Consider the following 467,991-nt stretch of genomic DNA (forward strand, 5'->3'; position numbering starts at 1 on the left):
CACAGGTCCCTGGCCCTACCCCAAACCCCTGAAGGAGAATGTGTGCATGAAGGAGCTGAGGAATATGTGTTTGTTGTTGTTGTTGTTGTTTTTGAGATGGAGTCTCGCTCTGTCGCCCAGGCTGGAGTGCAGTGGCACGATATCGGCTCACTGCAACCTCCGCCTCCTTGGTTCAAGTGATTCTCCTGCCTCAGCCCCCCAAGTAGCTTGGATTACAGGTGCGTGCCACCACATTCAGATAATTTTTGTATTTTTAGTAGAAACAGGGTTTCACCATGTTGGCCAGGCTGGTTTCAAACTCCTGACCTCAAATGATCTGCCTGCCTTGGCCTCCCAAAGTGCAGGGATTACAGGCGTGAGCCACAGCACCCAACGAGGAAAATGTGTTTTTAATGAACACTGATCTAGAGGTGGTCTTGTTCTCTGTGTTTTCTCAGGGTCACCACTAAGTCTGAGGGGAGCAGCTTCCAATGCTCGCATAGCTAATTTTCTTTTCCCTCCTCCACACCCCAAGTTTGCCTATGAGAAGAACAGAAAACAAAGGGTAGAACTAATTGACAAAGATCCTTCCTGCTCTAACATCTATGATTCTTTTAATTATATCTGCCCACAATTCCCAGATGTTCATAGTCTCCCCAAAAGAAGGGATTTTTCTCTTGAAACCAAGCTAGACAGCTACAAATATGTTCTAAATTTCACAGGCCCTGTTCCCTATGGAAACACTTATGATTAAACCCAATTCCCAATTCAAATTAAAATTTAGCATTAGAGATTGAAATGAAAACTAAAGAGGATGATCTCAAAGTTGCTAATTTTTCTTCCCTCCCAGGGTCCTTAACACCATTGCAGTTTTGCTAATAACATAAGGATGTAGTAGCATCCTTTGCTAATAACATCATCTTGCATCCTGGATAATCTTGGCCCTATAAGCATCCGGGGGATAAAAACACTTTTCACTGCCCCTGTGGTCAATAGCTTCTGTGCTGTCCACTATAGACCCATGATTATAGCTCCTGGACAATCTCATTGACAGCACTGACCTCAATGGATCTGACTGTTTCCTATTAGTCCTGTGGTACAACAGCTCATTCATTCATTCATTGTGCCAACTATTCAAAGGATGATGAGGGAAGGCTGGAATAGCAGATATGTCTCTGTTCTTCAGGAGTTCACGAGTTCTCTATCCATAAGGATAGGGGGCATGGTTGGGGACCCACTCCTTTCATCATGGGTAAAGATTGGGGACAAACGAGAAAAGAAAACCAGGTTCAAGAAATTCATTAACTGTTTCCATTTATTATATGGATCATTACTACTAAAATAGACTTAGAGCATCAATCCTATCATTTTGCAGATGATGAAACTGAGACTCAGAGAGATGGAGTAATTTGCCCAATATTACACAGCACGTATCTGCAGCCTCCTAATTCAGGACTCCTTCTGCTATAGCAACAGGCTAAGAGAAGCCAATAATTGGCTTATATTTGCCAGCTGTTTTCATCAAAATCTTCCTGGTTACCCAAAGGGAAAAATGGCTTTCTACATTTTGTGGTAGGTCATTCTAGAAAAGAAAGATGCTAATCATCACCAACCATAAAACAAGAAAGTAATAAGCCTTCCAGATTATCTCTTCCAACCATTCTCCTATAGATCTGGACCATGAGGCCTAGAGGGCTGGAGCTTCAGCTCTCAAGGCTATGTGGGAGAGGCAGAGAGATTGGAATCCAGAATCCCAATCCCTGGCAAATGACCACTACCACACTGCTGCATCTCTGAAAAATATATCTTGGTGTTGACCCAAAATATATTTAAAAGCTTTGTCACATTTTTTTAAATGTCTATATGTGTACGCCAATGATTGCACAATCAATGCTGTGCTTTGATCTGTCACACTTTGGTCCTTAGTGCTGGTACATATCTCAATGGTGACAGGAGTGACATTCAAGGAAAAATGACTCAAAGATGCTTTAAAGTTTCCTAAGAAGATGCTCTATATATGAATCCCTTTAGCATTATTTCAGAACTCAAGAACCTTTAGCAGATTTCATATTTAATATAATGTCACCACTAGTTCAAAATCTATATATAATAAGATAGAAAAGGGCACCACTGGTGCTGAAAATGTCACGTTGAAGAGAACAACGAAGAACACACAATCATCTACAGCCTTCTCACTCAGCGCTGTCAGGAACCAACAGCACTGGCACCACCAGGAGCTTGTTGGAAATGCAAAATCTTGGGTTCACCCCAGACCTGCTGAATCAAATCTTTATTTTCACAAGATCCCTGGGGACTTGCATGCAGGTAAGATTTGAGAAGCACAGGTCTAAGGTATTTCTCTATCAATGAACAGAGCAATGGGTAGAGCAGAGGAGAGGCCCAGAAACTCAGAGTTCTGGTGTTCCTTGCATGGCCGTTGAAAACTGTCCCTAACCTCTCTGGGTAGCAGCTTCCTCAAGTATAAACTGAGGCTCTGGTTGAAAAGGCTGTTGTCATAAGCTGCTGACACAGAGCTTTTTTCAGTCCCAATTGTGTAGGACAGCTTGTGTGATGAGAATTGAATGACATGCATATCACACATTTGGTATGCTCAATGAATGCTATTAATAAAATTGTGAATCACAAATGTTACTCCCATTTCCTTCCCAGCTCAGGGAAGAAACGGTATGCATGACATGATGCATTGAATGGGGCAGCCTACATCTACTTTGCCTCCTGAGAATATCCTGAGCATCAGGCCAGTGTTGGCTTCGCCAGGAATCCTAACTCAGGTCTTGAAAGCAAGATTGTTGCTGTTAAAAAGGTGACATGGGATTTTTCTGTTTCCTCATTACATTGCTTTAGTTTCTCCCTGCCTGAAGCTTCTTTAATCTGTAGGCTGTGGGCACCACCTTTAAAGTTTTGACTCACATTATCTATCCCAAAGTAAATAATGACTAAAGTGGTGGCAAAGTCAACACATTCTTTGAAAGACAATGAATCTGGGTGTTGAATGAAATCAGATGCCAGGAATATATACATTGTTGTTACAACGCTATTACACAACAGGCCTTAGAAGAATTCCTTTTCTCCAGGTAAAAACTACCCCCGTACCAGTTACTCTGGGTGAAGAAAGGCGTCTATGTTTGGCAAGGACTAAGGAATATTTGACTTCATGAATCAATAACTATTCTCAAAGCTGCTATTGACCTCTGATCTGCAAATCTGTCAGCAAAGAGAGATTATGGTAACTATACTGCTAGTAAAATGCAAACCTGTTGGTTAAACATTTGCTGAAAGCCCTGCTAGTGACCCCTGTTAAAGTGAACCAAATTTGGCCACGTGTTCTTGCAATGTTCTGGAACATCAGAGAAAAATAACTGCCTGACCCAACACAGCTTAGCTCCTAGAGAGCTAAGAGATTTCTCTGGGCCAGAAGCGTTGGCAGGGATCATTCCTTTCTCAGTCTCTCTCTTCTACCACTGGGCCCGAGTTAGTGGGATCTGTTAGGAGGTTTTTGAATAATAATGACTGTTCTCAATCCTTCTGAAGATTCTCAAAATTAATTTCTTCTCAAGAGTGCTTCTACCCCACACAAAGAAAAGGTGCAAGAATGTTTTTTCTTATTCCTTCATCTCCCTCAATGCCTATCATAGTGTTTGGCACACAATAGGTCTTAAATACTTTAAAAATGAACAAAGTGTTCTTTCCACTGTGCTCCACCTATACATTGTACAACCATCTACTTGAACACTTACCATGCTGAATTTCGTGGTTTATTTATATGGCTATTTCACTTTTTTATTTTTATTTTTTGAAATAGATTCTTGCTCTGTCACCCACACTGGAGTGCAGTGGCACGATTATAGATCACTGTAATTGCAAACTCCTGGGCTTAAGTGATCCTCCCACCTCAGCCTCCCAAAGTGTTGGGATTACAGGTATGAGCCACCATGTCCAGCCAGCTATTAACCTTTCTGTGTTATGTCTTTCAAAAGAAAGATTCTTTGTCCTATTCATCATTGTTTCTCCATCACTTGTTACAGAACCCAAGGGTTATGGGCTTGGTTCATCCTTTCTGAGGAAGTGGGGTAGCAGATGATAGCAAGATAACCCTCGTTTGTAAATACCTTAGTGATGGACTTAACAATCTCTTCTTTAAAAATATAAGTGCAATAAGACCTTGACTAAAAGAGTAAGGTTCAGAATTTCCTCATAAAAGGTTCAGCTACACGTTAAAAGGAGAATTGGATTCCAAAGTTTAAAGTGATTCTATGAAAGCCTTTATTAATATTTTCTGTGTTCACTGAAGGAAAATGAGCAGCTGAGAGCATACTAAATAAGAAGATACCAATGATGCATTACACATCTTTAATTAGTACTAATGCGTGCTATGTAATTAATCCAATTTAGCATCCCTTCTCCACTAGAAACATCTCTCTTCCCTGCAGTCTCCACAGAATGGTATAAATGTGTCCTGATTTACTGCAAATAAGGTGCTTTCACTTCCTCACAGTGGTTCCCTGTCATGCAAATGCTCTCCACTTTCTGTTCTTGTGAGCTGGGGCTGGTCCCCTGGGTAACCTACAGAAGACCCAGACGATTTGGGGTAACTTTGGTTTCCTCTAGTTGGCCTAGCTCAGAAGACATTTCTCAAGTTCCTTTTCCAAGATTACGCAGATTCGACTCCATCCCTGCTAACTTAAAAGTCCAACTACAGAGGCCACCCGTTCCCCACTCGTATCTCAGCTCCTACCTCGTAACAGACACCAGAGTACGCTCCAACTTCTGGCCTCATTTTCCTTCAATATAATTAGCCGCACATAAATGCCCTTCTTTATTTTCTACCACTAGTTCCCATTCTGAGAGTTGTAAATCATCTCAGCTCGAATTGCCCCTCTTTCGTAATATTTCAAGTTGGGCTATTAACCAACCACCATCCCTTATTCTCTAAAACCCAGGCAATATAACATGACAGTTGATGATATAGCGAATTGCTCGTTTGACCAGGGACTTGAGATAATACAGTATACAAAGTTGAGCAGTGACTATCTTTTTGATATAGTAGCTTAAAAAATCACTTCCATGCTTCAGAATGCAAAGCAATGTGCATATTGCATTACATACTCTGCTAAGTCAAAAAAGAAGATGAGATTCCCTTTTCCACCCCAAAATGTATTCAGGAAGGATAAGAAAAGAACAAAAATGACTATAGAAGAAGACAATAGCAGAGTCTAGATCAAGGACTAAAACTGGCTATAATCAATCTCACAAGAAACAAAAACGAATGTATGTTCATTGTTTCTTAGGAGCATGACCTTTTGGAGAAAAGTCTGGAAATCTGACCTTTGGCAGAAAAGATGAAAAACTGATCTAACACCATTTTTCTTTGAGAAAAGCTCTTCTCTACACTATATCTGAAGAGCAAAACTTGAACTCATCTATGTCAGGGCCAGGGCTGTGACTAGCCATATAATATTTCTGTGGGAATTTTTTTTTTTTAATTGCTTTCTTTCCTCCAGCCAGATGCAACCCCTCACCAGGCACGTGGCCTGCTAAATTGAATACAAGCCACATTTTAGCCCCTTTATCCCCTCAGCCAAAAACCTTTGAGCAGTGACTAAACTGCACCATCTTTCATAACAACCCTCATTAACACCCTACTCAAATTCTTTCAATGGTTTGTTACTGCTCTCAAGGTAAAATTCAGGTTTCATATTGCAGCCCCAATCTCACTCTCCTCTCTTCTGGAACTGTGATAGACAAATGTGAGACTTTTTAATTCTGTCTTTTGTATCTTGTTATGCCCCTTTTATATTTTTCATCTCATGTGCTGCATTCTGCATAATTTCTCCAGCCCTGTCTTCCAGTTCATTAATTCTCTCATTAACCATGCCTAATGCTTAATATACCCACTAAGTTTTAAATTTCAATCACTTAATTTTTTGTCTCTGTAAATTCAAATTTTAAAATCTGCTGTATCATTTTTATTATTTTCTATACCCTGAAAATATTTTCCAGCTTGTCTATTTGTTTGTTTATCTGTTTCTGAAGTAGTAGGCTTAGTATTGTAAGAAATCCTTTTTTTCTTTTTTCCTTTGAGACAGGATCTTGCTCTGTCGCTCAGGCTGGAGTGCAGTGGCATGAACACAACTCACTGCAGCCTCAACCTCCCTGGACTCAAGTGATCCTCCCACCTCAGCCTCCTGAGTAGCTGGGACTACAGGGGAGCAGCTAATTTTTTAGTGTTTTATAGAGAGAGGGTTTCACCAATGTTGCCCAGGCTGGTATCAAACTTCTGGGCTCAAGCAATCCACTCGCCTTGGACTTCCAAAGTGCTGGAATTACAGGTATGAGTCACCATGGCTGGCCTTAGGTAATTTCAATATCTAAAATTTTGTGGGTCTGTTCTGCTGTGGGTTGTTTGTTTTTCTTTTTAGTGTTTATTCATTCATTAATTTATTACTGTGAGCTATGCATTTTCCTTAGAAAATTATTTGAGGGAATTGCTTGAGGCCTCAGATGAAGGTGGGGTTCTCTGATATTTACATTTGCTTCTGTCAGGTTCCTGAAACTATTACCAGTCTGGAACAATTCTAAAATGAGTTTATAGCTTGAGGTTTTCTGGACTGCCTGGGTGATGTGAATTTGGGCTGCAAACCCATGAGAAGACTTGTTTTCCATTATAGTGTCCTTGGGCCAGAGGATTGATTCCTCCTGATGTGCTCAGGTCCAAGAAGACTTTCCTGGAAGGCAAGGCTATTTCTGGTTCATCATTAAACATGAAAGGTATAGTCCTTTAGGGCCTCAAGGTTGTGTGTGGAAGATCTTACATTAGATTATTTGCTTGAGCAAGCCCTGGGCTTTGTTTTTTGTGCTCCTTCATCCAAGGGACCTTGACAACTGAAGTCCAATTTCAGAAAGCACTCTCCATGTTCTATATATTTTGGAGGGTTTCTCCCTTTATGTAGATTTTTTTTTATTTTCATAATTGAGATTTTATTGGTTGAGGATCAGTACAGACATTTCAATTTGTACACAATTCTTAACATATGTAATGAAATTCTAAAAAGCCATGTATTGTAATTAATTCTTTTTTAAAGTTATTCCAGTGACTTTCCAGCTTAAAATTTGGAAGCAAATTTTCCTTAAGAGGCTATCAAGTACTGGTATCTTCACACGTTGGTCAGCTGTTACATACAGCCCACCTGAATAGCACATACGGCCACAACTGAATAGCACGTACACTGCATATTCATATTTGTAATCTTTCACAGCACAGTAACAATGTTATTAGGAAAACAGGACTACCAAAACCAAAGATGTTACAGAGTGCACACAATTCTGACAGGGAGAGCCATGATCAGAGTGGTTTTCTTTAGGAAACAATTCTACTAAAAAACAACATGGGAATAGAAGTAATTTAAAATGTTCAAGACATTAAACACAGGACTGACTCCATATTGCCATTTAATATGCTTTGTATTATAGGATATAAAAACTAACCCCCCATCTATGGAATATTAAGCTGACACCCGAGATAGTCAGAGCCTCCCGTAATTCAATATCCCACACTATTTTCTGGTTGTACCAAAAAAGAAACAGCCAGCAAATGATTTCACCTCTTAAAAAAAAGCATTTACATTTAAAAAAAAGGGATGAGGTGGGATTCCTTCCTTCTTAAAAATGTTTCAGCCGGGCGCGGTGGCTCACGCCTGTAATCCCAGCACTCTGGGAGGCCGAGGCAGGCGGATCACCTGAGGTCCGGAGTTCGAGACCAGCCTGACCAACATGGAGAAATCCCGTCTCTACTAAAAATACAAAATTAGCTGGGCATGGTGGTGCATGCCTGTAATCCCAGCTACTCTGGAGGCTGAGGCCGGAGAATGGCTTGAACCCGGGAGGCGGAGGTTGCTGTGAGCCGAGATCACGCCATTGCACTCCAGCCTGGGCAACAAGAGCGAAACTCCGTCTCAAAAAAAAAAAAAAAAAATGTTTCTAGAGCTACTAAAAAATTTGCATTTACAGAATAGCTGATAAAAATATTCCTCTGGATTGTACAAGAAGGGAGACAGGGACCACTGATAAGACATGGTATATGGTATTAATCAGACTTGGCTTCTTTCTCTCCTGCTTCATCAGAGGCTGGACTCTCCTCAGTTTTCGTTTCCCCATTTTCTGCAGGTAAATCTTCTTTAGTTTCTTGGTTAGCCACTTCAGTCTGTTTTCCCTTTGCTCCCCTTTTCCCTTTTGTTTGCACTTTTTTGTCTGAAGATTTATCCTTCGCTGCTGCCTTTTTCGGCTTTGCTTCCACTTTTGCAGGAGGTTTAGCTGACAACCGTGCTGATCTCCTCTTGGGCTCTTCCTTGGCGCCCCCCACCCCACCTTTATGTAGATTTTTAAACTAACTCAATAATGCTAGCTGGGCCTGGCACAGTGGCTCATGGCTGTAATCCCAGCAGTTTGGGAGGCCGAGGTGGGCGGATCACCTGAAGTCGGGAGTTTGAGACCAACCTGGCCAACATGGTGAAACCCCATCTCTACTAAAAATACAAAAATTAGCCAGGTGTGGTGGTGGATGCCTGTAATCCCAGCTACTCGGGAGGCTGAGGCAGGAGAAACGCTTGAACCCAGGAGGCAGTGATTGCAGTGAGCCAAGATCATGCCGCTATACTCCAGCCTGGGCGACAGAGTGATTCTCCTTCTCAAAAAGAAAGAAAGAAAAAGAAAAGAAAATAATAAAATAAGTGCTAGCTGCAATTATTTCTACTATCTTTTTTTGGTTACTCATGAAAACAGTCTACTTTTAAAAAGCATGGGCTAAAAAAAGAGGGGGCTAGAAACTATCTGGAACAGTAAAGTATGTCGATGTTTTAGCTTTTCTTTTTTCTGAAAATATGTGTGATGTGTTTAGATGAGAACCAGAAAAAGGCTTTTCACTGTGTCTGTACTGTTATTCTTTTCATTCCATGGGGTGTTACTTTAGCACTTAACTAGAGAAGATGTACACACAGTTATAGAAAGAGCTCGGGGCTCCTCATAGCCCATCAGATTCCACCATTTGATTTACACTGAGTGAAATGGATTATAAACATTTATAAAAGTCACCAGAGCAAAGGAATAAAGTGTCCTGAGGAGCACCAGGAAAAGAATCAACATTTTAGACTAGAAATATGCTCACCAAGTATCTGGGGAGTAAAATGCAAACCACAGTATGTGCAGTTTGGAAATATTGTATTTGTTTTACATATCAGCCTTTACACAGGTCTTCCAAACTTGCAGACCTGGGCTTTAGTTGATTTCCACTCATGCAGGCCTTACTCATCATCATTTCAAATGTTGCCATCACTATATATTACCATCTTCCACTGTGGCTTATATATCATGCTGCCTGGATCAGGGATGTTGTAGAAGTGAGTTTGCTCCTCCAGTGGATTTCAGGCCAACTTTTCCTATGTCATGTCTAAAGCCAAAAAAAAAGAAAGAATGTTATAAAATGGGTAACACTTCCCTATACTGATGCTGCAGTATGGTGGTTATATACGTGAAAGAAAAAAAACTGCAACAAAACAAAACAAAACAAATGAAAACCTGTTTTGTTCCTAGTGGGATAATGCCCCTGTGCTTTGTCAGCCAGCCATGGCATAACTGCCAATGTGCTGTCAGTCACATCTGCAGGGAGAAAGAGCATGCCTGTGTTTATTTGCATGACTTGGTTATTTTTTAAGTCTCCCCAGGTTATTGTAACATGTTGGAAAGGCTGAGAATTGCTAACTCTCATTATTGTGGAGTAAATTTTAATAGCCCTTAGGCTTGACAAATCATGTTTCTAGCTGATAATAGGAGAGATATTATTATCCCCAACTTACAGATGTCGAAGGCAAGGCTCAAATTATTTAAAGGCCTATTAGGGCTTAAGATTAATCACTGCTTAAGTACCAAATGAAATAAATGCCTTTGAGGAGAGCACACTTCCTTAACTTTTCCTTCATCTTAAATAAAGGACCCTGGAATCAGATATGCCTAGAATAGGGAAGGACTTCAGCTGTAATGAGGAAACTGGGAATCAGAGAGCCAGAGCTTATCTTGCCCATCTTTATGTTCCCTGCACTGTCTCATCCCATGAGCTCAATAAATATTTGATAAACTAAATGAAATGAGGTGACCAAGGTCACACAGCCCCCACACCTAGCTTCCAGCCTCCAATGGCGCTATACCTGCTCCATACCTGCTCCCCCTACAGAGGTTATCTGTCCCTGTGTAGCTGTGGAGACCACACCTCCTACCTTGTGTGGGTGAGTCAAGGTTTCAAATGGTCTGTCTCTTTCTTCCCAAAGTACACTTGTTTTGCTTTTCCAGCATGTGCAATGATTTTTTTATTCTAAAACTATGGTAGCTGTCCACGACAGAAATACCCGTCACTAAGTCAGGGTCTAGAGTCCCCAAACATCGCCCTCTCCTTCCATTATAACACTTTTTAAATGTATAAGAAAAGCAAGCTGGCTCATGCCTGTAATCCCAGAACTTTGGGAGGCTAAGGTGAGAGGATCGCTTGAGCCCAGGAGTTCGAGGCCAGCCTGGGCAACATAGCAAGACCTCATCTCTACAAAAATATCAAAAAATTAGCTGGGCATGATGGTGCATGCCTGTAGTCCCAGCTACTCAGGAGGCTGGGTGGGAGAATAGCTTGAGCCCAGGAGATTGAGGCTGCAGGGAGCCAGGATTGCACCGCTGCTCTCCAGCCTGGGCAACAGAGTGAGACCCTGGCTCTAAAATAAACAAATAAATGAAAATTAAAAAAAAAAAAAGAAAAGCAAGTTCATAAATGCTCTTGGTTTTGTGCAGGAATTGTTTACTCATTCACACAGGGGCCTGTCTCTGTACCAGTTACAAAGAGCCATGACCGGGAATATCTCTGAGGTTTTCTCTTGCACCGTCAACTTTCTGGTTTCTTATGAGTTGTGCTTCTCCTCAGGTTTCACATGTTATTCTGTTTCTCCAGCCCTGTCTGTGGACAATGTTATCTCTCATTCACACTTTTGGGCCCTTAGGCACTGTGCAACCTCAACCACTGCCTCCTCCCATAACTGCCACTGCATTCATCCCCAACCCGGTCCACCTAGTTCACCTCCGAAGGTGGTGGGAGTGAAGCTGGCCTGGGGTTTTCACTGTGGTAGACTGTGGGGGTCTCTGCAATTTGGGCCACAGGGAGAGTGAGGGGTGGGGCAGACGGAGACCAAAGATGAGGAGAGAGATGGAAATTGTTTCCTGAGCTGTGAGGAGCTGCCTGGACTTTGGGAATGTAAGGAGAGCTAGAATATTCTGTTGCTGTTGTCCTTGAGTGCAGCGCCCTGGGTCGGGGAGCCATGGGGAGGGAGGTAATAGGTCTGGATGACATGCCACCATCAACTAGAGAAGAGCCAGCCTATCAAGGAACCCAAAAGAAAGTGGATTAGCAGGCTGTGCTGACAGACCAGTCTTGAAGAGAGGGAGGTCTCTCAACACTGAGATGGCATTCACGGACGGTGCGTGTCCCGTCACTCACCCTCCAACGCAAACTCCCAGAAGACGACCACTGCCTTGGTGCTGGGCACATGAGCTCAGAATGTATGGGGGTGTATGTGGCATGGAGTGCAGACACTCTGTTGTATAGACTCGGAGACAAAAATAATCACGGTGTGGACTGCATTAGGAGTAGGGAGTCAGGCTTGCTTGGGTTCTAATCCTGGCCATGTGACCTCGAGCTAGCTCCTAAATTTCTCCAGGCCTCAGCGTCCTTCTCTGTAAAATACTGCCTACTGTAGGCCGGGCGCGGTGGCTCATGCCTGTAATTCCAGCACTTTGGGAGACCGAGGCAGGCGGATCATGAGGTCAGGAGTTTGAGACCAGCCTGGCCAACATAGTGGAACCCCGTCTCTACTAAAAATACAAAAAATTAGCTAGGCATGGTGGCGGGCACCTGTAATCCCAGCTACTTGGGAGGCTGAGGCAGGAGAATCACTTGAAGCCGGGAGGCGGAGGTTGCAGTGAGCCGAGATCGTGCCTCTGCACTCCAGCCCCGGGGACAGTGTGAGACTTCATCTCAAAAAACAAAAACAAAAACAAAAACAAAAACTGCCTACTGTAGAGGGTGATTGCTGCTGCTATGATTTTATACAAAAATATATTAAATTCCCCAGGTATAGATTTTTGTATTTGGTACTAAGATAAACAAAAGAGATTTACCAAAAAAATCACATTCTGTGCATGTAACAAATACTCACATGTACCCCATAAATAAGTAAAATATTATATATCAATTAAAAAAAGACAAAGTACGTGTTCTTCCACTGTGCATTTTGTTATCTGGAAATCCATAATAGAATATGAAGATATTTACTATTAACTATAACCCTTAAGGATACTTTCTGCCAGGTGTGTTGGCTCATGCCTGTAATCCCAGCACTTTGGGAGGCCAAGGTAAGAGGATCACTTGAGATCAGGAGTTCAAGAGCAGCCTGGTCAACATAGTGAGACCCCATCTCCACAAAAAATTTAAAAAATTAGCCAGGCACAATGGTACATGCCTGTAGTCTCAGCTACTCAGGAGGCTAAGGTGGGAGGACCGCTTGAGTCCAGGAGGTCAAGGCTGCAGTGAGGCATAATTGCACGACTGCATGCCAGCCTGGGTGACAGAGCAAAGCCCTATCTCAAAAACAAAACAAAACAAAACAAAAAAAATTTTCTGAATTGTCAATATAAAGAATACTGTATTCAGTATAATTTACTAATTGTTATATTTCTACTGAATTCTCATTTTTAGAAAATTAATAATTTTAATATGTTATCTAATGTCTTTCTGCTTATCTAAGTGTTTAATTAACCAGAAAGTCAAATTTTGGAGCTGTGCTGAAGCATTCATAGTTGCACATGTGATATTATGTCCTAAATAAGTAAAAAATTGAGTGGGAGCAAGAAATGGTATCAGACCAGGGATTCTGGTCATCTCCCTGGAAGACTTACTGTGTGCTGTGGCTTTGTGACTGACGGGTTGTGTGTATGTATGTGTGTGTTGCTTAAGCTACAATTCAGGAGATACTAATAAAATCCATTCAAAATGAACTTACAGCTACTAAATTTTAGAAGTAAGAGCTAAAACCCATAAATCTCAGGCACAATGGAGACTAATAAAATTTTGTAATATATTTTATTTTACTACTTCAAAACACCCTTTACTAACATGAGCTAATTAATCCTAAAATGACTCCTACATGAAGTTTACTATTATGATCTCTATTTCCTGCTGGGAGAATGGAAGATAGAGTGATTAAATGATATATTTAATTAGGATTCAGGAATTTTTTATATTAGTCCACAATTTTAACTAATAATCAGAAAATTATTTCGGTTTAAAAAAAGTTGTTGAATAACCTTTTTGACCATTATTTATCTCAGAATGGCCTGATCATAAAAAGAATTCTAGCGTTTTCTTGTCTTAATAAAAAACTGTTGTCATGGAAATATTTCAGATCCCTCCATCCTCCAATTGGCTGAATCTGAACAGTACATAAACAAGCAGATTAACTGAGGCTCAGTGAAGTCTTTTACGGTGGAAGTAACGTCTGGAACCAGCTGTATTACAAGCCTTTCCAAAGTCCATCTCCCAGGACAGGGAAGAGAGAATAAAAGAACTCTGTTGGAGGCTCAGCTGTACTCTCTAACAATGGCTTCTTATCCCAACTGACTAAGTTCTCTCACTCTATCTAAATCAAATACACTAAATCAATTACTGCTTCTTGTGCAGAAGTCTTATCTATTTTGATTGGCAAATAAAAATGAAGTTGTTTACTAGGAAAGCTGTGGTATGACAATATTTTCCAGGCAGTTTGGGCCTGGGGTTTGCATTTAATTTAATCAAGTGAATTTGTGAACTGATAGTGCCATTCATTTCAGTCAGGTTGGGGGACCTGACCAATGCATGATTTTATATTCACAACAAAAATATTCTCCTTCCTTCCCTCAATACAGGAACTCTGCATCAAATCGCTTTCCGTGAATTTGTTTCCATGCAGTGGTGTGGAAGAGCAATTATAAAATTAATTCAGAGCAGGAATGTTTTATATCCTGAATGAAGAAGAAAGGGGAGATTGGAGGTGCTACCTTAATGTGTGCCTGGATCCATCATTCCTGAACATGCTGCTGTTTTATTTCATTCTGATGTGGTGTTTCTCCCAGCTCCTAAGCTCCTTTTGGCATATATCTTTTTGCAGAACTGGAAAAAATTTGAAATGAGAAAAAATGAGTTGTGGCTGTTTTTTGTTTTGGGTTTTGTTTTGGTAGAAATGGGGTTTTAGCATATTTCCCAAGCTGGTCTGGAGCTCCTGAGCTCAAGGGAGCCGCTGGCCTCAGCCTCCCAAAGTGCTGGGATTACAGGCATGAGCCGCCACACCCAGCCTAAGAAATGGGTTTTGTTTTGAGATTTCCACAACCACACTAGAAGTGGCTGACATCCTGGGAGTGAGTGTGGAAACTTCAAGACTGGCTTTTGAGAACCTGAGTCTAGGGCGTGTATCGGGTGCTTCTTATGTTTTCGTGCTCACTTGTGTGGGAAGACAAGATATGAGACAAAAAGACACACATAGCTGCAGGCACACACGTACATGTGTATACATATTGCTGGTTTAGAAGGCCTTGAGCCTTTGGGATACTGAGGCCAGAGGATCACTTGAGCCTGGGAGTTTGAAACCAGCTTGCGCAACATAGTGAGATCCTATCTTTACAAAAAATCTTTTAAAAATTAGCTGGGCAAAGTGGTGCACAGCTGTGGTCCCAGCTATTCGTGAGGCTAAGGTAGGGGGATCTCTTGAGCCTGGGAGATGGAGGCTGCAGTGATCTATGGTCACGCCACTGCACTACAGCCTAGGCAAGATCTTGTTTTTTTGTTTGTTTGTTTTTGTGTGTTTTTTCTTAAAAAAAGAAGAAAGCAGCCTGGAGTAACATAGGAAAAGGATTATATTAATTCTTCAAGAGAGAGACAAGGACAGTTTGTCTAAACTTGGAGCACTTATAACGAATATGATAAATCATTCATATAATTTCCTTTATAATGCTGGAGTTGAAGAACTAGAACAAATTGCTCATCTTATGAGGCCAGGCTGGTGGTGAATCAAGCCAGTATTCTGCCAGCAGCATGAAGGGGGTATGTCATGGGACGTCATAATTACCCTCATGCTAAAACCTCAAAAGGTTAAAGGGCCCTGAGTGAAATCCCCAACACCTTGTGGCTCTTAATGAGTGTTTACTGTAATGATAAATGATAAAAGCTCTCTCTAAATCTGTTGCTCACTGACTTAACTAAACTTTTCCTGATTTATTTTTATGCTGAGGCTTTTATCTGGGACTAAGTTTCATAAGCTTGCAGTCCATGGTGTAAAGTATAAAATGACTTATTTTAAGCTTCAAAGGATGTTCTCAAATTTGGGCATTCCAGAATTTAATGAACAGACAGCCTGTCCCTCATGTGTGTTTATGATTGGATAGGCTTGCTTTATTTTAACCTGATAAACCCGGAGACTCATCATTTTCAAGGGTTAGTCTCATGTGAAAACACATCTATATCAAGCTTTTACACAATGCAGTTATTACATTTTGGGGAATGTGGTTGTATGTGCGTTACTAAGTATATCCTAAAGTCTACTGAGTATTTGGAATTTATAGATACAGTCAGCCTTCAGAAATATCATCTAATTTATTCACATATCCACTTTGTGAGGCAGGAAAGGGTAGGCTTATGTGAGTATCCTCATTTTCCTTACTGAAGTGGGAAATTCATCCTGGAGGAAGGATCTACATGAGAGAGACATTCATTGCCTCCAAGTGAGTATCTTTGAGTCGTAGAAGAGTTATTTGCCTTGAGGGGCCTTATATTGACTGAGAAAGGGGGGTGGGGGGATGAGGCATGCTGACTTGAAGCAAGACAAAGACAAAAAGCTCATTTACTTTCGTGATCTTCAGGCCTGTTTTGCTGCCGAGAGAGTACATCAGAATACTGTTTGGAAGCCCCCTTAATAAATGCAAACTGGATCAGAATTTCAGAATGACATTTGCACACATCAGTTGCCAACATAATATTCACTTATTGCATGATTATTTAATTGGTGACTCCTATGTACAAGGCAGAAGCTTTAAGCCGGGGCAGCAGTGGGAAACTTAATGTCCACAGTCCCTGCCTCCTGGAGCTTACACACTGGTGTTCCAGGGCAAAACAAAAACTAGTATATATATGCAGCTTAATCTCTACACAAAGAGGTTCTTCTTTAACAACTGCCAGTTCGCCCCTGTAATCCCAGCAATTTGGGAAGCCAAGCCAGGAGGATCACTAAGGCCAGCAGTTTGAGACCAGCCTGGGCAACATAGTGAGACCCCTGCCTCTACAAAATACTTATATTTTTTAAATTAGCCAAGTATGTTGGCTCATGCCTGTTGTCCCGGCTACTCAGGAGATTGAGGTAGGAGGATTGCTTGAATCCAGGAGTTTGAGAGCAGCTTTGTCAACATAGTGAGACTCTAGCTCTACAAAAAATTTAAAAAATTAGCCAGGCATGGTGGTGCACACTTGTAGTCTCAGGTGGGAGGATCGCTTGAGCCCAGGAGGTTGAGGCTGCAGTGAACTGAGATCATGCCACTACACTCAAGCCTGGGTGACATAGTGAGATCCTGTCTCATAAAAGGACAGGAAAAAAAAAAAAAACCCTGCCCCTCTGTGGTCTGATCTAAGGCCAACCCATTCCCTTAACAATCTCAATTGGGAGATCCTGGGAGAAAAGAGGAGGTGGGGCCAGCAGGGCATGTGTTTATACCATGTGGCTAAATGCTGCCTCTCCCACGCTCTCTCCTCGAACTCTACTCTTCATTTTTCTACTGGCAAACAAGACCAAGGACATCTCAAGTAACTCCTTGAGTCCATTAGAGCAGGCCAGAAGAGCTCAGAATCCAGGATTCCACGAGCACATGATCATGGAGGGTGGGTGGGGATGCTATATCTGTGTTTCCTCTTTTGAGAAACTAAAGGAATTGTGATAAGAGGTGAAGAACTAGGACAGTGTCAATAGAGCAAGGGAGAAGGGTACAAAGAGAAGATAAAAATCACAGGAATTTTTGTGGGGGATAAGGAAGGAGAAGTATCTAGAAGGATTCCTTGCTTTCCATGCAACTATAAAATAATGGAACTGATTCATAAGGAAACAGGTTTTGAGTACGGAAAATGCTTGATTTATTCTGACTTTGTTTGCATTCACATGGAAATGTCTAGTGAATGTAGATATATGAGTCTGGAGCTTCTAAGAAAACTTGGGCTGGAGATTACAAATTGGAGATCTCATACTTCTTGCTTCTCCCTACCGAACTTCTGTGATACCAGCCATTTATGGTTTTTTTTCTATCTCACTGGCCACTGCTTTTCATTTTCTTTCATGAATGCATCTTCTAACACCTTCATTTACATATTCTTCAGGCACCAAAACCCTTCAAACCCCTCTATCCAAAAGTAAACCAAATCATCCTCCACACCACTCCCAGGCTACTGCTACTAGCCATCTACTGCTTCCGTGCTCCCTGTCTCAAGAATGACATAATTATCTGCTTAGCCAGCAGATCCAGAAAACTGGAAAGGGTCCTCATTCTTCCTTCTCTCTTGTCTCCAACTAGCTCTTTACTCTTGAGAGGCTACCACTCAGATTACCTTTCAGATATTTCCTCCTCTTTCTGGATCTTTTATAGCAATCTTAGTTCAAAGTCCTTACCTGGGTCACTGCATCAGTCTATTGCTTTCACTGTCTTCAGCGGTGATCTTTCTAAAATGCAAACAGAATCTTATCACACTGACATTGCCTTCTTAGGTAGGTCATTTCCATGTGGTGGTAAAGATGACCACCAGTAACACTAGACTTGCAAACTATGTCATCATCTTTGGAACCTCAGTGGAAAAACCAAGCCATTTAAAGCGTATTCCAGTAAAAAGTCCAGCGTATGACTCTTACTGACCCACTTGGGTCATGTGCCCATTCCTGAACCCATCACTGTGGCTGGGGGTCTGGAGCTCTGATTGGCCATCCTTGGGTCCAGTACCTTTCTTCAGGGAATGGAGCCAGCCCCATCCAAATCAAATGGATGGAGAGAGAGGAAGGGTTGACTACCTCTAAATAAAGAGCAATCTGGCTATAGAAGGAATAATGAATGAAGGGTGGGCCCAAATCACAGATGTTTCAAAAATCTTTTATTTCACTTTTAAGAAAACCATTTCCTACATGTCTACCCTAATAGAGTCACATATGGCTCCTAAATTAGGCTTCTCACTCAGACTCTGTGTCTCTGATTATACTACTTGTTCTGTCTGGAGTTCATTTGGGGGATAGGTGGGTGGGAGAGAGAGGATAGTTTCAGTTGAGGACATACTGAATTTGAGATGTCCAGGAGTGGCTGTGTGGTCAGTTAGATAGATACATACACACTGACTTGGAGGTCTGGGACAGAGATATATATTTCAGAGTCTTTGGTGAAGAGATAGTGGTTAAAGGCAGAAGAGAGAAGATTCTCACAGGAGATATATAAAAGGTAGGAAGAGAGAAGAATCTAGCAATGAGGTCCTCAGAGTTCATTGGACAGAGGAGAAGAGTCTATGATGGAAACTGAATAGAAGAAGCCAAAAGGGTAGAAGGGAAAGCAGGCAAGTGTGGCATCAGTGAGTGTAGGGAATACAATAGAAAGTTTCCAGAGAAAAGAGATCTCTGTGGTGGATACCATTAAGAAAACAAATCAAATAAATAGTAAAAAGCATCCCCTGGCTGAAGTGGCATATATATCTTCATTGAAGTTAATGAAAAAAATGTCAGTGGAGTATGAGAACCAGACTGGAAGCCTGAGGGGATAAATGGTAGTGAAGAAGTGTAGACAGCAAGTGTAGACATTCGATCATGAAGAGAAGAAGCAAAATAAGGTGATTATTAGAAGAGGATGTGAAGTCCAAAGAGGGCTTTTTACAATTTATTTTTTTAGGTTGGAAGTACATATCTTTGTTTTTACTTTTTTAAAACTTAATCTTTGCAAATTAGGGAGGCACAGCCTTCCGTGTGAAATTAAGGTGAGTTCCCAGGTTAGAAGAACATTTGAATGCTGATGGAAAGGATCCAGTGGGCAAGAGAGAGGATGCCTGGGAGAGAATGCATTCTAGGCTTCCTTGGAATGACTGATCTCTAATAGGAAAAGGACAAAAAAGGAAAGAGGAGGACACGGTGTGGATGAGGATGCTTTCTGGGTGTGTCTGTGGAGATCTGTGTGATGATTTCTGTTTTCTCCTGGAACTAGGAAGCAGAGTGAGCTGTTGAGAGTGCAGAGAAGGGGAGGGAGCTAAGGACGATGGAAGCCCAGGTGAAGTTGGTAGCTGGGAACTCAAAGTGAGTGGAAACTGCTGAAATCCTTTACTTTCTTCAGTGAGTCTCAGCTACGCAGATTCAAGCTTGAATAAAGCAGAAACAGCAGAGGACAGAGGAAAGGGCTGTTTGGGAGTAATTTCAAAAGAAAGACTGGAACGTGAGACTGTGTTGTGAAAGCTGGACAAGAAAGGTGGTGAAGTTAAAACCAAAAGGTCTCAAAATTAGGAGAAAATGGAGGGGATCGTGCTTTTGGTGAAGTCAAAGACCATGTAACACTGGTTGGGGCATGAGAAGTCTGTGGTGAGTAAGCTGAGTTTGAGCCGGGCACAGTGGCTCATGCCTGTAATCCCAGCACTTTGGGAGGCCGAGGCAGGCAGATCACAAGGTGAGAAGTTTGAGACCAGTCTGGCCAACATAGTGAAACTCCGTTTCTACTAAAAATACAAAAAATTAGCCAGATGTGGTGGTGTGCACCTGTAATCCCAGCTACTCAGGAGGCTGAGACAGAAGAATCGCATGAATGGGGGAGGCGGAGGTTGCAGTGAGCCAAGATCGTGCCATTGCACTCCAGCCTGGGCAACAGTGTGAGACTCCATCTCTAAATAAATAAATAAATAAATAAATAAATAAATAAATAAATCCCTGAGTTTGAAGGTAGAGCAGTTTGGAGTGTTGATAAGGTCCAGGGCATAGAGAGAGAAGGTCACTAGATATGAGGAGGTCAAGGACCTGAGAAGCCAGGAGGGTGGGTGGGAATCTGGGCACCTGTTCGTTATACCATAGGTGGATTCTATGCCAGAAGTTGAGGTCGATAGAACCTCATGGTGAACCAAGTACCAGTCTTCACTCAGTATATCTGTGTTGAGGGAGGGGGATCTGTGGATGCCAGTGGCAAGAAAGAAAAAGCGTACATGACATGAGTCTCCAAGAAGTACTTTACAGTGTCAAACAAACTTTAATGATAAAATTAAAGAAAGTAAATGAATTTTCAATGTGCTGCAGTTTTAATATAGGGTAATTAATGCTATAAAATAACAGACAATTTCTGATTAAAAACATTTTTTTAGAAAGAAGTGTTCTAGCCTGGAGTGCAGTGGCTATTCACAGGCTAAATCATAGCACTCTACAGCCTGGAACTCCTGGGCTCAAGCGACCCTTCTACTTCAGCCTCCCAACTAGCTGGGACTACAGGTGCACACCACCACACTTGGACAAGATATCTGAGTTTTTAAAAAGTATGTGAGTATGCATGATTATGAGAAAGTTCTGCTATCAAAAAGCATAGGAGTTTTGCCAGCCACAGTTGTTCACACCTGCAATCCCACCACTTTTTGAGGCTGAGGCAGGTGGATCACTTGAGCTCAGGAGTTCGAGACCAGCCTGGGCAACATTGTGAGACCCCATCTCTACTAAAACACAAAAAAATTAGCCAGACATGGTGGCATGCACCTGTAGTCCCAGCTACTCAGGAGGCTGAGGCAGGAGAATCTCTTGAACTCAGGAGGAGGAGGTTCCAGTGAGCCAAGATGGCGCCACTGTACTCCAGCCTGGGTGACAGAGGGTGACTCCGTCTCAAAAAACAAGCAAACAAAAAATAGGAGTTTTGTTTGTTGCATACTAATTGGAGTTGAGGCTTCGATTAGCAGATCTTGGGGACCATACAGAATAAGAGGCCATTAGCTAGCAGGGCTTCCTGGAATGATCTATGAAAAGGTAACAAGGCCATTTCCCCAGGCTCAGTTTCAACCGTGGGAGACAGAAGATGTCTCTAGCCATGATCCAAAGATGTCTGGTTTTAGGATAAAGGGAAAGAGAGGAGGAGGTATTATATTTGTAACAATTTATAACAGTAGTTGGTCTTAGAAGTCTTCATGCTGAAACAGGCAGGGAGAATGTATTATTATAGAAGCCTTCATATTGGCTGGGCATGATGGCTCATACCTGTAATCCCAGTGCTTCGGGAGGCCAAGGCCAGAGGATCATTTGAGGCCAGGAGTTCAAGACCAGCTTGAGCAACATAGTGAGACCCTGTCTCTCTCTCTTTTTTTTTTTTAAAAAAAGAAGAAGTTTTCATACTGAAACAGGTGGGACCCTCCAGAAAAATCAGACTTTCTTAGCCATCACAGCCTTTCGGTGCCCAGAAATTTGCTTTCATTTGGATGCTTTTGCCCATCTTCGAAAATTCTAAGATTGAGCAGGTGGCCTGGGTGGACAAGGCCAATGGAAGCATCTCTGCCTCTCCCAAAATGCTTCTAAGGCCATTTCTCTCCTTCCAATAAGCAATACTCGCTGCTTCCTGGCAGATCTTCATTACAGCTGGCCCCAGGGAATTCCAGAGGCAACCATGCTCGGGGAAGCAAAGGCTGAGCTCTCTGGGCATGAAACAACACTGAAAGCTTTTTGTCCTAGTACAGGCGTGAGTCCTGATGTTTTTATTGCACCTTCACAGTTCAGAATTCACTTTCTAAAACTCCTGCTTTGTTTCCTGAGGATGGACTTCAGATTCCCTTAAAAATCTAGTAGGTACACTGGAAAACCCAAAAGAAATTATAATGCAGCCCCTAAATTAATTCAATATATTGCTATGAGTCATTGGATATGAAGGATTAAGAAACGTTGACAGCTTTTCCATCTGATACCCTGAGATAAGGAGGCTCATGGTGCCTAATATCTTACATATTTTATGTAGAAATGTGATGTCTGGACAAATGCAATAATCTCTTCCTATTGTCTCATTCTCAGAGGTCTCATCCTGGACTGGGCATCTGTTGCCCTTGTGTGTTCAGTGCCCTCATTTTATCTGGAGACCTTTTCTTTCCTCATGCTATATGGTCCCTGTGGGGCTGTCAGCTACTCTTCCCTGTTCTCTTCTCCCCCATGCACAGGGGTGGGACAGTGACCCAGTCTACACCTTCCTTGTTTGGTAGAATAGTTTGGGAGGAAGCAGTTCTTCCCAGCACCCCCAGCTTTATTAAGGTGTAATTGACAAAAACTAGGTTTTGTTTATGTTTTTTTTTCAGGGAGGGGGTGTAGCTTGGGATGCAAGCAGTCTCCTTATTTACTACATGGAAAGAACCAGACTGCAGAATGAAGCCAAGCAGAAACACACAGAGCTGAGAGATAGAGCCCTGATGATATCAGCTGTACTTCTAGACTCAGCCATGCTTTTCCACTTGTATACAAATGGTAGCCCAGGATAAACATGGTTCTGCACTTTGCTTTTTAAAAATTATTATTTAACTTGATATACCCTCAAGATTACTCCACATCAGTGTAGAGGGAGCGTCCTCATGGAGTTACACAGCGCTTCACTGGCTGGCTATACCAATAATTGATTCAACTACTTCTTTATTGGTGGGCATTTAGGATTGTTTCCAGTCTTTTGATATTTCAAATGCACATGTCACTTCATATTTTGCCAGTGCAGATAGTCTTAGACGTGGGATTGCTGGATTAATGAGGAAATACCAGTGTAATTTGCTAGACACAGACAAATGTCTCCTCACAGGGGTTGCTTTGCATTCTCACCAGTGATATGTCTTGTTTCCCCCGTGAATTTGCCAACTAAGTATGTTGTCAAACCTTTGGCTTTTTTTAATCTCCTGTATTTTAATCCTGTTCTCTTAAGTTTTGCCCTTCTTGAAAAGGCAGAGAAGTGGCTCAGCTCCAGCCATAGTACCACCGTGATAAGATGGGAGCACTCCCCAGGAATATGTTCAAGAGACATCGGTGAACAGAATCTAGAGTCTATGGAGGAATAATCTCTGTTGGGATCAAATTTTGACATAGTCGGTGATACTGAAAGAATAGTTCATAGAACTAGAAGATTATTATTCCAAAAGGGGTAGGAGTGGAGGGCGGACAGTGAGCATGATGGGGGTTGCATTGGGGGATGAGCGCTGGAAAAATTGTAAGGAAAAACATAGGATGTTTGTTTGCCACTATTAGCTGAAGGAGTTGGTTTTGTTATCTCAACTGCAAACTCATAAATTGTGAAGGCGCTACTGATCATTAAAGAGAATTTCCACTATGTGAATCCCCTTTCTCTTTTCCAATATGCACCCCCACCCACCCCTGACACACACAGCAGAAAGCAAATTCAACATTGTTGGAGACATCTTTGGAATTGCTAGTTGAGTCATTTAATAACTTTTTCTGGGTCTTCCTGCTTTTAAACAAACCATAAATGTAGAGAAAATCATCTAGAAGCATGCTTTGAAATTTCATTAGTGGAGTACTAAAAGAGTTCTAAAATGAGAAGACACATTGGTCACTTTTTAAATTACGTAGAGATTTTTCAGACTACTAAAGACATTGTTATTTTAAAAATAAATAATCACTAAACTTGTCAACATTGTTTATTAAAGCCGATGTTTTAGAATGCCTACCCTAGAGTTGAAGGACATCATTTATTTTGCTTTTTGGAAAATAAAAATGCAAAGAAAGTAGAAAAAAACCCAAATCATTTCCCTTATCTTGCAAAAATTGAACTCAAATAATTGAGCATTTCTGTGGCATCTAGAAAAGTATAGACTAAAATTTGCCATCACACTTCTTGTAATTGGTTGAATAATGGCCTCCAAAGATATCCAGGTCTTCATCCTTGGAACCTGTGAATGTTATTATGTGGCAAAAGAGAGTTTGTATATGTAATTAAAGATCTTGAGGTGAGAGGGTATCCTAGATTATGTGGGTGGATTCCAAATATAATCACGTGTCCTTATTAGAGGGAGGCAGAAAGAGATTTGACTGTAGACAGAAGAAAGAAGGTGGTATCATGACCTCAGCAGAGAGAGGGCTCTGAAGATGGTACCAGCTTTAAGGTGCAGGGAGGGGCTGTTAGCCAGGGAATACAAGGAATCCAGCTCTAGAAGGCAAGGACACTGATTCTCCCCCTCAGAGAGGGCCTTGTACCTTGGCCTGGTGACATTAATTTTGACCTTCTGGGCTCCGGATGTGCAAAAGAAAAAAATTCTGCTCTTTTATGCCACCAAATGTGTGGTAATATGTTACAGGGGCCAGCCATATCAACCAATTAATGCTTTTCCCAATTTCTAGGAAACAGGAACTTGATGTTTGATTTTAAAGTTCAGTACATGTGTTAATGGGGATGAAGTAGAATGTAAAGGTATGATAAAAATAATAATAAGAAGAACAAAAAAAAACAAATTTTAGGCCAGGCACTGTGGCTAATACCTGTAATCCCAGCACTTTGGGAGGCCGAGGCGGGTGGATCACTTGATGTCAGGAGTTGGAGGCCAGCCTGGCCAACATGGTCAAAACCCATCTCTACTAAAAATACAACAATTAGCCAGGCATGGTGGTGCATGCCTGTAGTCTCAGCTACTTGGGAGGCTGAGGCGGGAGAATCGCTTGAATCCAGGAGGCAGAGGTTGCAGTGAGCCAAGATCATGCCACTGCACTCCAGCCGGGGTGACAGAGTGAGACTCTGTCTAAAAAAAAAACAATCAACCAACAAACAAAAAACAAATTTGGCTGTGCTTCTTTTAGGAAAAAAGACTTAATTGCATTAAATCTCAAATGCATCATTAGTAAAGAGCGGCAACTGAGTTTCCTCGGCTGGCATTGTGGTGGTCTAGCTATACTGAAGGGTCTCCCTGTTATAAGTCAACCTAATTTTTTAAATGTGTTGCTAGGCTTGCAGTTCATAAGGGAATTCATCCTTTAAGGTCCCATATATTAGTCAGCTTTGGCTGTGATAATGATGTACAGCAAAAATCTCAAAATCTCAATGTCTACAACAGTAAGCATTTATTTCTAATTTGCATTGCATGTTGGCAGCTGTTAAGCTGGATAACCCTGCTCCAGGCTCCAGGTCAGGTTCAGGTCTGTTTCATGGTTCTTCTCATTGATACTTAAGGAGCAAAGCTCATCTAGGATGTGATGTTCTCATGGTGGAGGGCAGGAGCACAAAAGAGGTCCCAGAATCTTGCAAACCTCTTATGATGTCTGTTTTGAAGTGGCCACACTGCCATTTCTGCTAAGATTTCATTGGCCAAAGTAGGTGCAATAACACTGGGACAGGGACATTTACTGGGGGTGAGGAAGTAAATATTTGCCAAATACTAATATGGTCTATCATACTCCTCTATTAGCTAAAACCAAACAATGATGCAGTAAGCAGCAAGTAAATGCTATTAATATATCAATATTGCAGTTGAAGGGAGACTAACCCTTTGGCTGGTGGCTGAACCTGAGACTTCTGCACTAAATTGAGACTCTCAAATGGGGCTAAAGTGGCCCTAGAGTGGTAGGGTCCCCTGCTTCTTAGTAGAAAGAAACACAAATCCATTTTGGATTCCCATAGACTAAGACTAACCAAATAAAATCGCAACCAAATGAATTTCCAATCAACACACATGGAATGAAGTTACTATGAGTAAGAGTCAGCGGAAACAATGGAAGACACACCCCAAGCTTTAGATATGAGAATTAACAAAATAGAAAATAATTAGTTATGAAATGTTTAATGAAATAAAATTTGGAGACATAAAATAAGAAACTCAAGAATTGAGAGGCTGATTTGAAAAAGAATTAAATAAAACTTTTATTTATTTATAATTCATTAATTAAATTTTTTGAGACACTCAGGCTAGAGGGTAGTGGTGTGATCACAGCTCAGACAACCTCAAACTCCCGGGCTCAAATGATCCTCCTGCCTCAGCCTTCTGAGTAGCTGGGACTATAGGCATGCACCACCACACCTGGCTAAAAACCTTTAGATACAATTACTGAGTCTAATTGTTGTATTAAAAAAACTCAACTGATGGGCCAAACAGAAGATTAGACTAAACTAAATATTGATTTAGCAAAGTAGACTAGAGGTTTGAAGAAATCACCCAGAGTGTAGCAGACAGGGAAACAGAATACGAAAAAGGTTAAGAGATACAGAGAATAGAATGAGAATGTCTAACATATAATTAATTGGAGCCCTAGAAGAACAGAATATAGACAATGGAGAAAACAGAATATATGAATAGATTAGTAGCTGAGCATTTTCCAGAAATAAGATTTAAATGGGAGATAGAAAAAACGCAAAGTACATTAGGCAGGATGGAGAAAAGGAAAGCCACATGTAGACAAATTACAGAAAGTTTAGAACACTGAAAACAAAAAGCAGCTAAAGATAAGGCAAATGACTTAAAAGGGACAATAATTAGACTAAGAGCTTACTGTTCATCATCATCAATGGAAGCCAGAAATCAGAGAGATAACATCTTCAGAGTGCTGAGAATGAAACAACATTATACCTGGGATAAGACTACCCTTTTATTTTTTTCTGAAGGGTTGTTCTGTCCCCAAGAACCCTCCCAAAATAAACTGATTATAAACCTGAGACTTCAGAGTAATAGGGATTGGGTAAAACCAATCAAGGACACTAATCACATTAAGAACATCTATTTACATCCAGCCATGTTCCACAACAGCTTTGAGTCTATTTCTAGTATATAATTTCACCCTCTCTCATGGATGTGGATAGACATTTTTGGATAAACAAAAACTGCAAGTTTATTACCCATGGACCTTTACTAAAGGAATTTAAAAGGATGTTCCTAGGAAGAAGGAAAATGATCCCAAAGGAACATCTAAGAAGCAACAAGGAATCCTTAGAAAAGAAACTGCAAAACATATTGGTAATGCTAGAAGAACTTGTATAATATAATAATAATATCTAATTTGGTGGTTTCAAAAAAAAGACAGGAGCCAGGCATGGTGGCTCACACCTGTAATCCCAAAATTTTGGGAGGCTGAGGCAGGAGGATCGCTTGAAGCCAGGAGTTTGAGACCAGCCTGGACAACATAGCAAGACCTTGTCTCTAAAAAATTTTTCTTAAAAATAAAGAAAAAACTAAAAAAAAAAAAAAAAAAAAGCCAGAGCAAGACTGGTCCTTGATCAAAATAGTTTTTTAAGCTTCATGTTCAGATAGGGGATTAAGATACGAACTTTTGGTTTGTTACATTAGGCATTGTTAAAAAAAAAATTTCAGGCATATTAAATTTAACAGATTTTAATTGAGCAAAGAACAGTTTGAGAATCCAGCAACATTGCGCTTCCCTGGAATGAGAATAGGTTCAGAGACCCTGATGCTGCTGTGTGGCCAAAGACGGTTTATGGACAGAAAATGGGAAGTGACTTACAGAAAACAGAAGTTAGGTACAGAAATAGCTGAATTGGTTACTGCTCAGTGTTTGCCTTATTTGAACACAATTTGAAGAGTTGGCCTCTTTGATTGGCCGAAAGTCAGTGATTGATACAAGAGTAAGTTACAGTCTGTTTACACATCTAGTTAGGTTATAGCTCATTATGTATGAAGAAACCTTTAGGCTGTTAAACTTAATTTAACAGCATGCATGTAAAATGTCAAGCGTAACCGGTAAAAGAACAGAAATGCAGTGATTAACATCCCAACCCATCCCAAGTGAGGAAATAAATGCAGTAAGAAAACAAAGAACACTATCATTACTCAATCAGACGACTAATTAAAAGGCATGAAAAAGTACGTAGTAAAAATGTGAAAACAAAGCCAGGTATTTTAGAAATGATGATTTTTAAAAGGTAAATCGCTATCAGTAATAAACTAATAAACTATATTTTATTAATTTTAGAGCTCTAGAATAAATAGCACATAGTTATTCAAAAATGTATTTCTTTAAAAGCTTAGCTATTGATATGATTTGGATGTTTGTTCCCTCCAAATCTCTTGTTGAAATGTGATTTGCAATGTTGGAAGTGGGGCCTGGTGGAAGGTGACTGGATCATGACGGCGGGTCCCTCATGAACGGCTTAGCACCATCACCTTGGTGATAAGTGAGTTCTAGCTCAGTTAGTTCATGTGAGATCTGGTTGTTTAAAAGTGTGTGGCACCTCCCAACCCACTCTTGCTCTTGCTCTCACCATGTGACGTGATGGCTGCCCATCGCCTTCCACCAATGATTGTGAGCTTCCTGAGGCCTCCCCAGAAGCAAATGCCAGCACCATGCTTCCTGTACAGCCCACAGAACCGTGAGCCCATTAAACCTCTTTTCTTTATAAATTACCCAGCCTCAGGTGTTTCTTTTCTTTCTTTCCTTTCTTTCTTCCTTTCTTTCTCTTTCTTTCTTTTTTCAGGGTCTGGCTCTTTTGCCCAGACTGGAGTGCAGTGGTGTGATCTCGGCACACCTCAGCCTCAACCTCCCAGGCTCAAGGGACCCTCCTGCCTCAGCTCCTTGAGTAGCTGAGACTACAGGCGCAAGCCACCAGGCCCAGCGAATTCTTGTATTTTTTGTTTTTAGAGATGAGGTCTCACTTTGTTGCCCAGCTGGTCTCGAACTCCTGGACTCAAGGGATCTGTCCACTTCAGCCTCCCAAAGTGTTGGGATTACAGGTGTGAGCCACTGTGCTTGGCCTCAGGCATTTCTTCATTAATAGCATTGCAAGAATGGCCTAATGTAGCTATTTTTATACAAAAAGATGAGCTATTTACAAGTCATTCTTTGCTACCCACCTCTATATTTGTCAAAAATTTGAAGCATAATATAGATTTCTTATATGATCATAAACGGCTTAAATTTGTTACATTTCTGTGTGTCAAGGAATGGTGCTGAGTTCCAAGATGATACCAGTTTTTACAGGTTTGTGGCCATCTTCGAAATGTCTGCTTAATAGGCCTTCTTTTTAAAGAAGACAAATCATCACTGAAAATTGAAGAGAAAAATCGAGTGTTATTTATATGAAACTTAAACATGTGACATTATGTATTCTTCTTCTTTGGGTACTTCCCAGATGTGATTATGATCTACATAGTTTTGCTAAGACAACTCAATAATTTGTAAAGAGGCTTAGCATTAAAATGTTCCCTATTTGTGATTACCCATTGTACTTTAAAATTGTTCCTGCTAATTTTTCATTTCTGATGATCCAAGTGAAGAGTATTTGCCAAACACCCACAGTATCAAATCTAAGATGCTAAAGGCAGCCTGCAAAGGGAACAAAGGGAAACGAATTCTAGAGGAGACTCTACAAGTTAAGGTTCTATGTAATTGTTGGGTAGATGCAAAACGGACTGGAGGAAACATTGCTTTTGATACACCTGCTGAATAGTTCCCTTTAAGGGTTGTCCTCCCTCACCCCCAAAGAAATTGGATTACTAGGTTGGGCTAGGTGGCTCATGTCTGTAATCCCAGCACTTTGGGAGGCCGAGGCAGGTGGATCACGAGGTCAGGAGATCGAGACCATCCTGACTAACAAGGTGAAACCCCGTCTCTACTAAAAATACAAAAAATTAGCCGGGCGTGGTGGCGGGCGCCTGTAGTCCCAGCTGCTTGGGAGGCTGAGGCAGGAGAATGCCGTGAACCCAGGAGGCGGAGCTTGCAGTGAGCCGAGATCACGCCACTGCACTCCAGCCTGGGCAGCAGAGCGAGACTCCATCTCAAAAAAAAAAAAAAAAAAAAAGAAAGAAAGAAAAGAAATTGGATTACTAATCTGAGACTTCAGAGTAGATGATGGGTAAACTGATTGATGATGCTAGTCTTCTAAGTATGTTTGTTTATATTCTACCTCACTCCACAAAAGATTTGAGTGTGTTTATAACATGCAATTTCCTCTAAGTTGAAAAAAAACGAATGAAAAAACAGAGTGGTGGAAAATATATAAAGAAAAGGCATATAGGCTGGGCTCAGTAGCTCATGCCTGTAATCCTAACACTTTGGGAGGCCAAGGTGGGAGGATCACTTGAAGCCTAGAATTCGAGACCAGCCTGGGCAAGGGAGACCCCATCTCTACAAAAAACAAAAAACCTTAGCCGGTACAATGGTGTGCTCCTGTAGTCCCAGCTACTTGGGAGGCTGAGGTGGGAGGATCACTTGAGTCCTGGAGTTTGAGGGTACAGTGTGCTGTGATCATGCCACTGTTCTCCAGTCTGGACAACAGAGCAAGAACTTGTCTCTCGGGGAAAAGGAAAAGAAAAAGAAAAAAAAAAAGAATAGTAATATAAATCTAGGCCAGATGTCTCTAAACTTGGCAGTGGTGCATTAGGATCACCTGGGGAACTTTTAAAGCTCCTGATGCCCATGTGGCACCCTGTACTAATTAAATCATAACGCCTGGGAGTGGGAGGCAGAGAGGAGCAGTAGTAAAAATTCCCAAATGTTTCTATGTATAGCAAAATTTGGAAACTAAGCTGATGTTCTCAGCCTTAAATGCACATTAGCATCACCTGGGAGGCTGTTGAAACTACTGATGTCAGAATCCATTAAATCATAGCCTCTGATGCTGGTTACCGGGCACTTAGTCTATTTGAAAGCTCCCCAGGTGATTGCAATGTACATGCTGAGTAGAGAACCACAGCACTGGGGGAAAGTTGGTATATAGTTACAAAAGGGATTTTTTTTAATGGGTTCTTTTATGGCTTAAGACCATGAAACTGGTTCTGAGCTTCCTGGTGGCCAAAGTAGATAGAAAAACACAGTCGGTTTTAATAATTTTGGTCATCTGCCATGCAAAAGCTTACCAGTTTCTTGAAAGCAAAAGAGCTTTTCTTCATAGATCTGAAATAAATGTCTAGTTTATTAGTCTTCTCACAGAGGATGTTGATGTCATGGATCACGATTTTATAAACACCCCACAATAAGTGACATATGGCAAGTTTCATATTATAGTTCCTAATAACCATCCCTCAGGGAAAGACAAGGACATGACCCTGAGTGCAGGGCTATAGGCTGTTGCGGTGGGTGTGTGGGAGTAGATGATAAAAGACAGGAAGAGAAACTGCCACACCCCTCTACAGTTTCCAGATAACATAGCCTTACCCAAAGGCGAAGCCTGGAATTGTGTACCTCCAGGATGTGGAAGGCGTGTCCTGTGTAATTAGAAATTATAATTTTCTATCAGCACATTTTAAGAATTATTTATTTATGTATTTATTTATTTAGAGACACAGGGTCTTTCTCTGTCATCCAGGCTGGAGTGCAATGGCACGATCATAGCTCACTGTAACCTTGAACTTCTGGGCTCAAGTGAACCTCTAGTCTTAGCCTCCTGAGTAGCTAGGACTATGGGCCCATGCCACCACACCTGGCAAATTTTTAATTTTTTTTTTTTTTTGTAGGGACAGGGGTCTCTCTATATTGCCCAGGCTGGTCTCGAACTCCTGGCCTCAAATGATCCTCCTGCCTCTGCCTCCCAAAATGCTAGCATTATTATTCAATTACTTTTCTTCCTTTATAATATAAACTGTACAAATTTTACAAAGGTTTGGCTAGTGAGGGTAGGTAGAGAAGCACTGACTCCCATCCATGAGGGTCACAGGCTAGGGCAAGGGCATCTGAGAATGCGTGTGTGTGTGTGTGTGTGTGTGTGAGAGAGAGAGAGAGAAAGACAGAGTGTGCACGTGTACCTTTTGTTTATCAAAAGACTTTAGGGTTGTTTTTTTTTGTTTTTGTTTTTTTTGAGACGGAGTCTCGCTCTGTGGTCCAGGCTGGAGTGCAGTGGCGCAGTCTCGGCTCACTGCAACCTCCGCCTCCCAGGTTCAAGGGATCCTCATGCCTCAGCCTCCCCGAGTAGCTGGGATTACAGGCGCCCGCCACCACGCCTGGGTAATTTTTGTATTTTTAGTAGAGATGGAGTTTCACCACATTGGCCAGCTGGTCTTGAACTACCGATCTTATGATCCGCCCGCCTCAGCCTCCCAAAGTGCTGGGATTACAGGTTTGAGCCACCGTGCCCGGTCTAAAGACTCGAGGTTTGAAAGGGTTGAAAAACCTCAGTATTGAAAGAATGGACAGAAATCTGACTTTTAAATAGTCCTCCATAAATAGTTCTCATTGGGGGTTTTGTGGCCTGTAAGTACTGTGGACTTGACGGCTCAAGACTTCTAGAGAAGGCTTCTGAGTAGGATGTTGACTCCATGGGGCTAAGTCGTCAAAGGAAACCCATTCTACGGCACAGGTTTTAAGCCAGTCATGCTGCAGGAAGGCAAAGGAGAGCTTAAGGTAGCATGGGTGGGCTCTTTTGAAAACGAACTAGCAGGGCGAACAGCAGATATTTAGTTATGTAGCTGGCAACGAGGAATATGATTCCTTCGGGTCACGCGAGTTCTCTCTGAACTTCCTTGAATGAAAATCCTAAATGCATCCTGGTAATACCCAAGTAGGCACTTTGACGTTTCCTTTTCAAAGGCAAATGGAATGTTCTGCGTCTGTTTTCTTTTTGAACTCCCAACTGCACTTAACATCTAAATTTAAGGAAAGGCTTCCGAAAAAGTCGACTGACGAATTTCTTTCACTTATTTAAAGTAGTCTCTTGCAGTCCTATAAATCGGAAGGATTAAATGAACTGCTTGCTAGAGAAACGGTAGCTGGGTGGTGGGAAGAATCCTACGGTGGCTAATAAGACGTCTCGATCATTTGCATATGCAAAGGATAACCTTAAGCTTGAGTTTGATATTTCACGTTGCGGCTCACAAATGAACTGCTTTTTATTCAAAGAACCATGCTGTCTGTTTTCGCGTGGGTGGGTGTGTAACCGGGGCGGGCGCTATGTTGGTTTTGTTCCCTGCAAGGTTGACACAGGCAATGGCGACTTGCGGCCACACTGGGGCAGCCTCTCCTCGGCTGGCAGCCGGGCCGGGCGGCTCGCTCCCGGGAGCTGACAATGTAGCCAAGTCCTGCTCGTCGGGGCCGCAAAGAATTTAAAGGGGTCTAGAAACATCCATCTTTTCCCCTTTTCACAGTTAACAGCGAGCTCAGGGCTCTCGGTAAAAAGACCACCGGGAGGAAGAAACGCTCAGGGCGTTTTTGTTATTGTTCGCAAAATCCTCTATCGCCCCCAAACGTCCAGCCCGCCCCCTCCCTAAAGCGGAGGGAAACCGGGAGAGGAGGGAGGGTCGGCGGCGCCGGCCAAGCGCGCCAGTACACGCCCCTGCGGATCCGCCCCGCGGCCGGGTGACCCCCGCCGCGCCGCGCTGGAGGCCCCGGGCCGGGGTGGGCGTGGGGCTGAACTCCGCCACCCCCGCAGCCCGCGGCCCGCTCGCCAGCCCGGCCTGTGATTGGCTTGGGGGGCGCGTGTGCCCGCCCCGGCGAACGGGGAGGGTACCCTCGCGGCGCCGGTGGGAGGAGGCGGAGGAGGGGGCGGAGAGAGCGGGGGCCCGGACGGCGCTAGCGAGGAGGCGGGCGAGCCGGGTCCCCGGGAGCGCAGAGGAGGCTCGGAGGGGGGCGGAGAGCGGCGGGGCGGGAGGGAGGCGCGGGTCGCGGGGAGGGAAAGCCCGGCCGGGTCTGCGCCGCCGCCGCGCGCAGTGAGAGGCGCCGGGGCTGCCGCCCGGTGCTCGGCGCGCTCTCGGGAGCCGCCCGCCCGCTGGTCCCGCAGCCTTCCGGGAGGAAGCGGTGCCGGCAGCGTCCAGGGCGCGCTCTCGGGCACCCTCACCTGCCGGCGCCCGGCCGCTTACCCGGCAGGGCGTGCGCAGGGTAGGGTGCGGGACCGGGGGGACCTGGAGGCAGAGGGGAGAACCGGCCGTCCGCGCCGCAGCACAGCCGCTGGGAGCGCCTCAGACCCCGCGCGGGGCGCCGGCTCCATGGCGACCGGGCTCGGGGAGCCGGTCTATGGACTTTCCGAAGACGAGGTGAGTGGCACCCCCTTCCTGCTCGGGACTCCCCGGGGAGTTCCTATCCCGCGCCGGCAGGGGGAGGGGAAAGGGGCCGTCCCCGGGGTGCTCGTGCCCAGCGTCTGCAGGGGAGCCCCAAAGCGGGAGCGCCCCGGAGCGGGATCCAGGGGAGCTTGGGTCCTTCCGCACCCCCCACCCTCCGCAAGCCGAGCTCATTGTTTGTAAATAAAGCGGCGCGACGCCCTTGGAGCTGGGGGTTCACTCCGCAGCTCCTCGCTTTCGGGAGGAGAGGGAGGGGGCATGCGTGCCTCTCTTCCCTCTTCCTCTCCAAGCAGCGTCTCCCGGGGCTGTTGGGCAACTTTCCGCCTCTCGCCCCTGCAGCCCGGGAGTCCATGATGCATGTCACGTCTGGGTCGCGCGGCTGGAGACCCGGGACTGCGGAGAAGCCGGATCGTTTCCCCCTGGAACTTTCTCTCTCATGATTGTGTGGATCAGCAGGCGCTCAGAAGCCTGTGCGTGCTTATCCCGGCGGGAATGGGGGACACGCTGCGTGTGTCCCTCCCCTCGTTTTGCAAAGTCTACGGCCAGGATTGTGGATTTCGGAGCCTCGGTGGGGGAGGTGTTCAAGGCTGGTGGCAGGTGCTCCTGGAAACTTGGGGAGGAAGCTTGCAGCCCTGCCATTTTTTCCTCCCGAGGATTCAAAGCCCGGCACCTCCAGGGTGGGTGGGGAGAGGAAAGCTTAATTGATCTCTTTTATTAATAAAGCGACTGAATAAGCCACGCCTCCCAGGCGGTCGGTTTCACTGGAAAGGGCTTTGTTTTTACCTTCATTCTCTCTTCCGTGTCTCCCACTCCCCCCTTTTGAAACAATCCTGCTAAATCACTGCCTAGTCCTCTCTCGACCAGCCACGCTCGGCTCTTATTGGTATGTTGCTCTGCCAAAAAGGGGGGTGGGACGCTTGTCGCGGGCGCGGCGTGACAGGCAGGCTGGATGGAGCAGGTAGGAGTGGTTTGCCATCTGGCGGGGTGCGCGCTCAGGTCTGGCTCCCCTTTCGAGAGGTGAATTTTACAACCCAAGAAGCATTACTCAGCAGGGAGGTATTTCCTATCCTGGTTGTGCATTTCATGAAAAGTTGATGCCTGGAAATTCAGGCGTTCTCGATTTCTCTTTCTTCCCCTCCCTCCTTTCTTTTCAGAGGTTCCCTCTTTCTCTCGTGTTGGGGGTGGGGTTGGAAGAAAGGCTATTATCTGAGACAGGCTCGCGTTATGGCTCCGCTTTCTGCGGCTCTCCTACCCTGGCATGGTGTGTGTGTGTGCCTGTGTGCTACGTAAGTGTGGAATGAAAGGTATTTTGGGGTGGGAAGGGTGTTTAGGGTATGAATTTTTTTCTTAGCGGTGCTAGGCAAAGCTTGATGTATTTATTTGATCAAAGAATGATCACAGTGCAAATAATGTGTGATTTGTGTGTTTATTTTGCCTCGCTGTGCTTTTGTAAAATAATTTCCCGTTTTGTGTAACTACCTGGGGATAGGTGACAGTAGCATTGTTTCATTGACCCGGGGGGCTTCTCCTCTCCCTCCTGGCTTCTCTCTTTGAGGAGCTTTCCCTTGCATCCTCTACTTCTCCATTTAATTAGTGGCAGTAGAGGGCAGGCCCTGAGTTGCAGAGACGCAGACATTCCTAAACAAAGGGGCTGCTTGGGTTGACGTATTGTGGGGGGTGGGGGTGAGGACAGCTGCATTTCATCCTAGGTTCTTTTAAAAAATGTTTTAATAACATGATTATTTGTAAAAACTCCCCCGAAAAAACGATTTTAAGAGTGTTTTGGGAAGTGCAGCTGGATAAATGAAACACGTTAATGTCACTGTTGTTTGTGCTTTATTTACATTGGCAGTGAGTGTCAGAATCTACCTAGAGCACATCTTGCCACTTTTGTCCACAGGAGTCACTACTAATCATCATAACTGATGTCTAGTGTGAAAGTGAAGCTTGGAATGTAAACAGAGTCCGAGTGTGTGTTGGCATGTGACTGGATTCACTCCTGCATGTTGCTAGAAGGGAATTTGGGGCTGTATAGGAAATAGCAAGAGGTGATGAAGACACCTTTTATTATCTATTTATTGCCATGTCGCTGGTAGTATTTAGTTCCACACACATTGTATTTCACAAGATGAGTCTCAGCCGTCTTCCTTTTTCAACTTTCTCCTACCAGTGAAAAAATAAGCCAGGGCAGTTCTGATGACTTCACATTTCATTGGTATTTGTTTTTCATGGGCAGTTTCATGCTGTCACGTTGCCCTTCAGAGAATCAGGGAATGCCTTCGTAGAATATTAACGACAAATTGTTGAATTTGCACAGCTTGTTTTGTCTCCCTGAATTAGTATGTGTAAGAAAAACCAATGGAAGATTTTAGCAGGCTCTGAAAGTAGAATGCCCGCTGAAGCAAACGGCAGGGTTGTTCTTCCAAGGCGTATTAAATATGGGTACACTTAGTTTGCAGACTTGGTGTGCTGCAGAATATCACATATGAAGATATTTTGACCGCTATTTAGAAGAGTGACCTCATAAATCTTTTAGCAAAGTAGACACACATACCTACCACATTTCTTAAAAGTAGATTCGTATTTTGATTTGAGATTGTTGAAAAGCATGGTATGTTTGGAGTGCACTTAGTTATGTCCCATCTCATAAAGACTGTTGAGCTCTCTGCACTGCTGATGATGAAGCATTGCATGAACCCAGAAAACGGGGATGCCAAAGCACAGGGCTTAGGTGCTGTTCCTTGCGTCATCAGCAGAGGTCTGTCCACTTTGTAGAAGGTAAGGGGTTGAGATGTGGGCTTTGCTTGTGTGAATGTATGTGCTGTTTAATTTTTTCTGTGTGTTTCGGGCGGAGGTTTCTCTGGTGAGTTATAATTCATATTTACCCTGATTTAAGTCATGTCACTTTAGGTAGCCAGATTCAAAACCATCAGATGAAGGACTTTTGGTGTTAGAGGGATTAGCAGTTTAACAAAACTTCTGATTCATGGCCCAAGATCAGATTTGGTTTGGAATCAGAACACTTTGGACTAGTTTCTGCATCTGGCTTGAGTCCTTGTGGATTTCTTGTTTTATTTCTTTATTTTTGGCAATCTGTAGTGCATTTTGGCATAGTTTACTTATGAATGTTACCGCTAACTTTCTGAAATCTTTTATTCCATTTTAGAAAGGTATCATTTATTGAAAAGATTTTTCTACTGAACAAAATACTGGGATTGAATGGCAGCTTCTTATCACATTAGATATGACATTAAGTAATTTCGTTAGTAGTTAAAATGAAGCAAATGGCATAGAAATGAAGGCCAGGCTGACATAGGATAAATGGCACCTTCTCTCCTTATCCTGTACAAACACGGATAGTTGGCTACTTTTGAATGCCTCTTCTATACCAATGGTAAAAATCCGGCTTAATTGGGGCCACATTCTAGCCTAGTCACAATCAGTGGCTTGCATTATGTCCTTTGAGATGTGGCAGATCTGCTTATAGGTGCCAGTCACCACGGCTCCCTGCTGGCTTGGGGGTCTTTCTACTCATTTACATATAATTATCTACTTCTTAATCAACCATTAAGGTTAACTTTTGGCATGGATCCTGTATGCTTTTCAGTTTAAGATGCTGTCACTTTTAAGATGCGCCATGAGAGCAAAGTGCTAAGCCTTGTGCACATACTATGTCATTTAGTTCTCATGAGAACTGTGTGAGGTAGGCTGTGATTTACAGATGAGGAATGAAAGCTCAAAGAGGTTACGTGACCTGCATAAGGACACAAAACAAGTTAAGTTATGGAGCCAGCTATTTTGAATAGAAAGGCCTAGTTTTTAACATGCTGAATATCCTCCCCTTCTGACAAATGCCTTGAAAGGTCTTACTATCTAGATTATTTAAGATAATGTAAGAGAAATAAACACCACTGGTTGCAAACTGATGGCTGCTGGGCCCGATTTGACCAGGAACCCTGCTTAATGTGGTCTCTAGAGTGTTTTAAAGCTTGGAAATTTCATGAAAATGGTAAAAATCTGGCTTAATTGGGGCCACATTCTAACCTAGTTACAGTCAGTGGCTGGCATTATGTCCTTTGAGATGTGGCAGCTAGTTGTGCTATGGTTGCAGTCACCACTACTTTCTGTTGTCTTAGGGGTCTTTCTACTTGTTTACATATAATTATCCACTTCATAACAAACCTTTAAGGCTAACCTTTGGCGTGGATGCCATATTTCTTTCACTTTAGTGTGCTGTCACTTTTAAGATATGCCATTATTTCATGTACCACGAAGAAAAAATTGCTGTCAAGTTATGACATACTGTCCATCTTATGAAGCATCCTTATTTCAGAGAAGTTGAAATATGAGAAAAAGGATATTTTAGAATTGATGAATTACAGTGACTAGAAACCTGGGAAAACTCCATGCCATCAGTTTCAATATCCCCAATCATTCAGTACTTTTAAGTCAACGAGTAGTCAGATTTCTGCTTTTCTGTGTTTGAGGAAAGTGCTAGAAAAAGAGAAGTGCTCTTAAATAGGCATTAGCACAGAAGGAACTGGGGGCCTAGATCATAGCCAACTGGATGGCCGTCTGTAAGTGATTAAGAATAGTTGTTAGTTTTTAAAAAGTGGCCTGTGTGTATTTTCAAGAGATTACTTGGGAAACCCTATGTGCCATCTTTGCAGCTGTGCAAAACGGTGAGGACAAGATTGCTTTCAAAAATTGTGGTTTAGATTTTGCTTGGATCTCAAGGTGAATGCTGACAGGCCGTTTTCTGAAGAGAGAGAAGGCTTGCCCAGTCATGCCAAGTCCAAGTGCCTGTGTCGGGCCTAGATGCTGGATGGTAGACTGTATACCCAGGACATATAGGTAATGTTTGAGAAACAAATGTTAAAAGGACCTAGTTTTCATGGTGACATTTAAAATCAGTTTTTAAAATTCATGAATATAACATGTTGTTTTAAAATTTGATTATAGGGACCGGGTGCAGTGATCACTCCTGTAATCCTAGCATTTTGGGAGGCCGAGGCAGGAGAATCACTTGAGTTCAGGAGTTTGAGGCCAGGCTGGGCAACGTGGTGAAACCCCGTCTCTACAAAAAATAGAAAAGTTAGCCAAACATGGCGGCACGTGCCTGTAGTCCCAGCTACTTGGGAGGCTGAGGTGGAAGGATCACTTAAACCTGGAGGCAGAGGTTGCAGTGAGCCAAGATCATGCCACTGCACTCTAGCCTGGGCGACAGAGTGAGACCCTGTCTCCAAAAAAAAAAAAAAAAAAAAAAAGACTAATGAATAGAATTTATTTTCTTCAATGATGTAGTGTCTGTGGAATTTGTAGACATTGACATTTGAATTTTCATTATATTTAGTTTTATTAAATCAGAATGTTATGATTGTTTATTTCATTATTGAACATCAGTTTCCTTAATTTAAGGAATAAAAATAATTTTGCTCAGGCCAGACATAGTGGCTCACATCTGTAATCCCAGCACGTTGGAGGCCAAGGCTGGTGGATCACTTGAGGTCAGGAGTTTGAGACCAGCCCAGCCAACATGGTGAAACCCTGTCTCTACAAAATAAATAAATAAATAAATGAAAAAAAAATCAGCTGGGTGTGGTGGTGGACACCTGTAATCCCAGCTACTCTGGAGGCTGAGGCAGGAGAATAGCTTGAACCCTGAAGGCAGAGATTGCAGTGAGCCGAGATCGCACCACTGCACTCCAGACTGGGTGACAGAGTGAGACTCTGTCACAATAATAACAGGCTGGGGCAGTGGCTCATGCCCGTAATCCCAGCACTTTGGGAGGCCGAGGCTGGAGGATCACCTGAGGTCAGGAGTTTGAGACCAGCCTGGCCAACATGGTGAAACTCCGTCTTTACTAAAAATACAAAAATTAGCTGGGCTTGGTGGCAGGCAACTGTAATCCCAGTTACTCGGGAGGCTGAGGCAGGAGAATTGCTTGAACCTGGGAGGCAGAGGTTGCAGTGAGACAAGTTCGGGCCATTGTGCTCCAGCCTGGGCAACAAGAGCAAAACTAAAAATAAAAAATAAAAAAAGAATAGTAATAGTTTTGCTTAAAGGGTGAGGACAGTGACAAATGGTGATCCTCAGATGACTGTAGTTTCTTTACCATTACAGAATGCAATTCAAATGAAAACCATTGCATGGTACTCAGGCATTTCTTCAATGCAGTGTGTGCCCACATCACCAGGAAGCTTACTTGGGAAAGTTTGTTTTGGGATTCTGGAGTACCTCAATATATCTGGTATATTTTCCCAAGAAAAGTGAATAATCTTGGGGGGCCGAGGTGGACAGATTGCTTGAGCCCAGGAGTTTGACACCAGCCTGGGCAATGTGGTGAAACCCCACCTCTACAAAAAATACAAAAACTTAGTTGCGTGTTGTGGCACGCACCTGTGGTCCTGGCTGCTGGGGAGGCTGAGGTGGGAGGATGGCTTGAGCCTGGGAGGTTGAGGCTGCAGTGAGCCATGATCATGCCACTGCACTCCAGCCTGGGTGACAGAGCAAGACACTGTCTCAGAAAACAAAGGCAAACAAACAAAGATCACCCCAAAGAAGAACTCCCAACATATTAAAAGTCATTGAGTTTTGTACCCTTCAAATGGATGAATTGTGTTGTGTATGAATTACATCTGAATAAAACTGTTTAAAAATATTAAGAATGATTGAGTGTGACATTATTGCAGCAGTACATTGGAGTTTCTGCTAAATTACTTTTGCATTCATTTCAAAAGGAAGCAACTATGCCCATTGCTAATTTAATAACCTGTTTGCTTGTGCGGTGTTTAAAATGGCATCATGAAAACATGGCAATGTGTGATAGATTAAGAGCCAATTAAATTTTTTATTTTGAGTTACAAGATCTGCATTAAACAGATTTTATTGTTGCCCTTGAATTTCCAGTCTTAGATGAGTAGCAGCAGTGAAAAAAAGAGATCCTAACTTAAGAGTTTTCAAGCTTTTTGATGTTGCAGGTATTTGAATAAGTGGGTCTGTCTTACTGAAATATTTGTTAATTAGCGATAAAGCAAACTATATGTTGATCTTTTGGTAGTCCATGCTAAGGAGGATTAGAATAATATATAAATAATATAATGGTAATAAGTATCAGGGCAGGAGGATTAAAGAAGGGTGGAAGAAGTGTGACAAAATGTTACTTTCTGTTTTTACATTGTTTCTCTTCCAGGTCACAACTGTATTTCAAATGTATTTCATTTTCAGACTATAGGTGGCAATGTTTGTGCTGTTCACTGTTTAATGTTACTGTTGGCTCGGGTGTTGCTTGTTGCTGGAATATGGAAATGATAGCATAATTTAGAGTTGAGAATAAAAAAAACTAGATTTAGAAAACTAGAAACTAGATTTAGATTTAGTAGAGACTTTCTAAATAGTCCTAGTTCTGCTGTGTGGACCCTTCTGTAACTTTCTGTTACTCTGAGAAGGAGCTGATAATTATCACAACTACTGGTGTTTGATTAGCAGAGACATTCTTGATTCCTGATGCAAGACCGTGGCTGAAGTTGTAGCAGGGCGTTTGGTGGTTGGCGATGTAAAGATCTGGGCCTCTTGTTTCATGAATAATAGAATCTCACTATGATTGTAATATTTTGTTTTGAACTGGAGTGCTGATTATTGTAATCCCTTTAGGTGAGAAAAGCCTTATTATATAAGTGTATCTGGGGTAACTAGCTTAAATTTGACACTCCAGTCAACTTTTTGTCCCTGACTTCAGTCCTGCATTGATTCAAAACGCACCAAGTTAAATGTCAAGGCTCTCAGATTCCCTTGCTGTCATCAAATTCAGTGTTTGGTGACTTCTTGGCAGGCAGACATCTACCAAGAGATTTTGTATTCTTTTTATACCTCCTATTCACCAAAAGAAAAGGGCCATTCAAAAGTGAGTTTTTCTTTTTTTTTTTTTTTAAGTTTAAAAAGCTATGATGTGGCCACCCATGGTGGCTCATGCCTATAATCCTAGCACTTTGGGAGGCCAGGGCAGGCAGATCACTTCAGGCCAGGAGTTCAAGACCAGCCTGACCAACATGGCAAAACCCCGTTTCTACTAAAAATACAAAAATTAGCTGGGCGTCGTGGCGTGCCCCTGTAATCCCAGCTACTTGGGAGGCTGAAGCAGGAGAATCGCTTGAACCTGGGAGATGGAGGTTGTGGTGAGCTGAGATTGCAACTCTGCACTCCACCCTGGGTGACAGAGTGAGACTTTGTCTCAAAAAAAAGCTGTGATGTGAAACCTGTTCTGTGAAGGTGGAACTTGGAAAGGCTTGTAAGGATGGTGGTCCCATGAAGAGGATGAACAAACCAAGGGAACTGTCCTCTTGCTGGTTTGGGTGATGTCCCATCACCTGTCACTTTGTTTGTTTGGGCTGCAGTGGACCAATGGTTTCCCAGGCACACTGAAGTGACATGTAGATGGATTGCTTGAGTGGCTCCGGCATGTTTCCATCTCCTGTCTACCAGGCAGAGACCGTGTTCCCTGTTTTGAGGGGATCCAGAAGTGCAGTGACAAGGGCCTGATTTGCATCTCCAGCTCCTGGTCTTGCCTGTGTTAACAATTTTTTTTTTTTCTTTCCAGATGGAGTCTCACTCTGTCGCCCAGGCTGGAGTGCAGTGGTGCAATCTCGGCTCACTGCAAGCTCTGCCTCCCGGGTTCACGCCATTCGCCTGCCTCAGCCTCCCAAGTAGCTGGGACTACAGGTGCCCACCACCACGCCCGGCTAATTTTTTTGTATTTTTAGTAGAGACGGGGTTTCACCATGTTAGGCAGGATGGTCTCGAACTCCTGACCTTGTGATCCACCTGCCTCGGCCTCCCAAAGTGCTGGGATTACAGGCATGAGCCACCGTGCCCGGCCAACAATTTTTACATTCTAATTAATTTCCAGTTTCCAACCTGACTCAAGGTTTAGCTCTTCGTCTCTTGGGTGCAGTTTTGGATCATGTCTTATAATGTATATTTAAAAGTGTGTTGTAAAGCTGGAATTCCCATTGTGGGTAAATGCTGAGATTGTTGTAATACTGAGAAGTGCACTTGGGAACCATGGCCAACACTGCCCTAGCTGACCGGAGGTTGCACTGAGTTGTCCCCTTTGAACATCTGTTATGAATGAATGTTGGAAAATGCAAAGCCAATCATTTCTTTTACCTGACCTATGTGATGTTAAGTTTTAGTTTTATGTTTTGGCAAGTGAGTGTTGGATGTCACTAATGTGAGGAGGCCGGTGAGGGCAGACTTTGGGTCAGAGGTAATGTAGGAGATGAAGACCCTTTCTATTAATTTTTCTTGTTTAATTGAAGATGTTCGTGTTGAATGGGTTTTATTTACATGTATAAGTTCTTTTTTTCTTAATGCTGGAAGTTACTTTGGTTTTTCAGAAAATGCAAGTAACCCTAATCTATTTAGAGAATTACTTTGCTTAGTAAGCACTCAGTACTATTTAGTAATGGGGAAAAAATGTGTTTGTGTCCCACAGCGTGACAGGCTCCACAAACTTACTTACGAATCTCCTAACTACCCTGAGAACCTGAAGAATGGGACTTTGTGGAGAATCTTCTGCTTTCTTTGCTAGTCTCTATTTTTCCTTCTCAGTTATTAAGTGAGTTGTCTTTGGGTGTCCTCATCATGCTGACTTCATCTTGCCCAGTTTGTTTTGGGTAGAGGAAGGAGTGCAAGGTTTAAAGGAAAAGCAAAGCCTGTACAACATGGTGAGACCCCATGCCTGTGGTCCCAGCTACTTGAGAGGCCCAGGTGGAAAGATAATTTGAGCACCGGGGTTCAGGAATGCGCTGAGTAATGATTGCACCACCGCACTCGAGTCTGGGCAACAGAATGAGACCTCATTTCAAAAGAAAAAGAAAAAGCAAGACTGAATCATTTCACTTTGTATTCTCCTCCTTGCTCTCATTCCTTTTGTGCTTCATGCATTGTGTGTGACAATTGGATGCAGCCGTAATTATTGTCAGTAACTTGGTTTTTAAGCTTCAGACTGTATTTCCTCCTCACTTGTTAACACCAGAAGATAAATGAATGTGGCTCTTGGATTGAACTACATCTACAGGGAGCTGAACTTCCCATGTTGACGTTGAATTCTAGAGTATGCTTATGCTGATTCTTGAGAAATTGGTATGTGCCGTGCCTTTGGAATTGATACCTTAATTTTCAGTGAATATTATTGGTATTATTATTAAAGAGAACACTTTAAGCCAGGAGTAAGAGCTTTTCCTCCTTTTGAGAAGTGAGGTACAGAAGAGTATACTGCAGCTGTGGGAGTGATGGGTGGGGTGGGGCAGTGTTGAAGAATATTTAATACCACGAAGATGTCACCAGTATAATATTAAATAGAAAAAGTAGGTTATAAGACAGTGGATCCAGTAGAATCCTATTGTGGTTAAGTGTTTATATGTAGAGAAAATGACTAGGGGCTAGGCACAGTGGCTCACGCCTGTAATCTGAACCACTTTGGGAGATAGAGGTGGGAGGATCACTTGAACCCAGGAGTTCAAGACCAGCCTGGGCAACATAGTGAGACTCTGTCTCTATAAAACAAGAAAAAAGAAAAACTAACTAGGGATATATTCCAGCATGTTAGTGGAGGTTATCTTTGAGCAAAGGGGATTATAGGTAATTTTTTATTGTCTTGTGTTTTGCTTACATGTGTTTTCTATATTTCTACAATAAACCTTTTTTTCTTAATATAAAAGTAAGTTTAAAAGTGAGTTTAAAAATCCCTGAAAGGCATGTACTTCAAGCTTCAAGTGAAAGTTATAGTACTTGTTCAGCACAAATACTGATATAGTGTTTGTTCAGTGGAACACTTATTTAGGGTCTGCCTTGTGTTTTGTGTCTAAGGATTACCAGGTCATTTTCATATTAGGAGCTCACCACTACGTTGGGAGTTGGAGAGATAGAGCAAGGACTATTTTAAGGAAAAAATGACTGGTAAATTGTATTTCTTTTTCCCCACTTGCAGTTTGCAAAATAGATGTTTCATTTCTCTCCACTGTGGACACTTAAAGTTTGAATTTCCATCCTTCTGTGCACTCCAGTTGCGTGAAAGTAATTTACATTGCTAGTAGTGGTTTGGGTTCTCTGAAATTTTTTGTGTGTGCTATGGAAATTGTCTCCTGTGATCAGACTCAAATCCATTTCTCCTTATTATTGTTTTCTTAGGTTTTGAGTTAGAGACCTTTTCATGACCGTATAAGGTGTTGAATAGGTTTAGATATCAAAGTGATAGCTATGCATAGCTATACTCACCTGTGAGCGGTCAGCTCTTCAGTGTTTCTTTCAACTGACTTGTAATATCCAGCCACTGTTGGGTGTGACCTAAAGTGTATCTCTTCCCAAACAGAAGGGAGGAGTTGACAAACACCATGTTACTTTTAATCAGAGACTTGTCCTTGTCCCCCTTCCCCCAGCCTTTTAATAATTCTGAATTCATGTTGCAGTCGATATGTGTTTAAAGTGTTGGTAGGTTTCTTGTACTCACACCATCCTCCTCCACTCCTCTCACCCCCAAAAAGTGACAGCTGACAGTTGATGGCATCTTAGAATTGTGAGGCTTGAGTTGGTCTGTCTCAATTCGTGTTTTATGGTGGCCCATAAATTGTGAAAGATAATTGATAGTTGTCATGGGAACTAGTTATGTTGTTCAGCTATGATGTCTCAATTAGGAAATGTTCACCTAGACAGTAGGGAAATGGGCCAGCTCAGGGATGTCTTCAGGAACCAGGTTCATTGTTTTTTCTGCTTTCCCTTCTACAGCCTGGCTCTTTCCAGGGCTTCTTGGTCCTAGGCTGGCTGCCACTGACAGAGCTATGCCTTTTTTTATTTTTTTACTTTTTTTCAAGACAGTCTCACTCTGTAGCCCAAGCAAGAGTGCAGTGACACCATCTTGGTTCACTGCAACCTCCACCTCCTGGGTTTAAGCGATTCTCCTGCCCCATCCTCCCGAGTAGCTGGGACTACAGGCATGTACCACCACACCCAGCTAATTTTTGTATTTTTAATGGAGATGGGGTTTCACCATGTTGGCCAGGCTGGTCTTGAGCTCCTGACCTCAAGTGATCCACCTGCCTCGGCCTACCAAAGTGCTGGGATTACAGGTGTGAGCCACCATGCCCAGCCAGAGCTATGCCCTCTTTTTTTTTTTTTTTTGTTTGTTTGTTTATAACTGTGTACTTGTAAAGGAAAGAGAACGGCCTCCTGTGCCTTAAATCTTCTGTTGTGTCTCAGGGCCCACAGAGGCTGAGATCTGTTCATCCTGCAACCAGTCACCGTGGCAAGGAGGAGATAGAATTACCTTTTTTTCTTACCTTTTGAGCCAGGGGTAAAGTCAGGCACGGTGACCCTGCATTCCACACCTTGGATAATCCATCCACCTTCAGAAATGCCCCTGGCTTCGTGAAATGCACATGCTCCCTTTCTCCAGGGAGGTGACCCGAATATGCAGCTAAGTATTGCAAGGATTTCTGGGTAATATTACACCTGAAAGGAGGTTTTTTTTTTTTTTAATTATCTGGTGATTTATGACTAAATAGGCTATGTCTCTCAAAACATTGAACCTGCAATGGGCAAGAAAGAACAGGATGACTACAATGAACCTTCTATTTGGAAAAGGGGAAAATAAGACACTCACAGTGGGGTAGCTGGCTGAACAGGAACAGCTGGGAGCGTTTGCTTTGGTCAGCCGGTCTGGCAGCTTGCCTCTGCTGAAGTCCGTCCAGGGTGAGAATCTCGCTTGGTCATTGTCCTCTGCAGCTGCACCTGGATGGGGTAGGCACTGGCAAAGCTCCTTTTCTTGGGTGCTGCTTGGCATTAGTCTGGGGCTTCAGGATTGGTTGTCTTGGGGTTGAATAGCCACAGGCTTGTTCCAGCCTTACTGAGAATGTCTTTGGCAAAACTGCTCCCAGGAAAACTCAGGCTCTGAGTTTTGTGTCTAGTCAATTCCATGGGCTGGTAATGGCAGCCAGTGATCTCACCTAGATGAGGTCTGTGGTTCTGGGAATTCCTGGGTCTTAACAGTAAGTCCCACAGCCCTGCTAATCCCCACCACATCTGCCTTGAGGCAATTTTAAAATAGCCTAGAATGAAGAGGCACACAGTTTTGGGTCTAACAGACAACAGGGGCAGTTTAACCCACTCTGCTTTTGCTCTCTGGTGTATCAAGAATGAGCAACTTCCCCACACTGGGATTGTGGGACTCTGAGTACCCACTTCCCTTCACTCAGCCATTCCAATTTCTTAAAGCAATTTTTAAAAAATGGTGGTAAGGCCGGCCGCGGTGGCTCACGCCTGTAATCCCAGCACTTTGGGAGGCTGAGGCAGGTGGATCACGAGGTCAGGAGGTAGAGACCATCCTGGCCAATATGGTGAAACCCCGTCTCTACTAAAAATACAAAAATTAGCTGGGTGTGGTGGCACGCACCTGTAATCCCAGCCTCTCGGGAGGCTGAGGCAGGAGAATCGCTTGAACCTGAGAGGCGGAGATTGCAGTGAGCCAAGATGGTGCCACTGCACTCTAGCCTGGCGACAGAGCGAGACTCCATCTCAAAAAGGTGGTAAAATACACATGACAAAATGGACTCTCTTAGCCACATTAAAGTGTATGGTTTGGTGGCATTACATGCATGCACACTGTTGGCAGCCATCACCCCTGTCTAGCCATGGAACTCTTTCATCTTGCAAAACTGGAAATGCCTTACTCGTGAACCAGTACCTCCCCATTCCCAGCCATTCCAGTTTCTTGTAGCGCATCTTCTCTTTGATACAAAATCTTTGATAGGGTTTTGATTGCAGGCAACAGCAATTGAATCTGATGAATTCAACAGAGAAAGAATTAACTGAAGGAATTTGGGGTAGCACTGGAGTACTTGTCACACTGGAGAGACAGGCCTGGACAGGGGTCAGGGACCAATGAAGCCTGGGCATCCAGAATCACAGCTGTTAGTGTGTTTTATTATTTAAGAGTGAGCTCAGAGGTCACTGTTCAAAGCTGGGCACTCTGTCTCCAACTATCCCTCTTCACATCCCAGACTCAATAGCACCTTTCTGCATAGTTACTTCTACTGAATACTTCACTGACAGCAATGAAGGATTGTTGGTTTATGTGTCTGTCTCGTATAGATTAGGCACCTCTTCAGAGCCACAGCCACATCCCAATGATTTATCTCCAGTCCCAAGCACCGAATCAGACCCCTTGACCGTTTACTCCATTCAAGTGATGATCTCAGGTTAGATAATCATGAGGTCAGTTGGTCAAAGCAAAAACATCTTTTTAAATGTCTTTTTGAATTCTAATTTGTTTATGCAATATAGATTACTCCTCCTATTTTCTTCTTCTTTCTTTTTTTTCCTTAAGAGATGGGATCTCAGTATGTTGGCCAGGCTGGCCTCTAACTCCTGGGCTCAGCGGTTTCTCCCACCTTGGTTTCCTAAAGTTCAGGGATGACACGTGTGAGCCACCGTGCTCAGCCCCTCCTCCTATTTTCTAGTCTGTGTCATTACTGAGAATTTTACTCTTTATTCTCTTTCCTCAAATTCTAAGTGAAAAGACCTCTCCTCTCTAGGCCCCAAGAAAGGCAAATGTGTTCCACGGAAGAAGGTTGCAGACCCATGTTTGATTGCTTTATACCATATTTCCCCCCCAGAGGCTCTTAAAAGGGCAAAGAAGGTGTTGAAACTGCCACTGTCAATACCAGAGCATCTGCTTGAAACCAATGTTTCTTTTGTGACTCCAGGATCCATGCTGCCTGGCTAAGAAGGGCAGTGTCCTCCTTGCCCAGGTGTTAAACCACAACAGACCTAGAAAACTGAGATGTCACTCCTCCCCTGGAGTGACAGCAGTGTTAGGAAGTTTGGAATCTGCCAACCCACCTCATCCTGTCCATGAAGTTGTCACTTGGCTAGGTGTTGATGTAAATGTGCTACAGAAACAAACTCACCTCTTGTGGGACATGGTGACTCTGGTTAGTAACAATGTATTCTTCAAAATTGCCAAGACAGTAGATTTTAAATGTTCTTCGTATGCAAACTTGGTAAGTATGTGGGGTAATGCATAGGTTAACTAGCTTGAATTAACCATTCCGCAGTGTGTATGTATTTCGAAATAACATGTACATGACAAACAGATACAATTTTCATCAATTAAAATAAACATTTAGAAAAATAACATAAATCCTCACAATAGCCCTTTGAGGTAGGTGCTGTCATTTTATAGGTGGGGAAACTGAGGTTCAAGGAGGTTAAATAACTTGCCCAGGGTCACAGAACTACTTAGTAAGTGGCTGAGCCAGGACTTGAACAAGCAGTCCGGTTGTAGACACCCGGAGTGGAACCATCACGCTGTGGTGTGTCCGGGAGTGCTTCAAGCAGGGGTTGGTTGGGGGTGGGGTTGGGGTGGGGAAGGCACAGCTGAGGCCTGAGTGGCCAGACTGTAAAAGCCAAAGGAAGAAGTGGCTGGATGTGAACAGCTTTGTGGACCTCATCAAGGAGCTGGGACTATATTGTTTGAGGCACCTTGAGAAACCTGTTGAGATCTGGGCTTTTCTTATTAGTAAGTATGTTGCCCAGACTGGTCTCGAACCCCTGGCCTCAGGTAATCCTCCCATCTCAGCCTTCTGAGTCGCTGGGATTACAGGTGCAAGTCGTTGGGCCCGGCAATCTGGGCTTTTCTAAAGCTCACCATGCAGCTTTGGGGAGATTGGATTTGAGTTGGACAACCCTAGGCAGTTGCAGAGCTGTCCAGGCAGAAATGGTGATGACGGTGAAAATGAGCCAGGGGATAAGGCAGGAGGTATTTAGGAGGCAGATTCCATTGGATTTGGTCACTGATTGATTAGGTACAAAAAAAGGGAGGTGTCTAGAATAATCCCTAGGTTTCTTCAGAGGACTAGGTAGATGGGAGGAGGGGAAGAAGCCTATCTCTATTAAATACTTAGTACAGTGGCTCTAAACTGGGGCCTGTCTTGCACCCTTCCTTCTCCCCTAGGGGACATTTGGCAATGCCTGGAGACTTTTTTTTGAGACGGAGTTTTGCTCTTGTTGCGCAGGCTGGAGTGCAATGGCGTGATCTCAGCTCACTACAACCTCCGCCTCCTGGGTTCAAGCGATTCTCCTGCCTCAGCCTCACGAGTAGCTGGGGTTACAGGTGCCTGCCACCACACCCAGCTAATTGTTGTATTTTTTAGTAGAAATGGGGTTTCACCATGTTGGTCAGGCTGGTCTCAAACTCCTGACCTCAAGTGATGTACCGGTCTCGGCCTCCCAAAGTGCTGGGATTACAGGCGTGAGCCACTGTGCCCGGCCGCCTGGAGACATTTTTGATTGTCACAGCTTAGGAGATGCCTCTGACATCTAGAAGGTGGAGGCCAGAGATGCAGCAGAACATCTTACACGGCACAGTACAGCTCCCACAACGATCATCTCGCCCCAAATGCTGCCGAGGTTGAGAAACCCTGCTGTAGTGTAGTATCAGTTTTACGTGGTTATCTAATTGGATCCGTGAGCCAGTCATGTTAGATCATAAATATGATTTTTCCTGTTTTTCAGATAAAAAACTGAGGCATAGACAGGATGGGTCACTTGGCCAAAGCTCTGCAGCTAGTAAGTGTTAGAGCCAGAATTTGAACGCAAGTCTTCCAGATGTCAGAATCTACTCCTTCTGCTTACCCTGCTGCTTCATATCTCACAGTGATGCCAAGGAAGATGCACATTGGACTGTGGGTTGTTTTTTTTTTTTTTCTTTCTGTCATGGTGGCTCCAGACTAGAGGAGGCAGGAAGGAAGGTGGTTATTTATAGTCAGCTGTGCATAGGATCGATTTTTTTCAATCCTGAAGGACTTGCAGCAGGTAGTTCAAAGAAACCTCCTTTAGACGTTGACTTTCCCTTGCAGTTGTAAATATGGGAACATTTACCATCTTTTGCTTTAAAATATACTGTTATAATTAAGGTAAAATGTAAAACTTATAACTTAAAAACTTTACTCCCTGTGCATATGAACTATGGCAAGCTTCTCAAATTAATTACTATCCCTTTGGGATAAATTAAAATATTTTGATTTGCTAGAGGTAAGGAGCCCTTTTGAGAATTAGTTTGTTTTAGTTGAGAATGATTAGAGGGCTAGAATGATATATAGCTCTAAATAGGAAGGTTTCTGATTCTTTTGGCTACTCTCCACTTTTACTGGTTATTTTCCAGTTCTGGGAAGATTCTGCATGTATGTAGCAGCCTCCCTTGGCTATCCATGGTATTAGAGCTCTAGGGACAGAGTTCTCCTAGTTGAACTCTTCATAATATCTCATTATTGGTATTTTCAAAGTTATATGTGTATTTTAAGATAGTCTTTGGATGATGTTCCAAAGAAGGCTGCTTTGTTGAGATTGAGATAGTTGTTTTGCAGTTGTGATTTCTCTTTGTAAAAAGAAGTCTTTGTGTCGGTCCCAGGTCTTATTTTTTGCTTGATCACCCAGTACGTGGGTGCACTTGGGCTGTTGGGACCATCTGGTGAGTGTGAGGTCTCTGTACTTCACCTGTGGAGTCTGTTGTCCTGAAAGGTGCCGGCTCAGGTGGTGGTGCTTTGAGGGGAGCTTGTTTGCTGCACCTTCCAGTCTGCTAGAAAATAGATGCTTAGAGGGGCATTTCGGGGTGGAATCTGATCATGGAGTTTGGTGAGCAAACAGGGCCTCAAGTTTTATGTTGTGAGAAATAAATACTGAGTTTATGTTTTAATTATGGCACAGATTAATACAAAATCTGGTGAAAAATGGAGAAAAGGAGAGCTTAAAACTTAGCTGTTTGTTGCTGTCATCTAAATGTAGTTGGTAGCCAGCCTAGATGGGACCACAGCATGGCACTAAAGCGCGGCTGCTGCTTTTCAGATCCCATGTTCATATTCGCATGTGTGGAGCATGAAAGTACCAATAGAAAATTTTGACAAAGAAATTGAAGGGTTGGGCCAGGGACGGTGGCTCACGCCTATAATCCCAGCACTTTGAGAGGCTGAGGCAGGCAGATCACGAGGTCAGGAAATTGAGACCATCTTGGCTAACACGGTGAAACCCCGTCTCTGCTAAAAATATAAAAAATTAGCCGGGCCTTGTGACAGGCGCCTGTAGTCCCAGCTACTCGGGAGTCTGAGGCAGGAAAATGGCATGAACCCGGGAGGCAGAGCTTGCAGTTAGCCGAGATTGTGCCACTGCACTCCAGCCTGGGCGACAGAGCGAAACTCCATCTCAAAAAAAAAAAAAAAAAGAAATCGAAGGGTCGATAATTTCATTTATTTGTTCTTTTTTTTTTTTTTTTTTTTTTTTGAGACAGTATCTCACTCTGTTGCCCAGGCTGGAGTGCAGTGGCGTTATCACGGTTCACTGTAGCCTTGACCTCCGAAGTCCACACGATCCTCCTACCACAGCCTCCCAAGCAGCTGGGACTACAGGCACTCGCCACCATGCCTGGCTAATTTTTTATTTTTATTTTTATTTTTTGTAGAGACAAGTTCGTGCTGTGTTGCCCAGGCTGGTCTCGAACTCCTGGGCTCAGGCAGTCATCCTGCCTCAGCTTCCCAAATTGCTGGATTTATTGTCATGAGCCACCACACCTGGCCAGGGTCAGTAAGTTAAAAGATACCTTCTAAACTCAGCCCAATATTGAAGAGTAAACATAAAAATACATGTTTTGTCTATTATACTATTACTGTTACTCAATGCTTAACTAATTGTGCTTATGTTTTTTTCTTTGCCAAAATTTCTCTTCAAGGAGCAAGTTTTTCTAATATTGCTTTTCTTGGGAAGAACAATTAGTCACGAGATAGTACAGCTTTTTTTTTTTTTTGAGACAGATTCTCACTCTGTCATCCAGGCTGGAGTGCAGTGGTGCGATCTCGGCTCACTGTAACCTCCACCTGCCGGGTTCAAGTGATTCTCCTGCCTCAGCCTCCCGAGTAGCTGGGACTACAGGCACTCGCCACCATGCCCGGCTAATTTTTGTATTTTTTGTAGAGACGGGGTTTCACCATATTGTCTCGAACTCCTGACCTTGTGATCCACCCGCCTCGGCCTCCCAAAGTGCTGGGATTACAGGCGTGAGCCACTGTGCCCAGCCGTAGTGCAGTATTTTTAAGCTTCGGTAAGGTAGAACCCCTTTAGAGAAAAAACATCAGTGAGAAGCCATGTTGCCTTATTTTTACTATAATGTTTCTTTTTTTTTTTTTTTTTTTTTTTTTTTTTTTTTGAGACGGAGTCTTGTTCTGTTGCCCAGGCTGGAGTGCAGTGGCGTGATCTCGGCTCACTGCAAGCTCCGCCTTCCGGGTTCATGCCATTCTCCTGCCTCAGCCTCTCAAGTAGCTGGGACTACAGGCACCCGCCACCACGCCCGGCTAACTTTTTATATTTTTAGTAGAGACGGGGTTTCACCGTGTTAGCCAGGATGGTCTTGATCTCCTGACTTCGTGATCTGCCCGTCTCGGCTTCCCAAAGTGCTGGGATTACAGGCGTGAGCCACCGCGCCTGACCCAATGTTTCTTAAAATACATCCAAACATAAAAAGAACAAGGATGTTTATAGCTGGTATATCACCATAGCCATCACTATAACACCGTAACAAACATGCAAATTTGTTACAAATCTAATTCTCAAATGAATACCATTCAAATTAATAGCATGATTTTAATGTGACAGGTGATGCTATTTTATTAAAACTCTATCATCTGTGCTCAGGAAGTCATGGCTGCTAGGGTAAGTTTTCCTTTCCTAACCAATTATGTGCCAGTTGGTGGTAACATAACACCGTTTTCCTTTGTTTCCTTTATTCAAACTTCTCTTGTACTATGTACTAGAGCATGAAAACGTCTTTGACCTACAGTTATGTTAGCTGGAGACACAGCAGAACTACTGTTGTCATCTTGATCCTGAATACAAGGGCCGATTGAAGCCCCAGAAATCATGGGGAAGTACTCGTTTACATAAAGTGGTCATGTAGATAATCTAAAATATGCCCGTTAGTGTATTAAGATCATAACTGCCTAAAGCTTCCTGTGCCAGGAGTGGTCTTAGCTCTCAAAGAAGTCATAGTCTGGCCAGGCGTGATGACTCATCCCTCTCATCTCAGCACTTTGGGAGGCGAAAGGATTGCGTGAGGCCAGGAGTTTGAGACCAGCCCGGGCAACATAGCTTGATCCCGTTTCTTAAAAAATGGAAGTGATATCCAGGTGGGGAAACCTTCCTGCTGTAGTGGAGCCTCTTGAGATGGCACACGTATTTTGCTCACAGGTGCTATCAATATATAGCTCTGGTTCTTCAGAATATAAATAACTATCACCTGACCCCAATACCTTATCTATATTGAGATTGTTCATTAGATCCAAAACATCTTGTGCATTTCTTGCTTTTTAGTCATGCACAGACCTTGTCTTTACTTTCAAAGACAGTTTGGTACTGAAAATTGCTCTGGTAAATTAACACAATTTATTTAATCCCTGCTCTTTCCAATCTTTAGCAACGTTTTTTTCATTGTCACCATCAGATGACCTTGCTGAGCTTCCAAGTGGCAATTGCTTTTGTTGTATTGTTTAAAGGCAAACAAAAATCAATTATTATTGGCTCTAGAGTGCCTGGCGAGGTGGAGCTCAGTTCTTTGTGCATTGCGCACTATGCTGCTGGTGTCTCAGCTGCCATGCTTATGGTTGCATTACTTTCCTGTCTAGCTTTGGTATTCTTGCCTTTAAAAATTTCTTTTTCCATTTGCTTTTCTTAGCCAGTGATGACAGTAAAATAAGGAACGACCTATTTATTGTTTTAAGAGATACGCTGGATGGTGCCCAGGCAGATGAGCATTGCCATTCAAGGTGGCTTCTTGGTAGACTGCATTTACTCTTAATCGGGTGCCTGTGGGTCAGTGCATTTCTTGGTCATCCTTACTCTGTCAAAGCTGCCTTGTTAGCCAGGTTACTAGCCATACTAGTCTCATTACCTTACGATAACACCTCATTCAAATGGCCTTAACGAAGTTGAACACTTATCTTAGTCACTATGGTTGGCTTTGAACCTTTTCTAGAAGTTAAGTTTATTCCCTGGGAAAAAACGTGTTTGCCACCACACAGAGTGCTGGGTGTACTGGGAACCCGGCTTCAAAGGCAACTACTCCAGTAGGGAAGGTTGAGGAGGGTATTGAATGATAGCTCACTGCTTAAATAAGTGTTTAGAGTCCCAAGGTATATGTAATGGCATATGAAATGCCTAGTGTTTAAAGAATATTCAGAAATAATCAGTCATACTCTTTAATATTCATATCTCATAGAGTTAGCATCAGGAAGGAAACTTGGTAGATTAAATAAAATAGCAGAAATTACTGCTGGATTTTTGTACAGTAGAAATGTATGCACATTTTTCTCCCCTAGTAGTCACTTAAGTTGCATATCCATTTCCTGTTACATCTCATGACATGTTTTGGGTAAACCGTTTTTGGAAGCGTCCATTTGTGTAGAAGTTAGGTGGTTCTGAGTTTAACTTTGTACACATTTCTAGGCACAAGGAAATTAAATAACTGGCTGAGTGAGAGTGATCTCGTTGAATGCTGAGGCTTGTTTGGGAATTGGGTTTATTTTGGTGAAATGTAAATTTAGATCCACTCTGTATTAGTTTTTTTTTTTTTTTTTTTTTTTAACGGAGTCTCTCTCTTTCACCCAGGCTGAAGTGCAGTGGCATGATCTCAGCTTACTGCCACCATGCCAGGCTAACTTTTGTATTTTTAGTAGAGACGGGGTTTCAACCATGTTGGCCAGGCTGGTCTTGAACGCCTGACCTCGTGTTCCACTCACCTTGGCCTCCCAAACTGCTAGGATTACAAGCATGAGCCATCGCGCCCGGCCAAGTCCGTTTTTACACTCCTATAACGACATACATGAGACTGCGTAATTTATAAAGAAAAGAGGTTTAATTGGCTCACGATTCTGCAGGTTGTACAGGCTTCTGCTTCTGGGGAGGCCTCAGGAAACTTACAGTCATAAGGGAAGGTGAAGAGGAAGCAAGCATGTCTTACATGGAAGAATCAGGAGGAAGAGGGGTGGGGTGCCACATATTTTTAAATAACCAAGCACAGACTCACTATCACGAGAGCAACACTGAGGGGCAAAATCCACTCCCATCATCTCATCTCCTTGTACCAGGCCCCTCCTACAACACTGGGGATTGCAATTCCACATGAGATTTGAGTTGGGACACAAATCTAAACCATATAACCCTCATACACATGTATTGTAATTCAGAATTTGTCATTTTAAAAAAAAATTTTTAAGATTAGCTTATCAATTTAAATGTTTCCAGCCCTGAACTCTCAAAGTCAACTTTAATGAGTTTTGATTTTTGCCGAGAAAGATCAACAGCAGAAGAAAGAGAAGTATAACAAAACTTAGCTCCACAGGAGCAAACTGGAGAATTGGAGTACTGGTTTATGATTTTGGTCAGTTAAGCAGAATGCAGTCCTAGTTTAAACAAGACTGGATAAAAGTCCAAATTCAAATACCATTCTTACAAGTGTTTGAATTTAATTTTGTCAGTGTACATACATATATCTAGTACCATAGTGATCTCAGGCTTTGAAGAATGAAAAGCAAAAGAAATGATTTAGAGTCCTGGTCCAACCACTCAGCTATCTGATATCCTTTTGCTATTTTCGTTTAAGGGGTTATCAGGGAATGAGCTAATTTGACATTTTCTGCTTAAAGCAATGGTTGGGGCTGGGTTGGGGTGGAGAGAGCTGCTCTGAGGAGGTGGTGTGGGGGGCCTGCGAGGACACACTTGGGTTACCTGGTACATCTGCAGTTCCCATGGAATTGGGTCTCAAAACTGAGAAATGGAAGTGTGAGCTAGGAAGAGGAGTAGCTTAATGGGGACTTTGCCACACTTTTAGTGCTCCTGTAGCTGCACACATGTTGTTCTTTGTAATGTATGATTTGTGTCCCAGTGGAACACTTGAGGAGTGGGAGCTGGAGAAAGGAATGTTGTACAGTGTTGTGCAGATGTGGGTGAGATGAGGTGATCTGGGAAGCTGGCAGTCTTAGTTGGCCCAGGAATGCCAGGACCTGAGATGACAGCTGCTGGTGGCAGCGGGGAATGCAGGTGTATCTGTGTCGAGGTTGGGAATTGGACTTTGAAGGGCTGGGACTTCCAGAAGGTAAAATGGGATTGCACTGTTTGGGAGAAGGGGTACAGATTTTTTTGTTTGCTTTTGAGATAAGGTCTCCCTCTGTCACCCAGGCTGGAGTGCAGCTGTGTGATCATAGCTCATTGCAGCCTCAACCTCCTAGGCTCAAGCAATCCTCCTTCCTCAGCCTCCTGAGTAGCTGGGACTACAGACATGTGCCACTACACCCAGTGAATTTTTTTTTCTTAAAGATGAGGTATTGCTATGTTGCCCAGACTGATCTTGAACTCCTAGAATTCTTTTTTTTTTTTTTTTTGTTTTGTTTTGAGACGGAGTCTCGCTCTGTTGCCCAGGCTGGAGTGCAGTGGCATGATCTTGGCTCATTGCAAACTCCGCCTCCCAGGTTCACCCCATTCTCCTGCCTCAGCCTCCTGAGCAGCTGAGACTACAGGCGCCTGCCACCACGCCTGACTAATTTTTTGTATTTTTAGTAGAGACGGGGTTTCACCATGTTAGCCAGGATGGTCTTGATCTCCTGACCTTGTGATCCACCTGCCTCGGCCTCCCAAAGTGCTGGGATTACAGGCATGAGCCACCGCTCACAGCCGAACTCCTAGAATTCTTAAACATTAAGGACAGAAACATCTCTGTTCTTAATCATGATTTGCTTTTAGTCTCAGCAGATGGAAAAATGATTTACTTGCAAAGTGAGAGAGCTAGATGAGGAAGGAAAGAATATGATTTTGTACCACTCAGAGAAAAATGTGAGCATTTCTCTACTGTCTTGGGTTGGTTATTTTCCGTTGATTCAAAATTGCTCTGCAGGAGACATAGGAGAGGCTTGAGAGATGTCAGTGGGTGGCCATGGCTCAGCCTTGATCCTGAGTGGGTGGGAATACTCTGTTAATGGGGCAAAGTGGACCCTCCAGGTCCTTCATGCTCCTTTTGGAAAGAAGCGTTCCTGGCCAGACACAGTGGCTTACGCCTGTAATCCCAGCACTTTGGGAGGCTGAGGCAGGCAGATCATTTGAGGTCAGGAGTTCAAGATCAGCCTGGCCAACATGGCAAAACCCCGTCTCTACTAAAAATATAAAAATTAGCTGGGTGTGATGATGTGCACCTGTAGTCCCAGCTACTTCAGAGCTGAGGCACAAGAATCGCTTGAACCTGGGAGGTGGAGGTTGCAGTGAGCCAAGATCGTACCCCTGTGCTCCAGCCTGTGTGATAGAGTGAGAATCTGTCTCCAAAAAAAAAAAAAAAAAAAAAAATAGGAAAGAAAATATATGTTCCCCTGTGGTTCCCTGTTATACCCTCTTCTCTTGAATAGTTTATCAGAAGGGACAACCAGCTCCTCATGCCCTTCCTCAGCAAGTGTCAACAGTGTGGGAGTGCAGTTGATAAAGCTTGATTTTCACAACTCTGCAAGTAGCTGAGCTCCACCAGTGTTAGAACTGAAATTGAGGTTATCTCACCAGGAACCAACTTTCAGATGTTGAAGCCAGTAGAAATTTAGTAATGTGGGAAACTGATAACTAAAAGTATTCCAGGTTCTAATTATTTTGTCAGCTCAGTTTTAGGAAGCAGTCCTAGGGATTCCCCTGGAAGAAAGTTTGGCTGGATAGAGGGCAGTGATTGTGAATTTTCTAGATCTTTTGTGGACTGCTTCTGTTGTTAAAAAAGCAGCAGTCTCTCAGCACACGAATGGGAAGTGTTAATGCTGTAACTGAGTAACACTGATACTGAGTTTAAAATAATGGTAAATATCCCACTGAAATTTCACCCCCAGTACAGATTAGGGCCTTGGAATGCTGGATAGTGGATTAAGGACATCTGAAAATCTACTTCATAAAAGCAGTGAGAACATTGGCAAAACCTATTAATTTCAAGTTTTTCAGAACCATGGAAATTAGTTAAAGATTTCTAGCAATCTGAGGAATGATTGTTCAAGAAAACACTGGGATCTCAGTAGGAACAGTGAACCTTGTGTTTTAACCTGCTGCAATCCCATTCCCGGCCCCTGACCACCTCCTTGGTGGCCTTGAAAACCAGCAGCCTCACAGCCATGGCAGCTGTGAAACTCAGAAGTCTGTTAAACCACTGGAAGGGACAGAACAGAACTGGAGCTCTTGAAGGACCATCCTCAAAGAAATGTCACAATTCGACCATTTGGCAGCTTGCTTGAAAGGGCCTTTCTGAGGGCTTTGTCTTTGTTTCACCCAACACAGGTCAGCTCACATTGTGCAAACAGCTCTACCTGCTGAGCATTTGTTGAAAACAATCGGTGGTAGTTGTTTAATCACAGCTGTCTGAGGTGGTGTTGCTAATTGAGGCCAAGTGGCTGACCAAAAAATTTTTTATTTTTATTTTATTTATTTATTTATTTATTTTTTTGAGACAGGGTCTCTCTCTGTCACCTAGCCTGGAGTGCAGTGGTGTAATCGTGACTCACTGCAGCCTCAACCTCCTGAATTTAAGTGATTGGTCCTCCCACCTCAGCTTCCCAAGTAGGTGGGAACACAGATATGTGCCACCATGCCCAGCTAATCTTTTAATTTTTTTTGTAGAGATGGAGTCTCCCTATGTTACCCAGGCTCAAACAGTTTTTTTAAAATGGAGAAGTAAATGTTCCTTGACGACTTCAAAAAGCTCCAACATATTCCTGGGAATCTAGAAGGCTCTGAGCATTCTGAGAAGGCTCTACCTTCTCTGCTGTGGCGATCTTGAGGCTTTATGCAAGCCTCAAGGAAGACTAAGGTAGAATTATAAACCATTCAGCAGAGTGTTGAAGGCATGCCCCAATACCCACACCCACACGCCCTCTCACCTACCCACCCACCCACCCTTAGTAAAGGCTGGAAAATTTATTAATTCAAGGCATGTAAGGAAATCTCTGTGTAGTTACTAGCGAACCACTAAACTAAGAGTCTTCAGTGGCCATACATGGCAAACAAAAAACAAAACAAACAGACTTTATAGAATTAGTTCCTGAAAATCACTAATCAGATAGCAACAAAACAAACCCTGGGATGGGGGAAGAATTTGATTTTTAGAATTGACACATTGTATTAGATAAAATTTCTAGTCTTTGACAAAAATTAGAAGCTATCTCAAGAAACAGGAAGATATGTCCCATATACAGGTTAAAAAAACACACACACACACACACCTCGGTTTCTGCCTAGTTTCTAGGATAGAAACTGTCCTTGATGAAGCGCAGATGTTGGGCATACTTAAAACTTAAGTCACTATGAAAGTTATGTTCAAATAACTATAGGAAAGCATGTCTAAAGAATCACATGAAAATATGCTTGTGAGGTTGAAGCCAGGAGGATTGCTTGAGCCCAGGAGTTTGAGGCTGCAGTGAGCCATGGTCATGATCAGGCCACTGTACTCCAGTCTGGGTGACAGAGCAAGACTCTGCCTCTTAAAAAAAATATTGGGTGACCAAACAGAGAATGGGAATAAAGAAGTAGAGATTATAAAAAAAAGAACCAATAGAAATTCTGGAGTCATAAACTCTAGTAACTGAAATGAAGAATTCACTGGAGGGGCTTAGCAGGTATGAACTGGCAGAAGAATCAGTGAACTGGAAGACAGGTCATTTGAGATAGTTCAGTCTGAACAGCAAAAATAAAAGAATAGAAAAATGAACAAAGCCTTAGAGACCTGTGTAACATCATCAACCATACCCATAATGGGAGTCCCAGAAGAGGGAAGATGTAAAGGGAAAAAGAAGGTATACTGTGAATAGTTGTGTGTTTGTTCTCATGCCGCTAATAAAGACATACCTGGGACTGAGTAATTTATAAAGGAAAGAGGTTTAATTGACTTACAGTTCCACATGGCTGGGGAGGCCTCACAATCATGGCAGAAGGCGAATGAGGTGCAAAGTCATGTCTTACATGGCACCAGGCAAGAATAGGAGTTGTGCCGGGGAACTCCCATTTATAAAACCATCAGATCTCATGAGACTTATTCAGTACCATGAGAACAGTATGGGAGAAACTTCCCTTATGATTCAGTTATCTCCACCTTATCCTGCCCTTGACATGTGGGGATTACAATTCAAGGTGAGATTTGGGTGGGGACACAGAGCCAAACCATATCAAGTTGTATGCCAACAAATTAGGTAACCTAAATGGAATTTATACAAATTCATGTAGATGCAAATGGCCATAACTGACTAAAGAATTTGAAAATCTGAATAGGCCAATAACAGGTAAAGAGATTGAAATAGCAATCAGGAAACCTTCCACCAAAAAATACTGGGTCACATGGTTTACTGGGTAAATTCACTGGGTGAATTCTACCGAGTATTATTATAAACTCTTTCAAAATTTTATAATTAACCTGATACCAAACTAAAGACATCACAAGAAAACTATGGAACAATATCCCTTATAAATACAGAGGCCAAAATCCTCAGTGCAATGCTAGCTTTCCTCCCATTCTCACTACTTGTATTCTGTCATAAAAAAAGGATTGTACACCGTGACAAAGTGGAATTTATCCCAGGAACAAAAACTTGGTTCACCATACCAAAACCACTCAATGTAATCTGTCATGTTAATAGAATAAAAGACAAAAACCACATGATCATCTCAGTAAATGCAGGAAAATCATTTGATAATATTCAGTACTTTTTCTTGATGAAAACTATCAACTAGTAATAGAAGGAAAATTCTACAATTTGATAAAGACTGTCTATGAAAAACTCACAGTTAACATCATACTTCATGGTGAGAAATTGCATGCTTTCTCCTAAGATTATGAGTGAGACAAGGATAGTCATTCTCACCACTTCTATGTAGCATTGTACTGGAGATTCTATCTAGGACAATTAGTAAAAATAAAATAGTAATATAAATAAAAGCATTGAGATTGTAATGGAGATTGGAATAGAACTATAACTAGAAAAGTATCTGTAGTTACAGTTGACATGATCTTGTATATAGAAAATCCTAAGGCGCGCGCGCGCGCGCACACACACACACACACACACACACACACACACAAATCTTGAACTAATAATTGAGTTTACAAGCTTGTACATACAAGAACATTGAAGCATCCAGAAATGAAATTAATAAAACAATTCCATGATACAGTAGTATCAAAAAGAATAAAATACTTGGGAATAAGTTTAATAAGTTTATGATTTGTACACAAACTATAAAACATTCTTGAAGGAAAGTAAAGAAGACCTAAAAAACAAAAGAAAGGACATTCCATGTTCACGGATTAGAAGACTTACATTGTTAATACGGCCAATACTCCCCAGATTGAGCTGCAGATGGAGTGCAATACCTACAAAATCCCAGCTGGCTTTTTTTTTTCTCAGAAATTAACAAGTTTATTTTAAAAATCACATGGAAATGTAAGGGACCCAGAATAACCAAAACAACCTTGAAAAAGAACAAAGCTGGAAGACTCACACTTCTCAATTTCAAAGCTTTGCTACAAATCTACAGTTATCAAGACAGTGTGGTACTACTGTGTGGACAGCCATAGAGATCCATGGAATTGAATTGAGAGTCCAGAAATAGACCCTTAACTTTACAGTCAGTTGTGTTTTTGACAGGGGTGTTAGGACATGAATGGATAAAGAAGATGTGGTATATCCATACAATGGGATATTATTCAGCCATTAAACCACTAAGCTCAGATAAATGCATGGATGAACCTTGAAAACGTATGGTAGGTGAAAGAAGTCAGACACAAAAGGCCACACGTTTATTTGAAAATTCTGGAATAAGCAAATTCAGAGACAAGAAATAGATGAGTGTTAATATGTGCTGGAGGCTGGTGGGAGGGGAGAATAGGGTGTGATGGTAGTGGGTATAGAGTTTCCTTTGGGATGATGAAATTTTCTGTGATTAGCTAATGGTGATAGATGCATAGTTTTGGAGACACATTAAAATCAATGAATTATACATTTGAGAGGGGCAGACTTTATGGTATATGAAATCTCAATAAAACGTATTTAAAAACAATATACAGTTAAGAGCGCATCCAGATACACCTAAGGTATTAGTAAAGCGGTGCATTAAGCTGAAATATCTGGCTTGTGCAAACTTGGGGCATTTGTACCTTATGTAGAATTCCAAAATCTGCTTAGGATTTTCCCTGTCCACTGGACTGCCACTGGCAGGGTCTGCTTCCCTGTTCCTGGGTTGAGGGAGCAGCATTGGAGCATCCCTCAATTCCTGAATGAGGAAGTTAGTTAAAAGGGCAATGTGAGCTGTAGGGCCACACTCATCTAACAGGTGAGCTTAAGTTTCCATTGATGGCAGACCTATCAGATGTTTCCTCCCATTCTCACTACTTGTATTCTGTCATTTTGCTCTTATCCTCCCAAAATCATGCTAAGATTTTTTTTTTTTTTTTAAGACAGAGTCTCACTCTGTCCCAGGTTGGAGTGCAGTGATGCCATCTCGGCTCACTGCAACCTCTGCCTCCCGGGTTCAAGCAATTCTCCTGCCTCAGCTTCCTGAGTAGCTGGGATTACAGTTGCGTGCCACCATGCCTGGCTAATTTTTTGTATTTTTTTTTTTTTTTTTTTTAATAGAGTTGGGGTTTCACCATGTGAGCCAGGATAGTCTCCATCTCCTGACCTTGTGATCCGCTCACCTCGGCCTCCCAAAGTGCTGGGATTACAGGCGTGAGGCAGTGTGTCTGGCCACTAAGAATTTTTAAAATAAGTGACACAATGAAGAACAAGGCCATAGAGATGATCTTGGGTAATTTGAGGGTATCAAAAAGTATCTGCCTGATGGATGGCTTGAGACACTAAAAATGAGTAAATGATTACAAAGTAAGGAATGATAATTTGTTTTGAAGAATAAAACAGATTCTTGTCTCTGGTGGTTGAGGGATACGACTGATGCTGTATATTAAGACAAGAAGATGAAGCCCAAATGGCAGGGAAATTGAAGAGAAGATACAGGGGTATCTAGGCACAGGGTTGGCTGTGAAAGTTTCAATATGTAAAAGATGATAGGCTGAAAGGAAGAGGATGGTGGAAAATACAAAAGAGGCATTGATAATTCAGGAGTGTGGAGTGTGAGAGAAGCTTCTCCATAGGTGAAGAGTTGGATGGACAGTGGTTGTTAGGTCAAAATAACAATAATAATAACCTAGCACATATGTCAGATATCTGTTTGGGTTCATCTTACGCACCATTCTCTTGGGAGGGAGCATGCTTTGAACAGATCCAATTTATGATGGAGTTTTAGGACCAGAAAGCGTCGTAGTAGCAGAGACTTCTCGTCCTAGAGAGCAAAGGGGAAGTCATTTTTTAGTTAGTTAGTTTGTGTTTTAGACAGTCTTGCTCTGTCGCCTTCGCCTCCTGGATGTTCAAACAGTTCTCCCGCCTCAGCCTCCTGAGTAGCTGGGATTACAGGCGCACACCACCATGCCCGACTACTTTTTCTACTTTTTTAGTAAAGATGGGGTTTCTCCATGTTGTCCAGGCTGGTCTCGAACTCCTGACCTTGTGATCCACCCTCCTCAGCCCCACAAAGTACTGGGATTACAGGCGTGAGCCACCGCATCCAGCCTTAGTTTGTTTCTGAGATAGAGTTTTGCTCGTTTCATCACCCAAGCTGGAGTGCAGTGGTGTGATCATAGCTCACTGCATCCTCAAACTTGTGGGGTCAAGGGATCCCCTCACTTCAGCATCCCAAAATGCTGGGATTACAGGTGTGAGCCACTGCATCTAGCTGGGAAGTACTTTTAAGAGTATTTTTTTCAGGCTGGGTGTGGCGCCTCATGATTGTAATCCAAGAGGTTTGGAAGGCTGAGGCGGGAGGGTCACTTGAGAAAAGGAGTTCGAGACCAGCCTGGGCTAACATAGCAAGACCCCCATCCCTACAAAATTTTTTTTTTAAATTAGCTGGTGGTGGTGGTGTGCACTGGTAGTCCCAGCTACTCGGGAGTGAGGCAGGAAGATTGCTTGAATCCAGGAAATTGAGGCTGCAGTGAACCATGATTGCACCACGGCACTCCAGCGTGAGTGACAGGGCGAGACCCCTCCAGATGATAGCTGGAGATCATGTTATTTTCTTACTGATTTTCCCCCGGTTTAGCAATACAAAGTGATCGTTAGGTTGGCACAAAGCACGATGGAAAATAACCATTGTTGGCATCAAGAGAAATCTCACACCACTTGATAAATATAGTGAACTAGATTACTAAAGAGTGATTTCCCTGGATTGCTTGAACCAGGGCTCAGTGAAAATGTTGCTGTTTGCTTTTTTTGTGGTCAGGATTTTTTGATTAAATGAGAAGCCTACAAATATGCAAGCTAGAAGGTGTTGTATTTTGGGATTAAGCCAGACTGTAGCAGGATGTTAGTAATTTGAGTTGCATAAACTAATCTGGGGAGGCAGAGTGAGTAGCTGATGTCACATGAAGAGCAAACCCTTGATTCCATTCGTAATACATAATAGAACACCTTCGTTTCTAAAACTGGGTGCAGTAAAGCATAAAAAAACCTTTAGTAGCTGATGAAAGATTCTGCCCCAGGCTTGAGTCTATTAACCAGAAAAACTGAAACAAAATTAGGCAAGGTGGTAAGTTTTGCTTTCTTTTAGTGGAATATTAGGATATACAGCAAATGGTAGCAGGACCACGTTGGGAAAAGGGCCAAAAGACTTTTTAAAAATCCTGTTTGAGGTTTGGATCCATTTTCTTTCATTTTTGGACATACCTTTGAGTAGTGGGTAAACTGAGAGCTCAGTGAGGTGAGCCTGTGTCTTTCAGCGGGCGGGCGGGCTGGAGTTGGAACTCCTGTTTCAGTGGTTTTCAGATCCTGCTGATCTCCAGAATGGCTCCAGTTCCCCCACCCCTAATGCTTTATTATGAAAAATTTCAAGCCTGCAGAAAAGGTAAAGAATGTACAGTGAGCACCCATATACCAACCACATGGATTCTGCAATGAACATTTTAATATACCTGCTTTTTTTTTTTTTTTTTTGAGATGGAGTCTTGCTGTGTCACCCAGGCTGGAGTGCAGTGGTATGATCTCAGCTCACTGCAACCACTGCCTCCTGGATTCAAGCAATTCTTCTGCCTCAGCCTTCTGAGTAGCTGGGACTACAGGTGCGCGCCACTATACCCGGCTAATTTTTTGTATTTTTAGTAGAGATGGGGTTTTGCTAACAGGCCAGTCTGGTCTTGAACTCCTGACCTCAGGTAATCTGCCCGCCTCAGCCTCCCAAAGTGCTGGGATTACAGGCGTGAGCCACCATACCCAGCCTCATAACGGCTTTTTTTTTTTTTTTTTTTTTTTTTTTTTTTGAGACAGGGTCCCACTTTGTCACTCAGTTTGGAGTGCAGTGGTGTGATCTCTGCAGCCTTGACCTCCTGGACTCAAGTGATCCTCTGGCCTCAGCTTCCTGAGTAGCTGGAGCTACAGGCATGTACTACCATGCCCAGCTAATTTTTGTATTTTTTATAGAGATAGGCTTTTGCCATGTTGCCCAGGCTGGCCTGGAATTCCTGAGTTCAAGCAATCTACCCACCTCGGCCTCCCAAAGTACTGGAATCTCTTTTTTTGGAATACGTTTCAAAGCATGTGATAGACATCGGTACAGTACAGTCCTAAACACTGAGTGTGCACGTCGTTAACTACAGTTTAATATTTGTTTTGTTTCTGGATCTTTTCCAGGGATTTTTTTCAAGATTAAATTCCAAGCGCCATGATAGTTTCTGAGTTAGAAGGATGGGGCAGGCCCAGGAATCAGTACTTTGAAAAGCTCCCAAGTGCTTCTTGTGATGCATCGGGTTTGGGATCTTCTGCCCCAGGGAGCGCTTCCCGATTACTTCATAGCTAATCCTCACCTAAAATGCAGAGGTGGGCAGTTATCTTTAACCTGACCATAGAGCTCCATTTTTGGTTTTCTTGGAATCTTTTGTTTAAAACAGTGGTTCTCAACCAGGGGCAGTTTTGTGCCTCGAGAGACATTGGACAATGTCTGGGATGGTTTGGTTATCACACCAGGGGGCATCTAGTGATGAGAGATCAGGGATGCTGCCGAGCATCCTGTAATGCACCGGACAGCCCCACAGGATGGGGAGTTATCTGGACCAAAATGCCAATAGTGCTGAGGCTGAGAAACGTATTTTTTTTTTTTTTTTTGCCTAAAAGAAAATTGCTTGCTCCAGATGACTCCAGACAAACCAAAATAAAAATAAAAAGTAAAAACTAAAATGACAACATGAAATGAATTTTTAAGAGCCAAATGAGACCTTTAGAGACAATCTCATCACTGCCTACCTGGTTTCCGTCAAATACAGATTTATGCTCCAGAAAGTACCTAATTTATTAAAATAAGCTGATTTCTAAAAGCTTGTTAGATGGTCAGTAATCTCAAACTTTGAGTGAATTTACTTGAAAAGGTAATGTTGCTGGTGGCCTTTAGTTTCTTTTAATATATCTTAAATATGATATCAAAGAAAAACAGAACATGATGCTTTGGGATGAATGTAATGAATGAAAAGCAGGATTCTTTGGCAGGTAACTGTGTCCCAGGCCCTGTCCTGCAGGGTGGCAGGGATGTGCTGAGCTGGGTGAGGGGGGACCGCTGAGGGCTTCTCTCAGTAGTTGCTCTGTGTAGAATTTTCTGAGTGTCTTGGGAGAATGGGGGCATTTTTCCTGAAGGTCTCACTTGACTCCACAGTGAATGGCTTTACCTGTCTCTTGAGTAAGATGCATTTCTAGTAATGCTCTGACTACTTAGTCCACGTTTGACTAGTTTTTAGGAAAACAATATGTACAATGGAACAGAAAGCTTACAGAAATAAAGGGCAGTTCTTTTCTTGAGGTGAAAGTGATGTGGGGAGCCAGTAGGTGACAGGATTTGCTCTGGCCCCTCCGAGGGAGGAGGAAGATGAAGGTGAAACGTGGTATTGGTCAGTCCGTTTCCTGCTTGGTTGATTTCAGGGACCTGATGAGACAATATGGTGGTGAAAACAGACTGCTGGATTGCAATGGGCGGAACTGGGCTTAGTCTCTGGATAGGTGTCAGTTCATTTCACACCTGTCATTGAGGGAAAATAATACCTGTATGGCTGTTGGAAGATTAAATGAGACTATGAACGGGAGCTGTGTGGATAAAATGTACCAGGCACTCCCAGTGCCAGAAGGTGTTCTTGTTAGTTCTGGGTGTGGCGATGTGCGAAGACACCCGTGTCTGCGGGGTGTGTGTGAGCTGCAGATAACCAGCAGGTCCTGCTGATGAGGCAACCTTCTTGGGAGTCTTGGCTCAGTTCCGGGGTTTAATTACGATGTATCCTTGGGCAAGTGGCTTAATGTCTCTGATTGTAATTTCCTTCATTTTTTCATATCTAAAATGAAAGAGGTGCTTGGATATTCCTAAGGGTTCATCTTTAGGAGTCTGTACTTCTGGTGTGGAGCTTTCTGGAAAAAGGCTTCTGGGAATCTGAAATGGCAGTAGTGATGGGCGTGGTAACAGCAGTGTTCATACGCTTCCTCAGTAATTTTATGTAACAAACACTCACAGTGTACTTACTGCCCCTGAGATCTTAAAAACTCTCACTTTCAACTTTCACGACACCCTATAACTTAGGTAACTGCTATTATCCCTGGTATACAGATGGGGAAACTGAGCCTCAGAGAGGTTGGTGATTTGCCCCAAGTCATAGCTGGGAAGTGGCAGACCTCGATGGGATGCAGGCACCCTGCCCTCTGGGCTCCGATCACTTGGCCACCTCCCCGCATGCACCACATGGGCTGTGGAGTTGGAGGCATTTGTGGGCTTCAAGAATGAGAGTTGGTGGGGAGTATGTGTGAGGAACCGGAGGGGTCATTTCCCTGGGACTGGGATTGTGGAGGTTTTGATTTTGCTTTTCCCTTTTTAAACTGGGTGAGGTATGAGCATGGGAACTCTGTACGGAATGTGTCATTGGAGAGGGACAGCAGGGACAATGAAGGTAGTCCCCAGAGAAGTATGAGAAACTGGCATTCAGTGCTCATGCAGAATTCTCTTTGTTTTAATAATAATACAAATAATAACATTAATATTATTTTTAGAGGCAGAGCCTCACTCTGTTGCCCAGGCTGGGGGGCAGTGGCACGATCATGGCTCACTGTAGCCTTGAACTCCTGGGCTCGAGCCATCCTCTCACCTCCCTCAGCCTCCTGAGTAGTTGCCATGCGTAACACCGTGCCTTGCTAAGTTTTAAATTTTTTGTAGAGACCGGGTCTCACTGTCTTGCCCAGGCTGGTCTCGAACTCCTGGCCTCAAGCAGTCCTCCACCACAGCCTCCCAGAGTGCTGGGATTAAAGGTGTGAGCCACTGCACCCTGCCTAGGATTCTCTGTAGATGGGGAGCCCACCTGGGTGAGATGCCAGACACCTGGCTCCGGCATATGCACAGCAGTTTCACACGAGCGTCTCTTACTCAGGTTTCAGAGTTCTGGTAAAAGATTTAGGTTTGACATCCACCCTTTGAGGTTTTTGGTTCTCACATGTTTGATAACCTGAAGCTTGTGGGTTTGATATGGGCAGTAAAGTGGGATTATTTCTGTTAGAGATCCTTATTCCCTAGAGACTTTCTGGTCTGGAAAGGTGAGAGGCTATATATTCATTAGCTGGAACCACCATGTGGATCATTTGTTGGAAGAACTGTTAGGAAGAAGACAGATATTGCTATAGAGAGCAGGGCCAGATGAGCGAGAAGGCAAATGTACTTCATTCCTGTACCTGCAGGCTTATTAGGGACAGATGCCCTCAGGCGGGGATGTGTAGCTTCACTTGACTGCTCTAAATAAGGAGCGAGAGGGTGGTGTGTGTGTTAACCATCAAGATTAAGCAAGCAAGAAAAAGACAAAAGAAAGCCATCATTTAGTAACTGGTGGAGTGAGTTGGAGCCTGGGAGCTGCCCCAGGACAACTGTTATTTCCCTTGATCTTCCTCAAACCCTACCAGGAAGTGAGGGCAACAGTTCCCTAAAGCAGCCCCATCAAGCTCTTAAGAAAGCAGTTTCACTGGGAGTGGGGAGAGGTAGAATTGGGAGGTGGTAGAGGGCTGGGGGGTATGAAATGTGAGGGCCGGAGTCCTCAGCATCGGAACTCCAGAAATAAAAAGTTGTCTGGGTCTTTGAAAGCCTCCTATATGATAATGTTACAGTAACAGTGTTCTCTGCTACTTTCAATGAATAAAAAACCTAGGGTTTCTCAGCTACAGTGTGCATTAAGAGACATTTGTGGTCTAGTTTTGGCACTTCATTTCTATTTGGGAACATGCATTCTGAGTTTTAGACAACTAGCTTCCAAATGAAATTTTGGAACACCACCCTTTTTTTTTTTTTTTTTTTTTGAGATGGAGTCACGCTCTGTCGTCTGGGCTGGAGTGCAGTGGCGCGATCTCGGCTCACTGCAAGCTCTGCCTCCTGGGTTCACGCCATGCTCCTGCCTCAGCCTCCCGTGTAGCTGGGACTACAGGTGCCTACCACCGCGCCCGGCTAATTTTTTATATTTTTAGTAGAGACGGGGTTTCACCGTGTTAGCCAGGAAGGTCTCGATCTCCTGACCTCCTGATCCACCCGCCTTGGCCTCCCAAAGTGCTACGATTACAGGTGTGAGCCACCGCACCCAGCTGGAACACCACCCATTTTTTAAAGCAGAGAATTTATTGTTATTTGCACAAAAGGACGTTTGAACACTTTAGGAAATCTGGATGCTGGAATTAACTCGGTCAAAACAAAGCAAAACACACAGAATCTCGTATCTTTTCCTGCCCTGATGCTGAACTGCAGCCTTGATTTATGTTTTGTTTTTCCACTTTTGTTTCTGAACCTATGTGGTACAGGCTGAACCCTTGTCCCTGCTTCGGAGCACTTACCTTAATTATTATAGAAAAAAATTAAGAGTTGGCTGACTCTGTGCTGAACTTTCTGGTTTTTTTCCAGGCAGTTTCTCCATAACAAATGCGTTTTGCATAGAATTGAAATTGCCTATTTACCTCAATGACACCATCCTAATAGTTGGTGGTAACTACCTAATCTAATAATCTCTCATTGTGTGTGATAGGGCTATTTATTGTATTTTAGAGTGAAATAATGCATTTTGTTTGCATTTTAAAAAGGAATGGTACAGGAAATGATTGTAATCCAGGACTAAATATACAGTTTGCAGTCTTTTTATTCTAATTGCTTTCTGATGAATATATATATATATATATATATATTTTTTTTTTTTTTTTTTTCTTGAGATGGAGTCTTGCTCTTGTCGCCCAGACTGGAGTGCAATGGCATGATCTCAGCTCACTTCAACCCCTGCCTCCCGGGTTCAAGCAATTCTCCTGCCTCAGCCTCCCAAGTAGCTGGGATTACAGGAGCCTGCCACAACGCCCGGCTAATTTTTGTATTTTTAGTAGAGACGGGGTTTCACCATGTTGGCCAGGCTGGGCTCGAACTTCTGACCTCGTGATCCACCCGCCTCTGCCTCCCAAAGTGCTGGGATTACAGGCCTTCTAATAAATATTATTTTACACATCGAGATAGTACTGTTTATGCATTTTGTATGCTGCCTCTTAAATCTATAAGCATTTTCTTTTCTTAAAAAAAAGCTTTGGGCTGGGTGCATTGGCTCATGCCTGTAATCCCAGCACTTTGGGGGGCTGAGGCAGGTGGATCACCTGCGGTCAGGAGTTCAAGACCAGCCCGGCCAACATGGTGAAACCCCGTCTCTGCTAAGAACACAAAAATTAGTCGGGCATGGTGGTGCATACATGTAGTCCCATCTACTTGAGCGTCTGAGGCAGGAGAATTGCTTGAACCTGGGAAGCGGAGGTTGCAGTGAGTGGAGGTTGCAGTGAGCTGAGATCACACCACTGCACTCTGGCCTGGGTGACAAGAGCAAGACTCCATCTCAAAAAAAAAAAAAAAAAGCTTTGATAAATATTGTACATGATTGCAAAGCGTCCCATCGTGTGGATGTTCACTTAGTTATTTGATACATATTTTTGTGTTCTTGGGCTGTTTCTAATATTTCTGTATTACAAATAAGGTGATGGGAAGCAGTTTCATTCATCAATCATTCTTTTTAAATGTCCCTTCCTATCAGTTTCTGTTAATCAGTCAAAAGCGTATACATTCTTAGCAGGAACTTAAATTCTTAGTAGGAATCTTAACAGGTTAAGATTTCTAAGGGTAGAGAGGGTACCTGTTTTGTTAACCGGTGGCTTAATACCATTTAATACCAGTAAAGGCTCAATAAATGTTTATTGACTGAATGAACAGAAAAGATCAGTGATCATGAAGAATGGCCCAGTTAGTGGTATATATACGAGAAGTGCTGCAGTGGTTCACAGTAACATGATAATAACTAATTGTGTAATGATTTGGCACGAGGTACTGATCTAAATGATTTATACATTGTTGCATGGGATTTTGGAAGGGGAGGGAGTATACCTCTAAATTAGTTCATGCTATGGGATGGAAGTAAGACTTTAAATTTAGGTGGGCTCAAAAAACAGAAACAAACCAGGGGCCGGGTGCGGTGGCTCACGCCTGTAATCCCAGCACTTTGGGAGTCTGAAGCGGGTGGATCACGAGGTCAGGAGATCGAGACCATCCTGGCTAACACAGTGAAACCCTGTCTCTACTAAAAATACAAAAAAATTAGCCGGGCGTGGTGGCGGGTGCCTGTAGTTCCAGCTACTCAGGAGGCTGAGGCAGGAGAATGGCATGAACTCGGGAGGCAGAGCTTGCAGTCAGCAGAGGTTGCACCACTGCACTCCAGCCTGGGCGACAGAGCGAGACTCCATCTCAAAAAACAAAAAAAACAAAACAACAACAACAGAAAAAAATCAAATGTTCGTCAGCTGATGAGTGGATAAACAAAATGTGGTATATCCATACAATGAATGCTATGCTATGCTGCCATAAAATGGAGTGAAACATTCATACATGTTGCAATATGGATGAACCTGCCACTCAAGTAGCTGGTACTACAGGCATGTTCCACCATGCCTGGCTAATTTTTGTATTCTTAGTAGAGACAGGGTTTCACCATGTTGGCCGGCCTGGTCTTGAACTCCTGACCTCAGGTGATCCACCTGCCTCAGCCCCTCAAAGTGCTGGGATTACAGGCGTGAGCCAGTGCGCCCGGCCCAAAGCTTTTTTTTAAGAAAAGAAAATGCTTATAGATTTAAGAGGCAGCATACAAAATGCATAAACCTGGAAAACATTATGGGAACTGAACGAATCCAGGCACAAAAGACCACATATTGTGTGATTCCACATATTCCACATATTGTGTGATTATATGGAATGTTTGGAACAGGCAAATCCACAGAGACGGAAAGTAGATTAGTGGTGGCATAGGGCTGGAAGAGGAAGGAAACAAGGACTAACTGCTAATGGGTACAGGATTTTTTTTCCTCAAGTGATGAAATATTCTTAGATTATGAGGATGCTTGTACGACTCTGTGGATATACTCAAAACGATTTAATTGTATACTCTAAATGGGTAAATTGTGTATAAATTATGTCTAAATAAAACCATGAAAAATTGGATGAGGTTTAGCATTGTAGAAGGAAAGATGGGGGTGGTGGTGTGTTAGTTTTTGAGGGCTGCCATAGCAAAACACCACACACTGGGTGGCTTAAACAGTAACCATTTATTTTCTCACAGTTCTGGAGGCTAGAAGTCCAAAATCAAGATGTCAGCAGGTTTGGTTTTCCCTGAAGCCTCTCTCCTTGGCTTGCAGATGGCCACCTGGCCACCTTCTCACTATATCTTGTGGGGTTTTTGTGTGTGTGTGTGTGTGTGTGTGTGTGTGTGTGTGTGTTTGAGACAGGGTCTTCCTCTGTCACCTAGGCTGGAATGCAGTGGTATGATCATGGCTCATTGCAGCCTCAACTTCCTGGGCTCAAGAGATCCTCCCACCCCAGCCTCCAGAGTAGCTGGGACTACAGGTGTGTGCCGCAATGCCCAGCTAAGTTTCGTAATTTTGGTAGAGACTGGGTCTTCCTATGTTGCCCAGCCTGGTCTTGAATTCCTGGGCTCAAGTGATCCTCCCACCTCAGCCCCCCAACATGCTAGGATTGCAGGTGTGAGCCACTGCGCCCAGCCTGGTCTTGTCTTTGGGCACAAATATCCGCTAGTGTCTCATTGCGTGTCCACATTTCCTCATCAGCTCTACTGGATTAGAGCCCAGCGTAATGGCCTCATTTTAACTTAATCACTTCTTTAAAGTCCCAGTCTCCAAATACAGTCCCATTCTGAGGTAGTGAAGGTTAAGGCTCCAATGTGAATTCTGGGGGAACATGGTTCAACCCAATGAGAACAATGGTTATCTGTTGGGAGTGAGGACTGATATGAGTGGAGATGCATCGGTAAAGATGCGCGGACCACAGATGTGACGCAGCAGGTGTGCACAGAGGTATGGGATGGGGTCAGTGTGGAGGGCCGTGTGCCAGGCAGCAGTGTGGACTTGGTCCTCTACCCAGCGTAGGGGGGTCATTCTGGGGGCTGAACCGAGGGTGACACTGTAAAACCATGCTTCAGGAAAATTCATCTCTGCGCCCTGGAGGATGGACTGAGGAGGGAAGAGGCTGAGGGAAATGAGTGTGCAAGATAATGAGGCGATCCCAAGGGAAGTAAAAGGATTGGAGGCCTTGCAAAAGCAAAGCGAACCCAAGCTTCAGAACGGAGGCATCTGAGATGATGTCACAGTTTTGAACCTTATTTATAGAAGAAAGAGGGTGAAATGGGGAATTAGGTAAATGAAAATATAGGTCCCATTGTTGGTAAGATACATGGAGTGTCATTGATTCAGTATTTAGTGTGCTTTTCCTTATTTTAAACAGCTTTCATAGCTCACTTCCAAACTGTATTTTTGCAACCAACTCTTTTTCTCTCTCTATTAAAAGGAGAATCTTTTATTTTACACTAATTAACAGCTGATTCTCCTAAGAGAGTTTTCAGGAACCTAAACCTCAGAGTTAGATGGAGACAAGTGTCTTTGTTAATCATTTATGTGAGGTCAGATTGTACAATTTGTAACAGATTTTACAGCTGGTTCCTTTATTAAGGGATGGGTAGGATTCCTACTAATTATTATTTTGAGTTTTACTTTGTTTTTAACCATTGAAACTTGGGGGATGTACTCTTTGGTTTGGGTAGATTTTGCTTATAGATATTGAAGTTTGAGTTGTTGAATTTCATACATATTTTATTTTGACTTTTAATCCTTTAAAACATTTGACTCTGACTCCATTGAGCTCTGTAGAACATCTGTCATCCAGATCTTTTGCCAGAATATAGAGCCTTGATTGGACACCTTGCCAGCTAATTTAAAGCTTCCCAAGATGCAGAATACTGTGTAAAATGTCCTACCTGTTGTGTCAGAAGGGAGAAAATAAGACGAGATTTTCATATTTGCTTGTAGATCCATAAGAAACTTGGGAAGAATTCCTAAGAAACTAGCAGTAGTGGTTCCCTGCAGGGTGGGGGCTCTGGATGTGGGTGTGGCAGGGGATGGGAGAGACTGGCAGGTTGAGGAGCAGGGTGAGAGGGATGTTTTTATGATGTACATTCTCATATATTTATTTTGAACTATTTGAATGTATTACTCATGTAGGAAGACAAACCTTTACTTTCCAAAAATATTAGGGAAAAACTTTCAAGTCTCTCATTTTTAGCCTTTTTGTTGTTCTGATATTTCCACACAGGACAGACGGTAACATGCCCGATACATTTTAAGTACAAACAAGGCTGTAAGTTGCCTTACTTGACTTTCTTCACTATTTTCTATTCAAAAAAGTATTTTTGAATCCAAGGGAATTAGAGGAATAATCTTGAAATGATTATGTTTTGGGGGAAAAGTATATTATTAATATGATAGTTATCTAATGTTGTGTAACAAATTGCCTCCAAATTTAGCATATGAAAACAATAAGCATTCATTGTGTCACACATTCATTCTTTCTTTTCAGTGAAAGTTAACCTGTTTCCATCTGAATAGATTTCTCACTCTGTATCCTGCCAGTAATCATTTTGTACTGTTTCTGTGCCTTTCAATCCAAGAGTCCAACCTGATGAGGTTCTGCTGGTGTAATTCTTTTAAAAGCATTGTGGATGTCCTGTGAATCTCACTGGAGTTCACTTTTTAAACATTAGACTTCTGTGGAGACTGCTGAAGGACAACACCCTTACTTCTTAGGGCCTTTGGTTTGCCAGAATTGTTCTCTGAGCCATTGCCTTGGATTTTTTCCTGACTTCTTAACAAAGGATTTTATAGGTGGGACCTTCAACACTCTGGAAATTGCCTTAGCTACATTCAGCCATCTCCTTAGGTACATTTTCCATCTCCCACATTGTAGCAGGCAATGGCGTTGCTAAACTTTCCATCAGGAAATAACAAAGATCTCCTTTTCCAGTTTCCAGTAACATTTTCCTCTCTACACCATCATCCACAGTCTCCTGAAAGGCCCTCCAGGTTCTAGCTTTTCCAGGGCTCTTCAGGGGTTTTCGAACTCTCTTTTTACAGTCTTTCCAGTTCCTGCCCATTGCCACGTTCCAAAGTCACTCACACATTTTAGGAATTTTTCTTTTTTTCTTTTTAGCAAGCATACCAATTCCAGTTACCAGAATCTGTTAGTTTTTGTTATGTGTTGCCGCAGTACAGATTGCCTCAAAGCTTAGTGGCTGAAAACAAGGAACATTACTGGCCAGGCACAGTGGCTCATGCCTGTAATCCCAGCACTTTGAGAGGCCGAGGCGGGCGGATCACCTGAGGTTGGGAGTTTGAGACCATCCTGACCAACATGGAGAAACCCCATCTCTACTAAAAATACAAAATTAGCTGGGTGTGGTGGTGCATGCCTGTAATCCCAGCTACTCGGGAGGCTGAGGCAGGAGAATCTCTTGAACCTGGGAGGCGGAGGTTACGGTGAGCTGAGATCGCACCATTGCACTCCAGCCTGGACAGCAAGAGTGAAACTCCATCTCAAAACAAACAAACCAAACAAAAATGAACATTTACTGCCATACACACTTCCTGGGGGTCAGGGATCCCAGAGTGTCTCCGCTGTGTCAGTATGTCTCAGGGTTTCCTGAGGCTGCAGTCATTATGCCCGCTAGGGCTTGGGTGGGACTGAAGCACCTGCTTCCAAGTTGCCTCACTCACATACCTGGCAAGTTGGTGCCGTTGCTGGCAGGAAGCCTGCTTTTCTTGCCAGGTGGACTTCTCTGAGGGGTGCGTGAATGCCTTCACTACAGGGCAGCTGACTTCCCTCAGGACACATGATTCAGGAGACCAGGGGAAAGCTGCAGTGTCATTTTATCACATAATCCCAGAAGTAACACTCTGTCATTTCTGCAATATCCTGTGGGTTACACGTCAGCATTATTCATTGTGAGAGGTGACTACATGAGGGTGAGTCCAGGAGGCAAGAATTATTGGGGGCTATCATGGAGGTTTGATAACATAATTGGTAAGAAATTCAGATACACCTCAGACTTGATTGTGGCATACCAGTGTGTTGTAAAACTTGTGAGAATGGCTTGCCTTAGAAAGACAAGTAGTCCATCCAGTGTCTTATTCTTATGTTAAGTTGGGATTGCTATTTTGTTACCCTTGGGCCTCTATATACAAAGCCTCTCATAGTAATAGATCTAATTGGGTTGAAGTTTAGTATTATGTATATGCCCTCTGCTTTTATTAGTAGATTTTACTTTCGTGAAAGGAACATATAAACTTCATTATTGCATTTTTGTATAAATGCAGCTGGGGACATGGTTTTATTACCCAATGTCCATTTTGTAAATATTTAGAGAACTTTTTTTTTGCATCATAAATCAGTATAAATAGAAGCTTGGTTTCCATTGTTGCCCTGGCTATGAGGAAGCTGAGAGTGAAATTTGTCGTTCAAGTGTGGCAGTTATGTTACTGACTGGCGTATTTATATTCTCCTTTATTTGATATTTTGCTATGAGATGTTCCAGTTTACTTGTGGGAAAAAAAGCCAGGTGTTCTTGAACTCAACAAATATTTATTGAATTCCACTTGCTGGCCAGACAGCATTCCATGTGCCCCAGATATGGCACTGGACAGATAGATAAGGTCCCCACTCGCCTACAGCTTCCAACCTGGTCGTAAGAAAATACCTTAGCTTTTGCTCCATAATGTGGAAGAATTGGCCTCAGAGAAAACCTAATTCATATGTACCACGTTTCTACCCATTCAAGTTTTATTTCATAATTTTTTTTTTTTTTTTTTTTTTTTTGAGATGGAGTCTTGCTCTGTCACCCAGGCTGGAGTACAGTGGCACAATCTCAGTTCAGTGCAACCTTTGCCTCCTGGGTTCAAGCGATTCTCCTGCCTCAGCCTCCCGAGTAGGTGGGATTACAGGTGCATGCCACCATGCCTGACTAATCTTTTGTATTTTTAGTAGAGATGGGCTTTCACCATATTGGCCAGCCTGGTCTTGAACTCCTGACCTCAGGTGATCCACCTGCCTCAGACTTCCAAAGAGCTGGGATTACAGGCGTGAACCACGATGCCTGGCCGTATTTCATAATTCTATCTTTCCATAGAAAGAATTGGCTGGGGCACGTATAACTAATGTGAGTTACTGATTTCAGAGGAAGCTTTTGGAAGTGGTTGATAGGCACTGAATGGGATGGGGTGGTGAGTGGTTTAAAATAACACTTGAACCTTTGGATTCAAATGGTTTTAAATGCATCTCAGAAAAGTGAAAGGTGAATGGGAGAGCTACATCCATTGAGAGCAAGGGTTCATCAGCTAGGGCTGTGGCTTAAACTAAGCAGATATTCTTTCCTGGCAGTTCTACAGGCCAGAAGCCTAAGATCAAGGCGTCATGAGGGTTGGTTTCTCTGAGGCTCCCAGACAGTCATCTTCTCCCTGTGTCTTCACGGGGTCTTTATTCTGTGTCTGTGTCCAAACTTCCTTTTCCTTTTTTTTTTTTTTTTGAGACAGAGTCTTACTCTGTTTCCCAGGCTGGAGTGCAGTGGCACTATCTCAGCTCACTGCAACCTCCATCTCCCAAGCTCAAGTGACTCTCCTGCCTCAGCCTCCTGAGTAGCTGGGATTACAGGTATGTGCCACCACGCCCGGCTAATTTTTGTAATTTTAGTAGAGACGGGGTTTCACCATGTTGGTCAGGCTGGTCTCGAACTCCTGACCTCGTGATCTGCTCACCTCGTCCTCCCAAAGTGCTGGGATTACCGGCATAAGCCACCATGCCCAGCCCAAACTTCCTTTTCTTAGAGGGTGGGCTTTATCTGTGGTTCTTAGTTAGCCTCACCTTCATTCTTCCTTTTGGTGTTACGGTCTTGCTTACTGCTTTGGGAATGGATTTGTTGAAACTACATGTGACTAGTTTAGGGACCCAGTAGGAGGTTTTACTATAAGTGTAAATTAACATGTGCCTTTGGGGGACCTTAAAAGTTTTTGTCATTGGGCCATGAGATCTGAGTGCAGCTGGTAGAACCTCCTTGTTTTCTTTGGTATGAGAACTCCTGGGCTTTTGTTGGTTCCTTCCGTTTTCTCCGGTGTATTACCATTTCACATCACAGTGATATTATCCAGATAACACCCATGATTTGTTTTTAACGGAGTTTCACTCTGTTGCCCAGGCTGGAATGCAGCGGTGCGATCTTGGCTCACTGCAACCTTCACCTCCTGGTTCAAGCGATTCTCCTGCCTCAGCCTCCCAAATAGCTGGGACTGCAGGTGTGCACCACCACGCCTGGCTAATTTTTGTATTTTTAGTAGAGGCGGGGATTCGCCATGTTGGCCAGACTGGACTTGAATTCCTGACCTCAATTGATCCACCCACCTTGGCCTCCCAAAGTGCTGGGATTACAGGCACGAGCCAATGCACCTGGCCACACCTGTGATTTATTTTATTTCATTTGAGATTTCAGACTTTGTCGCTTGTTCTTTCTGTAGAAGTTTTTTCATAGAAGTATGTTGTTTCAAAAGCAACCTTCAAATAGTAGACTTAGCTTGGATGAGAATCTAAAAGTCTTTGAGTCCAACAACCAAGCAGGTCCCCTGTCCAGGAAGTACCTTATAGCTGATGTTTGAGTATCCCTGCAGATGGGAACTCACTACCTCCTGAAGCACCTTACTTCTACCCTTGGAATAGTAACAGAGATTAAAATGTCCTTCCTTAATTTGAGGTGAAATCTGCCTTCTTGTCCATTTTACACACACTAACCTTCCTTCCACCATGCAAGCTGAGAGAGAGCCAGGTTGAGCCTGTGTTTCCACAACAACTCTTCTCAGACCTCCTGCTGCCACCTACCATGCACTTGCTCTTCACTGGCTAGGTTCCAGTTGCTCTGTACCTTTCCTAAAGTGTGGTGACCAGAATTTGGCACAGTGAGGGAAGGTTCCAGAGCCCTTTAGTGTTATCGGGGGCACAGAGCTTGGGCTTTGGAGTCGCTCAGATCTTGAGTTGATATGCACTTCTTTGTCCTTGAGCAAATGATTGAACCTTCTTGGACTCTCAGTTCCTCATTAATAAAATGAAGATGAAACAAGATGAGATGGACTGTGCACATTTCCTGATGGGGGCTGGTATGTGCTGGTGCCCAGTGCAAAGTGGCTGCTGGCAGAATGGTGAGTCACCAGTACCTGCTCCCTTCACTGAGTGCTTCCTGTGTGCCTGGCACCATTGCTCAGGGCTTTACATGGACTTACTCATTTCATTTTCACTGCAGCCTAGAGCGTAAGTAAGTATTTGCTTTATCCCCATCTTATAGATGAGGCATTTGATTCTCAAAAAGGTTTCATAGCTTGCCCATGTTCTAGCAGCTAGTAAAAGGAGAAGCCAGAGTTTTCATTTAGGTGGGAGTCCTCAACCTGCTTTCTTAACTGCTGTGATCTGCACTGTGGCATGAGAGTTTGTCTTAATGTAAATGCACATGTAATAGCATTATTCACATTGCCTGAGACTGTGGAAGCTCCTTTGGCAACCAGATGCCACAGGGGACTCATTTCATGCTTTTAGAAGACTTGAGCCACTACATGCCCTGGGAACTGTGTTGCTTCCCCACTGGCCATCACTCTTGCTTTTGTAAGGGATGTCACATTGAGCCATTAAGTGTCATCTCTGGAACTCATGACTCTGTTATTCCACATATTAGGTTTTCTTTGTAGCTTTGTGTCAACTCCAAGCCAGGTAAATAAATCTTGGAAGAACCAAGTTACAGATGTGAGTAAAAGAGGGGATGGCAGGGGGCAGAAGTCAGGGCAGGCCCTGTGACTTGCCACCAGCATCCTCCCTTCGGGGGAGGTCCTTTCATCTGGGTGCTAGCTGGAGGAATTGGCAACGTCGGAGATAAAGGTGTAGATGCACCAGCTGAACGTCTTGCTCTGTTTCCCATTTTACGTATAAGATGGGTGATGGCATGCTGCATTCAGATCCCCATGGGTGTATTTGGGATTTGGGGTGGGGGATTGTGTGTAGAAGGCAGGAAAGATTGCCCAGCAACTCTCATTTGAATTGAGGGTGGAAGCGGTTCTCGGGCACAGTATGCCAAGGCCCAGGGCGTCCAAGGGACAGAGCAGAGATCACAGATGCTGAACGGGTGGGGAAGGAGCACTAGGCAGGGCATTTCTGATGAGACTTTGATTTGGGAGGTACGAAAGTTGTATGAGGAATCTTGATAAACTGCTTAGAGTGAATGGAGATGAGTAGGAATCACCACCATTCACATACTGGCTCTGCAAGCCACTCAGCACAGCTCTGCACCTGCTCTTATGGAGGAGAAGACAAGCAGAAGAGAATGTTCTGATCTAGAAGAGTTCGTGTAAGAGCATGAAGGCAACAGCACTTGAGATGTGGTGCACATGAGCAAAATTTCAGTTTATGTGGAATTTAAGATTAACAGATTAAAAGGTAAAATTCTCTCCCTGGTACCAAAAAAAAAAAAAAAATCCATGTACTCCCTCTCTCTCTTTTTTTTTTGTTTTTTTTTTTGGAGATGGAGTCTCGCTCTGTCCCCCAGGCTGGAGTGCAGTGGCATGATCTCGGCTCACTGCAAGCTCCGCCTCCCAAGTTCACGCCATTCTCCTGCCTCAGCCTTCCGAGTAGCTGGGACTACAGGTGCCCGCCACCACACCTGGCTAATTTTTTTTTGTATTTTTAGTAGGGACGGAGTATTCCCTCTCTTGACTGATGTTTCAGCAGTATGTGGACAGATTCTTTTTTAAGGTAAATGACCAGGGGCTTGTAATATGAGTGTCACTTAGGCAACAGGACATTTCAATGAAATGGTGATGGAAATAGGTTCTTTTTGTAGATTGTGAGCTCTTGGGAGCATGGATTTTGCTAAATATACTGATTTTTAAATTTTTTTGACATCTAGCATGGTGCATTTCACATAGGAGTTTTTCAAGAAGTACTCATTTCACAGGCATCTTGAATGATAGATGTTTGGTAAGAACTGCGCAAGACAGTGTACTAATCACTCATTCTCATTCAGCCTCTCAAGCTATCATGGTTGGTTAGTAATAACATTTCAAAATTATATTTGTCCCTTAGGCTAGCAGAGAATACTGTTTAACAGGTTTTTCTTGAAAAGTAGGAGTAGCGAGCTAGAGTTGTCTCTAGGTGGGGTAAATAAAACATCTCCCACCCCACCCAAATTGAAGCTGAATACCTTCAATTCACTACTGTGCGCATATTCATGTTTCATGCTGAGCAGTTCACTTGAGACTTTCTCACGGAAAGAAGTGCGATACAGTTGGTGGTAGTCTTATATTTGCTACGTGCTCATGTGTTGTCTGATGATAGAATGCAGTGGTCAAATATTGCACAATTTACGCCAGAGGAGGAGAATTCCCATCAACTCTCCAACCATCATAAATACTTTATTCCACACAATAAGGAAATTGAACTTTTCAGAAGAATGATATAGAACATCTAAAATAGGTTAAACTTGGAGGAATTATACTGTCCATTGTAAAATTGGAGCCACTCTTGAAAAATTGCTGCATGCCCCACTGAATGCTAGAGCAAGACATGCAGTCCCAGCTCCAGGGGCTTCCAGAGTGATTGAGGCAGGGCTGTGGGCTGCTTTCCTGAAGCCTGACTCCTTTCTTTCCTCATTACACTGCCACAGATGGTGGCAGATACAGCATGGATTGGCATAAGTCACTCTCTACTACCTGCAGAATAAAGGCCCAATTTCCTAGTGCAGCTTGCAAAGTCCTTCTCATCTGCCACCTTCCTGCCTTTGTGATTTCTCCTCCTGGGACTCCTGCACCCCCTTTTTTTTTTTTAATTTTTCTTTTCTTTTTTTTGAGATAGGGTCTCCATCTGTTGCCCAGGCTGGAGTGTGGTGGCGCGATCATAGCTTATTGCAGGCTTGACCTCCTGGGCTCATATGATCCTCTTGCCACAGCCTCCCAGATAGCTGGGACCACAGGCACATGCCACCCCGCCTGGCTAATTTTTTGTATTTTTTTATAGAGACGGGATTTCTCCATGTTGCCCAGGCTGGTCTCGAGCTCCCGGGCTCAAGCGATCTGCCCGCCTCAGCCTCCTACAGTGTTGGGATTACAGACGTGAGCCACTGCACCCAGCCACTCCTGCACCCTTACCTTTTCGCCGCCCTGGCCGGCTGGACGACTGCACCCATTTCACCCGGCATTCTTGTGCCTGACTGTGCTCTGGCCATTTCCTGTGTCTGGAATACCCCCATTCTCCCATGCTCAGCCCCGTGGACTGTGTTTATTCGTAATCACACCTCAGAGCCCTTCCCCTTCTCCATGGACTCCACCCCTGCTGTGTAGATGGCCCCAACATCATTTTGCTGAGTGGAGTGCCACTGCAAGGCATGGCATGGAGGAGCCTGACTGCATAGGTGGCGGCACCTTGAGGGCCTTACAGACCTGGCAGTTGAAGGTATGGGCTAGAAGACAGATGATTCCAAATTACGGCTAAGAAATAGGTAGGCTGTAAGGCTTGATTGCCGTGAATGCCTCTAGAAAGAGCACTTAAAAAAAAAAAAAAAAAAGAAGGGATTTCCCTGTTCATGGCCTATGAGTTTAAAAACAAGCACCCCATGTCATTAGCCCTTTGCTCACCACAGAGTTGCTGACACATTAGACGATCTAGATATGTGTCTGAGATTTTGGATGCCTATTGATTGTGTATTCACTTAGACTTTGGTGCTTTTCTAGATGTTTCACAAGTTAAGATGTTGTTAAGAGGTTCTCATTGTTTTATTCCTATGTTCTTTCCTTCCACTCCCAACTCACTCCGATGTCACTCATCTGGGTTCTTCTGCTCCTGCCTGGGCTGCTTAGTATTTATTGAGCTACACACTGTGCTTGGCACCCAGGGCCATGGAGGCAGGCAAAGAGGGGGGACATTTATTCAGCAGCTTCTTACTGAGGGTATGGGTGCCAGGTGCTCGCTCTGGGAAGGTGCAAATGAAATGGATGATGGCTGAGCCTGAAGAATTCCCAGGGTGAACAGATGGGGGGAAGCCAGTTCGGGCAGAGGGAGTGGCAAAAGCTGCTGCTTAAAGTCGTTGCTCCCACCGCGTGGGGAGTAATTGGATCTGTCTGCAGCACTGAGGCCTGGACAGGAAGATGGGACTGGAATGCAGAGGGGCCTTGCAGGGCTCAGTCGGGGCCAAAGGGCAGAGAGGCAGGGCACAGAGAGAAGCTGTGGCCGCCTTGGTTGGTCCCATGGAATCCTCGCCCATTGGGGCCATGGGCATTGATCGACACTGTGGAGCTTGAAATCTCACCAGGTGGAAACATCTCTGCCAGCCCTGTAATCATTTCCATAGTTTCTTCTGGTTCTTTTCATGAACATTTTCCAATATTTTTATTTGAGCATTAATAAAAGGTTTGCCTATATACTTAAATTTCTGCCAGAAAGCTTTGACTTCCGTGATCTAGAGCAAGCTTGTGCAACCACAAGCAGGTCACATGCAGCCCAAGATGGCCTTGAATGTGACCCAACACAAATTCGTAAGCATTCTTAAAACATTATGAGCCTTTTGTGTGATTTTTTTTTTTTTAAACTCATCAGCTGTCATTGGTGTTAGTGTATTTTATGTGTGGCCCAAGACAATTCTTCTTCTTCCAGTGTGGCCCAGGGAAGCCAAAAGATTGGACACCCCTGATTTAGAGTTTTAGGACTTAGGTTTTGGGAATGCCAAATGTTTACATGGAAAGGCTCATCCATTAGGATGAGCATGGTTTTCCTCATGAACTCCTTGGTAGAACCTAATGTTAGTGTGTGGCTCTTTTCCTTTATTATTTTCTTCTGTACAGGGTACTTTATAACCAATAGCTGTTTCTGAAAATATGGGAAAACTATTTTTGAATATTGAATCAATTACATTTTCAGGGTAGTTTGATAAAAGGCATTCTGTGGTCATCTTTATCTAAAACGAATCCTCCTGGCCTTAGTGTGATTATTTTATTTTATTTATTTTATTTTATTTTATTTTATTTTATTTTATTTTATTTTATTTTATTTTATTTTATTTTATTTTATTTATTTGACAGAGTCTTGCTCTGTCACCCAGGCTGGAGCGCAGTGGCGCAGTCTTGGCTCGCTGCAACCTGCACCTCCCAGATTCAAGCAATTCTCCTGCCTCAGCCTCCCGAGTAGCTGGGATTACAGGCATGCACCACAATGCCTGGCTAATTTTTGTATTTTTAGTAGAGATGGGGTTTTGCCATGTTGGCCAGGCTGATCTTGACCTTAGATGATCCACCCACCTTAGCCTCCCAAAGTGCTGGGATTACAGGCATGAGCCACCCCACCTGGCCTTAGTGTGATTTTGTATTTTATGTTGTGAGTTTTGTTTTTAAAAAAGAACATCAGTAAGTTCAGAAACCAACTCCATGCTTATTTGCTGTAATGAATTTTTCCCTTACATTGGAAAAACACAGTTCCATCTGTCCTGAAGGCCCATAAGTCACAGAATGCGGTGTGTTGGAATGTGAAATCCTTTCAGCCTTGCAGAATCTTTATCATTGTGCTAAATTGCCATGTGGAAGAATGGCAGGTGGCAGTTAGAACTTAGGGCTTTCTATTTATTCTCTTTCTATTTTGCATTAGTCAGTTAAGGTTCTGATCTTCAGAACTTTGTATGAAAGTCAGTGCTTCATACAATTTCACATCAAACTGTGGCATTGCAAGAGGCAAACCATTTGGAATTCTTCCTTAAATTACAAAAAGAAAAAAAAAAGTGAATGCACGAAGATTGTTTTGTTCGCAAGACTTATGACACAGCCCTCCAGCTCTGTGGCTTTTCATTCTGATGGGAAGGAAATGAGACCATTGTAAATGACTGTTCAGAATATTAGTGCCAGCTCCATGCCAAGTGCTGTTAAGAACATGGAGAGAGCATTCGAGTGTTTGCCTCTGAATTTTTGCCCAGGCCATAGTTCGCAGTTGGCCGGCAGGCTGCAAGGGCCATTCCAAGTGGGAGAAGCATTCCATCCCTGGGACAAGTAAACAGAACCTAAAACAAACACATGTTTAGTTGAAGTGATACAGCACCAGGCAAAGTGTTCTACTTTTAATGAGTGAAGGACATCAGAAACAAAGGATCAGAGCCCCCCACGTTGCATTCTCAACTAATTATAGCACTAAGGCAGGAATCCTTGGCCCTTTATCTGGAGTGAGTCAGAGAGTATATCATGCCTTATCTAAAGTCTAAAGTTAATTGAGCCCAAGGCCCTTCTGAATAGACACACACTGTAATCAGATATACAGATGGAGTGGGAAGAGGTAAATGGTTTCAGATGCCAGCCTGGTGTAGTTGCATGCCGGAGGGGACTTAAAGGAAACAGTGAGAAGTATTAGAAAACTGTAGTTGACCAGGTATGGTGGCTTATGCTTATAATCCCAGCACTTTGGGAGACTCAGGCTGGAGGATCGCTTGAACCCAGGAGTTCAAGACCAGCCTGGACAACATAGCTAGACCCCATCTCTACAAAAAATAAAAAATTAGCTGGATGTGGTAGTGAACCTATAGTCCCAGCAACTTGGGAGGCGGATGTGGGAGGATCGCTTGAGCCTGGGAGGTCAAGGCTACAGTGAGCCATGATCACGCCATTGCACTGCAGCCTGCGCGACAGAGTGAGATTCTGTCTCAAAATAGCAACAAAAACAAAAACCAAAAGTATAGTTGCAGAGAATGGCTTTCCCTGCTTAGTTTTATCCAGATGACTGTTAGAATAGTGGTGAAGAATCTGACAAGTGGCAGAATGCAGGGCCATGGGAAGGGGGAGAGTTCATGCCTAAGGTCAGCTGAGCAGAGGAGACTTGGAGAACTGAGAGGGGATCCCTCTCCTGTGTTTGTTGGGAGGGACAGAGCCTGTTGCCCAGCCTGCAGGTGTGGGAGGGACCCTGCAAGAAGTCCCTTTGGTCACCCTCTTCAGGCCCCACATTGCCTGATGAGGTTCAGACTCCTAGGCCTATGAAGGGTAATAAGGCCCGTCTGTTCCTGCCTTTACTTTTCTTCTATCAGTTTCTAAGCACTCTCAGCCTCCGGGCCTTTGATCGTGGAGCGCCATGATACAGTGGCGTTGTCCTGAGTGGTTAGAGGTGTGAATTCTCGAGGCCGACTGCCTGGGTTTGAATCCTTGCTTGGCCATCTTCCAGCTGTGTGACCACTCTATGCCTCAGTTTCCTCATCCGTATGATAGGAATAGTGGCAGTACCTATTTCATGGTGTTATTGAGCTGTACAGTTGCTAGCTGCTGCCATCATCATTGTCATTTCCTCATTTCTTTTAGACCCAAACTCTCACACTTTCCGGAATTATTTCTGGAGCCCCCCAGAAGGAATTGGTCTCTTTTATTCTAGATTCCCTAAGAGGCACAGAGGGATACTAGGGTGAGAAGATAGTGGTGGCTCACAGTCATCACTCTGTACTTACTAGTTTTGAAAATGTATCAAATTGCTGACGTCTCTGAGCACCAGTTTCCCAATGTGTTAAAGAAGGATGGTGATACCCAACCCATGTCACAGGGTTTCGTCAGTAAATGCTAAACCATGTGGTAAGCAGATGTTCTCAGTGAGCACCAGGTCACTATTATTATGTTACTTGTCATGACGAGTTTTACTTGCCACCTTGTATTATAGTTGTGATGACTATCTTTTTTCTAGCTCCACATTGGGACACATGAAATTATAGAGTTAAATGAACTCATTTGTAGATACTTGAAAATTGTAATAATCTTTGAATATCTGTACCTGTTTGTGTCCAGATTCTTCTGGTTATTTTGACTTCCTTATACCCCAGTGTCCTTTTTTTTTTGGAGACAAGTTTTTTTCTCTTGCACAGGCTGAAGTGCAGTGGTGCCGTCGTAGCTCACTGCAACCCTGAAGTCCTGGGCTCAAGCAAATCCCAGTGCCTTATAAGCAGGCTTCCTCAAGGCCTGTTGTCTTACTCATCTGTATTTTCCTTATAGCATCTAGGTCAGTGCCTTGCTTATAATGGGCATTTGGCAAATGTTTGTTGAATGCATTTATCATTACTTAGTAATAAATACTAAACTATTTTTTAATGGGAAAATAGGCAGGTTTGGGTTCTCATGCACATGACCCACATTTGTCGAATGTCTGCTGTGTACCAGCCAGCAGCTTTCTTCCTTTAGTGCTATTTCCTGTTAGAGTGGGATAGTGGTATTTCAGTCCACCTGATGACCATTTAGGCCAATCACATGTTAATGGGAATTGAATGCATGCATTAAACACAACACCAGCGGGTGCTGTCCACATTAAAACCAGGAGGTCTGCTTCATTGGTTCTTGACTATATTGAAAGAGTTGGAAATCTGACCTGGGCATTTGAGGTAGACTCTAAGGGGTGTAAGACGGCCCTTTGTTTTAGAGACTTAGGATTGGTGTGAGTGACTGGCAGGGACTGCTTTAGTGCCCAGACCTTTAGTAGCACAGACACAATATAGGAAAACTCTTCAAGGAAAACCAGCCCCAAATAAGAGAGTAGGTAATGTTCTGCTTCTCTTGCTTTATATTCTGCTTGCTTTACAGAATAATCTGAGATAGCTAATAATCAAAGTGCAGGTCCCCCAAAATGAAAGTGATCATCATAGAACCAGAAAAGAAGGGATAAAATACTGATTTCAAGGACTCCTGAAGCCAATGGCAGCTCTGAGTTTCCTGGCAGCCAAGACAAAGACAGAAGCATGCTGGGATGATGCATCCTCGGGCTCGGTAAAGGAAGCACAGGACCTGCCTGCTGCTGTGGGCTCAGGGAAGTGAGTACTATTTTCCCTGTCTGGAGTGGGGAGGAGCACTTGTCTGTGGTAGGGTGAGGAGGACCACTTCCTTGGGCTATCAGTCATTAAGGCCCCTTAACATCATGGCCGATTCTGAAATTACCTCTGAAAGTTGAGATTTATGTTAGACTGTAGCTCTCAAGCCAGTTCCCTTAGAGGCCAGAGTAATGACAGTGTAATTTACTTGCCACCTGCTTGAGAGAGACAATTGGTGGTTAAGGGACTTTCCCAAGGTGATAAATTGTTTTAGCAAACAGATCCAGAGGACAGCTCCTTTCCCCTGGTCTATGTATGCCTTTTGAACGCCAAGACCTTATCCTAAACTCAAGTTTCACGAATAGGATTAAAATACCCTTTGGGGACCTTTCTTACATTGAGAACAGAGGCTGGGCCACAGCTTGGCTAAAGCATTCCAGATCTCTCTTCTGAGCAAGAGATTTTGACTTGTTCATAAACCAGGCTCTCTCTCATAGTGGGCAAGGCCTTAAAAACAAACAAACCTGCAAAACCTGAGGAAACATCTTCCTCCTACGTACTTAGCTGATGTAGGCATTAATGGAAATGGATATTGGAGTGGGAGGCTCCTTTTAGGGGGCAGAAAAGAAAGAATGTTTTTATTTTTAATTAAAAAAATATTTTCTTTTGAGACAGGGTCTTGCTCTGCCATCCAGGCTGGAGTGCAGTGGTGCGAATATGGCTCACTGCAGCCTTGACCTCCTTGCTCAAGTGACCCTCTAGCCTTGGCCTCCCGAGTAGCTGGGATGACAGGCGCACACCACCATGTCTGGCTAATTTTTGTATTTTTTGTAGAGATGAGGTCTCACTGGCTTGCCCAGGCTGGTTTCAAGGTCCTGGGCTCAAGGGATCCTCCCTCCTTTGCCTTCCAAAGTGCTGGGATTATAGGTGTGAGCCACCGTGCCTGGATGAAAAAGAAATAACTTGATTATGGGTTATGGAAGTTTAGCAATGGCTTCAAAAAATGTCAGCAGGGAATGGATGTCTTTTTCTATCAGATGAAATTTCAGTAGTCATCTGATACAGCCAACCAGGAGAAGGAAAACTACTAAGTAGAAAGACTTAGATAAGTGGAGTCGAACATCTCTGGGCTTAAAAGGAGCATCACTCCTGGCATATTCAGCGTGGCCCAGCTGTGTTTCTCTGAGGGCGATGTCCTCCTCAGGGTCTGTGAATGGCTGAACTCAGAACAAGGCTTTTGCAATCTGCGCCTTCTGAATACAGTTTTTGTTCTGTTGGTTTAATTTGCATTTGGTGTCTGGAGTGCCTGGTCATGGAAAGAGCCCGTTCTTTGTTTTGGGTAATGAGGGCTGAGGTTTCCAATAAGTATTTCTCGGTTCCGTCCGTGTCGAGTGTCATTTGAGTAGCAAGTGACTGTTGCTCATTGCACTGGGCCTGCGAGCCTCCATTTGCACATTAGATTTTTGCATACCCTGCAATTAGTAAATTACAGAATGACATCATGAAATAGAAAACTGTATTCCCAGATGGAAATGCTTTCCGTATTCTATGCATTTTTATTCAAAGGCAGATGCATTTGTAAACCTCTTTGGATGGTTGTTCTGCCTTTGTCAGTTACTTCATAGCAAATGTCAACTGTAAACCAAGAGAGAGAATGAGCCAGGATGGAGAACTTTTTTTTGTTTAATTGTGTCATGTTGGGTGCTTTTTGGAAAGTGGGTGAATTATTCATGATGACATGAATGGGGGTATTATTTTAAATTAGTATAGAAGCAAATGGTTCACAACCCATTTATTAAGACCCTAATGTTGATGTGGCTACCAAGAAGCTTTACCAGCAAGGGCCAGTGTGTTGCCTTCCTTGGTTGGTTAGTTTTTCTACATCCACTTAACTCCTAGCCTAATTTTATCTTTTTTTTCCTCTGTTTTTCTTTCCCTGAATGTTTATTTAAGCTCTGATAAATCATTTTGAATTAAGGTCGGGTATGTATTTCCTTTCTTCTCATCTTCTTCCCCCTCCATGACTGCCTGCATTTGAATACATTTCCATTGTGTGAGAGGCAGTAATGGTACAGAGGGGTGGGGGGTGGTGACTGCTTGGTGAGCTGTGGCTCACATGTCTCCAGAGACACAGGGCCTAGGAAGACTGATTAAAAATCAACTTTTAACTACTATAACGGCTCACTTTCCTGAAACTTGTTATGCTGTAACCCCACCTATTGAAGACATAATCAGAACCAGAAAGTGAACAAAATTGACCCTGGAAATATGTGGCAAAAATTCTGTGCAATAAGTATGATAACACTTTTCTTTCAGTGAATTCTCTCTCAGGGCCCACTCACAGAACCAATTTTGACATCAAATTTTCTTCCTTTTAAAAATACAGTTAACCCCCACCCCCATCTGCAGGTTCTCCCTCTGCAGATTCAACCAACTGCAGATTGAAGATATTCAGAAATTTAGAAAAATGAAAAATAACAATATAACAAAAAGTAATGCAAATAACGCAGTATCACATCTATTTATGTAGCACTTGTGTTGTATTAGGTATTATATGTAATCTAGAGATGATTTAAAGTATATGAGAGGGTGTGTGTAGGTTATATGCAAATCCTATACCATTTTATGTCAGAGACTTGAGGATCTGTGAATTTTAGTATCCTCAGGTGTCCTGGAACTACTCCACCATCAATGCTGAGGGACAACTGTATATAATATAAAATAAATAAAATATGTACTGTAAAATTGTAATCTTGAAAGTTTGATCCTGTGGCAGCTGCTATTTTCAGGCAGCTCAGCCTTTGTTTGCATGCTCAAAACCAGCTTGTGATTTGGTTTCTAAGATCACGGCTGGCTTATTATCTGTGCTGGCTTATCATGACAGTGGCTCGGTGTTATGGACACAGTGAGCATTTGGTGTCGATACTCCCAGAATGAACTGAGTAGAATGGACAGGAGACTGACCTTTGTCTATTTGTCTATGTAGCAGTAATGCCACTAACTTGTTGCAGTGCTCTTTATCCTCAAACTATTTGCTATATATAGTAATGCTTAAATTACATATATTATATATATTACATATACATATTATATATGTGGATATATTATATATTATAATTATATATAATATATATAATTATATATTATATAGATGGTTCTGACTTTGCACAGTTCTGATATGCATGAGTTGCAATTACCATGATTTAAATAATACCAGTTCCCCAACAACTCTAGTCAAATCTCAGTTACCCCCGTGTGTTAATTGAGTAATTGCATGAAGTACACAAGCTTGCTGCTAGTGCTTCAGTATACAACTCACCATGTAAATAACAGATGCATGTCAGAATCCGTGGCCAATCACAGCACTTCTTTCAAAGCCCATGGGTGATTGGTCAGTGCACATGTTCCTTAGTTCATGCACAGACAGCAGAGTGTGTAGTTCTGTGGCCTTCTTGGCTATTGGGGATAAACCAGTGTGACATTTTACAAAAATACCAAAAATCGAGAGGGAATTGGTGAACGAAGATAAAAGTGCAGCAAAGAAGCTGAAAGTGATAATGCTAGAAGTGAAACCAAAACCTACATGGAATTATAGAAGAAATAGCTGACTGTGGGAATATTGGCAGTACAGCTGTTGGAGAGACTGCCTGCGCAGCCCGAGGAGGAGAATGCAGGTTTACCACATAAACAAGGAAAGTGGTTGTGAAGAAAAGAATAAAGCTGTCCTAGAGGACATGACCTTGGCAAAACAAACAAATTTCACATTAAAGGATCTCTCAGAACCATTTCCCAGCATAGAAAATGCAAAGGATGAAATGTATGCTTATTCAAACTTACGGCTCCTAGCAGCACTGTTCACAATAGTGGAAAGGTAGAAACAGCCCAGTTATCCATCAGTGGGTGAATAGATTAACAAATGGATGAATAGATTAAAAAACAGATTGTGATATATCCACGCACTGGAATATTGATTTAAAAAGGGACGAAGTACTGATACCTGCTACAATGCGGATGAACCTGAAAGATACCATGCTAAGTGAAAGAAGCCAGATACAAAGGTCACATATGATAAGGTTCTATTTATATGAACGATCTTGGTAAATCTGTAGAGAAAGAACACAGATTTGTGGTTTGGTTTCTAAGATCACAGCAAGCTTATCTCTAAGATCGGGGCTGGGGCGCGGTAGGGAAATGAGGAACAACTGCTTAATGGATGTGGAGATTCCTTCTGGGGCGACAGAAAATGTTTTGCAACCACGCGGACGTGGTGGTTGTATGACATTGTGAATGTACTAAATGCGCTTAATTGTTTACTTTAAAATGGTGATGTTATATGAATTTCACCTCGATTTTAAAAACGTGACATTTCACCAAGTCATAGAAAAGATGCTTCGCTTGTATAAGTTATGCGACAAAAAGATAAGCACTTTTAAATATTTCTTGATAAGTTTTTTGTTTCCAGGGTTTTAAATGGCAACGTGCTGAATATTTCACTATTTTTCACTTCCTTGTACATTTATAACTGACAGTAATAGAGTTTTTAATGCTTTGACAAAATTTTTAAGAAGTCACAGAACAATTGCATTTTTTCCTTTTCATCACTAACATTGTTTTGCACCGTTTCAGCTTCTATGGACATTCTTATGGTTTCATACTGAGTACTGCCTGTGCACATGTATTTCACTACACCCCCGCCCCCCAACCAACCCCTCCACCCCCCAAACACATCCCATACCCATTACAGCACGTTGTTGCAGGGAGGATTCTGAGATGCGTCTTCTACAATAGAAAAAGATGTGCTGGGCTTGCTGTGAAAAAGCAGAGGAAGTTAGAGGTGGGATATTAGTGGTGAAGTTGGTAGAACCTCAGCTGCTTCTAGGGAAGAGGGAAGGTAAAGTCAGCAGGTATTAGGGACCAGGGGAAGCCTGTAACTTATAAGGTATGGTAACTATCAGAGCAGTTTGTGGGATTGGCTAGCAGCTGTGTGGCCAGTAGCTGGAAGAACCAGTGGTCTGGACATGTCCTAGTTTTGAGAAATCTGTCGGCAAGGAGAGCGCTAGGACTGAAGGTATGATGCCTGAAGCCCAGAAACGCATAATGGGCTGTGACAATGCTGTTTCACTTGAGCTCATCGGATGCTTTCGAGGATTCAATCCATATCTCCCTGTTCTCCCTGCATTTTGACACAGGCCGTGCTTGCATGACAGTTGGGTTAGTGTATTCCCCTCTCCACCAGAGACTTGGGAGGGTAGGGGAGTGTGCCTTAGTCATTCTCGAGACTCCTGTGCCTGGCAGTGCCTAGCAACGGCTTAATAAATACTTGCTAATGAACCTAATTATTATGACATTAAGATTTTAATCTAAATCTTCTAAATGACTATGGGAATCTGTTTATTTTTGCTTAGGATCATTGGTAATGTTTTCTGGCCAAAGCTGCTTTTTTGTCTGAGCTGTGTGTTTATTTTTCATTCCTGTCTCTTATTTATATTGTGAAAATGATTAAGAAAAATAGGTGGTATGGCTCATGGTCTGATATCACGAGTCAATGTGTTGTTTTGAAGCCAACTCCACACATAATGGTTCAAGCCCTCTGACTACATCTTAGTTTTACTCCAGATTTTCTCCATCAATGTTGCTTGCATTTTTCAGTGGTACTTTTTGGAAGGAAAGAATACGAAAGCCAGCCCGCAAAAGATCACTGGGTGGGGGTCATAGTCTGTGATGGTGACTGAATTATCTGGTAAAGCATATTTTTGCCGTTTTCAGGGTCAGGCTTCAGCATAATGAGATTCCAGAAATTGTTATGAAAAAAGAAACCTTAGGTTACCCAGCAGCTAAATGATTACTGCATCAGCTAGCAGCTCCGGAATGGCCATTTGGCCCTGTAGAAAGATCATTCTTGGGCAGGCTGTTGATGTGGAGAGTGAGAGGAGCAGCTGTTCTTTCACCTGAGGCCCCATCTGGGTAGCAGATGGTCCCCAGCTAGGCACAAGCCCTGTGTAGGGACATCCGTGCTGCCCAGGATCCTGGGACACTGCCCAAATCAACTGTCAGGCTGGGAGCCTGTGTCCAGAACTGTGGATGGCATTCACTTTGGGTTGTGGAAGTTGGTTTGTACCTACTCTTAAGTCTTGCCCCTTCAACTCCAGCTCAGGCTTTTTAACCCTAGTAGAAGCTTTCTTATCTGTAGGTATTTAAGATAAGTTTGAACCTACTGGTCTGTGGGAAGGTACCGAAAAAGCCAAAAGCTGCAGCTCCTGGGGAGCTTACAGGCTCCCCCTTGTTGAGAGTCTCCCGAGTGCTAGGTACTGTGGGTTTAAGGGAGACCCTGCAGTGGTCAAAAGGCTGCCTGGTGAAGGGGGGCCGGTTCCCATACTTCTCAGATGTGCCTTTGGGCAAGCCACTTGCCTCCTGGTGCTTCTCTTTTGTCATCTGTTAAAGGGGTTAGTGAAGGACCCTTCTCATAGGGTTGTTATGAAGATTAAATGATTTAAAGTATGCAGAGTGCTAAGAACAGTGCCTGGCAGATGATTAAAAAAATTGTTACAGAAATACAGTACAATAACATTTTTGGTCACATTTAATCCTCAAAGCAATCATGCAGAAAGGGCAATTGTCATACCTATTTTGCATGAGAGACTCAACCACTCGCCCAAAGTCACAGTGCTAGAAAGGACTTGAGCCAGGATCTGAACCTGTCCCCTGAAATCTTCACCTGCTTTGCTTCTTGACACGGCAGGAGAATGATGAGGAAGTGGGTTAGTCTGCTAGGGCTGCTGTAACAACTGCAGATGGGGTGGCCAAAACCTCAGACATTTATTTATTTTTTTAATATAATCTTGGATGTTGGAAGTCGAAGATCAAAGTGTTGACAGGCATGGGTTCTTCTGAGACATCCCTCCTTGGCTTGCAATTGGTCACCTTCTTGCTTCTTCACATGGTCCTCCTTCTGTGTGTGACTGTGTCCAAATTTCCTTTCTGTAAGGACACAGCCATATTGGATTAGGCCCACCCTATTGACCTCATCTTAACTTATTTACTCCTTTAAAAACCCTGACTCCTTATACAGTCACACTCCGAGGTACTGGGGATTAGGATTTCAATGTATGAATTTTGGAGGTGAGAGGACACAATTCAGCCAATACCAGTAAATGATTAGTAATCAAACACAGGGATTGAATACGCAGATATTAAGGATTGGAATGAAGCCAGAATTTGGAAGGATTAGAACTGATGGAGGCAGGTGCTTGGTCTGGGTGATTTTTGAAAATGATTTTCAGGCCAGGTGAGGTGGCTGATTCCTGTAATCCCAGCACTTTTGGAGGCCGAGGCTGGCAGATCACTTGAGGCCAGGAGTTTGAGACCAGTCTGGGTAACATGGCAAAACCCTGTCTCTACAAAAATTACAAAATATCAGCCAGAAGTGGTGGCTTGTGCCTGTAGGCCCAGCTCCTCTGGAGGCTGAGGTGGGAGGATCACTGGAGCCTGGGAAGTCAAGTCTGCAGTGAGCAAAGATCTGTGCCTCTGCACCCCAAGCTGGACAACAGAGCAAGACCCTGTCTCCAGAAAAAAAAAAAAAGGCTTTCAACAGAGTCAGTCGTGGACAAAGAGGAAAGGACTTTTTTCCTCCCCTGCAGCTTTAACCTCCCAGGCTCATATGATCCTCCCATTCCGGCCTCCCAAGTAATTGGGACTACAGGTACGCATGCCACTATGCCCAGCTAATTTTTTTTTTGTATTTTTAGTAAAGATGGGGTTTTGCCATCTTGCTTCTGCTGGTCGTGAACTCCTGGGCTCAAGCAATCCTCCTGCCTTAGCCTCCCAAAGTACTGGGATTACAGGCATGAGCCACTGCACCCAGCTGGAAAGGACTTTTTGTGCGGTGAGAGGAGGATCCTCAGAATACGGAGATCTGGGGTCCGCAGACCCATTGTGGGATGCACATTGATTTAGTTAGATCTTGAGTGAAGAGATACTGTGTTAGCTGACTGCGTGATAAACGTTAGCCTGAGAAATTAGTTTGTTATTTTGATAGGCATTTGAGTCATTTATTGAACTAAAAGCTTTGGGGTGCCTCATGTACTAGGCACGAAATCACAGTACAGTTCTTATCAGGGGAGAGATCATTTGGGTCTCAGTTTCCTAAAAGTAGCTTTTAACTCCAAAATTGTTTTAATCTATGTTTGTAGAGGAACATCATGAAAATATTTTGAAATTAAACTTCTTAAGTATACCTTAATTTTATACTGTTATTATTTTATTTCATTTTTATGTTTATTTTTTGAGACAAGTTTCACTGTGTCGCCCAGGCTGGAGTGCAGTGGTGCGATCTCAGCTCACTGCAACCTCCGCCTCCTGGGTTCAAGTGATTCTCGTGTCTCAGCCTCCCGAGTAGCTGGGATTTTAGGCATCCGCCACCACGCCCAGCTAATTTTTGTATTTTTAGTAGAGACAGGGTTTCATCATGTTGGCCAGGCTGGTCTCAAACTCCTGAGCTCAGGTGATCCACCCACCTCGGCCCCCCAAAGTGTTGCGATTACAGGCATGAGCCACCGTGCCCAGCCTACTGTTATTATTTTAATTAGTAAATTTTGGTATAATAGAGACTGGATTTTGACTTAAGGCTATCTGGGTTTAAATCCTGGCTCTGTCACTTAATAGCTTTGTCAGATATACCATATGACATAAATAGGCAGAGTTTCCATCTTATCACCTGTGAAAAGTGGATAACTGTACACATCACATTGGATTGCCACATGCAGTAATGGATGTGGAGGTTCTGTCCAGCATTGTGTCTTTCCCATGATAGGCACTTGTGCTAATGCTATGCAAGAAGGTAGAAAGTTGAAAGTGGATAGCTAAAAGTGGAGGCAAATTAAGGGACTTCTTAAAATATTTTTATTTAATAGAAAACAATATATAGCAAGAAAATTTGGATCAATTCTTTCATGCATTCAACAATTGAAGTCTGAGAACCAGCCGTGATTAGGTGCTCCAAATTAGAATAAGGCAAGGCTCCTGCCCTCATTGAGCTTCCAGGCAGGCGGGAAGCCCAGGAGGGCGTGATAAGTGCTACAATTCAGGTGTGTTCAGGTTGTCATGCAGGTATTGAAGAGGGCTACTTTTGGATTTATGCCCACAGAAGAGTTTCACAGTTTCTGAATTTTTGCCCCAGGATGGGAGCAGGCACTTGCATTAACATTTGAATTAATCACCCAGAGAAGAGTGGAAAAGTTATTTCAGGCAATGGTAACAGCATGTGCAGAAGTCTAGAGGGATGGGAGAGGCCACATGGCATGGTTGGAAAATAGCAGCTCAGGAATCCATTTGCTGTGGGGGTGGTAAGTGGAGGACTAGATTTGTGAAAGGGGACAGATCACACAGGCTTTGGGAACAACTAGGAGGTTTTTTTTTTGTTTTTTTTTTTTTTTTTGAGACGGAGTCTCACTCCATCACCCAGGCTGGAGTGCAGTGGCATGATCTCGGCTCACTCAACCTCTGCCTCCTGGGTACAAGCAACCCTCCTGCCTCAGCCTCCCAAGTAGCTGGGATTACAGGTGCCCCCCACCACACCTGGCTAATTTTGTATTTTTAGTAGAGACGGGGTTTCGCCATGTTGGCCAGGCTGGTCTCTAACTCCTGACCTCGTGACCCACCTGCCTTGGCCTCCCAAAGTGCTAGGATTACAGGCATGAGCCACCAAACCCGGCTGACTAGGAGATTTTTAAGCAGGGAAGCAATTTGATGATATTTACAGTTTTAGGAAGACCAAACTGACAGCAGCTTGGAGGCTGATTTGGAAAGGAGGCAGAGTGGAAGGCAGGGTTGTTGAGGGGGGATGTTTTAGAAAGATTTTGTGATGATTCTGCTGAGACTGAGGTTCTGAACTTGGGCTGCCCTAGGGCTGCCCTACAGCAGCCCAGGAGGACAGATTGCAGAGCTTTGAGATAGTTGGCATCAAGATGGGTGTGTCTGGGGTGGGCATGACTGGGTTTCTAGCTTGGGTGTCCAAGTGGATAAATAGCCTTTCATGTGGAGGCTGAGGGCATGGGCAGGTTGAGTACTGTCCTTCTTCCCCAAAGGTAGCTGGCCAGCCATGGGAGTCAATCCACATGGGATGGAAGGATGGAGAATGCCAGCTCCTCTTTAAAGACTTGGCCCTGAAGAATAGAGCTTGCAATTTTGTATCTAGGGTAGTCATTAAGATCCGTTCACACAGGTTTGGATCTTTAATCTCCAGAATAGAGGGTGGGATGCTCCCTGCTCCATTGAGCCCAGGTCATCATGTGACAACCTGTGACTAATTAGGCAGTGAGCTGATGAGATTCGTGTGGCTCTTGAGCTAAGCTTTTGAAGCCAGGGTGAGACTCTCTGGCCCTCATTATCTCAGCTGTGGTGCTTGGCATGTCCCAGAAGGTAGCCGTGCTGTGGACCTCAGTCCCCGAGGGAGCGCTGTGCCACCGCCACCCACGATGGACCTGCCCTGAGAGAGAAGCCTTTGTTTTAGGCTCTTTAAGATGACATGGGGATTTTGGTGGTGTTTTTCTAGCCTAATCTAGCCCTTCCTGACTCAAGTTTTTGTGTAAGAGACCAAACCTTGCTCATTTTCTTTTCCTTAGCTACAAATCAGTTTTGAACTTACCCTTTTTCAGTATATGCCTGTGCATGTGTATGCCTTTGTGCGCAGGCAGACAAATATAGCTAGGACCAAAAGCATTTCTGCTGTTACCATTATCCTTTTGTCCAAGGTATTTTTCAATGAACTAAATGTCAGAAACACACACGCTTTCTTAAAAAAGCAGCTTTATTGAGATATGATTCACATACCTTACAATTCACCCATTTACAGTGTATAATTCAATTACTTTTATTATATTCAACGTTGTGCAACCATCATTATGATGTTAATTTTTTTGTTTGTTCCTCTTGTTGAGACAGAGTCTCACTGTCGCCCAGGCTGGAGTGGAGTGGCACAATCTCGGCTTACTGCAACCTCTGCCTCCTGCGTTCAAGCAATTCTCCTGGCTCAGCCTCCCAGGTAGCTAGGACTACAAGCTCATGCCACTACACCCAGCTAGTTTTTGTATTTTTAGTAGAGACAGGGTTTCATCATATTGGTCAGGCTGGTCTTGAACTCCTGACCTCAGGTGATCCACCTGCCTTGGCCTCCCAAAGTGCTGGGATTACAGGTGTGAGCCACTGTGCCTGGCTGATGTTAATATTTTTATTACCCATAAAAGGAAGCCTGTACGATATAACCATCACCCCCCAGTTCTCCCACACATCCCTCTCCCCATCCCTAGGCAGCCTCTAAACTACTTTGTATCTCTACATTTTGCCTATTCTGGACATTTCATATAAACTGAGTCATGCCATGTATGGTTGTTTGTGACTGGCTTCTTTCAATTAGTGGAGTGTTTTCCAGGGTCATCAATGTTATAGCAGGTATCAGCACTTCATTCCTTTTTATTGGTCAAATACTAGTCTGTTGTATGGGATACATTGTGTTATAAAACCATATGGTTTCTAGAGATGGAAGCCATGCTGACCCCTGTAGAGTTTTGTTTATCCATTTATCAGTTGATGAACATTTGGATTGTTTCTGCTTTTTGCTTCTATGAACCTCTATGTAGTACATTCTTGTACAGGTTTTGGATGAATATGTTTTCATTTCTCTTGGGTTTATACCTAGGAATGGAACTGCCAGACTGTTTTCCAAAGCAGCTCACCATTTGACATTCCCCCCCAGCAGTGTCTGAGGGTTCCAGTGTATCTGCATCCTCAACAACACGTGTTGTCTGTCCAGTGATAGCCATCCTACTGGGTGTCCCTGTTGTTTTATGTCATTTAACACCAAACTTAGATCACATTTCTGCATTACTGACTTTGCACATACCGTCCCCAACTTGCAACTTATGCTGTCATTAACTTGTGTAGATTTATCCATGTTTGGCTGTTTATGAGGATTTGTCCGTGTCAACATGTATGTTTCATAAGGACATTCTTACCTTCCATTACCAGACCTACATTCTCAATTTAAGATTTGATATTTTTTCAGTGTTTAGGTTTTCAATTGAATCAACTGACAAGTTTAGTGGCTTAAACTTTCAAGCTTAAACTGAAATGCCAATCTTGTTTTAGACCAAAAATTACATCCTATCTCTTCTCTTAATTGAGGAACTTAGGTGGTGGTTCCTATTTGTCTTTATTTATTTATTTATTTATTTATTTATTTATTTATTTATTTATTTATTTTTGCCTACTTCAGTTTGGTCGGTAAACTATCAATTGTATTTTCAGTATGTATATATATATAGAGAGAGATTTTTAAAATTTTATTATTATTTTTTGAGACAGAGTCTCACTCTGATGCCTAGGCTGGAGTGCAGTGGTGTGATCTTGGTTCACTGCAACCTCCACCTCCTGGGTTCAAGTGATTCTCTTGCCTCTGCCTCCCAAGTAGCTGGGATTACAGGCATGTGCCACCATGCCCAGCTGATTTTTTGTATTTTTAGTAGAGATGGGGTTTCTCCATGTTGGCCAGGCTCATCTCGAGCTCCTGAGCTTAGGTGATCTGCCTGCCTTGGCCTCCCAAAGTGCTGGGATTACAGGCATGAGCCACCATGCCTGGCCCATTATATATACATTTTTAATATAATGTGAAATCATGTGGTCTCTACTATAGACTGAATATTTGCATCCTAAACCCCAATGGGATGGTATTAGGAGGTGGGGCCTTTGGGACGTGATTAGGTCCTGAGGGTAGAGCCCTCATGAATGGGATTAGTGCCCTTATAAGAAGAGGCCAAGTGAGCTTGTTTGCTCCTTCTACCATGTGAGGATACAGCAAAGAACGTGCTTTCTGTGAACCAGGAAGTGGCCCTAGTCAGACACTGAATTTGCCAGCACCTTGATCTTGGACTTCCCAGCCTCCAAACCTGTGAGAAATAAGTTTCGGTTATTTATAAACCACGCAGTCTGTGATAGTTTGTTAGAGGAACCCAAACTTAAAGGCAGCTTCTAAAGGGGAGCAATGCTGACCACTCTGTAGTTTGTATATTTGGTCAACACACTTTATTGAGTGATGAGTCTGAATTTCATGCTTGATTGATGATGATTGGTGACAGAGTAGACAAGGTCCCTGCTTCATGGAGTCTATGGTCTAGTTGGGGAAATATACCTTTATTGAATCAAGGCAGATGTGATTACAGATTGAACAATGGCTGTAGAAGGAAAGGGATTTCCAAGAGAGAATTAGAGGGGCTTCTCAAATTGAGTTTGACTTTCTCTTTGGTGGGGGTTGAGTCAGGAAGAACCTTTTTGAAGCAGGAAAAATCTTTAGCTGAGACCTAAAGGAAGGGGAGGAGCTTGCCTGGGAAGGACACTGTGGTGGCTGGAGGGGGTTTCCCAGGCAGGGACACTCTGGCAGGTTAGAGTAACTGAAATAAAGTCTGTATTGGAGTGCAGAGACTGCCAGAAGAGGGGCTCATAGAGGCCAAAGTGGGACGGCCTTACGGACGAGCTGATAATTTGGGCATTATTCAAGGTGGGGTGCTATGTCATTGAAGGGTTTTAGCAGAGGGGAGGCATTATCCAAGTTAAAGAACAAAACAAAACAAAACAAAACCCACTCTAGTTGCTGTGTGGCAGATGGATTGGGATTGGGGGTGTGGGGTTGGTGGCAAGAATAGATGCAGGGGGACAAGTTATGAACTGAGACTGGGACCTCATGGGTCTTCCTGCCCAAGACCGAGATGGCTGGGGGTGGGGGCTGCGGCTAGGGACATGGGGCCTCAGTGCCCACGTTTTCTGTCCTCTGTCCCCTGTGAGGGTATGTGCGCTCTCATACCAGCCGCAGGGCACTTTGGCTCGCTTGTGTTGCTGGGAGAGATCTCCTTTAATGTTTTTTTGTGTTTTTAAAATATGAACGTAGGCCCTGGCAGAGACAAGGCAGAAACCACTTTTGAGTTTTTAGGGCTGTGCATTCTTAAACAACTCTGAGTGACCCTTCCATCATTACAATTTATCAACTAAATTAGAAAACGTGCTTTCACAGATTTCTAGTACTTGGGCAAATTTGTTATTTACGCTCAAGATGAAGTGTTGCTTCTAGTGACAGTTTTGCTGTTGGGCAGCATTTGTAGGGTAAAGGTGTTTTTGCTTTTGGAATCCATTGGGAGATTTAAAAAAAATATATATATATATACACACACACACACACATACACACATATAAAGTAAAAAGCAGGAAGTCTATGTGTGTGCCAGGGGATCCCAAACTCTTGGCCTCCAGCAGTCAAGAGATTTTTTAAAACCTTTATCTTTTACCGTCTTGCTTTTTAAAATCCATTATGTCTTTGTATAGTACTTGACATACATGGGCAGAAGTCATGCTGGAACGTGAAGATGGGAGCATGGACTTTCTGGAGCATCCCAGGTGGGGTTCCTGTGGCTGCTGTAAGGCAGGACCGCAGAGCGGTGGCTGCAGACAGCACGGATTTGCTATTATATCTCATAGTCATAGTCCTGTAGGGTAGAGTCTAACATGGGCTAAACTCAAGGTGTCGCCAGGGCTGTGTTCCTCCCGGAGGCTCTAGGAGAGGATCCCCTTGCCTTTCCCAGTTTCTGCAGGACATCTAGCAGCCTCAGCTCATTGTCCCCTCCCTGCGTTTGCAAAGCCAGCAGAGTAGCATCTCTGTGGCCATTCCCACATGGTCACATCTCCTCCTGGGATGCTCTCCTTCTGCCTCCCTTTGCACTTTCAGGAGCCCTTGTGATTCCATTGTGTCCATCTGGATAATCCAGGATAATCTCCCTATTTTAAGGTCTGCTGATTAGCAACTTTAATTCCATCTGCAGCCTTAATCCCCCTTTTCTGTGTAAGCTGACCTAGTCACAGGTTCTGGGGATTAGGACTCGCGCATCTTGGGGGACCGTCATTCCACCTGCGGCAGTGGTAGGCTAAACCTTAGGCGTCTGATATTGTGAACCTGGCTCACTGGCCTTTGTCTTCTTGCCGACTCCTATTGGTATTTGCCTGAGATGTTTTTCTTTTCTTTTTCATTCTTTTTTCTTTTCTTTCTTTCTTTCTTTTTTTTTTTTTTTTCTGGTTCTGGGCCCACAGTAGGTGCCTTAGAATCATGCAGTCCAGTTGCCTTCTGGGAATCCATTGTAGTAAGTGGTAGAGGTTTTTAAAGCAGTCCTAGGGGAGATGCAATTCCCTGCTTACATTCAAGTTTTTCGGGAAGACAAGTCTGTTTAGGAAACATAGGAGGTTAGTTGCATTTTCCTCATTAATGCAGGATATTAAAATATTCAGAGGGAACCCAGGAGTCCTCTCAAGATGAGTTTAAATTTCTCATACTTGTAGAAGTTGTTGAGAAATACTGGATTCTAATTTCCAGAACTCTGGTGGGGAAGGAGACTGTGAACCTGGTCTGAATTGAGAATGGGGATTGAGGATTTTTGGACTTTTGAAAGATTGACTTACTCTCTCCCGTTAGTTCTGTTGAACTGCTGCCTAAATGGAGGGAATGTGCATCCTCTCTTGTGTTGCGTGGCAATGCCGTGGGGACACTTGGGACATGAGCAAAACGTTGACAGAGGGGAGCACTTCCCGGAATATTATTAATACAGAGTTAGTTTTAACTTCACCTTTTGGGCAAACTTGACATTATAGATCTTGAAATAGGATTATTTTTCCCTTGCTAAGAGGTTAGCAAAATCAGTACAGTGTGTCTCTTTGACAGGCCCTAGAAAGCACTCTACGTTTGTTAACTTTAAATTTGGGTTGGAAATTGATGTTATTGGAGGAGCAAGGCGTGTTTAGGCCTGATGATTTTTGGATAGCTTGACCAAACCCGGTACAGCCAACTTTCCCCCAAAACTACTGTGTCCTTCTCAGTGGTTCCTGTGCCTGCACAGGGACCCAGCGCACACCCCAGTGTGCCTCTTTGGGCTCTGGCTAACTTAGGCTGACATCCTGATAGAACGCAGTGACCACCTGGTCATTTGATTACAGCGCTTCTTCCAGACAGCACGCTCAGAATTGCGTTTCTTACTTCCAGTCTTCTTGCCCTGTAAGCATTTTCTGTGAGTCACCAAATCAACCACAAAATCATTTAATTTTATGGAAGTGGAAAATCAGACTTATTAAAATACTGTGTTTTTGTTTTAAAGCTCAGAGGTATAGAGATCCATGAATTTTTTTCCATGCCTTCTCATAATGTGGTTTTGGTTTAGCTGCGGTTCTTCCAGGCGCAGATGTCAGCCCTCTGCAGATCTGCTGCATCAGAGTTTATGGCCTGGGTCTTAGGAATTTGCAATTTAAAATAACCCCTTCAGGTGCATCTAATGCAGCCTAAATTTGGGGCCAGCTCATGGGTTGTAAACTGTACTGCCCTATACAATAGTAGCACAGTTCTAAGCTCAAGGGACTCAAGGGGGTCCAGTAAGTACAGTTCACCAGAGAAATAACAAAAGCATTTGCAGAGGGAGACCAGAGCATCACCTTTGTTAGGGCAAAGGCTTAACATAGAGGAATGTGGCTTCTATGTCCAGGCCAGTGGGCTTCCTAACACAGAACATGGAATTAGGCAGACTTAACATCCCCCATGCCCACCCTGGTGAGTGCCAGCATGGGCTTGAGCTGCTCTTCACACTGATGGTCCATCCTTTGGACTGATCTCCTTGTGAAGGATACAATACAGCAAGGAGCGGGGGCTTGGCTTGGCACAGCCAGTTCTTTACCCAAACTCCTGCCAACGCTGGCCCTTCTTTCTTACCCTGGTTGGAGTGTGTGAGGGTGGGAGAGGCAGGAGGAATATGCTGGACAGAGCTTCTTCCATCTAGAAGGGAATTTCAGGAGTAAGAAAGCGGCAGCTCTTAACATACCTGGGAGAAAGCAAGTGCTTAGTAAACAGTTGAGGAATGAACTAAGAATTTTCAGACAGATTTTCCTCTTCTGGAGCATTTGCAGAACCGCCTCTTTGCTCAAGTGCTTTGTTTTTTACAGATTCATTTAAGGTCATGGTTCCAGACACTAATGTAAATCAGCACATATATTATTGAAGAAGTAGAATACCTCCAGGCCCAGTTGCCTTGGAGCAGGAAAAACAGTTCATCCTCATTACCATCCAGAATAATTTATGTTCAAGATAATACACAATCAATTTACTTTTTATCATATTCGAATTTGATTTGTGTACACTTTTGAGTTTGGATGTCAGCCACATTGCTTCTGTGTGTTAATCTTTATTTACGGGAATAAATGGGAAGCAGTCAGCCATTTTTTATTCTTTATTGGGGAACTGCATTATAGTGGAAAAGGTAAAATTATAAGCTAATGAGACCAGAGGTCTGTATGTATGAAAACCATCCTCATCGCTTCACAGTTGTCTTTGAACCAGTTTCCCTGGGATTGTTCGAAATGTAGCAAACGTGGCTCACGGTTACCCTGACGGGGCCAGAGCAATAGGGGGAGGTGTGGGCACCTGTATACATTTGCGTTGAAAAACGTACCCGGGCTATTCTGAGGTCCTTTCCTGCCCCCAGCCTGGTTTCTGGGCCTCTCTGGAGTCTCTCTTTCTGGCACTTGTGTTCTGGAATCGCTTATCAGCCTGGACTCCTTCAGCAGCAGCTGCCACAGTGTCTTTGTAGTCACACTACACACCTATATACTCCATGACATGGAGTGTATAGAATGTTTCCCGTCTTCCTCGTCAGTGCTGCCAGGAGAAGCTTCCCCTCTCCTAACCTCTGGATAGTGGCTGGCTCTGCTTTATTCAGGCATTGCTTTCATTTTTTAGAACAGCTGCTCCAGTATGCTTAGTGTGAATGACAGCCCAGCAGAAAGAATGGACTTGACACTGGAGACTGCACCACTCCACATTTCTTTGTCCCCTCAAGATGACTTAACTAGCTCCCTTCCCTTTTCCTTCATGCAATAGCCTCAGAAGTTCGGCTGGCATTGCCAAGTTGTTAGAGTGAACCTTAACCTGTGTATGACTCAGAATTCACATCTGCTGTGTCAGTGAACACACAGATCTCTTTGTGAACACATGGTTATCAAGAGGCACATGCTCTTACGTATCCTGCCGGATTCTGGTAAGGCGCTGCTTGCGCAGTAAGCACTTGTCAGGTGCTTATGATGCCTGTGACGTGAGGCTGTGGATGCAGAATTTGTGGTCTGAACATTTTTGAGTAGATAAAAATGGAAACTGAAATTGGTGAAGCAGACTTGTGGCTTTTCCTACTTTCTCATCTCTTTTATGGATATAACTAGAAGCTCTGCTTCATCAATGAGTGTGTTAAAACAATTTGTTTACAAAATCCTATTTATTAAAATAAAAATCTGAAAGAACTGCGCTGCTGCTTTTCAGTGCTCGCCACTCTAGGAACCTGTATTCCTCCTCTTGTTCATCCTCCCTTTTCTTCTTTTTTGTTTTGTTGTTGTTTGTGTGTATGTATGTGTCTGTGTGTGTGTGGCGGGGTGGTGGGGGCGGTGTTGCCAAATCTTTTGCACTGAATCTTTGAAGATGTCCTGAAATACTTACCAAATCACTAGAGCGAAGAGAAGCCCATCTGATTTCTTCATCTCCCAGCTGAGGAAGGACACACTTTCTCCCACTCTCCAGTGAAGGCCCCTGTGTCCTGTGGGTGGGGGAGCTGACATCACACTCAGTGCTGACATTTCTTGTTCCCTGGGTGGGCGCTGATTCCAGATCCTCTTCAGCCCCCCAAGCGGAACTGGGTTTCTCTTGAAGGTCCTAACCTCAGCTCACACCACCTGCTACTACCTTTCTGGGTCTTGGATTTTGTTGTTACCCAGGCCCGGGGTCATCCCAAAGGCTCTTGATAGCCCTGTGGCTGTGCTTGCTAATACACTGTCCTCATCTTTTGTCAGCGAAGTAAATCCAATAATGTTTCCTTCTCTTTAATCCAAGCCAGTCTTCATTGAAAACACTTCACCTCTAAGCTCTCAGGCTCTGCAGTCTGCCCTCTCCAACCTTACCCCTCATGCCCCACCTTCCCTTTGTCCCCATCTTTCCCTTCTGTTCCAGTCATTCTCATGGGCCATGGAGAGTGGAAGCCTGGGAGGGCTTTGCCAAAGTCCAGTTGCCTGCTCACTTTCCTAAGGGCCAGAGCAATGGGGGAGGTGGGGGAGGTGTGGGCACCTGTATACATTTGTGTTGAAAAAGGTACCCAGGCTATTCTGAGGTCCTTTTCTGCCCCCAGCCTGGTTTCTGGGCCTCCCTGGAGTCTCTCTTTCTGGCATTTGTGTTCTGGAATCGCTTATCAGCCTGGACTCCTTCATCAGCAGCTGCCACAGTGTCTTTGCAGTCACACTACACACCTTTACCCCGATCCACTGACCTGCTGTCCCGGATGGCCCTGGTGTGTTCTCTCTGTTCCTAGCCGCAGAAATTGCTGGTGAATGTCACCAAGCTAAGCGGTGTAGCTTTATAACAAGTGGATTCAGCCAGCTGGGACTGGACGACTGAGAGTTTGCAGCCCCTGCTGGACCCTGTGTAACTGTCCAGTTCGCCTAGCTATTGGTTTGGCCCAGTGGTTTTCAATTTTGGCTGCACATCAGAATCACCTGGGGGAGGTTTAAAACCCTACCTCTGCCCCCATGCCCTGGGGTTCACACCCAGAAATGCTGACTTCATTGGTCGGGGGCTGGCAGGCCTGGACATTGGCGGTTTGCTTAGAAGCTGCCCGGGTGGTTCTCATAGCAGCCAGGGTCAAGCACCACGGCCTGTTCTTACCTGGCTCCCCAGGCCCCCTTTAATCTCCCTCTGCAGCAGATTGGCACACATCGCATTGTGGAGCAAGCCATCTGATAATTTTCCTTAATCGTCTTTGAAGATCTTCCCTCTGCCTGTTGATCCTTTAAGGAAGAAGTCTCCTTGCCAGGATCGGCCTCTCCAGTCTCTGGATCCCTTCTTGCTTGCTCTCTTCAGAACCCATGAAACCTCTCTGGCTGCCTTGACGTCAGCCAGATTGGACTGCCCAAATAGAAAGGCAGAAATCCCTGTCGAGGCCAGACAGCAAGGATGGAGAGAGGCAGGGGGTGAAATGAAACACACCAGGAGGAGTAAAGACAAGGCCTTCTGATGTCAGCCAAGAGCAGGTGTGGATTAGGCAGTCCTAAGTTTGAGTCCTGGTTCTGCTATTCATTGGCCAATTGTATTCTCCCTCCCTCTACGATGAGGTTAATTACAGTTACCTCACTGGGATTTGTGAGGATGGAATGAGGTAACAAAACATAAAATACTATCAGTACAATGCCCAGCTCATAATGAGTATGCAGCAAATGTTCACCCTTTAAAAAATGCCACGGCCGGGCGTGGTGGCTCGCGCCTGTAATCCCAGCACGTTGGGAGGCTGAGGCGGGCGGATCACGAGGTCAGGAGATCGAGACCATCCTGGCTAACACAGTGAAACCCCGTCTCTACTAAAAATACAAAAAAATTAGCCAGGCGTGGTGGCGGGAGCCTGTAGTCCCAGCTACTCGGGAGGTTGAGGCAGGAGAATGGCATGAACCTGGGAGGCGGAGCTTGCGGTGAGCCGAGATCACGCCACTGCACTCCAACCTGGGTGACAGAGCAAGACTCCATCTCAAAAAAAAGAAAAAAAGTCCCTTTCTACCTTCAAATTCAGGAAAATTTTCTTTAGTCCAACAGATGTAATCCCCCCCTCACTCCCCCATCCCCACTGGTATCTTTATGTACTCAGGTGACTATTACCATATTCTGCTTGGACTGTTTTTATACATTGCAGATAATTTGAAGATATGGACTTAGGTAGGTTTTTAGATTTATAATAATTAAGTGATGTTTTTCTATCAAGTGATGAAAGTTTCAACAGATATTTGTTAAAATTTAATTTAGCCAAAGGAAGACATGCCATTTCAGCAATGTGATCTAAGTAAAAGTGTCTTCTCTTTTTTTTGGTGGGGAGAACAGAGTGTAGAATGATATTAGTAAGATAGAGAATTGATGACCAAACCATAACTGCTAGCATTTTAGTAGAGGACACAACAGAGAAAGGATTCTCACGTGTGTTATTAGGATCTTGGATGAGAGTGGGCTGTTATTTTAACTTTGGCCCCTGTTGGAGCAAATTACTCTTTGGGGGCCCGGTTTTCCTCAGGAACTACCTACAGAATTCAGTGAGATAGATTTTAGAACCCTTCTGAATGCTGCTGGTTTGGAGATTCTGTCTGTAGCAAGTTTTGTTCAGTTGTTAATCTTTCTTTCTTTTCTTTCATTCTTTTTTTTTTTGACAGGGTCTCTCTATCACCCAGGCTGGAGCAGTGGTGTGGCCCTGGCTCACTGCAGGCTCAAGCGCTCCTTCCACTTCAACTGCCCAAGTAGTTAGAACCACAGGCGAGTTCCACTACAGCTGGCTAATTAACAAAAATTTTTTTTGTAGAGATGAGGTCTCACTGTGTTGCCCAGGCTGGTCTCAAACTCCTGGGCTCAAGTCATCATCCTGTGTTGGCTTTCGAAAGTGCTGGGATTGCAGGCATGAGCCACCACACCTGGCCAACTATATGTTTTCTATGTTTATTATATTTTCTGATTTGTAATGTATTTTAAAATTATCCCAATAATATATGAATGCAATCTTGAAAAATACTCAGCATAGCCTTTAGGCTAAAAAGTGGAGGTCTGCCATTTCTCTGCCTTGCCCCATTCCCTTCCCATGTCTTATTTTCCCTGTTACCAGGTTGGTGTGAAGCCTTTGAGACCTTTTTCTCTGCACACCCATATATGTGTTTTTTCTATGTTTTTATAGTATTGTTTCATTTAAAAAATAAACTAGGTTTTTGAACTTGAGAAATTTCAACTCGTTCTGCTCAGAGCTTTGTTTTATTAAAATCAGTGCCTGGGAGTTGCTCAAGTCTTTGGGCTGTGTCGCCCTCTAGTGGTAGCCCTTTGGCTTACAGCTGCCATTCAGCCCTAGGGCTGGGGTGGAAGTGATGGTTTTGTGCCCACAACCTGATGGCAGGGTTGGCAGTGTTTAGTTGCTGACAAGTGTCTAAAACTCAATCTAGGCCGGGTGCTGTGGCTCACGCCTGTAATCCCAGCACTTTGGGAGGCCAAGGCGGGTGGATCACCTGAGGTCAGGAGTTCGAGACCAGTCTGGCCAACACGGTGAAACCCCGTCTCTACTAAAAATACAAAAATTAGCCGGGTGTGGTGGCGGGCGCCTGTAATTCCAGCTACTCAGGAGGCTGAGGCAGGAGAATAGCTTGAACCCAGGAGGAGGTTCCAGTGAGCCGAAATTGCGCCATTGCACTCCAGCCTGGGCAACAAGAGCAAAATTCTGTCTAAAATAAAATAAAATAAAATAAAATATAAAAGTCTAGTGAGCCCTGGAGTGGTGTTTGCCTTGCTACCTCCAACTTGCCCTTTTTAAGAGACTTAAAATTTGTGGTAACTTTTCACATGATGTGTATTTAGATACTGCTGAGTTAATGAGGCTGCTATACCTGGCTGATTTATTGTTTGCTTTCAAAGCAGTTGTCAAGTGGTGTCCACCCATCCCACTGATGGATTTTTTTTCTTTTTTCTTTTTCTTTTTTTTTTGAGACAGAGTCTTGCTCTGTTGCCCAGACTGGAGTGCAATGGCATGATCTCGGCTCACTGCAGTGTCTGCCTCCCAAGTTCAAGCAATTCTCCTGCCTCAGCCCCCTGAGTAGGGATTACAGGTGTGTGCCACCACGCCTGGCTCATTTTTGTATTTTTAGCAGAGATGGAGTTTCACCATGATGGCCAGGCTAGTCTCGAACTCCTGACCTCAAGTGATCCACCCACTTCAGCCCCCCAGAGTGCTGGGATTACAGGTGTGAGCCACTGCACCTGGCCCCACTGACTGTTTATATCTGTTATACTGTTCTTGCCTCTGTGCCTTTTGGGTTCCCTGTCATGGCAGCATCCTTACATCCTCCACCACCTCTGAATGTTCCCGCACCTTCTCTTTCTAATGGAAGCCTGGCTGGCCCTTGAAGACACCGCCAACCCTGCTGGTCTCTTCACAGAGTATCCACCCAGCAACCTGGCCTGTCCATTCTTGACTTCTTCTGGTCCAGCTGCCTTTCTGTACCTCATTTTAGTGACCCTTTTTAGATCTCGTCCAGGTTAGCCTCTAGAACCCTGATCTCAGGCACCCCACTCTGCGATCTTCCGTTCCCAGCCTTCCCACTTGAAATCGTCTTGGAAATCCCGGGCTTTGCCAATCTGTGGACCCACCACCTTTTCACCCCCTTTCCGGTGCCCTCAGGGGACTTTGCTGTAGCCTGAACCTCATGGTCCCTTCCTGTAAACAGCCAAACTGCTTTGTACTCCCTGAGGAGACCCCCGCCCCGGTTGGACACCCCACCCTGGTTAAACCCACTTTCACAATTATTCCAAAACTGCCAACTGGACTTGCATCTCTTCAGATCGGCTGTCATCACTCATTGTATCAGGAATCTTATTACACTTTTGCAGCAGTTTCATCGGTTCAGAGAAAACTCTTTCATACCTTCTGCTCATCAGTTCTCCACACCTCCCATCATTCTCCTAGCTGATGACTTTGCTGCTTGTCTCATTGAGGAAAGAAGCCGTTCAGTCAGTGAGACCCCCTGTCTCGCCTCCACCTTTCCACCTGCTGCCGCGGAGGCTTCCCCAGCTCCTGTCTCACTCAGGCCCCTTGCCACTCTCAAGGCATCTTCTTCCTGCTTCCCAAGGATGTCACTCCTGCAGTTAACCCTTTTTCCTCCTGCATTATTCGTTTCTTCCTTTCTTCCGCATCCTTCCAAATAGCGTAAAAACAGGCCTTATGACGTTTCTCTTTAAAAATGTCCTTACCAGTGCCACGTCCCTCTTGGCCACTGCCCCTGTTGTGCCTCACTCCGTAGAAAGAAGTGACCTGTAGAGACTATATCCTGCCCTCTCCAGCGCCTGCCTTCCGATTGCCCCTTCCAGTCTAGTAACTGTGTCCATTCCTTCTCCAATGACCGGGTGACAAGCTGTCCCTTCTGAGAGTGCCAGAGGGTGTTCCCCGGGTGGGAGGCCGGATGTCAGTGCCAGCTGTGCTGTCCTGGGTGAGCCTGTGAGGGACCACATCTGGTCAGACTCGTGCATGGCCTGCCCTCATCTTCCTCCGCCTGCGGTGCCTTTGAGAGCATTGACTCCACTAAGCCCGATTTCTGTGTGGCATGTTGTCTGTTCCTCCCCGGCCTCCTCGATGGCTCCTCCTTGGTCTCCCTCTGGCTACTCCTCTGCTTCTCCGCCTCCAAGTGCTGCTCCAAGTGCCTTCTGTGCTCTGTCTCCATCCATCCCAAACCTTCCAACACTCTCTGTAAGTGGAATCTCACCTTGAGGCTGCCAGCCCAGCCTCCTCACCTCTGTGCTCCATCTTTAGAGAGTCACCTCTCTGTCTGGCATTCCCACTTGAGGACCAAGATGATTCTCAACCTTAACGTGGCCCACATGGAGCCGCTGCTCTTCCTGCCCAGATCTGCCTTCACCACCACATCCTGCCCACTGTCACTAAACGGCACCAGCTCTTACCTGGTTTCTCAGTAAAAAAACAAGTTTATCATCTTCCCTCACATACTTTATTCAATAATAATCACTAACATTTATTGAGTGCTTCCTATGTGCCTGACACCATTCTAAGCATTTGAAGAAGAGTGTATTAACCTGCATGAGGAAGGCTATTAAAACCTATGTAATTAATTAATTAATGGATGGATGTGTGGATGAATGAATGGCAGGGTCTTACACTGTCACCCAAGCTGGAGTGCAGTGGTCCAATCATAGCTCACTGCAGCGTCAGACTCCTGGGTTCAGGCAGTCCTCCCACCTCACCCTTTTGAGTAGCTGGGACTACAGGTGCTTGCCACCAGCTAATTTATTAAAAAACATTTTGAGAGATGGGGTTTCATGATGTTGCCAAAGCTGGTCTCGAACTCATGGCCTCAAGCGATCCTCCCACTTTGACTTATAGATTGTGGGGATTAGAGGTGTGAGGCATCGCGCCTGGCCTGTAATAACCTATTTGTGAATGAGAAAGGTCAGGCACAGAGAAGTTAAATAATTTGCTCACAGAAATTTCCTGTGTTGCAGCTGAGATTTAAATCCAAGCAATGTGTTTCTAAGCCTGGGCTCTTAACTGTAACACTGTCCTCTTCCCCCCACCAGGAGGGTGTGTGTGTGTGTGTGTGTGTGTGTGTGTTTCTGAATCTGACCAGTTGAGGCAGGCTTTCATGTCATTCTCTCTGGCCACCCCCTTCTTTGTTCACCTCCAGTCTTTGGAATAGTCAGAGCGATGTGTTCATGGTAGAAATGAAATCACATCAGGTCCTCAGTGGCCCATCACATTTAGAACTAAAGCTCACTCTTGCCTCATGCCTCTGAGCCCTTATATGATCTCGAGTCACCACCCCACTGCCAGCCTCTCCACTCTCTTCTCTGTGCCTCATGCAGCCCAGGAAATATAATTTGGACCGCAAATGCCAGCCACCTATGTACGGTAACTTTTCTAGTAGTCACATTAAAAAGAAAACAGGTGAAATGAATTTTAATGCATTTTAGTTAACTCATGATATCAAAAATATTTCAACATGTAATCAGTATTCACACAAAGATTAATCAAGTATTTAACAGTCTTTTCTTTTGATCCGGGGTCTTGGAAGTTTGACCTACCACCTCTCAATTTAGCCAGCCACATCTCCAGTACTTGGCAGCTGTTTGTGGCTACCTCATGGACAGGGCAGGTCCCGCCACCCGGGCATCCGTCTGCCTGGCGCACGCACCAAACGGGTTCCAGTCTGGGGAAGTTGGCATCTGCTGTTGTTACTTTTGGTCAGAACGCCCTTCGCCTGCATCCTCACGGGGCTGACTCCCTTTAGCCTTGAAGGGGACCGTTGCTCCGAGAGGCCTGAACACTCCAGCTGCAGCTTTCTCCCCAGTCATTATTGAGATCAAATTCACATCTCTTACAATTCACCCATTTAATGGGTGATGCAATGCGGTGGCTTTTAGTATATTCACACACATGTGCAGACATCACCATAGCCAATTTTAGAAAATTTTCATCAGCTGAAAGAGAAACCTTGTATCCTTTAGCTATGACTTTGTGATTCCCTGTTCCCCTGAGCCCCTGGAGAACCCTATCTTTCTGTCTCTGTAGGTGTGCTGATTCTGAATATTTTGCATAAACGGAATCATACTAGGGGGTCTTTTGCTTGGGACCCCTTTCACGTGGCGTGTTTCCACGGCCCATCCCGTGTGATAGCATGCATCAGTACTTCATTCCTTTTTATGGCAGATAATAGCCCATTGTATGGATATACCACCTGTTTTTTTAAAAAGTCCATTCATCAATTCATGAGCATTTGGTTTGTTTCTACTTTTTGGTAGAATGATGCTGCCATGAACACTTGTGTGCAGGTTTTTGTGTGGACATAGACTTAGGAATGGAATAACCATGGAGTTACGGTAACTCTACATTTAAGCATTTGAGAAGCTGCTGGCCTGTTTTTCATCTGCACCATTTGCATTCCCACCAGCATCAAGTGGGAGCTCCAGTCTCTCCATATCCTCCCCAGCAGTCGGTTACCCTTTTCTGTTGCCTCTGTAGCACTTTCTAAACATAAAATTAGCTTATTTCTTTGCAGGTGTCTATTGCACCCCCCAGGAATGTCAGTTCCCTGCAGACTCTCACTCTGCCTTGGCACCCGCACCCCAGCACCCAGGGGTGAGGTGCCTGCCTGGGCAGCCCTGTCCTCACCTGGGGTTGACTGACCAGAGAACCCTTGCGATTCTCTCTCTGGGTTTCTGTCTGCATTCCTGTCGGGATAGGTGAGACTGGGGTGACGGCTGCTCGCGGCTTGGTCACCTTCTTCTCTGCTTACCTGTTCATGCTCTCTTGCTTTTCTCTGATAGCAAACCCCGTCTCCTGTCATCCTCCCTCCTGGCGGACCAGAGCTATACTGGCCCATAAAGGAGTGCTGGCCACACCAGGCTAGATTCCAGTTGAGCTTAAATAAAACAAATAGAAAGGTCCTCCGTGGTATTAGCCATATTGTAGGTGCTCCGTAGACACATGCGGCTAGTGGCTGCCCACAGGACGCTGCAGATGTGGACGTCCCCGTCATCACAGGACGACATTCTGTGGGCAGCGCTGTATTTGTTTACAAACACAATTCTTTGGCTGTGTGAAGGTTCAGGATGATACCTTTGCCATTATGATTCATTTATTCATTTCAGGCTGGACACGGTGGCCCACACCTGTAATCTCCACACTGGGAGGCCGAGGCGGGAAGATCGCTTGAGGCCAGGAGTTTGGGACCAGCCTGGGCAACATGGCGAAACCTCACCTTTATTTAAAAAAAAAAAAATCGGCCGGGTGCGGTGGCTCACACCTGTGATCCCAGCACTTTGGGAGGCCGAGGCAGGCGGATCACGAGGTCAGGAGATTGAGACCATCCTGGCCTAACACAGTGAAACCCCATCTCTACTAAAAAATACCAAAAATTAGCTGGGCGTGGTGGCAGGTGCTTGTAGTCCCAGCTACTCAGGAGGCTGAGGCAGGAGAATGGTGTGAACACGGGAGGCGGAGTTTGCAGTGAGCGGACATAGTGCCACTGCACTCCAGCCTGGGCCACAGAGTGAGACTCCGTCTCAAAAAAAAAAAAAAAAAAAGAATCAACATTTATTTATTTATTATTTATTTTTTTGAGACAGAGTCCTGCTTTGTCACCGAGGCTGGCACGATCTTGGCTCACTGCAAACCCCACCTCCCAGTTCAAGTGATTCTTGTGCCTCAGCCCAGTGCCACCATGCCCGGCTAATTTTTTTGTTTTGTTTTGTTTTGTTTTGCTTTGCTTTCCTTTGTTTTGTTTTGTTTGAGACAGGGTCTCACTCTGTCGCCCAGGCTGGAGTGCGATGGCACGATCTCGGCTCACTGCAACCTCCACCTCCTGGGTTCTAGTGATTCTCCTGCCTCAGCCTCCCAAGTGGCTGGGACTACAGGCTCCCGCCACTGCACCCGGCTCATTTTTGTATTTTTAGTAGAGATGGGGTTTCACCACATTGGCCAGGCTGGTCTCTAACTCCTGGCCTCAGGTGATCCACCCGCCTCGGCCTCCCAGCGTGCTCATTTATTTATTTTAGCATCCCTTCTTGTGCCTGGTTGTAAAGTTCTTCTTATCCCAGGAAACTTAATAGGTCAAAGAACCCTCCCCTTGAGGCAGTTTGGATGGGGCTGGCTGGGAATTGGTATGTCCAGCTGCCCATATCGTGGCCTCTGAGTCAATTATACAGGCATCTCGGCAACTTGAAGTTTTGAGTCCCAAAACAACAGATTCCATAGCATAAACAGTGCAACGTAAATCCTGTCCCTTGTCCCTCTTCCATTGGATACCCTTGTTTATGTTCTCTCTGGCAACTGCCTGTAGCAGGGACGGATGCTGGAAATCCTGGCGGGGCCACGTCTTCTGTGCTTTGTAGGCAGCTATGGCTGGATGGTGCTTGCTGTTTCTGTGTGTAAATGTTGGGATTTTTAAAAGCCCTTCCCCGCTTAATGCGTTGTGGTTGAGCAGCACATTTAAATGCCTGAAGTGTAAGATGAAGTCTCTTGGATGTAGAGGGCAGTGGTGGTTTTTATTTTTCCTGGTTGAACTTGGCCTTTGGATTGCTGACTGCGAGCTCACGGTACTGTTAATGATTTTCTACCTACAGTCACCTGCTGTGCTGAGCACATCAAATACAGTGCGGTTAGTTCCAAGCTATGAAGCGCCTGTCACGCATGTATAACAGGCAGACCTCATTAGGAGGGGGCCTTGCATAGGGGTCACATTTTCCAGCATTTGTTTTCAAAATGGAAATCCAGATCACGCATTTGAGATTAAAATAAAAAAAGCGGCCTGTGCTTTATCATTTTCTTTAACTTACATGCCTGCTGGTCCAGCCCAGATTGCTGATAGAGGAAGCCCTGAGAAAGTTGCCCAGCCAGTTGCCCGTGCTTCAAGACACAAAGGGCTGACTGAGGCATCCGTGCCTACCCTTGGCTGCTGCTGCTCAGCCTGCTTGCATCTCGTCTGTTTTCAGTTATCAGTGGTGTGAGAAAAACACAACGGTGGATTCAGAAGGAGAAACCAAGTCATCTGCATTTGGCCTCAGTGTGTGGACTGTCCTGAAATTTGAGTACAGATGTGTTCATGTCCTGGGATTAGATAAAAAGAGAGGAAACACACAGTGAATTCTTATGGTCTGTCATTTCAGTTGGCCATCTTCTGCCCCTCTGTTCTGGAAGCTTCTCCACTAAAATAGAGCACCCAACTTGGTTTTCTACTTGCTTTCTGGCCCATCTTGAGTTGGAGGAATCATGTGTTTCAGAACTCTTGCTGGTGGTGGGTGGGAGATCAACAAATGATTTCATTAAGCTGTGTGTTCTTAATAAACTTTGGGAAGATTTGTCGCAGAGAAACTCAGATAGGGACCTTGTGATCTCAGCAGTCATGGGTTTATCTTGTCCACACGCGTGGCTTCATTGGGATTTGGTTGGTTGCGATCCAGCAGAACTGTGGCGGTGTTGGGCTCTGTTGGGGTTTGGTTGTGAGCGGAACTGTGGTGTTGGGCTCTGTTGGGGTTTGGTTGACTGTGATCTAGTGGAACTGTGGTGGTGTTGGGCTCTGTTGGGGTTTGGTTGACTGTGATCTAGTGGAACTGTGGCTGTGTTGGGCTCTGGAGTTTGGTTGTGATCTAGTGGAACTGTGGCGGTGTTGGGCTCTGTTGGGGTTTGGTTGACTGTGATCTAGTGGAACTGTGGCGGTGTTGGGCTCTGTTGGGGTTTGGTTGACTGTGATCTAGTTGAACTGTGGCTATGTTGGGCTCTGTTGGAATATGGCTGTGATCTAGTGGAACTGTGGCGGTGTTGGGCTCTGTTGGGGTTTGGTTGACTGTGATCTAGCGGAACTGTGGCTGTGTTGGGCTCTGTTGGAATTTGGCTGTGATCTAGCGGAACTGTGGCGGTGTTGGGCTCTGTTGGGGTTTGGTTGACTGTGATCTAGTGGAACTGTGGCTGTGTTGGGCTCTGGAGTTTGGTTGTGATCTAGTGGAACTGTGGCAGTGTTGGGCTCTGTTGGGGTTTGGTTGTGAGTGGAACTGTGGTGTCGGGCTCTGTTGGGGTTTGGTTGACTGTGATCTAGCGGAACTGTGGCTGTGTTGGGCTCTGTTGGGGTTTGGTTGACTGTGATCTAGCGGAACTGTGGCTGTGTTGGGCTCTGTTGGGGTTTGGTTGTGATCTAGCGGAACTGTGGCGGTGTTGGGCTCTGTTGGGGTTTGGTTGTGATCTAGCGGAACTGTGGCGGTGTTGGGCTCTGTTGGGGTTTGGTTGTGATCTAGCGGAACTGTGGCGGTGTTGGGCTCTGTTGGGGTTTGGTTGACTGTGATCTAGCAGAACTGTGGCGGTGTTGGGCTCTGTTGGGGTTTGGTTGACTGTGATCTAGCAGAACAGTGGCGGTGTTGGGCTCTGTTGGGGTTTGGCTGTGATCTAGTGGAACTGTGGCAGTGTTGGGCTCTGGATTTGGTTGGTTGTGATCTAGCGGAACTGTGGCAGTGTTGGGCTCTGGATTTGGTTGGTTGTGATCTAGCAGAACTGTGGTAGTGTTGGCCTTTGTTGGGATTTGGTTGGTTGTGATCTAGTGGAACTGTGGTGGTGTTGGGCTCTGTTGGGGTTTGGTTGTGATCTAGCGGAACTGTGGTGGTGTTGGGCTCTGTTGGGGTTTGGTTGTGATCTAGCAGAACTGTGGTGGTGTTGGGCTCTGTTGGGGTTTGGTTGACTGTGATCTAGCAGAACAGTGGCGGTGTTGGGCTCTGTTGGGGTTTGGCTGTGATCTAGTGGAACTGTGGCAGTGTTGGGCTCTGGATTTGGTTGGTTGTGATCTAGCGGAACTGTGGCAGTGTTGGGCTCTGGATTTGGTTGGTTGTGATCTAGCGGAACTGTGGTAGTGTTGGCCTTTGTTGGGATTTGGTTGGTTGTGATCTAGCGGAACTGTGGTGGTGTTGGGCTCTGTTGGGGTTTGGTTGTGATCTAGTGGAACTGTGGCGGTGTTGGGCTCTGTGGGTTTGGTTGTGATCTAGCAGAACAGTGGCGGTTTTGGGCTCTGTTGGGATTTGCCTCTGATCTAGCAGAACTGTGGTGGTGTTGGGCTCTGTTGGGGTTTGGTTGTGATCTAGCGGAACTGTGGTGGTGTTGGGCTCTCTTGGGGTTTGGTTGTGATCTAGCAGAACTGTGGTGGTGTTGGGCTCTGTTGGGGTTTGGCTGTGATCTAGTGGAACTGTGGTGGTGTTGGGCTCTGTTGGGGTTTGGTTGTGATCTAGCAGAACTGTGGCGGTTTTGGGCTCTGTTGGATTTGGTTGGTTGTGATCTAGTGGAACTGTGGCAGTGTTGGCCTTTGTTGGAATTTGGTTGGTTGTGATCTAGCTGAACTGTGATGGTGTTGAGCTCTGTTGGGGTTTGGTTGTGATCTAGTGGAACTGTGGCAGTGTTGGGCTCTGTTGGGGTTTGGTTGTGATCTAGTTGAACTGTGGTGGTGGATCCCAGGAGCTGCTGCTGCTTGTGCGCTTCAAAGTTGGATTTTGTGTTTTTTTGTGTGCAGATGCTTCTTGGAATCTTGCGTTGCTGTATGCCTGTATACCTGGAAAGTTGTGGGAAGAACAGTTTAGGATTTTGAACCAATTTTCTCAACAAGTTTGATTATTTCATTTGAGACATGTTCTGATGTAAATATATTCTGAAAAGGTGAGATCAAACATCCACTTTTTACTCTAAAGCAGGTCCCCTTGCTCCTCTCTGCTAGTGCATTCTCTTTCCTTTACAGCTCCTTCTCCTTTCTGAAGCAGGAATTAAGCTGAAGTAACTCAGAAAGTGCCAGCGTTAACCCCAGGGGACAGAAACCACAGACCCAGGGCTGAGGGATTGAGTTTTTAATTTCCATTATTCTCCATCAGTGCGTTCAGTCTTTTGAACTTACCCTGACTGGTATTATCACTTGAAAGTTGTTGTTATTGTTGTTTTGATGGTAGTGGTGGTGGTTTTTTGCCACCCACAGGAGAGAGGGGATTAGAAGAAAAAGACCAATGGAGTTTCCTTGGGATTAATTAAATGTGGGGCTGCCACACAGGAATGGGTCCAAGGGCTGCTGTATTTAAATAACTTACTTATTTTGCAGAGGTGAATTTAACCTAACATGTACTACAGTGATGGAGTAAACCTTTTCCTGTTTGGAATATCACAAAAGGTACTTCAATAATTGCGGATCTTCCTTTGAACCCTCCTATTGTCAGATGGGGTAGTGGTACAGTTCCTTGTTCCAGAATGCTCTTAGCAAGTTGATTAATCTGTCACATACCCCAGTTTCCTCATTCACAAGGTGGCATAATAATAGGACATAGAGTTGCCGTGAAGTTTAATGAGTTAATGAATGTATGATGCTTGGCAAATGGTAGGGGCTCAAGCCAACCCTCGTTGTCTTACTGAGCTTAGTGGGCCTTGGACCTGCTGAGGACTTTGAACTGAGCATTCCGTGTTATTCTCTTTTTTGTTTTTTTAAGGGGATGAGAGTGTGTGTGATAGAGTTCATGACAATATTTTGTTTAAGAAAATTGTCAAAACAAAGTTCAAATGCAATGGATGGAAAGTGATTTTTAACATGTAGGGTAACTAGAGATTTGAGATCAGACAAATCGATTAGGAGATCACCAAACCCAAACAGAGAATGTGAGTTAACTCATACTTAGGAGATGAATGCTGGCTTTGAAGACCATAGCGTGCATTTTCAAACCAGATGGAGAGGCCACTTTTCTCTGCAGATTTCAGTTATTCGTGATGTTAAATGACTCGTCTTCTCTTACTTGCCTGGCATGTGGAACTGAGTAAATTCTGTCAAAAGAACTCACTGAAGGAATGTGTAACAGCTGGGAATTGGATGTCTTTTCAGATTTGGGAGAGCCTGTGTTTTGACTGTGATGGAATTCTTATGGTTTAATATGCTTAAATATTACTGTTTAACATTTTGACGTTTTTGAGGACAGGGATAATTAGGAGAATGCACTTATAAGTTTCTATGCCAACTGTTTCCACTGCTCCCCTGTTTACATGGTCCCAGGGTTTATACAGGGCTCTCTGTAGCCCCACAATGAATCTTGCCCCAGTGAGCGGGCTCTCACCTCCCTTCTATAGATGAGGTTGGAGCTCAGAAGAACGTAGAGAAACTTGTGCATAGTTATTATGCCAGATTTAGCAGCTGGAACAGGACTGGAACCTAAATCTTTTTTCTTTAGATAATATGTTCTTTGCATTAATGAGTTTGTGGGTTTTTTGGGAGGCGAGAAATATGTGTAAATAAGAAGTAAAAATCCTAAATTGCAAGTTGATTTTTTTTCTTAATATAGTAATACGTATAATGCAGCAAACATATCATTTCCCCTCCATGCTTGCTAGACTGGCTTATGCACACATCATGATGATAATGAAGGAGCTAACATAGCAAGCACTCACTCTGTGCTCATTCATAAGGTGGCATAATAATAGGACACAGAGTTGCCATGAAGTTTAGTGAGTTAATGAATGTATGGGGCTTGGCAAATGGTAGATGCTCAAGCCAGTCCTAGTTGCCTTTCTGAGCTTAGGAATCATGGAATCATGCTCTAAAAACTTCATGAGTATGAGCTCGCTTCATCCTCATAACAACTCTAGGAGATAGACGTTACTTTATGTCCATTGTAGGGATGAGAGTGTGAGGTATGAAAGGAAGTGAGCTTAATATTCTTTATTTTTATTTTTTATTTTTATTTTTTGAGATGGAGTCTTGTTCACTGGCCCAGGCTGGAGTGCAGAGGCATGATCCTGGCTCACCGCAACCTCCATCTCCTGGGTTTAAGTGATTCTCCTGCCTCAGCCTCTTGAGTAGCTGGGACTACAGGCGCGTGCCACAATGCCCAGCTATTTTTTGTATTTTTAGTAGAGACGGGGTTTCACCATGTTGGCCAGGCTGGTCTCAAACTCCTGGCCTCAGGTGATCCATCCGCCTCGGGCTCCCAAAGTGCTGGCATTACAGGCATGAGCTACCGCACCTGGCCTAATATTCTTAATTTGGCTGTCGGTTGTCACCCAAATCAGTTAAAGCAATTCCATTTCTTTTTTTTTTTTTTTTTTTTTTTTTTTTTTTTGAGACGGAGTCTCGCTCTGTCGCCCAGGCTGGAGTGCAGTGGCGCAATCTCGGCTCACTGCAAGCTCCGCCTCCCGGGTTCACGCCATTCTCCTGCCTCAGCCTCCCAAGTAGCTGGGACTACAGGCGCCCGCCACTACGCCCGGCTAATTTTTTGTATTTTTAGTAGAGACGGGGTTTCACCGTTTTAGCCGGGATGGTCTCGATCTCCTGACCTCGTGATCCGCCCGCCTCGGCCTCCCAAAGTGCTGGGATTACAGGCGTGAGCCACCGCGCCCGGCCGCAATTCCATTTCTTAAGTGAAAATCAGAATTTCTTTTCTTTTTTCCCCTTCTATTTTTTCTTTTAATCTTTTTTCTTTTGTCTTCAAGCAATTTTCATTTTTTTTTTTTTTTTTGATATTCAGGGAACCTGAGGCGAATGAAGGGGAGGAACCTGGGAGCTACTGACTGTGATTACAGTGGATATTCACAAAGGAAGACCTTTAGTACAGTGTGAAGTAGTGAGGGAAAGGGTGATGGAGTAGGAGGGATTTAAGTAAAACCTTTCAGGTTTAAGGTCAATGGAAAGCGAAGGAACATTCTAGAAGGACATTAGATTTTCCTTAGAGTGACATTAGAGTTTCTATAATTGGACTATACCCTTTAGTGCCTCAAATCAAGGGTTTCACATTTTCTTTTTTTTTTTGGAATTGCCTGCTCATGTATTTCCATCTCCTTAAAGGCAAGGGCTGGCCGCCTTATTTGGCTGATACTAGCCTCCATGGCATCAGCCTGTCCAGTGGAAGTCCTGAAACAGTACACGATGAATGGATAAATGAATGAATGAATGAATGAAATGAATGAGGGAAGAAATGAATATTGTGCTTCCAGAACGAGGAGAGAAGGGACGATGATGTGGCAAATTGGCCCAGCATCTTAAGATCTGTATTGACTTTAGCCTCATGTGGTAGTTTAATGATACTCTCTCTTACTCAGGGAATGTGCCTTTTAAGCTGTGGTCTGTGGTCAATGTGTGTGCACATCTCTGAGAGTCCCGGCTGTGTTGTGTTTGTGATGGCTCCCATATGTGGTTTGCCTTTGTATCTGATTGTAAATTAACCTTGACATGTAGGTCACCTGACCGTGTATGGAGAGAGAAAAATCACTTTCTTCTTCTCTACAAGCTATGTGAGTGCAGACTGAAGTTCCGAGTTGTGATCTCAAGCAGTCTGCAGAAACTAACCTTTGGCATACTTGGCCACAGCCGACTTCTTTCTAGTAAATTCCCACTGGTTCTTGGCTTTTCTTGTAGAATTAACACATTTGCAAAGTTTTCTTCATTGGTATTCCTGGTACGTGGACTGGAATATTCTTCATCCCTTGATTTGTGGGATCGTTTTGTCTTTGGGCCACACTTGTCATGGGAGGAAAGTCACAGCTAGACTGGGTATGGAAAGAATGGAAGTGTGTCTCCTGCAGGGAGAGCCCAGGTTATTGAGACAGTCTTGGCCCGTGTTTCTTGAAGAAGACGTTGGGTTTTGTTTTGCTCATTGATGGCCATACCCCTTGTGTGGTTGGCCAGGAAGCTGAACGCTTGCTCCCCCTTGTGGCTAAATACAGGTGGTTCTGCTGGCAAACCCAGTGGTCAATTACTGCATCTACTAAGGATTAAGAAGATTATAAATGTAAACTCAGCTTGAAACTTTTTGTGGCTTAGAGGTAAAGCAAGAAAATAATTAAGATAACAACTCACATGCTGAGGGTGTTTCATGTGTTATTATTGTGGATGTTAATAACAATTTTGGCTCTCTGTGGGAAGCCATTTCCTTCACTTAATCAGTTGGCAAAGAAAGTACATCAGGGAAGATTGTTCACCCTGAGCCGAGAAAGTGGAGTTTCAAGTAAGAACCCTGCTCCGCATCCTGCCACTGAGTTGAGATCATCTATTTGATTTAGCTACTGATAAAGTGTTTTTAATTACAAATTGTCTGCTTGCTTGGGGACTGACACAAACACTTGTTTTGTTTTCAAAGTGCCTTCTCTCCCCAGTGTTGGGTTTGGAGTAGAGCAAGAGTAACACAGAGGTTGCAGTCAGTGTCTTCCAGCGATTTTCATTTTGTTTGATATGCGGGGAACCTGATGCTGATGAAAGGGAGGAACCCAGGAGCTACTGACTGTGACTACAGTGGATATTCACAAAAGAAGGACCTCAGTACAGTTCCAAGTAGTGAGAGGTTGATGGATTAGGACAGATTTAAGTAAAACTTAACAGGTTTAAGGTCAAAGAAAAGTGAAGCAACATTCCAGAAGGACCCAGAAAAGCCGAGCAAGTCAGGCACTGAGATCTTGGGATTGAGAGGAGTTGCTGGTTCAGACCCAGCACTGTTCTGGAACTTTCTTTTGGGTACTCTTTTTTTGTTTCATCGATTCCTTTAAAAGGTACAATCCAGAACTGAACATGTCATTCCACAAGTGGCCCAACCAGTGTTGTATACACTGACTGGACAGGTTTTGCCACTAAAATGGAATAATAGTCTGGTTTTCCTAATTCCAGGAAAGGAAAATCAAGGAATAGATACATTTTTTAAAAAAGCATTTAAAGAATTTCTCCTGTAGACATTATCTTAAACTTTTGGTCCCTGCCATTGTATGTGTATCTTGAATCCAAGGGTAATACGATACGCAGTCTGGCAAAAGCAGTCATTTTAAATGATTGAGCAATATTTAGTGACTTTCAAAGAGCAGAGAGCACAACTTGGCTACCATAGAAGCTCCACCATGATGGGCGCAGGGTTTCCTCTAGGCTGGAAGTTGTGTTCTGGTTATCTTGTGAGAGAAATGCATCCTGTGTGATTTATGTGGATTCATTTATTCTTAGAGGAAATCAGACAAAAACCATATTGTAAGGCCCAACCCATCTAAAAAGACAATAGAAATGAGTTCTGTGTGTTTTTCAGCAGGGCCTCATGGGCACCACTCGTAAGTCCAGAATCTCTTCCAAGAACAGGAAGTTTCTGGAGGGCAGTGGAGAAGGGGAGTGAGGGCTCAGCTCTGTGAGGTCGAGGTGGGTGTGAGGACCAGCACCAGTGGGGAGTGGGTTTATTAGCTGGGAAAGGCCATAAGGATGAGGAAGAGAAGCTTGTGTTTGAGAGGATAACAGGGAGGAAAAGTCGCCGAGCCCAGAGTGTGTATTCACTGCCTGTCCTTTGGAGGCAGCCGCTTCCACCTCTTTTGACTGATTCTTCCAACTCGTATCCTCCAGTCTCCAAAACATGATTGTGGTGCAGCTGCTTGAATTTTCAAACTTGATTTCCATTTTAGAAGTTAAGGATTTGTTTTTTTTTCCAACCACATACCCTGTCGCTACCACATCAAATACAGGTCTCTCATACTGTTGGTCAGCTCCGTTTTCCGTGTTGACCTCTGATACTCTGTAAACACTCTTGACACGTAAGCTGGGTGGTTTATATACCACCATTACTTTTCCTGCCCAGCTTTGTCTTTTTCTTCCTTGTATTTTATTTGTAAAGATTCCCCAGCTCGTCCCCAGTTGTGTCAGCCTCTTTTCAGTGTGCTCAGACCCATTAGGTATAAGGCCTATCCATGTTCCTGAGGAAGTCTGGCCCAGAGCCGTCCAGGTGGTCTGACCTGGGCAGGGCCCCGGGTCTGCCATCACCCAGCCCATGCTCTCCTGCCGCCCCACTGAAGACTTCCTTCACCTCTCTTGGACGTTAGGGTTTCTCTTTGATGGCTCCTCTCTTTTTCTGGGTTTCTGATATTTTCTGGTTGAGTGGTGCTACTTTCTTCTAACCTATTTTTATTTCATTAAATAAATAGGATTCACTAAATGGATTTCATACCCATGGGTTGTATGATTTGCACTTTGAAAGGCACTGGGCTAGATGACCACTTTGAGTGATGCTGAGGCATTGCTGGGTGACTTCCTTCTTTCCTTCTTCCCTCCCCTCCTCCTCTTCCCTCCCCTCCTCCTCTTCCCTCCCCTCCTCCTCTTTCCTCCCCTCCTCCTCTTTCCTCATGAAGCATGTGCACAGGTGCATCCCTGATGCTTTGATCAGGTATGGCCTGAAAGACAAGCCATTTTAGTTAGTTTTTGGATACATTACGAAGTAATGTGGGAAGTAAGCATCTTCACCTGTCCCTCTTCCCTCCTTGGCTGAGGGACAGTGTCCTAGTCAGTTCCATGTGCTGTGACAGAGTACCATAGGCTGGGTGGCTTAAACAAAAAACACTTAATGCTCACAGTTTTGGAGGCTGGGAAGTCCATGATCAAAGTACTGGCATATCTGGTCTGGTGGGGACCTGCTTCCTGGTCTGCAGATGGCCGTCACCTTGTTATATCCTTACATGATGAGAGAGAGAGAAAGCAAGCTCTGTTGTGCCTTTTATAAGAGTACTAATTTCATTCACAAGGGCGCCATCCTCATGACCTGATCACCTCGTAAAGGCTCCACCTTCCAATACCGCCATCTTGGGGATTAGGATTTCAACACATGAATTTTAGGGGGACGCAAACATTCAGTCCCTGACAGGGTTAGGCACTGTGTGGCTGGCAATCACCAGGATGCCTGGAGCCCTGCCGGGACCACGCTGGCTCATTTCAGCCACCCTGGATGAATCATCCAGCCTAAGGCCCATGCCTGGACATTCTGGGTCCTCAGTGCCTTGCCTTTATTTTACCTGATATAATCCTTCAAACGAAAATGCTTGTACTTATTTTTGATCACTTAATATACTTGGCCATTTAACAATACAGATTAAACTTGTGTTATTCTGTTAGAAAACTGAGAGATTGTTTTCTGTAGTCTTTGACTGCATGCATAGTCTAGGGCTGGACTTGGGAGGAGAGGATAATTTGGCCACAATAGGATTCCTTATTATCTGTCTCTTCCCTCCCAACCCCTCCCCCGACCCCCGCCCCATACAGGAGACCCTCAGATACATTTCTGTCAGTACCCTCAGTTACATATTTTGGGAGACGTAATACTTAATGAACCAAAACTCTGTTTTGCTGGCAGGGAAAAAAATTGGGCTGATACAATCAAGATAATCCTATCAACTTTAGGATTATTAGGAATGTTGATAATCCTATCAACATTCTATCAACTCTGTAATCAGAAAAATATATTTAAAATAATGCGTGTTTGTTAAAAATAACCAAACAAAATACAGAAAAAAGCAAAGTAAAAATTGACAATCCCCTAACTCCAGTGTTGGTAGTTAGGGACAGAAGAAGGGTGGAGGATGTCTTTTGTCTGTGTTACATGATTACAGCAAAAGTCACTCTTCATTCTGGTAGAGCCATAGAAATCTGGCCGAGCAGAGGCAGCTGTGCCTGAGGAGCCTGACTTCGAATCAGCTGTGTTCATCTTTGCTAACCTCCCAAAGGGAGGAAGCTCAGGAAACCACCGTAGAACCCCCTAAAAGGGGAGGGTGGCTACAGCTGAGCAGGTGGGGGCAGGCAGGAGTGGAGAGAGGCGAGGATGATGAGTCAGGCAGGTGAGATGGAGGCTTTGTAGGTTATGTTAAGGCTCCTAGACTTAGCATTTCAAGCAGGGATGTGACCTGATCAGATTTATATTTTGCTTGCATTGCTGATGGACATTGGTTCAGTGCTCATTGTACTGGAAGGGTCAAGAATAGAGGCAGGGACCCAAATTTAGGGGGCTTCCCAGGGAATCCAGGGGAGAGGTGTTGTGGCCTGGACTAGATTTGGAACATCCAGAAGGGGACTGGAGCAATGACATACCTATACCTAGTCCCAGAGGGCCCCGATCTAGCTAAGGACAGAGCGTGCAGTCTTGCAGCTGCTGGGCTGATGACATGCTGGGGAGTGTATACCTGGGAAATTCTGGTACAGAGATAAAGGAAATGCTCAAGCCTCCACCTATGAATTTGCCCGGTGATTAAAATCATACTTCCTAAGCTTTATAGAAGCCCTCTGTTTGTCCCACAAAGGGCCACTAGCACAAGGAAATACATAATGTGTTCCCTTGTCATTTTATAAAAATGTAGACTGGTGCTGCCTGCTGTGAAAATGCCAGTCAGGTTGCTTCCTTCATAGTAATCAGTGGATTCTTTTGTCCATTTCTGAGTGGAGGATTAGCCCTCTGTTTGCCCCACAAAGGGCCACCAGCACGAGGAAATACATAGTGTGTCCCCTTGTCATTTTATAAAAATGTAGACTGGTGCTGCCTGCTGTGAAAATGCCAATCAGGTTGCTTCCTTTATAGTAATGAGTGGATTCTTTTGTCCATTTCTGAGTGGAGGATTCCTTTCCATAACGTGGTGTATTTGCAGTGTTTCTCTCAGAGGAGGAGTGCCTTTCTGGTGTCATCTGTCCTGTTGGTGGCAGAGTTCTGCTGCTGAATTAAACCTTTGTGTCGGCCTTGGCCACTCTTATGGCTCTGCTGGAGGTAAAGCCAGTGGAGTGGCCTTGTGGCATTTGCTCCGAGTTGTTGCTCATTTTTCTGAGATTATCAGAGGCCTTAGAGGGAAGCATTGAGGATTTCATTATGCTCCGATAACTATCACGTTGTCAATAATATGGTTCTGATAAGAGTGATGGGGGATGGTGGGGTTTTGTGAGTTGACAGACGTGGGTTTGAGACCCAGCTCTCCAGTCAGAAGCCAGCGCCAGGCCTGTTTCTCTTCTCTGAGTTTTAGTGTCCTCAGGTGGAGGGGAGGATAATATTAATAACACCTTCCTGATGTGGCTCCACTGGGCTGGCCACGCCATGGGCACCCAGCACGGGGTGGCTGCCCTGGTTCGTGTTAACCATCAGCAGGGTTGGAGAGCTCCCTCCTTACTGGTGTTGGAGGTCATTACCTGGCGGGGGATGTGGTAGATAAAGCACCTTTTATTGTCCCTACACAAGGCAACTATGGGGTAACACAATATAAGTTATTCAGATTAGAGAAAATATGAACTCTTGCTACAGTGTTACTGCAGACAGGCACATATGGTTTGTTAGGATGACATTTAAAAAAAGTCATTTTGAGTTACAGAATAAAATCAAACAAAATTCCTTTAATCACCAGGGCTGGGATGGAAATAAGGCAAAATGTTGATTCCTTTGAAAGACAATTTTTGGGTTTTTTTTGTTTTTTTTAAAAAAACTTTATGTGTTGATGGTTTACTCTGGTCTAGTCGTTCCTACTCCTATTCTGAAAGCAGGCCTTGAATTCCTGATTGTGTACAGGATTGTGTACAAACAATCAGGAATTCATCATTCATATGAAGAAGTTCTGTTTTTCCCTCTAGTGTCATGAATATTTTCATGTACGTATATGTTATGTGACTAGTGTTAAGAATGCATGTATTATATATGTGCATGCGTCTCATTTACATTGAATGTAGCTAAAAGGAATATTTGAAAAGTATACCTTGCCTGTCTCCAATTTCTACATTTCAAGTTAAAAATGGGAAATAATCTTAGAATCCATGCCTGTGGTTCATAAGCCTGGCTCAGCTCTTGCATTCCCAGCTACTGTCTGACGAAACTCACAGGAGCTGTGAAAACAACGCTGTTTTGTGAAAGCCAAGTAGGAGCTTAGGGTCATGGCAAACTTCAGAGAAATGTAAAGGAGCAGGCACTGTGGGTTTTGTCTACCCCACCCCCCCGACCCCACTGCCTTCCAAAATTTCTTTCTTTTTTTTTTTTTTTTTTTTTTTTGAGACAGAGTCTCGCTCTGTCACCCAGGCTGGAGTGCAGTGGCGTGATCTGGGGTCACTGCAAGCTCCACCTCCTGGGTTCACGCCATTCTCCTGCCTCAGCCTCCCGAGTAGCTGGGACTACAGGCACCCGCCACCACGCCCGGCTAATTTTTTTTTTATTTTTTGTAGAGACGGGATTTCACTGTGTTAGCCCGTACGGTCTCGATCTTTTGACATCGTGATCCACCTGCCTCGACCTCCCAAAGTGCTGGGATTACAGGCGTGAACCACACCGCGCCCAGCCCCAAAATTTCTAATTGAATTTTAACCTTCCACTTTTAAGTTCTGATCCTGATTTATAAAAACCTATGTAATTTTCTTCAGCTTTCAGAAGGAATGTCTTGTATCTTCCTATGGGGGTGTTGGGGGAACTGATATTGACAGAGGTCCTCTGACATTTCATAGCCTGGCAAATAGGGTCAAACATGTTCCAGACCTCAGAGGATTGCTGAGGATAGCTTTCTACTTAAGCTAGATAAAAGAAGTTTTGGGAATCTTACCTTGCACTCTGTTTTGTAGAAACAACTGTGTTTAATATATTTCTCATTACTGGCTGAATGACCTGTATGTGTTCAGGAGATCTCTCTATTTACCATTTTAATGCCACATATTTAATGAGCATTCAGGCCCAGACTGTGAAGACTCTGGAAATGAGAATTTTGTTTCCTATCTCCTGTGCTGTAACAAAAGCAGCTTAAAAATTGCAGTGTATAGACCTCACCTTTTATCATTTTTTTTTCAGATTTTTAAATATTAATATTAAGGGTCTTTATCTCAGATGTTTGTTGTTTACCAGGTCATCAGTATCTGGACGCTGGCAGGGTCCTTAGCAATGGAGGGAGGGAGAGGGGGTCCAGCCTGCATGATTGGATCAGTGTTGAACCTGTCCCACCTGTGGGGAAGAGGCAGCATGCGGAGCAGACAGGTGCCTGCTGCAGGTCAGGAGAGCTGGCCCCAAGTCCTGACTTGGAGGGAAATGGTACATATTAATATCCTTTAGTGCCAGGTACTGGCGTAGCTAGTTTATATGCATCACTTGAGCCCCCTTGCATCACTGGCATCACTTCAAGATAGACAACAAGGGGAATGCACATCATATCCCTGTTCACTGGCGTTCACTGGTAGGGAAACTGAGGCTTAATAATGTGCCCAGGTACACACAGCTGATAAGTAACCCTGCACCCTCGATCTCACAGCATGACATTGGAATCCACCTCATTAGACAGAGCTCAGCTGCCTATTCTGTCAAAAATGTTGAGTTGTATCAGCTGCAGTGTCTGTAGTATTCCTAGACATTTCTGTGATTCTCATAAGTATCTTTGAAAGGGGGCCATTTAGTTTATTTCTGCATTTCTCCCTTATCTGCCGAAATGCCCGCAGGCTCTGGGACAAGCTATAAAGCTCTCCGTGTTATGCTGTGTTGCAAACCCAGTGCCAGTAATGATGCAGTGCTATTTAAAGATAAGAAAGCAAGCTCACAGAGGGAGAGCGCAGCAGGATGTTTATGTTCCAGAAGCATAAACACATGACCTGTGCCCGTCCCGTGTTCTTCGTCCATGTCCCCAGAGAGGCCGTGGATGGGATGGTGCAAGAAACCCATCAGGAAGCAGAATTAATCCTTCCTGCGGGTGGTCCCTGTGAAGAAGACACAGCGGCCGGTGGTGTGACAGCCCACAGCTGTCGAAGGAAGGGAGAAGAGAGGGACCGAGGGCCAGCAATAGGGTTTTACAGCTACGTGCTAGGTTGTCTCACATCTAGGAAAGAGAATGTTCATATTATATAGAAATGGGCATTTTCCCTGTGGCCTGATATGAGGTATCCAGAATATTCCTTTAGGTATTATTAAGTCATAGGTTTCTGTTTTGATAGAAACAGCAGGTGGTTCAGTTAGTATTTTTGTTGTTGTAATAGTAGCTTAGATCTCTTGTTTTTGTTTTCTTTGGCCAAGACAGAAAACATTCTGCCACACACATTACTTCATGACTCTGGTTATATATTGAGAGCAGCATTAAAAAAAAAAAAAAGTCCAATTTAGTCCATTAGGCCATTCTTGCATTGGTATAAAGAAACACCTGAGACTAGGTAATTTATAAAGAAAAGAAGTTTAATTGGTTCTTGGCTCTGCACGCTGTACTGGATGATACAGGATGCATGATGCTGACATCTGCTCGGCTACTGGGGAGGCCTCAGGAAGCTTCTAATCATGGTGGAAGATGAAGGGGGAGCAGGCATCTCACGTGGCCAGAGCAGGAGCAAGGGGTTGGGTCACACACTTTTAAACAACCAGATCTCATGAGAACTCACCATTGCCAGAACAGCACCAAGCCATGAGGGATCCACCCCCATGACCCAAACACTTCCCACCAAGCCCCACCTCCAACACCGGGGATTATTGTCAACATGAGATTTCGGGGACAAACATCCACACTATGTCGTAGCCTTAAGGGGATCTTACCTCTTTGAAGCATTGTAGAGTTCAGAGAGTAGGACATTTTGTCTACTGTATTTTAAAATACTAAATGTTCTGATTATGAAAGTCAGTCCTGGAAAAAAAAAACAAACAAACCTGAAACCATAGATGAAGATAAGGAACAAAATAAAAATTACCCACAGTCTCCCTCGCGTGTACCGCACAGTTCATGTTTTAGTGTGTCTACACACCATTTAATGCAGGTGGACAGACTCAGGGGCAGGTGTGCCTTGCTACTGCTATGTCCACAGCACCTGGCAGAGTCCCTGGTACAGCATAACTGCTCAGCAGTTGGGTGCTGAGTAAATATTAATACATGTGCATGTGGTACCAGTCAGGGCCCAACAGAGGGACCTCATGCGAGGAGTTGCTCCACAGGTGTGGAGGATGAAAGAACAAGTTGGGGCGACCCTGAGAGAGCCCAGAGACAAGCTCTGCAGGAAGCAGGCACCACCACTGGGCCAGGTGACCTGAGCCCAGGAGCCAAGAGGATGCCCTCCACTGCTGATACTACCTCTGCAGTGGGACGACATCGGACCCCACTGCCGATGCTGGGACGGTGCTTCCCCTCCCCCTGAGGCTCTCCTACCAGGGCCCCCTCTCATCAGGCCCCAGCTGGAAGCCAACTGGAAAGGGAGTCGGGGAAGTTTCATTTGTGGGGGTCCAAGTGCCAAGGGACAGACAAGGGAAGGGTGGATTTGCAGCTAAGAAGATAGTAAATAACCAGACTACGTGACAGTCTGAAGAATCAAATCTGGAATCAAATTCTACTCTGCTCTAATGTAACCCTGTATTTTACTGTGAATAATATACCGTGGGTATCTTCCTTGCTTGATAGATACAGCTCCACATAATTTTTCTCAATGAAACAGATTCTGGAGTAGGCAACGTTTTCCTCTTTTGTAAAATACACCAAATTGTGAGGATTGAATGAGATAATGTCAAAGTATTAGTACTTTACCCTAGCTGATTGACAGTATCCAGTGATAGTGATAATAAGGGTAATTACTACTCTAGCCAATTTTATCAAACCTATGGATGTTTAAGGAATTGGGTTTTTTTTTTTTCTCCTTTGATGAATACTCCTGTAAATACATCGTTGCCTGCTTGTCTGAGTCTTTCTGTGGGTTTTTAGAAGTGGATTACTTGCAGCAAAGTCTCCTCTACTTAAGGCTCTTTGTATATTTTGCCTAATTGTGCTCTAGAAATACATCAATTTCCAGTCCTCCTTCTCTCAGACCACCTGTCCCTCACATTTTCACCAGTTCTGGGTCTTGTTATTCTTTTTACTCTTTGTCAGTCAGGTGATTGAAAAATGTACATTTTTTTAAAATTGGCATTTATTAGTGAGCTTGAGGATGTTTTTCACAGTCATATGGAAACAGTTCTGCTTCATGAACAAGACCTTGGGGCCACATACTGGCTTGTTCACCTGGATGCATTTTCTCAGTCTCCCTCAGAATCATTTTTCTCCCTGAAAAATGGGATTAAAAGTATTAATAGTAGTGCCCATCTCACAGAGTCATTGCGAGGATTAAAGAGAGGATGCATAGACGTATTGAATCAGTGCTGGGTTCTGGTAGATGTTCAGCTAGCCCTAGAGATTATTAGCCATTTGATGTGCTGATCCTCAGGAAGGTGGGCGGGAGAGACCTAGACGCAGAAAAGGAGCTCTGGAGTTGAGGTTTCTAGAGATGAGGTGGTGCGTGGTGGCCCAGTCCAGCATGGCTCTGGGTGTGAGCACAACATAGGCAGATGTGTCTGGGGCTCAGGGAGTCATTTGTGGATTGAGGGTGCTATGTGGGTGTGGACCACGGTGATCCAGGATGATGCAGGATTTGGGCCGGGGAGGAAGATGGCAACCCAGGTTCCATGCCATCTTTAAAGAGGGGATGGTTACTAGGGTGTCCAGCGACCAGCCAAGTGGCCTATAGATAATAAGGAGGACTCTTCATGACATGGAGGCTGAGGTGGAAAGTCCCAGAGTAGGGTTCAGCCCTGGCCCTAAAAAGTGCCGGAGAACCTGTAGCCTCCTGGAAGCTGTGCTGTGTGCAGAGCCAAGCTTCAGTGTGACAAGGAATGGTGGGAGCAATTTGGAGAAGAATGAAGACTTGGTGCAGTGGCTAGGGAGGCAGGCAGGGTGAGGATGTGGAAGGGTGCAGAGCTGCTCAAGGTCAGCTTCCTGAGCCTGCGGTGTGGTCCCTTGCTCCACACTCAGAAGGGCCCTGTGTTTGATTTAATGCTCTTTTCTTGCCATCTTGAAATTCTTGATAGTTTTTGAACAAGGGATCCATGTTTTCATTTTGCGCTGGGCCTGGAAATTACGTTGCTGGTGCTGAGGGGATGTGCAGAGCAGAGGTGGGCAGAGAACTGACGAGAAGGACACGTGGGTAAGGGTGGGATGAGCTGGCCTCAGGACTCCGAGCAGAGCTCATGTAAAGGTGTCGGGCCCAGGATGCGTTCTCAGGCTGGGGTGGGAGGCCTGATGATGGCAGATTTCTCTGGATTACAAATAGAATATGTAGCAGGGTGGTTCATAGCTTTGTGTGTCTGTGTGTGCATTGGTAAATTTTTATTTTGAAACTAAAATTATTTCAAAATTAGAGAAAGGCTGTGAGAGTGCGGTTGAGCTGGTGTTGGCTCTGGAACAGGGTTTCCCAATGCAGGCGGCACTGGTAACTATGTGCCTTGGGTCATTCTTTGTTGTGGGGGCTGTCCTGTGCCCCATGGGATGTTCCCTGCACCCCTGGCCTCTGCCTTCTAGATGCTGGGGGGCACTTTCCCTGGTGTAATATTAAAAAAAACTCTCCACGTTGCCACATTTGGGGGGCAGAATCACCCCCTCCCCGAATTGAGAAGCTATGTTATTGGAACACAGTGTCCTGTATTTTGTCTAGCCTCTGCTGCTTAGAGCTGCCTGAGCTTGGAGAAGATACTTGTTCTCTTTCCAAAGCTTCACTGTCCCTTTCTGTACATTGTCAGGACGGCTGTTAATACCACTGCTCTAAATGTGCTCAGTTTTGCATAAACATCAGCTAATGTTAAAATTTTAATCTCTGCTAATATAAGAGGCATCGAAGTACACGCGAGTTCAGTTTGCATATGGTGAGGAGGGAGACGGCCTCATATCGTATGTGTGTATTTGCCGATTCTATATTTTGAGGTTGATTCCTGTTGTCTTTTGTTCAGTTGTCTCATTCTGTTTTCTTTTGGGGCTTTGAATGCCCTTTTCATGCCTGTGACCTCTCTTTACTATGCCTTTTCTTCTCTGCCAGCAAATCTCATCCATTCTTCCAGGGCACCTTACTGTCCCCCAAAGCCCCAGTGACTGCTCTGTCCACAGGGCTTGGTTTCTGTGCTCTGGCTCTGCAATGCAATGCAGAAGGGGCTGGGCTCGGAATGGGGTTGCTGGTCAGGCCATGTGCCCAGGGGAAGGACACAGGACTCAAGGAGTCCACCCCTCTCTCCCCCCCTTTTTTTTTTGGTCACTGAAATATTTTCTTTCCAATTCTACTAGTCCTGCTAGAGCTGCCATAACAAAATACCCAATTGGTGACTTCAACAACAGAAATTGATTCCACACTGTTCTTTTTTTTTTTTTTCTTTTTGAGATGGAGTCTTGCTCTGTCTCCCAGGCAGGAATGCAGTGGTGTGATCTTGGCTCACTGCAACCTCTGTTTCCCAGGTTTGAGCAGTTCTCCTGCCTCAGCCTCCCGAGTAGCTGGGACTACAGGCACATGCACTGTGTCTGGCTACTTTTTATATTTTTTAGTAGAGATGGGGTTTCACCATGTTGGTCAGGCCGGTCTCGAACTCCTGACCTCAAGTTATCTGCCTGCCTCAGCCTCCCAAAGTGCTGGGATTACAGACGTGAGCCACTTCGCCTGGCCATGATCCCGCACAGTTCTGAAGGCCAGAAGCCAAGATCAGGAGACCAGTGGATTGTTTCTCCCGAGGCCTCTGTTCTTGGCTTGCAGGTGGCCCCTTGCTGTGCCCTCACATGGCCTTTGCCCTGCATACATCCGAAGCCCCAGTGTCTCTCTGTGTGTCCAAATTTCCTCTTCTTAGAAGGATGCCGGTCATATTGGATTAGGGCCCACCCGTGTGACCTCATTTTACCTTAATAACCTCTTTCAAGTTTCTGTCTCCAAATACAGTCACATTCCAGGGGCTAGAGCCTCAACATGGAAGTTTTGGAGGGAGACACACTTCTACCCATAACACCAATGTCATATTAAGCTTTATGGAAGAATAGACCAATATGTGGTGGGTTCAAGAATCTTTTCTTAGAAGAAAAGTGAATCTGTATATTTGATACTTTATGATTTCCTTATTTGCTCTAAGCAGTTGGTAAGAATCTCAGTGTCACTTGGCTGAATGATACACTACTGGTGCCTCCAGACCTATGAGGAGCCTAATATTTTTGTCTTGGTTGAAACAATGCAAATCCTGGGTTTTGGAGATGCTCACAGCCAGCTGTCTGATTACGTAAACTGAAAGTGGCAGAGAGGAAGCTTTTGCGTGGGGAAAACATGAAATATACAAGGGTTCCTTTAAAACAGAGTGTACTTCTGAACATTTACTGAAGGTGGAGGGCCCTGGACACCTGATGTTATCTTATGTGGCGTTATCTGGGTCAGATTTCATTGCATTTCCTGAAGAGGTAACTTGGCAGTCCTGGGAGAGGCTGGACCTTGGTGTCCAGGTGGCAGGTTCATAAGACACCTGTGATTTGATGTGAGCCAGTCACAGAGGAAGCCATTTCCAGAGAGGAACAACCGTGTAGACTGCTTTCCTGGGAGTCAAGTTAAAACTTCTCTCCTGTGACCTTGTCACCCGGCAGTGGAAAGTTACCCTTGGCTGCAGCCACGACTTCCGCATACTCTTCAGAACTTGCTCTGCCCTTGAGTTTTCCAGCTTTCCTTTAATGCACTAAACCTTTAATATTGTATTCTCCTAAATGAGACGTCTCGCATTTGAGCAGGTAACACTCGGTAAGACTTTGCTTGGTGGGGGAGGAGGTTTTACCTTCCTGTGGCATTCTGAAGCTCTCCACATCCACCCATAGTCATGATTGTGTTATATGACCTCAAGATGCTGGAGCTGTTAATTCATCTTTAACATAATTGACCTGATTACTTCTTTCTTGAAGGATTTTGTTCAAACCTCAGGGTTTATTTAGGAACAAGTCTAACCAGGCCTGATTGGTTTTCCTAAGTGGAGATACAGCTTTGGGAAACAAATTAAGAAAATGAATGGATTGAAAATGTAGGAACACCGTGACAGTTGTGAATTTTTCTTATTGAGGGAAAAAATGGGTATCTGTGAATATTTCTCTTACACTATATAGTGAGAAATGACACTCTGCTGTGGATGGTAATTTATTTCTGTGTAATTGCCTGAGTAAGGCTTTCTCTGATATTGAATACTGAGTAGAACTCTTAGGTTATTTTTGGAAGAATTATGGATTTTCTCTTAGGTTTTAGAATATTTTTTGTTTGCCTGTTAAGAGAATTTGATGAAGATTTCAATGTAATTAACCAAATAAAATGGCATTCTGTATCCTGGGAAGGGACGATGTCTTTCAGTTCTAAATCAATGCATCATTTACCTCCTATCTCTCTTGCTGGCCGAGCCATCAATCCTGTTTTTATTAAATGTTGTTGTTATTGTTTTGAGACGGAGTTTCACTCTTGTTGCCTAGGCTGGAGTGCAATGGCATAATCTCGGCCCACTGCAACCTCCGCCTCCTGGGTTCAAGCAATTCTCCTGCCTCAGCCTCCTGAGTAGCTGGGACTACAGGCATGCGCCACCACACCTGACTAATTTTAGTAGTTACAGGGTTTCTCCATGTTGGTCAGGCTGGTCTCGAGCTCCCGACCTCAGGTGATCCGCCTGCCTTGGCCTCCCAAAGTGCTGGGATTACAGGCGTGAGCCACTGCACCCGGCCGTTTTTTGATAAATTTTAAACTTCTGGTTTGAAACTTTTGTTTCCTGTGCTTAAAAGGAGACAGTTAAAAGCACTCTGATTTGGACTGACAGAATGTTTTTTAGATGTTAGATAGATCTAGCTTTGAATATTTATTTGCAGAGAAGTAGCAGGGAGGACTAGGAATGACTTTTTCTTAGGAGGTGCTATGCATTCCATCAGGTGACTGACCCCTTTGTGAGCTGTAGTGGTCAGTCCCAGCATGGCCCACACTTGTTGGCTGTCTTAGCCATGGTGGCTGTGGTTGGCGGGTACCCAGCCAAGGGTTTTCCATACTGGGGGCCTTGGTCCAGTGGGGGCGGGTCGTACCATGACCCCCTTCTCCTGTGATCTTGCCTCACTGGCCCAGGTAAATTGGTGGACGTCCTTGACTCCTCCACCTCCAAAAGGACTTTGAACTTTGGCACTGTTGGGAGTTTAGGCTACACCTCAACCAGGCAGAGATTGGGATCTAACCTACTTTTAAAAGCCCTCTACAGGGAATTTCATAACTTTCCTGAGTGTTAGGTTTTGGTGATTAACAGCCTTGACTTTTTGGAGCCCTTCCTTTGCCAAACATGCATTCCTCAGGTGCTCACTTAAAATGATTCTTCACAATATGCCTATAGACGGGTCTGTCTGGTACAGCATCCTGGAGTGGTGTCAAGGGAAAGAAACATGCTGCTTCTGCCACAGACGGACCATGCATGGGAAGAAACTATTTGAGAATGGCTCTCCAAGGGGCTGGTCGGCCTTGTCTGCCCACTCCCTCTACCTTTCTTTGTTCTGTTTCTTTCTCTTCAGTGTTGGTCCATTTTCCTTTTTTCACTGTTGCGTGTTAGCACATCATTACTCTTATCTCCATATATTTGGATGTTTCCTGCATTATGGTGAGCTTCAGTAGGTCTTGGATGAGTTAGTTGTTCTCATTCCAAAATGTAAATTTCTGGTGTTTAGTAGGTGCTCAGTAAAGCTTGAGAAAGATGAAAGTGAGAGCCCAGAACTAGTATAAAAATACGGATACCACCATAGCATGGTAATTAAAGGGGTGATTGTGAAGATGAGGTAGCTGTGCCTGGATATGTGTGTGTGTGTGTGTGTGTGTGTGTGTGTGTTGGCTGGAGAAGGCTTACCAGTGGTGCTGGACATGTCGGGTAGAGTGTTAATAGTAACTTAATTGACTGAATTTGGAAATAATCTATGGGGTTAGAGAGCAAGGAGGTAGCTGTGTAAGAGGATGGGGTCGGTGAGGTGGGGTGGTGTGAGCAATGGAGCTCAAGGGCTCAAGGTGCAGGCCTGGACTGATGGCCACTAGGACCACCCCAATGGCTTCAGGGTCAGGACAGGAAGGGAATGTGATTATTGCAGCAGGTAGTAGGGCAGTATGAGTGTATTATTCATATATGTGTGATGAAATGGAGCATCAAATAATATATCCCATAGGATAGAAAGGCACAGTGAGTGAGTTTGGGTTAAAAATTCGATGAGATAAAGTGGTTGTACCTCCTATGAAAACAATTTAATTTCTTATTATGAAGGCATTACTCATGTTCTTCAGAAAAATTAAAAAAAAAAACTCAGTCATTATAGACAATTGTACTCAAGATGAAAACACCCTGTACTGTCGCAACCCTGAAGCACCTCTGTTAATATGTGTGTGTCTTCTCACGGGGTGATTCTTGATCAGAGTTACTGAAACAGCAAGGCTTGGGAACAAGAGGCATGAGAGCAACACTCAGGACCTGTTCAGTTTTCTGCACAGTTCCAGGTGCTCTTCCAGCATTGCTGGCTCCGAGAGAGTCAAATATTCAGAGCTTGCAAGCTGGGGAGGAAAGGGGTTAGGGTGGAGATAAAGATCTGGGAGATCTACAGATACGGATCATCTGCATTTGGAAATTTTGTTTGCCCTTCTCACACATTTCCATCCAAGTTTTCTTTGGGGAAGAGGGGATCCCTGCAGAGGAGTCCAGTTGCAAATGTGAAATCTTAAAAATGTATGTAAATAGCATCTTTCATTCCGTGATACTTGTTTGTTTGAATAGAACATTGTTAAATTTTATTGTGCTTCAGAATCATCTGGGTGCTTACAAACATAGATTGCTGGACTCTGGTTCTGGAGATTCGGATTCTGGAAGTCTGAAGTGGGGCTTGGGAATCTCCATTTCTTCCAAGTTGCCAGGTGATGCTGATGCTGGTAGTCGGGAGTCCGTACTTTGAGAACCACTCTTCTACCTACCAAGACTTCCAAAAAATTGGTACTCTGGGAAGATGCCCTGTGCCAGTCCTGTGGCTTCTTAGGCACGTCTTCCAGCATAGACTCCTGCAGAGAACCTGGTACCTGCAAGTACCTAGTACCTGCAAGTACCTGCAAGTCCAGTGTGGGAAATCTCATGACAGGCATCAACATTCCGTGACGGTTGACAGCCACCTATGGGGTGGCTGATGCCTTTTCTGTGTCTTCAGGGTTTTAGGGGAAGGAGAGTCTAAATGAGTGGTTCTAGGTTGTGGGAAGAGCCTGGCTTTGATGTTCAGACACCTGGCCTCAGGCTGCATCGCCCATACTTCCTGTGGAATGGTTATCATGAGTCCTGTTGTCCTGTAGGTGAATCATTGATTCCTGTCTTTGCATAACCTCTCACTTGATGATAATTTTTTTTTAAAAAAATGACTCTTGGAAACAGAACACACAGTTGTAGAGGGACCTACAGTACAGCAGAAGCTTTGTGGAAGGATACAAAATGTGAGGGACTGTAGTCGAAGAGATTTAAATTGGAAGTGGGAAGAGATTGACTTTTTTTTTTTTTTTTTTTTTTAAAGACAGAGTCTTGCCCTGTGGTCCAGGCTAGAGTGCAGTGGCACAATCTTGGCTCACTGCAACCTCCGCCTCCCAGGTTCCAGCGGTTCTCCTGCCTCAGCCTCCCGAGTAGCTGGGATTACATGCATGAGCCACCAGGCCCAGCTAATTTTTCTATTTTTAGTAGATATGGGGTTTCACCATGTTGGCCAGGCTGGTCTCGCAAACTCCTGACTTCAGGTGATCTGCTTTGTGTCTCTTAGGGAGCATGTTTGAAGAGTCAAAGGAAAACCAAGTCTGTTAGCTTTGCGAAACGTTTTTTTTTTTGAGATGGAGTCTCGCTCTGTCCCCCAGGCTGGAGTGCCGTGGCGCAATCTCGGCTCACTGCAAGCTCTGCCTCATGGGTTCACGCTGTTCTCCTGACTCAGCCTCCTGAGTAGCTGGGAGTACAGGCGCCCGCCACCACGCCTGGCAAGTTTTTCTGGAATTTTTAGTAGAGACGGGGTTTCACCATGTTAGCCAGGATGGTCTCTATCTCCTGACCTTGTGATCTGCCCTACTTGGCCTCCAAAATGCTGGGATTACAGGCGTGAGTCACCGCACCCGGCCCGAAATATTGTTAAAACCAAGTACCTTTGTGAAACATTGTTACAAAAACCAAGTACCAAGTGTGTGGCATTAAAGTCAAACATTAATTTCAAGTTACAGAAAGAAATAGCACTGAGTAGAGGTTGATCGATAAAAAATGAATAAAATATTCAACAGAAACTCCTTAAAAATAATGTGAGAAATGGACATGTGACATGGGCGTTTAAAAAGTCTGTAAGGCCAAGAAAAGTTTCCTGAAAGGAACACTGTGCCCAGGCAGTCCTGGCTTTGCAGGATTCCCTGATAACCGAGCTCAGGCATCCTGCAGAGTGAGTACTGCCCAGATAGAACCTTCTGCCTCTTTGGGGTAAAATTCGATTTCAAAGAGAGAGAACTGTGGGGTGAGAAAGGAAGACTGGGACCCAAGGGGCCAAACTAGTGACAATGACTGCTGTCATGAAGGGTGACAAGGACAATACCTGCTGAGCTCAAACCACCCTTTGGACCCAGTGAAGCTCAGATGTTGCTTCCAGTGCAGGAGTAGTTAAGCTCAACTGTTTTACAATATCCAGTTATTTGGCTGGGTGTGATGGCTCACACCCACACTCCTAGCACTTTGGGAGGCCAAGGTGGGTGGATTGCCTGAGCTCAGGAGTTCGAGACCAGCCTGGGCAACATGGCAAAACCCCATCTCTACTAAAAATACAAAAAATTAGCCAGACGTGATGGCAGGCGCCTGTAATCCCAGCTACTTGGGAGGCTGAGGCACGAGAATCGCTTGAACCCAGGGAGGCGGAGGTTGTAGTGATCCAAGATCATGCCGTTGCACTCCAGCCTGAGTGACAAGAGTGAGACTTCGTCTCTAAATAAATAAATAAGTAGCAAAAACAATCCAGTTATTCCTCAAATATTTATGAGCACCTCTTAATGTTTCAGATACTATTGTGACAAGAGAAAAATGTGTTTGTATATGTAAATAGAAAAACAAAAGTGATGTGGAAGCGATTACTTCTGTCATTTTGGAACTACCTTCCTCCCATATTAAGTCCATATTATGACAATTCAAAAATAATCAAACTTCGTAAGATATTACCTGTGAAAGGAATAAGTATTTAAAAATGTATTTTAGATGGCCTTTTAGAAATCTAGTCCATGGACACAATCTAGCATCATGCAGTTGCCTTCAAAAAGAATATCCTAAAGTTCTTGTTTGTTTTCTTTTTCCTTTCAAAGTGTTCTGTTGAAAATAACCCATTTGTCATTTTAGTTTTGATATGACTTAGTTATACATGCCTTTTGAAGCAGTACCCACCCACATAGTAATTGCGACTATCTTGTGTTTTGAAAAAAAAAAAAGCGAGACAATTTGACTTTGATAGTTTTAAGTTTAAAAAAAAAAAAAAACGCTCCAAGTTAGACTCAGATGAAATCCTTTGATCTTAGGTATTTTATGAGGAAACTGGAAAAAATAATTTCACAAATTTCTATTTTGCTTTATAAAAATTTTATGATTCATAACACAGGGAAAATCCAGTAAGCTAAGGCGTTTTTTAGTCGTTTATCTTGCTAGTGAGTCTTTGATGTGAGTTATTTCTTTGCAGTAAGGTGGCATGGATGGGTGATGAGGCTAAGCTGAAAAGTTAAATCTCATAATGGACATTTGCACCCTTTAAGGAAGTAAAGCTCTCAAAGCATGATTATGGCCAAGATGAGGCCGGTGGCATGTTTGTCTCCTAAATGTGCAGCCAGGAATCTCGACGGTTTGTCTGAGGTATGCAGGTGCCTGGTAGATAAATTAGGGTGAGCATCATTCATGGCGTGTGGTCAGTTGCAGGCCTTCAGCCACAGGGATGACAGAAGGGAAGTGAGGAATCAGGGATGGGTTTGAACTGCGGCGTTGCTTTGGGAGTCTCTAGACATGATCAGTTGCACATGGACTGTTCTCCTTGTCACCCTCAGGATCTACTGTCCTGTGGTTGAAGCCTGCAGCTCTCCCAAGTTGGTGGCACTGGGCTTCCTGACTTCTCGATGTCTAATGAGACAGTGGAATTCTACTTGCAGCCCCACTGCAGGCCAGGTTTATCTCTCCTCTGTCTTCCCAGCTGGTGATTTGGTTTCTCAGTGCTGTTTTGGGTGCACTTTTGTGGAGGATTCAAGCTGGTCCTTAGCCACTCCTTGAACCAGAACCTCTTTTACTTTCTTATGTAGTTCTTCTCTTCCTGTTTTTATATCCTAAAACTAGTCCAGCGACCAGCCCATCGTAGTAGAAGCGTTGGTGTTCTTCCTAAAAGGAATTGTAAACATCTCTTGGAGAGTGGGTTAGCCACCATAAATTGTTTTGGGACTTCGGATACCCCCTTCCGCAAATGCTATCTAGAGATGCTTTAATTTCATTTCAATTGGTTATTGCATCCCTGATATTTTGAAACTGTTATGAGTAGAAAACATTCTGGTTTATGAACAATCTGCTTTTCACTATGAAATAGATGGGAATTTTAATTATTCCTGCGCTTTGTCTTAGAGAAGTTACATGCATGCATCAAGTGTTGTGTGATCTTGTGCAGTTCTTCTTAGATTGAGTTTTTGGCTCCTCGTGTGCAGGCCTTCTAAAATCACAATGTCCCTGAGTTGGGAAGGAACATCAGGGGCTATCTGGTTCATTATCCTACCCCCCACCGCCTCCCACGCCCCACATTTCTGGCAGCCTACGAGTCTTTGGTCCCTCCCCAGTGCTACCTGGCCAGCTCTCAGCCTTGGGAGGCCACCTGCCCGTGTTTGACCTGGGTTAATGACCGCCAGTTCCTTTCCCTTAATACGACTCATCTGCTCTCCTGCATGCTCGCTCCTTGGGTGAGAGCTGCCCTCTGCAACCTCATAACGGAAAATGGCTTGACTTCTGCCACCTCCTCCTCCTTCCCATGAAAGAATCTGGTCTTTTCTATCTCTCTATTATTTTTAAAACCAGATTAGGTTGGTTGTGGTGGCTCACACCTGTAAAAATCCCAGCACCTTGGGAGGCAGAGGTGGGCAGATCTCTTGAGCCCCAGGAGTTTGAGACCAACTTGGGCAACATGGGGAAATCTCTACCAAAAAAATACAGGAAAAAAAAAAAAATAGCTGGGTATGGTAGCACACACCTGTAGTCCCAGCTACTTGGGAGGCTAAGGTGGGAGGATTGCTTGAGCCTGGGAGGTCAAAGCTGCAGTGAGCCTTAATCACTCCAGTGCACTCCAGCCGGGGCAACAGCTAGACCTTGTCTCAAAAAAAAAAAAAAAAAGAAAAATAAGAAAAAGAAACCAGATTAAACATTCCTAAGTAATTCTTTTTGTGACTTTTGCCTGTTTATTAACTATCCTGGCTACTTAAAATGAATTTTTGAGTTATGAATACATTTAGATGGTTTTAAATTCAAAGAAGTCTCTTTTTTCTCAGTCACTTCCATCCCCAGCCAAACAGTTCTTATCCCCAGAGTCAGCCAGTGTTACCAGTTTCTTGTGTCCATGCAGTTTGCTTTATGCATTTACGTAAGCAAATATTCGTACACACACACACACCCTTTCTATCTTATGGAAAGTTATTTCAGTGGCACATGTAAGTATCTCAGCATCTCTTGATTGTCATTCTTTTTGGATTTTTTTTTTAAATTTCATACTTACAAATGATCATGTATCTTAAGTTTTCTGAAGTAGCCTTGGTTTCGCATTTTGACTGTATTTATTATGGTATCAGGTTCCATATTTCTTAAAAGTAATACTGCTGCTGCACTTACATTGAACAAGTCACCAAGCTCTGTTAATTTTGCCTGAAAAATGCCACTGCTTTGACATGATAGAAAACACAGGCAATAGTCTTTATTTCTCACTGCTGTTTTTTTCTTATTTTGAAGAATCACCCTAATACATAGGAAAATCTCGACTTAGCAAAGAGATAAATGAGACTGTAATTATTGCATTGGGTTTTTCACAATGTATGTTAGTTATCTATTGCTACATAACAAATTAGTTTTAGAGTTAGCAGCTTATAAAGCAACAGATATTTATTATCTCACAGTTTCTGTGGGTCAGTAAATCAAAAGTGGCTTAACTGGGTGGTTCTGACATGTGCCTTTCCACAGTGACTGGTATGTAGCAGGCAAGGGTCTCTTATGATCCTGAGTGAGGATGTCAGCCAAGGCTGCTGTCATCTGAAGGCTTGACTGGAACAGAAGGACCCATTTCTAAAATGAGTCACTCACATGGCTGGAGGCAAGAGGCCTCAGTTCCTTATCGCAGAGATTGCTCCTTGGGGCTGACTGAGTGTCTGCACATCATAGCAACAGCTGGCTTTCCCCAGAGGGAATGATCCAAAAGAGAGGTGGAAGCCTAATGTCTTTGTGACCTAATCTCCAAAGTCACACACTGTCACCTCTTCCATATTCTATTAGAAAGGAGTCACTAAATCAGATACCCATGGGAAATTACCCACCTCATGAAGAAAGAAATATCGAGAATTTGTGGACCTGTTTCACAACCACACAGCATCATTTTTTGAAGGTAGAGTCACCTTGAGCATTTAAATTAGGGTTCTGCTCTAGAAGTCTATCCCTTTATTTTTTCCCATTTGTTAACCCTTTTTCTACTTGGCATAATAGCAGCCATTACCCAGTAGAAGTTGAGAGATTTAGGTTGCACAGAATCCCACAGTCTTTTCAGAAACTCATATCCTTAGGGTGTCTGCTTGTTGACAGCATTGTAGAATTGAAACTTGACCACGTGTTATGTGTTGGGCTGCCAGTGGTGATCAGAGATGACGGTGAGTAGTCCGTTGAGTTAGGGCTGTTTGCCTCTGTCGGTGTCATCTGGGTTTGAACTGGACTTGCAGTCCTGGTGGGCTGCTTTCATTTCCACCCTGGGTCTTTGTTCTCACCACTCACATCTTACGCCTCTGTTCCACCGCTGTGTAAGAGGCAACTGTGCACACACCTTGCCTCTGCCATTGACTGTAAGCTCCTGAGAGAGAGAGAGAATGTGTCTGGTTCAGTTTTGTGGCCCTCCTTTTTGCTAGCATAATGCATTGAACATAGTATCATTCTGCATTTTTGTTGAGTGTATAATTAGATGGTCAATGTGGAGAACTCAGAGGGATTTTAGGAGGGGGTGGCAGCAATATAAGGTTGTGGGACCCAACATTAAGAGAGGGAAAGGTGTAGCGGGAAGGCGTTGGTGTGGGGAGGGAGAAAGTCAAGAGGATTCAACCTGGCAAGAGTTGGAAGTGACAGGAAGGTGTGTGGGGTGGGGACGCAATAGGACAGTGTGTGAGATTTTTTAAAAAATGCAGGCAGGGGAGGGATGAGTAGGCAGAGCACCGAGGATTTTTAGGACAGTGGAAATGCTCTGTATGATACTATAATGGGGGATACATGTCATTATACATTTGTCCAAACTCAAGGAGTGTACAACACCAAGAGTGAGCCCTAAGGTAAACGATGGGCTTCGGGTGATTTCGATGTGTGAATTGTAACAGGGATACTACTCTGGAGCAGGATGTTGATCATGGGGGAGGCTGTGAGTGTGTCGCGGTAGGGGGTACGTAGGAAATCTCCGTGCCTTCTGCTCAATTTTGCTGTGACCCTAAAACTGCTCTAAAAAGAGTAGTCTTAAAAATGCATGAAATAGGATCCTGTCTCAGGACTGGGGCAAGAGCAGGTAGAAATGGAAAGAGTGACTGTGGCTGCTGTGTAGCAGGCACACAATGGTCATGGTCCATATGCTGGCTTAGTTATTTTTTAAAGCAACTAAAGTTAAGTAATGTATACGTAACTTACATATTTATGTGGTCCAAAAAACGTTGGTCATCTGTTTTAATGCAGAGAGTGTTTACCCTAAGCCTGCAAATGTGATGGGTAATAGCTAGAACTAGAAAAGTACTTTAGAATATGGAAGGTAAATACATGAATTAATTTAGGTAAGAGTGACAAAACAGTGGAAGTCCCTGACTTAGAACTTATTGTCCGCTTGGACAGCTGGTGTACGTGATCCTGGGGTCACAGTGGCTCCCTGTGCAGGAAGAACACTATTTCCCAGCTCAGATACCATCTTTTTAGGAGAGTACCTGCCATTGTGGAAAATAAGGATAAAGGATAACAAGTTACCTCCTTAAGACAAAGTCATAGGAGAAATGGTAAATTCCAGTATCTTGAGTTTTGAGTTGGAACTTGAAATTTATTTTACTACAAGAACACTGTTGATGGATTATGTATTTTATAGACTTTGTGGGTGGCTATGGGACTCTAGTAACTGCTTATGCACAGTTTATATGAGTAGGGCTGCTGGATTTCCAGATGACGCTCTCGCAACTGAACCTTCAGATTACCACCTGTTTCTCAGTTTGGACACTATTAGTGTGCTGCTGTCACTTATGGCTCGGGCACCTTATCTTGTTTTATGTCTTGATGAAGAAGTACAAAATTCAGTGTAAAAGAAAAACATATGTAAAGCTTATAGAATCACCCCGTTACACAATAACAATGCAGAACAATAGATTAATAACAGGAAGAGATGCTGAAACTTCTCTTCAGCCTAGTTTCTACTCTGATGTTTCTTCTCTGCATTGTACAGCCAATCTATGAATAATATTTTCATTGTCTAAGCAAAGCCACCTTAGCTAAATATTTAATTCTACTGGAGTCATAAACAGGGTTCAAAATATCACACATAGATTTTATGAAAGTAATAAAATGCTTCAGAAAGTACAGTGGCTCAGCCTGGGGCCACTGCATCTGATAATTTGGTTACACACCTTGTCATGTGCTTCCTAAAAGAATGACGATGGTTGCTTATCTGTGTTTAAGCTTGTCATTTTGAGGAAACAAAGATAAGACATTTTTGCTGTGTCTCTAAAATGCATGTGTAAACTATTTTTATAGAGTAATGCTTCAGAGAGGAGTAAAATTTCCTGCAACAGGTGCTTGTAAACAGTAATTGCTCAGTAAAGGTCACCTCCCAGCTGTTGCCTACATGTTACATAAGAGAACCCCTTCACGTCTTCCGTATTTGCAGCTCTGTACCTTTGTGAGTCACCTAAAAAATAACTCATAGGGTTGTTTTTCTTTCTTTCTTTTTTTTTTCTTTGAGACAGGGTCTCACTCTGTCGCCCAGGCTGGAGTGCAATGGTGCGATCCCGGCTCACTGCAACCTCCGCCTCCTGGGTTCAAGCGATTCTCCTGCCTCCATTCTCCTGCCTCAGCCTCCTGAGTAGCTGGGACTACTGGCATGCATCAGCACGTCCAGCTAGTTTTATATTTTTAGTAGAGACAGGGTTTTCACCATGTTGGTCAGGCTGGTCTTGAACTCCTGACCTCAAGTGATCCACCCATCTTGGCCTCCCAAAGTGCTGGGATTACAGGCATGAGCCACCGTACCCGGCAGGTTTGTTTTTCTTATGACAAAATCAAGCCTGGATGGTGTCGTTAACGGTGAAGTTAAAATTTTTCTTTTGCTTTCCTTAATATTTCCGTGTTTTTTTCTTTTTCTTTTTTTTTTTTTTTTTAACAAAAGTCTGGTTTCTAAACCAAAATATTTAATGCTTCAAAAGGAAAAAAATGTAAGTCAGTCCAAAGAAATGATTCATTTTGCAGAGGTAATTACTACTAACATCAACCTTTCCAGGTCTTTTTCTATGCAGCTATATCATTGACATTTTTTTAAAAATGAGATTACATTGTACTGGAGGGTAGACTGCTATAACAACTTTTGGTTTTGGATGGGAATAAACAGAAAAAGTCTCATCTCCAGTTCATTTCTGGGGAGGGTCAGGAGGTGGGGGGTGCTTGGCTCTACTCCCTTCGTATGATTTTCCCTTCTTTATCTCCAGGATCTTCCCCATTTCACGGAGAGACATGGATGAGAATGAAGGCTGCTGAGTGGGAGGGGCTTATGGGGCCAGTTTTGAAGAGGCCTCATACCTTTTGGCCACATTCCATTGGCCAGAACTTTGTCATATGACTGCACCTAACTACAAGGAAGACTGGGAAATGTAGTCAAGTTGCATGTCCGGGTAGAAAAGGGACACTTTTCTGTGGAATAGCTAGCATGTTTGTAACTCAATTTTATAAACCATTTTGAAACTTTTCTTAAAAAAAGCTTATTTCAGACACATTTTTATATGCTGGATCTGCTCACCTCTCCATCTCTATCTTATTAAAAGTTCTTGCCAGAATCTCTCTCCAATTGTTCTCCCTCCTTCTGCCCTGTTCCCTCACAGCAGCCACAGTGGTTCTTTCAAAGACTGAAGCTACATTTTATCACTCGCCTGCTTAAAACTTTACAGTGCTTCTCCCCCAGTGGTCGGGATAATGTTCACCCTCTCCTGAAGCTGGCCTCTGTGGTCCTTGACCCCATCAGGTCCCACGGTGCCCTGCATGGACTCTGCCATCCTTCACCAGCTTCCCCCCATCAAACGGGGCTTGCTGTCAGCTCTTCCTGCAACTCCCAGCCCTGCCGCACCACTCAGCCTTCTTCCTTCAGGCTTCAGCTCCAGTGTCTTTTCGCCAAAGAAGCCTTTCCTGATCTCTCAGCCATAAATGTTCCTCTCCCCAGTTGCTTTTTCCCTCTCCCTCTACTCAGTTGCTTTATTTAACTGTCATATTGTCTTTGGAGCACTTGCCACCATCAGAAATTATCTTGCATTATGTATTTATAGTCTGTCTTCCGCCTACTAGATGGTGGGTTGCTTGAGGCAGGAACTCTGTCTTGTTTACATCTCTATCTCCAGATAACGTGTCTGGCACGTGATGGGTACTCAGTAAATACTTGTGGAATAAAGAAATGTCATTACAGGTTCTCTATGCATTAAAATTTTTTAGAAATGGGGTGTTGCAGCCGGGCGCAGTGGCTCACGCCTGTAATCCCAGCACTTTGGGAGACTGAGGCTGGTGTATCACCTGAGGTCAGGAGTTCAAGACCAGCTTGGGCAACATGGTGAAACCCCATCTCTACTAAAAATTCAAAAATTAGCTGGGCATGGTGGCACACACCTGTAATCTCAGCTACTTGGGAGGCTGACGCAGAAGAATCACTTGAACCTGGGAGGCAGAGGTTGCAGTGAGCTGAGATCCCGCCACTGCACTCCACCTTGGGTGATAGAGTAAGACTCTGTCTCAAAAAAAAGAAAAAAAAAAAAGAAATGGGGTGTTGCTATGTTGCCCAGGCTAGAGTGCAGTAGCTTTCCACAGGCTTGATCGTAGCGCACTGCAGCCTTGAGCTCCTGGACTCAAGTGATCCTCCTGCTTCAGCACCTCCCCGAGTAAGTGGTACTATAGGTACTTCAGGTTTTGAAGCATGTGTAAAAAATACTCTAGCAGGGACATCATTTGAGCTGAGCAGGCCATGGAGGCATCAAATGATTAGCAGTAGGGTACAACTTGTTGTGAGAACCAGAAAAGAGCCTTGGCCTACATAACATCCTGTGCTAAAGAAAGAACCCTGACTCCCAGCCTGTGAGTGTTCCAGAGATGGGCAGAGCAGTCCCTGCAGCGCTTCAGGGAACAGGGAAGAGCAGCTAACCCCTGATGCTTCTGTAAGCACTTTGGGACGCCCTTTGCTATAGTAGGGTATTGTCTTAGTTATCCCTGACTTGCCTGGTGTTACTTTACATCCCTTAATCCTTTCATGAAGACTGGCAAACACATTCAGTCCTGCCAACCTTGAAAGTAGGCCATGTTTGAAAGAACATTGGCACAAACGAGTTGCGAACATCTTCTTTACCATATTCATGTTCTTTACCGTATTATGAGGACACTGTGCTTGCCACATGGGCAGTCTTGTTTTGGGGATACGTGGTTGGATGGACGGTTGGGTGGATGGAAGACTCCTGGAATGTGAAGTATCTCAAGGATGTGTGTCCATTGCATGAATGTATGTTTGATCTATGCAGCTAATTGACAAAGATCCACCATCCTGTACCCTCCATGTTTTATTTTTGCCCTGCCATTGTTCTCTTCGACATTCTATAATCATCAAGGTTTTCTTGCCCTCACCTAGGTCTTGACTAAACATGTTGGGTAAATGAATTTCATATTACTACTTTCTTGCGCCGTCAGCCATTGTGTTCTTGGGGACTCCATCCTGAGCCTTTTTTTTTTTTTTGAGACCGAGTCTCAAAAACAATGAAGGCAGGTGACTGGTGAGGAGAGTTCCAGCCACTGGATTCTCCCTCAGTCCCCTGTGCTGTGGCCCTTGGTGACCCCTAGATTTCAGTGCCCCTGCCTGACACTGGAGTCCCTCTGTAAAGAAGCCCCTTTCTAGCTAGCTAGCTGTTCCATCCCGCACACCCCCACAGAAGCCTTTTGCTGCCATTAGTAAGCACGCCTCTATTTTCTCACCTGTGATTGATCATGCATGATTGAGTTTTGTCTATTAAAGCAATTGATAAGTTACTAAAATGGCACCAAAAGAAATTAGAAAAAAATTGTTGCAAATGTCAGTGAAATCTTTTAAAAAACTGTTGTACTTTAGAAGTGCCTCAAGTGACTAATGGAGGCTTAGGACTCTGAGTGGTGTCGCAAGGAACCTTATGCACAGGGACACTGACATTAGCCTGTACTGTCACCCAGGCTGGAGTGCAGTGGTGTGATCTTGGCTCACTGAAAGCCCCACCTCCCAGGTTCAGCAATTCTCCTGCCTCAGCCTCCTGAGTAGCTGGGATTACAGGCACATGCCACCATGTCTGGCTAAATTTTGTATTTTTAGTAGAGACAGGGTTTCACCATGTTGGCCAGGCTGGTCTCGAACTCCTGTCCTCGTGATCCGCCTGCCTCGGCCTCCCAAAGTGCTGGGATTACAGGCATAAGCCACCATGCCTGGCCCCTGGGCCATTTTTTATTCTTACTCTTAGGCTAGGTTTCTGCAGACCTTGGTTATAACTGCAGGCTCTACATTGATAACTGCTGAGTCTCTAAGTCAGACCAGACGTTTCTCCCCATTTAGTGATACATGTTTTCCATCCAATTGCTTCATAGACACCTTGGACACAGTGCTCTATTTCAATTTATGTTGACAGTTCATGACCCAAACTGGAAACCTGAGTTATCCTGGACTTCTGCCTACCACCTTCTCCTAAGCCATCTCACCTGTCCTAAATGTCGTAGCCCTTATCTAGTTCTCTAAGCTGTCATAGGGTCCTGTACTGCTGGGCTGCTTGTTGCCTTCAATAGAGCCTGGAGCATATTCATGTCGGTATTTCAAGGCCCCGGGCATAAGAGCTTCTTAGGAAATATTGGAATGAATGAAGAAATGATGAATAAATGAACAAATGAACAGTTGATTGATTTCCAAGACACTTTGGGGTGGTTTCCATTTAGAATGGTTTTTATTTCTTTTTACTGGAACTAAGGAATTATTTTTGCTTGTTGATGCCAACATTTTAAAAGCACTATAATTTTGAAATGTTTTACCACATTAAATTCTTTTCTATTGCAGGTCACATACAAATATGTCAACTTCAAAGGAGGAATTATTTGTTATATTTATGCAAACTTGTGGCACTTGGACATTTATCTAGATGGTTTTTTGTGTATGATTGTGTTCTTGGTACAGCTGGAAAAGCTAACTTTAAATGGCAGGAGTAATTGATCTTAATGACTTACTTTGAATTAAACTTGTGCTTAATTAACTTGGATGTTCTAAGTTTCTAGAGTCACAGACTTTTAGAGCTGGAATATTGCTTTTTGAACTTCAGTGTAAGGAAGAATTGCTTATGCTCGAATTGATTTGTTCTGTATCCCAATACTGGACTGAGTAGAAATCAATTACTTTAATATTGGATGAGAGAGTGATTGATTGAAGATCAGGTTTTTAACCTCTTTTTTTGTTCTCCTTCTCACAGGGAGAGTCCCGTATTCTCAGAGTAAAAGTTGTTTCTGGAATTGATCTCGCCAAAAAGGACATCTTTGGAGCCAGGTATGTTGGCTTTGTTTTTATTTCTGTGGACTTCTGAAAAATTGACAAGCAGTTTTCAAATTCAGGCACGCATCAGAATCACCTGGAGGACTTCTTAAGACAAAGCTGGCTGGGCCCCACCTGCAGGGATTCTGATTTAGGAAGTGATGCTGGCCCAGCTGGTTCCAGGAGCACATTTTGCACAGGGCTTCTGGACTTACCATCACAACAGTAGTTAACAGCCTGTTCTTCACATGGGCTAATTTCATGAGATTAGCTTCTGGTGTTGTATTCTCAGTAGAAAAATACAGTGTGGGACTATGGCTCTGCTTATTTTAATACTTCAAAAATATTTCAAACTTAGGGAAACATAAAAGTGTCATTTTGTTTCTAGGAGAACTGGATATTCTGGACATGTATAATCTGAATTAAGAGATTTGGTGATTTGGGGCGAATGTGGTGATTTCTGTGGCATTTCTAGAAGTACCAGCAGGGAAGCAGCCAGATCTTTCTGTGTGTTTCAGCTTTTTTATTTTCAGTATTGCACTTGGATATTCCTGTATCTTTAAATCAGCCCTTTTGTTCCTATTGGCTGTCAGCAATGTGTTGCATGAAGTTATTGGACTGGGAGCAGGGTGAGGGTAGCCGTAGAGCCACCTGGCACTAGAATTTAGCCAGATTTTGGAGACCAAAGATCTTTTGAACTTTAAACCTGGAATGGACATGAGTGATGTTCTAGTCCAACTTTTCCATTTTATGGTTGACAAAGCTTGAATCCAGAAAGGTTAAACTACCCGTGCAGGTCACGTGGGCCAGTGATGTTTGAGGAGTGACAGGAACACTCCTCCTGCCTCTACCCAGTACATTTTCCTTTGTGGCATGGTGGCCTGAAAATACTGTGAGGTTTAACAATGAAGGCAGGTGACTGGTGAGGAGAGTTCCAGCCACTGGATTCTCCCTCAGTCCCCTGTGCTGTGGCCCTTGGTGACCCCTAGATTTCAGTGCCCCTGCCTGACACTGGAGTCCCTCTATAAAGAAGCCCCTTTCTAGCTAGCTAGCTGTTCCATCCCGCACACCCCCACAGAAGCCTTTTGCTGCCATTAGTAAGCACGCCTCTATTTTCTCACCTGTGATTGATCATGCATGATTGAGTTTTGTCTATTAAAGCAATTGTTAAGTTACTAAAATGGCACCAAAAGAAATTAGAAAAAAATTGTTGCAAATGTCAGTGAAATCTTTTAAAAAACTGTTGTACTTAGAAGTGCCTCAAGTGACTAATGGAGGCTTAGGACTCTGAATGGTGTCACAAGGAACCTTATGCACAGGGACACTGACATCAGCCTGTACTGCTGGTAATGTCAGAGTGAAGCAAATCCCACCTGAAGGCACTCTCTTGCTTGACCGTGAAGTCACACTGAGTGGTTCACCATGTGCCTGCACTCATGCAAGGATAAGCCAGGTCTCTAGGCATGGGCAGAAGGATCCCTGCTTCCCTTCTCTTCCCTTTCAGAGCAACACTTTCAGCCATTTCCATGAGTCTGGGCTCTTGTTACCCAGCTGAAATACTGTTTCCTGAAACTCACAAATTTGCTCTCTACCAAAGCCCACCTTATGCCCTGCCTTTCCATGAAGCCTGTCAAGAAAATTCCAAGAAAGAAAATTTGATATTCCTATATCAAAGCGTGTGTCTTTCCTCTCCTAATCCCTCTTAGCTGCCACAGTAGGTGCAATGTCATTTTAGCTTTTGCAGATGCATTACCTGGTGGTTTCCTAGTATTTCTTTCACTTGCCTCGATTGCTAGATTAGAAATTTACTGGGGACAGACATCTTTTTAATATCTTTCTCCTACTACTTAACATATAGAGCATCAAGGGAAAAAAAAACAAAAATTATCTTTTAAAAATGTAAACATTTGCATGCCAACCGGTAGTGGATTGTGCCCTTAGGTTAAAAATATGTATTCTCACTCTTTCCAATGAAATCTGTAGTGCTGAAGGAGCAAGTTGGATTTAGAAAATTTTGGTGATTTCTTTTTAAGCTTGATTGGGTTTTTATTTTGTTTTATCCAAACCCTCCCATTAAAAAAAAAAATTGATTCACATTGTATTTCTAAGCCAGTTAAGTAGATTTAAGGTTGAATTTGTAGTGGAATTAGGCTCCAAATCTTAGAAGAGCAAATTCGTACCTTGAATTTTTACTGTTTAGATAATAACAGGCAGGGTCATTTCTAAGGGACATGGTGGAAAGGAATATTCGTGATATTAATTAGAAAGATAAATCGTATTGTGGCCAAGTGGACCAAGTGCCAGAAAATGCATCAGAAACTCTGAATCCTGCTTCTGGTCTTCATTTTCCTAGATTGATAAGTAGGCGCACACATTCCTGCTTTCCTCCCTCCTCTGAAGTGCTGTAGTTCTTCAGGGACACATTTGCCAGTGGGTCTGAGATGCAAGTGTGAGGTGGCAGTGTGGGTTAATGCCATCTTGGTGTCTCACTCTGGAGTGGCACTGCTTATTGCCTTAAAATTTTGCCAGATGACCTGCATTCTCCCTCCATGCTATCTTGGGCAAATCCCTTAAAACCACTCATGCCACTGTGTATTAGTGTACAACAAGGATAACAGTTTCTTTGTAACTGGCATGTGGGGAAGAACCGCAAAGTGACTTCTGTCGGCAGCAGCTCTGTCGTGTTTTAAGGTAGTAGTCACCGGGCAGAGGTTTGGTAGTGTCCTCTCTGGCAGCCACCGTCTCCTTCAGAGCCCTGGGCCACTGACATGCCTTTTCTCCAAGTCTCTTCCCTGAGTATTCCCCGCACCTCTGTGCCTGATCAGACACCTCATTCTCCCTTGGCAGCAAGAAGGCCGGGTAGGCATTGGAGCCCTTGCTGTAGACAGGATAATGGGTGAAAGAGGAAGAACATTTTCATGAGAGGCATTTCAGAGCCTTTAAAGTGGTAGAAATCCTGTAGACAATGATGTTTTTAAAATCAGGGATTTGCATCTCTGGGACTCCAACTCCTTTGTTTCCAAGGGAGGTTCCCTGGGCCACTTGGCCTGAGGTTGGGAAGGGGTCGGTGGTTGCGGGGCAGAATGTGATGCTTGGGGATGCAGGATGGTCAGGGGCGGGTGACGGTGGGAGGAGTGGAGCACGTCATCTCTCCTTGCCCTTCCGAGGTGGTGATGGAAGCTGCCTACAGCTCCAGCTCAGAGGCCGGGGGTTTCTGGGGCCCTTGGTGTGGGGCCTCTCTCCTAGCTGGAGGTGGCCCCTTCCCCCTTGAGAGGCCTGTGCCTGAAATGCCCTTGTCCTTTTCGGCCGTCTCGGCCCCAGTCCAGTACTTAGGATCCAAGATCATTTTCAGCTCCTTCCAGCCAAGTCTCACTTTATTAAAGGAGCTTTGTTTGGAGCAGATTGGATAACCGAGCCGCGACTCCACTTGAACATCTGAGCAGTTGGCCCGCGTGGGAAACAGCAATGGCAGAGAAAGATGCTTCCCTTTGGATCATACCTTGAGGACAAAAAAGGGCAGTCATATAATCTGTCATCTAAACTGGGACGCTTTTGTCTGGAATGAATGCGACATTGAATGGGACGTCCGGACATAAGATGTAAATTGAGACTGCAGTCACCCTAGGTCAGAGACATCCAGCCTTTATTATCCATATCATGGGGAAAAAAAAATGGAATGTGATTTTTTTTCCCCAAAACAGCTTAAAAAAAATGCTAAGTAAAAGAAAAAAATAAAAAGCACCTTTTAAAAAAGCAGGCCTCACATAAAATGCCACTAAGACATCAAAAGAGAAGTAAAACCCTGCTCAAAACGCCCACGTGGGGCGGCCACAGCTCACCCTTGTGTGCCTGTGTCCCGTTTCTGCTGTCCCCTTTCCCAAGGACGTACTCTGCCCTAACCTCACCCTGATCTGGTGACTCCTCCAGTGGCCCATCCTATGTTCACCAGCTGGGTCCTCATCTCCTCCGCCACACAGGCTGCTGCTCTGTCCCCCAGCAGACCTCTCCCTGTCTCTGGGGTGCCCATGACCCCTGGGAAGTGCTGTGCATAGTTCTGTGAGTGAGGTTGACTTGTTGTTTTATGCTTAGAATTGTTTCTTTCTCCTGAAATTAGATTTTTCTCCTCTGATGACTAGGATTCTATTTTATTTATTTATTTTTATTTTCCACGACCTATTATAGCACATAGCACCTAACAGGTCCTCAGGAAGTATTTACCAACAGATTGCATGAAGTGAGCCCGTTCTTCCTCCCTCTCTCCTTCCCTCCCTTTCCCACCCCTTCACTGGAAACTCACAGTCACTAAATATGCCATGAAGTTGCTGCCTTTTGCCTTTGCCTGTGTTTTCCCCTCTGCCTGGCATCTGCTCACATCCTTTCTGGCAGCTGCCCTCTCATCTGTCAGGGCCCAGTTTGGGTGGCAACACTCCTGCTGAGGCCCCTGCCCGCCTCATCACCCCAGCCCAAGAGGACAGAACACTGCTGCCCGCCTCATCACCCCAGCCCAAGAGGACAGAACACTGCTGCCCGCCTCATCACCCCAGCCCAAGAGGACAGAACACTGCTGCCCGCCTCATCACCCCAGCCCAAGAGGACAGAACACTGCTGCCCGCCTCATCACCCCAGCCCAAGAGGACAGAACACTGCTGCCCGCCTCATCACCCCAGCCCAAGAGGACAGAACACTGCTGCCCACCTCATCACCCCAGCCCAAGAGGACAGAACACTGCTGCCCGCCTCATCACCCCAGCCCAAGAGGACAGAACACTGCTGCCCGCCTCATCACCCCAGCCCAAGAGGACAGAACACTGCTGCCCGCCTCATCACCCCAGCCCAAGGGGACAGAACACTGCTGCCCGCCTCATCACCCCAGCCCAAGGGGACAGAACACTGCTGCCCGCCTCATCACCCCAGCCCAAGAGGACAGAACACTGCTGCCCGCCTCATCACCCCAGCCCAAGAGGACAGAACACTGCTGCCCGCCTCATCACCCCAGCCCAAGAGGACAGAACACTGCTGCCCGCCTCATCACCCCAGCCCAAGAGGACAGAACACTGCTGCCCGCCTCATCACCCCAGCCCAAGAGGACAGAACACTGCTGCCCGCCTCATCACCCCAGCCCAAGAGGACAGAACACTGCTGCCCGCCTCATCACCCCAGCCCAAGAGGACAGAACACTGCTGCCCGCCTCATCACCCCAGCCCAAGGGGACAGAACACTGCTGCCCGCCTCATCACCCCAGCCCAAGAGGACAGAACACTGCTGCCCGCCTCATCACCCCAGCCCAAGAGGACAGAACACTGCTGCCCGCCTCATCACCCCAGCCCAAGAGGACAGAACACTGCTGCCCGCCTCATCACCCCAGCCCAAGAGGACAGAACACTGCTGCCCGCCTCATCACCCCAGCCCAAGGGGACAGAACACTGCTGCCCGCCTCATCACCCCAGCCCAAGAGGACAGAACACTGCTGCCCGCCTCATCACCCCAGCCCAAGAGGACAGAACACTGCTGCCCGCCTCATCACCCCAGCCCAAGGGGACAGGACACTGCTGCCCGCCTCATCACCCCAGCCCAAGAGGACAGAACACTGCTGCCCACCTCATCACCCCAGCCCAAGGGGACAGAACACTGCTGCTCCTGGGGCTGTAGTGGGTGTACAAGTTCCCTCCTCCTACGGCCCCTTGTCTTAGCGGACTTGGGAGGCTCAGAGGCTCCAGCCCTGTCTTATTGGTGTTTGCAGGTCCAGAAATCTTGGCACATGACAGTTGCCTGGTAAACTGCCTTGAATTCATTGAGTGGAACACAATATGGTGTGCTGTGGCACCTGATGGCCAGCCTGGAGGAAGGGGTACTTTTTTCTCATTGTCATGGAGGTCCCATTGGCTCTTCAAGCATCTCTCCCAAGCATCTAGGAGAGGTGCTTATTTCTCATTCTCACAAAGGCTCTTTGTGGACCAGCACAGGAGGCCTGCCTAGGGCTTGGATGAAAAATGAGCATAGAGAGAAGAGGTTAAGGGAAGCAAGCTCAAGAGTGGGCTCAGAGAAAAGAATCTGGGGGAGTCAATGAGATGGCAGGCAAGGAACAGTCTCCATTTGATGCTGATGTTTGTGCAGAATGACTACTTTATACCGTACAGAAGGAGCACACTCTCTTCTTGTGGTAGGTCCCAGAAACTTCTACTTGGGGGTACATGAGGCCCAGCTGGGATTGGGCACAGAAGGTCATGGCTCTGCACCTGACCCTCACCTTAGGGGTCAGGAGAGAGCCAAGGACACGAGTGATGGGTTAGGGAGGACTCAGGCACCATGGAATACTGTGGCCATCCTTCCATAGAGGAGAGGTACAGGTGGCAAGGCAGGCACCAGGCAGCCGCCGACAGGGTCAGGAACCAAGGCAGGTCCAGGAAACAGAGGCCAAAACAGCAGCAGGAACCTCAGGCTTAGCAGACCACTGACTCTTCTGGAAGTCTTTTAGACGCTCTGTGGTGGGGCAGGGACAAGTCCTTGGTGTTTGGCCATGGTGAAGTGTGCAGTTAGGGTAGGTGAGTCGTGCTTTCTTAACACGGGGGTAAGGAAGGAGGGTAGAGTTTCAGCAGCTCCTGTTTCTTGAGCACTTGCTATGTGCCAGATGTGGTTTGAACTGTTTACATGGGAGCTCGTTGGGTCCTCCCAGCAAAGTCCTATGTAGCAGGCACTGTTGTTCTTTTTGCAGATAAAGAAACTGAGGCAAGAAAGGTTTAGTAAGTTGTAGAGCTAGGTATTGAACCAGGGCCTAACCTCTTAACAGAAGTTAGTTAGAGGCTGTTACTTGAGTGCTCACAGGTTGGCTGGCAATGTGTTTGGAACCCAATGTAATGTCATTAGATTCTGCCTAAATCTTGTGAAGAGGGGATTTCCATTTGATAGGTAAGAAAATTGAGAAGTTATCATCAGCCCGAGATCAAACAAGGGTATAGGGAGTGGTGGGACCTATTAAGTTCAGATTTATGTGACTTCTGATGCTATGCTCAGTGATAGATCTCTTCTTGAGGATAAAAGTTTGAGAATTAGGGTTCCTCGAAAACCCTGAGATTTCTTTTTTTGAGGGGTACCTTTTTGTGTTAGCAGATTTAAAGAGCTGGCCATTGTATTTGATGGTAGCTGAGTAAGCCTTTTGAATTGGAGTATCATCAACTATTACTAGATTTAGAATAGGTATATTTTGCTAAGTAAGATCTTAAAGTTTTTCCTTTAAACTTAGGATAGCTGTTCAAATTTCAAACTCTTCTTTTTTCAGTAAGCTGGAGACATTTAACCTTTTGTCATAGGCTTAAAGCAGTCATTAAACAGGGTCATTTCAATGCAACTTTTTAAACCTAACTCCCCTCCCTTTTTCTCTTTAATTATGATCAGTGGCTTCATTTGAGCTTACCTAGGATGCATTTGAGACTATAAAGCTGCTTTCTTAAAACTTAGCAATGTTGGCTGAGACAAACCAACTGTAGAATCTCATGCTTTCATAAAGAAGGTTGCAAGACATTCATTCACAGTTGCTCCTTTATTGTGTGTGATGAGCCATTGGCATCAAACCTGCTTGGGTTGCTATCAGTTTTTCTTTTGAGAGCTGGTGACTTGCAATTTAAAACACACATGGGCTCAAGGGTATTGGAGGGACATGGCAGAAAGTCCTTCTGCTGCCTAGTGATTGAGAGTGATGGGGTCCTAACTCTGTGTGAGGATAGCTCTTTGACACAGCTCACCTCAGTCCCCTTTACCTAGGTTTAAGTTGTTAGCATTTTGCTGTATTTGCTCCATCTCTTTTTTTCCCTGAAGTATTCAGAAGTGAATTACAGACATCATGACGTTTAGTTCCTAAATACTTCAGCCCAAACCTCTAAAAAACAAGAACATATTTCTATATAACTGTAGTACTGTTCTCACAAAATTAAGACTAATTGCCTAATGGACTCTATTACCTGATCCATTATCTGAACTTCCCCAGCTGACCTTAAAATGCCTTTTACAGCTGGACTGTTTAAACCAGGATTCAATTGAGAATTCTGTATTGCATTTAATCGGTGGGTCTATTAAGACTCTCTTAACCTAGAATAGTGATAAAAGCTTTTTACTCTTGGTCTCTTTGCAAACTGGGGACCCCCAGCCAGCAACACCCCACCTGGGTCTCACTCTACCATGCTGGGGTGCCCTAGCTCACCTGTGTTATAGCTTGTACCTGTGTTCAGTGGTTCCCGAGTTCTTGCATGGCACCCAAGAAGAATGAGGATATGCTGGACATTGAGGGTGAGGAGGGCAGAGTAGAATTTTACTGAGCAATGGAATAGCTCTCGGTGGAGAGGGGCTGCAGTCAGGTGCTTCTCTCCTTCCCGTGTGGCTGGGCCCAGGGCTTTTTATGGGCTCAGAATAGGGGAGGGGCAGGCTGCAGGTAGTATTGGAAAAGGCAACATTTGATTCATTAAAAGGCATTGTTCAGAAAGAATCAATCAGGAAAGGGTGGGCAGACAGGAACAGAAGTTCTCGCTCTGGTTCGTGGGTTTCATCCGGGACCAGCAGTCCAGTCTTTCAGCCTTCAGGCTGTTTTTGGCTCGAAGGTGGGGTTTCACCGGGGACCCGCCCCTATCTGCCCAGGCGTTTGGCTGCTTCCTATCACTATCAATAGTCCCTCCCCTTCAATGACTTGTAGGAAGGTTGTTTCGCTTACCACATTCCATCGTGTCCTGGTGGCATCATCAATGAATGAACATGTTCTTTTCCCCATGTTTCTTGTACGTACTGTGTATTAGAAGTTGGACTAAAGGCTTGATCAAATTTGAGGCAGGAATGGGTGAGGCTACGTGCGACTGGAGGGACACAATGACTGGTTCTGTCATAATCAGTGATTGAAATTGATCCCTGGGTAAATGTGGGGGCAGTCTCATCCCTCCACTATCAAAAATTAACATTTTTTTTCCCCAGGTGACCAGCAAGTAACGAGGGGAGGGGCTGTTTTGGTACTGTATACCTGCAAATTTTAAATATTGATTTACTTTACTTCCAAAGGATTGGAAATTTTGTTTTTTTCTTTCTTTGCCCTTCTTTGAAAACATTGTACAAAGTAAATCTCCTTATTTTACTAATGGAGAAGCTTCTGAAAGAGGCTGAACATACATTGAAGTACCTTTGCTCAGCTGTAAGCCCTTCTGGATCAGAGGTCAGACCAAAGTTTGCAGACAGTTGGTCCCTGTGGACCAGACTGAATCCACACATGAGTTTATTTGGCCTGTGGAGCACTGAAACAAAAAAATGCAAATCCTGAGCCAACGTTTGGGAGATCCCATATTATAATACAAATCGAGATTTCCAGGTTTCTGGAAGGTCTTGGCAATCTAGCCACACTGGGCCTGCATCTGTGCAAGGCTGCATGGCTAGAGGTGTGTGCTGGGCACACCCATTAGGTGGGACTGCGCCTTTCTGGCCACTAGGGACCGTACACCTCCTGTTGTTTTCATGGGGGCTGGTTTCCCTTGCTGACACGTGGCCATGAGGTCCCTCGAGGTACAGGCCGGCATTTGGACTTGTCCTCTGCACTGTTTCTTTGTTAGCATTTAGAACTGACTTCTCCTCTTCCTCCCCCATTGAGGAGCAGCACCTTACTCTGTGCAGAGTCTGTCTGTGATCTGCAGGCTCTTTGCAGAGCTACATTTCTCTCTGGAGGCCTTGCTGAGCAGCCTCCGCTGTCTAGGGCATTGCTGAGAATCACAACATCAACACTAATGGCCCTTGGGCCAAAAAGTGTTTGTCTTAAAATCCCTGCACCAAATAGCTTGTGCAATTACTCCTGTGAGAGCCCCAGAGGATCTAACTCTTAGGCTGTTTGTTCTAGCTGTATTCCTTCCCACCCCCCAAACCGAAATGACATTAAAGGATAGTAACTCCCTCCCGCAAATATAGATAAAAACCTCTTTACTCCCTAACAACCACACAACTATTTACATTTTTGTGTTTACCTCCTAGTCTTTAAGTATATGAATGCATGCAACGTCCTTTAAAAATATGTCAATCCTAGCCTCCACACCACCCAGCCGACCAGGTTTCCCAGAGGGAAGCATTGGAAATGGCAGATGGGTAAATGCACAGAGCTGGCAAATCTCCATCCTGCGGGAGGCTTGCTGTGCAATATAGCCATCGCCACAATAATGGATCTTCCTAATGATCCGGAATCACTGAGCAAAGACTGTGCCATGTTCAGTATACACTAAGTGAGCATGCAGGGAATATATGATCAGTTTACAAACATTTCCACATAAGCTTTTTTCTCTCTCCCACTCCAGTTTTGGTAAATAAAAGAGCAAACTAGACTGCTTTCTTTCTCTCTCTCACTCTCCCCCTGTCTCCCTCCCTCTTCCTCTCTGTCCCTGTCCCTCTCTCCTGCCTCCCTCATTCACTCTGTCGTCCTCTCTCTCTCCTCCTCCTCCTTCCTTCCTTGCTTCATTTCCCCCCTCATCTCTTTCTTCCTCACCCTTTTTAAAAAGAGACAGGAGTCTTGCTCTGTTGCACAGGTTAGAGTGCAGGGGTGCAATCATAGCTCACTGTAACCTCAAACTCCTGAGCTCAAGCAGTCCTCCTGCCTCAGCCTCCCCAGTAGCTGGGAGTACAGGCACACTACCATGCCCAGCTAATTTTTAAAAATTTTTATAGAGGTGTTGTCTTGCTGTGTTGCCCAGGTGGGTCTCAAACTCCTGACCTCAAGTGACCCTCCCGCCTTGGCCTCTCAAAGTGCTGGAATTACAGGTGCAAACCACTGTGTCCAGCCAGACAGGTCACTTTTCTGTACCATTCCCTGATGTTGTGAGATTAGTGAGAGTCCCTACTGTGGAACCTTGTTCACGTTGCCCTGACTCCTGATGCATGGATATTTGCTGTTACCAAAGACACCTCTGCTTTACCAAATGTTTTGACAGAGTGGAAGGAAAACTACAAGACTTCTTGCCCTCGTTTTCTTCAGTCTAGAATGATGCTGGGGTCACTGAGTCTGTAGGGCAGAGAATCTGATGTGTTTTTTAGGAAGCGGAAGGTGTCTGACACATAGATGTTTGACAAATTTTGTTAATCTGGTCAGAGTGCAGCCTAGAAAATTAAATTAAAAAGCTGCTGAGGAGTGCTGGGGTCGCATTTTGACATAGATACAAAGGCACCAATAGGGCCAAAAGTATGAGGCCAGTCCTAGGGCTGGTGAAGTTTGGATCCCCTGCCTGACATTGTGTCCTGAGCCCCTGGCCCCTTCCTGCACCTCTCCCTGAGCCGCCGGCCCCTCCTCATTCCTTCCTCTCCTTTATCTTCCGCTGTCTTTGCCTGTGCCCCCACGCCCGTGCCCTGAATCTGGAGTCTTTGTCTTAGTGCATTCTGTTTGTCTCACTGTCTTCCTCTGTTTTCCTTTTCTTGCGGGGAGGAAGGGTAGAAAGAGTGTAAGAAGCTCAAGTATGAGGAAGGGAAGGTTGCCAACTTGAGATGAGTCAGAAATGAAAGCAGTTCTGAATGTGTAAGACAATGAGGAAAATATTTATTTAACAAAAATTGAACTACCAACCAAGCCTTCAGGAACACAGCCAGAAGGTGCTGTGTAGGGAGAGGTGTGCATTAGGATGCTGGAGCGTGGCTGCCGGCGTCCCCACCCCAGGAGGAAGGGACTCGTTTCTCTGAACCTTTTTAATGGTTCTCCCCATTGTAGACAGGACTGGCTCTCCACCCCATCCTCAGTGGGTGCAGCTTTGGGGAGGCCGTGAGGCTGGTGATCTTGGGGCCTCCTATGCATCTGTGTTATTGAAGGTAACAATGTCCCTTCTACCCAAAAGTCATGCTTTTAAAAACGCACAATCTTGAATCCATTTGGGAAACATCTTTGGAACTCCAGAATGTTGTCTTTCTCAGATATGTATTGCCAATGTTGTATTACTTCATTTGCTAAGAAACATTGTCATCGACTTTATAAAATTATTGAATAATTCTATTTGGGGGAGAAGCCTGGAAGCTAAGATTTTAAAGGTTATTTATAAGTTAAGTGAACTGGCAAATTCTTAAATGGTAAATAAAACCTTTCCTACATGCTATAGGTAGTTATCTAAATCAGGGCCTAACAAGCTTTTTTATTTATTTTCCTGTAAAAAGCCAGATACTAAGTAGTTGAGGCTTTGCAGGACTGATGGTCTCTGACATAGCACTAAAGCAGCCTTGGGCAATACATAAACAAAGGGGCATGTGTGTGAGCTGATGGTCCACGGGCTGCAGTCTGCCAACCTCTGATGTTATAAGCCATTGATTTTCTACAACATATATATTTAGAACTGGGAGTGTCAGTGTTATTTTGTCATGGTTTCCAGATTAAACTCTTTCATATTGCTGCTGGTCGGTCAATGACAGACTAATTCTGCTAGCATTGACTTTCTGGGCCAGGGAATGGGGTTCCTAGATAGTGCAGTAGCTTTTTATTTATTTTCTTTTCCATTCAAGGGTAACATGCTTAAAATACAGCGTATGAAGCTTTTGGATATCCACTGTAAATTTTAAGGTCTAAAAATGAATGCAATTGTGAAATGTTTTTGCCTTAGAGAAAACGCTCTCACTGCTTTGTGTTAATAAATGCATGAAAAATAATGATGAATTAAATGCATACAAACAGATGCAGACATAATTTAGATGAGTGTATTGCAATTAAAATATTGCCCACTTTCGCTACGGAATATTCGTTGGACTTATGACCTTAGTGTAAGTAATGTTTAATAAGGAATCTGCAATGTGTAACTCCTCCGTAAATTATTAAAAGGATTGGCATTCCTACTGTATAATATCAACACAAGGGATAGAAAATATGCCTGGATTCTTAATGAATGTGTGCTAACGTTCCTTCTGGCATAGGAATGTGTAGTAAATACACTTCAAGGGTTGTTCGCATTTTTATCCGTCATTGTTATAGGCATGTTATTGTGTGTCTCCTATTGAAGAACTGATTGATCATTGTTTTAAGCTTCTGTGACTTTTAGATGCTTAAAACTAGGCGTTCATGGTAGGAAAGTAGAGAAACATGTGGAAGAAATACTGCGTTTCAAGTTTGGGAGTGGCTGGTAGAAAAATCAAACTAGGCTAGTCTTACAGCTTTATCGCAGTTTTGTTTTTTTTCCTAGTAGGAAAATGATAGTATTGGTTGTATATTAAAACACTCTCTCTGACACTGACTTGAATCACGTGCGAGTTCATTGAGAACAGGGATTTTAACTTGGTTAGGTGATTTTAAACATTATTTAGCAAATCTGGAAAACAAAAGAGAAATTTTCAAATATCTTTCTTCCACGGTGGTGTACTGGCTCTCTGGAGTGTGATTTCATCTTCTCTTATTATTGCATATGTAGTCAAGCCATCATGTTCTTGAAGTGAGACTTCACCCACTAGTGGGGCCGTATAATTCAGGATCTTTTGTTTGTCCTTACATAGTTTCTTGGCCTGGAATGTCAAAATATCAGAAACTGTTCTTTCTCTGGAATCATCTGTCTCCGTGATGGCCTCGCCATCTGTACAGTCATCCAAGCTAGGGACCAAAGAGTCGTCCTTTACTCTCTCATCCTTCCGGCTGCTGTGTCTGGCTTTCAGTGTTTGTGTAGAGCAGGGGTCTCCAACTCCTGTGGCGTGTTAGGAAGTGGGCCGCACAGCAGGAGGTGAGCCATGGGTAGGCGGGCAAAACTTCCTCTATTTACAGCTGCTCCCCATCATTCGCATTGCTGCCTGAGCTCCGCTGCCTCTCGGATCAGCCACCAGCATTAGATTCTCATAGGACCATGAACCCTATTGTGGAACTTTGCATGTGAGGGATCTAGGTTGCACACTCCTTATGAGAATCTAACGCCTGATGATCCGTCACTGTCCCCCATCACCCCTAGATGGGACCATCTAGTTGCAGGAAAACAAGCTCGGGGCTCCTACTGATTCTATATTATGAAGAGTTGTATAATTATTTCATCATCTATTACAATGTAATAATAATAGAAATAAAGTGCACCATAAATGTAATGCCCTTGAATCATCTCCAAACCATCCACCCCACTCCTCCAACCCCCAAACCAGCCTGGAGAAAAATTGTCTTCCACAAAACCAGTCCCTGGTGCCAAAAAAGTTGGGGACCGTTGGTGTAGAGGACTCCTCAAGCAGCGTCCATATCTGCCCTATTCTCTCTATTCCTCCACCTAGGTATAGAATTCTATCTCTAAGACACAGACAGACCATGTTCCTGCCTGGGCAAACACTTCGGTGACTGTGCATTGCCCTGGGTGAACGGGGGCACAGAGGTCTTTGTGACGCCCTGCAACGCATCCCTCTCCGAGCCGCGGTGCGCTCTTCCTCCTCTGTGCCTTGCCGGTGCCCAGAACCACCCCCTTCTCCCTCTTTGCACAAGTGCCTTGCTCTCTCCTTTCTCAGGCCAGTGCTGCTGATCTGTCTGTGTGACCCGGGTGCACAGTCCTTGGCTCTGTGCCTGGCCCTGTGCAGGTCTCTGTGGTGGCACTTAGCACATGGCGCTAAGATTCTCCCTGATAGGCCTTCAGCGCCGCAAGGGCCAGCACCGAGTCCTGCACATCCTGCTCTAGTCCCACATCGGCCCAGGGGCGTTGAGCTGAGGACAGCTCCCTACCCCCTTTCTGTGCTTGGCCGACTCCAGCGCCCGTTCTTCTGCCCCTCCTTGGCTCTGCCTCCCCACCCCTTGGCTGAATCTCTCCTCCTTTCGTGCTTGTTCTCCAGGTGACTTATTCAGGTCCATATTTTCATTACCCTTGCATTTCATTAATTTTCTCATTTATTTTATTCTGTAGGTTTAGGACATTCTTTAAAACATGCAGGTTCTGAATTTTAATAATATAAAAGTCCTCTGTGAGTGCCCATCACATTGCTTTTCTGTCCTCCCTACATTAAAGTTAGCACTGATGCCTTTATGTTTAAGGAAAGCCTCCTGCAGAGGGGCTCTGCCCATGTAAGTTCATTAGAAGGCAGGTGTACAGCCTCTGTCACCTGAAGACCTCTTAACTGTCTATTCCTTCTCTGGTCTATCGAGGTGTATTGGGGGGGTTACAGCACCCTCTGGTGGCCATATTGTCAGGTGCATTTTTGTTCTAGCCAAATAAAATGATAACACAAATCGAATAGTCGATTGGAGTTCTTTTTCAGAGGACATCGTTAATTCACATTTTGTGTGTTTCAGCAGGTATTTAAGCCATTCTCGAATAGTGACACTTATGCAGAGGAGAGAATGATTTTATTTAAGTAATTTCTACTTTTTACATAGCTAGTTTTAAAGTAGATAATACATAGTCTTAAACTTTATTTCCCCTTTATTTCTTTCTTTTCTGTTAGAGAATTTCTTAAACTTGTAGAATTATCCAAATAAAATGCCAGTCACTAAAAAGGAATAATTAACCAATAGTGGGAAAAAATTAAATTCTTCAAATGAAGAGTACTGTATTCATTTCATATGGTCCCAGAGATAAAATGTTTAGGATTCATTTTTAGTTTTAAATGTTTATGAATCAGAGCTTCAACACTCTTCCAGGTTTCTTTAAGAAAGGAATTTGTCTATCTACGGATTAATTAATTAGCAGAGCCTCTCTGTGTCACCAAGACTGGAGTGCAGTGGTGCGGCTGTAGCTCACTACAGCCTTGAACTCTTGGGCTCAGGCAACCTTCCCACGTTAGACTCCCAAATAGCTAGACCATGGTGCATGCAACCATGCCCAGCTAATTTTTTTTTTCAATTTTTCTGTAGATACAGGGATCTCGCTATATTGCCCAGGCTGGTCTTGAACTCCTGAAGGCCTCAAGCGATCCTCCTGTCGTGGCCTAAGAAAGGAATTCCTCATATAGAAAAATATTGTTATATAAATAGTTGCCTATATCCATGCTGTTTATGGTAACAGCTAAGGTTCATCTCAAAAGTATTTGTATTTGGCTTTGGAATAAAAAGAAATTTCCCCTTTCATAGGGTTCTGAGATTGTAGGAGTTTTTAGTATTTCAAAAAGTTAATGGAACAATCTGTGATGTGAAAGAGACTCAGAAGAGGCTAGAGAGGTCTTTAACACATTTTTTTTTTGTATTGTTATCCCTTCCCTATAGCTAACTTTGTAGATGACATTGTTTTTCAGACTGATGATTGTGACCCTCAACCATGGCAGCAACAATTTTTAATTTAAATTTTTTAAAATGCAAGGTTGGGTGATTTTCTCTCTGGATGCTTGAGTTTTGTTTTTGATAAAAATTCTACCAGGGGCAGGGGAAAGAGTCCATTAAGTCTTGGTGCAAGAAACCTGGGCAGATTGCCTAAGTGGATATGCATAGCAAAGAACTGAAAACAGAGTAGGGGGTGCTGAAAACACCCACAGAGGAAAATGCGGGGCGGGGGGTGAATGCATCTGCTCATTTTGTAATAAAGTCCTTCCTTTCCTTTAACATCTCTTAATGTTACAAATACCAACAAAAACCATGCATGTCTTCAGTGGGACAGAAAATGAGGGAGGCATTTAGGGAGAAAAAAGTGTCAGTTGAGATGATGTTAAAATAAAGTTTATTTTCTTTGCAGTTGCAGACATTAAGATTTATTCTCTGGGCTGTTAGGACAGTTCCTGCAGCTCTCTGTGGTGACCTGAGCATTGATACCTTTTTTTTTTTTTTTTTTTTTTGAGATGGAATCTTCCTCTGTCTCCCAGGCTGGAGTGCAGAGGCGCAACCTCAGTTCACTGCAACCTCAGCCTCCCAGGTAGCTGGGACTACAGGCACCTGCCACCACACCCAGCTAATTTTTGTATTTTTAGTAGAGATGGAGTTTCACCATGTTGCCCAGAGTGGTCTCAAACTCCTGTCCTCAAGTGATCTACCCACCTTGGCCTCCCAAAGTGCTGGGATTACAGGCGTGAGCCACTGCGCCTGGCCTGTGCCTTGGTTTCTCAGATATTTCTGCCCCTGTAGTGTTCTATGCACTATGCAGGGAGGTCCTGACTGCTCAGAGCTTAAATTCTGCATTCCTTTATTTTAAGTGTTTGGCCAACTGCAGAGGAAGGTACCTTGAAAGATACTCCCTCTCCTCCCTCACTGCTGGGTCCCCTGTCATAGGAGACCTGGCCTGAGGAGGCTTCTTCCTGGTAACCTGGGTTGTCACTGGGACCACATCTTCCCATAAGAATAATGCTTCAGGTTGTATGGGAGAAGTGTCTGACAGCAGTAACTTCAGCACACCCTGAGAATGGCCCTTATGGCAGACACACCGGACAGCAGTCACTGAAGAAATGAGGGTTGCCACATGGAGGTTGCTGGGAGGAGGGTGCTAAGTGAAGGTGCTGTATAAGCTGCATGCTTTTTACAAGCAGTTGAAGTTCTGCTGTCCAGCCCAGAGCCACTGGGCCACCCTATAAATAAGTTCCTCCAAATAAACCCTGTGCCTTGTTTGTTAGCTCTGGGTCTCTTCTTTGGCTTCTTCAACTTGGTGCTGTCCCTGTTGAAGTTAATACGGGTTTGGCACAACACAGGAGTAGACGGTTACCTGTACCCTGCCAGCTGTCCTTGCTACAAACATTTGCCCAGAGAGTGGCATTTGTGCCGGTTCTTAAAGTGTTTCTTGAGCTGCACATTAATAGGCCATGTCCTCTTTCAACCTGCCCTCTGGCTAGGTAGAACAAACACTCTTCACCTGGGCTCTGAGCCAGCTGCTCACCTGCAGCACCCCCCTCCTTGGAGATAGCTTTTCATGTTGCATCTTACCGAGTTGATTGAGTATTCACTTCGAAGCTCCATGCTGCACGCATGGGCCTGTAAATAGCTTTTTCGTGCACTTGTGGGTGTCATTTCAGATCGCTTCATCGGATTTCAGTTACCCAAGTTTTTACTTGGTTCACCGTAAGTTTGCAAAAAAGACTTTTTGTTATCCTGAACATTGCAGGTGGAAACATGATTAATTTTGAATTATTTTTGTTTAACTTCTACCCTCTTTCCTATTTACAGCCTATTTTGTTTATTTTAACTTCCGCTGTTAAGACTTCTAAGGCCAGGCATGGTGGCTCACGCCTGTAATCCCAGCACTTTGGGAGGCCAAGGCGGGCGGATCATGAGGTCAGGAGATCAAGGCCATCCTGGCTAACATGGTGAAACCCCGTCTCTACTAAAAATAGAGAAAATTAGCCAGGCGTGGTGGCGGGTGCCTGTAGTCCCAGCTACTCAGGAGGCTGAGGCAGGAGAATGGCGAGAACCTGGGAGGTGGAGGTTGCAGTGACCCGAGATCGCGCCCCATTACTTAAAGGAAGTGGGCTTGTGTTTTGTGGCCTTAAGGATGTAATCTGTTGGTAGGAGGGAATGAGGGTGTCCTGGTAGGGGTGTCTGGCTTTAGTGTCACCATTCTTTTAGGAATTGCCATGTTGTGGGGTCACGTCTTGTAGGAGAAACGTTCTGAAGTCATGGGATTCTCTACCCTCCTCTCCTGCTCTTGGTTTCCACCAGCAGCCTGCTTGGTGTGGTTTTGAAATGGAGCAGAGATGGTTTTGATGAGCCTCACTGGAGGTGCTGCTGAGATTACCGAGAGGCCTTGCTGGGCACCTGGAGTCAATCATGCCGGGCACTAGCATCCGTCATCTTAGGAGGTAGGGATTATTATCCTACCTCCTAAGCCATCCCTGGAGTGGTGGCTTGGAGAAGTTTTCCAGAGAAACCGATCAGTTCATAAAGTTTCTGTAAAGGATTAACACAGTGTAGTCCAGAAATGTTTGTTCATGAAGTCTTGGTTTTTGGGTTTAAGAAAGTGTTCTCCTGTCTGGGCGTGGTGGCTCACGCTTGTAATCCCAGCACTTTGGGAGGCTGAGGTAGGCGGATCACGTGGTCAGGAGATCGAGACCATCCTGGCTAACACGGTGAAACCCCGTCTCTACTAAAAATACAAAAAATTAGCTGGGCATGGCGGCGGGCGCCTGTAGTCCCAGCTACTTGGGAGGCTGAAGCAGGAGAATGGCGTGAACGCAGGAGGTGGAGCTTGCAGGGAGCCGAGATGGCACCACTGCACTCCAGCCTGGGCGACAGAGCGAGACTCCATCTCAAAAAAAAAAAAGAAAAGAAAAGAAAGTGTTCTCCTAAGTGCTGCTCACCCTTTTTCCCAAACAGGACCTAACCCTGCGAGGGAGGGTGAATTAGGCCATTTGTTTACAGTTTCATCAGCACCAGGCGTGCACGGCGTTAGTCATGGTCCTTGCTCTCAAGGCACTGTACTTGTAGCAGCAGTATGGTGCAAATGTGCAGCTGAACAGTGGGCACAGGTTCCTGGTTAGCATTTAGTGCCACAGGAATGACAGGGAGGTCTTAATTGTGATCGGACCGTGGGAGCTGGATTACCCCAGACTGTAGCTCACTTCCCTGTAAGCTTTTGGTAGGGAGCTTGGAATTAGCACCATTAGTAGAAACAGATTTCAAAGGGAATGGTACCTGTTCCGTATGAAACACTTTAAAACTCCCGGTGTCCACACGTCTTTAAAAAAGAGGCTTAAAGCAGTTTCATTTCATCAACCCCAAACTGGAGAAGCTATGAATGACCACACTGATGAATATGTCCTAAAATATATGTATATTATATAAAGTGTAAAAACAGACAAGCAGGAACATACTACCAGTTTCTATCACAGCTACCCTTAAACTATCATTGGAGGGCAATTAAGTGGGTACAACCTCTAGCTATTTGGAAATATGTATAAAAATGACAAATGCCTGGTTGGGTGCTGTGGCTCACGCCTGTAATCCCAACACTTTGGGAGGCCTAGGCGGGTGGATCACCTGAGGTCAGGAGTTCGAGACCAGCCTGGCCAACATAGTGAAACCCCATCTCTACTAAAAATACAAAATTAGCCGGGTGTGGTGGTGCATGCCTGTAATCCCAGCTACTCGGGAGGCTGAGGCAGGAGAACCGCTTGAACCCAGGAGGCAGAGGTTGCAGTGAGCCAAGATCGCGCCATTGCACTCCAGGCTGGGCAAAAAGAGCAAAACTCTGTCTCAAAAAAAAAAAATTAAAATTAAAATTAAAAAGTAAAATAAAATGATGAATGCCTGTACTCTTAGACCCAGCACTCCCAGTTCTGCCAGTTCATGCAGCAGATACATATGCACACGTACAGAGAAGGATGCAACAGATACATATGCACACGCATACAGAGAAGGATACGTATGCACACGCGCACAGAGAAGGATACATATGCACACGCACACAGAGAAGGATACGTATGCACACGGGAACAGAGAAGGATGCACAAGAACATACATTCCCTAGTTGACGGAGTCGCAGATTAGAAACAACAGAAAAGCGTCCATTAAACAACAGTTTGAACCTGTGTTGAGATATCAGCATCCCTTCTCCTTCTCTCCCCCACTCCCTCTGCCCTCTGCAGGTTTTATTCTCAGCCTGATTTTCTCCATTGGATGTCAGCCCTAGGCTGGCATTTGCAGAGAGAGATGGTGGCTCCTGCAGAGCTTACGGCCTGTATTTTATTGGGCTGTGTTGAGTTACCCCTGATGTGAGCAGGAGAATGGGATGTTCTGTAAATTGGCCTCTAGCCCATCGTGAATTCATATTTTTTTTATAATGTGTGAGTCACACTCCCTTCTGTCTTCATTTCCTTTTCACACTCCCAGCAGATCATTCTCTCTATTCTGATTGGCATTTTATACATGAGGCAGCAGAGGCTGAGACCTACTGTATTTTGAGACACTGTAGCTTTATATGGCATAATTAAATCATAGTCATCAATCACTCTTAGGAGGTAAGGATTATTATTGGCATTTTCCAGATGAGAAAAATGGAGGATGAGAAAGGTTAGGCATCTTGCTGAAGTCACAGCAGACTTAAGTGCCGGAGTTGGAGCTGCATTCCGGTATGCTTGCATAGACTCTCTTCTCATGCTCACTGCACGCCAGTCACCTGGTATGCTGAGGCCCTGCCTCCAGGCCTTCTGATTCAGCTGGTCTGCAGCCCTGGCATTTCCAGCTCCTCAGGTGATTGGAATGAAAGCCAGAGCTGGGAGCCACTGGTCTACACCACCAGTAAATGATCGGGTTCTCACTTGATCATTTAATTAAGAATCTTGGTTTTCTGCTTTCAGTCTGAGAACTCTTGTTCATGCTCTCAGGCATGTCTTCACGCAGGAAAGTGATCTTTGAAATTAATAGGTGCTTGGAAAGCCTTTAAGCAGCAGGCAGTGGAGAAGGCCACTCAGTAGGAAGGGCCGAGCATGAAGCCTAGTGCACAGGCTTTTCAAGACCCCACGGAGGGTCTTCAGAAAAATGGGTTTCCTTTGTCTCCGTGGCTTCCAGTCTTTGTTGGCCAGCAGTTGTCTGCTTCAAATGAGCTGGCTCTAGAGGGGCCTGGAGAACCCAGAAAAACTTTGTGACAACCTGACAAGTTTGTGTTAATCTTCTGGGCATTGGCTTTCTGCACTTATTGCTCACTGAATCACTGAACCAGGCAGGTGGGGTACTGGAGGGCAGGGGATGGGTAAGAAGGGCAGCCTTTGGAAGGAAAATCAGCAGAGGGCAGGGACCGGGGAAGAAGGAGTAAGAAGGGAAACCCTTTTCTTAGGTTCTTATAAATCAGAAGAGCAATAAAGAAAAAATTTAAATCTAAAAAATACATGATTAGGATTTAAATCCAGTATGCTTCACTACATATAAACCTTTGACTTAATATTTTCTGTAGTAGATGAAAATAGGACTTTTTTTGTTTCCCTTCTCTTCACATGGTATTGAGTTTTTTTGTGTTCTGAATACGTGTTAAGATTAATTATGAAAATCAAATTACCAGATACTTGAAATATAAAATTAGTAATATTCAAAGACGATTAAATGCACGATTTCCTTTTCTCATAAAAAAAGAAGCAGACGGAACTTGTATTCTGAAAGCAAATATGGAAATCACATTAAACATCAGAAAATCCTCACCACCGCCCCCCACCCCCATGTGCATTTCATTTCTCTTTGGTCTGAGTTCAAGGGAGAGAGAATATGAATGTGCTGCTAGCTCAGGAAGCTTCAGTTCTAACTTTCTAAAGAGCTGGGAATGTGCTTGAGTCTCTGTTATCTCTTGTTTGCATTTTTCGCTACTTTGCCTCCATTTGATCCAGGGAAAACTTCATGGTAGGGATGTGAGATGTATTTTGAGGGCTAAAAGAAAGGAGTTTGAACAAAAGCAGGACAGTGTTCCGAATGTGGAAGCAAAGAGTCCTTCCAAGGGGATGTGCGGCCAACGCCTCTGTTCAGCGATAGTCCAGCTGAGACCAGGACCTGTGCCTGATGCCCAGGCCACCCCACAGGACGGTCCTCCAGCACCTCATTTCTCCTTTCATCAGACACCTCTTCACTGGCCTACTGGGAGAAAACGGAGATGAGTGAAAATGTGCATACAGAACATAGGGCTCAAAGGGACCCTAGCACCAGTGGTGCTCAAGCCTGTCCCAGCATTAGCGTCACCTGGGAGCTCCAAAAACATATTGTTGCCAAGACTCAGTCCAAAGCAAGTGACTTCCTTGGCCTGGAGTGAGATGTGGGTGGCCAGGGTCAGGAACCACCGAGTGGGTCCACCTCTGCAGACTGGGAAACAGAGTCTGGGAGGCTGCTTGTTCCCTCAAGGACCTGAAGTGACATGGGGAGGCAGGACTAGCCTTGGGGCTCCTAATTCTGTCCTGGCCTGTATTCCAGTGTGCCGTGGGGCACGTCCAATTTGAATCTGGCCCCAGTACACTCTCAAGCCCTGTGTTGCTCTGGTCCCACAGCTTCTGCCCTTGACTTTCCATATAACAGCACATTGGTGGCCAGGGCTTTGCACTAACCTACCTGCCTCCAACATTGTTTTTGAATAATGGAAGCTAAGCAGATGCATATTAATGCCTGCATTATGGAGAAGACTGTCTCTTCACAAGTAATCTGTAGTTGTTAGTCTTGAAAGTGGGTTAATTCATTGTCTTTCTAGAGAAAATGATTGCATGGCCTAATAGTCTTCCAGTTAGTCTGTGTGGCAAGGTAGAAGCCAGGAGTGGATTCTTAGCTCCTGTTGAGTGCTGCTGTCCTGAATCAGAGATCTTCTCTCCCGGGCCACTTTGTCATGAGCAGGATTTTGAACCAAGACCTTTTCTTCACCTGTCTCGGGGGCCCTCACCGTGGGCTTTGTGATCCCCTGACAGCTCCAAAAGCCTTTATCCTCATCCAATATCTGGTGAACAGCTGACACCTCCTGGGAATCTTTAAAATTGTTCTCTAAAGAAACCATTCTGCTGCAAGTACCTATTTTTAGACTTTATAAAGCCCACGTCAGGTTGTCGCTGCCTTTCTCTCTGTCTGCTAAGCCTGCTGTTTGAAAGGCAGCAACAGGATCTTTTGTCTTTAAAAGTTCAGCCCCAGCTGGTGCATTCCCCACTTGAACTCCATAGCCCTGGTGTGCTCTGGGGTACGTCTCTTCCAAAACCCAAACCACAGGCAGTGACCTTTACACCCCAGGAGTTGAAATAATACACCTGGAGGAAGAAAATAACTTACAAACAATGAGCCTAGAGTATAAATGGCTATGTTTTAAAACCCTCGATTTTCCTTGGGCGTATTTAACCTGTACAGCTAGACTGTTGTGAGTTTTGGGCTCTCTAGGGGGCTGTCCAAGTTCAGAACAAGTGCATCTGCTGGCAGCCAGCTTAAGGAGTTAGCAGCCCTCAATTCCAATAACGAACGTGTAAATCAGAATTCAGGTGTGTTGAAGTGGGGCCTTGCACACATCCTGGTCAGCCCAGGGTGATTTCCTCTCTGGCCAGTGGTTTTGGCTTTTTTCTTCACATGAACTCGTCTGTTGTAACTAATGGTCACTGAGTGACTTCAGAGGTAGTGATAGCTCATAGTGAAGCCCGTGACCCACAGCGGTGGGCACACCTCGATCCCTTCTCCTTTTCCTCCATCCCCACCTTTCTCTCCTTACTTCATCCCTTCCTCTTTCCACATTGGGTCATCCAGCAGAAGTCAAGTATCTTCTATTTCATATCTTTATTGAATAAGAGTTTTACGATCCATGTTATTGAAGTAGGTAAATGGAATCTCTTATGTGGAATTCTCTAAAAAAGAATCAAAACTCCAGTCAAACCAAACCAAGTATTCCAAATCGTTTTTAGGGAAAAAAGATATAATTAGAAAAGACTGGAGAGGGTATGCAAACTATTAACATTATGTTAGGGTGGTAGGAGTATAAGTTATATTTGCTTTTTCTGAATTTCTAAATTTTCTTCAATTAACATATTGTTCAAAGTATCAAATACATAGAAGGAAGAGTGTGCATGCCTGTTATCTAGCAAACACACTTCATGCAAAGAAACTCTCCTAAGGAAGTATGAAGTTATATTTTATCCTTATCTATCCAAAGAGAGTGTGTGTGTGTCATATACCTAAAGAATTAGTTATTAAGATGAAGCATTGCTTATAATGAAAAAGTTGAAGCACCCTAAATTAGCTTAATAATGGTATATCTTTATAATGGAATAGTATAAAGCCATTAGAAATGATGTTACAGATAAGTATTTAATGTTATGGAAACATTTTATAACATAGAATGAAAAGTAAATTGTAGATTGGTTTGTATAATTTGATCTCATCTTAGGAAACACATAATACAGAAATATAGATGAAGGTCTGAAGGGTATTAATGCCCTAATGTATTAGTAGCATTACCTCAGAGAAGCAGGCTCATGAGTGTTTATTTTCTTTTCTTCTAACTAAGTATGTATATGTGTAAGTGTGTCTGTATACAGGAGATGTACATACACTTTTCTTGTGAAGAATCTGTATTGCATTTACTACTGGAAGGGTTTATTTTAGATTTAGATATTAAAGTTACCTCTTTGAGTGAGAACCTATGATTTATACTTCTTAGCTTACCTTTTACCTCCATTATTTAAATCTGTCTTTTTCTGCCATCAAATAGAAGATGTAACAGTGATAAAAAGGCTGGGTATGGTGGCTTACACCTAAAATCCCAGCACTTTAGGAGGCCAGGGGTTCGAGACCATCCTGAACATAGCGAGTGACGTAGTGAGACCCCATACCTACAGATTTTTAAAAGGTTAGCCAGACGTGGTGGTGTGTGCCTGTAGCCCCAGCTACTCAGGAAGCTGAGGTGGGAGGATTGCTTGAGCCCAGGAGGTCAAGGCTGCAGTGAGTCATGAATACACCACTGCCCTTCATTCAGCCTGGGTGGCAGAGTGAGACTCTGTCTCTAAAAGTATAATATTTTAAGAAAGAAAAAACAAAAACTAGTGATAAAAAGAACTTACAACAAACTGATTTTTAAGTGGACTGTTGATAATTATAAGGGCTGAGATTTTTAATTGCCATTTGTATCAATGAATAACCCCCCTGTCACCACATTTTCTGGTGTGTTTGGTGTGTCTGGTTCCTATAGGAGAGACAGTAATGCTATTTGACATGCTTTATTGCTGATTAGAAGCCTAATCTCTGTAATGGGAAGCTCAGTAATGAAGCTTGTTCAGAATTGTGTTACAGTCGGTTAATGAAGCTCTGAGATCAAGGGCCTGGCTTTTGATGGCCCCTATTTCAGAATCCAGAGGTTTGTTTCTATTTATTTGGGTTTTGCAGGTAAGTTCCCTGGACTGAGGTGATCTGAAGGTTAGCTCTGCTATAATAGGTAAATTGCTAAGAAAAACATTGGCCTTGGTATGTACAACTTAAAATTTTATTGGTGAGATAGTCTTCTTACAAAACAATCACGTTAAGCTAGAACTTGGTGTATAACCAGCATATATACTCCTGCCACCCTCAGTGTGTAGCCAAAGTTCTAAATTGCATGCACAGATAACAGGCATATAATTGGTGATTTCAGAAAAGTTATACCTGGTGGGCAGTGAGAGGCGAGCCCTGATCTGGGAAACCCCAGTGCTTCAAGGGGAAGCAATCTGGGAAACTCCAATGCTGGGATTGGGATTCAATCTGGGAAACCCCATTGCTGACAAGGTACATGGTACAAGCTTGATAAAAACTTGCTTAATGTCACACTTGTAATCCCAACACTTTGGGAGGCTGAGGCAGCTGGATTACTTGAGTTCAGGAGTTTGAGACCAGTCTGGGTAACACGGTGAAACTCCATCTCTACAAAAAATACAAAAATTAGCCTGGTGTGGTGGCATGCACCTGTAGTCCCAGCTGCTCGGGAGGCTGAGGTGGGAGAATAGCTTGAATACAAGAGTTGGAGGTTGCAGTGAGCTGAGATTGCACCATTGCACTCCAGCCTGAGCTACAGAAAATAATAATAATTTAAAAAAACTTAATGATGATAGCATTTGAGTTGGCTTTTCAATCCTGGTTTCCTAAATATGTGAGCCTGGACCATTAAACTGTGTGACAAGGAGCTGTCATCTTAACATACAGACATTAAATGCATTGTTCAAGATCAGAAATGATTTCTTGGTTCTGAGGCACTATTGACTGTGTGTAAGGTGCCATCGTTAATTTGGTAACAAGGGGAGACAGTGGCAGGGAAGTTCCTTTTGCCTGTCTTGTGATAGGCTTCCTATTTTCTCAAAGGTTAAGATATTAAATTGTCTTAAGCAAAGAAGGTATTTAAGGGCATCATCAGGGTTAGTTCTCAGGTCTCCTGACTCCTAGCTTCTCTAGTTTAGTGATTCACGTTAGCCTTTCAACAGTTTACCACTCACTTTAATGGTTTTTCCTAGCTGTCTTGACATGCTTTTCACTGCTTACATGGTTAGTTTCCTACCTAGCTGAATGCAGGCATCTGTGCTGTCTGCTGGGTTCGCTGGTGGTGATGCAGCCCACAGGTACCTGTCTCTTTGAGGGGAGTTCAGCAACCATCTATTTATGTCGAAAGGCACTGTACTGGGAGATGAAGAACACGGAGTTCTAGGCCTCCAGGAATTTATCATCACTTGCTAATTTGAGCTGAGCCTGGCACTTGAACATAGGCCATAGATTTCCAGATGTGAAAAAAAGAAAGAAAGAAAGAAAAGGATCCTTTAATGTATAGACTTGTCTTTCTGCCTGCTTTCTTCACTTCTGATCATTTTAAACAATTGATATCCTAGTTTGATGTGATCATGTTCCAACACAGCACAACAGCATGTATGGTTTGGGGCATGCACCTGTGGCAGTTGCAAAGGTTTTTACAGTGAAGTGGCTAAGAGGAGAGTAAGACCAGTGTATAGGGTGTGGATGAGGTCAGATGCGAGACTATTTCTTGATTTGAGTCATTTTATTTAGGAGCTATTTCTTTGGAATACTTTATATATGAGAATGTACATCTGATTGGAAGACAGAAGGTACTGAAATTTACCTCTTGATCAAATTATTCTGGTATAAAATTAAACTAAATACCAATCATATACTTAATTTCACAGACTTGCAAATAATATACTGGGGTAATGGAAGTAAGAGACAGGACCTTTTATGTGGTATGAAGTTCTGTGATAATTCCTATCTTCCTTTGTACCTAAAAGAGGCACCCTCTCCTGTCATACTGCAAACAGATGCCACTACTACGTGTAGACACATTTGCCAGCTGTGGCACAGCTGGTCACCCAGCCCTCATCACAGCTGCCTGTAAAACCCAGATTTATTCTCTTCCCCCTGATCTTTTTTAGAAATTACTGGTATCGTTTTAGAGAGTATCCAACTTACACACACCACTTAAATAATGAATTTTCCAATTTCTTCTTTTTCCACGGCCTTCACGTCATCTGGTAAATATTCCCCTCAGGTTGGCATCTGCTTCTGAGACCCTGCTGGACCTAGATATATTCACCAGAGATGGGTGAAGGCTTTGGAAGAGTGAAGTGGTTAGGAACATTTCTTCCGATATCTCCTGCTCATTGTTTTTGACCTCTCTGATTTCCAGTATATTCTCTGCTCCAGCCACACAGCTTTCCTGAACAGCTAAGTCTTGCTCACCGGTCAGGGACCAGCTCAAAGGCTGTCCCTTTTTAAATTTATTTCCTGGGTCTTCTCCTGGCCTCTTCCCTGCACTCGGTGGAGATGCCTGCCCCATGGTTTTCAGTAGCGTTGGCTCTTAGCTGTTCCGTTCTGGGGAAGGATTGGTTGTTTTCCTTTTCTCCATGTGTGTTGTGAATTTCATTCTGTGTCACCGCATCACGCGAGGTGGGTAGGGAAGAGAACTTTTACGCTCCCCGCTGTCGTTAGTGGCCTGATTACGAGTCTGTGGGAAAGAATGAAGGTTGGAAAGAAGATCTGGTGGGAAAGAACAAGGGTTGTCCTTGAGCAGCCAAACTAAGCTGTGAGAATGTTAATGTAATAAAGCAGGAATTCTAATGGGCTGCCTGCTACAGAGGAGATGGGAGATGGTGTAGGGCTCATGACTGTAAAAGCAGGAGCCACCAGCAGATGGTGATGCGGCCTCTTGGCCCAGGTGGGACTCTGCATCTCCCCCTCCCATGGACATTCACTTGATAAGTGTTGGGCCGGTCACCCATGCCCTGGTCGTTCTTATCTTATCGAAGAGTGCTAATATAAGTAAGCTGTAAATTCCCATTGTAAGAAATAATTGCCTTTTAAAAGGGAGCATTCAAGAAAAAGACCTTTTGGCTCAATAAAGCCTTTATTTTCCTCAACACTCTTGGCTCTTAAAAGGGGCCTGTTCTTGGCCTTGAAGTGGGAATTTACACAGAACTTTAAACAGAAGAAACCCCCTCTGCCTTGGGCTGCAACTTGTTGTCCCTGGCAGGGTTTGGGCTGTGGGGTCATGGGATCTGTTTGTTTGACCGTTGTATGCAAAAATGATTTTAAAATTGGCCTCCCTAATCTGTTGGAGACATTAGTTAAAAAAAAAATGAGAGTAAAGAGGAAAATATTTTGCTATTGGGTATGCACTGGATCCATTTTTAAACTGAGAGAAGGTGAAAGGGGTGACTGGTTGATTTCGGATAATACTTTTAGAGCCACGGGGAACTGTGAAAGACAAGAAAATGTAAAAAAAGCACATTGATTGCAGGACCGGTGGTCCAAAAGCAGCACGTGAAAGAGGTTTCAAGGCTGTTTCTACAAACAAGAATGCCAAAGGTGGCATAGGACAAGAAGCTTGCTGGATGTCACGAAGCTAGTGGAGATGGGATCCAAAGCTAGTTTTGGCTGATGAAAATACAGGCTCATGCCCTGTATGTGAGGACAGTGGGACAGTAATTTAAACAGAAGTATCTAGAGGAGTTTCCTTATTGCCTTGAATGTATTTCTTTTTAACATTGCTATGGACATTTAGGAAAAGATGCCACTGATATTCCAAAAGGGGCATTCCATACACCTGAGAGGGATCCCTGAGGCTCCAGGGTCACCTGGGCCAAGCCAGGTATACACACGTCTCATGGCAAGTTGGCTGTTATCATAACTTCCCTGGTGTTGTTTTGTTGCAAGGGCAGCATTGTGGGGCTGTGGTTTGAATTGCTTTTTTGTGTCTCTTGAATACACGAAGTTCCTCCTATAGTCATTGGCTCTGCTGCCTCTGATGAGGCACTTCCGTGTTCCCCACATTTGAATTTGCTCCCGATTCGAGAGAGGCAGGCATCCGCGGCAGCAGCTTCCAACCCAGACAGGCTTAAGCCGCGCGAGGGTGCCCGGGTGGGTGGCTGCGCAGGGCCCTACCTGGGCGGGAGCGGCTGCAGAGCCCTGTCCACGCGGTGCCTCCCCAGCACGGCACCTCCCACTCCAGGCTGTTGGTTACCTGGCCGGGAGCTGGCGGAGACCAGGATTTCTCCTCGCCGCCGTTGCTGTTGTTAGGGGAAACAGACCATCTGCATCTAGACCTGCCTCTCTCTCCGCTCCCCACTTCAGACGAGCTCTTCCTGCCTGGAATCTGGTAAGTGCCACCGAAGGTTCCGTTCCCTTTATTACTCGATTAGTGCCCACAGCATCAGGAGAAGGTTCTCTTACCGTGAATCCATTAGCTTTAACCCAAATGTGCAGGATTAGGGGGATTATTTGAACTTGCTTGCTTTCTTTTTAAAATGTCCATTAGACATTTTTTGCATGCTTCAAAATCAAAAGGCGGCACAGTGAAAACATTTTAATTATTTATGTATTTAACCTGTATCATCTTGTTTCTAACCTCTTTTCTTCAGGGTGGTGCAGTCAAAAATTACACAGATATTGCTCTGGTGCCTCTCCCCCCTTTTATGAATAAATTACTGCATTTGTCATCACTGTGTTCCTGAAATGTCAAAAATAGACACTGTAAAGGAATCTGTCATGCAGAGTTCAGAAATTTTCAAATTTCTGAGTTCAAAACCTCAGGTGAAGCGAGGACAGATCTTTTATTTAAAATTTGATTCTTTGTAGGCTTCACTGTGAAATAAGTTCAATTTAGAGCATAGCTAATGCAATCAGCCAGCTCGTGATGGGACAACATACTTCTCTATTGTTTTACATTCACCTCCTGGGATACACACACTTTCTCATTTGTTTTATAACCTTTACAGGAAATACCTGGGGATGAGTCACATGACCCCTAACTTGAGTTTTTACATGTATTCACCCAGATTAAATGATTTTGCTCTTATATGGATAAACGTGCAGTTAGGAACTTTAAAAAATTGTAAATGAGGTGCATAATCATTACTCATTGTCTTTTACTGCATTCTTCAGCCCTCAAACATACAAACTGTTATTCCCTTTAAGAGAAAATAAAACTGGCACTTATGTTTTCCTTTACTCTAAGTTAAAGACTACCCATGTTATGTGCCATTAAAAAAGATGTAGAAATTAATCTGTCTTTTTCTTTGACCTAATCTTACTAGCAGGGATATTGGGGCTCTACTTTTCTGTTCTCTCTCTCTCTTTTTTTTTTTTTTTTTTTTTTTTTTTAACATCAGCCACAGGTAATACTCTCCGGTAAACATATAACTTGAGGAAAATTGAATTAGGTTAATGCTGGAATAGAAAACCAGGGCAGTGCCTGCTCTTTTTGGATAATTCTGTATAAACAATGAGAAAGTCTCAGGCTGCCTTAGACAAAGGCTGAGACGGGAGCTCCTGATGATTTTTATGAGGGGGAAGAGGAGATGGTGAGGAGGAGGGCACCGAGCATGTGCAGCAACTTGAAGCATGTCAGAAAGAACATTTGCCAGAAATCTTCAAAACCGTGGCGGTCGGTAATGTGTGAAATTGAACTTCTGACCCTGTTTGCTTGATGGCGACTTCTCGTTGTGCTTGAGAATTGTGTGGCATTGGGTCCCTGGATGTGGGAGGAACAGCAAAGTGGTTTAGTGAATAGAGAGGGAAGTGCCTTCCTTTTTGGGTGGGACTTGCCATGATAGAGCCTGGGCCGTCACCTTAAAAGGAGATGTTTCTGTTGAGAGATGGAAAATTGGCAAGACAAACGCCATAAACCTTAACCTGTTTATAATTCCTTACCTGTAAGCTGCTTTGCACGCAAGGTGATGGTTCTACCTCATAAGGGACAAGGAAGAACAGCACATAAACCTGACTGAATGGAGTGTGGCTGTGGGTGGGAGCAGCTTTACAAGAAGGAAACGGGGCCCCCTCCTGAGACACCCCCGTTTGCTTCTGCTCCTTCCTTGCCATTGACGTGCCCTTCTCCTGAAACTACCCACACCTGTGTTTGGCAACAAGCGGCTGCCCCTTGATCCAGATGCATTTTTCAACTTGCGAACTCTCACCTCTTGCCAAGGGACCCAAGTACCTGGTTAATGATCTTTAATGTAAATGATCCTTTGCCTTGATTAACATTGAGCTGGGTTAGTATGCACAGGCCGAGCTCCGTGGTCCTCCCATGTGATCCCTTCCCTGCCAGCCACCTGCCCACCTGTAGGAACTGGGCATGGCCAGTTTTCTCTTTATGTGCTCTCTTTGCCTTGGATGGAATTTGGGCTGAGACCGATGAGGTGGAACCAAAGCTGTTCAGCAGAAGAGAGCAACCACAGAGCAGCCTGTTGGGTGGAGGGCTTGAGGGTTCCTAAAATCCGAGGACTTTCTGGTGAGCCTCTCCCCTGAGCCTGCTTGAGGGAAGGCGCTGCCCCACACACTCTCCAGTGGGTGGGGGTGGGGGTGGCAGCGGCTGATCAAAGGTTCTCACCTGCAAGTGATAATAGCCTGGGTCTCTTTGGCACCAACCTGCCTTCTTCACCTTTCTGCTCAGACACCCCTTGGCACCCCTACATAAAGGAAAGAGCTGTCTGGATGGCCTAGTAACTGTAGGATAGGTAAAGTTAGCCCTTTCTTCTGACCTAGATATGTGATGGTGGTATTTCTACATGTTTATGTCGAGAACTTTACAAAGATGAAAGAAAAGCTTTCAGAGCTGCAGAAATGAGAGGTGGCCCTTTTTTAAAATTTATTTTAAGAAACAACTTTTAAAACCACTTTTTGAAAAATTGGATGGCACCGTCCTGCAGCCTATCAGATTTCCCTTGAGAACTGGGGATTATTGGCTTATTCCTTGCTACCTCCAATCCCAAATTAAGCAGAGTGACATGTAAGAAGCTGGGGACATCAGCCTAAAGCGTTTATCAGGTATGTCCTTCCCAACTGGATCTTTTCTACTCCCTGGCCCGAATTTTGTTTTAGGGAATGGGGCCTATTTTAATTGCTGGTGGCAAAAGGATCCCTGGGCAGTGTTTCCATGGTCCTCTAAGGTGGAGTGTCGGGGAGCTGGGGGACACACAGTGGTCATGGGTTATCTGTCTTGGCCTCTTTCCCAGACCAAGTTCTGTCTCATGCTTATTGGTTTGGCTGCTAGTTATAGAATCTGATGTTTACCTTAGAATCCTAGGATGGAAAGGGTTAAGAATGATTTCTAATTTGAATTCCTTGTTTCTAGGGAGTTATTAAACCTATACATTACATTTATTATTTTACAAAGCACTAATTCATAATAGTTGACAGGAACAACTATTTTTTGGCTTCTTTGTTTTTTTGTTTGTTTGTTTGAGATGGAGTTTCACTCTGTCACCCAGGTCTGGAGTGCAGTGGCGCAATCTCCGCTCACAGCAACCTCTACCTCCCAGGTTCAAGCAATTCTCCTGCCTCAGCCTCCCAAGTAGCTGGGATTACAGGTGCTAGCTAATGTTTGTATTTTTAGTAGAGACGGGGTTTTGCCATGTTGGCCAGGCTGGTCTCGAACTCCTGACCTCAGGTGATCCGCCTGCCTCGGTCTCCCAAAGTGCTGGGATTACAGGCATGAGCCACCACGTCCGGCCTTCTTTGGTTTTCATATTGATTATATTTTCTAAGACAAATACTCATTTATATAGTCTAATAAAAATTGTTAAATCTAATTAAACAACTAATAAAAATAGTTGTTTAATCCACGTTGACATCTTCTTACATTGCGATAGAAATTTTGATATATTTATCCATATGATGAATTGCTTAAAGCCGGTGGTTCTCAACCAGTGGCAGTTTTGCCTTCTCTCCCACAAGGGACATTTGACACTATCTGGGGACATTTTTCATTGTCATATTCAAGGGAGTGGGGTGTGAAGCTGGCAAGCATCTAGTGTGTAGAGGCCTGGGTGCTGCTCCACTTTCTACATTGCACAGGATGGCACCTGACACACAGCCTAAAGCGTCGGTACTGGTTGACCGTATACGAAATGCTGTGGAAGACCAGGCACGGTGGCTCACGCTTGTAATCCCGGCACTTTAGGAGGCTGGGGCATGAGGATTGCTTGAGCCCAGCAGTTTGAGACCATGTTTAAGTTTAAGTTCATTTAAGTTCTCTGAAGTGGTGATTCTGATGCTATATAGATGAAGGTTGGTTTGTTGAAGAGCTGACTCTGGTATTTCATCCAACATCTGCATTTTTCTTTAGCTAAGGATGCCTTGAGAAACATTCTAGTCTCTTAGGCCTGAATTTGTTATTAGCTTAATAGCTTTCCTCTGGTTGAATTTAAATGGAAAGAAAATTGCATCTTGCAACAGGAAAAAGAACATTAGGGAAAAACTGAGGAAATGGAAATAAAGTGTGGAATTTTGTTAATAATAAATCAACCTTGATGCATTAATTGTGAGACATGTCCTGAACCAATGTAGATCTTAATAATAGGGGAAACTGGCTTCAGGGTACGTGGGGACTCTATCTTATCTTTATAATAATTCTCTAAGTCTGAAACAAAAAAGTTTATTAAAAAAGCACAAACAAAATTGCTGCCATTTTGTTAACAGATATAGTAGTCAATCTTACTGTTTTCTTTTTCTTTGAAATAGGCTGCTGCAAAGGTATGTTCTTTGTTATCTCGGCTCTCTGCTCAGGGTAGCCATGAAATGGCTCTTTTAAAAATGTGCCCAGATAATTTTGAACCATTTCAAACCATATTATGTGATTTTAATTTATTTTCCATTGCATTCACTAACTCATTTCTGGGTGATGTATTTAAAAGACTAGACAGAATTTACAGGTTTAAAAAGTTACATTAACAGAAAATGTAGGTGCCAGTTGAAATACTGTCAACTGGAAGTGCTACCAGCAATGTGCTAGCTGGACAATGGGACTTGTCCCATTTTTTTGCTGGGTGACAGCTATCACTGCCTCAGGGAGGCTGGTGCCATTTAATGCCTCTGATAATCAGAATAAGTAATTGTGGCTTCTGGGTCTGTAAAGCCACAAAATACATATGCAGGCCTATTTTAATTGACGGTAAGTCATGAAATACACTATTTTCGTATTAAGATAACGTGGATATGTTATGGAACAAAGTTAAAAATTAGCATGAATTTTTAAAGTACTACTGGAGATTGTTGGCTTTAGGTTCGTGAACCCCATTCCTGCCCCCACACTCCTGTTAGTGGGGCTACCAGAGGGGCCAGTATGAAAAGCACTGGACTTACAGATGAAAGAACTTGAGCTGGAATCAATTCGAGTCACTTACCTTCGCTACAGGTGGGCAGAGGAGTCATCCTGCAATTTTGTTGTGAAAACAGAATGAGATAATATAAAATGTATTTGAATACAGTGAGGTCTGTACAGATGCTGAATCTATTACTTTGCAGTAGGAGTCAGGTGTGGCCCCACTTCCCCACCTTCTTACCTACTTGTATCTTAGATCTTATATATATTGATATTCACTTTTGGTGGACTAAGGTTGTCTTTGTTGCAAACCTGGACTCTCTTGTATTCTTGCTCAGTGTGTGTATGTTAATGTTAGATAAAGAAGATTAGGCTGGTGCATTGGCTCACGCCTGTAATCCCAGCACTTTGGGAGGCCAAGGCGGGCAGATCACTTGAGGTCAGGAGTTCGAGGCCACCCTGGCCAACGTGGTGAAACCCCATCTCTACTAAAAATACAAAAATTAGCCAGGCATGGTGGTGCCTGCCTGTAATCCCAGCTACTTGGGAAGCTGAGGCAGGAGAATTGCTTGAACCCAGGAAGCAGAGGTTGCAGTGAGCCGAGATCACGCCACTGTACTCCAGCTTGGGTGACAGAGTGTGATCCTGTCTCAAAAAAAAAAAGCAGAAGATTATTTGGAAAGCTATTTTTAAATTATTCTTCAAACATATACTAAAATAGAGAAGACAACATGAGAGCCAACAGCATAATGAAACCCCATCACTCAGCCTCAACCGTTGTTAACAGTTTACTATCTTTATTGCTACTGAAGGCAGTTAAATATTTCTTGGCAGTCCTTTTTTATTTAGCATATACCATCAGGGATGACAATAGAAACAGGTTTCAAAGTCAGGTGAAATAATGTTTCTCTATATGAGTTCACCACTAACTTGATACACAGTTTATGTTTATGTTTATGTTCTTATTACGTTCGTGTATTAAGGCAACCTTTCATCCCTGCCCCCTAATAGGTAACTGTCTTTATTTGTTCTGGGATTATCCCTCCTCCATTGCCCTTTTTGGAAAGAGTATGGATATATTTGTATTTTCTCTTACTCATAAAGCAGCACATGGTACATACTGTTCTGAGCCCTGGTTTTCTTTTTTTCACTTAGCGTTGTATACTGGAACTCACTCAATGTCAGTATACAGAGAATTCCCTTGTCTTTTTATAACTCTGTGCTATACGCTGACGGAAGTTCATTCAGTCAGTCCCCTATTGATGGACACTTGAGTTATTCTCAGACTTGTCCATTGTTTTGCAAAAATAGCCCTGGGCATATGTCATTTGGTATTTTTGTCGAGGCATTCCAATAAAAATAAGTAAATTCTTCCTCTCTTGCCTTGAAGATGTGCAGCTCCTCAGTAACCTTTTATTCTCTAAAGCTCTGTCCTCATCTTTAATCCCTGATTTAAGAGGTGCAGCTCTTCAGGCCATAAACCTTTCTTCCTGCCTCAAGTTTTTAAAGCTACAAAGGAACCTAAGAGATCCCTTGTGTTTTACAGCTAAAGGACCTGAGAGCAGGAAACAAAGGGAGAGCCGGAAGCCCAGGTCTCCTGTTCCCTGCCTGGCAGGTGATATTCTTTCTGTTAAACTCTCTTTCCCTCTGCCTATTATTGGCCAGGCTGTCCTCCAGGACAGTGCTTGCCAAAGTGTGGTCCATGGGCAGCAGCATCCCCGGAGCTCATCAGCAATGTAAGATGTCAGGCCCTGCCCCAGAGGGGCTGAGATAGAATCTACCAATTACTGGATTCCCTGGGTGACTCATGCAGTCAGGTTGGAGAAGCGCTGGACTGGTGGCTTTCTCCAGAGGAGCATGCAACAGCGGTTTGCAAACAGGGATGATGCAGTTCCTTTTCAACACGTGGATTTGCACTTCCTCCTGGTGCGCTCCTCCAGCCTGCCTGTCCTGTTCACACCAGCCTCCCCCTGGAAGGGGTTCAGACTTGATCCTTTGGGTGGTAGGGTCTTTCTTGGATAGCGTAGCCATCCATTCCTGCTGCATACATTCAACACAGCCTTCATCCTTCGCCATTTGTCTCTGATACTTCATACTCCTTTTGTTTGACAAGTGCCCTAGCTTTATTTATTTTCTCATCATTGTTGTTAAGGGCCTATTGTGCTTGCTAGTATACACACCACTATGTAAGTTACTAGTTCAATTTATTTGTTTTACTGCTGCTGTGAGGTGTGTCCATGTGTGCACATCTACCTGTGTTAATAACTGATAATATTGGGCCTCAGTACATACTTTTTTTTTTTAAGAGACAAGGTTTTACTTCGTCACCCAGGCTGAAGGACTGAGACACACTTGTAGCTCACTGCAGCCTTGAGCTCCTGGACCCAAGTGATCCTCCCACCTTAACCTCCTGAGTAGCTGGGACTACAGGCACACACCACCACACCAACTAATTTTTTTATTTTTTGTAGAGACGGATTCTTACTGTGTTGCCCAGGCTGGTCTAGAACTCCTGGCTTCAAGCCATCCTACCACCTCAGCCTTCCAAAGTGCTGGGATGATAGGTGTAAGCCGCCGCACCTGGCCCTCAGTGCATACTTAGATATACTTAAATAAAAACTTAATTGCAAATTACTTCTTAAATTATCCACAAACTGACTTGGCAGTAAAAGTGACTACAAGTAGTGAAACCACTGTCATAATAAAAATAAAATAAAAGTCTTTATTGTTAGATTTAGTATTTCTAATCTCTTACATTTCAGTTTTGGAAGGTAAATTTTTGGGAAGTGGTGGTAATAATCTAAGTATGTCTAGATTCAGTGATGAGAGCTAGTACACTGTAGGAAAGAGTTGAGCATAACAATATGGAATGTTGGTAAATGTATAGGGGTTTTCTTTTTAAAGACAGCTTTTTATACAAAGAAACAGATGATCTTTTTTTTTTTTTCTAAACTATGTTAGCTATACCCAAATTAGTAAATGTTAAAATAACCATGACTGGTAAAAACATTTTGCAATTTTTTTTTTTTTTACTTTTTATATAATTAAATGAAATTCTCCATTTGGTAGTTGATCTCTCAGACAAATTAAGTCTTGCCAGACTGTCTGAGAAGACTAGTGAATCAGACCCTAAAAACTTGTAGCATTTGAAAAATAACAACTGTGTACTGCAATTTATAAGGGCATAATTAGAGAAAGTTTTTCAGTCTGAAGATTTATACTAATCTTATCACCCTGGTTTTAGAGAACCCAGTTCAATCCAACTGCTGTGAAAAAGCCACTGCTTTTAGCCACAGAAAATAACCAGTTTCATAGAATGACTTATAATAAAAAATTCAACCATTTTGACTCCAAAAACCTAGCTGGCCGGGCGTGGTGGCTGACGCCTGTAATCCCAGCACTTTGTGAGGCCAAGGCGGGCAGATCATTTGTGGCCAGGAGTTTGAGACCTGCCTGGCCAACATGGTGAGACCCCCGTCTCTACTAAAAGTACAAAAATTACCCAGACGTGGTGGTGTGCACCTGTAATCCCAGTTACTCGGGAGGCTGAAGCAGGAGAATTGCTTGAACCTGGGAAGCGGAGGTTGCAGTCAGCCAAGATTGCACCACTGCACTACAGCCTGGGCAACAGAGTGAGACTCCTTCTCAAAAAAAAAAATGCCTAGCTGACTTTATCATAGATCTGTCTGTACCTTGTAGGCACAAATATATTTACAAAATAATTAATGGTGATTTACTTATTCACAATAAGCAGTTATTTTGCTTTTGGTGTATATGTGACAAGGTGGTTATGTGGAGTACATAAAGGAGTAAAGTAAGTCCGTTGACTTCAAGATGCTTACAGTCTAATAGAAACCTTGAAATTTCCACTGGGCAAGGTTTTCTTGGGATTGCTCCAACCAAATGAATGAGCAGGCGTCTAAGTAAATGAAAATCACTCTCATCACTTTCCTTCACATTATGTTAACTGGTGACAGGTCATGACGCATGGGAATTGCTTATGTTTCTGAGCTTTAGTCTTATAAAAATAAGTTTAGATAGTCCATCATGTTCTTCACATTAGACACTCATTACATAAAAGGTTTTATATGTATTGTAGATCTTTCTGAAGGTCATCTATGTGAATGTTTAAAAAAGAAGCAAGAAGGTGCTATAAAAAGCACTAGAGGTCAAATGGTTTGCGAGACAAAATGAAACTCTCCAGCTCTGAAATCCAACAGAGTATGATGAAGAAAGGGAAAAAATAGATCAAAAAATGGCAGGGGAGGAACTCGGCATCAAACCAGTGATAAAGCAGAATGTGGATCAGATCCAGACATCCAGTAGTCTGTGAGCATCTCCATATGGGATGTTTGGGTTGAGAGTTCAACCCATCAAATACATTTTATCCATAACCATAAGATATTCTAAGATCGACCAAGTAGAGTAAGCAATGTAGAATCAAAGGTATCATCTTTATTATGTCCTATTTGTGTTTCCTGCTTTTGAGGTTCTTAGTCCTTTTAATTAACTCCTAATGAACTAATATAGTTTTGTGGTCACCAGCTTCTAGCTAGCACAGGCACAGTTGTGGGTTGGTAGGAGAATGAGCAGTAAAGCCATGAGCTAACACACCAAGTAATCTGTTGTGTTCACAAATGTCCAAGAGAATAACAAGAGATTAAAGAAAGGTAAATACAGCCACCTGGCAAAAATATTTACCCTTTTAAAAATGATGGAAGTTATATATAGAAGAAATGTTTTTGGTAAAAATATTTGAAAGTTTGTTTTATAATCATAAGTAGCTTGGGCTATTTTGACTAGAGGGGTGTGTGTGTATGTGTGTGTGTGTGTGTGTGTGGTTGGCAGGGAGAGAAGGAGGGAGGCAGGCAGCTGGTAGGGACTGTGGAGTGTGTCAGTTGGGAGAGGGAAATGAGATGATTAAGTTAGTAAGAATAGAAAACATGTAGGAAGGCGGATCTTGAAATTTCAGGGCTATTCATTAGTCATTAGTTGAAGATTTCACAGAGAAATGGTAGAAACCACCAGTAATTAAGAAATAGCATTATTGTTTAAAAAAAAAAAAACTCCCAAACCCTTTCCCTGGCATTCTGGTAGAATATAGTTTTGGTCTAACCCAGGTCCCCTCTCATTTCCTTTCACATCCCCTTGGTTCTAGCCACGCTAGACTGTCTGGGTTGTCTGTATATGTTCTGATGTTTGTTTTCCTCTGTGCTGTTCTTCTGGCCTCAGAATCCTAGTGTCCTTGTGCCTCCTTCTGCATATGTCTGGACTTTGCTTAGCTGATGAGATCCAGTTCAGATACCACCTTCTGTACAATGGCTTCCTTAATTCCTTTAATTTCTCTTAATTGCAATAAAGCTATTTGCAGAGGAATGAAAGATGCTCCCCTTTGCGCTGGGTACAGGATGCACTGAAACTTTCAGCATGGGGCGCGGTGGCTCATCCCTGTAATCCCAGCACTTTGGGAGGCCGAGGCAGGCGGATCACCTGAGGTCAGGAGTTCGGGACCAGCCTGACCAACGTGGCGAAACCCTGTCTCTACTAAAAATACAAAAATTAGCCAGGCATGGTGGTATATGCCTATAATTCCAGCTACTTGGGAGGCTGAGGAAGGAGAATCTATTGAACCCAGGAGACAGAGGTTGCAGTGAGCTGAGATCGCACCACTGCACTCCAGCCTGGGTGACATAGCGAGACTCCATCTCAAAACAACAACAACAGCAACAACAACAAAAACCCAAACTTTCAGCAGGAGAGTAGCTTGGTTCAGCCCAGCAACATCGGTTTGAAGATTATATCAAGTTTTCCAGTCAAATGTAACCAGTTTATGGATCTGTGTTTGCACGGGGTCTGAACCTCCCCTCCTCAGGTATAAGCTCTTGGAGGACAGCCTGCTGCTTAAGGTACAGGAGAATTCATCTTTGCTGGACATGGTAACGTATGCATAGAGATCTGGCAACAGAACTTAAGATATGTGGGAGAAATAATAGGCAAAAACTGGAAAGAGCACAAGTAAGAGAAGAGAAATCCGCAGAAGTGAGAAGTAACAGAATTGCTGGCTGAGGTTGGAGGCATTTAAGTGTGTGGGTGTTTGTGGGAGGCATGGTGGTCTCCTGTTCCTTGACCTCATTGGGCAAATATTACAGCACGAACATACAGGTAGGAATCAATTGCATCCCCACCTGGGCACCTTCATCGGCAGTTGGGGTACACCACTTGCTACAGTGTGATGGAATAAGGGACGATCCAAAGGCACTCAGTTCTCCCACCCATCCTGTGCACAAGGAAAAGACCTTTGAATTGTGTCTCCCCTGTTGTCCTTTGCATTGTGAAAGTGCATATTAGTTCTCCCATCCACTCTTTTCTCTTTAAGCTTTAGCATACGGTTGTTTGCCAAGAATGGAATCAGATAGAATATTTTCACCAGGAAGTGAAATTTAAAGTGCTTGAAAAAGATACAAGGATATCTGGAAGTTCCAGCCGGCGCCATTTTATATTTTAACCATGACAAGTAGCTGTATATCACGGAACTTTGGAAAACAGAGATTGTTCCATTTATTTTTCACAGATGAAAACCAGAGTGCTGTGTGGGGATCAGGAAGAGGGAAATCAACCAAATACCTTATTTTAGAGATTTTTTTTTTTTTCTGGGAAATTGGAAACAGCGCTTGTTTATAGCCAATGCAGCGTCCTTGAAACTCTCCTACTTACAGTTCTGGAGCTGTAGTTTCCTCCCTGAAGAATGGGTTAAGGCAGGCAGGGTAATATGCATAGATGGGAGTGAGAGTGGATGGCCTACAGGGTTGTTAACCTCTAAGTGCAACAGGAATATATGAAGGTACTTGGGCTGGTGGTCCTGTGCAGAACCAGCCAGTAGGTTCTAAGAGACTTGATAGCCGAGGGTCCCTGGGCCCTGTTCCACCTTTTTAAAATTTCTATGACTTAGTAGCGGCAGTACCATGCCCATCCCCCAGTGATGTTTGGGGTACAGCTGCACCCTTGGCCGTGCCTCTGCACTCACTCACGAGTGTCATCTGACATCTGGCTCTTGACCAGGATCTGAGGTTGCTTAAGCAGGATCCAGGTCAGGTTTTTTGTTCATGGAAGGTGGAATTTTGGACCTTTCCCCCAAAAAGTTGACATAACTTAAAGAGAAGGGAGGTATATTGAGACCAGCCTGGCCAACATGGTGAAACCCTGCCTCTACTAAAAATACAAAAATAGCTGGCATGGTGGTGAGTACCTGTGTAGTCCCACCTGCTCAGGAGGCTGAGGCAGAGAATCAGGGGGCGGAGGTTGCAGTGAGCCAAGGTCATGCCACTGCACTCCAGCCTGAGTGACAGAGTGAGACTCTGTCTCAACAACAACAACAACAACAACAAAGAGCAGAGTGGTATTATTTCCTCACTGGAACATTAAATGGTTCCTACTACCAAAGAGTTCCTGTTCTAATGGGGGTTTAATATAATAGTAACATTTTATTCACTGGGATTCACTCGGGGGAAAGTATTCAGGAACAAAGTGACAAAATTAAATATAGGACATATGAACATTGTCATTTTGGTTCTAGTTCTTACAAGGGCTTATGGTAGCAACCCAAATAGAAGTATTTGCTCTAACTAACAGATAAATTATTAGCACTTCAGTTGTTTACATATGAGTCAGAGCATCTAAAATTTGTTCCCATAAGTAGGTTGAGCCTCCTTCTCAGCCTGTTGTCATAGGGTCTAAAAATGGAAACGTGAGTCCAAACTCTTTCCAGATCATAAAAATAATTCTGAATTAGTAGAGCATAAATGAATGTGATTTTATTCGAGTGTCATTTTCAAGTTCCCCAGGCCAGGTTGAGACCTTTTAAGTCATCCTTAATTCCCTGTAGGGAGGATTAAGAAAATAGTAGCAGCTTTGCTTCTGGCCTTAGACAGTTTTCTAATGAGGTCAGAGCCTCTCACCCTGGGAGAAGCAGATTCACTTTGCCCCTTCAGCATTGGTTTTTGAGAATTGCTGTCTGAAGCTATTGCATAGACAAGGTCACTTTTTAAAAGGGTACATTTCTGAACCTGGAGAAGGAGTGGGTTCTGAATGACTGGCTCTTCTGATTAACAGAGCTGTATATCAAGCTGTGCTGAAAATACTCCTCAGATATATTAGGCCACATTTATGCATGAGTGAGCTCACTGTCGTGACATGGGAGTGAACCTTTGCTGATTCGAGATCCTGGGGTGCCTTCACTTTGGAACACTGATTCTAGATATTTAATAGCAGTTTTAAAATTAGGCTAAATGTAGTCTGACTGCAGGATTCATTCCAGTGGGAATTTTTTTGTTTGTTGGTTAGTTTTTTAAGCCTGAATATGAACCCAAACATGTTTCCCAAAATGTGAAATGAAGAGTGAAAACCTAACAATGGGATAAGAAAGATAATAGATAAGAGATTATAGTTCAAACTCGGCCTGCACTCAGGAAATGGAAGCAATTCCTCCCCCTCATCCTGCCCCCCTCCTCTTCCTCCACCTCCTCCTCCTCCCTTACCTCCTCCTCCACTACTTCCTCCTCCTCCACTACTTCCTCCTCCCCCTTCATCCTCCACCTCCACCTCCTCTTCCACCTCCTCCTCCCCCTCCTCCTCCCCCCCTCCCCCTCCTCCTCCTCTCCCTCCTCCTGCCCCCTCCTCCTCCTCCTCCACCTCCTACTGCCCCCCTCCTCTTCCACCTCCTCCTCCTCCACCTCCCCCTCCTTTACCTCCTCCTTCTCTTTCTGCACACCCCACCCCCGCCCCCACTAGGGACAGTTTACTCTTCCCCCTCCTTTCTTAGAATGCCAACAACTAGCCTGTTAGTTCCATTACTTACTTGCCTTGTGACTCATAACGTTTTCATCTTGGGTATTTTTCTTTCTTGGTCTTTGTAAAAATTCTAAGCATCATAGAGCATATCACCTGGAGAAAAGACCTACGTTCATTATTTAATGAAGGTAAAAAGTAAAGAATTGAGTCTGCATCCTAAGAAATTAGAAAAAGATCAACTAAGTAAACAAAAAAATATAAAAACTAGGAGGGAGGAATTAGGAGATGATAAGATTTAAAAGTTATGTAAATCCAATAGCTGGTTATTTGAAATGACCAATAAAGTAAACTCTCATTATCCTAACTCAGGAACAGAAAGAAATCATCCTAACTTAGAACTAGATAATAGGAATGAGAGGCCGGGCATGATGGCTCACACCTGTAATTCTAGCACTTTGGGAGGCCAAGGCGGGCGGATCACCTGAGGTCGGGAGTTTGAGACTAGCCTGACCAACATGGAGAAACCCATCCATACTAAAAAAATACAAATTTGGCCGGGCATGGTGGCTTATGCCTGTAATCTCAGCTACTCAGGAGGTGAGGCAGGAGAATTGCCCAAACCTGGGAGGCAGAGGTTGCGGTGAGCCAAGAGCACTCCATTGCACTCCAGCCTGGGCAAGAAAAGCGACACTTCGTCTCAACATCAACAACAACAAAAAAGAAAGAAATAGATAATAGGAATGAGAAAGGAGACACAGGAGATATCAATAGACTTTATAAGAAAACATTACATGCAGCCCTGTGGCAACACATTTGAAAATATAGGGCTGACTTCTTAGGAAAATACAAATTACCAAAGTTGATCCAAGAAGCATGGAAAAGTTGAATAGACCAATTACTATAGAAGAGATAGGAAAGATGATTAAAAGTTACCATTGAGAAAGGCACCAGGAATCCATGGATTTCCAGCTGAGGTTTTGTTTGTTTGTTTGTTTTTGGAGATGGAGTTTCGCTCTTGTTGCCCAGGCTGGAGTGCAACGGTGCGATCTCGGCTCACTGCAACCTCCGCCTCCCAGGTTCAGGTGCTTCTCCTGCCTCAGCCTCCCAAGTAGCTGGGATTACAGGCATGTGCCATCATGCCCGGCTAATTTTGTATTTTTAGTAGAGACGGGGTTTCTCCATGTTGGTCACACTGGCTTGAAAAAATAGAAAATTTGAGTGTTATTTTTACTCTTCCAGGACATACTAAAACATGGAAAGGTTCCCAGTTCATTTTATAAAACCATCAAAATTTTAATTTAAAAATCTGATGAATTAAAAAAATAAAAATAAAGATCAATATTATTTATGAAAGTAAATGTAGAAATTTAAAATAATTTATTAACAAATAGACTCTTGGGTGCATCAAAACACGAATGCACTATAATCAATAGTTATTTTCCAGTAACACCAGGGTGATTAACTGTTAGAAACTCATCACTATCATCAGTTGTTACACAATCATATTGAAGGAGAGGAATATATGAATAAGTCAGTAGAGGCTAGAAACCTATCTGAAAAAGTTTAGTAGCCATTCCTAATATAGTACAATCTGAGAAAGCGAACTAGGAATAAAAATAAATTACTTAAACATAAAGGCCATATATGTGTACACAAACACACACACACCACAGCAAATATTTCCTAAAAGACAAAACACTAAAGCCATTCAATTAAAATTAGGAATGAGAGAAGAATCTTACATTTTACAATTAGTATTTAATATTATCTTAGAGGTTCTTGTGAGTGGAGTAAGACAATGAAATGGTCATATGTCTAGAAATCGCAAGAGCATCTAGTAAAAAATCTAAAATCAACAGAAACAATTGTCAAGGAAGCTGGATAAAAGATAGGTCTCTAGAAATTATCTTTTCTGTGTTTTGAAGATAAGCACCTAGAAATGGAAGTTAAGTATTTCTTTCACAATAGCAGCAGATAACCTAGGAAGACATTGAACTAATACCTGTAACCTTCTTAGTGAAGAATGTGAAATATAATCTAGAGAAATTAAAACATGTAATGCCTGAATGTATCTTATTACAAAATTAATAAGTAAATTTCTTGTGATTCCGGTTAGAATTTCCAAAGTGGTGGGTTTTCTCTTTAATTGAATAAAATAATCCTGAAGTCTTTATAGAAGAATAAATACGTACTACCTGAGAGGAGCCAAGACAAATATGGAAAAGAAAACCGGTGAGGGCAGATTTGGCTTACAAGTAATGACAACATGCTAAGAATAAGAAGTCTTCGTGATCAAAGCAATGTGGTATTGATCCAGAATTACATAAATAGTTCAGTGGAACAGACTAGAGAATCTAGGACTGTGTCTCATTAAGAGAGTGAATGTATAACAAGATGATAGTTCAGTACTGTTGAGGTTGGTACTGGCATAACCAGTTCTTTATCTGGAGAGGGGGTTGGGGGAACAGCACAGACCTCTATCTAATATCATAATCAGTAATAAGTCCCGGAATCTTCAAACACTTAAATGTAAACAAGCAATTCAACTTTTACAAGAAAATATAAGAACCTATTTTGTATAATCTTGGAGTGAGGGAGAATGGTTAAGCAAAATTTGATACGCACAAGCTATAAAAAGAGACACACTTTGAACATATATTTTATTTTTATTTGTTTATTTTTTGAGACGGTCTCACTCTGTCAGGCTGGAGTGCAGTGGCGCGATCAGGGCTCACTGCAGCCTTGACCTCCCAGACTCAGGTGATTCTCCCACCTCAGCCTCCCATGTAGCTGAGACTACAGGCAAGACTCACTGTATTAGTTCTCATACTGCTAATAAAGACATACCTGAGACGGGGCAATTTAGAAAGGAAAGAGGTTTCACAGTTTCACATGGCTGGGGAGGACTCACGATCACGGGTGAAGGTGAATGAGGAGCAAAGTCCCATCTTACATGGTGGCAGGCAACAGAGTGTATGCAGGGGAACTCCCCTTTATAACCATCAGATCACATGAGATGTAATTCACTATCATGAGAACGGCATGGGAAAAACCTGCATCTGTGATTCAGTTACCTCCCACCGGGTCCCTCCCGTGACACGTGGGGATTATTACAGTTCAAGGTGAGATTTGCATGGGGACACAGAGCTAAACCATATCAGCTACCATGCCTAGCCAATTTTTTGTGGAGACGAGGTTTCACCATATTGCTCAGGCTGGTCTAGAACTCCTGTTCTCAAGTGATCTGCCCACCTCAGCCTCCCAAAGTGCTGGGATTAACAGGCATGATCCACCATACCTAGCCTGAATATATATTTTTAAACTTTTCTGTGGCAAAAGATACGTGATTAAGTCATAGATCAAGAAGGGATATTTGAAACAGACATGGGGTTACTATCTATAACAAAAAACTTACAAATTGTTAAGAAAACCACAGAGGAAAAATGGACAAAGAATGTTAATATAGAATACACAGATAACAAATGCAGACAGCTAGCTGGCAAACCTATGAAAAATAGTTCATTTTTGCTAGGGAAATGCAGATTAAACAATGAGACGTTACTTTAAACCCATCAGATTGGTAAAAATAGAGAAAAATAACACTTTTTGATAGCAAGGCTGTAATAGAAGTGGCAAGTGGTATTATTTCTCATAATACTGATGGAAATGTGAATTATGGGCAGTTGGGAAATTGAAAAGCAGATGGGCAATGTATATTAAAATAAAAAACTATCATACCTTTCTTCTAAGCAACCTTTGTCCTCGGTTATTTGTCTTTTAGAAATAAAAAATGTGTGCAAAGTCATATGTATAAGGATATTTATTGTACCATTATAGTGGCAAAATACTGAAAATATGAAAACCCATCAGTTGAAAAACGGCCAATTTATGGACTGTTTGTACCATGTAATATTATGAGAGAACTAGAGCTGTATGAGAGTTGGCTGTGGAGGAATTTCTATGAGAACTTGATGAATGAGAAGCAATGTGTAGAAAAATGTATAATATCCAGTTCTAAAAGACGCATTCCTCCTGTGCCCATATGTGTAAATGTGTGAGTGTGGAGAACAAGATGAAAATGCTCATTCTGTATGTTAAGCAGGGAGTGGGGTGGAGGTTAATGTGGAATGGTGGGAGAGTGGGGTGGCAGGGATTTCCAAGTCACTCACCAGTGATGAGTGTTAACCACATCCCCATTTTTTTCCTATGAAGGAAGCTGCAATGCTGTGGTTTGAGGTTAAACATGCTGGCTCCTTCTCTTAGGTCTTGATTTGGTTTTTGTTGTTGTTGTTTTTTTTTTAATTCTAGTCTGTTCTTGTTTTGCTGTGCTGATATCCTCTTAGATTTTACGAGCATATTAATTGTGAGTATTTAACATTCTTCTTTGGTTTATTCTGAGACCCCGTTTGCCTGCCCTTTGGCATCATTGGCAGTTTTTGGTGGTCTACTGGTCTTCCTGTTTGTGCCTCTCGTTTGCCCCTTTTTCACTGGAATGTGCCAGGTTGAAGCAATATGTAGGGCCCGGTGGGATGGGCCAGGAGGTGGCCTTTCAGATGTGGCTCCTGCATGGCCCTGCTTGCTCTCTTGAGCTGCCTGCACTTCAGTCTTAGGACCACATTCCTGCTTTGGCCTACATGAAGTGCAAGGTAGCAGTGGGAAAAGCAGAGAGGAAATGAAGCTTCCTGATAAATCACCTGATCGCTGCCCCAGGGTTAGTCACTCTAGCCCCCTTGGATCTCTTGACTCCATCTCTTGATTTGTTTCTTTTGAATTTCTGGCATCTGGAGAATACTTGTACAGCAGCAGTCCCCTGGTTTTGTTTTTCTTTCAACCCAAGCCCATCCCATATCTGTTCATGTGATGATACTGTGTCTTATTTTCCCAAGATTCTTATGACTGTGATATTTAGTCTGAATCAGAGAAAGAGAGAGATAGAAATGTACACTCAGAGGGCCACTTGGATGGAAACTTCTGTTGATCTCTCCAAGCCTTAGTGGGATCATCTGTAGAGCAGGGATAATAACAGCGCCTATCTGTTACTGTTAGGGTTACTGCAAAGATTAAAATAGGTGGTGCTCTTAAAAGACTTAGAACAGTGCTGTCATATAGTAAGGATTCCATAAACATTAGCTGCTCGGTTTGTGTGTGTGTGTGTGTGTGTGTGTGTGTGTGTGTGTTTTGTTGTTGTTGTTGTTTTAAACGGGATCATGCTGGAAATGATAGATTGCAACAGAGCTTTGGGGTTTTTTCTCTAATTAATAGATCTAGGATGTTTTCTGAGGTGTGTCATGTTTTTAAAACTCTGTGGTATTTCTGTTTCTTTCTTTCTTTCATTTTTTTTTTTTTTTTTGTTGTTGTTGTTGAGACAGAGTCTCACTGTGTCACCCAGGCTGGAGTGCAGCGATGCCATCTCAGCTCACTGCAACCTCTGCCTCCCAGGTTCAAGTGATTCTCCTTCCTCAGCCTCCCGAGTAGCTGGGACTATAGGCATGCACCACCATGCCTGGCTAATTTTTGTATTTTTAGTAGAGACAGGGTTTCACCATGTTGGCCAGGCTGGTCTTGAACTCCTGACCTCAAGTGATCCGTCTGCCTTGGCTTCCCAAAGTGCTAGGATTACAGGCGTGAGCCACCATACCCAGCCTGGTGTTTCGTGATATATCTATGTGTGAGGGTTTCTGTAGTTAAGTTCCCATAGTTGAATTCCTGGTTCAAAGGACAAGAACATTTACAATGTTCATAGACGTTGGGAAATTGCCTTCTGTAGTACTGCACTAGTTTCCACTGGCTGTAGTGGTTGATGAGAGTACCAGTTTTTCCCTAGTTCAATATTAACCCATTTTATCAGTCTTTTCATCTTCGACATTATGGAAGGTAAAAACATCTCATTTTATGTCTTCAGTCAGTGATGCCAAGTATCTCTTCGTGTATTTATATTTCCATTTTTATCCAGTGCCAACTCACATCCTTCTGTCAATTTTTCCTTTGACCTATTAATTTTTCATTGATAAGAATTCTTTGTAAAATGGGCAGTTTAACTCCCCATCTGTCATATGTTTTTTCTCATTTGATTTATTGTATATCTTGTATAGCACCTTTTAATTTTAACATTGTGTTTTTAAGTGTCTTTTCTTTGTTGACTTGGAAAGCTAACAACTACTTACAGCATAATTTCCTTCTGTTAAAAACAAGAAGGAATTTCCCCACTCTAATTGTGAAAATTATACATTTTTCTAAGTCTGAAAAAAAATAGAGGAAAAAACAGAAAAAACAACAGAAAGAACATCAGTCACTCTTAATATTTTGGCATTTTCCTTTTAGTTGTTTTTTAGGAGAGAATGTATATTTATACTTCGCATCATAACATAGATATAGTCTATTTTGGTGATTTATTCCAATATGTAATATATGTTTCTGAATGTACAATATCCTATTTATCATATCTGTTAAGTTTGTTTCCAGTTTTTCATTTAAGAGAGAAAGGTACTGGGAATATCTTTGTGCAAAACAAGAATTTTTTTTTTTTTTTAGTCAGATTCTGTTCCTATGATACCTCCCTGGAAATGGGATTCCTAAATTAAAGAATATTAGGATTTAAATACTTTTGGTATAGATTACCAATTTGCTTTCCTAACGTGTGGTACTAGTTTATGTTGCAATCAGCACAAAGACTCACTGTGCCATTTATCATCAGCAGAGAAGAGAGCAGCCCTGAAGATTTGGGGGAGGAGTGTTCGTAGAGAGGCACGTGAAAGTGAGTTTGAGAGGTTTGAGAAGTAGCCAGGTCAGTGGGGCTGGGGAAGGGAGAGAGTTCATGGGGGAGGGCTGGAGATGAAGGTAAAGGAGCCATGGTTCTTTAGGGCTGTGTGGGTGCTGGGGAATTTGCATTTCCTGCTTAAGGTTGTAGTAAGTCAGCCTGGAGAGTTGCAAGAAAGGAGTGGCTTGGTGTGATTTATTGTAGCAAGTGAGAGTGACCCAGAGGCCAGTTAGGAGGCTGTTGCAGAGGCCTGAGTGAGAGAGGATGGTTTAAACACCAAAATGGTAACATTCAGAATGGAGAGGAGGAGATGGTGGGAGATTAAATTTGGGGATGGAGCCCTTAGGATCTGTTGATTGACTGGATGTGTAAGAGAGAAAGGGAAGAGCAGAACTGAGGAAATGTCCTCTTGAACTGGCTGGGGGCCACTGAGATGGGACAGATGCGCTGGGGAGCAGTGCAGAGGTGGAATCACTGCTCCTTTTAGGTCTAAGGCATCCCTTAGATCTCCAAGTGGATGTGTGAAGATGGTGGTAGAGGAGAATGGAGCTCAAAAGAGGGGCCAGAGTCATTTCCATTTAGATGGTCTTTACAGCCTAAGGAACTGGCAGATTTCACTAAGGTTGAGGTCTTTCTTTCCTGTGAAAATGTGATCAGGATCCTAAGTAACAGCCCTAAAAATTAAACATTAGGAATACAAGGTTTCATAAATTAGGAACTGTCTGTAGCTGCCAGATTCTAAATGTTTTGAGGATACAAATCTTGGGGTCTTTTCAAATGCTTTGAGCAGAAGAGGTACATCGTATTGTGTTTACTGAATGGCATTTAAAGATGCAGGAGACCTTTCCCCCTTCTTGATGAAACAATTTGCCTTTCAGATGTTTTGTTATAGTGAGTTGATTGTAGGACCTTATGAAGCATGTAAACCACACATTTGTAAGGCATTGGAAGAAAAAGCTAACGCGAGTTAGGAGGGATTTAAGACCATGTGAGGAAATTCAAGCCTATGTTGTTATCACCAAACCTTGCCTGTGTTATGTAAAGATTTTTGCCTGTGTCATGTTATCTTCGTTGTGTTCAATTTATTCCTCCCCCTCCAAGTGTCCTAGTTTCTCCTCTACTGTAGCTGGTTTTGAACAAAATAGAGAAACTTGGGTCTCCTCTACCCTCAGCATCTGAATTCTTCTCATTTGGTTACTCACTGTGTTAAAATAAGTGATATAGTACATTCTTAGCAGTTTGTTTATTTTTAATTTTATTTTTTATGGGGCTAGGGTCTCGCTCTGTCACCCACGAGTGTGGTGCCATGGTGTGATTGCAGCTCACTGCAGCATTATAACTCTTGGGCTCAAGTGATCCTCCTGTCTTAGCCCCACGAGTAGCTGGTATTACAGGTCCATGCCACCATACCCAGCTAATCTTAGCAATTTTTAAATAACTTTTTTTTCCGACTGTAACAGATTTAGATATTGGAAAAGATAAAACATAAAGCATTGATCTACCTGTAGAGCCAAATAGCCACAGGGATATAAATTGGTTACCATTTAATTTTATTTCCATCTATATTTGGCTATATTTATATTTATGTATATGGAAATAGTTTATGAATTTGGAATCATACTATGATATTTTTTAGAATGATGCTTTTTAAACTATTTTATGGTAAGCATTTTAGTAAAGCTCGTAATGTTATTTTTAAAAACGTACTTTTCGAAGGCTGCAGAGTATGGATAAATTCATGATGACTTTTTAGAGGAAAATATCAAGATGATCTCACTAACAAATCCTGAGATTAAAAACAAAAGCAAACAAAATACAAAAACTGAACCATCTTTGGAATACTATGAAATTCAGATTTTATGTTCTTAATAAAATCCTGTTTTGAATGAAATCAGTCTTCATGCTTTTCTTATTCCTTTTGGCTATGTTGCCTACAGTTGAATTAACTGTTTTTATATACTTCCTTTGCTTTGCATTGAAACAAGCTGATCCATTGTGACCCTTTGTGGTATTTCATAAAACCACACCCTAAAAACTGCCCAGTCTTTTAAGTGTAGTCAACAGTATTGAGCAATTTTTTGGGTAATATTGTCGGAAGTGTTAGGTGCCAACCAACAATGGCTTATTGCTTACATTTAAGTGTAAGCAATATACAATTAAAGGAATGTCATGACTTTTTAACTTCATTTTGAAATTTGAGTTTAGAAAAAATTCCAAGGGAAATGAGCAAGAATGAAAGCATCCTCTCCTACTGCCAGACTTCTGGGAGACCCACCCCTGGTCTTCCCAGGTGTCTCTTCAGTGACCTTGTTGGTCGTTGAGGGCTGTGGAAAGTTCTAGGGAGGCTGCTCGTCCCTCCTCTCCTTTTGCTTATTGCATTCTGCCCAGATTATAAAACTGAAGTATCTGTCTTAAGACGCCAGCAGCTTTTTCTTCATCAAATCCAGACACATCGAATCCCCCACAACCAAGAATTACCCAGCCACAAAATGTCAGTAGTGCCCCGGTAAAAGAAAGCTGGTTTTAGACTTAGTCTCAGAACCTGGCCATCTTCCATGGATTATCCCGATATGTGCATCCTTGTCTCTTTTCACTATAGCCTGGTGATCATGGTGGCAGTTTTCATTTTGGGACACTGGTGAGGTTAGAATAGCTTCAGGCTTCCCTCAGTGAATAGTATTGTGAAGGCAGTGGTGGTAACATTGTGTTGGAGCTGGTGTGAGGGTTGAATCCACTCTGTAGCCTCTGTCCCTAGATCATGGCGCTGCTTTGATTGGGCCCTAATTTTCTCCTCTAGACAAAAGGAATTGAACTAAGACTTCCAGCATTCCCTCCAGGCTTAACATTTTTTCATTTGGTGCTGATGGTCACTGACTATTTTCCAGTTACATTTTAATGCAAGTTTGGCAGAAGCCGATTTCTCTGGGTTAGGGAAAATGACATAGGTGGCAGGGAGGTGGATGTACACCATTTGTTTGATCAGTTTGCCTAGAATGGAGGTGGCAGAATTGGAGTTGGAAAGATCAAATGTAGCCTTTTTTTCCCTTCCAGAATGAGGCTTTTCTATGCATTTTTTTGAGGCATGAGAACCTCATGGGACAAGGCAAAAGTGAGCATACTCAAGTGAAGTGTATGGTTATGGGGGAATGGTTATTAGAAATGTCAATTGTCTCAATTTTTTAGTATTAATTTTCAGAGGGAAACAGTGGTGTAATTAGTGTTGTGATTGTTTGCCAGGGCGGTCGTAACAAAGTAGCACAGACTGGGTGGCTCAACTACCACAAATTTGTTTTCTCAGGGCTCTGGATGTCCGGAGCCTGCGATGAAGCAGGATTGGCTTCTTCTGCGGCCTCTCTTCTTGACTTGCAGATGCTCCTCTGGGTCTTCCCAGGTCATTTGTGTACCTGTGTCCGTGTCCTAATCTCCTGTTCGTATAAGGGCACAGTCATATTGGATTGGGACCCACCTACTAACCTCATTTTAACTTAATTACCTCTTTAAATACCCTCTCTCTAAATACAGTCACCATCTGAAGTATTAAAGACTTCAACTTAGGAATTTTGGGCAAATACAATTAAGCCCATCACAATCAGGTAACATTTGGTAGGACGTGTAGATGCTTTTTATCTTTAAGGGAATAGGCAAATCGTTAAAAATAAATAAATAAAAACTTGTTCAACTTGTTTAGGTACATTTTCTTATAGTGTATTGTGGTTCTTATTTTTTTAACCTTCCAGCTAGTGTGTAAATTGGAAACATTGTAGCTTAATTTGATAGTTTTAGACATAATCAAAGATGATGGAAATCTTGTTCTTAAATTTAGTCTATTCAGCAACTTGTGTATCCTCAACTGCTGAAGACTGAAAACTTGAGATGTTCCTCTTGTTTTAAGAATTTGACTGAAAACGGGCTGGGCACGATGGCTCATGCCTGTAATCCCAGCACTTTGGGAGGCCGAGATGGGTGGATCACTTGAGGCCAGGAGTTCCAGACCAGCCTTGGCAACATGGCAAAACCCCAAAAATACAAAAATTAGTGGAGCGTGGTGGCTCACACCTGTGGTCCCAGCTATTCAGGAGGCTGAGGCACAAGAATTGCTTAAACCCCAGAGGCAGAGACTGTAGTGAGATCGTGCCACTGCACTCCAGCCTGGGTGACAGAGTGAGACCCTATCTCAAAAAAAAAAAGACTGAGAATGGTTGGCACTGTCCCCCTGTCTCCAGGAGGGTGAATGTTTCTAGCTGAACCCTGGTGCCCACTTGCTCCTCTAAGCCTTCAGCAGTCCTCCCAGCCTCAAGGGGTGATCCGTTCATCTTCCCCCCACCTCTGGAAATCCCAGCGTTTGAACGCTGGGGGGAACTGCAAGTCTAGTTTACAGGGTTTCTCAGCTGAGATGCCAGGAACACTTCGCGAGTGAGCATGCCACCACATTTGAGTGCATATAGAAAGTTAGCTGTTTGCTACAACTGGGGACACTTCCTATTAGAGCCGCATCTGCTGGGGTGGAGGGCTGCATGGGTTGGAGAGTAGGGTGTGACTTCTTCCAGCAAGAGGAAAGAGAAGTAGCATAGTGCCCATCGCAGGCAGAGAGCACATGTTTGACTTGCTCTTGGAATTTCTGTAGAGTAAGGGTGGTCAGGTTGCCAGACTACCCCTCAAACGAGGACATGGTGCTGCTGGGTCCCAGGGTAGAGCTCTGCTGGCACCTTCAAGGCCCTGATTTACACCTAAGGGCACACAACTGGGATCTGAAAACTGGGATGCACAGTACAGACTGCAGATTTACAGGGCGGGGCTGTCTCTCATCTGACTATTGATTCTTTTGGGGGCTGTAGTTTGTATCATAGTTATTTTTGTTCCTGTTTTTTTCCCCTCTTCAAGACAATAAGCTTTTGGAGGGCCAGGAAGTTGTGTTCCCATCTGCCGAGTGTGGGGCCTCGAGGGCCAGAACCTCAGAATGTAGAAGCTGAGTTAGTTTGTGGCAGGGTGAAGGGCTGACCTCTACTGTTGGAAATGCCAAAATCTCTGATCTGGCTTTAAATAAGCAAAACAGCCCCGCCAGACATAGAGTCATCCACAAAACCTCATGACCTCTGTTATTGCCCATCCTGTGTGGAAGCCCACTGAGAACTTCACTTGAAGATGCTGCAGGAACAACTGCAGGGAACCTGGAGATAAGGCCCCGGGTGATGATGTAAGCTAATTGCTGAGCTGGGTGGAGCTACTTAACCTTATGGTAGGAGGTGGAGCTTGACGCAACCCCCTTTTCCACCAACAAGCATTTCTTTCTACCTGTCATTGAAGTGAATCATCAGTATAAGTAGCGAGCTGGGCGCATTCCTTCTCAGTTGTGTTAAAACTTGCTGGTATTCCCCCGGTATCAGCAGAGGTGTGTACGGGCACTGCTTTAAAACTGGGAAGGAGGAAGACGAGGCCAGGGAGCCGGAGGGTCACCAAGGTAGATTTCCAGCAGCGCTAGTCCAGCTGAACACTTTCCAGCCTTGTTTTTCAGCAGCTTTGAGGAAAAGTATAGGTAAGAACAAAGACACCACTGTATGTTTGCTATATGAATGCATAACATCTGTTCTTGGTGTGAGTTTGATGTTGGTTTAATACTGTTTTTATGTCAGCGGCATAGTTCTAGCATGTACCAAGATTTTCAATTTTAAATGCTTTTTGGTGTTCACAGTTAGCTATAATTGGTCAATTTTACCCTCCTTATGCATAAAAAGAATGATAGGCAAAGAATGAGCCTTGAAAAGAATTGGGATCAGAATTCTGGTCCCCTGTTCTTTGCTTCTTAACTTTCTTGACTGTTTAGAAAAATGTACAGCTTTTCTTCCAAAAACCAAAGCAATAATACTTTTATTTTTGAAAATAATGGAAAACAGAGACCGCTGAAGTTCTATGAATGAGGTTTTCTGTTTTAGAAATCACAGGTTGAGGAGGAAAGAATTGTGTTTTCCTTCCTGTTCTGTTTCGAGTCTCAGTATTTCTGACTTAGAAACCTCCTGGAGAAGAGGGAGATACCAGCTCTCCTTTGTTTCAAGTAAAATACCATCTTAGGTCATAAAATAGTTTGCTTGGAGAATAATTCATGGCTTATATCTGAATTTTTGGTTGGTAGCAACAGAAATCTTTCTCTTCCTCGGTATGAGTAATTTGGCTTACATGATTTAGACTAAATTTTATTATATTTTTTGTTTGAGAAAACAAAAGTCAAAGCCCAGAACATATTCAACTGAGTTTTTCCCTCAGGTTTTCTATCATTTTCCCACCCTTCCTACTCATACATGTGAATATGCTGAATGATTAACATGTGATTTTTGTTTCTTTACTGTCTCATTTCATGGTGATTCATAAACTGTTAGTTAACTGGTTATAGTGTATCCATATGTTGGCAAAGCTTGAAATAAATTTGAGTGCAGGCCACACCTTCGTATTAATGAGCCGGGTTACTTTCAGTAAAGTATTTCTGATGTCATTAAGTGTTAAGATGGCCGGAATTCTAAAGACAATAAAAATGTATCAACAATATGAAATATCAAAGCCTACAGTCAAATCTGAGTTATTCTTTAGTACTTATTTCATAGCTATTCTTTAATGTTTATTCTTTAATACTTATTTCACATTGAAAAGTACTTTACACATGTTTGAATGAGATATTGCCAGTGAAAGAAACAAAAGGAAGCAAATAACTCTATAAGGGAAGTGGGATTTTAAAGTATGTTTGTGCTGGCCCCAGGCTGGTGAGTGAGTTTCATTAGCAATGACCAGGAAGAGAAAGAATGCCACAGTGGTGGGTGCTGACCTTTTTTTTTTTTTTTTAAACCTTTTTTAATGTCTGTAAGGAATACAAGGTGAACTTTAATTCTTGTGGGAATCTAGTAAGATGGAAGTCAAGAAGAGAGGAAGAAATGCTTTTTATTTAGTTAAGAGGAAGTAAACATCTGTATTAGTTACAGATGTTATGCCTTAACCTTTTTCATTCCTATTGTTTTTATGAAAATTTGCCTTTTTAAGTTAAATGAAGGTTTTCTGGAGTCCTGTATTGCAACTAAATGTTGATTTAAAACGACACATTTGGGACATTTTCTTGGCACTGTGGAATATAATGAAAAGATATAAAATGAAGGCAGGTATGAAATTATATGAATTCTGCTACTTGAGTGTAGAAGTTTTATTCCAAAGTGGTTTGTTTGGTGGATGTGGTGATGGTGGGGGGCTCTATGTACTTATTAAGGCAAGTGATGGGACAGGAGCTTTTGTGGTCTTGACGGTTCTGTTGGGATGGGAGGGTTGTTTGGGATTTTTATGTTTCATTCCAGGCAATGTTTATTTTTTCAGCCTGTACTTCTTAGGGTTTTACCAAGTCAGTTTTCATGTGAAGCCATTTTCATATCGTTTCTTTCACCTTGATGGAAATCTTTTCCTTCTTATGTGCTTTGAGTTAAATATGATGTAGTGTGCTAGTAACATAGACGGGGCTTTCCTTTCTACAGGTGGGCTTGAAGTGAGCCTGCCACTCGCTCACCTTGAATCACGGAGGTTTCAGAGGCCGTTGGCCTTCAGGGCAATGGCAGAAGCACATGTTCTCTGCTGTTTTCTGAGTCTATCTTGACTGCGTTCCCAGTGGCCCAGAATTCCCCAAGGGTCACTCGACACACCCTCGTCTACAGTAAATATTTGTGCTTCCTCTGTGCCTGGCCAGGTTTTCTCAGTACCCAGGAGCACAGGTGGGCAGTGGGATGTGGGCAGGCGGTACCCAGATTCCCTCCCACAGGGGCCACAGGGAGGACTTGGGCGCTTCCTGCCAAGAGCCCCCTGCCCTTCAGACTAAGTGGAAATAGAGATCCGGGAGTCCAGTGGACTCAGTGGAGTTCCGTAGAATACATGGAAAACGCACCGCTTTCAGTGATGTAAGCTGTCTTGTTCACTTCACGATTACTCATCTGGCCTGCAGCAGGCAAGAGGATCACATGCAATTATAAACAGCCTCCTCTGACTAAGGTCAGTGACTGGAAACCCTGTCACGTTATCAGAGGTCATTTGGTCATAGATTCTTGGGCAGAAGCCATTGAGAGTCCTGGGGGTGTGATCTTTGAGCCTTTGCCAGTGCTGGGGTTTGACTCCTTTTAGCTCAATTAACTGGGTCCAGGAGTTTATTTTGGCCGAGATCTGCCATGCTGAGTTGACAGGCTTGACACTGGAAGGAAGTCTCTAACTTCATTAGAGGAAATGGCGTGGCAGGCTTTAAGGCATTTTGATATACTCCACTTTTTCTCTCTTGCCCTGTTTTGTTGAGGTTTTCAGGGCCATAACTGTACCTGAGGTTAATCAGTGAGTGATCTATCTGAAAGGAATTTGTTCTCTTTGGGCACCGTCCTGTGTGGTATTATATTTGTATAACTATTTAGCTTAACTCATTCAAAAGGCTATTTAAGTCACTTGTCCTGTTCATTACTTGAAAACAAGTTGTCTTCTCTTTATTCTTTTAGTCAGTTACCAAATATTTCCTAAGTGTCTCTTGTGCTAGACATTGAGGGGCACTCCTTCTCCCTTTCACTTGTCTGTTTTTGTTGAGCTACATTTTTTCCTTAAGTCAGATTGTTCTTTTCCTGTTACTTTTGTTTTCACTTGATTTGTTTATTTATATTTAAATATGTACTTTAACAGTCTTGAAGCATTGGTCTGAATGAGGATGGTGATCAGATTGGGAAAATGCCCCTTAATTTTGGTTTAAAAAAATTTATTTTCTTTAAATTATTTGTTTATTGATAGGGGCCACCCACTCCAGGTGAGTGGTTTCTCTGTGTGTATGGCAGAGGAATGCTCTGTGTCTGGAAAAAAAAGTCACTTAGCTTGAAATATTATGAAAGCTGAAGAGTACAAATGTCAGAGAGAAAGGGGTATTGGGGGGGAAGAGAATGAGAAGACAAGACACAGTCAGGGCCCTGTCACCCGTGTGGAACTGCAGGTCCCTGGAGAGATGATGCATTTATCCCTTTTTAGAGATATTGCCATTAAAAGTTGATCTTGAGCATGACACAGAACTGAAAGCTTTGATGACAAAGCCAGCATCTCAGTTTAGCAATAACCAGGTTAGGGAAAAAACCCCAGAAACTCAACAGTGAGATTCAGCTCAGCAATGTGGGCGGGGAACCCACTGTCCCGCCTTGGGCAGGGAGCAGCCCCAGCCGCTTCATCTGCCTGATGCTGGGTTTTATCCGCTTCACAATTAAATTTCCTTTTTGTTATGCTTGCGCACATCTATATTTGGCTTTGCTTCTTATTTTTTAAGAAAGGGGAGAAGTGTGGGCAAGGTAAAATACAGCTTGCAAGCTCCCAAATGGCAAATGCACCAGTTAGAGTCTAAGTGGCCTCCCAACCTTAAGGTGAAATTCATTTATTCAGCAAATATGTACCAAGCCCATCAGGGACCACTGCTCGAGATACCAGTGCAAATAGAAGAGGCCAAGGGCACATTATTAGGTCCGGAGCCAGTGGCCTGCACAGCCATCTGTGACCACCTACCTCTCTGCTTGCAGGGAACTTCAGCCTGGTGGAGGAGACCCATAATAGCCAAGTCAACTGATAATAGAATTAGTAGTAGTGTTGAGGGACATAAAGAAATCAGGGTAAGGCCATCACAATTACATGGGTGGATGATCTTTTATAAAACAGCACAGTTTTGTTTTCTTCTGCCATGGTATCTCCTAACATTTTCCAGTGTGTCTACTTGCAGTTAATATGGAAGTTGCGGCTGACACTAGGTTAGTGGTTAAAAGAAAACAAGAAAACCAACCTTTAGAAATCTTTAGAAACATCATTATCATAGAAAGCTATAAACTCTTATGTATAGAAGGGTAAGTGGCCATTGATCTTGGAGCAGAATGAATGGATATTTCCTGGAAAAAAATATTTCCACTCATCAAAGATACTCAAGTCTCTTCTCATCTAATCAATATTGGAAACTAGGAATATCCACGCCTATGGAATATCCTCAGAGAGAATTAATTATTCTGCCCTCTAAGAGGTATAGTAGTTTAGACTTAGAAGTAAAGGCCTGAACTTGAGGCTGCACCATTGAAGGCAAAAGTGCCCTTTATCTCCCAGCTTTGTCATTTGCCAAATGCAATTGTGTTAAATTAAGTGACCTCCAATAGCAGAGCTCTATGTTTTCTCCCCTGACCCCCAAGTCAAAATTGATTATAGTAATCCATCAAACCAGGCCTGGCAAATGATGTTTTGCAACTAAAGGATAAATACTGAGGGGGAGGGACGAATGTGAACGCATATGCAGAGCAACACAGTCATGAGACCATTCTATTACTTCCTAAATTTCTTAAAGCTTTTCTGTCTTTTCTGAGCTTCTCAAGTGAGCAGGGGCATGAGTTCCTGTGTTGTGCCTGGGGACAGGGAAGGCTTTGGGACCTACTGTGGTCTTAAGTCTGAGCAGTGCTAATAGCCTCGGCTCACCAAGTGCTGGGCACTGTGCTAGAGGGTGTACAAACCTCTCATCTCATGAGGCCTCACTGCTACAGCTGACAGAGATGACATCCAGTTGTTTTTAGTTGCACATGGCAGAGCTAGAAAACAAACCAGGGTGTGTCAGACTCCAGAGCGCATGCCCTCTGTGATGCCGCTGTGTTACCCTAGATCAAATCAACCAAGCCATCCGTTAAAAAAAAAAACCTGATCTTTGTCAAATATGCAATTGTTATATTTTTGTTAGAGTCTGCCTCTCCAGTGAACGATATTAATTTCCTTCAAGTGGCTACTCACAGATATCACAAAATCAGAAAGCTGCCTACCCTGCAGCCTGTATCTGCCTCCACGTCCCCACATCAGTCCTCCTTGCTGTGCTTCTTGTCTCTTTAGTTTTTATCATCTTCTAACACTGTGAACTTTAGTAATTTATTCTGGATTGTTTGCTACCTGTCTCCCCTTGGTAAAATGTAGGCTCCGCAGAGGTAGAGCGTTTTGTCTGTTTTCTTCACTGGCATATCTCAGGTGCCTAAAACAACCATGCCAGACATGTAGTGGTGCCAGTGACAACTTGTTGAATGAAGAAATGGGAGAAAAAAGCAGACCCCGGAGACTTAGGAGGGTCTGTGTGAGGGAGTCTCCAGGCAGTCTTCCTGGGGGTGTCCTGAAGGACCTCCTGATCGTGATTTTGGTCAGTGTGGAGGCTGTGGTTTCTTCTGAGCTGTCAGTATTTGGAGGTGAGTTGTCTGCAGGTCACCTCATCCCACCTTTACACATTAGTAAAATGGAATTCGCTGGGTGATTCTTAGGACTGTGCGGTCAGTCGAATTACCAGACGTCCCTGCATGCTCTGTCTAAGGGCTGGAGTCTGCTTTCCTTGCTTCTCTTCTAGAAAGAGGTCTGTCCACAAGGGATTAGCCTCGCGAAGTTCCTACTGTTGTTCATTGACCCAGTGAGTGTTTTACCCACTGTGGGTTTTTCCTACCTAATTGCCCCTCTGGTTTTCAGTGTTCAACATGCTGCAGTTACGTGTTCTGCTGTGGTTTTACTTAGCTTAATCCTTTATTAATTGCCTCTTGTTCAAACTCCCTAAGAGCAGATTATCCTTCTCTTTCAGCTTCTGCTCCATTGCTGTTGAACTTTTTTTTGGTCGTGACATCAGAAAAATAACCAAGTGTGAGTCTGATAATAGCAAGTAAGGCTATTTTATTTCTATCCAATTTACCCCAAATTTGAGCAGTATTACACCTTAAAATAATAGAGCTGGCTCTTGCCCAGCATGTGAAAAGTGTATGCTTCACGATGGACAGATATTTTCCAGTATCTACTTACCATAAATCTCAAGATTTACCCTACCCCACTCCAGCCATTACCCCCATGTCCCATTTGCCTAACCTACCCTAGGGCCATCTCAGTGCCCTGTAAAGCAACCTTTGTTGCAGACCCACTGTGTGACTGGAATGTGATGCACACAAGTGACCAAGGCATGGCCCTGTTCGCAAGGAGCTTCCAGACCAATAGCAGAAATGGACACATAAGTAAACAACTGCGCTACTGATAGGCTTCTGCCAACAGGAGTGGAGCTTGAGGGCCAGGAAGCCTTCCCAGAGGCACTGGAGCTTGTTTTAACGTTACGTGCATGCCAGGTGGGGGGCAGGACATTTCTAGCAGAGGAGAAAGCATGCTGTGCTCTGAGAACTAAAAGTCATAGTCACTCCACTTGGTGACATGTATAAGGCACATGGAATAGGGCCAGAGCTGGGCAGACCGTGTATGCCACAATAGTTCGTTGTAGGTTACAAAGAACCAGTGCAGAGTGGGTGAGGCATAGGCTATTTGATTAATAATTTGGCTGCATTGACAAGATACGGAAAAGGCGAGGTTGGGACTTTCCGTGAATTTTCTCCTCAAGGTGCTTAATCAGTGAGGTTGGGATGGCCGGAGGGGGCCCTCATTTGCTTGCCTGGTGCTCAAGCCTGAGGTCCTGGCCTTTAATAGTCAGGGAGGTCTGTGTGGAGGCAGGGTGTGAGCCCCCTCCAAGGAAAGCTGCAGTGTGAAAAGAGGCCCAGGATGAGCGTTGGGGAGTATCCACATACAACTTGATATTCCTAAAGTCTCAGTTCTTTATGGGAAAGCCCATGCACTCTTCCACACTTGGAATTCTTTGCAAAGTGAGTGGTATTTGAGCTTCTTTAGAGTCTTGCTACTCCCACCAGCTGTACTGGCATCACCAGGGAGCTTGTTAGAAATGCAGATTCTCGAGGCGCGGCTCACAACTACCCAATCAGACTACATTTTAACCAGATCCCAGGCAATCCCTGTGCACGTGAAGTGCTAGAACACTGCTCTGCGGTAAAACGACTTTGCTAACCATGGAAGAGGGTGATTTTTTTCCCTTTTCCTTTGGTGTTTTTTATAGGACCTATTTACCTTTTAGAACTTTTTCAGAATTATGGACTGCAGAATATATACAGTGTCAATGTCATTAGCAATTCATTAGTGATATTTGGCTAGAATACATAGTTGTTTCCACACAAATGCCATTTCTTACATTGAGATGGCACATGTCTGGTTAGGACTTGGGCTCATTTGTAAGGAGCCACGCTGCAGGTAGGCATGCTCCCGGGACATTAGTTGCTCAGGTTTCAAACTGCTGCCCCAGCATAGCAGATGGCACGGTAACAAAGTCCCTGTGCACTCTCACATTGCCTGCGGTGATCTATCACACATTTTGTCCCCTAATAACCTAGCTGGGGGGGAGCTCATGTCTCTGTTTGTGCTAATGCTCGCTGTATCCCCAAGTGGCAGTACTTAATATAATTGTCATTGCTCTTTAATATTATCTCATTCCACGTCAGCTGCACAAAAATTTGAGGTTAATCACAATGAATGTTTTCTCAATCCTTGTTATTGAGAGCTGTTTAATAGTTTATTTTGTATGTGAAGATTCATATCTAGATTGAGGCTTATACAACTTCATTTAAAGACAGCTTTTTCGGCTGGGCGCGGTGGCTCATGCCTGTAAGCCCAACACTTTGGGAGGCCGAGGCGGGCGGATCGTGAGGTCAGGAGATCAAGACTATCCTGGCCAATATGGTGAAACCCCGTCTCTACTAAAAATACAAAAATTAGCTGGGCGTGGTGGCGGGCACCTGTAGTCCCAGCTACTCGGAGGCTGAGGCAAGAGAATCCCTTGAACCCAGGAGGCGGAGGTTGCAGTGAGCCGAGATCGTGCCACTGCATTCCAGCCTGGGCGACAGAGTGAGACTCTGTCTCAAAAAAACAAAACAAACAAACAAAAAAGGAAAGCTTTTTCAGGTTGGAAAAATATCAACAGCAGACATGAAAAAGCATGAAAAATGACGCTAAGAATGTAAGCAACTGGAAACAAAAATTATAATGGTGCATAGTGAGCTGAAGATCTATATTTAAATGTGAACTCCCCTTTCAGTTTATAAGTGATTACTAACAGCCTCATCAGGTTTCTGGAATTAAATGTTTTATTATTTCCTCCCAAAGTTAGTCCTCAAACATTAGTATTTCTTGTGTTCTTTTGATTTGAATATTTGTTTTTAACACACAAGGATATCAACTCTATAAGTCAGTTAATATGTTCATGCTTTTAGTTAATCGAAAGTGGCTTATGATTTCAGTTTTTGGTATCAGGTGATGTTGCGGAAGTGAGGTTCACTGTGAAGCTTCTTCTTTTTTTTTTTTTAATCATTTTGTTGTTTCTTTGAGTGTATGTGAGCTTATAACTCAAGACACTATGTGAAATGACCCTGTGTTTCCTACATTATAGAAAAGAGGAAAATGAAGCAAGTTCAAGAAAATTAGATTTATGTGGAAAATAAATTCTGCATCTAGTTATTCATTATCAGGTATGAGATTACAGGCATGAGCCACTGTGCCTGGTGACCTCATTTGAACTCGATTACCTCTGTGAAGACCCTGTTTCCGAAGAAGGTCAACATTCTGAGGTGCCATTGTCAGGTATGAGGTAAACACACTGAGAATACCACATTTTGGCAACTCAGACAAGACTATTTTCCAAACATGTAACCCTGGGAAGAAGGTAACCTATCATAGTGTGTGTTAAGAAGTCAAGCAACCAAGAAATGTTAATTGAAGGCCCGTTTTGTACAAGGTTGCATGGAAAAGACACACTAGCGTAAGACATGGACAGTGGCCCTGAGTGACGTGCAGCCGGTTTAGGCGAATTAAGATTTACATACTTGAAAAGGGACAAACAAGTCTGGACGTGGTGACTCATACCTGTAATTCCAACACTGTGGGAGGTGGAGGCAGGAGGATCCCTTGAGGCCAGGAGTTTGCAACCAGCCTGGGCAACATGGGAAAACCCCTGTCTCTACAAAAATTAAAAAAAAATTAGCCATGTGTGGCAGCATGCCCATAGTCCCAGCTACTCACAGGGGCTGAGGTGGGAGAATTGCTTGAGCCCAGGAGATCCAGGCTGCAGAGATTGTGCCACTGCAGCCTGGGTGGCAGAGCGAGACCCTATCTCAAAAAAAAAAAAAAAAAAAAAAAGAACAGAAAAGGAACAAACAACAGACACAAGATTCCATGGAAAAGGGAGTGGTCTAAGTATTCAGACTGTAGGAATTCAGAGAGTGGAGAGGCTGGTTATTATGGGGGTGCTTCATCCTGGGGAGTTGAGGGAAAGGAGGTGCTGGCTGCCTGGAGCCTGGAAGAATCAAAGATTTCCAAGGCCATGGGGGGAAAGCATGAAGGATGAGTGAATAGACACCAGGGCTGAGCACCCTGAAAACTGTGAAGATACTAGATTGACCTGTTTGGAAAACCAAACAGATGTGGCTGTTATTGACAAGTGGTTTTGTTTTTGTTTTGAGACAGAGTCTCACTTGGTCGCCCAGGCTGGAGTGCTGTGGCTTGATCTTGGCTCCCTGCAACCTCCGCCTCCAAGGTTCAAGCAGTTCTCCTACCCCAGCCTCCCAAGTAGCTGGGATTACAGGCATGAGCCACCATGCCCGGCTAATTTTTTGTATTTTTAGTAGAGATGGGGCTTCACCATGTTGGCCAGGCTGGTCTCGAACTCCTGAGCTCAGATGATCCACTTGCCTTGGCCTCCCAAGGTGCTGGGATCACAGGCATGAGCCACTGTGCCTGGCCAACAAGTGGTTTAAATTGGATTCTCCATTTCCCACCTAATAGAAAGTCGGAAGCATAGGGCAAAAGTAAAGGAAGGACCCTGTGTTCTGCTGGTTAAATATAACAGAGGTCTGACTCCATGGCTATTATAGGAGAGGTGCATTTTGTTCTATGTAAATTATCTTGATGTGTCCCCTGTGCCTTTACCCCATGATTATTTAGCACTTTTTTCTCCACGGTCACAGGGACAGGGAGAAACATACACCCATAAAACAGTGTCATCTAGAGGCAAAAACTTGTAATGCTCAAGCATGTGCTCTGACGAGGTGGGGCAGGGTGTGTAGGAACAACACTCTACTAATTATTACAGAGCTTGCTCTGCACTCTCTGTAGAAGTCCTTCAATATCCAGTCTAACACACACAGTAACTTAAGAGAGGATTTTAAAAAATCAAAATGCCCTCAGATTTGTATTGGATTTAACCAGGCTGAGATCCCTGAGATCCAAATATAATAATGTGTCCTTTTTGGATGAATCAGACACAAGCAAAAATCTCCAGTGTGTGTCCAGCTTTAGAGGTGTAGTAATGGATTCCACAGTTCACGCTGGTGGGCCAGCCAAGACTTTTAATGCTGATGTGGGCTTCATTCTTTCTATAAACTCCCTTTCTTCTTGATAGTGCATGGGCCCAGGGGTTCCAAACATGGGTACCTGCCGTAATTGATCTGTGTAACCGGAGAAAATACATATCCTATGGCACCCTTGTGTCGGGATATAGGGGGCATCACCGTAATGTGGCTCTTTTTCTGTTGATTATAGTTTTTTCTTTCTGTGATCACACAATTGTTTTATCCTCGCTTAAAAAATTTCAAGAAGTGCAGCACTCAGAATAACAGAAAAGTCAGGTGTCTGGTGGTTTGTTTGCACATTTAATAGACTTGAAGATAAACTCTCTAAACATTTATTTTGCAAGTTGTTTTTCTGAGAGTTGAGGGGAAACTTTTGCCCTTTGGTCTCCCTGAGGAATTCTAGGATTTCACAGGTAGGCGTGTGTTTTGGACTGCAGGCTGAACGTGGTTGGCAGGGTGGCATGAGGAGGGCACATATTTTAAGCGTTCTTAGGGCAGATCCACGATCCTTTACCTGCCATTTCTAAGTCCAAAAAGCCCTGAAAACCAAAGACATCTTTACAGGTTTGTAGGAAATTGATTTGAGAGCAAAACCTGATGTGAACAGATTTGAGAGTATTCTAGGCATCTTGTATAACACTTCATTCAATGCTTTGTGCCTCTTGCTGCACAGATATTAACATTCACTTATGGGCCCTGCCCCATCCCCTACTGGGGATGCTATGCAATAATCAGAATAATCAAACTAATAATAATAATAATAATTGGAATAATCACTGAGTCATTGTATTAGTCCGTTTTCACGCTGCTGGTAAAGACATACCCAAGACTGGGTCATTTATAAAGAAAAAGAGGTTTAATGTACTCAGTTCCACATGGCCGGGGAGGCCTCACAATCATGGTAGAAGGCAAAAGGCACATCTTACATGGCGGCAGACAAGAGAGAAATGAAAGCCAAGGGAAAGGGGAAACCCTGTATAAAATCATCAGATCTCTTGAGACTTATTCACTATCACAAGAATGGGGAAAACTGTCCCCATGATTCAATTATCTCCCACTGGGTCCCTCCCACAACATGTGGGAATTATAGGAGCTACAATTTAAGATGACGTTGGGTGGGAACACAGCCAAACCATATCAGTTATCTTTCTAAAGTGAGACAAAAAGTCAGAATTCTGTAACACATTTTTTCCCAAGCGTTTCCAAAAAAGGTTGGCTTTAATGGAGTATTAGTTTGCTAGGCCTGCCATGGCAAAGCACTATGAACTAGGTGGCTAACAACAGAAATTTATTTTCTATCAGTGTTGGAGTCCAGAAGTCTGAAATTAAGAGTCAGCAGGATTCTGCTGTCTCTGAGCCCTATGGGAATATCCTTTCTGGCTCTTCTAGTTTGTGATGTTTGCCAGCAGCGTTCTCTGTTCCTTGGCCTGTAAATGACAATCTTCTCGTTGTATCTTCACATCGTCTTTCCTCTGTGCCTGTGCCTGTTTGTTTCTGTGTCTACCTTTCCCCTGTTCATAAGAACACCAGTCATATTGGATCAGGGCTCAACCTAATGACCTCATTTCTTTCCTTTTCTTTCTTTCTTTCTTTCTTTCTTTCTTTCTTTCTTTCTTTCTTTCTTTCTTTCTTTTCTTTTCTTTTCTTTTCCTTCTTTTTTTCTTTCTTTCTCTCTCTCTTTCTTTCTTCTTTTTCTCTCTCTTTCTTTCTTTCCTTCCTTCCCCCCTTCCTGCCTCCCTCCCTCCCTTCCTTCCTTCTTTCTTTTAAAAATATTTTTCTTTTTTTTCCCTTCCTTCCTCCCTCCCTTCCCCCCTTCTCCTTCCCCTTCCTCCCTTTCCCCCTTCCTCCCTCCTTCTCTCCCTCCCTCCCTCCTTCCCTCCCTCAGGGTCTTGTTCTGTCATCTAGGCTGGAGTACAGTGGCATGATCATGGCTCACTGCAGCCTCAGCCTCCCTGGCCTAAGCAATCCTCTCACCTCAGCCTCTTGAGTAGCTGGGACCATGGGTGTTTGCCACCATGCCTGGCTAAGTTTAAAAAAAAAAATCGTAGAGATAGGGTCTCACTATGTTGCCCAGGCTGGCTTTGAACTCCTGAGCTCAAGGGATCCTCCTATCTCAGCCTCCCAAAGGGGCGAGATTACAGGCATGAGCCACTGTGCCTGGTGACCTCATTTGAACTTGATTACCTCTGTGAAAACCCTGTTTCCAGAGAAGGTCACATTCTGAAATACTGGGGGAACATAGTTCCCCATCTTATAAGATAGAGAATGGATCAAGACGAGCAGCTCCATTCTTTGTTTGTGTTTAGGCCAGTGCCAAGTTCAAGATCTTGCCTCAGGGCTTTCCTGGTACCCCTGGGAATGTGTATCAGCAGCAGCTGTGTCACTGAATGGGTGTCACCTGGGGGGCTGCCTGTTCAGACATTAGAAGCTGCCACATCCCCTGTTAACTCCATGTGAGGGAGGAATCCCTTCCCTCCGACAATTTCGCCTGTGAGAATCAAGTCAGATTTTGCAGTGAGAACTGAGCTGAGTGTAGAATAAGTTCCCGAGGTACTTCTGGCACCGTTGTTACTCCCCCACCGAGAAGCCCAGAATGTTCCCAGGTGTGTTCAAAGATTGTACGGGAAGGGCTTAGGACGGTGCTTGGCTCATATAAACACTCAGTGGCAAAGAGGTTGATGCTTAAGTACACAGGAAGTGTTTACCAGTACACATAATTGTATACCAGTGAGCTCCACCATTCAATTTACTGTCTGTCCGGTACATTGACCCTGTGAGGCCCACTCTCGGTGTGGCACTGCTAACAGGTTTTATTGTTGCTTACTCACTTGAAAAGTGTCTCCCTTGGCTAGACCTTTGTCCTGAGCACTGGACACACATAGGTGCTCAGCAGCGTCCCTCTCTGCAATGCAAAAGGGATACCGTGTGCCTCTGCATGTCAGCTCTAGTCCTGGCATCCCAGGAGCATACGGTGACAGTGGAAGTGAAGTGCAAGCCGAGTCCTGGGAACCAATGTCTGCCAGAATTAATTAAAAGTAAGCATCTTTTTTTCCCTGGTTAGTTAATCCAGGATGAATTCCCTGAGTAGTTCCTGCCGTTAGAACTTGCTCTCTTTTTTAGTTAGACACAGCTCGGTGTTGCCTCCACTTTGACATCACGTTCATAGTTCCTGTGCTTGGCCAGAACTGTTTTCAGTTGCAAGGACATGGGTGAGACTGGTCAAGGAATTGACTTTCAGGGTTCCAAGGGAATAATTAGTTCAGAAGTCTGTCCCCATACTTGTTTTCCAGTACAATCTGTGTCTCTGTGGGTGTTTTCTTTTAAGGCTGTGTGCTTTATAAACTGGAGATAGAAGGAGCCAGTTTATTATAAAAAGGATAAAATATAATTAAACAATTAAAAGTATGTCTTTATAGCCGGGTGTGGTGGCTCACATCTGTAGTCCCAGCTACTTGGGAGGCTGAGGCAGGAGAATCGCTTGAACCTGGGAGGCGGAGGCTGCAGTGAACTGAGATTGTGCCACTGCACTCCAGCCTGGGCGAGAGAGTGAGACTCCATCTCAAAAATAAATAAAAATTAAAATAAAAATAAACATAGGTCTTTGGCCAAGTGTAGTGGCTCCCGCCTGTAATCCCAGCAGTTTGGGAGGCAGAGGCAGGAAGATCGCCTGAAGCTAGGAGTTTGAGACCAACCTGGGCAACATAGTAACCTCGTCTCTACAAAAAATTTTTAAAAATTAGCCAGGCATGGTGGTGTGTGTCTGTAGTCCCAGCTACTCAGGAGGCTGAGGTGGGAGGATCGCTTGAGCCCAGGAGGTCGAGGCTGCAGTAAGCCATGATCTTGCCACTGCACTCCAGCCTGGGTGACAGAGCGAGACCCTGTCTCAAAAAAAAAAGAAAAAAAAATTTATGAAGTACTGGTTGGGTTAACGTTTCTTCTTCTAACCATGAGGGAAGTAGGTGGGCTGTTCTGGTGACTCAGTGTCCTCCCAGACTCACTCATGAGAGGAAGTATTCACGGACTGTGGTGATCTTGTCTTGGAATTTTTTTCTTTGCCTCCTGGCCTCACAGCCGTTCCTTTTCTTTTACACATCCATGAAAGGGAGACTCTAAGATCTTCCTTGCCAAGGTTGTTGTAGGGATGAGCGATGATGTCTCTGAGGCACCAGGCACGGTGCTGGCACCCAGAAGCTGCTTAATGATCCTGGAAGTTATGACCATTGCTCATAGTTTTTCCTACGTTTCAGATCATCCTTAAATAATTGTCATTGGCTGGGCGCTGCGGCTCACGCCTGTAATCCCAGCACTTTGGGAGGCCAAGGTGGTTGGATCACCTGAGGTAGGGAGTTCAAGACTAGCCCGACCAACATGGAGAAACCCCATCTCTACTAAAAATACAATATTAGCCCGGCATGGTGGCGCATGACTGTAATCCCAGCTACTCGGGAGGCTGAGGCAGGAGAATAGCTTGAACCTGGGAGGCAGAGGCTGCGGTGAGCCAAGATCATGCCATTGCACTCCAACCTGGACACCAATAGCGAAACTCCATCTCAAATAATAATAATAATAATAATAATAACAACAATAATTGTCATTTATCAGCTTCTTCGAGCTCTTAATATATATATCGCCACCTTTCACAAAGGCAAAATCTGCATTAGAAACACTGTTGTCTGATTTTGGTTCCTCTGGAGGAGGGGTAGACAGTCTTTTTGTGGGCAGGGTCTGTGTCTGTTTACCTCTATTCCCCGCCCCCCACTTTGGTGCCCACCACAGTCCCTTGTGTATGGTGGATGCTCCTTGACTATCTGAGGAATAAAATCAATTGTGAAACAGTTTCCAAAAAGGGAACAGTTTTTGTTTCCCCGTTTCCTTATAGCCTTGTGAGTTGCTATCTCTCTTGGCTCTATTATTAATAACATAAAAGAAAGAGCTGTTTTCTTAACCTCTGGTAGTTGCACATATATGGGGAAAAGGCATAAGAAAATATGCTGGCAATAAAGACAAGTCACAGATTGTCATTTTCTTTGGTGACTGAAGGGATATTTCAGTAATTTATAGGTGAAATCTTCCTTTTTGTGACTTCCACTGAACAACATTTTTACTACCAAAAGATAAGGGAACAAAATTTTTTAACAAACTATTTAAGCTTAAATATTTAAACATTTTTATTAGTCACCACATATTAATAAAATATTTTTATTAGCACATATTTTATTAGTCAACACATGTGTACACAGCTCTGATGATCTCTATGTAGATGCCTATATAAATAGCTATATAGATATCATCAGAGCTGTGTATATATGTGTTAGAGATAGATGCACATACAGTTGCCCCCTGTCTCCCAGGGGTCTCTGTGACCCAAGGTTGGGACCCTCAAGTGACTAGTTATGGATGGCAAGGGGGGCTGCAAGGCCAGAGTTGGTCCTGGCTAGAGATTTCAAGACTCGAGTGGCTGGGAAGGTTTTAGAATGCAGGTAAACCACTAGTTGCTCCAAACAACAAAACCATCATAATGGAAGCATCCAAAAGTGTGTTCTTCGGCAGCTTCAGAGACTATGCCTAAGCAATAAAGTTTTAATGTCTTTTTTAGCTGCTTAGGTGAAGAATGCATTTGACTGTAATCTAACCCATTAATCTCTTATTTTTGCTGGAAAATTGTACATATTTAAGAGTAGTGGCTCATTGCCAGTATTGGTGATGAGTGATATATTTTAAACTATGCTTCATACCTTTCAGTAAATCTTGGGCTGAAAGATATGTACGTTTTGTTTTCAAAATTTTTCAGTAGTCATCTATTTAGGTCAATTTTCTGGGCAAACAAAATATTTGAAGCCCTTTAGGGTTTGTTATTGAGATGTAGGCTGGCCATGAAATTACAGGGTTCAGTACCTCATTGAAGTGTATATGTAACTGTTATTAGTTTTTTGATAACTTTTTTATACTCATAAAAGTAGTACTTGCTTACAGTAGAAACTTAATAAAAACCATAAATGGAAAAATAAACCATTCGTAAACATCATATAGAGAGAATGACTATTAACATTTTAGCCTAACATGATTTTAGGGGTTTATAATATTCTAGTATATGATTGTACCATAATTTATTTAATTGCTTCCCAATTATTGGACTGGAAGTTTGCTTCTAATTTTTTCTTATTATATATGATGCTGTAATGAGTACCTTTTACCAGTAAATATTTACCTGCCTCTCTGATTACTTCTTTGGGATTAATCCTTAGAAATAAATTTGATGAATCAAAGGGCATCAACCCTTTGAATGCTTCTGATACTTCTGCCATGTTGTTTCCCAGAAAAGATATAATAATTATTCCTTCCAGTAGTAGAGTATTAAATGTCTGCCTCTCTTTAGAAAGTATTACCTTTTTTCAATCTTTGACAATTTGTTAGATAAAAACTTCAGTTTCAATATTATTGCATGTATTCATGGATATTTTTCTTCTCACACATTCTAGATTTTTTCTATATTGTTTATAAATGTTTTATAAGTGTTATTACTTTATTGAGGATAGAAATTATTATGTAACACTTGATGGTAACAGTAAAAGTGGAAAAGAATGAGGAAACCTTCAACAAAACAAGTTGTCATTAACAAAACGGGTTTTGCAATGCAACTTTCTGTGGGTTAGCTAAATCTTTAGTGTGTCAGGTAGTCGAAAGAAATTTGCTGTATAGTGCTGTGAAATATGCTGCATCCATGAGCCCTCTGCTCTTTGCCCATAGGGAGCAAAGACACAATCTTTTTGCAAGCTGTCCCAGTGCCATATTGACCATCTTCCTTTTACAGCAAAAAGTTATTGCTTCCTTTGGTTAAGGTTGGGACACCCCTCTGGAGGCACACTTGAAAAATGAAGACCTTTCTCGTTGTTCTTCTGTTATCCAAGTATCTTGGAAGAACACCTCTATAGCAGGTAGACAAGGCAGGGTGTCATTGCAATCTGGCTGCAGACTGAATGTAATCCCCCTTGACATTTTGCCCCTTGGAGGCAACTCCTGCCCTCCCCTCTCCCCTTACGACCCTGCCCCCTTAAAATATGTGGAGCTCAGCAAAGACTATTTATTCTGATAAAAATGAGCAAATAATAGGTGTGAAAGAACATGGAACACTTCAGTGAATCAAATGGAGAGGATTAAGCATTACCCCAATAATGATTGGTCAGGACGACTGTCCCTGTGGAGTGTGTCCCAGAAGGGTTGAGCAATGGAGCAAACCCAGAAAATCTCATTCTCAACTCTCCCTGACAGATGACCTCGTCTGCGCTGTCTTTTGCTTCATGGTGATGAAGGTGGAACAAGACCCTTGAATAAGATTTCCATCTCTGAATTCTTTAAACCCATTTGAGATCAGTGCAGGCCTGCAGTCTCTCTATTAGAACTGGAGCAGAGGCCCAGAAGAGAGAACTGAATTTTCAGCACTGGATTCTATGTTGAGAATGAAAGAGACAATAATTGAAAAGCTTTTCTCTTGGAAATTTTGCAAAATCCGAGTGGATTTTTGACCAGGATTTCTTGGTGACCTCTCCTGAGAGAGCAGGTGCCTGAGGATTTCCTGCTGAGTATCTTGGCATCTGTCAGACTCCTTATGACTTCATTTTAGTTCAGGGAGTCTGTTTCCTAGCCATTGATTTCATGCACAATTCCTGGCATGTCTCATATCTCTAAGGTGATGTCACCCTTGTATTTTTTTTTCAGATGTAATCTTTTATGTGACAGTGAGGTGTCTTACTTGTGAGTGAACAGCTAGAACCTCCCAAGTGGTTTTTCTTTTGGATTTTGTTTACTCAGTGAAAAATACTGAGGAACCTGAGATCCTTCAGGGTGCATTTTGGTGTCTGCCCAACCTTGACGTGGATTTGGAGGCCAGGCTCAATGCTCGAACTTCTTGTTGGAGTGGCACTAAATCATTAGGATCCCTGAGGACAGACAGTTCAGGCCATCATTATTTGGTAGGCCCTTGCACACTTACACACAAATGCATCATTATGAACATGGAGCAGAAGATTCTAGGGCCCCGTGTGTAATGGCACAATTTGTCAAGAGGCCTGAGACCTGGAGTTGGCATGGATTCCCTCTCCTCCTGACCCACCTACCTGCTACATTCAGTTGGCCACCCTGTTCTTTTGAGTCCACCTTTGGATGAGTAGTCAGTCCTTTCTGATTTTTGCCACCTCTGCATTCAGAGCTTTCTTATTCTTTGGCGCGGAGGCCTTCCGTTGGGTCCCACTGCCTGCTGTCTTATCTCCTTCTAATGAATATGATCATGATTTTTCTGTATTTAGACAACTCCACGATGAGGAGGATGATGGCGGCAGCTAACATTTATGTATGTATGTATGTATTTAGAGACAGATTCTCTGTCACCCAGGTGCAGTGGTGCAATCTTGGCTCACTGCAACCTCCCCCTCCTGGATTCAAGTGATTCTCATGCCTCAGCTCCCCGAGTAGCTGGGACTACAGATGCACACCACCACACCCAGCTAATTTTTGTATTTTTAGTAGAGACGAGATTTTACCATGTTGTCCAGGCTGGTCCGGAATTCCTGACCTCAAGTGATCTGCCCACCCCGGCCTTCCAAAGTGCTGAGATTACAGGCGCCTGCCTCCACACCCAGCCAGCAGCTAACATTTATTAAGTGCTCACTATACTCCTGCCAAGCACTATTATAATTTGTCTTCTAACAGGCTTTTTATAAGGGAAGTGCTACTATTATACCCATTACATAGATGGTAAAACTGAGGCACAGAGAGGCTATGTAAGTTTCCCAAAGTCATGTACTAATTGATGAAGACCCAGGGTTTGAGCTCTGCAGGAATGGCCGACTCCTTGTGGTTTGAGCCTGGGCTCCCTCTCCATCTGTCTTTTCTCCCTGAGCCCTCCTGACTGCAGCCATGCCAGACTTTTTAATGTTCTGAACCCCAGCTCCAGCCTATCACTGGAGCTCTGCCTGTGATCTTTCCACCTCATGCCTCCCGGTTCTATGTGTGCCTTCAGACTCCATCTGGCAGTGGTATCTGGATGGACCAGTGCATAGAAATCACATGAGACACTCAATAAATGTAGACTCCTAGTGATTCTGACTAGCAGGTCTGGGGTGGGGCCAGGTACCCAGATTTGCACGGGAAGTCAGGGACCACTGCTGCTGACTGCTTTTTTCCTGGGTGCTTGGCACACTCTGTCACAATCATGTTTTCATTTCTCTATGTTCCATTTCAACTGGATAGGGACAGTGTCTTTTGTTTCTGGAACCTGTCTCTTTTCTTGGCATATAGTAGGCACTCAGGAAATAGAAGGTTGCTTGAATCCTAGTACCAGTTTACTATCTCCTTGGAAAGACTGAAAGGTAGAATGTGATGTCTAAGCAGCTTCACTAAGCAGAGAAAACAAAAAGTTTGCAAAATAGAATTTGCCTTTTAATCTACATGTTCTTGCGTAGCATTGAGCTTCCTAGAGAGTCATATTCATGCTAGCCCTGAGTTGTATCAGCAGCAGCCACTAGAACGGTAACTTGATGCCAAGAGTGAATTCTGATGAGCTTCATTGTGAGTAAGAGTCCCAGTTTGATCATCTCTACCCAGATCCCGTGGGACCTCCACACTGTATGAATAATGAGGAGGCGTGGAATACGTAGCATGCTGCAGTTGGCCAGCACCCAGTGTGTACTGTGAGGTAATCAGTGTCAAATCAGTCATTGTAGCAGGAGTTGGGAGTCAAAAGGAGCAACAGAGAACCTCACACGTCTCCTAAGAGAGGAAGCAAAGAACAGTTACCTTGGCTGTCATTTATGGGGCATTTGTATTGTATGTTTGGAATGGTGCTGGGTACTAGTATTAATACATGATTTTCTCTGGTCTTTGCAAAAACTGCCTGAGTTAGGAATTGTCATTCCCATTTCATTCATGAGCAGGCTGAAGTTAAGAGTGGTTAAGTACCAGCTGAAAGGGAGGAGGAGCCTGAGAGCAATCTGGGCACCCGTTCTCCCCCTCTTCTTATTTATGAATGAATGAATGAGACAGGGTCTCACTCTGTCCGGGTCTCACTCTGTCGCCCATCCTGGAGTGCAGTGGCACAATCTCGGTTCGCTGCAGCCTCCACCTCCCAGGCTCAAGCAGTCCTCCCACCTCAACCTCTGTGGTGGCTGTGACTACAGGTGCATGCCACCACACGCAGCTACATTTTTTTTGTATTTTTTTGTAGAGATGGGGTTTCGCCATGTTGCCCAGGCTGGTCTTGAACCCCCGGGCTCAAGCGATCTGCCTGCCTCAGCCTCCCAAATGGTTGGGACTACAGGCGTGAGCCACTGCGCCTAACCCTCTCCTCCCCTCGAGCTTACATCCTACTGTCCTGTAGCCAGCTCCAAGATGTTGGCCTTTGGTTCTCTCTTCAGGCTGAACTCTCTTTCAGGGAGTTTCCTAATCGATCTTCCATAGAGTTGATCATACCTTAGTACCTACCTGGATGAGCACTCAAGATGTTACATATTCCCACCTGACTTCTTTATTACTGCTGGAAGATATGGTGTCCCACACCTAAGTATCCCACCCACAGTCCCCAGCTGCATGTGTCGATTATTGTGAGCTATTCAAGGGATACAGACTGAGGTAAATGAACCACCAGTGGAAGAATGTGGATGTTCTATTACAGGAAATGCTTAGCTCTTTATTGCAGTTATATAATAGCCGGCAATCATGATAGCTGAGGGGCATAAAAATGAGAGCAACAGAGTTTATGGTATTCTTTATAACTGTGGATTCTGTATGTGCGTGTGTGTGCACGTGTGTTCTGCATGCATCTCCACGGCACATTATCTGGAGGTAACATGATCATCAGGCCTTGAGCTCTTTTATAAGCAATAGATTGTGGCTGGAAATTGAAAATTTAGTTTCTGTAGCTAGAAAATACTCTTTTCAAATGCCATCTAGAACAGTAGTTCTCTGAGTGTGGTTCCTGGATCAGGAGCCTTGGTATCACTGGGAATGTGTTAGGAATGCAGATTCTTGGGTTCTACCCCGGATTGAATTCAGATTTGGGAGCGGGGCCCAGTTATCTGTGTTTTAATCACCCCCTCCCCCAGGTGAATCTGATATGCTAAAGCCTGAGCCTCACTCCCCTGGAAAGTGACGCCTGATTCATCTGCCAGCCCATGGGCACCCATTAGGAAGGTGCTTATGGGAGCTTTGACCTGGGCTAGGTGCCGGCTCTTGATCCATCTTTTTCTAAGGCTGAGGGTGTCCATAGAAGGAGAAGTAGGTGCATCCGCTTAGATGTTATTTAACCAAATAAAGGTTTACAGCTTACAGAAAAGAGGCAAGATTAACTAATACCTTCCAAACCATAATGTAAAAAAAAAATAAAAAATATTTACTCATAATGGAGTATAACTGAACAAATCATGTTGCTAATTTTTTTAGGATATGTTTTGTAGCTTCCATTCAGATACATCTTATGGGTAATAAATACACACGTGAACACACATATGTGTACTAACAATATTTTTCAGACTTTTGATTTTTTAGATATTGAGTATAGCCTTGTTACTACCAAACTTTTATCATACTTCCTTGTGAAAGGATTTCATGGCATATTTATTATTTGAAATATCAAATAGAAATCAGTACAGTCTCAGCATTTTAAGATACTTGATGTAATCTTTGGAAATATCTTAGACATTGCAAAATAAGGGTTAATAGTCATAGTATAGCCACTAACGGGCAGTTCTGAAATTACATAAAGTTAATCTGATGAACTGATAGCAATCAGTTTTTGGCTATACATAACTAGATAAGTGAGAATTTAGAGATTGAATACATGAGAGCCCTTTTTATGATTTTCAGGATCTCAAGTATGAAGCAAAATAAATTCTTCTATACCCTAAATTCTTGCAAAGTGATATTTTGATTAGATTTGAGCTACCCCAGGGCTAGCAATACTTGAAAGTGTGACTAGACTTAACCTCTTAGTAGATAGTCCGCAGTAATCCTTTGAAATATACATCTTGCTAAAAGTTCCTTTCCCAAGGAAATAATGATTAAAGATAATGTGATGTGTACAAGGAATTCTGGGACTTGTAGTCGAGAAACCTGAACTTTAATCTAGACTACTCAAATTTATAACTTTAGGCAAATCTCTCTTGACTTTCTAGGCTTTAGTTTTCTAGGGTTTTGTTTTGATTTGTTTTTTTATGTTTTTGTTTTTGTCTTTTTTTTGGGGGGAGGGTGTTGAGACAGAGTCTTGCTCTGTAGCCCAGGCTGGAGTGCAGTAGTGTGATCTTGGCTCACCGCAACCTCTGTCTCTCAGGTTCAAGCGATTCTTCTGCCTCAGCCTCCTGAGTAGCTGGGATTACAGGCACCTGCCACCATGCCCAGCTGATTTTTGTATTTTTAGTAGAGACAGGGTTTCACCAGGTTGGCCAGGCTGGTCTTGAACTCCTGACCTCAGGTGATCCACCTGCCTCTGCCTCTGAAAGTGCTGGGATTACAGGTGTGAGCCACCTCGCCCAGCCTTGATTTGGTTTTTAATCTGTAAAATGGTAGGTGTTGGGTCACATGAACAATGGCTCTTTTACCTCCACTAATTACCTAGACGCTAGAAATAAGAATATGGATAAGACCTAAACCAAATTTTCTAGCTAAATTTTGTAAAGTCTGAACAAAATCTGTGTGCGTTTTAATCTTTCTTGTAATCTTTTCAGACTCTGTCTTTAAAATTATATATATTTTTAGCTTCTAAGTAAACATTATTGGCACTGGTTTTGATAGGAACTTTACTCCAAGTGTATTGACTTAGTAGATATGTTAAAAAGGTTATTGCTTAGTTTGTGGAAATAATACAAGCTGAGACTTTAACTGATATTTGTATTTTCATTTAGGTTCCACTGTTTTCTCTTTTGAATGAAAAGTATAATCCTATTAAATCTAAAATATTTTCTTACAGTGATCCGTATGTGAAACTTTCATTGTACGTAGCGGATGAGAATAGAGAACTTGCTTTGGTCCAGACAAAAACAATTAAAAAGGTAGGTGTCGATCTTTAACCAAATGTCATTTAAGTCATAATTTAATCCAATTATGCACAGTCATGTGCTGCTTAACACCTTTTTGGTCAAGGATGGACTACTTACACAGTGATAGTCCCGTGAGATTATAATGGAGCTGCCATATACAAGTGCATCACTTTTTCTCTTTTTTTTTTTTTTTTTTTTTTTTGAGATGGAGTCTCACTCTGTCGCCCAGGCTGGAGTGCAATGGCATGTTCTCAGCTCACTGCACCCTCCGCCTCCTGGGTTCAAGTGATTCTCCTGCCTCAGCCTCCTGAATAGCAGGGATTACAGGCACCTGTCACCATGCCTGGCTATTTTTTTTTTTTTTTTTTTTTTTGTATTTTTAGTAGAGACAGGGTTTCACCATGTTGGCCAGACTGGCCTTGAACTCCTGACCTCAGGTGATCCACCTGTCGTGGACTCCCAAAGTGCTGGGATTACAGGTGTGAGCCACCGTGCCCAGCCCACTTTTTGTCTTATATACTGTATTTTCATTTTAAGTGTCTTTCAGTATTAAATCTAGAAGTTTTCCAAGACTTTTCAGTACTAACCCAAGATAGTGATTCAGGTTTTTACTTAAATGCCTACAAAAACAGTATCCTGAAAATGTCATAAGTTGTAACATTTTTTCTTGCACAGAATACAGCAAAAACAAGGATTTGTTTTTGTCTTTGTATGTTTCACAAAGAAACTTAAAGTAATTTAAAATACATTTAATGAAATGGAGCTGTTTGTGGAATTGGTAGGCACACCAGGAATAGTTTAACTTGAAACAACTATTTCTAAAGGAAGCAAAATACTTGGTTAGCTACATGGAAATAGAGAAAATATATTAATAATAAAGCTATACATGTATGTATATATCTTATTTTCCTAATTTTTATGTACATGATTTCATTAAAAATTTGTTTCCATAAGTATGTCTTTTAGTTATTTATTTATTTAGTTTGAGATGGAGTGTCACTCTGTCCACCCAAGCTGGAGTGCAGTGGCATAATCTCAGCTCACCGCAACCTTTGCCTCCTGGGTTCAAGTGATTCTCCTGCCTCAGCTTCCTGAGTAGCTGAGATTACAAGTGTGCACCACTATGCCCAGCTAATTATTGTATTTTTAGTAGACGTGGGATTTTGCCATGTTGACCAGGCTGGTCTGGAACTGCTGACCTCAGGTGATCCACCCGCCTTAGCCTCCCAAAGTGCTGGGAATACAGATGTGAGCCACTGTGCCTAGCCAATAAGTATGTCTTAATTTGCCTATCTCCATGTATTTATAGACATATGTAATATATATATATGTAAATATTTTTTACCCTATGTTTGGAGGCTTTATTGAAGATGCATGTTCTCTATTAAAAATACTTGGCTGCATGTGGTGGCTCATGGCTGTAATTCTAGCACTTTGGAGGCCGAGGCTGGCAGATCAATTGAGCCCGGGAGATTGAGGTTGCAGTGAGCCATAATGATGCCACTGCACTCCAGCCTGGGTGACAGAATGAGAACCTGTCTCAAAAAAAACCCAAAAAACAAAACAAACCCCTTTCATCTGTGCTTTAGTATCATTTATGGGTTACTATGATTTTTTTCCTTACCTCCTTTAGAGGCGGGTGCTTAGATAGTCTAACACTTTGCTGAACATTTTCTGGACAGCATGAGTGCTTTAAAAAATTGTAACTGTCTTGCTGCCATGCAGGCACCCAGGATGCAGCCAGGTCCTTTTGTGTAAGGAACCGTAACTGCAGCGTGTCCTCCACTTGGCATTGGGACTGGCATTAAAAATCTGTTTTGCAAACAGGAGCCAGTCTTTTGATTAGCAGGGAGGATGCCTGCGAGGGACGGAGGCCATTGTTCCCTGTGTTAGGCGTTGTTGCTGGTTCAGTTTCTAGGCGAGTGGGGGCTGTCTAGAAGGCTCACCAGGAAGGCAGCTGGGAAACTTGGTTGCCTGCTGGATGTGGAGCCAGGACCAAAGCCGGCGACTGGGGCTATTGCAATGGATTTCCTTCCAAAGGGAGGTCCTCCTTCTCCCTCCCTTTCCACGGTCGAGGGAGTAGCTCTGTAGCTGGGTTTGCCCTCCTTCTCCTGCTGCCCGCCTCCTGGTTCGTATGCCTCTGCTGCGTTCGGGTGCGAGAACTGCCGTCATCCTCCTCTCCTTGCCGTGTTGTGACTGGTTCTTCGTTCGTTTTGTGCTCTCCTGTCTTGTTGCTTTCCTCGCCTGTCATTTCCCATGTGCATTTCCGTGAAGCTGCCCTCCGGGACTGCAGCCAGAGGCAGGCCAGGCCTGCTGCTCCACTCCCCTCCCCTCGTTCATTACCATCCTTGGCTTCATTCACATGGGAGAAAAGTATGAACCCCATTATTTAGGATTGAATTCACTGTGGAGTTGTGGGTGGGGAAAGTGCTGAATTTTTGAAAACGCCGGTTCAGTGTTGTGTGAGCTCTGTGTTTCCTATTTTTATGTTGCACTCTGTTGATTTTTTTCATCTCCCTGAACTGATCTATTAAAGGAAATAGATTGATAAATATCATTTTGACTAAAAATATCTATCGCTGTTGGTGAAGTGATGGTTTTTTTTTACATACAATTTTTAAGAGCTGTCTTTAAGAGGCTTATGCATGTGCAGATGCATGAACACACATGTACAGTCTTCCTTCCTAGAACATGCTTCCTCTTAGTTTTGGGGGATATCTGGCAGTCCTTTCTTCCATGCTGAGGACAAAGGTATCCTTGCCATCTCCTTGTGAGATGTACATTTAAGTAGACTGATAGAAAGATGAACAGATGGATGAATGGAGAGGAAGACTGAAGGATAAGTAGACAAGTATTTTTTAACCTGGTTATTTTTGGAGAAAAAAATAATTCACTTTTGGCTTACATTTGGTCTTTTTTTTTCTTGTTATAAAATCTGATCCTCAGTATAGCTCTCTATAAAATGTTAAGATTTCAATATTTATATAAACAATGAACACATTCAACTTTCCCCCACCTGCTTCGTTACTCTGCAAAACAGATTTGTAGCAGGGAGAGGGAAGTCAACAAAGTTCATTTCCTTCTTGGTAGAATAATCATATCAATGCTAATTTCTTGAAGAAATTTTTTATATTTTCACGATGACTCTTTCCAGGCCTTTGATGTTTTTCCTTCTGGTGATAGAAGCAGTTTAAGGTTTCATACCTATGAAGCATCTGTTTCATAAATACATTCCCTCCCCCTCCAGTTTGGTTTGTACGCTAGTCTCAAATAATCGACTAAATGCTTCTCTTAGCTTTTTTTAATCAAAAAAATGTTTAAGCAAATATGTAGACTGTATTGTACTAGTAACTGCTAATGTTTGAAAGACTAAAAGATACTACAAGATAATTTCTCTTCCAGACACTGAACCCAAAATGGAATGAAGAATTTTATTTCAGGGTAAGTTTTTCATTGTTTGGTAATAATTGTTATTGATACGTCTAGGTCGATTATCACAGTCAATTCATCTTGAGGAAAAGCTCTTAAATTTTTAATGAGAAATTCCTTTTAGGATGAAAAATAGGTAGCCTCCTAATGTGTCCCAAATTTTGAAAGACTAGAAGTAGTGGTCACAGAATCCGGACTTGTTTCATTGGGGAGTGTTTTGGAGAAGTCAAAAGAAAATTATCCAAACACCATGTTTCATCTTTTGAATTCAAACCTTTCTTTAAGAAATAAGATAAAATATCATTTATGAGAATGGTTTAATTCTATGAGACGGGTTATGAAATATTTTAGAGAGAGTAAAACAGTAGAGGCAACATGATTAAAAAGAAACATAAAAATTACCAGTTATATTCTAGTTAGGGAGGAAAATTTTGGTAACTGAAACACTTGAGTGCATATATATGTGTATAATATAAAATTACTTCTGGAATCTAAATACAACAGAATTAGGTAAGATTTCCTCAACCTTTTATATTTAATATTTAGAATAGCTATATGTCGAAATGACTGAAATATGTGAATTAGCAGAGATTTCTGCTTATTGAGCATTTGTGGTTGTTGCTGTGTTTTACTACTGACATTTTGGAACTATTAGACTGCTTAGCTATTTAATTGAAAGAAAGGACTTTCTCTTCAAAACGAAGGTATCTTAATTGTATAGCTGTGATATTAAAAACTGCTTACCTCCAGAAATAATCCAGGTCTTCTGATTAGTGCAGATTTCCAAAGGCCAGTATTGCCATGAGGCCCATTATAATTGGTCCTGATTTCTTCCTCTCAATCGCAATAGTATTTTTTGTGCTCCAAACTTGGGCTACTACATACAGCATCTGCTTTCCATTATGCTCAGAGCTGAAATATGGCACTGATACTTTCATACTTGGTGAAATCCTATGTACAGCCTCCACCAGATGTATTTGAAATTACCCTGTGGAGGACTGAAAAGCTAATAGGAGCTGATAGATGCTGTTGGCCTTTAGTTAACTCTGAAATATAGCTTTCCACTTGTGAACCTCCAAAGTGTTTAGACTCCTTTCAGTGGAACACTGGCACAGTTACATAAATGTTAGTACATCCCATACTTTTTTCAGCTAATCTTGGCAGTAGGCACATTTAAGTTCTATTTTTGTTAGTTTTTCTGAAGGTTTTTTTTGTTTGTTTGTTTTGTTTTGTTTTGTTTTTTGAGATGGAGTCTCACTCTGTCACCAGGCTGGAGTGCAGTGGCACAATCTTAGCTCACTGCAACCTCTGCCTCCCAGGTTCAAGTGATTCTCCTGCCTCAACCTCCTGAGTAGCTGGGACTATAGGCCCGTACCACCACGCCTGGCTAATTTTTGTATTTTTAGTAGAGATGAGGTTTCACCATGTTGGCCAGGCTGGTCTCACTCTCCTGACCTCGTGATCTGCCCGCCTTGGCCTCCCAAAGTTCTGGGATTACAGGTTCTTAAGGTCTTTATATTTATTCATTTTACAAATCTTTATTGAGTGCCTATTATGTGCCAGCTCCTGCCTGTAGCCTGTGGTTGCATTGGTAAGCAGTGTGACCCTTCATAGAGCTTCTAAACAGATAGCAAACCCCATCTGCTTGTTCTGTCGCTAGGCTGCAGGCAGACCACGGACCAGAAGCACAAGCTGAGCTCTCTGTGCTTGTATGGTCAAGTGTTATTTCATGCATTCCCCACCATGAAGCAGCCAGGGCCTAGGTCACCTCTCTGCTTTACCATTTAGAGCCTTTGTGACCCTGGAAAGGCCACCTGAGGACTCTCAATCTCCCTGGGATCCTTATCTCTCACATAGGAGAGAGAATCCTTACCTGCAAGGGTTGTTTCAAGGATTTGCATGCGATGATGTAAATGAGAACATGTAGCTCTATGTCACACATGTGGTTGGTGCTTAGTAAATGATACCTGAGTTTGGAAGATGATATGGGCCATTTTGGTGAGGTTTTGGTAAGGAAAAGGAAGCAAAAAGATATGGAAAGCCCAGTAGCTCTGTCATTGCCTCACAGTTCCAGGTCTCTCTCATGGTTCACAGTCTAGGCTCTGGAGACAGGCAGCATAGACCTAGTGCAGGTCCTGGTTGCCCTACACATTAGCTGTGGGCTCTTGGGCAAGTTACTTCACTGAACCTCAGGGTCTCGGCTCCTCATTTATAAAATTGCGTGATAGTTATACATCATAGGATTGCTGTGAAGATTAAAGGAGATCATGGGTTGTTGATATTTAATAACAAGACAGTGCCTAAAAAGTAAGTGCACAGGCTGGGCACAGTGGCTCATGCCTGTAATCCCAGCACTTTGAGAGGCCAAGGCATGCAGATAGCTTGAGCCCAGGAGTTCAAAACCAGCCTGGGGAACATGGTGAAACCTCATCTCTACAAAAAAATACAAAAATTAGCCAGGCATGGTAGTCCAAGCTACTCAGGAGAGTGAGGCAGGAGGATCAATTGAGCCTGGGAGGTTGAGGCTGCAGTGAGCCATGATCATGCCACTGCAGTCCAGCCTGGGCAACAGAACAAGACCGTCTGTCTCTGTCTGTCTGTCTGTGTGTTTGTGTGTATGTGTGTGTGTGTGTCTCTCTCTACACACACACACACACAGATACATTCTTAAGCTATTACAATCTTCTTCATTATTTTTATCATTACTATTACTGCTATCAGGACTAAGAAATATCCTCAGGCATAGACATTTTTTGATCTACAGTCATGAGAATGCCTTGTACAGAGGTTAGGAACCCGTCAAAGCTATTTACAACTATCCTTTCTTATTTTAGAAAAACAGCTAAGAGCCTTCTCTTCTTTTGCTATGCCTAAATTTGGGGCAGAATAATATAGAAATCAGTAATAGGAAATTTGATTTAGTACACATAGAATTCCCAGAACAGCAGGATAATTGTTCATATTATACAATTGAGTTGGGCGCATTGTAAAGCAGTATGTTATTCTTTCTGTTCCTTACGTCGCTGTTCAAATGATTCCTGCTCGTTTAAAAAATACTATTTATGTTCCTTATAGGTAAACCCATCTAATCACAGACTCCTATTTGAAGTATTTGACGAAAATAGACTGGTAAGTGGATGCCTGTATTTGAATTTTGCTTCATTTTTTTATTAACTGGATTTTCAGAGCAGCGTCTTTAAAACTCTGTGTTTATGTTGTACTTAGGACAGTATATGTGCCCAAAAAGAAGACTGTTTTTGTCCCACTACGAGTTTGATGTTCAAAATCCTAACAAATAGTTTTATGTTGCTAGGATAAAAAATGTATTTGTATGTGTGTGTATTTTTATTGCAGTTAATGTTAACGAAAGCCACTGGTGATAGTACCAGCCCATATGCTCATGCTCTAATGTTGGGAATACAGAACGGTAGGCAGATCTCTAAAGAGGCCATCAGGAATGTAAACAAACTTTGCTCGGTTTTTAAATGAAAGCCAGACCATAGTACTGGGATGCATTCAGTAGCAAATCTATGGTAATTCTCTCAGGGAAAATAACAATCTAATTAACAACGTATAGCAAAAAGTGAATCTACATTTAGCAGGTAAAGTCAAGCCGTATTTTAAAAGTGGTTGCCTTCTTAAGAGAGAACCTTAGAAAGTACCTTTAAAGAAACAAAGATATGCCTGAGGCATATAACAGATACAAACTAACATTTTATATATAGATTGATGTATATATAATATGTTTATGAAGATCGACACATACATAACTGAAATAATTATGATTTCATTTTATTGTTTTTAATTTTTTTTAGAGAGAGGGTCTCCCTCTGTCACCCAGGTTGGAGTGCAGTGGTGCAGTCGTAGCTCACTGTAACCTCAAACCCTTGGGCTCAAGCAGGACTCCAGGATAGCTAGGACTACAGGCATGAGCCACCATGCCTGGCCAGATTTCATTTTAGAAATGGAATTTTTGAAGCACATTTTGCTTTCTTAACTATCTAAAACGTGTACATCAAGTAGCTGTGAACCAGGTGTTCCAACTATGAAAATGAACACTATCATGTTAAGTCCTTAAGGTACCTTCAGAAGTGACACTATAATTCAGTGCAGTCATTCTCAAATTTACCCTCTCTGAAACTTGTATGGTATGTTGACTGGTTAAAAGGTGTTCTTAAGAATCCTTTCTGCAGTATTCAATTGAAACTCCAGATTTTTAATAGCTGGACGTTAATAGAATATTTGAATTGGAGGAGCCTTATACAATAACTCATTTAACTCCTGTTGTTGTCGATGAGAAGAACCAGGTCTAGAGCCTTTACATAAACACATCAGTCAGTGGAGGTGCCAGGGTCTGACCTGCTGGCCTCCTAAGTCCCAGCCCAGTGATAGTTTGGGAATGTATTGAATCTCATATGATTAGTATTATTCTCCAAAAGAGAAAACTAACAGATTTTGGCCTACCATCCTAGTATCTTTTCCATTAAAGTATGGGATGTTGGGTGATGAACAGTCGTACAGTGTAACTAAACCACTTTTGTTGTATGCATCAAAGTACTTTCTTGTGAAATTGGATGAGAGATTCTGCTGAGGGTGCAGTTCTTGTCTCTCCATCTCTCATCCAGTGAGGACCAAGTGAGTTAAGCAGTATTGAGTAGTATAACAGTACGTTCCTGGAGACATGGGTGTGTCTGTAGACTAATCCTTATTCTCCAATTATTGAGTATAATATCTCTTGTTTAACATGAGGAAAGGGTCAAATTTGAGGAAAAATGGCCTCTTGTTTGATGTGTTTTAGTTCATTATTCTCTTCTATTAAGAGAAATTCACTGTTAAAAAATTGTTTCCCATTTCCGTATCTGAAATAATGACTGTAGTTGAGGTGATCTTGCCCTGGGTCTGAAATCATACTTCCAAACCAAAAAGGACTTTGAATACAAAACTTTTAAGAAATCTTGTATGAATACAAGCTATATCTGAAAAATTGTGTTTTATAATATTGATGCCTAGTTTTGCCCCAGGCCATCTGCAGTGTGGTTACTATGCAAAGAATGCTGGTGTTGCTGTTTTTTTTTTTTTCTTTGTTGGCTATTAACCCAGCGGAGACAATATGTGGCTATGGTAGTACTTGGAAGTTCTAGCATTACACAGACTAGCTTCCATTTCTCTCATAGAGGTCATTTTTGGCATTTAAAACACATACTTTTAGAAAACAGATTTGGATGTATGTAAACACAGGGTTAATCCACCACACTCTGGATGCTAGAGCTGTTGACAAAGTCATGCTTTGCAGATTTTAAAATAAACTTTTTGTTACTCTTACAGCTTGGTATTTTCCCCTCCTATTTTTTTTACCTCCTCTAAATAAACCTCTTTGTTAAATAATTGATGTTTCTGGATCATAGAAAATAGTAAGTTTAAAATACAGAATATTTCCAAGCTAACTACAAATCTGATGACAGTTTTTTGAGTGTGCACTTTTCCTTTTATTTCTTAGGTCCTTTTTGGTCCTTTGCAAACATAGTAAGATTCCATATTTGTGTCCCAACTGTGGTAATATTGCTGACTTCTTACTGGAAAACAGTCAGCTCTAGGTAGCATTTCTTCTGTGTGGTATTTAAGTTAAATTATTACCAAAAAAAAAAAAAAAAGCCCACATGCACTCCCTTCTTCAATTTTCCTTTTGTTTTTTGTTGTTTGTTTGTTTTTTGGTTGATGTTTTCTTTCCTACCTGACATATGGAAGACAATGTTTTCTCCAGCTGGGTTCATTTTCTCTTTGAAAAGGAGACACTTTGGTGTCTGCCAGTCATATGTGAGCTACACACACGTATACACCTTTTAAATGAAAAATGCTGTGATAGCAGGAGGGCTCTGCTTGGCTAACTGGTTGTGTAGCAAGTCGGGCCCCCTCCCCTCCACTTAGCTATTTTGTTACTTGTAGATCCTGCTCTAATTATTTAGCATTAAACGGACACTAACTCTGTAGGGTGTGTAATCGTATTTATAGTACTGTTTTATTAGTTTGCATTCCATCCTGGTAGTGTAGTGATGTCATAAATAACAGAAACATGGTATCCGATGCTTGGGAAGGGGTTTACCCGGTGGCCAAGCCATATTTTACTTGTCATTATTCCGTGTGGCGGAAGGTGGGAAAATACCGTGTGTGCTGTTAAACATGCCAGGTCCCTGCACTGGTTAGACAGAGTCTCAGTGCTGTGCTCCGTTGGGAAAGAAGTGCCCTGCGAATGTGATGTGGTTTAGATTTATAGCAGCGTGGCTTGCAGTGTGTTTGCTGCCTTAGTCAGCTGTGAGAGCGCCCTGCTGGGGCCACTCCTTTCTGATGGAAAAGCAGCAGCTGGGAAGGTGCTGTTTCAGGCTCTTGCTGTTTAAAAAAAAAAAAAAAGAGCGAGTAGGGGAAAACTCCTCTAAGTCCAGAAGCTGGCATTGGAGGGGGAGAGCGCGGTCATGTGGTTCTGGCCACCCTACCCTCTGTCACAGTGTGGATGAGAGCTTTTTGCTCTTATCCAATCATGCCTGGAATGCCGCTTGCCACTTGGGTTATTTCTGCTATCTGTCGCTCCCGGTGCCGCAGTGCTAACAGTTTGGCAGATGGGACACTTTTTCTTGGAATTTGTGTCTTTGGTTTGTGACTTCTGGCAGTGTCGGGCCTGTTGTTGCCGCTTGCCCTAGCCCTCCTGGCCCCCCTGGTCACCATGGCCCATCGGCTTCGGTTTCATTTTGGCTCTGGTCGCAGCAACACAGCCCCCGAATCAGACATCCTAGACCAGGAGAGAGAAGACGACTTCTTCATGGCATTCCACACCCTACCGCGGAGAAGCAGCCCGCACCCCTTCGCCCAGAACGGAGGGGAGGACGGCGGCGGAGGCCTGCAGGGAGGCGTGGGTGCGCTTAAGCGGAGCTCGTCCATGTTCATCCCGCAGCTCTTGACCAGCATCGACGCCCGCCCCACGTGCAGCTCCTCCGTGCAGATCTCCCTGCAGCGCAAGGCCACGGACGGGGCCACGGACGGGTGCGGGCCGCCCGAGGGCGCCGACGATGGGCCTCCATGCGCAACGCCCGACCCCAGGGACCAGGCCTCCGCCACTGCCACCACGAGGGCCTCGCCCCAGAGTGGCTCCCGGGAGCCCTCGCCGAGGGACACCCCCGGGAGCTCCCCTCCGAGGGCAGCCCGGGACCCAGGGCTCCAGGTCAACGGCACGTGCGGCCGCCGCGTGCGGTGCTCCGGCCCCGTGGACTGCGCGGAGGAGGCTGCCCCGGGCCTGCGCATCCAGCACCGCGCCTCCAGCGCCGACGTGCGCCAGGTGAGGCTGCTGCCCCTGGGCCCCGATGGCCAGGGCGGCCCGGCCGCGGCAGAGCCCAGGCGCTGGTCCCTGCAGCACGTTCCAGATGCTTCTGGAAGCTCTGGGAAGCGGTGTTTTGTCTTCCAGTTGCAGCAGCCCCAACAAGGCGCTTCGGGGCCAGGCAGCGACCTCAACTTTGGCTTCACGGGCACAAAGGGGGACAGGTTGGTGAGGTATCCTCGCATTCGGCTGGAGAGGAGCACCTCGTACCCCACGCAGCCCCGAAGCGAGCGAGGGAGCCCCACGGAAGATCGGGGAGCCCTGGAGGCATCGCCTCGAGCTGGCAGGATGGCTCCTGAAATCCGCAGGACGAACTCCGCGGAGAGGACTCCGCAGGGCCAGGGGTGCACATTTAAGATCAGGCAGGATCAGAACGCGGGGCAGCAGCATTTTAGAATTCTTGTAACCCGGGGGCCGGAAGAAGCTCCCCAGAATCCCGAGGAGAAAAGCGCCAAAAGCCCTGTTTCCACGGGAGCTGACACCACGGTAAGTTCACAGCGTGTTTACATGTGTTTACTGATTTCAACTTCGATGCTTACTCTGCGGCGTAACCAAAATAAAACCTCACCCTCTGTTCCGGGAGTTTCCCTGCTTCAGGCCAGTGGATCTGAATGTTTGGCCGAGTTCTGGCACGATGATTTGTGGTCCAGTGTTTGGTGCGCAAAACACCATTTCTGCAAATGTCTTCTGTAGGTCCTCAAAGTCAAAGAACTTTGTCTGTTTGGGAAATCCAAGCAGAATACCTTCCCCCTGCTTTTATTTTTCTGAATAGAAGAATTTCGAATAAAATTTGTTACTTTAATCTGCCAAAAAACAAGTCAGTGCCCCAACGTGCTGATGTTGGAATTGCATTTAAAAAGCTGCTTGCAAGTATAGCCTGTGACAATACTTTAAAAATAATCAGTTCTCGGAAAGGGGAGGATATTGCAAAGGACCTCAGTTTCGTCTCTTAATAGTTAAAATAGGTGAACGTAAAGTTTAGTGGAATTTGATTATCTGTCATGGCCTGTTTGCTGCAGGAGGTCAGGTCAGTCGTTGTTATATAATTTGCTTTGTTTTTTGTCCCATTAAGTAATACTGAACGAGAGTAGTGTCGCTTGTGGGATAGTGACATTACTATCCCACAAGTGACACTGCTAAGATACTAACAGATGCGTTTTTAAAGCACATTGGGTTATGGCCCAAGGCTAGGGGAAACTGATGGGGACTCGTTAATGGTCAGATGGCGTGGCGTGCAATTTAACACTGCACACTTGAGTGTCCAAGCCGAGGATGCTGTATATAGAATAGTAAGTACCCTGTCTCCAGCTGTGGAGAAATAGACGCCTTAGAACAGATTCTGGCCTTCCTGTTTCTCTGTTCCTGATCGCTCCCTTTCAGTGAAATGGAGTACAGAGAGACAGCTGCACGCTCCATCGACCAGGCATATGATGACTCTGCAGCTTTCGTGGTTTAGAGTGGAATGAAAAGTTTAATCAGTTTGGTTTCTTTTACTAGTAATCACTAGCCAGTGAGTGCTTTCTCCTAAAGAACAAGCTCCTTATATTTTGAATTGGATATTTTTTCTCCTGAATTTCATGTGACTGCCAGTTTGAGGATATGATTAGTAAATGTCTAGGGGACTTTTCTTTGGATTTCACTTATGAATTGTGATTTTGAAAAGTGAGCGTCTGAGTATTACTCTAGAATTGTATTGTCTTTTATTGCTTTGTGTTCAGAAATAAGTTTCGTCTTTCAAGTAAACTTTATCACTCCTCCATCATTGGTTTTCATCATTTTGAAGATACAATCAGATGCTTAATGAAAATTTATTTTTCTTCTTCTCTTTCCTTCCATGTATCTCCTTTCTTTCATTATCTCAAACTCTTCTATTGGGAAATGGCTAAGTGCTTTGTCTTGGTCTGAACCTATACCATGTATTACACAATGGTACAAATTTTGACAGTGTTTTGATATTATAGTAGCCTTTAACGCCCACCCCCAACAAATTACCATCATGACAGTTGTAGGCTTTGTTCGGCAACACAATTCCATGCTGAACTTGGACCACTTACCGCATGAAGATTGACAAAAATATATTTCCTAAAGTTTGATAACTATTCAATTATATTACCAAAAACTGAAATCACTTTGCAGTTCTGATGTGGAAGACAAAGGGATTCATACAATTAAACTCAAAAAAGTTCAAACTCATTTGGTTTGAACTTTCAAATGTAATTAGAAAACAAATCGAATAAACTAAAACTTATGTGTACCTTGCTTAAAAGGGCTATTCTAACTTGCAAGGCCTATGTAGTGAAAAACAAGTTTCTACACATTTGGAGAATATAAATTCTGGAATAAAGAGCTTTTCTTGGAGAGTAAGTTCCAACTAGTGAACAGTAGTTTGCATTTTCATATGTATGTATTTTTGTACACATACATAAATTAGTACGTGGTTAGTAAGCTGGTTTTCTTTTAAGCAAAACGATTTTTCTTTAAAAAACAAAACCAAAAGTGGTCACATAACAAAACCGCCTGCTCCATTCAGCAACTTTGTATGCATTTCATATGGACAGGGGTGTTAAGTTTAGGCAGCAGCTGCCACCGCCTTACTTATCTTGAAGGAAAACATTCACTTGGGCGTCTACAGTCTGGCTGCTACCAAGCTTTTTTGGCGTTTCAAATATCCACTGCTTTGGTCTAAAGGACATTACATTATTAAGTTTACATGAAAAATTAGCTAGAATCTGTTGCAGTTTGGTGGTGGAATGATACGGAAAGTCTTCCTAGATTTGGGAATACCGCTCGGGATTCATTTGACAACGTGCTCATATTTCATAAGCTATACTTTAGACCTTATTACAAGATTAAGTTGTTGAGTACTTTTATCTGTGCCTCCCAAACATCCTGCCATGACTAAATCTAAAATGTAACATGACTCCAAAAAATGTTAACCAACTAAATTATTAGAAAAAATACAGGGGAAACCCTTGTGATGATAAGTTTTCCACCTGGTTTATCACTGTCAGTAGACAAGAATTCATTCGTATAGTCATCAATTATAATCAGTTAAAAATTTTCAGAATTGTTAGAATTTACCAATTCAGTCTGTGGCAGTCATTAGTAGTCATTTAGTGAGTAATTTAGTTATTTTCTTATAAATTAGCTTTTGGGTTATTGGGTTCTGAGCCTCTTAACTGCATTAGAGTTATTCTGAGGAAGTTGGACCACCATTTACCAGCATTTGTGCCCCCTTTGTATGCCATTTTGTGCATAATAACTGTGAAACTCTGCATTTTACAAGCTTGAGGAGCCAGTTTTCTAATCTCATTGGTGTTATGAAGTACTCAAGGTCTACTGTGTATATAACATTACACCCGTTACTTGGAAAGTTTCAGGGACTATCTCAGTGTCTTGCTGACACAGTTTGTAATGTAAACGGAGGGAGGAGGGCCCACCCGGACAAAAGCAGTAATTCTAACACCTACTGCATATGCTATTGGAGAAGAGAGCGTTCTTTCAGCTCAAGCTCTCTGGACTTTCCTCTGTGTCCTCTCAGTGGACATGTACTTCACAGGAGTAGTGTAGTAATCTCTTGTGATTAAAAATTACTTTTATTGAACAACAAAGGAATATCCAAATTCTTTTCATTTGGGGAAACTTTGAGTCTCTTTTACAGAAGATGTTTTTAATATACGGCCATTTTTTGACATTAATATTAGTCGATGTCTGTTTTTTACCCTAAAAATAACTCGAGTATCCAATGTATTAACCACCCCTTTATTTTAAAACATAACAACACAGGAGGCGAAGGTGGGAGGATTGCTTGAGCCCAGTAGTTTGAGATTACTGTTTCTACCACTGCTCTACAGCCTGGGCAGCAGAACGAGACTTTGTCTCAAAAAAATAAAAATAAAACTTAATATTGTAATGGAGAAGAAAAACAAGTAGCATTCTTTTCATTGACCTGGTTTCTGACTGGATTCAATCAACTTTCTTTCTTCTCTCATGTATAGTAATGCTCTCTCTTAATGTGGTCTTAGAATAAACCAATATATATCTTCAAATGTCACCTGTTTTCAGGGATGTTTTGAAAAGTTGGATAGGCAGTGCACAAGGTTGACACCGATATGTTTGTAAACAGAAACTGTACATGGCTTGCAGCATAGCTCATGTTTCTGTAGCACTTCACAATTTGAAGAATGCTTTGTTTATTTCACTTAATATGTATGGCTGTCCCATTGTGGAGGCATTATCTCACTTGACCCTCCCATGTGAAATGGTGTTATTTCACTGTTTCAGATGAAAGGATGTGATACCGTTGTTAGGTGTAATAACATTATGTGTATATCATAGTGTATACTATGATACCACTTTGTGCACCTATAATGGGAATGTGTATTTATGTGTGTGTGTATATTTGCACAATTAAAAAGTATATGTTAAGCCAAAAAGCAGTTTAATGCTTCCTGTGATGTGACAGTTTTTTTGAAAAGTTTAGAGGTGGTAACTTCATTTGGTGTCTTGCAGCACTGGCCTGAAGGTGAGAGAAGGCTTCTTTGGGGATCCAAAGAGCCGTCCTCTGCAGTTCACTAGCTTTTGGTCCTGGAGTACTTAGACTCCCTCTCTAAGCCTATTCCTCATCAGTAAATTTGAGGATAAAAATGTCCAGCTCGTAGGTTCATAGTTAGGTTTAAATGAAAGTGTCCATGGAAGTACCTGATTCGTGAACCAGGTATCTGTAATATACAAGTCTTTCCCCTAGCAGGTTAATTAGGTTAATTGTGAACAACCATTTTTTGATCAGTATGGCATTTAACACAAGGACAACATGCATTTATGGCATACCTGGAAATGTTTAATAAATAGCTTTGATGCTCTTTCTGTTGTCATCTCATCTTTCCTAAGTATTTGTCCCTAACACCAAATACAGTCTTGGAAAAGAATTGCTTCCTGAACTATGCATTATAGAAAAGGACTCGTAAGTATATTTACTGTGTTGATTTTGAAGCCTTATAACATTTTGGCTTGCATTTCTAGCATATTTTTTACCATGTCATTTTGCTGTAATATTTCCAGTGGTTGAGTCTACTGTTACTTTGGTATAGACTGAGGCTTTTGAGAAACAATATAGTGTTATATCTACAAAATTTCCACATTGTATGACTTTAAAATGAGGGAGATATTTGGGAATATGTCTTATTTTAAGATACTGTCTTTTAGAGAGTTTTCATAAATGGTGCAGCTGCTTCTCTTGGCTAAGCCTGGTGGCAGAATTCCTAGTCATTGAAATAAATCTCTAATTTTATAATACATACTGATAAGAAACTTGCTATCTTTTCATAAAAGTTCACAGTACCAGAATAAATTTACTTTATGTAAAAACTACCTTAAAATGTAATAAATGTTGGATAGTTGAATGGTTTCTGGATAGTTGATGAATATTTCTGTATAGTTGAGGCGAATCTAAATGGTAATGCTACTTGTGCAACTGTCAATGATCTAGCACATTTTTTAATAAAAATAATTACCTGCATATTACTGTGGGCGATACAGGTTAGCTATCCTAAATACGTTTTTACCTTTTTAACTCTTAATTATATTAAGCCATTTGCAAGAATGGGAAAAAGCAGGAAATTCATAGGTGGTGTTGAAATTGCTGATTCTACACAAAGGTACCAGAATGTCTACATTTCCTCTGTAAATGTCAAAGGAAACTTTGGAAACCCACCTCAGAGTTGGCTGGTGATTATTCGGACAGGTTATCATCCTGTCTGCAACCTTCTAGTTCTCTTAGTTCATACCAAGCAGCATGATATTCCATGTCCTGCACAAAGGAGAGCACCAAAACAGCCTTCACCTGCTGCGTATGCCCCACTCTGAATAAAAAATTAAGAAGGCCAAAGGACGGAATGTGTTAAATATTAGCAAAAGCAGGTATTGCAGAATGTCTATACATTTCTGGGCAGGTGGAGATTATTGAAAGATTTTTAGAAATAATCTTCGTTCACCACATTCCAGTGCCAGGCCCTGGACTTCTGTCTCTATTTGTGATAAAATGTTTTTAAGAAATGCTGGCTGGGCACGGAGGCTCATGTCTGTAATCCCAGCACTTCCAGAGGCTGAGGCAGGTAGATCCCTTGAGCCCAGGACTTCGAGACCAGCCTGAGCAACATGGCGAAGCCTCATCTCTACAAAAAATACAAAAGCTAGCCAGGCGTGGTGGCCTCTGTCTGTAGTCCCAGCTTCTTGAGAGGCTGAGGTGGGAGGATCTCTTGAACCCGGGAGGCGGAGGTTGCAGTGAGCTGAGATCGTGCCACTGCACTCCAGCCTGGGCGACAGAGTGAAACTCTGTCTCAGGAAAAAAAAAAAAAAAAGGAAAAGAAATAATCTTCTCTCAGTGAGCATGTTGAATGCATAATGTTCTCACTGGAGTTCTCCTTTGGAATCTCTTGATTATTCTGCTGTGGCTTCCTTGGGCCAACTAGGATACAGAGGAGAATAAATGAGTAACTCAGTGAGACAGGTGGCCTGATGTGAGTGGGCCTGAAAGTTAGCCCCTGATGTCCTGGCTGGTTTCATGCCATGTCCTAAACGGGCACTTTCCTGGTCTCTAGGCATCACCATGTTTTGACAGGAAGCTTAGTTTCTTTCAGGATGGAGGATGGAATCAATTGTATTTCAAGAAGCCTGTTTTTTATGCCCTGACAATTTTAGAACTGTGGACTGTTCTGACACTTTTGAGTACAGTGATTAAATCTCTGTGAAGGGACAGGTCATGAAATCAAATAAAAGGACGGATCATAATTGAGCTGGAAGGGGGCCCTCCTATCTCTGATTTGACTCGTTGCTACACTTTAGTATTCGGAAACTTTGTATTGGTTCCCTTAAGTGCCTGCACAACCTCCCTATTTCTGGAAACCATTCAGTGTTTGTTTTAATGTTAAGCATTATGCCACGTATCCAGTAAGCAGAGCAGAGTAAATTCCTCCAGGTAGCAAGAGACTGGAATTTCCCCCAGGCAGATCAGCTTTTCACAGGTTCCTAGAGTTTACACAGCCTTCTTTTGTGACTTAATTTTTGTAGATCACAGTGAGTCAAGTGACTTTTACTTCCCTGTATAATAACTTTGAGGAGCCTACTTGCAACCCACATCATCACTCATTATCTTGCTTACTTCTTTCTTGGGGGTTAGATGGGCTGGGGTTGTTATTAAGCATGTTAAATACTTTGAAATTCAAATCGTTTCTGATAGATTTAGTTTCTCTTTCTTCTATTGGTCATTCGAGAGCTGGTAGACTTTTAAAATACATTTAATGACTCACACATGTCATAACTCATCCATTTCCTTGACATTTTCAAGCGTGATAATAAATCCTACTTCTTAGGCTTTTTTTTTTTTTTTTTTCTCTCTCTCATGTTCTTTTCAAATGCATGGCTAGGTAGTTACCTCATGAAGGAAAACAACTGTTTTGGTCCAGATTTTAAAAATTGAGTTGAATAGAAAAGGTGGGGTGGAACCAGCAATACTGAAATGTAATAATGTATATTAAGCTCCAACCAAACAATCCAGCACTTCTTCAAATCCAGGAGGTCTTCTGGCTAGGAGTTACATTGCAGAACTAACATGGACTCTTAAACTTTGTAAGGAATTAGTCACAGTTGAACACTGGAAACTATCAGCATACCTCTGGGCTTCTTTTATATGGTCTTCCTCATGAGTTAAAATGCCTTAAGCATAGTATCTGTTCCATAGGACCTTACTGATTATGCTTTTCCACTTGAATAAAAGAGATATTAAGTTGTAATAAAACTTTAAATATTTTAATTTAGTTTGAATATTTAAGTTGAATTAACCTCTTACTACAGTAATTATCTTTTTTGCTAACTTCTTACTACGGTAATTATCTGCTTTTATAAAATCCAGAAACGATGTTATACACATTAGCACGCATTATTAGGTGCCCAAATGCCAAGGCTAAGGACACAGCAATGCTAAGGACACAGTGTGCCTCCGGCCTGCTTGCACCCTCGGTTGAAATTATATTAGCAAGAGAAGCTCCTGCATTCTGCAGTATGGCATTTTTCTCCAGCTAATGTATGCAGGGGTCATTTTTAAATGTTAGATTCACAGATTTGCAGAGCTGTGAGTTGCCTTGGAAATTATGCTGGCCAGTTCCTTTAATTTTAAAGATGAGGAAAGTGAGAACTTTCCTTTTTAAAAATTGATACATAATAGTTGTACCTGTTTATGGGGGTACATGTGATATCTTGTACCTGTTTATGGGGGTACATGTGATATCTTGTTAACATGCATACAGTGTGTAATGATCAAATCATTACATACTGAAATATTTGAAATATCTGTCACTGCAGACATTTGTGGCATCTGTGTGTTAAGAACATCCCAAATCTTGTCTTCTGGCTGTTTTGAAATGTATAGTAACTTCTTATTAACTGTCGTGCTGAGGACATGGACTACTGTGCTGTTGAACACTAGAACTTACTCCTTCATCTGACCGTATTTTCGTACCCATTTACCAACCCTGAGAGCTTTACTTTTGCAGTAATAGAGAATATTCTTTTTCTCTCTTGAGTATGAAATAATTATTTTTGAATAATCACTGCACGTGAAGCCCTATCCTTCTTGACGTTGGACATATAAATACTTAGGGAGCTTGGTTTATAGAGCTTTCAGTTTCACAAACAGATGGGACAGCTGAGGTGAGGCCTGCCTAGCAGAAGAAGCCTTACTCCTGATAGCAGGCACTAAGCAAGGCATTGGGTGACAGATTGCTTATGCACAGGCTGGGAGGGACAGGAACTGTGTCATGGAGGGGCAAGACTGGAACTAGATGCTGAAAAGTGACCAGATTTGTCTCAGTGGGCCAGTGGGAGGGGCCTCATTGAAAGACTGAAGGTAGATGTGCCTCCCAGGGATGTGGTGGTCATATTGGCTCCAAATTGCCTTGTTCATTATTAGCAGGTTTCAGCAAATTATTTTTCATGTGAAACGTTGCTGAAGATTTCTTGGGTGTGGCTGTCATCACAAACAATTCCTCTCTTTTCCATCAAATGTGGAGTTGGATGAATTCCTTCCTTGCTGGCCTGCCTTCCACAAAGCTGCTCTCTGAACACCTGCCAGGCCATGCTGAGGACAAGGAAATACCAAGGCACAGTTTCTGCCATTTAATGGTGGTAGCAGAGACCCAGGAATGCAATGGATTATTGTCACTTTCATTATAACATCATAGTGTAGGATCATAACTGGAACAGAGAGGATGAAGCTTTCTTTTGGGGAATTGAGGGAGGGAGACAGGGTCTTGCTCTGTTGCCCAGGCTGGAGTACGGTGGCGTTAAGATGGCTCACTGCCACCTCCACCTCCCAGGCTCAAGTGATCCTCCCACCTCAGACTCCCAAGTAGCTGGACCACAGGTACATGTCAACACACGCAGCTAATTTTTTAGTTTTTGTAGAGATGGGGGTCTTACTATGTTGCCCAGGCTGGTCTCAAACCCCTGGCCTCAAGCAGTCCTCCTGCCTTGGCCTCCCAAAGTGCTGGGTTTACAGGCATGAGACACTGTATCCAACTAAGTAGGCTTTATTTATGGAGTTTATAAAGAAACTGTTTATATATACAGGGGAGAATTTATCCTGAAGAAAAACTAAAGAAATGAATATTTTAAATACGTCTCTGCATTTCTTTTTGTTGGATATGACATTTATGTAAGAAAAATGCTAATCTGTATGATATGAGACATGTTAACTACATATGGTACATGTATTTAAATATCATATGTATTTAGATTTAGCAACAAAAAGGGAAATATAAACCATATTTCCACCATTTGAACAAATCGTATTCAATTATATGTGCATATAACCATTTGAAAAAATTATAATGTTGATCGGATCTGCAACCTAAACCAAGTGCCAAATTAAATTCAGGATAGATAATTTCATATAAAATGTTTCACATCATAGAAAAAGCAGTGAAAATTGAGTATCAGATCTGTGAAGGATGATACATTTCTAACCTTAGAAGCAGAAAAGGAAATCACAGAAGTTGGATAGATTCAGCCATATAAAAGTATTAAATTTCTGAACCATGAAAAAAATAACTAAAATGAGGGAAACACCAGATGTTTTTCTTAGTGATTCATGTAAGTTCTCATATGTATATCTTTTCAGTGTCTAATTATGTGCATATTTTGGCCAGTGGGTTTGTATCTCTGTAGAAAGTTCTAGTAAATACTGGAGAAATACTGAGGTTCCCCCACTCCAGCTCTTTCACTCCATTGCAAAGTAGGTCTTGTAGGTGAATCACACAAACGGATTAACAAGAAAGACAGAAATGTCCAGCTCCCAGGTTCTTCATTATGCTGTTGTGTTGTGCCAATAGAAAATACAATATATCAAATTGGAGAACTTGTGGTTGAAAATAATATACGCAGATTGCTGGTGGCAGTATTCATGGATGTGACTTTGGAGTGATTTTTAAACACTTAAGTATTTTTAAATGATAAGACCAATTATAGGTACTAAGAGTCTTGTGTTTTGAAGTGTTGGAGTTAATCCAGATAAAGTTACAAATCTAAGCAGACACCTTATTAAGAGATCATTATTCTCTGCTTTTAAAGTGGACTTGCTTTCTATATAGTTATGAAGAACAGATAGAAATGTTTTAAGATTACTGGCTACTATTAAAATAATCTGGTGACTGCAGTTATATCTGGGTCTAAGGCATTAGACTTTTTGGAAAATGGATGCTTTTAATCTTTCCTTCCGTATATTTGTCACCCAGAATTTTAAAATTTGGAAATTTCATTCATTCAGTCCAGATAGAGAATTGATCAATTGGCAATTTTATTATTTTTCGCTCATGAAAAACTCTAGGGTTACAAGAATATGCTCCTGAAGTTAACATAGTTACTTTTAAAATGTCTCAATTCTAATGGTTAGGTATTAGTCCTCTGAGTTCCGGTTGCCCCTTAACTTGGATCTTAATTTACAGTTTACAGAAAATTGTTCATATTTCATATTTTAAGATCATGTACTCTAAAACCCTATTATACTTGAAATGAAGACCTGTTATGTTATACTAGAATCTCTCATGAAAATGTAACAGTTCCCAAGGAACTTTGTTTCTGTCTCCATGGACCACACTGGCTACTGTACTGGATGGAGGGCAAGGCGGGAGCTGAGAGGCCTTTGCAGAAGTGCATGTCGCCTTAGTATGTGGCAGATCCTGGTCCCTGGCCTGTGCTGTTTCCCTCCACACCCTTTGATTTCTCCGAATACCAGGAAAGATCATGGATTGTCTCGGGAGTTAGTCTCCCCCTTAGTACTTAGCCTGTCATTTTCATGTTGCAATGCCTAGAAAATGGGAGGTTTTTCTTCTCCTTAAGGAAGTGTTATTTCAAGATGCTTTCTGCTGCCTGTGTCATGCCAGGGCGTGGGTGGATATATTTTTGCACTTTTGCACCAGCGAGTCTGCTTCTGATTTGCAGATTGCATTTATTATAAGGCGTATTGTCCATTGATGAATAATGTGTGGGCATTAAAGCAAAGCTGATACATAGCTTTTAAAATAGCTCATTTATCCTGCAAGCTTCACCCCCATAGAGAGGCAGGCCCTTCAGAAGCGTTTTCCAGGAGCAAGGTTTCTGCATGTTTCCCTCAGTTTTGGAGGTCGTCGTTTTTTGCCCCTACTGTGGGGGCCAAGGGAAAATTGCTCTGCGCCTTCTGATGGTCCCCTGAAAAATCAACTGTCAAAAGCCCAATTAATAGGAGAAATGCCATACAACTTTATTAACGTGCATGCAGATTGATTACCCCAACCCCCCAATGGGGTTCAGAAGCTTCTATACCATCCTGAGGTTATAGGAAGAATGGGGCTCAGAGCCCGACCAAAAACAGGGTATGGTGGTCAATCAGGTTATGGTGGCAAGAAAGATTCTTGGAGGGAGAGAAGAGGAGGCCTGGCTAGCAGAGGTGGCCCTGTCGTGTAGATGAAACCTCCTAGGTAGCAGCCCTCACAGAGAAGGCAGATGTTTCTTTCAGACCTTTAAAGATGTCAGACTCTCAGTCAATCTTCCCTAGATCTGGACAAGGGAGGGCCTTAGAGAAAGATGGCCTCCCATCAGTGCAGTTTCCTCCCCAGGTGCAAATCTCCCCCCACAGACCTGCCCTCTGAACAGCCATTCACAGTGTATCAAAGAGGTATATTTTGGGGTGAAATATTTTTATTCCCTTCACCCCTAGTTTATCATGTGTTTCCTTGATGGGCTGAGGGCTTGACAGATGAGCAGATAGACACAATCTTAGTTCATGGAAAAGGCAAGAATAGAGATGGGTAGCGGAGAGTTTTTAAGTTGCTGCTGATGAAATAGACACTCCTTTGTCTCAGCTACTGAAAATTTTCTTTAGAACGTGGATTTAAATAAAGAAAGAAATAGACATCATGCTTTGTAATGAAGTCCTTTGGTCATCGTAAGTGGTCACAGCCAGTTTATCCTCAGGCTTCTTTAAGCTGACCAGTTAAGGTTTCTGCAGAGGTTCTGTGTTTGAGGGAGGAGAGGAAGTCCTTGGGGAGGAGGGGAGCGTTCTATGGGAGACAGTGCTCTTGGGAGCATTCTTTCAATCTGATACCCATGCAAGGGTGATGACAAGGTATGGCCTTCAGTGACTCAGAGCCTCCTCCCTTCCCAAGCCTCAGGCCTGAAAGTCTGGTGATCCTCCCTGGCAGAAACCTCACTGGGGATCATTTTTTCCTTTTGAACAAGTTTCTTACTTTGCCTCATATGTTCCAATCTTCTGTCAGTGGCCAGGTGACATCTGTTGGAATGCTGATGTGTGTTGCCAAGCAAAACAGATGCAGGAAGACTTGCCCAAAGTGGGGGAAGAGAGGGAGGAAAGGGAGGAAAAGTGGGAGGTAGAGTGTGTTAGCTGGGGAGATGGGATCGAGCAGTATTTATCTATAGAACAGATATCAAAGATTGGGTAAATCATGGCTTAAAACTCTCAGAAAAGCATTCTAGGTTCTTGCACATCTTTGCAAGGCTACTGAATGGCTCATTTTTATTTCCCACCCTGCATTCAGAGTGGTGTTTAAATGGCTCACCGCAGCAAAAAGGATTAGGTATTACCCTTGTGCTCAACACAAGTCTGTGGTCAGCAGATTTTTAACTTTATCCTAGTTTATTGATATTTCTGTCAGTGAACAGGTTTAACTCTTAATGGAATAGAATCTACCAAGAATAATGCAGACTGGATAAAAAGAATTTCACTGATTTTGATTATTTAGCACATTAAAGGGGACCCCTGGCCAGAAGTAGATGTATTGCTTGGGAGAGGAGGGCATAGTACCCAGGTGGTACTTCAGGGATTCTGATTTTCAGTCAGGGTTGAGAAAAACTGATTTAAGAAGTTAATGCTACTGACAGCCTAAATCTGGGTTTCCTTGATAACCTTTGGTGTAAATACTGATTTAATGCATTTTTTTTTCTCACCCACTTTTCCTTCATCACCCCAAATCTATATTGTGTTCACATGGTTCCTCTTTCTAGAGGTGGGAGATGTCCTTTTATGGCTCAGAGGTCCACAAAATAAACTTGCATTCAAGCAAGGTTGTAAAATACCTATGCATTAAGAGCAGTCCAGTTGAATATTTGCAAAGCATATATAAAAGAGCTTCTCTCCTAAAATAACTGAAATGAAAGGATTAATTTTCTCTCAGTTTCCTACTGCAAGAAGTAAGTAAAAGTGGAATTCCAATTCTAGCCATGGCAAGACCGGTCTATCCTGTTATGTCTTGTGTGCCAATACCACTTTTCTCCAGGTAACTAAAGTATCTCCCTGCTGTAAATATTAACTGAGTGCATTTTTGTGGCTTTTGATAACTCCACGTCTTGAAAGTGTTGGCCAGTTGTCAAATTTTCATGAATTTCAGAGAAGTGGGTAATAGGTGGTTTCTCTCACGGTATTTAAAGCGAAGTAGTAAAGAGGAAAAAGACTGAAAAGGTAACCTGGGTCAACTCATTTTTTAGGGCGCACAGAAGTGTGGTAGCGGAGCCTGGACATCAGGTGGCCTGAAGCCCAAACCACCAGCTCCCCCAGCACAGGAGAGTGCAAACTGTAGCTCAGTCTTGGCCATCTGGGGTCTTCTGCAAATGAACTGCCCATAGTCTGGCCAATAATTCACACTGTTGTATTGCTGTCTTTCATTCTCTCTTAAGTAGAGCGTTCTGAACATATCTGAACAATTTTTTGACACGCTGTTACTCTCCTAGCCACAGGTTATTTTATGACCTAGTCATTCTTTACATAAATAAACATTTATCAACAGTGCTGTCTGGGCCTAGTAAGGTATATAGCCTGCTTTGTTTCTGCATTAAAGTTCTTAGACCGCCATGATCTTGAGATGTTTGCTGCTTATTGTTTCTTTCTGATTTCTATTGCTTATCAGTTACTACTACTTGTGGCTCCAAGGATAGAGGCCGATTCCCTCTTCTAATTTGCTGCCTCTCATCTGCTTGAAGTTTAGGTGTTTAGTCAAGCTCACTAGCATTGTTTATAAAGGAAGAATAAATAGGTTGAGAGTGAGGACTTAGGGTAGTTACCTTTTTAATAATGTATATGATCTGTCTTTGGTCTTTCTCCCTCATATCTCTGCTGATTTTACTCTCGTCCTCCTGGAACGTCTCTGGAATCAGATAGATTTTTGTAAGATTTGGATGTAAGAATTCAGTGGAATAATATATACTAGCTGTTTAGCCTAGTGCTCGGCACATATTAATGCTTAATAAATATTAGCTCTTATTATTATTGTTTTTTTCCCTGAAAGAGAAAATCTTAATTCCTCACAGATGTTTAGGAATTGGATATGTAGCAACCCTATCCACTGAATTAGTATCAGCAAACACATTTTTAGTTCATCTTGATTTTTATCTTCATTGGGATTATGCCTTTATCCCTTTAGGGTTAATGAATTTCCTACTGTGCTGTTATGGAAGAACCCTGAAAAAAAAATCAATAAAATGTATCCTTAAAAAAGATTTTATGATTCACTTGACTACCAGGTGTCAGCAACTTTTATTTTTATTACTTTAAGTTAGAAGGACTTTGAAGGTTTTCGTGGTTTATTCTCTTCTTTTTTAAAGGCCAAACCAAGATCACTTTTTGGTAATGGCTACCTTTCCTCTGAATGTATTTCTCAAAAAGTTCTTTCTGGTTTTTATTAAACCCAAACAGTTGTTATAATTTAAAAGTTACCCTTTTAGAGTGAGATTAGCTAGAAAAGAAATTAAGGATTATTTTAAGTAACTCAGCAAGTAACCTTTTCCAAGAAGCTTAGATTATAAATTAACGAAAACCAAATTATAAACCAAGGTGTATGGTTGATTGTGGGTTAAGAATTTTATCAGCAGTTTTGCTGTTGTATGTACCAGTCGTATATTTTACTACTGAGTAGAAGAAAAGTCTAAAAATCAAGTGAGTAGTTTTTCCTTAGCTGGTTATCATGTTTGTTTGATCATTATATTAAAGTGCTCCTTTTATTTTTCGTTTTGTATGTTTTCCCAACTTAATAATGAATGTGCTTCTCTCTAATCTAATCTCTGAATTTCAGGAGTCTATTAATAAAGTATGTGTAAAGAATTAGTTGCTAATTTTGGATGTGGCTGAAATGAGATTGTCAGCAAATTACAACTTCAAGCCTAGGACTGCAGTGTTATGGATTGCACCTCATCCTTGGTTATTGAAGATATATTCAAAATTTATGAAAAATAGAAAAACCTTATTACTTCTGAATTTTTCCACGTTAGACTTTCCTTATACTTTTAAGATAGTGAAAGTGTTATTATATAAGATCATGGAAAGTTTGTCTTTCCAGACCTATTTTATGTTAGGATTTTACAATATTAAATTCATAAGATAATAGTAGAGACTAGAAAACAAATCCTTACTGATAATGAATTTCCTAAGTAGTAAATACAAATGAATATTTATTTGTAAACCTGGGTGATTAAGTAATAGCTGTTCAGTGATATTGATGGAAGGAAATTAATATTATTTAATCCAAAGGCCAGGCGTAGTGACTCACACCTGTAATCCCAGCGCTTTGAGAGGCCGAGGCAGATAGATCGTTTAAGCTCAGGAATTCAAGACCAGTCTGGGCAACATGGCAAAACCTTGTCTCTCCAAAAAAATGCACAAATTGGCCGGTATGTGCCTGTAGTCCCAGCTATTCGGGAGGTAGGAGGTAGGAGGATCACCTGAGCTTGGGGAAACTGAGGCTGCTGTGAGCTGTGATTACACCACTATACTCCAGCCTGGGTGACAGAGCGAGACCCTGTCTCAAAGAAAAAAAAAAAAAATTAATCCCGACCTTCCTCCAAAAAAGAATAAATTAAGTCCAGAAAGTTTGGTGATTCACTTGCTGTTGCCGCCTTTATAAACATAAAAGTCAGTAAGGCTAAGGGACACTTCTGAATTCCTTCTGCTGTCCAGGTACTGTGCCGAGTTCTAGAGATGCAAGTAGTACATAAGACAGATGTGGCCCCTGCCCTTGTGGAGACTGCAGACCATGGCTCTTTTTCATGAATGGTAGAGACACTCATAAGTCAAATACCTACATATTTTCATGAATGTGCCAAAGGAGGCAAACAGGAAGCTGAGACAGGAAATCATGGGGAGGCCTACTTGAAGAGAGGTAAGGAAACCCCCAACTCAGGAGTGGCCTGTAAGCTGAGGCCTGGGAAGGACCCCTGTGGGCATGGCCAGTGGAACTGCAGCGGAAGCAGCCGTTCGCCCAAAGGTCCTGCGCTGGGAAGAGAGTCAGAGATGCTGGAGGATCAGAAAGGGATCATCCAAGTGAGTGGAGGAGACAGTGGTCCAGGATGAGCTTAGGGGAAAACAGGGGCCCCTGGATTGTTCACGCTGTAGAACACAGTCATGCATCTGATATATAAATAGCATGGAGATACCCTCAGTAGATGCAAAACTCAAATGAGCTCAGCTGCTCTGAAGCCTGGGAAAAGTCAGCAATTTGTAAAATTATGACACATCCACATTTTCACAGGAAAAACAAAGACTAGTATGTAACATCTCCTTTGGTATTTACAGAGGATCTCTCTCTCTCTCGTTGTTACTCTTACAAATGATAGGAGGCCACTTTTGTTTTCCAAATTCTGTGCCAGATATCTTGCCTTTCCTGAGATATAGACACGGTAGAGTCAGGAGTGTGTGTGAGGGCTTGCAGACTTCTTTTTATGTCTTTAGAATCCTTCTTCACTTTTGAATCATTTGGTCCAGGAGTTTAAGGCCTTTTCATTTGGCTTTTGTTGTTCATTTGTTGAACATAAATAACTGTGTTCATTATGCAGACACCGTGTCATTGTTGACAATTTGGTGTTGTAGATTAAGGCAACGTGACCATGTAACAAGTTGGGCAAATGCACTTATCCATTCAGTGAGCTCTAACCTACAAGGTGTTTTGCTTCAGACCAAAATGGTAGACTGCAGAACCTTCGGCGCGGATTTTAAGTCCATCTTTAAAACCATAGGTAGAGATTGTATCTGTGTGTTCTTCTTTAATTAAAAATGGGAAAATGATGCGACAGAGCAAAGACGGCCATGGATCCTTTTTATCCCTCTCCCATCCACACAGAGAGTTTATTTCCCCTCCCCTGGAGTCCAGGCTGGCCTTGGGGTTGCCCTGAAGTGATGCCGGGCCCTTTCTACACGTAGCCTTTCAAAGGACCGGCAGCTTCCACTTCCTGCCTTTTGGAAAAGCTTGCTTTAGGGATCCAGCTGCCACCTAAAGGCCCTGAAGTGAGCCACGTAGAGAGAAGTTCCAGCTTTCTAGCCCATCTCCAAGTGTCAGGCAGGTGAGTGAAGCCATCTTGGATGCTCCAGCCCATCACCATCCAACTATAGTCACATAAGAGGCCACTGATGGGCCCAGTCCGTCTCCACACTCCTGAGAGTTAGTAAGTGGCTGTCGTGTTGGGCTCTGAAGTTGTAGACTAGTTTGTTAGTGACGTATAACCAAAAGAGAGAGTGTACTTAACATTTAGTCCTGGGAGGTTCGAACTTTGCCTCCGCCTGTACGTGAGCTCCCTGGAGTGTGGGATGAAGGAGTGCTTGGCCCAGTTGTTTTCCCGGAAGCTGGAGGAGGGCAGCCATGCACAGGTTGTGTAGACCAAACAGTTCAGGGATGCACTTGGCTTAGACAGCTGATAAACAGCTGCAGTGCCCCCAAGGGAGTTGAAAGAGTGGGTATTTTGTTGTCAGGAGTAGAATTATTCACCTTGAAGAACAGAAGATTTGTAGTTTAAGGAAATTCACCATATTCTTAAAAGTTGCAGAAAGAGAAGAGTTCTTAGCCTAGGCCTGCACCAAGATCCAGTTCTTTTGAATCTGATTTAATAGGCAGATGATGAAGGACTTATTCCCAATAATAAAGAATAGTTCAATAGGAGGTTGGTAGTCTTAATTGTCTTCCTTGTCAAATCCTAGTGAATTTCACATCAGATACTGTGCCCTGTGAGGCTCTATCACCTTAGCACTTGGTAATACGTTTTTTATGTAGTAGGTGCTCAATAAATGGGTTGAGTTTCTATAATAATTTGATTTCTGTAGCATCTGATTTAACTAAGTTTGCTATAAAACGAAATCTGCTATTGTATTCAACATCACAATAAGCAGTATCAGTTGTAAATCATACCTACATACAGTTAACCCTTGAACAAAGTGGAGGTTGGGGTGTCAGCATCTTAACACATAGTTGAAAATCTTTTGACTCCCCCACAATTTAACTAGTAATAGCCTACTGTTGACAGAAGCCTTACTGATAACTTAAACAGTTGATTAGCATATATATTTTATGTTATAAAAATTAAATACTGTGTTCTCATAATTAAACTAGAGAAAACGTTAAAAATCATAAGAGAAAATATATTTGCTATTTATTAAGTGGAAATGGATCATTGTAAAGTCTACATCCTCACTGTCCTCACATTGAGTAAGCTGAGGAGGAAGAGGAGGGGTTGGTCTTGCTGTCACAGGTGACAGAGGTAGAAAATCCTTGTATAATAAGTGAGCTCATGCAGCTCAAACCCATCTTGTTCAAGGGTCAACTGTACTTGAATGGATTTTTTTCCCTGTCATAATTAACCACCCACACACATCTTACTAGACCAAAAAAGAAAACTTGTCAAGCAAATAATCTCCCATTTCTTGGGTCATTTGGAGAGATAACACAGGCCAGGTTATATGTCCTGAAAGATGAGAATGTGTGAAGTCCCCAGAGAGTCTGATACGAGGCCTTCTTCCAGGGAGTAGTGGTCTGGCCGCTGCACCAGCCTGCCCCCTGCCATGCCCTGACTCACCTGCACATCATGGGTGCTGCTGATGCCCAGGCTTCATGGCTGAGCATGGCACCCTTAGCACCCCTCACCTGTTACCCAACGGAGATTTGTGGGTCGGAGGCATTTCAATTGGAGAAGGATGGAATGGCTGAGGGCAGGAAAACTTAACAAGCAGGAAGTCTGCACCCTGGCTGCACATGAGAATCCCCTATGGGCATTGAAAGTAGGGGGAGCATTGAAGGTAGGGGGAGCATTGAAGGTAGGGAGCAGTCAGGTCCCATTTCCTAAGCGGCTCTGCAGGCCTCTAAGCTTGTCAGTCATCTTTTTGGTGCTGTGTGGACTAGTGCCAGCAGGAACAACTGGATAGTTTTAAGTCTTTGGCCTCTTCTGACACTTTTTAAACCAAACATTTTATTAAATTCTCATTCAAGTTAATAGCAAAAAAATATTACTACTGGTTTCATGTTTAGGTCTCATTTGCAGTTTTTAAAACAACCTAACGGAGTATAGTAAATACATAAAGTACTCGATTTAATGTGCATTTTCTTTTTCGTTTTTTTTTTTTTTTTTTGGGTGGGGAGGGGGGTGGTTTTCTGAGACGGAGTCTCACTCTGTTGCCCAGGCTGGAGCTATCTCAGCTCACTGCAAGCTCTGCCTCCCAGGTTCAAGTGATTCTCCTGCCTCAGCCTCCTGAGTAGCTGGGAATACAGGCACATGCCACCACACCTAGCTAATTTTTGTATTTTTGGTAGAGATGAGTTTTCGCCATGTTGGCCAGGCTGGTCTTGAACTCCTGACCTCGGGTAATCTGCCCACCTCGGCCTTTCAAAGTGCTGGAATTACAGGCGTGAGCCACCGTGCCCAGCCCTAGTGTTCATTTTCTGACAAGTTCTATGAAACCTGGTGACTTAACTTTTCTGAATCTGTTTCCCTATTTGTAAAATGACAATACTTGCAGTAGAGTTTATGTAAGGAATTAATGAGGGTAACTTTAAGATCTTTGTAAATGCTAATGTGTTTTACAATTGTGGTCAGCTATAATAATAATAATAATATTATTATTATTATTATTAATAAAATGCTTACTAGGCGAAGTTAATAGCTCCCACCCATTCCCAAACTACTTAAGGAGGATTTTAAGCTGGAAACAGTTAAGGAAAGCCGCATGATGCCATGAGCAAAGCCTTCCATCTGCACTTGGCATATTGCAGGGTCTGTAGTTGCTGGAATGCCTATGTCCCTGGTTACGAGCCTTGATATAATTGTGCTAAGGCATTTTGGTGGAGTGGACCGTGTCCTGCTGTTGATCAAACATTTCTGTGTGGAGAGACTTTGTTTTTCCCTTGGGGAGTATTTATTTTTTAGTGCCAGGCTCCGGGTTGGCTGTGCTACGCTTGGCTTTTCAGTGCCAGGCATACAACCATGTCAGAAGGGGGACTGCATGGTAGGTCTCAGGAAGAAGGGCCGAGGAAGAGGAGAAAAGGGACTTGGCTGTGGACGGGGAATCCTGTGTATCTTGGCTTCTCTGAGCCAGCTGTGCCTCAGAACTTTGATTTGATCTTTGTACCCCATGGGTCCTGCCAGGTGAGGGGCACAATGGAGAAGAGAAAAAAAAAAATGCTCTGCTGAAAACATAAGCAACAAATAAAATAGAGGATAGTAATCCTAGGATAATCCCCGAGGCAGCAGAGAAAGGCAGGCTCTGGCTTGCATGTCAGGAGCTCTCTTCCTGGGGGCAGGAGGGAGGGTGGTATAGTCCCAGATGAGTGCTTGGCAGGTTGTTTAGAGCCTGGTAGCAGTGAAAAGAAATGTCTACCAGGCATCTTGTGCATGTGGTAGATCTTGACTTGTAATTGTGGCAGTCTCCCCTAGGCTCCTCGGCAGCTAGGTGACAGTTGCCTGCTAGTTCATGGGTCACCTTCTCACCCTCTGGCTTGCTTCTCAGTGGGTGTAAATGGGGTAATTAAAACCTGTGGTTTTAGACTTTGCTCCAAAGACTGTTTCTGGGGTTCTGCAGACATTGACCTGAAATTTATTTTTATTATTTTTAACGTTTACCACCTGTGAAGATACTGTACATTTAAAGATATAAAATGTATCATATTAAAATAAAATAGCCTGTATGTTTTACATTTTGAGATTCTGTTTATGCTGTTTTTTTAAAAAGTTAGAAATGTATTGGCATGTTCTGATAGCTTATTTTTAACTACTTCTCCATTGTTGTAATATCATAACAGGTTGGACTGGCTAGGCTATGGTCAGAAATTGCTTATCAGTGTTTTATACATACCCAAGGGATTCCAACACAGGGTGTCCATGGTCCTCTTTGAGAAAACTTTGTCTAAAAGATATTGAATGATGCCTCATTAAAAACTCCTCAGAAATATTTTCTCCTGGCTTGTTTTCGCCTTCCGTGTCATTGTTTGAGAAATATCCAAGATTCCTTCTTTTTTACAATTAAAAAAAAAAATTGAAGCAAGTCCATAATCCCATGTAGTTCTTTGATAGAATTAAACTTCAGATAGGCATAAGAAATTCAGATAGGCTTTCTCTCCACTGGAAATGCATGCCTTTCGCAATCAACAGTGTATGATGTGGTCTGTTCTGGAGTTGGGGTCTGACCCTTCAGCATGGCCAGCGCTATCTGAAGATCAGAAACCCTGGAAGCCCCTTGTCTCTTTTTCATCTTCCACATCTGTCTGGCGTCCAGGCCCTGCCCCTCCTGCCTCTTCACTGCCACTGCTGTGGCCAGCCTCTTATTCAGAGGAGTTTCCTACCTGGTTAGACACTTAACCACCTCCAGACGGACCCCTTCTAATCCACGTCCCACATTATAGCTCAAAAGTATGGATTTTACAGATCTTATCCTCTCCTGTTCTGCCAAAACCCCATACGGTCCTCCATTACCAATCAGGTGAATCGACTTGCATTTCCCAGCGTGTCCCCACACCCACAAACACTCCATGACACTGGGCCCGTCCCTGCCTTTATTCCCTGTGGCCCCTGTGTGCAGGAGCCTTCCCTCCCCTTTCTATCAGTCCCTCATGTACAGGCCTTCAGCCCCCTCACTCTGCCCTGTTCCTACCTCCATCATTGTGCCATTTATGTTTGCATGTCTGTCTTCTCTGTCATATCTATCTCAAACTAGGTTGAAAATTTTTTGAAGATGGAGATTTTCAGAATAAAATTGTTCACACAGTTATATATTTGACTGATTATACTTTTATTTTTATTTATTTATTTTTTTTGGGATAGAGTCTCACTCTGTCACCCAGGCTGGAGTGCAGTGGTGCAGTCTCAGCTCACTGCCACCTCTGCCTCCCAGGTTCAAGTGATTCTCCTGCCTCAGCCTCCCAAGTAGCCGGGATTATAGGCATGTGCCACCACATCCAGCTAATTTTTTTTTTTTTATTATAGTAGAGATGGGGTTTTGCTGTGTTGGCCAGGCTGGTCTCAAACGCCTGGCCTCAAGTGATCCGCCCACCTTGGCCTCCCAAAGTGCTGGGATTACAGGCATGATCCACCATGCCTGGCCGATTATACTTTTTTAATGTGTTAGTTAAGATGAGAGAGTCCAAAGTGATACAGCCCCTGCCCCCACAGAGCTTCCAGTCTAGTGAGAGAGGCAGGTACCAAAAAGATAATGCACATGACAGAATGGACTGAACTAAGTAGTAGTAGAAGTTCAAACGAAGAAGAAGACACAAATGGATAAAAGCTATGGATTCTCAGGATTGAGGATGCTGAAAGGCTGCACAGGATGAAAGGTGCGACCAAGGGTCCTGAAAAAGGCATAGGATTTATACTTGCAAAGGAGGGCATTTCCAGCAAGAAGGCTTGGAAATGAGAAAATCTCGGGAGAATAGGCCCATGTTAGAAATTCGGTACACGATTGAGAGGAAAAGAAGTGCCACTGGGGAAGTGTGTTGAAGCAGGTATGTGGATGTTCTTCCCTATGCAGTGGTGTCAGTAGGATTTTTTGTTGGTGTGAGATCTGGGATCTGTTTGTAAGCCGTCTGAGAGCTGGGACTTTGCATTGATCAACTTTTTGTTGCACATGCTCTGTGATGTAATTGGCACTGCATGATTTGACAAGAATGTGTTTTATGCTCTAAATCAGGAGTGAGCAAACTTTCTGTAAAAGGCCAGATAGTAAATATTGTGGCCTCTATTTAGTCCATTCTGAATGTACATTAGACACAAGTTTCTAAAGTACATTCACAAATAAGCATTATACACTTAGTTGTAACATACACGGATGTTGAGCAGAGAAAAAGCTCTCTGATTTTTGTGGTTCCTGCTCTAAGCCAGGCTAAGTGGTGTTGTCAGGGTTCCAACCCCTTCCATCCCTGAAGCACACTCAGCAAACCATCTAGTTTATAAGCCACAGTGTGCTAGTAGGTGCTGTGTGTATTTTTTTGCGGGGGGAGGAGGTATTTATTTTGTTTTTGAGATGGGGTCTCACTGTGTTTCCCGGGCTGGTCTCAAACTCCTGGGCTCAAGTGATCCTTCTGCCTCGGCCTCCTGAGCAGCCACTGCACGTGGCTGCATCGCTTTTAAAGGTAGATGATGCCTCTGGCCTTTCTCATTGCCTCTGGGTGTGTGGCCCATGTCACTGTCCAGCGCATTCCACTGTCCAGCCCATTCCACTGTCTGGCCCCATGCCACTGTCCAGCCCATGCCACTATCTGTGTGTTCCGTGCCACTGTCCATCTGTGTAGGGAAGAGAGCACCAGGGGCTGGCCTGGTCAGGAGAGCTTTCTGGGCAGGGGTTGAGGGAGGCACATGTGAGCTGGACTTTGAATAAAAAGAAAGGAAAGCCAAGGAGCAGACCGGGCGAGGCTGGGTGCGAAGACCAGATGTGGCAGGGATTTAGGAGGCAGAGCGAGCACAAGTCTGTGCATATTGGTAGGTTCTGTAGACTTGTCGGTTGTGCAGTGGATTCATGGAGCCTGTCGAGGAAGCTACCTGTGTGCTTCCACTAGGAAAGCACAGCCACAGAGAGAAGATGAGGGGCAGGGAAGCAGTATTGTGGGGAATTCGGAGTGAGGGCTGAATCTGAGAAATATTATTTTAAAATTATGTTAAATACATTATTTTTTGCTGTCTCCAACCATCATTACTATGTTCACTGTAGAAAAATTAAGAAAGTCAGTATGGCATATAGTCCCATAACCAAGAAATTCATTCATTGTGACCTATTTGAGGGTCATTTAAAAATGACTGATGTAATTTGGTAAAAGATTAATCAACAAAATGACTTATTTCATAATTAATTACTTTCCACTAATGTGACATTTCTCAAACTCTGCAGTATTTCCTTTTCTTCTTTTCTTTTCTTTTTTTGTTTCCTGAGACAAATCTCACTCTGTTGCCCAGGCTGGAGTGCAGTGGCATGCAATCATGGCTCACTGCAGCCTTGAACTCCTGGGCTCAAGCGATCCTCCCGCCTCAGCCTCCTGAGTAGCTTGGACTACAGGCATGCACCACCATACCCAGCTAATCTTTTATTTTTTTGTAGAGAAGGTGTCTCACTATGTTGCCCAAGCAGATCTTGAACTCCTGAGCTCAAGCAATCATCCTGCCCTGGCCTCCCAAACTGCTGGGATTACAAGTGTAAGCTGCTGTAAGCTGCTGTGCCCAGCCTATATTTTCAAGTCTCTCTCCTTTTTTTTTTTTTTAAACTGGAAAGGATAGCTGTGATGGAAATGGAAGACTTCCAACAGAATACCTTAGTTAGCATAACTGTGTAGTACAAGATGTAAAAACCTGTTGAAGTGGGTGGCCTTTTGTTATCATTCTGTCTTTCTGCCCACCCTGTGGCACAGTTCTCACCATATTTTCTGTCAACTGCTACCACATGGTCCCCTTCTTTATGTTATAAAGTCTCTTAATTATTAGGTAATTATTCATTGTCCTAGCTCTCCATGCTTACCAAACAATATTAACAAGAGCACGGTATTACAAATGAGTCAATAACAACTTCCCTAACCTTATGGCAGCTGTTTTGGAGGAAAAAGAAAAAAGAAAAAAAAACTGCCTTTTTTTTTCTTAATGCGTTACAATTGGTTGATCAGAACAGTTTTAAAACTATAAAATGTTGGCTGGGCGCGGTGGCTCACACCTGTGATCCCAGCACTTTGGGAAGCCGAGACGGGCGGATCACGAGGTCAGGAGATCGAGACCGTCCTGGCTAACATTGTGGAAGCCCATCTCTACTAAAAATACAAAAAATTGGCCGGGCGTGGTGGCAGTCACCTGTAGTCCCAGCTACTCGGGAGGCTGAGGCAGGAGAATGGCATGAACCCGGGAGGCGGAGCTTGCAGTGAGCCGAGATCGCGCCACTGCACTCCAGCCTGGGCGACAGAGTGAGACTCCGTCTCACAAAAAAAAAAAGCAAACAAAATAACTATAAAATGTTTAATAAACATATTTTAAATTAAAAGGTAAGGTTGTATCTAGTTATTTATACAGCTATTTTTAAAAGTCAGGTTGGCAAAGGTCTCTCTGAGTTTCACAAAATATCCGCGTGAGTGGTGCATAGTTTGTGCTGGCTTATTTCCATTTGTTCGTTGTGTTTATGGTAACCAGTAGCATTTTCTAATTTGGTTAAAATGCTGTCATTAGCTGGTAAATGCAGTCCTGTCACCTCAGAGGAGGACCAAGAAGGAGCTCTTTCTAGAAAGGGAGGGATCGAATTACTCCTCATCCTCATATCTACTTATCTATCTGATTTTAAGACACCACTGAAATTTATACTGCGAGCAATTTAAATGAATGCAGTAATTGATTGCAAAACATGTTTGTAATATCAGTGACTGAAATTAAATAAAAGATAAGTCAGTACTTTTTGGATCAATCCAGTTGATCTAAAAATAAAAAGTAGACATCCACTGAATGGTTGGGTAAATGAACGAATGAATTTTGGCTTATGTCAGTGAATTGGCCTGACTGGGCCTTGATCTACATAGCTTCTCTTGACATTTTGTTGCCCAAATTGAGTTTGAGTGTTTTTAGTAGGCAGGGTAAATTAGCGGTATGGATGGGTATAACATTCTACATTTAGTTTTGCTACTGTATATGAGCTCATGAAATGGACTTCCCTTCCCTAATAATATAGAAAAAAGAAAAACCTAAGGAAATATAGAGAACACATTCAATTTGGGAAATTCCCGTCTGTATCAGTCAAGGATAGGCTAGATCATGTTGATCATGCTGCGTAACAAACCACATCTCAGTGAATTAACCCACAAAGGGGGATTTTCTTGCTCACAATACACAATCTGTGTCAGCAGGAGAGCAGAATTATCTGTCGTCACCAAGAGTCCCCAGGATGATGACGGCTAATCCCATTGTGCCTTCACCATCACTGCCATAGGTGAAAGGAACGTGATAAATTGCACACTGCCTTATTTATTTATTTATTTATTTATTTATTTATTTATTTATTTAGAGACTGTGTCTCGCTCTGTCGCCCAGGCTGGAGCGCAGTGGTGCGATCTCAGCTCACTGCAACCTCCACTTCCCGGGTTCAAGCGATTCTCCTGCCTTAGCCTCCTGAGTAGCTGGGATTACAGGTGCACGCCACCACACCTGGCTAATTTCTGTATTTTTAGTAGAGACGGGGTTTCACCATGTTGGTCAGGCTGGTCTCAAACTCCTGACCTCAGGTGATCCACCCGCCTCGGCCTCCCAAAGTGCTGGGATTACAGGCGTGAGCCACCATGCCCAGCCCATACACTGCCCTTTTAAAGCCTGTGTTCGAAAGTGGCACACATCACTGCCGCTCATATTTTACTGGCCAAAGCAAGTCACGTGGCCATGCCATTTCAGATTGGGAAGTACATTTTTACCATTGCCCAGAGGAGGAGAGAGATATGCAATATTTGAGAATAGCCCTAAAGACTACAATACTATCCCTTAGTCCACCTAAATGATCCTGAGGCTTTGGGGCAATTAAAAAATCCTTACTCTTAAAAAATGTCAGGCAGTAAGTCTTGAAGCCAGCTGCTGGTGCTACACAACATACCCTTGTCTTGTGAGGAATCCCTTTTGAAAAGGTAACTTACCTCGTCACTTCATTATTGCTCATTGCTACAGGTTGAATTGTGTCCCCCCAAAAAGATATGAAATCCTATCAGTACCTCTTTGAAAATAGGGTCTTATTTGAAAATAGGGTCTTTGCAGACCCTCTTGCAGATGGAGTCAAGTTAAGATGAGGCCATGAATGTGGACCCTAATCTGACTGGTAGCCTTATAAAAAAGGGAAAATTTAGGCTCAGAAACAGACATGCACACTGGGAGAATGCCATGGAAAGATGAAGGCAGAGATCAGGTGATGCTTCTACAAGGCAGGGAACTCCAAAGATTGCTAGCAAGCCTCCAGAAAGCAGGGGAGACCATGGAATCTCCCTCAGCCTTCAGAAGGAACCACCCTGCCCATATCTTGATCTTGGACTTCCAGCCTCCAGAACTTTTAAACCATCAATTTCCATTGTTTAAGCTACTCAAGTTTGTGGTACTTTGTTACAGCAGTTTTAGCAAACTAATATGCTAATCAATATATATTTTTATCATCTTCTTTGGACCTAGCAAGGAGAACCACTTGGGAAATTGAAACAAGGACCCTCTCGGGAAAGTTTGGTGAAATCCTGGCCAACATGATGTCTAATGCTGATTGCAGTGAAATTGAGTACTGTTGTTGATTTTTTTTTCCTCAAAGTAGCTTTTGGAAGTGAAGAGTAAAATGTGTTAGTGGGAACTCAGTATTAGCAAGAAGAGAAATAAGGGACTATGCTAGCAAAATGAATAATCTGTCTTTATTATACTGTCACAGGTGGTTATCAAGATACAGTTTTTGTGAGACAAAAAGCTTTGTGGGGCTGGAGTTGCTTTTGATGGTGGTGGCAGAGGGAGAGTTATACGAATAGAAGTAACTTCTGGTAGTGTCTTCGTTGCATGTGGGTACACCCAGTCTTATGGGCAAGCTGATTTTATATAATCTTGTTCTTTTCAGTAAATTTTGTATATCAAATATTTAATCTTACTTCTTTGAAAAACTTTTTAGATAAGTGATGTTTGCAAATTGAAGCATATTGAACCATATATCTGGATATTTTGTTTGATTATAAACCCATTTTTACACCATGGCCATAGAGAATGGTGCCGTGGGCACTATCAGGAGTGATGTCATTAACCCCACAGGGCTATGTGGAAAGCGTGTGGCTGGGACTGCTGTGTGGTTGGGACAAGGCAGTGGTGCACATGGGCCAGCTCCTGTAACTTTCCTGTTTGTGGCTCTCATGGGGCACTCCTGCTCCTGCTCTCCCCGTCCTCATCCATGATACATACTCTCTCTCATCTACGTGCTCATAAATTTCAGCAGCAAGAACTGCATGATTTTTAAAATTCTGAGTAGATGCTTCCAGCAAAGGATTTCCTAACTGATCACTGCCAGAGAAGAAGAGGTGCTAAATAGTTGCCAAGTTACATGCTTTTTTTCCCAAATGAAGTACTTCCCCTGCTACTGCTTGTAAAGCCCTGATTGTGTGTGTGCGCAGAACCCACATCTGGTGCTGGAAGCCTAAGGACTAGTGAGTGGTCATGTGGTTTATGGCCCCTATAAAAGGACCCATTCTAAAAGTCTCCAAGAAGCTAACTCCACAATGAGATGATGTGTGTGTGGGTGTGTGTGTGTGTGTGTTTGAGATAGGGTCTTGCTCTGTCACCCAGGCTGGAGTGCAGTGGTGTGATCTCGGCTCACTGCAACCTCCACCTCCCAGGTTCAAGCAATTTTCCTGCCTTAGCCTCCCCAGTAGCTTGGATTACAGGCATGTGCTACCATACAGAATTCAGATTCCTCTCCTACCCCTAGCCTGATGCCCTTTCATTAGCTATACAAAGGTGGTTGAGTTTCAGGTTAGGCTTATTATCGTTTAAACTATAAACTAAATATTCACCAAAGCTAGCCCAGCCTAAGCCCAGGAATAATCAAGGCAGCTTGAAACCTAAAAGCAAGAGGAGGCTGGGTTAGATCAGCTCACTGTATAATTTTTGCAAAGGCGGTTTTATTGAAACCTGTTCTTTTTTGAAAGCTGGCTCTTTCTAACATTCAAATGCTTTTGATCAACCTATTTTATGGAAGCAGAATATTGAAATTAAAGTAAATATTAGATGAACTTTATAGCCAGTTGTTTTCCTCATTCTTCAACTCTTTACCCTACAAATCTTATTTAAACAACATGTTCAGCAAGCTGTTATCTTGCTTACGCAATGAATAGAACATTATGTTCTAAGGTACAGTTTGCTCACCTATGAAAAGAATTTAACCTCTTTTCTAAGTAGCTATACACAATTGTCATACCTTAAGTTCTTATTTAGATGCATTTCAGAATATTAGAGCATTTTGCAAGTAGATGCACGTTCTTACCCAGTGTCAGTGTTTATAGACAGACACTCACCATGGGTATATTTAAGTCTAGGGTGGTAAAGAATATAAATGTCATTTATTAAAACCTGAACATAGCCAACTATGAATTATTTGTGTTAATGTAAACGTCGAATGAGCACTGCAAACATTTGATGTTTGAATATTTGCCTGTAGAAGTGCAGTACTATGTTCTATAGAATATAAGTAGATGCCACCCCAGTCCTCAAGGTTTCAGTGAGGTCATCATTGTATCAATAAAGGTGCCAATTTAAGATGCTAACTGGACATTGGAAAAAATTTGTTGTCCTATTCTGAAGGATGAGTCTTATATAAAGTGTTTTTAAAATACTTTATTGAAACTGCCATGTTCTTTTCAATTTTGGTAGCTCCCCTGCATTTAATTTAGTCATAAGCGTCTGTATTAATGGGTGTGTTCAATATGAAGGCATCCTGTGAAGACAATAAATTATATTATACTTATCTAGTCTGCACTCTTTATCATGTTGATAAAATGGCCCTTACCAGTAAAAAAACTGTTTCAGAATGTGTAAGAGTAAGTCTGTCTCAGCTGACTGAGGGCTTCATCATGTTCATGATAATCCCAGCAGCTTGAAATGTCAAACTGGTAGCTGATCCATAGCACACAGTAGTGCTAATTGAGATAGGTTGGTGTGGATAATTGAATTTAATTGAATATTAAACACCAGTAAGTGCTATGCTAGATGTTGGGACCACAGTGATGAAGATGACATTATCCTGACCCGGGAGGCGCTCCTTATGTGCATAAACTGCATTTGGAAATTTTCATGATTTGAGAGTCATCTATGGTTGCCAGTAGAGATTTTCCCAGAAGGCCAAGGATATATGGGGACATTTGACTGTTCTTTGACCATAATTATATAACTTTTTATTTGCCCAGAATGAACAACTGCAGGGTAACATTTATACAAAAGGAATTTAGTGTGCTTAGAGTGCTGATAATACTTGAGAAACTAGGAGAGCTGTTTTAAAGCACTTCTTTTTCTTTTTTTTTTTTTTGTTTTTTTCTGGGCTGTTAGAATTTGACATTGTTCAACTTTAACTTTGTCCTCATTGAACTTTATCCTGCTAAGGAGCTAAAAGGTCCATATGATCAAAAAGGCAGCTCTCAACCCAGCACGAAATTCCAGGCTCATTCATTTCTGTTTACCTACTGCCAAATAAGTCAGACAACTGCATACTTGCTTTACAGACGAATAGAGGACAGCATGTTGTTCAATAATTGTAGTTTAAAAAGTATATGTAAGATACATCCACAAGAAGAAAGATAGAGGGAGCATACCGTTTGTCTTCTAGTATAGGCTCCCTGCCCATGGAGATCACAGAGTAGAATTATGATGGGTGCCTTAGAGACCAGCCTCCCTCAGGATCATGAGTTCACCTCGGCACCACAGCTCTGGGCAACGTGGAATTAGACAAATTAAAGTAGTTAAGTTCTGACTTCATAGAACAGAATCTAAACTTTTGTTCATACTGCTTTTGTGTTCTTGGGCCATCTGAAAACCTTTTCTGTGTAAATATTCCTGCAATATGCGGTCTTACAGAGGTCTTATCACGCATATTTCCCTTTGCTTCCTTATGTATCGTATTTTTTCAAGAAGAAGACATTCAACTTTAGAGACAATGGAATCATTGTGTTGTGGCTTTAATTCAGGTCATTGTCCTTTTGTGAGTTGCACGTGTGCGCGAGCCTGTGTGTTTTGCTTGGAGGAATAGTGAATAAGCAAGGAGCAGAGTCCATTTGCTTTTTCTAACAGAGGGTGGGGCAGATTCTCTCACAACCATTAAAGAAAAAAATAAGATACCAGCAATAATGATAATCAGTCATGCATATGTAATCGTGTGTAGTTCATACTTCAGATTCATATACAGCTGAGCATGATCTTGAATGTTACAGGAAGCAAGCTTGAAAGTCAAGTTACAGTAGAACTTTGCTAATTCATGCCTGACTAATTTGCCCACCCAGTAGTTCCTACTGAAATCTTGCCATTCCTCTACCAACTTTCAGAAAAATTTGATAGCAGGCTGTGGAGAAGGCTCATGTTACTTCTTATGTCAAGGTGTAAACAAAAAAGAGAGCACAAAATACATCCATCAGACCACATGAAGTGAAGAGAGAGAAAACATCTGCTGAAAGCCGGATTCTCTGTTTTTTTCCTGCTTTTTAAATGTAATCTGTCTTTGTTTATGCATGCCCTAGAAACATGCATAAGTAACCCTGAGTAGTCTCTTAGTTTAAGAAAACCTACTATAAAATTTCTTGTTGTAAAATAAAATTCTAAAAGGAATAAGTTGTGGACATATAAGTATCAGACAGTTTATGTAAGACTTTACATAGGATGCAAGGTAGGCTGTAATATGATTTGGTAATTGTTTTATGGGGGAATTTTGTTTTGTATAGCGAAAAAGAACAGTGAGTGATTTAACTGAATTTTATAGTTTAATATTGTTGTTGTTTTAACTAAAATCTTTGGTTTGCTATTGCAAAATGAAAGAGAAAGGAAATTTTGGTTAATGTTAACTTTATTTCCAAAACCATGTGATGGATGCTGACCAAATGTGTCTCAATAGTGCCATTGAGGTCTGTTGCCTTTTTTTTTCTTTGAGGTGCTAAGTGAAATGTGTTTTGAACCTTGAATGTTCACTATGCGACGTTCTTTGCATTACAGGTAGATACTGCAAACTTGCTTCAAAAAAACTAAAAAGTTCAAATAACTAATGGTTCATATTTGTTCCAGTTAGTAAATATCACGACAAGGTATCATCGTCATCCCATGTTCTCAGTATAGATTCAGCTTCATTTCTTACACCACACACCCAGAGGCATAAATGGAAGTACACAGACAAAAGGAAAGGCCTGAGTTTAAATGTAGTTATCATGTTCAGTGTTCGACATTTTATTCTGAGAATTTAAGTGTTTCTACTGCAGTACCACAAAGTCAATCTGCATATTACTTTAACTAGATCACTTGTAAAAATAAATGAATAAATGACCAGTGATGGTTCAGTGACAAGAGTGCCAGATGAGTCATGAATGTTTTCACAAGTAAATTTGATAGTAAACTGCTAAGTTTACTGTATACGCTGTGTACAAATTAGCTCAGATTCAAGATTTTTGCTCTAACAACTGAACGCTCAGTTGCATCTTTAAACTTTTTGTTGCGTGAGAGGGGCTGAGGGGCAGGTGGGAGGAAGTCAGCCTGCAGGTGGGAGGTTTCTGTCTCAGGATTGCTGATACCCCTGCATGCTGCTGGGTTGCAGCCTTGGAGTATATGGCCTATGAGACATGGCATGTCTGATTTGATGGAAAAAGCAGCGGAGAACCAGTGAACCAAGCTATTCCGTGTATTGACTTTTTAATACGTTTACTACAAGAATCTGCCTTTTAAAGTACTTTTAAATAAGGTTATAAACATAAGTGTGTTTTGGACACAGCCTGCAGCAAGCATGCCTCTCGAGGTGTAAGATGAGTCAGCTACACATGCTCAGGGGCCCGTTCCACCAGCCACAGTAGCTGCAGAGGGTGAGAGCAACTGAAGCAAGAGAAGCTCTTAGTAATTAGGGGAAGGAAGCCTCCACTTGACACCGCATCACCACCAAGTATTTATTGAGTGTCTTTGGTGTGCAAGGCAGGAGAATATCTTCTATGGATTCTACATATTTCAGGGTTACCAGAGTTATAAAATCCCTTGAAATCTATATGCACAAATTGTAAATACGTATGCAGCTTTTTATAAGTGTTCAAATTCTGCCTTAATTGTGCTCAAGGATCAGGGTCTCACCCCAGCATTGTATACCATTGATAGTCATGATTTCCTTAGTGAAATTAAGTAAATTGACTTTCAGAGACTTTATTTCATATTCATCATGTCCCCATGTAGCCATGAAAAAATGATATGTTTAATATTCATCTATTTGTATGATTAAAACAAAATATCCGCAACTACTGACGATTCAATGATCAGATATTTTACTGTAAATTAATATCATCATAAACTCCTAGACATTAGACTTCAGACATTCAGAGCCCACTCGATGCTTGGCACAAAGCAGGCACCAAATACATATTTATAGAATGAATGAACAAATGAAGGAAGAAACAAAGAAATGACTAATGCACCAACCATTTATCAGGAAGTTTAACAGGGAAATTCAACAACCAGATTTGTTTTGCTAATCTTATTAAAGTGCAACATGTTTGTTGTAAAAATAGATCCACATTCGTCATTGAACTGGACAGTCTAAAATAGATCCAAACCCATTGTTTGATTATACTTCACAAATGTAAGGTAAAATAGATGATACTATCTGTCATTTGCTTGATGCTATTGGCAAATGTGAAGCAGTTACCAGCATAAAAGCTTGGAGGTTACTCCGAATGTATATAAACAACAGTGGCTAGGCTCACAAGTGGGAGAGAGTCTAAAAATAGGTAGGCGATCCCTTATCTCGTTGCATTGAAAATTGTGTTTATATGAAGTGATATTATTAGAAATGATGTGTGAGAAAAGAATTTCTGCAATGTCTCCTACAAATTAGAGTGAGAAAATGTATCTTTATGCAGCTTTGAACAAAGGATTATTATTGCTGGACTGTGGACCAAAATTTTAGTCAAGTTTTTTTTTTTTAATGAAAAGAAACTGTTCATTTATGCAGACATACAACTTTGTGTCCTATAGAGACTTGTCATCTGCTCTTAAAGTTAGCACCCTATTTTTCCTCTGGATGTCCACTGAGAAACCCACTGGTGTGATGGTCATTGAAAAAGAGAGTTGTGTCAGAATGCCCTAAAATCTTAGTGGCTTAACACATTCCCAAGTTTATTTCTCATTCACACTACCCGTCAACATAGGTTGGCAGGCATTCGGATCCACAGGGTCACACAGAGAACCAGGCCGACCGACCCACATGGTCACACAGAGAGAGAACCAGGCCGACCGACCCACATGGTCACACAGAGAACCAGGCCGACCGGCCCACATGGTCACACAGAGAACCAGGCCGACCGACCCACGTGGTCACACAGAGAACCAGGCCGACCAGCCCACATGGTCACACAGAGAACCAGGCCGACCAACCCACATGGTCACACAGAGAACCAGGCCGACCGACCCACATGGTCACACAGAAAACCGGGCTGACTGAAGTTTGCACTGGAGCTTTTCACAGCCCCCACTCAGAGGTGAGATAGGTCACCTTTTCTCATTAGCCAAAACTGGTAAGATGGCCTTCCCTGACCACAAGGATGCTGGAAAGTGTAGTCATCTTTTCTCTGTGCCTGGAGAGGAGAGAGAAGTGAAAATTGGTAAGCAATATTTCTATTTTAAAAGTGGTTAGAGTGTAGTGCAATGAATCTAGCACCATTGGTTCAGTTTTAAATGGACTGATTCCATTTGTCTAATTCTGTGTCAGTTGGCTGTTTTCTGACCCCTGAGAATAATTTAGTCTGGCTGATTCCCCCATTGTACCAATTGCCTGGCATATGACAAATGCATTTTTGCCTGTAAGACAATCTTTGCCTAGGAAAGACAGCCCTAATTTTTATGTCTTGTATTTTCCAGTAAGCTAATCTGGAGTATCAGTTTTTAAGACTGATACACAATTAGATGAAACTAATTAAGGACAAAACATTTGCCACTTTTAACTGTTGATAAGTGAAACTGAGATTTCCCCCCACCCCATGGATACAGTGAACATTTGTCAGCAGCTGGTAATGGCTAGTATAAAGATGTATTCAGTTTTCCCTTCCCTTCCTCTCCCTCCAGCCTTCCAGCCACCCCCTTCCCAAACATTTATGCTCATTTAGAGAAAAGCAACCCCAGTTCTCTTACCTGGGATATCACCAGTATAAAAAGCACATTCGTATAAATTATCTGGCCTTTAATTACCTGTAACCCTGTAGGAAACCCCCTGGGAAAAGTACCACAAAAGAACGCAGCTCTGGGGGTCTGTGAGAGGCACCCAGTTCACACCCCTAAAGGACAGAGCGAGCACTCAAACGCACAGCTTTGGGTGCCCTCTGAGGCGTGCACTGGCTGGTAGCAGTGGGTATCAACCATGGAAGTTCACGGAAGATTAAACCGCAAGTTCCCACGCAAGGCCAAGTGGCTGCCAGGACTTGGAGGCACTGACCCTGAGTGGTCCTTCCACCTCAGCGTATACTGTCACTGCTGCCTCTGTGGCTTCCCCTTTCCCTCCAAGTAGAGATAGATGTCTCGAGGTGCTCCCCACCCCAGCCAGGTTGTCCTCTCCTGGGTGGCATTTTCCTTTCTACTCTCTGGGGCTTTCACCACCCCACTGGGCATAACTCTCCACAGGCTCCCCTGGGAGGGGTGCCCCCACCTCACCCGCCACCTCACTTCTCAGCCCCTCTTCCCATCCAAGGGCTCCCTGGGCTGCCCCCACCCTAGTCATGATCTCGCTCCTCTACTCTCTCGTAGTACTTTATTTTTACCTTGCTCCTGGCTCACATTACATGCTTATCTTGTATTTATAGATGGTTCTATATATGTCTCCTTTTGCATCCTTTTCTCAAAGCTCCTGTGAGGCCAGGGATGGTTTTATGCCTTTTCTCATCCCCTTATGTTCTAGTATAATGCTTTACACATGATTAAATTCTCATCAGATGTTGAATGAATGAGCTTATTATGCATTACTTCTTAGTACAAAGAAATATTTGGAACGTAAGCTCTGAAATGTTGATATTCTGTGGATGCTTGGATTACATACAATGTCCTAAATAAACACTTGCCTGTTAAGTAGAAGTCAGTCTGGAAAGTGATACCTTTAGATCCATAAAATGTTTATAAGGCACATGAATGGACAACCACGTTGTTTTTTGCTCTTTTATATGTTTAGGTTACTGACAGCCCAAAATACATTAGCTTGTCTTTGGGCTAGGAGGTACCTAAAGTTGTATTTTTCTCTCATGTCATTTTCCTGGGTTTTTATCATATCCAACTTCGTAATGTCCAGGAATTTGAGATTAATTCCTCAAACTTGTCGAATAATACAAGAGGAAACTTGTATAATACAGAGCAAACTTGGTTGGTGAGTAGCTGCTAGAGCAAACTTGGTTGGTGAGTAGCTGCTACAGCCCATACATGGATTTGTTTCTTCAGGTGGGGGGATAATTGTATCCATGGACTCTTCTTCATTAACTGACGGATCAAATTATTTTATGAAGCTATGATGAGAAATGGCTTGTGCTCTTGGGAAAATCAATGCCAATGTAGGTAATGCACCAGTCTAGCTGGTTTTTAATTTAAAGAACAAATTATCTTCTGGAATAGTAATAAATCCCCCTTTGGAACAGCAAGAAGACATCAGCTGTTGGATATGGGATAATTACCATATGTTTCAATGTCGTAAAAAGGCACAGCAATTTTAATAACCCAGGTTGTGTACAAGAAAGCTCTTGCTTCTGAAGAATCCATCAACCATGCGCTATGATCATGTAATAATAAACTGCTGTTTACTTAATGCTGTTTTTATTTAAAGTTTTAATTAACATAACCTAGTCTTTGCAAAACATCTGATTACCTTTGACTCATATGTTTTCTGGTATATAATAATGGGTTCTCATGAGTTGTTTATTTTATAAGATCTCCTGTTTACTCAGAGTAAGGAAAATTTTTTTTGAGGTAAGGTCTTGCTCAGGCTGGAATGAGTGGTGCAGTCTCAACTCACTGCAGCCTCTACCTCCTGGGCTCAAGCAATCCTCCCACCTCAGCTTCCCAAGTAGCTGGGACCACAGGCACATGCCACCATGCCTGACTAATTATTGTATTTTTTGTAGAGATGGATTCTCACTCTGTTGCCCAGGCTGATCTCGAACTCCTGGGCTCAAGTGATCCTTCCACCTTGGCTTCCCAAAGTTCTGGGATTACAGTCATGAACCACCATGTCCAACCAGGAAATTTTGGTATTAGGAAGTTTCCCACATACCATTTGTCTTTGGTGCCATGAACACCTATTTTGTCTAATTTTTATACCAACCTTTCACTTTGGCACATGGGAAATCTGATAAGGAATCGATATCACGGAAATACACATCACACTTTCTGCTTGCCGCTTTCTTCCAAAATAAACCCAAGGATTCCCCTTTTCCACCACCACCTTAATTTAGATAACCAAGATAAATGAGAAGGTTTTCGCACTTGATGGTGGGATTTCTTATCAAGGCTATTGAATTTGGTTTGGCACTGACTAATTTTGGTATCCATGTGTTTTTAGAGTAAGTTGTAGCTAGGGTGGTGGGGTGATGGGGAGACTCTCACTGAATGGCTCTAAATTCAGTATTTTATTCTTTAACCAAGCAGCTGTTCACACACATTTCTTAGGAAGTGGCTAAATAAAAATATGGCAGCCCTGGAATGAACAGAAACTGTTGCTCTTTCAAAAACCAGCAGCTACAAATAGTGATTTTTCTTCCACAAATACTTGTTTTTCTGTGACATTCTCATTGGTTTTATTCAGTTAAACTCCCAGACCATGTTGATTTTTTTTTGCCTTTTATTTTTTGAGCTCATAGGTAAAAGGAGTTGAAGTGATTTTATTTTCTGTTTTTGTCTTTTTTTTTTAAGTTTTTGTAGAGACAGGGGTCTTGCTATGTTGCCCAGGCTGGTCTTGAACTCCCGGGCCTCAGGCAATCCTCCTGCCTCAGCCTCCCAAAGTGTACCCAGTCTCAAGTTTTTTTCACATTATATATTTGTGTTCTTTCTGTTTTTAACTAATGGTCTCCATTATTTAGGCTATATTAAAATAACAATAAAAACAGAGCAGATACAACAGAATTCATTTGGTTGGCCATTGGAGCTGTTTTTCCTTTTTCTTTTTAAACTGACTTTATTTTTTTGGAGCAGTTTTAGGTTCAGAGCATAATTGAGAGGAAGGCACAGAAATTTCCCATGTATTTCCCCCACACAGGCACAGCCTCCCTCATCATCAGCATCCCCCACCAGAGTGGTATGTTTGTTACAGTTGATGAGCCGACATTGACACATCATCACCTAAAGTCCATAGTTTACACTAGGGTTCTCTCTTGGTGTTGTACATGCTGTGGGTTTGGACAAATGTATAATGACATGTATTCACTATTATGGTGTCATACAGAATAATTTCACTGCCCTAAAAATCCTCTGTGCTTCATCTGTTCATCCCTACCATGCCCCTAAACCCTGGCAACCACTCATCCTTTTACTGATTTTTACAGTTCTGCCTCTTCTGGGATATCATGAAGCTGGTGGAATAATGCAGTGTGTAGCCTTTTCATAGTGGCTTCTTTTACTTAGTAATATGCATTTAAGGTTCCTCCGTGCCTCTTCATGGCCTGATAGCTCATTTCTTTTTAGTGCTGGGATAATATTCCACTGTCTGGAAATGCCACCGCTTAGTTAGTCATTCATCTACTGAAGGACAGCTGGGTTTTGGCAATTATGAATAAAGCTGCTATGAGCTTTTTAAAAAATAGTTTAAATGACATATCAATACTTTAATATTTAAAATATCTCAGTGATCATATAGCCTCAGAAAGCACAGTTTTCTGAGCTGGGTGTCATGTTGAGTGGTGTTAGAGTGCCGTGCTGCGTGCTCAGGTGCTATGCTGTGAGGAAGGATGATAGGAGCAGATTCTGTATAAGCAGATGCACAACCACCCACAGCTGCACTTTGGCACCCAGGGCAGACAAATAAAAAGGGGGCAAGATTTTTTTAGGGGAGATTCCTGGCAGATAGAGATTTTCTTCAGAATGTACAGATTTATTTTTGGGGGGTGGTTAGGGGCGACAGTTGTTTTAAGCAGAGTTTTGAAGGAGTTTGGTTTGGTGAGTGAAACAGTATTTCATTTTTGATTGCCTTTGTTTTTCCAGCAAGAAAGCTACTCCTGGTCTGTGGGCACACACCAAAAGGCTTTGGGCAAGACAGAGGGAGCTTGTGTGTGCCCCCAGACCGGAGTCATACCACAGTTGTCAGATCACTTTGCGGCAGACCTTCCGACAGTCTCCTCATCTCTCTTGTGGAATTTGAGTTTGACCCACAGGTAGCATTTTTTATTTTGGTGGTACCCTGATGTTTATAAGGAACCTCAGGACACTATTAGTTAGGAAGGAGATTGTCCCATGCAATTCAGCCTTGCAAGAGCTTCCTGGTTGATCTAGGGACAAGGTGTCTATCACTCAGCCCTCCAGGTCTTTTCTTCCTAAAGCAGGCTTTGGAGCAAAGCCTGACCGGTCTTTGCCTATGACTGAGTTTCCCAGGGCTGCTGTACCAAACTACTACCAGTTCAACTTAAAACAGCAGACATTTATCCTCTCACAGTTTTGGAGGCCGCTTCAAAGTAGGTGTCACTGAACTGAAGTCAGGATGTCCGCAGGGCTGCGCTCCCTCCAGAGCCTCTAGGAACACATCTGCCCCTTGCTTCCTCCAGCTTCTGGGGGCTGCCAGCGGGCTCCAGCCTCTGCCGCTGGGGCTGCCTTGCCTCCTCTGCTGTGTCAGATCTCCTTCTGCATCTCTCTTACAAGGACACTTGTGGGCCGGGCGCGGTGGCTCACGCCTGTAATCCCAACACTTTGGGAGGCTGAGGCAGGTGGATCACCTGAGGTCAGGAGTTTGAGACCAGCCTGGCCAACATGGTGAAACCCTGTCTCTACTAAAAATACAAAAATTAGCCGGGCGTGGTGGTACGCACCTATAATTCCAGCTATTCGGGAGGCTGAGGCAGGAGAACTGCTTGAACCTGGGAGGTGGAGGTTGCGGTGAGCTGAGATCGTGCCACTGCACTCCAGCCTGGGCAATAGGGCAAGACTCTGTCTCAAAAAAAGAAAAAAAGTTAAACGAGTGTCTTGGCACTCCCCTGTAATCCCAGCTACTTGGGAGGCTGAGGCACGAGAATTGCTTGAACCCAGGAGGTGGAGGTTGCAGTGAGCCGAGATCACGCCACTGCACTCCACCCTATGCAATAGAGTGAGAGTCTGTCTCAAAATAAATAAATAAATAAAAATAAACAAGGACACTTGTGACTGCATTTAGGGCCCAGAACAATCCCCCATCTGAGGACCTTTCATTTAATCACATCTGCAAAGGCATTTTCATGTAAGGTAACATTGAAAAGTTTCAGGGGTCAGGACCTAATAAATTTTGTGGGCCAGTATTCAGCCTACTGTCCCCTAGTTACAACAAGGATGGGGCAGCTTATGGACGAGAGTGTCAAAAAATTCAGATTCTGTCCTACAGGGATCATCTTACCCTGCAGCTGAGTTGAGTGATTATTGAGAACATACTACGTGTTGATGCTGTTGCTTAGCACTGTGGGAGATACAGAGATACATAAAACTCTGCTTGCCCTGAGGTTGCTTGTGGTTTTGTTGGAAGAGAAGACGTGTGTGTAAAATTAGTCATAAGAAAAAGGTCGTGTTTGATCCTGAGAGCCAGATAGTGGTACCCAGCAGTGAGCATCCAAGCCCTTATCTCCCAAATAGGAGACTTTGTAGGCTGAAAACTGGCCCACAGATTTATTAGGTCCTGACCCCTGGAACTTGTCAATGTTGCCTTACATGAAAATGCCCCTGCAGATGTGATTAAATGAAGGGTCCCGGTATGGGGGGTTGTCCTGGATGAGCTGAGTGGGCCCTAAACGCAGTCACAAGTGTCCTTTTAAGCCCCTGCTGTGCCTGTTCTCTTGGTAAATATCTCTGTGTGCTGGAACATTTGACCAGAGAGAGATTTCGGTGATCATATCCATATTTGACTGTTTCCTATTCCATAATTTGTCGCTGTCTCCGAGTCTTTTCCCGGGAGCCCCCTATTACAAGTGCACCTTTCTGTGTTTATTCTTCCCTGTTGTGCTTCGATGATCCCTTTTTTCTATTCTTCAGTGGCTTTTTCTCCAGTAAAATAGCAGTTTAAATTCTTGAAGGGAAACAATTAAAAAATAATGTCTCTGGGTTAACAAGTATGATTACCGTCATCTAAATCAGTGATACTACATGAGAATAAAATCAAGGAGACTTACATTTACAGTAGATGAATCTATGATAATATGCCCTACCGTTTTGGGTAATTTAAATTTATGCTAGTTCACTCTGTCTACATGCATGTCATATCTTAGTGTAAATTATAGAAATATCCCTATAAAAGAAAAAATAATTTTTTTCTGTATATGTTTTAAGGGAACCTGAATTTCTTTGGGTTGTAATGCATGATACAGATAGTATTCTGGGAATACCTGATGTTCAGCTTATCCCTGGAACCCTGGTTATCTTAGTAAAATATGCAGCAACAATATAGAAGACAATCCTGAATTTTCCACTGCACAATTAGGGCTTGATTCACCGTATGACTTGGGCAAATTACTTAACTTTTTGAAACCACACTTTTCTGATTTTCAAAGTATGACTAATAATGGTTTCTGCCTTAGGATTATTAAGATGATTAAATGAAATAATGCATGTGCAACGTTTAGAACATTGCTTTAAAGTTTGTCTTTTCCTTCTCTCTCCCCTTTTTTCCTTTAAAATAAACAAACATGTTTGAGGGCTGGGTGAGTTGATGGGCTCCCTTTAGTGCAGCACTTCTAAGTAATCACTGTTCCCTCTGGTTCATTCCATTGAGCACATGATGACAAACATTTCTGGGGATATCATGTCACCTTGGATATAGAACAGTCTCCTAAATTACATTTTATATGACAATGTCTCACTGTATTTTTGTCCTCTTGAATTGCAGCATAGCATATTATTTCTTCCAGCAAAAAGCAAAATTAAATAAATAAGTGATTAAGTTGCTGGCTGTAGCTGATACTGATTCATGACATGACTGAGGATTACTTAGCCATCACATTGAATTGATGACAGTTGCCTTCTAAATATTATCTTTAGTCACATCCCTCGAATGTTTGCAGTGACTTTCACTCCTCAACTAGAATATGCACGTTTACATACACATGCGATAAGGCTGAAGAAGGCTTGTGGCTCAGCACAATTTGGTCTTGTATGCACAGTAATCATTCTGAAGTGTATGATTCTGTTTTATTAGAAATTCTCACTTGAATTTCAAGAGAATAAAGGAGGATTCCTCCTACACAAAGCTGCTAATTGTTTGCACACTGTGTGCATCCCGCATGATAAGCGATTTGAGAAGGTGCCACATCAGTGCCTTTATCCAAGTGTCACCTCCTGTCTACAGTTCCCTTAGCAGGGTGAAGGGAGAAAGATGCAAAGACTGAGCTTGGCTGAAACAAATGTATTTTTGTCCCCTTGACTTCTTGAATTGCAGCAGAGCATATGAATAACATTGATATATTTCTTGGCTGCTAGACAACAACGTATTTCTTTGACAGATTGACGCCTGAAAAGAAAAATACAGTATGTACTAATGAATCAAAACATTTTTTAGTACCTTTGTGTATACTAAATGTATTTTAGTTTCTATCTGGAGCTAGTTGCCATTTACTGTGGGTTTGAAATGCCCTAAGTTATCTTCTATGGATGGGTAGAATCAATTTACCCACACATTGACAGCTTTTACAGATAGGTCCTGTAACAGATATAATTAAGTTAAATTTCATAAATAGATAGGCAGTCTCCTCCCCAGTCCTGGTCCCTTTGGGAGATGAATTGGGGTGGGGGTAATGGAGAGTTTCAAAAAGGCTTTCCGGTGTCTTTTTTTAAAAATAAGGTTTTAAGAGTTTCATGGTCAGCTGTTCTCAGTTTTTCTCAAGATGGTATCCAAAGTAAGGCTCAAATTTATGATTTATCTTCCAAATGCTTAAATGGTCCATTTATGATCTGCCAGATGTTACAATGACTAGCTCCCCAAGGAACGATCAAGAATGTGCCAATGTCTGGGCAAGATTTTTATCCAGCAAAAAGAAAAAAACCATAAGAATTGGAGGTTTTACTTTGAAAAGTAAAATCAGCCACATCCATGACTTAAGAGACTGTACATATTGTCATGGGTAAGGATTTAGATCTTGGCTCCACTGCTTACTCACAGTGTACCCTGGACGAGTTACTAGGCCTTTCTGTGTTTTACTATGCTCTTTTGTAACACAGGGAGAGATAGCATCTATCTTCTAAGGTTGTTGTGAGGATTAAGTGAACTAACTTGTGCAAAGCTCTTAGAATAGTGCTGGGCACAGAGTGGTGAGTGCCTTGTATATGCTAATAGTTGTTGATTTATAGCTTAAAATTAATTGTGTGATGCAAATAGGAGGGTTACCACCCCAAGCTTAAATGGAAGTTTTGCAGCACTTTGCACTCTTGAGGATGTATCTGGGTTTAATAGTACCTTCCATCTAGTGCACAAGTCTTCTCCCAGGCTCATCCTCCCAAACACCTCTCAGTGTTATCCCCACTTTGCAAATGCAGTAGTAGCTGGGCTCACAGAAGTTAAATAACTACACCAAGTCACCATCCAAAAAGGTTCAGGGCCAGGAATAGAGCGAAAGACAGAATACGGAGCCATGCTCTTTTTGCTGTCTTTCTCAGTGCTCAGTTCTCAGAATTACTCAGGAATGAGAGCAGAGAAACTCTGTATAGGCCATGCCTGGAGTTTTTTGCACATGGCAGTCAGAGAGTCCCAGCTCAGTTCAGTGCAGTATTACCGAATTCCAGTATATGCTGGGCTCTGTTAGGTGCAAGGGGTTCCAGGATGAATGAGTCTGTGGCCCAGTGGACAAGGTTTGCCCCTGTGTGCAGCTCTGTCTGCTTTACTAGATTTGCTCCTCAGATTCTAAATTGGAAGTATGTGCATATTGCTTGATTTACAGATTATTAGAGAATTTTTTTCAGTTAAACTTTGTCCAAAATAGACACTAAGGGCAAAGGAAACTGGTATTATTACAGCAGGGTGTATCTCATAAGCTCTGAGAATTGTACATGTATAAAGAATCTTTGAATCGCCGAGTCTTAGCCCCACGTTTTATACAGCACAGAAATACAGCACAGAAAGTTTAGGTGATTTCCCTTGGGTTCCATAGTGTGTTAGTCACCAGGTTCCTTTAACTCTCTCAGTACTCTTTCCTTTAAACTATGGAAGAGCTCAAATGATTAAATCAATAAAAGAATGACAACTTATAGAGCTCATTTACGTGTCTGAATATATCAGTTTAGCCCAGAGTATCTGAACTCCTGGGCCATTGCTATTCACTGACCCCTTCTCCTCCTCGTGTTCTAGTAAAATTCAGCCCATGAATATAGTCATTAGAAGTTGAATTTTAATGAAATTGGGCGCTTTGATCAATGGGAAGGTTGAAAGTTATGTGGGAATCATCTATATAGTTTATAGCTGTGACTATGTAGGCCAGCTCCTAAGTGCCCCCTGCAATGTGTCACTCTCTCTGGTTTTCTTTCCAGGGAGGTACCCTGTAGAATAACAGTCTAATTTACCTCTCAGACATCTGCTGTCTTTCAGACCTTATGCTAGTTTTGTGCATATCTTCATGATTCCTCTAATAATGCATTGGATTATAAACTATTATCTCCACTTGAGAGACGCTCAGAGAGGCTAGGGAGCTTACTCAGGGTCAGAGGGAGTGCAGCTGAACAGTTCTGCCAGGGTCCCTGTGATTGTTGGAGCAGCCTGTGTTTTTTCAAGCTGTTGTCTGTGAATCGTACGGTAGAAACATGGTGCGTATTTCTGCAGCCTTAGTTCTAGCCATTGAAATATCATGGAGTTGAATGCAGAATACCCATTAATGTTTAGGATGACCAAGAAACTGTGCCCAGGCCCCAAGCCCAGCTCTGTCATCAGAGGTGAGTTACCACTGGTGCCATGCCCTTTGATTCCCTACAGGCGCCCTATGGAGGTGCCCACCAGTGTGCACTTGGAAGTGTGATGGAACGCATCACATCCCCTTGTTGCCCCTGCCCCGGTGATAGGGGGATTCACTAAGAACTTCAGCATAGTGAGAGAATGTAACTGAAGCTCCTGGGTTAGTGCTGCTTGGTATCCCAGTTACTTTGTAGATTTCGGAATCTTTTGTCGTCTAGCCTGAGGATTACTGTTGATGACACAATTTTCTTTGGGATTATAGGCTTCATGTTTCATACAACCAGCATATACGTAAATGGCCTCTTCAGTGTATCATGTATACACATTGGTGAATAGCTTCCCACTAGATAATGTTTTAAAGGGGAAAAAAAGAAGTCATTTCTAAAATCCCAAGAGAGTGTCCCCGTTTTGAGGTTAGAGCACGTTTTTTAGCCTTATTTAGTCTTGCATCTTGCTCCTTATGCTACCTTTCATTGCTTTATGAAATTATTTTTTAAGGGATACTTTCTAACATTCCATCCCACTTTTTTTAAAGCTCGTTCATATACTTTGTCCTCACAGAATAGAACAGGGTTTCTCAAATTGCACACACTGAACTCTGCAACACAACAGTTCCTTCATTGGAGACCAGATGAATTGAACCACTGGCTTTCTGAAAATAACTGTATGCTTTCCAGTTGGCCAGCCTTGGCAGGGACCCACTACTACTCCTATTTCTCAACAGTCAATTTAAAATATTGACAGTAGCTTAATAACATTCAATAGTAACTTGCAGCAGCCTTTCATATACCCTGACATCTGAGATATGTACCAGTTTATGAAATAGAACACGCAGATGGTCTTAGCCCCATTTTCCAGATGAGGACCCTTGTCCAGGGAAGGATTGGTGCCCATTTAGCTAGCTCTTTCCCAGCAAGCAACAGTACCCAAGGCTCCATGCCCCAGGCCTGGGAGGACCCCTCCCACGGCGTACTTCAGATCTCCACCTGTGACTTTGAACACATGCTTCGAGGTGATGTACTTCTTGGAGATAGTGCTTTCCTCATCTCTTCTACCTTGTAGTCGTCAGTAGAGGGCATGCAGTGCAACAGAAGTGGATTTCAGGACTGAGACTAGGGTGAGGCAAGAGAGGCATCAGAATGCAAAAGTGAAGTAGACACCTGCCGTCAGCACTGGGCAGCCCTGCTCCTGGGGCCTTACTTGACTCATCCTGGTGGGTTTTCCAAATGGCAGAGGTGCACAACCACTTCTTGCAAGCATGGGCACTTGAATTGTAGCCCATGTACACAGTGATTCTTGGAAAAAGTCATGAGTAATGAATGGAACTTTTCTCTCCCAGGTTGATCTTGTGTTTTGAGACATAAAGAGTCAAAGGTTGGTGCCTAGGATGCTCATTCTTATTGTTTTTGGTAGTTTGATTGTTGAAGGCTTTTGACACGACATTGAAGTGAATATTTGGGGCATTTTGCTCCTCTGGGCTTTTCTCTAAAGCACCCTCACATTTCCTCTCTCATGTTCCTGGGCTTTCCTGGCTTTGATGCTAGCCCCACTGTGTGTTCCCATTAATAGCCCTATGTAGCCTGGCTCCTTATTCTGGAAACTGTGTAACTTTTGCTCTTGATCTTAAACACAACTCAGTCTTGCAAGGAGCTCCGCCTTTGGTCTCAGCTTCTTGGGGATTTCCCTGGCAGCCACATAGTGAACTATGTCACACTCTCTGTTTTACCCGTTAATAAGGAAATACTCTGGTACATGGAGCTTTGCTTGCTGATCTTTTTCTAAGTACTCTGGGGGCAAAAGGAAAAGCAGCTAGAGGATAAGGATGTAACTTTCTTCAAATTAAGCCATCCTGACCCGTGGTAGAGATTAGCCACTAAGAAATAGTGGAAACAAATAACTGTTTCACTCTTGAGTGTTAGCATGGAAGAGATTCTGGTTGAAATCCTAGTCCTGCCACTTTCTGGTTACAGAAACTTACATTACTTTTCTTTTGATGTTTCAAGGAGATAGGAGTTAAAGAAAAATGAACACCAGATTACTAGAACATTCTTATAGAGTTGCCCAAAGATGGAATGGACACCTTCCAGAGTGGAGGGGAGGGAGTAGGATTGGACAGTAGTCCTCAACTGGGAGCACTTCTTCCCCCTGACCCCACACCTGCCTCCCAGGGACGTTTGACAGTTTTGGATTGCACAAAACTGAGGGGTGAGAGTTGCTGCTATATCTAGTGAGCAGAAGCCAGAGATGCTTCCAAATACCTTACGAAGCATAGGACAGCCCTCACGGAAAGAATTATCTAGCTCCAAATGTTAATGATGCTGACTTTGAGATACCCTAGTCAGAAGTAACATTTATTGGCCAGGGGCAGTGGCTCATACCTGTAATCTCAGCACTTTGGGAAGCCGAGGTGGGAGGATCACTTAAGCCCAGGACTTTGAGACCACCTGGACAAGACCCTGTCTCTACAAAAAAAAAAAAAAAAAATTAGCCTGATGTGGTAGTACATGCCTGTAGTCTTAGCTACTCAGGAGGCTGAAGTGGGAGGATTGCTTGGACCCAGGAGTTTGAGGCTACAGTGAGCTATGTTTGTGACACTGCACTTCAGCCTGGGCAACATAACAAGACTCTGTCTCAATTAAAAAAGAAAGAAAGAACATTTGTTGAATCTAATTTTCCCATGTAATATCAATGACTGTGCAAGATAAAGTGGTTTTTATCCTCACTTTGGATGAGATTGGCCTTTGGTGATTGAGAAACCTTCCTTTGGTTGTTCAGCTACTTCTAGATAGACATGGGATTTTAAACTAGCCATCTATATGTCCAAAACCCATCCGCTTTCCACAAACCCATTATGTAGTTAGCTCCCCATCACTGATGATGTTCAAAGCTAAGCAGGGTGAGCAACCACTTGAAAGAGGGGATGGATGAGGATACAAGCCTAAGATGTATGTTGCACTAAATGACTTTTGAGGTCCCTCCTAAAGATCACATTCTCTGGTTCTATTTTGAAATGGGATTTGTCTTTTTAGCCCCAGTGTTAGAGTGGCAGCCAGATATCCCTTGGCTATGACCAGTGAAATCCCTGTGCTTTGTGCACCTGTGAATCTTACTCCTATTAATATCCCAGCCCTATCAGGCCAGAGGGCTAGGGTTCCAAACAGGGGCAGCCAGAAATGCACCATCTTCTGCATCCCATCTGCATTCCGGGCCCAGGCAGTTATTTTTACCTCCATATGTAAATGGGCCCAGCGATTTCTCATTTAGGAGAACAGCAGAGGCACAAGTGAGGAGAGCTGGAGAAGGAGGGGAACCTATCATATACTCTGAGATTGCAATTTAGTATCAGTTTGCTGATCAGTGTCACTCCACTAGTTTAATAAGTAATTATAGTTTCTCTTTTGTGAACAAGGAAAACGGGTAGCTTCACCCAGTGGTTGTCAGCCCTGGCCAAAAATTAGAATAAGATAGAGGGCTTTTAAATCACACCTACAACTGAGCCCCTCCACCAGAAATTTAATTTTCTGAGGTGAGGCCTGGGTACAGTGATTTGAGAACTTTGCAGGGATTCCAGTGTCTAAGCAGCCTGGGCACCTCTGGTTAATGGCACACCTCAGTGCTGCGCATTCTGCTCCAGTACCTGCTGGTGTTACTCTGTCATAAAGAGACTAGAAAAAGAGTGAGTTGGGCCCTGTTTCTCAGTGTGTCTTCAGTGGATTGTAGGGAGAAGGAGGCCCATACTCTCTGCCTAAACGAGCACCTGCTAGACTCCGAAATCTAGTTAATGGAAGTTTCTCCTCATCCTTGGACATCCTTGTTTTATATGGTATACGTTCAAAATACATATAATCTTTGGTTTAATTTGTTTTACAAAGTTTTGAAGTTTTCCTCTCCACACTTTTCTCATCAAGCTGGTGTGTGGAAAGAAGGAATTTTTCTTTTCCATTGCTGTCATCTAAAATTGTTGTGTCGGGTGGGGAGGGGAGGGAGCCGGGAGACTTAGCTTTAACTACTTAGAAGTTTTCAGGGAAATGTTTTTATAACAACCTAGTTAATAGTTTGACTTTATGATAGATTCTGTTCCTTCATTATTTTGTCCTCCAGTGGCTTTTATACCCAGCAAAGTGGACCATGGTGTATGATTCAAGAAGGGTGAGGAGTATGTCTTTCTTTGGAAAGGCAGGGATGGAGGGTTGTGATTTAGAAAGGGTAAGCAGGAAAGGAGAGCCACAGAAGGCAAGCACTGTTCTCATGCCAGATCGGTTTCAAGGAAGAGGACATATGGAAGGATCTAGAAAATGATTTCTCTAGAATTGTCCATGTCCAAGTCCCCTGGAATGTCTTTGTATATCCCCAGAGCTGTGCATGCTCCAGTTTGAAGAGCTCTGCTTTAAAAGATATCAGGGGTGGGGGAGATGAGGGGGGTGAAGTAAAAGAATAAAAACTATTCAATTCCATTTGTTTTCTCTTTCAAGCTCATACGTTACTCATTTCATTTTTATATTAAAATATAGATGAGGAAGGAAGGGCACATGGCAAGATTTGGCAAGCATAATCCATGAGGGGATATGGAGTTGGGGATGGCAGCATAGCATACTAGGATTTTTGAGGAGGGATTCGGGGAGCCTGTTCATGTTTTCCTTACAACTCTGGTACATGAAGTACAGGTTCTGCATCATGATGGAAGACTGCCTGGGTTCATGTTTGGGCCACTACCTACTAGCTCTATGACTTTGGGCAAGTTTCTTTCTTCTTTTTTTTTTTTGAAATGGAATTTTGCTCTTGTCACCCAGGCTGGAGTGCAATGGTGCAATCTCAGCTCACTGTAACCTCTGCCTTTTGGGTTCAAGCAATTCTCCTGCCTCAGCCTCCCAAGTAGCTGAGATTACAGGCAACCGCCACCACGCCCGGCTAATTTTTGTATTTTTAGTACTTTAGTACAGACCGGGTTTCACCATGTTGGCCAGGCTGTTCTCGAACTCCTGACCTCAGGTGATTCACCCACCTCAGCTTCCCAAAGTGCTGGGATTACAGGCGTGAGCCACCATGCCCAGGCAAGTTTCTTAACCTCCTTATAGCAGTGTTTGGCACATGATAGATGAGCTACAGGTTGGCTTGTTATTCCTTGCAATCCTGAGTTTCTCCCCAGAGTAAAGCTGGAGCTTTTCCCCCAGCCAACTTTGGTGGAGTCCACTGGGCAGAGATGTGATTTCAGCCAAAATATGGCTAAAGGAGGAAAGGATCTGAGACAGCCAGGTGGAAATGGCTCCCCGGGAGAGCCTCTGACCGACCCGCACACTGGGAGGAGTGCGCACTGGGGTGGAGCCTTGGGAAGTTGGAGCCATTTGCAGCAGGGAGGAGCCTGGCCCCTCGTCTTCTTGGATGGTACCTAGGATTCAGTCTGCGAGGCAGGAAGCACACTAGCAGGACTCCAGCTTGGTGGAGAGTTCCTGCTTTCCTTTTTTTCCTTTTTGTCCAATAAATCCCATTTTTCTCACCCTTTAAATTGTGAGCCTAATTTTTCGTAGTCATGTGACAAGGACCCCTCTTAAGCTGAACTAAGGAAAAGTCCTGCAGCAGATCTAACTAGAATGCCAATGCCTACATTGAGGCTGTTTAATGGAGAGTTTATGAAAAGTTAGCTAGTGTCCTTGTGTAAACCTGTATGACTCTAGTTCAGAGTCTTCAGTAATTGCAATTCAAGAATAAAACCACACGGCACTTCCATTCCCGTGTAATTTGTTGTTGCTGGCTTGTGACATTCTACATATCCCAACTATGAGACAGCCAGGCAGTGGGATGGACTGTGAGGTTCAGATGCCCGGAGATATGTGAGGAAGAGCTTTTAGCAATAAATATGAAAATGAAATCAAAGTAAAAACTGGCATTGAACCCCTGGTGTACTTAGGCTTACTTTTACCCAAATCCAAATCATTTCTTGACACTGCATGGTTACCAAGAGTGTCTGTCATTCAATATTTCAGATTAAGATCTGTTCTTTGGTAGCTAAGTTCAGAGAAAAAAATATAGGATCTAGAAGTATCATTGCTATTTTTTCCTTGATACATTTAGTCTGGTATTAAAATTGCTTGCAGAAGATTTGATTTTAAAAAAGTAGAAAAGAGACACTTATCCTGGTAAAATTATCCTGAAATCTTAAGAAATTAAGACAAATTGCACCATAAAACCAGAAGCACAAAATTAAACAATATTATATTAAGAGAACCCAGTGACACATTTTCCTTCTAAATTAACTTTAAAATTAACTTTTAAATTAAGTTCAATCTCATATCAGTTTGCTTTGTAAGAAATAGAATATATGTACATGTTTGCCTTATTTTTAGCATGTTATATTCATTAAAATGTTTTAGTTTATTCAGCAGATACATTTAGCATTTCTTTCACAAGAAAGACAGTGAAGGAACAATTAATAACAGGACCCCAGTAATACCTGGGGGGTTTCTACATCTGCATTTTTTGCAAAAATAGAATAGCCTTCTAAGAAGCTGTCAGTGGCATTTGTGCAGCTGGACAGCTTTGCAGCAGATGTAACAGTAACTGTGATGCCAGGCTGTGCCCCAGAACCTGTAAGCATGACAAGCTCTGGCTTCTTCCCTCCTCTGAAAAGGTACAACATTGAAGAGGCAGTCGTTTCCCCTAGATCTGTAACCAAGCACATCTGGGTGAAAGGGGAAGACATCTCTTCACAGAGAGGAGAATAAAGGCGGTGACCATCAGGGTGACAGGCAGCATGGACTGTTGCCACCTGTGCTGCAGGCAGCTTCAGTGCCTGGATGGTGGGACAGCTGGTCCTGCACTCAGCACGAGTCTCAGGCAGTGGTCTGGCCGCGCCTCCCTTGGGCTGCTTCTTCCTCCACCGTCCTCCACTTTTGCTTTGTGTCTGCGTCAAGTCAGTAACGTTGGTCTGCAGCTCCCATCCCTCCTGATGGGCACTGCACTGAGGCCTTAGTGGGCATTACCTGATGCCCTCATCACCCAGTGTACAAACACCTGCTGACAAGAAGCGTCCCTGAGCGGAACCCTTCTGCTGGGACACCGCACCTTCCGTGTCCTGAGTGGGCTGCACCCTCGTGGTGCTCAACTGGGTGACTTCACGCTGTCCTCAGCGCTGTCCTCGGCGCTCTCTCTCCAGTCAGCTCTCCTGCTCAGGCACCTTTTTGGGACACAGTCCTTGCCAGTTATTCCCTGTTTAATGTCCTCATGTGTCTTCACTTGCCCTGGGAGACTGTCGTCTTGAGAGAGCAAGCCATATGGGACCCTGAGGCCTGGCCTCAGTTTCCCTCCCCCCCACTGCCCCACGGGGCCACGCCTCATCAGTGGCATGGACCTTTTAGTCAGCGAGCCCTCAGCCGGATGCTCCCGTGCTGGCCACTCCTGTCATCCCTGCTCTGTCCTCCCTGCAAACTCCTCCCTCAGGACCCTGCTTGAAGTTACGTCCTGCACAGTCATCCCTGGCCTTCCCTCAGCAGAATCTGTCACTCCCTCAAGGTGTCCCTGCAGTATTCTGCTCATGCCCCTGCTACGTGGCAGAACTCTGTTGTCCTATCCTGTCCAGAGCTCCAAAGCCCCCAGACCCTGTGGCTGCTGAGCACTTGAACCATGGACAGTCCAGGTGAGGATGTGCGGGGAGAGATGCCTCCTGCCTGTGGCTGAGCCCTGCCTGAAGGAGCTGATGAGGAAAAGCTCCTAAGCACAACAGTGCTGCTCACCTGGGCATCTAGTTGGCAGAGTCCTATCCCAGTGTTCGCACCCCCAGTTTCCTGGGTCTTAAGTTCAGATTATCAAGTGCTCCTCCTGCAAAAAAAAAAAAAATGGTGATTCTTGTGGCCCTTAGTTGACCCCGCACCTGGGATATGCTTATATTTGGTGTGGGGCAGAGAACTGAGTGTTCTTGAACCACTTCCACCCAACCAGAGGGAGGTGGGGACATCAGGTACACCTCATCCCCTGATGTCACAGCCAAGTACCTGGAGCCACCAGGACTCCCTCTGAGCCCACAAAGGAGTGTCTTCTCACCACCCCGATTATACTGGTCTAGTTATGCTTTGGAGTTAAAGCCAGGCTGCTATTGCAGGGCTGCTGCAATCCTTGCAAGCACAGTTGTTCTTTGCTTGCGCTTGCTCTCGCTCTCGCTCTCACTCTCACTCTTGCTCGCTCTCTTTCTCTCTCTCTGACTTCAGTTTAACTTTTTAAACTTCAGTAATAAGTGTTCCTCAAAATAGATGGTCTTCCTGGTTGTAGGTACAGCCAGCAGGGTTGAGTTCTGCTGCCTTCCAGCATGGTTTTCCTGGGGCCTGTAAAAGTCCTGCAAATTTGCTCTGACACTCTGTTGACATGGAGGTCCTGTTTGTTGTTATAAATAAGGACCAGTGTCTCTAGGACACACCTTACTGTGTATAACTGAATGGCAGATTTTGTCCCTTACTTCTTAAAAATTAAATGGCAGAGGAGCTGGCCATGTAAAAGCCCTGTGTGTGTTTACCAAAAAGTACTTGAATTTTGTTTGGGTTTTGTGTTCTGGTGCATATGAAGTGAATTTTGGTAGGAGTATGTGCATTCAGAGAATATGTCATCACACTTTTTTCTTTATTTGAGTGCCACTTGGCTCTTATTTGATTAAGGTAATTTCAGTGACATATTTTGAAGCAATTCACCTTGAAAGGCAGAGGCACCACCCAGGTGCAGAAACCTTCCTTGGGTTATGCAACGCCCAGCGTGGGTGGAACCGCACTCACACTTTACCTCTTCCTGAACCACAGCCCTGCTCTGATTGCATGATGGAAGCTGAGGTGCCTGACAAGTGGAAGGAGGAAAAGGAACATTCTGCCTTCCTTTTCTCTGTAATGCCAAAGCTGGCGTCATGCATTACTGAGGGCCTCTGTCAGCACTGGGGCCGGCCAGTGGCACAGCTGATGGGGTAGCTGCACTCGCTAGTCCTCTGGGAAAGCCCAGGTTGTTTTTCTGGCTTAGTGTTAGAGGCAGCTGTGATGTTTACCTCGATCTGTAACATACAAAGATCTGATCATATGCTGTCTTTGCTTACATTCTATTATTGTCTGACTTATGTTCTAAATTCTCTACAATTCCCTTCCATTTGTCTTAAGAAACTCTAAACCTTTTTTTTTTTGGAAATCACTACTTAATGATTTTGAGGATGGAACCCCAGACAGTTGGTAATAGTGGATGGTTTTCCTTTTCTGTAGTTGAGTGGCTTTCTAATTCTTTTGATGGCACACAAAAAGAAATTAACCTTAGATCACAACTTAGTACACACATTTATGTATGCATGTAACTGAGATGAGTTCCTCAAAATAGCACATACCTGTGTTTTATGTGAGGCACTGATATTTTCTGTTCTATATTATGCTTAACTTTAAAAAATACTTCCTGTGTACCATTTGTGGGACTGTAACTCACAACTTAAAAAATATTACCTTGATACATAGCTCCAGAAATACACATGGGTCATTTTACCAAGAATCACCAGTGCTTTTGCTCTGTTACCCCGGCTGGAGTTTGGTGGCACGATCATAGCTCCTTGCACCCTCAACCCCCTGGGCTCCCAGCTGGGGGTCTTTAGGACCCCAGCGTGACCTGTGGGTAGCCCTTACTTCCTTTAATACTTTTCTTCTGCACAGTCAGGTGCTCTCCCTTTGAGCTTCCGTGTGAAGTTCACTGTGCACCCAGCTCTGCTACCACCGCCTCTGTCTTGAAAGGAATAGGGTGGGGTGGTCATTGGTGTATAGTAAGATTCGAATCACATCCTTCAAGTACAGTTCTACCCTAAAGATAAGAGTCCCTGTGGTTTTTGTTGTTGTTGTTGTTGTTGTTGTTTGAATGGATGTGTTCTTTGAGAAATTGAGTCTTGAGTATTTTGTGAGGACATCTAAGCCTGGCGTCCACGTCAGTGCTGACAGATTTGACCTAGTGTGCACTCCCATCTGGGGAAATGCCCATAGGCTATAATCTCTTTCACTGGAGCGATTATAATAGCCCCCGGGCTTCAGGTCCCAGTGGCATCCACCCTTGGTGGCAGCATACCCCTCTGCATGAACAGGGCGCCCACTTGTCCCCTCCTTCTTACTTAGTAGTGATTTTTAAATGGGAGGGTGGCAGTCCTGAATGTAGTTCATCAGTATTTACCGCACAAGCTCTAAAGGACACAGTGTTTTATTTGTGTATTTATTTAACTTTTCCAATATCGGAATATGAATTTTTGTTTCACCTGATAGGACACGTTTCAGGGGCTCCATTCTACATTGTCATTTCACAGGAAAAATATTTGATGGCTCATTAGAAGGGAACATCTATTATTTTGTTACTGAAAGGCACATTTTCAACCTTGAGAATTGGATGGCAGGTAATGGCATGGAAATTGACAGCATTTTACCACTTAAAAATAACCACAAGAAATACCAATGTTCACCGAATGAGTTGAAGTTAATTTGGTTTTGTAGGCTATTGTAGTTAACTTGATGCTTGATGGAAATAATTTTGTATTGGAAATCATTAAAAATTGATTTGATTAATGCTTTTATAATGTTGGTATGAGGTGTTGCACTGTGGTGGTGATGACCTAAGGGTGCTGTGATGGCCTCAAACGTTGTCCCTCCGGGGCCCACAGGCAGGATCCCACACACTAGCACACCTCCCAGTTCCTCTTACCATCAAACAGAGGTGTTCCTTCAACATGCCTGCTCCTCCCTGTGGCATAAAGGCACCAGGAGGTTCTCTGATCCCCTGTTAGATCTCCTCTGCAGGGTTGAAGACATTTTTTGTTTGTTTGTTTGTTTGTTTTTGAGATGGAGTCTTGCCCTGTCTCCCAGACTGGAGTGCAAGTGACATGATCTCAACTCACTGCAACCTCCGCCTCCCGGGTTCAAGCGATTCTCCTGCCTCAACCTCCCAAGTAGCTGGGACTACAGGCATGAGCCACCAAGCCCAGCTAATTTTGTGTTTTTAGTAGAGATGGGATTTCGCCATATTGGCCGGGGTGATCTCGAACTCCTGACCTCAAGTGATCTGCCCGCCTCAGCCTTCCAAAGTGCTTAGATTACAGGCGTGAGCCACCGTACCTGGCCATTTTTGTTTTTAATCGGTGTAGTGTCCCTAACCTAAATATTTCACATGGCCTGAACTTTCTGTAGTTTTAGCAGCAATGGGATGCTTTGAAACCTAGATCTCTCACCAACTACATCTTCCATTGACTGGTGAAACACTAGTTTAAGCCAATTCATTTTGACCATGTGCATTTTTGTGCTTGATCCCTATTTTATTTCAAAAATAATTTCCATCTCTATTCATGTAAACTAATAAGAGCCTTCCGTTTCCTTTAATGGCAAATTGTCTCATCTTTTACTGTTTTAAAACATTTTTTTAACATCATGAGAAAACGTGATAAAAGGTATAAGTGTAGTTTCCTGGCTTTTGCAGTACCTCAGGGAATTCGGTAAACTGTATTCCATTTGAGGAAAGGAACGGTTGGAGTAGGAGGTAGTGTAAAGATAACATAGCAAATAAGCATTTTACCAGAACCCTCTGAAGTCTCATCAGACTGTGCCATCATCAGAATCCCTCCCTTCTCATCTACACCGTTTAAAGCCAGCATCCAGTCAGAAGCCCAGAGCTGGTACCGCCTTGCTTTCCTGCCAGTTGCTGACATATGGCACACAGTGTCAGTTAAGGGCACAGGCTGATGGGCAGCTTGGCCACATACCTCTCTGGCTTCCTATCTGTAAAATGGGCACAATCATTGTACCTGCCTCTGAAGGTTGTTGCGAGAACTAGACGCAGCCTTGGCACAGAGCCCACAGAGAGTGAGCACTGTGTAAAGACTGGCTGCCAGCCATTAGTACTGGGTGCCTGTCTTTTGGTGTCTGGGCAAAGCTTTAACCTGTTTTATCAGTTTAGAACTCAGATGTCTCCCTGGCAAAACAACACGGGCATATAGATATTTTGTGAAGTTTTGTTGAAGTGCACTTAGGTTAATGATTCATGGGCAGCCTTTCAAAGCTATCAGGCTGTGAAACAGCTTTGAATAAGATTGTCTTGTCCTTCTGCTGATTGTCTTTTCCTTCCCACATTAGCAGCCATAGCAGGAGGAGGAGAGGTGGCAAGTGGCCACACTACTCTGCTCACATTAAGCAGACAATTTATGGTCAATATTCAGTGAATTTCTTTTTTTTATAGTACAGTTAACTGATATTTATATTAGCTTTAAAATTATAGCAAAATCAGGCCAGGCATGGTGACTCACACCTGTAATCCTAGCACTTTGGGAGGTCGAGGAGGGCAGATCGTTGGAGGTCAGATGTTCGAGACCAGCCTGGCCAACGTGGTGAAACCCCATCTCTGCTAAAAATACAAAAATTAGCTGGGCGTGGTGGTGTGTGCCTGTAGTCCCAATTACTCAGTAGGCTGAGGCAGGAGAATCGCTTTAACCCAGGAGGCGGAGGTTGCAGTGAGCTGAGATTGCACCACTGTACTCCAGCCTGGGCGACAGAGCAAGAGACTCTGTCTCAAAAAAAAAAAAAAATAGTGAAATCAGCCAAATAGAGAACTAACAGGCACACTGCCTAATTCCTTGTGTAACTGTCATTGGTGTGAGTCACTGGGGCAGCGTGATTAGGTCTGTGAGCTGGATAGCAAGGCTGTCATTATTCTCAAGGCCTTCTGCTGACTGCTGCTCTTGGTAAGACATACAGAATCTGTGGGCACCTCCTCTTACCGCTCTATGCTAGATGAGGCGTCTCCACGTTGAGTTGTAGTAGATACAGCTAAGAAAGTAAAAGAAATGAAAATCTCATCAAAAGGATTGGGGCTAGTCTCATTCTTCATGCATACCCAAACCGTGGTAACTTTGATTTTTTTATTATCCAGAATGGATTGTTTAGAGGAGACAGATGGCTTTCCAGTTCATCAAATTTTTTCAATTATCTAAAAGGAATTCCTACGCTTGGAGCAAGTCATTTCAATAAATCTCATTCATATTTACCTGCTGCTTCCTTTTAAATGGAAGAAGAGAATGTTTTTCAAGTACACTTGAAAAATAGCATATGTGAATTAGAAACTTCCTCTGTAAACTAGCAGAGTAGAAATAAGAGGCCAGGATTCAGCACCAGGTAGGCTGGATTCCTTCTTAGGTGGCTCAAGCTGGCTATGGGGCTGGTCTCATCATATCTAAAGAACTGCCCAGCTTTTACGCATTTTGAATGTGGTGGAACCAGCTGCATCTTTTTATATGAGAGCGGCAAATAGTCATTGTGTTCCAGTTTGCTTCTCGGGTCATCTAAACATCAGAGGCCATGCCACAAGCACCGTAACTGAGGGATATAGTGTGACTGTGGTCCAGGCCAGTGACCTCTGGAGCTGAATCATGACTTCCCAGATGACTCCCAGAGCCTGAGAGGGGACTGGTGCGTGGCTCCAAATGATTTTCACCTGGGCCTCTTTGAAGTCGGGAGAGATACGTGCAGTATGGTAGATGTGGAGAGGGAGAGGCATGGTGTGTCCAAAAATTAGCAGGACCTGATCCATATACGTGGACTCTGAAGCAGTGCACTTACTAGATTAAAAAAAAAACAATGTACTTACTGGATTTAAAAAGTGTGTATTTTTTTGTGAGATGCAGTTTGTAAGATGCATTGGTAACTAGGCCATATACTTTTTCCATTGGCTCTCAGCTCTCAAGAAGCTCTTTAGTTTTTAGCATTGGATCAGTAAACACTTATTAAAATGTTCCCAGCATTTGTTTGCCATCTTCTCTTTCAGCTGGGCCCAGCTGTGCCCTCAAACCCTGCCTGTCTCTTCCCTGACTGATCATGTTCTCCCAGCTTCTACAGAGGCTTCCATAGCATTGTGCTTGGTAGCAGACACCAGACAGAATCTCAGCCAGCTCAGTCCAGGCGCACGGGCTCCTGGTCTCCCGGGGTGTGGTTACTCGTGTCTCCTCGGGGCCTTCCGCCCTCCACATTCCAGTGCCAGGCCCTGGACCTTTGTCTCTATTCATGATAAAACATTTTTAGGAAATGCTGACGCTCAGTGAAGAAATGGAAACACTAACTCTTTGTTCTCTTCCTAACAGACACGAGACGACTTCCTGGGCCAGGTGGACGTGCCCCTTAGTCACCTTCCGGTAAGGACAGTCTCATGTTTGATGCTTCGTGCTGGGGGCGGGGGTTTCTAATTGTTTGTAGTCAGTGTATTTTCAGAGTGGCATTTCTTCACCACGGTGAAGAAGGCTGAAATGAAGCACGTGTGCTGTGGCCTTAGTCCTTTCTGGAAAGTGGTCCTTTCAAGGGGATGGAGGAGAAGCTGGCTGTAAGAGTAGTCAAGGGTGCCTGAGTCGTGCGCTTGCGTTCCCATCCACCAGCTCCCTCTCTTTTCTGCACTTCAGCTGCTCCACCTTTGTGTATCACATCTTACAAAACAGACACCTCCTTCACTCAGGCCTCCCTTCTTGTCACTTACTGTCTCTGCTTCCTAATGCATCCTCCGGGTCCCATCAGATGTTTGCACTCTTTGTCTGGAACCGCACATGCCATTTCTCTTGGATTCCTGTACACAAACTATAATAGCATTTCCCAGATTTTGGTGTCTGGCTTTCTCAGTCAGCATGGTGACAAAAGAAGAGCCTGTTCATTCTGAGTGAACTTGTCAGCTGGGAACACCCACCCTCGCTGGAACACGCACTGAGTTAGCATGTGTGGTGCTGCCATTTCTCTCTGCTCAAAGTAGCGGAGCAGTCGAGGCTGTTGACTAGTGACGGGCATTAGGGCTGACACCCGAAACAGGAGGCAGGGCAGACAGAATGTGTAGGTAGGACCTGGAGGCCTTGAGAAAGGTGGATCCCCATCTCCTATTCCAGCTTCAGTTTTCCGGCTTGTCCCAGCCTTCCTCCTGGCCTTCTTCCCTGGGCAGCACAACGACGTGATAGAAGTAGCAGCTGAGAGAGGAAAGGCGAATGTTTCTGCCTTACAAGGGCATTGTGTTATTTTTTTAAATGCTTTGTGTGAGCAAATAGCATAAATAGTCTATAAAGTAAAGTGACTTTACTTTATTTACTTTATTTAAAGCTATTTAAAGCTAGCATAAGCTTCCTGCTGTGTGGAAATTATGGCTGTTTCCATATGTTAAATACCAAGTAAGCTTTGAAGATGTGTTGTGAAGGAAGGTGATAGCAAGTAATTTACTCTTACTCACTCAGGGGAGCTGTTAAGGAAGAAAGTCGCAAGGTTCCAAAGGACTGGAAGTGAAAGTGATATTCTTAAAATATCTTGTTTGTTTCTTTTTAAAACTCTGAAGCTCCAGGGTGCCACGGGAGGGGCCTGCCCAGGGCTTCTGCGTGAGAACTACTCCATGAGCCATCAGAAACCTGACTGCTCTTCTCAGGTCACGTTGGGAGGATGTGACTATTTCACCTTTTGTGAGCAAAGACCTCGCATCCTTCTACGTTGGGAGGTCTTCTGTGTATGTTCTTCAGACTGAAGCTGCGATCCTCTCACACTTTTAGACAGTGTTGGTTGATGGGCCAGCTCTTTTATGGACGTCTCCAGCCACCCTTTCCCTAATGTAAAAACCACATCTTGGCCAGGGGAAATTATTTTCTGAGAGGCAAATATTCTAATATTTGGTAAGAGGCAAAAGTGACATGTTTAAAAACCTTGCTCTGACAAGCTCTTTTTTGAGTGAGTGAGCAGCACCTGGTCTTGAAAGGTTGAGTAGGGCTCCCAGAAAATAGAAAAAGGTTCCTCCTCCGAGGCCAAGTCAGTATAAAGAATAGTTTAGCTTTGGATTCTGAGTGGAGGCAGGGTCAGTGAGCCTTCAAAGAAGGAAGCGGTGCAGAGGCACAGGGCAGGAATAGAAGCCAGCCGATTGCAGAGGGTAGAGCCGTGAACGCCCAGAGAGGACCGAGTGCCCCTAGTTACTCGTGTGCCCAGAGGGTAACTTGCAGTGGCGTGCTTCACCTCCATACTTCAAACTGACTAGCTGTTCACAGCCAACTATAGTCAGAGAGATGGACCACAAAGAAAACAAAAGGAGAGGCGTGAAGGTATATTCTTTATTCATGTGGCAGTAGAACCCAAGTTGCGTGTTCTGAATGCACGTGGCTTTTGAATCCAGGATTTCAGGTGCTTTCGTGTGTATGTTTGGTCGTGTGTATAGGATGCTCATGGGGAAATTACAGTGGCATTCTGTTTGTGTGATAGCACACAGGTATGAGTGTGGAGAGGGCGGGAGCATATGCGTGTATTTTGTGGATCGAATTATGGATGCTGTGTTCTTGATTAGTATATGACCATTGTCAAGGTGGATTATTAACAGTCTGTAGATTCAAAATTTGTCAAAACCACCAAGCTTTAGATAAAAGGAAATAGACCAGGCACAGTGGCTCATGCCTGTAACCCCAGCACTTTTGGAGGCCGAGGCAGGAGGATCGCTTGAGTCCAGGAGTTAAAGACCAGCCTTGGCAACATGGCAAGACCCTGTCTCTATAGAGAAACTTAAAGATTAACCCAGCATGGTGGCACATGCCTGTTGCCTCAACTGTTTAGAAGGCTGAGGTGGGAGGATCGCTTGAGCATGGGAGGTCATTACTACGCTGAGCCGTGGTTGTACCACTGCGCTCCAGCCTTGGAGACAGAGCAAGCTCTCCTTTTGCTTTTACATTCAGAGACCAAGAGCAAACTTAGCTGTAACTGTACCATCATTGACTTTTCAACTGCCGTTTTCACATTTGTCTGTTAAATTCAGTGCATCGTTGTCTAAAAATTCATATGATATTTGATAACTTGAATCTATTAATTATTTAGCGATAAAGAGAACTCTGAGATCTGTATTAACAGAGTGAGATTTCTGGCAGGTGTCTGCCTGTTGCACCTTCCTCTTGACTTGTCAGCTCTGTCTCCCCTTCCCCTGGAGCCCTCAGTAACCCACCTTTGCCCAGCCACAAAATCTCTTCGTCCCTGGGAAAGGCAGTGGGGCAGAGAGAGCTATTTTAAAACATTAAGTTTTCCTAAATCCCAGTCATGTGCCACTTAAGACAACCATGGCTGACTCTGGAATTTAAATTTTCCTAGATGAGGCATTTTCAGGGTGGTGGTATTATTTGATGCCCTGCCTGTACTTGGAGGTAGCTCAGCTGACCAACATCCTTTTACCCCTTTTGTGTTTATGGCTGATGGCTGGTAGCAGGTAGCAGGCTGATGGTTCCCTCTCATGAGTGCAGAATTCAAAATCATGGAGTTTGGAGGGACTTCAGAGACACTGATTCACTCCCAGTATTTTCCAGGTGAAAAAGCCTGGGCCCAGAGAGGGAGGGGACTTGCCCAGCAATAAGCAGGTCATTGGTGGTGCTGGATCTGACCCTGGCTCTCCAGCATCATTGTGAGCCTGTGATGTGGTCAAGGGTGTGGGCATGGGGTGGATTCGCCCAAGGCTTAGGTGCTTGCAGTGGTTGCATACAAGTTTCGAGTCTAGGGACCCAGCAGGGCCCTCTCCTTCCATTTGCCTGCAGAATCCTTTATCTCACTCTATTCCATAGTGAATGCACCTAGGCTGAAAGCAACTACTCTCTTTCAAGATGAAAGTACTGAGTATCCAGATTTTCTTCTGAATGCTTTTACCCTGGAACGGGGGCAGCATTGTGGCTATTGTGGCTAATAGCACTGTTTGCAGCAGTGTGTTTAAGATGGCTTTCCACCAGGAGCACCCTCAAAGCCATCCTGGGAGGCTCCACTCAGCTCTGCTCCAGGGAACAGGATCAGATTGGAACCTGGATGAATGCCAAGAAGAATCTTGTAGTTATCTATAAGATCATCTTCTAATTCAGGCTAGAGAATTTCAATGAACGTGAACTTTGATTTTAATGCCCTACCTGTTACTGCTTGGCATTGAGTTGGCAGTACTGACAAATGATATGAACGTGTAGAATTGGCCAATGAACATGGCTAGTGTTTGTTGAGTGTGCCAGGTGCCCTTGAGAACTTTATAGAAACCAACTCAGTTGATTGGTTTGATCCTCACAACAGCCCTGTAAGTTATGGTTACTGCCCCATTTTATAGATGAGGACACTGAGGCCAAGAGAGATAAGGAACTTGCCCTTAGCCACTTGGCTCTGTAAGTAACAAAGCCAGGATGCAAACCTAGGAGATCTGCCTTTTGACCTGTGTGATATCAGTCATTTAAGCTGCATAGGGTATGGACAGACTCAGGTTCAGAGTCCCTCTAAGCTCCGTGGTTTTCCCTCTTCACTCTCTTGCATGTTCTCTGCTGCTCCTAGATTGCTCATGCCCACTGGTGATCCTGTAGGCTTTGTCATACTGTTTGATTTCCTATGTTTAAACTGTCCTTTCTCCCTGTTCTCTACCTCTCAAAGCCTTCCCATCACCCTGTATTGTATTGAACTCCACATCCAAAACCATTTTGATTTCCAAGTCAGAGTCCGTCTGTTCCCTGTACCCCAAGTCTCACAGAATGTAACCTCTCTGTGTCAGTGAATTTGTTCTGCCTTAGCTTCTAGTGGATTGTTGACATGATGGCTCTTCCCTTGTAATTGTAACCATAAGGACTGCTATACCATGTTGTATCCACATGTCGTTGACATAATATTGCTCTCAAATTATTTGTTGGTTGGCAGGGCATGGTGGCTTATACCTGTAATCCCAGCACTTTGGGAGGCCAAGGCAGGAGGACGTCTTGAGCTCAGGAGTTTGAGACCAGCCTGGGCAACATAGGAAGACCCCCATGTCTATAAAAAATAAAAATATTAGCCAGGCATAGTGGCACACACCTGTGGTCCCAGCTACTTGGGAGGCTGAGGTGGGAGGATCACTTGAGCCCAGGAAGTTGAGGCTGCAGTGAGCTATGATTGTGCCCCTATACTCCAGCCTGGACAGCAGAAGACCCTGTCTCTAAATTAAATAAATAAATGTTGGTTTAATAAATGAAAAAAGGAAGGAAAACCAGCAATAGTTTTCTTAATAAATTATCCATTTATTTCCTTATATATATTTACAAACCTTTTGGTAGAAAATATTTTCAAAATGTATGTTTATTACTGCCTCATAAGAACAGTCTAGAAAATATAATTTACTTCATTCAATGATAGTGAATTTTGAGAGCCTCCATAGTTTACTACAGATCAGATGAATTGAGTGCTTACGTGAGTACCTACTTGGTGCCAGGCAATGTTCTTGGCACCGGTGATCCAATGGTGAGCAAATTCAAGTCTCTGTTCTCATGGGCTTACATTCTGGAAGTGATGGATAATAAACTAGTATGTCAACAAATGAACAGGTACTTTCAGAAAGTGATATGAGGAAGATACAGCAGGACGATAGGATGGGGGGTGATAAGGGTGGCTGATGGTGGGAACTCTAAAGGATGAGACCTGGGATCTCACACTTGGATGGCAAAGTGGAAACAGCCATGCCATCCAGAGTCAGCTGTCCAGCAGAGGGACCTGCCTGTGCATGGGCCCTACTGCAGTACATATAATCTGCATCCATGGCAGATGAGGACAGGATGGTTGGGAGTACAAGGAAGGAAGAGAGAGACTGGTTCCCAATGAGGTTAAAGTTGATTCAAGGCCAGATTATAGTTGGTCTTCTAAGTCATAGGAAAGAATTTTCAGTTTATTATGAGAGGAGTAGGAACCCATTGAGAGTTTAAAGCAGAGAATGACATAAACAGATAACATTTCAAATAGCAGTGCATACGTACATACATGTGTGTGCATGCACGCGCACACAAACCTGATACAGTAAATCACTGGACTGGTTTATCTCTTGCTATAAAAGTATTTGAAATTGTGTTTAATTGAAGGGTCTAGGTATTTGAGGTTTTACTGAATATATAGTATTTAAAGATTAATGAAATAGTCACACTTATTTATCCAATTTCCTGCTTTGGTAGGAACTTCACAATGAACTTCACACAATCAAATGAACACTGATTTCTTTAAAAATGAACAAATACTCCACTTGTACTCATAGCTTCATGAACTGAACCTCAGCAGAAGGTTGATCGGTGCTGCTTCCTGGGGTGATCTCTGTGCAGGAGATAGTCTTTCAATTCTCTTAGGCTGATGTTGTGAGATTTTAATACAAAAAACAAAGTTTCCCTCAAAGATTAAATCTTGTATATTCTTCTGTTTACTCCACCCATATGTGTCTCGAGTCACAGGCATATAGCAAGGCACTGGTGACCGCTGGTTCTCCGAAGTGAATCAGCTCTGTGAGACTGAGGCCACACCCTGCAGTTAGAAATTTTACTTGGCAATGACAGCTGTAATTTTGTCATTTGTCTGTGGCTGGGGCTGGCTCCTAAAACCCGGTGTGGATAGTGACATCTAGTGGATCTCTAGTAGATCAGTTCCGTGGACTGTCAGGTACCAAGTGAAGAAACACATTCAGCGGTGCCACATTCTAAAATTCAAAATATATTCTCTGTAATCCAGTTGCCTGTATCTAAAACATGAAATTATTAGGAATATTAAAATTTAATTTACTGTTTTTTCCCCACAGACAGAAGATCCAACCATGGAGCGACCCTATACATTTAAGGACTTTCTCCTCAGACCAAGAAGGTGAGGCTTGTGGGTATGGGTGGGTGGGGATGCCTGCCCTGCATGCTGTAGGTATAGGTGGGGATGCCTGCCCTGCGTGCTGTGGATATGGGTGGGTGGGGATGTCTGCCTTGCTTGCTGTGGTGTGGGTGGGTGGGGATGCCTGCCCTGCATGCTGTGGGGATGCCTGCCCTGCGTGCTGTGGGTATAGGTGGGGATGCCTGCCTTGCGTGCTGTGGATATGGGTGGGTGGGGATGCCTGCCTTGCATGCTGTGGGTGTAGGTGGGGATGCCTGCCTTGCGTGCTGTGGATATGGGTGGGTGGGGAGGCCTGCCTTGCATGCTGTGGGTATAGGTGGGGATGCCTGCCTTGCGTGCTGTGGATATGGGTGGGTGGGGATGCCTGCCCTGCGTGCCGTGGGTGTGGGTGGGTGGGGATGCCTGCCCTGCATGCTGTGGGTATGGGTGGGTGGGGATGCCTGCCCTGCGTGCCGTGGGTGTGGGTGGGTGGGGATGCCTGCCCTGCGTGCTGTGGGTATAGGTGGGGATGCCTGCCCTGTGTGCTGTGGGTATGGGTGGGTGGGGATGCCTGCCCTGTGTGCTGTGGGTATGGGTGGGTGGGGATGCCTGCCCTGTGTGCTGTGGGTATGGGTGGGTGGGGATGCCTGCCCTGCGTGCTGTGGTGGTTGGCTTTTGCTGAAGACGATTTTAAGTGTCCTTTGAAGTCACAACCCTTCTAACCAATTTTCTTCCATTATGTGTGCAGTCATAAGTCTCGAGTTAAGGGATTTTTGCGATTGAAAATGGCCTATATGCCAAAAAATGGAGGTCAAGATGAAGAAAACAGTGACCAGAGGGATGACATGGAGGTACGTGGAGGGCGTCAGGCCTCTCTCCTTGCCTTGAGATCATATTCATGTTTTGCTTTCAAACTTTATAATTGAAGGAAATAAAAGTTTAGAAAGCTTAAATATAAAAAAAAGTACATATGTCCGCAAATTGGTCATTGATAGTCTACCAGTGCAGTTATTTGTTTTGGTTAAAGATGAACTTTTTATGTTACAACACCAATCCTCGGAGAGATTTCTCTTTAGACAATGCCATGCCTATTCCCCAATTTTAGCCCCACAGCTCTGTGAAAGTCTCCTCACACATTGAATCCTATTATTGCTATGGACTTGCAACTCTTTGTAAATTCTTTTTAGCCATTGAGGTCGCTTCAAAGTGGGTGGAGGAATTTAGAAAATCACTTTTTTTTCAAGTTTCTTACTCATTTGGCCACAGGTGACAGCCTGCAGTAGAAAAACCCTCCTCTAGAAATGCCATTCTGCAACGAGCTGACCAGAGGAATGTCCCTTTTTTCCTTCCTGACAGAGCCGCCTGTATTTACCTTGTCACAGACTGATGCTGTGGGTCCTATCGTACCTTTTCAGCACACACCTCGGCCAGTGCTGTTTTGTTAGGCAAATTCTCATATTCTCAAAGTGTCCATTAAACGAGACCTCTCTAGGGCTTATTCTCACATCTGTTTGCAGCTGTTGCATATATGTGATATGTGAATAATGTGTGTGGAGAAGTTACCCGAACACTCCTCCGCCTGAGAGATCATATTTCCAGGCATTATTTCATTTACAAGCCTTCATCTCTCTATATACATGAAGAGGAATAATGTGGGTGATAGAAATTTATGAATGTTAACATTTCATAAGCATGTCAACAGATTTTCATCTCAAATCCAAGGAATTTTTTACACTCTTCTTGCCTTCCAACCGCAGTAACCAGTGAATTACTTAATTTTCCAGTGATTTTAGCAGAGGATGTTAGGAAGGGAATACGTAATGCCTAAAATACGTGCTGTAAAAATGGAACTCGAATTTTGGTACCATGAAACCCGTTGGTGTGGACACAGCCAGTGTAGAGGGCCTGAGTAGAAGGCAGCAGCTTCCAGACTCCTGGCTCCTGCGGTTGTTTGGGATGCAAAGAGGAGGCTTCTCTCTCAAAGCCCACCTCCCTGGGGAGCAACAGGACTCTGGGCCTCTGGTCCCCTGTGCCATGAGTTCTGTTAGAACACAGGTGCAGCGCAGCTCATCTTCCCTGCTCCCTTTACCTCATAGAGGTGTTGAAAAGATGGCAGCTGTACTGTGACGCACATCATTGGCAGGGCTTTGTACAGCCTTGGAGGCCCTCCAGTCAAAATAACAAACATGACGTATGGAAAGAGTATGATGTGACTTAAGTAGTGTCACCGACTGTGCAGATCCAAATTGTGTTGTCCTGCAATGTAGTCATCTTAGAGGGCAGCACAATTAATTGGCCATTACTCAGAAGATTTTTGAGGCCTTTCTAGAATTGATATATATATATTTTTTTGGCCTTCATTTGGGAATTTACTCAAATGTGGCCCCGAAGCCATGGCTAGAGCCAGAGAGCCCCAGAGCAAGGAGAAGGGCATGCAGGGCATGCTGTGATGACCTCTTACTCACAGCCGAAGAACCAACCTCATAATCGTCCCTTTAACTTTATTCCGCAGCATGGATGGGAAGTTGTTGACTCAAATGACTCGGCTTCTCAGCACCAAGAGGAACTTCCTCCTCCTCCTCTGCCTCCCGGGTGGGAAGAAAAAGTGGACAATTTAGGCCGAACTTACTATGTCAACCACAACAACCGGACCACTCAGTGGCACAGACCAAGCCTGATGTGAGTACCGTGTGATGGTCAGGAACACGTGCACGTGCACTGCACAGCTAGGGACAAATATGGCGGCCCTTTGGGACAAGGCTGGGAAATAAATCATATGTCTATAAGAGCAGATGGTGGTGTGGTACGAGATTCCTCTCCATTTACGTAAAGCATGCAAGAGCAGTCAGAACTTGTATATTGTAAGCGATTGCCTTTGAGTCACATGCTGCTGTTTTCAATATGAGCTGATTTATTTTCTATGTCTTCTTTTATGTCGATTCCTGAAATACAAAGCAGAGGTTGTTTTTCTTAGACTTATTTTACATTTGTTGATTATATTGTTTTCTTCTTCACCTTTCTCTCCCAACTGACCCAGAACAGAACCGGCAAGCAAATTGGCTTTGCAATTTTCTGTTTTCTCTAAGTTTTTGGATGTTTACTCTCTTCAATGCATTGATTTGGAAACCTCAAAAATTTTTTTTTCTTTAAGGAAATTTGAGCCCCTTAATATAATCAGAAACACATGGGAGAGTTGCAAAATCAGAATTAGTAATTACTGTGTATTTTAATCCCTCACCAGCCTCAGGGATGCAGTAAACCAATTCCTGTTTTGTTCCCTCAGCAATTTGTGGTTTGATTGATAGCAAATAAACACTGGTTAAAACTCATGGACTTTAAAAATGGTTTTGTAGCAGCTTGTTTTTAAATCATTTTATACAGCAAGATCTAAGTCTATTGATAATACATCGAAGGGCAAAAAGAAAGTCTTAAGGAAAAGGAATTTTATCCTAGAAATTATGAGCTGCCTAGCAGCCAAGACAAGGAGGAAATTATCAATGAACTATACAACTTTCAGTATGTAATAAAAGCAAGTCTACTGGGTAGTATAATTTTCTTGTCTACTCGAACTCTGAAAGAAAGTGGCTAATGATACATTTTAGACAACAAGCAGTATGAGGTATCATGTTCTTAAAAACCTTTTATCTTTAGAAATTGTAAAGATACTCCACATATGACTGTGGGTGGGGAGGGTGGCCAAGTTTTCTGGTCTAGGTTTTGTTTAATTTAGAGATAAAGCTTGCAGAATCTGGAACAACGAATAGCCTGTCTTCTCTGAGCCCCCAGGTGGGTTCTCGTGAATGTCAGCTGTTCGTGATCAGCTTTAGACTACCCAGCACGGGCATTAGCTCAGGACAGCAAAATGGTCTCAGGACAGCAAAAATATCAGATCAGCTGGGTAATGCTGAACTATCTTTTGTTAAAGTTTTTTCCCATGGAAATAGCTTGGTTGATTCTTTTTGTTTTTTATATTATTGCTTACTATTTCCTTTTGATTAATGCCCATAGCTATTAGAATTATTGTAATCCATTGTAGCTATTTGTAGTAAAAATGAATTTGGACCCACCTTGGGCTTGGTTACATGTAGTGACTAGAAGAATCTTGGTAGCAATATCCTAAGCAAAGCACCATTACCTACCTTTGCTCAACAGCATGAGAAAGGAGTACTGAAAAGGTAGATCCTCATGCGACCTCTGCAGAAAAGTGGCCAGGAGCAACTCACAAAGGAAAAAATCCTGATAGCTAATATGTATATGGAAAAATATTCAACTTCATAAATAAGGATCATGCAGATTAGAGTTTGTATTTTGGGGACAAATAGGGATAATTGCTACTTTCTCTGCCTCACAGAGTTGTGAAACTAACGAGGGAATTCTTGAGAAAACACTTCATACATTTTAAAATATATACTATTTTTTTGATGGCTCCACAGGTGTAGACATGTCCCCACACTCATCAAGAGGTGTACGTTAAACATGAACAGCTTTTTAATGTGTTGATTAGACCTCAATAAAGTGATTTAAAAGAGAAACCATCTTTGGTGGCAGTGTCCCAGAAACTAAAACAAAAGGTATAACTTGCTGGCTCTTCACTAGTCTAGAGCAACAAGGGAAAAATGCAGTTCTTTTTCTGTTGTTGTTTGAGACAGAGTCTCACTCTGTCACCCACAGTGGCACCATCTCGGCTCACTGCAACCTCCGCCTCCCAGGTTCAAGCGATTCTCCTGCCTTGGCCTCCTGAGTAGCTGGGATTACAGGCGCCCGCCGCCATGCCCAGCTAATGTTTGTATTTTTGTGAAGATGGGGTTTCACTGGCTTGGTCAAGCTGGTTTCAAACTCCTGACCTCAGGTGATCCGCCCACCTCAGCCTCCCAAAGTGCTAGGATTACAGGTATGACCCACCACGCCCGGCTGAAAAATGCAGTTCTTAATCCAAGTTCGGGCTCACATGTAGTTTTGGGAGAAGGCAGAGGCATAACTGCCCCATCAAGGAGGCAGCAATGCCAAAGGGAGAGGCTGAGCCAGGAAGGACACAGCAGAACTTGGCAGAACCTGAGGAGCGCCTCCTTCCAATGGGCATAACTTCTAGAAGGCAAGAGGAAAGTTAGTTAAGGAAAAAGAGTTTCCACCACAACCTCTGCTAGCAGGCCCTTTATTGGGATACAGTATAAGTTCATTTCAGAATGTGTGAGAAAACTTTAAAATTTGTGTTTTAGAAAGAGTCTATAATGAGTGTTCTTGATAAGTACTATATTTCAGTTAGTCTGAAATGACGATTTCAACTTTTGAGATACTGACTTGTGACATAATTTTTGTTAATGGGATATGTTATCTTATTGAAAGTATCTGTGAGAGTTTTCCCTGAAAAAATTTTTGGCATTTAAACTTGTACACTAAAAGCCTCTGACTAGTATTTCCCCCAAAGTATGATTGCCTATAATTTACTGCAAAAAAAAAAGTTTTCTTTTTTCTTTTTTTTTTTGTTTTGTTTTGTTTTGAGATGGAGTCTCACTCTGCTGCCCTGGCTAGAGTACAGTGACATGATCTCTCAGCTCACTGCAACCTCTGCCTCCTGGGCTCAAGTGATTCTCCTGCCTCAGCCTCCTGAGTAGCTGGGACTACAGGCACGCATCACCACACTCGGCTAATTTTTGTGTTTTTAGTAGAGGCGGGGTTTTGCCATGTTGGCCAGGTACGTCTTGAGCTCCTGACCTCAAGTGATCCGCCCGCCTTGGCCTCCCAAAGTGCTGGGATTACAGGCATGAGCCACCATGCCCAGCCCAAAAAAGTCTTCCAAATTGAATCAAAACTTTTAGATCCTGAATTGAGAACATCACATGACAAAAAATAGGGTATGATGTTTTGGTGTTCTTCAGACCCCGGCTGACTTGAGAGGTTATCTCCTGATGTTATTAGGATTTTTAAAGTAGGGTAAAGGAGGTAAATGCAGTGTCACGATTTTGAGATTCTGTTAAAATGAGCTAGAAAGCAGCTGAAAAAAATTCATGTTGGATCAGGTGTACTTTCCTCCAGATGACAGCTTTGAATTTGTCCCTTTTGTAGTCTTTGGTCAAATTGCTGGTGACCAGAAGTAGCTGCCTTGTCATTGCTGGACTTCTAGAAGGATTGGGACTGCCCAGCTGCTGTGTGAACTTGCCTGTCACCTCTGCTTCCAGAGGTCTGACTTGTCACTGTGGCAAATGGGCAGAGGACTTTGATTTCTGTTTTTTATTAAACACTGAGGTATATTTTGAAATGTATGCCTGAAAGATGCTCAAAATGGTGTGACTAATGCATTTTAAAACTGCATTTATTTGATTGAAATGAACCTTAACCTATACTTTAGCCGTAATATGGTGGGAGAATTCTCACATTGGATGACCAGCTAGTTGTCAGTGTTTGACGCTGACACTTTAGTGGCCATCTGGCCCTCCGTGAGCATTGAACTGTCATGAAGGGCCCGATCTCAACCACTTCTCTTCTTCTCTTTCCCCCTTTCCTGCATGCTCAGGGACGTGTCCTCGGAGTCGGACAATAACATCAGACAGATCAACCAGGAGGCAGCACACCGGCGCTTCCGCTCCCGCAGGCACATCAGCGAAGACTTGGAGCCCGAGCCCTCGGAGGGCGGGGATGTCCCCGAGGTACGATGTCCCCAGAATGGTGCAAAGCCCGGCAGCTCCTTCTTCCCATGTTCTCCAGCTTGATTTTATATCATAATTTCTTCTGTCAGTAAACATTGTTGAGAATGTAAAGATTACAGTGACGCAGGGAATTAATTACCATCTGAATATTAATTTGAAAGTGCCTATAAAAGCCGTATTTGACAAGTATAGGTGGCTCTATATTATAGAAATGGGAATAACATTATTTTTATTTTTATTTTTTTTGAAGACAGTGTCTTGCTCTGTCGCCCAGGCTAGAGTGCAGTGGTGCAGTCTTGGCTCACTGCAACCTCCGCCTCCTGGGTTCGAGCAATTCTCCTGCCTCAGCCTCCTGAGTAGCTGGGATTACAGGCACGCATCACCACACCCGGCCAGTTTTTGTATTTTTAGTAGAAATGGGGTTTCACCATGTTGGCTAGGATGGTCTCAATCTCCTGACCTCGAGATCCGCCTGCTGCCTCAGCCTCCTAAAGTGCTGGGGTTATAGGTGCATGCCATCACAATGGCTAATTTTTTTTTTTTTTTTTTTTCCTAGTAGAGACGGGTTTCACCATGTTGGCCAGGCTGGTCTTGAACTCTTGACCTCATGATCCACCTGCCTTGGCCTCCCAAAGTGCTTAGATTACAGGCGTGAGCCACTGTGTCCAGCCCACATTATTTTTCAGTATGAAAATCTTAAGATATTTTTAGTTTGTAATTTATTTTTCACAGGGGTCTAACCATGTCTCATTAAATGACAGCTTGTTTTTATCATAGTTGAGCTGTTGAATGAGCCCTGTAACTTGTTTGGGTATCATATGCATATTTTTATTGAGTCGCTTTGACACTTGGAAGAGATTTATTACCATGAAAATATAAATTTAGGTGAACAGAAATGTGTAATTTTCCCTTTAAATAGTTATGGTATGTTACTTAAAACGTTATGAATTAAACAACAAATTAGCCATAATCTTCCATGCTATCTTACCAGCTCTGTTTATGTACTAAAAATCCATTCTTCTTAGACATTGTGTTAGGAAGATCATTTAGAATGCGGCGATTCAACTTGGAAAAGCAAAAGTAATGATTCCATAACACATTCACTCTAAGTTATTTTATACCATTGTTTAATTACAGCGTATAGCTTCTATGCTGCTCCCACGGTGAATCCTCAGTGGTTAAAAGTAAAAGAAAATCCATGACAATTGTTTATAAACTCCAGAGAAGTGTGTGTGTGTGTTTGTTTTTTTGCCCACACATATAGTAACAAGTGCTGGAAATCAGTCACTGTTCAGAGAGGCATTGTTATAAAGTGGTTAAGAGCACAGCCTCTGTCTGGAACCAGGCCTCTTTGATTCACATCATGGCCCTACCACTTGCTAGATGTTACCTTGGGCAGGTTATTTTCTGTGCCTCAGTTTCCTCATCTGTTAATTGGGGGAGTTATCTTCCTCGTGATTATTGTGAAGGTTGTGTGCCTCATGAGAGGCACTTAGTAGGTGTTAATTATAGTTATCACCGGGGCTATTGTTGTTACATGGTTTCATTGGGGAGCTGGGTGGATCCCTACTTCTTTCTAGTGTTTACCCCAGTGTCTCCTTCTCTGAAAGCCTTGGGAGACCATTTCAGAGGAAGTGAATATCGCTGGAGACTCTCTCGGTCTGGCTCTGCCCCCACCACCGGCCTCCCCAGGATCTCGGACCAGCCCTCAGGAGCTGTCAGAGGAACTAAGCAGAAGGCTTCAGATCACTCCAGACTCCAATGGGGAACAGTTCAGCTCTTTGATTGTAAGTAGTGGCCTTGTTTGAAAGAAAAGCTGAGCAATGTTTTATTGTTTTTTGTTGCTTAAGGAGAATCTCTTACGTAAATAGTGACCAAGGGTCTTCCAGCTCCCAGCTAACTCTGACATTTTCCAAAGTTCCTCCTTCCCTAGGAGAAGCAGGACTGTACTAAAATTAGCCCAAGCAGGTGAGAATCTTTCTTGATTTGGAAGGCAGCTTTGCTCACCCTTATACCACTAACACTTTCTTGGTTTATAAAGAACTCAAAGAAGTAAAACTCCATGATGTCTGTAATTATTAGCTTTAACCTTGTAGAATTCCTTTCCCAGCCAAAAGGCTCATGAAAATAGTACCTTTATCACAAAGGTAGTATTTCACAGTAACAATTAAAAGCCATCAGGCCTAATCAGTCCTCTTAAGTCATATTCTGCAGGATTTATCATTCTCATTTCGCTGATAAGGGCACAATGCTTAAGTGGCTCATCCAAGACAAGGTTTGAGTGGGAGATAGAAGACGTCTCCTAAGTCCCAGAGTATGAACCCTTGAGAAATGTTGTGAAATTGTGACACTGTCATCAAGGTAGCATTTTAACTTGGGCTCTCAACCATCAGAAACATACTTTCTAGAAGCTTCAGATGGGCCCAATGCCTGAGCCCAATGGAATCAGTCACAAAGACTTCCATGTTTGACAATACAAAACTGTGCAGAAATAACCCATAGAAAATCCCTGCTTGTGCATAGAATTAAGAGCAAATGAAGTCTCAGTGTTTCTCAAGAAACTGAACTTAAAAATGTACAATAGTAAATGATGATAGTCACTCCACTGAAAATGGCATCCTAAAAAAAAATAGTCATTACTATGACCATAACAAACATAAATGATAGCACTGCATACAATGTAAAAGCAAGTAAGTACTCACAAAATTGTTACTTTTTGGTTATGGTGTTTTTATTTTAAAAGACAGTATACGCCTCTATTACATGAGTTGCATTTATCATTCAGTTAATGTGATTTCACTTTGAAATTCTGTGACTTTTTCAAAAAGAGATGTGTCGCCAAGATGAAAATGTAGTACTAAATGGACAGGATAAAAGAAATTGCATATATATGGGATATTTGAACTGATAAAACTGTTGTTATAGAAACAACATAAACAATGAAGCCTTGTATTTAAAACCTATAAAAGCAAGGAGGTACCACAGAATCCATGGCAGTAACACACCTTTAGTAAACCAAGTAAACACTGTAATTTTTTTCAGCAATAATCATAAGTTAGCAATTCTAATTATTTAAATGAGGAGCTCCTGAATTTAATTATTCTAGATCTGTGAAATATCATTAAGACCCAAATACAATGTTGTATTATTTCACATCGTGTTCACTGTTAAATGAGAGTCAAATCGGATATTTGCTCATTGGGATTACCCTGTATTCAAGGGGAAGAACATGAGCTTTGGCTGGGCACGGTGGCTAATGCTTATAATCCCAGCACTTTGAGAGGCTGAAGCAGGCGGATCACCTGAGGTCAGGAGTTCAAGACCAGCCTGGCCAACATGGTGAAACCCCGTCTCTACTAAAAATGCAAAACTTAGCCGGGTGTGGTGGGGTGCACCTGTAGTTCCAGTTACTCAGGAGGCCAAGGCCCAAAAATTTCTTGAACCCAGGAGGCAGAGGTTGCAGTGAGCCACGATTGCGCCACTGCACTCCAGCCTGAGCAACAGAGTGACACTTTTATTAAAGACTGATTCTTTCACAGTAACCAATGTGGGAAGATGTGAATTGTCCCCCATCCCTACCACAGAGTCTTCTTGTACCATTTACTTATCACAAAATATTAAAAATGAGTAAATACTAGAAACTGATACTATGGATGAACTTGCCGATAAGGAGACTCTGGCTTCTGTGTGTGACCTGCTGCTAATCTTCATTCATATCAATTAGGCTTCATTTAACCACATAGACTAATACAAACAAGTTAGAGGAATATTAAGACACTACACAGTAGATCTTTTTTTTTAGCTTGATCTCACTATTTTTAATCATTCCTGTCTTTACTACTTGAAGTCCACTTAGAAGCTAAAATTGGCTGAGCATGGAGGCTCACACCTGTAATCCCAGTACTTTGGGAGGCCGAGGTGGGTGAATCATCTGAGGTCAGGAGGTCGAGACCAGCCTGACCAATATGGTGAAACCCCATCTCTACTAAAAATACAAAAAATTAGCCAAGTGTGGTGGGGGGGGCTTGTAGTCCCAGCTACTCAGGAGGCTGAGACAGGAGAATCACTGGAACCTGGGAGGCAGAGGTTGCAGTGAACTGAGATCATGCCACTGCACTCCAGCCTGAGCAATAGAACAAGACTCTATATTTAAAAAAAAAAAAAAAAAGCAGCTAAAATTATAAATACCAGATCTTTCAGAAGTAGGCCAAGATGATGTCTGAGCTCCTCTGAATATAGGATGCAACTGACTCTTTTTCAATTGTAGTAATCAATAAATGTTGGGTAGCCACATATCACTATTTCTTCCGTCTATTCACATCACATTAAAATTTACCCTGAGGGTGCATCTTAGAGCAAACTACAAGACTGCTAGCTTCTTTCTGTTTGTAAAGCAGCATTAGAGTGTTGCAGAGTCCTGTTGAGTCTCCTTTCTGAAAGTTTTGGTCTCCTCTTACTTTTGCCACTAATTCTAAGGACCAATCAAAATTCCAGTCTGCTTAACTGAAAATTAAAGTGAAAGATAACTTTTTCAAGGATGACTGTCCTTGCTCTGAAAAGATGTTTCATTTAATTACCTTCTAATATCGAAGAGCGGTGAATATGGTTGAGTGATATGTTTGTTAAACCAATGAAAGTTGCTTTTAAGAATATATTTCTTGATGCTTCCTGTCTTTTCCTCTCCTTCCAGCAAAGAGAACCCTCCTCAAGGTTGAGGTCATGCAGTGTCACCGACGCAGTTGCAGAACAGGGCCATCTACCACCGGTAACCCATGCTAATTTCCAGTCATCAGTTGACTTTTTGGGCTTTCATTTACAATCATCTGGGCTGCTGCAAAAAGAGTTTTTCCTGTGTAAATTTATTTACAATATAAATGAGATGTTTTTAAATTTCCTGGCCAATTGCCCTAGGAAAGTGGATTTCCAATACAGAGAATTGTTACTGCCACCCATCTCTAAAATGCTGGAACCTCCATTGCTTTAGTTTTTCACCCAAATTTATACCAATTTTGATTTGCTCACTTAAACCTCTTGGTACATTAGTTAGTAATTCCTTTTACCTTATTGAGTTACTATAGTTATGCTCCAGTGATCTGTACTTTGAAAACACATTGAGTCCCTTTAACCAGGAAGAACTCTTCTGGGCGACCGTCCACATGTTCCTTTCCCTTCCTAATGACCTGAAGTCTGAACTCTACAGAGCCTCTGTACCTTCTCTTTAAAGGCAGCTCTGCTCACCAGGAATTGGCTATAATTCTTTCCAACTCTCTCATCATTTTAATAGCTATCAGCAAATGTAGAGGTGTAGGGGATTTTGTAACATCTGATGTATGTAAAAAGAAATATTCAAGTTGGAAGGCAGACTAGAACTGCCCTGAGAGATGTTTGATGTACACATTAAAAATAAGAAATTTTACATAAATTTGTTTCTTCTTTTGGAGGTGAAAATATGTGGTTTTAATGTGTTCAATTTGATATTTTACCTTGACAGTTTTTGTCTGTTGCTACAAAACCTTGATCATTTTTAAGACTAATAATGTATTACGTATGAATTTGAAGGGGGAAAAGTGCATTTAAGGTTTTTGAAATCACAGTGTCTTCCCTCTCATGTATGTTTTTTCTTGACTTCAAAGGATATTTTGGCCTAGGTTTTAATTTTTTATGTTTGAGAAAAAATTAATGAGTATACTAGTCAAGGAAGCAGTCAAAATAATAGAGTCATTTGTGACTTACACTGGAGAGACTTAATAATAAGCTTGATAAGAGCGTCTTTTCTGGGATGGTTTCAGTACAGGGCTCCCAAAAACAAAATAATCAACTGAGATGGACTGGTAGGATCCTTCTCAACCTCATGATCTGTGATTTTCCTTGAACGAATGGCACTTTCTCTCCTTTTCAAAATCAATGTCAATTTTATTTCCCAAAGAACTCACTTTCCTGGAAACTGGTGATTCCTCCCTCTTTCTTTGTACTTTCTGATGCTGTAAACTCACTGATCACCAGTGGCCTCTTGAGTTTTGAGTGTGGGGAGATTTCAGAATCTGCTAATTATTTGACAATGGCAGGCAAAACCAGACCAGCTTTCCATTTTTCTCTAAGGCAGCTCACTCTTTTGAGGTTGTCATTGTTTACCCAGGTCAAGGATGAGCCACCTTGGGGGGCATAGGGGTCACGCTTCCTTTGTGCTACTGGTCATCAGCGACTGCTGGCTTTGTCTGGATAGGGTGGGTTTCAGGGATTCTGATCTCACGTCACCTGCCTTACAGCGCTGCCACAGCAGTGGGCCCTGATTCAGACAGCAGGGGGTCATCCCCTAAGTGCATTTCACTGATGTAAATTATCATTCACAGCCCAGTGCCCCAGCTGGGAGAGCGCGTTCATCAACTGTCACGGGTGGTGAGGAACCAACGGTAATGATCCACTTTATCAGACATCAATAGCAAGAGGCCGTGAGGCAGTTTTAATATTTCGTGTAGTGGTGAATATACGCTGTTTTTAAAAATAAGATTAGCTCCTTTGTGCTACAGAGCTGCACACGTTTCTTATTTTAAGCTTCTCATTTGGGGATTGTTTAAAGGTACTGGGTAAAATAGAATGATTTTTTTAGTCCCACATAATTTTATTAGGAATACTATCAGGCTTTGGTTAAGTGCATTTAACTTGACCATTTAGAAGATATTTTTGACTTTTAGTGTTTGTACTCCTGATAAGTTTTTCCATTTCATTAGAATGCTTGGTTAAAGTAATTTGGTTGGAAGATCATCAAAGAAGCCACAGGAATTGCATGAGACTGTGTGTGTGATTCCTGGATGTGCCCAGGGCCCTTCTCTTTTCTGTATCTCCCCTACCACATTTTTCACAGGGGGTTAGACTTTTCTTGTCCCCAGAATGCACCATGACCCTTTCTCTGCCACCAGGGGCTCTCCTCACACAATGAACAAGTTTCCGTAATTCCAAGGGAACATAATTAGGATATATAAGTGATCTAGAAAAATTTATGTTTCTCTAAGCCAACCATTCTTATTCATTATTTTAAAGAATGTATGGTATTCCTGTCTGTGGGTGACTTAGATTTGTATTTTAATTGCCTGTTTTCTACTTGATCCCTAAAGTTAGGCTAGCTTATAGTTTATGCTTCGCACTGCAATAGCTGTTTAAAGAATTTCCTGGCCGGGCACGGTGGCTCACGCCTGTAATCCCAGCACCTTGGGAGGCTGAGGCAGGTGGATCATGAGGTCAGGAGATCGAGACCATCCTGGCTAACACAGTGAAACCCCGTCTCTACTAAAAGTACAAAAAATTAGCCGGGCGTGGTGGTGAGCACCTGTAGTCCCAGCTACTCGGGAGGCTGAGGCAGGAGAATGGCGTGAACCCGGGAGGCAGAGGTTGTGGTGAGCTGAGATCGCACCACTGCTCTCCACCCTGGGCGACAGAGCGAGACTCCATCTCAAAAAAAAAAAAAGAATTTCCTTATTGTTTCACCTGTGTTGTATTTTGCTATAACTGCTCATTACTTGTGGATAACTTTACGTATACAATTGCTGATTTTCTAAAGATGTTGATGACTTCAATTTAATGCTCAGCATTGTACAGAGGAAAATCAAACTGGCAACAGTCAGCCCCAGAACACTCAGCTCAGGTTAAGATATTGAGCTACAGTGGTTTACATGAGTCATGTGTTGAGTGAGGCAGCCTCCAGTAGAATTCAAGAAATTCTACATGAACTATTACCCACCGTGCACTTGTAATTTCTGTGGGAGTAGTGGAGCTTTGAGGGGGACAAGATCGTTTTGTGAGATAATTTTAGTTGAATTCAGTGCTGATGAACATCATCTGTATATCACCTATTTTTGTATTTTGTTGGCCTTGCAACCTGCGTGTAGCTTTGGAGTGTTGTGGTAGCTGATGTAGTAAATGAAGTAGGAATGGAATCATTGCAGTACCAGGCTCCATGGCAAGGGTCACCTGGCAGGACAAGGTGACCCCTCTGAATGAGATCCCGGGTGGCACGTTAGACTGCCATTTTCTTGCCTTCTTGCCTGCACTCTCCCCTCCCCGTCACTGAGTTTCAGCATGGGTTGGGTGTTTTCTTTCCACAGGCTTGGCAATATTCATTCCTAAGTGTTTCATCTACTTTGGTAGATGTAGATAGATCTCCCTACCTACTTAGGTTTGAAAGGATCACATCCATTTCTCTTCTGCTGTATCCTGCATGTTTCTCTTCCACATCCTTTGTCGTGAATGCCCTTGACTTCCTGTCTTGCAATTCTGTCTCTTCACCCCGTGTTTCCCTCTTTGGCATCCCCTCTGTTCCTCTGCACATCACTCACACTGAAGTGTATTGTCCTGGGCTGGAGCCATCATGGTATTATATCATCTCACTGCCCCTGTGCTCTCACAGACATACGGCTGTGTACACATAGGTACACATTGTGCCACTTTATTTTATTTTTTTTAAATGGGATGTCATGTATACATTACTTAGCAACTTGGTTTTTTTTTAACTTATGTTCATTCTTCTGGGACATGTTAATAATTACATAATATTCACTGACGTAAAGGCACTACAGTGTTAATTTCCCGACATTCAAGGACTTTCTGCTCCCCCTACCCTGCCCTTTCAACTCCATACGCTGTGCTGAAGTAACCGTCCTGATATAGCTTTCTTTCTATGATAGTGCTTTCATTCCTGTAGTCTAATAAACAGGCCCTGATTCTCAGCCAAGAAACCACAGCCCTTTGATTTATGGCAAATAAACGCACAGTGGTGTCACTTTCTGGCAGACTAAGCCAGGGCCCTCCCCATGAGATAAAAGGAGAGGGATAGCACAGTCCTTTCAGTCTTTGTTGTATATATTCTAAAAATACACGAGCCACCATTACTGGGTTGGTGCAAGTCTTGGCAAATCTGTGATGGTCAGTGTCAAAGTGGTTATTTTTAAAAGCATATTGAAACTTCTGCAGTTTACAATCGTGTTCTTTATTTTAATGAAAGAAACAGAGCCACTAGGAAGTTCTAGCTAATGGCTTTTGGGCATCACAAAGCAGTAGTGTATTCAGTCTATGATGAAAAGCTGTGAAATGTTAAACTAAGTCGCCATTTCTAACTGGTTTGATTACTTTTTTGTTAAGCTAGGGTGGAACATGCTCACAAGCACAGAACAGCAGAAGGCTGGTTTTGGCTTCCTGGCGGGCCCTTCCATGGCCTGTCTGTAGAAGCTGAGTCCTGCCCCCTCAACTAGCCGTGCAGGGTGGGAGGCAGTGTGAGTTACAAATGGAATCATCAGCACAAGTTGTTCTATGTGGTCATTTGGAGAGAACACTGTAAAGAAACATTTCCAAATTGCCCTCTCACATAAATGTAACTAAATTACAGGTTGCCAGTTCAGTTCTCAATAGAAGAGAGAATGAGCATTTTAATCAAATTCAGCGTTCTGTACTACACTCCTAATTTTCCACAAACTGATTAGTGCTATTCACTGTGGCTGTATGAAAGTAACCTGTATGGCCAGGTGCAGTGGCTCACACTGGTAATCCCAGCACTTTGGGAGGCTGAAGCGGGTGGATCAATTGAAGTCAGCAGTTCGAGACCAGCCTGACCAACGTGGTGAAACCCTGCCTCTACTAAAAATACAAAAATTAGCTGGGCATGGTGGCGCTTGCGTATAATCCCAGCTACTCAGGAGGCTAAGGCAGGAGAATCACTTGAACATGGGAGGCGGAGGTTGCAGTGAGCCAAGATTGTGCCACTGTACTCCAGCCTGGGCGACAGAGCAATACTCTGTCTCAAAAAGGAAAAAACAAAGTAACCTGGTTGCTAGAATTCATACAGCTTTAGGATTCAGTTCTGACATGATCTATGACACATCCATGTGCTTTCAGTTGATCAGTTGCCTCCCAAGTGTCCTTTCCAGAGATTGAGTAACTGCAAAAATATCCTTAAGGTTTCCAGAGCTAAGGTTTCCGGAGCTGAGTTTTCCAGGGGCGGGGCCAGGGGGAGTGGGGAGTTATGGGAGGGAAGGGGCCTGGGAGAGGGGGAAGTGGATCACCAGAACGGCTGAAGGGGAGGGCTCTGGGCGGAGGGAGCTGAGAATGTAACACATTCCATTTAGTATTTCATTGATTGTATAAACAATAGTAGGTCAAAACTTGATAGCACATACTTTGCCAGAGATACTAATTGACCAGGAACTTAGGTTACAACTTAGCTCAGCAGGGGAGTCCATTGAAGTGCCCGGATCCACGTAGCTCTTTGTGTTGGCATCGCTGCTAGAGGAGGAGGGGAGGAAGGAGCTTCACTCAGGCTGCATGCTAATTCATCGATGTTTAATATTCATGAAAGGATTAAGTCAGTGTTGATGTTTCTTCTGCTCCTGCTGAGTCTCCACACCTGGATCCAGAATGCTCCATGATCCGAGTCTTTGTGTCTTTATAAACTATCTTTAGGGAGCTTTAGGACTTTATCTCGGGAAATATTAAGGAAATGGTTTTCCTTAATATCAGCAGAAAGTTTTCTTACACATAATCTAAAATCAGCTGCTTCATGATCTTACCCAGGTGATCTTTCTCTGAATTGTGCTTTTAAGCCTGGGAGGTTAACATACTGCTTCTCTGTGGATGGGGTTTTCAAATTACCCGGCAGCATCCTTGTTGGTGCTTTCTCTAATTTGAGATCCTGGAGTCCACCAGGGAACTCCAGGTGACCACCTTCACCAAGACACATTGCTGGTAGTGCAGGGAAAAGGTGGCATAAGCACAGGAAGAAGTTAGGTTCAGAGGAAATTTGTATCCTCAGCCTAATAGCAAGAAAACGACAACTGCTAAAATATCTGGAAGTAAAAGAAGCAGCTTCCTTTTGTAACCTCACGTGAGAGGTTATTCCTAAGGCATGGGCTCCTCCTATACCTTTAGATTCCCCTAGGAGCCGTGGTATAGCTGTGGTCGGCTTCTGGTTTCTGAGCTTTTCCCCACTTAGAGCTCTTTCACAGGCACAGATATTACATGCATCGCCTATGCATTCAAGCCCTCCTGGGACAGCCCTGATCTCCAGCATCTGTCCCAGTGCCTCCATACATCATCAACACATCCTTGTTTTTCAGTGTTTCTCCATCCACACTGCATTTCTTAGACTGCTTCTCAGGGATCTTCTTGTGATCAAATGTGGACTGTCTAAATACAGTCACTCTATGCGGGGCAGGTCTCTAAACCCAAAAACTGCCAAGCTGTGTTCACCTTCAAAGAAACACACTCCTATCAGCAGACTTGGGTGCACATAGCCTGGGGTGTGAGGCTGGGTGCTGGGAGACTTCCTGAGCTGGGGCACACAGATGTCCTGGGTGGTCCTCCAGATTATATGCTACTGTGTGACCATCAGTATCCTAGAGAAGGGGCTCTGTGTTGGGATTTTAAAATTTTGCCCCAGAAGCTACAGTGTTAGGGTCCTAAGCTGATGGAGGAATGTAGGCCTAAGCTAGAAGAGCACCCCATGGGAGCTACATCGAGGAGAAACTCAGAGCATCCCTCTCATACACAGTGACACTGGACAGTTTGAAATACCTTTAAGCTCTACCTGGTTTGGCAGTGGAATTTAGTAGCTAGAACAGATGATAATGTTTTTCCCTTTCCCTGTGATCACCTTGGCAGCAACCCTTTACGTTTGAGACTACGGGGTCTTAGAACCAAGTTCTGTAAGAATTTGGACTCTGCAACTGTATGGGGTTCATTTCACAGTAGATTTGAAGCTGTTGGAAATCTATTGCTGTTTTCCAGACACTTGTAAGTGTTTTCTATATAAATAGATCTAATTAACTTTGTCTAGAGAAAATAATTATCTGGGTGTACCTTACTTTATTAAACTGATCAGAAAACAAATGCAAGGTATTAAATAATAATGATTTCTTGCACAAACAGCCATCAGTGGCCTATGTACATACCACGCCGGGTCTGCCTTCAGGCTGGGAAGAAAGAAAAGATGCTAAGGGGCGCACATACTATGTCAATCATAACAATCGAACCACAACTTGGACTCGACCTATCATGCAGGTACGAAGATTGCCATCCAACTTAAAACCGCAGGCCATAGAAGCCGAAATGTACATGACCGAACTCCTTTCCTGGTGTTTATGTATTGTTCTGAAAGACCCGTATTTGTAAAAGCTTTCTCACAAAGAAAATGCATTACTTTAAATACAATAATAGCCTAAGGAAGAATTTGCTTTTCAAATCAGTTTATCACTGAATATATTTTAAAAATGTGACGTGAAAGATATTTTCAAAGTAAGAGCCTATTGCAGTGTGTAGCTTCTTCCCTGCCCAGCCCCCACTTTAATCCGAGGCTAGTTTTTATGCTGGGCTAGTGATTCATTTTTATTTCCCTTGAATGTGTTTCCCCATCCTTTCCCCCATCATTATGTTTAATTATTTCCTCCACGCTTTAAATAGGCCAGACCTCTTATTATTGCTGTTTGCGTTGTTGTTTGGGTTCGCGCTCCTAATCACACACACCGGGAGATCCTCCTATGAAGCTAACTTGTTTTTGCCTCCAAAATAGCTTGCAGAAGATGGTGCGTCCGGATCAGCCACAAACAGTAACAACCATCTAATCGAGCCTCAGATCCGCCGGCCTCGTAGCCTCAGCTCGCCAACAGTAACTTTATCTGCCCCGCTGGAGGTGAGACGGCTACCTCATCTAACTGGACTCACTCTGTCCTGTGACTCCCATTCTTTCTTCTCTCTTAACTCTGCCTTCAGTTTCGCAGCCACCTCCTCTCTCTGATCAGTCGTTGTGTTGGTAGTGAAGGGTGTTCTTGTGCAGCCTTTCTACCTGCTTCTCTGTCTCGCCCAGTTAACATTCCTGGACTCTCTCACCTGATTCTCATTCTCATTTGGCTAAGGCCGTGGTGACTTGTGCTGGACGTGGGCACTCTCTTTTCAGGACTTCCACCGTTCTTGTTGTGTTTCGCTTCTTTTTGCCTGTTACCTCATTAGAATTGCGTAATCCCTCTTTCAAATACCAAGTGCTGATATTGAGTTTTTAAACATAGCTATTGCTTTGATCATTTGTTTTTCTTTCGACTGTAGGGTCTTTCATTCTATGGGCATACATGTTTCTGATGCATATTTGCATCTCTGCATCATGGCTGGGCATCTGCTTGTGCTCTCTGTCGTGTTTGTGTTGTTTTGGTGCCATCCTTTAACATCACAAATGTCAGAGTTAGAGAAGCCAAAGAGCAAATGTTTGAGGTCCTAAGCTTGACTGTGTCTTAGAGACAGCTGTGGGCTTCTCCACGCCCTGGGTCCAGATGCTGATAAGTGGGAATGGATGCTGTCTCTTCCACACTCTGATATGAATGTCATGGGTAACAACTGTGAGATTCCAGATCGTTGTATTTATTGATGTAGCTTTTTTCCTTTTTGTGCTCTAAAACTTGCCAATCTGTTCTTCATTAGACTGTGAGCTCATTAAGAGCAAGGGCACATTTTTCTCCACTCTGTAAAATCTCCATCCATAATGCTTAGTACAGAACAGTATTTTTGGTACATACTGAGTAGCTACCAAAGGATGGTGGTTATAAGTACTTAATATTGTTGTGTGTTTATCCAACAGAGAAAATGTAAAGTTAGATTGATTTAAAAGTAAATGAATGACAGAAAACAGGTTTTGGGGATCTTCCCTCTTGTCCATCTCCAAAGAGAAGCCTTCTGCAATACCCAGGTACATTTTGGCACATTGGAATCGCACATGCTAAAGAGTTCTAATCCTCATTGTTATTCTTTAGGGTGCCAAGGACTCACCCGTACGTCGGGCTGTGAAAGACACCCTTTCCAACCCACAGTCCCCACAGCCATCACCTTACAACTCCCCCAAACCACAACACAAAGTCACACAGAGCTTCTTGCCACCCGGCTGGGAAATGAGGATAGCGCCAAACGGCCGGCCCTTCTTCATTGATCATAACACAAAGACTACAACCTGGGTAAGGCTGCTGCTTTTATTTGGCTCCATTTTCATCATGAAGTCTGGCATTAATTCCTTGATTTCCTTAGTGTTTGTAGTTCTTGCAGAGGAATTGGATTGACTGTAAAGGGTGTCTCCAGAGGGTCTCCTCAGCCTGCATCTGGCCCCTGCATAAATGGGCGGGTGGGAGTGGGTGGGCACAGGCTGGTAGCTGTCTTTGGTATTGGTGCTGGGACTGCCTTTTCTCCTGGGAAGCTCTAGTTTAGACAGTTCACCGTGCTGGATGGAAAGGTATTGCTCTGTGCTGTTAAGATTTTGTTAATTGATCCCGTCTCACAAAGTAATCTCACTAGGAGTTATAATCATTTTCAAATAATTTTTTCTTTTGTCAGTTTCTTCTTGCACTTTCATTGGCATTACCCACCTTCTTTTGATTTGTCGCTTTAGTTTTTACCGTTCACATCAGATCAGTATTCACACATCTGAGGTACATTTTCATGCCCTTGATCATGGGGTAGGGGATGTACTGAGTGACTTTGGTTGTAGATCTGATAGCTCCTTTTTGTGATCATTTTGTCAAAATTGATTTTTCTTACCATGCAACTCTTTCATGTACTCCTGAATTGTACCCAAGAAAGAATCTGTACATTGTATTATCTTGAGCAAAATGAGATTAATCAAAGGCAAATATGCATATCTTTGTATTTCTGTGTCAGTTCTTTATTTCTTTAGCCGAATCGGTGGCTTTTTCAGTGTAGTATATGATTCTTTTAAAAGTCAGTTGGTATTTTCCTGCTATATAATCTCTATACCTGTAATTACACTGAAACCGGTTCCCGTATTTCTGGCTATTTTTGATGCTGCAGATGGTTTTTCTTCCGGTTATGTCCCCATCGAATTGTCTAGCTAGAGTTAACTCAGAGTTTAACTTGGTCCTACTATTATCTGTGCTACTTGCTCAAAACTGATGTTATGGGAATGCTGGTTGAGTTTTGGTGATTGTTATTGGCCCTAGCTCTTCGGTCTTGGACCAACAATAAACATACACCATTAATTCCCATTTCTAGTGATGGACATTAAGTGTGTCCATTTGATAGACCAGCAGCCTTATATTCAAGAACAAGCCCTGCTCAAGGGGATTTGGGCTGTCATTTTATGCCTTGCCCATTGTGTGGTATCAGTTCAGTCCAGCAGGTCTAGAGGGCGTGCTCCTAGAATCCTTTGAACCGTGGGACATTGTGTCTTCAAGGGCATTCTTGGCATTTGGGGCAGGGACATTTGTGCCTTCAGTTGCAGACTATTTAACAAACTTGGCTTCTGCTACCAGGTGCTAATGGTCACCATTACCCCCACCCCAACATAGTGATGACCAGAAATGCCCTACACATTTCAAAACAGCCCTAAGTGAGAACCACTCTAAGAGCTCTTTCTATTTTGAAGTAAGGGAATGGCCTGCCAAGAGAATTTCTCATTTAGATCTGGTAACATTCATTTGGTAAACTGATAACTGCTTCTAAGGCATATAATAACATGTAGGTTTGACTCCCCTACTAGTCTGAAGATAATGTTACAGATTTGCAAGCAAGCCAAGAGTAAGAGACGGGCAGCTCGTTGGAAAATATAGTAATGGAGTTCTTTTTTTTTATGTCTTTTTACTTATTACCATGGAACCCCTGGCTGTCCTGCCAGTGTTCTCATTTACTATAGCACTGCTGTAATTTCAAGTCCTTAGCCAGAAACAGGCTCCAGAAATAAGGGCTAACGAATATAAAAGTAGATGGATTAGTGTAAGGAGCCACTGTGGCTTGCCAACATAAGCTATGATTTTAGTAATTTTAACTAGCTTGGTAATCAAATCCCCTAACCTTTTCACAGCCTTTCAAGCCACAACAACAGTGTAATTGCAGCTGGGCAGATTGTATTTTAAATTAAACAGCACTCGCTTTATTTATTGCTTGCAACATTGCTGAATGAAACCCATTTTTACTTTCCAGTTGCGCCTGTTTACCCAGATACTTGTTATTGACTAATTTACTGATTTAAAATCATAATCTGTTAGAACAACGTTTTGTTGCTGCTGCTAGTGTGGGAAATCCTCAAGGTAACAACTGGAAATTCCACAAGCTACTCCCCTTCTTAAGCGAATTCAGATGTGCTGACACAGCTGCGCTATCGCTTCTAAACAAAGGCCTAGGCAGGATTTTCCCTGCGGAAGACACACTCTAAATTGCCTGTTCATTTTGACAAAAGATGAAGAGCCGGAGGGAAGCATGAAGATAATTTGCAACTTAAAAATCTGTTTTGAGTTGGTTTTAGGGTTTGCTTTGTTTTTTATTTTTGAAAGAAGAAGAGAACAAATGAGAGAACAGCATAGCTATTCTTAGATTTGAGCATTAGAATAGAAAAAGGAAAAAAACTGGTAGGACAGGTTGAAAATGATGAAAATAACACTCCTTCCCCCATCGGCCTGGGCACTGTTGATTCTTACACCAACCAGAAGCCTGAAAAGTATCAGGACATTTCCCCTCTATACATTGAGAAATTAAAAAATTTATTGAAATATGTCATGAAAGATGACCTTTTACACACACACAGATACTGAAGGCAGTATGCCATCAGTATTTGGATAAAGTTTGGCCTCATTCTCTTTTTTTTAATTATTATTTTTTTTGTTTTTGAGACGGAGTCTCACTCTTGCCCAGGCTGGAGTGTAATGGCACAATCTCAGCTCAGTGCAACCTCTGTCTCCCGGGTTCATGCGATTCTCTTGCCTCAGCCTCCTGAGTAGCTGGGATTACAGGCACATGCCACCACACCAGCTAATTTTTGTTGTTTTTTGTTTTTTGTTTTTTTTAGCACAGACAGGGTTTCACCATGTTGGCTAGGCTGGTCTCGAACTCCTGACCTCAAGTGATCCTGCCGCTTCGGCCTCCCAAAGTGCTGGGATTATGGGCATGAGACACCCTGCCAGGCCAAGTTTAGCTTCATTCAAAGAAAGAAAGAAAGATTGGCTTTGTTCCCCGCCTGGGTCAGGCCTTTCAGGGAATGCATGCTGGAGACCAGGGGCTTGGGAGGGATGTACCAAGGAGGGATGTTCCATCCTCAGCAGCTCAGAGCACGTGTATACGGGTTGAGTATCCCTAGTTTAAAGATTCAAAATCCAAAATGATCCAAAGTCTGAAACCTTGTAAGCACTGACATGACACTCAAGCAATAAATGCTTATTGGAGCATTTCAGATTCTCAGATTAGGGATGCTGAAGTGGTAAGTATAACTGCAAATATTTTGAAATTCAAAGCCCCTCTGGTCCCCAAGCATTATGGGTGAGGGATGTTCAACGCATATTAGTATATTTGTGCCTTTCACAGGATGAAGCATGGGCTTGCTTTTGTAGCAAGAAAGATTACACCCTAGTTAAGTTGCAGGTTTGTTTTCCATCCAAGTTCAAACTAATGAAACTTATTACTCTAGGTGTGGTTGCTGGTCTCTTCCAGGATGGAAAAGATAAAGAAAAAAGGCACTTTTTTTTAATCCCTGTGTTTTATATATTTTGAATTAGGAAAGCCCTTTTTAAAAAGATACTGCTCTTTGCATCCTGTTTAAAAACACTTTGAACTTGATGGAGGGAAGCAATTTTATATTACACATGAAAGAGTTCCCGTTATGAAACTGAAGAAAGGAAGAAACAACCAGGCACACTTTATGCGTTGGATCATTTATTTTCATTGCATCAGAGCCCTCGTTAGTATTCCACTTTCTCATCAGCTCTGAAGTTGTCCATAACTAATAGAGAGCCTTGACCGCCACTTCATGTGCCCTGGCAACTAAGGAGAGATGCCTGCCTCCTTGAGTGGCTCGGTGGGAGTCAGGGCTTGAGGGTGACCACTAGCCTTAGCCCTCAGAGCTGATTCATGGCAGCTGCTGCCATTATTTTTATTATTTTTGATAAAATAATATTATAAGCCTCAAGGCCTCTGGCCCTCACAGTCTATGAAGTCTAGGTTTCCATGCAAGGCCACTTTAGCAGATCTTTGAAATTCGGTTGACTTTATACTTCATGCTCTGCCCCTCACTGCCTCCCTGACACTTTTCTCTAATTTCAGCTTCTTTTCACGCTACGGCCCCCCCCGCCCCCCCCCCCCCTTTAAATCACCAGCCTTTTACCAATAGGGCTGATTGTCTTTCACGGTAGCCTACATGTGATTCCAAGGTCAGGCTGGCCTTGTGTGTAGCATTCAGAAGCCCTGCCCTCTTTCATGTAATAGCAGTCCTCAGCTTTCTCTAAATCTGGCATGGTCATAGGCTAGGTGGAAGCCCAAGGGTCCCCCGCTGGTTGTGGCGTTACCTGGTCCGGATCAGAGTTAGCATTGAGTGGGTAGCTTTTGAGAAATTCAGTGCTTTCAGTTTTTCCTCTGTCTGTAGTTAACCAGTCATGAATGTTTACCAGATTATCAGCTTCTTGGACCTTCTCAATCCTAAATCAGCTTAGCATATTTCTTTATGTTCTGTGTATGTCAGTGTACTGCAGAATACTGGATTATTTTGTGCCTCTGCTTAGCCTTTTAAAAAAATATATTGGGTTCAGGGTCAATATGCATCACAAACTGCTAACAGGATTTCTTTCTTCATTTAAAAGTTCACCTAGCTAGCAAGAAGCAAGGGTTGATTTTTGTTGTTCGTGGTCTTTTTTGATTCTTGCCAGTTCCCAAGATCTATGATTATGATTCAGTGATACTATGACTTACACGGTTGACTTGGGAAGCAGAAAAATCTAGTAATTTGGCAGCAGCAAAGGCCCTATTATAAAATTGAATGAAGCTGATATCAAATGTCTTCACAGTTTACTTTTTTTAATCTTAAGCTTATTTGGTTGATAGTGGTTTTTTTTTTGAGTATAAAGATATGGATTCTCCTTTTTATGTTTTTGGAGGCAAGACTCACTGCATCACCCAGGCTGGAGTACAATGGCACAATCACAGTTTACGGCTCACTGCAGCCTTGACCTCCTAGGCTCAGGTGATCCTCCCACCTCAGCCTTTCAGGTAGCTAAGGCAGGCATGCACCACCACACTCAGCTAACTTTTTGTGTTTTTTGCAGAGATATGGTTTTGCTTTGTTGCCCAGGATGGTCTCGAACTCCTGGGCTCAAGCAGTCCTCCCGCCTTGGCCTCCCAAAGTGCTGAGATTACAAGTGTGAGCCACTGCATCTGGCCTTACACTGCATTTCTTTTTCTTTTTTTTCTTTTTTTTTTTTTTTTTTTTTTTGAGACGGAGTCTCACTCTGTTGCCCAGCCTGGAGTTCAGTGGCACAATCTCGGCTCACTGCAACCTCTACTTTCCGGGTTCAAGCAATTCTCCTAACTCAGCCTCCCGAGTAGCTGGGACTACAGGCACACACCACACCCGGGAAATTTTTGTATTTTTAGTAGGAACGGAGTTTCACCATGTTGGCCAGGCTGGTCTCAAACTCCTGACCTCCTCAGCCTCCCAAAGTGCTGGGATTACAGGCATGAGCCATCGTGCCCGGCCTACACTGCATTTTAACTGGGTCTACATAAGTGAGAGTCAGCTCCTGGACTCTGGGTCATAATCTTTGGGCAACTTCCTGTTCTCTCTGAAACTCCATTTCCTCATCTAAAGAAACAGACCATGTGCCCAACCTCCTACCAAGGGTCTGTTGCAGGATTTTACATCTGACCATGCCTCATAAATCATGCAGCCTGACCCAGGTTGTCAGAGTACATATTTCTCTTTTGTTGATTCTCTGTGGTATCTTATGAAGCTTATGCTTTAAGAAAAAAATTTTGTAAACGTTTAAATATTAAGACATAAATGAGAACTTAATCTGCAGAACTTGGTCAAGAATCTCAGTAAAGTTGTATCATAACTTTGTGAGTTTGCCTGATGAAAGCGACTCTCCCTGGAGTAGCCACGTGACTTCACAGACCAGATTGACATTCTCTGCTGAGTTCAGAAGGAGTGGAGGGGAGCACAAGTGCTGGAGGAGGGTGTGGCAGGGAGGCCTATTCCCTAACGTGTTAGGCTGGCTCCCCTCACCGGGAGCTCGGGACCCATGGAGAGATTTCGAAACCGTTGTCCCCACTCCCTCTTTGTGCCACATTCACTGGCACCCTCCATTCTGGTTTCCCTAGTAACATCACTGCTGGGACTCTCTTCCCCTTCCCCTTCTCAAGGTCTCAGGGAAATGGTTAACCTTTCATGTAAATATTCTTACTCTCCTCTCTCCACCAAGCACAAGAAGGAAGAGTACAGTCTGTCTCGAGAGACAGTCAGCCAGGCTTCCTGTACAAAACAGAGATGGGACCCATCTCACGCTCCAGGCATGGACAGCCTGGTTGCCTTGAAACAAACAGCTCAAGAAGAAAAGCACCCAGTAACTGCACACAGATACTTCCACTTAGCATCTACTGTCTTTTACATTTTTCTTGCAGGAAGATCCACGTTTGAAATTTCCAGTACATATGCGGTCAAAGACATCTTTAAACCCCAATGACCTTGGCCCCCTTCCTGTGAGTACACTGGAGACACATGGAATGGTCTGAATATGTGTGTTCCTTTATCCGCTCAATGTTGATGGAGAGGCCCTGTGGACCTTCTCTATCTCCAGGCTTTGTGGATCTCATTGGTTTGTGTTTCTTAACAGAATTGGGTGTTTAGCTGAATTGTAGTCATACATTATAGTTCATGTGATATCCAGTACTTATGAAAGAGGTTTCTGAATTGCTAGCTTCTAGCAGAAGATAGACCTTGTACACAGGATGTTCAAGAGACGTTCTCTGCAGGTGACAATTTAAGTGGCACTCATTCATTTTGTAACTTAGCAACCACTGAGTTTCAGTCATATTGCTGATTAAGTCATCAGAACAAAAATAATGAAAATAGTATGGGAGAAGAAGGCCTAATTAATCATAGAAAGTTTCTATAAGTCATTTAACCTGCAGATTTTTAAAGTTTTTTTCTCCCTTGTTGGTGACGGCTCAGTAGGAGTTGAGCTATATACTTAAAATTGGATTTTGAATGAAACCTTCACATACATCCTCCTCAACAACTCACTCTCAGTTTGAAAAAGCCGTAGGGGGTGACAGGGCAGTGGTTGGACTCCAAGGCTATTTTTAAATGGGAATTTTTGTTGTTGTTTTCCAAGTGTAAGAACCTTTTTGTTGCCTGGTATATTAGGGCAACATTGGAGGCTGCGAAGGTTAAGGTTCAATCATTATTCATTAGGTTATACAGGTATCCCACACCAAATCTGTTTGGTTCCTGGGTTCAAATAGAAAGAACCAGAGAGTTAGTTTAGAAAACAAAAGAAAGCATTTTTTTCTGAATCTGTTGGATTCCTGAGGTTCAGATAGCAAATATGGATAGTTCAGATAATGAGGGCATACCAGCTTTATCTTGAAAAAATTCTCCAAATCTGTTTAGTTCCTGAGCTTGACTAGCAAAAGTTCATGGTGGATAATACCAATATTAGATCATCAACTGCCTGGACAACACAAATACAGTTAACCATGTCTAACATTTTTATATTAACCCCCTCTTCCTTTCCTTTAGTACTCAGTATTTATTTAATTAAATGGTACTCAACTTCAAACTCCACTGTTCCATGGAATGCTGCGGTTTCCCTTTGAAGCTTTTGAGCTAGCAGCCCATTTCCGGTTCTTCATACAGTCAGCGCATCTGAGACCTGAGCATGTGATAAAGCGTGTTGCTAGACATGGTCAAGAGTTAACTTGAAATGTTCATATTTAGTTCACGCTCAATGCATAAATGTACCCTAGCAGAAAAGAGTACAGAGGTGTTCTATAGTTTTTAAATGTTGCCTTTGATTTCAGAACTCCTAGCTAATGTTTATATTTTCTCTCTCCCTTCCTTCCCCGGATACTAGCCTGGCTGGGAAGAAAGAATTCACTTGGATGGCCGAACGTTTTATATTGATCATAGTAAGTAGGCGCTGTTATGGACACACAGGTGTTGTGGGTTAGAGGGAAGGAGTAATTCAAACATCATAGTGAAAGCTTTGTCATTTTACTCTTTATCTAGGCAGCCAGGTGTTATGTGGAGAAAATGATACCAGAGAATCAGTGCCTTCATACGGTACTGTGCATTCACCCCAAGTTTGCTTAAAGTAGCCCATCAAACTTTCACCCAATCTGATCTTGTGACCTATTAACGTGTTTTTTTTTGTTGTTGAATTTTTAAACCACATTTTGATTGTTGATCCCTTGACTTTTGCACATTTAATAAATACACTCTGGTAATAGAAAATAAGATTAGAAATGATGATTTAGTCAAAAATCTGTGAACAGTGCTTGAAGCAGCATGTAAGTTTTTTAGACACTGCCTTCAAGGGTCCTATGGCAGGATGCCCGCTCTGACCTTATTTTCTATTCACGGCATGTTTCCTTGCACCCACAACACTAATATATATGTATTTTCTGGAAATTGTAGTATATTTGCTATAGACATTTGCTCCAGCACCTATGAAAAAATGTGTGGTTTCTCATTCCAACTAAAAGTTCAACTAATAAAAGTTTGCTTTTTAGCCAGTGGGATTTTTTTTTTCTCATTCTTTTTGGAGGTGCCATGTTCTTCATGGAATCATATTTCTATGTCCCTTAAATTTTCTGAAAAAGTATATTAAAAAGAAGCCTTCAAATAGATGTAAAGTTTCAACCATGAGTGCAATTTGGTAGTATCTTGGTCTTTGCTTTCATTTGGTTCATGAACAGAAAGTTAGGGTTTCCCTGGCTTCACAATTTCATAACTAAACAAAAGCACGTTGATGAGCCACCTGCTGAGAAGTCTGGCCACAAGTAATCCTCACACGTATAGGACTGGTCACTATCTCATAGGCATAGTACGTTTTTCAGATGTTACTAGGAGGCAGAGACATTGTGAACAGAATTTCACTTTCAGGCCCTGGGGGTTGAGGGCTTATTATAAATGGAATTAAGCAAAAGTACCAGCAGTTTACAATTCAACTGAAAGTAGAAGTCCTAGGTGTATTTAGAAGAGTGAGCTACCCTTTGTTTAAACCAGATATTTCAAGGTGCAGAGACTTAGTTTTTGTCTTTTATCAAAAAATGGGCAGATTTGTCAACTGTCCAGAATTTCATAGTAAGCATAAAGTATTTTTCCTGCTTTCATGTATGTGTATGCCCTACTTTTTTCCTTAATATACTATTTATTTATTGTTTTAAGAGAATTTACTAAAATGAGAGAGAGGCCACACCTCTTTTTCCCATGAAAAACAAAATAATAGTTTCCGGCTTGGTGCAGTGGCTCACACCTGTAATCCCAGCACTTTGGGAGGCCGAGGTGGGAGGATCAGTTGAGGTCAGGAGTTCGAGATTAGCCTGGCCAACGTGATGAAACCCCGTCTCTACTAAAAATACAAGTAAAAACTAGCTGGGTGTGGTGGCGTGCACCTGCAATCCCAGCTACCCGGATGGCTGAGGCAGGAGAATCTCTTGAACCTGGGAGGTGGAGGTTGCGGTGAGACAAGATCATACCACTGCACTCCAGCCTGGGCAACAGAGGGAGGCTGTCTCAAAAAAAAAGAAAAAAGTTTCCTTTATAGTATTTTTTATACATCACAATCACAGTTTTAAGACAGGTGTGAATAATACTGATCATTTTACTAAAACAGGTCTTTACTGGTAACACATCCTGGTCTGTGACGCATGGAGAGCATTGCACACAATATTGTGACAGTTTTCTGGCTGGAGATGTGATGCTTAGGTCCCCCTAAAAAGAATGTTGTGAATGTGTTTCGTATACCGCAAGGAGCCAAAAACAGAAAAACACAATTACAAAGGGCTGTCGTAGCATGCGTTAAAATAGTGAAAATCACTGACTATTTCACTTGTGGTGTCATAGACCTAGTATGATACATAGCAGATGCTTGATACTTGGTGACTTGAAATCAGGTTCATGGAGGATCAGTGGTGAAGCTCTTAGGAAGTTGTTGTGCTTGATCAGAAAGTGAAGTGAACTCACTTGAGGAGCAGTAGGTGCCCCCACTCCGGCTTTCCACCCCCACCGGCCTGAGGCTAGCGCAACTCCGGCTTACTGGAAGGTGGAAGAAGGTAACTACCTGCTAGATGCCTGGGCTTTTCCTTACTCCTGATCAGTTCTGCAGTTACTCCAGCACTCTGCCCAAACATTTCCTCATTTCACTTGACTAGAGCAGCACCCCCGAGGCTCCATTATACTCTGTACAGAGCTTGATGCAACTAAGCTGTGCCAATATATTTGTGGCCATTGACTTGGAGATTAAAATTTATTTTGCCCTTGCACAACCATATTGAAAGATTCTGTTAAAGAGATATAGCATAAATTAAGTGACCAAAAACCATTTAAGAAAAGGATTTGTTTACGAGTGCCTCCTTAGCTGTTCATGCTACGTTTCTACCATCGCTCCATAATTCATCAAGGTTTACTCAATGGAAAGCTGTAGAGCAGTACACGTCAGTGAAACAGTTCAAGTCATTTGCCTTTCCACAAAATTCAGTCTGTGAAAACTGCAGAATACCTATCTTTTGAAGAGGCTTTATCAGGCTGACACATACATTCCAAATGGGTTGAATTACCTGGAAGATAACATTTAGGAATGTCCTTTCTGTCAGAAGAAAGCCTCTTTTTCTAAACAATCTTATAGCAAAACTCAGCATCTGATTTTGCTGTCATAATGCCTACAGGACAGGAACCAGGTTATGCCCACGTATGCCACAATGCCGTGAGTGCCGTCATCTTGTAAATTGCTTAGAGTCATCTTGTCTTCCAGCATACCTGGCACGTGGGTCCACCTGGAATTACAGATGAGATGATGAGATGCACTTGTCTTTTCAATAATTAATTATTTCTGCTTTGTAAGTTTTTCCTGAGAAGTTAGACATTTTCAAGATGAACAATACTCAGCCATCATAAAGATTTAATTTCAAGAGCAACGAATGATCGAGACTAACCTCTTTAGACTCCTCGATTCCTTTGTTTGCTGTCTATGGAATGGCTCCTGGCTCTTGGGCCTCAGGTGGGAGGTTAAAGGAAGGTCTTAAACTGAATCTCTACATCTTGTAGGAATGATGTCATTCTTCTTAAAGACCAGACAGGCCCAGCAGCTGAGTAATTGGCCACAGGTATCCTATCTACAACATTAGAAGAGAAAATTGAATTCCAGTGATTTTGTAAAGTCCTATTTTAGTCTTTCCTGTCAACAGTCTTACTAGACCTGTTCATCGTGACTAAACTGAGTTTCTCATCCTTCCACTTCCTTCTTGTCCTTTTATTGGAAATATATCTCAAAGAGGAAAAGCAAGTTTAAAAGCCAAAGTTCTTTAAAAAAAAAAAAAAAGGATAACTGGCTACCCCATACTTTCATACATTGACCATACTTCACTGAAGAATTCTTTATCATAACCATGTAGAAACTTGTGTTGTTCCAAAAGCTTAGGCTCTTTTTAAAGGGACTTTGTTTTCACCATCAGCTTCATTCAGTCATTAAAAAAATAATGCACTAAGTTCCTGTTACCTGCTGGGACTGGTCTTAAGTGGTAGAGAGGGGATTGCAAAGATGAATAACACACAGTCCCTGTCCTTGGGGAGGTTAGGTCCAGTGGGAAGTAGCAGGGGATATTTCAGGTGTTAGAGGAGTGAATCAGTTGTTACACAGAAACAGAAGAGGCAAGGACTGCATCTGCTTGGGAGGTGGTTGGGCACAGGGATGGGGCCCTGAGAGAATGGGTCACTTTTTAGATGGATGACAAACACTGAGTAGGATTGAGGCAGTCAAAGCCCCAGGAAGAGTGATCCTAGGATGCGTGGAGGTGTGTGAATATGTGCAGATGCTGCCACGTTCCGAGAAACGCAGCATTGCTCCAAACAGCTAGTGTGCCGCAGGGGCGCACAGGCCAAGCCAAAGGGTATCTGCCCGGTGTGGGGACTCGGGCTCAAGCCACAGGCAGTGGGGAGCTCCCAGGGGATTTCCCAGAGGGGAGGGATGGGGTCGAAATCGTTATTTAGAGAGATCCTTTTGGCAGAGCTGTAGAAGATGTCTTGAACTGGGGTTGGGGGGTGAGACAATTCCCAGTGACGCCCAGAGAACAGTTCAGGGAAAAAAAATGAGCCCTCTAGCAAGAAGCTTATCAGGAATAGAGAGGGTTGGTCCGGGACCACCAGAGTGAGTGACACGGCCAGGTTCCTGATTGGGACAGTGAGTGGATTGTGATACTGCACATTGGAATGTAAGGTCACGTTACCAATTTTGGTGTTGGGTGATCAGAGGTTTGGTTTTGGTAGAGTTAAGCTGAAGTACTTACGGGAAACCCAGATGCAGATGTCCAGGATGGAGCTTGAAGTTCAGGTCTGGTCTGAGGACTTGCGAATCCCAATGAGTCAGGAGTTATTCATTTATTTTCTGCTTTGATGACAATATCCATTGATACGGTTATAATCCAAGTTGGTGTTTTAAGGCGCAATTTTTACTCAGCTGTACTCCGTTTCCTTTATTTGGTTTTCTTTTCTCTTGTTTTCCATCACAATAGCAACTTTTACTTTCCAAAGTCTTCTGTGAAAGGTAAGGGACCCAAAAATGCCTTTTGCTTCCATCAAGATTCTCTCAAACAGTTGAGATTTTTCATGTAAATTTTCTGCCAGCATGAAAACAAAAGATTCTAGAATCATCACTTGCTTTGGTAGCTTTTTTTTTTTTTTTTAGCTTTTCCTCTGCTTCTATTAAAATAATAATAAGACTTTTTAAAATTCCTAATATGGTCATTAAAACAGAATTCACTAATTATTCTTATCAGCTCACTTACAGTGTATACAGAAAATAAACAGAATCAATATTCTTCCCCTGCACTCCCCCGCCCCGGTCCCCAAGACAGGTGCAGATCGGGCTGGAGCATAGTGGCACAGTCATAGCTCACTGCAGCCTTCCCCTGGGCTCAAGCGATCTTCCCACCTCAGCCTCCCAAGTAGCTAGGACTACAGGCGTACACCACCACACCTGGCTAATTTTTTTTTTTAACCTTTTGTAGAGATGGGTCCTCACTATGTTTCCCAGGTTGGGCCCGAACTCCTGGCTTCAAGTGATCCTCCTGCCTCAGCCCCCCAAAGTATTGGGATTACAGGCATGAGCCACTGCTCCTGGCCACCCTTTACTTTTCAAATAATTTTCTTCTTCTTTTTTTTTTTTTTTGTTTTTTACTAACCTAGATATCCAAAAACTCTGGAGAACCTACTCTCCCTAGTGTGCCCCACCCCCCGTACCTTTCATGTGAGTCCATTGCACTCTCTCTCCCTCCACTCCACCCTAGTACACACACAGGAATCCGTAAGGTCTTTTTAATTATGCACAGTTACAAACACCAAGTGATCTAAGGCAGCTGTTGTGTATTATCACCTACACAAGTAATGGTATAGATAGCATTGAACAGTCTTGTGCACATTAACTCACTTGGAAGAAAGCAAACCACCTTTTGCCAGTGTGACCAAACAGAAACCATGCTCTGTAATCTTCCTCTGCTGTATCTAATTCTCTTTTTTGGACTGCCTAAGCTGCTTTGATTTTTGTGTGCATATGAGTGACGCATGTAATAGATTATTCATTTGTTCAATGCAGGATTCTTAATTGAAAGCAGTTTTTCAACACCATAAGTAAAGAGAAAAGTATTTGAAATGAGAAAAAAAATCGTGTGTGTGTTTGTTAGCCTTTTGGGAAACTAAGACTTTTTAAATGCTTTTTTTCAACTAAATGAAAATCAAGATCAAGTTATAAATCCTTAAAAGAACAGGGGTTTATAATTCCCATTTTAGCAAGTTATTTGCCCAAAACAGTATGAATAGATGGTTTATCTTTAGTTGTGCATTTTTGATTGAGTGTTTTTAACTAAACAGTATGTGAGGGGGGTTGCCATATAGACTGTAGTTACCTGCTAACTCTGAAATACTAATTTGTCTTTAGAACACAGGGTGGGGGACTGGACAGCTTTTGAAGAATCCAGAAATACTTCCTTCCAAAACTTTCTTTACATAGAATAGATTTGAACTAATGTTCTGATTTTTTTTTTTTTTTTTTAACATTTTCAGATAGCAAAATTACTCAGTGGGAAGACCCAAGACTGCAGAACCCAGCTATTACTGGTCCGGTCAGTATTTTCAAATTCTGCCTCTTCAGTATAAGATTTTGGTTACGTGTTTACGTGTTTCTTGTGTATTACTGATAACGGTGATGTCAAGGGACAACGGTGATTGAGTAGTTGACTAGAAACAGAGCACTTTGCTGCCATCTCCTTACTGAAGTTTCCAGGTGAGGTACAGCTGCATGTGCCTTTTCAGATGGATTTCATTATAAAGGAAAACAGCTTGATAACGACAGCAGAATTAAACATTTTTCTTCTCCTTTATAAAAGGGTGGACTATAAGTATAGTCAAAATTCCCTCCCTTCCTTTTTATATGAAGCAAAACCAAGCCCTATCTTCATAAAGTGTTATCATTTCTTTAGGCCAGGAGTAGTAAATGTATGCCAAAAGTTTAAATCTTTTACAACTTTCAAAAATCTGTAGAAGTTTGGGTGAGATTATAGCTAAGTTCAGGAGCTGGCAGAGTTAAGAGTTTGGAACTCTGCCGACCCACAGTGTTCTCATGGTCCCCTCATATATGCCGGGTGGAAAAAGAATCAATTCTGATGCAGGCGTGATGACCTCTTAAAACACCGTAGCACACTGTGTTCATAAGGCAGTGTGAGAACCCCACTCCCTGAAGCATCAGGAGACATTTGGTATCTCACACTTGTTAACAAGTCTGTAGAATGGGACCACACTCATCAGCAGAGAGCACACCACCAGCTTTTGTCAGTGGCTATACGAGTGCAGGGAGGTAATTTGGAATTACAGGAGTTGTACTGCGATCAGCAGAAGATTGCAAATTTGGGATTCTTAGACCAGAGGAGCAAAAGGAACTGAAGTTTGTTATATCACATGCTGAGCTAAGAGGCCAGTAGGTAGATTTAAAATTCCAATTTCATGGCTTTAATCTGATTCCATTCAAATTATGTTTTGAATTAGTAAGATACATCCATTTGAAAACTTAAAAGATACTACATTGCAAATGTGCCCCGGTAACTGACTCCTGTTAGTTACTTGTTGGATTTGTTTAGTCATTTGGGTACTATTTCCTAGGCAAAGTGCCCAGTAGTACCTGGGTAAAAACAGTCAACTTTTTTCTCTATGCGGCTTAAACACTGCCTTACTCTGATGCTTCCTTTTGATATATATATATTCGCAGTCACAGTTGTTTATTGGAATATTATTTTCTCTTCTACATCATTAGAACAAGGTAAATTCAAGAAACTATTCTTTTTAAGTGACAGAAGACTTTTGACATAACTTTGAAGCCTTTTCAAAATATTTTTATCACTTATCAATTACCGGCCGTCACTCAAACACTGCTAGTCCTTATTAAATCTTACTGAAAATTGCTCAGCATCATAAAGCCAAGTAGATTTGCCCCCAAGAAAGAGCTCTCTGCTTTCTGTTAATAAAAGACCCTTGTTTATTCCTTCATTTTTATTATTATTATTCATTATATTGCTTTCAATAGAGGAGAATCTGTATTTAGGTAGTTATCAACTTAGTGTAGACATTTGGCCTTTGTTGTCATTCAGTTCTAAATATTTGGCAATTTTCATTTGATTTTTCTTCTTGACTTATACATTATTTAAAATATGCTTTTTAGTTTCTAAGAGTATGGGAGGGTTGTGCCTATTCATTTTTTTTTATTGATTTCTAATTTTATTGCATTATGGTCAGATAATATTGTCTAGAGAATATTTATTATTGGATGTTTATTTAAAACTTCATTGGAAGCTTGATCACTTTTTGTAAATGTTCTTTTTCTTTTTAAAAAGAATGTGTATTGTGTCTTTGGTTGAATATAGAGTTCTTTTTGTGTCCATTAGGTCAAGCCTGTGGTGTTCAAATTATCTACATTCTCATTGCTATTTTGCTATTGGATCTAATCAAGATAGTTCTGTCAGTCTCTGTGGTGACTGTTGCCCTGTCGATGTTGTCTGAGGTGTATATAACTACATTCTCTTTCTCTGTTCGTATTTGCTGTTTAGCATATCTTTTCTCTCTCGCGATATTTTATCTTCTTTCTTGCCTTTTGTTCAATTGATAGAGTACTCTCTATTTTATTTTCTCTATGTGCTTGCAGGCTGTACTTTCTATTTGTATTCTTATAGCTCTCACATTAAACTGTGTAACCCACATACTTGACTTAGGGTTAAAATGAATCACTGTCTACTCTCCTTAACATCAGGACCTCAGGGAACTTGAATGCCATTCTTCCCACTCCCATTTGCCACGTCATTGTTGGGTGGAATTTTAAAACTACCTTGCTTTAAACTTTCCTAATAGTCAAATAGTCATTAATATGTTTTATCTTTTTTCTCCCTACTGTCCATACTGATTTAATTTTACCAAATGTAGACAAATTTCTTTGCCCACCATTGGTTTGCCCACCATTGGTTCTTCCATCCATTTTTTTTCTGGGGTGAGTTTTGATCTTAGTGAAGCCTAGTCCAGTTTATGGTTCTTACTGTGTGGTCTGCTGACCAGAGTATCAGTATCGCCTGAGAGCTTGTTGGAAATGCAAGTTTTCAGGTCCTACCCCAGACCTACTGAATCAGCACCTCTGGGGGTGGGACACCAGTCTTTGTTTTAACTGCTCTCCCAGGGATTCCAGTGCCCCCTCAGGTTTGAGCACTTCTGCCCAGCAGCACTGCCAGTGACAGTCTGAGAGTGGTAATATCTCTTAGTCTTTGACTCAAAAGGTCTCATTTGACCTCTCTGAAGTTCAGCTGATGATAGAAATCTTGGTTAAATTATTTTCCCTCAGTGCTTTGGAGATTCTCCTGCATGTCTTCTGGCCTCCATAAATGATGATAACAGGTTTGCTGTCAATCTCATTGTCGTTTCTGTGTAGGTAAATGGCTCTGTTCTCTAGTGATTTTGAATTTTTATTTGTGTCTTAGATGTTTTACAATTTCGCTATCATCATGTACCTATGTGTGGAGTTCTCTTCATTTATCTTGCTTTGGACTCAGGCTTCTTCAGTATGGGGATTGTGTCTTTCCTCTGTTCTGGAAAATTCTCAGCTATTATTTCTTAACATACTGCATTTTTCCGATTCTCTCTAAGTATCTGTTTCTGTAACTCCTATTGGACATTTACTTCTCTTTCACATTGTCTGCTTTATCTCTTAACTTTTGTGTTTTCTGTCTCTCACTGCTGTATTGTGAGTTATTACTTAGCTCTTCCAGTTAATTCTTTAAGCTTTTTTTGTAATCTCTTTATCAGTTCATTGTGTTTATTATTTCAGTGACTAAATTTAATTGCTCAAAGTTTTATTTGGTCGTTTAAAATTTGCTTTTGTCTTCATAGTTATTTTGTCCTGTTCTCTTTATCTCTTTATTTATTTTTGATGCTTTCATCTGCTTATTATTTTTAAGATATTTATTTCTTAGCCTCTTTGAGATTATTCTATTATCTCTGGTCCTAGGATCATTAAATCTCCCACTACGTCTGTAGACTCTCCTTAAGAGTGTAGATTATTGCCTAGTTCAGTTTATAATTTGTGTGTGTGTGTGTGTGTGTGTGTGTGTGTACATGCATGCAAGAGGGAGAGAGAGAGCATGAGCAAGCTCATTTTTTTTTCCTATGAGGCTTTTGTAAGTCCTGACCTGTATTTACTGTTAACTTCTTAGCTTGGGTTCATGCACCCCCAGTCAGTATAACTGTGGACCTCATACCCACTTTGGCACAGGCTTGGAGTATGGATTTATTACAGGTCTGTTTCTTTTTGTTTTTCTCCCATTTATGGTCCTGGACAGAAGGTAAGCTTCCTTGCAACTTCCCTGGTCCGGTGGGTAGAGTTTTCTTGTCCCCTTTCCAGATGTTAGGTTTTAAACAATGACTGTTCTTTCTCCATCATGTAGACCAAAGGCCAAGTTCTGTGTCCCCATGGGAGATTAAAACCCAAGCCCCTATGTCTAGGTCCAGTGCCCACTGATTTCTCTAATTGTGAGTCTTTCTGCTTACCTAGTACCTAGAGTTTCTCTTCCCAAGTTTTAAAAATATCAGTTCTAAGTAGGCCTAGCGTTTCTACATATTTTTAGGGAGAGGGGACCCTTTCTGTGGCAGCTCAGTGTTCAGCATTCCTGTAAGTTAGCATGCTCTGTGTATAGCAGATATCACTAGTAATAGCATTTAGTAAGTGATGTTCACACATGCTGCTGTCATGAACACTATCTCATGTTGTGTAACACTTTCATTTTTCCAAGAACTTTATAATCAGCCGACTTGAAACTCACAGTCGTCCCCTCAGAAAGGCAGGGCAAATGTTGTTATTTCCAATTTGTCAGAAGCTCAGAAAGCTTATTCTGTTGCTGACAGTCCTTGCAAGGGTCAGAATCAGGACCGGAGCCCCAGATGCGCTGGTGTCACTGATGTCCCCGTGCCGGGCATGAGCCCTTCTGTGCAAGGAGCTCCAATGTCTCCCGGCCAGTGATGATGTGAAAACATTTAGAACCGACCTACACAATAAGGCAGATTTTCATTCTGTACCCAAAACAGGAACACAGATTTAATGCAGAGCAAAAGGGCTTTAATCAACAGATATGTTCATTTTTCACGTAGACCTATTTTACAAGCTAACTTGTAAGCCAGAAAATGACATTCGAGATTTTCAAGTGAGAACAAATGATTTGGTCCAATAATTAAAAAAAAAAAAATGTACGTGTAATCTCTTCAGAAGCTGCACTGGAAGGATGTTTGTCCTGGTACGTTGTTGGAAAGTTTTCAGGAAGAGAATGTAAAAACTTGCTCTTCTTATTCTATCATGAGAACTACCTCTGGAGAGAAAAGATAATGAATGCAAGAGGAAGACAGTGATTTTTCAGCTTTCACGCATCATTCCCCAGAAGGAGAAAGGCTTGAAATATCTCAACATTTCCGCCCACACCTCCTCAGCCCCTGCCAGGAGACAGAGCAGGCAAGGGAACGGGCATCATAGGCTGGGGGCCACATGTTGAAATCTGCTCCTTGGGGAATTTGTCATTTAAGACAGTCGAACTTGCATACACAGTGATGACTGTTTAAGCTTTTTTTCCAACATTTTCAGGAGTAGGGGGAACTGTGATGTAACAGTGATGTTTGGAGAACCCTCACGAATACAGGAACAAACAAAAAATAGTTGCTGGGAATCACAGACTTTCAGAAATAGAAGAGCTGAGTCACGTTTGTTCATCCAGTCAAATTCTTCCACTTAACAGTGAAGAAACTCCTTAGTAGAGAGGATGTGATGCAGAGCCAGCTGATGAGAGTCTACCCGAGAGTGCAGGCCTTCTAACGCTGGCAGGAGAGAGTGGAAGGAAGTCACTTTTTTAGTTCCTATGGGGTCATTTTTTTCCTCATGGCACTACCACGGTTTATTCATTGATTTCCTATTGCCTGTTGCTCTCAACAGCTTGTGAGCTCCAGGAGGGAACTGGGAAAGCTACCTTTGGTTTATGTACTGTTATTTTTCTGGCACCTAAAATGCCTTGCACAGAGTAGGTGCTCAAGAAGTATCGGTTGAATGGACGAGAATGAACACCAGAAAGTGAGAAATAAACTAGAGAGGAAATCTTAGTTTGTGACGGGATGTACTGTTGGTAGAGCAGAAAACATGATCTCTTTATTGGCTTATGTCAGAACATTGTATTCTTTTTCTTATTTTGGTGGTTGTCCAGGTATTAACAAATTTATACCTTGCCTAGACTCAGAATTGCTATGTGGTTTCATCAGACTAAACACTGCCTAAAATAAATAGGATGTGAGGTCAAATCTGTTGTTCAGTGGAAAATCAAAGAAGACTGGCTTAAAAACTAAGAAAAGACCATAGGCAGTGTAAATTGTCTATAGATTGCTCCTAAGCTATATAAAGATGATGTATTTTTTGCTCTGGAATTACAGAGCAAAACACTGACGTGCTCATTTTCTGGAAGAGTGGTTGTTTGTTTTGTTTCGGGTTTTTTATATAAACATGTCTTAAAACTATAAAAGAGGGAAGTTCATGTTCTTCATTTCTTCTGTTTCTGGTCAAGATAAGTATGGTGAAAGTGTAAGGTTTGGAGTCTGGAGATACTAGACTAAGGATCAGTATATTTTATTAACTTAGGCCGAAATGATAACAGCAGAAGTATTCTCTGCTGAAATTCATACTAGTGGCTAAAAAGCAATGAGTTGTTTTCGAGGCTGTCATAGTTAATGTCTGTGTATATGCAAAACCCAATCCTTTTTGCTCATAAAAATATCGTAAGCTTTTTCAGTAGCCAAAACTCACGGCCCTGACTCTAAGATATTGTAAGCTACTTTACAAGGTAGCAAATAAAGATTATTTAAATGACTACATTAACATGTTACTCCTTTGCCTGAAGAGATATCACAACTTTTGAATGACTATAGTTAACTCAATTCCTGAGCCCTCAACTGGGGTACTATCACTCTATTTCATAGATAAAGCATTTGAGATTTAAAGAAATCCTTGCCCAAGACCACTAAATATTAAGGGACAAACCTTCTGACTTCTAAATTGAGGATTTTTTGAGAATGCCATCTGCCTGATTTTATATTCCTTGATAGGAGTGTCAGTTCACTTCCCTTTCTGCTCGTTGTATTTCCCCACAAAAATTCGTTAAACCGTAATTAGACTTTTCAAAATGCCAACGTAGGTCATTCTGGGTTGTATGTTAGAAGTATTTAGCCAATAACTCTTACCTAAACCACAGCAAAAAAGAAAAACAGAAACACCCTGACTCATATTCTGACAAAAGTCACTTGGAAAGCATGTTTAGTTTGTGTAGCGTACCCCAAATGGTTTCTCAAATAGCAGTATAGCTGTTTTCAGGGGTGAAAGCTGCATTCAAAGCTGATTAGCCCTCATCAGTTCTAGGACTTTCCCCTGTGCTGTGTAGACATTATCTAATTTTTCCATGGATAATCTGAGAAGTGAGAATTTACGGTTTATGACTCATGAAATTCTCTTGAATGTTGCCTCAGTATACATAAAATTTCAGGTGTATTGTTTGCATTATCTATATTTATAAATTTATCTTCCAGGCTGTCCCTTACTCCAGAGAATTTAAGCAGAAATATGACTACTTCAGGAAGAAATTAAAGAAACCTGTGAGTAATCATGCCTTCCAAAAATGCTTTGTGTTAGTCATTTGTAAGTTACCACAGTCACTTCAGTGAGAACAACTTGGTTGTTACTTTTATATGAATGCTAAAAATATTACCTTCCTTTTCTCTCTGCACTTTGATCCTCCTGGTTCTAAAATCTGAATTTTCTTTTTAACAGAAATGGTAAGTGAAAATTAACTCAGTGTTACATATCAAATCACCTGAAGGGTAATTTCCTATGTAATACATAAAAAGACAGGAATGATTTTTATGGGATATAAAATAATTCAGAACCCTAGTCACAAAATCTGTGGAAGCCTATTCAATTATGCGCAGTTATCATATTTAATTAACCTGGATCCCGGTAAGAAAAATGTTCAAGTCCTTCCTTGTAAATGCAAAAGCTTAGTTTCAACTACAGTATTTATAATATAGTGTTATATTTAATTATAATAATTGGCAGTATTACGTCCAAATGTAATTTTCTACTTATAATTATCCCTGGCAGTTTAAAACCTAGAAACTCTAAAAATTTTTATGGGCAACATTTTAAATTATAACATTGCATTTTCTAATGACACACCATCCCCAAATTGTTCAACATTGCATCCTCTGTTTTACTTTCCGATTCCTCCTTAGCAGTTTTCTCTTCAATTTTCTCCATCACTATGGTTACACCTCTAGGGAGGGGAGAGAAGCGGCTGCAGCTCAGACCCCCTCTGGTGGCCTGGGCTCCATTGCCATCTCTCCCTGCCTCCTCCCCTCAGCTGGTTCCTCCTGCCCGGGAACATCTCTGGATGGGGCACAATGTCTGCTCTCATTTAGGGGTTTTGGTCTCTGTTCCAAAGTCCTGATTCAAGAGCTTGCGGGTAACTGCTATTGAAATGATTCTTTGCCTTCAAAACTCAAATGATCACTGAAAATTCCACAGTTTTCTTTGTGAGTCATGTCCCCTGGTAATGATGATGACTGTGGTCATCACCCAGTCTCACTCTATGGCTCTCACATAGCAGTGTCTGCTACCCGGAAACCATCTCTGCACATTCATTCTTACAGCCAGACCAAGCCTGGACCGCCTCTTTGCAGGAGGCAGTTGCCACAACCTTGGTCAAGTGTTTTGTTATTTTCATGTCAGCGAACCATGCTTTGGGCTGCTTTCCCCACACTTGGCATAATCAGGATCCCACTCCCCATGGCAACAAAATGGACTTGAGGCAGCGTGGATTATATCTACCACCTGGCGGCCCTGCCACAGTTGAGCATGGATAGGCCCAACCTGGCCAGGTGGGGATTATTACAGGTTTTGACTACCTGGGCTAAAGTCTCTTGAGTGAAGCAACAGATACAGTCGACTGCCTTTCGGTTGCCCTATGCTGGAGAAGTGCCCACAGTTGTTTATTAAAGGGGGCAAGGAGGATGTTCTCCTTCGCAGCAGAGTTCTAACTTTCCTGAGCATCGCTAGTGGATGCCGTGTGTCCCATCGTGACACAGCAAGGCTTTCTGTCTGCAAGGGAAAACCCCTAAAGGAGAGAATCTCAGTTGGAACCATTTGTCACTGCCTGTTTCTTTGAGGACTGCCAACTTTTCTACCATTTGCTGTTGTTTTTATTAGAAAACAAAGTGTGTATTTACTGTATGATTATGTGTTTTCTTTTGTCTTTTGTGTAGGCTGATATCCCCAATAGGTTTGAAATGAAACTTCACAGAAATAACATATTTGAAGAGTCCTATCGGAGAATTATGTCCGTGAAAAGACCAGATGTCCTAAAAGCTAGACTGTGGATTGAGTTTGAATCAGAGAAAGGTCTTGACTATGGGGGTGTGGCCAGAGAATGGTTCTTCTTACTGTCCAAAGAGATGTTCAACCCCTACTACGGCCTCTTTGAGTACTCTGCCACGTAAGTATATGGCCACACCCAGTGTGTGTCCCCCACTGAGACAGTTGTATGAATTTAAACAGAATGAAAGGATAAGCAGCTCATGAGTTCGAGATGCATTAACTCTGCTGAGTTTGTTCTCTCCTCACCCCACAGCCCCTTGCAAGTCTAGAACAGGTTCTGACTCTACGTGGTGAAATAGTGTACTCTGCGAACATCTAACATTGATTTTTTTTCTTGTCTATTGGGTTCATGGAGTTGAAATTGAAAACGTGGATAATTATGATAAGGAACAGGAGGCGATTTTCATTTGCAGTGTTCAAGAGGAGGACTTGTCAGTGTTAGAATTCAAAAACAAAGGAGGTGTTTTTTGAACAAGAGTCGTTTCTGAGGTCTCCTGTGTAAAGGCAAATTGTAAGGACTTTGAGGACCTAGGACCATGCCCTGCTCCTGTAAGGAAAGAACCAGGTTTCCCCTTGCATTAGGATTTCATCATTGCCAGGCTTGGAAACTGAGGCAGACTAAATTGCTTTCTGAGCAATTAAACATCAGCTACTTCCAGGCCAGCCATTCCTCCTTCAGACTCTGAATCCTCCAAGGGTTGGGCAGTACCCAAGCCCCCAGTAGAATAGTCATTGACCTTGCTGAAGGGCATTTGTCATCACTCCAGCCCTGGGCTCTAAGGGGACGTGGGTTCCCCCACATCTCCCACCTGGTACCAGTCTCCTGGGGGCTCATTTGGAAGGCCGCCTCAGTACATTCTTCCTGGTTGCTCTAGCCAAGAATTGCCCAATTGATTTGTTGTTACTGAGTCCCATGAGAAAGCCCACTATGTACAATGTATCCAACTATTGAAGGTGGAGGGCAGGGTGGAGAGAGACAAGATCTTTACCTCTTCTCCACATTTTCAAAGATACCCCCACCCCGGAGGAATCAGTCTGTGATCCCAGTTTGAAAACTACTGATCCACATGATTGTGAACCAAGCAAGATCATTTGGACAAATCTAAAAATTTGCAGGTTTGCATCATTGAGAGAGCCATATCCTGTTCCTAATCCCCTCGAGGCCTTTTCAGAGCAGAGTAGTGGTCAGAAGACAGACCAAGGGTTGGGCCCATAGCAAACATCTTATGGCCAAGCCAAAAGCCTCTGGAAGGAATTAAACTTCCTTCATCACAGAGACGACCTAAAGTACTCACATCTTTGGGAATCCCTGCACAGCCCCTTTATTATGTGGCGTTTCTCATCTCCCCAAGATATTTGGCTGAACCATATGAAATAGACACTTCGTAGGTCAAAAACAGTCAAACATCAGCGTCTCTTATGGTTTAATTGACTTTAGAGGGCACATGCGTCAGCCTCCATGGTGGGTCACGGTTGAGCATGTGGTAAGTCAGGTCCTCTAGCCCACACATTTTCCCACTAGGTACAGAATGCTCGCAGGGACACTGTAAAAGTTGAGTGACAGGTGGCAAACAAATATGCAAAATCTTGCATTTGAAAGTGTGATTGGGCTTTTCTTCTCTTTCTCCTCAAAAGGGACAACTACACCCTTCAGATCAACCCTAATTCAGGCCTCTGTAATGAGGATCATTTGTCCTACTTCACTTTTATTGGAAGAGTTGCTGGTCTGGCCGTATTTCATGGGAAGCTCTTAGATGGTAAGTCTTGAAGTAATAAAAATAGGTCAGTGCTGCTTGCGGTTTGCTAGTAGGTGTCTTATCTTTCGCATCATGGGTTTTTAAGCAAAAGCTTCACTGGTTTACTCATAAAGTATTTTTATGTTTTGCCCATAATGGATGTCCTTTTCTCTGGTAGCTTATTTTGGGCACTGAAGACATAGTGTCTACACACAGTTAAAAACAAAAGTTTTTTTTTAACTTCAGTGTAAAACACAGAACATTATGTATTTATACATTTGTATGTTTTCTGGAATAACTTTAGTGAAAGCAAGATTTGATAACAGATGGAAAAACTAATTGAAAAGTTAATTAAAATGATCTCATCTATCTAATATCCTGTGATTATTGCGTTTGTCCCCAAATTATTTTTTAATTTGAAGGGACTAAATAATTTCAAAATAATGTTACTGCTTAGCTAAGACATTAACCCTGAAACAAATAACACAAAATAATTTCATTCTTATTTAAAGCATATAGATCATGGAAGAATTTCAAGGTACCTTGAAAGTTAGAAGTCAAACCCTCTACCTGGCGGTATCTATAGGCTTAGAGACTTCTAAAAGATTTGGCCAATTCAAAATAGTGTCCTTAAGAAAACACTACAGAAATCATCAGTGAGAAAAAAGCATCAGAAATACTTTTTAAGAGCCTGGAGGTAGAGTGGTTGAGGATGGGAAGAGGGAGAGTAGGATTTGAGATTGACATTGCAGTAACTTATAAGAAAGATATTTCCAAGGGAACTGTGTTCATTGCATTTATAGAGCCTTAGCTATTCTAATAAATAATTTGTATACCCTCTGTACTTTTCCCATGAATATGTTTTTACTGTTAATTGGTAGCTGATATTGATGCTCTGATTTTGTTGCTTTATTTGGTAGCAGGGCGACAGTAAACACTTTTTTTCCTCTAGAAGGAAACTAAACCACACACTCTTTCCATGTATGTATAGTGTGAATATATTTTAATTTCCAGCTTTGGAGTCATGCCATAGATTGTTTCAGCCTGCTCCAATTCACTCCAACTTTCTCAGAAGGTCAGTTTAGTCACCGTATGCAAGTGAGAAGATGCTGTTAGTTGCTACAGTGTCTTTAATACCCTCTCTAACAGGGGGTAATAGAGAAGCATAAGATATGATCCTGACCTTAGTCAGCTTATATTTTAGCGGGGGGAAAAGAGATGAGAACAAAACCAGAAGAATCACAGTGATAGTGTCTGAGCAGAAGGGAGTGCATTGAGTCCTCAGAGGAGAAAGTGACTTGGCTGGAGGCTCAGGGAATCTTTCCCAGGATGAGCTGCACCTCGGAGGTGGGGTAGCATTTGAGCGTTCAAAGGCTGGGGTCATTTCAGATGAGTGAGGACCAGCCCAGAGTCAAGGCCTTGTGGAAGAAGATGGGCGGAAGCAGGAACCACTCAGGGTCTCAAGGAGCTGGCTAAAGTGACCCCGACAAGAGTGATCACGATATAAACCTGGAATTGCACATTTAAGAGTCCAAGTGCACATAGATGGGCCTAGTCAGCAGTGTCTTCAAATTTCCCACAGATGGGAATGTCCCTGTCGGCAGGGCTCATTCTGCACATCTGTCCGATGGGAATGTCCCTGTCGGCAGGGCTCATTCTGCACATCTGTCCGCTGCTCCCCCTGGTCGGCTTCATGCTTTTACTTCCCCAGACACTGGAGTCTATTGGAGCCTGCATAGGGCCACGCTGAGCCGGGGAGAATTGGCCTGTACTGCAGAGGGTGGGTGCCTGGTGGGGGGATGAAGGAGCAGAAGCAGGAGCCTGGGGTGCCAGGTCTGGTGGGGTCAGGACCCCCTGTGAGGAGGTGCGTGATGCCTTTGGATCAGGTGAAATGGAGGCACCTGCAGGACGCCTGAATGGTGGGAGGCCGACCTCGCTGCTGTTGCCTCCCTGAGGCCTCTGCCGTCCCTCCGCGGGGGGTTGCACAGGCCCTCTCCGGGGCCTTCCCCATTTCCAGCCTGTCCCCTTCCTGTGCTTTCTCCCCATCGCTGCCCAAGCAATGATAACAGAAGACAGATGGAATTTCACCTGGCCTTTCACTGACTCCCCACTGCCCTCAGAGAGCACCCCAACTCTCCAGCACCCCATGTGGGCTCTGCACTGCCGGCCCCTTCTCTGGCCTGTCTACCCGCCCTGGCAAACGGCTGGCAAGTCCCCAGCCTTGTTCCTCTGCTTAGTGTGCCCTTTTCTCCCCCAATTCCTACGCCTGATTTGCACTGCGGACTCTGCTTGACCTTGAAGCTCATCTGTCACCTCCCAGAGGCCTTTCTGGCCCCACTCTGCTGCGCCATCTCTCTTAGCACAGCTGCCCTCCTCATGCCACTCTCCCCCTGATCTCGCCTCCTCGCTTGTGCAATACTGTAGAAGGCCCTTGGTTACTCCTTCATGGTTTCTCATTTACATTGAAAGCAGGTTAATCTTTTCTTTCATGCTCTGATACATAGCAGTGTCAAAGACCTGAAACTAAACCCAGTGTTTACCGTGTTTTAGGTTTCTTCATTAGACCATTTTACAAGATGATGTTGGGAAAGCAGATAACCCTGAATGACATGGAATCTGTGGTAAGTAAATGCACGTCACACACTGGCCATCACCGGGCACTCGTGTCTTATGAGAAGGTATTGGAGAGCCATATTTGTAGTCTCAGCCACTTTTATGGGTGTTGCATTCCATGTGAACAACAGGAGACATTTAATTGCTTGAAAAGTTCATTGATCTAATTCTTGTAATAAATCATTGTTCACATTTCCTGGAACCATGGTACCTAGGGTGGATACATCCAAATCCCAGTTGCCTCTGCTTACCCGGCATAGGACTTGTGTGAACTTACTAAATCCAAGAGACAGCTGAAGATCTATGGTAGCCTGTGTTTTCTATAAAAACTGCTGCTGCTGAATGTTTAGAGCTTCATCCGCTCTCCCTCTGTTTCCTGACATCATAAAAATGGCAGAGGCAAAGGTCAAAACAATAGGAAGAGTATCAGGCAGACGTCCTAGACATGGATGAGTGACGCCACAGCTCAGGCAAGTGAACACTTGAGACGTTCTCCAAGTAGTGATTTGGGTTTTCATGTTGCATTTAACATTAATTTTACCTAGACAGACCATTTTAGAGTTGGAAGGATTTTATTTTTTTTTTATTTTTTTTATTTTTTGAGATGATGTCTTGCTCTTTCACCCAGGCTAGAGTGCAGTGGCGCGATCTTGGCTCACTTCCGCCTTGCGGATTCTAGCAATTCCCCTGCCTCAGCCTCTCAGATAGCTGGGATTACAGGCACACGCCACCATGCCTGGCTAATTTTTTTTTTTTTTTTTTTTTTTTGTATTTTAGTAGAAACGAGGTTTCGCTATGTTGGCCAGGATGGTCTCGATCTCCTGACCTCATGATCCTCTTGCCTCATCCTCCCAAAGTGCTGGGATTACAGGTGTGAGCCACCGCACCCAGCACGGATTTGCTATAAAACAAAAATTGATGTTCTTTTTATAATATACTTCTGCTTCTGTTTTTCTTTTAATGTACCTATACCCCACATCTACCTCCAGAGTGTATGGGTGTTTGCCCACACGCCAGCACACACACAGGGCCACTGGGAAGCGCGTTTGTCCATTTGGGGTATTTGCAGCTCATTCGTGTTTGCTCACTTGAGTTAAAAAGCCCCTGCATGATGTCACCTGCCTGTGATACCAACTGTATTTTGGGCACGGTTGGGTAGATGAGCTGTGTCCTCGGCCCTGACCAGCGCTGACTCAGTGTTTCTGTTGCTCCTCATTGTATGAAAGGAGAGGAAGAGGCCAGCAGTGCCCTTGAACCCACTGCTGGTTTGCCAGTCATGGTGGGTTGGGATGCACACCTGTGATTCCGGTCTCCACTTTGACCCTGTGTTTGTGCTTTCTGCTTTCATCACTGTATGATGAAGCAGCTAGGAGCACAGGAATTTCTCTTAACGTCTAACTTTATACCACATGCTGACAGTTAGTGCCTAAAGTACAGTGCGTGTATTATTTTTACCCTCTTCACAGCCCGTCGTGTCCCCAGCAGGAGAGACCGTGGAGGGACCAGGGACAGGCGCTTAGGCCTGTGACTGATCCTCTGGATTCTGAAACCAGAGCAGCCACCCTTTTTGCTGACATTAACCTGGAGAGTGATCAAAGCACAAGAAAGGGGATAACTTAAAACTATTGGTATTTACTTAGTTGGAACATTATTTTACTTATTTATTTTTTTGGCGATAGAATCTTATTCTGTTTGCCAGGCTGGAGTACAGTGGCACAACCATAGTTCACTGCAGCCTCTATCCCCTGGCACAAGTGATCCTCCTGTCTCAGCCTCCCAAGTAGCTAGGACCACAGGCACACACCACCATGCCTAGCTAATTTCTTTTTTTTTTTTTGTAGTCATGGCGTCTTGCTATGCTGCTTAGGCTGGTCTTGAACAGCCTCAAGCCCTCCTCCTGCCTCAGCCTCCCAAAGCCGAGGATTACAGGATTATAGGCATGAGCCAGCAAGCCCAGTCTAGAACATTCTTTATCCTTCCTGTTTTCCTCAGATACTTTCACTCTTTTTTTAAACTTTATTTATTTTTTATAGAGACAGGGTCTCACTATGTTGCCCAGGCTGGTCTCTAACTCCTGGGCTCAAGTGATCCTCCCACCTTGGCCTCCCAAAGTGCTGGAATTACAGCGATGATATTTTCACTCTAAAAAGATAGAAAGTATATTGACCAGCCTGGCCAACATGGCGAAACCCCGTCTCTACTAAAAATACAAAAGTCAGCCAGGTGTGATGTCACACGCCCGTAATCCTAGCTACTCAGGAGGCTGAGGCGGGAGAGTCACTAGAACCCGGGAGGCAAAGATTGCAGTGAGCCAAGGTCATGCCATTGCACTCCAGCCTGGGTGACAAGAGCGAAACTCCATCTCAAAAACAAAAAAAAAAAAAAAAAGAGAGAGAGAAAAGAAAGTATACTTATGTCTGTATGTTAAATTTTGTAGACCAGTATGGCAGCTCCATCCACCATCCAGAGTAGGTGCCTTCCACTGTGCATCACTAAGGACAGGATTTAACTGCAAGCTCATTACAACTAAAGCAGTTTGTTTGTTTATAGTTTAAAGAGGAAGGTTTGGTTTAGGTGGAGCAGGAAACATTGCATTAGTAACATATTTCTTGAGCATTCTGCACAGAATTACATTAGAATGTAATTAAAGAAGTCAAATGAGTTTGTATTTTGGGGAAAAAATGCTGAATTTTCACTCCTGTGTCATTCTGTAGGATAGTGAATATTACAACTCTTTGAAATGGATCCTGGAGAATGACCCTACTGAGCTGGACCTCATGTTCTGCATAGACGAAGAAAACTTTGGACAGGTACATGTGGGTAACCCTGGGAACTCTTCTTTAGCTTTCAAGGGGCATTTTTCTTCTTGACGGGCTGTAACACAACTTTGCTGGACCATCAGAAACAACCAGCAGGAGCTGCAGGTGTTAATTTTCATCTCATTGTAGCAGCACCTTTTTGTCATGCCAAGACGCCACACTCCAATTACAACCATTTCTCTCTTCCAGCAAAGTTACAGAAATTCCAAGAGGCCTTGGGGCATGAACCAGCACCTCTTCTAATCCAAAGCAAATGTGAATGTTTCATTTGTGCCTCGGTTTTAGAATTTAGGTACTTGAAAAAATAGTGAGATTGTTGACTTAGCGATGTAAATACATGACCAGGAGTGGGTGATGTTGGAAGGGCCATTGGTTTTTCTCTCTGTTTTATGGTTCTGTTGTCATGGCGACATTTGTCTTGTGAGGCTCAGCATGGCAGGCTCCGGTTTTTCTACCATTCCCTCTGCTTTGCCCCCACGCTGTTATTCAGGCTGGACTAATCCTCAAAGTCAGTTTCAGACTGGTCAGCAGGGATTTGGATGGGCCACTGAAAGTGGATTTCAAAGGTAAAGTTGCCTGCTTGGAATAATTCTCATCATGCTAAGGATCTATGCGATGTATTTGTCTCAATTCTGAAGCCTTTGCTTCATCTGCCACTCAGTAATAATGATGCAGCTTGGGAGGTGTTCTCAATGTATTCTCTGACCCTGGTACCTGTCCTTCCGCAAAAGCCCAGAGGTATTTCCCATCCTTCAGACTAAATCTCCACGGCTATGAAATTAATTAGACCATAGAACTCATTGTAATGGTTGCCCTCTGAAAAATGAAATAGACGTGTTCTTTATTGCTAGATGTCAAAGATTGCTAGAGAATCTTTGAGAAAAGAAGCTGATGCCACTAGAGGATTTAATGACAACTGAGGGTAAAAATTGTTGGATAAGAAAATAATCACATTAATATCAGAATCACTTGTTATTCCCATGTCCTGTGTTTGAGCCAGGAGAGTTCAGTCTCTAGTGTGAGTCCTGGTGTGGGTGGAACCTGGGGAGTCCATAGGGCCCTTCAGTGGCTAGGCAAGGCTCAGAGAAGGACTTCAGGCACCAGAGGCAAGAGACCTTGTGGCTTAATGTAAATGATCAAGTCCTTTAAAAATCTCCTTTTGTGCCCCCTCCCCACTGCCCCCCTTTCCCGGCCTCCTCCCCACCCCACTGTGTTGTGCTTTATGCCTGAGAATCCTTACAGACAGGCGGACACTGTTCTCCTGCACGGGGACCTTGTGATGGGGCAGGGAGGGGTCTTTTCAGCTGCTGCCCCTCTGGTCTCCAGCAGCCTCCCCAGGACCGAGAGTACTGGTGTCTCCAGCCCTGTCTACCTCCTTCCTCTGCTGCCTTTGACACAAATAGCTCACTCCCCCCAGAGACACCTGCAAGGCACAGTGCCTTTCACTCCGGGCTCTCACCCCTCCCCACTGGTCTCCAGTCCCCTGGAAGTGCATGCTCCTCTGCTGGCCCTGTGGATGCAGGTGTCACCCTGCCAGCTGTCCTGCACCCGCTGCTTTTTTGTCTCACCCTTGCTATCTGGATTTCCTCATCCTACCTGTGGCTCCGGCTGCACCCATCTCCGCTCACCACCAGCCTCTTATCTCAGGCCGGCGTCTGCCTTCCAGCCTCCAGAATTCCCAGGTCTAACGGCCTCCTCAACTGCTTCTCCTGAGAGGCTCACGGGTCCCAGTGCTAAAGCCACTTTTTCCTCCCCAGCCCCCACATCGGTTATGGTCTCATCAGTGCCACCACTGTCCCCTCCCACCTGACACTTGGGCATCCCCTCAGAATCTCCCTCTCTCCTCATGCCATCTCCCCTCCTCATGCCATCTCCCCGTGCCCAGGCTTGCTGTGCCCCGTGACTCCCCGTCCTTGGCACGTCCCTGTCTGTGCACTCCCCTAGCCCTGCTCCGATCACTTCTTGACTGCTGTTCTCACAGCCTCCTGTCGGCCGCCCCCTTTCCTGCTTTGCTGTTCTCCAGTGCCCTGTTCTCTAGTGCCTACCCTGTTCTCCAGTGCCCTGTTCTCCAGTGCCCGCCTAGCTGTGAGCCCCTTATGGACTATTTCTGAAATGCAGCCCTGAAAATGTCCTTCTTCTACTTGGCCATCTTGTGACCTTCAGCATAAATGAAAACTGTTAGCATGGCATATGACCCCTCATAATCCAGACCTACCCCCCTCTGGCATTACCCTCTGACACCTCCTTCCTGTCAACCTGTCAACAAACAGTGTGCCTTCAAGGGTTTCCCCAGAGATGCTTCAGTGCCACATTGCTGGCTCGACACTGCCCACTCTGTACCGATGCATTCTCATTCTCTCTCCCATCACCTCTTTCCCTGCCATCCTCGAGGTATTGACTGACGTGCTGTGTGCTGTATGCCCCCTGAGGTCTTCTGGGTCTCTCCAGGGCTCAGCATGTAGTTGATGCCTGCCAGTGCTCATTGAGCAAACGAATGAGGAGTGCTAACCTGGCTTATTAAAAATATGAATAAGGTGGTAAGTAATAGAAATCCTAAGTGTGAGAAAACAAAATCAGTCAAGTCTTGGTGGCTTTTTTTAAAAAGCCGGACCTATTGAAGGGTCTTAAACTGCCAATTTTCAAACGATTAGACATGGTTAGTCACCCTGGAAGTATCTTCCTTTCATTTTTAACATATGAAGGAAGGAGTGGAAGTAAAGAACCAAGGAAGACTGAAAGTCAGTCTTGTGTGTCACATGCATTAAAAAAGTCTTTTCGTAGATTCATTCATAGAAAACCATATGACCAAATTAACCCAATTCAGAAAACTATTAAGCCACAATCAGAAGCAAATGATCTGGGAAACCTTCCTAATTACATTTAAATGTAATTGTTTCCACCTCATAAATGAAAGTCAAACACAGGGTGTTGGAGTTTTTAAGCAGGCCTCTAATAAATCTTCTGATGATCGTTCAGGCCAGATTTTCATTAAAAACAGTTCTCAGACCTCCTCGTTTAATGTTGTGAATTCTTCTGACTTTTGGGTAGGATCAAGTAGAGTAATGCATTAATCAAAACAGACCCATGAGATGAGTAAGATAAGAATTAGGTGCCCAGTTTGTTGAATTACTGCCTTGCCTTTTTGAGAGAGCTATCCTGATTAACAGGGAACTCACGTATTTATTTTGCACTCTGGGAAGGAATTTAGAGCAAGTTAAATAGCTGCATATGGATCTCATCTCCCATATCCAGTCCATCAGCGAGTTGTTCACACACCTCCCAAACCTTTCTCATTTCTGTGCATTCTGCCGATCTCTTCTCTCACTCACACCCAAGTCCAAGCTCCCATCTTCCCCACTAGACCCCCGACCCGTCTCTACATCCAATATGGCTTCTTATAATGGCAGAGTGGTCTTTTTGGAATATAAAAATGAGCATGTCATTCCTCTGCCAGAAACCTTCAGGGGTCTCCCCTGCCCTTGAGATAAAGACCCCAACCTTACTTTGTCCCACAAGGTCCTGCGTGGCCTGGCTCTCCCTGCTCCTCCTCCAGACTCACTGTGAATCACAGGCCCCACTGGGCTTGTCCAACACAAGCCCCTTCCTGCCTCAGGCCCTCTGCTTTCTCTTCCATCTGTTGGGAGCATACTCCCTCCCAGTCTCAGTTCAGGTGTCCCTTCATCAGGGAAGCCAGCCCTTGACCCAGACCCTATGCATCTTCCATGCCTGCCCTGTGGCATGTACCACAGACGACTTTGCATTTGTCTGAGTATGTTTGTGTTTAGTGCCTGTCTCTCCTGCTCAGCTTCCTCCCGATGATGGCAGCCGCATGCCTGCCCTGTGCTCACTCACTGTCGTGTACTTCCCACAAGCACTTTGCCTGGTGCATGGTGGGTACTTGTAGTTGTTGATGTGGAAATCTAGGTGTTAGCATGATGCCCGGACAAGCCTCTCACCTCTTTGGCCCTCTGCAAAACTGTTGACTCTGACCCAGAAGAAAGCCCATTCCTCCCCAATGCCAAACAGTCAAGTCACTTCCACAGTGGGGCAAAGCAAGTGCAGTTGTCATGGGGTGAAACAGACATGCAGTCAGCCTTCCACGGTGTTTCAACCTTCTTTTTTTTTAATTTCACAGTTAGAAATATCAGACCATGAAGTTTGGTAGCTGTTCCTTCATGTAATGAAGCTGCAGCTGTTGCCATTATTTTGCAATTTGTTTTCTTTCTGATTGGTAAGAATCTGGGGCTGCTGGTTTCTAGGGCCTAATATGAAAGTTTCCACTGAAGAAATGTCAGTGTTTGAACTATGATCCTGTGCCAAGCAGGAAGAATAAGCCGTACCCCCATTCACTGCTGTGCACACATACCTGCCCCCACCGGGAGGAGGGGCCCTTTTAGGGCTGTAACAAGTGAAAATTCTTTATTGCAAGTTCAGCAGAGCAACGTCTAATTTGGTTATGGGTTTGTTTGTTTGTTTGTTTTTTGAGACAGAGTCTCGCTCTGTCACCCAGGCTGGAGTGCAGTGGCAGAATATCGGCTCACTGCAACCTCTGCCTCCTACTTTCAAGCAATTCTCAATGCCTCAGCCTGCTGAGTAGCTGAGACTACAGGTGCAAGCCACCATGCCCAGCTAATTTTTGTATTTTTAGTGGAGACAGGACTTCATCATATTGCCCAGGCTGGTCTCGAACTCCTGGCCTCAAGTGATCTGCCCACCTCAGCCTCCCGAAGTGCTGGGCTTACAGGTGTGAGCCACCGTGCTTGGCCTGATTTGATTGTTTTGAAGAGCTGCCAGAAGTTTCAAGAGGCTGTGCAGTAGTTGGAGGGAGACCATGGGCAGCAGCCATATAGGAAGGTTCTTTAGGATCGGGTCGAGCCAGTCTCCATAGGAATGATTACCCAAAGGGAACAAGGAGGACATCATCTCAGACATTGAAGTGGTTAGTGGCCCTCCCAGAAGCCACAGCACATTCCACAGGTGTACTGTGGATCTCTCTGTTAAGATTTCATGGAGAGAGGTGGGCCACTGGCAGAAAGAATCTAAAAAGGCTCTTTAGGGGGTGATAATGAATTAAAAGGTAGAGAAACACTTGGGGGAAGGCAGTGAGTGAAAAGGCAGAAATGGTCAATGAGGGAGAGGGCAGAGCATGTCCTGGCGGAAGCCAGGAGCCAGACGAAGAGCCCGGAGCTGGAGGTGGCTCCCAGGAGCGCTGAGGCCCCGGCCCCTTCAGGCCAGTCAGGGACACAGAGGGGTGGCACCTGGGGAGACGGGAAGTGGGAAGGCTGGCATGGACTTGCTGCCTCCCTGCTGTCGGTAGTTGCGCTGCTGGAGAGGCTGGGGAGGATGAGGAAGGCCTGGTTGGTGGAGTGATGGGGGTGCAGGGTGCTGACTGCCCCCGAGGCCGTGCCCTGCAGGATTTGTGAGCACCCATCAGTGGGCGTTTGCCCAGCAGTGCTCCGTTTCCAAGAATGGAGTCTGACAAGCAGATAAGCCTTGCTCCACCCAAGTCCAGCATATTCCATATGAGCCAAGCTGTTTCTCAGCAGCTTCCCAGGCAGCGCAAAGCATTTATGGAGGGTCAGGGAGATGTGTGGGAATCGGGTTGTTAACTGGCCAAGGCAGGGAGTCCCCCAGAAGTTCCTCTGATCTCTGTGAGGAAGAGAGCCAAGTTTATGCTGGGGCCAGTAGACTTAAAGAGGAATTTTTCTACTGCAGTGTTCTCCCACGAGCTCTTGCTGAGCGCCTGCTGTGGCTGGGCATTGTGTTCCTTGTGTGGGGTCCTCCAGGAGCCCAGGCACAGGAGGGCGATGGCCCAGAAAGCCCTGGGAGGGCGGGGTGTGCGTTTCGTGGCTGAAGGTGGCAAGAATCCACCCCACAGAGCAGGCTCTGCAGACTGCTCACCAGGGAGCAGGGCCCCTGGGTGCCAGCACCAGCTCCATCTGCAGTTCGCTGTTTCTCCTTGGTCACTTTGCTGGATTTCTGCCTCCGGGATGCTGTCCACCCTCATGACGGGGGCCAGGGCGCTGCCGCAGCACCTATAGGAGATGCGCAGGGCAGAGAGCAGCCCCTGTGTGACGCTGCCCCGATTTCTCCCACTTAGGGTTGACACTGTCACGGTACCACCCGGTGTTCAGTGCTGAGGACATACAGTCCCTCCCCTCCTGTGGTGGCAACAGCTGATGTTAAGAAGGGACAAATTTGGGCGAAAGGAGAACACAGGCTGTAGTTAGAGTGATGGTGAGACAGGAATGAAGGCCCGCAGGGAATCTGTGTGCCTGGAGGCGAGCATTAGAGTCAGATAGCCGCCTCTCCAACCCCCATGGAGCCTCGTGCCCAACCAGCAAGGACTCTGGGGCATCGGCCAGTGGCAGTAAGCCAGTGTGGTGGGCTGGACAATATGCCTGCACTGCAGGAGACGGTGTCACGATCAGCCCCCGACAGCCGGTCTCAAAAGTGGAATTTGAAGAGTGGTCATTGCTTCTCATGAAAGTGTCGCCGTAACTCATGAAAGTGTCACCTGTAACGAATCCTAGAGGGATGCATTTCTGTACCACGGAGGGCTCGAGCCGAGACACCGAGATCTGGGGGCGTGACCCCTAACCTAGTAGCTTAGGGAGCAGAATTACAAACCCCTCATCCTGTGCCCATCCTTGGGCCCTCTCCTCACTCCCCCACAGAGAAACCCAGGGTCAGAATCAACCATGAGACTTGACGGCTGCCCACAGGATGATTTACTGCTGTGACCTCATTTAGCATGGGTTAGTGTGGGCCCATTTTTTCTTTTCTTTCAAAAATTATTTATTTATCTAATTATAAAATATTAACCTCCATAATAAAAATAAAGCCAGTATAATAAAAATATGTAAAATAAATAAATGTCACTTATTCCCAGTATCTCAAGAAAACTCAGGATTAAAATTTTTATTTACATTTTCCAGAATTATTCTCTGTAAGCACAAAACAGATTTTTTTTTTTACAGAAGTGGAATTGTACTCTGCATACTGTTTTCTTTTTTATTTTATTTATTTATTTATTTATTTATTTATTTATTTATTTTGAGATGGAGTCTCGCTCTGTTGCCCAGGCTGGAGTGCAATGGCATGATCTCGGCTCAGTGCAACCTCAGCCCCCTGGGTTCAAGCGATTCTCCTGCCCAAGCCTCCTGAGTAGCTGGGATTACAGGCGTGAGCCACCACTCCCAGCTAATTTTTGTATTTTTAGTAGAGATGGGTTTTACCATGTTGGCCAGGCTGGTCTCGAACTCCTGACCTCGTGATCTGCCCACCTCGGCCTCCCAAATTTTTTTTATTATACTTTAAGTTCTGGGATACATGTGCAGAATGTGCAGGTTTGTTACATAGGTATACACATGCCATCGTGGTTTGCTGCACCCATCAACCCATCATCTACATTAGGTATTTTTCTTAATGCTATCCCTCCCCTAGCCCTCCACCCCATGACAGGCCCCGGTGTGTGATGTTCCCCTCCCTGTGTCCATGAGTTCTCATCGTTTAACTCCCACTTATGAGTGAAGCTGGAAACCATCATTTTCAGCAAACTAACACAGAAACAGAAAACAGTTTTCAAATTAATATATCACACATACCTTTTCATGTCACTGAATATCAGTCTATAACATTCTAATGACTGTGCTGAATTTTACTTTGTAGACGTGCCATATATTTTTAACCATGCCCTGTTGGTAGACGTTTAGGCTATTTTAGTATTTTCTATATAAACATATAATTCTGTATAACCCTGGAATACTCACATATATACATAATATATATAGCATACAAATGTATAATCTGGAATATACATTTTGTGTACTTGACTAATTTTTTTCCATTGCTATAAACTCCAAAAGAGAAATTACTGTGAGAAGGGATATATAATTTTAAAATTGTGATGCCTATTGCCAAATTATAATATCTTCAGAAAAAGATTGAACCAATTAGACTCCCACCCACAGTGAAGGGGAGAACCAGTTCTCTGCACTCAGCAACACTGGCTTATTTTCTCTCTCATCCCTGGGCGCTGCTTTTGGAGGAAGCAGAGTGTTTTCCTCCTTAGCCCTCCCCTCCCCACTTTGTCTGTGGCCGACCCGCTCATTCAGTAGCTCTCTGGAAATTACAACTTTCAGGCAACACCAAAGAAGGCTCTGTGATCAAAGAGAGAGGGCTGGATGAATGCTGGAAGGAGTGTATTACAGGGATTGTGGATGCTTATCTACTTGACCTCCTTCCCCTTCCCTGTGCGAGGGGAAAGGGTGGGAGGAAAGATTCGGCTTGAGTGTAGCCGAGCTGTACCGAAAGCCTTCTCGATACCAATGCCTGGGCTGGGATTTATTAACTTGTCATTGACGTGGATCTGATAAGAAAACTCTTACCGAAGGAACAACAAGGCAGTCTGGGGAGGAATAAATGGGGAAAAGAAGAAAAGCCAACCTGGGTTTATTAACACATAGAACAAAAGGTATGGATGAGCACTGTCCACGCACCTCTGAGAACCAGCCACGAACTGGCAGAGTTTCACTGTAGAAACATCCCCACCCCACCCCCAAGTGGAAGCTGTTTGGCATCCTCCATCCCCAACACGGCCTGTACGGGGCAGGAGCAGATGACCCCTGGGAGAAAATGGGATGCACTGGGAAGATGGCAGCTAGAAAGGGAAATGGAGAAATGAAGGATGTCAGCAAAACCGGAAACGCAGCAAAGGGATTAAAATTCACATTGGGCACAGTGAAGAGTTCAGTTGACTTTGCAGAAATGGAAAGCATAGTGGAAAAATGAGATTCCTTCCTGAATAAAGAGAAAAAGAGAATGTCGAGGGACCGGATGGATGATGAATGTGTTTTACGTTGAAAAGCCATCTCAGTGTGAATGGGAACAAGAGCCAGTGCGTGGAGAAGCCGCATGAGAGACCCAGGTGTGAGTGCTCGGGTCAGAGGGGCTCAGGATCTCCTGGGTGCAGGTGGCAGGACCAAGGAACCCCTGGAGGTGGCCTCTGCCAGGGCATAGAGTTCATCACAACATGGAACCTCCATCCCTCCTGGGTACCACCCTAACACTTACTTTGGAAAACCCTCTCCCCTGGCTTGGTTTACTCTATAATGCAACCAGCAGGCAGAGGAAAAAAGATTTAGAGGGAACCCCACCAAAATAGTGGCATGGCTTTCTTTCAGTAGGAGAGGTGTAGGTGCTATATTTTTCCACCTTTTTTCCCCAAAATTTCTACAATGAGAAAAAAACATTTTATTTTAAAATAGTAGGCCTCTCTCCCTTCCCTCACGCTGGTTACTGTGCTATGTGGCCTTATGGTAAGCTAGGTCTGGGTCAGGGCATAGGAGAAAGGGCTGCCCTGATTGCAGCTGCTTTTTTCATGATCATGGGTGGTGCTAAGGGAGGAAGCTTCAGGGCAGATGAGTGAGGAGAAGGCGTCCAATGCAAATAAATGCCTTCAAAAACCAGATAAATCTGTCTCTTCAGCCTGGATCCTTAAGCTTCTTTCTTGTCTTTAAGTTTCTGTTTGCATTTTTGAAAGAAATACCATGCATCCTTTTTTTATGACTAGAAAATATAATTTTCAGAAACAGAATGCATTAGAATTTGGATTTCTGGAGTCTTGATGGGTGTACCCTGTTCTTTTCTCTGTTAAACATAATTAGTTTCCTGATAAATGAATAGCAGAGGAAAAAATGTTGCTCTTCATTATTGCTAATATATGAAGAATAATTAAAAGTCATAAATAACCATAAAACAATTTGCCTTTAATGATAGCATCTTTAACTGTGTAACATCCTAGCAAAAAAGCCTCATTGGACATTCTCTTGTGCACAGAGCCCATTTGCCGGGAAATATTTCTGAATACATGTTGTCTTCCCTTTATAGTAAGACATTGTCACTCAATAATAATATGCAAGATAACTTCGTGATAGTAATTGTTGTTTTGTCTTTGTAATTACAGACATATCAAGTGGATTTGAAGCCCAATGGGTCAGAAATAATGGTCACAAATGAAAACAAAAGGGAATATATCGAGTATGTATACACATATTTACTGCCTTTTCTTTGAATAATTGAAATGCATGTTTGGTCACTGTCCCTTGCTGAAACAGCTCATGCATTTATTATGGGCATGAGTTTATTGGTCAGTTTTCAACAAGGTAAGTTCTTTTCTGGCTTGGGCTAATGGGAAGTTGAATATGGGATGGAAAGTCTGTCTTGTATCATGACTCCATTGAGCTGCCCTATAAAGGAGCAGAGGAGGGAGAAAAGGTCTATATTATTGAGTAATACGGCAAATACTCTTTTGGAATATGTGGATATCAACTAAGATTTAGAATTGCAACGGAGAACCACGGTGTCAGTGACCAGCAGGGCAAAATTAGGAACCAACAAAGAAAAAATATTTTGTCTCTCTCCCAACTTCTTTTCCATAATAGAAATGTATAGAAATAGTTAAAATGGATAGGAAGAATTCAGCATGTGCAACCCTAAGGAATTCTTTCTGGTATTTGTAATATTCTTAACTCAACTTCAGCCTCAGTGGAACAAAATGTTGAGTCTTTTTGGAAGTCTAGCTGTTAAGTGATTCTAAGACATTTGTACCAGGCAGAAGTTTTTCTCTGTTGGGCACGTTACGTTTTCTTTTTTAGTGTATATGTGTGCTTCAAATGCATAACTCTGGGATCTTCCAAGGAGATCCCCTGGTGCAGGGGTGAGGTGAGCACTGCAGTGTGTGGTTCCTGGCACCTGGTTTCTGCTCTCTTGTGGGTCGCCACAGTGGCCCTGAGTTCCTCGTTTGCATTCAGTGCTTCGTTTCAACAGGCTAGGCTCCCTCCTTTCTTCTCATTTGGAATTGGTCAGAGGTCTTGAAATCAGACAGCTCTTGCATTGACTGTGGGTCTTAGCACCTTTCAGTGTGATCTGCAAAGAAAAACCTACTGTCCTTCCTAATTAGGAAGAAACGGAGCGTGTTAGAGTCTCTACTCAGAGATCCTGGCAAGGAGTGGAACTATTACATGGCGGACTCTTTTCACTCTCAAGTTGAAAGCTTGTTATGCTGAATACATAGACTAGAAATAAGGTACCTCGGTTCTTACCTGGCCACATTAATTGGCACTCTCGTTCTGAATATGAACAATCTTAGCTGATGACATCCTGGCAGACACCATTGTCTTCCTTCAGAAAGTACAGACTGTGAGTGGGGTTTAAAAAATATTCTAGCTCAGGGTGACCCAGGTCTCAAGTCTGAGGACTCTGACATGCGTGGTATGTGTCTTGCATCATTCTTTGCAGTTAATTCTTTTAGGGTTCAAACGTGGTGGGAGTCAGGGCCAGGCAGGGTTCCAGCTAGCTTTACTTTTAAAAGTATAATTGAAATCACCAACTGCTCCCTGATACCTCTGCTCCCCTGGTGCCAGAAGAATGCTGTTGAGCTGTTCATTGTAGCCCAGGAGGTGCCACCTGAGAGGCCGCACAGTGGTTGTGCTGCAGGCTGGTCCTCAGGGCCATTACCATGGTTACAGTGTACCACCCCGAAGGTGAGAACCCTTCAGAATGATGGAATGCCTGAGATGACATCCAGAGTACATTTGCCTTGCGATCAGTTTTGCTGTGCATTAAACACTGTCGCAGGGAACTTGGTTTTGGTGAACTTCAGTTGCATAAGGAGGTCTTACCATTCATCCTCTAAATTTTGGCATTAAATTATGAGTGCAAATCATTTTGCTGATAAAGCTTATATGTTATTGTTGAATATTAGCACATTGGATACTAGAATGAAATATTAGATAACTAAATGCATTGTCCTGAGTACACTTTACAAATATGTATACATATATGTGGGTGTGTATACGGGTGTGTGCATCTTATACATGTATACCTGTGTGTTCATACCCCATGAACTTTTCCCTTTTCTCCATGTTGTCACATTTTAAAGCAGTTAAAGCATTTAAAGCATTTTAAAGCAGTTAAGCATTTAAAGCAGTTTAGGTCAGCCAAACCTTGATGTGGGGGAAGTTAATTACTCTTTTGAAATCTCCAGTGAGATTTTAGGTTTTTCACGGGTGTTCCAGGGAGTCTTGAAAGAAGCCATGAATAAACTAAACAGTGGGGGCACAGAGGAGACCCTCCCCTCTGCTCTGCTGTCGTGGATGGAGGAGAAGCACTCCCTGTTGCGGAGAAAGCAGTGAGCACTAGTGATGATGGAGGTGGTTCAATATTGTCCTCTTTTCTCCTGCAGCTTAGTCATCCAGTGGAGATTTGTGAACAGGGTCCAGAAGCAGATGAACGCCTTCTTGGAGGTAAGCCATGCTGGCCAGGGTTCTCTGCCATGTGCCTCTGGTCCCGGGTCGATGGGGGATCGCGCTTCTCCTTTAGCTAGTGTGGTGGAGCTGATCAGAGACAGAGGCGAGGCTGGGGACCCTGCAGGAAGACCGGGATCGCACAGCTCACACCGCTGGCCAGTCTCCAGCACAAGAGTGTTCAGCCACCGTGCCGCCACCTCCTTTTCCTTTTCACGGGTTCTCCTGCTTGACTTCTCTTATTTTTACATTTGTCCTGTTTTTAAAGAGGACGTTTTACAGACTTGATCTAGAACCATTGTCTTGGAGTTTCAGGCGGTACCCAAGAGAAGGCTGCCTTTTGCTGCAGTGACAGGTTCCAAGAAGCCCGAGGGCTCAGAGCTGAATGATGAAGCGCAGTCCCCAAAGTGCCTGGCCACCCCTCCCTCCCTGGATCACTGCTGCCTGGGCTTGATTGATTGATTGATTGATTGATTGATTGATTTTGAGAGAGATTCTCACTGTCACCCAGGCTGGAGTACAGTGGTGCGATCTCGGCTCACTGCAGCCTCTGCCTCCCGGGTTCAAGCAATTCTCCTGCCTCAGCCTCCCAAGTAGCTGGGACTACAGGCACGCGCCACCACACCCAGCTAATTTTTGTATTTTTAGTAGAGACGGGGTTTCACCATGTTGGCCAGGATGGTCTTGATCTCCTGACCTCATGATCCACCCGCCCCGGCCTCCCAAAGTGCTGGGATTACAGGCATGAGCCGCCGCGCCCAGCCATGGACATTTTTTTTTAATCCCCTGCCCTTTTTCTTTGTGGCATAATTCATTGCAGGTTCTCTTCTATACAGATACATGGAAAACACATTTTCTTAAGCTGAGTTTTTATTTATTTTATACCCAGCCACCTCATGACAGCTTTTACCCTGTTACAGAGCAAAGTGGGCACTGCCCAGATCGAACTTTTAATATCAGGGATGCTCCCAGGCCCCTAGCAGTGGGTGAGGGATTCATCATTTTAAACAGTATTCCACTTGGACCAAAAGCAAAATTCTTTCTTAAATATGATATAGTATTAGTTACCTCAAAGATCACACAGGAAACAGCCTCGTGTCCACGTGACTGATTTTCTCTGCACTGAGGCAGAGCTCTCGTGGGGTGATGCTTTCCCTTCACTCAGGTACCTACACAGGATGCGTGAAAGCCCGGGCAGCACACTCAGAAACAGCTCGGGGCCTTAGGGACTTAAAATGGGAGGACAGAATGGCAGGTTTCACTCTTTATTTAGATAAGAAATCCCAGGAAGCAGATTCCTGGGCCCCACCGCAGGCGGTCCACACCTTCAGAAACGCGGCGTTCGCAGCGCGCAGGGCCCAGCAGAGCTGAGCTCATCCTAGATCACGCCACAGTTAGTGGTACCTGGGAACTGGAGCATGGTTTTCTGTACGCACAGTGTCTGCACCCATCACCTGCCTCCCTCTGTGTTTCTTCTCCCTGCCTCCAGCACGTTATTTTTAAGCGTGTCTCTTACACATCTGTAGCCTGTGCATCTTAGGACGCACTGACTCACAGCAGTGTTATAAATGGCTTTTGGAATCCACCCTGCCTACAGTATCCCATATTTTCATCAGGTTTCAGAAATTACTCCACTACTTGAATCTTCTAGATTCTATGCTTTTTCGAAACTGTTATATTGTGACTGTGCTGTTTTTACTGGAACTATAGTTACTTGATACTGTCACTGACATAGGAATCATCAGGAGAGATTATATTTTTTTCTGGCTAACCAGAAAAGTTTGTTTTTCCTGTGAAATTTTTTTTTTTTGAAGGCAATAGGTGTTTAAGATGTTTTTTTTTTTTCTTTCAGGGATTCACAGAACTACTTCCTATTGATTTGATTAAAATTTTTGATGAAAATGAGCTGGAGGTTTGTATTATAAACATTATTTTATGTAAAGTGGATTTTTTAAAGTATCTCTCATTACTTTACAAGTAATATTTTAATATTCTTGGATCCATAATGTCCTAGAGAGTAACTTTAGATGAATTATATTACATGTCTCTTATAGGGCTTATTTGCCAATGTGGTTCTATTACATGTCTCTTATGGGGCTTGTTTGCCAATGTAGGAGTAAGGAACAGCAAAAATAATCAGCTGTAGTTGCCTTGTCCATCAGAGGGCAGTTCTGGAACATGCCTAGTAAGTAGAGGCCACTGAGCAGAGCTGGGATCATGGCCCTATGCACCAGGCGAGGCAAATTGCCACAACAAGTAGAAACAAGGTTTGCAGTAGCCCTCTGGACAGCAGAAACCTGCTTACACTACCAGACTGGCCAAGTATCCTCTGCTGCATCCCCATCCACCCCCACCGTGGCAGCCAAATGGGGGTCTTGGCCACAAGGTGGCCGTAAGCATCTACTTGGGCCTGTAGAACGACGTCTCATTGAACTTGAAGTGGTTTATGTTGAGTGAGGAAAAATGTCAGAAGGCAACAGGGTTGTAGCAAAAGGTAGTTTAGTGATTGTCTAGTTCAGCTTCTTGGTGTTGACATAGTTGAGTAACAGCCATTTTAAAAACAAAGGAATATCTCGCCCTTTGTTGTGTCGAGAGAAACAGGGGAAAGACTGTCTGTTGAGAAGCCGTTGGTGGGACTCGGCCATTTGCCCCGTCCATAGCCAGTGAGTGTTTCCCATACACTGGCCTTCTATACTTTTATCTCAAAACAGAAAGTTCAAGATCGATGATGTCTATAGAAATCATATACCTCAAGCCTTTCCTCTGATAGGTGGGAAACTGAGGCAGAGAGCAGCTGGGTTTACCCAGCAAGGTTTTGGCACGGTCAGGCCTAGGAACTTTATTTCCAGGCTTCTGGCTTAGTTCTGTTTCCATTTCATTCTGGTACCTTTGCATAAATATCTTCCATTTGTCCACAGGAAACCTCCCCTGATGGAGAGTTGCATAATAGGAACGGCAAACCTTAGACTAAATGCTAAGTCGAAGACCCAGTTGTGCCTTAGCGTATGTCTGCCATTCTTAGGCCTCTGGGCAGATGAGGTGATTTGTCATCACTGGAATTGATCAACCTGGAGGAGAGTCATAAGCACTAATTCTTTTGTGGGTAGGGAGATGCTTTTAGATATTCAGAGGAATAACCTCTCAGGAGGAGAAGCAGCCAGGGTAATGCACAGATGCTGCTGGAGCGTGAGAGAATCCACAGGTCCCATGCGTAAGACTAGAGGGGTAGGGAGGACGACTGTGGCATTTTTATATCCGATACGACATGCCGTGGCTTGCGCAAGGTTCGAATTGAGCTGCCCTCGTGACTGCTGCCTCTGTGATCTGCTATGGCAGGTGGAGCCTGGAACAGGTGTCTGCCTTCCTCTGTTGTTATGATTTGCTAGCTTACCTTCGCGGCACAGTGACCACATGCTGGCACTGAGGGTGGTCATTTCTCAGTGTGTGATCTCGCACCTTTCACATCCTGCTTTTACATCTGGTAAATTTTCTTCCTAGTTGCTCATGTGCGGCCTCGGTGATGTGGATGTGAATGACTGGAGACAGCATTCTATTTACAAGAACGGCTACTGCCCAAACCACCCCGTCATTCAGTGGTTCTGGAAGGTAACTCCGGGGCCCAGCCCCAGCCGGTGTCCTCCACCTGAGGCAGGATTGAGGGCTGTGTGGCGCCCTCCATTGTGGTCTGACTTCAGGACTGATGCTGGCTTTGGGGTCTGTTAGAGCTTGGACTGCTGGGGGAGGGAAGAGGCAAACTGAGCCAGCAGCCCCGTGGTGGCTCCTCTGTAACTGTAGCAGACAGCTAGACTTGAATGAAGTTGGTCCCTACAAAAGCACACTGGCCTTCCTTGACCACCTCGTGAAAGTGACTTTTATTTGAGGGACTGGTCCTCCAATGCGTAAATAGAAATGGGGGGCTTCTCAGGGCAGAAACAGGCTTCAGGGATGGCTTTGCAAGATGCCACTTTCTGTTAAGAAGTCGTTTTCTCAATTTTTAAAATATATTCCAACAAATATTTTGATCTGTGTATCTTTCAACCAAAGATAACACAACATTTGATTTATTATCTTAGGGCCACTGTTTGTATCCTGTTCAGCTTAGGAGGGAAGTAAAATAGGAATGGGTTAGTCCAAAGGAGATATAGTAAACAAACTTAAAAAAAAAAAAACAGTTATCCCCCAAAAAGGCTGATTATTTACTTCACCCCAAAAAGGAATCATTTAACTTTTTCAAATTTATTTTTATTTATTTATTTATTTATTTTAAAGATGGGGTCTCACTGTGTTGCCCAGGCTGGATTCAAATTCTTGGGCTTAAGCAATCCTCCTACCTCGGCCCCTCAAAGTGCTGGGATTACAGGCATGAGCCACCATGCCCGGCCTTTTTCACATTTCTAAATGCCTTTTATTACTATTTCAAATGCCAGCAGGAATACAGAGATAAAAAAGCAAAATCTTCAAAGCCTAGTCCAGGTCTCACTTGGCTTGTTTTAGATGTTTGCCTACAGCAGTCCAAGTGGCATTACCAGTAAAGCCACCTGGATTCCCATAATAATGCAGATATGTAAGATACACAGATTATTTTAGAACCCCATCTTTGCCTTTGTTGTTTTGTTTTTGTTTTGTTTTGTTTTGTTTCATTTTATAAAATGATGTCTTCTAGGGAACGTGTCTACAATCTGAAATCCCATCTCATAACCTGGCTTCCCCTTGTGATGACAAATCTTAAATACTGTATATTTATAATTGGCTTAGGGGGAACTGGTAAGCCTCGAACACAGAAACATGAGCTTGGTGCCATCAGAGAGTTTGCTTTTTATATCATTTATTTTGGCCTATTGGCAGAAGAAGAAAGAGACGGACATTGTGATCACTCAGTCTCTTAGATTAGAGAGGCCAGCTAGTATTGTGGCCATAAAAAACCTACTCAGTTTTCAGAGTCAACTGTCTAGGTCTTACATTGCAATATAAATAAGATTAAGTTCTGCCTGCCTGCATGACAGCAGCATGTGCCATGGGTCACGTGGGGGGTATAATGACCTTCTGCCTCTGTTCATAGGCTGTGCTACTCATGGACGCCGAAAAGCGTATCCGGTTACTGCAGTTTGTCACAGGGACATCGCGAGTACCTATGAATGGATTTGCCGAACTTTATGGTGAGCAGGATACCATTGGATTCAGTTGTCCTCCTGGGAATTTCCAGCCAGGCATGAACTCTGGCCCAAGAACCCTGCCGCCAGGCCTCTGCAGAAGGCTAAGTTTCAGGACAGTGTGCCATGCATAGGTTCCATGAAAGTTCAATGAAAGTACTGTTATCTATACTTTATATAGATAACATGGTGCTTCTACTTCGAGGGATTGGGGGGCAGTTTGTGAAGAGGTCCATAAGGCTGCTCTTTTTTTTTTTTCCTAGTTTAGTTTTTTAGTAAATCGTTAAAAACTAGGTTTTGTAGGGTCATTTATATGGTCGTAAACTGAGGTATAAAGTCACCTCCAGTAGGCAGAATTTTTCAGTGTTTACCATAGATTTAAAAATCACTCTGTACTTTGCATACTGAAAGTCACATTTCATTCACCCTCCCACCCACAAAACTAGTTTGAAGTTTAAATTTCCAGGGCCCAGCTGAGAGGCTGTAGCTGCCTGCCTTTCCACGTAACTGTTGTGTTTGTTAATCTTGGTGCAGTTCCATTCTGGAGACTAAGCAGAGTCTTTCTGTGAGGTTGTGCAGACCTCTGGCTTCCCTCAACATTAAATATCAATGTTGCAGCAGAAGAGAGTGTCTTGGGCCTCACCCCTGGGGGCAAACCCTGCCCTGACAGTAGCTGGACTGCAGACCACACCATAGCTTCATTCTTCTGCCCCAAGCAATCTTAACATTTCTTTTTCTTTTCTTGTCTAGGTTCCAATGGTCCTCAGCTGTTTACAATAGAGCAATGGGGCAGTCCTGAGAAACTGCCCAGAGCTCACACATGGTGAGTGACAAAAACACATGCATGTCAATGCAATATCTGAACTGCTTAGCTGGGTATGGTGCTGGGCTCAAGGCTATTGAATGCTCTGTTTCCTGTCTGTAAGTAGCTTAGAGAATTAAAGGACAGTGATGTGGATGAAAATAGAAATTGTACAGTAGTGCTAATAAGACATAATGCACTCAGTATGTTTGGCACATAAAGGGCTCAGGCCTCCCTGCTGTGGGGAATTTCTCCTCTGAGCCCAGTCCTTCCCTCATTATTCTAGGTAGTGGAGCTTTCACTGTTCAGCATACATAGATAAGGCAGCTCTCAACCTGTATAATAAACACGTTGGGTTTTTACTCCAACCTTAAATTGGTTGAGAAGTTAGGACAAAATACCCTGTAGAAACATCCTTTTTCAAAGGCCTTCTATGCCCATGAATAACCTGTAATTCCCTGGAATTGAGCAGTAACATGACTGTGGTCGGAGGAGGGTAAGAGGGCTGACACGTGGCCAGGGATGCCCAAGCGTGGAGCGTGGCTGCCCTCAGAAGGCCCTCTCAGGAGGCACAGTGACGCAGAAGGGTCCCAGTTGTTTTCTGAACAGTTGCATGAAACCCAGCACAAATGCAGACTGGATGGGATCAGTTTCTTGAAGCCGGGTTCAGGGAGCTCTTGCTAACTCAAACTCCCATGTCCCTCGTGTTGGTTTTTCTGCAAAGGCCTTTATTTCTTGCTCCTGAGGAAGCAGCAGAAGTGGGCCTTCTGGAAAACGGTGAGCAGCGTAGCCCTGTGTTTCTCATGCAGCGGGGGCTGCAAAGCCTGCTCTGGCCATAGTGAGCTAACATAAGCAACCAAACACTCCCTGCAGGAAACGCCCTCCCTTACACTAGAAGTGCTGGCCAGGAGAGAATTCTCATGAACATGTGTTTGCGAAAAATTGGCTGTGAAAGGTTTTTCACTTCTGTCGGATTCCCTTGCCTCACCAGAAAGGTGTTTTTTTTTTCTATTCGTACCATTCACGTGACTCTCCAGATGGAAACAATGTGGTCATTGCCTGTCAGAGCCTTGAAAGCAAGCTGACTCCAGCCTAAAATTCATGAATATTCAGAGCAGTCATTGTCCGTGGTTCTCTGGCTTTATTCTAAGGGAAGAATGTTTGAGTAGTTCAGAGCTTTTATCCAAATGGTGTCCAAGTCATATGTGGTTTTCTGGGTTCTACTGGCCTCCATATGAAGGCACCAGCGTTGAGCCAAGCCCCAGGACTGTGGGTGGTGATGCGAAACTCAAGCTCATAATACTAACCAGGATGAAGATTAGGAAAAGCGAAATTATTGGGCACAGTCATCATCTGTGGTCAGGCACTGCTTAATCTTTATGGCAGCCTTATGAGATATGTTATTCCCTTGGGCTGTCAGAAGGCTGGCCCAGGGCTCACCAGAGTCACAGATTCCCAGATCACAGGATTTGAACTCAGAGCTACCAGAATTAGAGCCTGCACCCTTTACCACTACACCAGATACACTGCCTCTGTTGATATACCCACTTTCTTTTTAGACTTTTCCAAGGAAACCAAATTAGTGAACCAATTTCATGTTCATTCAGCCCATGTTTCTCTGTGACTTCAGGGACACATATCTTACTATTGAACTGTCTTTTTTATTTCGGAGCCCACATGATTCTGCCACAAGTAGAACTTCCCAGATAAGACCTCTGAACTCAGTGGTTCTCAACCTCAGCTGCATGTTGGAACCATCTAGAGAGCCTTAAAGAAATCACTGATGCCTGGAATTTGGACTTCATTGGTCTGGTGTGTGACCCAGGCAGTGGGATTTTCAAAGCTCCCCAGATGATTTTTATAGGCTGGCAGGGTTGAAAATTCACAGCTCTTCCCTAGGAAGGGCAAAGATCCACCTACAGGAAGGGAACAACCCAGCTGGCTCTTACCAGAACTTATTTTCCTCTTTATGTGTCACGGAAATAAAGCAACTGTGTAGTTTTCCTAATGATGTTCTCCCCAGACTAACTTGACCCGGATGGAGAGGACTGGCAGTTGCAAGCAACACTGGCTAGCATGAGTGGGACTGTTCTGCTGTTTCTTCTAAATGGCTTTCCTCCCTACCTGACCCTGACTGTATTTTGACATAGGAAACAGAAACTTCACTGGCTGTTTCGTGGCAACAGTTCTGCCATAAAATTTTGCCATACATAGGTTTAATTTCTTCCACGTTTTATGATACACAATTAAAGTTCAGAATAAAAATCTGATTTCCTAGAAGAGCAGAAGCTGAAGGATCTGGTTCTCTGTGATGAGGGTACCTTTCATTAAGCTTTCCAATGGTGATTATTGAGTGTCTGACATTCAAAGGACTTCATTTCATTGTTCTATAAAAGGTCACTACTCAGACATTTAAAATTACTCTTCATTAAGAATCACAGGCCCACCTGCCCTTTTAGGTAGACTCTAAAGCAAACAAAAATCATCTCGTTCAGCCCATGCATCTTCCACGTGAGGACGCTGAAGCCCTGTGAGGACAATGAGCTCCTTAAAGTCACCCAGCTCATTAGTGCAGAGCAAAGCCAGGTCCGTGTGTCCTGACCTCTGAAATGATAGGAACTCACACTCACCAAGCACTCTGTTCATTCCGGGGATGGTGCTCAGCACTTGATGCGATTGACTCATACCATCATCACAGTGGCCCTAAGAGGTGGGTGATGTTATGACCCACTTTTTTACAGATAACACTGGGATGCAAAGCGGTGAAGCATTAAGCAGCATGATTCAGAACCTCAGATCTTGACATCCCGTCTTTGCCTCTCTCTTCATCATGCCAGTGTTTCTCAAACCTGAATAATCTGTGCACCTTTTTTAAAGGGAAAAAATGGTCACAGATTCTCAAGAATGGGCCTGAGACCCCCATAGGGATTGCAGGCCCGGGACTGTGAAACCCCAGCTGAAAAGCCTGAAGCCACTTTCGGTGAAAGGCTCTTTTAAATGCCATCTGTAGATGTGAAGTCCTGTCTTTATTAATATGATAATAGAAAGTTAAAAGCCTGTATTAGTACTTGCTCTTTTAGGATTCCTGGGTTCCTGAGAACCCCAGTTTGAGAAGCACAGTGTTATTCTCTGTCTTTTAGTGTTTAGTGGCTGTTAGAGAATCCAAGTGGAACTCAGTGGGACTTATTCAATATTTAGTGGTTGTTAAACGGCCCTCTACGGTATGTGTTTCTTTTCTGTTGCTGTGACAACGGTTAGCTTTTAGTATATGTGCAAGTGCTGCCAAAGCGAGCACGTGAATGGTTAGCTTTTAAAACCCAAGAAGTTACTTTGCTCATTCTTGGAATCACACATCAATACCTGGAGGGGGCGGTTTTAAACACAGTTTGAGCACTCGCGGCAGAGGCAGCACAAGTGCACTTCAAGAGCTGGGCTTTGGAGCACCCCAGGGCTGTACCTGGCCCCGTGTGACCTTGGGCAAGTTACCTAACCTTGCTGTGTCTCAAGCTCCTCCTCTGTGAAATAGGGGTGAAGCATTAGCTGCCTTACAAAGTGATTGCCAGGGTTCATAACATTGAGACAAGGCTGATGGGGCATGGTGAGCACTCCATGAACATGAGCTCTTACGTCATAATGAGCTGTGGCAAGTGTGCATGCCATTTTCATGACAGATACACATCAGCAATCACCCCCCAACACATACACACACACACAGAGGTGCAGGTTCTGTGGCTAAAGGCTCTGGTCTTGAGCCCCATGTAGACATACAGTAAATGTTGAAAGGTGTTAACACTGATACCATCTCTTGAGTAATTGAGCCCTTGCTGTATGCCGGGCCCACTGATCCGATCCACTTGGCACTCATATGTGCAGTTTCCCCATGTCACAGAAGCACAGAGGCCATCCATTTGTCTGAAAACCCTCACTATTGCCAGGGCGATTTGCAGCCCCCGCCCCCACCTGAAGCCTCCAGATATGTAGGGACTTTTTCTAAATGCAACTTTACATAGCAAATGTCAATTTTGCCTGACTTTGATCAGAGGAGGTAGCTTAGCACTGGTGTTCCCGAGCCCCGGACAGCCTGGGTTCTGTTTGTGGGTCTGCCGTTTGACAAAGACTGTGACCTCAGGAACCTTGCCCTATGTCTCTGCTCCAGGAGCTCCTGTGCAGAATGGAGATAACATGACCTGCTTCATAGGGTTGTGATGAAAATGAAGTGAGTTAATAGGGAGAAAAGCACTTGGCTTGAGGCCTAGTGTGGAATAAGTAATAGTATTAGAGATAGACACAGTCTTAATTCGTGGGTAACTCCAAAAGCATCAGCTCTGTGTTCCAAGGGTTTGGAAATCTTGCCGGTTACTCCCTTCCCACCAGGATTCCTCCGAGATCTGCATCTGACTATAGCAAAGGTTTCATGGACCATTTGAAAATGTTCTTTCTCTGTAAATTACAAGAGCTTATTTAGTGTGGATGTTTCATAGCTAGAGGTTTTTGGGGTTTTTTTCTCCAGGTAATCAAAATTGTTGGTTAAGGCTTTTTTATTCTCTTACTCAAACCTCATGCCCTATTAACCAGATCGAGGAAGTGCTGTTGTGGCTTTTCACCTACACTTTTTGTTCCTTTTGCAGCTTTAATCGCCTTGACTTACCTCCATATGAAACCTTTGAAGATTTACGAGAGAAACTTCTCATGGCCGTGGAAAATGCTCAAGGATTTGAAGGGGTGGATTAAGCACCCTGTGCCTCGGGGGTGGTTGTTCTTCAAGCAAGTTCTGCTTGCACTTTTGCATTTGCCTAACAGACTTTTGCAGAGGCGATGGCAGAGAGCAGCTGCAGGCATGGTCCCTGGAGCCGAGCCTTCACCACGCACTCGTCCAAGTTCGGATGCGGGAACCTGGTCCCAGCTTGAGTTCCTGCCTTTCCCACCACAAATTATCAACTGGTTGATGTGTACACTAATTACATTTCAGGAGGACTTAATGCTATTTATGTTGTGCCTCTGCAGGCAAAGCCCTTAATAAATATTTTACATCCTTTCTAATGACAATGAATGGAATTAATCACTCAACAGGTATAGTATTACGACTCATGTTTACTTTTTAAAATGATTTAGACCGATTTTCAGATTTTATTTCGTTATGATTAAAGATGTCTCATGTACTTGGAAAAGTGAGCATTTTTTTTTTTTTTGTATTTCACTTTCATACCAGGCTTAATGTCAATGACATTTTTATTTTTGAAGTACTCTGACACCTCCACCCTCTACTTTATTAGAATTGGAAGGCAAATTTTTGTCCAAAAACCTACAGACAAGTACTTTGAGAGAATTTCCAATATAATATTAGACATAATGATAATTTTTTCCATACTCAGAATGAAAAACTGGATATTACGTTTTTGTTTTGGGGTTTTTTTGTACAAATTTAGCTAATAGCTACAGGCTGAGAGAATTGTAACATAGCATGACAAATTTTGTGTTGACTTGAAAGGAATCACACCATTATTCCTTAGAAGTAATTACATGTGTTCTAACACATTTGAGACAGGGTTGGACTCCCATTTCTCATCCGAGAAATTACTTAACCCTTCCTGGCGCTGTACAGTCATCTTTTATTCTATTTCCTCTTTGCTGTTTGTAGTAGAGACATTTTGAATGAAACTTGGCACTGCTTGATTCAAAACTGTGGAAACCAGATCTGTTTAGTCTCCTGTTTGTATGCGTTTGCTAATGGTAGCTAAATAACCAGTTTTTGTTGTAAATGCACCAATTCTGAAGGCACTTTATGTACTACATGGAGGTCATATCTGGTTTTGTTTTTATTTTTTTATCATGAACATTAAATGTGATGATGATTTCTTTTCCCTGCACACATCTTTCCGGTGCAATATCTATCAATTGTGAATCTGGCTGCTGGTGTATAAAAACCTGGATGTAAAGCTGAGCCTACAGACCTGTCCTCACCAACTGTTTTGTGATTTCTACTCAACTACAAAGATTTATTTAATGTACTCTTAATCTAACTGAGTTTTGTTACCAATGACCTGTTGCATGCTTCAATACCGTGTACTGCCTGAGTTGTGCCTCTTGTGTGCTAGATTAAAAGTGAGACAGAGACTTGACTTGATCCTCTGAGCTCAAGCTATTGAGCTGGTAGTGGCAGAGGACTGAGGGTACCTGCACAGTTTGATTCTTTTCCACGTGTAAGTCTCCATTGCAGAATTGTCGTGCTTTGAGAAAACACCTGAGGCAGTGTGGGAGTTGAACGACCCTGCTGTCCTTTTTAACCTGTGTTGTCCTAGACCCTGTCGGGGCAGTCAGGGGACACTAGAGATTTGATCTCATGCGAGTCATCAATAGGACAAAAAAGTTGTGGTTTGGGGAGGTCTGTTTGTTACATAAAAAGGACCTTTCGGTGTAAGAAATTGCCGTTTTTACCCTGCCCTGGCTGGCATGTGAGAAGCCATGGAAGGTTGTGGTTGTAAATGAGTTGTCTAAAGGGGTGCAGAGGCCTGAGGTTTCTAAAAGAAGGTAGATTTCTACAGAGCTGAGTGTTGGTTCCTTTTTCTTATTGGTTGAAAATTACCTGGTAGTGATCAGAAAACTTAGATGCTATGTAACTAAAAAAAAAAAAAAAAAAAAAAAAAAAAAAAAAAAAATTCCCGCTCATGAGTTTTGACTATTGGTGAGATGTTTTCCGCTACAGTTAACATGACAAATGTCTCAGTGGCAAAAATCCCCTTTTTGTAAGCCCCCATAGTCTAGAGGCAGTTTTCTTTTTAAGAATCATGCCAGAGCCTGAGTCGAGCAGTATGCTTTCTTGGTTTTTGAGAGTAATTGTGTAATTGTAGAGGGAGAAATCCAATTCTAACCTAAGAACTGGGATTCTTCTGTCATCTTGTAAACCGTATATTGAAAAAAACAGAATGTCACTAAATGCATATTAAGTCAAGTATTGGAAAGTATAAAAGAAAAATCATTCTGACAATTTCTAAGCCAGAAGCAAACAAGAATTACTGAAATCTACCCCATGAATACTTGGAAGGCAGTAATTGTGAGTGACACCTCAGTTCATCAACCCCTTAATAATATCAGCTTAATTTTAATGACAACTAAATATGCTGAAGTGAGGATTTAGTATTTTTTAAAAAAGCAAAACAAGGTTCAGTAGTCCTCAGCAATTCTCCAAGTTTCTCTCTTTGCCTAAAATGGTCATAGATCTTGATTTCTCTGAATCGTGATGACCACACCCAGTCATCTTCACAGCATAATTGCAGGTGGCAGTAAAGAGAGTGTGCTGGGTAAGGAGCAGTTGCTGGGTCATTCCTTGGGCCCCGACCTGCCCGGGGAGTAGCCCTGGGGGAGAGAGGGCAGTGTTGCCTATCCCAGAGGTCCCAGCAGTCACACTGCTCTGCAGGCCGGGCTCTCTTTATAGCCAGAGAAATCACCTTAATGCAGTCTCTTTAGTTGTCTGCTGAAGCTGTAGTTATTATGGGCCACTTACATGAGGCTGAGAAGTACGTGCCGGAGCTCACACACTGCCTGTTGCGGTTCTCTTAACATCAGTTATCACAGCTGCCTGTGGGTCCCGGGTATTTCCATTCCTGCCCCTTGTTGGCCCGAGGAAGGATGTGGAAAGAGCACCTGGTGGGATGAAGGTCCAACAGCCTGTGCCTCTCCACTGCTGGCCCTGGAGCCGGCAGCAGTGAGGCATTCATTGTCTGTGTTGCGGTGTATTCCCAGCTTCAGTGCTCTTTTCCTTTTTGCCTGAAATGTTTATGCTTCTCTGCAGCCAGTCCTCTAACAAATCTCAAGAACAAAGGTAAGACACTTGGTTTTTGTTTCCAGGACCCTTCAGAAGGTGACATCAGATATTCCCTAAATTCAGACAATGAGGGATACAGAGCGACTTGGCATGTATTATTTCTCCCATGTAAGGACAAAGGGACAGATTATTATTGTTATTTCTGAGACAGAGTCTTGCTCTGTAGCTCAGGCTGGAGTGCAGTGGCTCAATCTCAGCTCACCACAACCTCTGCCTCCTGGCTTCAAGCGATTCTTCTGCCTCAGCCTCCCCGAATAGTTGGGATTACAGGCACCCACCACCACGCCTGGCTAATTTTTGTATTTTTAGTAGAGATGGTTTCACCATGCTGGCCAGGCTGGTCTTGAACTCCTGACCTCAGGTGATCCTCCCGCCTCAGCCTTCCAAAGTGCTGGGATTACAAGCATGAGCCACCGCACCCGGCCTCACAGTGACAGATTCTGAGAAACAGCATGCAAAACATTTGAACCATTTTCTACATCTCCCATTGTTGCATAGAGAGTGTGCACCGCTGCTATCTTGCCAGATCCACACTGGTCCTCCCGAAAGCCAGGTTCATACACAGCAACTTTTTAATTATTCTAACAGTTACCCATTAACAGTCGACTCCTGTATTTCTGAGAGTCTTGTACTCACCTCTGAAATTTAAAAACGTATAAAGAGAGCCTGGGTTAATCAGTTCTGCAGCCCCTACGTGACACTGTGCTAGTTCTCCTTCTTCTGTCTCCTCCTTACCCTGGCCCTGCACCCCTGTACTTAAGAGGGAGAGGTGGGAGGTGCTGTCTGGTATCATTTGCTGCCTCGCCAGTAGAGGGTGCCGCTGTGCAGGGTAACTGCCCGCCTGCTCCCTTCCTGACCTCCCCTGACCCCGAAGATCACTACCTCTGTCATTCAGGCATTGGGGTACATCCTGATAAGTCGTGTCAGAACTGCCAATTTCAGGACTGAGATGTGTTTTTAAAAAACAAATCCTTATAAACTCCACTTTGTACTTTAGATTTTAAAACTGGGGAAAAATGTGATATTCTTTGGACCACTTTTTTAATTTATATAAGCCTTAATGAACAGTGTCTATACATTTGCATACACACACCCCCACCCCAGAGTGTTCTCAGTATGTCAGAGAAAGTGCCACAGCATTAGGACGGGAGCTTGGAGAACGTTTTCTAGAAAAGGGTTAGCTTCCTGTTGGCATGAAATTTTCCAAGCAAACCTCATTAAACATCTGTTGTTTGTTAAAGATGTTCCACTGAAAGCAACGCATGTTTCAAAGGCACGTCTTTCCGTTCGTTGGTTTTCTGTGTGTAAGGAGTAGCATTGCTGTTGGCGCCTAACCTCGCGTGCACTGCATTCTCAACCCCGTACCAGTGCATCATCAGAAGCCTTCCTCGTGACCATAACTCTGTGTCTGCAGATATGTGTTCCCGTGTAAGCCAGTTTTCCCCTTTTACTCAGACTGATTTCACCTAGATTGTCACGGTTTCCTTCATGTTAACTTTGCGTGACTTTGTTCTTCCTTTACTACTCTGTATGTAATATATATACATATATACGTACATATGCTGTCCAAATATATTTGTATATATTTGTATAGCATTTTTACACCTTTATTGAGTAATCTGGTTTCGAAAGGAGGTGAGAGTTTAGTCCCTTCTGCAGTTTTCTCCAAGCTGTGTCCTGTGAATTTCAACCCTTGGAGCCTAAGAAAACCCTAGGAAGATGATGTTAATTTGCTGTCATTTCCTAATTCAGGATCTATCATCAAATGAAACATGAAAAAAACAGTGACTTTTAAGGTGAAAAGAGTTTCAAGCATTCCAAATAAATTATCAATGTTTCATAACTTTTTATTATAAACCCACCTCCTAATAGGAAGCCAAGTACTATTTGATACAGTGGTAAAAACCAAACTACCTTGAATTTTTTTAAGGCAACTTATGAATAATGCTCATTTTCACAGTCAGAATAGCTTTAAAATATGGTTGAATTTGATACACACAGGAAGTTTTCTTGAAGAACAATCCTTTCGCTTTTCTTTTTTCTTGAGAGATCTAAAGAGAAACTGTAGATTGTTTTCCTGACAGCAAAAGACTAATGTGACAAAATGAAGTCATTGTAAAGAAGCGATGCAACTTGTCAAATATTTAATAAAGAATTATGGAAGCTGGAACATTTTCTACATCAAGTGTTATGGGTTGTTTGATTTAAAGCTTCTTTGTGAATGCACCATCTTAATTGTTGTCAGAGGGGTTTAAATGCCTGCAGATTTATAGTATGTTCATTTCCTTCATCTCCCTAAAAGCGCCGCACTTTTAAAAACATTAAAGTCTGGCAGGGCACAGTGGCTCACGCCTGTAATCCCAGCACTTTGGGAGGCTGAGGTGGGCAGATCACTGAGGTTAGGCATTCAAGACCAGCCTGACCAACATGGTGAAACCCCATCTCTACTAAAAATACAAAAAATATATATATATATTAGCCAGACGTGGTGGCGCATGCCTGTAATGCCAGCTACTCAGGAGGCTGAGGCAGGAGAATCGCTTGAACCCGGGAGGCAGAGGTTTCAGTGAGCTGAGATTGTGCCATTGCATGCACTCCAGCCTGGGTGACAGAGCGAGATTCCGTTTCAAAAAAAAAAAAAAAGTCTGCCCAAAACACATGGCTTAAGCCTACTAAAAGGATGCACATTTATTCTTATCCGTCTGCTGTTTTGTTCTTTTATTAAACTTGAGAATTACTGATTTTACGTAACATTTGTATAATCCATGTTAGTCTGTTCCTCAAAAGGCATCCTTGTATACCTAGCCCTCAACTTGTGTGAGAGTTAATAAGACTCAATAATGAATCCCCAAGTTGCTTCTCAGAAAGGTGCTGTCAGAATCCCGACCGTGTGTCACTGCCCTGTGCAAAGCCGGTGGCATTTTTCCTCATGCCATTTCATTCCGCTCAGATCATCTCAGACTCCTGGAGAATTTTCCCTTTTTCTTTAGTACTGAGCTTCCTCTTGATGTGCTTAACCCATCCCCTCGGGGCAGAGGAGATAGCTAGCGGGGAAGCAGGACATCATTTAGTCTTTGGTTTCTTGCGGCTTGTCTTTTTCCATTAACAGTAGATGGCATCTTGCCAGAAAGCTGTCCGCAGCACTTGGAATTCCTGCCGCCTCCTCCAGGGTTATGAGTACACATGAGAGGCACAATTGGACAGAGTCACTGTGAATATTTATATGTTCTTTCTTAAAACCACACATGGTGGAACGAATTACATCAATGACACAGTTGCTAGATTAATACGCTTTTAACCTGCTCTGAAGTCCAAGACTCATTAGGCACTTGTGAGATGGTGAAGCCCCTGGTAAAAGTGTTTGCGGTGAGCATGGGTATCCTGAATTCTGACACTAGCTTTCTCGGGGTTGGCTCTCAGAGCCATGTTCAAAGGGGTTCCTGAGGTAAGAACGCAGAAGCCTCTTTCTGGGAGAGAACACTTCTCAAAACAGCTTCCAGAGAGCTCAGGCTGTAGAATCTCTGAGGAATCATTTATAGGACTTGAACTGGGCTGGAAAAAATTTGAGCATGAGTTTACTTAAGACCCAAGACACAGTCCTTGGTAAGTAGGCCGCAGTGCCCAGATGTGACCCAGTGGGGACTCAAGAGGGCAAGAAGGGAGAGTCCCTGTTGGGAACCTTTTAGGGCTGACCTTAGGCCAGACTGGGAAAAAGGTCAGTCTCCCCAATTAGCCTGTTGCTGTGTTCCTTCCTGCCCAGCCCACTTCACAGTGCCCCGTGCTGCTCATGTGCCTCCTCCCCTTTCCTCTGCAAAGTTCCCAGCTGGGCTGCAAGTCTCGGGTACCTGCAGTGTTGACAGCGCAGAGCCCTCCCGTCACCTCCAGGCAGAGTGGCCCTCACTTCACAGGGGCCTCCTGGGGACAAGGCGTCCTGAGCCCTCCGTGCTTCCGGGTGAAGGTCAGAGACTGTCCCTGTGTCACGTTCTCCCAGGCCCACTCAAAGCACAAAGTTCCACAAGGGGTTGTGGCTCTTCCAGGTCCTCTGCTGGTCTTACTGCCTTGGTGTTTGAAATGACGACTGCAACAACTTCATCCTTTTCTTGGCCAGGTGCCCCCAGAAACTACCTTTTCAGATATGCCCTTTTACCAGGGCTCCAGGCCCCCTCCCTCACAGCTCTGCAGCCTTGCTGCACAGTTCCCCATCGGAATTGTGAGGGGAGACCGTGTTTCCTCCACATGCTTTTGCCCACTCCCCACATCAGTTCTTGGAGTAAGCCTTTTTTCCTCTCCAAGGAAAGGGCTTACTTGCAGACGAATTAGTTTGGAAGTACAGTACTAGAGCAAGCACAACCCCAAACTGAGCAGACTGAAACTGAATAGGGCCCAGAGGATGGGTGAGAGCCACATTCCTGTGATTAAAGGCAGATTTGGGTGGTGTCTAAGCAATACCCTTCCTAGGGAGTTTTAAATACTGTTGCTAGAATCAGGGAGTCGAGTTCTCAATCCTGTTTGGCCTTATCCAGACTGAGTACCAAGGCTAAAGGCAGAAGGTTCTGCGCTGCAGAGTGCCCAGGTGTCAGCGGCTCGAATCACGTGATCGCAGAATATGTGGCCCTGCAGGGCCGGCCTTGCTTTGTCTAAACGCTCTCCTTTTTCATGTGAGTCCCGGGGTTCTTGCCCTTGATCAATCCAGATATGACCAGTACTGTGGGCCTGGAGGGCCAGGTTTTGTTGTCATTTGTGGCCTTGGACTCTGCTGGGGCAGCCTTGCCTCCCCTGTACAGACCCAGAACAGCTGCCCCTGTGGGCGCTTCTCCCAGCTAGAAACCTGAGGGCTGATGGGCGAAGGTGGTTGGCTTCCGACTGCCCCCGTGGGCCGCGGAAGCGGGCAGGACCTCATTCACCCCACCACCTCCACCGAGGGGCTTGTCTGCAGCAGAGGGGCTACTCAACATTGAGCTCAGGAAGGGAGGCCAGGAGGCTGCATGAACGGCCCAGCCTGGGCAGTTGGGGGCAGCGGGGAATGGACAGACCACCTTGGCCTGGAGGTAACCCCAGCAGAGACACGGCCAGCAGAGTTCCATCCTTCCGCTTCCCAGTTCGGGCAGAAAACCCAGGTTTTCCCAGGAAATCTGCAAGCACATTAAGCTGGTCTCTCCTTTAAAAAGGTGCAAGGATGGAGACAGTCCTACCTGTCCTGAGCAGGATGGGCCCTGTGCCAAGGGGCCAGGCAGTAGCAGGCTGGCACTCTAGGTAGGGAAGGGGCCAAGGATCCCCAAGAGGAGTTGACAGCAAGATAATTTAAAGAGCGTAAGTAGGCCAGGCGCAGTGGCTCACACCTGTAATGCCAGCACTTTGGGAGGCCGAGGTGGGTGGATCACCTGAGAGGTCAGGAGTTCGAGACCAGCCTGGCCAACATGGTGAAACCCCGTCTCTACTAAAAATACAAAAATTAGCCAGGCGTGGTGGCATGCGCCTGTAATCTCAGCCACTCGGGAGGCCGAGGCAGGAGAATCGCTTAAACCCGGGAGGCCGAGGTTGCAGTGAGCCAAGATCGCATCACTGCACTCCAGCCTGGGTGACAGAACAAGAGACTATCTCAAAAAGAAAAATAATAAAGAGCGTAATCTACCTCCTGTAACACATCATCCCGGCATGGGAGTATATCTTGGCAAACATCCGCAAGAAATTTTGTCTTTCAGGACAGGGACAAGAGCCCACCATGCCCTCTGGGTTATGCCTTGTCTTCCTCAAAATTGAGGAGAAGCCCTTGAGCTGGAGCAAGATCCAAAAAGCTGGAGCAAAAAAAGCAGTAGGTGGGAATTAGGGCCCTCGTACCCCGGGGCCTGCTATACTCTCCAGTCCTCAATCTTCGAACAGTGAACCCCGAGATGTGGAGCTGGGGGAGCTGGCCCTGAAGGCCGAGACAAGCCTGCAGTCCACAGGCACGGGCCCGGGACTGCCCACACCTGTTAGATGGGCACAAACGGGGCCTTCGCTGCCCGGCACCAATCTCCTCTTGCACTGGGGCCCTGTTTCCATGCAGTGCCAGGGGCCTCAATCATTAGCTCTTTCAGTGTAATTTGCCTCTTTTGGTTTAAAATAGTCTTTGGGGGATAAATATTCAATTTCTAGATTAAACTCCTTGTTGAGGCTCTTTCCTCCGGAGGTCCCTGGTGGATCCTCATGGGACAGGCTGAGGCGGGCTCTCTCCTCGGGCCTAGGGTGTCATGCTCTTTGTCCCCTGAATGGGGTCGCAAGTACTCCAGGGCCATCCTCCAGGGACATCTTGCTGGCCTCTGTGATGCTCACCTGAGCCCCAGCTGGTCGGTCAGCCCTGAGGCTCTCAGCCATGGGGTCACCCTGCCCTCACCACAGCCTCCCTTTGTGGCACTCCAGCAGGGCCCTCAGCCCTTCCTGCCTCTCTGAGCTGCTCACCTGCACCTGAGTGAGCAGCCTCCAAGCCACCTGCCAGAGCCTCCCACGGGGCTGGGAAATACCTAGTGGCACTCAAAAGAAAAGGGAAGGAAATGGGAACAATAAGCCAAGCTGCCGTGGAGAGTTTATCTTCAGCCTTAAGCATCTTTTTACAGAGTGAATTTCCCCTGGGGACAGTGGTCTTCCTGCCATCTGCCAAGCTTCTGGGGTCTTCAGTTTACCCTCTTATAATATTTCCACACCAGCCTAAAGAGGTAGATATTATTAGCACCAATGTACATACAAGGAAACAGACTAGGAGGTTAGGAGACTCGCAGAGTGGTACTCTGAACCCAGGTTGTCTGGCTCAAAGGCATCATTTAACCACCAACTCTACTGCCCATTCACTGCCCCTCCATCAAAACCTCCTGTCTGAGAAACCAGAGTGTCAAGACAGAAGAAATCATCAATAACACTGAAGGCAGCACACTAAAGGGGAGAAAGAAGACTGGGAAGTGGTCGTTAGATGTGACCACCTGGAGATCTGCCATCCTACTGCCCACACATCCTGAAGAACAATAAACTCATTCGTACTAAGATGTGAATGACTGATAGGCTAAACACATGACCCTTCCAGAAGAATTTTTATTTTAACAAATACCAAAGGTGATGCTTGGTTTATATCAAAAGGAATAAAGATCAAAATTATGGCATTTATGTCCCAGCAAATTGGGGAGGGTTTTTTTTTGTTTTTTTGTTTGTTTTTTGTTTTATTTTTGTTTTTTGTTTTTTGTTTTTTTGAGACAGGGTCTGGCTCTGTCGCCCAGGCTGGAGGTCAGTGGCGCGATCTCGGCTCACTGCAAGCTCCACCTCCCGGGTTCACGCCATTCTCCTGCCTCAGCCTCCCGAGTAGCTGGGACCACAGGCGCCCGCCACTATGCCCAGCTAATTTTCTGCATTTTTAGTAGAGAGGGGGTTTCACCGTGTTAGCCAGGATGGTCTTGATCTCCTGACCTCAAGATCCACCCGCCTCGGCCTCCCAAAGTGTTGGGATTACAGGCGTGAGCCACCGCGCCCAGCTGGGGAGGTTTTTGAGGGTAGGGGGCATACTTAAGTTTACAAAATCCACTGACGCCAGTGGAATACGGGATGCCAGCACAGTGGGAAAAGACAGCCTGATCTCTGGGACAGCCCCAGTTTCAGCACTTAAAAGACACTGCACTGCCTTTCTGGCTGCCACAGGACAGAACCCCCCGCCTCCCTCCAGCCTTTCCCACACCACAAAACAAGCATCTAATATTTTCCAGGGACCTTCCAGGGACAACACAAACTTCCCTTTGTCCAACAGAATTGAAGGGTGAAGGGACCAGAGACTGAGGACTGGATTTTCTACTCCCAGGAACTCCTTGATGGAGCTCTGAGATGCTGAATTTTTTAAAGAGTTTCTGTTATTAAAGGATTTTAGATATTAAGTTGTAACATACAGTCATGCACCACATAGACATCTCAGTCAGCAATGGACTCCCATAGACGATGGTGGACCCGTGAGATGATAATGGAGCTGAAAAATTCCTGTTGCCTACTCATGTTGCCTAGTGACATCATAGCCTTTGCAACCCATCACCCTTTCTATGTTTAGCTACGCTTAGATGCACAAACCCTTATCATTGTGTTACAATTGCCTGAACAGAACAGTCACATGCTGTACAGGCTTGTAGCCTCGGAGCAATAGGCTGGACCATATAGCCTAGGTGTGTAGCAGGCTATGCCATCCAGGTTTGTGTGAGTACACTCTGATGTTTGCACAACGATGAAATCGCATAACAACGCATTTCTCAGAATGTGTCCCAGTTGTTAAGCAACACATGAACATGACTGTATTTAATATTGTTTATAGCAGAAAGTTAGAGTTTGGGATTTGTCTTTTGAATTCTAGTTATGTAGCTCTCTTAGCAATTCTAAGACTCTGCCACTAGGGTCATCACCCTCCCTCACAACCCCTCTCACCATGACCTCAACCCCCATCCTGGCCCCCTCTTGCCTTCTCTGCATTCTATATTTACTTAGAAGATCCTTGCTTGTTCATGAGTTGAGATTGTCAGGGGGACATGCCCTCCGCAATGTAATGAGTGTTTAAACAACAGTCAGGCCTTTGAACCCCAGGCTCCAGTTAAAAAGTAACAGGCTAGATACTGAATCAATAGGAGGCAAATATTAGCTACGGAGGCTGAGAGAGACCGAGTTGGGAAACACTTGTTGCTGGTGACATGCAAAGAGCAATGGCCATACCCACCTGAGGTCCAGGAAGCCCTGGGAGCCCCATGACCTTCGGCCTGTCATTGTCCTGCTCTACATGTTGTAACATTGAAGCCACCAGCCCTTAATTAGCTTCTAGACCTCCCTCAGTCTGGACTTCTGCAATATCCCACTAAATGGTGTCCACCTGATTTTTCCCCTTCCCAGCCATCTTACACTCATGTGAGCCTGCTTCCAGCAAACTCTGATCTTGTCAATCTTCTGCTGGAAAATTTTCCATGACTCCCCATTGCATTCCTGACTGGTGCGCAAGGGCATCTACCTGCTCTTTGGGACGTGGGCAGGGGGATGGCAGATCTCCAGGTGGTCACATCTAACCACCAATTCCCAGTCTTCTTTCTCCCCCGTAGTGTGCTGCCTTCAGTGTTATCGATGATTTCTTCTGTCTTGATACTGTGTCTTTGGTTTCCATGACATTTCAATCTTCTGGTTACTCTCTCACTCTTCAAATACTCCTACTATTTTTTCTCCTCTCCTAAAGGTAGGTGTTCCCCAATAATTTGTTCTTGGTGAGCTCTCTCTCTCTCTCTCTCTCTGTGTCTCTTTCTCCTTTTCCTCCTCCTCTTCCTCTCATGGCTTAAGTTAGTACCTCCATGTGGACAATTCCCAAGTGTATCTCTAGCCCCAGCTTCTCTCAGGGCCCTCGTCTCCAAAAGCCTAATGGACTCATCGTAGGACATTCCTCAAGTCACCCAAACTCTAAATGTCCCAATCTGAACTCACACTTTTAAACCTCTCCTCCTCCGTATTTCCAAATCTCTGGGAGTTGTTCTCTTGTATCTTCCAGGCATCCACACTGGAACTTCCTCAGTGACCTTTCACATGGTTTTGCTCCCTAGGTTGAAAGAGTGACAAAGTTCAGTTTTCTATTCATGCATTCACTCATTCATTCAACAAATATGCATTGAGTGCCTGCCATGTACCAAGCACTCGTAGGGGTTAGGAATACAGCAATTAAAACAAAACAAAAGAAAGATCACTTCCATCATGAGATATTTATATGTTTCTCATTTAGTTGCCTCCACTAGAAATATGTTTCTCATTTAGTTGTCTCCACTAGAATATGTAAGTACAATATATGGTGTGTTAAATGTTGATGAAGCCAGGGGAAAAAATAAAGCAGACGAAGGATCCAGGTAGTATGGGAGGGTGCAATTTTGGATGGGGTGAGTCAGGGTAAAGAGCACCAGGAGGTGAGTGAGCAAGCCATGAGGCTTTGGGCAGAGAAACAGCAAATCCAGAGGTCTTAAGGAGGAACAGGAAACAAGATAGAGCCCCTTTGGGACTATACCAAGGTGAGCCATCTGTTAGCCAAGTGAAGGGTCAAGTAGAAAGTGGAAGGATCATGGATGTCAAGGAGGTCCAGGCTGGAGCTAAAGCATCATCAGCGTGTATATGGTCTTTAAAGCTGTGGCACTGAAAAGGAGGGGTCCAAGGACAGGAGCATGAGATGGATCCAGGAAAGGAGGAGTGGCCAGAGAGGTGACAGGAAAACCAAGAGACAGTGGTGACCCTGGAGAAATTTGGCTGGGAGGAGAGAGTTTATTTATGAAGGACAGACCAAGCGTGGTATGGCCTGCTGGTAGGTCAGCAAGATGAGGACTGAGAAGCGACAACTGGAATTATCAATGTGGATGTCATTGGTGGCCTTAATAGGAGAGATTTTGCTGGAATTTGGGGGCAAATGCCCCCAAAAGAAGGGGAAGAGGAACTGGAGACAGGGACACCCATCACAGCTCAGGCATCTGGATTCTTACCTTCATTTCCACCCCCTCTCCACCTTGCTTGCCTCTGTAACTGCTGCCCAAGTTATGACAATAATGTCCTGACTGTACCTCCCACTTGTTCCCTTCCCAGTTCCCAGTCCAGTTTGCACTGGTGCAGCCCAACTCCAATATCTACATTCTCTTGCAGAAACCCTTCAAAGGCTTGCCTGTATTGACCAATGAAAATGAAACTAAAATCTACACTCCTTATGAGCAAGGGCATTCAAGGTCAGGCTCATAACTCACCTTTTCTCTACGCTCCTATAGTCACATCAAGGGAACCGTTCCATCCCCATGCAGCCCTTGCATTGCTACCTTCTCGCCTGTGCTCCCACCACTCTCTCTACTCAGAGTGACCTTCCCATATATCCAAATCTAGCCAACCTTCAGGGCCCATCTCAAATGTCACCTCCTCCATGAAGCCCTGCCTGATTCACCTCACCAAATGAAGTTCCAACCCTCCTCTGAGTTTACAGCACTTTGTCCCTTTCTGTCTCTTATTGTGGTTATTAGTATGGCTATCTCCATCCTATACATCACCCGAAGCACCTGAAAGCGTGGGGCTAAATCAATGCTCTCTGTACCTTGGATGCTCAATAAAACTGCCTTACAGTAAACTAGATGGTGCTGGGGAATGGGGATGGGGTGGTGTTTCTGGCTATAGGGAGGTTTGGGATTGTCTGTAGATTTCTGTTTGCGGATCTTTGCTGTTTCCTGCCTGTGTGTGTTCCTGAATAAACAGTCAGACACTGGCCAGGCTGCCGAGGATTGCCCACCTCACAACCCTGACAGAGGGGCCGGGTTGACTACAAGACAGTCATTTGGGGCTGGGAGTCTGAAGGAGACCGAGTTGGGAAACACTTGCTGCTGGTGACATGCAAAGAGCAACGGCCATACCCACCTGGAGTCCAGGAAGCCCTGGGAGCCCCATGACCTTGGGCCTGTCATTGTCGTGCTCTACAGGTGATTACAGAGGCTCACACCTGTAATCCCAGCACTTTGGGAGGCCAAGGTGGGAGTATCACCTGAGCCCAGGAGTTCAAGACCAGCCTGGGCAACATAGTGAGACCCCCTCAAATCTCTACAAAAAAATTTTGAAAACTAACAGATTAGCCAGGCATGGTGGTACTTGCTTGTAGTCCCAGTTATTCCAGAGGCTGAGGCAGGAGGATTGCTCAAGCCCAGAAGTTGGAGGCTGCAGTGGGCCATGATCTCACCACTGCACTCCAGCTGAGGGACAGAGCACGACCTTGTTTCTAAAAACAAAAGTCAGGTAGAGTCTCTGACAAGAGTGCAAAAGGGGAGGCAACGTGACAGTCGTGAAGACACTGAAACTGCAGGAAATGATCTGAGACAGTCACGCTGCCTTGGCCTGAGTGTTTTGGTGCCTGTCGGCTCTCCGACATTGGAAAGGTTTCCTGAAAAGTAGCAAATGAATGAGCTGCCTTTTTTGCTCTGCCTCTCATACTTACAGACACAATTTCCAAGCCTCCTGGTCTCAGCAAAAATTTAGTTCTCCAGAGATGCCAGTTTCCCTGGAGGCCTCCAGGTATCCGAGCCACACTTGGCTGTCCGTGCAGAGGTGCCTGGCAAATGACTCCTGGTGGCTGCTTAGCGATCTTTAGGTTTTCACTGAGGATACGATTAAGGGACCTAGTGTTTGGGAAAGGAGGCAGCCCTGGAGGTGAGCCTGCCCTGCTTCTTGGTGTGGGACTGAGAAGCTGCAAATGAGAATAGCAACCTCCACTTGGGATCCTCACAGCTCAGAATGGCGGGAACATTTCAGGAACTCACAGGTGGAGTTCCCAAAGATCATGAGGGGAAAGCACCGAAAATGTAAGGTGGGGGTGGGGGGGGAACGGTTGCAAAATGGCTGATGGGTCCCAACTCATCTTTATTTGTCTTTCCTGGGATTTTTTAAATAGGAAAATTTCACCTCAAAATCAAGTCTTCTGACCTTGAAGGGCAGAAGATGAATGTAAAAACAACAAAACTTAGAAGGCCTGGCATCCGTCAGCTGGAGCTGAATAGGGGCTTCCCTCTTTAGATGGGGCATGGACCTCCCAGTTAACCACACTGCCCGTCGCTCCCTATTATCACTTCTGGCCCACATCCCTCATTATCTGCCTGGCCTATGCAAGTGTTTGAGTTTGCAACCTCTCTACCTGGTCATAGGAAATTAGGATCAAATCAGGAATGTAAGTTATCCAAATAATCATCCCATTTCTCTTAGAATGTGCTGTTCCCTCTCCTTGTTGCAATACATCCTAAGGGCCTGGGGCCTATTAACTCATACATCAGGCACTCAACTTCTTATAATTTTCTGAGTCTCCCCATCCCCCTTCTTCTAATAGCTCAGTTGGGCTGGGTGCTTCCAAGGTACGTTTCCCAGTTTCCTGTCCTGGAGTTCTTGCCTTCCTCCAGCCTAGAAAGGCTGGGCCTAATGGAGCATTTTCCCCTTTTGATATTGGATGAGTCTAGCTTTATCATACATAAGGAGAAGAAAAAGAGGATCTTAGAGATGAAGTCTTCAACTCATTCTCCCAATCTCAGAAAATTCTTTTATCAAAGACATTCTAATGCCTTAGAAAATCTCCTCTTTTTCAAAACCCTGCCCAAATAGCTGTTTAAAAACATCATCTTCCCAGGGGGTCCTATTTACCCCAATTGGGAACAGCCTACCCAAATTGCATGCTTGGTTCTAAGGAGGAGAAACAAAACAGCCATGTGAAATTAATTCCACAAATCCTACACGAAGATTATGGGGTGGGGTTGGGGAATATGACACAGAATGGGGAAGACAGACGCAGTTTCTTCTGCAAGAAAGAATTCATTCGTTCAAGAAACAATCAAGAAACAATCACTGGTCATTGTTTGCACCAAGGATTGTGCTAAATCCATGGTCTTTGCTATTAGGATTTTCATTTAATGTCAAGAAAGAAACTAATCAGAGTAAAATGTGCCACAGATGCGGGATTCAAAAGTCTTCGGTCTAGATGTATTATGTAATGCAGGTTTGTTTATTTTTACTTTAGGAAAGTGATACCTTTTATATGCCATCCATTATGTAAGATCCTCAGCAGAGTCTGGGGCAGCACCTTGTCAGCAAACCCATTAATATTTCTACAGCAAACATATGAAGAGTCACACTAAGTGGAGTAAATAAAGACTATCAATAGCTGCATGTCAGTTCAGGTCAGGTTTTTGCCATCACATATGGTTCTTGCCACAAGTCAGGTTGCTTCACATTTACAAAAAATGAGTCTTGGAACAGCAGACAAGGGCTTGTGTCCCTTCCCAGAGGTTCAGGTCCAGGTAAAGAAGGGTTCATAGAGGAGACGTTGCTCAAGCTGAAACTTGAAAGATCAACTGGACAAGATGCAGAAGAACTTTCCAGGCTGATGAGCCACAACACACAAGACCACAATCTGCAAGGATTCTAGCAACCCACCGGGCAACTAGGGCCAATCCTGAGGGACACAGGATCCTGCTGCTCCCAGAGGGTGGCAGGTATCCAGGTGCAACAGTGACCAGGTGGTACTGACTACCTGTGCCAGCGTCACACAACTCTGGGCCCTCACTGTAAGCATCCAGGGAACCAAGTCCTGCAAATTGCATTTAAACAAGTTCTCCAGGAGATTTATCCCTGCTAAAGTTTGAGAACCACCAATTTATTTGACACATCCTAAGTGTCAGGCATTGTTCTACATTGTTTTAGAAATACGAGCACATTTAATCCTCCTAACAGCCTTACTGGGTAGATGGAGAAATTAAGATACCAAGAGGATTAAAAAACTCATCCAAGATCGCAAAGCTGTGAGAGATAGACCAGGAAGTCTGGTTGCAGTTTTTATGCTTTTAACCTGAATGCTGCCTTTGTACTGCTTCGGGCACCCATCCCAAGTGACAGCCTCCCTCCACCTGCAGCCACAGTGAACCTGGGGCCTTGCTTCCTCTGCGGTCCCGGCTGTGTTCTCTGAAGGTGCAGATCCAGCCCCATGTGCCCCGACCCACAGGGACCAGGACCCCTGTACAGAGCAGTCCTCAGGAGAAGGAGTGAAAGTTTGATCTTTCACCCCTGGGGTTGGAAGCGACAGAGAGAGGTTGACAAGAGTTTGTGATAAGCCTGTTAGCCTTGGGTTCAAAGCCCATGTTGCTCTCCTTTTTATCTATGTTGTTGATATCTGATTCAATAGCTTCTGTTTGAGGAGGAAAAGCCAGAACGCAGGGGCAGGGGATTGGAGTCTGCTGACCGGATGGTCAGGCCTGGAGAGCAGTGTGCTCTCTTCTTGTGTCAATTCCAAAAGGCAGGGTTTGGAAACAAAGTCAACAGAGAGCTTTTCTTCATCTCCACATAAACAGCCATTCAGCAGTGTTTGGGGAGTTGGGCAATGCTAGATGGGGTTGGGTCAGGGGAGAAGTCAACTTTGACTTATAGGTCTCTAGGCTGGCCTGGGTTTCCGTGTTTCTATCAGCTTGCCTCCAGCTCACATCAAAAGGAAAATGTTCCAGGCTTTTGTGCAGCCCCACCCACCTACCATGGAATTAGTACAGGCAAGGGAGAATGTTCTGGAACATCCTGTCTTCTCGACTCACCCTGGGTGCCTACCATTGGTGTGCGCAAACTCCTCTCACCAAGCAACCTCTTTTTGATGGCCCCAGAGTTCTTTCTTGCTCAACGACAACTGCTTTCTAGCATAAGCCAATTCTGAAAGGACTGGAATTGGGCCCAGGGTGAGGGGTGGGCATAGCAACCATCTACTCTGAGAATTTTAACAATAGAGAGGGAAGATTAGAGATTATTTGCTCCAAACCCCTTGCTTCATAGATGAGGAAACTAAAACTCTGAAAGGAGAGATTTCTTGCCCAGATTACCCAGTTAGCAAATAGTGGGGATAAATCGAAGCCCACTCACTCAACCTCCAGTACCATGGTGGGTTGAGTTTTTCCCATCACACTATTTGACCTCTTATCATTTGTCTCCAGAACTTCGCAGTTCATATTCTTAGTCATCCATTGAACCTCTTCTTCATTCATTCTGGAGTTTCCTCTAGAGCCAAGCGATAGGCTGGAACCTGGGAGGAACTGACAGCAGGATCCATTCCTTCCTTGGAGAGGCCCCGGAGGGGGTGCCTCACCCCTCCTTCCCCCCTCCCTTCAGAGCTCTCTCCTGGCTTTGGAGGGAAGGGAGCAGAGGTGTCTGAGCCCTGTCACAATCCTCATGTCCCCTCATCTGTCACCCACGAAGGCAGCTCCTAGCAAAAGCCTTTGCCGACTGAAGCCACTGAAGTAAAAAGAATGACCTCTGCCATGAGCACCTCTAAAGGAGAAGAAGCAAATGGGTTGAGGAAGTTACAGAATCTAAAGCAGGTGCAGATGGGAGCCCGTTCAGTGGGAAGAGCTTTTCCTTTAAGAGGACCGGAACTCACAATGGGTTCAGTCGCAGCTCTACTGATAGGGGTTTCACTGATCTGCTGAGCGTATGATGTGCTGTCAGAAAGCCCTAGACAGCTTCCTGAATCACTGAGAGGGTTTCCGAGAGTCAATGGAACAAAAAATTAGAAAAGGAATGGTGTTCTGTTGAGATTCTTGCACCCCTTGAAATTTAATCTGTCATTCAAAACGATTCACTCACCGACAAGAAAAACTAAAAATATTTAAGCATGACATTTGCCTTCATTAAATAGTCATTTTGTCATACATGGCTGGAAATTGAGTTTTCTGAAAGATTACTAGGAATTGTCTGCCTCTGCTGCTGGGTGTTTGTGGCTTCAAAATGAACTCGAGCATGGGGGATGCCCACATGTGCAGAAAGGATCTCAGAACTAAGTCCAAGCTATCAATTCATGCATTAGGTTGGTGCAGAAGTAATCGCGGTTTTTGACATTAAAAGTAATGTCAAAAACCGCGATTACTTCTGCACCAACCTAATATTAGCAGCAGCAATTGGATTCAACTACTTTGACAAAAATGCAAAGGGCCTGGTGGCTGTGCCTGCCCTCAGCCTGCTCCAGGGAGGGCACCCTCCTGTCCCTCCATGAGTGAAGCTGCTCTATTCCAAGCTCTGGAAAGTAACTGAGTCATTGAGTTTGTCTCTAGGTGATTCAGGTGCATCAGGTTTCACAGATGGTATCACCCAGGACCCATCTGTGAATTTAGAGACCCTCATTCTGTGAGTCAAACCCACAGTGTTTCCAACCCAGGTCCATTTCACAGGTAAGGGCTGATCCTCCCACTCTGTAATACAAGCGCCTAAACAACATGGGTCCAAGGATCCAGAACTTGACCTGAAAGGGAACAGGCAGAAGGATTCTGCCCCCAAAGGATGGGGAAGGAGGAGGAAGCCACCAAAAGGACAAGAGCGAGGTGCTGGAAGAGAGGCCCTATCTGGAGAACAGAGTGCAGAGAACACCTGTCCCCCAGGGTGGGGTGGGCCTGACCCTCACGAACCATGCTGAGACAGCTGAGCCCAGACCCCCAACAAGGCAGGGCAGCCTGGCTACTGGGCACGCAAATTCAAAAGAGTTTGAGTTTGAGGGCAGAACAGCAGTCTTCAAGAGGCAGAGGATGTATTCAAACTATGAAAATATGAGGCTCAACTCTGAATAATGTTTCCCCAAATTGATTCAAACAAGAGACAAGCTCAAGGTCTACGTGGGAAGCTGCCTGGCAGCACTGTTTTTGAACTAGCAAGAGACTGAACCAATCCAAGGAACAGTTTAAACCAATGATGGCCCCTTTTTAGAGCCGGTTGCCGTGGCACCTGGAAGGAGTTGATTGAGAAGTCTCAATCCATGAAGTGTAAATATAAAGTTTCTTTTCTGCCCCCTAAATTGCCTTTGTGCCCCCTAATTTGCCTTTCAACTGCCTTGTGTCTAATCTCTCCTGACTGTCCTTTAATGACAACTTGGGCAGATCCTGCAACTTTCTGTAGTTGGAGTGTGTCCAGTTCTCTGTAAATTTCAATCTTGTTAATGTTCAAAAGCCTCCCCTCCCCAGCAGCTGCCGAGCGGTGGCCTGGGCCGAGCTCTGAGGTCTCTCCTGATGTTGGGGGCAAGGAAGGTAGCCAGATGGCTGAGTTCTTCCACTTGCTGGTGGCCTGTCGGAGGCAGGAGCTCCCTGGTATCTGCTTTAGCGAAGAAGGTTCTGTAGTTGGAGTGTGTCCAGTTCTCTGTAAATTCCAATCTTGTTAATGTTCAAAAGCCTCCCCTCCCCAGCAGCTGCCGAGGGGTGGCCTGGGCTGAGCTCTGAGGTCTCTCCTGATGTTGGGGGCAAGGAAGGTAGCCAGATGGCTGAGTTCTTCCACTTGCTGGTGGGCCTGTCGGAGGCAGGAGCTCCCTGGTATCTGCTTTAGCGAAGAAGGTTCTGTGGGATCCTGGTGGTCTCTGAGGTGGTGGGTGTGGCTTTCATGGGAGCAGTGTTCAGCTCCACCCCAGGCCCTCTGTCACTGGGGACCTGCCACAGGAAGGGGCTTTGTCCCCTTTTGGTCCAGCCTGGGGAATGCCAGCTCCCAAGGCCCACTTTTGGCACTCCTGGAGCACTCTGGAAAAGCTCCAGTAGGTCCTCTTGGTAGTGCTGAGGCCCCAGAACTGGGATGGCAGGGCTGTCTCTGGCTTCCCAGCCATAGCGTCCTACACCCCACAGATCCCTTCTGCCCTCTAGCACAGGCAGCCAGCGGGTACCCAGCCTCTATGGTCACACAAGCTTCCTCTTGGCTGTCTCAATGCCCTTCTTCCATGGCGTGCCCTCATATGGACCCTCGATTCCGCGGCTCAGCGAGCATCAGGCTGAAGGCCCGTTGTCTCCCCTTCTAGCAAGCTCCACAAGTGACTCTCCAGGATCCCTTTCCCATCCACCTACATGACAGGAAGCTTTTTGGGAGGAAAGGAAGTCACGTCTCCCCAGGCAGACAGAAGTCCCCAAGGCTGATTTTCCACCTCCTCCCAGGCCTAGTGTGCTCCCCACAGAAACCTGCCTGGGTGGTTGATGCATAAGGAAGGTTTCCAAGTCCTCTTAAGTTATTTGCAGAGGCGACGGCGGCCTCTGGTCAGGGCTCTCTGTAGAATGCAGGAACACCTAGCATCTTTTGTTTACATCATCGACCCTTGGCTGTAATTCCAGAACAAGTGGAAAAGTCCCACATCACATCCTATTACTCATCCAAAAATAAAGAATAAAGGAACTCTATGTGTACTGACACAAAATGACCTCAACAATAGATTGTGAAATTTTAAAAGCCAGGTTCGGAACACCATATGTAATGGCCCCAATTTGTAGGAAAATGTAGGCTACAATCTACACATATGTGTCCATGGTCGTAGTCTATTTCTGAAAAGGCACAGGAAATGGGTAACAGTGGTTGCTTTGGGGGATGGGGCCTGGGGTCCCACTTTTCATTTTAGGCTTCTTTCAATGGAAGGTTCAGAGCAGGCACCAGCTGAGACAACAAGCTGGGAAGGCAGAGAGAAGGACCAATTAGAGTTGCCTTTACATTCATGAAGCAAAGGAAAGGAATGGGTGATAGAGGGAAAAGGTGGCATATGTGAAGCAAAGGGAGAAGGGCTTTGGTGCCCACAAAGGAAACAAAGACATATTACTTTTATTAAATTTACTAGCCAGGCGCAATCTGCTTGCGAAGAGGATGAGAGGCAGTTTACCATAAAAGGCACCAGGGACTTATTAGTCTAAAAACAGGAAAAAGAACAGCCAGTGGAAAAGTAGTGAGGCGAGGGAATAATTGTTTCTATAACAAAGGCACAGACTTCACTCTTCCACCCTCATGCAAAGCACTTGCTCACACACTGTCTCATTTCAACATCACCGCCACTTAAGGAGATGCTATGATCAACCCCACTTTGCAGATGAGGAAACTTCAGTCAGAAGCTGCCTTGGTTGGTGTAGATGGCACAGGGGACCAGCCTCCACTTTTTTTCATTCCAAGCGTGATTCTTTTTTCTGCATATGCTCCCAGAAGTCTAGTGCCCTAGATAATAATAATAATAATGGTACTTTTGCATGTGCATATGAGAAGCCCCTGACATGTGTACCATCTCAATCCGTCCTCTCACCAAATGTTGCTCTTAGTCGTGTTTGCACCTTCACTCTACAGAAGGGGAAACAGGTTCAGAGATGTTCAGTGACTTTGATAGGGTCACAGAATTTGAGATTGGTTGAGCAAGAATTGAGTCCTGGGTTCATAGCTCCACCTCCCTGCCCTGAAGGGGCCAGCACACCCTTTGGCCCACCAGAGAATTCTGCCTAGTGACAAGTACCGTGACCATTGGCTCAGCATCCTCTCTGAAGTTTCTGACTTCCAATGCTGCAAGCTGAAATGCAAAAGGGAGAATTTAAGTTTAAAACAAAGTAGCTCTGACAGAGTGAAGTCTTCAGATATGGAATTTACTTCTAAGATAAATAGTAAAACCCTACATTGCAGCATGGGAAAGAAGGAGGTTCCCTGAAAGTTTCATCAGATAACGAAGTCTCTCACTTCAATAGCTCAGTGTATTACGTAGAACACGCTCCTAGTTTTTCTTCCCAATCACATCGGCTTGTTCCACCTATTACACAAATGTGGGAATAAACCATGAGCATCTTGAGACCTGGCTTTACATTCTTCATCTGCATTTTTCAACAGCCCAGGACAAGGCCCGGCAAAGAAGGGCCTCAAAAATGTTGGATAGATGAATGTATGGAGGAATGGATGCATGGTTGAATGGATGGATGGACGGATCCATGGATGGATGGAATGGATAAATGGATGGATGGATGGATGGATGGATGGATGGATGGATGGATGCATGGATGGATGATGCATGGATGGATGATGCATGGATGGATGGATGCATGGATGGATGGATGCATGGATGAGTGGACGCATGGATGGATGAATGAATGGATGCATGGATGGATGGAATGGAATGGATGGATGAATGGCTGGATGGATGGATGGATGGAGGCATGGATGGATGGTTGGATGCATTGATGGATGGATGCTTGGATGGATAGATGCATGGATGGGTGGATGCATGGATGGACGAATGAATGGATGCATGGATGGATGGATGGATGCATGGATGAGTGGATGCACGGATGGATGAATGAATGGATGCAAGGATGGATGTATGGATGCATGGATGGATGCATGCATGGATGGATGGATGCATGGATGAATGGATGCATGGATGTGTGGATGCATGGATGTATGGATGAATGGGTGCATGGATGAATGGATGCATAGATGGATGGATGCATGGATGAATGGATGCATGGATGGGTGGGTGCATGGATGAATGGATGCATGGATGGGTGCATTCATGGATGTGTGGATGTATAGATGTATGGATGAATGGGTGCATGGATGAATGGATGCATAGATGGATGCATGAATATGTGGATGCATGGATGGATGCACGGATGGGTGGATGCATGGATAGATGGATGCATGGATGAATGGATGGATGGACAGAGAGATGGATAGGTAAATGGGTGTATGGATGAGTAAATGAATAAATTTTTCCTGCATGCCCACTTCTATATAAGCCTCATTGGGAATATAGCATCAACGCCTTGAGTGCTCTGGGTACCCTCACCCATCATAAAAGCTTTGAGATTTTCCTCCCCGTTATGCCCTTAGGGAGCTGCCAAGTTTAAAAGAAATCCAGTTGCCAAAAACTAAAGATAAATCCTCGGCTTTCTTTATTCTTAAAAGTGTTAACCTCTTCCTGGTTAATGACCCCTCTGGTCCATGACATTGCAGGGATCCTATCTATTTGGCTTACTCTTGTATATCCAGCACTTAGCAGAATGACTGGAACACAAGAGACACCCAATCAATAGTTACTCAATGAATGAATGCACTCACGTCAATCTCCCATTGAGGACCTCCTCCTTCACCTGCTTATCCACTCTGGCTCACCAATTACAGAGAACATCAGAGGTCATCAGCAAGGTGGAATCTATTCGCTGTGGTTCAACTTTGTCTCCCGAACTGCATGGTAAGCATCTCCTACTTCTGATGTACCCCTTGCAGCACGGGACAGTGCTGGGAGCATAGCTGATAATCAATACATACTTGTAAATAGCATGATTGGCCTCCCTACTGGCCTTAGAGGCACTGAATCAAGTAGTTATAAACCCACCTGTACATGTAAAGCAGCCCCTGCTCTTTTCATGAGCCCTGGCTCCTCACCCCATCTCTGTTTAAGAGCTCTGGATGTCTCTGTTCTCGTGTGTTTAAGTGTATTGGCATCTGTTCTCTTTCTGGCTGTTGCTCATATAAAATCTATTTATTTCCTTTACTAGTGACCACTAAACATTATTGAGTGTTGTGCCTATCCAAAAAGAATGGACTATCACTCCCAATATATGTATATGTTTACTTATAAGTTATACAGATGTTTGAATATATTGTATACATTAACATCACATATAAGATATAGATACTAAAAAGGATTAAATAAATACTGAGGTTCTAACACTTTCTTCTGGCACCACAGAAGACCCCCTGCATCCCTCCAGGAGAGCTTAGTTCTAAGCTGGAGACTCCTGGCCAAGAGTCCAGAAACGCAACTCACTTATCTCCTCTGTTTGCGGGACACTTGTGCCTGCGGAAGATGAGGAAGATAATAGCAATAAAAACAACATTAAAAACAGCTGCCATTTCTTAAGTATTTATTATGAGCCAGGCACTGGGCTAAGACTTTTAAGCCAATTATTCTCATTTAAGTGGGTACTGTCATATTTCATAATATATATTATATATATAAATATATAAATATAAATATATAATAAATATGCAAATATATATTCATAGATTGTAGCTTACTTACCTATATGGTGCGGAAAATGGCAATGTTTGAGAATCCTCATATTTCTTTTTTTTTTTTTACCACTGAGATGGTATTTTAACTTCTTTCTCCATCTCCAAAGCCTGCTGATGCAGGAGTTGGGGTGCGGGATAGAACTGGCACTGAACTTGGAATCAAAAGATGTGGACTTGAATCCCAATCTGGCTCCTCAGGAACTAAGCAAGCCCCCTGAAAGCATTTCATGTTAGTGATGTCACTCTTCTCATCTGTAAAATGGGAATACTTTTAGGTATTTTGCCTTGCTATCATGAGGATTTAGTGAAAGGAAATGCTGCAAAGCATTAAACCTGTGTGTAGCGGAGTGTTCCATCCACCCCACAATCACTTGAGCCATGACATGCAAGAGTACCCATGTGAAGGTGTGCAAAGCGAGGCGGGAGAAGCCTCTTGGAGAAACCCCACTTTTCTATGGCTGATCCGGGGTCTTCCTGGCTTCAACCAGCGTCCCTTTCACCCATCATGCCCAAGGGCAAAGTACTATCAGGTTCTGGGATTGCCTTCTCTAGTATCTATCAGCTATGGCTACCAGTTGTCCTCTACAGGGAATGTCCTTCTTTTGGCCTGAAATGTCAGCTCTTCCTTCATTTTTCCTTCCTCATTCTTCTTCCAGAATCAAAAAGGAGACATAATTTTCCTTGTACAAAACACCAAGCCTTGTCCTTGCTATTACTCAAGCCTAAAGGAGAAGCAGTTCCATGTGGGCAATATTAGCAATGATGGCTGATTTTTTTTCTTTTGAGACAGGATCTCACTTGTCACCCAGGCTGGAGTGCAGTGGCATGATCATGGTTCACAGCAGCCTCAACCTCCCCAGTCTCAGGTGATCCTCCCACCTCAGCCTCCCGAGTAGCTAGGACTACAGGTGCTCAGCTAATTTTTTTGTGTTTTTTTGTAGAGATGGGGTCTTGCCATGGTGCCCAGGCTGGTCTGGAACTCCTGGGCTTAAGTGATCTACCTGCCTTGGCCTCTTAAAGTGCTAGGATTACAGGTGTAAGCCACCACGCCTGGCCAATGGCTGATCTTTGAAGCCCCAGAGAACAACGTAGATGAAATTTGTAGATGGAGAAAGAAGTTAAAATACCATCTCAGTGGCAAAAAAAAAAAAAAAAGAAATATGAGGATTTTCAAACATTGCCATTTTTCTGCACCATATAGGTAAGTAAGCTACAATATATGAATATATATAATTATATTATGAAATATTATAGGATGCATGAAGTTGCAGAGGAAGCATTGCACTTCATCTTTCATTCACAGGTTCATTCATCCTTTCAGCCCCAAGTCAGGTGCTGGGCAGATCCATGAAATAACAATAGTATCTCTTCCTCATCACTCCATGGTCAAAGCTTTAGAACCTGCCCAGGGAGCTGGGCTATGTCTGAAAGTTTAAAGAACCTGGTGGAGGACAGAGCTGCATGGCCCAGGACAGTTCCCCATGTATAAGCCGGGAGGCAGATGTCCATCCAGGGGGGTCTGAGGGAGGGCCTCTGTGCCAAGGCCTCATCTCCAATGGCCCCTGATAAAATTCCAGTATGCTGGCTGAGAGTGTGGCCCACGAATCTATTAGCACTTTAATATGAGCTAACTTATCATAGTCTCAGCAGGAGAACAGAATGGAAAAGGATCAGAAAGCAAATCAAGTAAGCTTTCGTATACTTAATTTTTTGGATTGGTATTATACTAACATGGTTCAAAATTGAAACTATGCAAAGGAGTACAGTGAGAGTTGTCCATACCACTTCCAAACTCCAGGTCGCCCATTTCCTTTCTCATGGCAACTACCATGAGCAGTTCTCAGATGTCCTTCCAGACAAATAAGCACAGTTTGCTGTCCTTCTTGTTTTTTTTTTACTGAAATGGAATTGTGTTATACATGCTGCTGGGTATCCTGCTTCTTTCATTTCATAGAAATTTGAGAATGTTCTGTGTGTTTTTAAAAGTATAATAGATCCTTAAGATTGTTTCATTGGTGTGCAACAACAAAAAAAACCCCACACATTTCACATTATTTTTGTTTGTTTGATCTTTTTTCTTTCTTTCTTTCTTTTTTTTTCATTTCACATTATTTTTTAATGGCTCCAGAATGTTTATGAGTATACCTTATGCTATTTGGCCGGTATCTTTCAAGTAGATATCTGGTGTGTTTCCAATCTTTTGCTATATAAGCAATACTGCAATTTTGCACACACTTGTACAATAAATTCCTAAAGGAGGAATTGTGTGTCAAAAGACATAGACATTTGTAGTTTTAATAGATATTACCAAATCGTCTTGCAATTTGTATGCATCTACACTTCCATCGTCAGTATATGAACACGCCTGCTCCTCACACTGTTGCCAACACGGTGTTAAGCTAGCAAATTTTGAAAATGGGCAAAAGGCAGGCCAGGCTCAGTGGCTCATGCCTGTGCCACTTTGGGAGGCCAAGGCAGGCAGATCACGATGTCAGGAGATCGAGACCATTCTGGCTAACATGGTGAAACCCCGTCTCTACTAAAAATAAAAAAAAATTAGCTGGGCATGATGGCACGCGCCTGTAGTGCCAGCTACTTGGGAGGCTGAAGCAAGAGAATCGCTTGAACCAGGGAGGCGGAAATTGCAGTGAGCCGAGATCGCACCACTGCGTTCCCACCTGGGTGACAGAGCAAGACTCCATCTCAAAAAAAACGAAAGAAAATGAGCAAAAGGCAAGAAGGTCCCCAGTATAGGGTGGTTAGGTCCTGCTCCATGTCCCGTGGAGGCTTGTGGTGCCTGGGGAGAAGTTAAAGGCCCTGGAGGTTGCCCTGGAGGAGAAGTCTGGCTGCCTAAGGGAGATGAAAAACTCAGACCAGCTCCACCTGCTTCTTGATCCTGCCAGAGCAAAACCAACAAAATAACTGACAATCCACAATCGCTTTGGGGTAGGTGCCAGGATATCCCTGCATCTTTCTCTGGGGAGGTAAAATCCAAATGTGTGTCTGAACCCAAATGCCCAAAGGCGATTAATTGCCCCAGTTTGCTGATCTTCATGCACTAGTGGCCTCTGGATTGGCTGGTATACAGTGCATGGGGGGACAGCCATAATTAGTTCTCTCCCTGCAGGCAGGGATTTGGTTTCTCCAACAAGATGGTGAAGTGTGAGAAAGGAGGGCTCCATCTTTGCCCACTCCCTCCTCTCACTCTTTTCTGCAAGGGTGATCTGATTAACTGGGGCCTCCAGTAACGGCCTCTGACCTCTGTCTTTTGGTCTTTTGGTCAGTAGAAGACAGGCTCTTCTTTAGCTTTCTGAGGACAAGGCTAGTCTTCTTTGGGGCTTAGATAGCAGTGTGAGTGTCAGAGGCTAAACCTAGCCCCCTTTCCCTTATCTTTGTTATCTGTTGGTTTCTCCTAAGGGATAGGCAGATATGGTGGCCCTATCTCCCCAGCACTCTCGGTACAGAACCAAAAGCACAGATAACCCTAAATACCACAAATGAATGGAAGAAAAGCCACATTTGTTTTTAAAGACCAAGAAAATGAAACCATAAGAAAGTTAACGGAAAATGTAGGTAAAAAACCTTTAAGGTGGGGAGAGATTTTTTTTAAGCATAGAGCAATAGAATAAGTGACAAAGTAAGCAATTGATAGATATAATTACACATACACACATATTTAACCTCTTAAAATTAAAAGACAATGAGTTTGGAAATTATTTGCAACAAAAACATATATCATTAATATATCCTTAATATAAACAAGCATAATATGTCCTAATATAAAAAGAGCTTTTAGACAGTAGTTAGAAAAAAATACTAAACTCTCAGTAGAAAAATGGGCAAAAACATGAAAGATAATTCACAAAAGAAAGCTGGAGTGCAGTGGCATGATCTCGGCTCACTGCAACCTCCACCTCCCAGGTTCAAGTGATTCTCATGCCTCAGCCTCCCGCATAGCTGGGATTACAGGCACGTACCACTACATCCAGCTAATTTTTGTATTTTTAGTAGAGACATGGTTTTGCCATGTTGGCCAGGCTGGTCACAAACTCCTGACCTCAAGTGATCTGCCCACCTCGGCCTCTCAAAGTGCTGGGATTACAGGCATGAGTCACTGCATCCAGCTGCCAATAAACATTTTTAAAGGTACAATTTTAGTGGTAATAAAAGAAATGAATGATAAAGCGAGATGCCACTTTTGTTTATCAAATAGAAAGATATTAAAAAGATATAATAGGTTGGGCACAGTGTCTCATGCCTACAGTCCCAGCACTTTGGGAGGCTGAGGTGGGAGGATCACTTCAGCCCAGGAATTCAAGACCAGCCTAGAGAAACACTGCCTTTACCACATTAAAAAATAAAAGTAGCCCAGCATGGTGGTGTGCACCTGTAGTACCAGCTACTTGGGAGGCTGAGGGGGGAGGATCATTGAGCTCAGCAAGTTGAGGCTGTAGTGAGCTATGACTGCACCACTGCACTCCAGCCTGGGTGACAGAGCAAGGACCTTGTCTCAAAATAATGACAATAATAATAATAATAATAACAACTTAGCAAGGGTGCAAAGTGGAGCACATCATTGATTAAAGTACAAATCAGTATTGAATTTTTCCATAGTAACTTATATATACACACATACACATCAATATATGCTCATAAATATATATATATTCTTTTCATATAAAATGAAGAAGTGACTAGAAGGAAACACCACCGTAGTGATTGTAAGAACAGTGTAAGTGATTGTGATTGCTTCTACTTTCTTCTAAGCTTCCAGAAATCAGAATAAAATACTTTCAAAATAGGAAATATTAAAAAGCATTTCAAAGCAAATAAAAAGTCCTGTATGCCAGCAGCCCCACAAAGAGAGGTTTTGAGTGCCATGCTATATTTTGAGTACAGCTGCTCAAAGCACATTGAGGGAATTTCTCACCAAAAAAAAAAAAAAAAAGAAGATTATGGGGGATTCGACTTCCTTTTCTAGAAATGTGTAGAGAATTCCCCCACAACAGTGAAAACTTTGCTGTAAATTACTCTCTTTTGGATTAGGAGGACCTAAGGCCCAGAACTTGTAGGAAGTGGGTTTGGTCTTGGAAATCCCAGCGTGGAGTTTCTCTATCTTGGAGTCAAGAAAACCCAGCTGTGACCTCCAGGCCTGGAATGTACGAGACACCCAATGCCACTGCCATGACATGACATGGTGTCCCATGGACACCAGCAGCCACAGAGTTCACTCACTGAGGTGTCGTCTCCTCCTCCACCATAATGATGGCTCAGCCACTCTCTCTGTCTGGTTCTGCCCCCACTGCCAACTGCCCAATCCCTGGCATGTTTCAACATTCAAACCCCTGGGAGAGAAAGGACCTGACTGGTTCAGCTACTCATCATTGTCCAAACTAAGTGTTCTCACAAACCAGTCTTCAGTACAAACATTAGCCAATCACCTGGAGCTAGAGGAACTGAATGAGGCCACTGGGGAGGGCTCCTATCTTTCCAGAAAGGGACTAAGATGGTTTCCCTCAAAAGAGATTGGAGAGATGAGAGGTACGCTAGGCCATGTATACAAAGAGTGGCTGGGTCCCACATGGAGACCATGGCTTAAGGACCTTTCCCCTAGGGTGTGGGAGTCCTTGAGCAAATTACTTAGCTTCTCTTCTGGAAGTTTCTACTTTCTCACTGATAAAGTGAGAATCTTAATTCAGCCTTTTTCATAGTATTATGAGGATTTAATGGGTAATGTACATTCAGCACTTATCACAATGCCTGCACATATGAGGCACACACTAAACCCTAACGGTTCTCGTTATATAATGCGTGTGAGCAGGAAGCAGGCTGAGTCGGTTGTGTCAACTGAACCTACCAGCAGATAGCGATGCAAGTTTTATTCACTGTCTCCTAAAATATGTTCATTTTCTCCTCCAGATCTTTGCTAACACCTAGACAGGGCTAAATATAGCTGATACTTTGAAAAAGGTGTTTTAAAGTGAGAATCTGCATTATCTCTGAATGAGTGATAGCTCACTCAGAAGCAGCATATTCTCTGAATTTAACAGGTCTCAAGTCCATCTCATCCCTGCTATTATTACCAACTATTGTTGGTAATACTTGCTGTTATTAGCAACTATTGATGGTAGTCCTATTATTCTTGGTAATATTATTGTTGGACTCTTTCTCTATGGTTCAGTCAGGCCTGAATTCCAATAATTAGCTAATAGCCAGCAAACACTAGCATCTTTCCAGACCAATAAACATTATTTTGACATTCTAATAGTAATAAGGATGCACTTATCAGACATATATTTTTAAATATGTGAAAACAAAGTCCAGACCGGGTGTAGTGGCTCACACCTGTAATCCCAACACTTTGGAAGGCCAAGGTGGGAGGATGGCTTGAGCCTAGGAGTTCAAGACCAGCCTGGGCAACATAGCAAGATCCCATTTCTATAAAAAACTTAAAACTTAATGTATCATCAAGGGACGCATCTGCAGTCTCAGCTACTCAGGAGGCAGAGGATGGAGGATCACTTGAGCCCAGGAGTTAGAGATTACAGTGAGCTGTGATTACACTACTGCATTCCAGCCTAGGGGACAGAGCGAGACTGTCTCTAACAAACAAACAAAAACAACAACAACAAAAACAATGGGCTGGGTGCAGTAGCTCACCCCTGTAATCCCAGCGATTTGGGAAAGTGAGGCGGGCGGATTGCTTGAGGCCAAGAGTTCAAGAACAACCTAGACAACAGCGAAATCCCGTCTCTACTAAAAAAAAAAAATTAGCCAGGCATGGTGGTGCATACCTGTAAACTCAACTACTCTGGAGGCTGAGGCGGGAGAATCGCTTGAGCCCGGGAGGCAAAGGTTGCAGTGAGCCTGTATTGCACCACTGTACTCCAGCGTGGGAGAAAGCGTGAGACTTTGTCTCAAAAAAATAAATAAATAAATAAAGGCTGGGCTTGGTGGCTCACGCCTGTAATCCCAGCACTTTGGGAGGCCAAGATGGGTGGATCACCTGAAGTCAGGAGTTCGAGACCAGCCTGGCCAACATGGAGAAACTCTGTCTCTACGAAAAATACAAAAATTAGCTGGGCATGGTGCCGCACACCTGTAATCCCAGGAGGCTACTCAGGAGGCTGAGGCAGGAGAATTGCTGGAACCTGGGAGGCGGAGGTTGTAGTGAGCCGAAATCACGCCACTGCACTCCAGGCTGGGTGACACAGCGAGACTCTGTCTCAAAAATAAATAATAAAATAAAATAAAATAAAATAAAATAAAACAAAAAGAAAAGAAAGTCCTGCACACAACTGCAGCTTATAGATCAGTATCAGGTGCTAATGGTTAACACACTGATGATATTGAGTATTGACATCTTTACTTGGAATCATATTTTATTATTTTAGCAAGAGTTATAATTTGTCTTCTAATCAAGCTATTTAAATGGCTTTCTGCATTCTGCCAAAATATTTCCTAAAATTCCACCAGTACAAATTAAGTCCTTTGTGTTCATATTTACCCATCCAGAGGCTCCTCTTTCAAAATGCCTAAAGAAGGGAGAGCCTGATGTTTCTAGGTCTTAAAACTCAAACCCTCTGTAGCCAAACTTATCTTCTACTTTAAACCAGCTTTTCTCCAGTATCTACCAAGCAGAAGCAATGAAATCCAGAAACCATGGCCTGCCCATCTTTGTCACTCCCTCTTCATCCTCTACAACCAAGGCCTGATACGCACCCACTGCCCCTCCTTCCTTCCCATCGCCCTCCCCACCCCCACATCTGCTAATTACTGCCTTGTGGCAGTCAGGGAGAGCCTCCTAAAACACAAATGTAGTCGTGGTGCTCCCCTGCTTAAACATCTTCCGTGCTTCTCCTTGCTCCCAGGACAGAGTCCAATCTGCAGCGTGGCCCGCCAGGACTTGTACGAGCTCTCCCAGCGTCCCAGCCCAGCTGTGTGTTGTACACTTCCCACTCCAGCCCCACACTCCAGTGTTATCAGCTGCTCTGTCTCCCATGCCACACTCTCACTGCAGGCTTCTGGCATCTTGTTTCCTCCTCCTAGGACACAGCCTCCCTCTCTTTTCACAGGCTAGCTTCTACCTACTTCCTTGTCTTGGCTCAGGCACCATTTCCTACAGGAAGCCTTCTTAGATCTTTAAGTGCCTTACTATGTGCTCCCATAGTATTTATCACATGGTTGGTTACTAACACCTCTTTATACTTCACTTGTATTTCTCTCTCTCAGCGGGTTAGGGATTACATCAATTTCATTCATGAGTATCTCCAGAACTTAGAGTGGTACCTTGACCACAGTAGGCACACAATTACTATTGAATGATTAACACATTAACAACCTTTGTCCTAGACTAGTAGTTCTTAACCATAATGAACCGTTGTCAACAACAACAACAAAAAAATTCCGCAGACTTCCCCATATAATAGCAGTTTGTACTTTTAAAATCAATTGATTAAGAAAATGCATAATGACCAAAAGTTATATTGAATTCAGTATAACATTGAAATAAATTTATATTTTATCAATGGTAACAGTACCCACATATATTCAAAGGCTTGGTACACAAGTGGAAGTTTCAGGCCCTTGCAGCCTCTCTGAGGTGTCCCTCCTCCATGGTGCAGCCTGCAGGGAATGAGGTTCTAAGGTGGGAGACAGCCTTAAAAGGGTCAGGGCCTCAGCTTTTCCTAATTCACAATTTTGCCTAGTGATGGACCTGTATTTGAGGACTAATGAAAACCAAGAATGACACTGAAAAGGAGAGTAAGAATGTAATTAGTATCTGGAAAGTAAATTCGTTTTCCCAGAACACATAGGTTTTATTCTAGTGGCTAGCCAGTGTTAAAAACTAATGCTGATGCAGGAAATTAGTCATCTTCGTGTACCCCAATTCCTGGGAATGGAGGGATGCCCAGGAGCCTGGTGGGAATAGGGGCTGTAGGCTGTATTCTTACAGTGTATCGGGTTCTCACGACTGGTGCTCAGACCTGTGGATCTTTTTCATTTCTTTTCACTTTGGGCCCTCACCCCCCTCCCCCGACCAACAAACCCACATTGCAAGGCAGCTCAGAATGGAAGCTGTGCCAGCTGATGTGGCCCTTTTGAAGGAGAGCTCACAAGAGGCACCCATGAACCCCCATCCAACCTTTCTACCAGCTCTCCTGTCCCGCCATGGTCATCGCTCACGTGGACTTCGCTAAAGCCTCTTCGCTTCCACTCTTACCCTTCTCCACCCTCCTCTTCTCACTGATCCTTTCAGAATACAAATAACACCCTTCAATAGCTCTTGGGATAAAGACAGAAACCCCACCCCCACCTTTGTCCCCAAGGTCCCACAGCATAGCACCTTCCCTACCACATGGTCTCGTCGTGGGCCTTCTCCCACTCCTCATCTGCTCCAACCACACAGACTCACCTCCGGTTCCCCATTTCAGGCCTTCACAGATGCTGTCCCCTCTACCAGATATATCTCCAGCCCTGTCCCTTTGCCTAGACAATTCCTATCCCTCATCCAGAGCTCAGGCCTAACCACACTTCTTGGAGGAATCTTTTCATGATTCCAGTACTAGCTCAGGCCCCCTCATTGTATCCACCTGGCACCCCAGGCACCTGTACTGCAGCACTTCCAGCTGATCCGGCTCCCTACCAGGATCAAGTTAAAGCTCCCCTAACTCCCACTCAGTCTGGCCTCTGGACTGTCGAGTGTCAAAGCCCTCTGCCTCCAAGTGGAGATCACTCGTTGGTGCTTACAGCTTCACCACGACCTTTAACATGAAGCCAGCCGGGCTTTAGGCAGAAATTTTAGTCCTTTGATGTCTCACTGCACTTGTCCTCAGCTTTGGGAGGAGACACAAAGTCTTCCTGCATCTGTTGCTAGGGTCAGAGGCTGTGGAGCCCTGCTTCTGGTCATGCTCCCAAGCAATGAAAGAACAGTAAGATAAAACCCCAAATGCAAAAGCCTACCCTCCCCACCTCCCAACCACTAGCCCACTCCTCAAAGGAACTACCAGCAATTACGCTATTTGTATCCCTCAAGGAAAAAAAAGAAAAAGTATGCTATTCCCACCAAATAAGTACATGTACAAATAAACATATGCACATAAGTATGTATTCAATTTTCTTTTCTTTTCTTTCTTTTTCTTTCTTTCTTTCTTTTTTTTTTTTTTTTTGACAGAGTCTCGCTCTGTTGCCCAGGCTTCAGTGCAGTGGTGTGATCTCACCTCACTGCAACCTCCACCTCTCAGACTCAAGTGATTCTCCTGCCGCAGCCTCCTGAGTAGCTGGGATTACAGGCACGAGCCACCACGCCCAGCTAATTTTTGTATTTTTAGTAGAGACGGGGTTTCACCATGTTGGCCAGGCTAGTCTCGAATTCCTGACCTCGTGATTCACCTGCTTCGGCCTCCCAAAGTGTTGGGATTACAGGTGTGAGCCACCGTGCCCAGCCTAATTTTTTATTTATATCCAATGTATTCTGATATATTTTTGACTGGGAAGTTATGGGGTTAATCATCATCCTTCACCCCAATTCCTGATCTTGTCTTTTTCTTTTTCTGTGTAAATATCGGCACAGTATTACATTGGATGGCTGTATTATTTACTTAACCAGTCTACCATACAAATATTTAGTTTGTTTCAGTTTTCTCTTACAAACAATGTGGTAATGAATATTCTTATGTACATGTTTAGTGTACTATTGTGAATATATGTATAAATTCTCAGTAACGGAATTGCTGGGTCGAGAGGAATGCACATTTCCAATTTTGATAGGTATTGTCAAATTGTTCATTTAAAAGTAGACCACTACCACTTCTGGTAATGTTGATAGTGTTGAAGAGTGGCAGATTGCCCACGGCAGGGCCAATACCAAATATTAACAAGCTTCTAAGTTTCACTTATGTGTTAACTGAGAATCGATATCTCATCTACACTTACATAATTAGGAGTGAAGTTAACTATGTTTTCATGTGTTTATTTTTCTGTAAACTTCACATTCATATCCTTTCCAGATTTCCATCTTGAATTACTCAATGTGATTGCATTCTCTATTGCTAATTTTTCCTTGGATTTTTTTGTTTTTTTCTTTTGACTTTATTTATTTGAATCATCTAATGTTCAGAGTTTTGTTTTGTTTTTTTTTTTTTTTAGACGGAGTCTAACTTTGTTGCTCAGGGGCTGGAGTGTAGTGGCTCGATCTCGACTCACTGCAACCTCCACCTCCCAGGTTCAAGTGATTCTCCTGCCTCAGCCTCCCGAGTAGCTGGGATTACAGGTGCCTGCCACCATACCCAGCTAATTTTTTGTATTTTATTAGTAGAGACAGGGTTTCACCACGTTGGCCATGCAGATCTCGAACTCCTGACCTCATGATTTGCCTGCCTCGGCCTCCCAAAGTGCTGGGATTACAGGCGTGAGCCACCGCGCTCAGCCCAGAAATTCTTGATTTTAGGCTTTGCATGCTTAAGAATGCATTCCCTGGCCCAAAATTATATTCATTTTAAAATCTATTTTAAAGTTCTACACAATTGCCACAGGCTGTCTTGAAGATTAAGCTGAATTTCTACAGCCCCTAACCCCCATTGAGACATCATAGCTTCAACAAAATGCTGACAGTTGATCTGCCTTTTGTCAGTCCTAGCTGAAATTTCCCCCTACTCACAAATTCAGCCAAAAAAAAAAAAAAGCCAATATACCTGAGGTTAATTCAACTGATTTTCCCCCCTGGTTCCAAAGTTTTTGCCTGGGTTATTGATTTTTTTTTTTTTTTTTTTTGAGACGGAGTCTCGCTCTGTCGCCCAGGCTGGAGTGCAGTGGCGGGATCTCGGCTCACTGCAAGCTCCGCCTCCCGGGTTCACGCCATTCTCCTGCCTCAGCCTCCCAAGTAGCTGGGACTACAGGCGCCCACCACTACGCCCGGCTAATTTTTTGTATTTTTAGTAGAGACGGGGTTTCACCGTTTTAGCCGGGATGGTCTCGATCTCCTGACCTCGTGATCCGCCCGCCTCGGCCTCCCAAAGTGCTGGGATTACAGGCGTGAGCCACCGCGCCCGGCCTGATTTTTTTTTTAACATCTTTATACAATCTGGATTGAAGAAGACATCCCATCAATTCAGACATCCAGTTCTAATTAAAATCTTGCTCTTAAAACATGAGAATCTATTTGAATGCTTTTTCGAAAGCTTTCAGACACAATGATTTCCTTGGTAGTCTTTGGCCTTCTGTGTGCAGCACCATCAGCTGACCTATTCCTAAGAGTAGCTGGGATTTTTCTGATGGCTTATGAACTAGCTTATACTTTATGTGTGTGTGGTGCAGGGGAGGGATGGGCAAAATGGGGGTGAGCTGCACAGGTGACTATTAAAGGGAACTGCAGCTGTGTAAGCCTGAAGAAATTCAGTATTTCTAAAACTCCCAACATCATGGGACTTCTCTCCATGATTTTTAAGTAGGAGTACAAGGAAATCGGAGAGGACAAACAAATTGAAAAACATTTTATGCTCATGGATAAGAAGAATCAATATCAGGAAAATGGCCATACTGCCTGATATGGTTTGACTGTGTCCCCACCCAAATCTCAACTTGAATTGTATCCCCCAGAATTCCCATGTGTTGTGGGAGGGACCCAGGGGGAAGTAATTGAATCATGGGGGCCAGTCTTTCCCGTGCTATATTCATGATAGTGAATAAGTCTCACGAGAACTGATGGGTTTATCAGGAGTTTCTGCTTTTGCTTCTTCCTCACTTCTCTCTTGCTGCTGCATGTTAGAAGTGCCTTTCACCTCCCGCCATAATTCCGAGGCCTCCCCAGGTATGTGGAACTGTAAGTCCAATTAAACCACATGAAAATGAACTAATAAACTGCCCAAAGCCGTTATAGATTCAATGCTATTCTCATTAAACTACCATTGACATTCTTTACAGAATTAGAAAAATCTATTTTAAAATTCATATGGAACCAAAAAAAGAGCCTGTGTAGCCAAGACAATCCTAAGCAAAAAGAACAAAGCTGGAGGCATCACACTACCCGACTTCAAATGATACTATAAAATAAATTTACAGTAACCAAAACAGCATGGTACTGGTACAAAAGCAGACATATAGAAAAATGGAACAGAATAGAGAACTCAGAAATAAGTCCACACGTATACATCCATCTGATCTTTGACAAACTTGACAAAAACAAGCAATGTGGAAAGGATTCCCTATTTAATAAATGGTGCTGGGAGAACTGGTTAGCCATATGCAGAAGATTGAATCTAGACCCCTTCCTTACACTTTATACAAAAAATTAACTCAAGATGAATTAAAGACTTAAATGTAAAACCCAAAACTATAAAAACCCTAGAAGAAAATCCAGGCTATGCCATTCAGGACACAGTCAGGGGCAAAGATTTCATGGCCAAAAAGTTAAAAGCAGTTGCAACAAAAGACAAAATTGACAAATGGGATCTAATTAAAGTAAAGAGCTTCTGCACAGCAAAAGAAACTATCATCAGAGCAAACAGACAAACTGCAGAATGGGAGAAAAATTTTGCAATCTATCCATCTGACAAAGGTCTAATATCCACAGTCTACAAGGAATTTAAATTTACAAGATTAAAAACAACCCCATTAAAAAGTGGGCAAAGGACATGAACAGACACTTCTCAAAGAAGACATTTATGCAACAAACATGTGAAAAAAAGCTCAACATCACTGATAATCAGAGAATGTGAATCAAAACCACAATAAGATACCATTTCAAGCCAATCAGAATGGCCATTATGAAATAGTCAAGAAACAGCAGATACTGGCGAGGCTACAGAGAGAGGAATGTTTTTACATTGTTGGTGGGAATGTAAATTAGTTCAACCATTGTGGAAGACAGTGTGGCGATTCCTCAAAGATCTAGAACCAGCAATACCATTTGACCCAGCAATCCCATTACTGGGTATATATCCAAAGGATTATAAATCATTCAATTGTAAAGATACACGCACATGTATATTTATTGCAGCACTATTCACAATAGCAAAGACATGGAATCAACCCAAATGCCCGTCAATAACAGACTGGATAAAGAAAATGTGGTACATGTACACCATGGAATACTATGCAGCCATAAAAAGGAATGAGTTCATGTCCTTTGCAGGGACATGGAAGGAGCTGGAAGCCATCATCCTTAGCAAACACAGGAACAGAAAACCAAACACTGCACGTGTTTGGGAGCCGAACAATGAGAACACATGGACACATAGAGGGAAACAACATACACTGGGGCCTATCAGTGGTGGGGAGGGGGTGGGAGGGTGATCATCAGGAAAAATAGCTAACGCATGCTGGACTTAATACTTAGGTGATGGCTTGATGGGTGCAGCAAACCACCATGCCACACATTTTCCTATATAATAAACCTGAACATCTTGCACATGTACCCCGGAACTTAAAATCAAATTTCAAAAATAAAAAAAGAAAAGTCCTCAAAAAATTACACTATGATTCAGCATCAAAATGAAAGTTATTTCATAAGCAGGAAGGCATGAAAGCAAAGTGGAAGGAACTAAATTTGATTTTGGTGATACAAATTTTCTTTTTGTCTTGGAGAAATGATCGGTTTTCTATTTTCTTGCAAAGCAGCAACCAGGTGATTTATAGAACCCAAGAAGAAAGACACTCACAAGTGGATGAAGGGTGCTGTTTTGTTACTAAGAAATGTGCAAAAAAAAAAAATTCCTATAATAGGCCAATAAAGCAACAAATTTGTTCCTGGGTCAGTTAGGGAGAGACGGTAGGCTGGGGACAAAGCTAGGGTGGAGAGGTAACCCGGCTCTGGGGACTGAGACTGCCATGTCTGCTGTACTGACTTCTGATCCAGTCCAGTCCTGCTAAAGCAAAGGGCATGGAGAGATCAAGAAGGCCCCATAGGTGCCTGGGACTCTCCACTGTCCCTCTCAATGGCCAAAGCACCTCTGAGTGACAGGAGGAGGAATGGTGGTTAGCGAGAGGGCACAAATGGGCAGATTGGTGCCACCACTTAATTAGCATTTTTTCTGTTATCTGGAACTTGCCCTGGTCACTTGGGAGACTTGAGCAGAAGAGAATCCTTGTCTTGGCATTTCACAAAATGACTTTGTTTTTTCTGAATGAGGTCTCTGGTGATGAAGGGAAAGGGATACAGTCAGAATTCCTTTTTTAAAAAAATTTACATTTCAGAGACGGGGTCTCACTCTGTCATTCAGGCTGGAGTGCAATTGCATGATCATAACTCACTACAGCCTCAGACTCCTGGGCTCAAGCAATCCTCCTGCCTCAGTCTCCAGAGTAGCTGTGACTACAGGCACTCACCAACATGCCAGCCCAGAATTCCTTTTACTTTTAATTTTGTGGAGACAAGGTTTCACTGTATTGCCCAGGCTGGTCTTAAACTCCTGGCTCAAGTGATCCTCCATCCTCAGCTTCCCAAAGTGCTGGGATTACAGCCATGAACCACCCTCCCCAACCCAGAATTCCTTTAAAGTCATGAAGGATTAAAGGAAGAACTAGGATTGGCCCCTCTTTTCTATGGGCTTTGACTCAACCTTCAGCCTGGGTGTTGGGTCTCCGTGCATGAAGGACTCCGAATTCACAAGGCAGCCCTGCCTTCTCTTTCTCCTCCAGCTGCATTTTCCCAGTGCCCTCTGGGCTGGCCCCAAATCTCTGACCCAAGGGGAATCTGGATGCCCTCTGGACTGGTCCAAAATCTCTGACCCAGCAAAGTGAGGAAGGGGATTTTTAGCAACTGGAGTCCACAGTTCCATCTGCAGAGATTTTTAAGGCATGAGCCTGTGGTCTCTGTGATAAGAAACCATTTCATGCCCCTTCACTTAAAATCCAATTAAGTATCTCTCTCAATTCTTCCTGTGTAATATCTGCCTGATGATAATAATAGTAATAATAGTATTTATTGAGTTCTTACTATGTGCCAGGGATATGTATTTCATGTATATGTCTCATTGAATACTTACCATAGTCATGGAAGGTAAGTATTATTACCTGAACTTTACAAATTAGGAAACTTAGGCTCAAGTTCACCCATGAAGGAAGGGGCAGAAACAGGATTCAAACTCCAGGTTCTATGGCTAGAAACCTCCTTTTCTTACCTACTACTCACGGTGCATTTCTCTGAACAAAGACCCCTGACTACCATCTATCCTTATCTTTCCAATCCTTCTACTTTTGTTTTATTCCTGTTCCTAGGGCTGGCCTCCTCTGTCCCCTTCCAACCTATATACCACGTAGACCATCAAAGAGCTGCTGCATGGTTCTCCCCTTGTCTCCTGTGTGACTCCTACCATCCTGTAACCTTTTGTCTTCCATAACTCCCTGGGTCTCCCATAACCCCCTGTGTCCCCCATGATCTTCTGTGCCTCCCACATCCCCTGTGCCTCTCACTATTCCCTGGCCTACAGTAGGGCATTCTGCTGGTCTGACTCTCATGATCCCCTTTGCTTCCCACAATCTCCTGTGCCACCCATGATCCTCTGTGCCTCCCACAATCTACTATGTCCACAGTTAGCAGATAGTGTCCCCTAAGTACCCCCTTGGTTCCACTGGTTCTCCATGGCTGACTGAATTAGCCCTTCTCCTTAGCCTGGCCACCAAGGGACAGTGGGACCTGTGCTAGTGAACTCCTGGGTAGGGCCTAAGCTCAGAACCGGGTTCTAGGACTGTCTTCAGTAGAGGCATGGCTAAGGTGCTGTCTCAGTCCCTGCTCTGTCACCAAGTCCCATCTCTGGCATTCACTGTCTTGTTTGTGTGTGTGTTTCTCAAACACGCCATGAGTGAATGATTCTGAAGTCTTATCTCCTCAATCCCATGCTGAGCTCCTTTGGGCCTTGCCCCTTGTCTGATGTGAGCAGTCAGCAGCATCTATGTCTTGTGCTCAGTGTGAACACTGCCAGACTGGAATTGTGTCTTAACCACACTAATCCCCCAGCTTGACATTTGGACCTTAGGAGGTGATGCAGAAATTGAAGCGGGGCAAGAGTAAAAGAGGGGCAAAGGGGACAGCATGCTACTCTCTCAGGAGTCAGGTGTGACCTTAAGACCATTGATCAAAGAACTAGTTTGGCATCTGGCTCAGTAAATTCCAGAGGAATCAGTGGCTGCATGATGGAAGACAAACTGCACGCCGATTCTATTCTCTGCCTGAGTCTAAAACAAAAGTGAAACAGAAAGCAGTTGCTCCCAGGACAGAAAGCAAGTTAATTAAGTTGATGTTCAAACGATTCTTTATACTAAACACTTTTAATTCAGGATAAATCTTGGCTGAGTTTATCAGTGGCTAAGTGTGCAGGTAGGGGACATTGAAGAGGAAATGACAAGCGTACAGAAAGTTTTGTTGGAAGGAGCTATTGGACAGATCTGGGGGGTACCCAGGTTGGAGGGGAGTGCAGTAAATGCCTCTGTGTGTAAGACAATGGGGGGGAAGATAATGGCGTGGGGGACAAGGAGACAAGGGGAAGAAAGTGACCTGCACCGGAAGATGGGGGAGTGCTTCTTGAGAGAACTCTCCATCAAAGTGGGGACTATGAGAATTACATTCAGAATGATGGGCACACAAGCCCCAATGCATCAGAGAAACAATACCCAAGACTTACACCTGAACTTCCCAGCCTAACACTGGACTTACAGGAAGACAGAGGGAACATTATTACTGTGATCAAATGGCTCAGAATTTCCTGCCAGGTCCCATTTCAAAAACACTAAGCAAAGAGCTATGTTGCTTTGCGAATTATTTCACAGAGCTGACCTTAGCCTGCAAGAAAATTATAGCAGAGACCACCAACTTGGGGTGTGTTTGAGATTGTCCAGAGTATGTGGTTCCTTTAACCCTTAAACATCCCAGATGCTTTTGAGATTACCCTGAAAAGCCTCATGAGGCTCCTGGGGAGGCTGGGGAGTGGGGAGGGAGAATTTTGTGATGCTAGCCCAAGTCCTGGTAGAGAGCTACCTAGGATAGAGCATGAACAAATGAATGAATGTATCCACTAAGTCCTTTCTTCAAGTGGCTTTTCACAAAATGACTTTGCTTTTTCCAAATGAGGTCTCTGATGATCAGGGAAGAGGGGTACAGTCAGAATTCCTTTATTTTAAAAAACTTGTATTTTAGAGACAGGGTCTCTCACTTGTCACCCAGGCTGGAGTGCAATGGTATGATCACAACTCAGTACAGCCTCAGACTCCTGGGCTCAAACAATCTTCCTTCCTCAGTCTCCAGAGTAGCTGGGACTACAGGCACTCACCACCATGCGCAGCCCAGAATTCCTTTTACTTTTAATTTCATAGAGTTGAGGTCTCACTATGTTACCTAGGCTGGTCTTAAACTCCTGGGCTCAAGTGATCTGCCCGCCTCAGCCTCCCAAAGTGCTGGATTACAGGCGTGAACCACCCTACCCAGGCCAGAATTCCTTTAAAGTCATGAAGAGTTAGAAGAAGAACTAAGATTGGCCCCTCTCTTCTGAGGAACTGTGGGCTGTGGCTCAATCTTTGGCCTAGGCGTTGGGTCTTGGTGCGTGAAGGACTCCGTATTCACAAGGTAGCTCTCCCTTCTCCTTCTCAGGACAGGAGGCCCAGAGTTTTGCTGCCACAGAGGTCTGTTCTCAGGGGTCCTGCACAAGCTCTGGCAGAGACCTGCTCTCTTCTTCTGTGTTCTTATGCTCACTTTGAGCAAAAATGCTCAAGGTGATAAGATGGTGATTTTAGAGCACAATGATAGAACACCTGGGGAAAGAACATGGACAAGTTGGAAGAGGAGCGACTCCAAAGTTTGGCAATGGAGCCCGGAGTTTTGAACTCCTCTTGGAAAAGTGAGGTCCTGGGCATTGGAGCCTGGCTTCCTTAGCATGTATGTGGCAGGGAGAGCTGCAGAGGGCAGTGAGTCGCCTTTAGAAAAGTGTCCTTCAAGTCCTGGCTTGACACATGGTACCAGCTGTGCCTTTGACCTGTTTCTTTATTTTAAAATTGAAATAAGAATAATCAAAGATGTTTTCAGGATTCAATAATAATAACACTTAGTAGTGTTTACCCTAGGCTGGGCACTATTCTAAGTCTATGTATATTAATTCATATAATCCTCATAGTGACCTTAGGAAGCAGGTACTACTATTAACATAAATTTATAAATGGAGGCACAAATAGGTTAAGTACCTTGTTCAAGTTCCTACAGCTAGTGAGTGGGAGAGCTGGGGTCTGAACCTAGACAGTCTAGCTCCAAGGTCGATGCTGTTAACAACTAGCCAGTTGTTTGTCAAATATAAAGGGGGGCAGAGAGTAAGAGGCATTCAAATTAAATTCCTTCATTTTCAAACAAATAATTTTCCCCACGTTTTAACATCTCTATAATCTGCATACGGGTTTTCACCATGTTAGCCAGGCTGGTCTCAAAATCCTGACCACAAATGATCTGCCCATCTCAGCCTCCCAAAGTGCTGGGATTATAGGCATGAGCCACCGCGCCTGGCCAGTTTACTCTTTAACCTTCTCTCCTTTCTTCTCAAATCCTCCTTCCATGGGGCGTTGCTTAATCACACTATCTGGAGTCTTTCCCCAGACCTCGCTATCTGCTTGTCTGCTTTTCTTTATTTTGTGGATTGATTGTCCGCTCCTTCTGGATGTGAGCTCTAGGAGGGAAGGCATTTTAGTCTGGTTGTGTTTCTTATTTGTTAGTTTTGCTGCTGTACACCCGGTATCTAGAATAGATATCAGACACCTCGGACATGGTGGCCCCCAACAAATAGTCCTTCTATGAATGAAAGAATGAGGAATGAGGACTCGTTGGAGATTCTTGCTTGGTGTTTAAAGAAGGTTCAGTCTGAGATTATTTGCTCATCCTTAGAAGCAGGAGGCCGTGGAGAGAGGGAGGCGAGGTGGAAGGTCCACGGGCCTGCATTCTAGGCCTTCGCTCATTAGAAATCCAAGGGCAGTGGCCAATCTCTGGAAAAACTATGACAGAAGAATAACATTTGACAGAATGCCAGAGAGCATCTAGATAAATTTTGTCAATTAAAAAAATGAGGAAAGAAAAAAACAAATGCAAGCACAAATTTTGACTAAATCCTAGGTTTAAAAAAAAACTGCTATTAAAGAGAATTGGGGGATAATTGGGAAATTTGAAACTAAGTTCAATGGACCGAGCATGGTGGTTCACGCCTGTAATCCCAGCACTTTAGGAGGCCGAGGCAGGTGGATCACTTGAGGCCAGGAGTTTGAGACCAGCCTGGCCAACATGGGGAAACCCTGTCTCTACTAAAAAAATACAAAAATTAGCCAGGCATGGTGGTGTGCACCTGTACTCCCAGATACTCAGGAGGTTGAGGCAGGAGAATCACTTGAACCTGGAGGAAGAGGTTGCGATGAGCCAAGATCGCGCCACTGCACTCCAGCCTAGGTGACAGAGCGAGACTCTGTCTCAAGGCAAAAAAAGAAAGAAAAAGGAAATAAGCTAAATAGTGCTATTAGAGAATTACTGTAAACTTAGCTCTGATAATGGTACGCAGGTTAAGTAGAGTACTCCTAAATTCTTTGGGGATGTGTGCTGAAGTGTTTAGGGGAGAAATATCACCATGTGCACAATTTATTTTCAACTGCCTTCTGAGAGTGGGCACCGCTCATTCATATGATGACTCTCTCCCATGATCACTGCAATCAAGCCCCTGCACCTATGCACCACCAGTGTTCTGAGCCTGTCTCCAGCCATAAGAAGAGGAACTTTTGTGGGAGAAGGTGATGCGTGTGTAAATGCAGAGATGAAACCAAGACTCGCTGTCAACACTCTGTTTTCACTTGGGTCCTGGCTTGTGACATTGGGTTGAAAGTGATTTTGATTCTCTTAATAACAAATCTGAGGCTGCAGCAACCCAGCTTCCTTCCAGCCCCACTGGGCTTGGCATGGTCCCTGCACATGGCAAATTAGGATCCTTTGTTCTCTTTACTGGTAAATAACCAGTTAGTCCGTACAGTCCATGCCCTTTGTCATTTCTCTATATCTAACTTTGTTTTTTCCTATTTACTTATTTCTTATTTTTAGAGACAGTGGACTCGCTATGTTGTCCAGGCTGGACTCAAACTCCTGAGCTCAAGGGACCCTCTTGCCTCAGTCTCTTGAACTAGTCATGATTAAAGATGAATTCATCTCCCGTTTCACTTAAGGTTTGAGAGCAAATGACAAGCAAGTATTCTCAGCTTTACTACACAGAGAGGAAACTAAAGCCTCAGAAATATGAAGTTATTTTTGTCCAAAGGCAAAAATCCAAATGACAAAGAGTCTTGAATGAGACCCAGGATCCCCAGTCCCCAAACTTCAGCATTCCTCATGGCAAAAGTTTGGCATTCTTCATTGGAACTGATTACTTTTTTTCCCCCCATTTAACAAAGCCTGCAGCTCATGGCAGGAAGATGAGAAAACCATGGAGCGAATCACCCACAATGATTGGAGCCTGCTTCCAGCTGCAGCTAGTGGAAAGTTACCTGATTTTCACTGTTGGTGAAGCCCAGTCTTGCAGCCTGTATCTGAATATACACATTAGGGATTGAGACATTCTAAATTAAACTTCAACCTTCCAAGATTCACATCTACCTTATTTTTTAAAAAGGCACTCATCTTTATTTCTTAAAAAATAAAAAGTCATGGACAGAGTCTTATTCTAGTGCCCAGGCTGCAGTGCAGTGGCACGATCTCGGCTTACTGCAACCCCCACCTCCCAGGCTCAAGCAATCCTCCTGCCTCAGCCTCCCAAGTAGCTGGGACTACAGGTACATGCCACCATGTCCAGCTAATTTTTGTAGCTTTTGTAGAGACAGGACCTTGCTATGTTGCTCAGGCTGGTCTCAAACTCCTGAGCTCAATCAATCCGCCCACCTCGGCCTACCAAAGTGCTGGGATTATAGGTGTGAGCCACTGTGCCTGGCCAAAAAATCACTTTTATAGGCAGCTGAGGTAGAGTTGTGTGATTTGCCAGAAGTTTGATAAACATTCATCGTGTCTCTGAAATTCAGAATCCTTGCAAGTACCGTGGCTAGGAATGTAAAGAAAATCATCTGAAAGCTGAACATGTGTCTTCATCCTGGTTTTCTAAATGAAGGGAAAACCATATCAGCAAAAATGCTGATGAAAGTGACCTGGAAAATGTGGGACGAGGCCTGGGGGTGGGAGGGGTTTATCCTGCCCTTTGAAAGAACGTCTTTGAAAGAACGTCTTTCTTTCAAAGGGCAGGACAACGGGGAGCCCTGAGGAATCTGTTTCACTTTAAAGGAGAAAAAACAACAGTTTTTTCTTCTTTAAAAAGGCACTCACCTTTATTTCTTAAAAAATGAAAAGTCACTTTTTTCTTTCTTTCCCAGACAGAGTCTTATTCTAGTGCCCAGGCTGAAAAAAAGCGCTGTGCACTTTTCAGAATTTCTTTTCAGAATTAGGATGGCTGAAATCAGGAGAAGCAACTTTAAAAGTGCACAGCAAGTTTGCAAAGGCAGTGCCAACACTGCAGCGCCAGAAATGTGACCATAAAAAAAAATCCCATTGACACCATATTTATCCACCGACGCTGCGGAGCACAGGGCTTTGGCGATTTCCAGAGAGCCCTCGGGATGTTTTTCTCGCCTCGGGGTGCACTGTTTGGGCTCTTCCCATAGGAACTGAAGGCCAGTCCCTCAGCCCTGTGGGAGGGCCCTGTCTTCTGTAGGGCCAAGTGTGCAGGATCTCTCAGGTAGTCATAGGCAACCTGAAGGAACTTAGTCCCCCCAGGACCCTAGGGAGCATGCCAGGAACAAACAGTGGTGCCCACTCACTGGGCCCATTTCTTGAGTTCAGCTCTTTGACAAGAAAAAAAAAGGCCATTAGTATATTTTTTCATTTTTACCTGAAAAGAAATATGACAACTAACAGGAAGTATGACACTATCAGGATGACAATACCTGCTAGTGAAATTAAGGCCACCCAGCTCCTCAGATCATCATCAACTGGAATGACCAGACCTCACTTCAGCTTGCATTTGTGTTTACTAGAGAGAGCAACGAGGAGTTTCCTTTTAAAGAATAAGAAGGCAAAATAGCAATGTGGTGTGAAATCTCATCTCTACAAAAAAGTACAAAAATTAGTCAGGTGTGGGCACCTGTATCCCAGCTACTGGGGAGACTGAGGCAGGGGGATCCCTTGAGCCCAGAAGGTCGAGGCTGCAGTGAGCTGTGATCATGTCACTGCACTCCTGCCTGGGTAACAGATTGAGACCCTGCCTCAAAAAAAAAAAAAAAAAAAAAAAAAAAGAAAAGAAAGGAAAGGAAGGAATGAAGGAATGAGAGAGAGAGAGAGAGACAGATTGAGAAAGTTGAAAGAAAGACGAAAGAAAGAAAGAAAGAAAGAAAGAAAGAAAGACGAAAGAAAGAAAGAAAGAAAGAAAGAAAGAAAGAAAGAAAGAAAGAAAGAAAGAAAAGAAAAGAAAAGAAAGGAGGGAGGGAGGGAAGGAAGGAAGGAAGGAATGGAAGGAAGCAAGGAAAAGAAAGAAAGAAAAACAAAATAACAAAATGACCTGAGAAGGAAAAGAAATAATCAGAGACATTAAAAATAATCGCCGGCGGATGGGTCTGGTGGCTCATGCCTGTAATCCCAGCACTTTGGGAGGCCAAGGCGGGAGGATCACCTGAGGTCAGGAGTTTGGGACCAGCCTAGTCAACATGGTGAAACCCCGTCTCTACTAAAAATACAAAAATTAGCCGGGCGTGGTGGCGGGCACCTGTAGTCCCAGCTACCCAGGAGGCTGAGGCAGGAGAATCGCTTGAATCCGGGAGGCGGAGGTTGCAGTGAGCCAAGATCACGCCACTGCACTCCAGCCCGGGCAACTGAGCGAGACTCCATTTCAAAAAAATAAGTAAATAAAAAATAAAAAGCAATAATAATAGCCGACAACAGAATACAGCTAGGCCGAGCAGCAGCCTCCTCTGCTGTCCGTGCGGCTCGCCTGTTGCCTGCTTCACTGCCTGACTGTGGGCTCTGTTTGTCTTGGTCCCCGTGGCATTACCAGAGCTTAGCAGATAAGGAGGAGCTTCATACATAATTGTTGGCGTGAACAAAGGAATGCATGGTTAACTACGTCAGAAATGACCAGTTCAAGAGGAGAATGAGATTGGCTTCCAAATGTTGGTCAAGAGCTCTACGTAGCATGAGCCAAGGATCTATTGAACTTAGTAGGCTCCTGTGACCGGTGACTCTTCTGTCTCTAGAAATCTGGGGAGGTGACCAGGTCATACATGGCAGTCTTCCCGTGAGGAACGTTAAACTGGTTGGAAGTTGGGGTTCTGAGGGGAAGATGTATTCACTAGGTGACCTGTCTTCTCTGCCTCGGTGGCCTCCATGGCTGCCTGCTGGCCGCACACCCCCACTCAGCAGAGGAATGGACTTTCCAATCTTGCTGAGTGTGTTTGACCAAAGGTGGTGCTGACTTAGTGGCCTAAGGTCGTGCCCTCCCTCCCCCACTGAATCGATAAATAATGCGACTTATCAGAAAGAGAAAGAATTGTTTACTTTTAAACCCTGGATCCCATAAAGGGAGAGGGGAGAGGCCTAAAGCCACAGAAGCTGTGGAAGGCGCCATCCTGCCTGCCACAGGAAGGGCCTTGGACTGAGAGGACCGGAGCTGACTGGGGGTAAGTGCGGCTCTCCCCCGGCGCCTGCCGACCCCCCTGAGTGATCAGGCCGTTCTTTGGGGTGGCCGCTGACCGAGAAATGACGGGAGGCTGCTGACTCCGGTGTTGAAAAAGATGCCACCCAGCGCCTGAGCAACAGGAGGTGTTGAACACACCATAACTTTGTCTTCCATGATTATTCTGTTTCCTCAGAAAGCTTGAGGAAAACTGGAGACTTTCTTTAGAGAGAGTAACAGATGGTTTCCGTTTAAAGAAAAATAACAAAATGGCTTAAGGAGGAAAAGAAATGATCACCCTGCAGAGGGAGAGAGGATGAGGCTGGGGAGGAGCTGAGGGCTCAGGGACGGTGTGGGGTTTTATTTCTGCCCTTGGAGTGGCTGGACATTAAGCCAGTTCTTGTTTTTACGATGGCCTGATTCAGCAATAACACCAAACCTTCAAACAAAATGCCGGCATTAGAGTCGTTCCTTTGGCATGCCTCTGTCCAGGTCATATTGTTCCCTCAATAGCACTAAAAATAGCTGGACACCTGTGCAGAAATGAGACAGTTCCTTAGGAATCCCCAAGCCTCAGCAATTCTCTTTAAAAAGAGTCCGTGGAGGCCCCAACTTGGCTAAAAATGTACCCAGTGATTCCTTCTTCACCACTGATTGGTGAGAAACACAGGCATGAATAGGTGCATGAATAGGGAACTTTCCAGATTTCCCTTCTAGATGGATTTCAATGAGGAAAGAAATGCTGCTTTGCTCCCTGTTGACAAGAACATTCTATTTTAAAATTTCCATGCACTTTCAAAATGACAAGACTCAGAAGCATAATACCAACTTCCTTTGTCATGTAGACTAACAGCCTAAAATAATCAAATGGATGCATTTAACACATCTATTTTAAATGGCAGTAAACGTGGATTCAGAGTAAAAAGCATCTCCACTTATCTTTCACTTTTTAAGAAATTTTTTTTTGGTACTGATGGGTTAGGTTTGCAGCAAGGTGACACTTCACAGTCCCCAAAGCACCCAAACCCCCTATGGGGTTGGCCCTAGAATGCTCTCAGCCCCTGGGAACAACATCTTAAAGCAAAGACAAGCTGCTCGTGCCCAGATCTGACCTGAGAAAGTGAGTGTTGCGATATTCCTGGTACTTGTGAATCTAAGACGTCACGCTGGGAGCTGTGGTGCATACAGAATGCGTACAGAGTGGTGAATTTGCTGGAGGGTCTGGCTTTGTAAAAGCTTCCTCCTTAATGAGCTTTTTTTCTCACTTATGAAAAGAAATGCAGGGCATTAAAAGAGGAGCAAACCAAATCTAGCCTGTTTTTCATACTCACGGATCCAGTGGGAAAGCTGCATTCTGAATTGGCCACAGCAGCTAGAGATGCCTGGAGATTTCATCACTGTTGGGAAGACGAGTGCAGGAAGATGACAGCACACAGAAATTTCGTGTGTGTGTTTTCTTTAGAAATGGGATCTCAAACAACTGGGCTCAAGGGATCCTCCTGCCTAAGACTCCTGAGTAGCTGAGACTCCAGGAGAAATTTAGTATTAATAGACTGCCATTCAGGAATGGCTAGCACTCTACCTTTCTCAGGGAGATCTCAGGAAGTAAGGCATAAAGAGAGATGGTGGGAGATTTATGTGGATGGGATCGGGGCCCAGGGAAGCTAAACAGAATCCCTCAAGGCCTTTTCCACACTGTAGAAAATTGTGCTGGCATTTGGACAAGTCACCCTGCTTAATATCAAACATCTTTGCCTTAAGCATTATTTTTTCAAAGGAAATAACGTGTTAATACTTCCCAACCAGTGTATAATGTTTCTATTTGTTATTAGCTCGTACTATTTAAGTTCAGTTGTTAAGTTTGAAAATACTAGAACATTAAAAATCTGCAGAATGAGAAATTATTTTGTGAATGTTTAAAATATTCAAAAGTGGATCCTGACACTAACCACTTTTAATTTATTTTACTAGCGATATATTATTGGATGACTTTTTTTTTTTAAAAAAAGAAAACCTTCTGCTTGTTTGTTTAAACTGCTTTGTAAATTGACAGTTTAACCACCTCTGCAGAAACAAAGTAGTAATAAAAGATGTTGGCCATTTTAGCAATGTTTAAAAATTGCTCACAAGACAGAAAATGATTGGCACTCAATATGTGTTTAGTGATTGATGCAATAATACCATAAAATTATTGTACTGCATAATAAAGTATTTCACTAATAATTTGCTAAAAAATTAGCCTGAGGCCTGCCACTCAGCACAGCACTAACTTTTCATGCTTGTGACAAGTTGTATATGAGCAGGATGGGTTCCAACCTTCCCAATTTCAGAAGAGTATTTTGCAAGAAGGAATTTGTATTGAGAGTCCAGAAAGAAAATTGCCTAAAAGTTTTTAAATCCTCATTTTTCTCAATAAAAAAGTGCCATATGAATCATAAATTAACAAATGCACACAAAAGGAGAAAATGAAAACAAACCATAATTTCTCTACTGAAAGATAACCATGGTTAACATTTGATGTTTTGGCCTCAGGCATGTATGCATTTTTTCACAGAAAGGGACTCATACTGTGTATATTGTTTTATAAACTGTTTTTTAATTCAATAACATATCTTGAATTTCCAAGTCTACCAGACTTTTCTACAGAATCAATTTAAATAATTATGGTCTATCATAAATATATTACTCTTCTCCTATAGCTGGACATTTAGGTTGTTTCCAATGTTTACCCTTATAAACAATGCCACTATGAGCAACCTTATAGGTAAATCTTTCTACAAATTTTTGACATTTTCCTGGAGATAGATTTCTGGGCCATAGAAATTGAGGTTGATTTGGGGTGGGGGGAGTTGGTAAGATTTACCTGTAAAGGTTGATTTGGGGGGTGGGGAGTTGGTAAGATTTACCTGTAATGCATTAACTTCCTCATCTCTTTTCATCTTCCATCTGTTCCTTCCCTTTTCTGTATTTTGCAGATTATTCAAAGCCAAAAGCCAACAGAGCCCCCATGGAGAAGTGGAGGATGCTCAGATACTGCTATGGAGCCCTGAGAAGTGAAATGGGTCCAAGCCCTTGCCCAGGATAGAGCGCTCCAAGCGCATCCTCCGGGGACCCTTTTAATCAGTGAATTGTTCACCTCTCACTGTTTCTTCCCAGCAGAGCTAAGAGACTTCTAGAGCCTCTTGTGGATGGTCAGCGATAGCCCTGGTATGACCAGGAGGTGGCGATTTCTGTTCTAGGTCCCTCAGCAAAGACTAAGCAGGACAAGCCTGGCTACTGTGTTAGGAGGAGCTGTAGGGAAAGGGAAGGACAAGATGGGCCACCACATGCCTGTGTCCACTGCTGGCCACACCCAGAGTGCTAGGGGTTTGTGGCAGTGACTGGGGCCACCTAGAGCAGTTCTAGGGTTCGTAGTCATTCTCTCTGAGTCATGGAAAACTGCCCAGGAGGCGAGTCCCACCTAAGAGAGTATGTGTAGCACTGGCACGGCCTGCTGCCTTGCAAATGACCACATTTCATGAAAGAAAGCCAGGGCCACAGACAGGAACCAAAGGAAATCAGTCACTTAGGGGAAGATAACGAATCCACAAAGTGAAAAAGGGAAAGAAAAAAAGAGGCAACTTCAACACTCCAACCCATGGGAGCAGAACGACTTTCAGCTTTCGCAGGGGGATAATCACTGCAAGTCCAGCTTGAAGAGGGTGATTTCAGGATCTACATGAGAATAAGGCGCAATTTTTTTTTTTTTTTTCTGAAAAATACGGAAGGGTTCATTTACAGCTGTTAAAGATGGGCCGGTTTTAGGGCTAAAGCAAGACTCTGGTCAGATGTTAACAACTCAGTTATCCTGGGGAAAAAATAACTGGCTCCCAACCCTTTCCCTTTTCAGCATTTGCAGGAAAAGAAGGAGTAGGTAAAATGCTTTATTTCCTCTCATTCTCCATGGTGGGCAGGAGTTCACATAACAATTATAAACCATCTTTAACAGGAAAGCCAAGTAAATCCTGTAGGGATTTATTTGGAGCTCCCTTTTTGCTAGAAAATGAGTATCATGAACTAAAAATGGACTCGTTTCCTCTCTCTCCATCTTCCTCTCTTTCTTCTCTCCCCTCATCTCCCACCCACCGCCATGGTGGAAAATGACTGTGGTCAAGAAGATTGAACATTTGAGCAAGACCAGATGCCTTTATATCCAATAGATGCCACGGAGAGTAGATCACAACACATCTAACTGCTGTATCCCCATATAAAATAATTTTAATTTTCCTAGACTGCAGAATTGATCACATTTACTGATGATGGATTGGGAAGTAGGTGAAGAGGTGAGAGTTGGAGAGTATCCATTCATTCGGCCAGATTATTCTCATTTATAATGTAGTCTTCCAATAAGTATTTATTTCCAGAAATCTATTCCCTCTAGAGATTCTTTCTCTCTCAGCCATTTTAGAAAATTGTTGCAAACAGAGTTCCTGTCCATTTTCACAGGAAGTTTTTGCAGAAGGGGTTTGCTGGGTGGCAGTGGAACACAGGCAGTGGACCCCTCTACTACTCTACTGTTCCAGAACACAGAAGCCTTTCATTGAGAGTGTTCAGCTCTTCCCATTGCTCAAGATGCTTGTACCCGTGATGCTTCTTTTCTCTGCTTAGGTCACAATATGTGGAGCTGACAAGGTTCCCCTATTATCAGTGACAATGGTGGAATGTGGAGGTGAAGTTAACACCTTCGTGGCTACAGAGTTTCCTTAGCAGAGCTGTGGAGTGTGACAATGGTGTTTGTGTCTAAACTATCAAACGCCATTATCACACTAAATAGCTACTGCTAGGCAATCCTTCCCTCGATAAATGTCTTGGCATCGTTTGCTTTGAGCAAGAAGGTTCATCTGATATCAGTCTTCTCAATCTTGTGTACTTACTGAATAAAGTCTGGCTCTTTTGCACTCATAACCAATATGGTTAGCTGAACCCTGCCTCTCACATGCTGTTGTTACATACCTTAGCTGGTGATTAATTTTCTTGTTTTCCCAAGTCAATAAAAAGATTGCAGACCAGGCACGGTGGCTCACGCCTGAAATCCCAGCACTTTGGGAGGCCAAGGCAGGCGGATCACTTGAGCTCAGGAGTTCAAGTCCAGCCTGGGCAGCATGGTGAAACCGTGTCTCTACAAAAACTACAAAAATTAGCCAGGCATGGTGGCATGTGCCTGTAATCTCAGCTACTTGAGAGGCTGAGGTGGGAGGATCAATTGAGCCCACGAGGTTGAGGCTGTAGTGAGCTGTGATGGTACCACTGCACTCCAGCCTGTGTGACAGAGCAAGATCCTGTCTCAAAAAATGAAAATAAAAAGATTGCAGAGTTCCTCAGAGCCCCCAACACAAGGCCAGGCACGAGGTAATCATTTAACCCATGCTTATAGACTTAAAATGAATAGTTAGGAAAGTGTTAGACGCAGAAGGCTAAGACTGGGCTAAATCTATGTTATGCAGACAGACCGCAAGCTTATAGGTACAAAATTAAGGTGTGTGGGTCCTTCTCTTTTCGTCGTTAAAAAATCCAACTTTCTAATAAACTTACACATGGTTTCACTGACGTTTCAGAAATTCTAGAATATGTTTGATTTCTACTGATTTCAATCAATTACTAGGCTGATTACTGAATTCGTACACTAGGCCTTTCTTCCTCTTGCATCAGTGAATTACCATCAGAAAATTGTTTATGAAGCATGTGTGAGCTGCCATAGCAAATCTGGGACCCATGCAGTTTCTAGGACAGTTGGCCCAGCCAGGTGCTCTGGTTTGGAACCCATTCTGTCTCTGAGAGGTGTCTAAAGTCAGGAGTAGGTTTCGTTTGTGCCAGACTAAAGCTTCCCTCCCCAGGCTTGGTTAAATGAAGTAGGACATGTTTAATCAAATAGACAGGGTTAGATCAACCATCAGAAACAAATTCAACCATTCAACCATTCACTTATGAAATAAATATGTGTAGAGACTACCGTGTGCCTGACACTGTCCTAGGCATTGAAGACACTTTTAAATTAAATGTGTCTGATGTTATTTCCAGAGATGGGCATTCACTGGCTCGCATTATATTTTGGGACCATTGTAATTGTTCCAAACGGGAGCCAAATGAGCAAAACTTTGCGAAATAATTCTGAGTCCCTTGCTGGAAAGCCTCACCTGAATGCAGCCCACACATTTATGATACACTACAAAGGCTTCAAGGTCATGAGATGCCTCTGTCCAAAGAAGAAGAAGAGCACCCCTGCCTGCCCTGCATCTCTTACCACCTCTCATTTCTTCCCTCCTGGCACCATCTACTGTCAAGAAGAGAATCAGACTCCCTGAAATAATTGAGACACTGACATTCCTTTTTGTGTGTATTTTTTTGGCAAAGGCTCTAATTGAACAGGCATTAATAGAGGGCTCTACTGTTATACAGATCACGCTCATGCACACTGTATTAGTCTGTGTTTTCATGCTGCTGACAAAGACATACCCGAGACTGGGAAGAAAAAGAGGTTTAATTGGACTTACAGTTCCACATGGCTAGGGAGACCTCAGAATCATGGCGGGAGATGAAAGGCACTTCTTACGTGGCATCAGCAATAGAAAATGAGGAAAAAGCCAAAGTGGAAACCCCTGATAAACCCATCAGATCTCGTGAGACTTATTCACTATCATGAGAATAGCAGGGGAAAGACTGACCCCCATGATTCAATTACCTTTCCCTGGGTCCCTCCCACAGCACGTGGGAATTCTGTGCGATACAATTGAAGCCGAGATCTGGATGGGGACTCAGCCAAACCATATCACATGCCATTTCATTTGATCCATACAACATGGGGCAAAGATGATCGGTTTGACAAACAGAGTCTAAAGGGTTCTGGAATCGTCTGGTCCTCCAGCCACAACTCAACATGGATCTCTTAAGTCTAAAGTTCTGTCCTGTACCTGCAGCCTCCTTTGGCCTAGTTATTTTGTGAAATCTCATGCTTCACAGTCGAATCTGTGTAGAACCTGGGTTAATCACGCCAGTATGCGATCAATATCCTCATCTCCCCATCTGCTTTGTCAGTGGATTCTGAGGGAAAACCTGTAAATTAGAGAGGGATGAGCCATATAAGAATGTCTCCTTGTGAGTGTTCATTGTGCAGAGAAAGCTGAAAATTGCAAAACCCTGTAATCATGAAATGAAAGAGAAGGAACATCTAAGTGGTAGCTTTGGGGTCAGGAAGAGGGTAGACAAACTGTCCCAACACCAAGCAGCCATCTACATGACCCAGCCACCTGATGTGGCACCAAATGACCCAGAGTCTTGAGGTTCTGAACTGTTCCCAGACTCGGGGACAATGTGAGGACTGGGTCTTCCATGCTCCTTTTCACTCCCACTCACCCTGAGATTTTTCTCAGGTGGAATTAAACAGGGAGCCAAGTGAATAGCATTCTGTGTCTTTTCTGCTAGGTTGGCTCATTTAATGGCTTATTATGATTGCTGCCTGGATTCGTTTTGCATTCGGGATTGGAGACCTGTCATTTCTGTAGATCTCTAAGGAACACACATAGAAGGCAAAGCTTCCCTCTCCCCTTTCTACCTCTAATTACAATCCTGCTGCTCCAAATCTCTGATGATGGCATCTTCCCAGACCAGCTTTTATCTCCCCTTCCCTCCCCAGGATGATTACTGCCAGTCATTTCCAATAAAGCATTCCTGGGGACAGGTACTGACTCTGAATATGGTTTGCAAGATGAAAGGGTTCACTTGGACGTGCAGTTAAAAATCACACTCGTGCTGGGGAGGCAGCAGAGAACACAGTCACCTTGACATGTTTTCTTCCCCGGGAGACAAGCCACTTGAGTCTAGCTTTGCTTTGTGGATCACACCATGGAGTCCTGATGAATCCTTTCATCTTAGTACAATGTGTACTTTGAATGTGAAAGTTGCCACTTGCAGCCTGTCCAGTGTTCTATCCAGCCCCAGAGGAAGTTTTGTGAAATAACATGGCAGTTAGCATGTATCGATGGCTTATCTACATATTTTTATGAACTCTTCTTAAACCTATATTTTCTGATTCAATACTTCATTGAATCAGAAGACAAAGGAATGCTAGAACTGGAAAGCAGTCTACTCTTTGTTCTGATGAGGAAATCGAAGCCTAGGTCTTCTAGAATTTACTAGACAGGTCCACATTCACAGTCCCCTCCCCTGCCTCATCAGCCATTCCCTGAGCAGACATGGGTTGTATGTTTCTATGTGCCAGGTGTTCTACTGGGATCTGGGGATCCAAAGAAGAATGAGGTCAGGTCCTTTCCCTGAGCTATTCTCAATGTAGGAGTTGCACAGAGGCTTAAACAAAGACATGTATGCCTCCGCGTACTAGATGCCGGCACAGAGGCAGAGACAGCGTACCAAGAGGCCTTACTTATGCCCTTGTTTTCTTTCCAGGTGAAGAAACACTGAGTCTTTGATGTTATGATCCTTTTTGTTACTGTTGGGAAAACATTCCTTCTGGTTTATTTTGGTGATTCAACTTCCAACAAGTTATGGATAAAAGGCGTTTCTTTGTTTTGGGAGACAACGCTGTCATAGCATTGTCTCCCAACGTCTTCCTGCTTTCACTTTGCCACTTGCCAGCATAATGAGCAGCTCAGCATCTGTTGAGGGACTGGGAGTGGATGGTACACTTTCCAGGAATGTTGTGGAGAATTTTAATTTCTCCAAGGATCTGGGAGAAATGTTAGCTGGTTGTTCTTCAAAATGCAGGCTGGGTTAATGCTGTTTCCTTCATTGCTGCCTCACAAAAAGCCTCCTCCAAGGTCACCTCACTGCTCCTCAGTTTCCCTTCCTTTGGGACAGGCTCAGGAAAGCCGCTCAGTGTAAATCTGTGGCGGAAGCCCCCAGGCCTTGTGAAGAGGTAGCAGAATGGGGGCATCTGCTTTCTTCTCTTTGATATCCAAGTTTCTAAAAGGAAGAAAAGGGAGAATTACAAAGCACATGCAAGCTCACAAAAATGTAGATGGCTACTGAGGATCCTAAAGGGCCTGATCACAATTCCTCCCTTAATTTAGGGAGCCAAGTGCTTCCCAATGTGCTCTGGAAAAAACATGTGACACAAACATGCACTTAGGATATCTAAACACTGTGCATAGGATGCAAAAATGAGTCAGACTCTCGCATTCACTCCTGCACGCATTCGTCTACTCAATCAACATTCAATTGTGCGTTCCTACTGAGTGCCAGGCATCATGCTAGTCACTGACAATTCACAGAGGTGATGCTCTCCCCAGAACCTAGTTGCTTCCAGCTCAGTGAGGACACACACAGGCAAATGAGTCATGGCTGGGTTGAGCTGCAGGTTCTTTGAAGCAGGTATGGGGTGTACCATGGGGCCCAAAGGAAGAAAACACCGTCCATGGTTTGTGAGAAAGGCATGAATAATACTAAGAGGTGAGCACTCTGGCACTTGTGGTGACCCTGGCAGCCCTCCAATGAAGGAGAACGTTGTGACCTCGGCTAGCAAAGTGTAAAAGTTTTCACTTTGACAGAGGTTGAGTTACATTCAAGTTTCTAAAGCATTCCCCAGCAATTCCCTCCAGACAGCAACTGAGCTATGAATCTGGAATTTATTTGGTAGGGACTTTTCTCTCTCAGAAATGCAGCCAAACACCAAAGAAAAAGATCACCTTTTAAATAAAAGAAGCACATTGTACTATTTGGCAAGTGACTGGGGGCAGGTGTGTGTGTCTGTGTGTTAACGCACATATATGTGAAGAATTTTAATTTCTCAAAGGAGCTGGGTAAGATGCCTTTAATGTTTCATTCGACCGGGACTGTCTCTTCTTTTTCTTTCTTTCAACCAGGGAAAAGCCAATGCTGACCTGCAGCTGGGGCTGAAGTGAGCATTCTCCTATTTACCTTTCAGCCTGAGGCTATACTTTCCTTGGGAGACTGCCCTCGGTACTAGGCTAGGCCCCCCGCACACAATCACATCAATGGTTCAAAAGGGTTTTAGGCCTGCTCCCCAAGTATTCCAGACAGATTGAATAAAGGGCTTCCCCTGATAGCAAAATCCAGCTTTAATTCTGATAAAGTGCTTTATTTTCTGAGACAAGGTTTCGCTCTGTCGCCCAGGCTGGAGTGCACTGGTACGATCTTGGCTCACTGCGGCCTTGACCTAATTTGGGCTCAAGCAATCCTCTTACCTCAGCCTCCTGAGTAGCTGGGACTACGGGCATGCACCGCAAGTCTGACTAATTTTTAATTTTTTTGTAGAGACAGGGTCTCACCGTGTTGTCTAGGCTTGTCTTGAACTCCTGGGCTTAAGTGATCTGCCCATCTCAGCCTCCCAAAGTGCTGAGATTACAGTTGTGAGCCACCACGCCTGGCCAAAGTACATTTTTAAAGGCTTGAGGTGAGAGGGAAAGGAGTGGAAGTGATTGTTCCGTTGAGTGTCTATTGACCCATTAAATACACCAGATAAGAACTAATCTTGTTCTACCCAGAGAACAAGTCTCTTCCTTTTCACTTTTTGGCACATTTAGCGCAGTCAAGAGCTAATTAAAGTCCTTCCCGTTTCTCAGGGCTGCCTGTCTTCCCTGTGGCACATCCTGTTCTGTTTTTTGGCTTGGCTTCCAATTGCAGCTGGATACAAAGAAGTCAGAGGTGATCTCCCACTCGTTTGGATGTGCCAGCTACTATTTTTCTAAATTTCTAGTCCCTCTCATGAGCACTGACAATCTGTGCCTGAGATTTTTCTGGTCTCTGCATAAGTTCAGGATATCTCATATGCGGCCTCTGCTCAGCAATTAGTGGCTAATATTGCTGGGTTGGGTGAAACATGGACACAGGAGCTGTACGTGTCCCCAAAGAAGGAGCTCCAAAAGCCACCCCCAAATGCGGATGGTATATTAGGAAATTTTGTTTGCAAGAGGCAATTTTTTTCTTAGATTATCTCAAATAATTCATTCTCATGACAGTATTTCTTAAACACCTGCTATGTACAAGGCACTGAGCTGGGGTAAGCTTTTTGGAAGGGGCCACATGGCAGGGGGAGAGTAATCACATAGAAACTCACAAATAGTCATAAGGCAGGACCCTGTGGAAAATGCACAGGCAGTCAGGATTCAGGAGCATGTTAGAGATGAGGGCATCTGGTCACCCCAAGACTGCAGCAATCAAGCTGGCCTCCACCGCGATGGTGATTCATTTGCTCCATCTCTCTGTTCTTTCTGCTACCCTAGCTGCCTCCATCCTTGCCGACTATTTCTGCTCACTCTACTGCTGCCTACTCGTGTCCTCTGCTAATCCTGGGGTCCATGGCCCCTGCTGCCTCATGGCCTCTGCCTGCCTCCTTTTGGTGTCCTTTCAGTTTCTTCTTATGAAATCCTAGCCTCCCGAGTAGCTAGGATTACAGGCTCAACACCATGCCTGGTCAGTGTTTTGATTTTTTTTATAGATGGGGTCTCACTGTGTTGCCCAGGCTAGTCTTGAACTCCTGGCCTCAAGCAATCCTCCTGCCTCAGCCTTCCAAAGGCCTGGGATTACAGGCATGAGCCACTGGAGCCCATTTTTAAAACCTAAATTAGATTATGTCACTCTCCTGCTCAAAATCTTTTAATGGTTCCCAGCTCACTGGGAATAAAATTCAAGGATCCCTTCATCCTCTGAGACAGACCTCACCTCCTGCTCTTCCTCTTGCTCACCCCATGCCACCCTCATCCCTGCAGTTCCTCAAACATGCAGAGTGCATTCCTGCCTCAGGACCTTCGTACTTGCTGTTCCCGTTACCTGGACCGTTTTCCCAGATATATGCATGCCACTTCAGTCATGTTTCTATTCAAAGTTTTCTTTTCAGAGAAGCCTTCCCCAGCTTTGCAGCACTTTTTGCCTCCTGACGTCACTTCTTAGTCTATTTTCTGTGTCTACACTAGTAGGTCAGACATAAGAGGACAAGGATGTTGCTGTATCCCCAGCTCACAGAACAGTGTCAATCACAATATTTGTTGGATACAATGAATGGTTGGAAACGGCAGGAATTTTCTGCATGTCTCCAGGCTATGTCCCCAGTCATTGGACCATATTATTGTTAATCAATATTTCATTTTAGCCAATATCCATCCTGTTACAATTATGTGGCTGTCTGTCTCTGTCACCAGCTGGCCTTGTTTCCTGCCAAACACCTTGTCCTTAATTGTCTCAACAGCTGCCCTGTGCATTTCTCATGCCAGATACCAGCCTGAAATGCTGCCATTTCTCTGCCTGAAAAATCCTCAGGATGATTCTTCAAACCCCTGAAATGGACAATGACATTTCATGCACAGGTGCACTTTTCTAGGGGGAGGGTCCAGAGCCGTCACTCAATTTGCAAGAGGGTCCTCCACCCTCTGAAGGCTGAGGAGCTCTGATTTTAAGCATCAGCAGTCCATTCGCCTAAACCACGCTAAGCTTTCTATCTGTGTGGCAGGCCCTCTTGGGGCGCCTTCCACTGGCTGATACCTTGTGATGCCTCTGTTCTTCATACCTGAGCTGGTTTCACCAGGATGTTCTCTGTGCACCTCTAGAAGTTTCCTCCCTTAGGCCACATTCTGAAATCTTAAGCAAAATACCACACTCCCCTACAGCGAGCAGGGTCCCTAATGGCTGCCCCCACGCGGCTGTTTTATTACTGGCAGTGAAATGGGCTGGGTCCAACCCCCTGCAACTGAAGCAGCATCGTTTGTCTGGGGTAATACCCGAGGTTGGTTGTCTCATGCCAAGGAAATCGAAGACACAGACACACAGGGAGTGGCTTTAAGAGCGGAATGTTTATCAGGCAAAAGAGAAAAGCTCCCCCGTGCAGAGGGAGGGGGTTTCTGAATGCATCTCCCGGGTTTGGGGCAAGATGCTGAGAGGTGACAGCGTGCTCACAGCCCTTGCAGCCCTCGCTCGCTCTCGGCGCCTCTGCCTGGGCGCCCACTCTGGCGGCGCTGGAGGGGCCCTTCAGCCCGCCGCTGCACCGTGGGAGCCCCTTTCTGGGCTGGCCGAGGCCGGAGCCGGCTCCCTCGGCTTGCGGGGAGGTGTGGAGGGAGAGGCACGGGCGGGAACCGGGGCAGCGCACGGCGCTTGCGGGCCAGCTAGAGTTCCAGGTGGGCATGGGCTTGGCGGCCCGGCACTCGGAGCGGCCCCGGGCAGTGAGGGGCTTAGCACCCGGGACAGCAGCTGCGGAGGGTGCACCAGGTCCCCCAGCAGTGCCGGCCTACCGGCGCTGCGCTCGATTTCTCGCCGGGCCTTAGCTGCCTCCCCACGGGGAAGGGCTCAGGCCCTGCAGCTCGCCATGCTTGAGCCCGCCCCTGCCCCCGCCGTGGGCTCCTGTGCAGTCCGAGCCTCCCCGACAAGCGCCACCCCCTGCTCCAGGGCACCCGGTCCCATCGACGGCCAAAGGGCTGAGGAGTGCGGGCGCACGGCGGGACTGGCAGGCAGCTCCACGTGCAGCACCGGTGCGGGATCCACTGGGTGAAGCCACCTGGGCTCCTGAGTCTAGTGGGGACTTGGAGAACCTTTATGTCTAGCTAAGAGATTGTAAATACACCAATCAGCACTCTGTATCTAGCTCAAGGTTTGTAAACACACCAATCAGCACCCTGTGTCTAGCTCAAGGTTTGTGGATGCAGCAATGAGCACTCTGTATCTAGCTAATCTGGTGGGGACTTGGAGAATCTTTATGTCTAGCTAAGGGATTGTGAATACACCAATCAGCACTCTGTATCTAGCTCAAGGTTTGTAAATGCACCAATCAGCACCCTGTGTCTAGCTCAGGGTTTGTAAATATACCAATCAGCACTCTGTATCTAGCTAATCTAGTGGAGAACTTTTGTGTCTAGCTCAGGGTTTGTAAATATACCAATCAGCACTCTGTATCTAGCTAATCTAGTGGAGAACTTTTGTGTCTAGCTCAGGGATTGTAAACGCACCAATCAGCACCCTGTCAAAACGGACCAATAGGCTCTCTGTAAAACAGACCAATCAGCTCTCTGTAAAATGGACCAATCAGCAGGATGTGGGTGGGGCCAGATAAGGGAATAAAAGCATGCCCCCCCCCCCCCCCCCCCCAGCCGGAAGTGGCAATCTGTTTGGGTCTCCTTCTACAGTGTGGAGGTTTTATTCTTTTGCTCTTTGCTGCAAATCATGCTGCTCACTGTTCGGGTCCAGGCTGCTTTAATGAGCTGTAACACTCACTGCGAAGGTTTGTAGCTTCTCTTTTGAGGCCAGAGAGACCATGAACCCAGGGGGAGGAATGAACAACTCCAGACGCGCCTCTTTAAGAGCTGTAACACTCACCGCCTAGGTCTGCAGCTTTGCTCCTGAGCCAGCGAGACCAGGAACCCACCAGAAGGAAGAAACTCTGGACATGCCACCTTTAAGAACTGTAACACTCACCGCGAGGATCTGCAGCTTCATTCTTGAGGTCAGTGAGACCAAGAACCCACCAATTTTGGACACAATGCTATTGGTTTTATAAATCAGCTTGAAGAGGCGGTGTCTGATTTACACAGGGTATAGTGGGTTGGTTGGACCAGGTGTGCTACTTACATAGGGCACCAAGAGGCTGGCCATCCCACCCTAATCTTTTATTATGTAAATGAGGTCTTTACCTGACCAGCACCATACTGACTGCACACATGGTGCTAAAGGGAAGAGGAAACTTCCGTGTTGAATATGCGTGGCGTCCAGGTATCCCTTTTCTGTTGGCATAGCTGCTGGTGTCACCTGTGTAGGCTTCCAGCTTGCTTATCTAGGCTTGCAGTTTGAGTTTTCAGGCTGTTTTTATGAAAAGGAAAGCCTTACCAAGGACTCCCTTACTCTCATTAACTGCCTAAATAATTTCTTTTTAGCTACTGTGTCACAGCGACACTTTTTTGACTGTTGTATCGCAGAGACGTTTTTCTGGGAAGAGCTGCCTGCCAGCTCCGGACAGAATGGAGTCAAGTGCATCTGGGTGGGGGAGTGAAAAATGCAGATTACCTGGCCCACCCCAGACCCATTAAATCAGAAGCTGTGGGGATGGGGCCCGCAACCTGTGTGTTAACAAACCCTCCAGGTGATTCTGATGCCTGCTCAAGTTTAGAGCTGCTGGGCGGTAAGCCTGGGACACGGCAGTTCTCGTTAGTGTGTAATGAGAGTGATGAGGGAATCAATTAGCCAATTACTCTACCTTGGAAAAGAGAGGAGCAGTGTGTTCTCAGCCTTGGCTGCACATTAAAAGCACCCTGAGAGCTTTTAAAAATCCCAAGGCCTGGGCCATGCCCCAGATCAATTACATAAGATTCTCCAAGGGGGACCCAGGCACTGACATGTTTACAGCACACCAGGTGATTCTAATGTGCAGCCAACACTGAGCACCACTGCAGTAAAAGAAGACATTGGGTTGGGCACAGTGGCTTACACCTGTAATCCCAGCACTTTGGGAGGTCGAGGCAGGTAGATCACTTGAGGTTAGAAGTTCGAGACCAGCCTGGCCAACATGGTGAAACCCCATCTCTACTAAAAATACAAAAACTAGCCAGAGATGGTGGTGCATGCCTGTAATCCCAGCATGCCTGTAATCCCAGCTACCTGGGAGGCTGAGGCAGGAGAATCGCTTGAACTCAGGAGGTGGAAGTTGCAGTGAGCCAAAATCGTGCCATTGCATTCCAGCCTGGGCAACAGAGCAAGACTGTCTCAATAAACAAAGAATTAGCCTGATGTGGTGGCTACTATGCACTTGTAGTCCCAGCTACTCGAGAGGCTGAGATGGGAGGATTGCTTGAGCCCAGGGAGATTGAGGTTGGACTGAGCCATGATCACACTACTGCATTCTAGTCTGGGCGACAGAAGAGACCTTGTCTCCAAAAAAAAAGCATCAGCAATACGCTTTGCTTTGAATGGCTTAGATAACTTTATTTTTTGAAATATATTTCAATAGCTTTTGGGGTACAATTGGTTTTTGGTTATATGAATGAATTGTATAGTAGTGAAGTCTGAGATTTTAGCACAACCATCACCTAAGTAGTGTACGTTGTACCCAATATGTAGTTTTTTCTCCCTCACCCTCCCACCTTCCTTCTGAGTCTCCAAAGTCTGTTAAATCACTCTGTATGCCTTTGCTTACCCATAGCTTAGCTCCCACTTATTAGTGAGAACATATGGTATTTGGTTTTCCACTCCTGAGTTACTTCACTTAGAATAATGGCCTCCAGCTCCATCCAGGTTGCTGCAAAAGTCATTGTGTTTCATTCTTTATGGCTGAGTAGTATTCCTTGGTGTATATATACCACATTTTCTTTATCTTTGGTTGATGGGCACTTAGGTTGCTTCCATATCTTTGCAATTGTGAATTGTACGGCAGTCAACATACGTGCGCAGGTGTCTTTTTGATATAGTGACTTCTTTTCCTTTGGGTAGATACCCAGTACTGGGCTTGCTGGATCGAATGGTAGATCTACTTTTAGAGAACTTTATTTTAAATGGTGTACATAGAAGTCCATATCAAGTAACAAGTCATTTAGACAAAATAGAGCTTCTTTTTTTATATCCTATAATAAAAAATCTGAAGGCCGAGAGAGAGCCTAGAACTGGAACAGCAGCCTCACAAAGTCTTCAGCAATCCAGGCTCCTTCTAGATGGCCATTCTAGAAGGGTGGCCCTCAGAGTCACAGTGTAACTACTAGAGCTGTCACATTCATGTCCCAGGAAGGAAAAACTTAAAGAATGAGGGAAAAAGAGAATAGCTGCTCTCTTGTTTAATCTTCTGTAAGGAATGCTCCTGGAAGCCCCAACCAGAGAGTTATGCTGAGATCTCATTGGTCAGGACTGTGACACATGACTACCCTCAGCTGCAAGGGAGTCTGGGAAATGCAGTATTATAACTGAGCATCTTGCCATTGAGAGGAATATGGGTTCCGTTATTAAGGAAGAAGTGGGAAATGGATATTGAATAGAGAGAATGAAGATTGGGTAAGTAGCCATCAGTCCATTTCCGTATTAGTCAGAGTTCTCCAGAGAAACAGAACCAATAAGATATTTCTATAAATAGATGTATTATAAGGCATTGTTTACATGATTGTGGAGGCTGAGAAGTCCTACAATCTTCTGTCTGCAAGCTGGAGACCCAGGAAAGCAGGTTGGAAGGCCTGAGAGGTGAAGAGCCAATGGGGTCAATTCTAATCTGGTCTAAAGGCCTCAGAATCGAGGGTGCTGAAGCTTGATGTCCCAGCTCACCCAGTCAGACAGAAAGGGAATGTTACCTTCTTCTACCTTTTTGTTCTATTCAGGCCCTCAGTGGATTGGACGAGGCCCACCCACACTGGGGAGGGCCAACTGCTTTCCTCAGTTCACCAACTCAAATGCTAACCTCTTCCATGAACAGCTTCACAGACATACCAGAAATAATGTTTAAGCAGATACATGGGCATCCTGTGGCCCCATCAAGTTGACACATAAAATCAACCATCATAGTGTCACAAAAATCTTCCTTGGATGTTCATGGATGAATGATTTAGGGGGGTTTGTGCTACAGAACCATATTAGACTCAAAACTAGGAGAGAACTTTCCCAGAAAGCTGTGGGGCATTTAATTAATAAAAACTGCTGTGTCTACACTTTCCTTCTTTGACTGGGTAGTGGGGTTGGGTAGGGAGGGTGGTCAAGATAAGTAGGGGTGGCAGAGACAGAAAGAGACTAATCAGAGAAGTCACCAGGATTCTGAGGTGTTTGAAGTTATAATGAGGTGGGCACTTGTTTCAAGGTTTCACTGTGAATCAGTGAATTGGGGGGTAGAATCTGGAGAGAACGAGATCTGCTGTGACAAGGAGGAATTTTTTTCTGCAAACAGTGAGTGGAGGGTTAATCAGGACTCTTTGGGTCATATGGAATAGAAACCCAACTTCAACTAGATTTAGCAAAAAGGAATTTATTGTCTAACCTAATTGAATAGTATGAGGAGTATGTAGAATTCAGGCATGGCTGGATCTAGGTGAAAGAACCTCCAAGCTGTGGCTTCAGTTATCACCTCTCAGGTGATCCTTGGTTCTGAAGAGCCCTTAGGCAATCTGCTGTATTCCCTGTCTGTGCTTTTGTGGCCCGTCATGGTGAGCAAGTCCACTGGAATTCTCAGGTAACAGGGAATAGAGAGACACATACTATCAATGTTTTCATGTGAACATAATACCCTTATTTAAGGGAGGCAGTAGTGAGGGATGTTCATTTCCTATGTATCAGGCAAGACCAGCTGGATTCATATGGTGCAGGACTATTTGCCCTTCCCTGACTCTCTCTGGTCTCTTCTCTGATTGAGTCAGCTAATGTGATTTGTTAGCCGTTATTGATTTTTTTTTTTTTAATTGAAGTCTCGCTCTGTCACCCAGGCTGGAGTGCAGTGGTGCCATCTCAGCTCACTGCAACCTCTGCCTCCCGGATTCAAGTGATTCTCCTGCCTCAGCCTCCTGAGAAGCTGGGAATACGGGTGCACGCCACCATGCCTGGCTGATTTTTTTTTTTTTAATATTTTTGATAGAGATGGGGTTTCCCCATGTTGGCCAGGCTGGTCTTGAACTCCTGACCTCAAGTGATCCACCTGCCTCAGCCTCCCAAAGTGCTGGGATTACAGGCATGAGTCACCATGCCTGGCCTGTTGTTGATTTTTATACGTTAAAAAAATAGAATTAAATGTTTTCAGCCATGTTTCCACTGATGGGATACCCAGACATGGAGAAACTCTAAAGATAGGCTTCTGGAGAGAGGAAAACAACGCATCATCTAGCAGGCTTTCCGCACGTCTCTCATTTTGGCTAATGGTTCCAGGCAGCTATTTTGGTGGTGTTTGTCCTGTCTTCGTTCTTTTCATCTTATAGGTACCCACAGCATATCAGGGCCTCAATGGGGCAACAGAAATGTATATATGAATAAACAAGCAATAATCCTGGCACTGAAAGGCAACTCATAGCTCAGATGCTCGCCCATATCTGTGTGGGCTTTCCCCCTGCAGAGCTAAGGCAGCCTGACTGCCCCACCAGGACTGGCATCTCTTTGCTGAAGGCTTGCTTTAGCTTCCAGAAGCCTCTTTGCCTACGCACAGGTGGCAAAAGTGCCAGATCCTCCTCTGGTGATGGACAGGAGTCAGCGCATAGAGCCTCACTCCTGGGGAAAAACCGTGAGATGCATGCTCTTTGCTGGCATGCACAGGTCCCAGGGGCCCACCATGGTAACAGCCCCTCTAGGCGCTGCTGGCTGCCTGCTCTCTTCCCCACCTACTGTGCTTCCTAGGATCACCTCCCAAACAGCTGGCATGCAAACCCTTGTCAACAGCTCTGCTTCTGAGGGAACCTAATCCAGGACAACCCCAGATGTCTTGTGGAGACCCCATGAACGGCATGGAGGCATCATAAAGCATGCCCAGGGCATGGGCAAGGGAGCACGGAGAAGGGGACCCGAGAAGGGGGCTGGAGAAAGAGAGATGTGACCTGGGGCAAAGCGAAGGCAGGGCATTCCCGGCAGATGCAATTGCAAGAGCAGGGCTGTGAAGGGCTGAACTGGTGCTTGAGGCAAGACGATGATGGCTTGGAATTGTGTTATTTGTGATTTTCTTTTTTCTCTCTTCCTCATATAAACTGCTCTGGGACTGGAGAGCAGAGATGTGATGTAGCCTTGAGGAGCAACGGATAGTAGGCGTGGAAAAGACAGCACAAAACAAAGAGCAGAAGGTTTTAAATTATTTTTCCCAAAACAGGCTTCTTGGAATCAAGGATGAAGCAGAGCACAGAAGCTTCTCTTCTGCCCAGAGGGGAGACACAGGAGGGTCACAGGGCCAGGCGTAGCACAGAGCATGGGGAAAGGGTAGGACATTGGAACCCTTGGCGGGGGGATGCTGGCACACCCTGGAGGCTTGGGTGGTTGCTGTGGAGTGTTTGTTAGAATTTTATTGTAATCACAGCTTTTGCAATGAAAAGTAATGGCAAAAACCGCGATTACTTTTGCACCAATCTAATAAAAGCTGCATTAGCTGTTTACCTGGGCACTGAGGGGTGATACTTCCATGGCAGCTTCACTGCTCAGGCCCATGGAGTGTCCAGGAGACGATGTCCAGACGCCACCCGCCCCCCCCACCACCATGCTGAGCCTGGGCCTCTTCCAGTGCCACATGTGGCCCTCCCCTTCCAGTAGCCGAGGCAATAATCCTCTTTCTCAGAGCTGCATTCAGGGTATGAGAGGCCCTGGATGGTGGTGGAAACCCTCCCACACCCAGACCCCAACACAGGCTAAATCTGAAGAGTGCTGATAAGGTTTGGCTGTGTCCCCACCCAAATCTCATCTTGAATTATAGCTCCCATAATTGCTACATGTTGTAGGTGGGACCCAGTGGGAGATAATTGAATCATGGGGGTGGTTTTCCCCTACTGTTCTCATGGTTGTGAATAAGTCTCATGCAATCTGATGGTTTTATAAGGGGAAACCCCTTTCACTCGGTTTTCACTCTCTTTGCCAGCCACCATGTAAGATGTGCCTTTGTTCTTCCCTCACCTTCTGCCATGAGTGTGAGGCCTCCCCAGTCACGTGCAACTGTGAATCCATTAAACCTCCTTTTCTTTATAACTGACCCAGTGTCAGGTATGTCTTTACCAGTAGCATGAAAACAGACTAATACAAGTGCCAACCTGTCTGGGCAAGAAGCCAGCTCTGTACAAGGTGAGGGAAATGACAACTCACAACATGGGGAGAAAGTAACGACCTTTGAATCACCTCCTCATGCTATGCACCGAGGCCTGCTCATTGTATGTGAACCTATAGATGATATAAATATATGCATATATGTTATATAAAAGCTCTGAGATTCACTTTTTAGTTGTCTGAGCATGAATGTGACAATTCAATTGAGCTGCTCTGCAATAAGGATGAAAGGATAAAATTAGAACCAATTAAAGTTACTTGATGAAACATAAGCACCATGGAAAATTCCATGTTAAGTGATGGGGTGACCTGACATGTGAAGTCTTGCTGTCTCATCCCCAGTGCAGAGAAAAAAAATGGGCTGGAGCTCTGAGGCCTGCGAGGTCGGTGGCCAGCTTTGAGGGTAGGGACACAGTAGGACCCTAGGAGAAAGGAGAGGTCAGCAAAAGTGGATGGGGGAGTCTCTTTTGGGTATCTCCTCCTGTGCTTTGATATTTTTCCCAGAGGTTGCTGGGGCTTATCTTTGGGGTGCATCACCAAAAATATCCTTCCTGGAAGATAGAGTGATGGATAAGACACCCGAGAGTCAGAAGATGTGATTTCGGGTGCTGGCTTGGCCACTGAGTCATGAACAACTCCTGGTAAACTCACTGAACATCTCTGCATGGAGTTCCCTCATTTGGAAAAGCAGGATTAAGATGTCTGAATTACTCTCCTGAATTATTGTCAAGCTTTTAACTGCTTAATCCACATATATTTTTTTTTAAGACAGAGTCTTGCTCTGTTGCCCAGGCTGAAGTGCAGTGGCACGATCTTGGCTCACTGCAACCTCCGCCTCCTGGGTTCAAGTGATCCTTATTCTTCAGTCTCTGGAGTAGCTGGGATTACAGGCACGTGCCACCATGCCAGGCTATTTTTTGTATTTTTAGTAAAGACTGGCTTTCACCATGTTAGCCAGGCTGGTCTCGAACTCCTTACCTCAGGTGATCCGCCTGCCTCAGCCTCCCAAAGTTCTGGGATTACAGGTCTGAGCCACCTCACCCGGCCTTAATCCACATTTGGAAGAATTAACAGCTCCTTACAAATGGAGGAGGCCAGCGGTACATTATCAACATCAACATCTCCACCTCCACCACTCTTAGGGCCATGCTGTCTGGTAATCTATGGGAAGAGATGCAGGAGTGATCCTCCCTAGCAAGTCTGCATCCCAAGAGGCATATTTCTTGAGATGCAACATTTCCACCCAGAAGTTTGACTTTCTGGGTTTGTGACCAAAGGATAAAGAGTGTTTTGTGACAGGTGAGCATTTTGGTTCCCTGACCTCAAATCACATAGGCAGCAGTTTATTGTACCCGTGAGCAGGCCTGGACCTGCAAGGAATGTACTTCCTCACATTTAAAAGGTGATGTTTCCATTTCTTTGTATCACTTGCATTTTGGCAGAACTGGACATTGCAGGAAAATGAGTTTGAATGTAGGCTTCTTCCCTGGAATGCTTTGCATTTAAATAACTGCTTTAGGCTGGGCACGGTGTCTCACGTCTGTAATTCCAGCACTTTGGGAGGCTGAGACGGGCAGATCACCTGAGGTCCGGAGTTTAAGACCAGCTTGGCCAACATGGGGAAACCCTGTCTCTATTAAAAATACAAATTTTCCATGTGTGGTGGCGCATGCCTGTAATCCCAGCTACTCAGGAGACTGAGGCACAAGAATCGCTTGAACCCGGGAGGCAGAGGTTGCAGTGAGCCGAGATCGCACCACTGCACTCCAGCCTGGGAACAGAAAGATACCCTGTCTCAAAATAAATAAATAAATAATGAAAAACTAAATAACTGCCTTAGATATTCCTTTTCCAGAATTCTTGACCTGGAGTTCTTCCTTGGTGACTTGGTCAAGGATAAGCACTTAAACGGAGGTATCCCCATGTGTGTTGTACTGGTCGCTTATGCCACCAAATCTCAGGGAAACATTGGTGAAGATGGAGACAATACTTCTGTAAGCTTTGGCCATAGCTACGTGTAACTTGAATATAAAAGCAAGGGGGGTCCACATGGGCCAGTCCCCTGTAAACAGTTGTACCAAATCCTAGCACCAAATATGATTAAAAATCAGTCCAAAATCTCTATGTCCTGGTTACATCCCAGACCAATTCAATCAGAAGCTCTGGGGTGAGACCTAGCATCATTTTCTTTTCTGTTTTTGTTTAGTTTTTGAAACAGAGTCTTGCTCCATCACACATGCTGGAGTGCATAGCTCACTGAAGCCTCGAACTCCTGTGCTCAAGTGATTCTCCTGCCTCAGCTTCCTGAGTAACTGGGACTACAGGCACACACTACCATGCCTGGCTAATGTTTTGATTTTTTGTAGAGATGGGATCTTGCTATGCTGCCCAGGCTGGTCTCGAACTCCTGGCCTCAAATGATCTGCCTTCCTCGACCTCCCAAAGTGCTAGCCACAATGCCCGACCCTGGCATCATTATTTTCTGACACTCCCTGATAGTCCAATGCCCAGCTAAGATTTAGAAAGATTGATTTGGTGGGTTGAGGAGGGAAGGGCTGTTTGAGAAAGTGATATTTGAATGGAGATATAAAAGATAAGGAGAGAACCAAGAAAAAAGTTTCTGGAAAAATGCCAAATAAAAGGTACAAACTGAGAGGCTTATTCCAGTAATTGAATGAAATTCAAAGAAAAATGCCATATTTGCCTTTTACACTTTTTTTTTTTTCTTTTTGAGACTGGGTCTCACTCTGTTGCCCAGGCTGGAGTGCAGTGGTGTGATCTCAGCTCCCTGTAGCTTCGAACTCTTGAGCTCAAGCCATCCTCCCACCTCAGCCTCCTGAGTAACTGGGACTACAAACACATGCCACCATGCCTGGCTATTTTTTCTGTTTTGTAGAGACGGGGGTCTTATCGTGTTGTCCAGGCTGATCTTGAACTCCTGGGCTCAAGTGATCTACCTGTCTTGGCCTCCCAAAGTGCTGGGATTACAGATGTGAGCCACCATGCCTGGCCTAAAACTTCTTATTCTTTAGGTAATACTGGCCTAAGGACCAAAGATAATGCCCAGTATCCCCAGACCTGACGGTGAGCCTTACCTCACGATTCAAACTGAGCAGGAGGATCTTTCTAAGGAGGAGCCTCCTCTTCCTCCAGGATATTTAAAATAGGGCTTGGTGGAAGAGAATTTTGCTTGATCCGGGTTTTCAGGATGCCACCTGCTACATAAAATGAACATACAGGGCATTGGGGGCTCAAGGAGGTGAAATCGCTAGGGCAGAGAAGAAGGTAGGGGCAAGTAGATTCATCTCATTAAGTTCTCCCGTGCGAGGCAGTTTTTCTTCCTCGTCTGAAGTCCACCACTGGGAGGGAGAGAGGAGGAAGGTAATTCGTGGACACAGAACCACATCTAATTTAAACTCTTGGTCTGGTGTGGCAAGGGATTTGTTTGAATTATTGATTTCCTGTAACACAGACTTAGAAACAATAGTAAAGACTACATTGATCTTCAAGACCATATCATGAGGCACTATTAGCAAGATGTGCAAATACAGACATAAGTGATAAGCCAAAACTCTCCTGGGAAGCCATAACAGTGCCAAGGGAACCAACTTTTTAGAGTGAAAATTTCTGTTGATTGTTAGAAATGTCTGAGGCTACCTGCAAACAGTGGCTCCTACAGTTGAAATGCATCTGCCTGACAGAGATGCCTGGATTTTCCTAGCACGAGCTGTTCTCTGCCGTCCCCCTTCAGCCGGCTGCTACCCCGTAGAGCCCTGAGGAGGCTGTGTCAAGAAGGAAGTTTCCAGATGCTGGAATGGATCAGCCTAGTTTGCTTTCTGCTTTCTTTCTCCCTTCTGTCTCTGGGTATCTCAGTCCATTCGGGCCACTATAACAAAATACCACAGACTGGGTAATTTAAATTACCCAAAAATTTGTTACCATTCTGGAGGCTGGGAAGCCCAAGATCAAGGTGCTGGCGGGTCTGGTGTCTGGACAGAGCTGGCTTCCCGGTCCATAGATGGTGTCTTCTCAATGTTATCTCATATAGTGGGAGAGATGAGGAGTTTCTCTGGGGCCTTTTTTATAAGGGCACTAATCCTGTTCATGAAGACTCCACTCTCCTGACCTAATCACCTCCCAGAGTCCCCATCTCCTAATACCATCACCTTGGGGGTGAGGATTTCAAATATGTACTTTATGGGGGACATAGACATTTAGTCCATTGCACTGGGTCATTCATGCCTTCCCAGGATTTGCTCCTGAGCCCCTCTAGACCTGTGCCTTGCTGGTGTCCCAGTGCCCTCTCCTGCTTGTTGGTCCGGAGATGCCTCACATGGTCAGGAACCCTGCTCTCTGCTCCTCCATCCTGCCTCCTGTCTGAGCAAGCACTATGCTCTTCAGGTTCCAGATGTTCAGCCCATGCCCATGGCTGAATCCCAGTGCCCCATGAAGCCCACAGAAATAAGCCTGGACCCCTGACCAATCAGCAAAGCCCCTGCCTTATGCATGTCCCCAGCCTGCTGCTCCTCCTCCATGGCTCAATGTAATATCTCTCCCGTTTCAGGAATATTTGCTAGTTGTTTCCCAACATCATCTTAGTCTTGCTTCTGAACCATGGTTCTTGAGAGTCTCCCCACAGGGAGTACCTTTCTTTCTTTGCTGATCTCTCACCTCCCTTTATGCCCTGTTCAAAATTCACCTTTTTCTGAAAGATGGAAAAGGAGCAGAAATCTGGAAGAGCTATTGATCAAGCTGCATTTACCTAAAAACAGCGTGGGGATGAAGTAGAGAGATTAACTCTCCAAACTCTTGTAGCTGGTAATTGTCAGAACCAAGATTGGAGCCCAGCGGTTTTATTCAGACTAGGTACCTTAGTCTCGCAATGCTGCCGTCCTGCTTTAGAAGGCTCTTCAAGTCCGTTATCTCATGCTAAGGGATCTAAAGAAGCCAGAGATTTTTAACCAAACCAAATTGCCATAAGCAAGAACCTCTACCTCTCCATCAGAGAACACCAGCATGGATGGGTCAGAGGTATCCATCCAGTGAACAAATGTTCATTAGAGTGAGCAATGTGCCAAGCATCTCTAGGTACTGGGCTGCAGCAGTAAATAAACCAGAAAAAAACATAACCTGCCCACAGGAAACTTACTTTCTGGTGTGGGGAAGATAGACAATTAAAGAGTAAAATGTATATGATGTCACATGATAATAAAGGCTAAAGAAATAAAGGTGGGGCCAGGCACGGTGGCTCATGCTTGTAATCCCAATACTTTGGGAGGCCAAGGTGGGTGGATCACGAGGTCAAGAGATTGAAACCATCCTGGCCAACACGGTGAAACCCCATCTCTACTAAAAATACAAAAATTAGCTGGGCATGGTGGTGCATGCCTGTGGTCCCAGCTACTCGGGAGGCTGAGGCAGGAGAATCGCTTGAACCTGGGATGTGGAGGTTGCAGTGAGCTGAGATCTCACCACTGCACTCCAGCCTGGTGACAGAGTGAGACTCCATCTCAAAAAAAAAAAAAATAAAGGAAAATAAAGGTGGAAGAAGGATAAAGAGCCTGGGGAGGGAGCTTGTCACTTTCCCTATGGTTTCAGGGAAGAACTTTCTGAGAAGGTGACTTTTGAGCAAAGGCCTTAGAAGGTGGTGGATATCTGGAGAGGAATGGTCCAGACAGAGGGAATAGCAAGTGCAAAGGCCCTGAGGCAGGAGTGTTCCAAGAACAGCAGGATGATCAATGTTGTTGGAACTGAGAACAGAAGTGGGAAGATGAGACGAGAGGCATTTGGGATAGTATAGTGTCTCATTGGCCTTTGGGATGCATTTGGGCTTCATGCAGAGGGAGATGAGAGGCTATCAGAAGTTCTAAGAAGACGAGCAGCATCTTCTGACTCTGGTTTCAACAGGATCACCCTGGCTGTTCAGTGGTGGATGGCCTGAAGGAGGGGCAAGGACAGGATTCTGGACACAAGTCGAGAGGCCACTGCAGAAAGCCAGATGGATGTGATGGTGCCTGGATCAGCGAAGCGGGGACACAGGTGGTGCTGGATATAAGTTGAAGCGAAGGGAACAGGACTTAATGATGGAGTAGATGTGATGCATGAGGAAAACAGAAGCTGCCAGTGCTTGGGATTGGCCGGCTGGAGGGAAGGAGCTGCCTGTGATAAGGAAGACTGGAAGCAGCAGAGCTGGGGGAAGTTCACAGCTGGCATGCTGCACAGCTCCAGGAGGCAACGTTCTCATTCTCCTATATAAAGAGCAGCCCCTAGGATTGTGCAAGGAGGTGACTGTACCCAGATTAATCTTACCCCTTTCTGCCCTAGGCTTCTTAGTAATTTTAGAATCAGCTGGGCAAATATGGAGAAGGAAGCAAGGCTGGGTTTTTGCCAGTGTATTAGAGTTCTCCAGAGAAACAGAGCCAAGAGGATATTCATATAACAGGTCTCGTTATAAATCTTTTTATATATAATATATAGACATGCTCAGGTGTGACAGTTCTAACATTCATAGCTGGCGTGCTGCACAACTCCAGGGGGCAGCATTCCCATTTTCGTACATGAAGAGCAGCTCCTGGGATTATGCAAGGAGGACATACATATATAATATATAATATTTAATATATAAAAAGCTTTATTGTAAGAAATTGGCTAGTGGGCTTATGGAGGCTGGGAAGTCTCACAATCTGCTGTCTGCAAGCTGGAGACCCAGGAAAGCCAGTGGTGTAGTTCCAGTCTGAGCCCAAAGGCCTGAGAATCAGAGAGCCAATGGTGTTAAGTCCCTGTCCGAGGACAAGAGAAGATCAATGTCTGTCTCGAGCAGTCAGAGAAAGTGAATTCTCCCTTCCTCCACCTTTTTTTTTTTTTCTATTCAGGCCCTCAATGGATAGGATGAGGCCTTCTCACAGTGGGGAGGGCCACCTGCTTTACTGAGTCCCCCAATTCAAATGTCAGTCTCCTCCAGGAACACCCCCATAGACACACCCAGAATAATGTTTAATCAAATATCCGGGCACCCCATGACCCAGTCAAGTTAACACTTAAAACTGACCATCACAGTCAGTTACTTATAGAGCCACCAAAAAAGGGTCGGGGAGAGTGAAGACTAGAAAAGATTCTTGAAAGAGATGAGGAGAAGTGGAGATAAGTATTGTACCTCAAGTACTTCCCAAGGAAAGGGAATCGGCTCTGAGCTAGGAGAGTAGCTTGAGGACAAGAGACGGGAGGGTGACTTCAGGGTGCCACAGTCAGAAGAGGGGAGGCCAGGTGGGTTGGTGTAGGGCTTCTATGTTAGATGAAATAAGCAATGGGTTTTCACTAATCCTCATCCTCAAATTCACCAATATGAACAAAATGAATGAACTTTGTGGAAGTACATGCAATGCACAGAGAAATGAAAAACAGCTACAATCCCAGTCACAAGTCTGAGATGAGTATCTGCAGCTAAACATGGACCACACATGTGAATTGGATGGGGGAGGACAGAGATGACACAGCAATTGATTCAAATATTTTTTGAGCACATACTATGTGCCAGACACTTCTAGGTGTTAGGGATGCATCAGTAAACAAAAGAGAGAAACATCGCTGTCCTCATAGAGCTTACATTTGAATGTGGGAGACAAACACTAAAGAAAATAAACCACATAGTATATCAGAGGATGGTACAGAAAATGGTACGAACTAAGTGTGGGAATTTAGCAGGGAGGGAAGATGAGAGCTCAAGGCAGTGGTATCATTTGTTTTCCATTTCAATAAGCTGGTCCAAGTGCTACAGTTTGAAATTGGCCCTGAGTCAGAGAGCACTGAGGACAGCTTTTCCACTTAGGATGCTGAGGTCACACCGTGGAAGGGCTGGGACAGGGAAAAGGCAGCGTGGCCACCTCCTGGGTCCTGGGATTTGGGGACAGCTGTGCTACAGATGATGATATGTATCTTTCCAGCTTTTGAGAAAGGGAGAGATTTCTTTAAAACTATGGGAAAGGAAGCCCAAGCATGCAGATGATTCTCTTTCTTTGGGAATGGTGAGAGCTGGAGGTGTGGGTGGGCTCTGAGAAAGCTGGGGAATATTTCTGTGAGCCAGGTGCCCACCATGATGCCAGGGGAAAAGGTGGCACCAGAGGGGCAGTACAGACACCATCTCTATTCCACTGACCTGGACTTTGAGCCTGAACAAACGCCTGGAAGTGGATGTGGCAGTGAAAGATGAGGACCCTGTTATGGGCTGAATCATCTCCCCCTAAGACTCCTCTGTTGAAGCCTACACCTCAGAATGTAGCATTAATTGAAGAGAGGTTAGTTACCAAGAGAAAGTGAGGTCTGCAGGGTGGGTCTTGATCCAATATGACTGCTGTTCTTATAAAAGGGGGAAATTTGATCTGGGCACAGTGGCTTATTCCTGTAATCCCAGCACTTTGGGAGGCTGAGGTGGGAGGATCTTTTGAGGCCAGGAGTTTGAGACCAGCCTGGGGAACATAGGGAAATCCCATCTCTACCAAAAAAAGAAGGAAGAAAGAGGGAAAGGAAAAGAAAGGAAGAAGGAAGAAAGAAAGAAAGGGAAACGGAAAGGAAAAGAAAGGAAAGGAAGAAAGAGAAAGGAAAGGAAAGAAGGAAAGAGAGAAGGAAGGAAGAAAGGAAGAAAAAGATTAGCCAGGCATGGTGGTGAGTGCCTGTAGTCCTAGCAACTTGGGAAGCTGAGGTGGGAGGATTGGTTGAGCCTGGGAGGTCAGGGCTGCAGTGAGTCATGATCACAGTGCTACACTCCAGCCTGGGCAACAGAGCAAGACCCTGTATCAAAATAAAATAAGGAGGGGAAATTTGAACACAGACATGCACACAGGGAGAGCGCTATGTGAAGACTAGAGTTATGCGGCTGCAGGCCCAGGAACTCCCAGAAGCTCGGAGAGACAGGACAGAGGCCCCAAACAGATGCCTCCCCGGCACCTTCAGTGGCAGCACGGCCCTGCTGGCACCTTCATCTATAGGGACTTCTGGCCTCCAGAACTGGAAGGCAATTCATCCTGATGTTCAAGCCACACTCCCGGTGTGGTACTTCATTTCAGCAGCCCTGGGATTATTCAATACAGACACCAAAGAAAGTCCTGAGGGGAACTGATCACTGGAAAGTAGCAAGCCATGAGCTTGCCATTCCACACAGCTGCAGAGGGAGAAAGAGGAAAGGCCGGGGCAAAGCGGGCAGTGGAGGTGAGTTCTCTCAGCCAAATGGTCTCTGATGCTTCTGGGCCCTGCAACGGGAGCTGATAGACTGGCTTTTCTTGATCGTATGTAATCAAAACCAAGTGACTTTTGAAAAAAAGTCTCTGAGATGATTTCTATCTGGGACTGTGTGGGTCTCATGAAAAACAGAATTTTTAAAATGACTGATGTATTGGCACAATTAGTGCTTGTAAATATTTGTTCGTTTGAAGGCTGTGCCCAGTGATCTCACAGATGAAACTGGCTTCCATCTCGCCTCGCAGCTTTTACAAAATAGCAATAGCAGGCTCTCAGAGGGTTTCAGATCTGCCGCAGCAAAGAGTTGGAAGATATATCCTGTGCTGGGAAGCATGAGAGGTTTTTGTGTCTCTTTGATTTTTTTTTTTTTTAAGTAGTTAAGCTCAAGCACATCTGCAGATCTAAATGGGGGAGAAATGCCATCCTGTTCACTTTGGCATCTGTGGTCAGAAGGAGCAGAACATACACCAGGAAAACAAGCCAAGACCGGGTTGTTGGCAGGCCCCTCCCAGCTGCACCCAGTTGAGCACATGCCTGATACACGCACAAAACCGTATGTCTGTTTATAATAGAAGAGAGAGCACTTTATAATTAGAAAATAATTGTTGCTTCTTTGGGCATTCTCTTTCATTAGACTCTATTGAAACCCCCTGCTCTTAATGAAGCTTGTCAGATGCATGGCTGAGAGGCAGTACAAGAAAAGAACACGAGATATGAATACCAGCTAGCCAGCCACGCATCCAAAACCAGGACGTTCCAGACAGGATACCCACTGGCAAGAAGTCATCCTTTCCCTGCCATCCTCATTCATGAGAAACGTGCTGTTGAAAACACAGGCCCCTTGTAGTGAAGCTTTCACTCGTTTTTCTGATCCACCCGTCAGGGAGCTCCATGGTTGAGCCCTTCTGGAGACTAAGTCATATATGTAAATGACCACCCTGCAGGCACCAGGAAGGGACACAATCCCCAGCTGGATCCACGGCGCTTCCTGGCTCAGTCCCTGGGTTGAGCATTCATTGTATTTAGTCTTCCTAACACTGCACATTTATGAAGACAAATGGGAAAATCAAGAGGACTGGATGTGTTCCAAATTGAACTAAAACAACGTCAATGAGCGTGGGCATTTCTGAACCCCTAGGACAACACCTTTGGTGTAAGAGAACCCACTCCACGCTTACCCTGTTATTTGTCTGGGCAAGGAAAACAGCACTTTATCTCAGAACAGGAGAGGGATGGCTGGACAGATGGCCGTGGCCATACACAAGGCCATCCCTATGCTCTCTGGCTGGGACAGATCCAACTGTGAGAGCTCCTTCTGTCCCTGTCCTCCAAATGTGTGGGGAATTTTTTTGTTTGTTTTTGTTTTTGCTTCTGAGACGGAGTCTCACTCTGTTGCCCAGGCTGGAGTGCAGTGGTGCAATCTCGGCTTACTGCAACTTCCACCTCCCGCATTCAAGCAATTTTGCTGCCTCAGCCTCCCAAGTAGCTGGGATTACAGGTGCCTGCCACCACGCCTGGCTAATTTTTGCATTTTTAGTAGAGACACAGTTTCGCCATGTTGGCCAGGCTGGTCTTGAACTCCTGACCTCAGGTGATTGGCCTGCCTTGCCCTCCCAAAGTGCTGGGATTACAGGAGTGAGCCACCGTGCCCGACCCAAATGTTTTTAAAGATGAAATCAGATTACAATAAACAAAAAAGGGACTTCTAAAACAGCATCTGTGAAAGGAGGCTAGGATGGCTCCATCCAAGAGAGGCACCCCCTGGGCTGACCGCAAAACATGAAATCTGGGAGTAGGAAATCCTTTTCCTCCACTCTCTCTCCAAATGAAGATTCAAGGCCAGCTGGAGGGGAAGAGGGGTGGCTTTTTCATCCTTTTCACAGGATGGTTTTGACTTTCCATTTCATACTTTTCTGTAATTTGTTTTTAATTTTTCAGACTTGTGTTGACATTATTTTGATAATTACAAATCATTACCCAAGACAGTACCCTAGTCTGTCAAGAAGGCCTTGGTCACACCCACACTGAGATACAGCTAGATGATTAGACACATAGATAAATCCAATCAAAATGTGCACTGTACCTTTTGCTATTGTGGAACTTTCTAGAACTTCACTGCTAAACACATCTGTAAGATCTCTGTGGGCAAAGCAGGCTATAGGCTGCCTTGTAGAAAAATAAGCATTTTATAATCTGTAAGCCATGGGAACCACTTCAGCAGAAAGGCTAGAAAGGGCAGATTTTCTGAAAAAGATGACAGGTGACTAAATGAAGTATTTTCTCCTTCAAATCCCTTTACAAAAGAAAAATCCCATTTGTGGTTCCTTTCTTATCAAAATCTGGTGCCTGAGAGTAGTATATAGCATGTGTATATATATATATATATATATATACATACACACACACACACACACATACTATTGTGTATATATATACACTAAGTATATACACTATAAGTA

The 467,991-nt window shown here is 43.7% G+C and overlaps 1 protein-coding gene, 2 long non-coding RNA genes, 2 other non-coding genes and 1 pseudogene across 57 annotated transcripts, besides 27 other annotated features; 3 read left to right on the forward strand and 3 right to left on the reverse strand.

The window, feature by feature from the left end:
- Nucleotides 4,560–4,789: an enhancer, noted in NCBI's record as "active region_13381". NCBI's record gives its function as "activates an Ori minimal core promoter by ATAC-STARR-seq in GM12878 lymphoblastoid cells {active_cell/tissue: GM12878}" and the evidence as "EXISTENCE:reporter gene assay evidence [ECO:0000049][PMID:35858748]".
- HMGN1P30 (high mobility group nucleosome binding domain 1 pseudogene 30) lies at nucleotides 6,960–8,356 on the reverse strand (annotated as a pseudogene).
- Nucleotides 30,914–31,326: a transcriptional cis regulatory region, noted in NCBI's record as "candidate enhancer chr18.1280 targeted for multiplex CRISPR interference". NCBI's record gives its function as "positively regulates NEDD4L gene expression with high confidence in K562 cells {active_cell/tissue: K562}" and the evidence as "EXISTENCE:mutant phenotype evidence [ECO:0000015][PMID:30612741]".
- Nucleotides 33,216–33,585: a silencer, noted in NCBI's record as "silent region_9482". NCBI's record gives its function as "represses an Ori minimal core promoter by ATAC-STARR-seq in GM12878 lymphoblastoid cells {active_cell/tissue: GM12878}" and the evidence as "EXISTENCE:reporter gene assay evidence [ECO:0000049][PMID:35858748]".
- On the forward strand, nucleotides 33,521–390,835 carry NEDD4L (NEDD4 like E3 ubiquitin protein ligase). 50 transcript variants are annotated; one of them, XM_006722426.5, is made up of 33 exons: nucleotides 33,521–34,003; nucleotides 155,083–155,156; nucleotides 217,125–217,202; nucleotides 234,722–234,803; nucleotides 238,194–238,232; nucleotides 241,296–241,349; nucleotides 305,277–305,327; nucleotides 311,720–311,781; nucleotides 312,527–312,629; nucleotides 314,291–314,457; nucleotides 318,290–318,422; nucleotides 320,033–320,209; nucleotides 323,113–323,187; nucleotides 324,773–324,832; nucleotides 330,333–330,464; nucleotides 330,973–331,092; nucleotides 332,201–332,398; nucleotides 338,832–338,909; nucleotides 340,286–340,340; nucleotides 340,441–340,494; nucleotides 346,489–346,547; nucleotides 353,563–353,628; nucleotides 355,294–355,523; nucleotides 357,041–357,162; nucleotides 359,692–359,762; nucleotides 362,469–362,564; nucleotides 372,541–372,614; nucleotides 374,821–374,881; nucleotides 376,734–376,793; nucleotides 378,380–378,487; nucleotides 379,941–380,037; nucleotides 380,782–380,854; nucleotides 385,462–390,835. In XM_006722426.5, exons 1-33 carry the CDS (start codon nucleotides 33,956–33,958, stop codon nucleotides 385,562–385,564), a joined length of 3,060 nt encoding a protein of 1,019 aa, XP_006722489.1. In that variant the 5' UTR covers nucleotides 33,521–33,955; the 3' UTR covers nucleotides 385,565–390,835. The 50 variants fall into 50 exon arrangements, with proteins under 50 accessions (XP_006722489.1, XP_047293362.1, XP_047293363.1 ...); XM_024451134.2 differs by lacking the exon at nucleotides 33,521–34,003 and adding an exon at nucleotides 138,615–138,864 and having other exon boundaries at nucleotides 217,125–217,183; XM_011525887.4 differs by lacking the exon at nucleotides 33,521–34,003 and adding an exon at nucleotides 138,615–138,854.
- Nucleotides 33,606–34,155: a silencer, noted in NCBI's record as "silent region_9483". NCBI's record gives its function as "represses an Ori minimal core promoter by ATAC-STARR-seq in GM12878 lymphoblastoid cells {active_cell/tissue: GM12878}" and the evidence as "EXISTENCE:reporter gene assay evidence [ECO:0000049][PMID:35858748]".
- Nucleotides 69,768–70,360: an enhancer, noted in NCBI's record as "NANOG hESC enhancer chr18:55747705-55748297 (GRCh37/hg19 assembly coordinates)". NCBI's record gives its function as "activates a minimal SCP1, AML or CMV promoter by ChIP-STARR-seq in naive H9 embryonic stem cells {active_cell/tissue: H9 hESC(naive)}" and the evidence as "EXISTENCE:reporter gene assay evidence [ECO:0000049][PMID:30033119]".
- Nucleotides 77,192–77,486: a silencer, noted in NCBI's record as "tiled region #539; K562 Repressive non-DNase unmatched - State 5:Enh". NCBI's record gives its function as "represses a minimal TATA promoter and a strong SV40 promoter by Sharpr-MPRA in K562 cells {active_cell/tissue: K562}" and the evidence as "EXISTENCE:reporter gene assay evidence [ECO:0000049][PMID:27701403]".
- Nucleotides 77,192–78,061: a biological region, named in NCBI's record as "Sharpr-MPRA regulatory region 539".
- Nucleotides 77,386–78,061: an enhancer, noted in NCBI's record as "OCT4-NANOG-H3K27ac hESC enhancer chr18:55755323-55755998 (GRCh37/hg19 assembly coordinates)". NCBI's record gives its function as "activates a minimal SCP1, AML or CMV promoter by ChIP-STARR-seq in primed H9 embryonic stem cells {active_cell/tissue: H9 hESC(primed)}" and the evidence as "EXISTENCE:reporter gene assay evidence [ECO:0000049][PMID:30033119]".
- Nucleotides 80,379–80,478: an enhancer, noted in NCBI's record as "active region_13382". NCBI's record gives its function as "activates an Ori minimal core promoter by ATAC-STARR-seq in GM12878 lymphoblastoid cells {active_cell/tissue: GM12878}" and the evidence as "EXISTENCE:reporter gene assay evidence [ECO:0000049][PMID:35858748]".
- Nucleotides 80,489–80,638: an enhancer, noted in NCBI's record as "active region_13383". NCBI's record gives its function as "activates an Ori minimal core promoter by ATAC-STARR-seq in GM12878 lymphoblastoid cells {active_cell/tissue: GM12878}" and the evidence as "EXISTENCE:reporter gene assay evidence [ECO:0000049][PMID:35858748]".
- Nucleotides 115,234–115,733: an enhancer, noted in NCBI's record as "H3K4me1 hESC enhancer chr18:55793171-55793670 (GRCh37/hg19 assembly coordinates)". NCBI's record gives its function as "activates a minimal SCP1, AML or CMV promoter by ChIP-STARR-seq in primed H9 embryonic stem cells {active_cell/tissue: H9 hESC(primed)}" and the evidence as "EXISTENCE:reporter gene assay evidence [ECO:0000049][PMID:30033119]".
- Nucleotides 160,124–160,935: an enhancer, noted in NCBI's record as "H3K27ac-H3K4me1 hESC enhancer chr18:55838061-55838872 (GRCh37/hg19 assembly coordinates)". NCBI's record gives its function as "activates a minimal SCP1, AML or CMV promoter by ChIP-STARR-seq in primed H9 embryonic stem cells {active_cell/tissue: H9 hESC(primed)}" and the evidence as "EXISTENCE:reporter gene assay evidence [ECO:0000049][PMID:30033119]".
- On the reverse strand, nucleotides 179,129–185,005 carry LOC105372143 (uncharacterized). 2 transcript variants are annotated; one of them, NR_188085.1, is made up of 3 exons: nucleotides 184,894–185,005; nucleotides 183,114–183,378; nucleotides 179,129–179,254 (listed from the first exon to the last, which is right to left on the reverse strand). It is a non-coding gene; the product is annotated as an uncharacterized LOC105372143 (long non-coding RNA). The 2 variants fall into 2 exon arrangements; NR_188086.1 differs by having other exon boundaries at nucleotides 184,815–185,005.
- Nucleotides 184,306–184,828: an enhancer, noted in NCBI's record as "H3K4me1 hESC enhancer chr18:55862243-55862765 (GRCh37/hg19 assembly coordinates)". NCBI's record gives its function as "activates a minimal SCP1, AML or CMV promoter by ChIP-STARR-seq in primed H9 embryonic stem cells {active_cell/tissue: H9 hESC(primed)}" and the evidence as "EXISTENCE:reporter gene assay evidence [ECO:0000049][PMID:30033119]".
- Nucleotides 184,829–185,350: an enhancer, noted in NCBI's record as "H3K4me1 hESC enhancer chr18:55862766-55863287 (GRCh37/hg19 assembly coordinates)". NCBI's record gives its function as "activates a minimal SCP1, AML or CMV promoter by ChIP-STARR-seq in primed H9 embryonic stem cells {active_cell/tissue: H9 hESC(primed)}" and the evidence as "EXISTENCE:reporter gene assay evidence [ECO:0000049][PMID:30033119]".
- Nucleotides 201,728–201,777: an enhancer, noted in NCBI's record as "active region_13384". NCBI's record gives its function as "activates an Ori minimal core promoter by ATAC-STARR-seq in GM12878 lymphoblastoid cells {active_cell/tissue: GM12878}" and the evidence as "EXISTENCE:reporter gene assay evidence [ECO:0000049][PMID:35858748]".
- Nucleotides 212,632–213,225: an enhancer, noted in NCBI's record as "H3K27ac-H3K4me1 hESC enhancer chr18:55890569-55891162 (GRCh37/hg19 assembly coordinates)". NCBI's record gives its function as "activates a minimal SCP1, AML or CMV promoter by ChIP-STARR-seq in primed H9 embryonic stem cells {active_cell/tissue: H9 hESC(primed)}" and the evidence as "EXISTENCE:reporter gene assay evidence [ECO:0000049][PMID:30033119]".
- Nucleotides 214,445–214,544: an enhancer, noted in NCBI's record as "active region_13385". NCBI's record gives its function as "activates an Ori minimal core promoter by ATAC-STARR-seq in GM12878 lymphoblastoid cells {active_cell/tissue: GM12878}" and the evidence as "EXISTENCE:reporter gene assay evidence [ECO:0000049][PMID:35858748]".
- Nucleotides 221,484–221,533: an enhancer, noted in NCBI's record as "active region_13386". NCBI's record gives its function as "activates an Ori minimal core promoter by ATAC-STARR-seq in GM12878 lymphoblastoid cells {active_cell/tissue: GM12878}" and the evidence as "EXISTENCE:reporter gene assay evidence [ECO:0000049][PMID:35858748]".
- Nucleotides 236,851–237,356: an enhancer, noted in NCBI's record as "H3K27ac-H3K4me1 hESC enhancer chr18:55914788-55915293 (GRCh37/hg19 assembly coordinates)". NCBI's record gives its function as "activates a minimal SCP1, AML or CMV promoter by ChIP-STARR-seq in primed H9 embryonic stem cells {active_cell/tissue: H9 hESC(primed)}" and the evidence as "EXISTENCE:reporter gene assay evidence [ECO:0000049][PMID:30033119]".
- Nucleotides 299,829–300,051: a silencer, noted in NCBI's record as "fragment chr18:55977766-55977988 (GRCh37/hg19 assembly coordinates)". NCBI's record gives its function as "represses an EF-1alpha promoter that drives an FKBP-Casp9 reporter gene in an ReSE screen in K562 erythroleukemia cells {active_cell/tissue: K562}" and the evidence as "EXISTENCE:reporter gene assay evidence [ECO:0000049][PMID:32094911]".
- Nucleotides 299,857–299,956: a silencer, noted in NCBI's record as "silent region_9484". NCBI's record gives its function as "represses an Ori minimal core promoter by ATAC-STARR-seq in GM12878 lymphoblastoid cells {active_cell/tissue: GM12878}" and the evidence as "EXISTENCE:reporter gene assay evidence [ECO:0000049][PMID:35858748]".
- Nucleotides 304,750–305,949: an enhancer, noted in NCBI's record as "CDK7 strongly-dependent group 2 enhancer chr18:55982687-55983886 (GRCh37/hg19 assembly coordinates)". NCBI's record gives its function as "activates an origin of replication core promoter dependent on BRD2, BRD4, P300/CBP, MED14 and CDK7 cofactors, with strong dependence on CDK7, by STARR-seq in HCT116 cells {active_cell/tissue: HCT116}" and the evidence as "EXISTENCE:reporter gene assay evidence [ECO:0000049][PMID:35650434]".
- Nucleotides 334,412–334,706: a silencer, noted in NCBI's record as "tiled region #8690; K562 Repressive non-DNase unmatched - State 24:Quies". NCBI's record gives its function as "represses a minimal TATA promoter and a strong SV40 promoter by Sharpr-MPRA in K562 cells {active_cell/tissue: K562}" and the evidence as "EXISTENCE:reporter gene assay evidence [ECO:0000049][PMID:27701403]".
- Nucleotides 339,209–339,268: an enhancer, noted in NCBI's record as "active region_13387". NCBI's record gives its function as "activates an Ori minimal core promoter by ATAC-STARR-seq in GM12878 lymphoblastoid cells {active_cell/tissue: GM12878}" and the evidence as "EXISTENCE:reporter gene assay evidence [ECO:0000049][PMID:35858748]".
- Nucleotides 367,256–367,792: an enhancer, noted in NCBI's record as "H3K27ac-H3K4me1 hESC enhancer chr18:56045193-56045729 (GRCh37/hg19 assembly coordinates)". NCBI's record gives its function as "activates a minimal SCP1, AML or CMV promoter by ChIP-STARR-seq in primed H9 embryonic stem cells {active_cell/tissue: H9 hESC(primed)}" and the evidence as "EXISTENCE:reporter gene assay evidence [ECO:0000049][PMID:30033119]".
- Nucleotides 367,793–368,328: an enhancer, noted in NCBI's record as "H3K27ac-H3K4me1 hESC enhancer chr18:56045730-56046265 (GRCh37/hg19 assembly coordinates)". NCBI's record gives its function as "activates a minimal SCP1, AML or CMV promoter by ChIP-STARR-seq in primed H9 embryonic stem cells {active_cell/tissue: H9 hESC(primed)}" and the evidence as "EXISTENCE:reporter gene assay evidence [ECO:0000049][PMID:30033119]".
- Nucleotides 381,454–381,953: an enhancer, noted in NCBI's record as "H3K4me1 hESC enhancer chr18:56059391-56059890 (GRCh37/hg19 assembly coordinates)". NCBI's record gives its function as "activates a minimal SCP1, AML or CMV promoter by ChIP-STARR-seq in naive H9 embryonic stem cells {active_cell/tissue: H9 hESC(naive)}" and the evidence as "EXISTENCE:reporter gene assay evidence [ECO:0000049][PMID:30033119]".
- On the forward strand, nucleotides 435,558–440,576 carry MIR122HG (MIR122 host gene). Of its 3 annotated transcripts, none has more exons than NR_170245.1 (3): nucleotides 435,558–435,632; nucleotides 438,604–438,835; nucleotides 440,114–440,576. It is a non-coding gene; the product is annotated as an MIR122 host gene (long non-coding RNA). The 3 variants fall into 3 exon arrangements; NR_170244.1 differs by having other exon boundaries at nucleotides 440,276–440,576; NR_170243.1 differs by lacking the exon at nucleotides 440,114–440,576 and adding an exon at nucleotides 439,786–439,899.
- On the forward strand, nucleotides 440,369–440,453 carry MIR122 (microRNA 122). The gene has a single exon (NR_029667.1). It is a non-coding gene; the product is annotated as a microRNA 122 (primary transcript).
- MIR3591 (microRNA 3591) lies at nucleotides 440,375–440,447 on the reverse strand. Its single transcript, NR_039899.1, has one exon. It is a non-coding gene; the product is annotated as a microRNA 3591 (primary transcript).
- Nucleotides 440,577–467,991: the final 27,415 nt, after the last annotated feature.

This window comes from Homo sapiens, chromosome 18 (assembly GCF_000001405.40).
Source record: "Homo sapiens chromosome 18, GRCh38.p14 Primary Assembly".
NCBI lineage: Eukaryota > Metazoa > Chordata > Mammalia > Primates > Hominidae > Homo > Homo sapiens.

Bases quoted from the DNA above. Each gene is read 5' to 3' on its own strand.
- NEDD4L (XM_005266658.5), top strand. From the start codon at position 244,936: ATGGCCCATCGGCTTCGGTTTCATTTTGGCTCTGGTCGCAGCAACACA. The intron at 305,328-311,719 runs GTAAGGACAGTC...TTTTCCCCACAG, and splicing joins TGCCCCTTAGTCACCTTCCG to ACAGAAGATCCAACCATGGA. The intron at 330,465-330,972 runs GTACGAAGATTG...CCTCCAAAATAG, and splicing joins GGACTCGACCTATCATGCAG to CTTGCAGAAGATGGTGCGTC.